Source organism: Meleagris gallopavo, chromosome 9 (assembly GCF_905368555.1).
Source record: "Meleagris gallopavo chromosome 9, MGAL_WU_HG_1.1, whole genome shotgun sequence".
Classification (NCBI taxonomy): Eukaryota; Metazoa; Chordata; class Aves; order Galliformes; family Phasianidae; genus Meleagris; species Meleagris gallopavo.
In genome coordinates, this window is record NC_139412.1 from 8,057,837 (window position 1) to 8,537,425 (window position 479,589).

At 37.3% G+C, this 479,589-nt stretch overlaps 3 protein-coding genes and 2 long non-coding RNA genes across 10 annotated transcripts; 3 read left to right on the top strand and 2 right to left on the bottom strand.

Moving 5' to 3' along the window:
* Positions 1 to 14,999: 14,999 nt before the first annotated feature.
* Positions 15,000 to 142,003, top strand: LOC116216933 (uncharacterized). Its single transcript, XM_085230955.1, has 5 exons — positions 15,000 to 15,047; positions 55,840 to 56,151; positions 118,791 to 118,951; positions 125,121 to 125,229; positions 135,351 to 142,003. Exons 1-4 carry the CDS (start codon positions 15,000 to 15,002, stop codon positions 125,191 to 125,193), a joined length of 594 nt encoding a protein of 197 aa, XP_085087081.1. The 3' UTR covers positions 125,194 to 125,229; positions 135,351 to 142,003.
* DACH2 (dachshund family transcription factor 2) lies at positions 128,929 to 395,461 on the bottom strand. Of its 5 annotated transcripts, XM_085230818.1 has the most exons (13): positions 394,849 to 395,461; positions 377,757 to 377,759; positions 262,672 to 262,787; positions 219,797 to 219,928; positions 193,687 to 193,842; positions 191,553 to 191,725; positions 180,266 to 180,401; positions 178,432 to 178,512; positions 145,609 to 145,754; positions 144,933 to 145,080; positions 142,003 to 142,146; positions 138,906 to 138,976; positions 128,929 to 129,815 (listed from the first exon to the last, which is right to left on the bottom strand). In XM_085230818.1, exons 1-13 carry the CDS (start codon positions 395,331 to 395,333, stop codon positions 129,759 to 129,761), a joined length of 1,848 nt encoding a protein of 615 aa, XP_085086944.1. In that variant the 5' UTR covers positions 395,334 to 395,461; the 3' UTR covers positions 128,929 to 129,758. The 5 variants fall into 5 exon arrangements, with proteins under 5 accessions (XP_085086944.1, XP_085086943.1, XP_085086942.1 ...); XM_085230817.1 differs by lacking the exon at positions 377,757 to 377,759 and having other exon boundaries at positions 138,911 to 138,976; positions 142,027 to 142,146; positions 394,849 to 395,460; XM_085230816.1 differs by lacking the exon at positions 377,757 to 377,759 and having other exon boundaries at positions 138,911 to 138,976; positions 394,849 to 395,458.
* Positions 395,462 to 398,860: 3,399 nt separating this feature from the next.
* LOC104912173 (uncharacterized) lies at positions 398,861 to 412,561 on the bottom strand. Its single transcript, XR_794444.4, has 4 exons — positions 412,439 to 412,561; positions 409,090 to 409,306; positions 406,846 to 407,051; positions 398,861 to 399,455 (listed from the first exon to the last, which is right to left on the bottom strand). It is a non-coding gene; the product is annotated as an uncharacterized LOC104912173 (long non-coding RNA).
* Positions 412,560 to 471,892, top strand: CHM (CHM Rab escort protein). Of its 2 annotated transcripts, none has more exons than XM_019618176.3 (15): positions 412,560 to 412,637; positions 422,093 to 422,159; positions 430,466 to 430,538; positions 431,698 to 431,822; positions 435,951 to 436,326; positions 437,267 to 437,383; positions 438,103 to 438,223; positions 440,483 to 440,708; positions 454,243 to 454,320; positions 457,473 to 457,577; positions 457,783 to 457,846; positions 459,173 to 459,269; positions 461,570 to 461,668; positions 464,976 to 465,142; positions 469,779 to 471,892. In XM_019618176.3, the coding sequence occupies exons 1-15, from the start codon at positions 412,622 to 412,624 to the stop codon at positions 469,980 to 469,982; spliced, it is 1,935 nt and encodes a 644-aa protein (XP_019473721.2). In that variant the 5' UTR covers positions 412,560 to 412,621; the 3' UTR covers positions 469,983 to 471,892. The 2 variants fall into 2 exon arrangements, with proteins under 2 accessions (XP_019473721.2, XP_010713543.2); XM_010715241.4 differs by lacking the exon at positions 412,560 to 412,637 and adding an exon at positions 413,080 to 413,209.
* Positions 440,717 to 448,389, top strand: LOC146543773 (uncharacterized). The gene is made up of 3 exons (XR_014885037.1): positions 440,717 to 445,872; positions 446,369 to 446,406; positions 448,347 to 448,389. It is a non-coding gene; the product is annotated as an uncharacterized LOC146543773 (long non-coding RNA).
* Positions 471,893 to 479,589: the final 7,697 nt, after the last annotated feature.

Consider the following 479,589-nt stretch of genomic DNA (forward strand, 5'->3'; position numbering starts at 1 on the left):
GTCTGTGGGCTACATATAGGGGCTTTTTCTGTCTAAGAATCCTGAACATGCAGTGTAGAGAGAGGGTAAAAATAGCTCCTCCAGTATTTCTAGATATTATTGTTCCTTGGACATTTTCCATGTAATTTAGAGCATCTTCAGTAAATAAAACTGATAATGTCTTATTATTTGACAATATAATTACCCAGCATATAGTAAACAAGGTTTTATGTAAAGATTTCATATTTTCACAAGAGAGACAGACGTGGATAATCCTGTTCCTTTTCTGAGCCAAATACTGAAATTTTATTGAAATAGAATCCAAATAACTAATTCCTGCCTCATCTGTTTTTGAAGATTCATTGTGCCAAATTGTAAAACATAGATGCCACAGTTATCCCTAAGTTTTAATTTAGGGATACTTGTGTACTTCAAAGCAAAGTAAGTACTGAAAAACTATGTGAAATAGATACTGTGGCAGTTTGGTCCAGCATAAAGTTGTGGGATAGCATGGCAACTTAGAACCATTAAAATATACACACCGTATATATGGCTATAGGCCAAATACAGGATGATGCTTTCTGACGTAGTGTTATTTAGTATCTGTATAGGCTAGCAGCACTTTATAGAACAGAATTAACTGGAGTTTAGCAGTTAGATGTTTATCCCATATGTCTATTCTGTATAGAAATTACTTGTGTCTTCTGTACCCCAAGAGTTTCTTGTTCTCTAAATTGGACATCTATGGATTCAATTTTTTCACATATAGTGTGTTCACTGCTTATTTTGACCTTTTATATTTATGGAGAGAATATTTGACTCATACGGTTTTAAATCAAGTAGCACACATCTCATCAGAACAGAGTGTTAAGGGACCCTTCTTTGCATAGCTGGAAATGCGTTAACAGATGGCTTGCAAATGGAAACTGGACAGTTCCCCCAGTTCTTTCTTCTCCTACTTTAAGATCTATGTAGGCTCCTATGAATACAGAAAACTTGCTAGAGATAACAAGTGTGTGCAGAAATTGGTATTTGATTCATCACCTTGTTCTGTGCTGAGTGTTTCTAAAGGTGTTTATTAGTATTTTATGTAGTTTGGTTCTAGGTGTGCGTGAATGTGATATCCTGTTGTTGCATCTGAAGTTGCTCAGATTTTAACAAAAACAGATAAATTTCTAAATTGTAGGACTAGAAAGCAATAAATATAGTGACCATTTCTTATTAAGTTGCATAATATATCTATTAACAGTGCAATGAAAAGTAGAACTAACAAACTTATTTAAAAATAAACAGCCAGAGTGCCAGATATTACAATGAAGCCTAAGATTTCCAGTTATCTGTGCAATGAGGTGAGCAAAAGGACCACAAATTTCCTCATCCCCTGGATATTCCCAAACTTATTCTCCAAATCAGATCTAATGGGATTCATCTCTACTTGATAAGAGGGTGAGGCATTATTGCTTATTATTGAAGGTGTCAGCAAGATGGTGGCTATTTTTACATGGATTCTGCTAGAGAAAATTATTTGAATCTGATATCACACTTTACAAAGGCATTTGAGTACTTAGCTGTCATCACTACCTACGTGGCTTTAAGATACTTGGTGTTTAAAAAAAGATAGAACCCTCTAAATATACACCAATGTTGTGAAACCTGGAGGTAACTGGATTTTCTTCAAGCTTCTCCCATTTTGTTAACTCTTTCCTCCCTGCCAAGTCATTTCACTCATCTGTCAGAAAAAGTTCAGTTTATAGATTACCTTGGCACTCCTTTCATTTATTGATGTGGCAGAGCAGTAATATATTTCATTTTTGCATTCTTAGGGTCATCAAACTTTATGAAATACCCTTAGACTGTTTTTCCTCATTTAGGAGATGTTTTTTAAAGATCCGCTTCCTCTGTTGATGTACAATAAGTTAAAGCCTACTTCAGAAATGTTGTAAGCATTTAGGCATGTGAGTGCACTATTGAGTTGAATCTTTTGAGATGAAGTCATTTATTTGTCAATGTTATAAATTGAGGAAATGGTGAAGAAAACATGATATAAGCATTACTTAATCTAGAAAGTAGAGTAATGGAAAAGATATAAGCAGTGAACAGGGAAGGGAGACCAGTTGAGTGCAAGATTGCAATCATGCTGATTATTCTCGCAGGATGTTGCTTCTTTCTATCTTGCTCTTTTTTGTGTGTGTATATTCTTGATAGCAGACACTGTGAGAAAGATTCACTTTCCTTAGCTCTATGAGCCCTTTGAGTGCAATTTAGAACAACAGGCCTAATTTTTGTACCTTTAAATCACCCTCTGGAGAAGCCTCTTTTTTTCCATTGAGGAATCTACAGTTTTGTTTCATATTATTAGTATCTAGAATTAAGCAATGTGAATATTGCATATCATGTACTTCTCTTTCTTTCCCACTGTGTTTTCAGAGAAACCTGGAAAGCATCTGTCAGACTGAGGCCATTCCAGTAACGTTTAGTTGTATAAATCATAATGCAACTTTAATTGCAGCAGCTGTGATTTCTAATGTTTACATTTAACTTTGAGAAATTTAATTATAATTAAAGTGGACAATTTTAGGTATGGCTGATGGAAGTATTGTTAGTGTATTCCCCTTTGTGAGGACATTGTTCTATTCATTTGACCAATAGTGCTGCGACAAAATTGCCAGTAGTTAATAAGCATTTATTTTCACTCTAAGCAGCTATTTTTCTTTATTACCTGCAATTTAAGTTATTAATGAGGTTAAATTTATTTTGAAGCTGACCCTATTATACATGTTCTAAAATACATTTTGTAATAAAGGGATTCGTGATATTTACTGCATAGTCAAGAACTTCAAGGTTAAAAATGCAGAGTTCAAAGCACACTCTCTATCCCCATGGAGAGTTTGTGTTGCATGTGAGGAATACCCATTTCCTCTTTGCATCAGTTATCAAAGGGACTGCTCCACCCATGTCCCAACACAGCAGGCTTAGCAGTGACACCCTTGCAGAGCAGTACTCTGCCTTTTGTTCGAGAAATGCCCTTGAAAGATTCTGACTGTGCCACTGCCATTTCTCTGTGGAGAGCAGCTAAGTCAACCAGTACAACTTTGCAGATTTGTACTGTTTACATGGTAAGCTCGTGCTTTTCCTATGAGTTATTCCAAAGGCTCAAGTAACAAACATGCATGTGATACATCAACATAGGAACCAAATTAAACTTTCCATCCTACCTTTTAGAAGCCTCAAATGGATGTTGCCAACTTTCAGATAAGGGCACAATGTTGCAAAAGGAACCAGGGTTGTTGAGAGGCTTTGAAAAAGAATTGCCAACAGACAAGTGTGTTTTCTCACTTTTCAGTGACAGATTATTTTAGAGAACTCCCTAGCCCATTTCCTATTTCCTTTGCCCTTGGTGTGCTGAGTAATATTTGCATTTTTCCCTAAAACAGCATATCTTCCTCTCTGGACAGGCATTTTTGATAAATGTTTTCCGTTGAACTTCCTTCAACATCCACACTAAATAATGCCTTTGCCAAAGATCATTTCCTGAGGGCTTTACTTTCTGCTTTCTGAGCAACATGTAGCCTCAAGATTTGCCTTGCCTGCCTACTAGCACTTTGTGTTGCTTGGATTGCAGGAAATTTTCCAGTCTCCACATATAACTATTTCAGAAATTATTATCTGACTATTCTATGGGGGATAAGTAATTTCAACTTTAACTTTATTTAACTTTGTTTATTTTAATTTTGGTACTGTCAACAGAGATTAATTGGAAAATGCTGAAACAGGATGATATCAAGAAATTCTACTTAATTTTTTATTCCATATTTCCAGTTTGGAAATATGTTCCAACAGGATATAGTTATGTCAGAAGTTATCCAGCTAGCTTTAATCCCTTAAACAATACCTGACTTGTATATATTTTGGTCATTAGCATTTATGACTAGATGAGAACATGATGGCACTTTTCCTTTGCTTCTTGCTTTTGAATTGTAAAGGTGGTATACTTTGTAAAGTATGTGCTTTTTCTTTCAGAAGCTGAGGTGATTTTTAATAGACATGATGAAATATTGTGTGTATAGCTCTGACATTTTTAACTGTTTATTTAATTGCCTTCAGGATTAATGTGAGAAAGGTAGATACAGCTTTGAATTTTACTGCTGCTTTGTGAGAAGCATATATAAAATGAGAAAAACAGCTAACAATTGGTCAGGCTCAGGATGCCAGGTACTTTGGTTTAAGTTAAGATCATCAGACACAAAAGTAGACTCTGAAAGCTTACTGGAACTTCTTGGGTTTTTTTTGTTTTTTTTTTTTGTTTGTTTGTTTGTTTTTTTCCTGAAATTGCATCCAGAAGCCTAGAGAGATAAGGTATCTTTCTTATCATTTTTGTTTTTATGCCAGATGCATAAACTGAATTTTGCAACAGAAAATTGCTGGAAGTCAGCATGGCCTGCTAGGTGGTCTGATTCAGTAAACATGCTCCCTCGGTTCTATTTTCTTTAAATGTTTTTTAAATGATTTTTATTAAAAAATAGATGCTTGGGAAATACGGAAATTTGTATTCCACCTTCCTTCAATTTTCATCTGAGAGCAGAAAAGCCTTTGTTAAAGTCTGAAAACTCTTGAGCATTAAAGCATTAAAAATGAATAATAGCGAAGTTGTTTAGTAAAGGCTTTCATTTGTTTTACAGAATAGCAGTCAGCAACATGTCACTACTTTCAGTTTGCTGAAATTATTTTTTATTTAGGCTAATTGTCCTTTGAGTTTCAGTGTTTAATAACTTTGCATTTACAACATCTAAAATTTAGGGTTTTGTATACACACTTCAGTGGAATCTAATGATTTATTAGATTCTGCTATAAAAATAAAATTGGTAAGTGAGCTACACTTACAAGGGAATTAAATTGAAATTAGAATTTGTTAGAGTGATCCTTTCAAGACAGTGTATGAAAAGTTGTCTTCTAATTTGATGCATAAACATCTATCAGTTTACATTTACTATCAAAAAATTACTTTATAAGCAACACCAAAGTAGATCTTTGCTGTGATATTCATCAAAAAGGTTTGTCTTGGAAAGGTGATTTGCTTTTCCTTTTCCTAAAAAATAAGGAAAAGTAATATTTTCACAACAAATTTTCTTCCTAAGATTTTCTTCTGATGACAACTACAGAGTGACTCCAAATGAATGCTTACCTGTGCTGATAGATATTATTCTTCAAATACTGCATGAGTATTGGATTGTCAATAGTGCATTTCATCACAAAATTAGTATCATACACCTCTATGGAGAAAAAAAAAAGTGTAGAATACATTCTTTTTTAAACATTAGTTTATGAGTACATTCTTCACTGGAACAATCACAAAGAATTACTCTTAGTGGAATCTATTTTAGCTTATATACTGATGCACGCATTGAGGCATAAAGAGCATTAGTGCTAACTTACCTAGTAGTATTCTTAAATCTCAGTAATTTACCTTGAAAGACTCCACTGTGAATATTAGAGAGCCTTGTAAGCCTGATGCTTTATTACCCTTCTTACTGAAGTGTGGAAATATAAAGTATTGATTTTTGTTTGGTTTGTGTGCACTGAAGACAAAGAAGAAATGTCATTTTTGAATACCAAGGGTATATGCCCATTGTTATTAAATTAAATTAAAGGTATGTAAGGCAATAGTTGAAACTGCTTTGAGGGGAAATAAATGCTATTGCAATAAGAATAATTCTCAAGTAATGCCACTGAATATAATTTATAACAAGTTCGCCTCTCCAGCTGAGCTTTCAAAAAATCCTTTCTCATTGGATTCAAAGGAATATACTGTCTATAATAGATATTGTGCCATCTCTTACGGGTTTGTACAGATTGACACAAAAACAGGACAGTATGTTTCCCCCTTATTTCAGGTAACAGGTAGTTCAATCTTTTTTATTATTATTTTAATGTTTCGGACTTCTTTTGGATGTTGAATTTTGAGATGGCCACCAGCTTAGATTTCACCAGTACAAACAACAGAAGTGCTCCTCTTCCCTCTTCTTCAGCGTTTATCAACTTCATGTTCATGATTATCATTTTAGGGTCCCTAAATGACTATCTAATTGTTATTTGCTACTTTTTGACACCCCTGTTGTCAGCAGCCAGCTATTTTTTCTGTTTACTTCTCATTTTTGTTTTGCCAAGAAAACATATACTTGTATATACTTTGAAAATTCTTACTGAGCTTGGGAATGCAGTGATGAAGGAAGCCACATGCTGATGATAGGTAGAAAGTAGTGTTCTAACATCAGTGTTTTAGAGTAAGGACAGCTTTATAGCAGGAATAATGTACAGGAAGAAATTATATATTTGAGTTCATTTGGAAGTACATTTGTTAAATCTACAGTATTCATTTTGTTAGATGTGGTGCTCAAACATGTTGATGTACTGTGAGATCAGTTTTTAGCAAACGAGATGTAGCATTTATTTTCTATAATGTAGAACTGAGCGTTGTTGAAGATCTGAAGATTTAGCAATGAAACACAGCCCAGAAGTTTTGTTTGTTTGTTTGTTTGTTTTTTGTTTTTAAGAAATGTTTCTTAAGACTTTTAGTTTTAGATTTATCTACCCATGGGTTCCAGAAGTGTAGCACGTTCAAGTTAATTTTGAGGTGTTTCTGTAATTCTAGGATGATAAAAATTTAACCACTATTCCTATAAACGTGCTGGAAAACTGGAAGAGGTAGAACTATGAGTGGAGATTCTAATGTATATCATTAATTGTTAATTGTATGTGAAACATTTATAGTTCCTCAAGTTTACAGTGACTTACATGTATATGTCTATGTGCTAAGAAATTTCTGCAGGAAAGCTCAGATAGACCTGGCAGATTTGGAAAGACAGGAAACTTTTCAGATATCATTTATTTCTCTGTCTGATTTTGCTGACCATATGCTCTCTGCCCAGCAAATTCAGGCCATCCAGTGAGGCTTTCAAACTAGCTTACAAGTTGTTGCACTCTTTTTATACATGATGATCAAAAACTCAGTGCAAGTCAGTTGGGTAGGAATTAGCGTCTGCCATCTGTCTTCAGTGTGATAGCTGTCACATTGTTCACATTGCTTATGTGGAGAAAAAATATCCTGCCTGTATTGGTTGATGCAGTTGTATTTCATTTCTTTCTCCTAGTGCTTGAGAAAAGAAGAACCCAAAAGCTATTAGGACTGTTAAAATCAGAGATCAAGATAGCCTGTCAATAGTGAAAAATTTATTTCTAACATTTAAATTGTCTATCTTGTTGAAACACTAAATCAAAATTTTATCAAGAAAAATTACCTAATACTGTCCTGCCATAAAATAATTCTCTGCAAAATGTTTTCTGTTATTTCCTGTGTCACTGTTCTAATACATTTATAAACTTGTCCATCATCTTGGCATTCTTAATTAAAAATTATTTCTCCAAATGATTTCTTTTTATTTAACTCTAAGTGTATTTTTATATGTTCACCAAAATTGTAAAATACATTCACTTAATGATAACATCTATTCATAGTAAGGCTGTGCAAGTGTAAAGACTGAGAGAACTTGAGTAATTAAGATAACATAGATAAATGAGGGAGAACTGACAGTAAGGCAAGGAAGGAAGCTTCAAGTAGCCTGATGAAAATGAGGAATTTTCAAGCAAAAGGCACTGAGTAAGTGTTACACAGTTCTGTTCAGGAAAGCAGCTCCCTTCTCTCTTACTGTTATTAATATCACATTCACAAAAACAGGTCTCTCTGTATCACCATTAATAAATAGGATTAAAGATAAATCTGCAGTCCATTTCCAGTCTAATCACAGTAAGTTACTATACTGTGATTTTTGTCTATAAATGAAAGACCCGTATGCTTAAAGTTAAGGGTTTAGCTGAATCCAGACTGCTTTTTTGTGTGTAAATAACCTAATTTCTGAAACTGTGTGAATATAAAACAAAATGCCTTTCCCCACAACCATTTTGTGTATCTAATACATGTCAAAGAAATACAAGCTGGTTAAATTCATACTGGGTGGAAATCAATTTAATTTTTAGTCTTTATGTAATTGTGTAGGTGTTATGGCCTATGTTGTGAAGTACCATTTCATGTGTAATAAATCTTAGAAGTTGTGGGGCACTGAGAAACAAACAGTACAACAAGCATGTTCTGGATTTGCATTAGCAGAATTTCATAGGTTACAATTTCTTTTTAGAATGAATGTACTTGAAGCACGGGGTTTTGTCATATTGCAGTGTGAATAAGCACTGATTACAAAGGTTTTATCACTCATGAATAGACAAATAATATTAGGGGATCTTACAGAATTAAAGAATATAAAGCAAAAAGTTACAACACTGAGTTCCAGTAATGTGAAAAATTAATAGCTTATACAACAGCCTGAGTGAGGGGGCTGCCATGGCAACTGCTGCAAAAGAGACATTCGCTAATAAGATTTCCTCTTAAATTAAAGATACATCTAGGAAGTTTTTGCTTCAGAACTGTACTTTCTGAATTTTGCTGCTAGCACTCAGCAGCTTCAATTGCAACACTGTAGGATGCTCTCTGCATTCAGACATTTCTCCTGTGCTACTTCAGTTTGAGGAGATGGTTTTCATATGGTAAAATTCTGATGGATGTCCTGTTTAATTTTAAGACAGACAACGGTGTAAGTAATTCAGAGGCATTTTTGATGTTTATTTCTTCACTGCCATCGCGCTGCTTTCCATTTTATCATCAGCTGGTAACATACAACTTGTCTTCTGAGTTTCTTACCTGTAATACTGACATAATTTAGCAACTTGGAGAGGATGGTACCTCTCAGCCAGAATAATCTGTAATTTAATGTAGTTCTTGACAATAATATACTACATAGTTTACTACATAGTAACTTTACATATCTTTTTATTGGACATATGTGAACACAAAGACTTCATAATTATGTTGTAAGCTTCTCTGTCTCATAAATATTCCTACGCTTCTTGTGACTCTACTAATTTAGGCACAGAGTGCAATTGTGTGCCTAAATATAAGCTGTGGGATTTGAGTCAAGGGTTATTTTTAATTTTTAACTGAAGGGGTCCCTCTGCTGGATCATTTTGTAATTTATTGAGAAGGTTGTGGGGGTGATTCTGTTTGAAATTGGAGTATTTTCATAGTGATGCAAATAAGCATTCGTGTTAGCAATCAGCTTTATGAAGACACATGCACAAAAAAGCTTATTTTATTTTTCTAATGGTGTATTTATGATAAATAAAATACGGTATTATTACTGTATTTGAAGAAAAGAACAAGAAAGATAACATCTCTCTTTTAAATTCTTATGCTTTTTTGGTGGTCCTCAAAAAGAAATTTTGTTAGAAGCAGAATTCAAAGATTAAAAATAATTCACCTGAGTGAACGAATGTCCTTGACTTTGTTTAGAGCATAATTCCTTTTTGAGTTAGATTGTCTATAACTCTTTCAAAGACATCTAGAAGATAAATGCATTAAATTTTAATATCTATCAATATTGTTTTTTAAATGAACAAGAGAAGTGTTTCTTAAATATGAAAATGGATACTCTCTTGGGATTTTAAATACTTAAGTTCAGTTTTGGGTGACTTTGATTAGAATTCATAATAAGTTTATATAAAACCACTGAAATGAAAAATTTTAATGAAAACATATAGGTAGATAAATAATGTTTCAATAATGTATGGATTTCTGTTGACAACTTTAATTGTTTGTAGTTTCCCACTACTCACTAAGAATGTGAGTGCAACTCCCTGAAAAGGAAACTGTTAGCTTTGAGGAATGACTCTGACTTAAAAAGGGGATTGTGGAATTCTGAATGAATAATGTAGCAATTTCATATTGTGTATGACAAGTATTTAAATGGAAAGATTTTTTTTTAGCTAAGCAAATCAAGACCTGACTACAGTTTCTCATGCATTTAGGGCCAATAATAAAGGTGCTGTAGTCTTAAAAAGAATCACATCCTGTTGTGGCTAAGTTCACAGAGTTCGTAAGGACAATCATATATTCTCTTTCTGTAAAGACTTCTCTTCCTCTAAACAGGTCCTCTGATCACCTTCCATTTAACATGATAGTCCATTACCTTATTAATTTGCTGCTCTCTGATGGATTATATGGAGCTGTGTGTATTCAAGACAGTCAGTGTCTGGCTGTACCTCTGTGTCTGCAGTTGTGACTTCATAGAATTTACTTGTCAAATGACTGTCACTTTCTCAGCAAATGGCCACTCCCCAACTGTCATTCTCTTCTTCGGAGATTTGATGTAAAGTGTATCAGATATATGTATATTTATATCCTCCTCCACCACTGAGAAAACTCAACAGTGAACACATTCTTCAGAGCCTGGAAGGCCATTCAGAGAAGCAGTTGTCTCAGGTCACAAAGCTAGAGGCCTCTTCATATCAGGGTTTTCAGGCTCTGCTCTATCCATTAACACCAGTTCATTCTATTCTGCTGACTCATACAACAGCTGGGTGTGTGCAATGTCACCAGTGAGGCCTATTTCTAAGCAATTAATATATTCATCCTTGTCCATGTGAGCAGACAGTTCCCACAGCTCCTATAAGTACAGTCAATTGGCTATAGGTTTGTTTATTACCAGTGCAAAAGAAAATGAGAGAGTCCTGCTTATAAACAGGATCAAGTCTCTTTATTAGATCCGTTCTGGTTGAAAGGTCTTGAAAGATTTCTGTATCTGATTTCTGTAATCCTTTGATTATCATTCTTTTGCAGATTGTCTGAAGTATGCAGAAAGTGAGAGAGCTTGTCACTGTTGATAGTCATTCTTCCCACCATCATTTTTGTTTTTTCTGGATCTGTAAGAAAGCTGATCCAAACATCAGGAAAATGTGCAATCACTTTACACAACTATGATGAACAGAATCATTTTTCTCCCCATTCTAGACAACTGAGGTCTAAAACTCAACTCATTGAAAGATTTTGTGATGAATTTTTTCTTTTATCAGATACCACATACAATATTGTAAGATTGCCCCTTATTCTTTATTCCTATCACTAATAGCTTCTCCAGTCCAGTTAGGATGTACAAAGCCAAGAACTTTAAATAAACTCTGTAAAAGTGTTCTGTATGCTTTCTGACAGCACTACAATTGTTTTATGCTGTTACATGTTTTCCCATTCTGTTTATATTAAAATAGTGACTCTAAAGCATCAAAATTCCAACCAGCTTGTTAGCTATTCATATTGCAAAGAAGAATATTGCAAAGAAAAATACATTCATTTCGGAGCACACCACAGAAGCTGTTTTAAGAAGTTTGAAAGACTCTTTCATCTAGCTATTATTGTGTAACCTAAATAACCTGCCGGAGTTCATGAACATGCAGAACTCCCCCCCCACACACACGCACTCTTTCTCCACTCTCAACCCCAGCAGGTTTCTGCTGGGTGAAAGCCATCACCTCTACGTGTATCCATTCCATTTTTCCTCTTAAACTAAAGGTCAAAAGAAGGTTCAAGTCAGTTACCAATATACTTATCAGCACGTACCAATATCTCAGCTGTTTTGATCACCAAGGTCAAGATTTTGCTATTTCCAGATGTCTTACCTTACAGCAAAAGAGGATTCTGCATCATAGCCTGGAAACCCAATGCACAATAGTATGGTGAGTAATCAGCTTGTTAATGTAGACCATATGTTTCAAGGTATCATTTTGCAATTTAGGAAAAGCTTGACTCTTAGATTACTCATTTTATTTTATACCATAAATATGTAACAGGAATCAAATCACAGTGCTTTTTACTGCTTGCTGTTCATTTGATTATGATTTCAATCAGGAGTAATGCTTTGAAGTCAGTTCTAAACCTAGACTTCAAGTATAAATCAAAATAGATACCCAAGGAAAACACTAATTACCACTTGTAGACTGTAATTTTCTTCCTGATTGGAAAGGAAATCCAAAGTACCGTAATATTTAGGAAACAAAACCTGCTTTGCTTCAGAACTCCTAGAAGGAAAGTGCCAATCTCCCTTTGTTTGAGCTCCATCTATGTATTCAGTTCCAGCTGTTTGAAGTATATGTAACTGGGTATGTAATATTGTTTGTACCTGAGTTCCCTAGAAGGGCAGGAACACAGCAGAAGGAATGAGCAATTACTTGCAGAGCAGAAGCTGAGTGCTATTCTATTAAGTCTGCTGTGATACATCTGTGGAGCTGATCAGAAAAACTAGTTGACAGTGATTAAAATGTTGTCCCAAGACATTCAGGAAGGCAGCACGTACAGGAGATTCCTCAGCCCTGCTCACTTGTGCTGGGTAGTGCTGCCCTTTTGGGGGGAAATACTGCTAAAATACCTGTAATGTTACTTTCTTCAAATGCACATTTCTTTTCTCATCAATCAGTGTTTCTAGCAAAAAGGTGAACAAAGACAAAGGCACTTAAGTAGATATGTGTATGGGAACTGCTGAGTCCCAGCCTAAACCACTGATTGAGCACCTGGGGAAAGGACCCGGTCAGCCCTGAGAGCACAGGTGAAGGCAATTCAGTTGTTTGATCAGAAGGGGTAGAGCCTGGCTCTATTCCCCTTAGACCTCATTTAAGAGCTCACTCCCAGTAGGGTATGATCTCTTTTTGGAGGTTCTACCTTTGTGAAGCTTTCTCTAGAATCTTTTGATACAGGTGAGCAATCTTCTTCCCTTCCTTTATAGCACCTGTCTATCATACTGGTTCTTCTGTCATCGCATCTATGTAGTAACACCTTTCCCGTTGTATTGATCTGTCCAATTGCCACAGTATAATAGGTACTGATAGAGATCTACCTGGTGTAACGTTTCCTCCAGCCTGTCGTAACAAGAGCTGTGAGGATGAAAAAGGATTTTTTATCATTCTTCAATAGGCTGTTTGCAGGAATAACGAGCAGAGTAGAACAGCAGCAGCCTCGTATGGAGTGCTTTCTTTCACCCCATTGCTCCCCCTATTGTAAGTGGGCTGGTGAGCTGAGGGCTGGTGACCTTGATGGCAGCTAGGCACTCACCTGGCTGTGCTCACATCTGGGGAGAAAGTAAGAAGCAGCTCATGGCTAGAGATAAAGACGGAGTGATCGCTTAGTTACCAGTTAATGTCACAGGCAAAAATTCATTTATTGCCTGTTAAGATAGAGTTGAACGGTGAGGAAGACGGTCAAAAACAGCCTGCTCTCTCTCCCTTCCACCCACTCTTCCTTATCATGCATTTCCCTGCTCCTAGTGTGGGCTCTCAATCTTCTGTCAGGAGATGCTGCCTGCTTTCCATGGGCCGTGAGGGAACCCCTGCATGGTGCCTACTCCTCCTCCTTCTCTGGCCTAGCTGTTCCCAGTGCTGTTCCTCCTGCTTCTCTCCTTACTCCCTTCCTCAAGCATGTCTTTCCTGAGCCAGCACTGCTGCTTGTGCTGCATGTGGTACTGGGCAGCCTGGCCTTGCCTCACAGAGCCATGTAGCTGTACCACTGCCAGAGCTCAGTACCTCCACCCTCTGCACTACATGGCTCTGCTGAAGTCTCCTCAGGCCTCTCCTCTAGTAGTGCTGAAGGGTGTTATTTGCAATCCCACTAGCAGCACTGAAGGGTGTTAGTTATTTGCAGTCCCACCAGCTGTGCTGAAGTGTGCCAGGCAGCTGAGGGCAGGCTGAACACTGCACCTGTGAATGCTCAGGAGCACTAGAGAGCAGCTGAAGTCACCTTGGGTACAGACAGCTCCAGCAAAATGTCTTGCTGATGAGTATCAGCCTTAGCAGATTTTTGTTCATTTTTAGTATTCTCAAGTTTATTCTCTCTTCCTTCTATCCACTGCGTTGTTTTGGTAAGATTGCTTTTTAGTATCAAGTTTTGCCTTGATGGGTATGTTACAGTAGCACCAAAATTAAGGTAGGACTGAGGAGGGGGAAACAAACAGGAAAAATGACTTTTTAGAGTATTTACAAACTAAGTATTTACACAAGGAATGGTAAAGAACTAAGAAATCTGCACTTTATGAGTTTGTCAAAGACTTGTCTAACTGAATCCAGAGAGGGCCCTACTGAAGTGTTGGTCCTTTATCTTCAAACATATGTTAGCTTGTGTGGAAGTTGTAATTTCAGAATTTGTCTAATTACATGCTTAAGTGTTATATAAGATACCAAAATGGCCTGGCATGTGTTGAAATGTCATACACAGAGTGTCATAAAAATTGGAAAGAAAAAAAAAAGAGACTTTGTCTGTACTAATGAAGGTGGATGCTTAAGGCAAATTTATACTATTCAAAACCACTACTGTTATCCTTTCTTGAGTAACCATTACTTTGAGAACAAAAGCAAACTCTAACCCAAAAAGGGTAATAGTTTTCTATGTCTAAATCAATAAGCCTAAGTATAATATTGGCATTTAGATTTAGAAAGTAAGTTTAGACTTGAGCTTGAAGTAATTTGTAATGAGCTGATGTTTATCTTCTGCTGTTGTAATTGGAAATAATGGCATTTTAGTTTTCCTTAAACACATCTGTGTTAGCCTGTTAAAATAGTTGTCATTTCCACAAGGACAAATCGATTGAGTAGAAAAATGTGGCAAAAATGTTGTTAGTACAGAATCTAAGTTGTATCTGCTGCATAGACCACAATAAGAATAAGATTACAAATGATCAAGATGATCCAAAGATCATACTTTGGAGATCAGATGATTACCAAGGTCTCTTTTCTGTCAGTGGCTGGTTTTTTTTCAATAGCTGAAGCTTCAAAAGAAGTTTTTGAAAGCATACAGCACCTTTTTTGGATTTCAATATTTTGGGTGATATTAGTTTACAATAACAGATGTAACTTGAGAAATAAACAATTACTCCTCTGTAGCAGGAATGCTAAATCACTGCTTGAAGCAGTGACTGAGCACCTGGTGGGAAGGCAGGGCCAACCCAGGGGACCACAGGTGCATGCAATGTAACTGAGTGACTGCAGGGGGTGGACCCAGCTCTGGAAGTGCTGGAGGTGCTGAGGGAGGGGTAGAGCACAGCAAAGTGAGAACTCATCCTTTGTGTTTCAGGGTGGTGAAGTCCAGGAAGCTTTATAGGATGACTTCAGGCTCAGAAGAACTGAGAAGGAGCATTGACTATTGGCAGGTAAGTCCTGATAACTTCTCAATACAGATAGATTAGCTCTGCGATTTCCATGGTGTGGGTTGTTTTGTTTTGTTTTTTTTAAGAGCTGTGTTTTGTTTTGTGGCATTTTTTAATTTTGCTAAGGCAAGAAAATTTCATGCAAAAATACAGTTAAATACAAAATATACAATGAAGTACTTTGAGCAAATGAGCAGCTGACAGACAGTTTACTGTGATTGAGAGGAAACATTTATCTGCTTGTGAGAAGAGCAGGTTTATAGTCATATGTCTCAACAGAAGGAGAGTGATAGTGGAATATCCCCTGAAGCAGGGGCATTGGAGCATTGAATGGAAAGGAAGCATGGTTTTTTCCCAGAGAAGTGCAGGCTTGTTTTCTTGGCCATTTCACAGCCTGGGTTGAAAATTATATAGATGTTTTCTCACAGCTGAATGACAATAAACTCTGCAGGGCAAACAGGTTTTAGCCAAGATTATCTTTAATATCCATGTCATACATGTTTCTGAACACCAGTAGCACCAAGGCAGCTCCATTCCAGCCAGACCTTTTCTTGAGCCTTATACTAAACTGCACAAGCACCACTGAAAACATTCACTCTGTATTATTTATTACTGTGGGAAAACTTCAGTGACATTATCTGTGGGTTTTTTTTTCCAGACATTTGACCTGGCTCTTCAGGTGTCTTTAGGTGGTTTTCCAGCAGGTGTTTGTGCAGCATAGCATATTGTGTATTCTGAGCTCCATGCTGCTGTTTTTCCCACTATTCTAGTGAAGATTTGCTGTGTTTGAGGATGTAGTTAGAGGCATGCTATATTGTTTTTGTTTTTTTTTTTTACTTCTATCTTATTAGACATTTAAATCTGATTTTTGAGAAAAGACCCAAAGCAGTCTATTGCAAATTAGATTTCTGAACGCCTACCTAGCAGTAACCTAGATCTCATGGAGAGTTGTTATGGTTGGATTTTAATTGCTGTAGTAGCCATGTTTAAAGTTGGGAAAGTTCAGCTAAAAATAGTGTGATATCAGTGATTTACAGAAAGTATTTGCTAAAGTCAGCCAGCATTTCAATTATTAATGATTTAGTAAGACCTTTCCCTGGAACTTTCTGACTGAGAATTGGCATGAGAATACAATGTTAGTGCAGATGGAAATGCTTTGATGTCATGTGGACTGGTTCAGTTAATTTACATCAGTATAGTCCAGTGTTTTCAGTCTTTCATGGTAGATCAAAAGTTTTTTTTGAGGCTCCTATCTATCCAACTACTTATTTAAAATCACCCTTTTTTTTTTTTATATATCTCAAGATCATGGTTTTGATTTGCAGACATACGATTAGGTTCTGATTCCCATATACTTTTCCAATATTTGACAAGTGTTAATATTTTTATTTTCTAAGCTCTGAAATTTGCATGAGTTTTAAAATAATTGGATTTTCTAGAACTAATAGAATATGAGCTTGACTGAACTTGGTGTTGCTCTTTAAGCAGAATGCAAAGATTGTGTCCACTTAAGTATAAAATGAGTTTTAAAACTTTGGACTTGCTTCGTTGGTTAGTATTAAAGTACAATACAGAATACCTTCATCAACACTGAACAATGGTGTTATTTCAATCTAGTTCTTTTAGGCTTGCATTTATGGTAAGAAACGTTTTACACGAGTAGCTGTAAAAAAAGCAAAATCACTGTGGGTTTCTCCTTATATTGTATTTCATAACCTAAATAATTCAGGAAGACGAAAAATAGCAATTTAAGTTCTTAAAAAACCTTAAAGAAATACATATAAAAACTCAGCGACTTCTGTTTGTGTCCATCTCGCACTGTGCCGCTAGAGGGCGATAAAACATTTTGAAGATTTTTTTTCTGCTGCAGGGATTTTCGTTAAATTCCTTATGGTTGAACTCTTGTTAAAATACACATACCACTTTCTAACACAGTGATTTTCAGTATGCCATACTCAGCACATCCAACAGTTACGAGTCATTTTTTACTTTTGTTAATAGATCTTTTTTTCTATTTATTTAATCTAAATCCACCCTCTTTTAGTTTAAAGCCATTACCCTTTTACCTGCCACTACATGCCCAAAGTCCCTCCCCAGCTGTCTTGCAGGCCCCATTAGGTATTGCAAGGCCACTATCTGATTTTTTTCCCCCTGCCCCAGTGCCTTCTCTCCTCCAGGGTAAACAAGCCCAGCCCCTCAGCCTATCCTCACAGGAGAGGTTGTGTTAAAGGCTGGATGCTGTAGGAGGTTCCTTCCAGAGAGGGGTGTGGTGCTCCTGTCACAGGCCAACCAAACCAGAATGGACAGTAGCCTTTTATGACAGGTGCTCCGCATTTCAGAGTATCATTTCCATGAAAGCAAGCCCAATTAAGATATCTCATGGTGAGCATACGAAATGCAAGGCTTTGAAAATTACATCAATAGTTACTTCTGAAAATCTAGATTGCACATAAATTTAGCTGCCTGTGTGTGACTATGCGTATTGATTTTGATTAAGTGCAGGAGGATTGATTTGGGAGTGTATCTTTAGATATCGATATTCAATCTTTTTTTCTTGGCTGTTACTACGGTGTTCCCCTGCTGCCTGTATCTGAGCTTAATATCCTGCTTCTAACCTTTATACATAAGGATGGGAGTAAAGCTCATGAAGAGTATAGCTTTTAAAAAGGTAATGTAAGAGAAAAGGAAGGAAGTGTATGAATGCCCATACAGTTTGTTTTCTATAATTAAGTATTGCAGTGCACATATTGTAGTGAAAAATACCACTGACCCAATCTGTGCAAGTTGAGTCTGCATGTAATAGACCATCCAGTACTATTGCGTTCCTGCAAACCTCATAGTATGCAAGACAACTACATTTATCCAAAAGGACTCTCAACTATTTGGTGTGCAGCGTGTATGACTTATGCAGTATATGGTATCTTTAGGTTGCTCTAAAAGTAATGCCTTCTATTTATTTCCTTGGAAACTGCAACAGATACAAAAAGCACAATAGGGCTATTTGATAGAGCAAATTCTCAGCTGCAGCACTGTTTTTTCAACATAGTCACTGCTATTAGCTATGCGTTTTTGCCAGTGATGATCAAGAGCCTACTTGCCACTCTAGTACAGATCTGTTCCTGTGTGAGCATTCATGGGACGCACCTAGTGCAACTTTGCAGTATTCCAATGTTGACATCATTGTTTTCAACCTGTTGAAGCCAATATTCTGTTCTGTACGTGGTTTTCTGGTCATAAGCCACCAATTCATGTAGATGAACTGATTGAGATGCTCTATGTTTTGGGTGTGACAGCTGTGCATGGCCATCTAGAATGTGGTTTGTCTTTCATATTGCTGTTGCTACTGCTGAAATGCACCACCAGCTCACTGCACTACTTTCACTTTTGGTCTCAAAAGTGTTCAGCTAGCATTGATGAATGTCAGTGGGGGTCATTTTTTTCACATGGAGGAATTCAGCGGCACACTTCTTCAGTTTCATACTGTTGTGGTTTAGTTGATTCTACCACAAGTGATGGGGGGGGGGGGGGGGGGGGAAATATACAGTGGATGCAATCAAGATAAGGAAAGATAACTAATTTACTACAAATGATAATAGAATGTAAGACACCCCCATATGAAAAGGAGTTATGGGTAAATAATCAAACAAACGTGGAGAGGAGTTCTGACTGTGTTGCCTGCTGTGCATCCAGAAATGAAAGAGAGCCTTTTCCCTTACAGCTGTGCTATTCTACCTCTATTACCTAGAATCAGAAATTATATGGAGAGTACTGGAGACCTCTGGGAATTGTAGTCTCCTCAGTGTGTCATCTTCTTGGGGAACCAGAATTTAATGTAAGAATAGGAAGCATAGGAAGTTCTGCAGAAATGTGCACAAGAATTTCTTTATGGTGAGGGTGACGGAGTGCTGGAACAGGCTGCCTAGGGAGGTTGTGGAGTCTCCTTCTCTGGAGATATTCAAGACCCACCTGGACACCTACTTGTGCAACCTGGTGTAGGGAACCCACTTTAGCAGGGGGGTTGGACTCTGATCTTTGGAGGCCCCTTCCAACCCCTACGATTCTGTGAAGAATGACTGATGCTGCCAGGGCCAGGAAGTGCTAATAGTTGAGACTGCTAAGGGCTGACCCAGGAAGGTACATCTCCCTAAAACTATGTTCCAGCACTTAACAGCTTGCTACATGATATTGATATGAATACTGATAAAACTGGGAGACATACACTCTTCAATGTCAGATGCCATTTCTTAACATGCCCCTCTGCTGCCATCTGTTGCACAGCAACAAAATGTCATGGAATACTGTCACGAAGATTCAGCTTCTACTGCCACACCACCAGCACCCACCTTTGATGTTGTGGGCCAACATAACAAAAAAGAAAGCACTACTTCCCAAGCAGATATTGTACATAAAAATACAATCTTCTGTAGGTCATACTAATTTAATGTAAGTTGTAACTAGAGGTAGATACATACTGGCTTATGGAAGCATATTGTAGAATTTTGTGTCATTAGTATACTGTTTGTATAGTGTTTGTATATTGTTTCCTATCTTTTTTTAATTTTCTTAACCAGCTGTTTAGATAGTTAAGGAATTGTAATACTTGGCCATAGTGTGCAAAAAATGCTTAAAAATAGTGTTATCCCACAGAAACCTGATGTAGTTTTGATTTGAGCAGCTACTATGGTGGCCTTTTTTTTTTTTTTCCTGCCACAGCCCTTCTTTAGGAAATCTGTTGTGAGATGCAGATGAATGTTTTTCTACAGCTGAACCAAAAATAGAGATTTTGAAAGACAAGGAGGGTAATTGGGTTTGTCTTACTTTGCATTGTTTTATCCATTACTTAAAATTCTTACATGTGGGTTATTAATTATTACACAGATGTTTGCACATATGTATTAGAGGTATTTAGTACAGCAAACAAAACTGAATAATTTTCAGTAGGTAACATGTTGTAGCTCTGTTTTTGTTAATGATTAGCTGGTTCCATTTGAGTTATTTTCTCCTAACTTATTTCCTATCAGTTTATAACTAGCTAGATTAAATGTAAACAAAATTCCACACGTTTCAATCCTTTGCACTTTTGATAATGTTTTGTTTTTTTTCTTGCCCATCTTCATATATCAGGTAGTTTTTAGATGAGATTTAATAACCTTTAGTTTTCAGGTGATGCTTTGCTTTGTGGCACAGCTGCCTCGAGGGGCTCCTGTGCTTGCACCCCAGGGCTGTTGTTATCTCCATTACATTTTGAACTGGGATACCAAATGAATTCCCACTAGAAATAATAGCTCTCATGTTAAAAAAAAAAAAAGTGTATATTTTTTACCTGAATCACATTGTGTTGACAGTGTCTTGGTCACACCTCCTCTATTTACTGCATTTTCAGTAACTCAAAATAAAATTCAATAACAATTTAAAGAAAGCAGGTATTGGAAACTATGTCATTAGTATTTTATTTTAGTTGAAAAAAATATAGAAGTATGACCAAATAGATTTAGCTCTAGTAATTGTGATCTATAAGGAGCTATGTGATTTTTTTCATTGTTCTTGATTCTTCTGTATTTGCGCTTAATATCATTCAAACGAGAGTGTGCCTTCTGCAAATATTGAGTTTCTTAAATTGTGTACAAAACCATGTAAACTGCTGAATGTTGTGATAAGCTGACAGTGAAGCAGTCTTGAATAAGGACGTTAATCATAGGAAGGGAATATGAAAGGGCCTCACATGCTAACATTCTAGCATGCCAGTACAGTTAGTCAGCCTTACAGTATGCAGGAGGAAGTACCTCTGGTTCTTGAGTATGAGTTTTATTCTTTTTCTGTGGTTTTTAATAACATGGTGCAAAAGTGCAGTATTCTTCTTTGGAAATTAACTTACCCTTCTTTAACCTTCAGCTGCCAGAATTTGTTGTTTGGTTTTGCTTTTTTTTGTTTGTTGACTGACCAAATTCTCTGTTCTCAATGACTTCTGAATTATTTCGCAAAGCTTTTTTGACTGCTTTATCTCCCATTTCATTTCCTTTAATATCTACACAGGCTGGAATCCATACAAAAATGACATTGTTGCTGTGACATATTACCTTATTATAGACATCAATAATTTCCAAAGCTATTCCAACTCTAGTGATTGAAATTTCTAGGATGATATCAACAGCACTTAAAAGATCTGGAAAAGTGACAGATTGTAAAGGTTGTACTTTAGCAATCTAATTCAGTGCCATCAGGATAGCAAATAACTCAGCGGTATAAGCAGGTAACTAATCTAACTGACTTTTTCCAACCCAAGTTCATGTATAGGAGACCACTAAATCCTATCCAACTACAATCTCTAGAATGAAAATGGAAAAACAAAATAACAAAGAATGAAGGATTAATAAGAAATAAGCAAACATTATTTTCATCATAGATAATTTTTTGGTCATTATTTTGCGGAGAAGACAAAACAGTGCATTAAACCTCAAGGTAAAATTACAGTCTGTTTGGAGACCTGATTGTGCTGACTGGTAGCCTTGCACCACCAGTTCTAAGAAAAACACTTAGAAATAGGGCAGTGTTGTATTTTCACTATGTTCATTTGGTTTAGCTAATTAAAAAGTAGTGCAGAAGCTGCTGTTCTATTTTGTTCACAAGTTATTGTTTTCCATGCAGTTAAAAATTTCTCTTTACTATCTCAAAATCATTGTTCTTACTTAGCAATCATTAAGGATTCAAGCAAATTACAGTCTGACGGTTTTCCCCTCTGTCCATATTAATGGTAGGACAGCAGGTTAAATTTAATAATGAGAATGCAGAATCATTCTAAACCAATCAACTTGTTAAGCAGTCAGTCATCTCTTCCTATTATTTTCACTTCATTATCTTAATCTTTGAACTATCAACAATGAAACTGGAATTGCTTCCTTATGAGTACCAAACTCACAGCTACACAGATCTATTTGTTAGCCCACTTCACTGTTCTAGCAAATATTTTTCTTAATCCATTGGATATCTGATTTTTTTACCATATGAGGTTCGAAGGTCTGTTGTTGTTTTTTGTTTTTTGTTTTTGTTTTTTTACTACTACTGGGATCTCCCTAATATAATCACTTCTTAAACTGCTTCTTACCTGTCTCTGCTGTGTCAGTCATTCTAGCTCTGGATTGTTCATACCTTATAAAGAAACATCTCTGTTCCAGTAAGGAAAATGTCTATGCCTTTGTCCTGATATATAAGCTCCTGCCCAATATCCATAGTAGTGCAAATATTTAACAGAGACGATCATGACAGCTGCCTAGGAAGTTCTGATGAATCGTTTGTTTCAATACTTACAGCTCGTCTTTTGTTGCCAACCTTTATTCAAGAAACGATAACAAAATGTCATGCCCAAAGCATTGAGATCAACAAAAGATCAGCTGGCAGAACTAAACATTTGATACGTACATGAACATAATTTCAGTCAGAATTTTACGTGTAGAAAGTGAATTCCTTTCCTATTTCCCAGCGTCCTTTTAGGTACTTCTTTACTCTCTAGTTCAATTACAAACTAAATTTGATGACCCTAAGTCATTATTCAGACACTCCTCTAAATATTTAAATTCTGCAGTAAATGTCATTTTTCCTTATTATTGGAGATATGGAGGTAATGAATTATCAGTGACTTGAAAGTATTCATAGATAATTTAAATTGCCCACTTCTGTGAATACCTGACCTGAAAATTACCCTTTGCTTGTGCCAAAGTCAGAGTAGGTGGTGTAGGAAAAATGACAGTGTTGTGTGTTCTTCAGTTCTGACATTTCATTATGCTGTCATATTATGATATATACATTTGAAGAAGCAGTTTTAAAGCAAGACTTAACTATATATGATGTTCCAAATTAACTGCCCTCTTTTCCTTCTAACCTAGAAGACGCTCTTACAGTTCAGTAATTTTAAAAGTGAAATGCTGTAATTAATTTACATGTCCATTACCCATATAGTCTGCAAATTCAATTGCCTATTGCCATCCTAACTTTATCACTTTTAAGAATGCATTTTAGCAAACTGTTGCTCTCTTGAACACATATATTGCAGAATTAAGACAGAGCAATGTATGTACATGTGTTAAACATAAGTTTAAAACGATATCATAAGCAAGATGGTTGCTTTTTAAGCAGGACATCACAGTTTTTCTGTCTATAAATACAACATATGAAAACTCCTTATTACAGAATGCTTTATTAACATCAAAAGACAGTCTTATGACATGATCTATGGTTGATTGATTTGCCTGAAAGCCACTTTAATACTGTGGAAGAAGATTATTCATCTCCAGAAAGAATGACAGTCAACAATAAATCACTTCCTCCATCTTCTTACATAGCGATGAAGTTAAGGCTATCAGATGATAAGAACCTAAATCAAACCACGATCCCTTCCTTTTAGAATAGGAAATGCATAAAATTGCTTTCCTGTTTTTGAACCCAGAGTGCTGCAAACTCAATCACTACAGATATGATGAGCTATGAAATTAAACACGGTGACCTTTTTCCATCCATAAGTATCATATTAATATATTTAAGACCACTTCAATTTTGTTATCTTCTAATATATGTTCATAAAATGAACCAAATTTAAAGATTTTTTCCAAAACATCAAGGTTGACAGTTTGGATTTTTAGAGATCTTTCATAAGGTAAAACAAACATTTTTGCTATCCCACAGTTGTAATATTTATGAAACATTTTTATTCCTTTCTGCTTACATTGCTTTTGAATTTCTGTACATGTTGTTTTTTTTTCTTTTCTATACCAGTAACTGTTGTGATATACCATAGAACTGCAAAGGCAGGGAAGCTATAACAGCAAATTATTTTCCAATAATATCAAATGTGAAGGAAAGGTCAGTGGAGTTTCACCATTGGAGTCTTTCTTGGCCTGTCCTCTGAAAGGAGCTCAAGTATAGATGAAATCCTGAGTATCAAAGAAGAGTCAGGAATTTTAAAGATCGTATATGAAAGCAGACTTATTCTGTTTTGACCATTTTCATATCTGACTGGCCATGACTGCAGAACAGAAGAAGATGAGAAGAAAACAAGAACAACAAGATCCAAGAGCAGAGAGCAAGTTTGCAAATTGAATGGTGCATTGCTAGACCAAGTGCATCCGTGGGTAGATCTGTTCATGCACTACTGAGATTCTTGGAAGTACTGTGTGGATGACAAAAGATATAAGCTATGGTGTTTTGCTACTCACTTTTCACTATTATCTCATTAATTTCTCAAAATAAGTACTGTGGTTTACTCTTACATTTGGATAGTGTTAGGTAAACTAAACTTTAGACTTTTTGGTGACATAGTAGTCCACTAACTATGCTAAGGTGTGAGAGTTAGAAATTTTTTTTCCTGCAATCAAGATTAGCTGATGTTTTTGTGCCTGATCTATTTTTACCTCTCATTAGTTAGTAATGGCTATCCTCTTATCTAATAAGGTTTTTGAAAATAACAAACAGTGTATTTGATGCATATAAGTTACTACAGTAAGGGCTATGATAGAATGCACTTGAGTAAAGTAATAACGCATTGACAAAGCAAATTTTGAATAGCATGCAGCAAGCATAATGCTATCATTGGATTCGGAGGGATGGAGCAATATATTTGTACTCACAAGTTTGGTGTCATTTGGTTTGTGTTCTGAATGCTGCAAGAGTTTTTTTTTTTTTAAAAAAAAAAACAACACAACTATTTGTAGTCTCTCAGTAAAAAAAGACATTATGCTGGTGAGAGGAGAAAAAACATTTCTACTCCTTACCTTACCTAATCCATGCTGTTCTTGTCGTATGACATATACACTCAGATGGGAGGAGATTTGAGAGAGAATGTAAGAATGTTATAAAAAAAAAAACAAAAAGCTCATTAATTCACTTTTTAAACACTTCTGATCCTTCAGTCTTTAGTACTACATACGTCTATATTTTATTTAGAGGAATTTCTGTGGTGTTTACAGTTGAATTCATCATTTGAATTTAGTGCACGAAACTTGTCCTTTGATTTCCTATAGTTGAAAAAACAAAAAGCCTTGGATGTTTTTTGCTTTTTTTTTTTTTAAATTAAGTCATTTCTCTTACTTTGGTGTTAAGATAATCCAGTGAATTAGGAGTTTCTTGGCAGTGTTATAGTTTTGTTGCTTTTAAAATCCTGATTGGTTTCAGTATTCTGAAGGCTTTATTGAGGTTTTTCTTACTTGAATATAGTAAACCCACTTAGCATTGCCTTATCAAGTGCAACTAATTAACATCAAAAGGATATTGTTATTCATTATCGTTCTATGATCAGTCGTGTATACCATATATGCTGAATTGACTCTTTTGAATCTCCTTCATTATGTGTACTTTAAGTTCCTTGTAGATTGCCATCTTCATTTGCATGTACTACCCAAGTTAATATGTGTATGCATTTAAGTGGAAAATCACCTCTTCCTGAAGAGCCACATGACCTGTCTATTGGCATTTTCTATTAAAAAAGATACACAAATATTTCACTACTAAAATGCAAAGCTCACCTGTGCTCCTTTATTTCCCCTGCTTCCTGTTAACTAGGTTCATGATCAAAAGCCAACCTGTGAATATCTGCTGGATCAAATTTAGTATTACTTCCTTACATGCATCACTGTTGCTTATTGAGAATGGGCTACCCAGACACCTTGACCTTTATCTGTTACCCATAGGTGACCTATCCCAAATACTACTTCCATTCTGTCTGGACAGAATATGCTTTGCAGTTCCTGAAATGAGTTATGAATTTCATTAGATATGGAGAAAATGCGTTGTCTCTGAAACTGCAGCTCTCTGGGTTTTCGATTTCTTTTCTATCAGTATATCAAAATGGGTCTTTTCCTCAGTATTCTAAATGTCTGCAGAGAACTTTGGTTCTCATAATTGAGAAAAAGTACGGATTGTGCAGAACTGCACTGCCGCAATTCTCAAGAATTAATGTGTAACTTTCTATTTGAAATAGCCTTTCTGCTGCTTTATAGAATCACACATACTGACACATACAACTACCAGATACATCCCTAGATGCTGGGTTAGCTTTTGGTTAGACATTATGGTCTGAATGTGTACCTTGTTCCCTGGATTTTTGACATACATATATATATATATATATATATATATGTTACAGTAGCTTGATATTTTTCTGCCTCTTTGATTTCTTTGAAGTGTGTTTGTGTTATGGATATATTTATGTTTATATAGGAGCTGTTTTGTGTGAGGGTTTGTGTTTTGTTTTATTCAAAGTATCTGAAATACAGCGAGGTCAGTGTTGCAGTTTATCAGAATGGTACTATACTATTATAAAACTGAGATTGTGTTACATGCTTTGGAGTGTTCTCACTATCTTGGGCACTGCTCACTGCTGCAAAAACTGACAAGAATGTCATTTGTATTGAGATGTAAATTTTGGGAAATACGAAAAACTGCATTTTTTGTATACTTAATTTGTTGTCAAGTCAGGCAGAAACTATACAATTTTTAAAAAGTTTTTTAAAAAAAAAAGGCTGGGAAAAAAAAGTGCAGTACATTATATTATGAAGGGCTTTCTAATTTTTGCCTAGAGATTCTGAATAAGTATTGGGGGACAGGGGAGAAGTGTTATTCTCTATTTTCAGGTTGATATAATAGAAACATGCTCAAAGTGCTTAGCTCTTGTCTTAATGCTGGTACATCAGTGTGCTGAATTAGAATTCCAGCCCCTTCTGTATGCTGTAGATCTGTTTTGTTAAAGCATCTGGTAACTTCTAAAGATAGATCAAAAATAAGTAGCCGTGAGTTAATTTTGAGGTACGTAGAATTAGTATATGGAAAAAAAAAAAAAGGTACATGTTGGCTCAGTAGTATGTTTCTCAAACTTAAGTTTTCCAAAGAGAATAAAAACAAGTCAAAAATTGTATATGGATTCTCTATCTGGGTATACTAGTGCAATCTCTTTAGTACTGCTCAGTTGCTTCTGGAGGTTTTTTTGATGTCATGCTCTAGCATTAGGTCCGATATCTTTCTTAGTTTATCCTTTTTCTCATTCTCCTCTGGTCTTGCTGTGTTTTGTTGCATTAGAATGAATGAAGTTCTTGCTGTTTGCCACCTCCTTCTCTCATTGAATTACTGTTTGGAGTGAAATGACATATCCTGACTTTGCTAATGTCTGTTAATCGTATTTAAAAAAAAAAAAAGCAGGCAGTGGGCATCTCAATCCTCTCTTCTTCCCCTTGGATTTTGAAGATCTTCACGCACTATTTCCTTTTTTGCAGCATGGTGTAGTCGTCTGGCACCGTGGTGTTAAGTCCTGCTGGTAGTTACAGCTGGTCTAGGGCATTTCTTCCCTGCTCTCTAGTTCATCCCATTTAAGCTGAACTTCTTTGCCAGGGGATGTACTACTTCAACCCAGCTCAGAATTACAGGAGGGCATAGCTGTTGTTGTGTTGTTTTGTTGTTATTGTTTTCTTGCTTTTTCAGTACTACCATGGGCATGGGCAATTAGGCTTTTGCTTTTGGAGGAATAAATCTAATTCCAATCGTATCCCAAATGCACTCCTACTAAGAACTAATAAATAAAAGAAAGCAAATAAAATTGAAAGAAAATGAATTTGGCTCGATAAATCTCACAGAATAAATCAGATACTTTCTCATTTTTGGACAAAGGAAACCACTCTTCTAGAGCCGTTTATTCTCTGACCACTCTGCAAGCATTATTTGTTTCTTTGGTGCCAACCATTATCCACAACTTAGTGTTTTGCAGTTCTAGATAATGAATCAATCTGAATTCTTTTATCCCTTTTTCTTCTGCTTATTTGTTATAACAAACAGCAGGGAGAGTAGCATGTCACTAGTATTTATGCAGCAAACTCTTTGAGTATTTCCAATTGAAAGGGCTACGTAATTGCTCTCTTCTTCTGAGTGCGCATCTCAACTCTGTAGCTTGTATAATAAAAGCCCAGATGACTTTAAATTCTGTGGATTGAACATGCTGCCAATTTCGGTTTTTGAGAAGAGGGGTAGTATCTATTCACCCACCCTCTAAAACATGTTCTCCATTCTGAATGACAGGAGCCTCTTTTGTACTGAGACTTCTGTTAGTGGTTGCTTAGATTTTACAAAAAAAAAAGGGGGAAAAGAAGTCATTTGCAGATTAAGTTATTGTTTTTGCATTGTAGGCAGTTATATCTTGCTGCCAAAGTAAGATTTATTGTGCTTTTTATCTAGTAGTGTCTCCCTTTAAAGTGTTATTACTTTATCAAGTGTTGTCCAAGCCAAAATACCTGAAAGAGTAAATGGATGAAGAAAATCAATTAATAATAAATTCAACACTTAGGTGTAGAGCTAGCATAAAGATTGGATGATGTCTGTAGGTCATCTCTGTGACATCTTTGTAGCTCTTTGGGAAATACCCAAACATAAGGAGTGGAGTATCTATGAGAAGTTTTAGTGTTCGCATCAATTCTGCAGTCACATACTTCGATGCGTTCACTCTTGAAAGAATATGTGAAGGTCAGGATGTAAACAAGAGATGTTTCCCCTAAGAGGAATTAAGGCTGGTGTGGTGTTAGAGTGGCTCACAGAATGAATGAGCACATCCCCAGCCGAACATTTAGCTACCTAGTTACACCAAACAGTTTGTACCAGTTAAGATGATAAAAATGAATGAGTTGCATGCTTACCTGACAAGATGCTGGAAGATGCACGGATGCTACAGATCTGCATTCTGTACTGATGGACTCAGGCTTTGCTGCTAAAATCACTTTGGCTCTGTTGGACAAAAATGTATAATTTCTACTTGTTTCAATTTTTTCTCTGACACTATTTATTCAACGTTTTTGGTGTGTTTGTCAAATTTTAATAATTTTAAAGGATCACAAAAATGCCTGGATGCCCATACTCAAGCACTTTTGTACTCAGTCAACTTACTGTCTGTACAGGGTGTACTGCTTCATTATATGAATTAAAAAGTGTATCACTTCTCTGGAACATCATCATAAAAACCCTACATAAAATATGGTGCCTGTTTAGTCTTTTTTGGTTTTCTGAAAGTTTTGAATAAGTCATCTTGTATTTTGCACTGACTGAAAAATGCAATTTGACGTTTTTAAAATTAAAGCCGTCATGGTATTTAAAGATGAACTTAAGCTCTACTAATTCTATTAAACTGCAGGCTGCCAATGAGTTACAAAGTCTAATTAATCATTTTGTCAGCTTTGCCTTCCGAAGCTAGTCAATATAAATTTGAATAAATAGGAAGCTGTTGACCCAGGAACCTCTAGATGTTCTGAATAAAGATGTGCCAGTTATAAAATACTCTAACTACTACCTATTCTCACTGTGCTAATGCAGCAGGGAATTATTTAGTGTTAACATATGTACATGATGGTAAAGTCTTAATTTAAATTATTTATTTGAGGCAATAAAGGGATATGTCTAATAATTTGTTATGTGTTTCATGTAGAGACAGTGGTTGTGAGGACAAACTTTTCAGTCCAAGTTTGTAGCTGACACTGCAGTGTGACATGTCACATCAGGTTGCATCAATAGAGCCACGTTATGTAAAAGTAATGAAATGTGACTGATGGAACCCAAGATACTGTAACATACCCTAACATAATGTGTCAGCATTTCTTTAATGGAGCCTTTCAGAAATGCTTTTTGGTAAAATACCTTAAAAATCAGTTACGGAAAGTGATGAGAAGATATAAAATATCTGCTTTCAGTTGCTGTGAAGATCGCATGAAATAGCCTAAATAAAAATGCTTTCCAGTAATTTCATGAGAAGTGTATCTGATCCGTAAAGTTCCATCAGTGGTGCGTATGGATCATCCCAGATTATTCTGTGACCGTATCTTAAGGATTTGTTAATTTCCTGATACTGCACAGGAATGAACATTTTCCTGTGTTGATACTTACATTGTCATACTCATGTTAATGTGAGTTTTCCAAGTAGAAAAATCTTGTTTTGTCGTAATACAGCCTGTCTATCTGGAAAATTTCATTTTTGTTTAAAAAAAAAAAAAAAATCCATGTTCCTAAAAGCAGAATGATTATTTACCTTTATAGAGGTCAATTTGCCTATATTTCTTAATATCTCACTAAGCTTTTGAACCAGAAAGCAGAATAGCATTGTGTGAAGGATGTGACATATAAAACACCATTGCCACTGACATCCTTCTTCTGAGAATGAAAGACAGTGAACTGTTTGTCTTCAGCAGATTAACAGGGAAGGTTGTTTTTGTTTGTCTGACTGGTCAAGGACAATTTACAGTTCAGTTACTCTGAAGGAAAGACTTGTTGATTTGAGAGCACTCCTATTATAGCTGCAGGTAGGGGATGATAGATTTAGCCGTCACTGTGATAAACTGCGGCCTATATGCTTGCAATACATAAAATAAATAAAACACTGATAGATCTGTTTGGTCCAGCTACTTAACACCAAGTTCTGGTGTACAGGTGTAGGCTTTAGTGAAGGTACAAAGGATTCTAAATGTTCTCATTCCAAACATACCTTGAGTTTACTGAGAATATTTATTACTTGTTAGGAGAGGGGGGGGTTAAAAAAACAAACAGCGCTTTTCCTGGTAAATATGACTTTTGGATCCTGTAGGTCAAAAGGGAATTTTATGATTCCTATAAAATACTCCTACTTCTCTTTAAGTAGTTAAACGTTTGCTTTCTGATTTTTTTTTCTTACCTGTTTATTTCAGTCAAGAGTTTTTTAAAATGTAAATCATCCCCTTCCTGTGGAAGGCTCTTGTAGAATCTTTCTTAGAGCATCCACTGTGACAGAGGCCACACATTTTCTTAAGAGTTTAATTGATCTACTAGTTCAGTTGCTTATTATCCAGTTGGTCATCATTACATTAGAGCAATTCGGGTGTCGATTCTTTTAAGATATATTCAATATAGTTATAGAAATCTCTGTTTTATTTGCTAATGGGAGTTAATATGCTGCTAAGTATTAACTAAAAGAAATTTTCTGTTGTAAAATGTTTGGTTTTTTTTTAATATATAAGTATGCATGAAATAAGTCACTGGTTAAAAAAAAAAAAGTATACTAGATCCACCATATTCTACTTTATCATATCACCCTACAAAATTACATTGTAAATTTAAATCCAAATACTTACGAAACAACTACTAAAACTGTAGAAAAAAAATCAACGGAAATGATATTCCATCTGCATCCAATTCCATGCCTTCCTGTGAAGAGTGACTGTACAAGTTGATCTTAAATTTTCCAATATGTTGTAATAAAAATAACACTAGTATTTGGATATATTCTGTAAACTCATATCTGCCAATTTTTAATTCAGTAAGATCATGAACTGAAGGGGAAATATTAATGTTCAAGATTTGGGATTTAACTTCCATTTTTCATTAAGACATTGTGCATAAAGAACAAGCTATCCAAGCAAGAACAAAGCAATTAAAGCAAGTGTCTGTTTATATGTAAAGCACAAATAATACGTGCTGCAGAGAATGCCATCTGGAGAGAAGCAGGAAGCCAGCTGCTGGTTCTGGAGGTGTGACTTGCTGGGCTGAGTGCAGCTCCGGGACCTGAGTGCACCTCTTTGTTCCATCCAGGAGGTAGCTCCAGAATAAAGGAGAAATCACTCCTTTCTTATTGCCAGCTTAGTTTAACCTGCAAAGAGTGAGGAGTAATATGTTCAGTTTCTTTATGCTTTATTTCAAAATGCATTTACATAATTATCTGGTTTTCAAAATAGTTTTTTTTTATTTTTTTTAAAGACTCAGCTTTGCAGAAATATATTTTGAAGTTAATGACAGTCATTAAAGGCACTTACATACGCTTCTGCATAAAGACTGCATAGATATGCAGTTGGTTAGTGTTATTCCCATAGAGGGATTTTTGTCCTTGAGATGCATTTGTATCTGCTTAAATACTACGAAATACTACTTATTCAGGAAGCAAGAGCCTTGAAATACAGGGAATATGCAATTCTACATTAAGTACTTTGATACACAGAAATCATTTGCAGGTTACCTTTTCTGTTCTCCAGGAAGGGAACAAGAACAGAAAATGAATGTTCTGCTTTATTCCTGTTTGAGTATTGAATGGAATATAGGTAACATTATTAAAGAAAACACCACGGAGTGTCATATGAGAGTTTCTTCAGCAGGGATGGGCTGTGTTGTCTCTCTGGTACCATTCTGTGCCTAATATTGATGTTTCCGTGGTGATCACAAAATACTCTGCTCTTTGTTATTATATTTATTATTATGTATTTGACCCAAACAGAAAAATGCCCGTCACTTCTTTCCCTGTTTTAGAGGGAAAAAGAAGATGATGATATTCCAAGTCTGTGTGCTGTTTCAAAGCAGTGTTCTGTTTTTTTTGTTTGTTTGTGAAGTAGATAAATCATTTAGATGTTGAAAATATCAAAGAGAAAGCACTAGATCTATATAGCAAATTAGTAATTAATAGTAACCTGGATAGTATACCAGCAGTAGGTAATATTATTGTTATTGATAGAACTTAGTGCAGGCAGGTTCTGGGAGGCAGAAATGTGGCACAGAGCATCAAAACCGTCTGCAGAAACCATAAACTATGGCCTATATTTAGTAGATTACTTATAGGAAGGGAAATGAAAATGGCAACTTTTTTTCCATCTGATTGTTGATTTTTCAAATCAAAATTGTATGTGGGGAACACCTAGAAAACAGTTTTAATACTGGCTTGGAATGCTTTAATACTTTCTGGCTTTTTTTTTTTTTCTTTCAAGTTTGACACGGCTCTGTTCTTTCTGTATAGTTTTTAATCTCTTTCTCATTTTCATGATCGTAGAATTTTTTTGGTTTAATTGAATTTTGGAATAAGTTTTATTTATCCATGTTCACAGTAAGCTTAGTTTGTTGTTCATGAACTTGCTCTGCACAGCAGTGTAGTAATTACTTAAAATGCCAGTTTAAAAACAAAACTACAGAACAATGAACAAAATGCATGTTTTTATTAAATAAGAGTTCTGTGTGACTACATGGGGCAACAGTCTAAAATTTTTGAGTCCGGGAAAGTAGGTGGGCAGTCTTACCTGAAGGTATGTGTCTACACAGGTCTGCAGAGCTGCTTTGTATGAATGTGAAGTGAGAGAATGTTTGTTTGCAAATTTTTAGTAAATACATTATGCTTACTTTTTCTAGTAGTGGCAAGCAGAAGAGTGGAGAACACAAAATGATATGCTTGTCCTTTTGCTTGACCCTTACTGTAAGAAAGCATGAGGAGCAATTCTAAATTTTACAGTTCCTTCTACAGTCATTGCCTTAATGACCTTTTTGTTCAATGCAGTAAGCTTTAAAATAAGCTTTGAAGACTGGAGATGGTGAATGCATTTGGGATAATTGTGAGTGGGACTTGAAAAGGACTAAGCCTCCCCATTCTTCTGGCAGTTCAGTTGCCAAGCATCTATTGGACTGTCATACTCCTAAATTAACAGTTCTGAGCTGTCTTGTGTGTTAATTCCAAAATTTTCCAGTCCTTTTTCCCTGTAAATTTTCTGTTATTTAAGTTAGAAGTCATCTGAAAATCAGGGGGTCTAAATACCATTTCAGATAGGAGAAATTGTTAAGAGCCATCCCATGAAATGTAATGCAGTAGTGAGTCAGTGTGTATTTGGTGGCAGTCTATGAGTCTTCTTGCAGTTCAGATGATGTGTAGGGACTTGCCATTTTACAATGAGACGCTTTGATTTTCCCACCAAAAGCGAAGTTTATACAAAATATATGATATCAGTATTGCCAAACCACCTCATGGGATTTTAATGGAAGAATTAGCTGGAAGCTTACATGCTATATCAATTGCATGAGGAGATTGTAAATGCATGTATATAATTTATTGCTTTTTTTCTTTGTGATTAGCAAAAGCAAACAACTCCATCTCTGCACTCAAGGAAATTAGGGAATTAATTTCATGGAAGGAACAATAACAAACAAACAGAAAGCCTCTACCCTAGTACAGGAATATTCACATTTATGAAGTTGTGCAGGTTAAGCAAAAAAGTTTCCTCCTCTTGTACTGTGATTTTTCATATTGCACTATAGGCTTTTAGGGTTATTAAATGTCTAGATTTTAAAGTGTATTTCATCATCTGAAGCAGTATACCAGGAGCCAAATCCTCATTTTTGATACGCAAGCATCACTCTCAGTGATTTCATTAAGAACTTTTCATTTATATTCAAGAAACTGATCTTTGCAGAGGTCTGATGTATAGAATGGAATAGCCATTGGAATTCCAAATGCTTGAAAATAATTTTAATGCACAGAGTCACTGAAAGACTTGTCTGTTTCCGGGAGGTGTGGGGGGAGATTAGATAACTGAGACTATATCTATGCTTCAGGAAAGGGCTCCTAAAGCTCCCACAGGCACAACACATTCTGAGCCCTCCCTGCAAATGGTACTAAATAAATGGAACGTGCAAAGCAAGTCTCTCAAGTCTATGAAACACTTTACTGCTCTCCCTGAATCAGCCACAAATCAGAGGGAACACAAGTTGAACTGTGTCCCACACAGCTGTAGGGTTCCAGTCGCCTTCACACAACAGCAGGGAAAATGGGCTGTAAGCAAATGGTTGAATGAAGTTGGTGGTCTGGAGGAAAGGAAGAGGAAGAAAACAGTTATGAGTCTGACATCTGCTTTAATTGTCTCTGTCCTTTCCAATCCCTCTTATGAATCCAGTCCCTAAATTGTATGCAGATTCTGTTTTCTCTCCTTTACTTTGTGCTTAAACTGGATTTGATATTTCAGCTCAAGCCTTTTCAGTGCTAACAGAAAACAACTCGTTTACTCTTGTTTATATGCTGCACTAAGAGATGCAGCAATTGACTGATGCACTGCTTGTGATCTCTCTTGCCTGTGGGTGACATCAGTTGATCTTTCAGTTAGTTCCCAGATTGGGATTTGTCTACTGTGAGCCATTTCTATTTAAGTATGAAATCTTAGTAAATGTCTGAATTGGCTGATTGTATTGAGGTAGGAGGACTGAACAGAGTGATCAGTTAATTTTTGCAGTTTTTCATATTTTTAAATTCCATTTTTAAATATGCTTCTGGGCACCCCTAGCTTTTTTTTGTCATTTGCAGGTGAAGTAAGCTTTCTCTCTGTTCCATCAGTGTTGCTTTCTTTGTGTGCTTTTATTTTCTGAATAGAAGAAAACATATTAATGTATTTTGAAGAAAGCATCCCATTTGTTGTCTTTTTTTCATTCTTCAGGTTTTCAAATGGGTAGTTTTAAAAATGAATAGACAAGCACTGTGTTATCAGCTCTTTTAATGTCCTTTATATACAGGTTGTTGGTTTCCTTCGTGGTGGCTGGTTGTCACAGGTGTAACAATGTTTATTTCAATTCCAGATTATCCAACAACAGAGCTCTCTAAGAGTACAAAAAGAAGCAATTGCATTTGGGTTCTTAATCTCATTGATTTGAAGCTTTTAGTTTAGAAATTAATAATAAATTGGTAAAAGGACATCAGCAGACATCTGGGTACAAAACTTGCTTCATCTGTGTTCCTGAAAAGCATGCTGTGCCACACTAGTCATTCAGATCCAGTGTCACTCCTGAGTGTAAGATTGTGCCACTGGCCATCATGGAATCAGACACAAACCACAGAAATGAAATACAAGTAAACTACTTCTAGTACTTATCTTTTTCCAGTTGCAAATATAGAAAGGAAACAAGCAGTGTATTTTCATAGGTATATGTGATTATTTTTTTTTGCAGTAGATATAAGGATGTTACATTATTGTCACCTGGCATCTGTTTCTTAAGCACTGCTCTCTGCTGTGGTGAGAGCAAATAACTCTACCTGTACATTTGCAACGTGAGGTAGAAAGGTGATTTTTTTTTCAGATTAAATCATTACTTGACATGTCTAAATACCCTGAACAGTTACTGTAACAGTTAACTAGTATAAGGTTAAATAGCCAAATAGTTATAGGTAAGTATATGCTCCCACGCTTACTTAAGTTTTCATTTTGTTCCTTAGTGCATAATGCTGGAATGAAAGTTTTCCTCTCGGCAACTCAGTTTTCGTTACTTATAGCCTAGCATTTACATGTAACTTCAACTCTGAAATTATGTTTTGTCTCCACTAGGGAGCAGCAAATGACATAGAAATATTCTCATTACTCTGTTAATTCGTTTGAAAGCAGCAGCATAGAAAGTGGAAGACTTCTTTCATTCCATAAACCAGCAGGTTTTTAACGAGTTCCCTTTCTGTTTGTTTGAAAACCCCACTATAGCCTTACCTCCTTTTCTCTCTTCAGCTACGTTGCTTTTATTTCCCCCATACGAGGTGGCTGTCTGATGGTACTTCTTGAATCTCTTTGTATTTCTGAATAAGTGGGTAAAATGAGTTTTATTTCGTGCTCAAGCTTCTGTCCGTGAGTTAATGATGAGCCTGACTACTTAAATTTGCCTCAGATGCAGACTTGGTATTCTTTCTCTTTTGATGTATTTTTAATTTTTTAATAGTATCCTTGTTACAAAAGGACTTTGAATTACAGAAAACATTTTGAATATTTTACATATCATTTTATACATTATTCTGTTCCTTATCCCCCTGCTTGTGTTTGCTCCCCCAAGAAGAAAGTAAAGTTTCATTACAAAGTGCACTAAAACCAAAGACATGGTTTGCATAGCATCGCATACAGTGACAATATAAGGAGAGTGTGTACATGAGAAAATGAGCAAACGTCTGAGATGGCAGAGAATTTTGTCAGAACTAATAGCTAAGATTTAGGAAAATATTAAACCGTTATTTGTGATTGGCAGCTGCTGAACTATGGATTATTTTCCAATATAAGTGATTGTCTTTTTTTGGAATCATTTGAGAGTGGACAGAGAAAAGCTCTAAAGAACATATTGCATAAAATAATCTTGCACTGGAGCAAGAGAGGCACAATCATGTTTCTTGCTCTGATCTCTTACTTCTGTCAACCAAGCAAGGTGGACTGTGTAAATGATAAATGTTAAAAATAGGAAATTAATTTCTGGGCTGTGAGAAAGATGGCTGTGACAGACTTTGTTCAGGATGGGGGCTGCTGGCAGGTCTGTGAGTGCGGCCTGTGTCTGAGAGGTGTGCAGGATGCAAGCGGGCCAGTGTGTTCCCAGGGCAGCATTCCCTGCTGCTGTTCACTGTTGCAGAGACGTGCAGGCAGGAGTGAGGTGCTCGAACTGAATGAACAGCACACTGCACCTTTTGCTGTCTGATGGTGGTACTTGAATCTCTTCATATTTCTGAATAATGCTGGTCATATTGATAAGCTGTGAAATATTGATATTTGGCTTCATTTTTCAGGTGATTTCTTGAGTTGAGAAAGGCATGACTTTGTAGAAATATCTGTATCATCAGTGCTCTTTTTTGCATTTACATTTGCAGTGCACGTTACTATAGCTTAAACATACCTCTAAAAACAAGGGATCTGCTTCTCCCTCCCCCCCCCCCAAGAAAAAAAAAAAAAAAAACATAAAATTATGTATTTAAATGAAGGACTGGTTCTGCTTTTTATCTAATATTAAAGGAAAAAATCTTAACTTCGCAAACTGCTTCCTTTTAATTCTTTGTGAACTGGAGAAGTACTGCATAAGGCATGTTTTGAATATCAGCACTTCGAAGGCGACGTACCTAGTCCATGAGGCAGCACTGATGGCATATTTTGTCCTGTCTCTCCGGTACATTAGGCAGCCCTAAGGCAATTGAGAGGCCTGCTGGAATCTTGTCCACCTGACCTTCCCCTTTCTGCTGCTTTCTCGCATAGAAATTCAGATCACTGAAATGTTTCCAAAACAGTTCAAAACCTTCCTTTTTTTTCCTACCTTTTTCCACCTAACTTATATTCTTAACTACTTTGACTTAACCAGACTCGGTGTGTTTATAATTGTTGAGCATATGGCAAAAGATGGAGATGCATATTTTGTCTATAAGTAACGTGCTGCCCGGCAAAGTGAAACCGATGGAATAACGAGTATGTGCCTCGCTTTACAAAGTGTGCTGAAAGGGAGCATGGCTCGGGTACTATCAGCTGAAGTCCACAGGGAAAAGTTTCGTCAGCTCGACCAACTCCAGCCCGTAGCATCACATCCCCTGATGGCCCAGATCCACTCAGCTTCAGCCCTCCTTAGCGGCACACATTGCTCTCTTCTGGAGAGGAGCTGTACTCAGCAGGTGTGAATCCGCGAGCAGTAACTTACAGATTTGGCTCTGTGTGACAAATACCCAACAATGCACATTTGCACAGCTACCTCCACCCTGACTTTTGTATGTCTCATACCAGGAAAGAAGGAATGTGCTGCAGTTGCTGCTTTGTCTGCTGTGACAGGTTGTTTATTTCTCTGAAGAAGGGGAGAGCTTAGTGAAAAATGAAAGTGCTGTGGATGGAAAATTAAGTAATGAGAAATTACTGAAGGTATTATCAGTTGTTCCTTTTTTCTTCCAACAGGAAAAATAGACACTCAGATGTATCAGTTTTCATATGCCATGCATGAAAGTGATTGGGATAATTTACGTTCACACATTTTGATAGACAGTGAATAGATGGAAAGTGAATTCAACTTTTAATCACTAGCCATCTGTATCCAAAAGCAGGAGCATTAGGAGCAAGGCAAATTACTGCATTTTGGGATGGAATTATAATTCAATAGAAAGTTAAAAATGTGGAAAATACCTAAAATCTGACCATACATTTGTGGATGCCTCAGGAATGCAGTGAATATAAACTATTGAATTCCATTCAATTATTTATGAGTTTCCAGGACAGAAGATTTCTGTCATTTTGTTGACTCTGTTATAATTAGAACAGCACTGGCTTCAGCTTGAAGTTGCACACAAACCACAAATAAATAAGATCACTCATAAGATCATGATTTTGACTGAAAGAGCCAAAGTATGCTGAGTTCCTAATATATGGAGGAAGAAAAAAAAGCTTCAGCTGCTCTGCAAAGGCAGCATGTTGAAGGTGTTGGAATTTTTCACTGGCACAATGGTACAGATTTTGGAAAATATTTAAATATTTTATTTCTTGTAAGTCTAATATAGAATCATATCAGTAATTTACTATTCTGTACAAATTTACACATTTGTCAGTGCCTCTGAGCAGCCTGAATAACTAAGCTGCTAACTCTGACAAATATTGAAAGCAGTCTGTGTTCTCAGATACATCACAAACTGCAGTGATCTATTGCTCTCCATTGGAGCTCACTCCATAAGTGAGAGCTGAATTGTGCCCCAGCACAGCTATAGAAGTATTATTCCATTATCCCTTTTTTTTTTTTAAAACGTAGTTTCTATGTTCTTTTAAATGTAGGAAACAATCTTGTAGAAAATTTTGCTTGTACATACCTCTGGCCTTGAGAATTTAAATGGATTTTTCTTCCCTCTTAATCAGTTTTCCTGTTTTTCAGGATTATTTGGTGTCAACAGACATCCATTCTGTTGATTTGCTTTCCTAAGTAGAACCTCTAGTAGAAATAAATTACTCTATAACTAATCCAACTTGCATATTTCATCAGTGTTCTTTCCGTCATTTTTTACCTTTGCATTTATTCTAACCTTGCCTGTTAAAAATAATAGTGATTTAATGAACTATCATGTGGGTTTTTCTGTGCCACCAAAAGGTAATGTCTGAATATGGGAACAGGATGACATCCTTGTTGGAGAGGTTGCTTTGTGCTTCATTTTATCTAAGGTTGTTCTACTGAAAAATATACACTACACACCAGAGAGCCAAAGCTCAGTTTCATGCTTGCACCATGTTATTCATTCTAATGTTTTATATTCTAATGAGTAATAAGCAAAGAGACTTTAAGTTAAGATTTTTTTTTAGAAGTGCTTTATTTTGCACTATTTCTCTTTAGAGGTCCCAGTGACATGCATTCTGTATGGTATAACCAGGCTGTGAGTGAGTACTTGCTTACATGAACTCAGTATTTCTGTCCACATAATGAACATCTGGTGACAAGACGCTCAGAGCAACAACAACAAAAAAAAAAGAAGAAAAAAAAAAAAGAAGAGGAGAAAGAAAAGCAAAAGGCAGTAAAATCTTTTGCATGCCTGCTACTTTTATGGCTCAAAATATTTTTCCTTCAATCAGTGCATCTAGGGAAACTTTTGATGTAACAATCAATTTTTAACAAGGAAAAAAATCTGAACTCATAAATATTGTATATATTAATTGTGAAGCTTAATGGAACATTTTGTGTTTCTGAACAACTCGTTTACATAATTAAAATCTCCTTTGATCTGTGAGTAAATGATTTAATCTTAATGCTCATTAGGCTAAATGGTTCTTCTATTCAATTGTATCAAGATGGCATGAAAAATTCTCAAATCTTTAGAAAATATTTGTTAGCTGTTAGGTAAACACAGAAACCTATCTGTGAACAGATATCTTTTATCTCTACAGAAGTATTTGAGTCTAGAACTAGCGCAGATTAAAGCTTTTTTTCCCTTTTATCTGGCAATTTTGTTTAAAGATCAGTTTACTGAAATAAGTGGAGATTTTTTTTTGCTCAATTTATATTCATTAAATACTTCACTACAAAAACAATTTAGTTATTAAAAATAAAAAATGAGATAGAAGTGTAGGATAGGTTCATCTCCAACTGAAATATGAATTTGTATATCTATAAATCGCTAAAGTGGACTGGAATCTTCTTGTAAGTCCCACTTAGAAATCCCTCTGGATAAGGCAAAGTTCAGTGACAGCTGGGAAATACTTTTGTACTAAAAAAGATGAAAATCTTGTCATATACTACCATGTAATACCAGGCAATGTTTATCTGACAAGAGATTATCACTTCTAAGTGTTCAAAATGGACAGGCTACTTTCTTTCAGTTTTTTCTCTCTTAAATGCTAAGTAAGAAGCTTTTATTCATGAGTGCTGTAAAGCTAATGTGCAACCTCAGACAAGGTTGATAAGCTTATCTAACAGACCTGTTTTCTTATGTTCTAACCCAAAGAAAGAAAACTTAAAAATTGGACAGCAGGGTAATAGTATTTGATTTTTCTCAAAAATGCTAGACCAAATAATTTATTTTGAAAATAATCTTTTTTTATTGTCCCATCTGTAATTTTTTAAAGCCACTTTTCATTCCCATGGGAAGCTTTTTTCTTTTTTAAAAAGGTAAGAATTTTAATTAGCTCAGGTGGTGCAATAAACACAAACATCTGTGTCCCTTTCCGAAGGGCTGCTCCCAGTCTTTTCTCTCTCTCAAGAGCAGAAGTACAGCACAGAAATGCTCCAGTGTCACCTTGGTGAGGACGTAAGTGCCTGGTGTCCGTGGCCACTGCCATGCTGCCACACCAGGCTCTTGCTGCAGCGCTGGGCTGTAGGGCTTGTCTAGAAATACTGAGTGAGAACAAAGCAGGCACACAGACATCCTGCCTTTCTCCCCAGAGACACTTGGAGCAATCTGCAGTTTAGGGACATCTTGTGCCAGAAGGTTATATCCATATTTAATTTCTCTTGAAAGTGTTATCTTCCATGAAGTAATACATGGAAGACATATTAATTGTGCTATTACACAGATGCAGAAGGAGGATGAAATGTATTTTTGCACACTATATTTAAACAGCAAAAAGGAATGTTTTTCATATTTCCTACAGTTAATTTGTTTTATGTTCCTCCAGTATGCTTTGAGATGCTCTATTTACTCATTTCATACATTACAAAAAAAAAAAAAAAAATTGTCAGAGGCTCATTTTTAAGTTACCTTTAAAACACTGTAGTCTGAAATCATGATTTTCTGTTTCAGAAGGACGCCTTCTATCAAGATGTTTTTACAAGGCTAACTCTTATAATTTAAGAAAAAAAGCAGGATCTGTCTTGGTAATAATAGCATTTAGTTAACCAAGCTGTTCCTGAGCAAATTCTCTCAGTGGTATTTGACTTGGATCCTTTTATGCTGGGATTTTGGAAGATTCACTGTATTTTAATTCTGAAAAATGTGACATCGTTTTAAGCACTATTACCTTGTTAGAATTTTTTGTATAAAAATATTCTTTTGACTTCAGTTCCGCCCACGTACTGACAAAATAATTCCAACTTCAGTGGGATTTTCATTTATACAATTAATGAAGATTCAAATCTAAAGGCTAAAGGTTTCTCATTGTTTTTAATCAAACCAAAATTGTCCCTCTGATATTGGTTTGAACAAAAGGAAACAGTTTTTGGCTCTGCTGAGTGTTGAGGATTTAGTCTGCAAAGTGCAAACATTCAAGAAAACACGTATCTGTCCTCAAAAAGACTGGTCTGATGTATGTGCAAGAAAGAGGAAGTGTAGGTTTGGCGTGGTTTGATCTGGCACTGCGGTGCTGATATGTGACATTTTCTGGATCATTACAGAATTTGGGCTCCTAAATGCTCCACTTAGAAAAGAGATCCAGTAGTCGGCATAGATGGTCTGCAGCAGTCAGTACTGATGGGGTCTGAGAGAATATAAGGCATATGTTGGCAGTTCCTTGCATTTAAATGTGAAACAGACAAAGGTATTTTAATGTGGAAAACAGACATGGAGGAATTTTTTTTTTTCCTCTTTCATGCTTGAATAAGCATTTCCTGTCTCATTTATGCATTTTAACTACTGATAACAATTCGAAAAAAAACAAACCTATGTAAGCGTCTTCAATCTTTGAGAGGAATATGGTGCATATGTCTCATTTCAGCAATTTAAATATAAAAATGGCTACAAACAAGATGGTATGTTTATTCCAAATGACTATGGTTTTGCTTCTGGGTTCATGATAAGACATTATGGTAAGTCTAACCATTGGGAAACAGAACCAAAGAGCTCTTTTAGACAATCAACGTTTGAAGAAAAGTTTGAAGATTTTCCAGCAGTATTCTGACCAGTTCTTAATTTCTATGTAAATAAACTTTGTTTATTTGGAATTACTCTTTTTGGCCAGAGGATTCAGTAGCAAGATATCTGGGATGGCAGTTTGTTTTTGAACAAGACATCACAATTTAATTTTCTTTTCATCTTTTCATGAATGTATATATGAGTGCAGTCTGCCATTCCACATGTCAAGCGACAGCACATCCTCCATAAAGCAATGCTGTAAAATGCTGTAACAGTGTTACAGAATTAACAAACATCTATAATCAGCTGTTGAACCATTATTCTCATTCTCTTTGATCATGGAGAAATTATTCTTGAGCCTGTTTGTGCTGAAATTTTATGGCCAAATTTAAATATGCTTAAGACTTTAAGTACATTGCATGATAAATTTTTAATTTTACTAATACCATGTCAATGAAGTATCATGATTTTTCACTTCTAACAATTTCACTTTGAATCATATTCCTGTCCTTAATCACAATGAACATTTGTCCACAGGCTAGAATTAAAGGCACTTAGATTCTGAGAAAAGTTCCACTCAATGCATGCCACGCAGAGAGAATAATAATAATTTGGTCGTTGTCATTCTTTATCAGTTAAATTTCCAATTTACCTCAAGATTTTCTCATTTCAGAACAGGTTTCAGGTTTGTTGTTGGCAAGTAAATGACATGTTATGGTAGGGTATTTCTGAAAACAGTGAGACGAGCGAGCCCAGACTGATACTTCTCCAGGCTATTTTCCCACCTGTCAGCAGTTTGCCACTCCAAGACTTCATGACTCAGAACTTTGCCTTTTTTTGATAACCTTTGATTGATTTCTCTTCCATGAACTTGTTCAGGTTCCCCAATAGACCATATCAAGTGCTGTTTCACTGCAGTGCTGAGATTTTATTGTCTAACAGCGTGGTGGAGCTCACTGATTGCTCAGGTCTCTGCATCTGGAGGTTCCCTCAGTAGCAGGGTCCTTCCCGTGCAGAGAGCAAAATCCTGCTCTGACATCCCCCATGGCTTCACTTTGTGTAAGCTCACTCCATGAGGTGGCTGATGGAGGGCTGTATCAGATGTGAGCCTGCCCCAGGAGTGCATTGCCTCAGCATGGCATGTGCCAACACTATTCTAAAAACGCAGTGCCAGCCTCAGCTTCTCATAGAGCGTGAGAAGCTTTCATTGTATTATATATTGCTATTTGCATTAAGTTGCAAATTCTGCTTAATGAGATGAGTATTCTTATTGCTTAAATGGAATCTAACATTCATTGAAGGAAGTAACACTTGACAAATTTGTGAGCTTTGATTTTGCCACCTAAGGAACATTATAATTTAGTAATCATCATTCACGTTCTTTCTTTAGAAATTTGTGTGGGGGTTTTCTTCTATTTGTTTTAATGGTAAATGTTGAGAGGACTTTCTGAACTTGAAAGTAATTTTTCAGTTATATTAGAGATGCAAAGAGATCTAAAGAAATGTCACTCCGGATGCTTTTACTCAGTAGACCTGGGTTAGGTTGCTGATGTACTGATACCCAGTGAGTTCATGTCATATTCAGAAGAAACCTTTAAACTGGCTCCTGAAGTCATGCAAATTCTTAGACATTCCTACTCTATATGCTCATACCTTGTAAGGTCTGTCCTATCTGCTTGTCCTTCATTTCTCTTCAGTCATTTTAGAAAGTTTTGTTTTTTTGTTTTTTTTTTGTTGTTTGTTTGTTTGTTTAGTTTTTTTTTCCCAAGAAAGAAACCAAAGCATTGAGATAGTATTGAAAATCTCAACTCTCACTTCAGAATTAAGAATTGTAATAGTGTTCTGAAGTCATTTGTTGGCTCCTAGGATCTCTCAGCTACTGGTCAGACTGTTAGCACACTGCCTTGTTTCATCCTGTTTCCATCACATAGCTCAGTAATTAGGATTTCATGGTTCACAGTAAGCCCCAGCTTTTATTTGCACTGTCTGAGGCTGATGTTTCTTCCTTTATTTAAACTTAGGTGAAAAGGATGTGTGGTTTTATGGGTAGGATACTGAAATCAGATTTCCTAATACTGTGGGCATCAAGTGTTGAGCCCTAATTCAAATTTAGGAGATCTCAGCTCCCAGCTTCCTGAGAACCACACATCACCACATGATACAATTTTTGTTATGTTTTTAAGATCCTTTTCAGGAACAAAAAAGTTGAAGAGAAGTCAAGATTGTGTTTAAAAGTTGTTTGAAGTGCAGAATACTATTTTAGAATCATTGGAAATTTCTCTATGCACTTGTATTGCAAAGCTGGTCAAACATATCCCTGCAGGTTCTCTTTTGTTGTTTAGTGGGCTGAATTTTACTTCAGAGGCAGTAGAGCACTCATTGTTTTATTATTATAGGAAGAAATCAATTGTCCTTGCATTTCTTTTTCCTACTGGTTAGGCAAAATTTCACATTCCGAAATTCCTTAATGTTCGTATATTGCAATTGTAAAGTCTCTTATCTTTTTCAAAATACCAAGGACACGAAGAAAAGTTGGAATATAACTTTATTTTCTGTAATTGAACATTATATTTTTCTGAAGCATAGCATGCTATTAAATGAACTCCCAGTAGTTTGGGGATATTATGATAAGATATGACCTATTTTAGATAAATTACTGACACATCAACAACGGAGGCACTGCATTTCAGATTACTTTTGAATATACAACTATTTTTAATCCATAAAGGTGGGTATTATGATGGATAAATAGCTTTAGTTGACACTGTATCATCAAAGGATGCTCCCATTAACTCTCCAAATAATTCATTCTTTTTCAAATGACACCTCAGTCTACACACATGTATACATGCCTATCATTCAACTTGGCCAGCAAGGTTCATTTCTCACGCATGGTTGAAAAGAGTGGAATTAGATTACAAAATAGTATTATCTAGAAAATGTTTTACTAATATGAGAACCTTGTAAGAGTAGCTGTCTGCTACAATTGTGACAATTCACAAAATAGGTAATGGGTGTTATTTTCCCATAAATAAATGGGACAATACTGAGAAGGTTCAGGAACACCCTCAAAGAAAAACAGGTATTTTACAGGATTTGTAGCAAAATTAAATGTTTGTAGCTAGTAGTGGATACTGTTTTAAAACATGTGAAGGATCAAGGGCCTAGCGCTCAAGTATTCTTTAATTTTTTTTATGATGCCAGTGCATTTTCTTTCTTTTAATTTAGTCATGGCAACACAGTTTCTTTTATGAGCAAGTTTGCTTTTGGTCCTTGGCATGGAACAGGAAGCCTGGAAGCATACCCAGAATATCCAACAAAATGTTCACGCAAACCATTCTGTTAGGCTGGGAGAAAGCCAGTGCTGTGCTTGTAATGACAAAGCAAGCCTTCCCTTTGATATTGGAATACCTCCTTCCGTAGCCCAATCAATGTGCTCCACACAGGCACTTTGTGTAACACAGCTGTCAGCGGTGGCAGACAGATGAATCACCTTGACACTTCCACTTTACTACAGCACCTAAATCAAATGCATCTGTAAGGGTAGGCTATAAACTATGCTTCACCTGCTTGGGGGAGATGGGGAGTGAGTGATGCAGATGACACTGACATTTCCTTCATAAGAAAAAGTAACCTAGGAGCATGATGTTTAAACCGACATGTGGGAGAGACTTCAGTGAAGTTTTGCTCTTGACTGCTGAATAGCTGTTCTCATCCAAGAACTCTATCAGACAGATTTTTGTGCATTTCCCCTCTTTTGACTTATCTTAATGGTTAAATAAGACTTCATTATAATGGCTAATCTGTAAATTAATTCAGTTCAGTAGCTATCATTTTACTTAAATCAGAAGCAGGAGCAAAAGAGAAGAACATCAATATTGTAATGGGAGTAGAGCACAAAAATTTCATAAATAAATGACCCATCTGTACATCACAAATCCCCAGACTATAAGACTATATCCTGTTGTACAGCTTTACAATTTAAATAATTGACTAAAAGAGCATTCCTGAAATAAAACGATCTTGCTTAGAGGATTCCAGAAGCAGAGATTGAATAAAATTTCACTTAAAGCCACTCTGTTTAAAAAGCAGATTTCTATTCAGCCAGGCTTCACAATGCATTGAATCCTCGCCTAGGTGATAGACTACAATTTTCTGTGCAGATTAATGTAGTGCAGAATATATTTACTTTTATCTGGGAAGGATTTTAATGTTAGGATCTGTATGAGAGAATGTTTATAGAAAACACATTTAACTTTCTTAAGAAACTGCTTTAAAGTTTAGAAAGTTGTCAATAATATTTTGTCAGTTGGTATTCTACTAATCCAGTTTAGAAAATCATTTTACAGGAAACCAGGATATGTTTGTATTTTTAATGCTTATTAGCCAGTGTACAGTCCCTTATTTTTGTATTTGTCAGCTGGTTGAAAGATACTCATTACTCCTTTTCTAGATGCATGTGCCTTTACATTATGAAAAGTGGAACACCTTTCAAAAATCAAAACTCTGATGCTGTTCACTTGTGATGAAGGTAGCCATAGATGTTTTGGAGAAAATTTGATTTTTTTAAATAAATTGATATATTTTCATTTCAGTAACCTTTGCATCAGGAGACAGTTATTTCTAATATTTTAACCCATGAACAGCAGAAGTAGATATGAAAACCAAAAACCATGCTAGCATTCCCTGATCGTTTCCCAAAAAATAGACCTAGGAAAATTCCTCAATCTGTTTCAGAAAAGTTCAAAAGCCTGGAGGGGGAACAACGGTGATGGCTCGTGAGAGCGAACAATGTAGGATGTGATAGAAAACATGTTAGTGAAAACTAAAAAAGATTGGAACCACAGTGAATTCTTTAGGATTTGTGTTTTGATACTCTGTTGCTATTATCAGTGGCATTTAGTGACAAGAAATAATAAAATGGACAATTAGTACAGCCTGCAAAATATTGGATGGGTTACTTTGTGTGCTTGTGTGCTGTAGGGTTTGTCACCTCCTGGTAAGGATTTGTGGGAAAGAAGAAAATATTGGATATCGTAGTCATTTAGTTGCTCTGAAGAGAGCATATTTCCTTTGAAATCCAGTGGAGGTATAGTTTAAAGAGCTTGTGTGGATGGAAATGTTTTGCCATGATCGCCAAAAGCTGCTCTCAAGATGCACTTACTTGAGAGCTGGGTCTTGGCATGTTCCTCACCACGGTGTCTGTGGGCAGTGTTTGTGCTCACCTGGAAAACAAAACAAGAATATTGCTGGGAATAAGCATGCAGCCAGTGGGGGACTGCAGGTGGCAGGGGGCTGGCAGGCCTTATTTTATCTCTGCATTATTAAGTCTTTTCAGCAATGCTGTTGACCTAGCAGTAGGCATAATGTCTTCTTACTGTAGAGTCCCTGCTAAGTTTTTTGAGGTCGCAAGAGGAAGAAAAAATCAGCTTCACAGGTGCATGTTATTAGACACACAAAGCACTTGTTAACAGAAAGTATGAGATAGCTAACATTTATCAAAATTATCCCTGACATTTCCTTTTGCTCAGCTGAAAACAATATCAAAGCTCCCAGAGCAACATATAATGTGCAAAGCAAAAAAAAAAAAAAGTGTGGGTTTTTATAAAGAACACCCAAAGGAATGGGTGAATGGCAGTGTTTCTGGTAAACACCAGTATTGTTCAGTGAGCCGTATTTTATATCTGTTTATTTTAATATGGTAGATTTAAAAATTTTCTATGGATATTTCATATATAGAGACTCTTGTATCTCTAGAAACACGAAAGCCAACAGTTTCAGCTCTGGACAATCCTGAAAATTACTGTTTGGCGTTGTGTGGTTGGAAGGGGAAATAGGAGCTTGGCCACAATTCTCCCATCTGTGGCATCAGCCCTATGGCAGGAGGCAGTTTCCAGGTATGAGCAATTGGTCAATTGCTGGTCTGTATGCTGAGACTGCTAATAAAGGCAGTTGTAGTGATCAGTTTTTGTCTGTCAATTATTTACTGAAAACTCAGTTTGAAAGAGTCTGTTTTCTTCCTCTGAGATTACAGTTGTGATACTAATAACTTATCTGTGTGTGCTTTGTGTGCTAATTATATGCTGTCACTATAAAATTTAACTTGGGTAGCTCATTCTGAAAATGATATTCATCAATAAATAAAATACAGGACCTAAAAGACAAGAAGTGTTGATTGTGGAGCAGAAAGGAAGATGAGTTTTTAAAAAGAAGTCATTTAGTAACTCTGTGATATATTAAGGCTAATAAATCTGCTTAATTGTCACATTTGCTTTAAATTAATAATTTATATCAACATTTGGTGTGGGCAGATACGATGAATATTTTTATGTTGCAATAATCCTGGTAAGTGGCACTTGAAACGTTTTAAGAAAAAATTGATTACAAGTGTTTTCTTCTATTACACATTTCTGGAAGTAACTGGGTAAACACAGGTGAGAGAATTACACAGAAACCAGTAGGCAGCACAGAGTTTAAAAGCAGTACAACTCTTCCAATACATGTTTTCTGCAGTAGTAAGGAAGTTGAGTTAATAATATGACAGGTTGTGTCTGTTGCTATGGCAAGGCAGTTCCAACATCTGAATGTATCACCTGCACAGTCCACTCACTTGGAGAACCTCTCCACCTGCGGGTTCTGTGCTTCCTGGTGCCCCAGGTCCCCAGTGCTGGAGGAAAGCTGTTCCACTGCCACTCTTACAGGCTGGCTGCAGTCGCAGAGGTCCCTGAATGCCTGAGTCTCATTGCATTCCCTTCCCATCTTGTGCTTTCATCGTAAACACAGCGCAGATACTTTTTTTTTTTTTTATGTTTACATATCATTTAACATAAAGTAAATGCAACGCTTTAAAAATAGAAATTTGTTTATCACAGGTTTCCTTGAAACCTGCTTGGGATTTGTGCATTGCTGTGCCTCCTTCATGCTGGTCTACTGAAACTTGTGGCTCTTTGCTGAAGGGCCTGACTCTTCTCCTGCTGCCCCCCTCCTCCTCCACCCCTCTTTACATCGGAATGGTGTGCATCTGTTAGTGGACAGATTGCACAAGATGAACATAAGGCACTCTTTTCCAGGGTCAGCTAAATTGCCAAGCTAGGTCCACTTAGGCTATTGAAATGTATGTTCAAAATTCCAGAAATTCTACTAATGACAGATATCTCTGTCATATATTGCTGCATAATAATTACACTTATGCAGGCCTCTGTGAGGTCAGAATAAAAACATTGTTTCGATGTCAGCTATATATTTGTGTGCATTAGAAATTTGTGGAATAATATCAAAGTGTTTTTTTTTCTTGTGATCTCAAAAGTAGAATTTTCCAAATATTCATACTCAAATTTGCTTCGCCTTAGAATAGCAACTGTGAAGTTTGCAGGGAGCACTTTTGTTTGGTGAATATGTTTCTAGGCTTTATTATCTCATATTCTGGCTTTATTTAAAAAGATAGTTAATAATTAGGAAGAGATGCACCCAGAAAAATGGGGCATCTCTTGGCCCGTACGGCTGTTCTTTGTATGCGCACGTTTTTTAGGGTTTTTTTAACTATGGAATTAGAGTATAGTAAACAGGCACTGATATTTGCCTTGATACTGTGTGGTTTGGAGACGGACAAGGAACTGTCACAACACATGGCTCTCAAATGAGTTGATTGTAGACATATTGTCTGTCAGTCAAAGCGACAATATTGCAATCAGGGCAGGCCCTGCCTCCCCGTATGCACCTCAGATGGCAGTGGGACGACCCCAGCAGTGCGTTCTGCTTCATTACACTGCAGTACAAAGGAGTTGTTTGGAACTGGTGCCCTCCTCTATGAGAAGTGGTGGCTGGTTTGCAATTACGATTATTGAAATAACATCATATTTCAGTCGGTCATTCTTCAAAAGTTTTCATATTATTGAAAGCTAAATGATTGCAGGCATACTAATTGTCAGAACAATATATCTAATGAGAGGGATGTTCAGAATGTTCAAGGTGGTACGATAAATATGTAAGAGAATATTAGTGTCTGACTACCCCAGAAAAGAAGTGATATTTTGGTACAGAGATGATGGAAGGTACAGTGTTGTATTCAAACCATTGCTACCTGATGAGCTGCTGAGATTAAAGCAGTAGTGTCACACTGGTACAGCTGCTGCCAGTGATGTCATTCATTTGCACAAAGCTTACATTTCTTGGCTTTTGCATACACATGGTAGAGACCCAATGAATAGCCAAGCAGTTCCTAAAATGGCACCAAGAGGACAGGAGAGGGATATTGGGAGAACTTGGAGCTCGGACTTAGCCAAGTTAACCAGCCAGGTCTGTGCAAAGTGGGAGTTCATGTCCTGGGCAGGGCTGGTGCTGCTGCTGCTGCTGATTCCATCTTCTGTCAGTTGTAATTTACAGGACAGTCATTTGAGAAGAAGTGCCATATGGAATGGTGCTCTATTTGTAATTCTGAAAGGGAACGATTCAGTCTCATGTAAATACTGAGTCTGTCAAGGATTTCTAAGTGTTGCACAGAATTAAAAAAATACCAATTCTTACTTTCCTTCTCTGAGGGCCTTTGCAGAAGTGAGCTCTGGAAATATTGTAGAGGACATAAAAGAGCAAGGAGCCACCGATGGGCTGTGCTGGCAGCACTGCCAGCTGTGTTCTCCTAACACAGCCTCATTCTGATGGCCAGAGCCACATGAGCCCTGCGAGCTGAAGAACTGTTCCCATCTCTTAAATCTCTAGAGGATGCTTATGCTTTAATAGTATTGGGATTCTACATCTCTATCTTTGTTATTAAGGACTAAAACTATAATACCTGTGTAGTAAAATCTATTTTGCTCTGTTTCCTACAACTGGGCAATGCTGCAGCAGTGACACATATGGCCTCCATCAAATGCAGAAAGAAAAAGAAAATGCTGGATAGTAGTTGCAAGGGGATTTTTAACTGGTCAAATAAGATATTTTTTTCCTGATATTTTTGATAACTCAAAAGCATTGAAGGACTTCTTGGTTTTTACACTAAAGAATGAAACTGCCCCCAGTCCTCACTCTGTGTAGAAAGGCACAGTAGAAGGCTCTGAGTTGCTCCTTAACTTCCACTGTGGGCCATCGACATCCCAGTTGTTCCAGCCTTGTGGAGAACTACAGTCAGTTCCTGTCCAGAGCCTTTTTTTTTTTTTTTTTTTTTTTTTTTTTTTTGTCTTTGCCAGTATTAACCCCCAGTAATTCCTTGCCAACACAGCCAGAGGAGGTCAGACATAGATCAGGCACACAAAAGCCACAATGCTTCACTGCAGCATTTTGCTGCGCTTTTCGGTGTTGCCAAATTGCTGCAGCTCCCTCCCTCTCTAACATACTTCTGAAGGCTGCTAACCAATTCTGCTTCTTTTTCTTCTATTTATTTATTTATTTTAAGAATTTGATAACCCCTGATTCATTGTTTTGTTTCTCATGGAGCTTGAAATTATCATCAGTAACCCCACCATGGTGCAGGCATCATGTGGCTCATGTGGGCGGCATGGCAGCACGAGTCCCATGGACTGCATTGGGCAATGGATTAGTAATGCTTAGGGTAGAAATTGAGAGAGGAAAAAAGCTTGTCCTGATATCAAATATATAACTAAATTGGAGCATTTGTGCTTTTCTATCCCAAATTGCTAGTTGGCTTAAGAGTTTATGGCTTACTTGAACTCAGTTTTGCCATTGCATCTTAATCTATTCATTCTCTCTCATTGAGAGTCTAAGTGCAGGGGTGCTTTATATCTCCACATGGGAATTAGTGTAATCCTGCTTCAATTTTGAAGTTGACAAGAATTTAAGTAGTTTTTAAGGCATTTTTTTTTTTTTTTTTTTTTTTTTTTTTTTTTTTTTTTTGGTGCCACTATTTTTTCATCTCTCCCCCATTGGGTTTTATGTGATGGCTTTAGACATAACAGCTTAAGTCAGAGTTCCCTTTCTTCAGGGATTTGAAAATGTGCACAGATCCTGATCAACATAAATTAGCATGGCTATGCCGTCTGTTATCAGTTATTTCAACTATATGAAACAATCTGTCTCTGTTTTAATATAAAATAAGATGGTGTACACGTTTACAGTACATATCACTACCAGACATAAGCAGGAATACCTGTTGAAGGGCCCTGTGAGTAAAGACAGCCTGTTAAGGATCTTTTTATGCATGAGAGAGGAACGTCCATGTAGTTACTGTGTTTGTGGGAATGTGTGTTACTGGTGTGGAATACAAAATATTATTTCTGTGTTGTAACATAGCTTTTTTTTTCCTGGAAGAAAAAGGTTGAAGTGGTGATATTGTGTCATTTCGACAATAATTGAGGGGGTTCACAATCAGGTTCACACTGGAATCAGCAAGAATTAAAAGGTAGCAGCTGAGAAGCGTGTGGCTACATTTGTATTCTCTATTCTTTTTCTTTATAGAAGTCTTGGGAAAGGAGGTTGCTGCCACCATTATTAATCTTTATCTTGTGTTGGCACATAGCTATCAGAATGCCACTGACATTTGATGGGGTCTGGAACAAATTCTTTTGTTGTAATAGGATTTTTATGTCTCTGACTAGTCAAGGAAAGAAAGAAGGAATTTTGTGAGCACAGAGTAAATATAAAACAGAACTTTTATTTTTCTCCAAACTTTATTTTGCTTTATATCTAAAGGGTGTCAGAAGCTCAGAGCACAGCTCTCCATCAGTATTCTTCACTCGTTGTTTGAAATCTTTGCGTCTCTCCATGATTCATGGTGGTTGCTCCACAAGGCAGTGTGTCACAGTCACACCGACTGCTTTACAGCTCATGTGCTAAGGAGCGAGCTGTAGAAGAAGGTGTGCCTGCTTAGTCGCCCAACACGTAAAAGAAACTAATCCTGATACTACTGAATGCTTATGCATTCTCCTTAGGCATGTGTTTAGGCATGGTTGATGTAAGTAATCTCACCACATGTAGTTAAACGTGAAGTGAAGCACTGGAAAAAGCTTGATGATAACTGAACACAAGGCTGGGAGAATGATGGACAAGCTACCGAGGTGGAGTGGAGAACAGCCCCAGTCTTTTGTGGGGAGGGAATAGTGGCTATGGTGGGTTTTAGAGGTACTGTAAGTAGAATGATGTCCTTTCCAGTACTGATATTGCATGTTGTTACAGTAATTTGCATCATAGTTTGAATTTCTAAACAAAAAGGAGTACATGCAGATTTGTGTGCCTGCACTTTCTGACCATATGTAAGAAATATTGGGTGTTTGATTTCTAAATTTCTCCTTTAAGCAAAATGTTGAGACGTGACAGTTCCTGAGTTCTGATGGTAAATTGGTGCACAGAATAATGTTTTTGGTTTTGTTTTTTGTACTCCATTTATTTTTATACCAGGCCCCACTGAAGGCACCTGGAATATTACACTTAAAGACAGCCACAAAAATTTGACTACGTTTAACAAATCATTGCTATGTAGTAACAAGTTAAATTGGGTCGGTGGACATAATTTTTCTAGCATTTAGGGAATCTGTTGATAGAGCAAAACACAAAAGAATAATCTGCAAGGTCTGTAATTTTTGTACATTATAGTAGCTGAGGTATGTGAATAAATTATCTTCTGAGACATCAAAGAGGTATTTGTGAGTGGGCAGTGGCTTGGGAAAGGGAAAAGTGATTAGTGGACTGCTGCAGGAGACCGGGATTAGCACCAATTTTGTTCATTTTATAAACCAATGATCTGGAAAAAAGAAAAAGCCGTGCCGTCAAGGGGCAGCGCACGCCTTGGTTTCTGCGGTGCAGGGGAGTGGCAGGCCATGAAGAACTGGAGGTCATACAGCCAACCCGGAGATGGTCATGCAGGAGGTATACAGGCAGACAGGGAACTATTGCTCTAGTTAGGAACTTGCACACCACGTAGAAAGGCACGATGGAAAAGCAAGGAAAAAAGGACATGCAAAACAAGCTGACAGGGCTGTTTCATCACTAGGGAAATACTTCTAATAGTTTTAGGAATTTTTAAAGCATGATTTCTTTTGTTCTAGTTTCCCATTGCTCAGTGAGGAAGTCGAGTTATTCAAAATTCTATGGGCTTGAAACCAGATATGATAAAATAGATTGAAATATGAAATACTTTCAGTATTAGTATTTTCTAAAATGCAGTATTGGAAACTTGGCAGGACAGTGCCTGGGAAGGTGAATAAGGAATCTAGAATGACTTCAGGCCCCGCAGCTCTTGAAGCATAACACTGCTGGAGCTCAGCGGCAGAGCAAGCGCCGTCATTGCATCCCCCTTCTGCCAGACGTCCCTGGGAGCAGCTGGGCTTTGGGATTGCTGATGAGCTGAGCAGCGCCTGTTTCCTTGGAATGGCCCCAGCAACAGTGAGGCTGTTCCCTGCCCAAGTCTATCTGAGTTTGACAAGTTCCTGGGCTTGTTTCTGGTCCGTGCCATGCAATCAAGGTAAACAAAGCAGGGCATTGCATAGTGCAGGGAAGGGAAAGGTGAGAATCCATGGTGGCTTGCAGGGGAAAAGGAAAGCAGCCCATACTGCTCACTTCCAAAGTACCCAGGCTGGTGAAGTGTTACTCCCATAAGGTTCACAAAACGTTTACCAAATGGAGATTGGTTTACAGAGCACTTTCCTAAGAAATGTTTTCTGTTTAAATTAGGGACTAGTAATAGTAACTTCCAGAGGTTACACTGTTGAACAGTATATAGTATGTAGTACAGATAATGCATGAGTAGTTAAATGTAACACTTCACATTTACAGTCATGTATGTATTTTTTGGACATCGTTGGCAAATTACTAGCAAGGGAAAAGGAATTGTAGTCATCATATTCAGGCCACCGGGTTGTAATGTCAGCTGTCGTCCAGTGCAGCAGCCTGGTACGGGAGAGAAGGAACGGTTCTAAAGGCCATGAATAAAATACTGAAAAGTGGATTATTGCACGGGAATATCTGGAAAACAAGTGTTTCTAAGAACATACGAGGAATAAAAGCAGTTAGCGTAAGGATAGCAGCGCATGCTGCTATGAAGCAAAGGAATTGGGGTTCGCGGCCGTCCTCCCGTGTGACCGACAGCACGGAAGGAGTCGGGGCGCGGCCGGACGGGCTGCGCCGTGCTGGGGCCGTGGCGGTGCCGTGCCGCCCGGTGGCGCCCTGCGCTCGGCCCCGCGCAGCCCGGCGGTGCTTCGGGAGCGGCTGCGGGAGCGCAGTGCGGAGCGGCCGCGCAGCCCCGGACGGCATCGCCGCTGCGGCTCTTGGAGGCGCGGGGCGCCGGTGGTTTGCGCTCTGCCCCGAGGTGTGCAGAGTGAAGGACGCCCCGTTTTCCAGCGGTCGGACTCGGAGCGAGGTGTAAGCCGAGAGGCTGGCGGTCCGCGTCCCGTGTGAGCCGATAGGGCGTGCGGAGCGCTTTGGGGCGGTTGGTACCGGGATCCTGTGCCGAGTACTTACCTGCATGTGCCCAGCACCGCATCTTCCATCTGTGCTTCGTTTCCTCTCCCCGGTTGCTTTATTAAGTAAATGATAACATGTATTCGGAAAAGTAATTCGATTTATTATTAATTTAGAAATTACAGCGTTCAGTTTACTGAAGGGCTTAGGGAGGTTCCAGCACCCAAACTGTGTTTACTTTCTCTTGACCGTGGCAATTGCCAAAGGAGGAAAAAAATGGCTCCGTGGTACTTGGCTCAATTAGCTTAAGGGGCCGTTGTTGGAGGAGCAATGAACCTTAAACTTATGACATTTCTTAGCTGAAATAACATCATCTGCAAGTTGCTGTTATAATACTTTGCTTCAATCTATGCAAGAGTTTATTATAACTGAAATTTAATTTTAAAAATAAGCCCTGAGCCAAGTTCCCTAGCAAGAGACTATTACACTACTTCAGAACAGAAAATAAAGCTAACACTGGCTGAAACGAGGACAATTTATGTTGAAATCTTCTCTTAACAATTAAGGAATCTCAGTAATTAGTGCTGTGTTCTCCCATTTTTATAAATTTCCTCCCCATACTTTTGGTTCAGAAGGAAGTATTTGTGGTGAGTAGTTGGTGTGCAAGGACAATCCATTGTTACTGAGAAAACAGCACTGAGCCACTTTCTTTCATTTACTCTGCTTTTGATTTTTTTGTTTGTTTGTTTTTTGTTTTCCTATTTTATTTAACATTGTCATAATTTGTTCAAAACAGTTATTGGAACTCATTCTACTTTGTTGTTATTTACTAGCTTGTGGCATCACATATTGATGCCTGGAATAATTGCAGCCTGATCTTTGTCAAAAGAAGACTCAAACAGAACCACTAATCTCATGCTTTAGAATATTGGAAAATTGATCATAAAAATTACTGCATATTCAGTTCTGTTAATTCTTTTTAAAATCAGTACAAGAAGCAATGCCTTTATAATTAACATAGTTGTGATTTTTTTAGGAAATGAGAAAATGATTAGCTCAGCTGTACTTTATGTGGCTTGTGTCTGCTACTGAATAAAGAACCCACAGAACTAAGCAGGAATACATCAAGTTGCCACAGTCTTGTTCCAGTGCCAACGCTCAAAGCCTCCACAATTTACTTCTCTTAATGAGCATTAGTTGATACCAACTGGTAGTGGAGAGCACATCCCCTTGTGGGTTAGAATAGCATGACAATTCATTCCATTCTTGTCCCAGTTAATGGTGTGTTTTGGGTTTGGTGATATCTGGCTTCTGAGACCAATAATTTTCCTTGAGGAGGAGTATTCTGTGTGAGACTGCGTGTTCTCCTTGTGTTATACCAATCTGAAGTTATATGTTATTACCAAAGAAAACCAGAAAAAAATATATTTCCCAAAGAGGTGTATAAAGGTTTGTAATTGTTTTCATCTTTTTTTTTTTTATGGTGGTTCTTCACCTTTTCAGTTCTATAAACTATGATGGCCTTCTTTCAGCAAAGGTTGAAGGGATCTGATTCATTTTTAAAGTGTTTTACTTCTTGTTTCTTATCAGAGCAGGAAATCAAATGTGGTTGCTTTAGGAATATTTTTCCTAGTGGCATTCATTGCCTTTGGTCCTGAGTGCCTGGGTGAGTTAGACAGTGGAGTCCTAATCCCACACCTAGGAAGCAGAATCCTGCTGGGGATCACCATCCTCCTCCTTCCTATAGGTTTGGCTGCTCCAGTGCCATCGGTGCTGGGCCAGCACACTGCTCCCTTGTTGAGAGCAGATACTTCCAGGCCAATTTCAGTCCCCACTGGAATACCAAGCAGTTGTGCTGGCTTGGGGAAGGACAGAATCTGTAGCCAGTTTGAGAAAGTGACCTTGGCTTTCCTTTTCACATACTGCTCTTTTTCTTTCCCTGTGTATTTCCTTTCTAAGATTAAATAAAATAAAATAAATGCTGTCTACCCGTATGTACAAATTCTACTAAAAGCAGCCTGGCATTGAAAAATAATTATCTAAGTATATTCTTTGAAGGAGAAATATTTTGGAGCAACTAGATACCTGAATAAATGCCTTTATAGTCACTATCCATGTATATGAGATATGAATAGATGAGATTCGAAAGTGACAAGCTTTCACTGTGATTCATTTGAATTACATTTGTTTGCCTGTTTTATTTGAGTAACTCGAGGTGTTATATGTGTGGGTAACATGACAAATGTAATTTGAGCCACTTTTCCAATCGTTATTATAGGCATTCATATCTATTAATCTCTCTAATTTGGATTTTGCTCAGTTTTAATATGTATAATGTGTTTTGTTTTAGTTTGTTATAACGTATAACTCACAGATAATGACTTGACTTGTGCAGTAATAGCAGTATAGTGTATTTTGACAGATAAAACCTGTGAGCTAAAACCATACAGCACCGATGTACATGTGTTCTCTGGCAGGGTACATGTGTTATCTTTCCCTGGTATCTTATGGAATGTCTGGCAAAGTACAATAGTCAGTGTTTTGAGAAAAATCCTACTAATCTGTGTGCTCCTGCTTTCATAGCCAGCTTGAGATAGCGTGTTTGCTAGATATTCAGAACCCAGCCAGAAATGAGGTAAAACAGCATTTCAGGATGTGGAGCTTGAGTTTGGTTTAAAATCACTTAGCAGCTGTTTTCTCTGTTGTCTTTGTTACTTCCTTTTTCCCTGTTCTAAATCATAATTTGTGTACCGTGAGGCCAGCGTGCTGGTTTAGACATCTTTATTAGGTAGGAAATGCTATTGATTTTTGTTTTCCTTTAAAGCATCCAGCTCTCTGCTCTCAGCCCTCTCACTGACACTGAGATCTATATGCCCCACAGTGCTGTAACGTAAGAGCTCTGGCAAAACAAGCATTTTGCAGCTCTTGCAGGAGCTACGAAAAGTTAAACTGTTTGTTACAGAGAGAGGCAGTGCCGTTCTGCATGCTGTAGTCATATGAGGCCATGGGATCTTCTGATTTTGATGAAGACTTATGGAGAATCTAAAAATAGCTCATCCCCAGTACAGAAAAATATGTGAAAATATGCAGTCTATCTCTTAAATCCACAGCATTAAGTTAAATTAATAGAAGAACTTGTACAGTACGTGATTGAATCCGTGAGGGATATAGTGTGATATTGTATATTTGCCTAAAAGCTCCCTCTGACAGCAAAAACAATGTACCACAGTATGTTTCTTTCTTATCTAATGGAAAGAATAACACACAGAGGCTCAATTCTTGTAATGAAAACCCCCACATTAATTTTATTTTTTGATGTGTCATTGTAATTCAAGAGATGTTTTTAATCTCAGGATTGCTAGGGCACAATAAACCATTTAAAAAGTATTTGGCAAAGATCCCTGTGCTTAGCAACAGCTCCTTTCATTTAAAACTGTTTTTTGAACCAAGCTATTCAAAGCTTTGTTCCACTTATTAAAATAAAGTATCTTACTTCAAACAAGTGTTTCAGAGAATATAATCAAGAGGATTGCATTCAAATACAATGCACAGAAAACATAAAAGGTAGCAGCATGAAAAACTCAAATACTTTGTGTCTGTTTCCTTGTTTTTCATTAAGAAAAAATATATAAAAATGTACTTATGCTGTTTTTTTTTTTGTTTTTTTTTCTTTTTTTAAATAGGGCATCTAACACTCCATTTCTTACTATGTTCTGACATTCATTACTAGATTTAAAGTAAAATTAGTTGTGAACTGTTTCAGTGAATAAGATGCTGCATTAAAGTGGTGTCTATCCCAGTCATGGAAATGTTATAAAACAGCAACAGAAAAGCTAACTATAGAATAAGGGCTATTCATTTTGCTGCTAGCTTTATACTCCTGTGTGAACTACAGTGCTAATACATCGCACAGCATAACCGTAGGCTCCGCTTTCTAATAAGAAACACTTCTTCAGCCTCAGCTTCGCTAAGTAAGTTTGCAATTTATTTCAGATGTTTGTGAATATAATTTTCACTTTGTCTTAGTTCTGCCTCAATATTTGTTTGCTGTTTGTATCAAAAGTATTGTCAAAGTAATGGTGGCTTCAGTAGCAATGCAAGCGCAATTTCCCTTCAAAAGTGAATGGACAGCGTTCATTCTTCAATGGCTCTGTTTCACCTGCATATCTCACAAAATAAGGAAAGATGTGTTATGAGAGCACCCATCTCTGTAAAGAGGATCCAGGGCCTCATTTTGTAGGATGCCTGATGCCTTTTGGGTCTTGAGGGTCTTTGAAGTCAGGGGAGATTGAGATGAATGTTGGCATGGGTTGTGCATAAAATACAATTCTGTTCTGCAGGAGATTTTTGCTATTTAAAAATTCTGGTTAATTTAGGAGTGAGAACCCTAGGCTTGAACGTTTCATATCAGGGCAAGGCCCTGAGGTTGTAGCTCTGGCTCCAGCTCAGATGGCTTCAGGTAACAAACAGTGCCAGCACGTCTGCTCCCACTGCCATGGGGGTTCCCACAAAATCTTGACTACCATAGATGTGACTGATAAGATGTTTGTGACCCACTGGGATTTGGGGATAAGTGCCTAGAAAAGAATTTTGAATAATTGTAAGTCTGTATAGATAATGCTCTACAAGTTTGTCAGGATGGCCATGTCTGTTATACTGGTGCAATTTTTAATCTCGCATTGTGTGGGCAGAAAAATGGTTATTTCCAAGATGTTAAAAAGTGATCTATTCTGATAAGTTTTTATATCTTGCACAGATATAGCTTTTTTTTTTTCCTCTTAATTTTACAAACCAACTTGGAAGCCTTGACATTTATTGGGCCCCCATATTTTTCATTTATATTCTCTCTAGTCTTCACCATCTGTTATGACAGTAAATAAGTTTCAAATAAGCCATATCTTCCTCAGCATGAGTTGCTTTTTCTGAAAAAAAAAAAAAGAAAAGAAAAGAAAAGAAAATTAAAGTTGCAGTTGGATGTGATATTTGAAGTCACAGCTTGTCTTCAAATATTTAGTAGCATATTCCTGTGCCAAGGGATATCAATCTGCCATTTGCTTTGCTTACAGTATAATAAAGATTATCCATCCCCTTCTTTCATAGCTATGTCAAGGTTTTTAATTACTCTAGTTCAGGAAGTAGCTCTTTCCACAGGCTATTCCATTTTGCATTGGCTTCATATGGTTCTTCCTTATATTTTTGCATATTAAATTGCTAAAGGATATAGATTTTGATTTTGGTGGATGACCTGTGATCTTCTCTAGCAAGTAAATTCCTTTTCTATAACAACAGCCTTTTTTGTTGTTTATTGTTAACTTCTTTACCAGTTTGTGTATATTTCATATGTTGGTATCCAACCTTAAGAATTTCTACAGATTTTTTTTTCTCTCATGCTGTACGCACACATCAGTGTACATCTAAAAAGCGATGGATTATTTGGGTTTTGTCTTAATTTTTCTCTCCTTATTGTATGCCGTGGAAGTACACTCCAGCAGAAAAGGGATGTGACTTGGATGTCAACTTTGTAGAGGCATGCCACTTTGCTTTTCAGAGCTTTTCAAAATAAATGATTAGTCTGATTTCTTGATTGTGAATATTCTGTCATGTGGAGGCATTTTCTTCATCCTTTGAGGATAACGATGTAAAATCACAGATGGTTTTTATGTCCTAACTAGTAAACTGCAACAAATGTTTCCTTAAAACTTTCCTGAAGGAACTCTTCCAACACGGAAATGTCCCAGATTGAAAGTATTTCTAGAAGAGTAAATGATAAAAGATTTCTAGAGGACTATATTTTTTACATCCTTTTCCACTGTTCAGTAACTGTTGATCTGTAGCCCTTGGGCTTCCTAAAAATGTTTGAGAGTAGCCTATGAGAAGTAGTTATGAATAGTTACTCCTTCTGTAGTATTCCGTGGTTCAAGCACTCCTCAGACCAAAGTATTTTTTGCACCCTCGATTAATACTTCTGAAGGCTGCATATATATGTTTACCAGGTGAATTTTTCAATCTCCTTTTGGTGTCAGTGTTTGGATCTGTGCTTCCAAATGGTACTTTCAAAATGGCACCAAAAAGGATCCTGTGATTGAGCATCAGCTTTGCAACAAAAAGGAGTCGAGGTTATCTGCAGTGCAATTTATAGGGAAAGACTCAGGCAACTTCTGAAAAAGCCAGGATATTCATTATACAACGGTACCCTTAAGTAAAGAAGAAAAAAATAAAAAAGGAGGTTTTATTGCATTGAAATAAACACTGCGTTATAGTCAAATCTGATGCACTACTAAGAGTAACCCTTTTGTTTGTAAGCTCTCATTGTCATTTTGATATTCATAAGCTTCCTACTATAAAAATAAAGCTTTTATTCTTATTTTATATATGTAGTTGTTTCTCCTTTTCTACCTGTAAGTAGAGTAATTGCACTTTTTTATCATTTTCCAGAATTAGATTAATTTTATAGCATGTTCTGAAATTTCATTCTCTTTCAGCATTAATCTTTGTTTTCTTTTTATTACAGAATTATACTTACAAAATAACATCATTTCATAACAATGAACATAAACATATAATGCAGTATAGCAGGTTTATAGATTAAATACTTTATTTGAAAGAAAATTCTACTGGCTTATGCTGTTACTTAACAAAAGTGGCAAGGTCAGAAAATCTGAGGGTTAATAACAAAGTAATTTATATCATAAGATGTGGGCACAAATATTCAGGGATCAGTGACTAAACTTGTGAGAAAATATAAAAAGAAGATATCTTGTCTACAGTTTATCTTTCCTGGAAAAGAGGTGTTGCATAAAGCATTGATTTTTAATTTAGAGTTAGTATACAATGTAAAGCACATTGTATCAAAGCCAAATGATCCTCCACTGAATTCAGTTTCTTCCAGCTTACCTTGCTGAGTGCTAGGTATTTCAGAAGGGAATTAACCATCTTCCCACGCTGCCCTTGCAGACTAAGCACACTCCTAGTTAGTGTAGAAAGATGACAAATACGAACCCAGGTGGTTAGTGCAAGGCAGAAACTGTTTCAGAAATATATATATATATTTTATATATGTGTATGTATATATATATATATATATTTTTTTTTTTTTTCCAAAGAAAAAGAATTAGGAGATTTTTAAAATGTACAGAGTTGAATTTCTGATCATAGTGTGAAAAAAAATAGGCAATAATTAAGAGATACAGAGGGCATTTAGAGTAGGGAAGGGTTGTGACCCCTGGGGATGAAATGAAGGATGAGTAAATCTGTATGATCTTCTTATAAAATCTGCTGCTCACTTAATATGGATTTGCTTACCAGAAAACACTATGCTGGGCCAGGATCTGTCCCTGGCTTTCATTTACAGCATTATTAAAAATTATATTAACAATATTTTGAAATCAGATCAGTATCAAAAGGAGACTCTAGAAGTGGGAAAAATATTTTGGAGGAAGAGGACAGTTAGATGTCCTTCTATTGCTTTTCAATGTAGAAATTCACTTAAATTTATGCTAAAGAACTTCCAGAATCATATTGTCCTCAGTCATAAAGTGAAAGTCACAACACTGTTTTCAAGACCATGAAAAGTCTCTGCACAGTGCTGTCTTCCCCGGTGGACAGGTTTGCCCCAAGGCTCCTCCACCATTGTCTGTCATCCACCACTACTGAGCAGTGTCCCCACTGTTCAGCAAATGCATTTCCTTTTTCCTAAGATAGCATTTAATTTTTGAAGACCTTTTCTTGTTTAGAAATTATTCATGTCTCTTAAGTCAGAGCTTTCAAATAATTGTTATCAGTTTCTTTTTTATGTCATATACAATAAATATACAGTAAAGACACACTATATAAAATGAATTTCCTTCACTTTGTTTTTGACAAAGTAACAGTGGTTGACTGTCATTTCCTTATTACCAGTATTTACAAATAATGTCTTTAATTGTGTAGCAGAGTGAATCTGACTACAATTCCCAGCTCCAATTTCTGTTTGCTGATAGTTCTCAGACAATACATGTTGATTATCAGCTTTTCAGTACTTTGTCCTTTTTCAGTCCTCTAAGTCCAATAACTGTCCTGAGATTTCTCTGAGCATTTAACTAGCTGGCAGATTATCAGGTCTCAGTTCTTTGATAATCTCTAGTTCATTGAGTAGTTTCTGAACTGTTATTTCTCTCCTCTTTTCTGAGGTTTTACCTCTTATTGATATTTCTGTTAGTCACCTGCATGACTGGTATTTGTGTGAAGGTGGACGCAATGTTGTAAAACTTAGCTTTCACATTGTCCTGTGTTGATAATGCCATAGGATACTGTTTAGTGTGCTTACAGCACAAATTCTTCTTTTTTCTTTTTTTAATAACTTCAATGTTTCTTGCTACTAGCATCGCATTTTGAACATGCCCTTCCAAGTTTAATCCCATGTGTCAATATTCCTTTCCCCATCTTACCTCATTTCTACTTTGTGTCCCTCTCTGTTCTATGTGACATCAATTAAGATTTAGAAAATTCATCATATGATCACATGCTTAAAATCCACAGTTTTAATTTCGCCATTTTTCTTTCTTCCTCTTTTGAGGGTCCGAACTTCCTCATCTCATACAGCCAGCCTTATATCCTCCCATTCTCAGCAAGTCTCTTTCTGCAAACAAAACAAGCCTTTCTTGTAGCTATCTCATTCAGTTGCAAAAACTGTCATTGCTGCTTTCTTAGATTTTACAGGCCAATTTGTGCTTTATTTTTTCTTTTACAACACATCTAAGTACTTTAGATCTGTAGATCTGTTTTGGCAAGCTCCTATTATTGGTGATTGTACCTATATCTCAGGAAAAAACCCTCATCCACCTCATTTTCTTGGTCGAGTATTCTGTAGTAGATAGTCATCGTGACAAATGCTATGTTCTTTATCGTTGTATGTAATCTTGCTCTTTGCATTACTGATCTTGAAGCAAATATATAAAGTGTTGTCTCCTAACATAGAAAAATGATGCAAGAGAAGAGGCCAGTTCAGGCAAAACTCTGGAGTGCTATCCTTCAAAGTCAAGCTCTTGGAGGCTTAATTCAGCTGCAGGAGCAGAGAGGGCGACCTTATAATATTTGCCCTTTGAAATGCTATCTTTCAGAGGTGACCTTTACGCTAACTTGGGAGTCTGACAACCAGGGTCCTCAGCACAAGATCCTTTTCACTGTCATCCTCTCACAGATGGTGTCTTCTCTTCCTTTGTTCAAAACAGAATCTCCTTCCCAATTTGCCTGCTTTGCTTCATAACTCTTTTCTAACTCATGCTATCAGTCAAGTCAAATAGAGTTAGTGGACTGTTCCCTTTCTCTTCCGGAGACTTCTCTGAGTTTATGATTCTGCTGTGTTCTTCACAGACCTGATTCCTCCAAGGTTAAATGTTCTTCTCTGAAGTAACAAAACTATTGAAGAACCTTGCAGTATGACGGGAAGATCTGTAGCCTGGCAGCATTCCATACTCATTTTAGAGTTTAAGCAAACATTGACCGTGAAGTTAATCAGGAAGAAGCTGAAACACTCTCTTGACCTGGCAGGAATAAAATACGAATGTGATAGCATACAAAATTATGGAAAACTGTATTAAATTGTATGAATGGTTTCCAAGAATGTAGAGTCCCCACAATTACCAAATCAGCCATGCCATCTTTAGCCATGACCATTGTCTAGGTTTGCTCATGCTCGACCAGGTGGTAACTAATGCAGGTGTTTCTAATAGCAGCATTTAAGAAGTCATACATCCATTTACATAGCTTCTGGAGTTTTGAACCAAAGTTTCACATTTTAGTATATGAGCTACAAAAATTAGAAGGCATATTATTGTGAATGAAGTTGAAAAGTCTGTGAGATTTTAATAATAGATGAGATCTGTATTGTTAATTTCATGAGTTATTTTTAGTGTCTTTAAAAATACTGAAAACAGTTTCCTCTGTTTCTTCATGGTCATATGCATGTTGCTTTCCAAGCTGTTCCTAAGAGCTACTTTATTAAAGGCTTCTCTTACTGAAAGACTCCACTTGAGTCCTTGGACATTTCTGCAGCACTTGAGCTAGGCATCCTGAGATGTGATGACCCGATCATGATACCTGCCCCTGCCAACATCAGGTGGGCACCAAGATGGGGCAGTATGGGTGTGATACCTGTCCCTACCACTCCTCAGGGCCCTCCCAGCATTCTGCTTGCCTTGGTTTGTGTGCTCTGTGCAAAAGCTGTGTCCTGGGATGTGTCCTTAGTTCATGGAAGCTTGTACATCTTTATCAACAAGACAATCATAAAAAGAGGGTCTGAAATGCTCTGTGGGATTCAGTGTTGATTTCTGCATTTTTCCACTGCACGATCAGAGCCTGTCAGCACTTTGCTCCTGGTTAGTCGGGCAGCTAGCAGAATGCCACTGCTATCTCAGTACCTTCATACTTTTTTGTACTGCATTGTGTTCTTGCCTTGTCAGTGTATTTTTTCTGTACAATTGTTTCTTTACTTGAATTCAATGTGTTTGTCTAAATGACAGCAGATCTGGTATTTTGGTGTACTTCCATATTACTCCATCAATCACTGGAAGAAGACGTTGACACAATGTTACTTTTGTTTTAAGTAAAACCAAGCTGGTTTTATTATTTTGTTGTGTACTGTTTTCCACTTTTCCCTTTGGACTCAGAAAATTGAGATTTCATAGGCCTAATCTTCTCAGCTAATATGAACTATGGCTAAGTAGCATTTGCTGGAAAACAAGAAGTTTATTTTGTGTTCAGCTCATTCTTCTGCTTGGCATAGATATCACAGATACAGTGCATGAATTGAAACTGTCATGTTTTCACTGTATGACTCAGGTTCTATTTAGATTATTGCTGGTTAACTGTATTTGAAAAATTATGATGATTTTTTAACTAGGAGATATATTTTTGACTCTGCACCTCTAGTTAAAATGGAACAAGAAATATGCTGGAGTAGCACAAAATGATATAAAGGGGAGATAATAGGAGAGAAAAGCAGGAAACGTGCAAAAGATCAGAACAGAGAGAACTGCTGGTTTGCCTGGGACTAGGTCTCTGGCCATTGGACATAAATAGTTGGATGGATTAAAGGCAATATAAAAGCAAATGGATAAGATGAAGTCAGAATATTCTTCAGAAACTATATTACACTATCTGTACATGCTACAGAAAGGCAGCAAGGTTTATAAATGAAAGGTAGAAGCTGAAAGGTTGTAATTAGTAGTAGGAGCAGTATTTAATGAAAAGGAGTTACAGTGTGTGTGCTTTTACTGCAGACTGACATCTTCACTGGAACTGTAGATCCTTGTAGAGTTGCTAGCTAAAATAGTTCTGTGACAGCAATGTTACTTCTTCACTCATTCCTTCAGGTCAGTTGTAAACTTAATGTATTTAGTGTGCCATAACAGAAAACCATGATGTACTTCTCTGTTCATTTTTTGCCATAATGAACATTGACCAAATTCTTCATAACACTTGCAGCTCATTAGCTAGCGTTCATATTAAAAATAATAGTAAAAAAAATTAAAATCTCATACATTATTGTTTTTTCCTAAAAATGTTGAAAGAATATTTTTTTAAAAATTAAAAAGTTAGAATAACTATCATAATCCATACAGCTGTTAGGACTACCAAAAAATGAGTAAAATTTGGTAGGTTTTTGTAAGGTTGTATTGTCTAGCGATAGCTAGCACAGAATCATAGAATGGCTTAGGTTGGAAGGGATCTTAAAGTCATCCAGTTCCAACTGCCTGCATTATGGTCACAAGGCCTGGCATTACTCTTAGACAAACAAATCTGGTGAATACAGTCGTTCAGCTCTGGGAAGCTTAGATGCCTCCAGTCCTTCACAAGCACTGGGGCTGGAGTGGAAGCCACAGACTGTGGAAACACACTGTGGGTACAGTTCTGGGTAGATTTTTGTCCCCCTGATCCGTTTGGTGTTCCACATGCATAGCCAACTTATTTAGTCGTTGCAAAGAACGTGGGGGGACTACAATTCTTGAACAAATATTATTCTTCATGAGTAATTTTCTTGCCTGTCGTTTTTTGGATAAGAAGCAATTTTTAAAATGTGTTGTCAGAAATCCATCCCTTATGCAATAAAAAACTCAAAAGCTGTGCCTGATGACATACAAGATGTCCAGATCTGCATTGGCTCCTTCTCTGCAATCTGTTTACAAAAGTTAAAAAATGCAGCAGAATGAGTTGGTTTGTAAAGGTGCTTTTTTGAATGCTAAATCATATCTGCAGAACTGAAACACTAAAATTTGTGTTTTCAGAAGACACAAGTCTCCTGAAACAAGTCTTAATTTAAATGGAAACAGAAGACTTAATTAAAGCATGTGAAGAATTTATATATGTAGTCCATTTTCCTCTCTCAATTGAAAAATTCCTATGAATTGAGGAAATAAGATATTTCTTTCTGGCTTATATGATAGTTTGCATTATTTGCAAAATCCTCTAGAAACTGCATGTATAATATATATTATCCTTTCTGGAAATATTTGTATTTAACTATCACATATCCAACAAAAACCCCTATCAAAAGAATTTTGAATTTATAGAAATACTGGCTACTGATACATTTTGAATTTTAAGAATGCTTACTCCCACATACTTAAAAGTATTATTTGAATCCCGAATGAATTATTTGTGTTTTAGAGATGTTGTGCATCTTATTTGCCATTGATTTGAAAAGGCTTAGCATATCTGAAAACTAACTTGATTATTTTACACTTCTCTTTAAGGCTGCAGGGAGTTGGAAATTCCTAAGTAATTGTTAGGAAATACTGCAAAAGTAATAACTTCTTTTGTCTTAACTTCACAGCAGTTCCAGTTAATGAAGTGCACAGAGCCTTGTATGTCCACCCTCCCAACCCTGATTATCTATTTTAGTTTAGTTAGCATGGCTATATATTCCTGGAGCGACGTGACAGGTGAGCTCACTTCATTTCTCTGGGTCAGTTTCAGTTGTTTCCTTTTGAGGAGGAGTCCTTCTGTTTCCTCTGGCATCTCCATGGCTGGCCCCGCAGGCCTGCAGGACGGCTTCCCCAGGAGACACAAAGCCTCGCAGGGTTAACTCCTCCGCACGTCCCAAGGAAACAGCTGCTGATGTGCTAGGCTTGTTGCCTGTCATGCTGATTAATGCTGCCTTGGTGTTTCCTTAAATGTCCCTCACTGTTTACTGTTTCTGGAGTTCAGTTAGCAGCAGAACGCATTTACTGCTTCTGTGCTTTGCCAGCAAACAGAGCCTGCTCTGTGCCTGCCACGCAGGAGCTGTACTGACCCAAATCGGAATATAAAAATTTTGACTGAAGAATTGAAGTGTTAAAGAATTACAAGACTTTTTGTTTTGTTTTTGTTTAAGCTTTTCGACAATGGACTGAAGTTTAGCAGTTTCTTAGACTTTCTGCTCTGTTTCGATTTCTTTTCCAAAGTGAGCCCCAGCAGAGCTCTGGAGAAGAACTGGCCTGCTCCACTCAGTTCCTTGAGTCCTCATCCCCAGGCACAGGCTGGTGCTGGCCAAGGTCCGGAGGATAGCAGCACAGGCAAAGTGTGCTCTGAACTTCTTTCTTGTTATTAGTTACATTTGTGTCCTCTGAACCATACAGGGAAATTGCACTTGTTTTGTATCTAGGTAGTAATGTAATTACTGGTCTGTTGGTACTTTTTTCTTTTGTTTTGTTTTAAATGTTGCGTGACATAGTGCTGTTACTGTTTTTATGGAGTAATGATGATGAAAGAGGAAATTGCATTCCAGTGGCAGGTCATCTCTAGGTTAGAGGAGAAAAAAACAGGCATTCTCTGTCTCAGTTGTCTACTATGGAAGCAATGGCACTGTAAGGTCCGGGTCAGGCATTTTGTATGGAGTGGTAATATAAAAATATCTGATGCAAGACACGCCCCAAAAAATAAATAGAAGGGTAAAATGCAAGACTATTTACACAAAGGTAAAAGTATATGTTGAGGTAAATGAGTTAAAACCAGACCGTGTGGTACAAACAAGTATAACCTTCTTGCCATGCTTGATCCTCAAAGCTGATGGTATTTCATCTGCCAATAATCATGTGTGACTATCATGAGTACTTTCATACCCAGGAAAGTCTAACAATAAATGATGTACAAGTCAGTTATTCATATTTATTCCATGCAGAATTGCCATATATTTTCACTGTGGCCTTCCACGTGTGTATAAAAATTCTAACACAGGTGCCAGCACAATATTGGCATACAGAGAAAAATCAAAAAATCATGTTGGTTTTTTTTGTTGTCGTTTTTTTGTTTGTTTGTTTGTTTGTTTTTGTAGATAAATTTTTCTCATGTTTCAGAGGAAAAAAAAAATCCTAGAGAATAATATCTGTATGACATTTTCATTTCTGCATATCTGGCATTCTATAATTTAAGGCTGTCTTCCCTTGGCACACTTTAAGTGCATGCTTAGTCATGGCAAAAGTGTACCTGTGCTATCCGATCGATTGAGAAAAATAGCAAGGATTTTAGCAAGGATGTTCTTGCTAGTTTGTGATTGTCCCTGCTGTTACTTGTCACTACAAAAATACAAAAATTATATTACTCTTATTTTTAAGTTCTAAGTATGTGGGCTGAATTAAAGAGTATTTTTTGTAATTCTCAACCAGAAAGAAAGGGAGTTACACTTCACTGGGCACTAAAATGATCTTCAGAGAGCATTATTAGCTTGAAAGCCTGAAGATCATGAATAAAATTGAAGAGAAATAAGAACCTCATTTAGGTGGCTTTAGGTTTGATTTTGTCCATACCAGAGGAAACTTATACTTTAAAGGTGAAATGAAGCATGCTGCTCTAAAAAAGGTGCAAATGCTTGAATTCTATAAAACGTTTAAGACTTGGTTGGTCTTGAGCAATTATGTTCTTAAATCACTCATGATTTTACAAAAAGTGAGCTAAGGAGATCATCCACAGATCTTGCATAGCAAAGCTTGACTTCAAGCATATAAAATAGCTCCCAGCTCTTCGTGACAGTGTTTGGGGGTTGCAAGGAGCAAGGTTACTTGCCACCAAGCAGTAGGGTGATGTGCTCTGGTCTTGCTTGCTCAAACACCTTATTGCAGGTTTAAGTCAGATTCATCACATGTTCTTGGGGCTACAGGAACCAAATCACTACAAACGTGTAGATGTAAACTTGAAAAAAAGAGCTCCTATGTGAAACGCACCGTGTTTGGTGTTAGAGATGAGTTCAAGGAACCTGTTTGTCAGCTTGCCCTGACTTTCATTTCCACCTGGAGCTACTGAAGCTGCTCCCTCGATTCAATAGAATTATGCTTTTAGAACTGTCACTTATTTGTTGGAGCATTAGTACGTATCTGATTGGAAAAATCAACTATCAACTAATTCTGTTTGATGAATGAATAAGAAAAGACTTCTGAATTTTCACAAGTATCTGGAACATCTTTATTCCTGAAAATTAGAATATTCATAGTTTTGAGGAAGATAGCAGCTTCGCTTTTATTTTATACGTTACCTTCTCCAGAAGTAATATTACTTTTAAAAAATCTAATTTAGCTGCTCTAATATTTAGTTCTTCTTAGCTCTAAATGTTTCATTTCTTAAACTAAAATTTCATTTCTTATAAGAAGAAATTTAAACAAGATAAAATTGATATTTACAAAAATAACCTTCCTGATTGATTAGATTAAAATCAGAATTTCTCAATTTGCCTGTGGAAACGTATTAATGTAATGGATTCTTTTCAGAGGCAGAAGACAGACAGATTGATGTGTCAACAGAGAAAAGAGTTATAACCATCAATGTGTCTTTCATTGTTTGACAGTGATTTACTACTCTCCAACAAGTCTGTTAGCTTAACTTTCAGACTGAATTATTCGCAGGTAGACCATTACACTAGAAGTGGTGTTTTCTGCTCTGATACCCAAGCAGTGAAGCGGCCTCCCAAGACTTCCCAGCAGAGCTGGCACACGCTGGCAACTGTGATTGAGCAGCCCCACATGGTCTGAGAGCTTAAAAAGTCACCAACACTATGATCACATGCAAGAGCTGCACTAAAAACCAAAGAATGGAATCCATAGAGCAAACATCAGAGTATAACGATGCTTACATTCATTTCTGGTCTAACAATGAAATGATACAAATGCTATTTTTGAACTTAAAGGCACACTTTTTTTTTTAACCTTTTTTTTTTTTTTTTAAGTTTTAATCAGAGTATGCAAGGTTGCAGTTCTTTTTCCTCTATTATTATTTTGGTAAATACAATTTATCTGTATTAATATTAAAATAGTCCATGTATTTTTCCTACTTGAAAAGGTTTATGTGCCTGTGCTTTGCTTTTTTTAAACTAGACTAGAGCTAGAGTTGATCAACCACTGTGTTTTTACATCACTTGGAAAACCATCATGTCCTTGGGCCTTTTTTCAGTTAGATGGTAATTTTCCTGGTAGTTTTCTGTTATCTGTGTTGGCATTAGCAAAGGGCATCCGTATGTCCCTGAGTTTCCTGGATTGAACTCACGCCAATAATTATATTTTGTTTCCGAAGTAAACTTATCGGTTCAATACATACACAGTTAATAGTGATTTAACTCTTATTTGCTTTGACTTCTGTTGTCTGCTCTTGAAAACTCTTACTATTTTTAAATACATTAATTTGGTACTTGACAGAGGTACATGGAGCCAGCATTGACGTGGCAGTGCCTTGCACATGCAGCTTCCCAGGGGTGCTGTAGTGGCATGGCTCATTTCTGTAGCGTGTTGTGTTACGTGTCATTAGACATTAATCAGCTCTTGTTCATTATATAGTCAGCAGCAGTTTTAAGACAGATTCACACAAAGTTAGAATTGCCTTTGCATTTTCAGAGAGGGTAGGCATGTTGAATACTTGCCACACATACACAAAAACTCCTTAAAAAGAGAAAACTGATATATTCTAATGATGCATATTTTAAATGAAAGATTTTTGCTTGGTGGGGAAAACTGTTTAAATATCCTCAAGATGTGTAGTTGCAGAAAAGGATGTTAATTGCAGATGCTTTATCATTATCTAAAGCTGATCTGATGTCAACTTGCAAGTGTTGTGAATAATGCAGGAAGTCTTAGATACCAAATCATTCCATATTCCAGTTCTTAATTTCCTTGCAAAATGTGGCTGCATTTGTCCATTAGAAAAAATGACACAGTGATGTTTTGTGATGTTGTACTGGGAGTCACTCATTCTCTTTCTGGAAAAGTACAAAGAGAGGGAAGTCATTGGGCTTCACAAAGTGGCACAAGGTCTGTCCACAAGCACAAACCAAGGACACAGAAATGTCTATGATCATTCAGAACTGTGTGAAATGTATGTCAAGCTGTGTTTCATGGTCAACGTATTTGACTGGTCATTCATTTAATAGAAAATGTGTTACATTTTCTACCCTTTATATTCTCTTCTTATGAGCATGGCTTAGCACAAGGAACAATATCAGCTTTACAGCAATACATACGGAAGTCATACAGGCTAGAGGATATTTGTTGTCAAATGATCTAGCATCAATTACTAAGGCAAATAGAACATGGATTGAACAAGAAATTGCAGTTTTTCTCATATATAAATTATTCTATTGTAATTCAGCGTTCCCATCTATTAGAGCAAAATTGAAAGTTTATAATAGAGCATATGTGACTTATGAGGAGTGTGTTTCTCCTTTAAGATGCCTGAGTGTTAGGAAAAAAAAAAAACATATTATGTGTTAGTTGTTACAGTAACTTCCATTTTTTTAATTATTCATTAAAACATATAATATGAAAACTATTAGGTAATGGCATTTTTTTCCAAGTTAATGAGATAATTTTGGGAAATAAATGTGGTTTCTGAGGATTCTCAAGCAACAGCTAATGTCCTTAGAGCAATGTTTCAGCATAACTCAAGCATCAGGAATTCCCTTCAGCCTGTGATGGGCATGGCACTAAATTGTGCTCTGCCATTACATCTGCTCCTCAGGCTCTGAGTTCATCACCAGCCTCCAAGCACTGGTCAGTGTTGGACATAGGAATTATGTGTCTAAGAACTGTCAGAATCTGGGTTTAACTACCTGCATAATTTGTGTTCTGGCTGTAGGTTTCCTCAGTCATAGTACTGGAATACTTGGCCTAGAGAAAACAAAAACAAGTAAACTAAAAAGTCTGGTTAGTTATTTCTTCTTTCCTATTAACCTACTTTTTCTGGTGTGATTTTATCTGATGTTGTTTGTTTTATGTTGTGGGATTTTTGTTGTTGCTTTAAAAACAACAACAAAAACAAACAAACAAACAAAACCTATTCCAGAGTTAAGAGTTAAATAATAATAGTACTATATAAAAAAAAGTAGTTAAAAATGGAAGTCCAATTTTTCTACATGCTTGACATGAACTACTGAGTCCTGAACTAAAATATTTCCAACACAACAACTTGTCATGTTCTCTATATCTTTGCTTACAAGATCTTTTGGGGATTTTTTTTTATTTTTTATTTTTTTTTTCTAAAATATCCTGATACTAGCAAAAGTTACTGACCAGATTACTTGGAAGAAACGTATTCTGTGTACATTTCCCCACAAAATGGAATATGTTTTGTTTGTTTGGAGATGTGTACCTGTGTACCAAACTCTCCTTGGATAGGTCATTTTCTGCAGATGAATAATGTGAAGTGCATCTGTCTGGGTGGTTTTAGTGCTGGTGAGTGAACCAAGGGTTCCTCCACAGCTAGGTGGGATGGATGCCAGTCCCTGTGCTTTTTTAGAGCAGGGACCATACTGGGGTATGTTTCAGAAGTGCTAGGGAACCAAATACACCAGTCTGAGTTATAGTTGTCACAGCTATGGAGTTACGTAGAAGTGCTGCTACATTCCCCACAAAGCTTTCCCATAATGTGTTAACACAGCATTTCTAAAAGTAATAAACATTTGATAGATATTTATTATTAAAATCTTTTGGCACAAACCTCTTGATTTTCTTTTTATTTTATATTAGTGTCCTGCCAAATCTTTTTCGTTTCCTCTCTTTACTTTCTGTAGACTTTAGAACTATTGCCTGGGGGCTTTCCAAGGGAAACAGACTTTTTTTTATTTAATATAAAATACCAGCAAATAGAGTAAATTTTGGCATCAAATTAAAATACAATAAATCAATTTTTTTCCTACTAAATTAATTATCATCAAAGGTTTCATTAACAGCAGATTTCTTATCAGCAAAGTCAACAACAAAATTGGAAATTGGACAACTTTCTCCCATTATCATAGAAGAAAACATTTCACAGCCCTTTTTTTCACACTTTGTCCATTTTAGAAGACTGACTACAGCATGAGGGGTGAAATTCAAGTCTTCAAATCTCTTCCTTCCTTCTTTGTTTTAACTAGAGTTGGAAAATGTGATATCAAAATACAATCTGAATACTAATCTGATTTTGTTTAAAAAGCAGTTTCTGTGCCTCATTAATAGAGAAACCCTGAGTTTAGTACAGTGTGTCAGGTCTGAATTTGTAGCAGAGCTGTATGTTGCTAGCACTGGTAACTATTACTAAAAAACTTGACTAAATTGATGAAAGAGAGCAACAATCATGGTTTATTTTCCTGATTTTAATGGAGAAGATCTTTTAACATTTTTTGTGAGATGTGGAAATCAGTAACTCTTGAAGATAGCAGAGTGTAGGTAGTATAGAAGGCTGCAACATTGACAGAATAAGATTTTTCCCCTGTCCTGATATCTTTCACAACATGAACTTGGTGCAGATTTGGAGTGCTATCTCCAGTGATGTGTATTTTTTTTTTTTTTGTCTTGTTTTGGGAGGAAGGGGATTCAGGAGTGGTAGTAAGGAGAGATGTTTGCTTTGCAGAGGGGGTCAGCACAAGTGTGAGTTCCTTGCTAAGCTTCAGATAGCAGCTTTGGAAGGGGGTAGTTGTGGGATTTTGCTGACTCACAGGGTTTCGGTTCCTTTTTGGAGATACCATGATAATATTTGTTCTACAGCTCAGGGTGCTCAGGCAGTGGGTTGGGGTGGAACTGCACCTTATTCATTGCACAGGGACTGCTCTGCGAGGTTTGTGGGCTATAATTATGCCTAGTAATTTAAGAATCCATTACCTTCTGCAGATGGAGATACAGTTTAATCAAATACAGTGGTAAATCAGCCTTTATTAGGCACATTCTGTAGGCTATTATGTAGGTGTTAATGTTTAAAATGCTTCTGTATTAAAATTCTTCCCAGGTGAGTGGGCATGGGTTTAACTTGTAAAATTGCAATGACCACCAAATTTTGTTGCTTTTTCTTTCCTTTAGGAAATTATATTGTGAACAAAGACTCTTGGTACTTGTAATCCAAGGTTATGTTTTCCATGTACTGTGGTCACACTGTAAACCAGATGGCTACTCTTGGAAGTCAGTAGCTGCAGACTAATTTGGTTAACAACTAACAAAAAACATGTAGAAGCTGAAAATCTGCAGCAGCTTCTATTTCTATGAAGATAGCAGTTTCCAGATTTGCCCCTAATTACTTCAAGTAATGGGATGCAACCTCTTAGATCCCTTTGTAGATGTGGTCGTGCTAGTCTGTGCTCCCTTTCTGTTATCTATAAGTGCTGAGCCATGGTTTGGAAACCTCTGTATTAACATTATATTTCTATTTTGGATTTAAAACAGAAATGATTCATGGGATTTTCCTTCATTGCTATTAACTGTATAGCAAACAGCAGTTCACCTTTAGCCAGATTGCACTTGCAAGGTAGCTCAATGTCCACAGCAGCACGTTTTGGTCTGTGCAAAAGAGGCAGATCTGCAATGGAGCCGTAGCTCTACAATATAGCAGTAAAGGTACAATTGTGCAATTTGTATTTATGGACTACTGCTTCAAACATATCAATAGCTTGCCTGCAATTATCACCACCAGCGTTGTTTTTCAAGGCCTTCTAATCCAAAAGTAAGAGTTTCAACCCCATCAAAGAGTTTCAACCCCCACTGAGAGGCAGTGTGGGGATCTCAGACATTGGGCTGGGCTCTGTCATGCCAACTGCTCTTGTGTTAGCAGTATGTTCCTAGACTATAAGCCAACTGCCCATTAATGAAATCAGCTTTTTGTTTTAAATTTAAACTACCCAGTCTTGGGGAACCACAGAGATACAACCAAGTCTACTTCTATGCTGTGTTTTGATCGCTAAAGGTTAGTACTTAGGGTTGTTTTTTTTAAGACTATTTTTTTAATTACTTGAATAAGCAATATTTATTTGTTAATGTTATATCTGGGGCATGTGTTTATATGTTAAATAATATTTATTTGGTGAAAGTCACGCTGTGCCAGTGAAAGGCACAAAATATAAAAAAAATGGCAACAGTACTAGTTCTGTGAAATTTAACAGTGATATCAAGTAGGTATTTTGTTTCAGAAGAACTTGAATATTCACTCTGTTACTGCTGTATATTAAATGTTTGGGAACAATAAAGCACCTGGTGCTGGCTTCTGGGAAAATTAGAAGCAGCACTGCTGTTGCTGCTGCCCCTGAGAAAGGGACGCATGCAGTTCTGAGTGAAGTTGGGACTTCTCTGCTCTAGTTGAGGTGGTCACTATCTGAGTAGCAGCTGAGGCTGTGCAGGGCCCAGTGGAGTTTTGTCTTGGCACGGGGCTCTTGGGCCAATGACGATGAGTCAAGGATGGGCGTGACAGTAAAAACACCTTCATTTGTAAGTTCTACCAGAGCCATAGATCCTTACAAATTATTTAAGCTTTGAAGACAGGATTATGCCTGTTTACATGAGTAATATCAGCCTGCATTTACTGCAGACTTCTGTGTTTAGTAACACGAAATAATATTTAATGTGCCCTGTCAGCTTTTGGGACAATGGACAGGACTGAGATATTTCTAGCTCACTGGATGCAAAAGACATGCAGTTACAAATGGCAGCCCACAGTTACCGTAATTAATATGATAACACCCAGAGGGGGGGAAAAAAAAATGTGGAATGAAGAATAACAGCAGGTTTGAGAGCTGCATTTAATTTTCATATGATATATTTTAAATTAAATTACGAGTGCAGTATGAGCAGGATTTCTTCTCAGAATAACTTCTGAGGCTAGTCATTAATGCTGTTAGATTTATCTATTACACACTGACTGCCACGTAGATGTATGATGATTGTGAGTTTGACTTTGAATATTGAGGAAATAAAAGAAATAGAAATAATACTAGCTGCCTTTTTGTTTCAAAGAATTAAAAAGAACAGAAAAAGCAAGTGTGCAATGGTGCTGGTACTTGCTTGCTTTCTGGGCCAGAAGCAGTATCTCATTTTCATTTATATATCCCTCACTGGGATAATGTTTTCAAGCTTCCTCATATAAAATGTTTTGCAATGTTTTCTCAGTTAAAAAGTACCACTACCGAGATTGTTGTGTAAAAATTAGAGCTTTTACCATCTATAATCTGATACCCTGCTAGAGTTTGCCCAGCAAATGGAGAAGCAGTGCATTTGATGTTGCAACTTGAAAGGCTGATGGTGATGTGGTCCAGGTGTTCTGAGTTAGTGATACATGCAATAAGGTACAGAGCCTATACAGTTAGCCCATAAATACTTCACTCCTGACTTTCCTTAAATAAAGGGAAAGGACTGCTTTAGTTAAATCTTTGTTTCCTTTTTTAATACTAGTATTATCACCGATAGTCCAAATACAAATGGCAAGTATTTCTTACATGTTTACATGTTATCATTTGCAAGTGAATCAGTGATTTTGTGTAATAAATAGCTTTGTCGTGAAACAAATATTGGAATTAGGCTTGATAGTATCTTTGTTTTGTATAGTTATAAAAATTACCAACTTTTGAATTGTTTAAACGGCTTTCTCAGTAGCAGTAAATGGTCTGTGTGAATGTCCTGAGTTGTCCTGAATGAATGAAATGTTTACTGATCTGCAAGATACATGCACCAGCTGACAATGGGATTTTGATGAAAGAGTGTCAAGGAAGAAGGCCGTGGATATCATAAAATATACACAGTGGAATGGAATTTAGTTCTTTTTGACAAGAAAATGAAGGGTTTAATCCTAAGTCTCCTAACAGAGAAAAGTAGTAATAATAACAGTTGTAACAACAATAATAATAATGCAAAAACACTCAAGTCACAGTCATCACATCTGTAAAGCAAACTACTTTTATCAGCTTCAAGCCTCTAAATTAAAAACACATTTGATGGACAGTGCTGATTTTTTTTTTTAGAAGTGTAATAACAGAAGAGCACTCAATTAAAGTATTATTGAAATTTAGATGGCCCATCAAGTGGCTTACAGATCATATCTGGTGCATGGGATATTGTATGCAGTCTTCTGTATAGGCCTGTGTTCAGGTGCCCACAAGTTCCTACCATTTCACATGGAACAGTCTTGTCATCGATTGATTCCATGTATGTCTTGCAGAGGTATGCCAAAATTTGCATCCAGATCATAAAGCAGAGAAGTGTGTATTCCCTGAAAATGGTAGAGCACTTGAAAGAAATGGTAAGTCTCTTTCTTTTAATCAGGGAGTTCAATCCCAGACTCTAAGGTAGTGAACAAATCCTTTGTAGATACTTACAGTAATTTACAGGCATAGAAAAAATTATTACTTTGTTATTGTTGGATTTCTTATGAAATAGTAATAAGAAAGATATATTTCATTTACTTTGTTTCTTGTGGAATTTAACAGGTAGTATCAACAAAAAGAAGAGTTTTCGCGATTACCTGCAAGCATTTGCAGCAGGTCACAGCTACAGTTAGTGTTAGGCTTTTCATTTTAAAAATTCTATGCATTTAGAAAATTTCTTTAAATACATACATAAAGTGAAATAAAAGAAGCAAATGGAGATAAACTTTCACAGAGGAGGGATAGGCAGCCCATTCCCCATACTCACAGCCCCCTAATAATGTCCATAGCAAAGCCTGTTTAATCGGAATGGATCATGTTGATCTACTGAGATTTGTTCTCTTTCCCACCTTCATAACTCTTTCCAGTTCTATCTATCCTCATTTCACTGAGCAAGTAGTATGAATAGAAGTAATCTGTATCCGCTGCAAGATCACCATGAAGAAGAAATTAAAGTAGTGATTTATAAATGAACAAGAATGTGAAGTATAACATTGCAGTATTAAGTGCTGATATGATGCCACTGGAAAATTTGAAATAATAGTGAGGGAAAAAAAAAAGAAAAAAATGCCAGTCCACAATTCATTCTCACACCAGATCTTAGAACTTCTCCTAGTGTTGTCACCTTAGGTGAAGCCATAGCCACCTCTTTTCTTCATTTGAAAAAGCTCCCTCTCACCCGGTGTAGGTCCCCTTTATAGGGCCGCTGCAAAGAGAGAAAAAAAACAACAGTGATTCTGCAGTACCTTGTAAGCCAACTCTGGCAGTGCGACTAAAAGACAGTAAGTACTGTAAATGACAGAATTCCCTCTAGTAATCTGCATCCAATCCTGTCTTTGTGGGGTGATTCCTAGCTACTTTGACTTGTTTTATTTGTAGGAATTCAGTGGATTTGTCGTCTTTTTTTCCTATTTGAATTATTATTTATTGCACTTCTATTAGTCTCTACTGCCCCTAAAAGATTGCATCAAAGGTCTAAAGATTTTACACATAAGACTTAAATATCTTCCAACTTCCACACTGGCATAGGATCATGGCATAGGCTTGTATTAGGATCTTCTGTCCTATGTGCTCCAGTGTTATGTTGTCAGTACTGTGGAGGTGTTGGTTCTTTATAGCTTTCAACCATCCTAATATATTTGCAGGATTTAGCACTAAACAAATTCAACTTTTTTTTTTTTTTTTTCCTTCCTCTCAAACCTCTAATTATTTCTTCCTTGAGGTGAAGCTCATATAGAGCAAGCAGCATTAAGGTGTTTCTGAAAGCTCTGATTTTGTCATCATCCTTAGGAATGTTATGAGTGTGTATTTTTATAACAACAATGAAAAAAGGCTGAATATGTGTCACTTCTACTTTCATACTTCATGAAAAATCTTTTTATATGGTACTGCTATAGTCCCAAAGAAAGCCATTACCTACTCTCTCTAAAACTACTCTATTAGCAGTCTTTTCTCTATGGCATAATGTTTGTTGGAGGGGAGATAAGAGAGAGAAAAGGCTTTTTTAAAAAGACTGTTTATTGTGAAGGAAAAACAAAGCAGTAAAACAGAACACATAAAAAATGAAAATTGCTATATCATTTAATGAATATTTTGTAAAAATAATTTTCTCTTCTCATTCTACAAATTCATGATAGGAGCACTGCTGGTTGCTTGTACATGATTTATCATGTCAGGTTATATTGCAGCAAGCAGACTATATACCCTTTGACCTTGAAGACTCCTACAATACTGCTATAAATTTTGGTTTCTTAAAAGCAAGGAGTGAAAATGCCCTTTCATTTAGACAGTTACCGAGCTTAAATACCTAGAAAAATGAGATTTAGCTCTCTTTATTCTGCTTTGTGTTAGTAGATGATATTTTGTCATTCTGAATTTATGTGGAAAAATACTTGGAATTTTTTGTGTCTCTGCCTTGATGTGTGTGTCCACAGATAAATGTTTTTTTCAACACAAATATGTGAACCATGTTAACAGAGTTTTTCCATGCCAGTGTTTGCTGGGCTGTGAAACTATGAAGCTGTCAGTGCAGTTTCTTTCAGAACCTGATTTTGACTGTTCCAGCTATGTTTCAAGCAAAGAATTCCTATGTGATGAAAACCTAGAAAGGTACCTTATGAAACAAGGAATCCTCGATTCTCACAGATGTGTCCAACATACACATTACATTTGCAGACCAGCACATCTGGCACCAGTTTCCCTCATCCTTTACTCTAACAGGAGCTGGGATCAGCATGCTGCAGCAGCTGCAGTGGGGAGCAGCCCACATGGGCTCCCTGGCCAGCAAAAACCCCTGCCTGCTTGAATGAAACTGCTGTCCTGCACTCTCAAGCCCTCCTTCTGCAGGGGATGGTGCTTTCCCTCTGTCAAGCTGCTGATATTCTTATTTTTGAAACCTCTATTGCCCATCAAAGCCTATCAGCGGATCTCAAAAATCTCAGTGCTGGGAGAAGGGGACAGGTTGTCTCCAAAATAAGAAAAGCTAATAACAACCTTTATGAAAGTCCTTTCTGTTAGTAAATTTGTGGGGTAGTTGAAACGTGCCAAGTAGGCAGCTCATACTTTTTCAATATAGAGAAGTGTATTTTTGTCTCTAAAACGTTCAAAGCCATAGTTGGCAAAGTTAAAAATAAAATAAAATAAACCTGTTGAGCAAGCATCTGTTTTACAAATGCTGTGTTAAATCAAGAGTTTAGCATCATCCCTCTTTTTTTTAATCCGATTCTTAAATTCTTCCATAAGTTAAGATTCTTACACACTTTCATTCAGTTAAGTTTGGTCTACTCTCAGCCTGCTTAGTCATAGGGAGCTTAGGTTAATGCACACCTCATTGACTGATGAGCCAAAATTTCCTGGCTACTTTATTTTCTGTGTGATGAAGATATTCAAGGACCTCTCTGATTAAGAACAAAAATAATTAAATTATACACAACTCTTAAGAGATCCAAATTGTGCCCTGGAGCAACCAGTGAAACTCCAGCTAGAGGAGCACCGACTGACCCATGGGGATCCAGTGCTGAGATACCAGTGGGCACGCTTGTGTAATGAGAGTTCTTACATCATTAGTGTAAATCAATGCCCCTTTTTTGGCAAAAACATAAAGACTTTTTCTACAGCTATAAAGGCAATGATAACTAGTTCTGCAGTTCAGCTGGTTTTCTCAGTACTACATTGGAGGCACCTTCTGTAAATGTGGATTTTGTATTTACTAGGGCCTTGTATTTTATTAATAATATCTTAAAAATCCATGTCTCTGTAGTGTCAGTATCAAAGGGGTTATAAAATTAAAAAAAAAAAATTATTTGGAATTATACTTTCTGGTTATGGGAATTATGAAGAAATTTACTCTAAAATTAAAAACAGCAAAATTCAAACCTCATGATAATAATTTTGAAGTTATAATCAGTGAAGGTGCAAAAAAACTTTTAAAAATAATATGTATATTAGACGTATTGTATGTGTAAAGCTCTCTTATTTAAAAAAAAAAAAAAAAAAAAAAAAAAAAAGAAACCCCAAAGCAGGAATTATTGAAATAAACAAAAATCTGAAATGTTTAAAATCACCTCAGGTGAGAGACCTGAGACATCTGTAGTTCTAAGACAACCGCAGATGTGACTTTTTTTAAATGTATTTAAGCATTCACTTAGTGCACCATAAGACTGGTAAGCAGTTTCAATTTCAGGAATAGCAATGGGAATCCAGTGAAATACATCACTGATTAAGATACAGACTCTGCCTATTATTCCTTCTCCAGTTCATTGAATTTTAAATTATATCCTCTATGCTGCTGTACCCTGAAATAGGGAGCAGAAAGTACCTTTCCCTTGTTCCCCTGTGGCCAGGGAGCGGTGTCCCAAAGCTAGCAGATGTGATTTTCAAACCTCACAGGGAAATTGAATTCAGGCTCTTCTTTAACAAGTGTTCTGCTGCATATGCAAGAGGACAGTTTTGCTAACAGCAGCAGCATCTTCACAACTGTTATAAAGTAATTCCCATCTACTGCAATGAAGGGCAAGAAGTAGAAGAAGGTTTGTGGGTTGCAGACTAGGAGCCATTCTTTCCTGTAGCCCTCACAAGGCACTGCCAACACTCCAGGCAAGCACTTTGCCTCTGAGCTGGCAGAACCACACAGTTCTGTTAGTCCTGAGGAGTCCACATTGGTAGAGAAGGCTCACACATCACCTGCACTTCATCCACAGACATCACTATCAGGTTGGGTTTTTTTGTAAGTAATAGGATAAAATGTATGTAACATTGTAATAGCTACAGAGCATTATAAATAGGTTCATTTAACAGAGACTTGTTTTCCATAGCCTGCAGTAAAACAAAAAGTAAGACTTATCTGTCAGTGCTGTAAATGGCAACTAAAAAGACCTTTACAAATGTAATGGAGTTAGGGAGCTCTCCTGGTTTCTAATTTACTTCAGTAATTCATTAGCATACACTTTAACCTTAATCGCTGGTCCCCGCAGGGTTCATAAGCTGTGCCAAAACAGGCAAAATAAATTTTCTACAAATAACTTCCCTGTTTTTTCCTGATTCAGGAGCACCAGAAGGTAGCACAGCTTTGGTGATTTGATCTCGATACATAAGATTTCAGCACTCATTTCAGCCAGCATTCTTCTGTATTGAATTTTCTTTTTTAGGCTGCTAAATATTGGGCGTGACTTACAGGAGGATGTGATTCATTTTGATGGAACAGATTCTAGGTATCTGTATTGGTGCTTATTAATTACTTTAGCAGAAGTGTTTTGTTCCTTCGGTTCCTCTTGAGGATTAAATACCACATAACATATGTTAGATTTTGGCAATCTTATGTTTACAGAAGTTTAAAAAATATTTTGAGCAGTTGTGCATGAAATTATTTAATATCCCTCATGAGAAGAAATGCTAACAATGTTAAGCCCAAATACAACTGCTTTCTATGAATACTCTTTCCATTTCTCATGAGAAGGAGCTGAATGGAATATGAAATTTCCACACTTAGAGCTCAGGAAAATTGAGCCCACAGTGATACCTGAGGTCACATACTAAGAGAGATAAGTTTAATACTGAGAGCAGCTAAAAATAATGCCTGTCAGCCTGGTTACGATCCCTAGTTGGGAAAACAAGTGAGTTTGTTTCAGAAGGCTAAGTGAAATATTTGGGAGTCAGTCTGTAGGGCAGGTACACTGAGAATGAAGCAAGGTATTTTCTTAAATGCTGTTCCACAATACCTGCTCTCTGTAATGCCATGTTGTTGTGGAGATGGCTTTCCATAATCTAATGCACAAGTGGACCCAAGGCGGCCAGTGCGAACAAGGACTGGTGCAGCTCCCCGCCCTGGCAGCGGGGGGCGCTGTTAGTGGGTGGTGCTCTCCTGCACCTTGCCCTGTCCAACAGCGGCCTACTGCAGCCTTCCCCTTAAAGGCTCAAAGCTGCATTTCTGTCTCCACTCTACTCCCACTGGTGTTCATAGACATCGGCTGTTCCTATCACCTCCAGCACTGATGTTTTCCCCTCCCATCATTCCTGAATAATTCAGAAAGTTGAAATGAACAGGCAATTAATTTGCATCCTCTCTGCTCCCAGCAGTTCACACACGCTTCATTGCTGGGGCCTCGGTGCCATGCTTTCAGCTGCAGCACCCTGGGTCAGTCTGCAGTTTGCCCCTGCTCACCAGTTTCCACCTCCCAAAACCAGCAAGTACCAGCCATTTTTTGAGCCTACCTTTTCCTGCATTCCTCTTATTTCCTGAAATCATTTCATTAGGAAGATAGTAATCATTTCTGAATGTTATTTTCTGTTTTATGTACAACTGAAGAAGGACATTGCTTCTAATTGCCAGCCAGGATTCATGGAGGCCCAGTGGTGAATGTTTTAGGAGTGGCATCTTTGCACTTGCTGTGACATTCATTGCCTTTTTCTTCATCTGCATCATAAATTGCTCTATACAGAGATGATTCAAAGCACAAGGAGAGTAAACATCCATATATTTTACCCATAGAGCTATGCAAGACCACTTGTTGGGGATTCAGATGGGAGGTCTGGACAAAGAGCTTCATCATGGAAGGAGGAGGATCTTAGCTGTTCTTGGTGGGAGAGATGAATGTTAGAGCTGAATGTTGTCCATATGGCTTAAAATCTTAATGACTCCATAGTTGTCTGCGTCTGATGCAATTCAAACTGTGTCATTATGAAATCAGGCACCGTGTTTCACTGAAACCTAACCAAATATCTCAATTCTAAACCCACTGACACATATCCATGCTTCTCATCTGGGAAGAGGATTTTTAGAAAGCGTTTAACACAGAGAAGTTGCTGAACGGTGTTTCTGGAAATCACCAGTGATAACCATAATACATTTATCTCCTATTCTAAGCTGCTGTTGTTGCCTATGTGATCTTAATAAAAAGGATCACAAGAGAAGGACTTCATGAAGGACAGAAATGGGCTTTTTAAAATAAATCCTTCTCTGTAAAGAAGTAGCTTTGCTCAGTAGATGTGATACAAGACAAGACTGTATTGATCTGTCAGGTAGGTTCCTCCCTTCCTATATTCTGATGGTACATCTAATTCACATTGCATCTCTTTGTAGTATTTTTGTTGCAGGAGCTGCAATGTCAGATCTTTGAAAATGTCTGAGTATGAAAGCTTTAATTGAAATATTTTTTAGGTTATATTCTGTCATGCTTCTTCATAGCTATGGTGCTGCTGGTTGTACTGTTGTCTTACAAGAAAATTTCATTTCTGCTCCTAGGTGAATCGGTTTAAGATCTCAAAAACCTATCTGAATACTCTAAGAGGATTCTTTAAAATAATTCAAGGTGGAAAACTGGCAGTATTTGAGTGGACTTCTTTATAGCTTCTGACATTGAACACCTAGGAATCAAAGATCTGCTGTAAATTTTCTGTGGTCATTTTCCAAAATTGCTTCAGACCATTTTATCTGTTGCTTATCAATGTGACATAATGCAAAAGAGTTGTAAGGATTTCTTTTTTTATTTTGAATTGCTGGAAAAGTGGCTTTTGTATTTGTCTTCTGTAAAATCTAAAATCTAATTTTCTAGTGCCATTTATTAATATTTTTTTGTCTGTTTAGTCTCTTGTTTTTTACATGGGTGCTTCATTTCAACTGCGCACACTTTCAACCAAATCTTTGGAAAAAAAAGGAAAATGACAGAACCAAAACCAAAGCATTGTTTAACTTTACATTGAGAGCATGTTAGCAGGGATTGAATGCAAGATGATGATCGTACTTATGTAGCAGAAATGCTAAGTCACAGCCTGAAACAGTGATTGAGCACTTGGTGGGAAGGTGGGTCCAACCCAGGGGCTCAGTGCATGCCATGCACTTCCCAGACCTCGCTTGAGGGTTGGCAGTGAAGATGAGGGGATCTCACTGGAGATCCCTGTGTACCTGAGGCTTTCTGAAGCTAAGCAGCTTTTTTTCCTTTGTTTCTGCATCTATTGCTGTTGCATTTGATCTTGTCCTCATTTGCTGCAGCCAAAGACTTTGCCATCCTGCAATTGTCACTGCACTTTCCATTACGCTACCGCACTATAACGCACTATATTGCGAAATGTAATAGAATGAGTGATAAGGTAAACTTCAGATTTTTGTCTTACTGCTACGTAATTAGTAAAAATGTTACTGAAATCAAAGACATGAGCTTGATACTCAAAAAGAAAATAGGTAACCAGATGCAATCATTTCAAATTATAGTAGTAGCATATGCAGAAGTTGCAGAACAAGACAGAAGATACTTTACTACAAGCTATTATATGAGTGAAAGATAGTGACAGGGCTGCAACAGCTTTTGTGAGGCAGCTCAGTGCAGTGAGAATGTCCCCTTTGGTGCAGGCAGCTCCAGTGTCACACTGCACTTTGCGGTTTTCCCAGATGAACCTGCGGTCAGCAGGGAGTGTCCCTTACTTCTCTGTCCCTCTGGTGGTGTGGCTTATAAGACTCATACTAGTTTGCTGGAAAGGGAAAAAAACAGTTCTTCTCCTAACTTTTCACTGAGGCTGTTCTAGCTTTTTTGAATAAATATTGTCCTTTCTCTCTCTATAAATGTAAAAAGAGTTTCTTTGTTTTGACTTCAATTTTGCTTTTTCTTTCTTTCTTCTTTTCTTTTCTAATGATATAGTTAAGAGTATCGGATTTCCTGCATAAAAGTTTGGATGAGGTTATTTTCCAGTTTAGGAGGTTTTGGCTTTTGTTCTTTGGCCTTCAGGAGGAAAATAATTTGTAGACAAACATTTGCACCTGGTGCTAAAACAATAGGCATTAATACATTTCTAAAGAGGATGGAATGGAACCCTCATACACTAGGTTTCCAGGAAAGCAGTCGGCCATGACTTATTCTATGCCAACTAATAATTGTTTTGTTTTGATGTTTTTACCTAGATCATTGCTGAACGATTCCCATTTCTTTTCTTATTTTGCAGTGAGTTTAATTAGAAAAATAATGCTTAAATAGTGTTGCAAATTTTAATATGCTAATAAAAGCAATAACTAAAGACACTCTGTAATGAATAAAATCACTTTCTCCTAAATTATGGTTAGTTTTGTTTTGGGGAAAAAAATAAAGGTTAAACAAAGTCCTTTGTTTATTCTGCTACAAAGACCAAAGTCAGTATGGATGTAACTGAGATACAAATATAGTTGTATCTATAGTTCTATAGATATACATATATATCACATATATATAGATATAGTTGTATCTAGTGATTGGTATCACTATGCCATTCTCAGAAAAATCAGAGTTACCATACATGTAAACATTGCATGCATGTTACCACAGTCTGGTCATGGTGGTTGCTACAGTTATAGTTTCACTCTTATGCATTAAAGTAAAATTCAAAGTGAATGTAGTCAGAACATATAAATTATTGTAAGTTTTCTAGGTATGATGTCTACTACTTACACACCAAAATTTTGAGTGTAAATGTCATTTGTTTTCTGCATGTATTTTTCCATCATATCTAATGAACTCCAGTTGAAGTCTTACTCAAAAGTTGAATGATGCTAAAACTCTACCTAGATATTATTTAGAATATTTGCTTATGTTCCTGTTTCTTCTTTTCCTTGAGATATAAAATAATTATTCTCAAAACATAATCAGAGAAGAGTGAAAGAAAATCTACAAAAAGGTATTAAAACACCATGAGAGACATCTGATGAGTGGGTGGGTTTTCTTTAGCATCCATCTGTAAAACATTTTTAAAAAATGACATCCCACAAATATTTGTAAGGGGAAAGGATTGCATCTGAGATGTTCAGAGAATATAGCTAAAGGAATTGTGACAATTTAAACCAAATAGGATGTGCTTCTAAGAACTACGAATTCAAAACTCAAAAAATCTGTAAAAAAGTATTATCACCTTGAGCAAAATAAATGAATTAAAAAAAGAAAAGGAAGAGGTGAAGTTAATTCCGTGATCCAATAAAGTATTTGAACTCTCATTTCACTGAAGTTGATGAAACTACTATATTGGGATGGGAGAAAGTAAAAAGATGCTTGGAGACGAAGCAGATCCTAATGTTCTAAATGAAATGCTTTCTTGTATATGAATAGACTTAAACTTCATGTGATCAAGCTCCATGTAACTCCACAAGATATCCTTTTTCATTGTATTTTGTCACAATTAAGTTATGAAATTACTCACCGAGTTAGTGATAATCATTTCAAAAAATATATCACTATGACGTTTCCTGCATTTTCTTCAAAGATGAAATTATAGCAAAATGAGATTTTGCTGACCATATGTTGATACAGTTAAACATGTGATCTGTGAAGAGATTATTTGCTGACTCTTAGAGCCTCTTTGCAGACATATAATAAGTACGTTAGAAGTCTTCTTTCTAAGTACCAGTCGTGTTCCAACAGGAAAAAAAAAAAAAAAAGCTGTTTAAGGGTCCTCAGGGAATAGTCAAATGTTTCTGAAAGCTGACAATGTTTTCCCAAATTATTACCAATAGTAGACTTTCTGCTATTCCTTGGAAGTGAAGCATAACTACTCTTGTTCTGTTTGCCAGAAATGTATAGTCTTACATGATAATGCATTTAGGATCTGCTGCTGAAGTTAGTTTTTAAGAGGGTCTGAATTGTTTTCTTCCTACTTTCCAAGAAGCAGCCAGAAATGCTTTAGTAGAACTCAGTCCAGGTTTCAGTCACTTCTTGGAATCAACATGCTAAAATCTGCACCCTGTGAAACAAGACTAGATACTTTAAGGAAGAGGACTAAGGGATTTTTAATGAGGGATCAAGAAGCCTCAGTGGAGAAGAACAGATGTATGAACATCAGGGAGGGACAAATCAGGGAGAAGTACGGTGTGAGAGACCCCAGACAGAAGTGTAAAGAAAAGAGGGAGGAGAATGGAATGTGCATTCCAGGACTTGTAGCTTGTAGTTGGGAACAAGGAATAAGAAAAGGCAAACTGGAATAAAAACTTGAAAGAGACATGCCAGTGGGAGAGACCAGAGCTTCTGAAGGGTGGAAGTCAGGGTTGAAATGTGTTATGATTAAATTGAGGGCAGAACAGGATAGTCGAAGAGGGGAAACAAATTTCAGGACGAGGAGATTGATCCAGCAAGTGTGAGTAAGGGTTAATTTTGTTGGGTAGCGGGTAAACCAAATAAATTCATGAAGACTTGGTTGTGGGTTGAATTGATGCTGATGGTGCACGCACTTAGTAGTGTTGAGTTACAGAGGGAAATATTTGAATATGTGTGTCAGCATGAGGTGAATTGACTTTGACTGTGGAGGACAAAGTGACTGAGAATTGATTTTTATTCTGGGCGGAAATTGATCGAGAGAGAGAATATAAGTTTGATTTGTGTGCAAGGGAAGTTTCACTGATAATAAAGAACTGATGAGAGAAAAAACCAGACTTCGAATTTGGTCCTGGCATGATTTTGAACATGATATTTGTAGTAGTTGACAAGTGTACTGAATGATGGCAGTGATAACCTCCAGTCAGAAAATAAGTAATTCATATTTGAATCAAACAGTACTAGTTTTTAGAAAGCAGCATTTACAAAAAATCCAGCATAGAGAGAGATTCCAGTGTAGGCTCTGTAATCTCAATTCGTTTGTACACTTCCTGATTTCTTAACATGCAGTAGAGTACTCAGCCATGACTGTGATTTTCAAGACAAGTGCACTGAGTCCCTACTGTTCATACCATGTTTTCTAGCTAATATTTGCAGAGCTTGCCCACATTAACTATTTCTTTTTTTTTTTTTTTTTTTTTGAACAAATCTGTTCTGTGCATAGTAAGACTGCTTGTATTTTTAGAAGCACTTTTACACACAAGTCTCATTGGAGGATATAACTTATAAGTCTAATAAATCCCGCTTTTATTTTTTTATTCTTTCTTTTTTCTTGCTGTTTCAAGGAACTAAAATCTCCCTATAATCAGTGTGTTTTCATGATTCCTGCCACTGTACCTTTAGTCTTACTTCTCTTTTTTTCTGCAGGCTTGTTGCTGGTTCTGGAGACTTTATGCTGGGGATTACCTTTATCTTTCCTAAGGTGAATTCTCTTACTCTGTTCTAACATAGCTCATGGGAACCACTTCTTCCAGTTTCACATATGAAGGTACAGATTTGTTGAGTCCAAATTTTCAGGGTTTAATTTATATTTACACCATTTGAATTGATATGCTAACTTATTTAATATTTCTGTTGACATTCTCAGCAAAATGGAGTTTTGTCAAGATGGAAAAACTCAAACAGAAAAAAAATAACAATTTAGGCAAGTTTACTTCACTGCCAACCATTTTGTTGGTTTATATTTGACAACCTTCAGTGGCACTCAGCACAGACCCTTCTTTCCTGCCAGTAGAAATTATTTTAATGTTTGAAACTTGTTATGTCCATCTTGCCTGAAGGCAAGGAGAAGGAAGAACTATGGGCCGAGTCAACCTAACCTTGGGCCGGAAGATTAGAGAAAGATTACGTAGAAAACACTGACACTTTTTCAGCTACATGACTGGTGACTGGGGCAAGCCAGCAGGTGTTGAACAGGAGTAAATCATTTTTGGCCAGCCTTGTTATTTTATGTGCTAAAAAAGCCACTCTGAATTAGTGCCGTAAACTACAGAATATTAATAGTCTTTCCTTTTTTATTATTTATTTTAATTTTTTTTCCTTGCATGAATATCAGTACTTTCTTAAACACCACTGTAAACAAATGTTTAGTAATTTTTATTACTATTATTTGTTAAAGTTGGCTTTATGCTGGGCTTTTTATTATATTTTTATTGTCTATTTTTTTTATCTAAGTCATTATTTTGTTTTGAGATCCTTAATCAATCTCAAAACTTTGATAAGTAATATCAAATTAATATTACCCATAGATATTCATCAAACTAAATATCTACTAATGACATCTTTGAAAGTCTAGCTAGTAAAGTAACCTTTCATTTATTTGTGGAAAAATCTACACATAAATTTCTTTTTGGATATATGAATAGCTCAATCAAACTCTTTACTTGCTTAGCAACTGAGTGTGTGCACAAGGATGGGGAGGGTCACCATCCTGTCCTTGCTACTGAGTAGTGATGTAGGAAGATTCAGTACTCAGGAATTATGGAAAGTTAGAATTCTGCAAGAGTTTATGAAACAAATAAGAATTCATCTTAGGAACAAAAATTACTTATCCCAAATCATTTTTCAGAAAGCAATATGTCATTTCAAAGCCAAAATCTAGCTGGAACCACAGGTGTTTTAAAAAGAAAAGAAAAAAAAAAAGGCAAATAGACAAAGTATTTTTTAAAAATCAATGATGAGTCATCAAGATAAATTGCACTGCGTCTTTGCTGGTGGCTCATAAATACTGTCATTGTCAGAAACGTTGCCATACCTCTTCTCTGTTCCTTTCAATAGTCCTGCTACTATTGTTTCTGGCTGTCAGGATTAGTTTGTTTTTAGGGAACTAGTTTGCAGTAAAATATGTTTTAAAGGATAATGACAGAAGTTGTAGTGAACTTCAAAATGTGTATGTATGTGTGTAATGTTTCTGACTCAAGCAAATCATTATTTTAGTCAGCACTTTACTAGTTTGTCATAACATTACATATCTTCTACTGGTTGAGATCAAGAGATAATAAAGATCTGAAATATTGCATGGCAGTTACAAGTTCAGCAGACTTAAGAGGAGCGTGTAAATAAGTCAGTTTTAAATAGAGGTAAAAATTGAACAAGTTATATTATTGAGAAAGGAAGTTGTTGTTTTCATATAGCTTTTTGTTCATTAGGTAATACATGGGATGTAATAAGATATACATAGTATGTAATAAATCACAAAAAAAAATCACTGTAAGATTTTTTTCTCAGAGTTTAGAGGTCTATGTGTTGCACAGTATCTCATAAACAATAGGTATTTAATTTTTTGTGTGAGAAATAACTATTTATTGCCATTTTACCTTTAAACTAAATTAGGAGCCGCAGTCAAAAATATCTCTCCAGGATTTATATAGTTGTGTCTGTATCCGTGCTAAAGTATTTTAACCTCTGCATGTATCCATTTAAAAGGAGTTTTATTTGTTGCTTGACGATTCTTAATAACACAATAGACCACTCTTGTATCCCCCTTCCATCCATTAGTCAATATATCCACAACAAACAGCAATAACCCAGCAGCAAAAAGCATACTTAAGTTCTTTAAAATCTCCCACCTGAATTGCTGCAGCAAGGAAAAACAAATGGGCCTTAATCTGTGTGGCTATGTTTTTAAAATTTCTGAGCACCTGCAGGTTCATCTAAAGATGTTGGAAGTCAACACTTAGCAATTTAGCCCACCATATTAAAAATACTAACTGTGTGAACTGATAAAGACTGGAGTTTGTGTCAAGGCCAGGGTTTTGCCAGGGATTCATCCTTGCTTTGGGGTGTTTTTCACGCTGTTTTTTATGGCTCCTCATCCCATGCATTGCTCACTTGCGTAGCTGGCCCTAGTAGCATCCAGCTGGCTTATGCTATCAAGGGTACATTGGCTCTGGAGTCAGGGGCAGCCATGTGAGCAGCTGTGAACTGCTTTGGGATCTTCCCCAGAAGCAAGAGAGATCAGTGGTTATGGTTTTGCAGATGTAGTTTTGTAGTAAGTGTACTTAGGCCAAATTCAATTCTTGTTTTCTTTTCCTGAGACTGATTCATATTTTAAAGGCTGTCATCCTGAGGAGTGAAAATTGAACTTGGAAAAAAAGCTGGGCTGGTATTTTTCCAAGATGAGTGACTCTCTAGTCTTTTATTTCCCCATGGATGGTAGCTGTGATTTTGCGTTTTTTGTGTCTGGTTCATATAGGACTCTAGTCTCTACTGAAAAATAATTCAGTGAAAAACATGACTAGCAGAACTCAGTTCTTACTCCATTGTCACAGTGCTGTCATTTTTACTGCAGCCTCCAGTGCATGTTTCTCTCCTTCATCAGTCCTCCCTGGTCCAGAGTGTTTCCAGTCCTACCCATTTCCCTTAAGCAGAAGAGCAAGGATTGCTGGGGCAGTGCTTGTTTCTGAGCTCTTACATGCTCCAGTTGCCTGTCTTGTTCTGGTTGAAAACCTTCCTGTTCTGGAGGAAAGTGGCTTCCTTTCCATCTCCATTTCATGACAGCTCTAGAGGAATTATTCTCTCTGAAACAGTTCATATTTTGTTAAAATTGTCCAGTGGCTTCAACTTTATCAGGGTCTGGAGAAGGCGAAAGGACAGTCAAATGGAAATCACCATGGGGTGCTTGTGAAACCAGGCTAACAGGTTAGAACATTTATGAGTACTGATGTAGAGTGAGAAAGATTGAACTTCAGATGAGAAGATGTAAAGATCATGTGATGTCTTAGCAGAGCAGCCTCAGACTGTAGAGGGGAGTACAGGGGTGCCTCACATTTTGTAAGAGTTATATTCACTTTTAAAAGATGTACTCTGTTGAAATCAAGTACTGATGCTAGAATACAGTGCTTACAGAAGAAATACAGAATTGTGGTCAAATACTGAAAGATTTTGTAGAACTTAACCTTTTTATTGCTGCTTGATATTGTATAAGAAGTTTGTTTCAGTGTCATAGAACCAGGCTTTTCCTGGAAGTAACAGTCTTTAATGAGATCCTTTATCAATTGCTGACAATTCTGCAGAAAAAGAAGCGTATTAAATAAGGAGAATATGTACTAAGTTGGGTGGAGTTTGTGTTTTGAACAGTTTTAAATTGAGCAGTTTGAACATTTGAGCTATCTTCCTACTGTTAGATGACTCCTTAATAATACTTTCTAAAAGGTTTGCAATGCTACTTTGATGCTGGGTCTAGAAACATGGCTGTCTACCTCCTTCCCTGCCTCACTCTGTTTCTCTCTCTGTAAACATATCCCTAGTTTCCCAGCAGGTTCAAACACAGATGGCTGCCTTATTGCGACAGAAGCAAAAATGCTACATTAATGTTTAAAGAGATTAAAAATCCTCTTGGCAGCAGTGGCATATGTTACCAGTTAATTGTAGCACTGGAAGCTTCCCTGCTGTTTTAAAACATGGACTCATTTTACTTGCTTTCTGCAGAGCAGTATGAAATGTCAAATTTGTTGGTATAAGTTTTGAATCCAGTCTGACAAAAATGAGTCATAAAGACAATGTTGTTGTCCTATCTAACATAGTTTTTGAATCCAAATAATGTTCTACTTCCATGCCAGCTCTGGCAGAAAGCTGGCTTCTTGCTCTAACCCAACGATTGTGTGCATACTTTACGCTTTCAGCAGAGGGTGCTTGCATTTGGAAGACAATTTTTAGCTTTTCACCTGCATTATTTCAGATTATTGTCATGTTGACCAAAGCAGGTTGCTTGTTTAAATTACTCTTCAGATGCAAGACTGGCTTTTTTTGGCACAATCTCCAGCTGGAAACAGAATAGTCAAGCCCACCCTGTGATAGCCTGCTAGCAATGAGCATTTTTGTTGTATGAGGACAGTTTTTTAACTGCTGTGGTCAGGTGATTAGCACACTGCTGAGTAACATCATTCTTTCCAGATCCCTGCTCACAGATTCACAATTCTCGGTTCTGTGTTGCTGTCCATGTGCAGCTATTATGTGATTTGACTTTTTTGTCTGGGGAAAGAAATAGGGAGGAAAAAAATGAAAAGCGGAAAACTTCTGTAATTCCTTACTTTAAATTTTGTTGCTATTTTTTTAGTTTCTCCAGTTCTCCTTAAATCAGGTAGCAGCTGTCACATCAGATATACATTAGGATAAAACAAAGGATTCGTTCTTTAAACAGCCTTTAAACATCAAACACTATTAGGGGGACATTTGGGCATCAGAAGGTCCAATGATAAAATCTCCTGTTACTGCAGAGAATGGTGTCACACCACCACCTGGGTGTGCGTTTTCAGTAGGGCTGCAGAAGCTTTCTCAAGCTTAAGTTTTCTGGAAAGTAATCGTGGAATAAATATGTCTCATGCTGCAAAGGTGAACAAAACTTAGCATCGCATATTGCCTGTGATCCTTTTTACTATTTGTTCTTTGCCATATGTGCACATTAGGTTTTACAGACAAGTAGATGTGATCTCTGCCCCTGAGGGGCTTACAGTCTAGATTAAATATCACATGGAGATGAGACGTTCGCGTTGGTATTCTCAGCAGGGTAGGCCAAGGGTACCGTAAGCATGAACTATCCTTGCTTTTCTAAAAACAGACCTTTCAGTTCAAGGCTGAAACACATCAATAGGAAAGAGAGCACAAATGCTCCCAATTTCTTCCGAGGGCTTCAGACTATGCACTTCTTATCTGATATCTGTTTTTAGCATTGATACCCGCACTTTGGAAAATCTGTGCAAGCCCAGCTGGTTTTCACTGCTATTATTAAAGTATGCACTGGCTGTTTGGGCAGTCTGAGAATTTTTAGAATGCAGCCTTAGTCCTGTTAGTACCGCTATTAATTGTCATTAAAAAAAAATCTAAAAAATAACAGTTATACAAAAAGTAAATGTTGTTGTAATTTGGAAAAAAAAAAAAATCAATTTTGGACAAGGTCCTGAAAATTATCTTAGTTTATTAAGTTTTGCAGGAAGTTTAATCAAATCAGTAATTATCAAGCAAATGCTTTTACTAGACTCTGATTTACTGGATTCCGAGTTGTGTTTCTTTTTTAAGAGAAAGGTTCCAATTAGCCTCAACAGCATTACATAAACATATTAGAAACAGAATTCTGGTGAAAGTTTTCAAGGCTGAAAAACATTATCATTGAGACTTACAAATCACTGAGGAATACAAATGCCACTCATTTGCAAAAGAACTTCTTTTGAAGCTTTCCTATTTTAGGTCTAAATCTTTTCTGTGCTGATACTTGTGCCCTCAGGAAACTCCAGGTTCAGGCTGTGGAGCTTTTTACCTCCCTAGAATCAGGATTGGCACCGCAGAAAACAGACAGCCAATCAATATTTAATAGTAGATTAAATGTACTACATAGCAGTATAACAAAAGCTATATTAACATCATTTATTTATTGTTAAGGGTGGTACTACTATTCTTTTTCTACAGGTAGATTGAGGAGTCTGATTATCTTCTGATGGTTAGGTGACTTGAGATTTATCAGAATTTGTGCTAACCTACATTAAAAGCCATTTTTGTTCTGCTGCTTACTGATATGCTTCGTTAAAATGCTGAACGCACAAAAAAACTTTACAGAGACAATTGGAAAACATTTTGTAATTTTCTGTGGTGCAGTGATAGACATCATTCACACTGTTTAAATTACTATTACTGGTGTCCTATTATTTGTTTACAGTTTTATTGGAGCAACAAGATGAATGCAGATTTAGCAGCAGTACCAATTCCTTGGGATTCACAGTTATCCAGATTAAATCAATTTCTTCTTTTTTTCCCCCCTATAAGGAAAGTTTGCACTTGCAAAAAGAGAGTGTTTTTATCCTTCTTTCTCCTGTTTGTGAAATTGTGAAAGTTGCACAAAAATGTAAAACTGTCTTGGTTTCCTTTTGACGCTATAATGAATCTGTTAAAGACATAAACAAGAATATTGAAATAGTTACTTTGCATTATTCATATAGTTGAAAAAAGATTCACTCTGAGTAGACAATTACTGTGTATTAACATCTTGCCTTAGGGCAGCTGAAATGGTTTTTAATGAGGTGTTACCAATCTTGAATATCTTTCATTTGCCACTTGACCCAACAATTTAATTTTATTGGGTCATCTTGACTTGAGATACTTAGATTTATTGTAGAGAATTCATTAATTATTTGCTGTATTTAAACAGAATTTTATTGACATAAAAGGTATTTGTTAAATTAATTCATATTATTCTAAATAATGATAACTGAATAGTACTCAGAATTTCCTGAGTGTTCAGATACAGAGCCTAAGAATCATTCTGCTAAATTAATATTCAGGTCATGAAAACAACTAATGAGGCTTCAGACCTATAAAAGTCCACTCAAACAAACATCTGCCAGTGTTTTAGAGGATATTCTGGCCATGGCATCAGCTATGACCTGAAGGGCAGAGCAATATGAACTTAAGTGAAACAGTATTTCAGATAATTTGAGATGTAGGTAACATAGCAATAAAAAAAATAAAAATAAAAAAAGAAGAAGAAAAATTATTTTTTCTCCAGCATTGAAGACACAAATAACTGCTGCTCAATCACATAGCAGCAGGCTGAGTAGGAAAAGGATTTCCAAAGTGTTTTTTTTTTTAAATGATATGGCAAAAGATACTCATTCTATATCCTAACATATGAGTGAGTATAGTGCACCTGGTTGTACTTGGCAGATAAAATGATGTTTCTGAAAGCCTTTGGCATAAGGAAGTCTGTTGATGTCTACGGTATGAATTTTCTACGCTAATTGCTCGTATGAGCACTTGCTATGTAGTAAGAGTATTTGTATTTAGATACTTCTGGGCAACAGTTCTGTAGGATAACTGGTGCTCTGTGAATTCACACCTTTATTTCACATAAATCTCACAGAAGCAAATCCCAAGAGCTCATGCAGTATTGTAAATTTGGAACAGCATACAAAATGGCTTTCATCAGGATTGTGTCAGAACATCTTTCACACAGTTGGCTGTCACATTTGTAGTTGGCTCTTGTGTCTTCTCTTACCTCTGCCCTTAGCTCCATAGCACAGAGTAAAACTACTTTGGACACTGGAATATATGGCAACACCAACACAGCACTTTTCTCAGGCCATTCTTGTTTTAGACACAGTTCAGGCTTCTTTACGTTCTCCCTTGCTGCCACACTGATATTCCCATAGTGTTGCATGTGCTCTGGTGGGCCAGCGTGGGTGTTAGTAGCAAGGCCATCAGAGGCTGTAAATGACTGACGGCTCAGGAGCCCAACAGAAGGAGCTCCGTCCTTCAAAAGAGGAAAATATTTGGCCTAGAATCAGTGGCCTGGAAAGGGAGAAGAGACATAACGCAATTTATATATAAATTATAGCAATCAAAAATAAGAGCTTGACCACTGCTTTGTTTCTGGCTGGAACATATGGTGCACAAACGTAATTCATCTTGGTGAGTGGGAGGAGATAGAAGGTTTGAGGAATTCTTTTTGGCCTATATACCAGTGCAATGCCAGTTACTCTGCTGGAGTCTCTTTCTTGCCTGTATATGTAATCTATGTTGAATTAATTTGTAGTTGGCTGAATTTCAAACACATCAGGTTTGTTTTCACGTATGTTGATGGGATTTTTTTTGGATCAGTTTGTTATGTTAATTAGACCTCCATTTATGCTACATTGTAATGAGCTTTAGCAACTCTGTGTGTGCAAGCCTGGTGGGAAATTGGCTGGATTTGAACATTTCCAACTTTTGTTGTTGCCTAGTTTTGATACATTATAGATTTTCCTCTTTCCCAAGTTATGGATATTCTAAATAGAGTAATTATTCTTTTCTACTTATTCAAAGGAGACTTCTGTTGTTGTTGTTGAAGAATATAAAACCCTATGTATTAACTTGCATTTGAAAAGAATGGTTGAGGTGATGGGGTGTTTTTGTTTTTGTTAGCTGTTTGTTTTATTTTTAGCTGAGAGACTTACTAGTTTCCAGATCTTTAAGAGTAAATAGGAGGGGTTTTTTATGGCTTCCAGTCAAGTCTCTACTTGGATGGGAATTACTAGACATCTGAAGTACACTGTTAGGTATTTGAGTAAGAAAAGAGTAGTGGAAGAAAAGCTTAATTTTTCCCTCTTTTTAGCAGAGCAGGGACATTTGTTTTTGAATTTTACATGAACTTCCACATCAACTACTTTATCAAGCCATCAGATTTTTAAAAGCATTAGTCACTAAAATATTGTGTTGGAAGCCAAAGGATGCTCAATGCACTTGAAAATCAATATATCTATTTGCATGTCTAAATATACAGTAGGACTCTCTTTTCAGATGGCTATTTTTTAAAAAAGCTTCTTTTTCAGTGCCCATATGAAAGAATGGTAGGTGAATACTGATACCCCCACCTATATTGTAAACAGGCTCATAAAATAAAAACAATTGAGAAGCGTGAGAAAAACGCTATTTAATGGATATTTAAGTCTTTCCTATCACAAGTGCCAAGGCATAAGTGACCTCAGCAGAGCAGATAGGCTTTCTCTCTGTGAGTAGAACTGTAGGTGTTGATGCTAACTTGGGCTCTCAGCATGTCTGCACACATTCTGTTGGCAGACTTTGCCTGCCATGCCTGTGTCCCAGGCAGAGCCACATGAGCACAGTCAGTACATGCTGAATCTGAGTGGAAACACTGGGCCCAAGCTAGTGTACCATGGCTTTTAAAAGACTGTATTAAGTCAGTTTGGTATTGTATTAGCAATACTCGATGTTTTTTAATTGTCTAGCTAAGCAGGGGCAGTGGAAGCCTGATTCTGCCAGTGAAATGCCTTCTGCTTACCGTCTATGTTAATGGAACCTCAGCTGAGCTTGGCACTTGAAAGCTTTTTTCCTCAGGAGCCTGAGGCAGTAGCTGTAATTGCCAGCTCATAAGTAGCTTCTTCAAAACAAAACCTTATTTATTCTTTTTTCCACACAACACAAGCTTTAATGGTTTGGAAATGAAGAGCAATTGCCCATTTTTTTCTGTTTAGGACTACCTTAGTTTTTCCATATAACAGTAAAAGTTTAAGTTTATAAATATTTATTTCAAGCAACTAGTTTCCATTTCATCTTGAAAACCAGAATCTTTCTCTCTTTAAATATTTCTGCATAGCAAAAACTGAGTGCACTGCAGAGGTACCTTTACTAACAAAGGCCTAACCTGGGGTGTCCATGAAGTGAAAAAGAACAGTTTTTCTTCTTTCTTCCTTTTGCTTGCAGTTTACTTATATATATTCTGGCAGAATAGTTTTACAGATGTATGTTATATATGTTATATGTAATTAATAATAAAAAATATCCTCACCACAAGAAAAAAACCAGACATACATCGTCCACATTGCAGTTTTGTCCTTGAAAGTCACATATGCCTACTATTGGCTTTTTGTGATCTTCACTTTTTGCCGACCGAAATAACTTTAAATATTTAGCATTTTCTTGTTATGTTATGTGGAAGAAAAAAACTAGAACATGTGGTTTATGCTGATCTCTTTTCTCAAAAGAGGCTTGTAATAAATATTCATCTTAACCTAAGGCATTGTCTTTATTTGACCTTGAGCATTTCAGCTGTAAATACTTCCAGAGAACATCCTTAAAATAAGAATGGACTCCCATTTTCATCAAATCTACGTATTAGTCGGGAATATATTACTATGTGTCTAATTATCCGTAGGATAATTATAAACTTCATTTTCCAAATCAGTTCTATTCTCAGTGAACTTTACTGCTCAGTGTGATGTCCACTTGTGTCCACTTCTTATAAATGCGAAGGCACAAAGGAGCAGAATTAAAGTGTGGAAAACTAAATCTAGTGCTCTTGTTTTCAACCTAAATATTATTTTAACTTGTGGTGTTATTATATATTGGCTCACATAGGGGAACTGCAGAATTCTGCCTGCTGAGCATCATTAAGCACTTTGGTGCTCGGTGGGAGTTTGTTCATTAGGAGGAGTGTGTTATGAATTTTACTCTGTGTGCATCTATGTCTGTGAGATAGAAGGAGGGAGAGCAAGGCAATGAGAAGAAAATACAAGATAAATCATTTACACATACAAAATAGCTAAATATCAGTACTCCTATTTAATAGAAGCAGAAAGGTATGGCACAGAAGCAAGTGAGAGTCAACATGAGGGCTAGGAAGGAAAAGTCTCATGAAACCTGTTGCTACTCCTGTTTGGAAACTTGCCTAATTTCCTCAGATTTAATCTGTTTAGGAAAGAACCTCCTGTCTGGCATATCTTGCCTTTTGATTAATCATTTCATTTTAGATATTTGGCTAATCTTTTAATCTTCAGGTAGATAAAGGTAATATTGTATAATAGTTTATTTAGTAAGTTGTTCATATTTACAAATGATTTATATTACCAAGAAAAGGAAGAATCTGGTTGGGTGTTTTGTTTGTTTAACATCTAAATCATTGATATTCCAGTGCAGTAAATTTTTGATAACTCCAGTAATAAAAAGTCTGCTTATTCTTAATTTCTTGAAAAAGTACTGAAAATCAAAATGTTAGATTTGATTTTGAGAATAATATAGCACAATTGTAGAAATGTAAAAATAGTAAAATTTTAACTGAAGTGTGACTTTTTTGGATTTTATGATCTTAAATCAAGATGTTTATACTTGAGAATAACCTGTGGAAGATTATTCTCTTATTCCATTTTACATGTCAAAGGCTGTGGGGCCGGAGGATGGGATACTAATGTTTCAGCAAAAGGGTGTATTTTTGATAATCTTCAAAATGTATTTGCTGTCACTTTGAAGTATTGCAAAAAGAAATTACTGGCTCGATTTTATATTCATTCTAGCTTTAATCTGTTGTTTTCTAATTCTGTTAGCTTCTATTATTCACATCCGTATGGATGTGAAGAATATCAGGCTCTCTGTTTTTCAGCACAGAGGCAGCATACCAGTGCAGAATACCCACTCAGCGTAAGTGACATCCATAAGATTTTCAAACACTTATTTTAACTATGCATGCATAAGTTAGTATTTTCCCTAGTATTAAAAACAAACAAAATTAAAAAAAAATATTGAAGAAGGAGAGAAATGTGGAAAATACATATTATCTGTTCCTTTAAATTATCTTTCTAAATATTTTTTTCTCTATGAAAGTAGCTAGAGCTTAAGCAACTCCTGCTGTCTTGTTGTTCGACATCCACTACTGCCCATCTGCCTATTGATTGGTAGGAAACTCCAAATGGGAATTTCATCTCATTAATCATGTCACATCACAGGGATTAGGACAAAAAAAAATCCTTTATGCTTCACAGCAGCCATCTAATGCCCAGTAAGACAAGTGAACGAATATGATATGGATAGAATATCTTCCCACTAATTAAAGGTCATCTGCTAAAAACTGTGAGTCAGACTTGCTTAGAATGTGCTGTAATCTATGTCTACACATACTCAAGCTTTTCAAAATGCAAGGAACAGTGAATTCATATTTATAATTCTAATATTAGTGTGGCCTAAGAATAAAATACATCCGTTAGAATGTGCTGCAGTGACAGTAGTTGCAGTAGTGGTTCTCCCTGAATAGCTACTTGTAAAACCCCATTTCACTGATTCTTTCTTATTCTCCCTCACATCGTCAATAATAATATCCATCCACATGGCACTTCCCCTCTGATATGGTCTGTAATCCTCTTACACCACCACCAAATTGTTACTATTCTACTCATAGCCCACATAATCTGCATTATAAGATACTAAGATTTTTCTAAGCCTGTTTGGTACTGTAACAAGCAGGAAAAAGCAATTAAAATTTCCAAGATGTGATTGAGCAGGTGAGGTGAGGTTTCCTTACAGTTAGGGCACTATGGCAGATGAGAGGGACACACACAGCCTTGGAAGAAAGCCAACTTATTAATGGAATTTGACCATGCAAAACTTGTTGAAATCCCTCTAGAACATCAAATGCCACATTATAATATCTTTACTGAGGTCTCTACCATTCCCAGGACTTCTTTAATTCCCTTTTTAGGGTAAGATTTTTCAGTAACACTTCCCAAAGCAAGGTATGTGGGATGCATTTTGCTTTGAATTTGTTTTGCTTTTTCTTTGCAATGAAAACTCTCATCAGTTAAAAGCAAGTAGGTGGTTTTGGTTTTTTTTTGTTGGAAAGAAACCTTCAGGGAAATAAGGTTTATTTTGTCAGAACTAAACAATTAGTTTTGGTTGTTTTGTTTTGTTTTTTGTTTGTTTCTTTTTTTTTTTCTTTTTTTTTTCTTCTTTTAAGCTAATACACCATTTTAAAGTTATAGAGATTTTGCCCCTGAAATCACTGTTTATGACATCGTATTTAAATCTTAGAGGTCATTTTAGTTATGCTAATGGCTTGATTTGAAGGTTAGGTGATAATACAGATACAGTTTTAATTAAGAGACATGCAAATGTCTCTTCGTGGTTATAGTTGAGTTGGCAGATTGTTTCTTAACTCTTGATATTTTTCAGCCTACTGTTGATATACTAGACTATGTGTTGCCTATTGTAGTGGATGGTTTTGTGTTACTAGTCTATTGCGTGTACTCATAGCTGTAGATGTTTTTAATTAAAAAAAAAACCAACCCTACCTTCTCAATATTCTCAGTAGATCTCATTACTGATATCATTCTTGTAAGAAAATGTCAATACAGATACTATATAGATATCCCATTTGTGAAATTACTTGAATAGTCAGGTATACATTTTCACTTGTCGTGTTCCAAGACTTACTAAGATGAGAGTAACAACTTCTCTACTTTATTGCTTTCTATTTGTTATTTTCTTTTCCGCCCACATATGTACGTGAGGATGTATGTTGTAAGGTATGGAAGATATTCCTCTGTATAAATCTACAATACGTTACCTAATGAACAGTGTCAACTAGATTGCTGCATGTGTAACTCAGTTGAAACAAAATATACACTTAAATGGTAAGAGTACCACTAAGATTGTGCCGCTGAACTTGCAAATGCTAGCAACTGACAAAATTGACTGTACAGTAGTTAAGCTATTATCACATATTATATATTTAAGCAGGCTGTTGAGTGGTGAGGATTTAAACACTTGGACAAAGGGAATCTCCTTATAACTGATCACATCCTTCCCCAACATAGAATTGTAGAATCTTTTGAGTTGGAAGGGATCTTTAAAGATTATCTAGTCCAACTCCCCTGCCATGAAGCGAGACATCCACACTTAGATCAGATTGCTCAGAGCTTGGTCCAGTCTGACTAAGCCCCAAGTCCTTTTCAGCAGGGCTGTGCTCCATCCTTATACCCCCCCATCTTGTACTAAGATGTTCAAGAAACATGTAGGAGGGACATGATTTAGTGGGCATGGCGGTGTTGGGTTGATGATTGGATTTGGATGATCTTAGAGGTCTTTTCCAACCTTAACAATTATGTGATTCTTTGATAGCAGGGTTTGCCATTACCCAGGTGCAAGCAAGGTTCTCATGGGCCTACTGCTCGAGCCTGCCTAGGTCTTTCTGGATGGCATCTTGTCCCTTGGGCATGTTAGCTGCACCACACAGCGTGGTGTCATCTGCAAATTTACTGAGGGTGCACTTGATCCCACTGTCGATATCATTGATGGAGGTGTTAAAAAGCACTGGTTCCAGAACTGACCCTTGAACAGCACCACTTGTCACTGATCTCCATCCAGACATCAACCCTTTGACCACCACTCTCTGGCTATGATCTTGCAACTTGTTCCTAATCCATCAAACAGCTCCCCCATCAAATCCTTCTTTCCAGTATCTTTCCAATTTGGACTGTGTCAGACACGTTAAACACGTATGAATGTTTAACTCCACAAGAGGCCTCTCAAAGAGCTACTGAAATAAGTAGTAGTAAAATTACACTTTCTGTTCCTAGAGGAAAATGAGACCAACATTGCAATCAGGGCAACCAATAGCAAGTCAGTAGTGGCCATTCCTCTAATATGGGAAACACTTCATTTCCTCCTTGCTCTCTACCATCCTTTTTTTTTTTCAATCTTTTGTAGTCTCATTTACGTCTCTACAGTATGCTTCAGTCTCATGGCTTTACTTACAAGGCGTCAGATGGCAGTCTCTAAGCCACTCCTTTTCAAGCTGCTACTTACCAGTTCTGCTTTATTTTCAGCTAAATGGCTCCAAATTCTTACCTATCATCAGTCCTCTTTTATCACAGTCTAACATGGTCCACCCTCTCCTTTTTCTCTCACTGGAGCCCAATTTGCCCTCCAGTTTCTGCATTCTCTTTCCATTCTTATGCTGGTTTTCTTCTTGAATTTAGTCCCACTTCTAAAGAAGTGAGGACATTCAAGCCCAGATTTACCAGATGACTTAACCAAGTGATTTCTTACCCTTCCTATTCTGCTTTTCATGACTCTGCGTTTGTAGGAGATCAGATGCCCTCTCCATTCAGAAACCACAGCAGTTAACTGTAGGGTGACTGATGCCAGAATAGATCCCAGCTCCCTTTGCTTTTCTTCTACTGCATCTTCTACCTTGAAGAAGCTAAGAGGCACTAAGAGGTGTTATTCATACATTTTCAGGGAATATTAGTAAAGCTATTTGCAAAACACTATGTTTTGCTAGACTTTATATGTAACTGATTTTTTTTTTCCAGAAAAGTTAAATTTGAGGTAGACAAATGGCATGCAAAGTTTCAACTTTAATAGTTGAGGTTTTGCAACCTTGTAGGGAGATGTATCTACCAGTAATAGATAACATTGTTCATTGTCCATATATGTCTTATAGGGCTACTTAAACAAGAGATAGAATAATTGAGTCTAATATATACTGGGGATGAATAAGAATATTCAAGGGAAAGAAAACACATTATTTATTTTTTGAGCTTTCAAGGGAATGTCTATATGTAGGTATATGGTATAATGTTCATTTTCCAAACTAGCTCAGGACAAGCAGATATTTCAACACAGCATTGCAGAAAATTTGTCAGGATATTGATGAGCACATCATCAAGGCATTTTGGCAGGCTAGGCAGTGTAGTTGGAGAACAAGGAAATATAACTCCATAACACAGATTGTCCTCTGGAGCTCATGTGCATGATCTGCACTCCTATTCTTTGCAGCTGAGCCAATGTGTTCCTAAAGCAGGAGGTCTTTGCAATGTATAGGGGGGATGCAGATACATATCCTTGTAGTCTTTGCATTTTGATCTTGTAAAGCTGTCAATATCAGTTACTTCCTCATGTAGTGACAGTCAATCACCTCCCATCTGACAAATATTGAGTAATCTACTCAACCTTTTGCCATTCAGAAAGAAGCTGACAAATCCTTCTTCTTGGCTATCTTACTTATAATAACTTTTCTCAACAAAGAACTGCACTTTTTCTATAGAGAGCAGAAATCTTCATCCCAAACTTCCTAAGACACTCAGAAAGAAGTTAGCAGACATGGAAGAGCCTTTGCAGTTGCTCATGGCAAATTTCCTATTTTCTTTTCAATTATTTTACTGCAAGATAAACAACTTACAGTGAGAGAACAACCAGGTTTGGTGCTTAAAATTATAATTTCATACAGCATCCACCAAAAGAGATTTGAATGAATTGTGAGGCATTCCCGTTATTTTTGTAACACATCAATACATTTGAAATGTAGAGAAATACAGTTCCAGAATCAGCTATTAAAACACACCCTGACTCTGCCCTGCAGGATAAGGAAAATGCTTTCTGTGTCTCGCTTGCACTCTCATTTACTCCTTGCCAAAATGATGGTATGTTAAGAGTTTTAAACTATTTAGTTTCTGTAAGTTAGAGCTTGTATTTCCTGTTCATAGCCCTTATAGCCTCTTTCTGGTTAAAGACTTGCTATATGTGTAAGGTGTGCTATGACATCATTGTGCTGCAAATCATACAATGAACAGGCAACTTGGAGAGGGACGGTGGCACTGCCCAGCAGAGGCATGTCATTGTACAAGGATCTTGTAGGGATCTGAGGCAAGGTAGCCACTGGTTCTACATATGGGTAGCCTTGATATACAGCCAGCAGCAGGACATGGCCCAGGCCCATTGCCAGTAGCTGGGTTGTCCCTTGGCTCTCTCTGTGATAGCTGCAATCTGCTGCTCACTCCCTGTTCCACACGTGGGTGTGAAGAGCTGCTTAAGGACAGCTTCTTGGAAGCAGGAATGTATGGCACAGGATCCTAAGGAAGAATCATAGAATTGATCAGGTTGGAAAAGACCTTCAAGATCATCAAGTCCATCTACGCTAACTCTAACAACCCTCCATTAAATCATGTGCCTGAGCTCCACATCCAAAGGGATTTTAAACACGTTCAGGGATGGTGACTCAACCACCTCCCTGGGAAGCCTATTCCAGTGCTTTTAACGACCCTTTCTGTAAAAAAGTTTTTCCTGATATCCAACCTAAACCTCCCCTGGCCACAACTTGAGGCCATTTCCCCTCGTCCTGTCATCAGTGAGAAGAAACCAACCTCACTCTCACTGCAGTCACCTTCCAGGTTTTGGAAGAGAGCAATACTCTCAGCCTCCTCTTCCCCAGACTAAACAACCCCAGTTCCATCAGTTGCTCCTCGTGGGGCGTATTCTCCAGGCCCTTCTCCAGCCTTGTTGCCAATCTTTGGACCTGCTCCAGCACCTCCATGTCCTTTCTGTTCTGAGGTGCTCAAACTCAATACAGGCCACACCAGTGCCAAGTACAGGGGCAGGATTACTTCCCTAGCCCTGTTCACCACATCTCACCACCACACCATTCTTGATACAAGCCAGGATGCCATTCGCCTTTTTGGCCTCCTGTACACACAGCTGGCTCATATTCGGCCAACTGTCCATCAGTATACCAAGGTCCCTTTCCATCAGGCAGCTTTCCAACCAGTCCTCCCCAAGCCTGTAGGGCTGCCTAGGGTTGTTGTGACCAAAATGCAGGACCCAATACTTGGCCCTATTGAAACTTACACAGTTTACCTTGGCCCATTGATCCAGTGTATCCAGGTCTCTCTGTAGTGCCTTTCTACTCTCCCAGCCACTCCCTCCCAACTTGGTGTCATCTGGAAATTTTCTGAGGGTGCAGTTAATCCCCTCATCAAGATCATTGCTAAAGATGTTGAATAGGAGTAATAGAGGAGTAAGAAGGGTAATGAAGGCTTCTGGTGCCTGAAGCATGAGATATCTAGATGAATGGAATGTGGGTAGTTGAGCCATTTCTCATTTTTGTACCTGCATTTTCCCAAGTCTGGTTAGAATAGTTTTTCTTCAAATTCCTTCCCAGGTTTGTTAGCATTTTGAACAAGAACAGTCCCCGTTTCATACAAGTTATTGGAGAATCTGAAAAAGAGATGTTACAGAGATGGGGAACAATCCCTCCAGAGTTCAGAGCATATATTGATTTCTAGTGTTTTACGGTAAGCAAAAGTTTAACAACCATAATTTTATGAAAATGACTATTGAAGAAGACATCTGGTGAGAATTCATTTATGCCTTTTTACATTTTTAACAACCTGGCTATTTTTATTCTTCTCATCCTCTCAAAGGGAGTACAATGTAATGAAGCATGGAGCTGGAACTAGGCCACACCTCAGCTGGAAAATGTCAAATTCTATTATGCCACCCTCAAAAGCATAAATCATAGCTGCATTTATTTAAAGGTAGAAAAATGGGAGGCAACAATGTAAAACATTTATCTAAATTCATGCAGTGTATTTATAACACAGAATGGTAGTGTGGGCTATTATGTATATAATGTAAAAATATACCTAAATATTTAAAGGCTAAAGTCTGTAGTATGTAGTCTCTCATCTTTGCCAAGGAATCTCTTTGAATGTTGTTCACTTCTTTGCATTTAGTTGTTCCTGTTATCAGTTAACAAACTTGCTTGCTTAATCTTGGAAATTGCTAGTTACTTTGTTGCATGAAACCCTTATTTTATATATATGAAATATTTTTAAGGGTCTTAAGTCTGAAAAGTGTATTAGACTACTATAACATCAAAAATTCCACGTTTCAATTCTTTGTATTGAGCATCGTTTCCTGTGTTTCATTGGTTAAATTACATGTGGGAAGGAAAGTGCGTCTCAGTATCAGCAGCAGTACCATAGTTCATAACTATTCAAACAAGTAAAGAGCATTTACTAAGCATTTAGGAGGAAGATGGAAGACTAACAGATTCGTTTGCTCACTGTCTTCATGTTTCTTCAATATTCCTTTTATTCCAAGAGGGCTGAATTATCTACTTGTATTCACAATATGTTTCTGACTTTCTTGATATATTGTATATACCTCGCAATTAAACACCTGTTTTTTTGTTGTTGTTTGTTTTAGTGTAATATGACATTTATAGGGACTGTAGATATCCTATAAGGGCATAGGATTAACACACCTCTATCAGAGGTGTTTTGTCTGTAGCTCAGCCTGTAGCAGATGAAGATCTTGGACTGTTTTTAAAGCACAGGCTTGTACACTGTAAGGCTACTAGCCTCACAGAGCTCCTTTGTCTAGACATGTTCCAAAACATATATTAGGCTGATTATAGTGAGTAGATCATAGTACATTTACTGTATAGCAAATAGGCTACATTCGTTATTATGTAAGTGACTAAAAGGTGGCACAGACCCAAATTCAACCTCACTGCTACCAACTGAAAGCTCTTACTATACAAAAACTAGTTATTGTCCAAAACATATTATTTATTACCTAATAAATATGTTCATAATGTGAAGTGCAGCTTACACTTAGGCAATTTTTGAGACCTTGCTTAAAGCTATTCGGAGCCAAATAATCCAGCTGAAAACCACCTCTAAGAGCCACTAGTAGAATTGCGCATTTGCTAAGGTGTGTTTTGTTCTGTGCAGCTTCTTCTGTCCTGTATGCAGCTGTCTTGTCTCTATTCTCAGGTACAGGAACAGCACTGAGGTATGCTAGCTTGTGTTATTCACCCAGAGAGATCTTAGCATTTCGAGAAGATTAAGCTCTGTCTGGAGGGCTTTATTTCTTTATTTCTAACTCAGACTGGAGGTAGTAGAAACAGGATCTTAATTCAGGAGTGAATTTGCTGCTCTAAGTTACATTTCTGTTAACTAATACTTATATACATAAATGACACACGCTTTTCATTTTCTTCACTTGAAAAGGCCAGGTAGTCTTTTACAGTATGTTAGAGAAAGCTTTTAAACCAAATACTATTAATGTTATTGAACTTCATTGTATGTAATATATTTCCAGCTTATATCCAAACAATGCTTTTGTGCAGTAGATGTTTTAGTGCTAGACATTTAACATCTTTTATCCCATTCTGCTTTCTTACTGATTTGATCTCCTTGGCTTTCAGCACTCTGAAAGTCTAAAGTGGAGGCAGAAGTGATCAAATGAGGAGTCCGTAGCTAATGGTAGAGTTCAGAAGCTGTTCTTAAGTTATTCTTAAAAGTTTTTAAGTTATTCATAGAAGTTTAAGAAGCTATTCTTAGTCTGTAAGATAGCATATGATAGCTGTGGAGTTCAAGCTGAAGGCAAATAGTTTAAGAATATTGTGGCTTGTCACGCAAAGTTTCAGCAGCAATAATGTATTGCCAACTTTTAGCAGTCGGTGATGGGTTAACGATCTCAGCCTCTTGCTCAGCTCCAGACAGACATGCTACTGCTGGTTTTCAGCTATCTACTCACACTTAGTTTAGAAGTCTGCAGAAACGGGGTTTTCAGTGTTGGAGTAGACATTTGGCAATGTGTGAAGTGTCAGATGAGTGCTGGTGAATTTGAGAACGGGGGCGAGCATTTCTTTCGCGGAAGGAGAAAATATTCACAGCAGAAAGCAGTCAACCTGAAACTGGAGGCACCTGACATAAAGTAGCTTTAAACTAGTCTGCTCCAATTATATTAAAAGCCAAATCCAAACTTGTCCTGCACGGCTGACACTCCACCAGCTTGATCAGCAAATACTGAAATCGAGCATCAAGGACCTAGCTGCATGCTTAATCAATATAAACCAAAGACAGTGTTTAAACGGTGGTCTAAACTTAGCATACCGTGAAAGAATGTGTCTGAAAAGCCCTATCTGAAAGTGCAGAGAGAGGGGCCACCTGATTGCACTCTGGAATGGAGGGGTGCAGAAGTAGAAGGCATGCAGGGCCCCGGGATGCAGCCTCTGGGCAGAGCCCGCTGCTGTGCCTTAGCTGCAGAGGAGGGCACAGGTGTGAGTGCTCAGTTTCCCTGCTTTTTGTAAATGCCTTTGGGACTTCAGCCTTTCCCTATATATCTTCATCTAAATGATAAAAGACTTGGTAAATGTAAAACGCTACTCACTGGACTATTGTTAAGGAGTTTTCCTATTAGATTTATCACCACTTCTGTTAATTCCATTTAGTCTATTAATTTATCCTCTTTTAATTTATCAAGGCCTTCTGGGTTGTCTTTTGTTGTTTGGTTTTTGTTGGTTTTTTTTTGTTTGTTTGTTTGTTTTGTTTGTTTTTGTTTTGTTTTGTTTTGATTTTTTTTTTGTTTTTTTCCCCTCATCTACAAATTGCTCGGTGTTGACAGTGACAGAAACCTCACAGGAAGCATTGACACAGTTTGAAAAATAATTCTGAAGCCCTTGTGTTGCTAAGGAAGTTTCATCAGTAGAACCAACAATTTAAGATTGTTTTCTCAGCAGTGGATGAGATAAAGGAGAACTATTTCCAGATACAGTCATTTTGAAAACTGAAGGAAAGATCTTATCGGTTTGGTGGTTACCTTGAATAGAATACACCAAGAAAGATTAATAGGAAACAGGGATACCTGTTTTGGTTTAAAGCAGGAAAGAACCTGCAAAAATATTTTAAATAGCTACTTTTGTCTGCTCTATTTTGCATTTAATATAAAATTTAGGCATCATTTTAAATACTTATTTTATATGTTGCTCTGAAAGTAGCGCCTCCAATTTATTTCCATGGAAATTAAACAAATACGAAGAGCACAGTAATGCTGTTTAACAGAGGAAATTCTCAGCTACAAGATGCTATTTGTAGTCAGCACCGTTAGCTGTGCATTTTTGTTGGTAATGAGCAGGGGCCTGCATGCCACGCTCATAAGATTGACATGGCCATCCAGAATGTGGCTTGTCTCTTATGTCACTGTCACAGTGGATGAGTAAACTTCTTAGAAAAAGAAAATAAGCCAAATGTATTAAATTACAAAAAGAGATCCTGTATGGGGTCTGAAATGCCAGAAATATTTTAATGTGTTTGGGTATCTTCCAAATTTTTCCCATGGGATAAAGCAATTTCTTTGGAAAACTTTATTTTCAGAATGTCAACCTAAGTTGCAGATGTGTAAGAGGTATAAAGGAGTTTTCTTTGCACCAGATACAAAATATGACTGTTTTGAGATCCAGCATCCATAAAAACATGACAAATGTGCTTAACAGACTAATACACACAATTAATTTGAACCCAAAAGCCTAGATCTAAATACAAACAGTAAACAACCTTTGACTCTTCCCTATCAGGGGAAGCTCTCATTATGTTTTTTAAATATCAAGTATTCTGTTCTACTTCCATAGAAATAGGACTGGGACCTTGGAGCTATAGAGGCAGGTGATATTTTACTGTAACTGCAGTGAACTTGAACCATCCAAAGGGAATACATGACACATGTCTCTGTAGCTCAATTTAATGTGCCTGGTTAGACAAGCAAAAATGCTCATGTGCAATGCATTTGCAGTATGTAGATATTGGTGTTACACTATACTGCACAGTACATGCTTGGAAGCAGGAGTGTATGAAATCTTTGCAATAGATCATGAGAATGTGTTGGATACTTAGAAAAAAAAATGCACTTTTTAAGATCAGTTTAATAGTTATAACTAAGCAAATGTATATTTGGGTGCTGATCATTACTAAAAAATTATATCTAATGATCAATGAAGAACGTACAATTCATTATTAAAATTATAATCTTTTAAAATTTTAACTACGAATCTTCCATGTATATAATACTGTGATTCATAATCCTGTTTTAACAGTAATTAATTAAATGATGCTATTCATCATTTAAAGATCTTAAAAGTACATTTGACTGAGTTGCAAATCAAATCTCCGCAGATTAAAAATGGTCCACTCGTATCATGTGGTGCTGGTTTGAAGATTTCTGGTGATGGGAGGAGGGATTTATTTTTTCCTTTGTCAGTAAAAATAGATCACATATATTTTTGCACTCTGAACAAAATCTACATTTCTAATTATCAGACAGTGACTATGATTCACTGAACATATTTCTGAACTTTGAGCTTCAACAGCATGAGAATAATGGCCAGCTCTTCAGCTGGGGTAAATTAGTGTAACTTCCCTGGTCTTTCTTAAACTGACCTTATTCAAGATTTCTCTTATGCTTTTAGGCATTTCTGTTTTCTGATGCTTTGATTTTCCTTTTCTCACCTCTCTGGAGTAGTTTCAGATGATCAGTACATGAAGGTCTGTGTTATTTATGAACTCATTTGTTACTTTTTTTTTTTTTCTGGGACAATAGAATATGGGATCTAAGCATCAGTTTGCTTTTATATACTTCAGTTAATATGATCAAACCATTTCAAATGTACTCTGTACAAACAAATTCCTATAAATCACAAAGCAGGACTTCATTTGCATCCTCCTTTAGCTTTTTTCTACTCTCATCATGTAGGTATGCATGTTCAATCACATGGTATCTGTTACCATGTTTAAACAGGCAGATATTTCTTCGTACAAATGGATTTGGGATATAAATTCTTAAATCCAAACTAGTCTATAAAACTGTGTATTAAGGTTACAATAATGACCGAGATAGTAGGTGGCTGGTTTCTTTCAAAACAACATCAGTTTGTTGTGCATTGAGGCTACACAGTCCTTAGCCAACAAATGTGGGCTGCTCCTTCCCATCTAAAGGCATGCAGCCAGAGGATTTGAAGGGTCTGATAAGTCCACCATCCATTTAGAAATCTATCCAGTTTACCATGTTCTCACAAGAATTTCATTTTTCCTGTGCAATAGGAAGTTTAACTTGAAGTGAAGCTTAAGTAATATTGATAAAAGATAGTAGCATTGTTCCCTTTTCTGATCTGTGCAGTTTTGTTTTATGGGTGCGCACCTTGGGGTGTAGATACTGAAACACGTTCCCAATCATCTTTTATTTCTGATCTCAGTTTCATGTACAATCTTTTAATTTGCAAATTTGGGGTGGGGTGAGTATTGGGAGTTGGGTGGGGTTTTTTTTTTTGTCAGATATTGTTATATTAAGAAAAAGAAATGTAATGTGTAGATATCTTTAATAAGGTAAATCATTCTAGTTTGTCAGTTTTCTGCACAGGTTGCTCAAATAGATTTATTGGATATACATAGAACGCCTTTTCTATATTGCTTATGCATTCTCATCTGGCAGAGTACTGCATCATTTGGAACAAACCCTGTATCGTGGGTAGGCCTTCTTTACTGAAGGGATACAGATTTCTGGCAAGGAATACTTTGTGGGGGAATCTATGTGTATCTTCTGTGTGTATTTTGAGACACAACGCCTAAGAATACAGCACAGAATATGATAATACAGAATATAGAAAAAAGTGGTTGATTACCATTTGTATTTTTAGTCTGCTCATCTCGGGAGAATGCCAAAACCAAACTTCAGCAGTCATATCCATCTGTATTATTCTTCTTGTCAGTATAAAACAGTGAGACAGTTTCACAAACTAGATTAAGAATCATAGTTTATATTGCAGCATAAAATTACTAAAATTGTATATAAATCTGTATTGCAGATCATACGTTAATGCAAAAGCTCCAATTTATTTTTTTTCACTTTGTCTGTTTAAGCTACTGGGCAAGTTGTTGCATGAATAAATATATTTTCTTCCTCTGAAACTGTGTAATATTAAATGCTGTGTTGTTGGCATAAAATATAAGTTGATCAGACAGACAAAGATTATTATTCTGACAACAGCGTACACAGGGGTATCGTTGTACATTGAATTTCAGTGTGTAATATGGTATAAATCTTCATGAGAGCCTCAACTTTTATTGGCTGCACAGAAGGTGCTTTTCCTTATTAAATACGGGAGATAGTCCCAGGGGATTTTGTAAAAAATATCTTCATCCATTTTTTTCTTCTAGTCTCTGGGCCCTGACAGATACAGCTGGGTAAGCATTTCTCCCTTGACTGCTTGGCCACAGATACAGCCATGCTTTGGCACTCGAGCCCTCATAATGCTTTGCCTCAGCAGAACCCATCAGATCCCACAAAATCTCCACCTTTCCCATTCCATAAATGGATGTGTGTGCTCTCTACATCCTGCAGGACAAAAAATAGCTTACTTCTACAAAGCATCACCAATGAAATACTAACATAATGAAGGTGTGGGTTCTGCTTCTCTGTTGTTCCTTGATAGCATCAACAGTCTGCATCCTCTCATTACGATTGCTGAGGATTTCCAGGGCACAGGGACACTAACAAGCACCTTCACTTCCATGCCCTGCACAACATGAAGGGACAAGGACACAAAGTAAGATGCTTTCTTGAATTTAAACTACATGAATTATTTTCCTGGTCAATGCAGGTATACTGTCTCTTTTTTGGAAGTAAGTAATTAGGAGATTTTCAAATCCAGTGCAAAAGCTTCTGTAACACCTTGTTCCTCTTAATACTGAATGAATGTATTCACTGAAATTGGAACAGTAGAGCCATCCTAGGTAAAAACATTAATTACTCAGCTGTGGAGTGATGGTTATCTCACACACTGGGTAAGGTCACTGAAGATGAAGGTAGAGCTCAGACCTGTGTTCCTTCTTCAGATCTGCTGAATTCAGGGCTCACTACTAGAATACCAAACACCCAGCAATTTTTTTTTCCCCAAAATTATTGTTCTTCATTATAAAAAGTTATCAGTTGTGATATTTCAAACTCTTTTAGAGCCTCCATTAAGGGAATTGCCAGTAAAATGTGGATGTACTTTTTTTTTTTTTTTTTTTTTAAACAATTAATGACATCAAAGTCTGACCAATTGCCTAAAATTATCTTTTCTATCCAGGTACTTTGTGTTATAGCTTTATAGCATGATACACTTAAAAATTTAGGCCATACTAGTATTTTTATATCAGTACCAGCTATAAAATCTGTATGCATCACCTTTATAGCATAAATTAGGAGTGAAATTTGTGTTAAAGGACACATTATTACTGTTGTTTCTCTGCTACTGACTTGTGTATTACTGCGTTGAGAGAGAGCAGCAGTTCTAAGAAGGATGAAAAAACACTTTTTTAATCAAAGGAACATGAAATTTCATACATTGTTTTCAAAATTACTTATCATATGTAAAGTTATATTGCATATAGCTTAAAAAAAAAAGTGCATTTTTACGTGCTCTCCAAATAAGGTTACAGTGCTTATAAATGTCTTAGCATTAATCTGGGTGAGAAATTCTGGTGGCAGTGCATGGAACAATGACAAGAAATGTTTCAAACACACATACACACATGCTCACAGTCGATTTAAAAAATGCATGAAGCATAACTTGAAGGCTAACTCACATTTACAGTTCAGAAAGTATTTTTTCACTTGCGTATGAATGGATACTGATGTGGGAAAGCCATTCTGATGAGGAAATGGTAAGTGATTCTGTTAACTTAAAGTGAATATACTTTATTCACTGCTAATTTTAACCTGTAGAAGTGTTAATTTCTGTCAGCCGTTAATTCTCACTTGTACCATAGGTAATATATAATTTTTGTAATGGTTTTCACAGCCTAATTTCCCCATTTTCTTCTGCTGGAATTGTGTATATATTTTCAAAATAGCAAAGTTAGGAATAGCTTCAAGATGTAGTACAGTTTGTTTTCCTGTATCTGCCTCTTACTATAATAACTTTTTAACAAATGTTTGCGTTTTAATAGAGTTGGGTTTGCTTGTTTTTAGCTGAATATTTGTTTATTGTCTAATTGGTCTCTGGCTGTCAAACTGGCTGCATACCAACATCCAGGCAGCAGGGACTCTGAGCAGAGAAAATGCACGGATTTCCAGTAGAAGTGCTGCAAGCACTAAGTAGATATTAGCATACAGCAAGGTAAAGATGAACTCTGAATGTTCCTTTACATTTTCCCATATGTGCTTGGTGCAAATTGATCATGATCTTTATCCTTCTGCTTCTAAACACATCCTTTTTCTTCTTCTCTCCATACATTTTCTTCCCTTCTTCAGCTGGCCATCCTCTTCAGCCTTTAGGCAAGTCAGTTTAAACCATTCCTTTGTTCTTCGCCAGCACCTCTACCTATCAGATTCCTCGACACCCAACATTATTTATCTGTATCTCCTTACTTGTATCTCCTTACTTTCTTACATTTATTTGCAGTTCATTCATACCTACTTTCTGCTTGCAAAGATTTTATAATTCAAAACTGTGGACCAGAAATGTAACTACTGCCCATGAGCAGTGACAGACCTGTGGGAAGGATAAACTTATAAGTTACCTGTTTCTGGCAGTTGCAGCTGCTGTAGCCTAGTACACTGTCCTTTTTCAAAACAGCTTTGTACTAACCATACTGCCTTCTCTGGATATTCTGTCTCTGCTTGGATTTCTGAATTTCATCCATGTTGGCCTCGCTACATGTGTTTGTTGTACACTCTGTTCCCACAGGACAGTGGGCCAGCATGCACTGTGAGAATTAAGGGGAACATTTCTTGTGCAAACACTGATCCAGCTAGAGCACTTCAAAAGCATGATCCAACAGGAGAAATGGTCACTGAGGCTGCTCTCCTGCAGGGTGTCTGCAGCTCAGAATAATAGCTCTTGAGTTATTAGCTGGTTTTGTTTGGCATTCATCTTCTGGAGTTACTGCCAATGTTATGTAGGCAGAAGAAAATGTGATGAATATGTGTCATTTCCCCTTCTTTCCCCCAGAATTGTATAAAATGGAAGGGCATAATTAGAATGTAAGTATAATGGATCAGGATTTATTTAGTGTTTTTCCCAGACTGAACAAATAATTTTTGTGTTTGATTTACAGATCTTTCAGTTGAAGAATTTACAGTGGAAACAAAATAAATACAATTTCTCAGTTATGAGAATTGATCAATTAGGAGAGAAACAGATGAGAAACAAGCTGTGGCCACAAGCAGGAGGAGTCAGCCTTCTCGTGCACTGTGCACACGCCAGCTGGCAGGACAGGTAAGTCCATGGGGTCTTGTGTGTCTCTACCATTCCTCTGATTTGCCCTTTGCCACTGTGATGTTTGTGTCTTCTGGCTTGTTCTTGTATCTAATCTACAAAACTTGAGTATGAGATTTTTTTGAAGAAAAAGATGGGCAGGGTTCCTGCTCATAACAATAATGGCTCTTAGTTAAATTTCAGACAGTAAAGCAATTCACACTAAAACATTATTTCTAGTTTATAATTCAATATTCCTGTTTTTGTCTGGTGGAAAAAGTACCTAAGATTTAAACTTGGTGTGTCTTGTGTTGGCTTTGATTGAGCATCTTTATGAAACATTCAGATTTGATAGAGGCTTGAGTATTTGATAGTATGTTCAGACTGGGAAGCTCTCCTGCCTCCCTTCCCCCATACATTGAATCATGTGCCATTATTTTATCTTCTTGATTATAGAGTATATTAAATCCAGAATCAAGACTGTATGCAACTCTTTTCACAGTTCTGTGTGATAAACTATATGATTTTGCTATTTTGAAGACTGTTCACCAAGTATGTTACCGCACTTTTTTCCTCTAAGCATATTTTCCAAGAACAATTAAGAAATAGCCATAAAGTTTCCCAGCTACTGTTCATGAAAATGTAGTGGCAGATAGCTGCAATGCAATAATACATGCAAGTAGAGATGGCAGAAGATGAGAATGGTCATACCAGGTGAAACTGAAGGGTGCTGAGCCTATGTTCTTCCCAGGCATATGCAGAGGGAAAAGGTGGGTCAACTGCGCATCAAGGCAACATATGTCCAGAAATCCACGAGGACATCCATGAAGACACTTAAGCCAAAGGCACTATCTGTGTGCTTAATCACCCCAGACACTTTTGTTTTGTGGGATTTTTTTTTCTTTTCCTGAAATGATGAGATCACTGATCAGATGTAACACCTTAGCAACAGCTCTCCACCAGAGGTCCCACAGTAGAAAGGATGCTCCTTTCTGTTGCTTTCCCTGATACTCGATAGTTTGAGAGGCTTGACTTCTTGTATCAAATGCCAAGTGATCATTTTCTTGTCATTTGCCTTGTGGCACTAATGATTACATGGAGCTCTTTCTCATGAATTCTGAATCTTTTTTTTTTTTCCCCAAGATTTCAGTGTCTTGGTTTATGTAGATGTTCCTCATACAGATTATTGAATGATACTTGAAAAATTTAGAATTTTCTAATGCTAAGTGATACTTGATTTGCTACTATTAATTGGTTCTTGTAGACTGGTGTAATGCTTCATTACCAAGTAAGACAAAGCTACAAATATTTAATGACAATTTCAATCATCTATTTCTATTGTATTCTCTGGCAATATAATCTCCAAATTAATTATTCCCATGCTTTTGACTTCATTTTCATTTCACACATGGTCACAAATGATGCGTAAGTTGTTGAGCATGGAGTTAAGACACAAGACCTCATCAACATAAATTAGTCTGTAAATTTGTGAAATCTGTAATGAGTAATTTTTTCCAGTGATTGCAGAAATGTATAAGCAAAGTTATAAATGTGTGGAAGTGTTCCTTGAAAGGTATGCAGAGGTACCATAGAATTTCTGCAAAGAGAAACCTTGCTTTTGTCTGAGCATCTCTGTCTATGGAGCAAGCAATCTTACTCCAAGCAGGATACCGACCATTTGGTGCCCCATACTTAGGAACAGACTGTGATGTTTTATCTTATTTTTGAGATTTTACGTTCCTTTTAGAAAGAGAAAAATAGTCCTTCCCAATAAAATTGTATACTTCAGTATTACACATTACATAGAACATTCATTCCATCCTCTAGCCCAGATGCTGAGGAGCAGTGGTCTGGTGGTGTCTGTAACTCAGTGCTGCTGTGATTCTATGCAGTGAGCTTCTGCTGTCCTTCTCCTACCCCATTGTCTCCCAAAAGGGAAGATTATTTATTCTTTTCAGGGGGAAAAGAGGGAAATGCATGAGGAAACTTGATGGCCAGCACAACAGGGAGAATATTCCAGAAAAGCCAGCCTCAGTGAGGGGGAATGGGTGCTAAGGCATGCCAGATAGAAGGCTGGGAAATACAAAGGAACATAACAGCTATCACTCTCAGTAGCAGACCAAGTGTGAGCCAGAAACAGATCAAGTCAACAGGAGTTTCATAGAATCATGTTATGGCTCCAAGCAGGGGAAGGTGATCTCCTTCCACCCTGAAGGTAAGTAATGCTTTCAGGAGGCAGAGAACTGAGGGAGAGGGCTCTCTGCTCTTCCATCCTGATTCCAAAGCCATGCAACAGAGAATTTGCTCATAGCTATGCTAAGCTTTGGGTGGAGGATGGGCACTGTTATAGGGAACAACTGCATGCACTATTTCAGCAAAGGCTTTTAAATGCCTGGTTTTGATGACCTCCCTAGATTTAAGCAAGAAGAAAAGCAGACTTGAAAGCAAAGGATCCTTTGCTTGCAAGAGCCCAAGAGCAGCTTATCACTGAGTTAGAGTTTATAAGAAATAAGCAGTAAATTGTGTCAAAGTTGGACCTAGCATCCTTCTAGGTCTTTAAGTTTCAAGAGTGAGAAGAATACTTTATAAAAAGAAACAAGATAACCTCAAACAATGGTGTCACCAAAGAGCAACTACCAACATATTTGTGTATCCAGGAAAACGACTCCTGGAATATTTCCAAAATCACTTCTGGCTCTGTGTAAATTAGGAAGATGAATGCATATGCCCATGAATTGTTTAACTGTAGAAATGTCTTCTTTTCCCATATAACAGATGCACAAAAGGGAATGGGAATGTTTTATAACTTAGGGGTTTAAATAATAAATTAACGGCTTCTATTGTCAGTTTGAGAAGTTTTGATGTTTTGTGTAATGTGTAATACTGAAGTATACAATTTTGGGGGGAAGAATTATTTTTCTCTTTTTAAAGCGAATATAAAACCTCAGAAATAAGATAAAACAGCACAGTCTGTTTCTAAATACTTTGCATCTTAATATGCTTGAAGTTCAGGCAGTAAGTAATTTCTGAGTTTTTCCCTTGAGCTGCGTAGTTCTTTTCATATGTAATTATTCTCTGAGTGCATTAGATAATGCTATGGTTCCCACAGCTGTATACACATCTATAAATCATTAATGAGGCAGTTAACTGAAACAAAACTATAAAAGATTTGCATTACCCGGCAGAACCCAGCCTTAATTGACTTCCAGTTATTTACAATTAATTTTTCCATTTGGAATAATGATTGCAAGTAACTTTGGGTTGTTTTTTTTATTACTCAGGAATTAGATGCTGACTATTCATCAAAAGTTTTTACAACAGGACTCTGTCAATGGACAGTAATGAGCTTGAGGTAATCTTATTTTTACATATTCATACACCCCCACACATTGGCAGAGGAGACAGGAGTGGGAGCAAGGGGTTTGTAGTAAAATGGGGACACGAGTACGTGCTTCTTTATGTATTTTTTTTAATCACATACCTAAGTTTTTAAACAATTAATTTCCTTTCCTGATTTCAGCATGTAGCTGAAAGGCAGCACAATGAATAGAGCTGGCTCCAGCTCAGGATAGAATAAACTTCATGCATGAGGAGTGAGTAAATATTTCTATCTTTCTATCCTAGAAGACTATAAAATAAAAGCTAAGAAATAAATAATGTAAAAGCTATTAAGTAAATATTAATTCATTATGCTATTTAAAAGATGACTTTTGTAGAAATACACTGCACAAAGTAAATCCTTGTTAGCTTGTCATTATTTGCAAGGCACAGGCATTGAGGCCGTGAGTCAGATTCTGGACATGCACAAGAAAAAGATCTGCTCTCTCGGCCATGTAAGCATAACTCTCATTGACATTAATAGGCTCTGAATGTGTTCATCAGGAAGAGATGTCATGTTCAAATTCCTAATAAAACTTAAGCCAAAAAGAGCCAGAGCCCATTTGCAGCAGCTGATGTTATCTTACATTATCTTTCAATCTTTAATTTTCAAAATGCCTGAGCAGTTAGATCTCATCAGTAGTAACTGCTGGTCATTTCTCTGTTTCTACATGTTAGCTGTAAAATCTCACATAGTGAGGTGCATTCTATTGAAACCGCTGTCCTTGGGAACTAGTCCTTCTGTGACGCATAAGCAAATGGGACCTTTTTTCCCCTTTGCTCACTGGATACCAGATGCATAAATACATGGTCAGGCTTGTTTCTTTCTTCCCCTGCTGCCCTCTCCAAGATACTGCTCTTATGCTAAGGAAGGAGAATAGACTTCTTTTCTTTCTTGTTTCAAAATAAGTAATTTCACTGTCCTTCAATTTGTATTTGAGTTTCTTTCTATTTATGAAAATTGGCTAGGCAGGCTGCTCAGAGCGAGGAACTGAAACTAAAATCAGCACGGTGAGCACAGAAAGGAGTGGCTGTAATGAGTATGAGATGCTTTGAATTCTCTAAGTTTTGTAGACCAGAAGACAGACACTGGTAAATGGGGGAGGGTTTAATTCTGAGCAAAGGTGAACTAGCGGCTGCTTTCCTTGCCTTATCAATAGGTGCCAGCAAAAGGCCACTATAATTGATCTAGAAAATGTGGGCCCCATGACAATCAAACACACATAACCTTGAAAATCTTGCAATCTAGTGCTGAAGTAATTTTTTCCCAGGTTATGTTCCGCTGGATTATGTTACGATATGTAATGTAAAGTAACGTGACAAGACTAGACATGGGTCATTCAGTCTGTCAGTAATTCAGAGCCTGGCAAATTGGTCCTCCCTCTTCACCAGTCCATGAACTTCACAAATACTTTACTTATTCATGCTGCACCAGCAAGCTCATTATTTTAGCTGGAAATACCATTTTGATGTGTAAAATCTGAGAGGCTTTTCTTTTTGAAATCAGGCCAGTACAGGATGAGCAAACTGTATTATTATTTTATTATTCAGCTACCACATTCTGTCAACACACCATTGGCAATTACATTGCAAATAATTGCACAGTTGACAAATTGTGCAGCATAATTTACACTATCATTGTCTGAATGTGATCATGATGCTCCTTTTTGGGCTGGATTTCCTGGGGTGGAGAAAGGCCTACTTTGCTTCTTGTAAACTTGGATCTCCTATAACCTTTTATGCGTGTACATGCTATTGCTGTCATCACTGATTTTTTCTTTTACTGGCTGCAACTATTTTGATAATGAAAAAACTGAGAAGTCCACCAAATTCCGGGAAGTCTTAAACTGATCCATGCCTTCTTTCTTATATGGATTCTGAGCAGTGCGTTACTGCCTATCTTCAAAACAGGGTACAAGAGAAACCAAGGCTTAGGAGTTTCTTGAATGTTTTCTTAGAAGAAGCCAAAAATAATGTATCTGAAAATGCAGCTTTCAGTTGGTGAAAAATTCTGTTTATTTGAAAAACTATTAACTACCACAAATATGTAATAATTTACTTACCAGCGCTGCTATAAATCAAGAGTCTTAGTCCTGCAGTGCTTCTCATCACAATAGCAGACGTCACATTTTTCTGTGACTCCTTGCAGTGTTACGAGCGTGGCCTGGTTCTGATTTGGTTTCAGAGCCGGAGTCTGTGAATCAGCTCTGTGAATTAAATACGACTGCTTTTCTCTTTTTCCTTTTTTTTTTTTTTTTCCAAGTTAGTGTGAGCTGAACATATTAAATATTAGAAGAAATAAAGAATTACAATCAAGGTGCGAGGAATTCATTTTTTCCTTGGGATGTAATTTCAGTATTAAACTACCAGGAAAAAGCTATGAAAGAAATCACTGGTTTTTCCACTGCTTTGCACGTTGTAGAGTCATTTCAACATGTGTAATATGGGTGTCAAATCCTAATAAATCAGCTGTCAAATGCTATCAAATACTTGCACAGGTGTAAATGATCACATAAAATGGAAAGCACTGATCTGACACAAAAAATCTCTGATTACCATTTCTGTCTTCATCAGTTTTATGGAACTATTAAAAGAACCCCAGTCCAGTAGGGAGCTTATTCCTCATTATCCAGGTTACCAGCTTTTTTTGGTCTCATTTCCTACTTTTAGCAAGTTTTTCTTTCTTGTTTATTCCCATTTAACATCAAGAGAGAAAATGCAACAACTTAAATGGTACTGCTTTGGACTAAACTACTAACAAAAACATTATGTTTCATGATTGTAAGAATGATAGAGCTTTTTTTTTTTCCAGCCAAAACATCTCTGTAAGTGCCCCCGCATCATCAACTGATGGCAGCACAGCTCTGGGAATAAACAGACTTTAGCTAATGGCAGGAATCGACAGGGGAAACATGAAACAGGTATTTCTTCTTCATAGACAGTGAAACATGATTGAAGTTAAATACCACATCCTACTAGCACTGGAGCCAGTTAAATTTTATTCCTCGTGTCTATTTATTCATCTCTTCTAAAAAAAAAGTTCATCTAGTTTCATTTAGTACCCATGTTTTTCCCCTTTGTGTTTGGCTACTTCTATGTTGATGGAAATGAAAACTCTGCAGGCACTCCATAGACTGCAGCTCCAGGGCTGTGCCTATGTGGTGATTCTGTGACAAGGCTGCTTAATGTTTGCATTAGGTTGCGTATTTGGAATGCACTCTTAATATTCCTGCTGTTAGAGATCCTATATTGTAATATTCATTATAAAAGAACTGTAACGCAATCATTATTAGAAAGAAAACCGGCATTCATCCAGTGATTCAAAATCACTGAGCGTCTGTAGGTTGTCTTATTTCAGTCGTCTATGAAAAATAAGTGTGTATATCTCGTTGGCTGACTGGAGCCCATAATATTACATCAGTAATGGGCCAGTTTTGGGTGGCTCTGTATGAACTTCCCACCTCTCTGGCTGTTCCATCACCACCATCTCTCTGATTCCCCACCAATCATTCCCAAATACTGGGCACCTACTCTTCTATTAGGGAGAGCAAAGCATATGTATGGCCTTACTTAACTGAGCTTGTTAGTTTTTAATATAAACATTTTTAGAGAATGACCTTAAACACTGAGGCTGTCCCAGATCTGCTGGTGCACAGCTGTCTTTGTCTTAGGGGTAAGGTCTGCAATTAGCCATGCAGATAGACAGACAACATACCAGGAGCTATGAGTCCCTAATAAGCATGAAGATGAGCAACTGTATTTTAAAGACAGCAGAAACATTTCCTTATCCCATAACGAAACTGTTGCAGCAGCCAAAGCAAAGAGCTGGAAAAAGGCATCCACAACCTTGTGAATGCACATTTCAGTGCCACCTTTGTGCAACTGATGCATGCATTTTCAAAAATGTAGCATCAAATGTCTTTCTAAAAAGCTTAAGTACTATAAAAGATTTAGTATGTTCAAGATGGTTTTGATGGTTCTTTGTTCATGTTCAGAATTTTGGATTATGTCAACAGTCACATATATATATATAAGATATAGTAAAATCTTACTGTATTTCTAAATGAACTCAGAATAATCATTCTTCTTATTTTAAAAAATGAGCTCCAGTAAGACTTTTTTCCCTCTCCTTTTATTACCACACTGCAATTTTCATGCAAAGGATGATCTATTAAGGACCCAATGTTAGCTGGCCATCAGAAGCAGAAATGGATGATGGTTTAATGGAAAGGGAGTGAGCTGCAGTATTTGTGGGGTGCTGACACTGAATCGGTTCACTTCAATTGATTTCTTTGAGGAGCAATTATCAAAGCGCAGTAATTCATAATTTTTCTATAAATTCAGAAATTAAAAAATACTTCCTGTTTTTTTCTCCTCTTTCATCCCAACTTCAAATAGTCCAAGACTCCCTTACTTGCAGACAGAACTAAAGTTATAATTTTTATTAACAGTAATGTTACGAGGGCCTAAACACCCGCAGTATGGACAACAAATAACTACAGCACATGGATCGGCTTAACAAAACTGCAGACCCCTCCCCATCTCGCTGCCAGGCAGCAGGTGGTCAGCTGCTGGGCAGGGGCAGGAGGGCTCTGTGCCAGCACTGCTCCCAGAGCTCATGGCCACACAGGGCAATGGGGCTGTGCTGGGGCTGAGCTCTGCACACACACACACACACGCACACACACAAAGTGGTGGTGAAGCTCAGCTGAGGCCACAAAGGAAATCTGTAACAATCTGGGTTAGCCCACGTTTTGTCATGTTACCAGAAATATTCTGTAAATAAATATATTAGTCGGCCACTTACTTGCAGATAGCGATTACTTAAACCAGCTTTCAGCTTTTAATGCACTGCCATTCATTGGTAACAGGGAGCGTTCTCGCTGTGTATTACTATAGATCCAGGTTTTAAATTGAGATTGGTCACTATTGATTCTGTTGGTTTAATGATGATAGCAGGCTGCATTACACAAGATTCATAAAATTTCTGATACACATGGGCCATTATGGTGCCTGCATTGAGCTGGGATCACCTTGTGCCCCACTGCTACAGTGCCACGGGGCAGGGAGCTGTGCCCAGACCTCATGGTCCTATGCAGAGTGGGGTACTACCACGAGGTGATAGGAAGCCAAAGAGAAAAAAAAAGAAATCTGCACTTTTCCAGGAACTAATCAGTCACAACTGGCCACAATTGTTGCTTGTTTGGGTCCTTAATACTTTCCTAAGTGTTAGCTACAGGTGTGCTTGTTAGTTTCGGCTTGCAGCAGAAAGCTCACTGTCTCAGTTCGTCAGCATTTATCAGGAGCTACCTAATAGGACTTAACAAAAGATTCACTCTCTGAAGTTTATCAGTTCCTTAAATCTCATTTACCAGTACTTTGACATTTAAAACTATTCTGGGAAGGGCAAATTAGAAATCAATGATGTGCTCATCAACCCTGCATCAATGCAGCTCTAAGAAATGTATATCAGTCACTGAGGGAAAAAATGCTATACGTGTCTTTCTAGAGACCAAAGAAAAATGCAAAAATGTGAACAGTTCAAAGGCTGAAATATTTAGTTACAATAAGTCTTTCTGAAATGCAAGATCTTGTCAAAGATCTGTCTTCAAAATCTGCAATTCCAGCACTCATTCAGTCGATCAATCAGAAATGATGCAGTATCCAAGGAATGTTTTGTTTTTTAAAAAAGGTTTAGAAATATGATCTATCGGAACATGCTGATGGAATAGAAACTGAAATTAATAAATAATCATAGAATTCAGTTTCAGGTGCTGCAGCATTTTACTCACACGAGCTTTCATTCAGTGCTGCAGCACTCACCATTTGCAGAGCTCTTCATATTATTCATTTTTGGTCATTTAATCACTGGCAGTGTGATTAATGCAGTTATTAGAAAGCTTGCAATACAACTACATGGAATAAACCATGTTTGTGCATTATAAGACATTGTGAACTATTCTGATAATTATTTTGATCACCTGTAAAATGGAGCTGGGCATGTTTTTTGAACTGAGACCTGGTTAAACTAAAAGGTTTCTCTGAGGAATCAAGAATCAAATTATTTTCTTCTGCTGTATTCTATAGCATGGCTTGAAACTACATGTTCAAAGTTAGGAAAAGTCTGTTAAATGGGACTCTCTGAGAAGAAAACTTAGTGATGAAAAACTGAAATTTTAACACTGTAGGTGTATTTGTAATAATACACATATAGTACATTTCCCAGAGATCTACCTAGTTTTCTTTGTTTTGCTTTGTTTTATGTGACAGTGATTGAGTTCAGGGTGTAAGGCCATAAATATAAGCATGCATATATAAACTTGGGTTTGTGAGTAAGTATTGCTCCTCTGACCCATGAATGAGAGTAGTGAATGAACAGGTGACTACTTACTGAATTCCTCTTGTCTCAGTCACCTATTTCATGAAAGGAATGTTTCTGTTACCTGCAAAGTTTGGAATTTGTAACGTAAAATAATTAGGAAAATGTTTCATACCAACCCACCCTCTTTATTAAGTAATTTCTTCAAGTATTTTAATAGTGCAAATTATTGTTTTGCATTAGTACAATAACGATGGGAATTCACAGTCCAAAAATAAAAAATCTTAAAAGATTTCCAAAGTCAAACAAAAAAATTTTAATACTGTATTTTAGCAAGAACATTTTTAACAAAGAATGTGTACTTTAACTTAATATGGTACAACAGAGAAACCATACTTAAAAGTTTCCATTATCTAACACTCTACTGCATATTCATTTTTTCATCTTAAAAGACCAAAAGCCAAGCTGAACTGAGCATAAAAAAAAGCATCAATTATAATCCTCATATTACGTCAGCTATTAGGGTTTAGCTCACACTTCTGAATTGGTCATCTAATGAAAGGACAATTTTTACATCATTCTTTTAAAAAATGTACACACATTTCTTTTTAAAACGTAATATATATCGAGTATCTGCTTCAGTAAACAAAGCTTAATTTATAAACACAATCGAAACAGCTCCATGTTGAACAGTTTCTGTGATAAACTGGACTTGTATGATGTACAGCCAGTGAGGACCTTTGTGGCTTAAAATCATTGTGCCATTGCTATAATAGCTACCTCCTTAGGAAAATCAAAACAGAACAAAACAAAAAGAGTTCGTTGGGGGGTGGGAAGGGGAAATAATTCCTGTATGTGCTTAAAAATACTAAAACTCCTTTCTATCTCCGGGGACCTAAAAATGATCTGTTGCAACAGGCTTGGTTTGGTATGGTAAGCTTGTAAAAAGTCTCAATATTTCTTAATGACAATACGGCAGTTTTCGATGCAGCAACAGTAAATTGCTTGAAATTGTCCTTCAAGTTTCATGCTACAAATCCTGTTCCTCACACAGTACTGAAGGCATCAAAGGTTGGAAGGGACATTTTTCATGAACTATATAGTCTTCAAATAGTGATCATTATACATTTTTCAACAATAGGTGTTTCCTTCAGTACATGATGGTAGGTTTGATGTATGTTCTGTTTTCTGTAGGAAAAAAAAAAGGAAAAAAGTCAATTACAGAGTTGGGCATTTCAGAATTATTTGAAATGAAGGTGGATTTCCTTGATAGATTGTGGACTTTTTTTTTTTCTCAAAACAAACGATCAGATCTACAAGTGATATAAACTGAGTACAGACTGAATATGTTTTTACATAACGAGGCACCCAATGACAAAGCCTTGAGAGCCCCCCGTCAGCCCGGATTGTGTTATGCAGAGCAGTGACCCACTGCCCACCTCCTGTCCTGAGCCACTCGTTTCCTGGGCTGATCCCAGCTGGCATTTGCTACGAGAGGCTGCAAATATTTTGATCTGCATTTTTGTCTTTTGTGACGTTTGTTTTTTAGCTGAACACTGTCTTTTCTCAGAAGGCTGTTGGTGTTGTTTTGTGTACCTCCTAACACATCGGCTTTACAACATACCATTATTATATGAACACAACCTAGGGGACAGTGTGTTAGAATACAACTGCACTGCATTAAAAATATAATAGAAGTAAACTGATATCTGTTTTTTGGAAAACTGTTATTTCACTCAGAAACCTCCACTTCTCTTTTTAAATTATTTTTCTTTATTTAGGGAAACAAGTAGAAAGCTACTTCCATCCTTTGTAAGACTATTCCTGATTATACTGCCTATCAACTGTGATTTTTCACATTAAGCAATGCTAAGTCCAGAGGAAAAATAAATATGCCCACAGAAACTACAGCTAAGACTACATCTAACAAGAATCTATATTCTTGTTCATTATACAATGAATCATGAATTCACCCAGCTAAACCCGCAAGTACTGATCTTGAAGATGATAGCAAAATGATAATATTGAGAAGCATTTTGTATAATGTTGACATCTATCCCATTACTGTTTTACATATGCCAATACTGAGCACTCATAAGGAAAGAACAAGTATTGACCTGCTAACTGACACTGATCCTTGGAGCAATCTCAAACTTTGCCACATTTCAATTTCAAAATGCATTTCAGCTATAATATGAGTGATTTATCATTTAGCAGTAGCTGTCAAAGTAACCTCCTAGATAAAACAAAAACATCTGGAACCATAAACAGAGGAGAGCAGTAGCTGAATTTTAATCCAAATCCGACATGTTCACTTCATTAGGAACAGGAAACAGCTAATTAGTAATTGAATGTTTCATGGTTTTAAGGAGGCTCAGACTCTCCAAACATAGATGATTTAATATGTGTTTTGGATGTAAACAAGAATAAAGATCGGAAGAGCCAGGGACATAACATCTCTGGAGGAATGTTTGGGAGCATGGGAACCTCCAAAGAAATGACTAAAATTAGCTTCAGGCCTTTGGCTGATTAAAATTATTGTCTTAAGATTTACTGTGGCAAATATTAAAGCTTGGGGAGAGGGGTAAGCAGAAATGCACAGACTGAACGTTGTTGTGCTTTTTTGTTTTCTGCTCTTCCTTCTGGTTATTAGGAAGTTCCTTCCCACAGCAGGCTATAGGTGATGTAACTTACATTAACGCTGTGCTCCAAATAAAGATAGCCACTGGCAAAACCTGCAGGTCAACGTGACTGCCCCCAAAAAGTCAGAAATACTCCTTACTGCCAAGCCAAAGGCTGACATTCTGCTGGAGTGTGTTTTTAGTGAGTCAGTAATTTAACAGCTCTGGTGCTTTGCACAGCAGCAGTCGAAGCACTGAGCTCTGAGCAGCCAACACCCACAGTGCTGCTCTCTTTGGGGTTTGAGCTCAGGAGCCAGATCTACAAAAAAGTCCCTCTGCCTAAGCACCCATACTGGGTGGGACTTCTTATAGATGTGCTTAGCATGTTCATGCCATACCAGTGGAAGTCAGCAGGCATTAGGGATGTAGCTTGCTAAGTGGCCACAAGGCATCTGCTGCAGCTGTATTTGATGTTGATACTTGTACAGTGATGGTGACTGCGCATGTGTGCACATTTATGCTGTCCCATTTGCTGACAAGGTCTGTGCAAAGATAAGTGTAGGCACATTCCAAGTAAGAGCTGATTTATCAAAAGTGGGAGCAGTAAGGAAGGCTATGATGAAATCAGCCTCTGTTCTTCCCTACAAATATTATTTAAATAATGTATTTATTTAATTTCATAATAAAAAAAGAACACTTTTTACAACCATGAACACAAGTCCTCTCTCATAGAAGAGAGCAAATTCACAACTGTTACAAAATTCTTCATTTAGCCACTTGAAAAACTACACAAACTGAAAGGATTTAAGATAGATACAATACTTTGATTCTTTGCCCAATCTTTTGCAAATACTTTGCGCAGTTAATCCCTGCCAAAGAAGATGTATTTGGAGATCAAATGTAACACTGATTCAGCTGGCTCTTCTTGAAAACAGAGAGGGAGGGGAAGGTGTGAAGCAGCTGATACCATGCTCAGCTGGGTGGCTGGGTCAGCAAAACCATGTGTTGGCTTTGGTCATTATACACATGAATAGATAGAGCTCATCAGGCCATTAACAAGCTCTAGGAAACCACAAGGCTGTGACTTTCTTCATGCTGCCCAGCCTGGCACCATTCCTGCTGCCCATAGCCGTGGGAGCCCTGCCTGCCTCCACCCTGGCTGGCATCACAGGCTGCTTACTGACAGAGCCAAAGTCATAGCAGGAGACTACAGAAAGAGAAGCAGTGAATTATTTGGACTATTGTCATTAACCTGGCTTGTGATGTAAACCTGAAGCTTAAAAGTTAGCTAAAACTAAAAGTCTTGTTTTCTAATATAACATAGTCATGTTTTAAAAGTATTTTATCTTTCAAATTATTGATCAAACTAAGCTAAGAAGTGGTTGTTAAGATAACTGTTGGCCCATGGGCTATTTAAAGTTTGGAACAAGTCTAATTTTTTCCCCTTTATTTCTTAAGGAGAGTTCAGTGGAGGTATCTGTAGCACTTTTGTAAGAGAGAAAGCAAATGCCAAACCTCAAGCCAAGAAATACTACTGATTAGTAAACAGAAAACACATGGTTAGATATTTCCCTTTTTTTTAAAGCTCTCCATTATATGCCAGAAGTCAAAATGTGTTTTTGTTGCTGCACAATAAACTGAACTGCATGGTGTTAACAACGTCACGCAGCAACCACCTATGAGAAATTACAGTGTCAGGAGCATCTGTGCTACCACTTCTACATGAATGACAACGTGATGCTGTCAAATTCATCTTTTTAAAGAATATTCACCATCTCCTCAGTGTAGCTGACTGCAAGCTACATACCATTTTATAGCATTTTACGGTACTATACAGCAAAGATTTGAATAAATCTGTGTGCAATAAATGTATTCTTTTATTAGGTTTATCCCTTAATCAAATATTCATTTATGTGGGCTTCATTCTATTAAAAAATGAAATTATACAAAGGTGAGCAAAAGTGTAGATTTACAGTAGTTTAAAGCCTAATCTCATTCTCTAGGGGTAATATTGACAATATAAAAACTGTATAAATGATATTCCCTAACACTAAAATATGCTTATGAGCCCCCTGTGCATGTTATACTGCTTTACAACCTACAGTGAAATGCATGACTGGCTTAATAAGCAAGACATTTAGAAAGGATTTTTTCCCCTTCCCAATGTATAACAGGAGTAAAGATCTCACAGTCTCAATGTAGGCCAGAGCCTGTGTTAATAATTGTAATTCTCCCCAGGATGAGGCTGTCTTCCCTGAGTTGTTGGTCCGGGGTCTACATGCATCTCTTGCACTTTCCTTTAGCAACAACACCATCATTTGTCTTTCTCTTTGAAGGTTTAATATCTGTATAACAGGACAAATCCAAAGCAATAATTATCATCTCCTTATTTATTCACATTTTTCTTGTTTCTTCATTTTCTCAGCTTATTTTTCCCCTTGCTCTCAGGACAATTTGCATGCATATTTGAGTTTCTGGAATGTTTTGTATGGCTTTGTGTTATCTTTAAATCAGTAATTCACCTGTATTTCTATAAAAAGTATTTCAAAACAAAACTTCCATGTGTACTCTCACATCTCGCATTGAGAACTGTGCCCTGATAATCCTGGTGTGAAACTCCAGGCCAGGAAGGGGTGCATGATGCAGCCAGCCTGCTGTGATCTAACAGCTAGAATTTGGGATTGTTCAGATAATTTTAGCACACTTAGTTGGAGGAGAACATCACTGGATTAAGGAAATATGCAATCTGCTCCATCATGAGAGAACAAGGATACATGTGTTATATTGCTAACTATAAATTATTCACGTTACTTCTAAAACAAAGATGAGCCCTACACATTGCAGGGCACATGGACAGCAGAATCCCACTTTTACCAGTTTGGATCAAGAAGGAGCGGGGAAAGCTGCTAAAGGTTGGGTAGGGCTGAGCCAGGGCCGTGTGCCTGCAGATGCCAGGGAGCAGCAAGAGGATGTTTGGTTGACCAGCAGCTCCGGCTCTGCATGGTGGCTTGGAGAGTGGGACCCATGGCCTTGGTGGCACAAGGAGAGGGTTGGACATGAGCTGAGCAAAATGGAGCCAGCATTTCAGTTAAAGCAGAGCTGGGTTGAGCTCTGAGTGCAGCAAAGACATAGAAAATACAATGCCAAGACAATAAATCTAACAGACAAAGCTGGGGCTGGTTAGTTTGATTCAGTTATTTTCTGTGCTGTGACACTCACAGAGGTGTGGTTTTTCCCCAACTTACTTCATGCTTAGGAGTATTGACTTGACTCTGTCAAATACTTCCACATTCACATTAATAGATCTAAAAACTCATACCGAAAATAGGACTTCTATTCTAATGAGTAGCAATAGCCAAGGACAAGAATATGTTCACTGAATACTAACTGTGCAGATGCTGGATTGCCACTGTCAGCATGGGTAGGAAGGGAGTTAACACAGCGGTTCCTGCTGAGGAAATATCCAAGCCTGCTGACACTGAGTTATTGAATAAACGTTTGAGCCCTTTGTAAGGGAAAGGTAAGGACCTTCACAGACTAGTCTCCAGGGGAAACCTTTCCTCACCTTCTGTTTTCAGTAAATCACAACACTTCAGCCTCCTCCATCTCATGAGTGCATACCGAGACAGAGATTCAGAAAAAATATTGTGTAGCAGAAGTACAGATAGCATGGAGAGTAAGATTACTTTGCAGCCCTGCATTTGCATCACCAACAGCGAGCAATGCAGCCTGCACTGGGCTCTCATCACAAGCAGCAGAGTTGCCTTTTGGTTAGCAGTTCGAGGGACTGCTCTCCCTTGTGCCTGCAGTGCTTGCATGGCTATGGGAGCCTTCTCATGGGGTGCTCATTATTCCAGGGTAGAACAGGAGAGGTTTTCTAGAAAACACAAAATGACACAGGTCAAAGCAGCTAGAAGGGGATCACTCATTCAGCCAGGACATGCATTTGAGACAGAGCACTGGGCAGGAAGAAGAAAAGATCTAAGCCTTGCAGAAGCCAGGGAAGGATTTGCTCACAAGCAAAATACCAGGTCTCTATTAATCACAGTTTCTAATCAAATGGTTCTGGTCTGCCCTCATGTAAAAATTTCATTTTTTCTAGAGAAAGCAAGACCAGAATAACAGCACTGTCATTTCCAAGATGTGGACACTGTCTCCTGCAATAGAATAGCAGCAGCAGGGCTGCAGAATCACCGCATTTGAAGGTATATTCTGATACAATAACCAAAGTCAAACCTTCTCAAAATCACTACCCCTCCTTCTTTTTTTTTTTCCTCTTGCAACTTCTTTTTTTTTTTTTTTTTTAATTTTAGCCTGGATTTAAAAATAGGTTGGTTATAACCGAATATTAAAAAATATATAGCTTGTTTTCTAAATAATAGAAATAAATTATATTCTAGATTTCGACAGTCCTCCATCTTTGGCAAACAAATAAAAAAGTTATTCATGGCTACTGGCAGTTTCTGTGCTACCTCTCTGCTAGGTTATTTCGCAGACAAAAGCAGCTGCAGCCCTCTGACTCTCCCGTCACAGAGCCATGCTTTCACCTCAGGAAAGTCCGTCCACCTACACTCCTGCCTCATTCTTGAAATTTAGAGTCTTTTAGTTTTTGTAAATTGTTATCAGCAAGTATTATGCTAACGTCTATTTTTTAGAATTTTAAGATAACATTGCTTTGCTGATTGTTCCAATATCCCCTAACAATGAAATATAGTAATACAAAAGTTAACTAAGGTATAAACATGCAAAAGGAGAAGTCTCCCTGCGATCATAAAATGATGTTATTTTCTGTTCAGCAGTTCATGTTACTGCTGTTCATGCTAATTAATTAAAGGAGCTGTTGCTGTAATGTGCAAACAGGGAATCTGAGAAACTGAGAGGGCTTTTAGGTCTCGGAGTGAAGTTAAGTCAATCTGGGCGCGGGCAATCAAATGTAATGAAATCACTTGTCAGTGCTAAGCTTGCAAAAACTGTGAAGTTTGACTAGGGAGTAAAAGGATTATAATTAGATTTCCAATAGGATAATAACTAAATGGCAGAAAGCAGTAAAGAGAAAATATTACTTTGTTAGCTAATGGTGCTGCTGTTCGGTTTTAGTTTTTATCAGCACACTTGTAGTTGTACTAATTTAATTTGCTTTTATCAGCAAAAATGCACTACTCGAATGGTACTTGAATGTCATTTGCAAAAAACATTGATCTGAAGGTGCACTTAATGACACCCAGTATGTTTATTTTATGTGAAACGGAGATTGCTTGATAAAATGGTTGATGCAGTATCTTCCTGGCCCAAGAGTGAGTTATGGAAGCAAGAGCAGAAGGTATCAGCACATGCACTGCCTGCTCCTGCACCACTCAGCTATGCAGGGGCTGTCAGACTACAGCAACTATTTCTTTTCTATTTGTCTGCTAACAGGCCCCTCACAGATTGACCTGTGCTGGACCAAAAGCTCAGGGGTATGGAGGACAGAGCTAAAGACTGTAAAGTTTGAAAAACTTTTAGCCTTGTCAGCACAAAATTTCAGTTCAATTAATACACAGAGCATAGGGAAAACGAGTCTACTAAACGGAAGAGATTTATAATGCATATCAGAATCTCAGAAAATGAACAGCTTGTGTTAATAAAATCATTTTAAGAAATGAGCATAAAATATGATATGACTTAATCACTGTGCAGTATTTTTGCAATTTTCCTTTAAACCATCTTAAGGAGATACTGGCAGTGAAACTAATTGAATTTCAAAGGAAAGGCACTGTGTGAATGATAGATTTCTGTCCAGCAGAGTTATTGACAACAAAAAAGAAAGGTCTGCATTGACACTAAAGCTTTTTTCTGTGCACTAGAGAGAGATTCTGGATGCTTGGAAACAGCTTTGTATTAGGGACATGTGTTTTGACCCTTCCTCCTCCCAGAGCCCAAAAAACAAAGGCTGTAAATGAAGGGGCAGTGGAGGCAGTGTACTCAAACTGTTAAGATTGCAGTGCAAGAGTTGCTGTCAAGTTTCAGAAACTGTAAATCAAAGGAAAATAGAATAAAAAGATATTACAGTATCAGCATAAATAAAAATGAAGGAGATGGTGCTAAGGAACAGAAACACTTTGAAACCTAGACTAGCTCTACAGAGAGATCTTCAAAAAGCTTTTTTATCAGCTGAGAGTGCTTAGTGAAAGAACTGGATAAAGTCATCACATATTTACATATCAACAGGATTACCAAACTGAAATTGTCAGAGAATCCCGTGTATGCTGCCATTCACGGCTGTGGTGAAGACAAGAAATGACATATTCTGCTTTCACAGCAGGGTACCAAATGCAGAGATATTGAACATCATCAGTGAGTGTCCAGGTCTCCCTTGGTTCAGGCTTTTGACATGAAAAAAAGCTTTGTAACCCAAAGCCTTTTAAAACTGAGATTTAAGGGAAAACAATAACAACAAACAAACAAAACAAAACAAAAAACTAAAAAATCTCTCTGAAATTAAAATCCTAAGAATCACAGGGCATTCTTCTTTATCAGTAATACACAAGAAGTGAGAATAAGTTCTGAGTCCTTTTGTAAGTAAATGGCTATTGCAAGTGGCTATGCATCACTCTCCTCACAGTTACTTATACTCTTTAATAGAAGACAGATTTGAACCAACTGTAACTCTTTTCTTTCTTTAAAAACGAAAATTAACTTCCTTTTTTTTCACTAGATTCTGTCCAGGTACACCTTGGACTCACAGAATCTTTTTGGAAGAGCACTGAGCGCTTATCTCAGCAGATACTGTAAATAGCACTAGGAAACAGTAGGAATCATTTGCATTTCAAATTAAAATACATGTCCCGAGCGCTTATCCAATATTTTGACTATTTCTGGCAGTAACAATTTTCAAACTGCAATACTTAGAGCACAACTCCAATCATATGTGTACATATACATGAATATAAATATATGTTGTATTATATATGTATATATGTAATTCTCCTTTTTTGTTATGTGTAGCATATGAACCTAAAATCACAAAAGGCGACAGCAGTAAAAATATTTGAAATCTTTCCTGTATAGATGACAGATGGACAACAGATGCGTACCAGAGGTATGCAAAGTCAAGCCTTTAACAGTTGACAAATGCTAAAGGTTATGTTTCTATCTCTATCTGCACTGGTTCTAGCAGTACCTAAGATAGAATTCTCTATCAGATATTCTTGTAATACCCTCTGGTATGTGCACATCTATTTAAATGCATACTAAACATTTCTTTTAAGCCTTCTGGAACTTTTGTCTTGCTAAATTTGCCATCTTGTGATTTCCATCATCTACTGTTTATGTACTTTTTGAAAACATGTATGATCTTGAAAGGAAAGCAAGGATCAGAAGTGGAATATTTTAAAAAGATAAATCATTTGTAAAATCATTTTTGGACTAAGCCTGTATATCTAAGTATGGTAAGTATCTAAGTATGAGTGTTTCCCACATCTCTGTTTAAACAAATATAATTGTTGATCTTGTAAAGTAGCAATCTTGCTATACTTCTTTTCTACATTGAACAGGAAGACAAAATGAAGTTCTGTAATTTACATTTATCGCAGGAAAACAAGAGGTCAAAAAGTATTACGCATTTCATTTTTTAATATGGCTTGTGATAAATGTGTACGTAATAGAAGGAGGTACATACTGCACCTTGCATTGCTGCACTGTCATGTTGGGTTCCGTTGTGTTCTATTTCCATATCTGGGATTCCAGCATCTGAAAGATGTGACACTGAAGATTAATGCTTTCCCCTTTATCCTTCTCTCATGCATCTTTAGAATAATATTTATAGGAAACTAAGATGATCAGCAAGTTGCACGACCTCGCATAAAACATTTGGTCTTCACAGATTTTCAGTAGTAAATCGTTTTCAGAATGTGCAAACATTACTGGTCTCACTGTGGATTATTTTTAATGTGCTTCACATCTGTCTGATGATCAGATAATAATCAACACATGATAATAATGTATCTGTAAAATTCTTTCGGAGAATAAAGGCATCTGACATGAAAAATAAAATGGAAATTAAACTGTGGTATTATTAAACCAAATTTACTGTCTCAGGCAAATACCTGCGAAGTTAGAGAGTTAAAAGATACAACCAGTACCAGTCAACATGTTTGTATCCATGTGCATGTGTTTGTATGAGTGTATTATTACCAACAGGGACAGTACCATATCAGCTCAGGTTATTTAAGTGTACTCCGTCACCCAAGGAACACTATGTATGTAATATATTATGGGAAAGACTTCCAGGTTCCTGAGAAGAGTTTTCCAAAACAGATTGTGCTGTTTTTTTCCAAGCTGAGAAGGAGTCTCATAATGATATGTGCTCTTGAACTATTTAATGTCACACTGATAGTACCTCTGTCTGCAGTCCTTCGGGGTGTGGCTGAGGGCTCCAACACCCCAGGGCGTTAAGAAAACAGATGCCATTATCCACCTTGTGCCAACAAGGATTAGCATGAAGGGTATGTGATCTGAATCCAGGGTACCTCAAATCCTGGAGAAACATCTGCTTTCATCGTAATACAGCACTTCGAATTTACAGTAGAAAAGGAAAAAAAAAAAAGCAAAAATAACCCAAGAACACCTGGAGGGAGATGTGTGTAGTTTTTAAGTATTTCTGTGTAAAAGCCCATTCCTGATATTCTCAAATAGAGAATAACTGTATTGCTGCTTTCTCAGATCACTCGAGCTGGGCAGTACCTGTTGCAAAGATGACATTTTGCTGGTCACACACAGCCTGACTGAGCTCTGTGTCAAAGCAGGGCAATTGATTCAAGTACGTGTATGAGTAATGCAGTACATGAGAAATACATGTGTGTATGTACCTTAGATATACATGTGTATATGAAATATAGGATTACATACATGGACATCACATAAATATATATGAGCAAATAAATTATCAATTTACATAATTTTTTTCTTTAGAAAGTGCAGTGACTGTTATTACACAGGGTTTTTCTTGTTCTTGTTTGAAGTTCAAGGCACTGGACTAGAAACCTAAAAAAAGATTCTCTTTTCAAACCTTTTAGAGTATACTTTGTATGTACGTAAAATGACAAAGTCATCTGTAATAACAGCATCTGTTAAATGAGACAGAGCGTCAGAGTTAAATTAAAAATATTCAGAATAGCCCTTCACATTTTGTTGTCATAAAATTGTACCTGCAATTAAATTGTGGATTAAGATGCTAATGAGCTACCTGATTTGCATGTGCAATCAGATTAGCATGTAAATATCAGCTTTTCGCAGGCACCAACATATATATGGCTACCTGAGTGTGCCTGCAAATCAAAATGTTAGCAGCCAGGCCGACAATAGCAGATGTAAAGATCTGTTAATCACGTTGCTGGGGTGTTGGTCCCCTTCAATTTGTGGCTTCCAGAACTGCTGAGTACTTGTAAATGTAGTGCGATAGGCAGGTGCTTACCAGCAACAACAGCATCTGGGTGAGTGACCTTACTGAGTGTGAGGATTTCAGTTTTCATCTGACATTCATCACAGGGTGCTGGCTGTGCCTGGGGGATCTGACCTGGGCATTTCCACCCAATAGGGGTGGTACAAAAGGTCCCTGCTGGCTGTACCCACTCAGCCTCTGCTGGGAGCCTGTCCCTTAACACGGCACAATGGCAAGCTGTATATCCATGCCTGAATCACCACTGCTCACTGTCAAGAGTGTCAGAACAGCCAGCCAGTTCCTGGGTACAGTGATATGCTGGACTATAAAACCCAGCAGATGAGAATGCCTCTGAAAGATGTTGCTCTCATAGTTAAAGAGTTTATATCTCTTAGGTGCTCCAGCTAAATCACAACTCACGGCCCATTGCAGAGAGCTGCAGTGGCAGTTCAAACAGACAGGCTTGCCCTACCTTTAAAAAACAGCTTGGGTACCCTTGCAACTGAGATCAAAGGCCAAGTTAAACTGATTACTTTCACTCAGCAGTTTTTGCAGTCTGCTTCTGTTATTATAGCTCAGTTGCTAGCAGTAGCCAAACGAGGCAAAGTTAATGTGAAGAATACATGACATACAAACACAGCAGAGACTGAATATAACTCTGATTCATGAGCCTCTGCAGAGACATCAGGATAGGCAAGATGCAAAGACCAACTTTAGCTGCAGAACGTGAAATTAATTAAAACTCAGCTAGGCTTAGTCTTAAAGATTCAAGCCAACATTCTAAAGTTTGCTCAAAACCACTTTAAGCAGGAGAGGTGAATACTCGCACTACTCAGAACATAATCAGCCTCTATGAAATTAACTGATCTGAATTTGTTTCACAATAATATCTGGGAAGTATTCAAAAACCTTGTCAGCTCATAAGGCTGATACATATTTAACAAACTTAATAGATCCTGAGGCTGAGCAAACTTCAGCCAAACAGCTTTTAAAATGAAGCTGAGCAGTTCTCAAAATGAATCTGCTGGGAGAGAAGAGATCAGAGAACCTTAGAAGAACCAAATTTCACATTGTCTTAGCTGGCACTGTAACAGATTTCTCTGGCAATGTATTCAGCACTTCTTGTCATGCCTGTGTAAACTGCTCTATGTTTCTTTTGTCGCAGACATATTTTTTTAATTCATGACCCAGAGTACACGGTCTGAAATAGATTTTTACTTATTTCAGGAAAGGGTCTTGCATTTTATTCTGGAATTTGCTTTATGCACTGTTTTAGTTTTTTAACTTAATTAAACATCATTTTATGTTAACTGTGAAAGGCCAACTAAGACATTACCATTTAACATCCTGAGACCGTCACCTGATGTGGCCTGTTTAAGCGCCTGTTCCACTTGTTCTCTTCTCTTTGATTCAAATTCCAAAGCTTCCTGCAATTTTCTCTTCGCCTTTTTTTCTTTCTTCAAGCGTTTCTGAATTGTTGCTGGAATGGAAACATATGATAAGAATGGCTGTCATAGCACAATTAATATATAACGGAGAGAGTAAACTTGTTCCTTAATTTTTGATGTTCAAGAGCCAAGTTCTAGATCAAGAAAAAAAAAATCAGACACGAATCTGATATAAACGAGCAAAAACCAATCCATACCCTGTTCTGAAACAACAGCTAATGTGAAAGAACTTTAAATCTTGTTACAGATCTTTAATCTTATTCTCAGTCTGGAACAACACCACCGATGCAAGTCTCCTGACTAGAACCTGGGTTACAGAGCCAGCTCAGACACTGAGAGGCTACTGAAAAGCTGAGTTAAATGGGTACCAACTGAAATGAAGATGAAATGCATAGAGAAATGGTAGTTAAGGATGAATGTGAGTATATCTGTGGGCAAAAGCACTTTCACTTTTCGTCACTAGTTCAAGAAAAAAAAGAGGGAAAGAGAAAGAAAAGGAACAAAAGCATTGGGCAGATGGTGAGAATCTCTGAGAGAAAATAAGGACAAACTTCCCGAGTAGAAAGGAGGTTGAAAATTAGCTTAAAATACAGGCATGTAAATCAAGAACTTTTTAATATTCTCTCCATTACCAATATCTCCTTCTAACAAAAACACTCTTAAGATCTGTAACTGGCTGATTGGACTAAAAATGGGTAACAGTAAAGTATTACAGTGCTTCTCCACAGCTCCGTGTTAGTAGAGCTCGATGTTCTTTACAGTCATCTCCCTTCTAAAGATGGAAAGCAGGAAAGTGCCTTGACAAAGATCATCCAGGGGTCACTGGTACAGCCCTGCAAGATTTGGCAGAAAATGGAAGTATTCCTGACTTCTGTTCCCAATCTCAGTTTTAAACCCAACTATAAATAAAATTAAACCTGTAACTAGAAAACTATACAGCATTAATTGTAGCCAGATGATTCACATCTTCATTGGGAACTGCTGACACTGCCTAAGGTTGTATTCCCTCATCTATATAAATTCAGGCAATAAAATGTACCTTTTCCTTTTAAAACTCTGAATCTTAATTCCGTGTTTAACCTTATCTTTCACCAGCATCAGGTTACCATTTTTTTTGTTTGATGTACTACTGAACCATCTAGTGATGATACTAGAAAAGGTAGGTTGAACTACCAGACAAAAAAAAATTTGAGCTTAAACATAAATGCCCCGTTTCAAAATGACATTTATTAGTCTATATTCTAGCAAATGCTCTTTACAGGTATTGTTAAAATGAAAGGTGAATTTACATTTGCAGTATTTTGTAATTCATTTTATTTGTTTGCTTCACCTGTGTGAAGATATCTGTGAATTTTAAATCACAATATTGTGAGAAAAACTGCTAAAAAACATGGAGATGTAACTTTCTGTGCTGACTTGTTTATCTAACTCTTATCAATTTTTACAGACCTGAATTTGTGATTGCACTATTCAGGGGAATAAAAGGATACCACTGCATGAGCGATCTCCGAGAGATTTAATAAATTATGAATGCCAAAATGTGATCTGGAAACAAAACTTTGGAAAATTGAGTAACCCATGTGGAAAAGTCTATCTGTGACTTTCTATAATAATGTGGATGTTGTGATGACCTGAAAAACAAACAGTTCTGAGGATACTGATTATTGGAGAAATTCTTGAAGTCATAAGTCAACCAAATTTGTGAAGGACTTAAGGTTTTTGTTGAGTTAAATATGACTGTGGAGGTACGTAGTGTTTTGCCTGCCTACACCAAGATTAAGGTTTGTTTTACAGAAATACAGCTGTCTCATCTACACTTACACTGGAGTGATGCAATGATTTTGAACACCCTCCGCGATTTAACAACTTCTGTAGTATTCACTCACTCCTCACAACTTGACTTAAAGCGTCCTTTGTCAGTTCTTAGCGAGCCTTGGTGCTGCAAACAGGTTCCTCACCTAATTTCAATTCAAAACGCACAGGAAGAGAGTAGAAGGCACTTACATCTGTAGCCTTATCTAGCTTTATCTTTCCGATTTCATGGATGTAATCCAGAAGTGGCTTTCGGCGTATGAAGAACTGCTTCTCTCCTTTTGATGCAGATTTGAATTTTAAAAAGAAGACTGCCTGCTTTACAATATCATAGCGAAAAATTTAGATTTACCCATTTAATTGCCTGTTATTATCAAAAGCTTCTAAAGACTCACGGTTCTGTCTTAGAAGGCCTCATGTTAGGAGAGCTTTCGTATCTCACTCTTCTGATGGAAAGAAAAAAACCCAACTATCTAGGGTTATTTGTTTCAGATCTTGAATTACAAGAAGTTGCCTAAGTGCAACTATTTGGTTGCACTGAAGTTGTCTAGAGGACAAACTAGCTGATTTAAATACTCCAATTACAGACATATTATCTTTCTCAAAATAAGACTGATCCTCAATGCTTGGAGGATAATAGCAGGAAACAAAAGAAATTAAAGCTGTCAAATGAAGAAATCGGGCTGGGAATACACAGACGGTGTGGTAATAATGCACGTGAAAGCCATGAAACTGAATCAGCTTTCCCTACAGAACCAGCCAAAATGCTCTGCGGCCAGTGGCCCTCCAGGAAATAATCCTTCAGTCACTGTTCTGTCTGCTTACAGAAAAGTGTGCTTCATTCTGTTTTTATTAAATTTAAATCTTTCATTACCAGTGCTAGTCCACTGCTACATTACACTGAAGTATGAATGTCAGTTAACTCAGAGTCCTCTGTAGATCCAGCTGGAAATGCCAAAGGGTTACACATTTAATAGGTATCTAAACTCCATTTTCATTCACTCACCTCTGCTTTGCAGCTCAGCTGTAAGTTGCCTCTCCAAGCTCTCTCTGAGTTCTCTCTCTCTACAAAGCTCCATCTTTAACTCTTTCTTTTCCTGCTGTATCTGCTTTTCCTGGACTCTGGCATTGTCCACAGCCACTTTCAGCAGGCCCTAAAATACATGCAAATGTGACACCTCTAAATACCATTTTGTTTCAGCAGTGATAAAATTCATCCATTTATTTATTTTACTCCCTTTAGAAATAAACCACCAACAACAAAAACTCAGGAGCCTATAGACATGGAATGCACCCGGGCATTTAAAGTGCCTAAATGTTAAATATAAGCAATTTTGTGGTATAGCTTTTGCACCTTCATCCTACTGGTATGGTTTATTACAAATGGAATGCCGTATCATTGCTGACCTTGGTCAACTGCAGGGAGAAGCAAAGGAGAAATAATGAGACTGGTGAATTTTAATATGACTATTATTGCCAACTATTAAGTCAAATAGACAATGCATAAAATGTTTCCACAATCGATAATGCCAGAGAATGAAAACCTAGGCATTACATTAAATAATAATAAAAAAAAAATTAGAATTGCAGATACAAAATAGTTTCTAACTTTCTAAAAGAGTAGCAGAAGAAATAAATTTTATCTGTTATGACATAGTCTGGCCCTATAGAGAATAACTTACCTGAATGTTGGTTAATAGTGTTTCAACTGATGAAAGACCATCAGCAAAAAGAAATGGCGCTGGAAATCCAGGAGGCAAGGCCTGTCCAGCCAGTTGGACTTTATCTAAGGTCGGTTTCATTATTGGAATGGCAATCTGGACCTCTTCTGTAAAGACAGGTTAAAAGCAAGATCAGAAACTATTGGAAATATAGAGGTCAAAGTGATTTTTAGAAACTGTTTCCCTGGAAGTCAAAATACAAGCATATTAGTAAAGCTGATATTGTTTTGGTCTTTGAGCAGCCATGGCTATTACTAAGGCAAGTTTGCAAAACAATAGAGAGCAATAATAAATATACTTAAGGCTATAGCATCGCTCTAATAGAGTATAGACCATTATATCTCAAATTCTACAAAATTATACTACTGAATTATAACAGCATTATGCAGTTCATTAAACCTGAATGACTTTTCTTCATTCTATCATGTTTGCTATTCTGCGATGAGCATTTTTAGTCACTATAACCTTGAAAAAATTCTAATCAAGAAATGTACCACATCTCTTTACCCTTTTTAGCATTATCCTTCCCATACTCAGCAGTAAATAATCCCCACTGAGTCATCCCCTCCTGCTCATCCAGCACTGGCTCTGCCTGTCAGAGAGGCGTCTGTGCAGGCTCCCCTGGCAGGTGCCATGCTGTGGTTAGCCCCACCATGGGCAGTGGCCAAAAGCACCATGCTGAGTTCTGTCTGCTGGGAACACAGAGCTGGTGGTGGGGGCACAGGAGCAGCTGGGGAGGAGAGGGCTGAGCCATGCTCTCGTGATGCACTGCCTACAGCTGGATGGATGCGTTCCTGGCACACTGCATTACTGGGACCTGGTAACTTTCCCTTCACTCCGTTTCAGTTTGGTCAAGTTGCTAAAGATCAAGCTGTGCATGATAGAAAAGCTGTGCATGTAGAAATGTGTACTCAGAAAGAAGCAATGGCATTAGCAATTATTTTCCCAAAATCCTTTAAATTTTGTCACAAATCCTTACTGGCAAAAATCTGAACTCACTTTTTTAATATGACAACTTAATACTGTTTTAGGACAATAATATATGTATCTCCTTCTCTCAGATCCCCCCCCTTTGTGTACTACTTCTCCAATATTCATTTTAAGCATCAAGTTTATTGCTGAAAATGATGACACTAAAATCTGCTAGCAGTCTTCAAAGCCAAACTCTGTTCACTTCTTTTACACTATGATGTTAAAATTTTACACTTTTACACTATGATGGTGTAACATTACAGGGAATTGCAGTCCATATATAATATTTTCCTTTAATCTCTCTGATACTTGCAGAAATCATGAAGAATATCTCCTCACAATTGCTTTTTAGTAAAGCTGGAAACTAATCTACTGTCCATAAGTTCATGATGCATGTGTTGTTTTCTAAGGGCAGCCGCACAGCCAGTCCAGATAGTTTCATTTGTCAAGTGTCTCGGTCATATTAATTCCAGGATTTACAATTAGACCACACCACATCAAAAGGCCTCCCTCCCTTCTCTCACCTCTCTTATTTCAAAAACAACTCCGAAAGAATTTGACAACAACAAATTAAGCCCTGGTGTCTCTGCAGCAGTAGAATTATCTGCTTTAACAACCTCCAGGAGCACCCAGTGAGCTGCAAGTGCTTTTTGCCGTGAGTCAAAAACACACCCACTGACAACAAAGCTGGGAGCATTACCAGATTCTAAGTATTCTCTGAAATCTCTGCTGAGGGAGTATTCTGTTTTCACCCTATGAGTTCATTAAATGGAACAACTTCATAATGATTCTGCAGCACTAATAACAACAACAGCCACTAACCTCTTCACATCTTCACAGCTACCGTTTTAAAGCTGTGCTCATGTAAATTAAACAATCTTTTAAAAAACAACACAAAACAAAAAAACAACAAACCCCACAAAACAGTCCAGCAACATACACAGACCACCGAGGCTGTGCTGACTGAGATACGCCACCTGTCACATATCAGTATTTTTTATCAGTGGTAGTAGTTTTTAACACGACCTGGTTAGTTGTTGCATAGGATGCTACACGGAAATAATACCTAAGTCATGGAGTCACAACAGACCAAACAGAAGTGGCATTTGGAAAGGAAAGTAACGCATGAAGTATGCATAATGGAAGCCCATCGCTGCTTTAAAATCTCTAGAAATCTCTACTATTTGAAGATGAAAGTAATAACATTAAATTGGCTGAAAGGAAAATTACTATTGACTGTGAAGACAGGTTGCATGGTCTATGGTTTGTAATGTTACTGTACAGCAGATTGAAGTTTCAAAATAGTATTACTCTTCTTTAAAGAGATAGACACAGCTAAATTAGGTGCTGCTTGCTGCAGTGAGGATCAAATGCAAAAAGAATCATATTTCATCAGACCTAGTCAACACCAGGAAAATAAATAGAAATATAAGAGGTATGCAGGCAATGATTCATTTTGATAATCTGGCCCAAGAGAGACACATAGAGACAGCACACAGATCTAAGCTTCCACCAAAAGACAAATAGGACACAGAGGGTGGGAATTGGGATGACAGTGTAGCAGAGGTCACATCGATTTTCAGCAGCAGTTTTCACACAGATGAGATAACCCTGGACTCTATTTGGCCCATTGTTCATATCCTACCTGTCCCACAAGCAATAAATTTCCAAGTCCCAGAAAAAGGGCAGTAAAGAAGAAGGATTCTACTTACGACTTCTTATGATTAAGTTTTTGTGCTAACCAAACATGCTTTGCAGACCAAGGTCACATTGCATGTTAAAGTCTGTAATAGCTGAAAACTAGAAGAAGCATATTATGTTTTAGCGTATATGGGTGGAAACTGTCAAACCATTCATCATTTTTTTTTCTGATTGAAATCACACTCTGCAAAGATGAATGATAAATGCATTAGAAATCTATTTCAATCTTGTAATAGGTCTTCACATCTGAATGGTGTCTACATCTTGCCCACATTTTGAGTAAGTGCACAGTTAGGCAGAAATTTATTACCTAGGCTTAAGAAATTCTAATTGGGAAAGCAATTAAAAATGGCACGTGTTGGAAGCATTTTTGAGGACTGCATCAAGTACATCTCTTCAGCAGAGAAAAAGATGTTGATTTTAGTGTTTTGATTTTAAAGAACACTAAAGATATAAATGCTAAAAGCAGCACTCACATACAGTACAACAGAATAAACAAGAAAAAAAGCTAGGGCAAATACTGTCTTACCAAGGACACAAACAACCTTCCTATTTATTGAAGCAAAGTGGGAACTACTTTTATTGAGCTTGTTTGTTAAACCTGCCATGCTTTATAATAGCATTCAGGAATCCATTTAGAGTGCAGTCTTTTTATTTTAATTTCTTGCTGGCATCCAGGTGAATAGACGAAAGCAAGAATTATATTGCAGAGCAAAGAAATACACAGTAAATACTAACAGTGAATGGAATTATTATCCCAGGAAAGTGCACGGAAAAGTGCTAGAAAGTTTCCTGTTGTTAATGCAATATACCAAAGTATTTCATCTTCCATCTTCTGCCTAAGTTGCAGAAATCAGGATTGGAAAATTAAGCATCATCCTATGGACTAAATGCAGCACTGGGAACATGAGTAACACAAATTGCTCCCTGTGTGACACTGCACAGCCCTAACCAACAGGCAATTTTATTTACCAGCTGGTTTATGTTCTTTCAAAAGACATGCTTTTAAATCCATCATTCATATACCTGATACACTTGACATGTCACATCCCTCTCAAAACAAGCTAGAAATATTAAAGTTGAAATTTACATATTACTAAACACTAGTTAGATCATCATGTTATTTTTTCACACTCATTTCAAAACATATTTGTCTGGAGGCCTTACACATAAGCCTCACCAAAATTAGTTTACAGAACATAAGATATAATGCATAAAATAAATATATGATAAGGAAAAAAGCAGAACGAAATTCATAAGAAATTTATAGTTATTAATCTGTTCGTTACTCATCACGACATTTGATCTCAGAAAACCTTCAGCCAGCATTAATAATATGGTTTTGGACATAGATGGCACTGGGATCATTCTAGATCTCTGCCTGTGGCACACAATTTAGAAAGCTAAGGACTAAAAGGGTTCATAGTAATTACAATTCTTGAAGCTTCATATTTGAGTGATGGGGATTATATTAAATGATCCACAGTTAGAAAAGAACAGCCTAGGTGCTCCAGTGGACTGTTTTAACCTTTAATAAAATAAAAAGGTATCCCCAGCCAGCTGAGTTGTATGTGCACTCATCTTTCAAAGAAAGACACTGCATTTCTATTTGAAATGGCATTATTTGCCCAAAGTTGTTACAGAATTATCCAATTGATAACCCTTGAATTCCAGCTGTGTATCTACTTCACAAAGACAGTAATAGCAGAATCAGGGCTCAGATAGCAATTTTTGATGGCAAGAAGCAGTTCTTCAAAAGAAGTGAGATTTTTTTATTTTAAACTCTGGCAGCTTTTACACTGCTTACCAAGAAACTAGAATAATTATTTTCTTTTGCAGAAAGGCAAGTATTTAAAACTATTTAAAGCCTGATAATCTGTGAGTCTGTGGGACAGGACTGACAGTCTTCAGTGCCTTAATCCCTATGAATTCCTCCATAGTGCTCTGTGTGCCTTTCTCTCCCTCACTGCCTGCTCCTCTGCTGGGGGCCAAGCCCTCCTCTGAGAAGAGAGCCCTTCTAACTTGGCACCCATCAGACTTCGACATTTACTGCTTTAACCTTGTGATTCAGGTGCCAAATTTGAAGTCGTTGCTGTTTTTCTTAATTACAGCCCTTGAATGAACAGGGTCAATGAATGCAACTGGGAGATTCTGACTGCTGCACTGCGCTAGCTTTAAATCAAACTACTTCATTTTCCAGTGCTTGATACAACTCGATAGCATACAAGCAATTGTCATTACAGAGTTTTGCTGTAAAGAAACTTCCCTTTAAAAATAGTATCTAATCACTACACATGCATTTCCAGACTGCCTTAAAAGCTTTCAGAAACTCACAAAACAGTAACACCAAATGCCCTCTGCTTCACAGTACCTGCTTTCCAGCTGGTTCACACCCATGCAATCTGAAATCAATTGATTCTGTCCTGAAGCGTTTAGTGAAGCCTTTCCATCGTTTTCAACATAGGAAAAATGTAGACCATGTCTGTTACATTTAGAGCGATGTGCTGGCTTGGGAAAAACTGAATAGTAAACCATAGTGAAAAACCAGAAAGCCAACAGTGTGAGCAGTGCATATACTTCTATTGCCACAGAGCTCCTTGCAGGAATTACGAGGGTGTGCTTTCCTGAAGGAGGTCACAAAGAAGGCATTTGGGCTTTGAATAGGAGAAGGAAGCAAAAAGCAAAGAAATGAAAATTTCAGTAGAAAAGGCTGAAATTAGAGTTTACAAATTGTCTTTTTCTGTGCACTCTTTAACAAGGGATGAATAATTATACAGCTTTGACATTTTCATCAATGTACTCTCATTATTAAGACAGAAAATTACACCTATTTATAACTTCAACATATTTACAATGCCCTCTGATGCTCACGTGGCACTGACAGTAAAAGCACCTGAAAATACTTCATTAATTCAAATCTTAACAAAAAAAAAACCCATGAGTTAGATGAGATTTTTGTTTTGTAAAACATTAAAACTGAGATGAAGATTGCAGTGATTCACTGCACAGACATCAGAACATTTCACTGCGAAGAGCTTTAGTCTAAATTTAATATATACAGACTAGGAAAAATACAACTGATGCCACTTGAAGAAATTCTGTTCATCATGAAAAAAGCGTAAGTACAATTAATGCTACCAATAAAAATACTCAGAGCCTTCCAAAGTACTACATTTTATACGTACAATAATTATTTACAATTAATTGCTTGTGTGTGTTAGTATTATACCTGCTTTATCCTCTAAGCTGCTCCTCAGGCGGGTTTTGGTCATCTGAATTCCAGCATTTGAAGTTGCTCTAGGCTTTAACTTCTAAATCTAGGTAGGAGCTAATTACTATCAATCTGCATTTTCCATATGGCAACTTAAAGCAACTAGTTACTTTCAGCTAGTAACAGCAACTTGTCATTCCTTGCAAGGACAAGGAGCAGTTTTTCTCCTGACAGCAGAGAAAAGTGAAAATGTGAATTATTCAATAAAAGGCCAGTAATAAAATTACAACACGGAAGAAAGGAAGAAAATGAAACAACAAACAAAATCCTGCTCGCGGCTATTACCAAGAGACCATATTTTTTTCTCAGCTAACTCTCCTATTAACATTCACAAAGGCTTTTTCATGGTGAGTTTTAAGTCTCATTGCAGTCTGACTACTCTTCTACCGGGATTTTAAACTGTCAGATGACGATGGGTAGGAAGAACTTGCCAAGAAGAAAAAAAATTCTTCCATTTTCTTGGCGGATTCAGCTTTTCCCTATTAATGTTGAGATTATTTCTTCAACTATTTTGTTGCAAATATTTATGACTCCATATGGAACAACAGATGTTGAAGGAAAGGGATAGCAGAAAAGACTTCATTTTCAGCAATTACCCTGCTACTTGTTGTCATACTGTAGGTGTTCTTAGTGCATCTATTTTACACACCACCCTGTCCTTTCACACACTGCAAAAATGTCAGTTTGGATAATTAATGTAATAAATTTCCACAATATTTCCATCTAAAATCATTTCCACAATATTCACTTATGCAAATAAAATAAATAGGGCAACAGGAAGAAGAAATCAAGAAGGAGGAGGGGAGACAAGGATTGCTCCCGGTCCTTCTGGACAATCTGAGCAGGAATCAATTTCTCACAAAATGCCTCAGGTCCTTAGTACAGACTCTTCCCTTTTTTCATTTGAAACAGTTTTCAGTGACAGCCAGCAAGAAATCACGCAAGAAAAACAAGGCTATCCAACACAAAGTGCAAGAAACAATGAAATTAGTGCATAATGACGGTGCGGAAGTACAGTGTGAATGCGGTGGAGGTAGTTCCTAACAGGTGGATGGCATTCGGGCTGAAGAAACACCTGTGAGCTGACCTCCAAGCCCAGCATCACAGGCAGCCAGAGCAGCTGTGCCACAGCCTCGAGCAGCGCTGAGTGACTGCTGGCTGAGCACGGCCACAGGCAGTGGCACTTTGCCTTTGGGTCAGCCCATGTGGAGCGGCCTTGGTGTGCGGCCGGCTGTCTGTGAGGGCTGCATGCAGAGCTGCTGAGCCTGCCCAGTGCCCATGGAAGGGCAGCCTGTGCCTCCGCAGCCAGGCACTCTTTCATGACCCACGCATAATAAAAATATACAGTGTGCTTTTAAATAAGTTTTGTCATTTACTCCCTCTGCTGCAGTATTTGGTAGTATAATAAATAACCTGAAACAGATCTCATTAGCAAGATCGCGTTTTCTCATATTCACAAAACCCACACAACCACATAAATGCTTCCAGAGAGCTATGATCATTGAGACCAAATCCATCCCAGGATGGCAGATGTGCTTGTGTTCTCATTTTGCACCTGAAAAGCCCTACCTGCCTACTTCATCTGCACATGTGCCACCAGGAAAGGCTTTTCACTTTGTCTGCCTGGTCTGGGAGCTAATCAGATACCAGCTGTGCAGGTGGGAGGTTAGGCGAAGGATACACCTGAAATGGTACTGCTCCATTCCAGAGGTCCGTGATCCTGAGTTTGTGCAAAGCCAGCCTGGAACAGAGACACATGCTGCCTTCTGGCCTCAAAGCACTAAACTGAGTTCTATTTGGCCACCAGCAAATCTAACGGCCCACAGAACACAGCCATGTGCAGTGATGCTACTGGACATAAAAACCCCTGATCACCAAGCAGAGCTGAGTGGTGGCCAGGGAGCAGCTATGGGGCTCTGGGTGCTGTCAGAAAACGGCCAGAAGAGCCCTAAACCTCATAGATATGAGTACAAATACTACTGTGATGTCTGCTGTAGAACTGCAGACAGGTAATACTGAATAGAGATTATAAAGTTATGCGTTATATGATTTATGTTAACACAGCAATTATGACACAAAAGATACATCATCTCTTTTAATTTGTTTAAAAATAGTACCGAAATAATATCAATATTGTAACCATTATGTTCAATTTCTTTTAGTACATGTATAGCTAGCAGTTAAATCCCTCAAATATTAGAAGCAGGCAGAGTACTCCATTTCCTATTCCTGGATAATTATTCCTGCTTTATTAAGGTTTATTTTACAACTGTATAAAATAGGTTATAAAGGACAATTCTGCTATTATGTCCTCCCCTGCTTAGGCTTAATAAATATTATATTCCAAACCATGTATTAAAGCCAAGCAGTGGGGAAAATAAGAGTGGTAGTAATCTCTTCTACAGATGTAAAATACCTTTAATAAAATAAGGGTGTATAACAGTCAGGAACAAATTACTGAGGTCTGCTTTAATAAAATAGTACCCTTAAAGAAGTATTACTCTTAAGGCACTGACATTCCCACTGGTGATGCAGTGTATCCTTTCAAAGCAGTATAGCTTGTTAAAATGGCAAGATATCTTTTTGCAATAGAGTGTTTGTGTCCAAGCCGATACAAGGTTTGTATAGAATGCATCCAGGGAGCCATAAAACTGGTGGGAAACATATTTCTCCGTGGTATTTTAGTACTTCGAAAAATTCAATCACTGGGAAAAAATGTTTTGCTGTAAACATCTGAAGAGCCTTATAAAAGCAATGGCTTCCCACAGCACCTGCTTAAATAATTTTAAGAGGGAGTATGTCTTTGCTCATCTTCTAAAACTTGTAGAAAGCTTCTCCCATTAATTTCCCTGGTGCTGTAAGGCCAGGGCACTTTTAATCAGAAATAATTATGAGTACGGTTAGGGGATGTTAGCCAGAATTATTTTTGCACTGTAGAGATAAGACAACTTTCAACACCGATTGCTTGGAGAAACATGATTCCCGTAATAGGAATACAGATGGAAAAATGATCACCTTGAGGTTTCCTTTTGAATGAATTAGGAATTCTTCAGATGTCATTGTGATGGTTACACAATGATTTTATGAACCCTAATTATGAAGAAACACAAGAAATCCATCCTAAATTTACTTTTTAACTGGTTTAATCATCTGGGTGAGTAGCAGTTCTGTGCCGTGGCTGTTATGGTGCAGTCCCTGCCATGTCCTTTTTCAGCCTTCCAACACAACTCCCATCTCACACGGCCCCTGGGCATGCTGCCTGCCAGCCCAGCTCCTGCTGCACCAACCTGCACAGCATGAGGCTTCCACCCGCCTCCCAGCGCAGGGCTCAGTGGCACCCCTGAGCGCTGCTGTCCGGATGATGCTGTAGCTCTTGCAGGTATTAAACATTACAGAACTGAACCCTACTGCAACTGAGCCTTTCTTGAGCTAGGAAGTGGTCAGAATTTGGCTTATTCGAGTTCTCCTCCCCTCCTCGACAGAGAGGGCAAGTAATAGGCCCTCTGATAGAAATGTTGTCCTGGCGTATCGATATTACATCTTAGTGACAGAATGATTAGGCTCCCATATATCAGCGTTACAGCAGCTCAGTGCGGGGAGCTGCCGGTCCATGGCAACGCAGCACAGCTCCCTGCCACCAAATAATTACATGATGCTCTGGGGAAAGACAAGTTTTCCTAACACACAGCCAATCTATCAAGAGGGAAAACTCTTCCTGACCCAAATGGCAGCTGCGATCACAGTATGAATGTGAGCTAACCACCATAATGTCCTCGTCCACTACTTTGCAACCAGTAACTGTTAAGTGTACTGCTGGCATTTGCCCTGCTGGCTCTTCTAAAAAATCAAATACTGAGGAAAGGAAAAAAAGTGGAAAACTTTCTGCAGAAAGGAGCAGCTGCCTGACATTCATCTGCTTTACTCTTTCTTCACATCAGCTTGAGTGCTGTGCCTGGCTCTTTGGGAGCTGCCGTGAGCAACTCCGGTACATATCTGAGACCAAATATCTCTTGCAAAAAGTATTCAATAAAGTATTTAAGTTGCAAGTTGCCACTGTCTCCTATGCTTTCCCTTAGCAGACTACCCATACAGCCCAGAACCTGGCCAGTGCTCTTCCTCTTCTCTCTGCCTGACTTCAGCCACTTCTGCCATGCAGCTCAACCAGCAAAGGGCAGGACCTCATGCTCTGCTGTGGAACGTGGCACATGGCAAAGTATGGCAATAATACCCCACTGCTTAGGCTGATTTCTTTAATAAAATCCTCACGTCCACTGATGCCAAAACACAAAAGCTTGAGCACCAAATAAATGAAGATCTATTCTTTTTTCTTACAGCCATGTGCATGTACAATCCTGTTCTGTATTGATTCAGGATTACAAATCTCTCCAGGAAAACTTTCCAAAACTTCGCCAATGTTTCAGCAGCCAGTCACTATAAATCCTAGGCAACATTAAGATAAAAAATGCCATTAGAATCATCGTAACTAAATAAAACCTTCTCAGGAGATTTTTGAATACATCTCTTGGATTTGCATGCTTCTCAACTAAAAACAAAACACAGTCTAAAACAACACACATACTGGAACAATCTATGCAGAAACCCAATATTCCACACCTCCCACTCACTCACAAACAGGCTTCAGAGCAGCCGTGCACTTGACTGGACTGCTGACAAATCCAACCTTGTGGACACACCTCTGTCTGCAGTTTTGGGGCTGGGCAGCTGGGGCCTGGGGGCAGTGAGGTGCGGCAGAGCGCTCTGCTGCCGGCCCCGAGGAGGAACAAGGGGAGAGAAAACAGCACTGCTGGAGGCAACCTCCAGCTGCAAATTCATACATTGAAAAAGCAGCTGTGACAAAAACAAAAACTATAGTTTGCCCATATGCAGTTAAAAAAAATAACTATAGAGCATCACGTGGAAGCTTGCATATTTTCTTTCAAATGACAGAAATAAAGGCTCTGTGCTCCATTAATGCATCTGCCCTGTACCAGGTCAGCTGGAAGCAGGAACTTATTCATGTTTTAAGTTGTATCCAAAACTCTAAAAGCATAAACTCCTCCATTGAGTGTGATTAGGTTTTGAGTATTGCTACTGTGACTTCAGGGTTTGAGTTTGAGGCATTTTCCTACTCCAGCAGGCTTGCTCTCTTTGCAGGGCAAGCTGTATTTCACTTTGGTTCACTCTAACTTCTTGCTTTGAAACTGCATTATGTGAGAAAGTAGCTGAGAAACCCATTCATGATAGTGCACAAAATGAAGCTTAATGAATCCCAAATAGAATGTACTTCATGACCTACAATCAATGTACACTGCCTGCTACATTATCTGCCTGTAAAATTGAGGCATTTGCTCAAAAATTTCTCTCTCAACAGGGTCCTTTCTTTTTTTGTAGCACTTAACTGACTTTTGTCTGCTCGTCTCCCTCCAGTGTTGCTCAAATGGCAATCTTTTATTCCTTGTGCAAACCCAGTTGGAAAATGCCTGATGGGCTACAGCTGTGTACAGCTATGGAAGGTCTGATACACGTAAAGCAGTGCTTCTCTGTGCTGAATAAACAGTGAAACAATGTTTTAATTGATTATTAAAAAGGCGAGGTTCTAGGCTGAAAGTAGTATTTAAATCAGTTTTAATCAGATAGTTCTTGAAAATTCCAAAAGGCACTGATGCTGTACTATTGCACTGTGTCATCTGAGCACTACAGCTTTAATAAAGGTTACTGCAACCCATGGTGATAGAAGCTATTTCTGAGTGACTTTTGCAAACACAGAACTACACAGCTGATGAAAAACAATTAAGGAATCAAAATATTAATGAAGCATGAACTCTCCCTGGAAACGTATTTTCACATTCACAGAAATGAAATAAAATACGTGTTCTTCAAGAGCCAAACTATGCTCAGGTACTCTGGAATGTCTGCAGTTGAGTCATTCTCAAACAATAAAATAGGTTCTTCCTTTCAAACTGCATTTATTCTCTAATAGTAAACACTTAAAATCAATCTGCACTGCTTCTGACAAAAGGACTTTAAGTTAGATACGCAGTCTAGAACCACAAAAACAATCTCCGTATGATTTGTTTAAACCTACAACTATTAGACTCTGCTACTATATTTTTTTTCTATCTTAAAATCAGAAAAAGCAATTAAAAAAAAAAATCAGTAATTGGTAATTGCAAGAGTTGTGGATCCCAAAGAGGTGTCCTGACTCTCCATAGGATACCAGCTGGGGAACTCATACTTTTTTGAGGGGTTATTTCAGAATTTGTGAATGGTTACTCTAAAATCAAGTCCATAGACAGAATTCTTCTCACTAGCACTATGTGCACTCCACTAGCTGTATTTCTCTGTGGGACCGGAGTGCCAGTCTGGGAATCCATGTAAAAAATGTGTTAGGAGGTAAAGGAAAAAAAAAACCGACATTCTTCCATCAAACCAAAAATGCCAACCTTGTTCTGAAATTTAGGTAATAAAGCCCAGTAACTTCTGTTAATTATCAGGGATTATCAATCAAATGAGATATAAGCAGATAAAAATGGCAAACTGCTATAATTACAAATGACATTTTGTGCATGACTGTGACTCAAGAATTGTTACAGAATGCTCTGGGGAAAAAAAATAAATAATAATTTCTATCCACAGTCCAGAATAATATGGTCCATTCCAACAATGTACTGTGGGGCAGAAATGTCATTTGTTACATCTCATATTGTTTCTGTTCTATCCACCAAATCTATATTTAGTTTTATTTTTTAAAAAGGATGAATTCACTTTAGAGAACTGACAGCTTATATGAATATTTTAGTTTTGCTTTCAAGTACCAGAAAAAAAAAGCATGGAATAAAACTCAAGCTCCAAGTTCCTCAGAATGCCTACTGAGAATAAATTCTATGTTTATTTGTATTTCATTTTGCTTGAACAACTGCTTTTCCCTTGGGTATTTATTAAAAGCATAAAAAGAATGAGCCAAATGTGCTTCTCAATAACATCCATTCAGCATTGTTGAAGCTTGTAAAATTGCACTAGCCTAGCCAAGGGGAAAATTTTACTCACTATTTAGTAAATATATATAATTTTTTCTGGTTGAGAAGATGCACAGCTTCATCTTTAAATTCTGTTTGCCTCTGCTCATCAAAGAAGAAAAAGCAGCCATTTTGTTATACATTCATAACCTCAGATAGGAAGAGACATGATGTATATTCCCTCATTTGGTTATTCATTACTTAGGGTCCAGTCCTACACATGCATTTCCCATCAGGCTTACTGAAGACACATGCAAAGTGTCCATTGATTCCATTACATAAAGAACTAGTTGTAAGTTTTTTCATGTCGTATTTTCTCACAGATTGCCATAAATAATCTTCTTTGACCTACATTCCAAAATATGCAGATGGAGAAAGCTAGATTGGCTTAAGGGGGATTCAACCATTGGGAATGCCTACTCTCAACGCAAGGTTGGAGAAGCATTTTACACTGCAAGTGGTGCATTACAAGAGATGTCCAGTTTTGAATCAACTAAACCAGTAAACCCACCAGAGAACCACAATGAAACAGAAGCTACCAGAGACTGTCAGTGAATAAACCTCAGATGGTTCACAATCAGCAGCCAGTGTCCCTACACCAAGCTTCCACAGGGCCAGGCTGAGCCACCCCAGCTTCACCTGCCAGTATGTGTCTTAAAACAGTCCTGATATCATGCAAAATGAAAAATCAAATTCCCATTATACAAAATGACTTTTTCCAGTGCAGCTGATCATCACTGTGTTTGCAGTACAGTTTCATTAAGTCTTTTACAACAGAGCTTGCAGGAAAAGCTGTTCAGCTGAACAACACTAACACTGCAGCATGCAGCTATCACTCCTAAATGGTGTACGTGGCCAAGAGCTGGAGCTGGTATTTCTTGCCCACTGGTCCCCAAGAAATTACAGTTTATAGCTTGTTAGTGGAAAAATGATGTCTTTGAGATCTAAGCCAATGTTTTCAGAAATGTCATGGACTGTCTTTATTCCTGGCATAACAAACCCCCAAAATATAATAGCAAGTAATGTGGCTATTGCCCTTGGCAGCACCATTAAACTGGGCAGTGAACTACTTCAAATGGCTGCCAGCGTTAAACATTAGTTCTGCCTTAAGTGGGTTGATTTTAACAGTCAAACATGCACGGCAGTCCATCTGAACATTAAAAGCACCTTTCAAACTTAATTTTACAGAAATGTTAATGACCAGAACAAACTATTGAAGGCAAAAAAAGAAAAGTAATTATTTCACAAGATGAAAGCAAACAGTAAATTAACACTTCTGTTTTAAAAGGGGGCTCTATAATCTATCTGCTTTAAGGAAATACCATTAACTGAAGGCACTATGGATATTTCAATTAATGTATTTATGGTTAGGGGTTTCTCTTCTCTTCTAGCCTTTAAAAACGAGGTTTGAGGCAAAAAGAAAGCTGTAAATCTTTAACTGAAATACAAGTTCCAGAAATGCTTTATCAAAGTCACAGCAACTGAATTGGTTCCTGATACCTATGTTATGTGTCATGTGCACATATGTAGATTCACTGAGAGAAAAGAGGTAAATATAAAAAAAGGAACAAAGTCTTCAAAAGCTATGACCTATACATCCATACAGGCCTCTAAAAGGACTAAGGAAAGCAGGAAAAATGGAAGTGATTCATAAGCATTTCTAATACACTACCGGTGTCTATTAAAATTAAAACCATTAAAAGCATTAAAAATAAAGGTTAAAAATAAATAAATCAGGGACAGCTAATCTTATCCTACTACTATATTAAAAAATACTTAAGAAGGAATTGGACAAAGTTTAAAAATGTTAAGCTGCTCATTATAAAACTGAAAACATACCAAGTTTGTTACATGAGCTTTTAATTCAGTGTAATTTTGGAAACTGTTTAAAAACAGCCATTGTATTGCAAGGAAGATTTTCTTATCTAATGAGCTGCAATACTGATGCAGACTGGAGATATTTCAAAAGAACTATTCATATTTATACTCATTTTTAAAATGTTTACACCATAATATAGGTGATATTTTTTGAGGACGTGCATTTTTTACACAATAAAAAATGTACTTACATAAGCGTGGGTTTTAGCACAATTTATATAGGAACATGTTTTTTCATTCCAAAATCAGTCATTTGCAGACTTCAAATGACGAAATAGTAATTATTCTTGTGATTCATGCATGTCCACTTTGAAAATATGGCCAAATGTAAGGTCTCTTCAGCAAAACTGCACTGATGATTAAAGTGGCTTTAATCTTGTCTTTAATTAGTAGTCTTTTCTAAAGGATACTTTAGTAGATGAAGATATAATCCGTGTTACATCCATACCACATTACGTGCAAGAGTTCATGCAAATTTCTACAGATGCTACATTATATCCACACATATAAGACATTCATGACCTGAACACACCACAGGTAAAGAAAAACTGCAATCAGAATCAGAAGGTTGGGAAACATGGACAAAACATTTGACAGCCAAGTTAAGTAGTTCCCTCACCCCTGTAGCACAGCTCAACAGCCTCTTCTGTGAAAATCTTTTCAACATCTAATTTTAAACTGTATCATAAAAACAGAATGGCTTGAGTTGGACGGGGATGGGCAGGGTTGCCAACCACTAGATCAGGCTGCCCACGATCCCATCCAACCTGGTCCCAAATGCCTCCAAGATGGGGCATCCACAACCTGCCTGGGCTGCAGTGCCAGTACCTCACTATTTAAGCAAAAAATTTCTTCCCAACATATAACCTAAATCTTCCCTCCTTTAGTTTAAAGCCATTCCCTTCTTGTCCTATTATATAAATAGAGTCTCTTAACTAACACCTGTGGTTGATACAGGATTATTATTCTGGGGAGATATTTGCTTTAGGTATTTTGATTTGGAAATAGATACTATTCTTAAACTTATGGCAGTTTATGTTGCTCCATGTAGAAATAGGAAGTGAGGTTGGATAACAAAATATATTATGTTATCCAATCAAAAGAAGAACTTGAGTAAAGTGTGGAGAAATGCACTTTAGAGTGCATCATATCGATAGGTGACAGAGCAGAGCCTGGTCTGCAGGTTCTGAAGGCTGGATGCGGTGGCTGTACGCAACCTTAAAGGTGTGACCAGCGATTTCCCAAAGCAGAAAGGCAAGCCTAATCGAGGCCACCCCAATCACCTGGGAGATGAGCAGATTCACAGAATGACTTAGGCTGGAAGGGACATCTGGAGGTCCTCCTGTCCAAATCCAAGCAGGAGCCACCTAGAGCCAAGTTGCCCAGGTCTCTGAAAAATCTGGCTGTGAAGGTACGATGGGCTTCAAGCTTAGAACATGTCAGACTTCTGAAAGAAATAAGTATGGCTAGCAGTTAAGTAGCATGAAAGCAGAAGTCATCTACTCTGGAAATTAACTCTGCCTTTAATGGCCTCCATCCATCTGGGGGCATTAAGTGCACAATTCAAAGATGAGCAGTAGCTGAAGACAACTTCTTCAGTTACCATCACATGGTAAAAACCCTTTAACCTTTGTATTGGATGTACTCAGAAGCTGCCAGTTACAGAGCCCAGCCCAAGCTACTGTCTTCCATCTCAGCCACTGAAGACCTGCTTTATTTGGTTGGTACTGAGTGTGACAATACCACCACACTCCAGCTTTCAGACATGAACTCAGTTCTTCAAATGCGTTATGGTAGTACTGTTGCTCAAAAACATCTGCATCAAACATTAGGGTACGTATTTGGGAACCAGCAGTCTAAAATCCCAAGTTTAAGCTGCATGCAGCAAGGTATATACTTATTTTAAAATAAATGTGAAATTCATTCTTCCACAAAAGAAGCAGTGTCATGAGAAAACTCAGGCTTTAAGTTTTGTAAACGCTGCGTTTTCAATATTAGAGTGTCAGTCTTCATTCACTCTCTGACAAGGCTGTCAATCAAACAGCAATCTAGTTTTGTAAGACTTTAACCAAAGATCAAAGCAATGATACTGCTGAGTTCACATTACCTTCCTAGAGATAACTACTTGAACACTTTCATAGCGCCGCATCGATATTAACTTTGCACCATTCCTTCCAAGCAAATTAAACAGCTCGAAGTTTGACAGCCCTTCTGGCTTCTGCTCTCAGCCCTGATCTAAACAGAATCCCAGTCCCCATCCCCTCCACCCCTTTGGAGCTGCCACCTGGATATTGAAGTGGAGGATTGCAGGAGCTGTATTCAGTTAAACTTCCATCAATTAAAAAGAAAATGAAACGTGCTTTCTGTCTCCTTTGGGGAACACACTGAATGTCTTTTACTCAATAACAATAGTTAGGCAATAAAAAGATGAGTGAGCAAAATGTGGTATATCATCGTTTTGCTTTTGACTTTCGCCAATGGCAAATGAAAGGCATCCAAAATCAATTTCAAGAAGCTAATAAATTCAGTATGTGAAAGCAGTGAAAATATAACTTTTGCAGCCTCATCATCAGGCTGATTTGTAAGCAAAGCTGGGTCCAGTTCCTGCACACTAAGTCACCCACATTTTCCATATTTTCAGCTTCATGCAGGTAATATACCATTTCTATAGAGTTTATATTTTGAGGCTAAACATATATATATATCTATCTATATCTTCTTTCCACAAACATATATCCTGGTAATATCGTAATAAAAATCTGAATGTACTATGCCCAGGAAATCGTGTCGATCACTATCAGTTACTTCCTCCACTAACAGTGGAAGAAAGGTGAAGGCTAATGCTGCACCAAGGGCATGCTCAAAGCAGAACAACTGCTTTCCACAGCTCCACATTGCCTTCAGAACACAACTCTTTATGGCAGCTTGGGGAGGGGGCTGCTGCAGTTTTTATTTGCTTGTTAACTGACTGAGAAGCTTGCCAGACCATATCCATCTAGAGGCAAGTTTCCAAAGGGAAATGAATTGATGGTAATTGCAATATAATTTAAAGTACTCCTTCAGCAATGCTGAATACCTAAGACGTACAGCTTCTCTCACTGGGCAATAATACAGGGGCTTCCACTTACTCCAAGCAATTACTTCAAATTTCAGTGAGAAGAAAATTTGATCCACAGTTTCTACCACGACATAAGAGACCTTGAGGCAGGGTCGAGTTCATCCCAGAGGACTCGGTGCCCACTGCTCTCAGAGCTAATAGGCCTTACCAGGGGGCTTTGTACCAGATGTGATTTTCCACTGCAATTACAAATAAACTACCTGAGAAAGGGAGGCAGCACGGGTGTACGCTGCTTGGTTTGTAAGGCTAGGACTAACTCCTGTGAGAGCAGTGATGAGAGCATCACCTTTGGTTACAGTGTCAACAAACAGCAAGTCAAGGAATGCAAACAAACAGCTGTACCGCAGCCTGGGATCTACAGTTTACACTGGAAAAAGCACCAACATTTCTGAGAACAGCAGTTCCTATCTCTGACATAGCCATGCTACACGATACCTTTGGATATTTTGCTCTGACCCAACAGCAGGCAGCAGCATCACAGAAGGTCCACTACACCACTACACTCACCTAGCTTATTTGGAAGTTATTAGCAACGTTACTCTTTTTTTTCATGGGATGTGTTACTGAACTGGGAAAAAAAAAAAAAAAAAGAGAGAGAGATGTGTCTGACCTTGGAGATTTCTCTATTGAGATATATTTTCTTTGTGTGACAAAGCACAGAAAGAGAATGGGAAGAAGGAAAGAAGAAGGCAGGCATGGAGGAAGGAAAGCCAGCTGGGTGCTCGATGGAGCCTGAATTATGACAGTAAGAAGGGCTGGAGAAAGTAACTGGGAAATGGTGGTATCTAGACTGGGCATGTCTAAATCTTGGAAGACAGCAGGTGGAGAAAACTGTGGAACAGAATTATATTTAAAGGGGAAAAATTAGAACTAGGTGAGAACAGTAAAGAGATTGCACTTCGAGTGCAAAGTACTGCTTTTGTCACTTAGTTCATACTGTGAACGTGTCCAGGTTGTGCGTTTCAAAGGCAGAAGCCATGGAGAAGGCTGTTCTTTCATATGTTATTTCTTCACAACAGCACTGACCTACTGGCAGCAGAGGCTTTTTGCATTCTAGTCTGTTATTATGGAGTGTGGAACAAGTCTTTCCTCACGCTATAGAAAACACCATGATTACTTTTCATGTTAGAAATAACACATCTTGCTTCCTCTGTTTTTACTCTACAATTTTAGTGGCCAGATGAAAACAAGTGCCAAAAATCCTCAAATTTGAATTACACTATAAAACCCTCTCTTTCTGTTGTGTATCATCCTTATTTTACCTGTTCAAGAGCACGAAGAAAACCTTTTTTAGTCTCGAAGATCCTCCACCTAAGACAGTCTGTGCCATACTTCACATTTTCAGCTTTCTAAAACACCTCCAGCAAAGTCAGAAAATCTGAGAGATTATGTAACCAATACTTCTGGAGCACAAACACATCTTCCAAATCTCCTTTGCTGATAAAGCAGGTTAGAAATTGTGTATATCTATCTGTGAGTCACCTTTAAAATAATGTGCTTTAGTGTCAACTGCACTTTCTGAACTCTGCTTCCATGTTCCTCTCCCCTTGCATTTCCAAGCCATTGACTGCACTGATTTTCATGTAGTAACCTGTGATCAGACATTGCCTAGAGGTCCAGATTTCACCAGAATGCAAATGTAAGCCTTTCATGCTATGGCACATTATTCCTTTCCAGACTTTTTGCCAAACTTTGCTCAGCGTACATTGATTCTACATATTTTTAAGCATGAATTCCCTACACAGTCAGTCCTTCATTCCTATAAGATTTTAAATTCAATTTCAAAATGCAAGGGTTAAATCCCACACTTCTTTGCATTTCCTTTTATCTTCAGAAATTCTGCATTTTTTTTTTTCTTCTCCTAAAATCATCTCCTGTACTGAGAGTAACTGCTCCAAATACTTATGGAGATGGCACTTGTATCAGAACACTTAAAAAATGGAATGTACTCAAATAGAAGAATGATGCCTAACTGTATCCATAACTAACTGTTCCTTTAGTTAAAAAAGTTTGATATTATCTCTGTTACTTTTCTCTTCAAAGGAGAAGAGTAATTATGAAAGTTCTGCAAATTTGCACTAATGAAGCAGAAAAATCTACTATGACTTTTATTAATCACCATGTAAGCAAATAAAAAAAAGTGAGCCTACCTTGTCTCCTCTTTTTATGATTCTGACAGCAATTGATTTAGAATTACTTACAGGTTATTCTCAACTCTTTGTTACAACTTGAGCTGGGAATAGTAATTTTGCATAGATCTGAACTTTCGTCAATGAATTTATATTCCACAAACGCTGAAAATGAGAAGCCACTTAAATATGCCACAAATGTATGCACTGAAACATCAAGTAAAGAATAGGGAGAAGAAAAAAGTACGTATGAGACAGCAGGACAGAGAGAAAAAAACTGAAGAGAATCCATGCCATACATTACAACCACCACTTACACTAATGTAAGACTTAAGATGCTCACTCAGTCCCTGATGCATAAGCTCAGAAGTGCTATGCTTCCAAAACACAGCTGTGCTAACTGCAAAGGAGAAACACACTATGGTACTAATCCTCAAGTGGCAGCAGGAAGGGTCAGCATTACGTCCCTTTTTTTTGCAATCTCCCCTGTGCCACAGAGAACAAAATGCTGGCCCAGAGCAAGCAGTATTCGAGGTGGCCTTAAGCTACTAACAGCCCTCCAGCAGTCTCTCTTTTTTATCCATGGCTGCCTGAATCAAGTCTCTGCAGACACACTTCTCATTCTCCAATACGTCTTCAGTATCACAGCTGCCAAGATTAAAAGTGTTGAGAGCAATAGGTGATTTTGTGTCACTGGGGAAATCCCTGCCTCTTTACAGTGCCTTCTGTCCCGTGCAGCGTGACACTGTCATCACAGGAGTACATACAGCCATAAATATCTAAACTGTAGCACAAAACATGCTTCATGGACTAAAACTAATTATTCACCAGACCTAGAAAATAAGATGCACTCATTGGAGTTTGAAACCCATAACTTGAGTGAGACAATGTAACATCTCACAACAGGATCTTCAGAGGAACGAGAAAAACGCCAGGATTTGAGCATGACCGACAGGATCCAGGGATTAGGGCACCTATCAACCAAAAGCTGGTGAGGTCTCTTTCTCACTGTGAATCCACATCGATACTCTTTCTGGTTTTTGATCTTTATCAATTAGCACTTGAAGGGAAATCCCAAGTCATTTTTTGATTACATCTTTCTTCTCTCTCCCATATCCAGCATCTTGTAATTCTCACGCAATCTCTCTAAATACAGGGGTAAAAAGGATGCCGTTAAAAACTGCCTTACTACAGTCTGTGTTAGCACCATTATATGAAATAATTGCACTTCGGGAGATTCTAGACAGTCAATTAACCCCCAATTCACAACTCGAGTGGCAGAGCCGACACTCAATGAATAGAGGGTAGGGGTTCAATTCTCAATTAGGAAGAACTTTTTTACTTAATAGTTTAATCTTGTGGTCAATTAAATCTCCTAGCGTTGTATTAATTATTATATGAATTCCAGGCAACTTCTCATTTAAAGGTTACTTATGGTGTACTGCAACTGGACCGAAGTCCTAGACTTAAATTTTTCAAAGCTGAATGCCTGCTCCATCTTAAAGGGAAATCTATAATCTTTTATAAAAAAAAGACAAAGTGCTTTCCCAGTGTGAGATAGTTTAAGCATCTCCTGTATTTCTATGTCACAGATATGAGTGCAGTTACATCTTAGATCATTAGATCTAAATTTACTGCTGGACCACATATTCACATCACTAGTTACATTTAAAAGTTTTTCTAAACAGACCTTTATGGATTAATCTCATCTCCAATTGCTGAGCTCTTTTTCCTGCATTGTTTGGCACAGCAGCTTGGAATAGCAGCTCAGTTTTCCATCTGTTAGACATACAGAGCCTATCAGTTTGTGAAGCACTTTCTTGGTATTCTTTTTGGTAGAATAAAGTCCTGGATTTCCTGGGGGAAGCAGGAGACATATGCTGATGCTCTATGGTTTCTGAGTTGCTGCAGAGATGAATTCTCTTTGGCCAGCTTTCTGTTGAGTAGGTGCTGGAATCATATAAAACACACACTTGCAAAAGAAAAAGAAAATGGTGAGTTCCCCGGCCAAATCAGTGATCTTTTTTCAACTAATTATTTTTCTTGCTCAAAATGAAGACAGTTTGTCTTTGAAAAGACTGTCTACCATTAAAAAAGAAAACTATTGAAAAGTTTTTGAAACAACTATAACAGATGTCATAGCAGTTGAAAGTACAATTAGAAAGCACAACGCCGCAGAAATAAAACTTCAAACAAAAGCAGAAAGAGTTCTTTGTGCACATCAATAATTCAGAATGATTTAAGAACTGTTTTATAGATGCAAGTGGAGCTCTTGCTGTCGATATATAAATTGAATATGGTCTTTATAGGCAAACAAAAAGGGGATACAATCCTTTTAAATTATTTTTAGGATAATTGTTTCTGCAACAAACATCATTATTTATCAGTTTTGAAAAGAAGCCAACTGCTAACATTTGAAATGCACAAATCTTGGCACACTACACAGAAAATGGTAATCTCACCCCTTTTCAAAACCACTCTTGTATTTATTTTTCACATTTGTCAAGTTCTTATCTCAAAGCCCATGCAGTGTTACCTATTTCTATCAGAAATCATTATATTTTATTTCTAATCACCTTCCCATAGCCAATTTGGTAACTCAGGAAAGGAGATATTTATTGCCACCAGATGCTGTTACTTCCCTGCTTACTTAATGTATTACTATAAATCGAATCAACAGCCTGCAAGGCAAGGTTGTATATTTATTATTTTGCATTCCAGATTTCTTCTGTTAGAAACTTTCTCTTCAGATAAACAGCATCATTTTAGTTCTAAATCTACACCACAGCTAACTATCAGCCAGGATGCATACACGTTACATGATGCAGGGCCATATAAGAGCAGAGACAATCTGTGTGCTAGAAGCAGGTCAGCCACTCCAGCAATCAGGCTCCCAGTGAGTCTACAGAACGGAGCTGCTGCTTCTGTAAAACCAAAACTCCAGACAGATTTGTATTATGTTTAACATATGCTATAAAGGCAGTGATGTTATACAAAATGCTAATCCTAAACGAGGGTGCAGAAAAATTATCTTGTATACTAAAGATAATTCTTATAATTCTCATTGCAAATAAGACTGTAATCTACAAGCGTCAAATTCCTTTCAAGTTTTCATCAGCAGCAGTGCATACACAGAAATCACTAATGAATTAGTTCCTGAAGCAATAAAGCTCTCATTGAACAGGTTTTGAAAATTGAAGTCTTTTTTTTTTTTTTTCTTTTGATTATCAAGGAACTTCATACAAAGAAGCAAAGGTATTAAGGCATTATAAAACTAACACTACTGTTACTATTACTGGTTTTGTTGCATTAATTTTGCAGTAATATTGTGCTTTCCTTAAAAAATATAGCTTACAAAAAATCAGTGAAAATACACACTTTTTCATAGAGTAATTCCACAGTTCTCATTCCCATCTAAATCCCTTCTGCCTGTAATGCCTTAGGCTATATGACAATAATGTCAAAAGTCAAACAGTAATGCTGATGACTCCTCCTTTAACATGTGAATTTTGACACACTTTTGCCTGGAGGGCACCCTCATTACAATCGCTTTCTAGATTTTAAAACTAGCTTTCTGCAGACACAATCATAGTAAACACACTCATATCTCCACATTGACAGCATCTAAAATGCCTCCAAAGGTTACAGGTGTATAGCTTACATGCTGTTTTCTGTGCAATTCATACTTTCTGATTTCCGTGAATAGACATGTGCACACATACATATTCCATTTTCTGCTCCAGCTGAATCCCCCCACCAGGGATGCTCCCTCCTGCAACACACCTCACATCAAAAAGGCATCTCTGACCACACCAGAAGAAGCACTCCACTCAACTGTCATTAAAAATATTGCAGCAGTGTAACCCTTCATTGACAACACACATAAATAAGCCATGGGATATGTCAGCAAATTCACACAAGTCAAATCCAGCAATCTGAATATTGCACAGCAGTCCAGGTGATGGCTCAAATAGGATGATCAAAACTATACAATGTTTTATAGATCAGAACATCCTGAAACACATCTGGAAGCAGAATTTTATTTATTAAATTACATGTTATATTCTGTCATATTCTGTCAACTACAAGAAAATCCTACTTTGGAAACTACTCTCACAGTGTCTACAAAAATAAAAAATAAATACACTGGTACTTTGAGAGCAATGTGCAATGGCCAGAGATGAACAAAGGGTGCATCCAAGGATTCTGGTGCTGGGATAACCACTGCCTTTTTTGGCTCTGTGCTCCTTTTCCTTGAATTTCAGATTTATGGTGAATTAAAGAAATAAGGGAGTCTGGGTAGTAACAATCAAACTTTTTGGAAAAATTGTGTATTTTAACAGTTCTCATCAACATTAAGTACTAGAAATATCTCACAAATTAGTGTGGCTTAGAAGCCCAACTCCTAATCTCAAAAGTGACTCGGTTAGCGATGGGCTGATTTTGAAGGGTATTCAGGAAAAGTGCTATTACAGAAATAGGAGTTATGTCTCGAATACCTTTAGAAGTCTAGTCTGCCATTCAAAAGCTAGAATGGCTGGCCTAATGCTGAGAACAGGTGTGTCAATGAAACATTGATGAGATACCTAAAAACATCAACAGCCAATCTCACAGCTGCATCTAGTCTTGAATTTTATTCTCAAGATGCCTCCTTGAAACTTAACCTGGATCTTATGCTGATTGCTTACTACTGTGGTCTTCCACTCTCTGAGATATTAATTTCCAAAGTACAGCTGATAATATTAAAAAGCTACTAATTGAACTATCCATCCCAGCAATGAATATGGCTATATATAAACATATAAATAAATATCTAATAAAGGAAACAGTATGGTAATGGTGCTCCCCGCCCCAACAATCAAACATGAAATCTGATTTCCTTGAAATTACAGCCTGAGCTGGCTGTGGTCCAGACCTCCTCATGTTCTGCAGCCCCAGTGGCTTCTAAGTTCAATGTATGGGTCACATCAGCTCTGCAAACAAGATATCAAGTAACTTCAATGCAACACATGGAATATAGTGAAGAACACACTTATTCCAGATTCATGACTCAAGAGGACAATCTCCTTTTTCCAATTCCAATCTATGGTTTGTTTGCAAAGTACTTATTACTTTTTACACCAAGAGTAATTGTTCTAATGTGGCATGTACACAAATACTTTGTAGATGCACACAGATATATGGTTTTATTCTCAGCTTTCTGACCATCAGAAACCTCTGGGAAGCAAGTCCACTTAATTGCCACTATTGTGTGACTGTTAGAAGGCAGGCACAGTGCAAATAAGATACTCAAAAGAACGAATTAGAAAACAACAACAAAAAAAACCAAACCAAAGTAACAACAACAAGAACAAAAATACACAATACAAAGATCTGAATATGTAAGAGTGCTACAGAAAACACCACTTGCATGTGCAAGGTACACTCCAGGGCTTCCCAGAACACATGTTTTCCTAGGGCTGCTGGCCAGGAACACAGGCATGCAGGGCATCCCCCTGCATGCACCCGCAGCTGGCTCAAGCTGTCCTCCAGAAAACAGGTTATCAAGCAAAGCCCATGGATGCTATAAGGACAGGATTTGCTCTTTGACAGCAGGAGCACACAGTCCTGTCATAATCAAGAGCATTTCTGAATTGCGGAAACAAAGGCTCTGGAGCCAGTGCCACAGCTGTGACTGTGTCACTCTGTATTTCACTGATAGGTAATGGCCTCCTATAGCTAACATGAGAAAGCACACTATCAGTAAGTCTTAGAAAATAAACTTATGGTTTATAAAGTGCAGTTTTTACAAATATCCTGGAGGTCTTCTTCAGACACAAATATTGCAAATATTTCACAATAAACAATAAGCTTTCTTATTAATATACATTTCTGTCAGCTCACTTGCTTAGGCTTAAATCAAATACATGAAACATGAAAAAAACTTTTTTTTTTTAATAACGGAAACTTACATTAGAAGCAGCAATTGCTGGCTTCTAAGCAGTTTCCTAGTTAACAAGAGTGTTTGATCACAGCCTTTGTTGTCTGTGCTAGAAATGACATGTTTTTCAGAAACATGTACTGCTTGTACAAGCCAAAATTTCAAGCAATGACAATCTAAGACTTACTGATGAATTCAACCTGAGAAGAACCTATATGCACACATGGTTACATGTTTGGGCACACAAATGCACCACCAGTCACAGTTTCTCAGGAGCAGCGTGGCACCATGGCTGGCTCAGAGCACAGGCAGGCGGAGGCTGAGCCTGCATCAGTGCCTTTCCACAGATCTCAAGGATTGCTATAACGTAAGAAAGCCTTTCGCCAATCTTTCTGGATGCGTGTTTTTCAAGTCTTACTGCTCTTAATGAGGATTGAAAGCATATTTATTAAATAACTCACAGACATTAAGAATGTCACCCACTGCAGTTTTGAGGTTAATGACTTTGTATCAGAGATATTACGATCCAGAGAATTCAAAGGGTCAGTTCTAATACAACTGTTAACTCTGAGGGAGATTACTGGGCCTAATGCAAAAGCCACCAGGTGACATTCAGCAATTTACCCCCCTGATGCCTTTCATATCTGCTACAGCTCAATAAGAAGACCTATAGAAAACTCACTTCACAGTTCCGGACGAAGCGGTAAACTGTGAAGAGATAACTTTGACTTTGGAGAGAAGCTTCCTATAAAAATGCCACATTATTCCATTCTTTTTTGCCCACTTTATTCCATGAAGCTATATAACTTACAAAAATTTGGTCCAAAGCTTTCTGAGTAAAGAGAATTTCTGTCTTTCAGCACTTTCATCTAGACTCACTGTTTGTAGTCTTTAGACAGTAATACATTAAAGCCATAGAAATCTAATAAATAAAACATATCAATAAATTATATATCAGTGTAAGAAACTGTCCTGGTCCATATGCCAAGATAATTATGAAGCACTTATTTTACCCTTCAGAAAAAAACGGTGCGGTTTAAAATGATTTTGAAAATCAAGACAATTTGTTCACTTATGAGACTCAATATAATTTTAATGTAAAAGATGCAAACTTAGAATATTTCACTATTTTCTCTTACATAACTACTCGCCCTTGTATTTATAAATATTTTAGGAATGGTTAAATGCAGTTATAACAACATGATTCTATACACTAAAAAAGTTAGAACTCTCCTATTATTTTCTATTCTCATATACTGTGAATCAAAGTATTAATAAAAGTTTGCCTTAGTTTCATGGCTTGGGGTTTTTTGTTCAGTTGGTTTTTGTTTTCTGACTGACTGATGAAAGATCCCATCTACTCATAGGCCACCATTTTGTCAGTTGTCAGCTCACTTGCAGGTTAAATTTAACAACAAGAACTTGCAGAAAAAGCCTTCACTCAGAACAGAGCGCTGAGTTTGTTACCCTTCAGAATTCTAAGAGTATAGAAAATATAAAAATATCTCTCACTCTTCTAGTGAGTATTTGTGCAATACATGTCACTTGAGATTTTTGGAGTAAGAAACCCTTGCAACCTTTAAACTCATGTGCTATTGCATCCACTGCTCATCAAACAACTCCTGGGTCTCTCATGTCACACTTAGACAGCAAAAGGAACACGAATTCACTTCTAATTTGGGAACTTTTCCATGTATCTCAAGAGAAGATTTGTGAGCACATTCCTAAGGAAAAGTGCTTATTTGTCATTATATGTTTAACATGTAAGTACTGAAATGTCAAAGAAACAGCATGGTGAACATTTGAAGTGTTGGCACCTCTCGTACACTTTCTATACACGATTCATGTTACAGCTTCGTAATCTTAGTTCCTTTCCTTATTCCTCTCCATCTGGATGCTTTCACATTAATTGTCAGAAAACTCCTCTCTCTGGAGGACACCCCCCACTTGGGCCTGTTGCTGTTTCAGGTGTTGCGCACCTGGTCTTTCTCCTCTCCTCTCCTCTCCTCACATCATGAATAACCTAGTCCTTTGGCAATTATTAATTTAAACAGCATGAAAACCCTTTTCCACTAACAAAACACAATAAATAGATATAGTTATTCTTTCATTACTGTAATCTATGGCCGTCTGAAAATATTTCACTCAGCTGACAGAAATGACGCAAAATTCCCATTTCCTTGAAGTAATAAGTGGGAAGGTGTTCTTCAATAAAATGAAAAAGAATAGCTGCCAGATGCAGCTTCGGAGACTATCATCTACCAGAAATCTGAGACAGTCATGGGATGAAGACTTGTGCTCCAAGAATGCAGACAACCAGGCTAAAGGAGGTATTATGGACACTGTGCGGCACTGAGAGATTCAGAGCAAATCAGTTTCTCAGCAAATACAGCCCTCATTTCTGCTGAAAGAACACTTGAACAACGGGTAAGTGAGAAGAAACCAGTCACCTGCAGATTTTCCCTATGAATTTTTACTCTGGTTCACTTAGGGGGAGTACAACTCCAGCTCCCCAAACAGCCACGTTGAAGCATACCGTGGTTCTCTGGGGCCTGCTCGCCTCCTGCTGAAATCAGAGCACAAGGGCAGGGCTGGCATGTTCCCACATCTCATCAGGCTCAGGCACACCACTGCCCTGGGAGGCACAGCATTTGCACTGCCTATGGGTATAAAGCACCCCTGCCTAGGATAATAACAACTGCTAATGGCTGGGGGAGATATGGCCCAAAATACCAGACTGTAGCCAAACTCTGCTCTCATTGAAGATGTCACAAACACTTCCACTGATTTCGCTGTGGCAAGAGCTGGGGTTGTGTCTTTTATTATTCCATCCTATATGAAGAGTTAGAAATATTTTTTGTCATATAGTCACATGGAATAATTGTACCTGCAATTAAGTCCTACTGGCAGGGATGGCCAAATTCTTTTCTGGCTCATTTAACCTTCCTAATGCCAGATTTCATATGGAGGTTTCTACAAAGCCTATATAATACTGTGTCAAACACAATCCTTCCCCATACAATAGAGATTTTTTTTAGGATAAACACCGAAGCAGGCAAATTTAAAATTGAATTACTGCATATTAGGTAAATTGTTACTGCTTAAAAACAGAAATAGCAAGTAAGCAAAATCGGGAAGAAATTGTGTTTACATTTCTGTAACATTCGGGGCTATGTACTGTTGACAGGGAATTCTCTGCTTCCTTTCATTAGCAATTTCAAAATACAGTACAGATTATCCATTATATGGTTTTCACTCATATCCTGACATGGATGCACAGGCAGAATGCTTGTGCAGATCTATAAATATATTTGATTTAGTTGTCTTCTAATATTAAGCCTGACTATACTACCTAAGGAGATGCTGAAAGGATGTGGAGTAACTGAGTTTTAATGGCATTGCTTCTTCAACAAGCTTAAAGACACGGTCTGTAACCAACCTCTAACCCTGCTGAGACGAGACAGCTTTTAATTCTGTAAATTCTGTCCCACCAACACATACAAGCAGCTCAACATAATTGGAACAATTTTATATTAACTGTGTTGTCAAAAAGAACTTAAGCTGTATTTTCTTCAGCCCCAATTACCTTGAAATTAGTTGGATGAGAACAAACTGACATATTTTTATCTGTGCTGAAAGTGCTGAGAGCACTTTCAATGGCATAAGGAAAAGAAAATTGTGTATCCTGAAGAATGTCACAGTAGTGCTTACAATAATCACAATAAGTTTTATTGTTTTTTATGCTAAGCTTTCATATGAGTAATAGTAGTGCTAAATTTTAGTTAGTTAATTTTCATTTGTTGCTATCTTAATTGTTACAAACAGCTCAGATATGCAGTTCTAACAAGGTGTGTTACAAAAACATGCTTAATATATGCCTTCAATAATTTCTTTGTTGTTTGAAAACTTTTAACTTACAGCAAAGCTGGCATTTTATGGCCTGCAGAGCTATAAATCATTTTTAAAATCATGATGATATTACTCAAAGCAGATGTGAAAACATATGTTTGCCACGGTTGTATAAACTGCTTACTTGTCATGCTTAATAAATGTTGATACTTTTATTTTAACTACATTCCTTCTTAATAACTTTGCAAATGTTTTCCATGGTAAATATACTTCGCCTTAGTGAAAGCAATGTCAAGTTTTGAAAAATAAAGCTTGTATACAAATTACATATATATTTTTTGCTGAGCATACATCACAGTCTTCAGTAACTCTCCACATCTGAACATGAAAATTGTTCAACACATTTGAGGTGCACTCAAGCTCAAAACAATTATGCAAAGAGAATACTATTACTACTAGGAACAAAATACATACTGGAGTGGTAAAAAATCTTTGAGGAGTAATAACACTTATATGGGGTGACAGGCTGGGAATTTCAGAAGGAAAATACAGACTGTATCTCCTACTGGTGCAGTCCCCCATTGCAGCATGCTCGTTATTTCTATAAAACGGAGATTCCTAAAGGAGATACAGTACAGGTCCACCACACTGCCTAACGTGAAATTCCAAGATTGTATGAAATCACCTTCAAAAATGTTGGATGTACACCGTTAATGCTTTTCAAATTTTGACATTTATCCCATGATAAATCAGAATGTTTCAGTTCTGGAGCCATGGAATTATACATGAAAACTGCATCTTCACGTGCCAAAAAAACAACTACTTTCTAGTTCTCAGAGACAAACTTGACCTGTGCAGACTAAGCATAAAATTGAACACTTGATTTTGTCTTTTTAATGATAACTCTAATTTCTTATGATTTTGAAGCACTTAAAATATTTTAGCTGACATAGGACAATCTGAGTTTCAAGTCAAAGTAACATGTATAAAAACATATTTAAGGGAGCACGTTCAACTGAGGAAAACACTGCACAAAACTGCAGACCAGAAATGGACAAGCCCATACAACGTTAATCTTAAGGTGACTTATGGTACACAAAACGTTACTGGCAGATCTTTGTTGTGATTGCAAAATGCTCTGTGATCTCAGGAACCTAGGAACTGGTGTCGTGGCTGGGTTTAGGTAATTTTCGCACTTTTGGATTTCTGAGTTATCTTTTTGGACTTTTAAACTGTGATTCCCTTCATCTCTTCTGAGTGATAGATCTGCTACTACTAATAACTACATAATTTGCATCTTTGAACCCCATAGGATATTGAACTGTTGTACTGAAAAGTAATTTAAAATGTGGGAAGAAACCACACACAGTTTAAAAAATTAAAATAAACTATACTTTCAGTTTTATAGTAAATATTTCTCTACGTAATTGTTACAGTTTTTTTTTTATTGGTGTTTTTTGTTTTAATTTCAGTTACAAAGTTAAAAGTACAAAGTTGATAGCTCTTTAGCCTCTTGTGCTGTCTGCAAATGCCAAATGAAGTCAAAAGTAAGGTTTTAAGCAAAATGTTCCAGCCAGAATATTATCTCAAAAATGGCACATATGGGCTTTTATGGGGCTCATGAGGAAAGTGATCAAATGCCTAGGGAAACCAAAGAACAGAAAGAACGAACTCCCTTTCCAGAAGGGAGTTGAGTAAGAAAACATGAAGTTTTAGACACTTCCTCCTCATGACTGGAGCAGCCTCACATGTCTACAGAGTAGAACCCATCTTACAATAAGGTGGCCGCCATTTTCATGAGTCTACTCAAATCACTGAATAGAACTCTGGAATCATGAGGCACATGGAGCCTCCAAATTATTATTTTATTTTTTTTTCACTTGAGTAGCTCATAAAATTGCCAATAACTAGCATTTTAGTTTACTCTGAAAATAAAATAAATATATAGGGAGTGCAATCATTTACACAGGCCTAAGATTTATGAGTTTCTCTTAGTTTAATAAATTACCTAAAAATCAGCTCAAACAAAATATAAATCAGTGAGTTTTCATTTATGATACCACATTCACATTTACAGTAGACTTACAACTACATTTAGCCTACAATGTCTCCTCTGTGGGACACCTCCTTCTTTTCTCCTTCCTTCTTAAAACCTTACTATCTCCCTATCCCTCCATTCTGCAGCATCTTTTATAGAGTTCACTTCACACTTACCTTCAGCTATCTTTTGGTTCTTCATCTACACATCAGTCCTTTTTTGCAGGTAATCATTTTGTATGGCATTCTGTATGTACGGCCAGAATAAACTTTGTCTAGCAATATGACTAATTTTTTTTCTAATTTTATTTACAAGGAAACAAAATGCCACATTCCTCCTCCATGTGCAGCTGCAGATTCCACGTCTCTGCAGCTGTGCCCCGGAGCTTACCTGAATACACCGACATATTAACTTTCTCCAGCTCCCACCAATCAGTGCAAGATCAGAGGAGGCACTTCCCTGCCTACAGGACACTATAGGCCAAACATCACCTCTTCCCTTACTTGCCTCTTATGAGATCAGGTAGCATTATTAAACATGAAAAATGGCTTATTTCCCTCACTTATGAACCAGTATTAAGAGTAGGGTGCACACACATCTACTGGAGGAAAAGAAACAATATCATGTCACTAATCAAATAGTTGCTAAGAACTGCACAAATAATTGAGAAAAAGAATGGCAAAATATTACTCCAAATGATATAAATAGAGGGAAGCAAAGACCTGATTGTTTACTCTTCTAAGAAGAAGGTGATCTAAACCCAGTGGATACATTATTCATTGCAATTAGGCACTTGGTTTTCTTAGATTTATAGTATTATGCAGAATACTAAAAAAGAGAATAAAACATAAGTGTAATTAAATGCCTGAGATAGAAAGAAGTGTAGTTATACCTTTCTCCTTTTGCATTTTTTTTAGGCTTGTCCCGGTTTCTTGATCAATGAGCTCTCCTTCCCTGCTGTTGGTCAACATAGCTAAAAAAATGAGAGTGCACAGCTATATAAGAACTGTCATTTAAAAACTGTCAAAAGAGGAAAGCAGTAAATTACACTTTTTTTTCTTATTATTTTGATATTTTAACATTTATTCATACAAGTTTTAAAGCAGCTGACCACATTTGTTGTACATAAAGCTCCCAATTCAGCAATTATAAATGGAATATGTAGCTGAAGCAAACTTGCTCAACTTGATTAAAAAAAGACACCAAGACAGAACTAAAATTACTAAGAACAACTGATTTTTTAGAAGAGTTCAAATAAAAAATTTAGAAAAGTACTTCACAGAAATCATTTTGGGAAAAAATGCATTTAGTAAAGCAGAAGATGTAAGTGTTAGTAATTATCCGTAAAGCAACAAGTAGAATAAAAAAACTCAGATGCACAGATAGTAGCCCAAATCAATAGATGAAAATGAAAGAAAACATACTTCATGGTGTGAAAAAAAATTCTTAACATCTACCAGATCAGTGAGACATACTAAGCTCATGATTTCAAGATGCCTATTTTCTTTGTTTCCTTCTATGCAACTAACCAATTACAGAATTCAGTATTTCTTTAATAAGACTTGTGAAAAACTTGAAAAATTTGAAAAAGTAAAAAAAATAAAAATAAAAATTATACTTATTAAATATATAAAAATTTGTATGCTTCATTTTTATTTATTTTAAAGAAACCTTTCACTACTACTTCTGGAGCTCAGAAGATAGCACTGTGTGCTATTACTGTTAATAAAACAAGTTACAATAGCTTTCAAGAGCTACAATAAGGGAAAAAAATCCCTTTTTCATTGTTACTAAGGGAAGCCTTATTTTATATACATGGAAGCTGAAGGGCATCTACTTTCTTGTTCTTCCTTTATGTATGCTGTGTTTTGTCCAAGCAGCCCAGTTTCAATTGATTAGTTTGTCTATTGTCAACAGAGGTATGTAGTGCAATGGTGCTGCAGCATGGACCATGGCAAAAACTCCAAAATCCCAGCAAGCTGCTGAGTAGTAATTTGAAGGGAGTGAAGCTCACAGTGACTGCCAAGAACTGCACTGCTTTTGTAGTTTAAATCTAGCTCAGCAGTGTCTGCATAGGTTGGAGTTTCTGTAAAGACAACAGTGTTGACACACATGCACGTAAGATGTTAACTGACTTGCCCTAGATGCCTCCTGGAAGCACCAAGAATAGAATACACATTTCCTCCAGTCCAAATTTGCATTTTAAACACAAGATCAATAATGTACAGACTGAAAATTGTTCTTGAGATAACAGCAAAAAAAAAAAACCACATCAAAAAGCTCTCAGCTTCACGACAGTGAGTGAATGTCTGGCGAAGAGGAGGTTTTTATAGTGTAAAAATCATCGTATGTGTGTTTTCATAGGATATTTAACATATCTTGCTATTTTTCAACTCCAGGTGGTTTCAGAGTCAATTTCTCAAGCCAGCATGCAAGGTAAGTGAGTCACACCATAGAAGGGATGGTATCTCCTGTGCATGGGTAGATACAGGCACAGAATGAGAGGCTGGGCCCTGCGTAGTATTGAATCTAATACAGCAAACTATAGTGAGGAACTTTCTGGTCATTTTCGGTGGGATTTTTTGTACATTTCTTTCTGTTTTGGGGAAACAAAACAGAAAGGGGCTTTCCTGAGCTTCCCAGTAAATAAGGTATTTGCTACAAAAAACTGCTAAAATTTGTGAGGTCAGCAACTGTCATGGGGTGTGAGGCTGCAGAGCACTAACCAATTCTGTCTGGTGTGTTGTCCAGCTGGGAAGGTGAGCTGGACACGCTGCTGCTCTGATGAGAGGAAGCATGGCTCCCAGGCCGCTGACTGTCTTCTAGGGATGGAGCTGGAGAAGGGCTGTCTTGAATCCTTTCCTTGAAACAGAAATAAAACAAGGTCTGTGCAATCTGATTAATGAACTTCACTGAAGTTCAATTTAAAAAAAAAATGAAAGTGGCTAAAATAAAAATAACAAATAGTCTTCTAAGATAAACAATGAACAGAATTCAGATCAAAAGAGTAGTATGGCCTTCAATACTCAAAAAGAATATCATCTTCTACATGCGATGCATCTAGACACAGTTTTTCATCCTTAGGGTCATGACACAGCACTTACCACCTTTTTTTCTTTCATAAATCTAACATTTTCACACATAGGAATATAGAGAATATTTTTTCGCATGGTTTATACAAACTAATTTTACTCTACAGATATTGAAATTGGCATCTATGAGTCACATGTCACATAAATAAATCAAATTTTGACAAACTGGCACTAAACACAGTCAAATTTGTAAATTCACAAGAAAAATAACTTCTTGTCCTTAAATATACCACGAGTGTCTTCTGAAGGCAGCACACAGTCCAATTTCAGATGAGAAGTGCCACAGACCAACAAAAACAAGACTGCTTGCAAATTTTTATGTGCACATTTTTACACAAAACTTTGAGATTGAAGTGTAACTTAAATACACCTGGTGCCCTAGGGAGGAGAAAAAATTGAGAAGATACTGTAAAATTTAGAAAAATGAAGTTCCATAGTCCTGTCTGTCTAAACTTGAAGACTCTGGAGAACTTGTGGAACTTCCACTGTGCAAATTTTTGCTAACAGGTCAGATGAGTAATTATTCATCCTGTCTTGAAAACGCTTGATTATATGACCACTTGAGACCATTCCAATCCAATGAGTCCACATGCATTATCCTCAGTTTATTCAAAATGCCAGTCCCCTTTTCATCATTGCAAAGATCATTGAAAAATGAAACTCTTCTCAAAGGGGCAGATCATGGAGTGAGATACTCTAGATATCCTTATTTGAAATTTTATATTTTAAATCCTTTGTTACAAGTAGAAAGACCTTAAAGACACAGTTTCAGTGGAGGAACACTAACAAGGATAAGCCCAGAAACTGCATCTTTGCAGATACCCTCATCTGTGGCAATCAGCTGTTCCCAGTGGAAACACAGAACTGAAATATTAGTGATTTTTTTTTTAATTCAATTTTTTAAAGGGGATTCTCTTGCCCCATTCCTTTAAAAACCACAGTTACACTTACACTGTGATCTGATGAAGTTTTCTCAAAGGAGCTTGGCAGTTTTTCTGCCTTTCTAATGTATTTCAGATTTTTCAGTAAGAGTATGCAATCTGGTTACTCGGTGGCAATTTTCCATGTGCTTCTGAAAATATGTTCAATAGCATCAATAGCAAATTTTAATGCAATTTTTGCTAGATACTATGCTGAATCAATACTATAGCTTTAGGAAGACAACACTAGATTCTCATAATTTCTCCATTACCAATAGCTAGCATAATAGCTTCTGTTCATAACCTATTGAGGCAATTCATTAATAACACTGGCAGTAGGATTGACATTTTAAGAATACTATTATCCATTGAAAGTATCTCTCTAAAGCACACTCATCTTCATATTTACAGACACATCTGAGAACAATGTGAAGAGATTGTGAGAGTGGATACTTCTATTAGCAAGGGGTGGTATTTGTCTATTCCAATCACACCAGCCAAAAACATAGTAATGAATGTGTTTTTAATAGGATAGTTATTGTACATTAAATAGCAACTGAGCTTCAAAATCACGTAACAGATGTGTATCTATTACATAGCTGTTAATCCTCAATGGAACTGTTCTCACTAATTATCTGTTATTTAATGAACATACAATAACAAATAAATCTTGGAGGGAGACTATTAATTGTAGTACTTTTGAATGTTAATTAAAATATTTATTAAGTTTTTACAAATTAACCTACTATACTTTGAGTTACAAGATCTTAAAATTTTTAAAACTGAATGCTTTTAATCTAACAAATTCTCAAATTCTGGTAGAAAAAAAGGAAAAGCCACTCATCTCAAAGTAGTCAATGTTTTATCCTTGGTTCAAAAGACTGATCTTAGAGGTTGCTGAGATCAGCAAAATAGAAGACATATGATTTACTGATCAGTAAATGACATTTAAAGGGTTACATCAAGAAGAATTCTTCTAGGTATATGATGAATAACATACAAACAACTGACATCATCTGTCTCGGCCTGTACAAAGCATGTGAGTGCCCTGCACAAAATTTTGTCTCTAATTTGGAGAGATGTTGATTTAACAGATGGAGCACTCTGTCAGAAAGGACTTGGCTGGATGTTCACACTCAAAGAGCTGTGAATCAATGGCTTAGTGCTGAGGTAGAGACACCTACAGATGAGTGGTGCTTCTCAGAGGTTGGTATTGGGACTATCTGTGTCTTTGCTGGTGACACTGACAGCAGGGCTGAGTGAGCCCTCAGCAAGTTTGCGAACAACACCAAGCAGAGTGGAGCGGTTGGCATATTGGATGGAAGGGATGTCATTCAGAGGGAGCATGACAGGCTTCAGAGAAGGGATGAGCAAACCTCAGTAAGTCCAACAAGACCAAGAGTCTGAGTTGGAGCAATCTCAATCATGAATACAGGCCAGCAATAAGTGTATTTAGAACAGCCCTACAGAGAAGGACTTGGGAGCACTGGTGGAAGAAAAACTCAACATGAGCCAGCAATGTGTGCTTGCAACCTGGATAAAAAGCTGTATCCTGGGCCACATCAAATCAAGTGTGACCAGCACGGCAAGGGAGGTGATTCTGCTCCTCTGCTCTGCCCTCAAAAAGTTCTGAATGGAGACAAGCTGTGGATGCCCATTCCTGGAGGTCTTCAAGGCCAGGTTGGAAGGGGCTTTGGGCATCCCAGTCTAGTGGATGGCAACCCTGCCCATGACACAGGGGCTGGAAGAAGGTAAGCTTTAAGGTCCCTTCCAACCCAAGACATTCAGTGAATCCGTGCAATCCTGAGCTTATAAATACTTACGTATTTTACATTTACATAAATAACAGCCTTGAGTAAATAACTGGTTACAGCTAACAGGCTACAACTCTGACTGTAATTCTATTTGCCTGGATTTCAGCTTTAACAATCCTCTTTGGCATTACTTTCTTTTTATGACCAAGAGTACTCAATTTATAACTAAGATATAATTTTGAAATGATTAATCTTACAGAAGAGTGCAGAGTTTAAGTAAATTTTCTTGTCTACTGCAACTATGAAAATGAATAGCCAAGGAGAAGACAAGCCAACTGTTCAGCAAAAAAAAACAAACCCAAACCACCTACGAACAAATTAACGACAAATTAACACAGTTATCACACAAACAGCATATAAGTCACCTTTAATGAAAGTTATTTGAGTAATTCAAAAGCTGATGATTTAGGAAAGCAAAGCATTCTAGCCTCTTCTGATAAATGTACATTCCATTGTCTCTTACTATATAATAATAATTTCTGCTTGAAGTAATTTGCCTTCAAACTTGGGGTCTTATTTAGAAATGTTCAGGCAGAAATAAACGTGTCAAATAATAATGTCATTCTTAATCACACAGTGAATCACTTTCTAAGAGAGTAAGTTGATTATGCCATCTAATATCTATCTGGTTACAAAAATTTACATGTACTGGGAAGATGCACTTTCCCCTACATATAACAAAGGAGCTGAAATTTTCTCTATATTTTATGTACTAGAAATGAGGATATAGTGTCATCATGTCCGATTCCCTATGGATTGAGAAACTGTCTATTTCTAAATGTTTGTGTGGAAATACAATGCTGAATTTCTCCTACTACAATGAATAACACTATGATCAGATATATTCTTTTTTTCCTCCAAGTAAACACATCCATTTTTCAGTCCTGTAATCAGTATGCATCTATTTAGCTACTTAACAGCAATGTGCTCTGGTTCATTAGGTAGCTACTGTTGTGTCTCAGCCTAGTTAAAATTTCACAGCAAGTTAATCTATTTTATTACAAATGAGAACACAAGTGATAATGTCCTCACCATTTTCCAAACACAGGGTTAACAGTATTTGTAACAAATCAATGAAGGCATTTAAATAGGAAAATTGCAAATCTAAAACTTTAACATTTTTTACAGATTGATGACTTCATTTTATTCGTCATTTATGTATTTTACAACCTTGTTACTTTCCATAGATTCTACTTTTTTTCTTCTTGAAATAGCTCAGTTCCCACTGGCACACTGCAGTGCAGCCTAGTTCTGCAGTTGGCATGCATGAAACTGAGAGAGAAATATTTCTGAATAGCCAAATTTTCTCCACTGAATTTCTTCATATTTTATAAATCTTCAGGATTCATACTCCATGTTATAATGTAATGAATTATATATGTATAATCTACAGATTGTGAGAATTTTATGAAAAATGAAAACATTTCTCAAGATCTCACCTATTTATCTAACTGCAGTACCCACTTTATCTTTTCTCTTTCCTTTACAGAGCTGTATCATAAATTCTCAAAAAAGACTTTTTCAGTATTTAATCCTTTTGAAGGGTAATATATTTCCGTCTTACTAAAAAATTGTGTCTTGCTTTGGCTTAGAAACTGTAGCTACAAAGCCTGACATTGTCAATTTTAGTTGTGATTTAGGTTAACAGCACTGAAATCATCAACTCTTGCAATTTCCAGATACATCCCTGATTTCACCTCAGTACTCTTTTTCTAACCCCTGCAAGATGGTATTCCACACAAATAATGTGAAACACCACATAGAAGTTTTATCCTTACTAGTTTTATTAGAAATATATATGAACAGCTTACCTATTTTTAACATAATCATCTTGACCTTAATTCCATACCTCTGATTTTTTTTATAGTATTTATCTTCGTTTTGTGTCAAGAGTTTAGAGAAATGATGCTGGATTTTCTTTTATTTTTCTTTATTCTTAGTGTTAATGTAGCTGTAATTACTCTTCCAAATGTTAATCTATTAATGAGTTCCTAGAGGATTTAATGGCATTTCACTGCTGACAAGCAGGATTTGGAAGTTTGTCTGAGATGTAGACATTTTATTCAGACATTTATCTTGATATTTCATATTTAATTGAGATGCTTTTTCTGTTCAGGGCTCTGCAGTAGCAGGAGAACTGTAATTCAGACCTCAATGATGAAACTGAGAGGAAGGCAATATGGGGATTCTATTGAATTTAGGTTTAGATTTGAGTTTTCAACTATTGCAAGAAAAATTCAGAGTTGATCATCAGGTTCATAGGCTCTGGCATAATAAATTTTCCAACATTAATTTGCTCCCTAGATCCCCACTGGAATGTGCAGTGTCACACCTCAATCTTACAGAGCTTGTCAAATCATCATTCAGATTACCAAAATGGACCACAAGCTGGCTATACCTTACTTAAAAAAAAAAAAAAAAAAAAAAATCAAGAATCAGAGAGGCTCATTTCTCATTTACTATCCTTAATTAATGCACTGTTATAAAAAACAATACACGCTTAGCAGTTAGGCTTTTTAAAGAAAAGGTATAATCTTGACACAGTAAGCAAGAACTATATTAAATCTGAGATGATGCTGGACAGATTAAATGTGGTAGACCACAAAAAAGATGTTGGTAGAGCTACCATTTTTGGGCAAGAGAACAGTGGTCAGGTTTATATTTTGAGCTATCTTAGGTTCAGAATGGGCATATGTAAACAGTAAGGACAACTTGTTGGTCTTCCGAGCTAGTTATATCATCTCACACTGCTGTAAGAACTGGAGATGAACAAAGGAAACAGCTGGTCTAAAAACTAAGATAAGATATGTATGTCTGAAAGCCAGCTGGATCCTATTCATCTTTTGCACTGTATTGGAAAATCGTTCATTTAAAATATATACTTTGCCATTTGAAATGCATTATTTTTTTCCCACTGTGTATATATAGTTGCTTCAGTCATAGTCAACTGGCATTTGTTTTCACACCAAATTTAAGAAATAATAAAAACTCTTCTGTTTACTGATTTTTAATACCAGATGTTCACTTGCTAATTCCATTACCTTGTAACTACTTCCTATAATTCATTAATTGCCAGCTGCTCAGCCAAACAGAGAACCACAGCTAATCAGATGGTATTGGTAAACAGCCAAGTAAGAGCTTCCTTCTTCAACATTTCTTAAATTAGCAATCACTGGGAAAGCTATGGCAATCTTCACTGGTGTATTAAGATTTTACCTTTACATTTTACTTTGAATCTGAAAGTACAATATTGACTAAAATTGGACATACTCCTGTTGTGGAAACTTCCTACTTCAATCCCTCCTATGAACTGTTTCATCCGGTGCTGCTACTGAATGAAAGAAAGGCACTCTGGAGACTAATGATGGTAATGCTGTATCTCATCTATGTTATAGCTATATTAGTTATTAACTACAAATGCAAATGCTTAGGCCAATACTAAAAAGAACTGAGCCAGAACTAAAAGCTAGTATGTGCTTGGCATGACAATATTCCTTTGCTGGCTTTGCAAAAAAGAGATGTACTTGATTCTTACATTTTCCCCCCCTTGCCAGTTTAAAAATAGTGTTCACTGCTTATTCTTTAAACTGGCAACTAGCTGTCTTTGTGTTAACAAGCAAGGCATTCTTGGCATCACAGGGATAGAGACATGCCTCCCTTCATAGAAGGAAAGAGGTAAAGGCTGTTTGACGTAATTTGTAGGAACCCAAGCATCTCCCAGCATAATAGCTTCTCTGTCAGTGAATAAAAAGATACAATCCTGCAAACTTACTTCTTTTCTACATATACAGTTATAAAAATTAGTCTTACAGGAAGTAAGCAAACCACCCTGTCTCACACATCACTCCCCTAATGTATTCTAGAAACCATTTCAGCAATAAACTGCCAACAATGAACACTTGATATGAAATGGGACAGAGTAAATCTAATACAGAAAAGTACCATAAATTTTACAAAAGTTTTGGTTTATAAACCTTGTAATGTTCTACAAACAATTCAGAATGAATTGAATGCAGAGATATGAAATTAACAATGTTATAAATTCTGTAACTGGAAATGTTTTTACACTGAAAAGAATTGTTTCCGAGTACTCTGAGATGGCCACATTTTTCTGGCTGTCAGGTAAATATTATGAATGCGAGTTGTACGGCACATAGAAAATAGCACCTCTCAGCAATAATTACACAACCCATCTGTATTGTCTTTAGGGAATTTAAAATGATGTCATATACATCCTTTACAAATGCTTTAAGCATCCCAGAAAATCAGAAGAAGAGAACACAAAGCAATTTTTGAATGTGTTTTTCTACAGCATGTAGAGATCACATGTTAAAATAATGCTTTGTTCTGCTTATCGGTAGACCAAAAAAATCCAGATGTAAATTGTGTAATGAAATGCAAAATATTGCATTCACCAAAAATGTCCATTTTAACATTTTTTCCTTGGGTTCTCCAAATGCATTCAACAGACGTGCCACTTACTCCTAACTGGGACCTGCCTAATGGCAAAGAAAATAAGAGAAACGCAGCAATTCAGCAAGCATAAGGGAAAGAAGACAAAAGAAAAATGAACAGCAGGAAACTAATTTGCAGAAATACTCCTACTTGGGAGAAGCACGTCTTTTAGGTAGAGCCTGCAGGAAGTGAGAGAGAAGGACAAGATAGAGAAGGATGAGTGAGGCAAGAGCAAGAGGAACAAATAAAACACAAAAGATGTGGGGCAAAAGGAAAAAGCAGAGTAAAAGGGTAAAAGAGTTTCTTGAATCTCCTCTGTGATAAAATTTTGCCTCATTATTCCAATCTCAGTCATATTCTGTTACCTAACAAATAAGGGAAAAGCTTAAGGCCCCTAATTTGAATTCTGTTCCCACAACTTGAAGCCCACCCTGAACACAAGCTGTCCTACTGTTTTATTTCAGAGGATACTGTGGGAAATGGTCTTAGAGTGAACATATAAAAACCCACACAAACACAGCTCCAGAAATTTGACTCTTGCTAGCCCTCTTGTACTTTCCCAATTCCAAGAAAATGAAAGAGTTTTGCATTTGCTTTTTTCCAGACTGCATTCATATCTTCAGGCATACTTCTGGAAGTGAGGATCACGCCAGCAGGTCTCCAGAAAGAGGATACCTCATTGGATATGATCCATGCCAGGTCCTTGTTTTCCTACCAGCACATGTATGTCATCCCAGCTCTGCTGCATGCAACTAGCTACCTCCTAATTGCTTACCCACAGAAAGAGCTCATTGGGATCCCCATCACAGCCCACCCAGGAACCGCTCCAGAGATTTAGATTTGACCCTTGCCAACCTTCATTACAAGTTCACAACACCATGTGATACCACTCTGAGAATGAAATTTGTATTTCTCCTTTTCTGGAGTATGCCTCAAATCCCACACAAGCAAGAACAGGCCAGCATGTCTCCAAGAAGTGACTTATTATTTCAGGACAAGCCAAACCCATCCTACATTTTCATTTCAGTCCACTGAGGACTAACAGGCTCTTTTCCAGGATTTCTTTCCCCTTGCCAGTCTGCTGTCAATCATTCTTTTAGACACCTCAAATCTACCTGAGTCTGGGGATTCCATTTAGCTCTTGATGAATGCAAGTCTATCTAGCATCTCCTCTTCCAAACCCCAACTTTCTGTTTGACATTATCAAAGTTTTTATGTTTCTTGGTTAAATAAACTCCCTCTGACGTAAAAAAGTATAAATAAAGAGAATAGGCTTGATGACACTACCATAACACTCATGCCTTGACGACATTCTCAGCCTGAGGTCTCATTCCACCATGGGCAGACAGTTGTGTGACCTTATTACGAGGTTCCAAAGTGATGCCAATAAATGGAAGGTCTACTCTCATTGTTGTAACAGCTCTATGTATTTGCTATCCATGTATGTGCTGTCAGTCTCAATTCCTTTGGACCCATTTTAAATGCTGTTAAGACATAGGTCTGTCTTCAGATTTTTATTCAATTTGTGTTCTCAGAATAAACTGTGACATTTCCTTTAATATAAACTCTATGCTGTGAATGCATATTAATAGTCATATTCATTTATTGTATAATTGAGTTTATATAATTTAAATACAATACAGATACTACATTCATTATAGGTCTACTGTAAATTCTTCAAATTATGTAGTTATAGCTCTCTGAAGTTGAGCTATTTTATAAACTTCAGTGAAAATTTCTCTATTTTGTATAAAGGGCTAATCCAAACTTCACTTCTGAGGATGTAAAAATACAGTCATTGAGTAGATTCCTCTTAGGTGGAGGAGAAACATTATAGGATGACAGTAAACTACCACATTTATTCTTTACTTTTTTTTTTTCAGCCTACTCCATGAATCAAGCTTCTTTCTGCTAAGTTCCAGCTCAGACTGGTCCTTAACACCAGGCTGGCTGGCAAAGCATTTTATGGCTAGTGCAGAAACTCTTGGATTGCAGAGTTCATCCATCTCAAGAACAGCTCTAGAGAAAATGATCAAACAGGAGCGAAGACACAAGAGGAAGAAGAAAGAGGGTGGTAAAGTCATTGCGGCTGTCTTTTTTTTTCCTCCCTTCATACTACATCCTCATTCATGCAGATTCTTCAGAACTACTTCAGCCAAGTTTCAAATGGAGCAAGCACTTTCAGATGAGCAGTAAATCTCTGAAAGCCTGGATTTATAAGAGGATACCGTCAGAACCATACTTACAGCACTGCTAGCGGGTGCTGCCATAATCACATCAGATCACATTATAGATGGCTAAGAAGGTTTTGTGAGCCTGACCGTTGTGCCTGCCTAATTTACAGCATTCCTGTCAGGAGGAAATCAAGTTTCATAGTTATGACATTTCTTTCTGGAGCACTAAATGTTAACTTTGCTGATCACGCATATTTTGGTAGAACAGCTTATTTCTAAATGGCAAACGTGATATAAAAAGCATAATGACTTCATTCAAAACTTTTATAGAGAGAGCAGCTGATTCTCACACCTATAGAAAACAGACTAAGTGGTATTTTAGTCATCAGAGGGTAGAAATAGATACACACTCAATATATTCATTTTTCCCATTTTAGGTAATGTCATGGTGCCATAATTGCAGTCTATCTAAAACTAGTTATTTTTTGTACTTCTAATATGAACTTAAATAATGTTGTCATATAATAAAAGTATTATTATTGATAGATAACAACAGAAGCAACTGTTTTACAAATTTCATTTCATATAAGGACTTCATCTTAACTGATAGTCATTTAGAGCTAGATGACTGTACGTAGTGGAAAGAAAGGACAAAGGCAGCCTCACACTGTCTGTAATAAAATTCACATACAATCCCAGCACTTGGAACAAATGAGAGAAAGGTGCAGCATCACTTGACAGGTGAGAGTTACACCACAATGAATGCACGCACTACCTCTATCACACTGGCTACTGGTGTATTTTCCTCTACATCGTGTAGAAGAAATAATTCCCACTAGAGTGCTGGTGAGACCTGCTGTTGCTGTGGACATATTGCATATCCCCTGGTGCAGATGTTGGGGAAAAATTGCTGTAAATGAGTAACTAGCATCAGCTAGGGCCTGCTAAAGAGTCCCCCTAAAATCTAACCATTTGCAGAACCTGTAGTGTATGTTATGAAGTACCAGCATGCATTGCTTACAAACAAAATTCTAATCTTCATTTTGACATACTTTTAAACTGACATACATTTAAATCACAGACAAAGCTTATGCAGTCTACTTGCTGCTACCAATATTTTACAGTTGTAGTTAAGTTACAGTTACTTCAAGAGGTCTCCTGAACAGTTAAAGGTTACTAACTGAAACAAACAGAATCTCAATTAACTTCCAACAATTTCTAACAATTTAATGACTCGCATTAACTAAAACGTAGTTGAACATCAGAGATGTTTCCCATCTAGTCAACAACTGTGGAGATACCCTGATAAGGAGAAGTTTTTATAGTTCTAATGCAGATTAGCTCTATTCTAACAATTGTATTAGGATCTGTAATTACATTACATATTTGTAGATAAAGCAGCACATCCTATTTAACTTCTTGCTTGTACTTTCCTCAAACAGAAGCACAACCAGGTGTACTGTATGTAATATAAGCTCACTGCCTTTAGATTTTCTTAAAAGGTCACTGTAAATGTTTTTGTTAGCCACAAAAATCTAGTTTCATAGATGACTCTTACCTTTATAACAGAGGCTCCTGCCCTGGAAAGAGGACTGTGCATTTGGGCTGCTGCAGCCATGTTAGCTATTGTATTGAGGTGGTTCATCTGATTCATTGCCATTGCAACCGAAGCGGGAGGTAGGCTGACAGGTAGCAGAGGGTGGGGCATCATCATAAATGGCAGGTCTATCCCTAAAAGAGAGCATGTGCAAGTTATGTGTATCAATCCCCCATTTTATATCCCTTAATTTTTTAAGTCTATATTTTACTGGAATATTGGCTAGCTGGACTCAATTCTACTGTGTGTTAATAAGTTTTGAGGTTATGCAGGGAATAATTCTGTATTCTAGAAAAGACTGTACAGTTTGTACTGGGCCAAGAAGCGCACAGATGTAAAAGCAATGCAATATTTGCAAAATTAATATACACTAGCACACAAGTTAGAGATATTTTTTTTATTGACATCTACAAAGGGAAAAAACATAAATATGCACATATCTGCATGTTTTCCCAATGCAAGTGGGAAATCATTAATCATTAACGATTCTAAGAAGTCTTCTAACTTAATTTACCTATGCAGCAATCTGAGACTAGACTTCTGTATTAGGACTACTCCCTGACTAAAGAAAGCTGTAGAATGGACTACAGGACCACTGTACTACCATATAGGACTGTGAATACGACTATGGGATGAGAGCAAATCATGACGAACTACAGAGTCTTAAAATTCACTATATTTTATTTATAAGATGATCCATGCCAATATTAATGATGACACGTAATAAGCCATGCGCACATACATCTCCCTTCACTTTAACCATACTGACAATCCCTTTCACTGCTTACATTCATAAGCCTTGGTTCCCTTGCATATCTCTTTTAACAGCCCAATAATCTCTCCTCATACTCCATAGAGCTCCAAAACTCCCAGACACCATCTGGTCACATTGAGTTGTATGTCTACTTAAAGTCCAATTGACATGCAAACTAAATGCAAACTACAAACAGAATTTAACAGCATATCACCAGTTTTAAGACACAATCCGTCAAACATTTCGGAGGACTAGGAAGAAAATATAGCTTGCAAATCATTGGACATAATGTCTGACATTCAATAAACTCTTTAACAACCTACAGACATTTCCCTACTACAATATCTATTGGAAAATAACCTGAAAGTTTTCTTAACATTAAAGAACATTGTCCCTCGTGCAAACATGTATGGATACTCAATCATGCAAGAATATAAACGAAAGCAAAAACCACAGTGTATGTTAGTCCCATAACTTGGTGATTCTTAACTACTGACACTTAACCAAATACCTGAAATGCTCAGGCTCTGACCTTACCATGAACAAAGCAACATTTATTTTAGGAGCCATTTAGATTTAGTCTTGATTTCTTCAAGTTTGTGGTGCTACTTGGGTAGCAAGAAAGTATCTGCTCCAAAAATTTCCGAAAGAGTCAGAAATGTCACTCATCCATTAAAACAAACAACAAAAGTCAACTTTCAAAACTGAGGATGAAGAAATGAAACAGATAATAAGGGTTCACAGATAGTGAAATTTTAATTCTTCATCCATCGTCATTTTTTACAATTGATTTTACTCTGCACTGTCTTTTTAAATATTATATTCTGTTGTTTTCTGAACTGCTTTCTTGGAATAATTTCACAGTCCCTCCCCTTTGGGTCTAACAGAAGAGGTGATCTTTGGCTTCTCTCCTTCCCCCTTCCTAAAGGAAGGGAAGGAGAGAGGATTAAAGTGAATTGTAAATTCCAAAACCAAACCTCAACTGTGTCATTCTATTCCAGTTCCTTTGAATAGCCAGATTTAAGTGATGACTTCGCATAAACCTGGTAGTTACAAGGAAAGACAAAGAAGAAGAACTTGCTTCTACACGCTTTTCACTAGTCTTTCCTCTCATATATTTACTTGGTGGCCAACATTTTCAGTTGGAAGAGAACTCACTAACATTTTAAGCAACTATACTTGTTTTTAGGCCACGGCAATGTTGACTGGAACTAACAGCCCCTACCCAACAACAGGTGGCCATTTAAAGATAGCAGCTGTATCTCAGTTGGATAAAAACTGCCTCCAAGCAGTGACTCTATATAACTTATTCTTTTCTCCCCACGAGGGTCCAGTACATACTGTTGGTAAGCAGGTGGTTCTGCTGAAGAGGACTGAGTGGGTGTGCACTTCCAAGGCTCGACTGTCCTGACAGGGTGGGATGACCAATGCTGTGCTGTGATCCTGTTGTAATGGGAGACTGAAGCTTGTCTTTATCCCAAGAAGATTCACTCCCACCTGCAAAACAGGGTATAAAGGGACCACAAATGGAATATACTCTCTTAAAAAAAGCAGTCTGCTTTGTTAGTGACAAACTAATACTCTTTACCACGCCTATGTGCTTAGCACAAACACAGCACTTGAAAAAAAAACTAAAGATTGAGAAATATGCATTAGGCAAAAAATATGATCAAGAAACTTCAGCATCTTCTACTTTCACACCAGCAGCGTCTGAAAGAGAAAAAGCTAAATGTTTAAGGAAAAAATTATCAAAGTAAGCATCAGACCCTGGATCACAATCTCCTGTCAGAGAGAATCAGGCCCACTAGGGACTAATAGGTGTCTGTCAGTGTTAATACTAACAGAGAGCAGCTCCACTATTCACTCCTTCAGTGGTTACAGCCCTCCCAACTTTTAGCTCAATGACCTGAACAGGTTACAGCAATTTATCCCCCTACCATGTTATCTGTGAGCTTTAGTAGCTTTTCCTCCTCCGCTGGGCTCGATCCTGGTGATGTTCAAAGTGAAGCTCTTGACTTTGCTAGGTTAGCCAAGTCAGACATTAGGTAGGGCTTGGAAACTCAGTATTCAAGATATCGAGTTCAGATACTTATAACGCACAGCAATTATGATCAGAACAACAACAACAAAAATATAGCAAACTGAGCACTCATCTATTTGGCCAGGAATATCTGTTTGGTCTTCTGAAGATGCTGTGTTTTGCAGCAATTTTACAGACAGTGGTTTTCTTTAGTATTACATTTATACACGTGAATAACAACAAGCTCCTTTTAAAGAGCAGTTAAGTAGACCATGAGAGTGAATTCTGAAACACACACCTGGTCCACAAGGCAAACCACCTTAAAAGTCAGGCTGAACAGTTTTAGAGTAAAAAGCTATTCCAGATACACTCCTTTCTTAGGTATATCCCATGTTTTCAATTAGATTGATTGTTATGAAAATATATAATTACAGTATTGATTTTATTTTGATTTTATGAACAAGAATTTTGATTAGAATAAGCAACAGATTACTGTGATTAAAGGAAACTGTGGTAGAAAGCAAAAGGCACTTAAATTGAAAATGAAAGTAACAGAAAATTTCTATATTTTTATGACAACACTCAGATAATAAACATGATTAATACTGCTAAATGCAAAAGTTTAAAAGATCAATGATTGAGAAAAAAGGTAATCACTCTATCATTTTAGCACTATGTCCATGTATGAATTACCCTCCTATAAAAAGATTTGTAATTTGCAAAATGATGAGTCATAACTGACAAAGAAAGACACTGTGAATAATGGCACGTGATATAATATAACATGGCACAGTGTGGTAATTAGAAGAACCACTGCAGTTAAGGCTCTTTCAGCATTCTCATTATTTAATATCGAGTACAGATGCACTTTTAAATAACATTTAACTAATATTTAGTGTAGAAGTTGTTCACTACAACCATGGTCAAACAGAGGTACTACTTAGTGAAGTATTTATCAACTCAAACCTGTAATTTGAAAAAGGTTGTCGTTTTTTGTGTGTGTGTGTTTGATTTTAGGAAATAAATTTTATTTTTCTCTATATGCTTTCTCAGAATTAAATACACTTCTTTCTCAAAAAGAAACAAACAAACAAAACCAAAAACCACCAGAAACAACAGACATGAAAAGTTCCATGGCATGAATCTTCTGCTTATAAACTGATCCTGTAAATGTAACTTCCCATATCAAAGCAATGGCCATGAGAACTGCATATAAGACAGTTTACCAGAGACTTTTGAATGAAGAGTCAAGATTGTACTCTTCACCTAAAAGCTTCCAATCACAATGTTTTCTTCCAATACTTCCAATCACAAGCATAGATGCTCTACATTCTTGGCTCATTTATTTACTCATTCCTGGGAACAACGAAGTCCCGTGCATCTACCCACACTTCCGTGGACCTGACACTGCAGTGCCAGAGCCCGACTGGATTTCTGGGTTAAGCTGAATGTACTGTAGGAAAGAACAATTATTCCTATACGGGGAAAAGTGACTTGCTTAAGGAAGTACAGGAAATCTGCCAGGAAACAGAAGACCAAATTTAAGTTCTGTCATACAGTCCAAATCATCATATCGTATCTCCTTACAAATGTGGACAACAATGTCATGTTTTTTTTCCTGGAAACTCCACTTTTAAGCCTGCTCTTGTATTCAGTGCCAGCACCAGAAGAATAAATTGCAGTAGACTTATATCTACAGATCATTCCTGTGTTCTTATGTTCTCCATCACTCTTCCTTATAGAAAGAAAGAACAGTATTGCTGAGAGTATGATATATAATAAAAGTGTAATATAATAATCTTAAGTGTATCCTATAGTCTTCCATACACCACATAGGTAACTGCTTCATCTCTTAATTTGCCTTGCATATACTATGCAGTAGCAAATCCCTTAAACTGAAAGAAGTATAATTACTTCTTAAACACTGGCACATTTTATAAGGGCAGTAAGATTAATTATCTCCAACTTACAAGTGGGAAAGCTGAGCTTTCCCAGTTCTGTGGAGCAGCTTCTTCCAGGTTCCTGGTAGACAAACGGTGAAACTGAAAAAGAAGTCAGGTCTCATGGGTCCTACTCTTGCTCCCTTCACTTTCAACTCATTCTACCTACAGTGACTTTGCAAAGCTAAAGATAACAGCTTCAAAAGAAAACTTGCAACCTTCCCTGCAGTACCTACTCCCATATAGTAAGAAAAAATTACATAGAAATTAATTGGAATAGGAAAAGTATATGAAGAAGAAAGCAAACATACAACACAACTACGAAAAACAGAAACTGAAAGCAGCAATTTCATTTATTTTACATCTTGTGTATAAGGGGAAAAAGATTCTATTTATTTTAAATGAGAAAAGTTACTAATATTTTTAAATTTCTAATTTAATATTCTGATTTGTGTCATAAGAGCATTAACAGAGCCCTCAGAAGTCTGCTCATTTGTCAAAATGCCAATACATCATTTCTACACTTTACAAAAAGCTTTATGTTTAACACTATTACCCACTACCCATATGACCTTCTCTCCAACAGATAAAACTAAAGGACAAAAAGGTAATTTTTCCTTATCTTGTTTGCATTCTAGTCGATCTTGTCCCAGAGAAGATTGTATTCAGCATTAAAAAAGGGCAAGAGAGACAAGAACCTCCATCTTCCAGGGCTCCTGACACTTATCAGAAGCAAGCACAGAGCCTGCAGTTTCTTTAAACACAGACACACCAAACTGTAAAGGAGGCAAAGGTCCAGCCATCCCAAAACATTATAGAATGCACTGACTTGCAAGCAGAAGAAGCTAAAGAAGATCTCATCTGCTTCAACCAACCCAGTTCAGGTCATGCAGAAAATCTGGTGCACAGTTCTTATTATGCTTTTCAGATGTACAGATAAATGCACAATAAGGAAGGTGAAAAAAGGTCTAGTAGTCTGCACTGCACACAGTCATCTACACAGTCATTTACAAAGAAATGTAGTGCACGTTTTGGAGGACACAGATAATGACAGAAACTACATGAATTTGGTTAAGAGAAGGAGTTACTAATTGAAGTCTTCACTAGTCTTAAATAAACTCTCTCAAATAACTTATCAGTGCATGAATTACAATTATGTTCAACAAAGCAAACGCAAAACTAATGCAACAAATCCCAGTCCATTCACTCAAAAATTACAACATGGTATGAGGCAAGCATTCCCTTAACACCATTTTAAAGCCCAGTGGACAAATTCTGAACATCTCTGCTCCTGAATCCCTATGAACATGGAATTCAGATGAGTTTATTTACATGGGGATTCAAATCACAAGTAACACAAATACAGGAAACCAGCCCAAGCCATACATACATATTTGTACTGCTGGTCTTGTACTCGCAGATCTACCATGCAGTTATGGTTATGTGCAATCACATACAGGTTTGTGAACAAAGAGCCTCTGTTCCAGTTTCATTTTGTTTAGCTGAAAGAAACGCAGGTGATAAGCTCAGCTTGGTTTCCTGAAAATGCTGCTTCCTGCCCGTCTTTGACTTCAGCAGTTCTATAATGTAACTATTCAAGCTTCGTGTTTTCTAGCAACCCACCTCTCTACTTCAGAATAAAAAACACTTCTTTTTTTGGTGAAGATCTATTTGGGAAGATTAAATTAGCGTCTTAGTTTTAGGTACTGAAAGATCTCCAGAAAGCAATCGAAGTTCAACTTGGTGACAGTTTCCTTTCATTTGGTTTCAAATTCATTTTATCAGCCTTAAAACTGCACGTTCTACCTAAATGAAATCCACTGTCAGAGGTACCTTTGAATTGAACAATCACACTTCAATCTATGTCTGTCATTTTATTTTTTGTTGTGATATATTTCTGAAAAATTGAACCCAAATTGTTAAAAACAATATCATTTTCACTGTCCAATTCTATTCTAAATCTATTTTTAAGCACATTTTTCATGCTACTGGGCATAGTAAGCATAAGATCAGCCATGAAGAGCAAATATTCAGAGCATTGTTATTTCAGCACTGATAGTATCAAAGTATTTAACACCAATGGTATTATAAATGTCCAGCATTCATACGTCCTCTGAATTCTTCTGGCTTATCTAGAGACCCAATACCCTTAAGCCATTGTGGGCCTGTTTGCCAGTATTTGTACCTCCAGTGTTTTCAGCTGTCCCACACAATTTGACTTTACCCACACTCTAATCTTGCCTTGATACAGGAAAAGACACTCATTACAAAGAACATTCTCCACTGAAAGTGCTTCAGTCTGCAACTTTTTGTCAACTTTTTCCATGTTATGAGCATTTGAGTGTCTAAGAGGAAGATTACGTATCAGACTAGTTTTTCAACTCTGTACGATAGAATGACAGCTCTCTAAGGCAACAAGAGCTTCAGTGTCTGTAACAGTATATAATAATCTCCATGATGGAAAGTACAGCTGATAGTTCCCTTAGTTTCAACACAGACATACAGTTATTATTTGCCAACAGGAGAAGACCAGATGCCAGTATGAGAAGTGTCATTTTTAGAATCTATCCAGCTACGAATCCAGTTTCCCAACAGTAAGAAATTTATGGTATCAAAATAGAATGTATTCCTTGCCTGAAAATAACCTTTTGCATAAACATGACCAAAACTAGAAATCCACATGTCAGTTGTTGGCTACATTCACTGACCAATAAATGATTTGGTACTATGAATCAAGAGATGTTCCATAGAGCTTCATCTATCTAAAATGTCTGCCAATTTGACTTATTAAATAGAAGGAAACTCAGGCTTCACCTCTTGCAGATTTTATATATGTATATTTTTATGTATATATTAAATATACATTTTTATATCTATTTTAAGCACTAAGACACACATTGGCCTGATAAAATTAATTTGAACCAGAAGTAGACTGAAATTTTACCTTTTTGGAGGAATAAGAACTTTCAGAATTCAGATCATTGAACACAGAGTGAGGATAGGAAGGGTCCATCTACATTATATTCCTGGTACTGTCATTTTACCATCAGGAAAATATAATACTGTTTTGGATGCAGGTTATGACTCATTTAGCCCTACAGTCTGTCCCTCACAGTGGCAACAGATGATATGTCTCATGAAGACTAAATAAGACTGGCCACGACCTAAGACCCCTTACCCACAAATAAATTTTCTCATTTTCAAATGGGAATGAGATTTATTTGTTTAGATCAAGATCAAATGTTGGCTAAACCAGCTCCTAAACGCATTCCATCCATCTGAAAATCTGAAAGATCTGCAGTGCATTTTAAGCCTAACTATACTGATTTGTCTCGCTGTGTGTACTGGCTGTATCAGCTTCTGGATTGTGCCCGAGGAGAAAGCCACAAAAGTGTGTAGGGTAAGATATTAAAACTCAAGAAATCCAGTGATGGCTTTACTGGGCTACTTCCAAAAACTTATCAAGTGGTTCAGCAGATGTAATTACTGCTTAGCCCTGCCAAAGCTTTGAAATGTGCCCATTAATTCAGCAATTCCCAATCTGTCCATCAGTCAGTCATACTTAAAAAATATGTCTGTCACAACATAGGTGAAGTAATGTGTTGATAATTATACAATAAGAAGTCATATGAAATTTGAATATAGCTTCTGAACTTTTTGAATCGTCTAAATGACATCAAAATCTAAGTTTATTTCAAAGCAAACAGGATAGTAAAGATAACTTAAAATGTCAGAATACTTAATCGCAATTGATCTAAAAAGAATAATCCAGTTAACCCCAGAAAGATGCTTTCTCAGAAGATAAATGCAGGGGTATATTTATCTATTGCTGATGGCTACTAACATTAGTCAGTGAGTGTAAAGGAACTACTCACAAGGAACTTTTTTCAATAAAACAGTCTTTTTTTTTGTATAGAATAGCTAGCAATCAGTCTTTTCCTCAAAGAACAAATACTAAAAACTGGAAACAGTGGTGCAAAACAAATAAAGAGATGAAGAAAAATGAAAATCCTATATGATGTAATGGAGTACATTGATATAAACAGAAGAACAAGGCTCAAGCTGGCAGCAACTTCATTTAAATATGAAATATTAAATACATCTCAATGGGTCTGCTGATTCAAGTTATACCACCAAAGTACCCCCATCAAAGTAAGATTCGAAAGCTGAAGGATCATAGAAGGCTGGATACAAACCACCACAATCAATTCCAGAAGCAATTCTCCAAGTTAGCTACCTGTATCATTCGCTTCAGTTCTTTTCTTGATTTGGTCATGCATAAATCTAAATCAAAACAATTAACTTCTTGCCCATGAAGGGATGTGAAAAAAAATCCAATAATTAATAAATTATGTCTCTGTTTCTTTGTTGCCTGATATTTAATTGCATGATAATACAATGCAGGGAAAACAACCAACAAAGGAAACAAACAGAGCAAATAGTAAGCTTGTGATCTTTACAGCAGTAGTTAGGCACTTATGGTTTCCTAAACGGAAATTACTCATGGTATTTCAGAAGGGAGGAACAATATAAATAAAGGAATAACAGCCACCAGGATGACTTCATATGAACACGGTAAAAGCTGTAGCCCATTTCATCCTACTATTTGTCTCTAGCAAGGGCCAAGAGCAATACTTACTGAACAAAAAAACAAAATATTTTCAACAACTTGTGGATTATGAACTTAGATTTCTCTTCCATTCGATTAAACTGTTGTCCATTTTCCACATCAACAATATCCTGCAGCAGCAAGGAGTTCTACCACTTGACCAGACATGCTATGGAAACCCACCTCATGCTACTGGTGTGAGGGAAGAACCTCACAGCTGCTGCCTTCCTCTGATGTCTTCTAGTTCTTTTAGTGTAAGAAATAACAAATATTTCAGCTTCTCCGATGCACTGTACTGTACTGTTCTTGGAATTAGAGAACTTAAAGTTAAAATCTAAACTTTTTGGAACTGAATCAATGTCAAAAGCATATGCAGGCTCTTCCCTAAGATGTATTAAGTGACATCTATTCTGTCACTCAAGGACTTTTAGCATGAGCATCACAAGCTTGAGCTGGCGGTCAGATAATATACATTCATATTTTTTTTTTTATTGCGAAGTTGGGTAAGGGAGACCCCTGACAGTTTACTGAAAATACTTTTTCCAAAAGAAGGCTGCATGCATCATTATTTCAACAGAAATGATGGCAGCAAACTCAAGAGAGGACAAGCTTTTACTATGATATATCCCGAATGTATCTTGAAATGTAACAGGATTAAGGTTCATTATTGCACAGCTGATCCTTGCACATTTTGAATGATAACTGCTTATGTTTTCAGTGGTACGGCCTCATATATATTTCCAAAGAAAGATTACAATAGTGTATTAGGACACACTCACTCTTCTGGTTTAGAGTCCAAAAAAAAAAAAAAAAAAAAAAAAAAGACTACTGCTCCTTACTGAAGGACCAAAGTCAGTCTTCAGAAACACATTCATTTCACATAGATAGAAATAAGGTCAAAATTTGATCTGTCATGTTATTATTACTGTTGATGATGCATAAGCCAGAAATAAAACAGCTTAACTTTTAGATCTTGAACGGAGTTTGTAAGGCCAGCTGCCAAAATGAATAAAACATCCAGTTGTTGTAAATCAACAACTGCAGCCAGCAAGCAAGGAACTAGGACCCATATTCCAGATGACAACTGCTGACACCTTCAGTCTCACAAACTACACATTTGGGTGGCTTTATTTTTTGATTACTTAATATTTTCCCATATTTGACTTACTGAAATAACCACTGAGTTAAATGCAGTGTGTATCTGTAACGTGACTGTAAGCACCCAGTGAGTTTGGTTTGATTTCAAGTGGCTTTGAGAATGCCTTGACCTCCACAGCAGACAGGCAGCACTACAGCACAAAATTAAATCAACTGAAGTTTCAACGATTTATGAACAGCTCAAGTTGCAGATCGAAATGTTCTGTGTTAATTTTTAGTGACAAAAATGAACTATGTATTTATAGTCTTTTCAAGAATTCCTAACACTAGAGGAACTCCGTGTAACATAAAGTATGGCTTGAAAAAATTAAATGCAGCCTGTGGCACTTCATATTTTGACATTTGGACAATCTTCCTAACCCCTGCCAACTCAAAGCAACTTGACAGAACTCACTGACATTGGATATTTTACTAGAGAATGAGAGGCAGCAAAATGCATGCCCAGCATCATGAAGCCAAATGACTACAGAAGCTTTCCAATGCCGTAAGTCTGTTTTCACAAAGAATTGGGAAGTGCTGACACATGCTTTTGCATGGCCTCAACAGTTGCATCAATATGGGGAATACTGGAAAGGTATACACTAATGCTGATGATGCATGATTTCCTTACTATCTGGCATTTGATTCCTTGCAGAAACTAATTACAGACTTCCAAAAAATTCAGAGTGCTGCCAAAACTTGGAGAGCCTGTGAGTAAACCTAATTCACATGAAAGGTCAGTAGTGAAATCTATGGTGTTTCATTTAATTAACAACAAGCAAAAAAAGCCTTAAACTTCATTACTTCATTAAAAGCCAACTTTCTTTAAAACTCACTTTCATTTTTGCTCATATTAATAACCGAATATATACCTTTCACATCACATGGATATCTTCCATGTTTAGTCAGTGTTTGATTTCCAGAATGTATTTCTCCCTCATCAAGCCTAGCCATCAGGTGCTCTCAGCCAATCTCTAGTGCAGTACTCCTCAAAGAGAGGTGACAGCTTTGCATTGGTTTCTCTAAGGAGCAGGATCAAAGCCCTAGAACTGACCAACAGTGCCAAATAAATTGTTCAAGAAAAAGCATCCTAAATTCATTACTGAATAAGAGATAGTCTAGGCCTTCAAATGGGTATTTATCTAAGGTACAAAGCTACTAACAATCATCAGAGCAAACGTTATTCAAATGTTGATATTAATTCTAGATAAAAGGAAAATATTTCTCAAGAAGAAACAGTGAGAGGTTTTAGCAACAATATGTAATAACAGAATGCCAAGCTGAACTTAAATAAGCTCGAGGTTTTGGACAAGATTCATTTCTGCTTATGATAGAAGTATGCACCACCTTGATTATCGTTTAAAAAAATATTGACAGCTTGCCTTCTCATACCAATGCCTAGTAACAAATTCCAAATGTTTTGTCACATTTCTTGTGAGCAATGCCATCTGCCAGAGGTGGCATTTCATGGCTGTTTACCCTGACTCCCTCCAAGAATTCATCTGCCACTATCTAATGCTGCCTGAATAAAGGGGATTAAGACTCTGATGCAACAGAGACTATTGATAATTTGGTATAATTGGGAAGAAATGAAGATAAATGAGGTTGAGGATGGAGAGGCAATTAGTTGAGCTGCCTGTACAGCTGTGTTCTCGGCCTAGCTCCCCTGGCCTTTTCTTTGGTGAGGTATGTGCAAATTAAACATAATGACAAATACACTCTTCCCGGAGGTCCTTAGTTTGGGAAGCTTGAAGATATGATTTTCAGTTCTGAGATTCCAGGCAGCTTTCAGTTAAGAAGTCATACTCACTGTCGAGATTTTTAAAGAAGAAGGCAGTTTCTAACAGCACACCTCCAGCATAGCTCCTGCTTCAAAGCGCTGCTCTTCGTCTGGGAGCAGCACAGTGTGACAGCAACATCCACCAAGAGGGTGAATGCTTCTGACTTCAGTGTCACAGCGAGCTGTGATCACTACAGCTTGAAACATCTTTGAGTCTGAAATTTGGCATCTTGTTTGGTACGTACACTCTATCCATTTAATTGGTCAAACAATATCTCCAGAGCACGATTCCCCTGAAATTTGGATTGCTTAGAGCCCAGCTCCAAATTCCTCTAGTGAAAATTTGACAACACACAGATTACAGATAATCAGAAAGTGATAGATTTTTAGCCATTAATTCAATACGAAAATAAATAAATAAATAAATCCAGGTATGAGCCTTACTTCCACACTATATTATTCAGGTAAGACCGAGAAATCAAGCCCAGGTACATTGAAAAGTGTGAACATGGCCAAATTACCAACCTCCAATTCAGAAGGCACAAATCTGGGTAGTCTAGTTTCTGCAGTTAGCAGTTCTTTCAAATATACTGATATCCATTCACATATAGCCTCCTAAAACTATGCACTTTTTATAGTTAAACATAAGCAAACAGAGTTTAATATAAACAAACAAGAATTGTCACAAAAGAATCTAACATAATTCTTCACAAAAACCAAACAAAATCATGTAAGGTTGCAAGATCTTTTTTAGAAAGAAAACCAATATTTACAGAAGCAGTTCTGGCTTTCTGACATGTTTTCCCAACTACAAACCACAAATGAATTTTCTGCTTTCATACATGGGTGCTTCTAACTGAACGAGATCTTAGATGAAAGACTCTTCACATAATTTTCACTTTTTCCTACATCCATGTAGCTTCAACTCTTAAAAAAAAATAGATTCTAGAGAGAGTTGAAAACTGGCCTTCACACAAAGGCACAGCCGAGATCCTACGCACTGAAGAAACTTCACTGAATTTTGGAAGAAAAATGTGAAATATTTTAAAAGTACAAAAATTTAATTGATTTATTTTGAAACAGGAATTTTATTTTGAATAGCACATTTGTACTGTACAGTTCTTTGGCATATTCTCAAAGCTGAAAGCAGTTGAATTCATCCCTTATAAAACTCACAGAATTTTTGCAAAGTACAATGTCTCCTCTGAGACATTTTCTGCACCTGCAAAACCTTTCTCTGTCTCAGCACTGAACTCCTTCCTACTACCTAAAGGTTGATCAAAATTCCAGTTTATCCTTATCTAAAGTACTTTTTCATTTTGGATTAGGTTTCTACAAAAGACTAAAAATAGCTTACTTCTTATGAGGCAAACATGTCAGCAGAAAAGAAGAACATAAGTATTTTTTAATTAAGTTAAATCTACATTTAGTCTTACAGAAGCTGAAAATTTGGCTGAGGTAACTGTTTCTTTTTATAACCAAAGTTTTTAAACATATACTGCAGATTAGCGATTCTTTTTATTTCTCTTCAATATTCCAATTCCATAATTACACTTTTAGTCCTCTAGTGAAACCGTCCTCTCATTAACATTGCAAATGATCAAAATTATTTGCTGCTCATCTTCTGGCCTGACACTTAATCAAAGTATTCTAAGTTACTCTTTAATCTTGCGACTGACCGTGTGCAGTGCACACGTGATGTCAGTAACACTGAGCACAGCCTTGGCTTTCCACTGGCAGCAAATGCCCATGTCCTGGGCAGAGGGATGGCAGCAGTTCTGCTGCCTTCTCCCACCTGCAGCACAGCTGTGCACACTTACCGACACTGTTGGCAGCCTCCATCTCCTGGGATCACACAGGGTTGAGTGCTCTCAAACAAAGCAGAAATATGTGTCTCTGTGGGTGCTCCTGACGTGTGTCAGCACTGCTGCAGTCAGTAATGCCCTATCCAACGCTTTATTTTGCACTTGAGACAATTGATAAAAGACTTGCCTGATTTCTTTGCATCCCGGTGTGACCCTCATCCTTCACCCACAGCAATGGCAGATTTACCATCCACAGGAGGGAAAAGACCAGGGAGAATTTCAGGAAGGGCAGATACTACAACACAGCGGGGAAACAAATCTGGAAAGCGATACACTTAAGTATAAGCAAAGAGAGAACAAGCATCAAAACTCTCCTGACTTCAGTGGGTTATGGGACACCGAGAGCACGGCAATTTCAGTAACGCTACCAGCACTTTCAAGGAAGCAGTTTCTGAGGAAGCTAGGAAACAAAGGAAAGGCAGGGGGTAAAACAGAAATAAACAGATAAAAAGATGCCATGAATAGGACAAACTGCTGAAAAGGAAATAATCTATTTTCTGTATTCATCATACTGTTTTCCCACTTCAGTGTTAAAACACTCATGTAAGTCTTCCCTCATCAGAAATGGGTGCTAATTCTCTTTAAATCAAAATCCTGTCCCAATGACATGTGAAAGGCACATTGCTACTGCAAGAAATTTACTGAAGCCCTTTCTGAGAAATTACTTGGTGGTTTTATCGAATGCCTTCGCTGTTTTTTGGATGCCTGTTGTTATAGCTGTATTATGAGGCTAACCACAAATTCTGCTCCACACTTCTCAGTTTTAAACCTCAGACACATCCAATTTACATATTAAAAACAAAGGAAAAAACTCAGCTCTTTGGACTGCTAAAGCTGTTTATTTATTTGTATCCTACTTTTAAGTGATCACCAATTTTTCCATTTCACACTGCAGCAGTATTATATAACATTTCTAAAGTTAAAACAACAGCATTATGATAAAGATAGCTGTGATTTCTCAAAAGTAAAACTGTAAGGCCATCCTCTTTATCTAGTCCGTGTTCCCACCACATACCCTTGTATGCTGCTACCAACACACTTAACGTATCAGATTTAGTCACTGAATTCAGAACACACTCAACTGCAAACTTACCAAGGAGAGGAAATATTTGCATATGCAAAAATAATATAGTGACTGCCAGTAGCCCTTAAAAAATCATTAATCTTGATGCCCAGAAGTTCCTTTTTTGCTGATTCAAACCAAGGGAAACGATTTTCTTGAAAAGCAAAGGAATTGACTTCAATGAACATTCCAGGACAAATGTGCAAAAAGTGGATTAGGGAAGAATGCAATTTCAAATGGAATGTTCAACTGGTAATTATTTAAGTAATGCCAATAGTATTTAAAACAGTTTTATATCAACCGCACCATTAAGACAGAGGGGAAATAAATGCCTGAAATCTACACTCAAAATAGATAAACAAACAGCAAGGAAAAAAAAAAAAAAGGTTTAACAAATGATGATAAAAAGGAATGAGCTTACGGAAAATAAATGGCACTTGTAGATGATTAAATTTTGAAGGTGAGATATTGTATAACTGCATCAGCCATTTATTTCAGTGCCACAACTGCACATTATTATTTTTTTTTTAATCCAAACTGAAGATTCAGTACTATCCGATGACTGAGATTTTCCATTTATGTAGTAGAGGGGCAGGGTTTAGGCTATAATTATTCAAGGCAGTTTCAAAGAATGAAGAGTTGTTACTGAGTTGGACAGAAAACGAGTACCAGACACTAGCAATAGAACAGTGTATATTTTTCTGCTACAGTCAGAATCCTAGAGTTTAAATTCAGTGAGGCTCCTAAATACCTGATGCCTACACATTTCTTTCAAATGTCCTTCTGCGTAGTTAATATTTTTCTATTAAAGTTCAATCTCTAACACAGAAATGTTATTTAACACACAGCATCTATCCAAATATATTTGGTATTTATAAAAATGAAATAAAATCTTAGTCATGCTAGCTATTCCAGGATTTTCTAAAGGATTTTTCTCCTTGAATCCAGAATTTTACAAATACATGGAATAAACTCAGATTTAACTTCCAAAAAATACATTGTCAAATTTATTAATTAAAATAAAAAAAATTGCAGCAAATGAGGAGGAATATTTCTCAAGGATAAAATGCAAAAATCCCCCATTTTCATCAAATAGATCAGAAAACAGAGTCCATAGGAACAGTCTATCCTGCAGACATGTCTTCCAAATACCTTTCAAATTTCCATCTGAAATACGAGAAAATAAATCCCAGTATAATTCATTTTATCTGCCTTACAGGGATGGGGTAAAATGCTGGCAGTCACCCACTACATTGGTAACTGAATATACAACTCACATACAGATATGCTGGAAGTTTCACAACTCTCAAAGAATACCTTGCTTCCATCCTTACAGTAGTCCAAGCATCTCCTTAAAAAGAAGGAATCTCGTCTAATTTTTATATTGTAAAGATGCAGAACAGACACAACAAAACAAGTCCTTCAGTTTCCAAGGTTTTAAATATCAATGCATGCTTGATCTTAAAGGCAAGCTGAACATTTATGTCTTGTCTTGGTGATGAAGTTCATGAATATATAATGAGAGCAGAACAACTCTGCCACTGATTAAATGTCAAAAAAGGTTTTATTGTCAAATATACGGTAAATACAGAAGATATACAACAAAGACTATTAATTGTAGATAGCTCTGTACAGTTAAAAAAAATGCATAAGCTAAATAGGAAATGTTGATTTTCAGTATCAACTATCCATATTAATTTACCTGCAGAAAGCACCTTCAGTTGACCGTTATAGGTCATATACACCTATAAAATAGCCAAGTTCTGCTGGATGAAATGCTACACTTTTAACAACAGATGTTAGCATGGTAGAGTCCATACCATAAACATGCACAGCATTACTCATCTGTCTATCCAACATCTTCATTAAAATTTATGTAAACTTTTGTGCACACTTCGAAGAGATGAATGCACAGTAACAGCCATCCTCACAAACTCAGAGCATGATCTGACTGCCTACACTGATTTTCCAGACAAAAATAAAACAAAATCTGGAGGTTATCGCAGACAACAGGTGAGCATAGGTCAGCAGTAACTGGCTTCTGGGAAACATAAGGAAAGTAATGTCTTCTTCACACACATATACAAGCTGGCTATATATATAACTGGGAGAAATTCTCTGGCCTTACACAGTTCTCCTGCTGCCCTGAGCCCTGGCAGGCCCTGACCAAAGCTCTGCATCAGCTCTGGGATCTCACAGGATGTGAATCACCTGGAGAGAGGCCAAGGGACCATGTCAGAACTGACCAAGGAGCTATAAAATCATCAGGATGGGGCACATTCAAAAGAGCAGGTTTTTGTAATGTCAGGAGGGGATGACAGCAGAATCACTAATAGTCTTTAACAGACAGAAGGCACGTGCAGTTATAAATAAGGGAATAAACTGTTCTGAGTAACTGCCAGTGCACAGAACAAGACTGCAACAAGGAAGACACAGTATTTGGAAAAATGGACGTGGCAGGCAAGCCTCAACTTAAGCTGGACAGCCACCTGTCAGACATGATGCTGAAAGAGCTCCTGCTCCATTAGGAACGTGGATAAGGAGCAAGCCTCGATCTCCTATGGCACTGAAAGCTGTGCCCTGCAGCACAGAGATGAGCTCAGGGGCAGTGTCACACCACAATGGCCCATCCTGAACTCACCAGCCAGGGCTGAACCAGATCTGCATGCTGCTGTCATACAGCACACAGAGTGCCCACCTACAATAGAGAACCAAGCCTACACGTTTTCTTCCTCAGCTGTGAGAGCAGCTTAGTAAAACCCCAGCTATTCCAACCTAAAATCATTAGGTGCGTGCTTACTGCTCTTCTGAAGATGAAACATGCCTGGAAAACCAAACACACTAGCCATCCAAAAACATATACCAGTTACTGACCAGATAACATAATACTGGTTATGTTTCCAAGATAATAAACATTTTAACACAGCATCTGTAACACGTAGTAAAAATCCACAGCATTTTTCTTTAAAAAAATCATGGATTAATTAATTATTTCAAGTACATGATGCCAAGCAATTTTTTTTTCCATGACTAAACGGACCATGGCTTAGTATTTTTTAGTGATTTAATTTAAATTACACTCTCATGAAATTAAGAATTTGAGACAAAGTGAGGAAATTAAACATTTCCAACACACTCTGGTGATAAAAGTACATCTACCCTTGGCTAGTGACCACACTGCTGATCTGCCATAATTGTAAGTGGAAAAATGTGATAAATTGCTGTTGCCTATATACAATTAGTGGATAGTATGGGTACCTTAGGTTTTGGGGTTTTTTTTGCTTTGGGTTTTTTTTTTTTTTTTTTTGTGTTGTTGTTTTTTGTTTTTTTTTTTAAAGGAGCTAAAAGACAGACTACCCACCTGTATCTATTTTTAGTTTGGTAATGACTGTTCTTGCTAAAATTCTACCAGAATGTCACTGACAGCTTTGGATTTCAGCTTTTTTTAAAAAGCAGAATATGGAGCACAAAGCATAACCTATCATGCAAAATTGTCAGATGCTTATTTTTAAAATCACAGATATGAATGCATAATCTTGATTTTATTCTGGAATAAGATCTTAATAAAGGAAAGCAAAACTTGAATACAACTATTCAAGTTAGCCAACATATTCTATAAAAAGAATGGTGGTGTGGTTTTGAGCTATGCATGTCCTGCTTACCCATATAGTCCCTGCTCCAGAACTAAGGAATGTCTCTCACTTGGTGGGTGCAAGTAAAGGCAGAATTACTTGAGACCATTGTGACTTCTGTCTCATCAAATTCACAAATCAGCTAGACACTTAAACAGCACCAACTGTTGCAAATAAAACTGCTATCAAATCTCAGCTGTAGAAATGTCAGTTTAGGGCACTCTGCAAAAACCTAGTGCTGAATCCTTAACAAAAAAGAACCCTTTTTTTTTTTTTTTTTGATTTAACATTACTGTTTTGAGAGAAAGAATATTCCAAATGATTGCATTACAAACATTTATACACTCAAACATAAATTAAATGTATGTTAGAGGATTAAAAAAAAAATCTGATTGAAATTTTAATTCATGAGAGTCCTATTGTTGGCTGCTGTCCCACTATCAATGCCATCCTTTGGGGGACTCTCGGCATGTGGCCTGCATCAAAGCTAATATCCCCGTTTTCATTCTGACTTAAACATGCCTTAACAAGAAAAAGAATTTTCCAGACTTTAAAAGGTAACTAAAATACGGAAGTACTTTTTATTGCTAAAACATGATTGGTGAGAGATTGAATTTGACTCACTATATTAAAGGTAACCATCATCAAGAGTTGCTTTTCCTAAAACACCAGAATTCCTTCCACACCAGATTCTTTGCATCCTTAGGTACTAAAACTGGAAATACAACTTCACAGATGAAGCATGTTAGCAAGTGTTTAAAAAAAGTATGTTACATTGTGCACAATGATAGGCAGACAAGATTTTACTTAAATAAAGTACATAAAGGATGTCCCACCCCCAACAAAATTTAAAAAATTATATATGCCTGACAGATGGCATTTATTTACTATAAATAATAATTTACTATTATTGTTTGGTAGCACTATGGAAAATCTAAGGAGAGACAGGCATGCTTTTTAGCAGTTTTGGCAGCCAAAATTACCTGAGTTCAGCTTATCACTAGTTGATGATTCCTGCTCCCAGGGCCAGTTATATAGAAACAATGCTTTGATCCAACAATGATTTACCATAAAATGCAAATGGCATTTCAGAGAGGTAATCTGGATCCACACTCTTCTTTTTCCTTCCCTCTTCCACTAAGCACCAAAACCAGAAAGCCAGACATAGCCCAGACATGCCTCCTCACCCTAAGTCTGCAGCAGCTCTGCATCCAAAGACCAGGACAGAACTCTTAACAGCCTGTCCTACAGCAGCTGCAGGGACCTCCTAAAACATTTAAACTAAACGGCCTTGTTTTTCTTTTTAAAGTTCAGTGCATCTTATCTGTATTGTTCACAACAAATTGATATGGAACATCCCAAGCTTGGTACATTTCTGTCAAGCACTGCTCCCCACAGAGCCACAAAGATCTTTCTTGCAGAGGAATGCAAGATCTCATCATAACAAGGGACACTTGAACAACCTGCTTTCTTCCTGCAGTTCGATTTTAACCACAAATACCTTCTCCTAGTAACAAATGTGAGAATTATAACCAGGGAGAAATGTACTCTTGACTCCAGAGTGGCCAAAATGATTTATGACATCAAGACATGGTGAAGACAATTGATGTTCTGGAGGGACTGCGTGAGCTCAGCCTGCACTCACATGTTCTATGCTCACTCCTAATTACTTCATTTGTGACTGTAAAAGTGTTTTAATAGACAAAATTAATTATTTTGAATAATCCTTCTGAAATATGATACATGTTTTAATTCTAGGCATCCTGTCATTAATTAAAGTTCTCTACCTTTTGGTGCATTAATTCAAAGATCGTATCAGTGACAAAGCAACAATTACAAGACAGTTTACTAAAGTTAAAAATAAAGTGAAAAGGTTAATGTACTTCTGTGGATAAACTCAAAATAATGCTAAAATGTTTTGAGTTTTTACTAGAAATTATTTTTGAACACTTTAAAAATAATTTCTTTGTTCCAGGAACACACTTCCTGTCAATAAAATGAAAAATGATATAGATTTAGGAGGATAGTGGTCTCAGCATAGCATCTCTCATATTATTATTCCAGTATCATCTGTTACAAAGTAAGACCAATTCCCACATCTAATTACAAACAGGATTTCAGAGTCATTAAACAAAATACATTTCCATTAGTGCTGCTGTAAGAAGATAGGGGAAAAAATGAAGATTAGTTCATGCTGCACCTCTGTTTTTCAAGCTTTGAAGATTTAGACCTCTGCACTCTGAGACTATAAATTTGTAAAGGATCTGAAAGGTGACAGACATGTGAAAGCTCTCAATTCTGAGCAGTTTGGCCATACCATTTGCATTTTGTCATTAGTTTATCTTTCCCTGCACTTACTTCTGATAGTAGATATGGCAAGAATCTAGAGAGGTTGCTTATGATTACGCTGTGTACAGTCAGAGGTATTTGGGAGGGATTTGGAAGTTTTTTTGGGTAGATACAAATCTTGATTTTCTGTATTATTTTTTTCTTCCAGAAAAACTTAAAAATCATTGTAAGTCATTCTGTCTTTATGGAAAAAAAAAAAAAAAGTACTTTATGCTCTGAAAAAGTGGAACAGCAGTTCTCAGACTTCAAATAAGATAGCAGCCAAAATATAAAATATACTGAGGAAATAGACTGTGTGATACGTTGAACTGTTGAATATAAACTTACAAGTATATATGTTCTCCGTTCATAATCATATACCAACATCCAATTGTAAGGTATCTGTGGAAAAATATACCCCTGTGAATTGCCCACTCAAAAAAGCATTCACACAAGCTGAGTTTCGACACTTGACAGGAACTTTTCTAAGAAGTATATATGTAGATTCGCTTGGTCTTTAAGATGAATTACATTAGTTGATTTAGTTAAATGTTTATATAAACACCAATATGTTCTATCATGTGAAAAAATTACTTAAAAAATATCCAAAAAATAAATTACTCTCAAGTAAAATGATGCACTAGCTCCAGATAAAAGTGCAGATAATTCCATTTTAAGAAGTTATCCAAAGTTATATTTGTTATTTTTAAAACCACAGACAAAACTGCTTCATATTTCTGAGAGCTGGGTGTCAGTCACTTCAAAGGTAAGAGCAGAAACTACCCACTGATAGTCACTCTGTGCTACACACATACAGGTTTGCCAAGTACAAGCACAATCTTTTTTGTGCTTTACATGCAAAAACTGGAGGATGACTGAGGACTCGTGTAAGCGGTCACCATCAGGAAGAAATAGAAGTGACCTGGGCAGAATACAAACAAGGTCTGACTGAACCAACCCAACAGCTTTTCACTTCCCCGCTAACGCCTGAGGAGCTGTATCTAGAGACGGAAACAGCACTCCTAGCTTTTCCCTCAGAGTTACTGGACCCTGGCTCTGAAGGTTCCACTCAGATTTCCTGCACAGAATGAGTTACCCTGTATCAGTCAGCAACCACAGACATTTCCTGACAAGCAGCAAATTGGTAAAGCTTTTCAAAGCTTGGTGGTGCTATGTCTGAGGTCCTTCACCCCACATGCCAATAACTTCCCAGATACCACTTGCAGTGCTTTTAGGAAACTTCCAAGAAATGACACCTCCAAACCAGCGTGTGGAAGAGCACCCTGGAAGCCACTTAGCTTCGCTGAATCCTATTTCAAGTGTTATGGACACAGGATAAACACTTTTAGACAAAGCTTGTCCTCACTGCCTGTCACCTACGGAGCCACAACCAGCAGGTACGCAACTGAAGAAACAGCATTGATGTCTCAATTTCTGAGATGCAGTGGTTTAATACTCTGGTAGGTCTGGAGTCAAGCTTTTGCATGAAGTGGCATAGCAAAAATAGATTAAACTTCTGCTCCTTTCAAGGCTGTATATATTCCTCCTGACAAAAGGAGAATTAAAGAGGGCAAGATGGGTGCCTGATTAGCTTTTCAACTGATTCTAAAAATATCAGTGATCATTTTGACTGGTTATTTTTCAAAAATGGCACAAATGCTTTGTGTTGTTTAAATAAAATTGTGATATTTGAAACAATAACTCCCTGTTCACATAACACAGAAGACACTTGCTTTAACAACAGGAAAACGACTTCATGAAGTCTGCATGGCGGTCTAGGATTAAAAAATCTGTTCTCTGCTCTCGTCATTTTTACTCTTAGAATAAAATAACAGCCTCGGCATCCTGCTTTTTAGAATAAAAGACCTACCTCTTTTGACTTTTCAAGCACTTGAACATTTTAAAAGAGAAAAACTAAAAAAAAAAAATGCTGACCGTGTAATAGCTGGGTATTCATGGTGGGTGGAGAACATGAAAGGTTACAATATGGATCTGTGCCTACGCGTTTCTTTTCAACTTGAGCAGCATCCTCCTGCTTCTGCTAACTCGGCAATCATACAGCTGACAGATTTCTGGGTTTTCTAAATAATGCATGGGATTTTCTTTTAACATGTCAGTGCAAAAGTATCAATTCTGCCCCTGTGTCGTTTGTGATGCTGATTTTCCTTGACAGCATTCCATTAAACCAATGAGTTTTTTCCCTCCTGATGGTTCCTTAAATATTCCTCTGAGTGATGTATTTGTGGTTTTTTAAACAGATTGTGAAGGATGTTTGCATTTATGAGAAAACTGCATGGCAGGTACTGAAAGGAAAAAAAGGATAAAAAGATAACACTTTTTTTTTTTTTCCCCCTACAAAGAGTTTTTCCTCTGATCCTCATATGCCAAAAGCCAGGGTGTTTTTCCTTTCTTTTCTGCCTAACTTAGCTCCTTGTCTGAAAATTAAGCAACAAGACTCTACATACAGAATAACATTTTGACTTCCTAAGGAAATACCACTGAAACACTTAGTACTGTTTGATATCTCTCTTGGGAAAGCAAAACACATTTATTAAATCATGCATGTTAACTCCAAAAGCCAACAGAAGGAAATAACTGCTCTATTCTCTGCACTGAGGTTCTGTACAAACAGGTACTGTCACAGATTGCCATGCACTGATCTTTCTTTGCTTATGCAGCTGTGTAACACAGCATTCTTAAAGGTAATTCCACCAATACTTTACTTCGCAATCTATCTTCCACACTCCTTCCCTACCACATACTCTCATAATTTACCTGGAACCATGCTACAAAAATTAAAAAAAAATTACAAAGCAATGATTTCAAATAAATTTCCAATTTCCCCAGATAACCATATGCTCATTTCCAGAAGTTGCTTCACCTAATCTTAGTATTGCACGATGACAAAACAGATGATCTTTATAAACGCTTCTGTGCAACTGGAGAGGTCTGTTCACCTTATTTCTACAGAGCAACAAACCTGGCAACGTGGCCGGGCTTGAATCAATCTGCAGATACATCCAGCAGACCTGGTTTCAGCTGCCAGGCTCAAACTCTTGCTCCTACTCATTTTCCTGAGAGGAATACGGAAGGCCCAACAACTGGCACACATATCAATGACTTATTGCGGCAATCCTTGGGACTCAAGGCAATCCTCAGGCATGCCCACAGTGCCACCAGCAGCATGGCTCATCTCTTGGGACTTCAGTGAACTACGGGGTTCTCTCAATTCAACCTTCTTTCACAGATCCTATGAGAAGACGAAGATGGACACAAAGCCCCAAAGAATGAAGAGTACAAACCAGTGGGACAGCAGAGAACATACAGTGCTGGATTACACGAGATTTTTCAACTGCCTGAAGAGCTTGTTTCAACACTGCATATGATGAGTAGGAAGGTGCAAAAAATCTCTCTTCTGCAGAGAGAAGGAGGATATTAATGTTCAAATGTCTAACAACATTCTTCACAACCCTGTGAACTAATGGATTAGTTCAAATAAAACCAAATGTACAATTTATTATTTTTGAGGTACATCTTTCCCACTGCTTCAGCTTTGTCTCTTGCAGCAAGTTCTTGAGTTTTTTTAATCAGTTATTTGCAGTACCAGCCTCCACCATGACTAATATGCAATAGCAGGAAGGTGGTAGGATCTGATGGCAAAAAACTAGAAGCAAGAAAGCAGCACATTATTTACTGCACATTTGCATAGGCACTCTTCTAAAATTCAATTCCATGCCTGTAATCTACTCGAGGACAGTGCAACAGCTGAAGGATTACAGATAGACATCCTGAGTTAGAGTTCAGATTGTCAACTGATGGCATGAATTCTGACTTCATATACGGAAAATCTTTGAAGTTTGTATCATCATATACGCATACGCAGACAATGAAACTGCCTAAGTGACACTCTGGGCATTATTAAAGAAACTCATCTAAAATGATTTCATTCTGGCATCAAATGATACAGATGGGGACTGAAATGGATATGACAAAAGTTCTCATCACTTTTTTATTATACTAATGACCTGCATGTAATGGCTCACTTTTGAAAAAGTCAGACAGCAAAGTTTCAAGGCATATGACATTTTTTATCCAAAACACCAACAAAACACCACTCCACTCATCAGGATATGGAAATAAGAGGCAGGCACACATTCTAAAGTGAAATATGTGGTTTAAATCTTATACTCTCCAAAGGAAGTCAACATGCAACTCCGAGGTAATAAAACAAAAATCTTTATAGTTGTTTTTCTAAAGTAAACTTGCAACTCTTCAAGTCTGTGTTACAGTAAAAAGAAAAAAAATCAAAGCAAACAAAAGGTTCTCTGCTCTGTACAACTATATTTCTGATTTGACAGCTACAATTATAATCATTCAGACATCTATTTCCCACAAACTCTCAACAGCCATAACCTTTAGTGATTAATTATAAAGTTCCAGGAGCAAGAGTACACAGACTAATTTCCTAAAACAATAAAAGACAGAATTTCTCATTTGGAGCTAAATGAAACACGAACAGGTTGTTATTCATGCTGAAATCTAGATGCAGAGTCATGTTGCAGCCATTACAAAAGCTATTAAACACAACCTCAAATCAAAGAAACTGTAGGTCTCTCTCCTAAAATAAAATGTTTTACCCACTTACCAGTCTTCTGACTCCTTTGCTCCGTTTCTTTTTCCCTCTTCTTAGCAAAAAAAAATATCAAAATTCAATTTTCTCCTTTTGCATCCCCATTTTGCTTTTAGTAGTTAATTAAATTGTAACAGTCTAGAGCAAAACCAACATTTGGGAAAGCTTCATGCACACAGAATTACAGCAGTGTTCTTTTCACATGAATCAATGTTTGAAAGTGTGCATCAACTCGTAAACAAAATGGTGACTCTTTTTAGGCTCTATCGCTTTCCTATAAGACTTTTCTATAGTGAATATTTAATAACTCCTCAGTTGAAATGAGACAGCTTTAATTAAGGTGCATATTAATTATGTTGGATTTTTTTTTGACATATTCTGCTGAACTTGCTTAATGTAATTTTTTTTTAAAATAATAAAAAAAAAAGACCCTCCAAAGAAAGGGAGAAACACTGCATTGCAAACAATCTGACTTCTAGCTAGCATTGTAGGTACTAAAAAAAGGGAAAATTATGATTATTAGTGTATTAGTAGTTCTTTTAGTTAAGGATTTATCTCTCCACTGCAAGTGACGTTGGTACTCAATCCACAAAACATGTTCTTGGTAATTTTACTGCATATGGCAACGAACAAGGTAAAGAATTGGAAAAAGATCTTTATGTAACTGATACCACTTCTTTATCCTTGGGCCCCACTGCACCTTCAGTTAGAGTCAGTGGGAATTTTTCCAAATACTTAAATTAGTATTGAGTCAGTTCTGTAACTCATTGAATTGCTAAACTGCAGAGAACTTCAATTTAATATGCATGCTCTTGAATGTATTTTAGAAAAGCTGGTATGATATTCCCCATAAAATTTGTCAATGAGGTACCTAAAATAATATCGTTACTGTACTGCAGATTCTCCACAAAGGAACACAAATTTTGCCAAAACATAAAACACACCAAACCATGAACATTCAAATTAGCACGCTTTGCTACAGCAGCTTTTAAAAGCCTTAATACTAGTCCCACATCTTTTCTGTTTGAAGCTTCCCTGCTTTTCTGTAAGAATTCTATCTTCAATCATATTAGCATTCAGTGAAATTGAGTAATTCACTTTGAACTATATACAGACTACAAAGAACACCAACTAAATATGCTTTTTCAGTGCTGGTTTTTGTTTTTTTTTAAATTCAATATGCACTAATTGATTAGGGTCTGAGAGGTGAATAAGAAATATGTATTCTACATAATAGAAAGCTGGGGAAGGGTTTAACGCATGAACTGGAAGCCAGATTTCTTCAATACAGATGAGTACACAAAATTAGCAAAAGGCAATATCACTTTTGGAAAGACTGCTTTGTGCATAATTTGTCATGAATTCAAAGTTATTCCTTTAGAAAATGAGTCTAAGACCTCCCAGCTGCTGCTTTATTGGTCTAATAAATTACCATTTCGATGGCACAATGCATATACACTATACACCATCCAAGCAAGCAAACTGTTAGAGTGGCTTTGCCTTTAGAGACACACGTGTGATGTTAGATATATATGAATGCCAGTGGAGATCTGAAAGCAATGAGGGACCAGAAAATGCTTCTGTTGTTGAACTGATAATGAAAATAGAGGATGTACAAGCTTCCGAAGTGTAGAGAGTGTATTTTAGGATTGTTTTGTGCTAAAAATACTGAGTCAAGTGAATCTGCCCTTATTATAATAGATATACAGCAGCTTCCTGATACAAAATGGGTCTATACCTTATTCTAAGCATTCTACACTGTTCGAGCAAGATCAGTTCATCTGAGAAGAAAGTAAGAATAAATAAATAAGATATTCTCTTCAAAGAATTAATTTCTGCCTTTGAACCTTACTCTTGTGGAGCTGGGATTCAGAGAACATAGTTCAAGTCTATACTAATGGTTAATAATAGTATAGATGAATGTGTGTTTAGCATCAGTGCCTTATTCTCAATTTATTCCAACCAGGTAGGCCATAACAAAAGTTTATTATGACTCCTTCATAACAGTGGTTTGCAAACATCCACACACGGGAAGAACGAAATGAAAAAAGCCAAACAGCTGGTAATTTCGCATTCCCTACTTCACCTTTCTCCAGTGAACTGCAGTGACTCACAATGAGCTCCAACAACTTGATGTTTTGGACACCTTCCATAATTTATAGAAATGCTCTATATTAGTGCCAGAGAGAAATACTTTGTTACTACAGACACATTTAGAGAAGAATTTTAAATGCATGTACCCTTACATAGCAATCCTTCACTAATACTTCTGCTGAAGATGGCTGTTAGGAGGAAAACTGGAGGAATATGTGCAATAATTTTTATTTAATACTGACAGAGGAAAGCTTACAAAATAAAAGAATACAAGAATTTGAGATAGATTTTGATTTTGTTTCCAATGGGTAAAAAGGTTTTCCCTCAGAGCTCGTGTGCACAGCATTACTTACCTGCGTTAGAATTAAGTTCTTCATTTTCTGATTCTGTTCCATTTTGACTTCCACTTCCATGCAGGCTATTCATTGCCATAAGTTTCATCTTCTGTAACTTCATAGCCTCTGCCATGGCTGCTGCTGTCAAACCTGGAAAGAACAGAAATAAATAAAATGCAGCATCACATGGTACAACACAGGATTGAAAAATATGAAGATCAAGATAATTCCTTTCAGTGAGAATAAGCAAGTCACATAAGTTCAGTACAGATTCTTATCCCAGTTAAGACGTAGTGTCATTCTGAACATTATCTTCAAGTCCTTTGCGTTATTCTAGTACTGCATTCTAAAAATGTATTTTCTAGTGTTTGTGTTTCTTGTTCCTTCTGCACATGTATAATGTAAAAAACTATTTATTTCACGTTATTCCTTTTCATTATAATTTTAAATATCATTTCCTGTCACTTTGATCACTTGGGCACTTTGATCTCTTTCTGTTTGACTTGGCTGCTACAAAATTTCCAAGTACACTAGTAAAATGTGGTGTTTCTTAATTTCAACAGCCGGAAGCCAATTAAAGTGGAAAAAATAAATGCTGTGCTATTATGATATTTATAAAAACATTGTTTTTCTGAAGTCCTTTGATTTGAATACTACTACCACTGAAAAATACTACATTGGAAATGCAAGAAACATACAATATAATTACAAACTCAACCTCAATTTAATGAGATATTAAAACCATTACAAATACAGAATAAACAGGAGATTCTCAAGTGATTGAAACTGAATTAATTTAAAATAGTAATAGTGATGGAGTAGGGTCAGGTTACCAGCTACCACAGTCATTACATGTTTTTCTAAAAAGAAAAAAAAAAAAAAAAAAAAAAGAAAAAAAGAAAAAAGAAAAAAAGAAAAAAGAAAAAAAGAAAGAAAAAAGATTTTCCTGTATGATTTTTCAGGACTGTAAACTTTTCAAGTTTTGAAATTTTGGATTTTTCAGTATGAGATAAAATGTTCTGGACAGTATGAAATTAATTTTACTCTGGCTAAGATGTAATTGAAAATCTCTCCTATCACATGGGAAATAGAGGGGGATAAGGACACGTAACCGAAAAAGATCCTTCCAGGTATCATGATTGATTCATTCAGTTATGGATAAAACCAGCTATAGTGTCTTCCTCTCAGCAAATTATGAGTTGCTTTTGTCATCTCCTACAAAGCACACTGAATGCTTCATATCAGCTATCTTGTAATTTAGTTCCACAAAAACACTCTCATTCACCAAAAACAACTTTTTTTTGGTTGGTAGCACACGATAATTCAGAACAGAATTAAATAATCCGCTCTGTATAAGAAGTACTGCTTACTGAGACATTAGACACTGATTAAAGTGAACTAATAATTTTCATATCCAATACTGCCACACATCCATAAATGAAAATATTTTCTTTTAAAAGCTACTATGAATTTGACATTTAGATTAGCTGTGCTACTCCTCTAACAGGCTTCACAAAGGTTCTCATTATTTTAATATGAGTTAAGTAAGCAAGCAATCAAGAGACTCCAAATGCAAGGGGGAGGTGTATGTATTACCATCACACAGCTACAGCAATCCTGCTAACTTCAGTGAAGATATCCCTGATTAAGAGCAGTAAGTTGGAGATGATAGGTTATGAGTAAGAAATAATAAAAGTCAACCAGGTCTGTTCTGCTACTCCCATCCCACCTAAAAGCCCTTCAGCATTCACAAAAATAATCTACATTTGCATAGTCCCATAATCCAAAAGCACTGATGCCAAGTCTAATGAGCATCACCTACACTAACTGAGCATTTGTTTTATTGTTCTGTCACTGCTACATGAAAAACCATACTGATCTTATTTTTAATATATACTAACTACAAATACACAAAAGCAGAGACCAGAAAACAACATCAACTATTTTGTTTCTCAGGTCATTTCAGCCCTTACTTCTTAACAGTATTTATTTTTTATTTTAAAATAAAATTTTTCAAACACCCTTTGAAGTTCTTTTGCAAATGGTATAGGGTTTTTATCAGGTTAAAATCAAACCCTGATGTTTAAACTTCTGCTTTTAAAATTCTCTGGCAGACATCAATCCCATTTAATCCATCAAAGAAATAATACATCTTAAATGATGAAACTGTTCATGCACTTTCAGAAGATGAAAGTCTATAAACTTCTCCACCTTGTCTTAGTGAAAGGAAACGGGATGGTTCTACAAGTGACTTCCTATTGTCTTTAGGAAGTTTGAGTTCATGATCACAAATCTTCTGAGGAATTTACTGCTTCCAAGGTTTCCAGGAACCTCCATGATTTGTGCTCCTACTTGCACTTTTGCTCCACATCCCAACCAATCCCAAGCATTCAGGTACAGCCATCCCCAAATCATGATCAAAACAGTACTCACTCACAGCCTGTTCTTTTTGCTTGGTAACCCTCTTGGAACAACCCGCATTTCCTTTAAAGGTTACCAAAATGAAGTCTGAACACACTTTTTTTTTAATGCAGTGTTTTATCACTTGTATGTACCCAAACACATATGGATGAACACACAGTCCAGTAAGTATTTTCACCCAGGTCAGTATTTATGCAGGTCCTTGAAACTCAAGGTTACAAAACTTTGCTTAATTTAAATATACAAAAGAATAAATAAACTATTCAGAAGCACATAAACAGGCAACAGAAAGTGAATTTAGGTATTCAATGAAATTTTCAGTGAAAAAGTAAGATGAGAAGTTAGCCAGGGCCTGTATAAAAAGTACTTCTGAGCAGTTGCATCGGAAGCATAATGAAGACAGAAAAGGGGACTGAGGAACAAACAGAAAGGCATAAAAAGTCCCAAAATCACCACAATGCCACCTGCAGAAATTAAAAGTAATTATTGTCAGGCATTTCTGTGCTCCCTAACCAGACACAGCTGCCATGAGGACAAAAGCCAAAAAAACAATGATGTACCAGAAATCCATGCTGTGCCATCTGCCACACCAAAGTCACTCTACTTCAGCATTAAAAGTTTAAAGAGTGCTGCACAGTTCTAATGTATACAGCATGACAGCCTGAGGATGCTGAGTGGTCAGGAACAGTTACAGCAGATATGCCAGTACTACTTCTAAGCTCAGCAAAAGCAGCCTTTATACTGCTCTTCAGCCTCTACTATTCTCTGCTCTAACTGTGCTACAGTAAAAGCTCCAGAACTGTACTGTATGAGATACTTCAAAAACACTGTATAATCCTGCAACAACTCTGAAAGCTAATACAACTGAGGCTGAAGTAAATGGTTTCATTAGTAATGGCATGGTGAAATGACTGAAGGGATGGAAGCAAACATGCAGCAAATCAAACACTGGCATAATCTCCAATTAAGACTACTGCCAAGGCTAATGTTACTGAAACTTCTATTTAACTATTAAGAAAACTTTCTGCAACTGTCTTAGCTCCAGCTCACTATGGCAAGGAGGGCTATTCTTCAACTGGCTTATCTAAAGATCTACAAAGAGCTGAAGAATCATTCCCATTCTCTTGGATTAATAATTAGCAGCAGCAGAACCACACTTAGAGTGCCTCACATTGAAAAATGGACTTGGAAACTGCTGCAATGTGGACATCCCTCTACTTTCAACAAATAAAAAGGATCACAGAGAAAGCCTGTGGAGCTGGATCACACACTTCAGTTTTCCGTTTTTGCTCCCCTTTTACACTTGAAATTTCTCCTCCTTTAGACATCTTTGGCCAGTTGTGATCAATCACAAAGCATCCAGGAAATAAACGGTGTGCCACTTACTGCCAAATATGTGCTAACAACGCTAACAACAAAGAAAGGCCTGAGTCTCAGGACAGCTGCAGCACTTTGCTTCCCAAACCCTGCCCTGGCGAGGGACAGCAGCTCCTGCGGGCCCTGTGGCACAACCACCAAGCGGGCACCTCGGAGCTGTGCTCAGGGACAGTTCTCTAGATATGAATCTTGATTACAAGTGCATAACAGATTGTGATGGTGTGTGCTCAGGCACACCTGCATTGTGCATATGGCAAAACAGCCAACTGCCATTAGTAATTTTCATTCTGAAATTTCAGTTTTGTCAGGACACTGTGTACTCTCCTTTTGACAAGTCTGCATAACTCTGCAGTACAACATACAGATTTAGCCCTGAAATAACCCTTCAAGGACATGCAAGCCAACATAGTTTATACTCAGGTTGCAATGAAGTCAGATTCTACAGCTGTATTCTGAGCCTCAATTAACGAATGCTTTTGCATCACAATTCTCAACCCTAACTAGGAGTATACAGCACCACAGGCCGCAGCGCTGCAGAGACCTGCCTTTAATGGGGTGCTGTCACAGTAACTGGCCTAAGCGTACTACAGGGGCCAGACTCACAGGGCACGTGTTTTGCTCCTCCAGCCCAGGCTCCTGGAGCACTGGAGAGGCATGCACACAAAGCTGTTTGCAACTCCAGGCTGCAACATGTTAAAACCAGTGGTTAGTTGCTTACTCGAGTGCCCTCTACACAGATACTAAGACTACTGAAGCTCACTCCTCCATGAAATCTCAGGAATGATTTCAACAAAAACGCAGTTACACTGCATGGCTTGAAGATCACAACTGCAAGGCCCCTTGCAGAGCCCCCCAGTCCCCTCACGGGGCAGCGCTGACCTCACTCGGCTCCCAGCACCAGGTGATGAAGGGCATCGCCTGGGGCCCTGAGCACAGCACAACTCACTGAGCAGCAGATGCCTTCCTGGAGAACCAAGAAACTGAAACTCCGTCACACTCCTGCACCGATGGACCTCGGTATCTTTCTTTTAAGTGAGGCCTTCATGTTTAACTGATGTCCTGCTATTGGAAATTGGATCTGGATGGTAAACCCAACGATTCTAAGCATTTTGATACAATCCTGGGTATCTGCTAATCTTATGCTCTAGCCGTAAGGTTTTAGGTCTATTTTTCAGCTCCCTAATTAGTTAGACTGTGCTCCTCCTTCATATTAGTTTGAAAGCTTTTCTGTCAAAACTGTGAACAAGTAAATTAACTAAAGGAGAACTATGAGTAATCAAATCTTGAGGTTTGCAATTAATTAAATGTAACGGTGAGTCAGTGAACTGAAGAATGGTCTTATATTAAAACAAAACATTTAATTAAATTAACAGCCAACACATTGCAATTAATAATATTCAAAAGAAAAATGAAACTCAGTTCAGCCTTGCCGTATTACTTCAGTCTAACAGCCAGACATTGTGCATCAGCTTGTTTGTTATTTGCATTCAAAGCTGCTATGGGTCAAATATGATGTGCTAAAACAGGAATAATGAAACATCTGGTAGTATGAAATGTTAATGTGAGATACCATATTGCAAACAGTGAAAACAATTTTGAAACATCCAATAAATTAGGCCTTTGAAGACTGAAAAAGATAAGCTTTCTTTCCCATTTTCTTCAACAGGAAAATTACCAAATGCATATAATGTACTTAAAATTTTCAGAATGCTTCTATTGATTCACTAATTTGAACACTCACATTAGAAAATAAATGCTTCTCTACTGTTGAAATGAATCATTCTTGTTTAGCAGGAGGTAAAACCCAGCTACGAACACGGATATCTGGTAAACCAGTCTTGAATAAGATGTCTAAACTAAAGACTTACAGCATTAGGGCAGTCTGGAGACAGGTGTGAGCTTCAATTTGAAGAATACACAAATGTTAAACCCAAATTTACACTTATGTGTAGTAACATTGATAATGCCTACACAAACATAATCACTTACGCTCAAGCTGCTATGCAGCAATACCTCTATATACTGCATATCTTACTCTAAAGGTAGCCTGTATCTCACAATAAACTGAACTGCAGCTCGCCCCATTGGAGGGAAACAGAAATATCAGATCTATGAAGAACATGGAGTGGGCTACATTATTTTTTTCTTTCTCCATTCTTACAGTGTCTTATGAGAATTGATTAATTTCGTGACATTTTCTGCTCTTTTTTACAATCTATGCCATGAGAATGATTTGTCAAGACTGTTATGCGTAATACTTTTAGTGTTCTGCACTACTGTGACCTTTACCTTCTTCTGTATTTTTGATTGACTGACCACCCCACTTTTGATCTGCAAGTTTCAGAAGATGGAAGAATACATGGAGTAGATACATCAGCCATTGAATTACTGTTGAAAAGTTTGCCATCACTTTATACACAATTTCTAATTCTTCTGTGCATATTTAATGCAATTTTAGTGAGATAGCTTTTACAGAATAAAATGAAAATTCTCATGTTACATAGTACAATGAAAAACTGTGTTTTCATATAGAAAAAGAGTGAAAAAATCATGCACTAGGACTCAGATTTGAGTAAGGACCAAACAAATTACACTAATACTCAGAATGATCCAAATTCTCAAACTATCAGCTTATGCTTTTCTTAATGCTGTCACAGACTAAAATCACAATTATTTAAATTGAGGACTTGAAAAATTAAAAAGTAAACTAGAAATGTGTTAAAATACAAAAATCAATTCTATTTGAAATAAAATAAAAAAAAAATGTTAACTCCAAAGTCCTACATATTGAGAGGCTGCAGGAAAGGATATGAAGGGGATATTATCTGCCTCAATAAGGAAAATATATCTTAGACACCAGCCTCACAACCTGTACAGCACCACTAATTTCAGTCATTTTTTCGGTATGAAGATAAATAAAGATGGTGGCACACACCTGCATCCAGCCTGTGCAGAACAGTCACCTTTTGACATATCCTGGATGAGCAGTGTTGGATTAGCCTGCGTCAAATTCAAAGCACTACAGCTTGGCCAACAGTCAGGGATGCTCCTGCACAGACAGGGCCCTGGGTGCACAAACAGCTCCATGGCCACTTTCATCAGCACTCATTGCACGTGTCTTGTATTGCAGGACTCAGTTACCCTCAGCTAAGTTTTAGAAAATGTATGGGTTCAGGAGAAAATAAAATTGACATAAATTCCATTGTAGCAGCCCTCACATTCATGAAAAGTTACAGATTCTGCAAATCCACTATCATCATGGAAGTCTGTCATGGTGCATGTAATGCCATCCGAAATTAGAATTAGCTGTTATTAGTTTTTTCCTCACCTTTATTCCTTTCCAACTAAATCAATTTCTGTGGATTTAAAGCATTTCTCCTAATCAATAATGATGGGGAAACAGCTGAAGTTTTTGGAGGTCCTTTCAGTTAAACACCATAATGTCTGAAAGCTTATCTGAAATTGGCATGAATCTCTAGAGTTTGTAAAATTAATTGAGCTGGAAGGCCTTCTGAGAATAAGGATATCTTTGTGAGCAATTTCAAGCTACTTCCTACTTGTGACTAGAAAATACCATACAAACATTTTTTTTTTTCAATCAGATGGCATAGCTCAGCTGTGTCCCAGCTGTCCCAAAGCATGATTAAAAACCTGGTTATTTCAAGGATTTTAAGTGAATACTGAATTCCATACAGTATTTCAGATGAAACCTCAATCTACTGTCAAGATCCCTTCTTCTCAGCACTGCTGTTAGAAGCAGGGTAGTTGAGTTGTTTCCTGCTCCCTGCAGCCAGACAAGTCAGATCAGAGGGCTCTGAGGATCACACTGCGCAAGTCCCTGATGCAGCCTTCCAGAAGCCAAAGCCTTACAGAGGAGAAACATTATTCCATCCTCTCCTCAGATATTTGCAAAGAGCCAAAGCCAAGCAATGATAGAAATTCTGCTTGCAAACATACAATTTAAAGTACCAGAATAATAAACTGTTCTCCACTGTGGTTGGCACTGGCAAGATACAGAAGGAAGGCTAGGGCTGGCCATAGGGACACCCAAATGAGCCTCATCAGGAAGTGAAGACAAAGTGCTCAATCAAGGATACAATTCTACCTTCTTCATAAACACTGCAATCCCCAGTTCTGCAGCAATCTGTCTGCAATCAACTTACAGTCAGTGGGATTGTTTGCAAAGATTAGATTCTTGTTACCAAAATTAATGGATGTAGACCTTCAGTTGGGCTGACAACTTGTGTCACTTCACACAGCAACATTCACTGCAGGTTCCTCCACTGAGTTAACTTGCTAGATTATCTGCTATATATTATCCCTTCATATTCACGATTTTTTTTCCAAGACCTGAGAAATCTGTGTCCATTTCATAAAACACACAAAAACATTATGCTTATTAAGCATAGTAAAGTAACTAATGTAAATAGGCAGCCCATGCTCTCCAAAGATATGAGTTTGAAAGCAGCATCACTTAAGAACAAAAACTCCATCCCATTCATGCTTCACACAGTCCTCAGGAAGGCACCCTTTGTCACAAATTCCCCTCTATCAGCAATGATTATTCTACATGGTGAGTCTGCATCAGAGGTGTGTTACAGCATAAACATTTTGGCTATCTCTGCCTAAGAAGAAAATGAGATATTTTAGATTAGTTAACTTGAATTTCAGCAGTGTTTATACAGTTCTCCAACCAGTCATACTGGGATAAGGATAACCCTTCACAGCACGTTTCAGCACACCTCTGTGTGCAAGAATAAAGGCAGCCAGGTAGTAAACGCTGCTCAAGCTTCCTGGGATTGCAGCAGAGCTGCTGCTGGGGCACCTGCTACACACAGGTGATGGATGTATGAGTTTCTAGCACTGCAAAGGAAAAACAGGAGGCCCTAGGCTGGAGCTTGCCAGATGTAACTTCTAGCTAGGTTTGCACCATAGGTAAAGAAACACAAACAGCAATATTTTCCTCTGGGGCATAAATTAATGACTATTGATCACACAACCAGAGAGTGTATGGAACGTGATTACAGAAGAGTGTATACCTTAACTTACTTTTCCTAACATCTGCTTGTTCTGGTCTTCCTGTTTTAAGTTCCTTCAGTTTTGCTAAAGCTTTCTCAGGCACATTTACTTACAGAAATAACAGAGGAGACAAATAATTTAGTCCCAATGGGCTAATATCTTCTTTGTTTATGAAGTTATGCCAGAATAGCTACTTCCATTTTATGCTATGAAAGGTAAAGAACATTTTTCAAAGCTGAGAAACTGACTGGAAGCTTATTTTCTTGTTCCACCTTGTGAATAAAAATAACACATAGAAGATGAACTACACAATTTTCAAAACCTTAAAGGATACGTCTCTGCTCATTGGTCAAGCTGAATTAACTTGCAGCCTTTGAGCCAAATGGAAGCTCAAGAAGGAGAGAAATAATCTAGTCACTGAACTGAAACACTTAGCTATCTAAAATTATGCAAATATTCTCTTTGCCCTTGCAAATCTTTCCAGATAAACTCTAGTGGTCTTTACTCTTAAGTCTGCATCAGTACAGCAATTTCACTTCTTATAAAACTAGGGCAAGAAGCATTTTCACCTTAAGTTTTGCTCAACAATTGCAGTAGTCAAAGTACACTCAGATCTTAAAATGGAGTCTCTGATTTTATAATTCAAATACATTTATTTTATAAACTAAAATATATTCAGTATAAATGATGTCCAAGATGTATTGAAAATTACTTTTTGCAATTGAAAAAAAATACTGCAGAAACCTATTAATTTTGCTTTTCTGTAAACTGACGTGCCATCCCTTCCAATTGCTACCTCTACAATTATCATACTTTGCAGCACTCAGCTTTTTGTCAATATTAATACAGTACACCTTGCAGCTCTCTTTTTAGAGCTAAGAGTTAACTAACTTTTTTTTTCCACACGTTGAGACATTATCATATATTCTTTTAAACAAATCTAGGTAATATTCCTGTGTTTCTAGTAAGAATTTAACTCTGGTTTTAGAAATTTAATATGTGATCTGTCAACACAGTAGTTAATTAAAAAGAGACATTTTATTTCTTCTATAGACATTGTTTTCAAATATACATTTTCAGTATTATACTACTATATCCATTAATTGAGATTTTCAGAACTGTGAACCTGTGTTGATGAGGACAGGTTTAATAGTACGGTTATGGCAGATGAGCTAATAAATGGCCATTATTCAAGTCATCTCAGTATGGTAAATATATAATTTCATCACTCTATGTAGATTTAGGAATCGATGTGTATTTAAAACTGACTCCTTTTACCTACACTGAGAACTGAGACAGTTGGTTTCTAAGATCCTTATCTGTAGGAACAGATGACCAAAAAAAAATCTTAATAGTTCTTTTCAGGAAATAAAGGATGTGATATTCACTACGCTCTCTCTCCCTACTTCTTTCAAAAAGCCACTAAATACTTGAGAAGAAAATTAACCTTTTTGCTGATTAATCAGTAGGCAGCTTTGACTGGTGAAGAGAAAACTGGATTGCAAATGAACAGCTACCTGTTATCAAATTACAAGGCATTTTCATCAAAGGACCAAAAAATGCAGTGCACTGACCAGTTAACATGCTTCCACTGACCTGGGGGGGTTTTCCAGTTAACAGTTTCTGAAGAATGCTTCCTTTTGATTCTTGTCTCTGACACAAAAATGATTGTCCCATTTAACCACTGTTCTATCACATACATCAGAGAATCCTATTTACTCACACACTACTGGAACATTACAACACAATAGTGTGATTGTCTCTGAGAGAAAATTTTAAAGATTGACTTTTTTTCTTTTTTCTAAAAAAGGGAGTAAGATCAAAAGCTAACTTTAATAGATGTTTGACTAAGGTCATACTCCTAGGAAATGGAACACTGAAGATGAAAGAGAACAAATAGATTTGGCTTTTGATCTCAGCCAAATGCATTTGGCATTGTTTAGCTTTTATAAAATACTTCAACTTTAGGCTATATCATGACTAAAATGAATTGGTTGAAGTCCTGAGGTTTTAATAGATCAGTAATGCTTTAACATGTACCAGCATTTGGAAGAACTTCTCCTTTCTTAAATCCTTGGCTAAACTTCATTCTTCCTGGAACCAACTCAGACCAAACTTGGTTACTGTTGTTTTACTAGATACGTATAAACAAGATTATATTTTCCTCCTAGACAAATTTCAGAGTTTTTATCCAATAGTGACACTAAATAAGGGCCACTGGTGATTCTAGTAAAGGGAAAATAGCAGACTCTTAAGAAAAGATATTGGAATTATTTAAATAAAAGAAATCCTGTGTTCCCAGACAATGAACCGATATGAGACCATTTTACCAAATTATTCCACAGGTTATAATTTTCCTAGAAATACTGTGGACATCAAAATTAGGAAATAAAATATTAGCAAGGGAGGAATGGATTACAAACTATTAGTTTCACATTCTTCAGTAATAATGTTGTTTCCTGGCTTAAGACAACTTGATTAATTAAGGAAAAAGATGGGATAACATTAATTAAAGCAACATGCTTAAATTACTTCTATTGTTAGTCATTACTAGCCATTAGAAGCACTGCAAAAACCTATAAACCACTTAGTAGGCTACACTGTCAGAATTTACAAAGAAGTTTCATCAGCTCAGCCCTTTGACAAACTGTGATAAGAAGAAATACATCAGCTCTGAGCTTCACATAGCATTTTTAAAGTTTTGATAAGAATTAATGATTTATGCTATAAAACATATTACAACAAAAGATGTTGTATCTGTATCATAGAAACATTTGGCCTCAAGAACTATACAGAAACAACTTCCTGATCTCATTTACGTATTACTATGTTGTATTACTATATGATAATAATGATATAGAGCTGAGAAACACGAAAAATAAACAGTCGTCATTAAAAGCAAGGTATCTGACCACAAACTCAAAAAGTTATCCAGGTAAGGAAGAGGTGATTCCCTATTCCCCTTCTACTCTCATCATGGTACCCCTTCAAGAGATACTGAAAAAGACACAGGAAGCAACAGCCATTTGCTTTCCAACATCAAGCCAAAAATTCAACCACATGGAGTAATAACTCATTCCTTCTTCATGCTGTTTATCTCTTAAAAAGGGAAAATATCTTTTTTTTAAAAGGACATCGTTCATATACTTCTTATGTGATTTACTTTGAGATATTTCTGCCACTGAGGCAATACATACGATTTGCCGAACCCACCTGGACACTGTATAGCTCTGCAGACCAGAAAACTCAATGCACCTGGAACTAACTCTTCCAGGCACAGAACACCTGCACCCAGCAATATTTTAACTGTGTCATTCTCAAATATTACAAGCATGCACCTCCCTTCAAGTACTAAACGTACTTGCAAGATCCTGCCATCCATCACAAATGAAGCTTTTCTTATTTCTTAGTGCTTGTTTCTGTTTACTGCCACGGAAAGACTTGCACCTTCAGCCAAACTGGAATCTCATCATTCATGTTCTACCCAACTTCAAATGCAATCCAGTATTGATCTATACTATTGTAAACCCGATGCATAAAAATCCCTGCCTTACAGCAGGACTAGTAATTGAAAAAAAAAAAAAAAGGAAAGAAAGAAAGAAAGAAAAAAAAGCCCAACAAAAGCCTCCAAACCAGTTAGGTTGGAAAAGACCCTTAATATTATCAAGTCCAACCAACAGCTAATGCTGCAAGCCCCGAAGTGCTACATCCACACATACAGAGCCACAGAATCATTTAGGTTGGAAAAGACCCTTAAGTAACTTGATCAAAGATAGAAAAAAAAACTGGAACTAAGCCAACTATCTAAATATTATTAAATATTTCAGATGTATGGTAAACAAAGCTATCTCTCTTGAGTCTTACAACTCTTCTGCTGCTGGGTTTGAGTTTCAGAACACCCTGCTTCTTGAACAACAAATAAGCAAATAAACCCTTCGTAATCTTCTGTGTCTAGTTCTGTGCAAGAGAATTAATTTATTTTAAGAAGCTGAACAAAAAATGAACTTCTATCAAATAAAGTACACAAGAATATAAAACAAAAAATAAGTAAAACAGAAGCAGATTAATTTCATCCTTAAAAACAATATAAAAGGCCCAGCCTTACCTGGTGGAACGTATCGTAAGACTGATTTATATTATGAATATTGAACTACTGAGATATATGCATATATATCAAATTTTCTAAGAGGCATCATGGGATCACACCATCTGCTACGAAGACATCAATAACTGTACCTTTTAAAAAATAACAACCAGAGCCTGAAAATGATCACAATAAGGTTTTCTTTTGTTTTCGTTCTCAATGTCAGAATTTTCCAAAGAAAAACAGCAGCACATGAGAGTAGAAGAGAACTGCCAGCAGTGCCTGTGCCACGCAGGCAGCATAGCGCTCCCAGGGCTCCCCTGCACACAAATCTCACTGTGGGAGCACAGGCTCTGCACAAACAGGTGAGGGCTGAGATTTACTGCGCTGCTGCTTCATTTAAGCATGCGGTAGATGCTAGTCTTCTTACAGGTACCCAAAACAAAATGTTAACTCTCCGTGATGAAAATAGAAGTTCTCTCTCCAAAATAATGTATAAACTAGAAGATCACATGCTGCTGCATCTTGCTTATTTATTGCTGGAAGAAACCCACATCGCTGAAAAGATGCATTCTCACTGCCATTATATGCATGTCCAGATGTAGACAAACATTGCAGGACATTCCATATCCAGCAGCACTCATAACTGTGGTGATGAAATACAACAGTATCCAATGAATTTCACTGCTGTACACCGGCCCAGGTCAGACAAGAGCATGTACAAACTTTCTGCCTCTTCTTCAGATACCAAGTCTGATTGGTAGCCTCTAAACTGAGGACAATCAGGCAGCTGCAGTGAAAAGAATCGCTCTGTTAGCTAATACCCATTAAATTCTTTAAGCCAGAGTCAGGGAAGAAAGACACAGCATATGTGCCAAGTTCCTAAGTAATTTTTGCTGCCACAAGCAAACCATTAGAAAACTCTAAAAATATTAACTGTAACCACTTTAGCAATAGTCTGTGATTATTCACTATTTATGTTATTTAAGGTACTCCCTTGTGGATTCAGAGTGAACAAGTTCCCCAACTAAATGCCAGCCCCTAATTAGGGAAAAGAAGGACCCTGGGAAATTTTAACTCTGGGTAAACAAGTGTTCCTAAGCACACGGTAACAAAACTGGATTTTCTTCTGTTACACCTGTGATAGGTTCCCAGATTTAGTTAAGGCTGCAGTACTTTAATTTTGCCTGGTAGATAAATGGTTTTGCTCTTGGGCAGAAATATCTCAAGCTGTGTGTAGAAAAAAATCTCTCTCTAGGCAATGAGTTATTTTTCTCTTTGAGGAAGAGCTCATAATATGATGAGCATAACAACAAAAATAATGAGATGAAATGGAATTGTAAACCACTGCAGAAATAACAATCTATTATGAATAATTCTCAACAGAAATCTTGGAAACTGGACAATTTACTGCCTGCTCTCATTTTGTTTAGTCAAAACATAAAAATGAGAGGGAGATCTGTACAACTGGATTTCAACAGGCTTTAGTCACAACTTCCAGTTGCATTCACTCACAGCTGAGTGATTGTTGTCTTCTGTTCTTGTCTTTCCTATTTGGCCAAACTGAACAGAAGGCAAAGATGACTACTGTCCCCTGACACATTAGTATTCATGATGGTGAAAAGTAAATGAGAACTATTTCATCTTCAGAGCGCTATCCTAAGACATTAACATCTAATAGCAATATTAAAGTCACATTACAGGCCCTTAATCCATGGCAGTAATAATGCTGTCTAGTGTAATAAAAATATACATTAAAATAAATATTTTGGCTACCTAACTTAGGAGTCTGAGAACTATTTTTACCAATTTGAAGAGATTTCAGGGGAGTCAGAACTAAACTTTGAGCAAGCAACACTACTGTAATTTTAACAACTCAGTTCCTTTTTTCTTGCTTGCCCATACTCTCTCACAGAGAAATGAATGCTATTTTATCAAGATCTCTCATGTTAATGTCTTGAAAAGAATAAACAAACAAAACAGCAGCAATAGATTTTGAAATAACTAAGAAAATAATTGTAATGAACCAGAGCTCAGGAATTCTGCATTCCTCCTGCACATTATCTGCAGCACACTCAGTCCTCTGCTTACTTCTGAGATATTTCTCACTGGATTTTTATCAGAAATCCACCAGAGGGACCACCTCTAAGCGAGTGCTTTTCAAGCAGTTTGCTAAGTTTTGCTTTTTTTTTTTTTTTTTTTTAAACCACAAAAGTAATCTTAGAAGAAGGTGTCCTTCATGTAAAAGATTTCTGTCCAAAACAGATGGGCATTGATTATTGTTACCAAATAGCCCAGCACGATTAGAGGCGATCTGGATACACAGACACATAATTTACTGGTGAATAAATTTAATAGTTAGTAAATAATCTGCCTGGCTGTAAAAGCTGACCTTTTTATTGGCTAAGGACTTTGTAAATACATTATACTAACTTCTTACTGTGGTACATTTACAGGATTCAGTGTTAGCTTCAAACTTTTTGGCGCCCTAACAGTGCAAGATTAACACATTCATTTGCAATGGTGCAGGCATAGCATAAGCAATGAGATATTCATTAAGCCATTTATAAGAAACAAAATAAGCATATTTGTGCTACTAGCTTTACAGAAAATGCAATTAGCATTTTCAGACTGCAAGGTGTTTTCACTTTGTTATGGGCTGACTAATGACATTCCATCACCAATAATGTCTTACTGCTTATTCTTCTTTTTTTCAGAAATTGCCAGATTGAAATAATTGAAAGGCTTCTAAACAATAGTCCAATATTCCCATAACAGCACATGAAACACTAGAGAAATGGAATTCCCCTAATGTTATTTTATAAGCTATATTTACCTCTTTTTTTTTTTTCCAGCTGCTCTCCTACTATGTATTGCTTAGATACCACAACACATGACAAGCTAGATAGTATCAATTACAAGTGATGGCAGATGAGGTGAGCCACTCCAAAGAATGTCTTCCATTTGAAATTTCTGCTCTTTATCTTTCTTGGAGAGATTGTTCTGGTTGGCCTGGACTTCCGCATTTGATAAATGGGTCAGCAGCTAGAATCTGTATGAGTAAATGAGTAAGATGCACATCTCATCCCTCAAACTATAATGAAAATTTTTTCAAGATTGGATTCATGCATTGAGATGACCTAAGAATATGCTTCTGTTTTTTTACATATTACAATTTAGCTCTCAACTGACAGCATGAAGACCAATCAGCACCAATCATTTCTGAATGCTGGGACTGAAACTGATATGTGGGTGGTGCTACTATAAGATGATGTTAAATATTGTATTAATTTTAAAAAATAGACAAAGAATTTAGTGAGGAAGACTTTTCTCACTGTGTATATTTTAATTAATTTTTTGAGACACCACAACTGGTAACACTGGAAAAACTTCAGACTAAATTGCCAAAAATTGCCACACTCTTTCCCTCTCTCTTCTCCCATTCCATCCTCTTTATATAATATTTAATTAGCAGATAATGAAATTACAAAACTAAACTACAAGCTATCACAGGCATGAAGCCAAACCAATGCACAATGATCTGCATACACAAATACTAGTTACCCTACAGTTATCCCAAAGGATGCAGAGCTCTCCTTCCAACCTTGGGAAAAGCACCAAAGTCAGCCTTAAACTTTCTTGTTAAAGCTGCTATGTAAGCTCCCCCACAGATAGTTTCTATTTTCACAACATAACATTTCAGAAATTCTTGGCCAGCTTTTCATAGAAGTTTACTATCTCTAGAAACTGCTAGCTGATGATTTAGTGACAAGTACTAAAAACTGTTCAGGAAACCGACTCACTGCCTTTGCTCAACCCATGTCGAGTTTGCTCAAGCTTCTGTTTCCTCAGCAAGGCCATTAACTGATATAAATGATATTTAGCAGCTGGAGATTCATTCCTTCATTCTCTCTTTCATGATGGAAAAGGATTGAATTTTCTTTCAATTATTAAAAGCCTAGAATAATGATACCCTAAAGTAGGTGAAAAAGTACAACAAAAATATATATCAGCTGTTACAGTCTGGACAATGAAATACAAAAATATGAAGAAGAATATCCACAATCAGCACATAATTTATTGATTGCCCTTTCTCAAATGGAGGTCCATCAGCGAGTTTAAAAGTAAAATTACGTACTAAAATAACAGCAGAGAGAGATAAAAATTATGAGGGTCAGGCAAGGGGAAGAAGATGTATTTTCAGCAAAGATTTTTAAATGAGATGGAGAGGCAATGAGGCAGAGACAAAGGAAAGCCCTTCCGTGCCAGAAAGAACTGCAGAAAAGAAGGCTCTTTTTGCACTAGCCGTAAAGTGTTGAGTGGCAGCGTGGGAAACAGGTCTAAAAAAGCAAAGTACACAATCTTGAAATAAACTGCTGCAATCCCGTTTTTTAGAATGTATATTAATGACATTAGCATAATGGAATTTGTCTGAAAGGCCAGACAAACTGAGAAGAAGAAAATAACTGACTTGCTAAAACTGTGCTAACAAGTTATATGACCGTAAACATGAGTTTAAACTGTATATAAATCATGAACTGCATCACCTATTACTCCTGCGGACACAGTGCTTACAATGCTTTGAAATCCTCCCTCCCTCCCACCACTAGTCCCAACGCCTGCCCTGCTGCCTGCAGCTCTATTCCACACCACTTGTGACAAAAATTACTGATCTAATTTCTGCATGTCAAGGATTCTCACCTTTCAGGTCACTAGGTACATCTGCTACCTGCTCACTCAATTCAGGGTGGGGCAAAAAAGGCAACAAAAAAGGCAGCAAGCATTTGAACATGGAGATAAAGTTCAATGAATATGCAGCAATATGCATGAAGTGGAAAAAAATGGTCAACTTACAACAGCACAAATAAATAATCACTGGGACATTTTACTTCAAGTGGGACGACCACTTGAATCTTTGAGCTGGGACTGGGTATGTTGCTAAGATATTGTTCTGGTTTAGCCAGAAATTGCAGGCTTAGCACAGGAGCAGCTTGGTGAAAGTTTGTAGCATACAGTACACAAAGAGCACGCAGAGATGATCAGTATGATCTTCCAACATCTCACTATTTATTGTGTGTGCAATGCAGGAGCAGCCCAGGACCATAGGCTGCCACCTACACTGCAGGTTTACCCTAACAAGCATTAAATTCCTTGTGGAATAGTGGGGATCACTGAAAATAGTGAACTCTTAGGAATATGGCCTAACTTCTTTTATGTGCGCCATGAGTTTAAACAGACTGTGCTCAGTCATTATGTACACAGATGGCTAATTAGCTTTTTTAAAATTTTGGTGAAATTCAAACTTAAGAAAATTCTGATGGTTTATAGGTTTTAGTTGAGTATGCCACCTCTAAATGTGTCTGTACTTTGGAAACGTTCATTTCTAACAGGCAAGAATTGGTTAAAACCTGTGCTCCTGATGGCTGTGTTCTTACAGATTTATCCATGATGATTAAAAAGTTTAACCATGCCTTGTATGGAAATTAAGTTGTGTCCTTGAAGTTATTTTACAGTACATTGAGTCTGACCGCAGGGTGTTGGTGTTGGTGCTCTGCACCCAGGCATGCTCTGTCCTTCCATTTCACGACCCAGGATGCAATGTGGGCACACATCCTCACATCCTGACCTGCTGGGACAGGCAGTGGCAGGAGCTGGGCAGGAGCTGGGCAGGGCTGGGGCCTGGATAACCCGAAGGTACACCCCAGGGACAGGCCTGCAGACACCTTCCTGCTCCCTGCCTGTGGAAGTTGGCTCCCTGCTCCCTCCCACTGAGCGATTGCTGCTTCTCAGACTCCTGCCAAAGTATGCCAGGACTGTGCAGCACAGGATTCCTGTACTTAAAACACATCAGAACTATACTAATACTGTCACCTCTCATGTTCTAATGATGACTCTTCTTCCTGGACTAACTTGCCCGATTCAGCAGTTAGTGAAAAGGAGAGCATGTATTACCAGAGGATTATCAACCACAGCAGCTCTTTCAAGGTCCGTTTAACTTAATCCTTCAACCTGCAAATAACAGAAATGCTGAAGTGGACACGCAAGGCTTTTTGCCACCTTGGCACATCAGGCAGCATGCAGCCAAAGCCTCCTCATCTAGCACTGCAGGACGTGCGGCAGCTCCCTGAGCCTTCCCACCATACTCAGCCTTCAGAATCAAATCCTGCACAGTTTAGATGAAGTGCTACACACTGAAGAAATACATAAAATCTGCCAAAATACTATACACTCACAAAATAATGTATTAATTATATTAATATACAACCTTTCTTATTGGTAACACTGAAGATATGTATCAAGAATAGCCAATGAGAATACCAAACTGCATTTTTTAAAATGTCAAAATGAAATGTCAAATGAAATTAAACAAAAAATACAAATCAATCAATTGCAAAATCCTATTTATACCTGTCTCTATGTGAACATCTCAGCCTGGGCTGCGTTGCAGAGCGGCTCCGTAATGTGTGTGACTTGTCCTGATCATAGTTCAGATCCAGCTGCTGTGCTAGCACTGCTGTAAGACTCCCAACTCTGCTATGGCCCAAGTAAGCATGGAAGAATGACTGCAGTGAAAGCACAGAGGACTTCATTAGCAGGAATGAGCAGCTGATGAGGTGTGCTAATTCATTTCTAGAACTATCTAGTTAGAGCATCCATGAAGACTGGACTTCAGTCCTTGACCTACAGAATTTTAAGCATCACTTCACTCATAGGACAGATTTTGCATATAAGCAAAATTCAGACTATGGATACTTCTATGCCAGCAGAAAAGAAAATCCTTTGAAGTCACATTAGATGAAAATCTGTTGAACAACAGAAAAAGAATCCTCCCGAAGTCAGAACTGTAAATTATGTACATACATAAATGAAGTGAGAATGAGTAGCATAGTTTAAGTGTAGTTATAGTCTGGCACCAACACTTTGTCCTGAGAGTTCTTATTATTGCTATCACAAATAAAATATGATCGTTTCATGCATTCAGTCTACTCTTCTTTCTTATATTTTATTCAGTTAACAGCTCTTAATTTATCTTATTTGACAGAAAATGCCTGAAAGAGAAACCTTAAGACAATAAATTTCCATTACGTTATGAAGAAATTTCAGTGCACTATGAAATATCACAGAACAGCATGTGTTGGAAAGGATCTCAGAAGCTTACATACTTCAAGCCCTCAGTTAAAAACTGCTCACCTACAGCCAGCAGGTAAAACTTCCAACTGAAAAACTTAAAGTACTTTAAATAAAGAAGAAGTATGTTTATGTAGAAAAAAAAAAAAAAAAAAAGCACTGGCTTTACAGCACTGGAATTAAAAACAGCAGTATGCAGGGTACCCTATCACGTGCATGCTGAAAGCATAATTCTGTTCTCAACATCCATCTGCCTCTGCCCTAGGCCAAGGAATCTCCAGTTTCACACAGGACATGCAGAAAGGAATACAGGGCTGTAACTGAACTGTCTCTACAGTCACTGTCTTCATTCTGGTGACCAACTCTGGCATTTATAATGGTGTCTGCACACCTTTAAAGTTAATTCTTTCTCTGTTTAGAATTGTTAAAAATCTCCACCTCATATAATCGCATCTGTATTTGCTTGCAGTTTCAAATGGAGCACCTCCTAGTAGGCATTTTATTCTGAGATACCCATCAAAGCCCTGGAAGGAACTTACTCAAATACATCAATATTCTAAATATATGTTTTTAGGTGATATCAGAACATCAAAACCATTCACCTCTCATTAATAACCAACATGTTAAAATAATGCCATACCCTTCTTATTTCAAGTATCAGTATTTATATGACAAAGCAGATCATTTAATTTCATGCACATAAGTTGAATTATGATTACAGTGTACCAATTTATTCTTACTGTGGCATTCCTAAATCAGTGACAGTGGAAGAAAGCTAATAACACATCACTCAGGCAGATGCAGAAGTCTAACACATAGTCAGAAACTAAACTAAGAACCTGGCAATACTTAAATACAGCTCAAGTTCCCTAGTGGCAGACTGTCATAACTGCTCAAAAGCAAATCAAAATAGTTATCAGAATACATTATCTTGGGAGCAATTGAGAAAATGCATAATAAAAGATATTTTATACGTAATTATATAGACGGATGTTTGATACTTTTGTGCATGTGTACATGCATGAATATATCACATCTGATCCTTGGTTTTAACCCCCAAAAACAGAAAATAAAGGAAAATACATTTCAATATAGATGAAGTAAAAAAAAACAAACCATACTAATTTATGAACCAGAGTGATATTTCAGGTCAAGAGCTCCAAAGTTTGTATTTAATTTGCGTAACAGAGAAAACAATACAACCAAATCTACACTGGCTCACTCCTAAGTTGAAATAACAAGCAGACCTGTTTGTAACCTATCCCCTGCAGTTTCCCCAGAGCATTTATTAGATAGAACTTTCTGCAGCAAATAACAGAGTTTATGAAAGGCACACCTGGCTACTGAACTAGGGGCAGCAATGCAATGTGTTTACTTCTATCAAAACTGTACCTCCACTCTGTTAGCAATATACATGGTTGTTTCAGTTTCAAGATTTCATGTTACATCTTTAATTGTGGGCATTTAGCAGACTGCCTCTTATTATTAAGACACTGCTGACTTTTATTGTCAACGTGGCAACAGGACAAGGCTAATAATCACTAGCACCAGAAGCAGCTTGTGGTTTTATATTACATTGAGGTAAATTACACCGGAATTAGAGTGGATTACTTTTATCAAATGGGGAATAAGCTGTTAATTAACTCCCCGCTGTAGCAATCTTTTTCTGAGCTTGCAACTGTTATTAGCTCTAGATTAAACTGTTGAATTAATTTCCCACTTACTTACTATTTCAAGAGTTTTTAATTTACCTGGCAGCAGTTTTAATGGGAAATTGTATTAGTGAGCATAAATTGTTTTTGGGAAGGGTAAACAGTTTGTGATAATGTTTATTAAGTCGTTTTGTTTGAGCAAAAATATAATTGCAGTTTTAATTAGTGCATGGTTGTTGGAGTATTAGGTTTGAGATTACATTATGGCATTCTGAGAAAACAATTGCCCAGGTAATCCCAGCATTTAGAAGTGATAGCAAACAGCACAGCCGCGACGAGCTGTGTGCCATGCACACACCTCCGTGCCTGCCTGCCCATCCACACACCCACAGGCACGGCTATAAAAGGAGCAGGATGGTGTGTTGGGGATGACAGAACATCATTTCTTTTGCAGTGAGGTGCAGGCACGTGGGGCCCTGTGCTGTGGGAATGGATGAGAGGAAGATGCTGATAAAGCAGTACAGCTTTGTGTGCACGATGTGGGCACATTTTGGAACCTTCAGATTTAAAACATGAAAACTTTAGATCTTTCAACAGGGCCAAACTTGCTTTAAACACTTCATAATTTCTATCCTTGGTACTGTTGTGTCAATGACAAGCCTAACAGATGGCATTAAGTCATTAGAAGAAATTAAATTAAAAAAAAAAAAATACCAGAAATGGGAAGCAATGCACTGTAATAAATTACTAACGATTGTTTAATTTGTTACATATTGGTTGACTATATTGTGACTCATTTACTGTAGTTTGCTGTTTTCTGGCATTTATAAAATCCTGGCTGGGCTTCTGCTAAGCCTGTACAATATCACAGATAGCAATGGGCAGCACAAGCAGCAGTGGGTGCCTCTGCTGGGAACCTCCAACCCCACAAGTGCAGCAAAGGCAATGCAGCTGCATCATACACCCAGACTGGAGAGCAGAAAGTAGCTGTTAAAGTTAGAGAACTTAATCCTCTCCAAGTTTCCAGCCTCAGCATTATCACCTGGTACCCATCAGTCACATCTTACCATCTTCTGTACAACACTGTCATCAGTGCACTGTGGTACTCCTACAATCATACTACAAAATATTTAAAAAATGTGTTAAATTGTTGAACTAGCTTGACTGAAAGTGGTTAAGAAAGACTGACCCTATCCTAGACAATGGCTCTCTGCAGTGTGGTAGTAATGAGGTCCACATGCAGATAGACCCATTACCTTCTAATAGACACACCTAGAAAGTAGAATGTGACCAAGCTCATAAGTTCCAAGTGTATGAACCCTTCACAGAGCTTGCTAGCATGTAATGGAAGCAGTCGTTGCTTCTGGCCTTTATTACAGAGAGATATATATGTAAGCAAATAAGGATAGTTAAATTTAAGTTCAGCCAAAAATAACCAGAGTTGAAAAACAATTTCCAAGAGCTGCCCAATTTCTTTTTTAAACTCATACAAAGTCTATACATTTTGCAGACCTTCCAGTTTTAGAAGACTCAGGCATCAAGACATGAGCCCACAAGGTTCCTACATACCCTCCAAGCAACCTATAGTCAACTGAGGTGGGAATATGATAATTACTAAAAAGAGTAGAGACTGTGTTTCATCATTTCCTGTAAACAACCTGCTGCTACAGTCATTTATGCTTCTAAGTAGATGTTGGATTTCCTGAAAATCATAGGACTATGAAAATTGTAGAGAAATTTAAGAGAACGTGCTTAATACTTCAAAAGAACACTTTCCAACGATTGAAAGATAACCTACTTGATACTGCATGCAATTTAATTAATACTTTTGGGTTATTTTTTTTTAATACAAAATGGCTACATTGAGAAAATACATTGAACTTGAGAAAACAGGGGCACTTTCAGAACCTGCCATCTATTAACAACCAAGATACACTAGAGAAGGTAAGTAGTATTTTAAGCCTTGGTATTTCTTCTGACGGAAAGATTGCTTCCAGCTCAGGCACTGAACAACACCTAGCACCCTTGCTGTTACACAAAGCGTTTGATATCTTATAGACATGCAGAAAATTTGTTTATATCCCGTATTCAGCCTTTACAGTTTACAGTGACTATCTGTCACAGTCCTGTTTCACCTCATCTCATGCTGTAAAACCCACAGTATACAACAAGACTTCATCACTGCACTGTAAGAGATACCACAAAACCCTGAAGAGTAAGGAGGATCTACTCCTTTCCAGAATTGTGATGCTTAGCTCTATCTAAACCCATATTGCAGCACAGGCTTCCCTTGAAATATACACAGTCAGCACTGTCACACATTATCACTACAACCAGAATAAGGACAAGCTTCTTACAAAAAATCAAACGAACAAACCACAAGCAATCCATCCCATATACAAGCCATTTTAACAGATTCTTTTTTCTCCTTCACTTTCTTGGACAGGTATATTGCAGTCTATATTTATGCATGTTTCTCCTTCCCAGCTGCCACATTCTGTTGTTACATTTATAGAATTTCATCTTGTCAGTCTCAAATCACCCCTCCAATTTATCCAGATCATTTTGAATCCTGAACCTCCCTTCCCAAGTTCATAGCTGCTGTCAACCTGCAAATGCTGCAAGCATACAACAGACTAGCATCCCAGTGATTAAAGAAGATACCAAAGAAAAGATGACCCAGAGAAGAATTGAGGGGATGGCTAGGGGACAATTCCTGTTAAGCACTGATTCCCAGTCTACCATCATACTACAATCACAATTTATAGATAGGAGTGAATTCAATTCACTGAAGAGCCAAAACCAAACCAAACCCAACCTAAACCAAGCACAAATGATTGCCTAAACAAGGAGCTCTGCACAGCAGCAGCATTCTGCTCTCCCGCTCCAGCTTTGCCACTGCCTTCTTTAATTTAACATTACCCTGCATTACCAATGGAATATAAAGCACCTCTTTTTGAGGGCCTTGGAACTGGGATGCTTATAAGTGACCTGGCAAGAAAAGTCATCTGCCCATATTTCTCCAGGTAGCCCTATACACAGAACTGGTACAACTTACTGGCTGTATGGCTGAAGCTGTTGTTGATAATGGCTCTTTACTGGATGGAGAACTATGATCAAGCAATAGATATGGTGTTAGCAACTATATTACAGCTATAAACACAGCTATGAATCACACAACACTGATTAACATTGCTCTTGGTTTTTGTTTTTCTCCCTCAGCACTTTCTTCCTGTACTGCATTCGAGGTGTGGTCCAAGTTGGAAACCATTAAATGTTCTTTAAGAAGTCTACAATATGTATTTTTTTTTAATTCAAACTGAAACATAAAAATGTTCAACTGAAGCTTATTCAATTAATTTTAGTTTGCAATTTATAAAGATTTTACTATTCATGCAAAGGAAAATGAGAATTAAGATGCAATGTGCTGACATCCACTGCAGTTTTACAGCCTTTTTAATACAGAAGTAATTTTAAAAATAATAGGCTTAAAATAGTAAAGAAACCAAAAACTAATAGTTTTGCTAAATTACCTTTTTATTACATGGTTTCAATTACGATTCCCTCATCCTCCCACCCAACATGAAGATTGTTCTCTCTTTTCTCTGGAGGAAATTATGAGATGAAGTACAGAATAGACTTTAACCAAATGTTGGAACCTCAATTGAAAACACAAGTATAAGACATTCTCAGCATGATTTGTTGCAGCAAATTCTATAGAAGTTAACAGTTCTTAAAGATGTATATAACTTTATGAAGCATGTTTCTCGCATATGGTAAGAGATTATTCTACTAAACTCATCAGTTATTACATTTAATATGCACTAAGCTAAAAATTACAAACAATAAAATGCTTTCAACCTGAATATGTTTTTTGATTCCTTTGAAGTCATCAGAAAGCTGCTGTGGTTTTAGTTAAGATATTATGCTTCAGCATGAGGAAAACGTTATATTACAGGTGCAGAGAAGATCTAATCCACATGTTGCAAGGTTACATATGGATACAGAAAATGGATTAATCCTCAATTCCCTTCAGTTTTGTCTCTTATAGGTCAGAAGAAGAATGGCATAATTCCGAAATGATATGATACTGTCAGCACCTTTTATTTCATGTCTTGTGAATCAGATCCTAATTGATTATAATTTCATCATCATTTAGAAAGCCAAAGATCACAAAATAAGTAAAAATACCCATGTGGAGAGAAAGAAAAGAGGTCACACATTATAGGCAAGCCCAGTACCATAAAAACCACCCAGCCTTGTCTATACTGCTGTAACAACATTGCGTAGGCCAATCCCAACTACATTTAAGTTAGGTAATCAAATATTTGTACCAACAGTATCACAGAGCTCAGACCCGCAGCCTGCTCAAAAATGCTGTGAGAACCAGAGGTCAAATTTCAAGTTCTAGTAAGACCAAATTTAATATGTGCTTGGGTACAGAAGGTACTAATTTTCTTTCCTGAGTTAATGAGCATAGTCTTTAACACTCTAGGTTCTGTAGGAAAAGTTTGCATTTAGAAATCCCAAATGCCTTACCAGGTTTTCATTATTATTATTATTCACATCTTAAGGAGTAAATATTTTACCTTAATAGAATCAGTCCTATTTCCAAAAAGAGCGTATCATAAGCACACTGCTACACAAGAACATGGAGCTTGAGCATTCCACAAAACATTCTTGTTACCAGATTGTCTTTTTGTGGATTTTCTCTCAGAAAAGGACAGTTAAGCTAAAAAGCGTTCAGAAAAATCTAGCTTATGACCACAACATGTGCAAAGCTGAGAACCAACTCAGTGAGAGTCTTGGTATATGTAAATATTAAACATGTATTCTGTTCCGTTTTGGTTATTTGTTTGTTTTTAAACAGAGCAAATAACGTAAAGCTTTCTTTTGAAAATTCCATATTTGGCTTCCAAGAATATGTATAATTCACATTATCTTCATATTTTATTCTCTATTATGGCATTACTTAAAAACTATATTGGTCCCATGAGGCTACAGCAGATCTGTGTTAAGGCTAGCTCTAAACCTGGTACCAGATTCACCAACCTTAATCTAGTGGACATATCTACCACAGACCACAAGTTGAAAACATACATAGTTTCAATCACTTTGTCCAGGCTATGAGACGAAACAAAACGAAACATTCTGTTAGGAGCTGCACAGAATAGCGCAGCAATCTATTTAGAGTTTTAAGGAACCCTCTAGAGATCAGTCTGACATGATGATTATTAGATAAGTACAAACACACATCCATGGAAATTGGTGCACGTTTCTACTAACTTCATAATTTTATAGTCGTTTTTCTTATATGTAAAAGTAGCAAATTTTACACAGTCGTATGAAATAATAGATAAACACAGTTTAAGATCAGAGCCAACTAGTTATTAATTCACAGGAGATATAAATAGCAGTAAACACCTTGGATTTGAAGAGTCTTGAGCTTTGCGAGCTTTATCTGAGTTTCATCAGGAAAAAACAAAGTTCTTAAATCTGGAAAAAAAAAACACTATTAAAAGCACATATATGTTAGCAACACCGAACTTCACCCTTTAACAACACTAACTTCTACTTATGAAAACATCCTTATAGAGCTTGAACAGCAGCATCAATTCAGTAAGTTCCAGTAAGTTCATCCATAGATGTGTATCAAGCACTGTCTGTACTGAATACTGTTTCCAAAGGCTTAAGAGCCACCATTGTCTCTAGATGGAGGTTCCAAGCTTCGGAGCATTATGCACAGAAAGCTGGATTCTCCAAGGAAAGATCATGAAGGTGAAGCACCGTAAGAGTATTTACCTGCTCTGAATGACAGCCAGGCTCAGTGTGACTAGGTACCTTGTGACAAGTAATCACAAAGTGGAGCCCATACCCTACAAACTTCCTTCAGCACTAGCCCAGTTGTGTCTGAGTCAGGTACGCTGTAAAATTTCAATGATGCCTTTAAATTCTAATGGTTTCAAGCTGCTGTAAACTTCTGCAGCAATCAAAAATAATCTGTCATGGGACTAAGGGGTATGAACATCATGTCATAGCCACTCTGCTGTTAGATTTATTGGAGGGTAAAGCATGTCATTTATGCATCAACTCACAGGAGAAAAAAGCAATCCCTATGAAGTTAATCTAATAATAGACTGGAAAGCAATGATTACTGTTTCATGTGCAGTAGCTATTTGTAGCAGTGGTTGGCCTAATTCAGCAGGCCTTGCCTGTCAGAGCTCTGGGATTAGCAAGTGTTTAGATGAAAATCTATCGGGAAACATCAAGAAATGGTTTAATGAGGAACAAAAGTCTTCACTGTTACATTTAATATTTGCTGAAACTTCTCCATTTGCACCACTACATTTTTTAAAAGCTTACTGGAACTGACATCCCAAATAGAATGCAAATGTTGATGGACTGTAATTTTAATTAATCTACAATAGCTCACCACTATTTCAACATAAAAGTCTGCTTTCACTCTTCTCTTTCTGCAATGAGAATACCCTCATTGAATGCAAGATTCTTTAAAGATATGTCTAATCATAGAATGACTCAGGTTGAAAAGGACCCGAAGGATCAGCAAGTTCCAACCCCCCTCCACAGGCAGGGCCACCAACCTCCAATCGTGACCTTAAAGTACTACACATTCTCCATCAATAAAGTAATTCATAGATCTTGGCTAACCAACCTGGTCATTACCCACGCGCTATAAACCAACAGCTGATATCTTTTTAGAGGAGAAGAAATAAGAAGTAAAAAGAAAAGTGAAAAGTAATTCATCCAAAATTCAGAACCCAAATGTACTGCAAAATGGAACAATGGGGACTGGATGCCAGAAGACCCTATTTTGGTCTCCAGACCTTTCCCTTGCCAGCATCCATGCACCTTGTGTTGGAAGATGCCTTAAGCATTCCCTTTAAGTTCTCATGTTTAAGAGCCCTGGGAAAGGCTTGTTATCTTCCTTCACACACTAAGCAAAATACTAAGCAAAATTAAAACTAACTTAAGTAAGATATTTATATATCCTTTTGCTCACAGGTATTTTCTCTGTAGATTGGATACAATTACTCAAACTAAGAAAACAACACATTCCTAACAGGAAGACTAGCTAACTCAGGCCTCCAAACCCGGAGGATGGGATGCAACCACGTGTAGCTGCAGGATGCACACAAACAGTGTTCCTGGATTTCCGTCAGCAGTGGCAGAGAAAAGAACCCTTAATGTGCTGCAGCCCAGCCAATCCAATACCCACAATATTTAGGGTCAAACACGCAGGCAGCTTAACCCACCATTCCACCTGTCAAATTCCTGTGCTTGATCCCTGGCAGCCATCCTTTGGATCCTGAGAGGTTTCCTGAACTTTCAGAGATAAGATTTATATACCTCATCCAAACCTCTTCTAATCCTCCTCTTTTTGCAGATGGCACAGACACTGGAGGCATGAACACAGGAAACCTACCAGAAGTGCCTTTATGATTTATTGCTTCCGATTTCTATCTCTTTTGTATCACTCCTTTTTTTTATTGCCTGGAAATAAACACTGACTTGAAAGGGAAAGAAAAACGGTCACGAAACAGTTTCTAGGATGGCTCTGCCTTTCAAGTAAAAAGCACGTTGCACAGGATTTTGGTGTGGGCCATGATACAGAAATGGTTCAGCTAATTGAGGGCAACCTCAAGGTCAACACAAATTGTCGTGTAGACATAAAAGTCAAGGACAAAAAAATAAAGAGGAAAGGCAGAGTAATATGCTGCAATGAAAAATGGAGATCAAGAGAGACATATCAGAAAAGGAAGGACATTGTCATATCAATGAGCAAAAAAGCTATTCTCAGGGTATTTTCTTATGCACTACGTACACTGAAAGCCTTCAATCGATGAATACAAATTCTCAGCAGGATTAGGACTCAAACTTATCTAATATATAGGATTAATAAGCTAGTATAAAAAAAAATATTACCCATAATCAAAAACGATAATGAAGCAGCTCCAAAACAGAATGGCAAAAGTAATTTTGGTTAACTGCTATCATGTTTTACAGGTTTGAAAAGGAGATCCAAGTGAGAACTTATTAACAATCTAACCAGATGCAAGTACAAAAATAGCCTTCTGAAGCCTCATACAGACTAAGCTAATACATTTCAGGAAAAAAAACCAAGATCAATATATACATATGTCATATGAGACTACACAGAAAAATTTTGTACTAGGAAGTATCAAAAAACACTACCTAAATGGCAAAACCCTCTGAATTGCCACTGAAAGATGTCATGGCTTTCTGGGTCAGCTAAATTTGAATAATAGGGTGTTCTTAGCCCAAATAACCTATCGACTCCCATATATAACAAAATTGAGAGACTCTTTCAAGTGTCTCCTAGATTTAGCAGCTGTTGGTCTGACACTGTCAGCAATGCATCCATCTTAATCACAGTATGATCCTTTCAACTTTTCTTTTTGAGGTTCTGATTACTTCCTTCCAACTTTCAAGTCCCTTCATATCTGCTCAAGACTCTTATCAGCTCAGAGCAATGGGTGCATGTGAGTTAAAACAATGTATCTGGTTTATGCTGAACCACATCTCCTTTTTTTAGCATATGTTTATATATATATGTGCATATATGTAAGTATGTACGTATTTTTCAGCTTACACATAAAGGAAACCCGTACTCAGATGCTTGCAGGAGTCACCTTGTAGGTACTTTTGTTCTTCTGCTCTCATAGTGTCTGCTCTAGGAAATCCCTGTAACGTGCCTTACCCATCACCCTGGGCATTTTATGTTTTATTCTCATTATTCTTTTTGATTTTTTCTTTGCTTGAAGTAAAAGACTCCATATGTTTTGCTCTTTTTTTTTTATTGGAAAATGTTAATGCTGTGTACCAGAGGGTACAGTCAAATGAGGGATTGCCATTTGGACAGAAACACATAACACAAGTATTGCCTAGGGAATATCACCTGCATGTGTACTTTAATCATATCATACCTTTTTCTCTTGCCAGAATTTAAGGTAGTATTTTGATGCTGAAAACCATATTCAGTGTTCTCCAAGTTGTTCTGTTAAACTCTTTCAAATTATCTGGTACTTAATGACCCACAGTTCATAGTAGATTTGTTTCCAGTTCCTACAATGACCCACGTGAATTATATTTGCTTTTAAAGGAAAGCTCAGACAAATGCACTTTATGTGAATTTTATATTACATTTAAACTCTTTTCCTCATTTGAGTACCATTGAAAAACTAAAACACTACTTTTAACCTAACAGAGCTGGGAGTTCCTTAAAAGGAGAGCACTCATATTTCATCAGTGCACCAAGAGAAGGCTGCGCATCTGAAACAGCTCTGCTATACCAAGTAATTTACATTCACTAAGTGGATTAGCTGAAATAAGCATAATAAATGAAAGAGAATAAAATAAAAAACAATTTCACACTAAATGAAGGCTTGACTTATAGGAAGTGGCAGCTCTGATGGCCCAAGGCACAGAATTAGTTTTGCCACTCGATAATTTGACTGATTCACTCGAGTGGCCAGAAGAAGACATTTTCTGCCTGATTTCAGTGTAATCAAGTCACCTGCTCTGCGATTGCCAGGGCCAAGTCAACTGCACTCTGCTGCACTCCGCCTGCGTGCCGCGAGTAGCAAGAACAGTGTTTTCTGCCTGTGTGTGCAGAACTACTGAGCTGTTAACGATAGCAGCATTTAACAGCATCTGTACATTTTTTTCATCTGAAACCACATATGCAATATGAAAGTAATCTACCCTATTAGCTCCTTTATTTACTCCAAGTTTGGGGCTGCTGATGGGATGTTCTATTACATATACCAAACAGCTTACGGATTACTTTTGCTTTTGTTTTGTGTGTGTTCTTAAATCTTATTTTTGACATACGCAAATACAGAAGAAAAAAAAAGTAGTTCTCAGAGACCGGAAATATACATGACATTTTCTGTATTAATTAGACTTGACTGAAATTATTCATGAACAGCTACAGCAAGATTCTGCATTAAATCTATGTAACACCTTTTAAATATAATTCTCTTTCATACATATTTTTATGTTACTGCCTATAACCTAGAGTACTCTACCTTATCCATGTATATATATACATGCGGAGATGTGGGAAGGCAACTTGGATGACATGACGTTAGTTTTATTCCTGCCTACTGAACAGGGTTAAGACTGGTAAATGCAATAAAAGTGTTCATCTTCAAGCACATGACCAGTTTCACTGGTTATTATTTATAGCTAACCTTTCAAAGTAATGACTGCACGCTGTATGTTAAAAGAACAGAATCCTGTATTACTGTGGAGTATTTTCCCTTTATGCAAATATTACATTAACACTCCACCAGTCAGGAAAGATAATCCACTTAGAAATATCATTATTATTAAAGCACATTCAATCAATATGCAAATGCGAAAAACAGTAATTAAGCTTTTTTTTTAAGAACAATTGTGCATCAGTAAAAATAAAGACACAAGTTGTCTTAAATGATTTCACATTTTTACAACCTATTCTCTACTTGATATAAGTTAATGCTTCTTTTATCCACATTTTTCAGTATGAAAATCCATGACCACATAATGATAGAATCATTTCAGCTGGAAAAGACCTTTAAAGTTTACCTAGTCCAACTCCTCCACAATAAATAGGGACACCTACAGCTCAAAAAGGGTTGCTCAGAGCCTGGTCTACCCTGATTATGAATGTGTGTTAAGGACAGAGCTTCCACCACCAAGCTGGGCAACCTGTTCTACTGTCTTACCACCCTTACTGTAAAAAAAGCTTCACCCTTATGTTCAATCTAAATCTCCTCTCTTTCAATTTGTAACAATTTCTCCTTGTCTTGTCACAACAGATCCTCCTAAATAGTTTGTCCCTTCCTTTCTTACAGCCCCCCTTTAGATACTGAAAGGCCATTCTCAGGTCTAGACAGAGCCTTCTGTTCTCCAGGGCGAAGAATACCAGCTCTCCCAGTCTGGCCTTATTAGAGGAGGTGTTCCAGCCCTAGAATCATTTTTGTGGCCCTCCTCTGTATGCATTCCAACAGGTCCACATCTCTCCTGCACTGAGGACTCCTCATCTGGATGCAGTGCTCAAGGTGAGGTCTCACCAGAGCAAAGCAGAAGGGCAGGATCACCTCCCTCAACCCGCTGGCCATGCTGCTTTGGATGCAGCCCAGGATATAGTTGACTTCCTAGGCTGCAAGGGCACACTGCTGGCTCATATCCAGGTTGCCATCCACGAGTACCTCCAGATCCTATCCAGCTCCATCCTTACATTCCCCAGTTTGTACAGATAGTAGAGGTTCCCACAACCCAGGTGAAAGATCTTGCACTTGAATTTACTGAATCTCATGAGGTTCTCCTGGGCCCACTGCTGCCTGTCTAGGTCTGTCTGGATGGCATCCCGTTGCTCGGCTGTGTCTGCTGCACCACGCAGCTTGGTGCTATCTGCAAACTTGCTGAAGGTGCACTCAATCTCACTGTTGATGTCATTGTTGAAGAAGTTAAGAGCACTGGTCCCAGTACTGACCCCTGAGGGACATCACTCATCACTGATCTCCATTCAGATGTTGAGCCGTTGACCACTACTCTCTGGGTACAATCTCACAACCTCATCCATCCAACACCCAGCACTCCACCCATCAAATCCCTCTATTTCCAATCTGGAGAGAAGGATGCAATCAGGGACCATGTCAAATGCCTTACTAACATCCAGACAGATGAAATCAATTCCCTAGTCCACTGATGCAGTTAAACCATCGTAAGAAGTGACAAAGTCGGCCTGGCAGAACATGCCCTTGGTGAAGCCATGCTGGAGATAATTGCAGATACCAATTCCCTCTCTTCCACATGCCTTATCATAGCTATCAGTATCTGCCCCATGATCTCTGACACAGAGGGGAGGATAACAAGTTGGTAGTTCCCTGGGTCATCCTTTCTACCCTTCTTATAAATGGGTGCAATGCTGCCTTTTTTCCAGTCACAGGGACTTCACCTGACCATCTGACCTTTTCAAATGTCATTGACAGTGACTTGGCAACTATGCCAGTGAATTCCCTCTGGCCTCTGGGATGTATCTTGCTCGGGCCCATAGACATACAGATGTACAGGTTCTTTAACTGGTCTCAAATCTTATCTTCGCTTACAGCAGGAAGGGTTCACAGCTCCCCCAGTTCCCACCTTCCAAACCATTTGCTTGAGGGCTGTATTTACAGCTGTTGCCAGAGAAGATTGAGGCAAAAAAAGTTGTTGAATACCTCAGCCTTCCTATTATCCACTGTTACCAGCCTGGCTGTGTTGCTCACTAGGGAATGAATAACCCTCCTGAACTTTCCTTTTCCAGTTGTACCTATTGAAGCCATTCTTATCCTTCTTTGTGCCCCTTGCAAACCTAATCTGTTAATAAAATGAAAAGGTGACCTTGCCTAATTTAATAAGTCTGTGTAGAAACACTCTTTCAACATGTAAAAGAATTACAAAAAGGTTATCATAGCTCACTTTCATGGGAGAGTTACTCTAACTTTTCCAGCTCATTTCTCAGGCTCTTACTGTAATTCATTAGATTACATAAAAACAATGTAGATCATTATATTTTAATAAAGGCTTTCCTTTCCTAATAAAACGTCTGTCATGTACATTCAGGCATGTATTATATAAAATACTTTTCTTTCTGAAGTAAGCTTTTCACATTCAAGCCACAAGCGGTTGTTAGCTCCAGGAATGACTTTTCTTTGCAATGAATTTGAGGACAAATACAGTTGCTAGACAGAATCCCCCCAAAACTCTAGACCTGCTACCTTCCAAACAGGCACACCATGACAGGATAAGATCAGTTACTACCAGCATGAAGAGGTTCTCTCTCTTCAGCAAGAGGGCAGGGTACAACACTAGGCTCATTCAGACAGCTTGTTTTCCTTTACATCTGTTCATTTTAACTGCGATAGAAGTCTATATGATCAGAATATATTTCCAGTGAAATGTGATATGATTCCAGTAACTTAATGAGGATGATCAGACAATGAAATCTATTTTAGTGACGATAGTTTCAAAATTAAAACATGTGCCTCCCTAGAATGCTCAGTAAGCAGTGCTTTCCTTTCCTCATGAACCCTGTTTTGTTGCCAGCACTTGGCATCATGTTGTACTGCTTGGGAAGGACTGAAAGAAGATCTCATTCTTCTTCCTGGAGGAAACATCAACTGCATCCACTGCACCTTTGTGCAGCACAGGTCTGCTCTTGTGGAAAGCGGCTCTCATTGCTAATACCAATTATCCCAGCTTTCTGCCCTCACTGTATGCAAAACCTTCTCCCTCAGAATACCAGGGAGGTTTTTCCCTGCTTTGCATAGCTGGGCTCACATTCCTCCCTCTTGTTCACACACAGCAGGCTTTGCCTTATTTAAAACATTTGTCCTCTCAGAAAGCTATGCTCTCCTTTTTACAAACACAATGCAAAGGTTACTCCAAAAATCATCAGCAGCAAACAAAACATTCAGACCATTGGCTGTCACTGCCTTGCACCAAGGAAACACTTTGAAAAGGAAGAACTTGCAGTAGCATTTTGCAAACCACTTTCCTTAGACAAGCAAGATTTCTACCCACCTCCTTGCACTCACAAGTGTTAGCTGCTCACCTAACTCTGAACTGCTCCATGAGGCCAAAGAGAACAAAACTGTCATCTTCCATGTGAACTCCCTATCAGCAATCTTTTGGTTAACATTTTTTCCATCTTTTTTTCAAATAATATGCTGCTGCTTCTCACGAACCCTAGCTCACACAAGACAACAGAAGGATGCAGAATGTTAGGAGTGGTTTGACATGCTTCACAAATTCAGTTTCGCAAAAGAATCCTTATAGAACATGATCTCCAAAATGTCCTAATAAATAGTAAGACACTCATTAAAGCAAACAAGTAATGCAACCCACATCAGTGGAATTACTCAGGTGCTTAATTTTTAAAAACACACTTAAGTACTTTGCTTGTTTAGGAGTCCAGAGGTCTGTAAGACAAGGACTGAAGCACTGCAGCTGTTAAACACTGGAAGTACTTAATCCCTGACCAGAATTATAGCTATGGAAATACTTGGATTTAGGTATAGCACATGCTTACTTTTCAATCCAGTGAGATTAATTCCCCGTTTAATACTTTTGAACAACTTGTAACAGTGTTGCTTCACCAAGAATTTTACTAAAATACAGCCTAAGTTTTCCTATGGGAAACTGCACTACTCAAATCTAATTTAGATGTGAATGCAGCATTTTAAAAGAATATTACAAACCTGAATACAGCAGATTTTAGCACCGTAAATAGATGGTGAATCAACATTTTTCCGCAACCAGGCATGTATCATCAAACCAGTCACAATTGTATCAATTTAAATATATCCTACAATTAAATTTTTGTTTATAACCTCTGACAGACCTCAGCTTTCAAGTCATAGGAATAAAACCTGTGCACAGTTAGCTTGAGCTTACCAGGTTGTTTGAAATACTGCTGGATAAATCTAAAGCAAGGAAGACAATCAGTAAGGATCTATGCTTCTTGTCCCTGATGTTATATTCCAGAAAATTTAGTTCTGTTGCTAGTACAAAATTTGCTACAAATGCACGAATCATGTGCCACCCCAAGAAACACTCCCAAATCTGAAGAAGCTTGATTTGTTACCAGACGATTACTGGCTACATGCACTCAATGACTTGCTCATTGACCATAACCAGCTATGTCAGAAAGCCATCCTCCATTAGTATTAACATAAAAATTATTCAATAACATCATAACTTCAGCAAATGAAAATCAGACCCTTACATTAAAATGTAAGAATGTATAAAACATGCAGTTGTCTGGGATTCTTACACAAGCATTCATAAGGCATTTAAGTGCATTTGATGTGATACTGGATAAAGCTACCAAGTGAAAAACATTTCAGAATAGAATTGTTCAAATTAATCATACAATCACGTAGAAAAATAAAACCTAAGAGAAAATCTTCAGTTACAACAGTCCCGCTATTATTGTCAAATCAAACCTCCAGATAACAGAAAGAGCTAAAGATAACAAATCTTTTATATCTCCCATTACCATTTTTTGCTTTAGGACATTTCACGACAATGTAAAAAAGCTCAACTAGTTCCAAAGGCAGTTAAAGATGTGATGGAGAGAGGCAGAGAGGTATTAGGATCATTATAGACCTCAATGCCTTAGGACATCAGGCTAAGAAAAAAATTGGTAGAAAAGAATGTCACAGATTATAAGGACAGACAGATGAAAACGTGCTGATTTTGTTAGCTATGCGATACTTGCACCAATGATTTCAAATAGTTCCCTTCCACAGGCAAAACAAGACAAATTGTGAGCAGACCTGCCTTACTTGCCCAGAGAATCCAGTCTTAATTCTCTTAATGTGACCATTTTAGCCTAACTTTGTCATCTCAAAAGATAAATTCAGTAGTATCGATTAAAAAAAAAAAATAAAAATCTTCAAATGCTTACAAATGAAAGTGTATTACTGAGTTTCACACTTCTTGGACAATAATTAGTAGCTGACGCTACGTGTAAATTAAATTTACAACAAGGTTAACAATTCAGTAAATTCTCAACAGCTTTAAGTATTCATATATCACAAACCTAATGTCCTACACAGATAAATCAGACACTAAAAATGGATCTCTAAAGAAAGAAAATATTAAAACAGGGAAGGAAAGGGGAACTTAGTGACTCACGGTCACTCAGATCATCAGAACTCTAGTGAATGGCTGTATTTTAAAGAGTAATGATACGATCCCAAATTCCTCATTCACTCGAATTCATGCTCCCTTCAGCACAGAAATGTGCTGGCACAAGATGGGGTGGTACTCAATCATGCAGCATATGCGGTCTTTAATTTTAAAATCCAGTTAAATGGATGTTCTAACATCATTTTTTATCTAGGAACATTTCATGATAAAAGAGTGAGCGTGTAACTTATTTGTCAGCTTTACTGTGCAGTGGATAACTTTCCTATGTTACTCACATGAGTTTTCATTTCCCAAAGCTATACGCATTCATTATGACAGTAAAAATGAAGAGTTGCTAAAGAGATGTATGCATTTTTATTACAGTTTGAAAAAACAGATCTTTCTACAGTCCTTTGAGCTTCTGAGTGTGTGATTTGTATAAAATATTTCTCATTTTGGGGACACAGCAGATGGAGTGCAGGGCACTGTGGGATATGCCATTTATCACAATGACAGTGCGTAGGTAGCACTGATCCTCTCACCACAGGGGGAAGCTAGAGCTGCAAATGCAGAGCAGCATTAAAAGCCCGACGAGTGGAGTTTGGCAACACTTGTACCACTCATTAACTTAATCATATTAATTTATTAGCCATATATATCAAAGTAATTCACTGCTGAATTGTCACCAAGAACAATTTATAAACTGTTAATGTTCCCCATTGGCAGGGAAGTGCTGCAGTATCCTTAACCAGTATGTTTGCCTTCGATTAAAAATAATAATTTCTACCAAGCCAGGTAATGCCAACAATGACAAAGTTGTACATATGTTTCACATTATAAATGGAACTTTAAAGTGACATCTATGACAACTGAAAAAAAAAAAAAAAAAAAGGATTATGGTAGACAGTGAAATGAGCTGCAGAAATAGTATGTAAACATACAAAAATGCTCAGTGAAGTATTTTGAGAAAGTAAAATGTTCCCTTTAACTCCCTGATCGTCTGCTCTCAGAGGTTCTAGGACTGCTGCCAGCCACAGCAGCCCTACATCTAACATCTCAAGAGGTGAAATCAATCCATAAATTTACTGTTAGGAGACCCTGAATGAATGTTTATTCTTCAAGTAGCTTTCTTAATATCAGACGTTACAGTATGAACACAGACACCCTCAGAACCTGGTTGTGGCATTGCTGGTCTCCGAGCACATGGAGCGGATTTGCTGCCTTCAGTCCCACTGCACCTCTCCTAAGGGATGTCCATGCTGCTCTGCTCCTCAACCCTGGGCACATCTTCCAGTTCCACAGGCAGGACAGACCCACAGGCACTATGGCTGCACTCATATTAAAAAAAAAAAAAAAGCCAACAAGGAGGAGACCTGTGGAGCAGTGGTACAGAGGAGTTCCCACAGGCAGCAGGGCTCTGTTGTGAGGCCACGTGCTCACCTCCATAACAAACAACTGGGAATCAAAGGTGTTAGAAGCCTCTAGCCGCTTCCATTCCTCCTAAACAGATGCAACCAATACAAGTGCTCAAACACTACAGCAAATATTGCTGTCTCTCTGTTCCCTGGAAAGGCTGAGTGACTGCTAAAAAAGCACTGCTGAATGGAAGTAATGCACAAAGTTACCATTCTCCTGTATGGTGTTTTTTGCTTAATTCCCACAGTGATGTTATCTGGTTTATCTATTACAACAGAAATTTCACTGAAATATCAAATCTTGAAACTATGCAGTTCAAACATTCTTAACTATTTTTAAGTTAAAATTACACTGAAAAACTGTTCATGTCTGCACAAACGAGTCAACATTTTAATTATTGTTTCTTATAAACTCTAGACAAACAGCTATTCAGATAAACATTATCTGTTTTTATTTTATAGAAATAATAGTAGTGTTTCAACACATTGAATAGAGAAAAATCTGTAATGAAGACTTCATATAGTGCTTTCTTTAAACCTCTTTGGGTATGAGCTAGATTACAGGCAGAACAACTATGACAAGATCCAGCTTCTCTAGCAGCTTCACTCTGTATCAACAGTTTTCTGAACTACTGATTTAAGTAACATAATGGATTTCACTTTCTCTGCACACAGTAAACAGCTGCTTTGGAGCCTAAAAGTTCCATCAGTAAGTCCCAACTGTCTTGTTAAGATATACTGAAGACAAAGCCCTGTACATTAACAAAAAAAACCCAAACGCTTTATCTCCTATTAATGTCACTTCATCACACTGCATTGTGTGAAGAAAATGAAGAAAGCCTTTGATAACTGTCCCTCACTGACATATGGGATTTTTCCCTTGCCCTCACAGCAGGCAGGGGCACCACGCTGATTTCGACATTTCCTACAAGAATACAGGAAGCACAACACTTTCTCCTAAGCTAATGCAAAATGGACAGTACTCAAATATCAGCTCTTGGGCAGGGTCATTGTGCTGCTTGCTCAAGCCCTTCCCATCAGCATGCATCCCAGGCACGCTGCCCCATCGTTCTCAATCACTGCAGGGTTAGCCACCCTGCTGCTCCAGCCTCGTCCTCAAACGTTCCCATTCCCCAAAGGCAGAAGGTAGCTGGAAATGTTTGAAAACATAGATGCTTCACTTAAACTGCTTTCCCAATTTCTTGCACGTGAGAGTAGCTGTAGTCCTCTTTGCCAAGATGTAAAAAATTACACTCTGCACTGGGAAATGCAGTATGCCTAATTTAACTACCTGTTTATTATGTGAAAATGACCATGTAAACTGAACTGACACAAACCAAATGGGTGATGAAAATAACAGCACATTTCAAGGAATGGAAACGCAGATGGCTCACCCAAGTCTGCAGGAAGTTGCTAATCATCATTCCTGTAATACACACTACAGACAGATCTGAGTTCTATGGCCAGAACAGCAACTTCTTGAGACGTATCCATCTAACCAACAGCACGTATGGTCAGCACTGCTTCACTTGAATGAAACCATAGGCTAAAGGGGAGGCAAAACTAGAAAATGAAATGGATGGATGAATCACACTACATCTGCTAACATGGAGTCTGTTACCAAAATGAGTTATCTGAAGAATAAAACAGTTTTGATGGTAATTTGGTCTCATCAGAAAATGTCTTAAAAAAAAAAAAAAAAAAACATAAGAAGAGAGAGTCTGATTTTTATTTTTTTTTAAATATTGTAGGCAGATTAACATAACCATCTGCAAACCATATACAAGTGAGATCCCAAATAAGTAAATTAACACTTGGCTGATACACAACACTTTAATATCCTTGCAACTTTTACTCTATTAACCACCACTCAGAAGTCGGGTAGAAAAACCTTCATTCTTTAATAAGTGTTAAAATGTTTTTTGTTCTTAACTCAGCCAAAAGGAAAGAATCCAACTGCAGAAGTGTTGAAAGCAACCAGAGGAAAGCAGACAGTAATTAAGTGAAAACAGATATAAATAAAGCTAATGGAGGCTTCATATCCCAGGTGCTCCATCAAGTTTGCAACAGCTTAGATCCCCCACTGAGTTCACAAGTGACTCTTCTGGCACCCCTCCTTACTCAGCACTTACCCCAACTTTCTCTATGCTGCTTTTCTTTATGAACAAAACAAGACCAAAACTTCAGGGGTTCTGAGTCCTGAGTGCTGAGACTACACAGCCATTGGTGCAGAGCACCTGTGCCATGGGCTGGCTACAGGACGCTTCACCCTCAGGGATCCATCTCACCTGAGCACTCAATGACTGTGATGCTTTGGAATTGTGTGTTTTCTCTTCTCTGCAACTTAATTGCAGAACACCCTTTCAGCTGCTTGAGGTTTGTGTGTGACTTCTGCCATTTGGTCACACAAAGGTTTTCACATACAGCTCACAAGGTCAGAAATGCAGCCACCCTGGGCCTCAGCTGAAAGGCAGCACTTGGGGGCAATCTCCTTACACAATCCTCCACAAGGTAAATGAAGTGGGATATGTCCCAGTCACCGCTTCAGATTACAAAAAAAGTCAAAGTCTAGAAATAACTACGCTTTAAACATTTTTATTCAAACACTGTAATACTTAATATATGTGAGACGCTGTGTCTAGATTCTATTTTACTGTGCAACACAGTTTGCCAAATATTTTCCAATTTAAAGAAACACGGTAACGTGCATTAAAAAAAGGTGGAAAAGCACTATGCAATATTCCAGATTTCTCACAAGTATGGTGACTCTTGTGCTCTCCTGTCTATTGGTAATAATCCAAACAATTAAATACCCATGAAATTCCTGGGCTAAGTACATGACAGAGATACTAAAACTGTCAGTTGTTAGTTATGAGTAAACATACAATTCCCAAACTCTGCTGCATGTATTTACAGTGTGTGAAGTTGCACTTGTTTGACTGTGGCATCTGGCTGTACTAAAAGGCTTTTATACTTACATTAACTACTTTGGGTTTCTCTGACTATTGCTTAAGAATGTTTATTTCCATTTTCACAGAAAAGGGTTATTGGTTCTCTGTGAAACTGTCACGATGCTTGGAGTTGTAGGAGGAATCAAAGACCTCAGCTTTGTCACTCGGCTGAAAACACTGGGACCCACTGAGGCACTCAATCACACTGCAACAGGTTTTGTGAGCAGAGACCACAGTCACTGCATTAGAGACAAACGCTTAATTCTATGATTGCTGTGAGCTGTTCTCTGCATTCCGCTAAAACCTTTAAGTTTGCTGTTAGAGATACAACATGTTTACACTGGACTTTGATAGTAATCCTAAAACTGCTAAGCCTCTTGGATATTTAAATAACTACTATTAGGAATATAGTCTGTCAATATAGCTGTACCCTCTTGATTTTATTACCAAAATAAACTCGTTTGTCTTTGGCATACCATCAATTAAAAAAAAATTGAAATACTCATCAAAATAGCTTAATTAGGGACTTAAGACTTGACTAATAAAGTGGAATAAAACACCATGCATTACATTTTGAGTAGAGATTGCTTGTAATTTCACGTTTTTATGCTTCTTTTTTTATTATGATATTTAATGTAGATTATTAAAATAGAATCTACTGTGGTAACGTGAACTTATTTGTTTTTTGAGTGTTTCTTTTACAGCTCTTAAAAGCATTTTGCTATCTTCCCAGCATACATTAACAATGTTACAACACAATACACATTAGCCACGCTGTTCATATCCCATGAGAACTAAAACACACATGCATTTGAAAGGAAGAAATGCATGCTACAGGGCTCTCTGAAACAATTGCTCATTTTCTACTTTTTTTTTTTTTTCCCTTCTACTAAAATAACATTTAATGGAATTTCCTGTAAGGAAATTACAATTAATAAAGAACTAAATTACAAATCCACTAGATTTCAGTCACTGCAGCAACAAAACAGAATTTTCATGAACACTCAAAAAATCCAATAATGTAACCTCTGCTAAAGCTTGAAAAAGCCATGAAGGACAAGGCACTTGGATCAATATTAGTTTATTTTAACTGCTGTGCAGTATGAAGAGATGAGGCTGATCATCTGATGGATTTTATTACCTGTCGGAGAGATAAGGCCTGGTGATAAGAGGCCTGGAACTCCATGGGGCAGAAGACGTGCATTTTCCTGAATCGCAACTCCAAGTGAACGCTTCGGGGGTCTTCCTGGCCGTGAGCTGATGAAACAAGAAGAGAAATGAAAATGCTTTTTATTTTTCAAATATTTGCTTACTATACATGATATATGTATAAAATAGGCAAACTATCAAAAATATGTAAGATTATATTAGCAGTTCTTGCCTAGAAGGAAAAAAAACCTCAGTCAATGAAGCATACAATAACTGTATAGATTTCAAATGAACTAACAATACGCTGTCAAACAGCACCTATAGTTAACACAGTCGTGAGCTCTACGTCACATAAATGATGAGAAAACTTTCATTTTAGCTCCATTAAAATAGCAAAAACAAATCAATCCAGATTCTAGTCCTAACGTATCACTACTTTGCTAATACATGTTTCTCAGTATTCCTGTCTGCAAAATGGAGCACAAGAGATTCACGTGCATGTGGGTGAAGTCTTGAAAATGCAACTAGATGCTTTACTCATCTCACAAACGGAGGTTTTTGGGTAACGTAGATTAATGATGCAATGACTGGGGGGACACCAGAGCCATTCAGATTAGGTCCACTGGAATTTATTAGCTCAGATTCAATTGAATATAACCGCTGTTTCCAGGCGCTTCCACAGCATCTCAGCCAGCCTGGCTTCAAGGAGGCATACCCACATGCACCTCTACAATCCACGTACTAGCCAAGGTTTCCCAGCTCTTACAGGTCACTAACAGAGAGATCTCAGCAGTAACTGCCCCCCATGCACATGCACCATGCAAGCTGAAAAGCCACACTGACTCAAATTTCTACACAATGCAATCTTTATGATATTAACTGCCATGTTCTGAATCATGGCAGGTAACAGCCTATTTCTGAAGACTCAGCACTAATTTAACATTCAGCTTTTCCAAAGCTGTCTACTTCACAGATTGACTTGTGGTTTTGACCACCACACATAGGTTAAACCAAGAATGTCCAACCTGTCAAAAACTCCCATCTCCAACCACCTTATGAATTATGCTTGTGATTTTTAATCCAAAATGTTGAAGATCTGAATATTCATTTACAGTATCTATTTTTTAGCTATCACATTCATCTCTTAGGTCAGTATGCCTGCATGAAACCATGCTATACAGCTACCACAATACAGATTTACAGAGCAAAGACCATTTGAATCAACTTCCCCAAGACAAATAATAAAAATATAACCTCCTAATGTTTGCCGAAGTACTCCTGCTTCCCTTAGATCAAAACAATTTTTGCTTTGCTGAATAATAGAGCTCCTGACAAAATATAGTGAAACACTGCATGAAGTAACTAAGCTGCAACAATGAATGAGGTTTGAATAGAGAGCATTTCCAAAATGACTTCAAGTCCACAAAGACATTTCAGTTAAACCTCACTCCATCAACTTATAGTGCCAAAGCTCTCCATCAATGTAAGACAAACTCTGTGTTTAGATGAAGACAACTTCCAGCAACACTGCGCAGAGGTACCATTAACGTGTTCATTTTTCACACACTGTGCTAGTGCTATTTTGTTTTACTGTACATCAAGGTAGCACAAAATCATTTTTCCAGTTTATTATTTTCTCTCTAAATAACTATCCTGTCCTTTTTTTAGCTTCAGGTTTGCCCATTTTGTATTTCATCTTATTTAGTGTGTTTTCTATTTTACTTTGTTATGCTTTATTCTACTATGATGGCTTTAAAGTACAGCTTACTATGGAAGCCCAGACTCATGAGGCTTTAATAAGGTAAACCTAAAATAACAGCATGCAAATTTCACAGGAAGTTAGATGCACAAATGGATTACCTATTAAAGACACCTGCTGAATGGTCATCTACCATACACTATTATGTATGGTTATTAGCCTTGTATGTAGAGATGTGACATAAAAAGGAGTTGTTACAATTTCAATTTACACAAGTCTGTGCATACACATGAATCTCTAGGTGCTTAACTGGCACTTAATGCATTTGCAAAAAAATCACAAAAATAAAACACCAAAAATGAGCAACTTTCTCCAACGGTTCAACCAACAAAACCACAAAGCATTCCCTTCTCAAGCTCAGATACTACAAAATATGTGCAAAACTCTGTATGTTGATATAAGCTGTAAAAAAAATCTAAAAATAAATAAATAAATCGAATATTTCTAAAAGAATTTATGAAGAAACATTTATGATTTATTATTTTTGATGTACCATAACCAAGGTTTCTTCTTGGGAGGACACCACAGCTCAAAGAAAGCACCTATTTGAATACAAGCATTTATAGTTTTTGGCTGAAAGAAAATTCCGGCGTTTTCGTTCAAACATAAAGCAGAAATCTCAGAGACAGGATAAAAATGTTTGATGTAAATCTTACATTGAAATGAAAGATCTACACAAAGGAAACAAAAGCTCAGTGCATCCAAACATGCTGTGTGCTTCGCTTTATCACAGACCGCGCTGCTGCCAGCGCTGGGGCTGGCGCTGCCAAGCAATGAAACTCACTTGTCCGTCTGCACATTTCCACTGCCCACACAGTAACTCTTATCACCTTAGGAAGCCTGGAATTTTGATTCACACTTTCTATTTAAAACATATCCGACCCTCACAATTTAGAGAAAATTTCTAATAAATGCCTTCAGAAAGGAAGCAGGACTATAATTTCAGAAGATTAAGTCATAATTTATGATTTTGTAACTATTAACTTTGAAATGTTAGCAGCACTAGCATAAACATATGAAATTTATTTAATATTATTTCCCCATATCTTCTGACACCTAGCTCTTTTATTGCTCTTTCTTTTCCACTTTTTCCTTCATGTCATTAACGGAAGTTAAATACTTAAAAGCTCATTTCTTCCTTGCTGATAACAAAGGAAGCAGGAAGCTGAATGATCAGCTTTGAACAATTTCTAGCATTTCTTTACATTTTGTATTTGCCATTAATTTGCCCTTAAGAATGGAAAGTGACTCAATCCTCAGTAAGATGTTACTTCAATCTTTAAATTGTATCTTTAAATTATTTTAATGTTAAAGTAGATTTATGGCCACAGTCAAGACCACAGAGTCTAAAGGAGAAGTACAATACAATCTCCCGTTAATATATATTTGGTAATCATATTCTTTCTACTACCTGAGTGCAAATAAATTGGCCAGCTCTGATAAAATTCTACTATTATCCCTAAAAAACAAAAACAAAACACAACAAAAAAACTCTGACTCATCAATTACTTGCCAAGAGAGATGGCTGGAGGCTTGGGGTTTTACCTGTGCTTAGGCTCCCACTATCCTGCCCTGCCAAAAGGGCACTAAGTATGAAAGAGAACAATGACCTGTCAGGACAATATGATCTCAACACTGTTTGTTTCTGTATTCTTTTCAGAATGAAATTCATCAGAGAATAAAATACACTTTATGAGTACATCCGACTGCTGAAAATTATATAAAAAATGTTCAGAAACCACTCACAGTGCGAGTTTTTTCCTTTATTTTCCACTCCTGTTGAGATTTAACTTTATTATTTATCCTTTAAACGTTCCAAGGAATTTTAATTTGAAAGTTTCTATCAACCCCAACTTTTAAAATTCTATTTTAGAACCATTATAGACAAGCATATTTTGGAAAACCCACAAATTCATCAACACTTGTAAAATATAAATAATCTGTGGAAACATACAGCACATTACTGTTGATGTACGATAGTGCTCTACTTTTATGCTTCAAATATAAGAGATTTACTGGAATCAGAAATGAATTTGCATATTCATCAAGACAAATAAACACGTGGTGATTTAACTAGGAAACTGTTATTTGGATGACAATTTAATCAGCACAGGTTGAAAGGTCCATCACTGCAGCATCCTGTTTCTGCTAAAATATTGATTGCGTTACTGATTTCAGTAATGCTTTATTTTACAGGGCACAAATAACCATGTAATTACTCTTTAATTGAATGGTAATTGCTTGCTGGCAATTATTTGTTAAGTTTTGGAGTTTAATTACCAGGTTATTTGTGTTTTGTGAAATAAAATGTTATGTATTAGTAGTCTTAAATATTTTCAGTATGAATGGTCTGTCACAACTAGAAAAGTAAGTTACGATGGTTTTAGTTTGACAAATAACACTCTAACACTACCGCTATTATTAAAAGAATTAGATGAATCTCTGAATGCTTTCCCTTTACAAAATTAACATTAGATGTAACATTTGTAAGATAAATGGACGAATACTGTACCACAGAAGCATGATTTCCTCTGGGGTCTAGTCCAGCATTTAGCATAATTTATCCTGATGTTTTGGTTTTCATTCTCTGGGCCTCTTTAGAGGAACTGAAATAGTATCCTAACCTCTTGAGAGCAAAGAATAAACCAAGTAGAAATATATTTCAACAGTACTTCATATTTCTGCAACTGAAGTGGATTACCACCAGCACATTATCTTAGCAGCCTATAAACTTTGTAGAGTTGGCAGTTAGCTAGATAACAAGGGAAAGCATTATGTCTCACAGTGTCAATGAGATATGACACATTCTGTGATATATTTATTCCAAGTTGTGATAGGTGAGGTATCCAATACTTTGATCGTTAAAATCTGAATTTTACCGTTACACTTTCATTTTTGTCATCAACTATTTATGAATTAGCAGTACACGGCTTAGCAAGGACTGCTGATTTTGTTTTTTCAAAAGATATCCAGTTAATAAATTAATTATTGATTCCACAGGGCTTGAAATATGTGACATAAAAATATGCTAGACTTGTGATTTAGAAAACTCTCATACATACCGCATGTTTCTTCAACAGCAATGTATTTTATTAGGCTTAGAGGAGAAATACAGAAGTAGTGTATCACACGTCGTGTAAATTGCTCTGATAACAGCAGCAACTGGTGCAAGTGCTTACAAATGAAAAACCACCTTAGTTGCTTTTCTGAAATTCAAACGGGAACCAGAAATTACAACTTTACTTTCCTCAAAGATCGTGAAATACAGGCTAGTGATTGTGAAAGGTACTCTTTGAAGTCTTTATCAATAAACATAACATTCCTGATAACTTCAGTTAAAGTCATTTCCTTTTATTACCATAAGATTTTTAGTTGCAGCATGGATTAAAAATAATCTCCTTACTTTGGTGTTTATTACAACATTTCAAAGATGCCAATGGTAGTTAAACTCTACTTGACCTCTCAGTGTTTGAGAAGAGAAGCAAACTCTGACCTCGCAGCAACCTGATTCTGTCTCCTCTCAGCGCTGGCAAACTGATCACTTGTCTAACCATTGCAGGACATTGGATCGCCAGCCACATCAAAGGCAACAAGAGCCAATTCAGCAGGAGGAAAAAAGTCACCCATGCAAAATGGGCAATTAACATTAATCATACATGAAGTTGTTTGAGCTGATAACTAGAACCTGGTCCCTATGGCAACTCTCATAAAATAGTGCCCACGCTGGCACGAGAAGCCACGGCTCATCTTCCACGGGGCTAAGCGTGCTCCCTCCTCCCCACATCCAACAGAAGGAAATTGCAGAGGAAAGCTCTGACCTCCAAACAAAGTCTTTCCACTCGACTCTCCAGGCTTTTTCAGTGAGGAAAGTCCTGAAAATCAGCCTCGGTAAAAATGTCAGTGGAACTATATTCCTAAAGCTACATACATGAATCTGAACCGTTGTTCTGTCATTACCAATTGGTGTTACTGTTACAACAAAAAGGACTGCTTAACACCTCCGAATTCTTCAGAGGTAGGATTAAAGTGAATACTGCATTTTTATCAGTTTTACCATTAAAAATGTGAAGTAGCACAATACCACCATGTCCTTCCTAAAAATCACAGGTTAGAGAAAGTCCTACACAGATCTGAATAATATTGCATATAATTCCCTTGTCAAGGAGTGCATCAGTTAGCTCGGAAACATCCCTGCTGACATCTGCTGTATGCGCAGCTATGCCAGCAAGCATTTGCATCAGCAGAACCCCGTCAGTGCTGCTACACAGCACAGTTCCCCTCTCGCAGCTTCCAGGAATCCCAGATCTCAGCCCACAGAGGCCCAACGACTCCGACCTGCATCCAACTCCTAACTTCAGGCAGATAAAAGGAGCAGCCTGACGGCAGAACCGCTGCATCACAGCAAGTACTCTGGGCCTGGATAAATCTTTCTGCCAGCAGCATTTCATGCCTTTGACCTTCCCTTTGTTCAGCACCCACCAGCATAGACAGTAGTGATACAAAGGAGCTGGAAATGTGTATCACCAAGTCTCTCTGAAGGTCCACACACAGTTCCTCTCCTGAGGGACTGACGACCTCTCAGCCACACAGCAATTCACCATCTGTCTAATAAAGCTCTTCCTTCACTTTGGTACCAGTTCTGTTCCCATCCTTCAACAAACCAAAGCACCGCCCATCCAGCTGGATACCATTATTTTGCTGAATACATCAGGTCAGCAGTTACCCCAGTGCTCTATAGCAGCGTACAAAAAGCTATCAAACTCTTCAGAATATGAGGCAACAGCAAAATGCCAGAGAAGCAGCCCCAGTCTTTGGGGTGTTGGCTTGCTGGGTTCACTCAAAGACACGTAAAGCCGGAATCAGCCTCAGGAAGTCACCTGCTCTCTCTACCTCTGCCCCAAGGCAGAATCATGAGCAATCAAATCATTCCTGACAAATACTAGTGCAGCCTGCCTCTGAAAACCCTCGGTGCTGGAGACTTCATGATATCCCCAGGCAACCCACAACAGTGCCCAGGCCAGCCTTCCTGTCAGGACGGGTTTATGGGGGAGCGGGGGGTGACATCTAACCTAGTTTTCCTTGATTTAATTCATACAAGGTACTTTTTGTCATCTACTCAACAGACATGGAAAACCCCTTACATTTTTCTGGTTAACAGACACTTCAGATTTCTGAGGACTTGTCATGTTTTGCCATTGTGAGATTTTCACACATAAAGATAGATTTGTGCTCACCAGAGGATCTTCTCCACGGCAGAGAAACCCCATATTCCAACATGCTCTAAAATATGCCTATTTATTTCATAGATGCAAAGTTCTACCCAGTCCCTCCCGGGAGACCTGCCTTCCTTGGCAAGCCCAAGAAATCCACCTACCTGTAGACAGATGCAGAGCGCTCTGCTTTATCCTCCCTTTTTAGCCCACAGCAAGTTCTTGGTTTCTACATTTTCCAATACATTTTTCAAATATATTTCCAATTATTAATACCAGCGTTGACATTTTCTTGATAAAGATTCATTAAGTTTTTTCTTTGTCAAAGAGAGAAACGTGATGGAACAGACAATTTAAGAGTTGACTACTCACCTGACAGAAAGTATAACTGTGAAGCTATTTTATACTTCATTTACTTGACCTAGTTACAGTTCTTCTAACCCCAAATACTCACATAATGTGACCCTGAAATCATGAAAATACATAAAATTCTAATGTTTCCTAAGTTTCATTTTACAATCTTTTATTCAATCTTGATTTTCTAAAACCATGCTTCCTGAAGATATAAGAAGTGTCTCAACATTCTTGCTATGTTTTCCTGTAACACCTGTCAGATCACCAAATTTTAGAATTCTGTTGATTCACACTGTACACAAAATAGAAGACCTAAGTAACGCACTGCACCATTTCAATTTAAGGGTATGTCAGTAATGAAATGTCAGCTTGTGTAATATATATCCCCACTAATTTAATATAAATTAATTAAATCAGTACATGAATCAGTCAAGATGCAGTGGCATGGATAAACTACAGTTCTTTTAGCAACTTGAGATCATACCAGTGTGGCACAGTTCCTGCAGCTGGTTCTTTGTTGCTGTCACACTCTCTAGCTGGACTAAAGCTAGCAGGAGTGCGCCTGTCAGTGCTGGAATCATGCCATATTCCACACCACCAGAGCCACAAATTTAACTTACAGATGTGTTTCAGAACAATACTCACCCAAGACAACCACCTAACTCAATGTGAACGTGCCGGATACCCGAGAGATACTGCCAAGTACGTAATGAACTCTGCAAGCTTCAGCTCAGCTACTCAGATAGTACTGCTGTGTTTTGACTCCAGTGAAAGCTGTGAAACACTGGAGATCACGGGTATTATAGTATGCAATTTTCGTTCTGTAAAAGGAAGCCCACTTAAAAGAATATTTAGGATTTTTTCCACCTGCAACTTGGAAGTTCAGGAGCAATGTAAACAGATGTGAAGGCAGCACTGAGAGCAGCATAGGAGCACATACAGCTCTACTCCAACCAGGCAACAGTTCATGTTGGTAAAGACATAGATAAAGCGAAGCCCTTAATGGATAACCTCCAAAAGCCACAGGAAATGTTAGCAATCCTCTTTCAGTAACCCTCAAATCCAGTACACAGACAGAACCACATAGGTCTCTGCTACCAGCCTCTATTCACTGTGTATTTGTTCAGAGCCTGATGGCCTTCCCTCCCCAACTGACAGCTCAATTTCTAGGCTGTCAGCAAGCTCTGCCCTGGGCAGAGGACATCGCTCAGCCCAGCTATCACTCCTGGAAGACACAGATCCCAAAATCAGGACCATAGAACTGAATCATGCACTGTTGCTTGGGAACAGCAATGTGTGAAGACAGCATGGTGACAACAATAGTCTCAATCTCACCTACAAAGAAAATACCTGAATGAGAAAATTATCTGCATAAAAACACTAGAATTTACCTCAAAGGGGAAAAAAAAAGTACTGAAAAGTGAATGAGGAAAGGCAAGAGGAAATTCACTTTCCTTACTGCAGCTTTACATCGCATATACTGTAGAGTACAATCCAACCTAGTGCCACTACACTGAGCTATAAATCTGTTTTCATTTCATTTAATTTAGCACCAATTTTTTCAAGCACTCTTTTACAGTTTCCACAGACATACTTCTAACACATTTGCATGGATACTCTCATAACAAGGAATCACCATCTATTACATGTCCTCATGATTTTTCATATATGTCTGAAGTATATTATGTCTTAACAAGTTTTATTTTTGACCTGTATCTGAATTCAATGTCAATTTAGGAGAACATTGCTGTAAAGAAAGGTTTTTGAAATATTGCTGTTTTCCACTGAGCTGCTTCTCCATAAGATTCAATTCAATAAAACTTGTAAAAAATGTGTCTGTTTAAGCCTATTATCTAAAGACAAAAACCTAATAGCAAGCACTTGACATATTTACAGCACTCTGTAACAAACAACCCACAGGAGATGATAGCTAATGCTGTCACAGTGCTATATTATAGCACGGCAGCACAACGTTTTCATAGTAGTCCAGTTCAATGCAATGGGAAACTACTCTTGCTTTAACTGATTTTGATCTCTGCATTACAAAGTTTAGTGCATTCAGAATTTTGCAAGGACACTCCAAAATTTAGGGTTAGAGAACAGAAATTTATCTTTCGAAGAATAACAAATGAAAGAAGACAGAAACAGTCCTCCACAGTACCCTTTGCACCTATATCCGTGCTGAAAAGGTTTGTTCACAGCAATCAAAATGAGCCTCTGTGATGCATCCAGAAGGAATCACCTACCTGTTAACCTTCACAACATGGAAAGTACTTTTTAGTTAGGTGGTGGTAATGAATAGTACGGAATTGAACAGGCAGTATAGGTTAGCAGTGTAGAGTGTTTCACCTTTATCCTTCCAGATTTTGGGACTGTTAGTGCTGAGTTAACTTGCCAGCTATTGAGATAGATAATCTCTCTAATGCAAAATCACAGAACTATTTTCAAACAACGAAGTGCAAAGCTTTAGGACCATGAAAGTACAGAAAAGGCAGAAAAAGTTATTTCAAAATTCGTCTTAGATTTATCTTTAGTACTCTAAGATGCTGCTACAGATGGCACTGTGCACTGACACCCTGCCTGCCAGCAAGGCCCTGCACATGTGAGGCACACACTGACCAGGTGGCCCAGAGCAGAGGAAAATGCCTCTCCAAGAGCAGATATATCTAGCAAGGTCCACAGGGAAAATACCAGGCAAGCACATGTACCTGAAACATCTGCACAATAGGGCTTGCTACTTTATGAAGTCCTGTCAGCACACAGCCACCTCATCTCATGCTCCTCCATGCACCCAGAGAAGCCATTCTGGTGGTAGCCCTGTGGCAAGGAGGACCAGCATCGGGGCAACCCCCACCCCAGGGCTTCCAGCCAACCCTTCACCACATCTCTGGTTTTGTTTTCAGAGACTCCTCTCCTCAGCACTACAAAAATCCTGATCCTTCTGGAGCACAAAACCCAGATCCGGACTTGTGCTTCCAGGACTAACCCCAGCACTGCTTTGGAGGGCCATCTGGTTTTCAGCTTAATGCCTTTTCAGTCACTGGATATTTTCTCACCTCTTCCCCCACTTTGAAGAACGTGCTCCACAGAAATTCTCTCCTCACGCTGAACAAATCATGTCTTAACATTTTCGGTGGTAAATTCAAAGGTCACGTTTCATCAGGATTCATTCCATAGGAAGCTCTTTTCAAAATAAGCCTCATTTACCAAGCAGGCTTAGATAGCAGAAGAACTGGGTGTCTGTGAGAATGGATATATCTCACAGCTTGTCCACTGTGGAAGGGATCTACGTGCTATCACTCAGGTGTGCAGAAATGCCCCTGCTTGTATTGGCGATGTCCAGACCAGGGACTCACAGCCATCAATTCTGACCTGCTCTCTGCGAGCAGCACACTGTGTTCCCTCCCAGTGTCACAGCACCTCTCTCTTTCCCTTCCTGGCAACACTCCCTCTGTTCCAGCAGGAGCTTTTACCCTTTCTCCCAGGTGGTCTGACAAAAGCATATCTAAACCAAAGGGCCTTGCCACTGACAGAGAAACGCAACATTACTTTGTAAATACACTTTCTGGCAACAACTACGCTCTGTTTTAAGTGATGAGAAACACTGTAAGAAACCAACAGAAAAAGCCAAAGTGAGTCCACAGCACTAAGAAAACACATGAGTTATTCACAGGTTCAGGGATTTCCTGCAATAAAATATTTCCTAGATTAGATACAATGGTTTATCAGAGAAGTCATACCTGCTGCCGGGTTTTTAAAAACATCTCCCTTCAGACTGAACAGTTTGCCTCTGCCCAAAAGTATGCGCTGTGTTCATGTACTGGCACCCACTTCCTCGCCCTTCTGCATGAACAATCAACATTTTACTTGGCTTCCACAAGACAGAAAATACAAAATGTGTGTTGATTTGTATGGCAACAAACTGTATAAGTACACCAGGGGCAAATACAGCCTTGCTACTGACTTCAATAGAATCGCCCAGAATACATCATCTGCTCAACTCACTGCTCTTTATTGAAAATGTTTTTTTTTAAAAAAAGCTGTTGAAAAAGACTAAAAGATTTCAAGCAAAAGAGTGTTTGTAACCAGATTTCCTGGGGATAAATGAAAGACATACGTTTCCATGACTGCCAGCCTACTAAATTTTGCAAGCATAAATATTTACCTAGGACTAGGGATGGGGAAACCACCATCTAGACCCTTCCAAGTTTAAATACTGCAACACAGAGGTCATTATTTATAAATAGAAATAGGGAGCACATCTTTTCCGTGTGTATTTCTATCATGCTTTTCATCCACTCCATATGCCTTCTATTATTAACATTCTTACGCCAGAAAAGAATTTGTGTCACTTGCTCACACTGTATGCATTCATTTTCTTTAGGCTTTCTTGTGGTTATTGATTTCCTGCTTTGTTGAAGTGGCTTTGTTTCTTTCTCAGCATGGTATCCATTTTAAAACAACAGTTGTTGAACAAATAAAAAAATATTCTAAAATTAAATTAGTTCTATCTTCATTTGTTTTTATCTAAGTTAAATGCAAGCGATACATTTCCCCTAATAAAAAGGAAATACTCAATGCCTCCCAGTAAGCAGAGCAAATCAAGTAAAATTTTTCTTTTCTAATAAGACTTTTTTTTTTTTTTTTAATTGGAAACATGAAAGAAAAAGTATAGTAAAAATAAAGCCTCTTTTGTATTCATTAGTTGTAATCACTGCTGTGGCCAGTGTTTTAACATCAACAAAAGAAGATTTTCTGGTCCAGGGCCAAATTCAGTTAAGCCCTATCTTGCTACACTTGAAATCATTAAAAGAATCCTTTTTTTTCTTACAATGCAAATGGGGATCATGCTTTAACACTGTAATCATCTACCCTGCTGAGCAGAATAAGTTTATCCTCTTCCACAGGACCAGTCCCAGAGATACAGATTTCACACAGCAAAATGCAGATGAATACAACTATCATTTCATCAACTACAAAACCAAGAAAAACAGCATTTTTTTCCAGAAGGTGACAGTCCCGACATGCTAAATGTTATTTTGAGGCTGTATGTTTGACAAGTGCCAGTTCCATGGTTCCAAGGCTTGTCTTCCCTCTCTCTTCCAACATGCTTACTACCTGAAATCTGGTGAACTAAAGAAAAACAAAGTAGGAATTATGGAGACGCTGTATTAAGACAGAACTCCTGTCGAATTTTCTGCTAAAAGCATACAATGAAGTGCTGATTATTAGGAGCCCAAAAGCTCCCCTACATTTTCCTTCTCTGCGTTCTACAGCAGATCTTCCTTCGGTAATGGGAGAAATTTCCTGCTCTAGCATCTTCCTTATCACCATGCCTTTAAGAAAATGCTTGCATACTACTTCTCCATGCATGAGAATTATTTCCAAAAGCAATGGGCTTTATAAACTTCATCCAGTTATTGGAGAAAAAAATCACAATACACCTTTCACACTGAATATACTGCATGCTTAGGAAGCAGTATATTTTTCTAAAGGACTCATGGAATAATTATGTCACCAAACAGCAGAGAGGATTCTTCAGAAACGTATTTAAATTAGCTGGGACTGCATCTTGCAAACCAAACTAGTGTAAGAACCACTGCTACCAAGACAGCTGAAGATCCAGATGCACTCTTTCCACTGGGACTGCATGTATTTCAAAATTACTCAGAGCCTGTCCTCTTTTTATGGCTACCACCACACGAACAGAGAACAAAAACAACAGTAAGTAACCAATATGCAATTTCAAGCAAGACACAAATACTGCTGCCTAGAGCCCAGGAACACTGCAGACCTCATATGTGCATGCAAGAAATATTCAAACTATCAGCTATCTGTGCAGCTTTAACAAAGGTGACAATTAGAGCATGTACCAACTCTCTGCAAAGTCAGCTCACAGTAGCGCACCAAAACTTACTGAGTGTCTGTTCCCTGTGAATAACACATCACGAAGAGGAACTGTTCGTTACTGTATGCAACTTATAATTGGACATAACCCTACGTCAGGGTGCTGGGAAGGCTGAACAGAGATGGCCAAAGGGACAACTCCGTACTCCTAAGGGCAGGTAATTCCCTAAGGAATTCTTCACAGGCAGTCTTTGCTCTCAGATTTTACAGCCAGACTATTTGCTGAAGAAGAACATACCTGACTCTGTAAACTTGGCTATCTTTATCCATCTCTTGAAACAGCGTGACTCTACTTTGTTTTCTTTTTATCTTTCGGGGCAAAGATAGCTATTATCTTCTGAAATTTACTAATTAGAAAAAAAACTCTTAAAATTCTTAAATTTTGAGGAAAGAAATGTAAATCTAAAGTGAGAGAAATTGGCAGCAGGGAAACACGTGATTTAAATTATGTGAACATTAGCAGTCCAGATGACCATTGCTGTGGAATTAAGTTAAGCAGTTTATTATCAAATTTGACCATTTATTGTGTGATATTTGGTAATTCTCCTGAATTAATTATTTTCAAGCAGATACTTTATAGCACTATGGCCTTGGTTTCAAACAATGCAGCTGGTTCCTTTTCAAATGGCAGAAACTTCTTACGTAATTTTTCTACCACTTAAAAAAATACCTTTGTGTTTTCTGGAATAAAGCTAAGTTGGAAATTCTGTCAAGCATTTAGGCCAAGGTGATTACACCAATTTAAGAAAGTCAACAATTACAAAGAACTCGTGTTTAATTAGCAAAAGGGAAGCACCTGTATTTTTAAAGGAAGAGACTGTACAAATTTAAGTTGTAACAAAAGACAAAAATGAGCACATTATTTATCCATGGGGAAAATCAGCCACTGGATGCAATCAGTTCATGGAAAGAAGCAACAAATAGTTCTTTCTTCACATGGTATCTCCATGCTTTTGTACAGATGCATACCAGTAATTATGTTTACAACTCCTTTGTCTGTCCAGCAGCCAAAAAAAAAGAGCACCTCTGATGGTTAGACCTGTAACACACTCACTTTTATGCTTCAAATTTTACACTTCGTAAAACATTCAAGACCGAAAATGTGACTTTTTATCTTCTTTAAATCCCATTCTTTAAACCACCATCTGGCTGAGGCATTAAAATAGGCCAAATTACTCTTGCAGTTTTCCTAAGACCTTTCTTTTGCTGTTAATTGCACATTTATAATTATATTCTTGCAAAAAGATTTTGAAAGATTATTCTTGGTAACAGACCTAAGGTGAAAACTTGCTGCTTTAATGCGTAAATTATAACGTGTGCAGTTGTGAAGAGTGGTTTTGTGAAATGCTCAGGTAAGCGCAAGAATCTAAAAGAGCTGTCAAAGAGTTTGCACTCTTAAGGGGCTAATGTTCATTTAAAAGCAACTCATAATAAGCTGTGCCTGAAGGCTAAATGAGTAGTTTAAGTTAAACACAACCACTAACTTTGTAGAAGATGGATAAAGGAAACAATTGTTCGTCAAACAAAGTTAGAGAAATGTAAAAGGCAGCCTCACTTTGATGCCTGTTTAAAATCATTAATTTTCCTGTAAGTTAATGTAAATCAAGGATTAAACAGAAACTGTTACCATCTGACCCTTATAAACTAAACTTCTGTGTGGCTCATCTATTTGAAGTCAAATCTATCCATACATCTAAACAGGAAACTGAATGAAAACATTTATTCTTTCCCTTTCCTATATCCTGCAAACTTCTTCAAAAACTATTTCCTTTTTAAATTTAGACTGCATACTTGTTGATTGTTTTTTCCTCTGCAGAGTTTTGTAAACATAACATCAGTTTCCCTACAGAGTGCAAAAAGCGGGTGCTCCTTGGGCACTGCTCTTGACCCATCTGTACACGTTTCTGAAAGTCCTTTCCCCTGCAGAAAGGTCCAGGACCACAGGGGGGATCCAAGCTGATATTTGGCCTCTTTGAGAGCATGCAGCTATCTGAAGTAGGATCAGTTGGACTTCAGGATCACTCTGTCGGTGGCAAACTCGAGGGATACACAGTTACTATTTCAAACTGCAGATCAGGGTCATTTCCATCCTGACAGACTTTATTTCTCTGACTGTAATGACACTGAGCTTTAGAAAATACTTTGACCTCTGCAAGAGAAATGATTGTGTATCACATTACTATCATTTCTATGTATTTGCTGCAAGAATAAATTAAGCACACGGCTATGTTGCTTATAGCTGAAATTTGAGGCCTGTTGACAGTTTTAAAGGTGGTAAGTACAGAACATGTTGGTTATATGTTATGCTGGCTGGCTTATACAAAACACGTCTTTCAGTGAACTCATTTATTTGCTTGTGTAGGTGCAAAACATTCTCATACTAATGAACTGACTTCTAAGATACAACTTTGTTATCAAATCCTTCAGTGTCAGAAGATTCCCATTTTATACCCAATCAGTTCAAAAAATAGTAAATTTAAATGCTTTTTTTTTTTAATACCAGCATTAGTCAAAGCAATGTAATTAGTTTACAGGTGAGTGCTTCTTCCTAATTTTAAAAATCATTTTTACTGAAAAAAATAGTTTTCAAGAAGTTCAGACAAAGCAGCATGAAAATCTGCATCCAGCCTAGGTAGGCACAAGGAAATTACCAGGAAAAGTAACTTCTGCTTCTGATAAATGTAAAGAGAGTGATCTCAGGCTGATGACATCACACAGGTGCACTGCCATCAAGCAGAATAAAATGCTTCTATAAAGAAAGACTTGCGGAATTAATTGATGCATGGGGACAAAAGAAGATGCAATCTGTGTACACAATATTGTTTAAAAAAAGAATCATCTAATCAGAGCATCTTGCTTCAATAAACAGTTAGTTTTGTGAGCTTTAGTGGAGTCAAATGGAGTGAATGACATCACAGAGAGGAGCTACACTGAAGATTGAGCAATAAACTGATCTGGCTCTAACCAAACCTAATACCATCACAAACAATCCCCATGGAAAGCAGAGAACTTTGAACAAAACCTCATAGAAATGGCACTGACAGGAAAACTGAAGTACTACAGATACTTTCAGGGAGACATGAATGAACAAAAATAATAAAAAACACTGAAAGTATTTTTTTTTTTTTTAAAGCAATTAATGAAAACACAGCTCTCTAAAAGAGAGGCAACATCTGTAGTGTTCAAATGCTGAGGGACATCCAGGTATTGTAAGAGATTGCGAATTAGGCAGATGTGACACAAGAAGGAGAATATCCAACTTCGTGCTGGGCTGCATGCCTGGAAGCATCATTTCAGATACAGAAGAAATTGCCCGAACTCATCTACTGTTGTATGGTTATGACTTGAACTGCATGTGTATTTCTAAGCAACCTCATTACAAAAAAGATACTATGAAGCTAAAGCAAACTCAAAACAGCAATCAAAATGATTAAGAGAGAGATTCAAAATGAAAGATTTAGAATTACATTTCTAAGATGAAAAAATAATGTTCAAATTAAAAGAACAAACCTAAGCAATTTTGGAAGGTATCAGCAAAAACAGTGCAACTTTTCTATCAGATCCAGTATCACTGAAAAATTAACTTTTAAAATCAGAAATGCTCTGAAAGCAGAGAATGCCCCAAGTCCTCTGTAGGATGCTTCCAGAGCTGATTTGGGAAAGTGAAATGAAGGCATTAAGACTTTGCCCCTATTACATGAGCTTGAAAAATAGCCTTCCCAGAGATTTCAGCAAGCCTGATAATGTATTTCAGTTTTAAAATTTGCCCAGTACGGAGATTTGTGCAGGACAGTATTTTGTAACATGTACAGCAAACTCGGTTCTCCTTCTCAGACCCTTTTGAGAACAGCAACACTACACCACTTTCCAACTTCTCCCTCTGTCCTGCTCCCTACTGCTTCATAGCTTTGATTGCAAAGCCTTCCCTTAAGCAAATATTAACAACAGAATAAATTCCTTAGCTAACTAAAACGGTTATTTTCCAGGATACTTAAAAGAGCACAGTTATTCTAAAGCATTACTCCACCATGACTGACACTAAAAGAAATGTAAAACACACAATTTGATTCTTTTTCAAATATATCAGAAGCCATTTATTTTCAAATCACATAAAAAGTGTCTGGGATGAAATTCTGCTGAGGTTGTACTATTGTACTCTCAAGGGAAAATGTACAAGAACATTTTTTCAGTAATTCATTGCAAGCCCACTTTTTTTTCATAAAATCTCAAAGTTTGGTGCTTGGTAAGCATGTTCCCATTGTGTTTATTTACTCATTAATTTTTATTGCCATTGGATGGACACATTTACTAGGAAAAACAAAGATGAAAAATTATGAAGCCTTAAGAATTTTTCTTGGTTTCATTTCTTAGCACATGTTTTTTTTGTAAAGTAAGTAGAATTCATTTCATTTTCAATTTTGTATTACTGATCAACAGCATGCCCATTTTTAACTTTCTAACAGTGATAATGGTTCTTTCACATAGTGCGAAGAGTGATTTTATATTAATCAAGTTGAAATTTAAAGTTTAATACATTTTCAATTAGCCAACAGATAGATTGGGATAACACACGTCAAAATCACATCCCTTCCAATTGTAGACCAAACGCTGTTATCTCTTCATCCCTGCTAAAGCACTGCTCTCTGCAGTTTGACACAAATGTTATAACTAACCAGTACAACACAGACCCTATGAAATGCCAAGAGACTCAAAATTTCTCTTTACAGGTCTGTGCACCATGTAAGAACACCAAAATGATCCTTGTGTGAGATTCTTAACGGAATTAAAGTTAAGACCATCATAAACTATTCAAATAGACCTAATTCCAATATGTGCATATAAATAAGCCAGCAGTGTGTCCAGGTGGCCAAGAAGGCCAGTGGCATTCTGGTTTACATCAGAAATGGTGCAGCCAGCAGGAGGTAATCCTCCCTCTGTACTCAGCACTTGAGTGCTGTGTTCAGTTTTGGGCCCCTCACTACAAGAAAGACATCAATGCCCTGGAGCAGGTCCAAAGAATGGCAATGACTGTGAAGGGTCTGGAGCACAGGTCTGATGGGGAGTGGCTGAGGGAACTTGGATTATTTGGTCTGGAGAAGAGGAAGCTCAGAGGAAACCCTACTGCTCTCTACAACCACCTGAAAAGAGGTTGTGGTTGAAATGAGGGCCGGCCTCTTCTCCCATGTAATAACGTAGGATGAGAGGAGATGGCCTCAAGTTGCACCAGGGGAGGTTGGATATTAGCAAAAGCTTCTCTGAAAGAGAGGTCAGGTGTTGAAACAGGTTGCCCAGGGAAGTGGTTGAGTCACTGTCTCTGGAGGGGCTCAAGAAATGTTTAGATATTGTATTGAGGGGCACAGGTTAGTGGAAAAATATTGGTGGTTGGTGGATGGTTGGATTGGAAGATGTCGGAGGTCTTTTCCAACCTTAACAATTATGTCTGATTCTGCGTGATATATACCAAAAGCAGACAAAACTTTTAAAAATGGTTTACACTTAGGGTTTACACCACATAGCGCAAGTACTCCTCAAACTCTCAGACTCTTTCCAAGTGTGCTTCTGGTCCCCTACTAGAGGGACATTTTTGATCAACACTTCATATTTTCTAAAGGAGAGATCTTCACGTGATATCAGAAATATTTCTTTGTTGAATCTCAGAAATCTTACCGTTGCATGCAGTCACTAGACTCTATTTAAAAAAAAATTGCAGTTCTTGAGTCTCAATACAGAAAAAGCAGCATATACAGAGAATTTACTTACTTTTTGGCATGAAAAATATATCATAATTATGCAACCATAAATTTGTTCTTTCATCTGTTATCGTGGTTTACACAACAGCCCGTATTTCAGATAGTAAGCTCTAATACTGATAACAAAACATCATTCCAACTGCCACACACAAAACACAGTAACTAAATGAACACAGTTAATGCCAAAGGCTGCAGCTAAGTACTTGTGCCAAAAACCATAAAGCACAGCATGCTTCCATGTCATGCAGAATTTAGAGAAGTGACCTGTTTTAAAGTTGTATTACACGGGAAGCAAAAATTTAAAGCATGTGGCTAAAACTGGATTTATTTCCAACAAAAAGTATCTGAATAGTACATGACCAACACACAACAGAAAACTTCCCAGCTGTACCAAATGTCCTGCCTTCCTCTCATACTCTGCTTTCCACAGTACTCCCGGGCCATACCACCACTATCTGCTTAACAGTATTTCTAAAGAACATGTTTAATTCAGAGATAGATTCCAGTGCCAAGAAAAACAAAATATTGTTTAAACTGTTTAGCAGAATGTCAATTACAAACACCAAGATTTTTATCTGTTTTGAGCAGTGTTTCAAGACATGATTCTAGAAATTCATGCTGACATTTGCTATTTCCATCTTTCCCTTATAAAATGAAAGCTCTTGAAAACGAGTAACATCATTTTTTGCTCTATCATTTTAGACAGTTGATCAAGGTGGAAGGAGCCCTTATTCTGCTTAGCTTAACTGCCTCTGCTATAAAATAATTTTAAGTCAATGGCACTTTTCAGCTCTGAATATGACTTTTACACACATTTAAATTCCAGGCAAAAATCTCTTGCTCTCTCCTTTCATCCTTACCCATCGCACTGGTTTTGCCCCTTCAAGACTGATAATCTCGATCCTTCAGAACACTGAGACACGATGTTGGATAACGCTATCTGCAGTTCTGCTGACTTCTGCTGCACTTCTCGGCTCGTGCACCTTCAACTGCTCAAGTCACATGCTGGATCCAGGGCAGGATAGTGTCATTCAGCATCTGCCACATACGCTCTAGCTCTGCGAAGTGTCCCACATTTATAGCTATCCCCTACAACCCCTCGATAAGGGGTTTAGCTTTATTTGCCCTGAAAGAGCAATTCAATAATCAGGCTTGTGGTAACAACTAACTGTTAAAATGCAAATACTCAGTTTTAGCACTTCAAGGTACTTTTGGAATTTGAAACACTTAACAAGGCACTTATATCAACCTTCACTTGGTCACTTGCTCATTTAAAGCATAAAAGAACGAGCGGACAAGTTGTGCTAATTATTTTAACTCAGCCAAATAGCACAGCACTTTGATAATCATTGTTACATTTATCCAACTGACTGCCTAAAATATACACATCAATACACACAGCTTTTGTTCAACAACAACTCATTAGAGTAACACTAAATAATATATTTAAAATTAGATTTTTGTCCCTTCCTAAACTCTCATAGACACAGAAGCCAAAAAACTGAATAAGTCAGGGTGCCTTTGAAGATATTTAATTAAAATCTAATCCTACATTCTTAAAAGCTCACATAAATTAAGCTGTCATTCAGGAGATTTATGCATTCCCATTTGCATATTGCATACAATTCATCAATTACTCATGTTTGAAAGCAGAGCCTTGGTGGACGTGGGGCCGCTGGGCACACTGAAGAGCCCTGAGCATGTGCAGGCTCCTGTGGTACCGGTGTCAGTACCTGGATCCCTCTCAGCAATCTGCCAGCTGACAACAAACGCTTCAGTCAGTCCTCGAGCACGTGGATCAGAGAGCGAACACCTCTCGTGCCACAGGAGGAAGTTTCACAGAGCAGCCACATAGCATCCTTACTGTTTGCAGCTATTAGGAAGATGCCTGTAACAGCACTGTATAGCAGCAGTGCCAGCTGTGGAACACAGCGGCTGTGGCCCAGTGCCCAGCCCACCACAACCGTGCTCCTGCACACCACAGCTCCCTGCTCGTGGCAGCCCTGCAGCACAGCCCGAGTGCAGCCTCAGCCACACCATCATGAGCTTTAACCAAGGATTCCTCTGAGAAACCACGAGAACACAGCCTCTGTGCAAAACATCATCTCAGAAACCACAAGATGAAAACATCAAACCCACCACCAACAGATATCCTGCCACTAAGCCAAGTTTTTCTTTCCCTATTTCTTTCTTTCAGGCTTAATCCATTATCACTCAGCATCTAACTTAAGCAACACAAACTAGCTTCTGATTTGGAAAACTATTTCTGAAACAAATTCTTTCACTCAAGGCTTTTCAATCAATTGACTAGAAAGATGTGTTTTTAATTAACTATTTTTTTATAATGACAGGTGAAATCTGAGCAAAATCTCCACCGTGCATTTATTTTGCTCAGCCCCAGCTCTGTATTACTGCGCTATTTTGAGATCACAGTCTTTGGAAGGAGCTTCTCCATCAGTCACGTGCTGGCTGTGTAGCCAACACACAAGCAGTGACTTCCAGTCAGAGCAGCAGCAAATTCTAATGCCTTTCCTTGAGCAGTTTTATTTTACTTTTTTTTGTTAGCTTGCTGATTACAAATGTACCAAGGGAGAAAACTGACAGGAGAAGGCAGCATTTTGTAAGGTTCTCAAGGCAGCTCTGGCAACTATGCACAGACCTGCAATACTTCTGCTAGCCCAGCCTGAGACCCTTCAGAGCAAATGCTTATAATTGCACCAAGCAAAATGCATGAACCCACTCCACTTCATTAACTGTAGCCTCAACCAGGTCTTAAATTCAAATCTCAAGAAGTGAAAGTCTAATGCAATAACCACTTGTTACTCTGTCTTGTTACCAAGACACTGTCCACTTCTTACAGTCATGCTGTATGTTATTAAAGCTAGCTTATTATTTATATCCTTCCACCAAATGTTTGTAAAATTGCTTTAAACAGTTTGTTTCCATCTAGCAGTTGCTATAAGAGCAATTAAAACCAGAAGATACAATTCCAGAAAATACAAATGCAAATGCAAAACAATAATTTGTAGATCATTTAATAACTTTTGGTAAGTCATGTAAAATGAGTTAATGGAAGGAAGGATAAATACCACAGCTGATGCCAGAATCAGCTTCTTCATAACTCCTTTCCTGACCCACGAGAAGTCTGAAATCGTTCTACTCAAGAGTTACAGCACACTCAATCACAGAACACGACAAACTGCCTGTTTGTTAACATTCCTTTAGTAACAGAACGTCAGCATTCTCCTCAAGCCTTGAATTCACTTCTGCAACGCAAAGAACGTCTCATGTGCTGTACATCTTGATCTGATAAAATTCTAAGAAAGTAACCTTGACACAATTGATTGTGAAATGCTCACACTTTTCAACAGCTTTAACTCTCTATCTTTCGTAAACATGAATTTTTAGAGAAGCTGTTAGTGGGAAGGAAAAGCATTTGTTTCAACGTCATCAAACCATCACTCTCAGTAAAAACAAAACAAAACAACAAACCACGTGTGTATCTACAATTTTAGGTACAACATGCAGTTGGACTTGATGATCTTTAAAGTCTTTTCCAACCTGAGCAATTCTATGATTTTATCTATGAAAAAGAGGCCTGGAAAAAATTATACAAGTTGTTATACAAATTACACGAAATAATTTTTAAGTAATGAATTTAGATATGCACACAACCATAAAATATCCCACTTGTGTCACATCCAGGAGGCTTGGAGCTCCTTCTCCAGGTGACTCCTTCCCATCTACTTCTCAGACACATTCAGCACCCCACAGCTTGTACATTCCCCAACCCAGTCATTTCAGTACATATGTCACCACTCTCGTGATTGACTGACACTCTTTCTTTAGCAGTGTTTTATAAACAGACTATATAATAATGGCGCTCTGCTCTGGGCGGGGCATCTCCCTCTACTTGTTATGTGATGATTTGTCACAACACATGAGCAGCTCAGTTGCTCACACTGTATGCAATGACATCCTCCCCTTCCCCTCAAGACAGCTCCTTTTTACACGTGATATTCATATACAGCTCCAGGGCTTACATAATAGCTACAAAAAACCTGAAGAATTTGGAATGAAAAAATATTTATCTGACAAATTGGTATTATTTACTCATACAACTAGTAAAATCTAGTTCTATATACTACAGAAGATAAAATATATCCTAAACAGCATTTGCAAGACGATCGATATAGCGAGGATATAAATACACTAGAGGCAAAAACAGTATTAAAAGCTACATGACTATGTGCATTAATTAATACTATTGACAGTGCTGAAAGCGTCCCTACCTTCTTGACGTACAGTTTATTACAAAAAGTCTCATGAACATCTGTCCTGCAGTAGCTATTAACTATTTTAATTAAAGGTTGACATAGTTTATAAAGTTGGCCTTTATGTGTGCATACATGCTAAGTCGGCAGGTAGCTTCACTGGCCTTAACAAACATGCAGTTTAACAGGAAAGAACCTAAAAAGTTATTGCTCCCAAATGATGTTACAGGTGAAAACCAGGGAGAAATGTTGCACTCCCAAGCAGCGCTGGATTTGTCACTGCTGAGTACACTCTCATTTTTCCCATGTCATTTAATCCAGTCCTACAGAGCCCCCTGGAATTTCATTTTCACTGAAAGTATCAGCAGAAAACCTTCAAAATTTTAATGTTTTCTTTTTCCTCACCACGAATAATGACTTTATAGGAATTCATTCTTCCTTTCCCAAATCTTCTGAACATAACTTCTGTTTCTGCTTGCCACGCAGTTGCTAAAATATCAGCATTACCCTGATTAACTTAACGATAACTCTTCGTATTAAATTCTTTTAAGAACAAATGCCTCTGATATTTCTCATTCATCAAACACGTCCATGCGTCACAAGCCTTTGAGAACTGAGTTTTCTTCACATGAAGTTAGGGAGTACAAGAAGAAGGGGGAGAAAGCCATTTAAGTATTCGTTAGATTGGAAGGTGACACTAACAAACATCTGGCTTCAAATTAGAAAACAAAAACTGTTCTAAATTAATAGCTTTCCATTCTTTAACTTTTTTTTTTCTTTTTTTTTTTAACTACAGGAACATGAAACTAAAATTTTTAAAATTTAAATAATGTTAAACCACACCTACATATCCCTTCTTACAGTTCCAACAGACAGATGGTTCAAGACATAACTTGAAGATGGTCCCTCTGGTTCCTACAGTAACACATCTTGCAGCTTCTGTAATGAAAATCTTTGCTGTTTTTCACATTCAGTATTTCTCTCTCAAGAGAAAAAAAAAAAAAAAAGAAAAACCAACACAACTAATGATCAAGAATGGCTTAGGTTGAAAGGGACTTTAAAGATCATTGACCTCCAAACATCTGCCATGGACAGGGTTGTGATCTACCAGACCAGGCCGTCCAGAGCTCCATCCAGCCTGGCTTTGAGGACCTCCAGGGATGGAGCAGGGTGCCTCACAATCCTCTGAGTAAACAGTTTCCTCCTAACATCTAACCTCAATCTTCTCTCTTTTAGTTAAAAGCTGTTCCTCCCTGTCCTATCACTATCAGTGCAAAATATCGGTCTCCCTCTTGCCAATAGACTCCTTACAAGTTCTGGAAGGGCACAATTAAATCTCCCTGGCGCCTTCTCTTCTCTAGGCTGAACGTGACCAGCTTCCTCAGCCTGTATTCATAGGAGAGATGCTCCAGCCCTCAGATCACCTTCAAGGCCCTCCTCCGGACCCGCCCCAACAGCTCTGCATCCTTCCTGTGCAGGGGGCCCAAGGCCTGGATGCAGCACTGCAGCTGGGGCCTCATGAGGGCAGAGCAGAGAGGGACAATCCCCTCTTTTGGTGCAGCCCAGGATACAGTTGCAGGCTGCAAGCGCACACTGCTGGCTTGTTTTTCATCTAACAGGACCCCAAGTGCTTCTTGACAGGGCTGCTCTCTGTAGGTTCTTCTCCACCCGAACACATATTTGGGATTGCTCCAAGTGCAATGCCTTGCATCAGCATTGTTGAACATTATGTTCACGTGGGCATCCTTCAAATTAAGCCTCCAAACTAAGATGTTCAAACTTGTCACTAAATGATGCGTTTTTTGCATCAATTCTCTGTAGAAAGTAATGTGTCATTTTACCTGTATAAATCTGACAAGAAAAGTATATATGTACTTATATTTACTGTACATTCAAACAAATTACATTTTACATTTTCGTTTTCCAACTAAAGATTTCCACTGAGAATTTGATTTGGCTGTCTGCCAGTTCAAGCCATCAGAATTCCTTTCAGCTGAAAAAAATTTACTATGTTGTAATCTTTAGAACAATGTCTACTTTTTAAACGTTAAATGCATGCAAAAGACACAAGATGCAAAGTAATGAGAACGCATATTATAATGTCATACTCACAACTATCCACTCATTTTACTTATTGCTTTGGGTAAGAAAACTGAAGAAATTAATCTTTGTCATCTTCAAAGCATTACTGACTATCTGCTTTAGATAATTAAGCAAAAGTGCGTGCAACAGGAAGCAGCTGCTCAGATGGGATTTTAGAGATCAAATTCCACTTTTCCCTTAAAGAAAGGTTAAGCTTCCAGGATTGCTCACACATACATATTAAAAATGAATTCCCACCATTTTTCTGCATTGTAAGTAATAGAAATGGTAATATTACTTATTGACATTTGCCTTCTGCTGTAAGTACCACGTTTTATCTTTTCCCAAATTACTCAAGTCCGAAAAGAGCATATTAGACACTGAGGGCGAGCATGCTTGTAAAGACTGTCTGAATCAAAATGTGCCTTTTTCAATGAATCTGACTGTACAGATGCTGAGTAGTTGGAATAGCTATTTTCTCATCATGGAAGTGAACAGAACCATCCACATGTACTGAAGACATTTGGAAGCAGACTGGCAAAAGTTTCAGATAAAAAAATAAATTTGTAAGTGCTTTTCTTTCAGTTTGTGTTTACTTCGGCAGTTTCCTATATACTTGTTTACAAAATGAGTTTGTAAGAGAAACTCCTGAGCACGAGCACATGAAAATATTACAGATATGTGCAATACCTGTACTCAGGAAATGCACTGCCAAGGAGTAAACAGAGAAAGCATTGGTTTTTGCCCTCAGCCTTCACTGGTGACTGTTCTTCAGACAGCCCTCAAACAGATGGGTCAGAAGGTGGGGACTGGAGAACAGCACTCTTCCTGCTGAAGCAAAGATCAGGTTTGAGACAAATCGAGGAACGCGACATCCATACACCTATGGATCCATACAACCTGTTAGTTTCGCCTCTACATCAGTGGAGATCATGGAGCAGATGTTCCTTAGCTGTGCCAAAACACATGGAAGAAAGAGAGGTGATATGGGACAACCAGCATGGCTTCACCAAGGGCAAGTCCTGCCAGAACAACCTGGATGACGCCTACTCAATGTTCCATGATGGCATAACTGCATCAATGGACAAGGAAGAGCTATCTGGATTTCAGTAAGGCCCTTGACACAGTCCTCAATAATATCCTTCGCTCCACAATGGAAAAGTAGGGCTTTTGGTGGATGGACTATTCAATGGACAAAGAACTGGACTAGACTGTACCCAGAGAGTGGTGGCTAATGGCTCAATGTCCAGATGGAGATCAGTGATGAGTGGCATTCCTAAAGAGTCAGTACTGGGACCAGTGCTTTTAATATCTTCAACAATGACATTGACAGAGGAACCAAGCAGACCCTCAGCAAGCTGCAGATGACACCAAGTTGAGTAGTGCAGTCATCAAGACTGAGTGACATGATGCAATCCAGACAGACCTAGACAGGCTCTAGAAATAGGCCCAAGTGAACTTCACATGAGGTTCAATAAATCCAAGCACAAGGTCTTGGTTTGCACCAACTCCCCCTATCAATACAAGCTGGGGAATGTAAGGATGCCTGTAAGAAAGAAGGGGCTGACTCTTCAGTAGGGTCTGTTGTGATAGGACAAAGGGCAATGGCTTCAAACTAAAAGAGAGAAGATAAAGTGATTTTTTTTTTTTTTTTTTATAATGAAGATAGACGAGCACTGGCACAAGTTGCCCAGAGATGTGGTGGATGGATGCTCTGCCCTTGGAGACATTCAGGGTCAGGCTGGACCAGGCTCTGAGCACCCTGATTTAGCTGTAGGTGTCCCTGTTCATTGCTGGGGAGCTGGACTGAATGACCTTAGAAGGTTCCTTTCAACTCAAATGATTCTATGATTCTTTCCATCTGCAGCCTACAGGCCTCAGTTTCTTTGCTTTTCTTTTAATAGCTCCAAGTTCTCTATACTGGGAGAGTGCAGAGAACTGACTGCCTCATTAATGTAATGATATTTGCATATCCATTACCCTGACTGTAAAAAGTATCCAAACACTCTTGGTACAAGGGAGTCGTAAGGATGCAGCTGGAACCTGGCGAGGTCTGGGCCTGACACTCAGGGACAGCAGGAAAAGTGGAAGAGGTAGCGAATCTGAATAAACACAGCAATGGCACAGCACCAAGCCTCCCTCAAGTGCCTCCTCAAACTGCCTAAAATATTATCTGTATCTTCAAATAAGTATTTGTTATAAAATCCTCTCTACTCTGACTCTCACTTTCCTTAGGCCTCTTATATTACAACGATCAGTTAATAATAGCACGAACTCACATGCCTCACTTCTTCACCTCCCGCTTCAGGGCTTACTTACTGTATTTTTGATGATGACCACATGCTAGATTGCTAGTCAATTAAGATGAAAAACTAGATTTACTCTAATATAAGTTAGTTCAAAATGAAGGCACTTTACAAACAACTACAATAGGCCACTTTTCTTGCAGTTCACACATCTCGCATCTGATACAAACATATTTACTTAAGTAAACTTTCTTCCACTTAATGTTTACACAGACACACTTATGCGCCTGCAAGCTGAATGAAATTATGGCACCCAACTTTCAATACTTCTTTCACAAGCAATTAAGCATCTCTTACAATCACTGAAGTGCATCTGAAGCAGTACTTTTCTAAATAGGGCGTTGCGGTCATTCGGTCATCGTAACCCGAGTGCTTCCTGCTACCTGAACATCGCTACCTGATACTCAAGCTTCCTTCTTGTAACAGCACAGTCTTGCTATTACCTCAGAAATGTGAAAGATTCTCCATTTACCACACAATGACATTAATGAGACTGCTGCAGCACACTACAAATAGCTAACGCTGGTCCTTCAGTGTATTCATTTTAAATATACATATATGCAATATGTGATAAGTGCGTCTCTGTATTTTTTTCTGAAAACACTGAATGTCCATAGGAAGCAACAACAACCAAAGGCTAGGAATGTCTCAATCAGATCACAATCAATATTGGCTGATTTGACAACAGCTTCTGTGCCAGGCTTAGATCATCCTGTAGCATCTGAAAATGCACTAGCATTGAGTATTTGATTTCTGTTCTCTCCTTCAGATTAATTTTGTATCTCCCATTTTAGATATTAAATTTTTCAATCATCTTTCTTTGATGTTTCCTTAGTTTAACTTAAAAGCAATATAAACATATCTGATTTACAAGATTTTTATTACTCCTTTATCTTATCACCTCATTATAGCAATTTGCAAAGGTTTTTCTCCAAGTTAATACCAAAATAGATTATATTTTCACCTTTGCATTTTTTTTCTTCTTTCTCAGTACGCTTATGAGCTGCTGTACCTTGCCTTTGGTTACTGTAGGAAGGTCTTGGCAAAGAGGCAAGTTTTACAACATTATAAAAACCACCAGGTTTGGGCTCAGACTTTCCTTGGCTATTGACCAAAAAGGTTTTTATCTCCAGCTCTCGTGAAGTTCCTTTGGAGCACACTGAGCAGCACTGCTCATGAGGATTATAGCTGTTTTGGTTGGTTATGAATGAAGTGGAAGACTTGGTCTGGACCCTAAGATCCTAGGTGGTTTGCACTGCTCTAGGCTGAGAAGCAGATTGAGAGCTGCATGCATATTAAGTACACATGCATGCTCAGTATATATTTGTGATACTTTTTCCTTCAAATTCTGGTGGCTGATCAAACCTGCTATAAAGAACAAATAAGAATGGGCATCTGCTGCAAATTTGGTGGCAGAACTCCAGGACTGCTTTATAAACATTTCAATATAAGAGAAGTGACTGTACTGTTTCCAGAGAAACACAGTATGTGGGGTTCTGGGGTTAAGATCAAGTGCTCACCTTGATGTGCTGAATACACTGTACAGCCAGCCATGACTGATTCCTAACAAGGTCTGTAAATGGCTCAGTAGTATCTTCACATTCTCAATTCCAAACCAGGTTAAGAACTGAAGCTCACACACTACAATGTATACCACTAACCAAAAATATTCTGCAACATCTCTCAAAAAAACTAATGAGGACTGACAGGGATGCAATTGCTCAGAAAGACCTAGAAGTGGTAACATTATTTTGCATTCTTACATTCTTTTCCTCAAGCTCTGTTAGCAGCAGGTGTCACTCACAAGATAGTATTTGGACAGTGCTCAAATCAAGCCTGAAGCTCTTGAGAAGTACTATTCATGCACCAAGCACTTCTAAGAATGTAACGTTTCCTCTCTCCACAGGACACTGACAATATTAGCTTGTATAAATCCAATTTGCCTTTCATCTTCAATTTGTCTCTATCAAGATGCTCCATTTCTCAAGCAATTACTTAAACTACTGTAGATCTTCTTATCCAGCTGTATATCAGAAAAATGAAATCTGCCTATGTGGTAATTTTTCTCTGCTCCTCTCACTTGGTGCCTCTGTTCTTACTTTCTTTGTTCGCTCTGGGAAGGTACATGAGCATTTTCTTTCAGAGTTCAAGTCTGTAGTTTGATGTAAGCAGGATCTCCTCTTTTCCTCTTAGAAGTAGCATTAAATTTCTTGTTAGAAAGTGGCTAAGGACACAGAATAGTGTGTTGAAATACCCACCAAAATCAGGAAGAACTATGAAGTGTGAGGTATAACGATGCTACAGAGCTACAATTTCATACAAGATGAGAAAAGGCTGCTGAGCCTCACTAGCTACCATGCAAGGCCCCACTGCATTTGAAAGGATCCCAGAAATCGGAAGTCACAGGTCTCCTTGAGCCATTGGATTCCAGCAAAATATCTGGTTGTAATAAAGAATATAAAAAAAGATGATCCCAAAAAATTGATCATCAGAAGGGTTACAGTAGAATCCAAGAATCTAAATATTTTAAAGCTATTTGTGTAAGACCAAAAATAAAAAATGTAGCGTTGATATGAATTCAACAGGTTAGTATCTTCAAGAAACTTCAGGTGACAACACACACATACCATTAGATTTGGTATCATACAGTTCACACTATTCTGAGTGGCTGCAGGTCTGCAGAAATTCCACTTGTTTCCTGCTCTTCTGATGAATGGAGCTGTTTGAAACAAGCAATACAAACTCTGGACAGCTTTCTGCTACTTTTTATAAGAAATTAATAATATTCTTCTGAAAAATGAAACTGCAATTTTTAATAGGTGAAGGAAAAGGTATTTTCCACTGTGAAATAAACCAGTAGTAAAATCACAGAATGTCAAGACAAATTCTGATCCTCCTTCCTTCATGGCATGATCTACAAGAAAAATCATATAGTACTACTTCTATGAATTTGTAATTTTATCCCAGAAAGTAAAAAATAAGATAAACATTTTCTGTTTGTTTTTCACTTTCCCAGCAACACCATCCTTACTTGCCTCTAGATGGTCACATTTTGCTGACATTTACAAACATTTCATGTTGATCTTACATGGGTCACATCAATCATCTATACAGTTTCAATGACACTTTGTTAAATAAACTGTCATGAAAGATTTATAGAGAATTTGATAAAAGTAAAGAAGATGTAGTTTAGCTTTTAAAGATGCATTACCCCTTTTCTGAGGTGTAATATCAGGTCTAAAATACCATTAAGCTTTTCTGGCAGGAGATGAAGTGAGAAAATAAAATGTACTCTTTCATCAGCACTCACTTATTTGCATCTCCACAAAATACTGTGAGAACAGATCAGCTGCAGTTTCCTAGAGGAAAAGGGAACCTCAGTCCTATTTTGTGTGTTCTGTTTGCCTCTACAAATGCCTGGCAAAAACCACTGGTGATCTTAACTCATTATTTGAGCAAAAATGACCTACAGATTTTAAAAAATCTGGTCATTTTAATATTGTGCACAGACTTCCGTAGCCTAGAGACACCGAACTATTAATCCTACTTTTTCCTTTTATCTTTAAAAGAAAACTAATTTTGAAGACTTGCACAGGTTTTTTTGACTGGGTTGTTGGTTTTTTTTTTTTTTTTTGGCTATTTGGGTTTTTTAGGGGGAGAGGAGGGCGGGGGGGGGAGGGGGGGGAGATAACTTCCTTTGTGATTAGTTACCCAAGCATAAAAAGTCATGCAGAATGATGCAACTGGCTACGTAGTGATTCCAAGAAATAGTTCTGCAATGTTTCTGTTTTCTTTATCTCAGTATGAGATGACCGCAATACTCGCACTGCAATGTAACGCGGTTTGCAGACCCATCTTGGCCCACTGGAAGCTCCCCATTTCAGTACCCTGTATGATTTGACAGCAATGTGCAGAGTTGCTTAAGCCGACTGGAAACAGTCCCTACTCCACTTCCTTTGAAACTAAGAAAACATGTTCTCATCTGAGTTCCACAGAAAAGGATGTGACGATGAGCCAAGACAACAGAACATCAAAGAACCTCATCAGAATAAACTACGAACTTTGTATCAGCTACCAATCACAGTTCCAGCCGCTGTTCAAGTGGCAAAAAAAGAAGGGAAGATACTTTGTGGCTGTAGGAAAAGTTTGTATTGCCCCAGAAAACATTACCTATTGCTGAAGGATTTCAGCACTGCATTCTAACACAACTTCACTTTTTCTTGCTATTGTACGTTATTAACAGAGTTTCTGATGACCTTACTGCTTGATATTACTACACCTATCACCAAAACTAAGCTTTGTTCACAGGCTGTAGCTGCAGTTCAATTGTAGGTGCAGTCACATAACTCACTTCCACTAAACACTCTTCTTTAGATAGATCAACTGCTCTCAAGGCAAAATCACCTGCTAAATGTGGCCTACAACACGATTGCGAAGACAAAGGTAAACTTTCAGAGTTAAACACCTGATACTAATATCTGAGAGTGGCCGGCAGTGGTTTCACTGCTGGGCTGGGCCTTCACCACACATAGCTCCTAACAACCATCAAAGTTTGTGCAGATCAAACAATTCGGATCATCAGTTTCCCACCACTAATTGATCTAATTACAAAATTCATGATTTATCACATTTTTCAGTTATCTCCAAAGCCAGTTTTGTCTGCCTCCAAAGCCAGTTTTGTCTGCTACTTTGCAGCAGTTCAGCTTGTGATGAAATCCAAGTTAAGAAACAAACAGGGAAAGCTTTTCTCCATTTTACTGTTTAGTCTTCTATAACTTGAAGGATGCAACAATGCTTCAGAAAAAAAAACGTAACAAGACAAAAGCTCTTCTTCCTGAGAGCTCTAATTTTGGCAATCAAGAGAACAGCAGGAGCTACTTCTTATAAAACGCCCCTACTTAATGTCAGGTGCTTGCTTAACTCAGACATGCCAGAGCTGCGGGTCTGATTTTGGATCTTCCCCCCCAAAAGAGCTTCTGTCACCTTCCTGTCATTGCCCCATCTGAAAAGTTTCACACTAAAGGTCAAAAGCAGGGATAAATCTACAACTTAAGCTTAAATAATTCAAGATAAACAAATATTATTCAGGCAACAAAATGCCAGAAAAAGGACTAAAAATCATATTTGATTTGCTACACAGTATCTGTGACCAAAAGAAAGCAGATGTAGGCACAACGCTGTAAGGCACTCTCTAACAAGACCTAGCAAATCAATCTCTCACTATCCTGCAAGAGTAATTTCCATGAACAGAGCACAGTTACTTGGAAGGTTTTCTTCTACACCATTTTTCTCCTCCTTGAAGCACTATGAAGCTGACTTTTCCACTTACTGAACTGATCTTACTCACAGTAACAGTTTATTCAGCATCACTCTGAATTACTGTTTTTCTAATCAAACTGCAGCAACAACCACAACGGTAAGCAGCATCTCAACAACATTACCTGTACCTATTATAACTACTGTATTATCAGTGCTGTTCCTAGGTACTTTGAACTCAAAAAAAAAAAAAAAAAAAAAAAAGCTACGAGTTTAAAACAGCAATTTACTCAGTTATTCAACACATCTGTCAAATACATTACTGAGTGGTAAATGAATAAATATTGGATTTCAATTGCTATGACTAGAAATAAATGGCTAGCTGTACTCCAAGCAGCAGCACTGTGAGCCACAGGTATTGAGTGTAGGCCTATTCAAAGAGTGATTAAAGTAAGTCTTGTATTGTGAAAAAATGCAGCTTGATACTGGATAGGTTAGATTACAAGAAAAGAACTGCCTCTCTTACCAAGATGCATGCTTTTGAACAAACCAAAAGAGCAGCGCTGAGACACTTTTCCTAGTGTCTTTTCCCCACTTTTTCCCACTTTTCCCCAAAAAGTGAATTACTCCAGAGTGACACCGGATGCCCTAAGACACATTCCATTTGGAAATGATCATTCCAAACATTCACAAATATTCTTAAAGGTTATTTACATACATTCAAGATTGAATGCATTTGTAATGTTCAGCTTCTATATTGAGAACAGTAAGCAATCATTTTAAAAAAATTCTATACAGCTTAAGATTATTGAAAATCAGTTGGAAAAATACTGGCTACCAAAGAAGAACTGATGGATAAGGATATGAAAAAATGACATGAGAACCCAGTACTTGAGTCTGTCCTGCCAACTCCTGTATTTCATTATTGAAGAGCACTGAAATACATTGAAACAGAAAGAGAAATGAGTCTCTCCTGCACTAACAGTGAGCTCATACTTCTGTTCTGCTGACACTTCATTCAAATTTGCACATTTTTAAAAAATTCTCAGTCTCTGAAACAGGGAAAGCACTTTCAAATCACTCCAATTTTAATGAAGTTTAAAAACTCATAATGTAAGCAAAGGAACATCCTCAGCCTCAGCAGATGGGATTAGAACTTCTCTCTCTGTATAACAGTCATAGCAGAGATGCTTAAAACCATCCTCATGTGAAGTGACTTTATTGGAAGCATTGTTGTAAATCAGCAGTGTTAGATCAAAAAAGCAGCTGCCTTCTCCTCGTTATGGTAGCGAAGATGATTAACAGTAATGGTACTCATCTGAATGAAGTATTAGCTGCAAGTTGAAGGCAGCAGTGGAAGACGAGGCTCCTGAAACAAGCTTTCTGCTCGAATAGACCAAAACTCTCTTTTTATAACTGTAAATTAATTCAAGATTGATTAACTGTTTCACAACAAGCCTCAACTTTGCCAATCCTTCTGTGAATGCTTCTTTAAAACTTCTTAGTTTTAAAAAGCAATTGCCTCACCCATGACCTACAACTTCAGTAGACTGCAAGGACTCGATAAAACGTACCATGTGAACACTCTTCAAAGCCCTTTCTTCACACCCACAGTTCAGCTAAGATTTTGTACACACTGCAGATCTCCCCCTAACGTGCCCCACAAAGGCTTAGCATATGAAAAATAGCCTAAACATGTCTCTTTATGTTGTTACCTTCCTGCATTCAACCTGATACACACAATGCATGCGCAGAAGGTGACTGAAATCATCACTTCATCGGACAAAGAGCAGCCAGCAGGGAATTCTAACAACTGTGCATCGTGCAGCCCAAACGCACCATTTCAGTTGAGATCCAGACATTAAATACTCTGCAGGTGCAGATAGCCAGATCTGTGCTACTTCTGCTATGCCCTTATGGTCAAGATGATCTGAGTGGTCTCTTAATTTGACATTTTTCATTTTCCCAGTCTTTATCAACGTGTGTTACAGGCTGTTGAGGGAACTACATAAAAGGATTAACTAATGGCAATAACCCTCTTTTGTCAGAGAGGATTACTGTCATTCAGCACAGGGGAAACTGAAAACCAGGAGTTCCTTTTGTGGTATTTATTTAATATTCTACTCTGTAATCTGTTTGCAACACTGCTAGTGCAAAATGTCATGGGAAGATGTAAACACTCACCAGATTCCTTTTCTGTACCTACAAACAAACCAAATGAAAAACAAAAAACAGTTTGTTTCCTGTCGCTCAAACCGTTCCAAGATCCTGATGCTCTATGTTACTTAACGTTTCGGCTGACTTTGGGGACATTGTAAACTGCTCTGATGAGGCACGTTCTGGTGTCAGCCAACAGTTTATCCCTGGCACGCTTGTCAATCAAAATAAAACTAACAGACGGCTTTCTTTGTTTCAAATGAGTCTTCTCTGGTCATCAAAATTCACTTTTTATTACAAAAACTACCATTTGGAGAGAGAAAATTGAAATGTTTGTGGTTCCTACTGAACCACCTTCTACTGGAGCTGACCACTACAAAGCAATTTCGAAAATATAACAAATGTTTCACTGTCTACCTGCTACCTATTATGGGTCTCACTACAACCTGCGGCCTGCAGAGTGGTCATTTTGTATAAAAGGCTGTAACAGTATTTTAACAACAGGACGGCATGAATTTCTTCGATGTTTTCAGCAGAATATGAAAACCTAGAATGCTGTAATTCACGCAGGACTGAGCAGCAGGAGTTGAGACACCACTCTTTAGACTGCAAAAAATACATACATATTATTTATCACATCTGTTTTTTAGAAAACATTGGTTCTCCTCTTCTAAATGTCGAGGAATCAATTTTTCCTTAAATTAGATTTGGAAAACTTAGGCAAATGCATGTAACTCTACAGAAAATAAGATCTAGAATACGTATTCCCAGCTAAAAAAGGAGCACAAAAAAAAAAGGGGAAAAAAAAGAAGGGAAAAAGGGATGGAAAAAGCAGGGGAAAAAAAAAGGAAAAGAAGGGGGGAAAAGGGGGAGAAAAAAGGGAAAAAGGGGGGAAAAAGAAGGAAAAAAAAAAAAAAAAAGCGTGCACATTTTCAGTGCACATCAACTTAGTTTCTGGGAGATACATCAAGAAGTTATCCAAATATATCCTGAGAAAATGTCATGCTTTCCAGCAAGCCTGTGTGAAACAGAATGCAGCATGGTGACTTGTAATGATGTACAAACCATGTAAAGGAAGCCATTATTTTATCTGAAGTTCCCACATGAGTAAGAGTAGAAACTACTCCAAAGACCAGATTTCCTTTTCCTTTTTAATAAAAGTATGTTTAAAAAAAAAAAGCAAACAAAAAAAAAAAAAACCCAAGGTTTCAGAATCATTATCTTTCTTCTCTACAGGGAAACTGGCATAATTAGATGCTATGTGCACAATTATGAGCACGTGGGATTTTAGTTATTATAAACACACTTTCCTTCCACTGACAGCGCTTCAAATCCCATCCTACAGATTGATTTGCAGCCCTTAAAATCAGACCCTTTCTCTTGTTAACAAGCATCATCCTTTTTCAATTGCCCTTGGAATAGGATGGGAAAATGAAAATGAGTATCTCCTCTTTTTATATTTTCTGCAAACTATATTTTAAACACAGGATGTAATTAGTGTAAGAAAGTGAAACAGTCCAAGATCTCACCCTGAGCAGGGCAATGCATTATTTTAAACTAAAAAAAATTGACTAACATCAGGAGAAAAATAAGACAGGAAGTCCAAATCTTACCCTAGGTTCTGTGCACGTGCTATAATCCTTAGGTCAAATCTTAATCCTGCAGTAACTGATAGCAGTTGCATATGGGAAGGCAAAAGACCAGACAAACTACCTACAGACTATAGCTTAAGTAGCTAGCCTTTAAAAAAGAAAAAAAGTTCACTATGAACTCACTTTTATCACATCTAAATAAAAAGTAATATTTGGGTACAAACCCAGAATGCTATCCTACTATTGCAACTACTCTCTCCTTTAAACTGGAAATAGATTTATACTCATTTTTTTGCCCTTGTAGCCTGGACCCCTGAGCAAAAGCATGTCATGTTTTGTAAGGCAATGTCGTTCCTTTTCAGTTGGTTTTGCTTCCTGAAAAAACCGTACCCTGTAATGTTTACAGAAATATTTTTACAGTAATATTCTAGCTGTATGAACGCCCTGATTAACTATCTTTTGGAGCCATTTATCACGATCATACATCACGATTTTTTTTTTGTGTTGTTTAATTTATGTTCCAGCATTCCCTGGATTAGAACACACTCAAGGTAATCTGGAACCAATTTACCGGCCTGTTTCTGCTACTAGCTTTAACCACAACAACAATAATCACCTACTTCTGACTTTGTAAATCATAAAATTGTTTGAATTGGAAGGGACCCTTGAAAGTCATAGAATCACAGAATGGCCTGGGTTGAAAAGGACCATAATGATCATCTAGTTTCAACCCCCTGCTATGTGTACAGTCACCAACCAGCAGACTAGGCTGCCCAGAGCCACATCCAGCCTGACCTTGAATGCCCCCAGGGATGGGGCATCCACAACCTCCTTGGGCAACCTGTTCCAGTGTGTCACCACCCTCTGTGTGACAGATCTCCTCCTCAAGTCGCCTAATCCAACTTCTCTACACTGAACTACTGTTCCATCAGGCACTAAGAGCCTGGTCCAACCTGACCTTGAGTGTCTCCAGGGATGGGGCATCCATCACCTGTCTAGGCAACCTGTGCCAGTGCCTCACTGCCCATGCTGTAAAAATATTCTTTCTTATGCACTATCTCAATCTCCCCTCTTTCAGTCTGAAACCATTTCCCCTCATCCTATCACCACAGATCCTGCTGAAGTCTGTCCTGTCTTACAGCCCCCCTCCCTTTAGATACTGACAGGCTGTTCTCAGGTCTCCCCAGAGCCTTCCCCTCTCCAGGCTGCACAGCCCCAGCTCTCTCAGCTTGTCCTCCTAGGGCCATGTTCCATTCCGTGGATAATTTTCGTGGCCCTCCTCTGCATGCACTCCAACAGGTCCACACTTGTCCTGAACAGAGGACTCCACATCTGGACACAGTACACCAGATGAGGTCTCAATAGAGCAGAGGGGGAGGATCCCCTCCCTCAACCTGCTGGTGACACTGCTTTGAACGCAGCCCAGGATACGGTTGGCTTTCTGGGCTGTCAGGACACAGTGCTGGCTCGTGTCCATCCTGCCATTCACCAGCACCCCTAGGTCCTTTTTAGGGGGGCTGTGCTCCATCCATACATCCCCCAGCTTGTATCGATAGTGGCTACTGCCATGACTCAGGAGCAAGACCTTGCACTCAGATTTGTTGAAACTCAAGAGTTTTGCCTGGGCCTACTTCTAGAGCCTGTCTAGATCTCTCAGGATGTCACAACTAGTTGTTTATTGGTTCAGTATTACTAAATGCTTATTAAATGCTTGACCAATTGATGCTATCTGTATTTAACTTCAATTTCTTTTTTTGCCATTCCCTTCTAATTTAAAATCTTTGTGACTACATTAGCAAGCTAATATCTGAGCATATGCATCAATGACTTCATAAGGTAAGTGAACACATTTAGCCACCTCTGGTATTACCAGTTGTATTTGTTAAGAAGTTGTACGGGGAAAAAAAAAAAACAAAAAAACAGCAGAATGAATGAGCAGCTCCTGAACAACATGGTTAGGAGAGTTCCACTAATTGTCTGTAGGGATAAACTTTCTGTTTCTAGTATAATTAACTGGGAATGGACTGGGCATATTACTTTAACTGAAAGCACAGTGCATTCAGAGGTATGATAACCTTACATATATTCTGTTAAAGATCTCTAAATGCTATGGTATAATCAAGATTTCAAAGCACTATTATCTTTTCTCCCCTTGCACCTCAAAGACTGAACCCCTTCTTATTTTCCTATACCATTATATATCTCTCATTCACACCTTTTTATTTTCATTTACTACTACTTCAGATTATTTTCAGGCTCTTTTCAGTTTCAGCAGTACATTTCCAAAGAAACAAATCTAAAAAAGTTTTACACAGCTCTTTTTCACAGTCTAAAATGACATAATATAATATTGATCCAGGAACACTGCTGCTGTCATGCAGCTGACACTGTGATAAAGTAGTAAAAGTCATCAAGGGTATACCAAAAATCGTGTGGCAGCATGTCTGCAATGCAGCTGTGAAAGAACTGATGCAGCAAGAGATATAGATGGAATCAGAGCCTTTGTTGGAAAATACAAGAAAAAGTACTGATTTCAAATACATGACAATGTTAATATCTATTGTTGTATTTTTTTTTCCACCTTTCTTATTCTACTTTGCTCAGTTACCATCATATTGCATAATTCTACCTTAAAATGGAATTATGAGTTTGCCTTTCTCATTTCATTACAGCCAGTGAATGAGGCTACTCTTCTTCTCTACTAATTTACATTTTTAGGCCATGCTAAGTTTGCATTTGGTTAAAATAAGAACATTTAGCTCTTATTTAGAAGAGATGTCAAATGTTACGCTGGAAGATTTTTCACTGGTATCACATATGCTTCCCTGAAGGCAACAAAGGCAGACATGGTTGTTATCAAGCAGGGACAAATAAACCAGGCCCAGGGAGAAAACAGGCAGCTGAAGCTGTGCTCACGTGGTCTCTGTAGACAATCACAGCTCAAATATTTTCATTGCAGCCAACACCAATGGAAAGCACAGCCAAAGGTGCCATCAGCCCAGGCTGCAGGTCAGGCCACTCCAGGATCTGCATGACCACAGTAGGTGATGCTGGCCACCGACTTCCAGCAGTTTGAGGAATTCAGTCTGTGTTTCAAAAACCTCAGAGAACTACAAACAGACACACAGCTGACATTTCAAACCCCCACAGAGACAACACAAGCATCCCAAAACTAGTAAGTCCATGGTTCAGGTTGCTATGAGACCTGAATCCTGTGTCACATTATGGCCCTTCAACACTACCCAAAGGAGTGAATGTGTGAGTGCTTAAAGAGTCATTTTATAGCTCCTTCACTGAAAGGCTGACATAGCCACGCAGTCTTGAAAATATAATGCATCATTAAGCATAACATGGATGGGCAAGGACTTAAGCTGAAGTCTGGCAAGACGTGATGCAACAGATGTCGGATTAAGTTTCAGATCCAAGTATTAAAAGAATCATTTCAGAATGAAACACGAAAAAAACACTCATTTGGTAGTATAATTCATACTAATACTGTGAAGTAAAAAGAGAAGTTTAAAAAAAAGCAAGTCAGAAGAGCTTTTGTACTTGTGATGCTGCTGCTGCACCAGCTCCATCCCCTCTCACCCTCGTGGCAGCGACAGGACAGCAGTGGTGGGACAGAGCAAGCAGGAAACCCTGGGAAGTCCTTACTGCAGCTCTGCTGCAAACTGCCAGAAGACTGAGTAGACAGTTCCAAGTAGGAACAGCTGTTATTTTCCAATTAAAAATCACAAGACCAAAATATTAATTTATTAAGCAAGTGTTCAGATCAAGCAGCCACAACTGCATTCCCTGGCTGTATATATTTTTAAGAGAGGCCAATGAGACGTTGCTGGCGCAAATAACATGACAAAACAGTTTGTCTGCTGCTGATATGCAAACAACTCCATTCCATATTGTGAAATACTATCTCAGTATGTAACGAACTCAAAGATTTTCCTTTGGAGGGGAAAACAATCTTCACGCTTTTCCAAATGTTTTACGTAGTGAAGTATTAGCTGAGCTAGACTTTGAGAAAGATTATCTTTTGCTATCATAGAAGCAAGTTAATGAAGTGACAATAACAAACTGATGTATCTGTCAAAGTTTATAGATAAGGATGTCAAGCTATAGGTTATCAGCCTACAGTACTGACACTGTTCATATATCATAGCCCCCCAACACACACTCTGTCAGCATTGTTTATTTTCAGTCAGGAGTTAAATAATGACCATGTACTAAAAATGCCTTTGGGGAACTGCTTTGTCTTACATACTGTTCACCTGTTTACTTCAGAGTAAGTTTTGAGTTGCTTTTGTTTAATTTTCTGTTTGAACAGCTGGTATTTATCAACTTCAAATGGCCTTCAAGTCAATGCACTCCAAAATTTTTACTGTAATTTCTACACTTGCTAAACACAAGCTTGTAAAATGCTAATGAGTACACCTTAAGCACAGCGTGCAGCTTCAGAGGGACACAAAAGATACCTTCTGAAACTACATCAGTACCAGAGCAACACGAGAACATGAAGAATAGGTCTGCTTTGTTCTTATTTTAAAGGGTCCAGCAACAGAAGTACTCAGCAAATAACAGCGTTTATTATTTGTCTTCTTACCCTCTGAATTTTCTTTACAGTATTCAGACCCAACTATCCATAAAAATGTAGATGCTATGAAGTGGTTGTTTGTTTTTTGTTTTTTGTTTTTTTTTCCTGATGTCCATTGCTTTCTAAAAAAGGCTGACAAAGAAGAAAGTTCTTTAGTTAGAGGGAAGGGCTGCAAGGAAGACAAAGCTGCAAAAAATAAAAATACTTAAGAATATATCCATTTTTTCCCCCTCACATATGTAAAATTATTATTTAAATACTCCTATGGAAACTATTTCATAAAAAGTTGTATGACAAGACACAAGTTATATTACACACTAGAAAAACACATCAAAATGTGAATAAGGAAGAAAATGCCTAGATACAACTAGTAACAACATGAAGGGTTTCCACCTATTTATTCTTTATTCTCTCTATATAAGGCAAGGTTACTGAGAGACTACATTCTACCAGAAACCATGTTCTGGAAGTGACAGCTCTAAGTGACATACTTGACTAAGTGAGAAAAGAACGGAAAAATCATGAATTCATAATTCAAACGAGTTTCTATTACTTTTTTGGAACCATTGTCTGAGTAAGAATCTTGGGACGTAGGCTGAGAATTAACATCTTAAGTCTAAAAATCTTTCTTCTAATCACTGGACTTCTTTTCCAACTACATTTTTTTATTTTTTTATTTTTTAAATGACCTGAAATAAAAAAGGGAAACTCTATTTAATAAAGGGAGTGGAGAAGAATGAACTGTGTTGACAAAAATAAGAAGTTGCCAATGTCACTTTTTTCTTCCCTCAGCATTAAATTGAGCCTTTTAGGTACAAAAGAGAAGACCTGTGGCAAAGTTAGGCAGAACTGTAGTATGAAGCTTTTTGTACCCTCTATTTACCTGTAAAAGAGCAAATATGTTCTCTGGAAAAAAAAAAATTGATAAAAGTTAACTTGTCACTCTTTAGTACTATTAAACAAGACTACAGATCCCAACTCTCCTGAACCTACCTTGGTAATAAGTAGAGCTCTACTATCTTTTCTGACTGACAGTAGGAAAGACTAGAAGCTTTTTTTTTTTTTTGGAAAGCATTGGTTTCTCATGAAGAACACAGATGTACCCAACCATGAGGTATCTAAACACACATATTCAAAAGCTTCATAAAAAAAGCTTTTTCTTTTGTAGTTAGTGAAATTACAAGCCAACAAAACATCATTTATCTGACAATATTCTGTTTAGCTAAGACACAAATATGCAAAAAAAACCAGGCTGATTTATATTAGTGATGTTTTTAAATACAAGCATTACAAAAAAGATATGGAACAGCCAGCTAAACAGCCCAGACTTGGTGTCACAGTCTCCACTCCAACTTGAACAGTGAATAAAAAAAATATCTAGTTGCTCAAAAAGGTTTTGATTGAAACCACTGTCACTTCAGCCACCAATTAGTGTTTACTGACAATACTTCAGCCTTTTAAATTGTCTGATGACTGCAAAAATCCCTGCACTGCTTGCGAATCTCCTTTATAAGAGCAAACGGAGCACGACGCTAGCAGGCCTCCTGAGCTTCACATCAGAAACTTTTTCACAGGAGCCCAAGTCTATTGTGTATGATAAGCCAAGGGGTGCCGAAGGAGTTGGTTGCTACGGTGGCATCTCATAAATCATCAATTATTGTCTGTTATTATGGAGGTGACAGCCTCATAAAGAGATTTGCATTTTCGGCTAATTTTAAGATTTTTTCTGCAGACATCATTTGCTTTGTAAAAGAAATGTCATGACAACCATAGAACACTTAAGCTTGTTATCGGGTAGTCAGGCATTCACTTGGCCCCCGTCACTTTGGCATTTGAGCATCGCAGCCTCTTTTGCATTATTGAGTAGTTTATCTTTACAGTTCATAAATATATTTCTAAACACGGGGACAGCATAATAGCGGAATGGCAGCAAACGCAACCAGGGCTCCTGGTTGCCACGGCAACCTAAACTGATCAATTCCCTGTCACCATTCTAAAAGAGGCACCACTCTCCTGCGGCCCCAAACACTAATTACAAATGCAGGCCCTTCGCTGGCATGTTCAGCTTACAGATTAAAGCAGTTCATGCCTAATTTATCATTTAACATGTCCTCCCACATTTGTAGTGCCGTGCAGAATGAATAATAACTTCACTTGTTTACAGCATTTTCAACTTAATTTCACTAATTAGTTTTGCAGTTGGAGGAATTTTCAAGGGCTGCTAACGCAGCCCCGCACACAGGCCCAGTGCAGGAACTGTGCACAGGACACGGCCAATCCATCCATGTGTGGTTGGCAAGCAATAAGCTACACACGTAGGTTCCCTTTTTTCCTAAAAGTGTGGCTTTTTAAACAGCTGTGATTACTGAAGCAAAAATACTGTGCCTATCTCTTGCAAATGGGTCCAAGTGATGACACTTCACTGGGCTTTGATGTTGCACTTCCCATTAAGCTTCTGTTGAGTACTTGAGATAAGACCCGGTTGTGGTCCTTAAAACTGAACAGAAATACTCATGTATGTGTATGCACCCATGCTTTGTGTGTGCATGCATGAGTTTCAAGACAGCATTTACAGAATTCCAAGCACCATTAATTCCCCAGAGCTTCATGATGAGTTCCCAAGGTGTCCCAAAATAATCCTTTTCCATTCTTTGCAGTCCATAACAACAAGGCAGAAAATGAAGCCTCAAGTGAAGCCAGAACCTGTTGCACTCTAGAGAAAAAAACCTGCTTAAGAAATTCTGAAATGTAAGACTGGATGTTAGGAACATTCCCCAACCTTTTTGGTCCATATAACAGTATTCTAAGTTTGCATACTCAAAAATGTTTGAAATAGCGAAGAAGACAGGACCTGTGAAATTCCTCTCCAGCAATCTGAACGGTTTTGTGCTTGAATGCTGCTTCCTCCAGGGAGCTCAGGGAGAAGAAAGGGGTTTTTAGTGCAAATATTACTGAGGAACCATCAGAGCCACAAAGGAGATCACCTGACAGCCTCTGCCCCAGGCAGCTCCTCCCTATCATCAGTTTTACAAAAGCGTTCCTTCCCAGAACTCCTGTTAATCAATGAGAATTATACATCCAACTAAGTTAAAACCCTTCAGTGGCTCTGGGGGGACTCAACAAGAGGGAGTGCCGGAGCACTTCCACCTGCCGTGCAGCTGCGGCCTCCGTGCTCCAGGGGCCCCAATGCAGCCGGCGGCCTGCACTCCCAGGTGCCACCAGCCATCCGCGCCCACTCGATGGCCGTGCACAGCAGCACTTCTGCACTACCAGTGTGCCAAGGCAAAGCTCCAGGCCCTTATTTCAAAGAGAAACATGGTCAGCTTGAAACAAGGAAAACTCACCCGTGCACAAGCTGCTGTTGATCAGAAGTACTTCTGATGAACAATGCATGGGCTGGAATATTAGTTTACATCACGGCACAGCTTATTAGTCCTGTTTCGCATGTTCAAGTGACAGTTCCAAAGCATCATATTCTAACAAGAGAGCCAAGAGGCTGTGAGTACAAGTATGGTTAGACAACATGCTAGCGTAAGTAAAAGCAAACTCAGAGCACAAGCATTTCCATCAGTGCAAGCCAACACCAACTCCAGACTCCATACTTAAGAGCTTCCGCTTGTCTCTGTATTCTATCTTACACTAGTAGTCCACATGACTTCAGGTCCAGTTTTTGCATATTTACTTGTACACTCACACTGTTTTTCAGTCCTATCAAAATCGAACTTCAAACTATACACCAACTGCTATCTAAAAATGCAGTTCCTATATGAGAACACACAACCCCTCCCCCCCCCCCCCCCCGAATTGACTGTTCTATCTGCTAGTCTCCTTAAAATGCTAATTCAAACTCATCTTTCAAACAACAAGAAAAAAAATGAACTATTCATCTGCGCTTTTGAAGCCATCTACTATTGTCAGCCATTGACCACAGAACTGTACAGCCTGGGCAGCAAGACCGTGATTCAGGTTCTGAAGAGCCCTGGGCTCTCAAGTAATAAAAGGCAAACAGCTACTGACTGTACATGGGCTTGGTCATAACCCGTTTTGTCTTCAAGCTGCTAAGTAGTCTGATTCTTAGGAAATGTGTTTAAGGCATGGAGTACGTTGTGCACTACTAAGTGCCAGTGGGATAAGAGCAATGTGTATTAACAATAATCACTCCATTTTTATAAAACGATTATGATAATTGCTCATGATTGGCCTTTTATGATTGCATACTCATTCACAAGCTTGCTTCTCATTCCTGTTGAATGCATAAAGCTGCTGCAGTGTTGACAGAAAGGTGGGCTCATTTGACTACTTAAGGTAAAAGTTGTTCGAGTCTTGCAATACTTAACACTTCTGTCCATTTAATGGTATGTTTGCCAAGACACAATATGTTTTATTACAATCTCATCCCTACCGTTCCTGTTATTTAACAAAATACAGACTGCATCACCTGTACAAAACCTCGGCACCAAATACTGACCAGATTAACAGAGATGCTAGTCCAGTCACTTTATGTCTGTTCTGCCTGGCAAGCTGCACGTTTAATGGAAGATGGTATACTGTGAGCGATGGAATGCACCAAGGATGTACATTGACTATAGAATCTCTCCAGAGAGTTAATATAGCACCTTCACATTATTAAATGCAACATGCAGAGTATTACATTATTATGCTACACATGGCTAAGGAATTTTAGTATTCACAGGATTATGGTAATTAAGTCTTCCTTCACTTTGGGTGATGTGACACTTGCTTGACTATAATGTCACTCCACTTAAAGTCTGTGTAAACAACATTATCTTAGTCACTCTGCATTACATTTCCAACTGTGAGCAAAATTACAAGGTCAGAGTGGACAAGAATGTAGGTAATCCCAAGGAAACATCATGTAAATGACTAGCTCAAGGTTCAAGCTGGGTTTTCAAGGGTGGTAAAAGGCTTATGTACTACACCAATGTTTAGTATTGTTTCGTAGAAGCTATTACTAGCAAAAACACATTTCTATTTGTAGGGACATTTAGTCGGTCAGAACATGTCAAACTTTTTCTTTTGCCAGCAAGAACTCAGCTGTCAAAGACACACAGGGAGTAGAAGAGCTGATTCTGTAAGAAAAATAAAAACCTATATGAAGCTAGTAGATTAATTAAATCTGTAGGTGATAGATGGAAACAAAGAAATATAATTCAATGCCATTCCTTAACAGCACATAATGAAATCTCCATTAAGCCATCAGTAAGGCAGCTCGAAAAAAATATTAATCTCGTTGTTAAGACCAATTTGTTTAATTCACTTAGCTGAATTTGCTTTAGTTTTGAATATCAAACAGGAAAGCATTTACAGTCCTTTTCGTGATTTTAACTGTCAAACAGAAGTGCATCTGAATCTCTTTTACACTTACAGATATAAACTGTGCACATAGACATTTCTCAGTCTATGCAGGTCTTGGAAAGAATGGTACTGAAGGGCAAAACTATGCATCACGTGGCAAGGCCAGTTAAGCTATTAGTGAAGTTACTTACAGGAGTTTCCCTTTATACCGATGCATGTTGATTTCTCAGTCCAAGAGTTAGCACGCTTCTCAGTCTTAAACTGGACAATCAGACCAGATGAAACAGTTGCTATCTTAGCAGTAACATATAATACCTTACAAGTCCATTAGCTATAAAGGCTTCAAAATGCACCACTTAACCTCTTGTTAGTAACATAAAACTAACCAGACAGAGAAAAAGCCTTGTTAGCAGTTAGACACTGCCTAAAGTTGTCCAAACACTGAATACATAAGTAATCAAGCCCACATACTTGGAGGCCTAATAAAAATCAGGCTGAGCTGGGATTTAGCTAGCCACATCAATAAGAGGGCTGCAGTAATTTCTGGGAATTCCACCTGCAGTGAAGTGGCATCCAGGGAAATGTCACTGACACATCACATACTCTGAAACGTCATTTCAGTCATTTCTATCTTAAACAGTAGCTGTGGGAAATTTAATTAATGACAAAACTGCACTGTTTCAAGTTCTGTCAGGTAGGAATTATGTTCACAAAGGCCTGATAAAAACAGGCCTTTGCCAAAAAAGCTTAAGGAATAAAATCTGTCCGCACTGGCTTTCAACTTGATACTGTTCAGAATGTGGATTGGTATGAAGACCCATAGACATCCTCTAGGCTCATGCCTCATTTTATGCCACAGACTCCTAAGCTCAGGCAGGAATACAACACAAAGTCCATTATCTGATCAGTGGCCACTCGCCCACATTCTTCTTCCACAGGTAGAATTAGAAACATCATTTTTTAACAACAAAGGAAGAAAATGCACAGTGGTTATCTACTTACCAGACAATCATTTAAGATAAAACAACTGTTAATAACCATTCGTTCTTTAAACACAAATTGCATTGGCTGGTTCAAATGCATTACAAAACATCCGGTAACATGTTCATGTTCAGTATGAAGGGCATAAGACTTCCAATGGCTTTAAATACGGATGAAACAGAGGAGCTGACAGCCTGTTCCACGAGTTGGACTGACTGTTCTGGCAACTTGAGAGCCCTCTGCAACACTGGAAAAGTGCAAAAGATACCCTCAATGCCTGTCATCTTCATACAATTCAGTCTCTGTAGCCTACTGTTGTAATTAGTTATTGAGAGTAGATGACTCCACACCTGAAATACTTCTGTATTAATTTACCCATCATACTTGTCATTTCTGTTGCATGTTAATGGTACTTACCACATATTGCAATGCATTCTTACTACAAGATTTAATAGAAAAATAATAAATAAAAAACAAGTGCATATAACATTACTTATATAAACAGGCAAAACAGATCGTTGACTTGGTGTCTACTTTGGCAGTAGCTGAATTCAGTCTAATGACTTATGGTTCTGATTTAGCGAGGGTTGCCTGTCACGTACAACTCTGACTTCTTTCGTATGTTTTCTTTGAAAAGTAAAGGTTTTCTGTATGAGATTGGAATTTAATTGTTTCCTTTTTAGACAAATATGCTTTTGGATAGACGCTGATGGAAAGGGCAATCGCATGTCAAAAGGGCAGCAGTACAGTGAGATTATGTGCTGAGGTCTAGGGCAGGACAGGCAAACAAGGTGAGGGGGGGCCTCAGATCACTTGAGCAGATCCTTATAAATAAAATCTCAGATAACAGGCTTTGTTTATCCTGTATAAATGCATATCACCAGGTCAAATCAACTTCTGTTATGTTAACTACTTAAGTTACTATCTTATTAACAAATATGCCTGATGGCATAACAGTATTCCCATCTGATTGCATCTGGAATGCTTTTTTTTTTTTCCTTAAGAATAAGTAATTACAAACGTGATGTCCTTCATCTTGAAGGAATGAACTGTCCTAATTTGGGAATAAACAAAAAGAACCACAGCGACGGCAAGCTTATGTGGTAAAAGTCAGCAATGCTTGTATCTCATGGCAAAGAACCTAGAAAAGAAATTGTCAGTGCTAAGCACGCAAAGAATGTCCTACTTTGAAGAACACTGCACTATTAGGCATCAGACATTTCAAATTTCAGTTTCCAAAACATTTGTTAGGCTATTCAGAAGGAAAAATATTTCAATCTCCTTTTGAATTGACAGTACTTTCTCTTGCCCAAAAGAGAAGATAGAAGTTGTTACTAAATAAAACTGACACAGAAAAACACAAGAAAATTTTCAATTCTTTCACCAAACCTCATCCTCAAAATAAGATCTGCTGTCATTCCCCACTGCTCACCCTACGCAAGCAAGAGTATACCAAAGGAAGAGCAGGTAAAGATTCCTTTGGAAAAAGCAAAACAATCATTTCTCACAGAGAAGATCTGCACCAATATATTCCAGAGCCCTACAAAAATGATTCATTTTGGAATATTTGACAAATGCTGCTATGACAGGTAAACAAACAGGTCTTTAAAAAACATGTATGCAGGTCACTCTGAAAGTAATGCCTCCTACTTATTTCCATAGTAACTACAACAGAATGAAGAGCACAATAACACACACTGACACACATCCACAACAGTGGAGGTGACCCACTGTCACTACTGTTGAAACACACCACCCCCTGGCTCACACTGCTACATCCACTGCTTGGGTTCCATAAATGTTTATAGCGAGAGTCAATGACTGTCAATGGGTGCCATTTTTTCTGCACGGAGGAATTCAATGACAAACCTCTGCTCTGTGTGCACTTCCATGTCAGACTCCATTCTGTCAGACTGCCCCTCTGCTGCTATCTGTCACACAGCAACAAAATGTTGTGAGATACTGGTGGGAAGGTCTGACTGCTGCAGCCATTCCACCAACATCTGACATCATGGGCTGACATTATAAAATGGGAAGCATTACTTTCAGAGCAGCCTTCATATATATGGAAATACATCCTTCAAGCAGTACTTCCTTTGGCAGCAAGGATGGAGACATTTTAATATGCAACCCTGGTAGCACTGTCTAGCATCCTCCCTCTTCCGTAGTCCAGGAGAAGTATAACTACGACATATTAATACACTTCAAAGTGTCTGATGTATGACACATTAATGAACAAATGTGACATCTGAAAACAAGCAAGTCCTACTAAGATTATACCCCTCTACACTGTCTGCCCAACTCTCTGTAAGACAACAGAAACCTACTCTCATAGCATTTAGCATCTACATTTCCAGTGTTTAAAATATTTAAAGATTAATTCTCTGCAATGTTAACCTCCTAGCAGGGGCAGTTCTCTCATCATTAGAGTTATTCAAAATCCATTTTATGCCAAGTAAGTTGCTCTACAAACAGAACGGTTGGGACTGACAGTAGTTTCTACTTTTCAAAAAGCTTCAAACTCGCTTCCAAATCCTGTTCATCTAATGATATTCCATTTCACCCTCTACAGCCACTCATAACATCACCCAGTAGCTCACTATTTCTTGAACTGCACTATTCGATTTTTCCTTCCTGAGTTTACTCTTCCTTAAATAGTGCAGAGAATCACTACGTTTACTCCTCAATTTTCTAATTGATTTTATCACACCAGCAACATCATCAATTTTACTTTGTCTTCACGTATGCTTTTTAACACTTTTTTTTTAGTTGAATTAATGAATTTTTCAAAAGCAGTACACTTTTCACAACATTCTCACTAAAACAAGATTTGCAAGCAGGTTTTAGTGGTACCAGAAAAAAATGGATAACTCTTTCTCCATCTTCTACTCCTCAATAAGATTTAGGTTCTTCTTTCAAAGAACTTTTGTTCTAGAATTACAAAAAACAGGAAAATATTCAAATTCTGGAGTGGCCTGAGCTTAAAGTCACACTATACAAAATCAGAACTTCTCCACTATGCTGTGATTCTTAACTGCCTCTATTCTGCGTTTCTAAATTATTCAGGGACTGCATTCTGCAAATGCATCTGTGCAAGTGTGAGTCAGTTCCATTCATTTTATTCTTGTGTATGTAGTACATCCCTGGTGGTTGCCTAATGAAAGTGATGCTAAGCAGAAATCACTACTCAACACAGCTCATTTTAATAAGAAAGTCTGGTGGGTTTGAATAATACCTTTTAACTTTTTTTTATTATTTTAAATCCAACCCACTTCTGGGCAAAGTCAATTTAATAGTTTCTAGCATTAAGACTGTTAAGCTCTACTTAATGATTTTCCAATTTCTTCTCCTGAATCACATAGGAAATACATAAACATGTTACAAGTCAGAAAAAGGGCAGTAAGTCCAGAAATGTAGCTAACCAATGTAACTTGAGGATCATAAACCAACCAAACAAAAAAAAAAGAATTTGCAGTGATTGAAGCAACATTAAACCTAAATAAAAATCCACGTTCATTATTCAGGCCGTTACACAAATCCATAGAGATCTTTAAGTATCTGTGTATTGCTCTGATGGACAAGTTTCTAGCTACCGCACTGCCTGGTCTTTTAAGTAGTTTAAGGGTGGTCACAACTTGTTCCTATTACTCTTGGAAGCAGTGTGCATAGCTTTGGATCACAGACAGAAGTAACAAACATTTGAATAACCCAAATACATGCTTGTTGCGTTCATACTCCATGGAATGACATGGGGTGGATAGAATAACTATAAGCAGTTCTGTATCATTAGAGCAGTACCCAATCATTTCAGCGGTTTGCACAGACAAACCAGAGGGTGCTTACTGACTTCACTGCATGCATCAATAGGCAATTTTCTTTATCTCAAGTTCTACAAATCGTTACAATTCTTGCAAATCTCATTTCACTCTAAGATTGGCAGCTAAACTCTCCAATTTGCAATGCTTTGTCACTGGAAAAATACATGAAAACTTCCTTTATTGTAGCAGTACACATTTTTAACAGTCATTTAAATTCAGTTAAAGTAACCTTAGAAAGATATTTATTTTCTGATTTTCTGCAAGAATACAGCATCCAGCACTGAGAACTGAAAATATTTCCAATACTTTTCCACAGAATTGCTGCTGTTTGTCTTCATCACATAATGAGCTCATTTTAACCAGCTCAGATAAGTTCTGCTTCTCATTAAGAATACTTCACTGTTGTCCACAACAGAAACATACATTCGGATAGTAAGTTATTTCTCTTTCGTATTAATATGCTGCAGCTACTGATAACCAAAGTTGTTAACATACTCCTACAAGAAAGCCAAAAATGATGTGAAAGGAATCTGGAGTCTTAATGCAAATAATACTTATACCAAGCATGCAAAGGCTTCAAAAAGCCTAACGATTTTCTCAGATGTGCTGTAACAACAAAGAATCTCATGGTTCACTGTCAAACGTCTGCTAGAAGCCAATGTTCATCACAACTGAAATGACTTGTTCATCATAGATTCCATCAATAATTGTTTCAGTATGTGAACGTGATCAATGTAGCTCTCATCAAGTATAAATCAAGATATGTATTTCCTAATGGGACCTTCAACATTCTCATGGATTCTATTCAATAGCACAATTCAATCAATACAGCAGCTCAAGTGATCAGACATATTTCTCAAAATGGCAGTTACTTACAAATACAAAACAATAAAAATATCCTAATGTTCTTAGCATGCATTTCACTTGTTTGGTGGCATTTGGTACCACTGTGTAGTACTGGACTGCATTAGACCAGCACTTAAAAGTTGCACAATGAAAATGTAAATGTTTAAATTATTATATCTAAACAGCAATGGCAAAACTCTAATGGATTGAGACTACAAGATACAGTATTTATCACAGAGAAAGAGAAATACCAAGTGATCTGCTCAGAGTTGTGCATTTCCTAGAAAACTGATTTCATTTCTAAAAGTTGACAGCAAACTTAAGTACATTCAGGTGGCTTTTTTTTTTTTGTGTGTGTGTCACTGTAGCTGAGCAAAGCCTGTCAAAACTAAAGACTAAATAAACAACAGCATTTCTGTCTTCCTTTTATCAGTTTCTTGTTTTCATTAAGTACTTTAAAACATGGTTCTTGGATGATCTGTCACAGATGGGTGCAGACTGACCAGCACCTCTGCATCTCACCAAGGTTGTTCCCTTTGGTAAATCACAAAATATGTTTCTTACATATGAAAGATTTTAAATTCTCAGACTAGACCTTTAAATGATAAACAAGAGGCCATAAAATTATCTTATGCTCTTAGTTACAACCGTTTGCAACGATTTTTGGATTTTACCAAACTGTTTTTTTATGCTTTTTTTGCGTCTAAATAAAACTAAAATATTGTATGATAAATCATTTTTGAATAGCATAATTTTAAGACTGATCTAGTTATATCATCTCTTTTTAAGAGCATGTTTACATGACTCTCAATTGATTGCTCTACCTTGGTAATTCCAGATGAGTTCTATGCTAAGATAACACTGCAAAGCTTTCCACCAAGTCTGGTTCATTTGCCATTGCTTTCTCAGATGAAAAATTCTGTATTACTCAGCAGACAGGCAATACGGGTATTGTGATACGAGCGGCAAAGGAGGCAAGGCTCAGAACCCAGACTAATAAGCTGTGATCTTGTAACCTTCGCTTGAAGACCATGTATGCATGCTGCAGATGGTGTACCAGAATTAAATGTTCTGCTTATCCGCTGAGTTCCGATGCAGTCAGACATTTACACATACACTTACATGCACACACACTGTTGATGACCAACATCTCCTAACAATGACAGAATAGAGATCTTTAAAAAGATCCATCAAGCCTTCTCCAATTTGGAGGGTTTCCTCTAGATACAGATACGAGTCTACAAATCCCAAATAAACTTATTAAGGTATCAAGTAAAATCCAAGCTGCCCAGCCATGACAAAATGACAGAAGCAGTAACCTCTCACAATAGTATTATCTATGTAACCAAATCCTGCGAGTTTTTCTAAAAACTCCAAATCTCTTGGAAGTTTTTTGTTCTGTCCCCATGTGGGGGCATCCTTCAAAAGACTGAGCAGCATTATAACCCAAGGCACATTCAGAAGAGCCCCTGCAACACCCTCCGGTGACAATCAGTAAGATTGTTAGAATATTGAAGAGTAATTTCAGATTTTTCCCTGATGTTCATAAACATGTTATTTTTTTTTTTTTTCTAAACTTACCAGTCAACTAGGGAAAGTGGAACCCTAAAAGCCTTCCATCTTTGTCTGTTAAACCTTCTGCTTAAAAGAAAAAGGACAAAGAAGCAAGTGCAAGAGGTTGCTGAGTTACTTGCTCAACTGACATATAGTTCTCTTTTTATAATAATTTCTGATATAAAGGAAATAGAGTTATATATTGATATATAATTCAGGAGATTTTATATTTTTCAATTAAATGCCTTTCAACCTTTGCTCTTTAAAGGTTATAGAAATTCATGATTTTAGCCTCTCTTCAGAGATCCTATCTTTAGTCATAAGGTCAATCAAATTCCCCTTTTCAAATGTTATATCTTTAAACAATATGGTAACCAGAACAAAAACAATATCCTAAGTGAGGTCAGAAGATTTCCTAACCCTCACATATATTCCTTACATTCTTACTCTATTACTGATTAATGTACCTTTCTTCCTATTTTCCCTCTCTTATGTATCATTTGTGTTTTCAGCAATTTTACTGATTGCACTTCACAAACCCCCACAGCAGGTTTGTAATTAAAAATACACCTAAATTACTTCAGCTCTTTCTGGGGCTGCTTCTTTGCTGTAACAACTTGCAGACCTACCTGTCTTGCCTTACCCTGTAAATACAGCTAATGAAATACCACGTGGCTTTATGTTTCAAAGTTGTCTTCAATTTACTTTCAGAAGGGTACTTTCAGGTAAATTAAACCAAAAACGCTGAGTTGCACTTGCAATGATTTCTGTGTTGCATATACCACAGGATCTAGAAATATTAAATGCTGTATAACTTAAAAATTTCTCACATTGCTGTGAAGAACAACAGAAAACTAGAATGCAAGCATTTTATATAAATTGAATTTAAAAATCACCTGAAGAAAATTAGTTGAAATTAAACCTTCTGGATTTCTCACCTTCTGGATTTCCGTCAGTTTGAAGTAAACTCCTATGTCTTCAAAATTCTTAAAATAAAATAATAATAAAATACAGGCAACAATTTACAGCTTAAGGAATCCATATTCTGAAGATAAGGCCATGGAGAGACCTTGCTGCAGCCTTCCAGTACTCAAAGGGAGGAAGATTCAAACAGGAGGAAGACTGACTTTTTTCTGTGGGTAGTTAGTGATCGGACTAGGAGAAACTTTATACTAGCTTTAAACTAGAAGACTGGAGATTCAGATTTTAGGAAGACGTTCTTTACTCAGAGGGTGGTGAGGCACTGGAACAGGTTACCCAGAGAGCTGTGGGTGCCCCACCCCTGGAAGTGTTTGAGGCCAGGTTGGATGTGGCCCTAGGCAGCTTAAGCTGGTGGGGAGGAGCCAGCCCATAGCAGGGTGCTGCCAGTGGATGGGCTTCAAGGTGCCTTCCAACCAAAGCCATGCTATGATTCCGTACTCATACACAACCAAGTCCCACCGTGGTTAGTATCACAAACATTCAATGAGAATCTCAGACAGAAGAATGCAAGGTCAGTTTAGAGAAGTTACAGCACAACAAGCTGCAGCGCAAAAGTACAACATTTAACCAACTATATACAGCAGATAACGTTGAGTAATCCAGTCAGTTGAAAGATTTTTCTTTTAAAACAGCAATCTACATTCCAAAGGCTGCTCAGTTTTCTATCTTTACTAAGTTAGTTCATTGCACAACACAAGCAGCTTTAGCAGTGCTCCCTCTCTCACCACCACCTCCACAGGACAAAGGTCTATATTAAACCTAATTCCTTCCCAGAGAATGACTATTGGTTGGGCTGTTCAGTTCAAATACACTAATGCAATAATAATTTAATTACTGATATTACAAGGTTAGTGCTAGTTGTGGGTTTTGGCCACCTCAAAACAGTGACTCACCAAACTATGCCGTTAAAAAAAAAAAAAAAAAAAACATTTTTCCCCCATGTCCTCTACAAGCTAAAGAAGCTTTGCTGCCAATGGTCCCTCCTATACTACTGATGTCTAATTTTCTAATCTGGTTAGCATATTTTGCTGTCAGGGTCAAGAGAAACCATCTGGGCCATTTTGCTACATATTCTTTCTTGGCCAAATGTAGTTTTTATTGTAATTTGCCTCATTTCCTCCTCATACAACAACAGAATGCTGCTCATGTGCATACGTTAGTGACCTGACAGACCAAATGCCTCACCACATTTGACTTGTTTCCACACCACTGATTTCTTCTTCCACATCATCTTATAACTGCAATACTGGAACTGTCTGCTACAAATGTCATTCCATCAATGTCCTGTAATTGATAACTGATCACTCAGAAGTTAATTCATTTTAGCAAACTATTAGTTGATTTTTCAGCCACCATATCAGAATAACAGAGTCCTGAGTTTTATTCACTTCGCTTACAGTAATTCTTCAGTCTCTCTTCTTTCTACTGTAGCAATTCAGAAAGAGTCTCTTGGAGACTGTAATTCAGTGACTTCACTGAACGCTGTAGGTCCACTGCTTTACTCACCTATATGATCATACAGACAGTTATATACATCTGTGAAGCTACCGTAACCAAATAGTCTGAACAGTACAAACAGACCCTCAGACTACAAATAAATAGCACATATTCCACTATAACTCTAGGCTATTTCTCACCAGCAAGCCCAAGCACCCTATGAAACTCCATTACATGTTTAACTGAGTATAAGAAATGAAAGCCAAGGTACTGTATCAATGAAAGCCAGGTTTGATACTCCTCCCCCATCTTTTTCTGTACACTTTTGTCAACTCAGTGACTCCCAGTTCTTCCAAGACTGCTTCTGTCACCATTTGTCATTAGCTGCCAGATTCACTAATCACACTGCTAGGTTTATTTCTCAGATGCTCTTTTAGTTTTGCACTAAATCAGTTTATGTTCCTCATAATTAATTTAAAATGCCCTTTTTGTCAAGTAGTTGAGTAATCAAAACTTTCCAATTTCTAGAAGTAATTTAATTCCACTAAATATCACCTAATGTACACAAGCAGCTCAAATACTGACATTATTCATACCACATTACTCTGCGCTGTCAGGTATCAGTTTTGAGTTTAAAAGATTACACCCTAAATCCAATTTCTCTTGGGTTTCCTGTCTTGGTTAGTTATAGCTGTTCTTTTCATGAAAGGCCATTTGTCAGAGCAGACTTCAACCTTCTTCACTTTAATCCCACTCTTCAGGTGAATACAAGATACCACAGAAGCAGCCAAACCAGAGACTAAATAGAAAATACCACAGAAGCAGCTGTGGTATGGGACTGGCTTCCATACAGCACAGCGGCAATCTGCCTCAACTCCAGGCTTTCAAGAGAGCACCACACAACTTTCGTAGCTCACCTCCAAGAGCTACTCATTGCAAACACATGGCCCAAAAATGCAAAATGTGGCAATATGTTCAGGGAGAGAAAGGGAAGAGGGTGTAAATGTGATTCCAAGACTTGAATTCAGCAAATTTTTTTTTTTTTTTTTTTATCTTTCTACAGATTTCAATTGCTGCTGTTCCCCTTCATGCGCAACATATTAAGGATATTTGCTGCTAGTCTGCCTTGCACTGTCTACACAGTCTCTTTAGTGCTTGTTTTTACTCAAGTATTTCTGTGGTTCCTTATATTTTCCTTCCTTCAACTATTTTAAACGTTGCTCTTTATATTAGTTTATTTCTCATTCAAGGTGAAGACTACTTACAAAACATGTCCCAGCTCTCCTTTTTCTCATTAAAACCCTACCCCAAAACAGACTGAGGGCTTTAGCTCCTTCCATCAACCCCCCTGCCCTGCTGTTCAGTCCTGCAACACCACCCCTGACAACCTCAGCTGCCTCGCTGCTTCTGCATGTTTCCATGCACAATGCTTACCCAAAGCAGTCCGCGTCCACATTTAAAACCCTAAAGTCATACTATTCATTACAAGTCACTTTCTAATAATCAATTTAAATATTCTCAGATGTATTTTTTGGTCTACTGTGTCATCCTGGACTGTAACTTGTTTAGAGAAGCCAAAAGAAAACTAAAGAAGTATCAGAAAAAAAAAAAAAAAAAATTGGCTTTTTCACAAATCTCTCTATATTTTTTTAACCCTCAGTTAGAACCACAGTGTTCCACAACCTGCACCCCATACAACTGAAAAGACAACAGCCATACCAACAACAGAGTAAGATACCTGCCACCCAATTCTAGGCCATGTGAAGGCACAGTTGGGCCATATGGTATATTTCTATTAGAACCATATATTAACAATATTATCACAATATAAACAATATAGGGAGTCCATTCACATCTGATAGCACATCCAAATTAAATTAACTGCAGGTCCAATGTTTGGTTTTTTGTTTTTTGTTTTTTTTTTTTTTAATCGCTTGCTGATATCTGTACTAGTCAAATATTTTCGTTATTCTTTAATTAGAATATTTCCTGGAACAGAGCTGAAATTCAAACTGAAGGGACACTCCCTCCAAAAAAAAAGAAAAAGATACAAAAAACCAGTATCCTGTAGACAGCAGTATATAGGAATAGAGTCGTATAAGATAAACTGTTCTGCTTTGTTCTGAATTCAAAAAGGCTGGTTTTCTCCTTGGGGGGGCCCTCAGTGGTCAGGACTCACATTTCTAAATATCAAAGTACTCTACTTTGTGATCTACATAGATGTCTTAAGAAGAACGTGACAGGATTGAGCCTAATATAAGAAATTAATCTGTCGCTCTTAAGAATTCTTAGATGAATATTCACTGTAACACAAACTTGACTAGATTTTCCCTTTGATTTATAAACACAATTCAGTAAACAAAAACATCTGTGATGGGATAGATAAACATATGCAATCACTTGTCAACACAAGCAGCAGCAAGACTGGATATTGATAAATTTGTATCAACATTGAAATTGTACTGTGTATAATCTCTTTGTCTGACTTTTGTTCAACATCTTGCAACCTAACAGCAAAAAAATCAGCAAGTTTATTTACCCTTAATTTTGCAAGAAATGAGCAAATGCTGAGCATCTCAGAATCACTCTCCTCCCACAAGACAGAAGGCTCAATTAAAATCTATTTGCACAGTCACATAAACACAATACAGATGTTAGGATACTGAGTCTTTTTCAAAAATAAATAAATCAGTCAATAAATTAGATCAAATTTAATGTGTTTTTTTTCAAGCAGTGTTAAAACAGCTTCTTCCTTCTAAAACAAACCAAATACACGATCAGAAAAAAGTAACAATAAATGTTTAATTAGCTAGAGACTGAAATTCACCTTCTTCCCCATAATTGCTAGGCAAATCAAACTTCCTTCTAAAATGCAAATTCATTCCATAACATAAAAACGAACACAAAGGCAGAAAGGTTTACATGTCAAATGGCAATTTTCCTAAATGGCTCACACTTCAACTTGTTTTCTTTTTCATACCTTCGCCCGTGACAAAAGATGTAATGGCCATCATTACTCAGATGTTTTGTCAGCATACCAAGATGAATGCACTCTCTCTGCCTCTAGCTCAGTTACCTCACAAGAATTCTCTTCAGCCTTACATTAACAACACCTTTCATAGTTAACAATTTGATCTATCACACATTTGACTAATGTTACCCATCTAGAGTTCTGTGCAAGACTTCTTCATTCAGGGAAAGATACTTATTAGATTCAAATACATCCTTGCCTCTTAAGAAAATGTACTTTCTTTAATTACCAATATACATTAAACCAGAACAATGCATCGACATAGCTATCCCGTAAGCTGTCCATAAGTGCAAGGAGAACACGTCACCAATTAATTAAACCCACAGTGCAGTGGCTGCCCGCTGCACAGCTCTCCTCAGAGCACACGCATGGCAGGCGGAGCTCCTCAGGGCCAGGACCAACACGCCAGGCCGCAGGAGTCACAGCGGTGCCAAAACAACCGCACTCAGTGACAGACTGTGCAGAATCACCTCTTACAGAGACCCAAAGCAACCAAACAAAACAAAGCAACACCAAAACCTTGAGAATCGCTGGCAGACTGGCACTTTAGGGTGGAATGGCACAAGACTGAAGCAGCAGCACTGAGAGGCAAGCACAAATCTTTACGCAGTACAACTCCGAACCTACCACACCCTCCTTTTCAAAAATTCATCTTTGTTTAAAAACTGAAATTAGCAATACAAGTTAGAACATGCTTTGGACACTCATTCAACTATGGATTGACTCTTCAAGTGAAGTCCCAGTTGACTGTGGAAATCAATATGGATTTTTAATGGCACCTATAAATCTTGCCGCATTTGACATAACTTGCAAACAAATAGAAAGAATTGTCAGGAAATTATTTTTCCCAGTTACAAATAATTATTGTTTATTCATCTTTACCATTATGCAACTCCACTCCACTGGAAGCATCAACCATACCAAGAAAGTTATTTATAAAATTGCTTAGTATCTTTTATGCTTTAATTGGTGGTGGTGGTGTTTTGCTTTACAGAATATAGCTACAAACAAATAAGTTGCTCTTTCTACTCCAAAAGATTATCAAGATAATTTACATTTCTTCCCAGAAATGTTTTGGTCATGATTTTTCAAAGAGCCATGAGAAGTCAGACTATATTAATTGCCCTGACCCTGCACAAAACTGTCTGAAACAACTTGTACTACTTAGAAAAAAGCATTTTCATGTTCTGATATAAACACTTGTTTTCTGGCACACACTCCAGTAGCAATACCTTTAAAAGAAACTACTCTAAGCAATGGATTCTTAGCTTGAGTTGAGTTCTCAAAAAACACACTTGAAATTGCAGTTAGCATCTTACTTGCACAGCACTACAAACCCCTCAATACATCGTATCTGTAATTAAAGATCACACCGGAGGAGCACTGACCATCTATGTTTCCTCCACAACATGTTTATTTTCCCCTTTCTTACAAAAATTATTTCAATACGTAAATCTCACTCAGATCAGCATAAACTATTTGCAAAAATGCCAGAAGCTAGAGGTTTGTTTTTGAAAAATCCAACTCATTAGAACTGCAAAAGATGTTTGACTTTTTTCTGTATATATGAGACATCAGTCATTCCATGCGAATGAAAACAAATACACACATCGTATGTTGTTCTATACAGAGACATGAGCAAAGCAAGCAAATTAAACCTATTCCAGACAATCACTTAATAAGCTAAATTCTTTCCATGTCAATGATAAGACAAAGCCTTCTCATATGAATTAGCATTATTAGACTAGAGATAAAACAAGTTAAATGAGACCTAACAAATTCTTCAGTGTCTTTGCTTCTACTATTATCAATGATCTACTCACTGAAGAGTTTGTATTCAAGTTTTAAAAGCACAGGAATTATCCAAGACTAATTTTTGCAGGCAGACTCCACTTTTACTGACAGTCTTTATAGAGTAGTGTGGTAGGACATAAATCCGTTCTGGTTCACCATCTGAAAGCAATCAATGGTATGGGACAGAAAATACACATTTTGGTGGAGAATGAAACCTTTCACATTTCTATTTTGAACCATGATGTAGAGTTCTACAGCAGAGATGTGAGGCATTTCCCATAGGGAATCAATTAAGTAATTACATAATAACTATAGCTGTAGCATAAGGAAAACTCAGACTATATATTTTCGTTATAAGGGGAAAAGCTGAAGAGGAAGGAGGAAAAAAAAAAAACACACTCACTGCCACACTGATGTATGTGACAAACTGGATTAATTTACACATGTCAACATTCATTTCAAACCGCACCTCAAAGCAAGAAGTCCATTTTCAAAAGGAGACAGCTGTCTATAGCCACATCCTGCAGAAATCTGCCTGTCATAAACCCTATGGCACAACCAACAACTGTAGAAGCCGCTTTGGAGTATAAAACTGGATACGTTTTGTCACGAGGGGAAAAAGCAAGAGTTAGGAACAGGAATATCCTTTTCTTGTTCTCAGTTTGAACCAATGCCATGTCATGACGTAGCATCCACATGAACAGTGTGAAAGGGTGCTGTGCTTTCAGGGCTTTTCTTTCAAACTTTTTAACAAAGACTGCAGAAACATGGAAGCATTCAGTGGTCTGAATAGATCAGCACTGACTGCTCCAAGCCGGGCACAAAGCAGGTATGATGAAGTCCTATCACAAAACAAAGATGACCAGGGCTGCCCAGGGGCCTCTGAGGCAGCAGGACAGATGGATGAGTGGTTTCTCCCATACTCCTGAGTAAATTACTGTAGAGCATCAAAGAAATCTCTACTTAAAACAGCAGCAAATTCAGTGGGTCCTGCAGTTTTCACTGGATCTGCGGGACTTGGCTGGACTTGTACCCATGTAGATCAGAGCTCATCAGAGCTCGGAGCTCACGGCCTGATCTTGAATTCCCTGCCTTGGCCTATGAGCCATTCGTCTGTCTACAGTTCATTTGTAACTAAACTTAGCACAGGAAAAGAACACTTCAAAGAAACTATACAAAGCACTGCAAAACATTTTAAGATGTTTAGGGCATTTAGGGAAGAATAACTCTAATCTGCTAAACAGAAATATCATTTTGACCTAGAGTGCTTTATTCAGCTGTCATCAATTTTCTCAAATGTGATACTTCTACAAATACAAGAAATGATAGTCATCACTTCTGACCATTTCACATCTACATATAGTTCAACAGGTCTGTAATTAACAGTCTTGTGAAAGAAGTCAGTCCATTAGAATAAACAGCAGAAAGATGAGCCGTTTGAAGCAAAAATACCTATCCAAAGCACGGTGTGATTTATACAGCTTAGTGCATACTTGCTGCAATCTAAAAAAATACTACAACCATGAAATCTATGATGAGAATGCTTCATATGAAAACCACCACAGGATTAAGTTCAAGAAAGGAATTTCTCATGAAAACTTTGCACTCCAATCTGAACTTTTACTGTAAGCATTCACTTTCAGTTCAATTATATTTCAGGGAGTATTTAGCCAGATACTTTGGAAAATTTGACTTGTTCTTGTCTACTTTAGGAATTAGAGGAGACCGGAGATCATAGCTGTCTGGAACAAGATTATGTTTGTAAAGTACAAAAATATTAAAGATGGGAATATTTTTAAAACAAACAAACATAGAAATCTCAAAGCAAATACAGATATCTTTCATCTTATTAAGAAAACATGTGACTGTTTCCTTTTTCATTCTGTAAGAAAGAGTCTTATTCAATTGTATAAAAAAACCCTCCCAAATTCAGATGGGCTTTTCTCTTCCACGATTACAAAATTGTTTTGAAATTTACATTGTGCAACAGAAAATGTTTGGTGAATAAATGATGCCTTGACAAAATAAAATGCACAGATTCCTGCTAAGCGAGGTCTTGAAAGAACTCCAAGATTAAAGGAACATAAAAAATGAATTACCCTTTTTCACCTCTCAAGAGAGTAATCCTACAGGTCAGCTTTGAGGTACAGCTGAAACAAATGGTAAACTGTTTGGTAAACAGAAGGATTTTTCAGCAGCCCTTTTTAAAGGAATCATGGGAAAGTTTAGATCTAATCACAGCATAAAGATGAGTTCAAACTGAGGTTGAATCTTTTTTATACATCCTGCCTATAAAGCACATAACATGGAAAAACCAGGGGCTCCAAGGGACACAATTCATATTAAATGTCCTATTATCTTTGTTCGTGCTTTTACAAACTGATTATTTGTTTCTTAAAAAAAAAAAAAAAAATAGCTTTAACATATCCCATAAAATTTTGTATCAAATTAGTCCCACCAAGTAGCACACTAACATTTCACTCCTCTGCCACTTCATCAAAAAATAAGAACACAATGCTGAACGTACCAAAAACCTTATGAAGCTTTTGTAGTTTCCCAGCTCCATCCCACAATGGATGAGGCTGTCCCACAATCCTACCCAGGCTGCCTCCATCCAGCAGCTGCAGCCAGGACAGGGAAGGAAAGCTGCTGCTATCAGTACTGTTGTACCCACCACTGGCAAAATCCCTTTAATTCCTTCTCTTCCTCATTTTGAGCACTCAATGCACAATTCAGACTCGAATACAGTATTTAAGCACTTCTTAGTTATTCCTGAATCAGGATACAAGAACTGAAAATATCCAAACCTTAAAAAAACCTGCTAAAACTTGGCCTCAGCCTCCCTCCCCCAGCAGAAAGGAGACTTTATTTTGTTTTCTTAAATATTAACAGGAGAGATGCAATCCTTCAAGGAGCCTGTAAGGAGGACTGCATCACCCCCAGCACCAAAAGAAAACATTCCACCTAAGCTTAAAACAAAAATGCTGAACTCTCAGCTGCGAGTAACAGCATTTGTATTTATCTGGAAAGGGATGGCAAGTCTTTAATTATTAAACCAATTGCATTTAGCAGATGGTCAAAGAAAAGTACTTTTAAAAAGTTGCCCAGAGGGTTATAAAAACGAACAAGCTAAAACAGCTGCCAGCTGGTGCGTGAAATCAATAATGAGAAAACGAGTTCTACTGTATCTTTGTGTTCATTGTCTGGCTGAAGACAGCGAGGACAAGAGAAGGAGAACTTCACAAACAGTGAATGGCCTACGTAACTAATTAGAAAAAGACAAACATCTGAAGTTAGGCTGGAACGGGAGATGGCGCGGGGCTGCACTGAGCCCGAGGTGCACGCCTGGCTGTCTGCACACCCAGCATCACTTGTGTCACGAGCCTAGGGAAATTCAAAATGCACGTTAGCAGCAAAAGCTCTTCAAGGAAAAAAAAAAAAAGAACATCCCAGATTTTCCTCAGTTGGTTTTCATCTCAAAAAGTAAAGAAATGGGCACAAAACCGATGAGTACACTAAAAAGTCAGGTGAAAGCTTTTCCCTTTTCTATGAAAGCCTAAGTAAGTGCTATGTATCGAAGGGCATAAACTGATGTTAAATCTCAGCCTCCCAAAGCCAGTCACACTGTTAGCACCAATTCTTACTCTCCTAATCCCGCTCTAGGTGCTGAGCTGAAATTAGAATACTTTAAACCTTAGGCTTTTCATCAACTTCAAAATAATACTAAGCTTCTAGAACAAGACATCAGAACTTCAGACAAAAATCATGATTTTTCAGATGAGCTAAAAAAAAAGAACGCACAAAGCAACTCTTTTCTCATTGCATGGAAACCTGAACACCTTATGTAAAAACAATAAGCACAACGAGCAGATCACTCACTAACAGATAAATTATTAGCTGAATACCTCATTTTGTGGCCAGGGGCTGTCCCTAAGCCAGCTGAAACCATCCCTTTGGTTCAGCAAGCAAGCAGGCTTATTTTTAAGGGTCACCCTAGAGAATGATGAGTTATTTGATGAAGGAAGGAGGCCGAAGAGGGAAGCAATCACATGCAGAAGGAAACAAAACAAGAACCAAGAAAAGCACATTAACTAAAATGTCAGCTGCAGTTTCCAAATGCAAACAAAATACGAAAAATTTTTTAAAAGACCCTTTGACTGTAAGGCTTAAAGTCTACTGAACCACAGAACCTTACCAACCTGCCATACATTTTCCTCCAGTGAAGGCTCATTGATAAAAAGAAAGAATAAGAATGGTGGAATAAATTATTAATTGCTGATCAAGACAGCTAAATAACTCAACACAAAAGCATTCCAAATGTTATTTTTAGCATATAAATAGTACACTCTGTTTTAACTTACATCAGCTGTTTTCTTTATCAGATTTTTATCTTAAGATGGAAACAGTACACACCACTCTAACCCCCCTTCAGCTGTTATACTTTGTAGAACTTTATCTTAGCAAGTAAATAGGTCTCTGTGCTTGAACTCACATCAGCTGTTTTTCTAGTTACCACTGACACGACATCTTGAAAAGTTCCTTTGCACACAAGGCCCCCGTGCCTGTATTAATGCATGGAAGTGATATTTCCTGTGGACATCCGGATGCAGACAAGGTAATTAGCATTATACTATTTGGTTTATGCAATGGAATGCTCTTCGCAATAAAAAAAATTGGCTTTATTCCCATTCACAGGATAGACAAACATTCGCAAACTGGCTACACCATGTGCAGGTTGGTAGTGGTCTTGCACACAGTCAGTAATTGCAACATACAGTTACATCCACTCTCACACGTAGTTGTTGGTTTTGTGGTTGTTGTTTTTTAAATCACCTAGATTTGTAAACAAGGTTTATTTTCAGAAGCTCAATTTACCTTCTGTTATCATGTAAGTTCTGTATAAACAAAGTACAACCATCATTTTTCTATCCCGCTGCTCAGCGAGGCTTACTTTCAATCACACAATATATAAAATGCAGATTGCTAGAGCTGAGCATTACTTTGCCTGTTCATTTATTTAAGAATCCTGAAATAAGCTCCTGAAACATTGCTTACAGCAGAACTGTAAACTAAAAGGCACTGGAATAATAAAGATAAGGCTGTCCCATTTAGAAAGGGAAATTTCTACATTCTTGGGTAAACAGAGTACTCTCATAAATCGAGCAATGCCTTTTAGTGCTGCCAGTGTGACTTGAGTCTAGATGGCCCATTGTGTTCACTAAGAAACTTAATTAAAATATTTACTGTAGATTGTTTTAGCAAGAATGATGGATAAATTTAACTCTTTTTTAAAAAAATATTTTGTTAAAAAGTATGTTTTGCACAAGGTTCCTTCTAATATCTGAATAAACATATTGCTTGTAAAGCAACTGAATCACAGTTTCCAGACTGTATTTAAATGCATACAGAGATCATAAAATCTGTTCTTAGGTGTACTCTACAACTACAGAATTTATAGGAATCACTTAATCAAAATGTGCAGTATGCAACTCCTCATCATAGTCTAATGCTGCTTGGTTGATTTTCTTTGCCACTGGTAGGTGTAGGTACTTTCACCTGTCCTCAATAAAAACCTGCACAAAAACAAATGAGATGATATTCTGATATATCTTCTTTGCATTTTTACCTAAAACATTACCATGTGACACCCTTTCTTGACTGGAGATCTGATCGAATGAAACGACATCTCCATCAGAAACCCCACCACCCACATGTGGAACTTCCATTCCCCATCAAACTCAGCATCAGACAGGACTGGGGTTTCAGGAATAAGATGGATTTAAGAAGGGAATGGAGAAAAGTACTGATTCAAATAACAAAAAGCAAAACTATGGGATTGTTTCACATCAGCTCCAGTTGTAAGTATGGATTTCGGTTCTTTTGTTTGTTTTTTAAACTGTCATTGGTTTGACAAACAATGAAAAAAAAAAAAAAATCAACTGCAATACTGATTCCAGCCCAGAGTGAAGACAAGAACCCAACCAAAGTCCTTCAGCCACAGCTATCACACTTCTGGGCACACTCCTGAGAGAGCACACGCTGCAGAGACAGAACAGAACAGTTCAGTCTTAGCCCTGGAGTGGTTCACACAAAGATGGGAGCGCAGATAAAACATCGCTGCTGCTGACATTTAGGCACGTTTTGCTGGGCATTGCAACCTTCAGATTTATTGCTTAGTAGCACATGATAGAACACTGAATATACAAGACCAGCCTTTGAAAGGTGATACAATTTGATACATAATGGCTTTTCCTAAGTGATAACAAACAGCACATTTCTGTAATGTACTGTTTTTAATTATTTAACTCATGCACAAACTACTCATTTTGCTCTAAACTGTGTACAGAAATGCGTGCACGTAACTACAGACCTGGTCATCTTATTCCCTTCTATTGGTTTCTGGCAGGTTTTTTTTATTAATTTATTAATTTATTTTTATTTTTTTCATTATTTATTTATTTTACACAAAAGCAGCTCCTTTTATGTTTGTGTAAAATTTGTTCTCTGTTACAAAAAGGCACATTCAATTTTTTTTTCCACATCAGTTACCTTTAGCATAGTTAAATGTAATTAAAAAGCATTGTATTTCTGAAACAAAAATATTGCTTTAATTTGAAAAATTCATTTTTAAGTCTTATTAGAAAAAAAAACTCTCCTAACTTGGAAATCTCCAACAGTTGGTTATGGCATAATGTCCCTCAGGGGACAGAGGTAAAGGGACAGTGCAAGGATTTTTATTTTTATTTCTTTATTCCTTGTAAGAAAGATTGACAGAAAGCTAAGAAGTGGTAATCTTTATCATTAACTTAAAATTCTTTGAAAAAATTGCAAATATTTACCTTAACATTATAATTAACAAAATTTAGAAATCAATCCAAAACACTGAAGTACACCACCAAAACATCTAAACATCTTGAGGTCCGACCCTTCCAAAAGAGCTTGGTAAGTAACAGTCCCCGGGGCTGTATGCAACAATCAAGCATCTGACAGATGCTATAAGTTTTACGATGGTCTCAAAGAAATACTTTAAAAATCTTTCCTCAGAAAGCGCTGAGGTTTTGTGGCACGCCAAGTCCCACCATCTTGCCTTTCATAACTTCTACAGATGTTTTAAATGAGTTTAGAAGGGCTCAGAGAGTTAGGAGGTGGAAAACATGGGGAAATTTTAGAAAAACACCTGCAGTTGGATCAACTCTTTTCTTAACACAGTATTTATGCAATGCCATTCAGCCTTGGCTAAGCCTCGGCTACCTTTAGTTACAACAGGAGCAGGTGGTTTTTCTTCCAAAAATCCAAGCCTACCTGTGGCAATTTTTGCCTTCTAACTCCAGTGCAGCACAGATAAGTGAAAGTTCCATCATCTTCAGACAACCATTTTGAGTTCTTTTGAAACTATCAGGAATTCAGTCAATCCTACATCACAACTCCTGCTGCTCTCAGAACTTAACACAACTTCTGAGTCACAGAAGAGATGAATGGTTTGATAACATACAGGAAGGGGGAAGTGTAAGAGTTTTCAATCCATTCCTGAGCACAAGAACATTGGCCTTAACTCACTGGGAACAGAAAAATGACAGCTTGTTTTGGAAGAGCACGATGTATAGAAGACAGTGTAGGAGGGCCAGACAGCGTAGGAGTTGCCACATAGACATGGAGTGCATCTCAGTTAAATACGCTCTCCGGTAGGCACTGGGACTAGCACACAGCCTCTGAGTAACACTCACCTTCATTTAACTTGATTTCAAGCCCCCAGCAGAACAGTTCCCTCGCCTGCCTGCAGAGCTGTCCTTGCAGAAGGCAGATGTCACATCCTAGAGGACTGTTAGATGCTGCTGATGCTACTATGTGGAATCTGAGCTGCCTGCCAACCTGCAAAAGGCAGCAGGGGAAAAAATTTCTCTGTGGTTCAATTACAGACAAACACTGCTGGATGTTTTTCAAATACTACGTTCCTCTCAATCAGCAAATCAGTGGATTTCCTAAAGGCACCGTGTCTGTGAGAAGTTCTGAAGAACAAAACTTGTGCTATTTTAGCTCCAGTACCGAATCTCAGGAAGGTGGAAGCTTAAAATACAAAGGCTGAGAAAAATTACATGAGAACAGTGGTGAAAGTCACCCCTATACCAGTGTTTCTCAACTTGACGCCACACAGAAATTAGTAATAAGTAGACAATGTTTACATTTTTATTATGCAGTGATTCATACTGCAATTCAAAATCTTTCTAAAACTTGAGATTCTTGCTGCGTCTCAGAAGAGGCAACATGCCTGCATCACATACATCATCTTTTAAACGAACGTTCATACATTACTATCTTGTGATGTGGAAATTCAAGTATACGGTTTGCTTTCTGCGACTTTGCTGTCAGAACAAGCACAGCATAGATCTACTGAATGCTGGCTTGCTAGGCCTTTCATGCAAAACTCCAGTAAAGCCAGTGACCTTTGAATACAGATCCATGTTCCGTGATAAATTCATAATGAATTAGAATACTTTGAAAATTAACTTTGAAGTTCATCTGAATGTTTCTATACTTCACAGCATCGATATACTGTTTTTGGTGCAGCACAGCACAATCTCCAGCTCCTTTTCCTGTACAGCTATTTTAGGAGTTTCCAAACTCTGGGATATTTTCTTCATGTTTTACACATACGTTCAATTCAGTTGTTCATAGCTTAGCAATTTCTAATTTCTTAATTTCAGGCATTTGTTTTTGATCAGAATCCAACATGCAAATGAAATAGAGCTGCTTCCATTAATGAGCTGAAGATTCCTTTATAAGAGTGACACCATTAGGGAGAACGACAGAAAGACCAAACTAATTCCTCTAACAAAGAGTTAAATCACCTCTTCTGTTCTCTCACCTTCTTGGAGAAAAAAAAAAAAACAAATAGTAATCAAGCTCTATACTAGTGTAACATTTTATTTTCTCTTAAAACGTACTTAGATTAAACGCAAATTATTTCTACACAATTTCTTAGTCTAAATTATCACAATGTATGGAATGACACTACAAAATATTTATTTCTTAGTATACAAAGTTGTAGAAGCCTCCTGCACACCTCTAGGTGGTTTGATTTTTTTCTCCATTGCATCTTGCTACAAGCATACAAAAAAAAAAAAAAAGAATCCAAAGCCCTTGTAGAGAATGAAATCTGGAAGTCACTGGAAAATAAATCTCAAGTAATAGGCCTTGTGAAAACCAAACTGTATTCACTTTTAAATGAAGTTTCCAAGCGTCACCTCTCCACCAACACGTTGCTTGGTTCACCTGCACTTTCTAAGGATATGTCCAACAGAAGCAAAGCTACAAGGTCCAAATGCAGACTTCTACTCATCAGGGGCAAGTCTATGACATTAGGCACAAAACCATTATTTATATAGCATCTTTCATACAATCAGCAATAGAAGCAAAAATCTCAATGAAATACTGTCAAACATTTTAAAAAAGCAGTATCCCACTCTAGGTTAACAGGTAGGAAATTAGTAAGCCAGGAGGTCACGGCTACTGAAATTACACTGCTTCCAACACTGAAGTGAATCATTTAAACATAGATTAAAAGATCTATCCCTATCTTGAACTTTCTCCAGAACTGGACATTAATTAACTTATTTCAACCCTGCCTGCCCAAAATATAGCAGTCTCCTATGGAGATAGGAATTAGTGAGAACTAAATAAAGTGGATTAAGAGTTTATGGTTGGAACCCAGAATGTGATAAATAATGCCACATCTCATCTTCTGATTCACTGTAACCCCTACTACTAAATAACTTGGAGTAAAACAAGACCTTTCAACCTGCTACTACAAAACTCTTTAAGAGTATACACTTGAAAGCAATAAGCATGATACTAACCCTAGCTACTCCTACAAAAGAGAGCTGCTTTCTCTGTACTTTCAGATCCATTAAACTAAGGGGAGGCAGCCAAGAACACTTTTGAACTCCTGGGTCTCACATGTATCATTGAGCTACAAACATTTTCCATGCACTCCATCGCAGCAACAATAGTTTGTAAAAAAGGAGCTGCATATCCAACCACGTTCCTACTGGGATCTCCCAATTCCACTGTTACTGATGGGCTATCATCACATGAAAGTCCCATAATATGAACTAAAAAACATTATAGGTTGCCGTTGTCCTTGAAACCTGCCTCCTCTTCTCCTTTGTAAGCTAGCGCTCACACAGCCACACACAGCCCTCTCTATCCATCCAGACCCGCATTCAGAGCTCACCGATACTCATATGCAGCAAGGTCAGAATTTTTTTTTTTAAACATTCTTTGATTAATGCTGAGAGCTGCAGCATGTTTAGACAGGGTCATGACCCCAGGCATCCATTTAATCAAATTTCTCTGCTGCTTGTCCCAGTGGAGCCATCACAACAAGAAACTCTCTCAATGAAAATAAAAAACGAAAAGAAAAAGAAAAGGAAAAAAATGCACACTTCACATCTCACATTGTTTACACGCTGTTAAGTAATTATTTCACTCTTCGACCCCCACTGGCCGTCAACAGACAAGTCACCTCCTTGGAGATTCTGAAAAGCTTATTCAGCTACATATAATTCATTTTGTTTCTTTCCTTCATTGTGCAGCTAACTGCTTAGCTTAAAGACTTCTTTGTGAATAGTTAAGTACATGGTGTCCATTCTAATGGCTTCCCTAATTATAAGTGTATTTATCATACACAGAGTGTTCTCACCATTCTTTCCCAAAGTTGTCTTACTTCAACTCTGCCATGCTAGCAGATTCTCACAGCACATTTACCCAAAGAAATGGGCAATACTCACATGCACATGTTGCCTTGCCATGAAATTCCATCATTACCTGAGTAATTCAGCAAGTTGCTCAATATTTGTTCTGGAGTTTTCAATAACACTCTGATCTTTTATGCAGCTCTTCTCCAGGGCAAAGTGCAGAAATGAGCCAGGTAATAAAGAATTGCAGTTTGCCTTTATCTAATAGCTCCATCAGTCAGAGTAATAGAGTTGGATAAAATAGTAACCTATTCACCCAGTTCTTCTTAATTGCTATCCTAGAAAGCAAAAAGAAAAGTAGGGGCAAGAAAAAAAAGTTTATTTCTAATTGTAGTTCAGAAATTAGAGATGAACGACTTGAAAGCTAAGCAAAAGCATATAACATTCTGTCTTCTAACTCAAACAAAATCTGACTGGAGACTGCAATGCAATCACAAAATAAGAAGGCTGGGAAAAGAAGTGGAAGCAACAGTGATTTGGGGGAACAAAGAAGATGGTTTCACTTTTTTTTTTTTCCTCAAATAAATCCTCCTATCAAAAGTAAAGACATTCAGATTATTTGGTAAAGGTATTTGCGTTCCCTTTGAAAAATAATTTTTATCAGCTTTGAGTTTTACTACAATCTCTCAAAATTTCTAAAAACTAAAGCTGAAAACGGAACACAAGCTGTTAAGCTTCATATTTGGGAATGAGGGCTTTCAGTTTTATTTTCTCAGGCAAATGTGCTATTTCAGCAGCATTTATTCCACCAGCCGCACGCTCTCCCTGAAGAAGCAAAGCACATCTCCATTACCTGCATGGTCCTCACTGATGGGCATCCCTTCTGTGTGCTGTGAGGATCAGAGTTTTCACACTATAACCAAAACCTGTCTGCTAAATGAAGGACTATCTGGATCAAATGGGAAGAAAGGGGAATGAAACAAAGCAAAATAAGAAAACAAAAGAAGTGGATCCTGTAAGATTAAGATCAGATGGAACCAAGCACAAGTAATAAGGATAAAGTAAGCACCAAGTAGAAAAATAACAAGTGGGGCTTACTGGTGCTTTTTTTTTTTTTTTTTTTTTTCCTTCTCTCACCTCCCTGCCCCCACCTCAGGAAGGCAATATAGTAAAGAAGCAGCACAAAATGCATTTAATTCAAACTTCTTTTGTCAAAGGTTTTTTCCCCTCCCTCTCCCACAAACCTCATGGGAAAATTTCCATCTCATCTCAAACAGGCTCATGCGAATACAGAACCAGCTGTGCGAGGAACCCATGGGTTTCAACTGGCAGGAAATCTCTTGTTGAGAGAGTACAGAGACAGAAGAACAAGCTTACATGTAAAGCTTACAGTAAAAAAAAAAAAAAAAAAAAAAAACACAAAACATCTAACCTCATGTTTAAAAAAAACCACAACAAAACTTCCCGTTGTTAATTAATTTTAAAAAGTAGCCAGGATAGAGCCAGATGTTAGACACCTTTTTATTCCAGCTTTTAACCTTTTTGTATATGCCTAGTCTGAACACAAGGCTAGCATACAACTTTAAGTAAACCAGAGAAGCACTGATGTAGTAACATTTTTAAATGTATATATAAAGATGTATCCATTAAAGCATTTATTCCTACTATCAGTCCAAATAAGGTACCATGTAAGGCATGGATTCTCATCTGCATTTTGTGCTTGATTCAAATTTTAAAAAGATGCATACGTATATATGTATATACAAAATCAACGATATTACACATATGGTTTAACAATAACTGAAACAAAGACACTCCTTAACATACATCACAGATGCACATTTTTGAATTCATGACAAGAAAAACAGCGAGTTTAACAAAACCAAAACTGTCTTCAAAAGACTGAGATGTTTGGGCAGAAACACTCAACAGAATCTTTGTATCTGTATAAAATTTAAACATCCAGAAATATAAAACCAAATCCTCTACAACTTTCTAGACATACAGCCCTGAGCAAGTTAAGTTTCCTTCCAATATTAACTAAGAAGGTTTAAAACGCATCAAATGTATTTTCTGAAAGTAAATTCCATAATTAATATCAAAACACAGACTCAAAAAATCTGTACTGTACAGAAAGAGCAACTGGGAGAGAAAAATATATCACTGAATGCCAATATGTGCATCTGACCTTTGATTTCTTCAGAGCTTGTAGAAATACACTTATCGAAATTTAGGTCAAGTTTTCTGTTTATCTGCCCTTGATATTCTCTCTTACAAAGCATTCTGCAGACTGTAATCTTAAATCTTTCTTGCAAAGTCACTTCAAACTGCCAACTGGTTTTCTTCTGAAACAGAAGAATTGCACTACTACCTCTGTGTAAAACCAGCAAAACGGTAACTTCCTTTTAAAAAAGAAATATATTTATTTCTAAAAAAACAGTAAAGAAATGAACTACACTTCAGATGGGAACAAGAGTCTACCCACTCAACTGGTTATTGAATGACCTGTTCAGAGACGGATCTGGATGGCAGTGCAAGCTGTGACTCAACCTGCATGCAGTAGGAACGATGCTGACTGTGGGATGTGCTCAACAGCCACAGCCTTTTCATCTGCCACCTTCCTTGCATCTTCACTGTAAGTCTGCAAACTGATGCTTTAGAACATCTATTTGTACAGTCACACACACGCACCTCCCAAGCAAACAAAACCTGCTGAACTGAGATCATTTAAATGAAGTTTTTATGGCCTTAAGCACTTAACTCCAACACAAAGCAATGAAATATCAGGCTCAGGATGCATTCCACGTGGATGTCTGCTTCCATGAGCTCTGTTTTTATAAGGGGAATTTCTGTACTCCTGCTTTGGGATGGATATCTCTGCAACCTGCAGTACCCCAGCAGATAAAAGCATGTCCTTTTATGATGATTTTTGGCTCAACACATGGAGTCTTGCCAACTTCAGGTTATGTGAAAACTCAGAATACCATCTAGCCCATGACAAAGGCAGACCTTCATCTGCAGGGATGATCACAGCAGCAGTGTTTGACACCTGTACTCAATGACATTAAGGCCAAGGAAAACACTCTGATTATCTCATCTATCATATTGAGCCATCCAGTGTTTGAATAGCACCTAAAAATATGATTGTTTTATCAACTGCTCAGCTAAATGTTATGGGATTCATATACTAACATACACCTTAAAATACATGCAACTATCTCACATTAAATCCAGCTGTTTCTGAATTAGCTTAATTAAAAATGTTTTTGCTAAAAAAAAAGTCATGTATGCTTCTTACTCTAAAAAGACAATGCATGAGAAACCCGTGCAACTACAAGGGAAAATAAAGAAAGCTTAAAAATATAATAATCAAAATATCAAAAAATTCTACCCCAAACCACTCACCTCTACCTATAAGTGCTGAGGGCTTAAGGTTTATTTCAATTCCAGCTTTGTTTGATCCTTCAGTGACTTTTATTTCATTGCTTCCACTTTCTTGATTTGGTCAGCTTCTTTTCTGGGGTCTTTTTTTTTTTTAGTGAAAAAACCTTTATCCTTTCTGTACGACAGTCTGCAATTTGTATTTAGCCATGTTTTATAATCCAGGTATTAGACTCTTTTAGGAAGGACATAGCAAGGATGGCATCAAGTTTCCTCATGGCCTCAAGCTGCACCAGGGGAGATTCAGGCTGGACTTTAGGAAATACAGTTTTTCTGGAAGAGTGGTCTGTAATGGGCTGCCCAGGGAGGTGGTGGAGTCACCAACCCTGGAATTGTTCAAGGAACATTTAGACACTAAGGGACCTGGTTTAGTGAGAACATTGGCGATCAGTGGATGGTTGGACTGGGTGATTCTGTAGGTCTTTACCAACCTTGGTGATTCTATGATCACCCACAAACAAAACACTCACTGTCAGAGTAAAAGCTGATCTCCATGGGCCCTTTATATTCTTCATATGTTGTATGTTATCTCTCTTACAAGAAAATAAATTGTAGAAGAGTCTTCAAGAAGAAAAACAGAAAGGAAAAAGTATATTACATACTGTTTACAGGCTACTTGCAAACAAACAAAAAAGTAACTAACTCCTTATTCTCCAGCCAGTGCCACGTTGCATTTATGCTTAGTACTGGCAAAGCTCAAACTCTTATGACTAAGGGGCAAGCCACTTCTTCCCCAGCACACAGATGGTGATCTTTCTACAGCATATCTAAAGAGGTGACACAGCTTCCAAGACATGAAGGAAATGCTACAGGCCATATGCCATACAAGAAAGTCTGCTCTAGACATGGAACAGGAAAGGAAAAACTAAATTTGTGTTTGGAACAAAACTATCAAACAGTCTACGTGTTCATTGCCAAAGCTTTTGTTACTACGCACTGCTTCACAGTGACAGTGGTGTAATAACTTTACTTGAAGTAACGATAATAAATCCTGTTGTCATCTGCTTCTGTAAAGATAAAAATATTATCATACAGCTGCCATTTTCCATCCCTGCATAAATATTAATAATGGAAATCAAAATTTTCCACACTTCGTGTCTGCTTCCATCCTAAGTTTCAGAAGGAGCAGAGAACAGCAGGTTATTTTTCCCACGTAATAAAAAGCAGGCCTTTTATTGCAAAGCTTTAGCTGTTCCACATACTAAAGTAGGGTTACTCAAACCCTTTCAAGAAACTTCTGTTTCTGTCGTGGAAATATCTTTACTCCTCCCCTGCAAGTTCACCTAAATGTGACCAATTTGCTCAAGCATTTGAGTAAATCTGATACTGTATATGCTAATTATATTATAACTAAACTACTAGAATTGCCTAAATGATATAAAACAGCTTGTATTTTCTTTCTTGGGTTTCAAAATTAAAAACAAAATATATAAATAAATACAAGCTACAGTTGTCTTTACAGGGCACCCTGTAGTCTTGGAATGGGAAGAGATTTCAGTGCCCCACAATAGTGCACAGTTAGTACTCCACCTGCCACTTCCTTCCAAGGAGATTCCAAAGAACTCAAATCAAGGGAAAAAGCAGTACTTCAGGATTTCTCTCAGCATCACAGTACATCGTGAAGTGCACCCTAAGCTTTTACTTACCTCCTATGCAAGTGTGCACAAAAAGAAACATATCTATGCAGTGACTGAAACATGAAATAATTCAAAGGGCAGAACAACTGTACATCTGTCACCATAAAGGTTCATTACAAAACAAAAGATGACATTAGAGATAAAGTGAAGATAGTAAAAATTGAAAATCAAGGTATTGAAACAGACAATGAAAATAAGTTCAAAGTCGGTCATGGCTGGAAAGGACTTGCATACACAGCAGTAAATAACTAACACTAGACGTTCATGCACACAAGCATACCTGTCAACATCTAAAGACTACACTACCACAGGCATGTCTTCTACTTCCACATTACATGTGTAAATAACCTGGTCCTTTTTGTCCTTACTTTTGTTTTTCAGAGATGTTCTCTCTTAAGATGTCAGAAAATCATCTTTCTTTCATCTATCGATTTGTGAATATAAAATATATTTTCTGCCAACGCAAAAGAACAGAAATCAGAATCCCATTACAATCCTTCATCAAACAGCACTCAACAACTCATCTCTGACCAACTGAATCTCCTGCACAGTCCACAGCTATGCTGACCAGAGCTGAATAAAGGAAGAGCCCTGGCAAGTACAGCACCCCGAGGTGCTCCAGGGGGCAGGAAACTGAAACAAGAATTAACACAGGTCTGATTCATCAACAAACAACTCAGGTCATGAAAACAGGCAGTTTTCACAGTGCTGGAAAGAGAGAAGAAAACAAGGAAAGAAACTTGAGATAAAATTAGAAAGAATCCAAAGAAAAGCGACTAAATTTTTAGCTGAAAACATCTTGAAACAAGCACTGTATTGTCAGGACACTGCTCTTCCTAGTATTTTGGAAAAGATCAAGAGACAACGTGCATATTACCTTAAAATTGCTCAAAACGACCAGCAGAGCAGGTATGGAAAGATAAGAAGCACGAGACAGAAAGAGCGAGCCAGCAACTCAAATGAACTGCTCTAATGACCAAAGGACAAAGTGAATTTGTCCTCACTGCAACAATCAACTCGAAAATGTATGAGACATTTATTAATTTTAAGCTGACAAAGGTATGTCAGCATTACACCAGAAAAAGCTGCATTAGCACCAGAAGCAAACCTACTGCCAACAGATAAATGGGTGAGACTCAGTGCTTACGGTGGTAATTTTATTACCACTAAAGGCACAGGGAAAGCAAATGCACAGGTAAAAATTACATCAGAATTATTAACACCACCAGTGTTTTGATTTCAACCTCTTCCCCCACATCCCTCCTTCCCTGAGCCTGTCTGTGCACGGGCACTTTCTCCAACCCTATGGCAAAGCTTGAGAGGAGACATGAACCAAAAAAAACACCACAAAGTTCTTGATTTATGTAGGAGCACGAACAGTTATTGCCTGTCAGGTACTGGGGCACCAGCAGCTCAAGAGACTTAAATATCACAAAGTAAAATGAGACAAAACTTATTTCCCCTCCATTCTCAGCATGATAATGGAAGTGTAATGGTACCACAAACTCTTCCTTTCCACACCAATCTGCAATGCACAGTTCAAACCTTAATCTTTGTGTGTTTTAAGTTTCTTTTTATGAACTGAGAAGCAACAATTCATGAGTTCATGGCTAAATCATTCAGCTTTTTTTTTTTTAAATCCAGTATTATATCTGATAAGAGACATTAAATTTTCTTTAGGATTAATTCCTAGCCATAGCCCTAACATTTAATTATAATCAAGTGCAAAATTCTTCAATTTCATTAAGCATTAAAAAAAAAAAATCTATAAAAGTGAGGATAAGTCATGTCTTAAAGTCTCATTTACAGCAGTTACTCTAACTGCTGAGGCTTTTAGAAATTTCAGAAGCCACTGCATGCCTGTACTATATTGGGAAAATTTAATATAGCGTAAGATATGAAGATAAAATATGAATTCCAGCCATGTAACAAAAATGCCGTTGACAACATGTATATTATGCAATTATGACTGTCATTTTATTACTGTTATTAATTTATTAGTATAATTGCAATTTTTTTCAATGTCATAATGTGATAATAAAGGACTTGTCATTACTACGTTAACCTCGGAACATCTCTGACCTCAGGGGAGGTAGCTGTACGCTTTCAGTCCAAAATGAGCTGTCAGTTATCACAACGAGATTTTGATGACTACATTATCTTGTAATTAAATGTCTCAACAAACTTCTCCTTTTGATTGACAGGTAGTTAAGACTATCTTTGACCACAGGGCAGTTTCTTTATTTTTCAAGAATAATTTTTCAGCAGTGAAAAAGAAAGACAAGAGTTTAAAAATTAAAGTGTTTTGAACTATATATTAATCTATATTTGGTACTTATAAGACAGCAAAAATTCTGCCAAACTGCATTATCCCCTGTTCAAGCTATTGCATTTAAATGACAACTTTGATTGATTAAAGGAGCTCGTACTGTTCTTTATCATAAACATTCAGATCTTTAAAGAAAATAAATTATTTTGGCTTTACATTTTTTCCTCCCCTTTTATGTCCATTTTTTATTAGTAAAACAGAAAAAATGGTTTGATTCAATACTGGTAACTACAATTAGATCCCATTGATATTTAAGTTGCAGCAGACATTTGTAAGGGTCCATTTATGGTTCCTTTGGGTCCAGTTTTGCCCATCTAGTAGAAGGCTCAACTTAGCAGAAGCTCTGTTTAAAACAAGTTTTAAAAGAACAGGCAATAGAAATTATCATCTATTTCATCATGCATCTTAAACACGATTCTTTGTCTTGGCAGATATGTAGTAAAGCTGAGGCTGGAAGGACACCAATACATTCCCATTCTAAAAAGATACTAAGATGGGACACAAGACAGAGCAGGACCACTAGCTCTTCATCAAAGATATTTTGGAAATATGAGTATGGAACAATCTTTTGTAGACAAATCCATACGAGAATGCAGTTAATGGGCAGAAATTTTCCTGACTACAGTGGCCATCTCAAGCCTGGCCTTCCCATGGAGAACTGCAATAGGTCATGCACCAATTTGACTTCATTCTTCTCTGATCTGGCAACCTCTGCTGTAGCTCAGGAGGACAAAAGAGGCAAAGAGAGTGTTATAGGTGGCCAAAACCCATTTTTAGCTCTCTTAGAGTTGAATCTCATCTCTAACAAGTATGCCACTAAGGAGTAGGGCCACTAGGATCACCAGAGGGCTGGAGCACCTCTCCTAAGAAAAAAGGCTGAGGGAACTGGGCTTGTTTACCTTGGAGAAGAGAAGGCTGCGGGGAGACCTCATCGTGGCCTTCCAGGGAGCATATAAACAGGAGGGGCAATGGCTGTTTACAACGGTAGATAGTGATAGGACAAGGGGGAATGGTTTTAAACTAAGAATGGGAGGTTTAGGTTAGATATTAGGAGGAAGTTTTTCACTCAGAGGGCGGTGACGCACTGGAACAGGTTGTCCAAGGAGGTTGTGGATGCCTCATCCCTGCAGGCATTCAAGGCCAGGCTGGATGTGGCTCTGGGCAGCCTGGTCTGCTGGTTGGCAACCCTGCACATAGCAGGGGGGTTGAAACTGAGTGATCATTGTGGTCCTTTTCAACCCAGGCCATTCTGTGATTCTATGACTTCAGAGATCAACAGTAAAAAAAAATGAAATAGAAATTTGACAAAATAATGTAGTATGCTCTTCAAATGTATACATTCTTTGAATTTCAATAAAACATAAGGTCTGCTGAAAGGCAAGAAGTTTCATCAACAGCCAACTCTACTGTACAACACAGCAATAATAAAGTAGAACAAAATAAGGGCTTTCCAGGGCAAGTGAAAGGTCCCACAGATTCAGCACATCTAAAGCGTTTCTCAAACACAGCTCACTGCTACATACACTCTTACCTTACCTGTGCTAGAATTAATACTGAGTTACTAGGCAGAACTGCGCAACAGAAACTTTCAGTAGTAATACATAGGGGTTACTTAACTGCGAAGCCCAAAGCTTCTTTCAGGAAGAACCAAGTGAGTCAGAAGTAGAGACAGTAACAGACACTCACAAGGGCAAACAGAAGGTTGCCCTTACTGCTACTATGCTCACATTTTGCTTTCAGTATTTCCTAATTTCCCCCTACGGCCACACAGCTGTAATCCAAATCTTAGCAAAGAGTTACATTCCCCGATGTTCAGAATTTTTCTTTTTTTTTTTCATAGAATTTTTTTTCATTGCATTTTTTTCACAGATTTTACCGTAAACAGTGTTTCAGTGAAAGATTCTAATTCAAAACATAAATCTATTTGTACGTGAACCAATCTGAAAGCTAATAAAATGTTTAATATTATTTTGAAATGTATGCATTAAAAAAATGCATTAAAAAAATCAACTTATTTGTTGATAGCCAATTCTTCATTCTTTTCTCTCACGTTCCCTCATCTTAGCAGCTGTGTTATACCACAAGCGTTGTAACATGATAGTGAGGATGTTCTAGAAATGGTGCAGTGAAAAATATGAAAAAACTCCTGGAAGGTAGAAAAATGCTTTGAAAGTGTTACAGTCATTTACCTGGAACAAGCTTCTGCATTTTCATACTGTGTGTGCAATTCTATTGAACTATTCACAACAAAGTGATGATCATGGCTACATTCACTCAAGTTTTCAGGCTGAAAATCATTTGTTATCAGGACAAGTGGAGTTCCTGAAATTTGTTCCATGCTCCTAAACATACTTATCCAATACTGCAGCTGCAATTGTCCTGCTATTAAATACTGACATAGTAGTCGAGAACTCTGTGTAAAAAAACAAAAAGCTTTGACCAAAACAAACCAAAGAGAGGTTGACAAGAGGAACTTAGAAATTCATATCAGAATGAAACGACGGTCACATAACTGATGAGCAGACTGCACAATGCACCCACACAACACTTTCACTTGAATTAAAAAAATTTAAAAATGAGATAGCATACTATATACAAGAAAAGGATAATAGGCCTCACATTTATATACAATAAACATTTAGCATAAAGCTAACGATCCCACATCTGGTACAGGTCTGAACCTTCTGATTCTGGCTATATTAAAACTGCAGCTGTCTAAGTTATTCCACAGAAGTTTCAGAAATAATCTTAAACACATGATCCAGAAGGTAACATTAAATCGGAACTTTTATAAATGGACACTTCAACACGTACACAATCTACATATAAAACTGAATTTTAAGCTATTGTAAAAACATAGGATAATGTGACTAAAATTACGTTCCAACATGAAGTTTAAGAATATTTACTTTTCAAATGACATTTTAAGATAGTACTACATCACAATATTTTTTTTTTAAATTTACTTGAATTCACAGAAGAATCCAAATCCTGATGTGTTACACTGCTTGCTTATACAAAAGGCTATGAGACAAAGAAACACAACATAAGACTCTTTAGTCTGTCCCTTTGGTGATCTCAAGATGACCTTTGCAGATCATGTTCTCTGGAACAGCGCTGGAAAATTTGCAAAGCCAAATATCTCATTTAGTCTCACTATACCCTACTGTGAGCATTCTGAAGTGCTCTACAAGAGGATTACTTCGCTAAAAATACTTTGAAGGCTGGAAGGAGAAGGTTGTGCGTTGTTTATAGTCTGGCATGTTTGTGTATTCTCCCATGACTGGAAAGCCAGAAAGAACAGTTTATTGAAGAATTTGCCTTTGAATATTAAGACCAAGCACAGTCCCATGGATACTCAGATTACAGAACTCCCAATGCTTTCGGTGATTGCTACCATTTAGTTAAAATCAGTAACAACTGTGACACTGTGAACGTGTTTCAATCTGGCCAGTATGCAAAAAACTGGACTTTCAGCTGAAACAGAATGGGAGGCTTTGCTCCCGATTACAGTCTGATGCACTGAATTCAGACATGTTGGCTTGCATTTACTCTCACAAAGCCTGAAAGCACTGTTTCCGCGCAGTTCTTCAAGAGTGTATCAGTCAACATGCATGATGCCAGGAGCTGCCTCTGTGTAGAATATGTTTCCTTCATTTAGGAAAGTGCAGTAATTCATCAGTGATTTAACCTATAGACATTTGAAGGTTGGAGAGCACCTCAGAGGGGCTGTTGACCTTCAGCAACAGAAAGAACCGAAGCTCCAGCCTTAGTCAATATATATTTATCTTTCTGTTGGGACTATTACAACTGTTCAAGTAATGCTGACCTTGAAACTTCTGCACACAATGCACTAGAATAATGATCCCTGAAGGAAGAGTATAAAAATACCTAAATAGGATATCTAAATCCAAAATGCACATAAAAGAAAGCATTTCAAAATGTGAAGTCATTTACGAAGAGGTAATATTATTGAGGCTCCTATTAATTATAATTTGAATAACACTACTAAATACCATAATTACACATTTCCAAATATTTTAATGATAGGATATAATTTATGTCAAAGACCCTGTTTATTTCATTGTGAAATCTTTGCCTGTTTGTAATTAATTTAATGTCTGACTGACAGCCTTACAAATTGAAATCATCTACATCTCAAACTTCCTCTGCACAACTGCAAGAGTATGAAATCTTTACCTTAGTTCTTGTGCTTTTTTACCTTTGCTGTAGACAGAAATTTTCAAGAAATAAAGCAGTCGGTTTCACATGATGTCACAGCTAACTGTTCCTTCATATCTGACACAGATGTTTTACTCAAACTTGAAGTTCAAGAACCAGTCAGGATGAATTCTCTAAGTCAAAAAAATTACGGTACCAGAGGTACTGATAAAATGAATAGAGTCTTCACTGTGTCTCTTTCGCAGCAGCCCACTCACAGCACCAGCTGTGCACACGTTTCCCCTGGTCGTGCTGGGCACAGCTGCTCAGCAGCTAGGCAAGGCCTGCCAGCCGGGCTGCAGCAAGGCAAGGGAAGAGCCCCCTCTGGCCCTCTTTTTGAATACCTGACATTTAGGCCATACACACTAGAAGCAGCTTCTTCAACCAAGATTTACAGGTGAAACTCAAGTGCTCCTTACCCAAAGTTTTAAAGTAAATATAGTAGCTTTCTTCGTGTCTATGGAATCACCTAAGAGCTATTTCCGCCCCCCCCCACAGCAGTATCTTGCTGCAAACTTACCCTTTTTCAAATTCCTGAATATTTCCAGTTCCCACACTCAAATATCCAGGTTTTGCAATACAGCCACCTGCACACAGTAGGGTTCAGCCTCTGCAGCACGGGCAGCGAAAGAACCAGAAGCCATGGGATGGAGAATGCAGCAGTGGGAAGGGTCTGGAGCGAAGAGGAAGAAGCATGCTACCATGAAGATGAAGACTCTGCTTCGGGCAGGAAACATAGCAGCTTAGTTTCACGTGCACTCTTCAAGCAATAATACTCTAAGATTATAAGACACGGAAGAAAGATGTACCCCTAGGATTTTGAGTTGGCTTTCCTTCTTTTCAACAGGTCACCCTTGACTTTTCTTCCTAACATGAATACCAAACACTCTGGATTCAAGTCAAACTGCAGCTTGCACAATGCTTTTGGATACGTCTCCACAACTGTCCTATTTACAGGCTTTATTACATGAATTTCTTTAGAAAACAAGCAAAAAACCCCCACAAAGATAGCTCAACAGATTTCATACACACTATTCCCCATCCTTCCATCTCCTCAGATTCTCTTCACCAGCTGATGCCAGTTGGTGGCAGCAGACAGAGACATCCGTGCTCAAGGAAGATCCAAAACACCGTTATCAAGCAATTTGTTTGTTTGCTTACCAGCAGAGGGTTATTCTCATGCCCTCCCTTTGGATTTCTCCTCTCGCTTCAAAAGACTCTATAACTATCTGAAGAACAAAACAAGCTCTCCTCTATACCTGTTAACAGAGGAACTTACTCTCCAGTGCAAATGTGACTTGAATCAGTCACTAAATACATAAAGTAATTGAACTTGTCTGCCTCTTGCAAGTGCTTTTCCAACTTCACAGATGTCACAACGCTGTCTGGAAATTTCTGTCTTCTGAAAGATTTATGAAAATATATAACTGATTTTCCCTATTCTGCTGACACATTCTAAAGGAAAATTCTGAAAATCTCCCTATAATTAATGAAATGAAGTAGGAAATCAAAGCAGCCTTGTACTCTCCCACAGTTTAAATGTTGAAGTTAATATTCTATGTTACCCACAGAAAGCATGAAACCTACAGAGATGCTGCAGTCTTACTTCCCCTATTTTACCTGAGAAACAACTTATGAAAGAAAAAAGTTAAACCAGATCACAGTACTCAGCCACATACACCACCTACAGAGCAGAGATCTGAATTAGCAGCATTTAAGTCTGGGGACTCATGAATATACAAAGCTCAAAATAACTGTGAATGATACTTCTAAATGACCTGATGATGTCTTGGAATTCAAGAAGAAAGTCATGCTCAGCTGCTGCTCTAATTCAGGACATCCTTCCTGACTGGGGAAACACACTTCCAAGTTACCTCTTTCTGAGAAAGAACTGCCATTAGACTGACTCAGCAGCATGCCATGGAGATCAGCAGAGCTGCGCACGCAAGGAGACCAAACCTAACAGAGTCTGTCCAGCTTTTTTAGATTTCACATGAGCAGGACTGGTGCCAACCTGGTACTTTTGCAGGCAGTCCCAGAAACAAAAGCAGCAAGAGGACAGATACAGGTAGCCTATGAATTGAGCTTTTCCATTCAGGCAGGACAACTGTTGCCATTCAGACAGTGGAAACAATTCTTGAATATGAATATTCTCAGAGACAGAAATTATCCCTTGATGCCATCTCTGAAAGAGATCAAACTGAGTGCCCAGACTCATTCAGCACATTATCAAAAGACAGCCAACATTTCTTAAACCAAGTCACTGGTGCTTTTTTCCCCTCCTAAATTTGCAGTCTTGTTCTTACATATTTTATGTATAATTTAAATCAAAAGTTGAACAGCAAGGAAGCTCTCTTAAAAATTGTAACCACCTTGTATTTAGCCTGCAGAATCTCTCTATTCTGTCTTGTTCTTTATTTTAGCTCGGATGGCAGGGGAAGATAATAGAATGTGATGAGTGCTATTATTTAGTTACTCAAAATTCAAGGTCATCAAGACATTCAGGACCAGCAAAAAAAAAAAAAATCCCACCGATTGAAGAAGCAAAAGCACAAACAATTTGCTGTAATTGTTTTTCTGTTATCATATATGAAGTTACATGAGAATGTAATGCAAAACATTGATTAGGAAGAGCTAAATATATCAAAAGCTATCTTACCATCAGCCAGTATGGCATATTTTTATACCATTCATAGAACACCTCAAGTCTTCTTATTTTGACCATTTTGTTCTCCCCATATACTTAGAAGTACTGATACAGGAAGGTAGAATGGAAAATATAGCTCTAGATGCAAGTCACAGTCTGCCCATTTTTATTTCTTCAGGATAACAGCTAAGCCAATACATACAGTGCCAATACATGAACTACACTGTACTAAGTTTATGAAGATCAAAACAGGTGAGAGTGATGAAGATTAACTGCCATACAAGGCTGTCAAAAGACTCTATGAAATGACCTATTTATTATGTAGTAACAGCTACAAAATATAAAAATTACAGAGCATGACACAAGAAGTTCCTTCTTAAATGTCTTTAAATACTATGAATCAAGAGGCAATACTGAATTTCAAGCAGCATGAACCCGTTCAAGAAATACCACAATTACAACTGTAAGTATGGCCACTAAAGGATTTGCTATTCCTGCCAAGATACACCTCCAAACATAGATGGAGAAAACCATTTCTACCTTTGGACTCACGTACAGACTGCCCCAACGTGATTCATCATTTGAATTTAACATGCATTTTTATATAGCTGATGTTTTTCAAATGAAACTGAAGCTTTCTTTCAATAATAATTCTAATTAATATTGCTCAAACATCCATTCACAACAAGTTTCCAAAGCCAGAGACTGAATAGATTCAAGTAAGTCCTTTCTTTCATTTGAATGCATATTTATTGATTTGTAGAGGAAGTATTTCAGAACAAGGGTAGGACATTTGCCTACTTTAATGTCGAGTAAGAGCTACAAAGCAGCCAGGCACAGGAACACATCAAACACTGACATGCATTTTCTTGCTAGTTAGAGAGAAGCGTTCCCAGGAACACTGCATCCTTCTGGGAAGAGACTATATCAAAATTGTTCTACAATTACACAAAGCATTGTATGTTTACACACAGTCAAAAAAAAAAAAAAAAAAAAAACAGCAATCATTCCAGCAGTTCCACAAAGCTGGTCTAGAAAGCCAGCCCTCTTGCCCTCTCTTCCAACCACACACTGAAGCCAATTCTCCTAAAAAGTACCAACCGTGACAGATATCACTTACCTGAACACAAAACCCGCAATTTAAATCTGAAAGATTAAAAAATTAAGATTAGAGAGAATAATAGTTAGAATGCAGTTATATAACTAGCATATCACCCTTCTCATATTTCCTAAATTTGGCATATGTCCAACTACTAAGAGCTTTACTTTCCAACCTTAATATTATGTTACTGGAGATATATATTTGGGAAGATGGAATATTATCTCCGCTGAACTCCAAGCAGCTCTGTAACATGTTTTAAGCAAACTCCCAACCAACACTGTACATCTGCTACATAGCCTCTCCACCCCAACTACAACAAATAAAAGTGATGTACAGTCTGTCGAGGAGTTATTCAGCAAGCAATTCCTAGGGACCACCTTTACTGCAAAGTACTGAAAGCTATCCTGAACCCTTTATGCCAGAGGTTTACTCAAAAGCACAGTAGTCATAACAGCCCACAGCTGTTATGAAAAGAATCAACCAGTGAATCAGGAGTACGTTAGCAGTGCACACGGTGAGACACGGAAAATTATCTGGTGACCTATGCTTCCTATACTGCAGTTCCATGTTGCTAGAGTTGGCACTGTTACCATCTCATCAAAGTATTAAACATTTATTTGTATTATTATTACTATTTTACAAGTGCAGAAAAACTAAAAAAAAAAAAAAAAAAAAGTCAGATGTGACATCTATCACCCTTCCAGCACACTGCTTACATACAAATTAGGAATAATCTCCCTCCGCTGTCACTTACGCACACTTACCTGGCTGCACGCGTCAAATGCCAGGCACATCACTGAGGCTATTCACTGCTGCTTTCCCCTCAGCCCACCTCCCACTCTGCATTCTGCTCCCACAAGTCTAGAGGAAATATCTAAAGCATAATTAACATTTCTGAAAATCCCAGCCTCCCAGGGCAAACCTAAGCTTCCAAAACCTTCCAGCATCAACACTGGACAGGCAGTATCACGACAAACTGCATGCTGACCCATCTGCTGCTTCCAGAGCAAGGCAGCACCCCCCACAACATGCCCACAAGTGCCAGCCCACAGCCCAAGTGACAGCTGAGGGTGAGGTGAACTTTACAAGAAAAGCAAGCAACACAGCCTCACTGCTCAGCACTCCACACCTACTGGTACCTACAGGATACTGCGACAGGGACAGCGACTCCAGTACCAAAGAAAGTGATTTTCTGCTCAATTAATATGTCTTTAAAAAGCATTACAGCTTACATTTTGGTGAACATTTATAGAAATTCTCAAACTCCATAATCTTGTCAGACTGCTCGTGGCCTGTTTTATACTTTAAAACTGATACGCAGACAATAATACAGACTCATTTCAATTATTCTTTACCATGCAATTATTTATAGGGTTTAAATACAAATATTTTTGCAACATTAGAGGTAAGTGAAATAAAGCCTCATTTAAAAACAGTGGCTCTTTAGGTGTTAAACAGAAGTAGTAAATCCACTTTGTCAAACTGCCTCATTTATAATATTTAATCTTCCTTCTGCAATCGCGAGAGCTGAAGTACACATTCAGAGTTGCTTTCCTTTGACACAGTTCTTTTATTACCGTCTCTTTGCCTCATATAATGTCCCACAGCAGCTGTGCCATTATGACGATGCTGTCTCTTTTTTTTTTTTTTTTTTTTTTTTTTTTTAAACAGCCTCTCTAGCACAAATAATTGAAACATGCGTTTACCTTCCATCGCTTGGTTGAGACTAAGTGCAGATTTTGGGGGGAGAGGAGGCAGTTGTTTGTTTCTTTTTATTCTATTTCTGAGCAGCGACATATTGATGTTTCAGATAATAAATCATTCCAATTTGTTCATCCCTGCCAACAATGGTTTTAATCTTCATTTACGACTTGCAAAGTCCGTTTTGTTGGAAGCGTTTGATAAAATACTCAATTACCATTTTTTTTGCACTGCAGTTCAACTGCTGTGCCGATAAAAGGCTCCAGCTCAGAAGATAAACTGCAAATAATTCCTGAAGAACAAATGTCAGAGGCAGTTTACAATGAATGGGATTTTTTTTGAGCAGATTATTCTCCCACCAAAGTGACAGGGCAGCTCAATATTTATTTTGTTGAGAATGTCATTTAAATATTGTTTGACACCTGCTCCCTGCAGTCAGCTACTCAGCACATTACACTTTCAAGGGGCTCAGAAAGCGAGGTTCCAGCGCCATACATCTGCAAACATATTGCAGGAACTCACTTGAAAAAGCAGAAATGGCAGCTAATTCAAGCCATTACTCTTCTTTTTTTTTAATTGAGCATTAAAGAAGTGATCACTTCAGATTCTGTTTTCCTGCACTTCTAAGCACAGGACCCAAAGCATCCCAAGGTTGGCTCGCCTTCCTCCCACATCAAGCTATAGGGGGCAGTGCTCAGTGACTCCGGACAGTCACACTGACAGAACTTCAATGATAAAACACATGTCAAAGTTAAAAGATTTTGGACTGACAGCAGTTCTTACTTCACCAACTGATCTCAAAATAAAGGGATCATTCATACATTATTTTGGGAGAATAATCTGATTTTTAAAGGAAGGAGAAAACAATCCAGTGAGATCTCATGCCCATGAGTTTACTTGGAAGTGTGTCACAGACTGCAGCCTGAAAAACACAGGAATGCATTCAGAACATTCCCATGGACAAATCTGTCTTTTCAAATAAGCTCTTTATCTTAATGAATTAAAGGTGTAATTCTTTCATTTGTTTCAGGATCTTTATCTGTTTCCAACTATCCTAGTTTACTCGCTTCAATTATCTTTTCTCTTTACGTTTTTTTACAGCCATTAACCTGTAGGAATTCACAGAACACAAAGATGGGGTCTTCCCTCTTTGGTCACAGAGCAGCTGGAAAAACAGGCATGTGGGATTCACACACAGGTCTGCCTTTTGTGCAAACCTCCACTCAGAGGACTGAGACATTAGCACAGAGGGGTACAGCAGGTATCAGTAGGAAGGAATCTTTTCTCCTAGAGCAAAAAACCCAATTTAATTTAAAGTCTGCTACGGAAAAAAAGTCAGCTTTTTGAGTTTGTCCTCATGCTTCCAAAACCCAAAATTTTACCCAGACTAAATACAAATTAAGGCAGTTTTCAGTTTCAAGTCCTTCTGAATGCTGCTCCAAAGCCCTCCTGCACAAGGTGCCCAGCATCACTGCACCTCCAAGATCAACTCTCTATTCGTGGTTCTGCTGGTTAACAGGTTGAGTCCTGCTGAAACCAGACTGCAGCAAGAATCCAGAGGTCTGGGTCTGTATGTACTGAATTAAATGAACTGTATGCTAATTCAACACTGCTTGAACTGTATCACATCCATTTCAAGGCCACAGACTGCTACACTAGGTCAGGGATTCCATTCACTTCAGAAAGCTTTACGCTTTCACACAGCTGGAAGGAAAATGAAACTAAAAATCTGCTTTAGGTTAGCAATTCAAAATGTCAACTGCACATGAGCTTCAGTACTTACAAGCCTAACTATATTTTTAAAGTACTTCCTCAACCAGTTTATTTTTCCACCTACCTATAATAGGCAAAGTAAAAAGCATGCAGTGAAGTCTCTTGAGTTCTCATCTCACCTACAAATACTTCAGCATTCCTCTCAATAAAGATGACAAAATGATAAGCGTCAAAAACTAAACATTTTTAATAGGTAAAATAAATGCTAATTAAACTTCCTTTAAATATTATAATACATGAGCTGCATTGTAATAAATGGAACAGAAATTGCAAACAAGTTTTTTGACCACAATAAGTAAATACATCACATAGAAAAAAAGCCAATTGTGCTTGATTTTAAGCACATGTGTTCCGAAGTTTGAAAAGCAGACAATCACAGGAGCTGAGCAGAAGGAGCCCCACAACCAGGAGGTGTGCCTGCCAAGGTTGAAGGAGCTGGGCCCAAACCACTACAACGACAGGCCTTGCTCTAGAGAGAAGATGGAGACCCAAACACAGCTGTACACATGTGCACACATACATACGTGCTGTGCCTGTCTGTACACGCTTCAGAAGCCTCTTAGTGCCTTTCAGCAGCCTCTTACAAACTATCGCGATTAATGAATCGCTGCATTTCGCGATCTCTCATTTTTCCTCCCTGCTTTCGATAGCTCAATACAGACATCATTACTTCTCTGCCAGTGCAGTGATTCTGTTCGTCATGCCTGAAACAACTACAGCGCCGAGATTAAATACAATCTATATCCACATAAATCATTGAATAAATGAATCATGAAATTAATATGTAAATTGTGTGTTTAACCTCTATTTATACAGCACTGTCTGTCACCATGTAGTAAATCTAAAACTAATTGCAAATTCACAACTCTGCAAAAAGAACACCATGGTAAAAGCTTGACATATTTATTAACTAAATGTTGAACTACATTGAGTAAGTAATTAACAGTCATGCCAGAACAGGGAGAGGAAATTATATTTAAGCACAGATGTCACCTGTATGAAATGGCTAAAACTATTTTAGATTAGATTTTGATATTAATCAAAGAATACTCCTATTTAATTTTTGACAGACAAATCTGTTTCCATTTATACATGATTCCATTAAACGCTTCGTTTTTAAACCTGAATGTCACATCCGTTCTCCACATTCCTTTTAATATGTCCTCTAAAGGAAAACGTGCAGGAGAAAAGCCTCAAAAGGTAAGGTTAAATGGTAATGCAATCTTCCTACGGTGCAGACAAAAGCTCCTCAACAGACCAGGAAATAATTTCACATCAGGCTAAATTCCGTGATTAACTTCAAGATACAAAAAATTGAATACTAGTCTTAAAATATTGTACCTAATTTAACTTCGACACACTTCCAATCTTTTCTGAGAAAGAAAACAAATCTCTAATTGGAGGATCATGAAAGTTCTGTAGCTGCTGGCACCAACACACACATCTTCTGAGTTTAATTTTGTCCTAAATTTGGAATTATTATGCAAGTTCATGTATTTAAAAGAAACCAAAACAGGTGTTATATGAAAGCACATGCATAAGCTTCCAACAGACCAGGCAGCAAGGTACTAACAAGGAACAAAACAGAAGGACATTTTGCATTCAGATAGTTAAGACACACTGATTGCATGGCACAAGCTAAGTAATGTTCATCAGGCGTTCCTCTTCCTGCCAAACCCTCACTTCATTATGGAACTGACAACATTAACCTTTTTCCTTTAAAATCCTCAGTTGCTGGAACGGAGCAAATTCCACAAGAATCACTGAAAATAAAGTTCTATTTCCCCAAGAGATACCACAGGCCATATTTCATCTGCCTTTTTTTCCCCCTCGCCTTCAGGTAAATATAGGTTGTCCACACATACAACTCCCATGCAGGATCCAAGCACAGGGACAGTTTCATAACAAGAGAAATAAACCTTCGCTGAGTATTATAACAGCAAACTAAAACCAAATAAATAGTAAATAGGCAGCGTAAACCTGCAGCCAACCTACTGAGTAAGCCTGCTTTCTTGGCAGGTAGTATGAATTTGAAAAAAAAACACACCAAGGAAATTTCAGAGGATCAAAATGTAAAACATAGACCTGAGAGAAATGAGCATCTAATTCCAGGGATCCAACTCCAGGGGCAGGGAAAGCACAAGATCCTGTAACAGACAAGACTGATGAGAAAGCTCACAATTTCATGTGCTTCTGTTTCCAGGCTTCCAGTAAAAACAGAAGTCAGGTAAGCAGATAAATTCTGCTTCATACCAAATTTATAGACTTAAGCTGTCCCCTAACGGCAAATTTATTTTGTACTCAGCAATTCTCACACGGTGCCTGGTGACACTACATTCACAGACCCACTCGCCAACCAGAAAAACCAAAGGACAACGTGACCTTGAACAAACCACCCAGTCCCAATGGAAGCCCTCCACAGGGCCAACAGCAAGACCCGGGTTCCTTGACTCCTGGTTCTGGCAGCTGCGCTACGCCTTTACCTTTGTTACAGCAGACTGCTTCCTGTATTTGTCAATCTCAGATTCAGAAGCAGTTTAAATCACTTGATGATTACAGCGTTTTCATGGACACCACCACCTCCTTACTAAGGTGAGAGAACTTGGGAAGATCAGAAGAACCCCGAGGCTGGGGAGGCGGGAGCAGCACAGGAGGAAGCCTGAGCAACTGCTGTGAAGCAGAGCCTGGCCAACAGAGGTGCACAAAACAGCCCAGTTCTGCTTTCCCAAAGAGAAATTTCCAGCATTTCAACAACCGCCAGCTGTTTGTCAGTCTCTGAAGTTGCATTAACAGTTGTAAAACACTCTAAAGAGTGAAAGTATTAGAACTGCTATTCACTGTTTCTTATTTACTTACTCATCTGTTACTGCCAGTTTTAGGTTTCAGGCCACAGAGAAGAAAAATAAAAAGCCTGTCAGTCAGGTACTGTGGATCAAAGAAGGAAAAGTGTCCAGAGAACAGAGGGAACAGTATACAGACAGCTCTGGAACTTGAATGCTCACTTCAACTATCTGAACTTTGGAAAAACAAACCTATTAGGCAAAGTACATCTTTCACAAGTCTTCAAAAAGAAATTAAAAACATATTTATCTAATTTTCATGCCAAATGATTTCTGATAATTTAGAATGCAGAGTGCTACAAGAAAACATATGCCCAGCTTCCCAGTCACCCAAAATCCTAAGTCATTCTCAGTTTCTTTTGTTTGGCTTGGTTGAGGGTTTTTGTTTGTCTGCTGTTGTTTCATTGTTTTTTTTACTGAAGTTATTTTTAAAGACAAAGGCAAGGTGAATGCCATCAGGGATAGGTCTGTAATCAAGAGAAACCGCACAAAACCAGTTTTCACTGCAAAACACACAACTGGAGAGAAGAAAATCCCCAGAGGTTCCTCTTCCATGAGGTACCTGTAACAGAAGACCTCTTTTAAACCGTGTACATCAGCAAAGAATAACACGGGAAGTCAAGAACAAGAGTAAATCAGGCAACATAACAAGTTTTCAGTAGCTGCCCAAACACAGCCTTGGGCAAGCTGCTTCAGGTGACCCTGCTGAGCAGGGCTTGGGCAGGATGGCCTGCAAACATCCCACCCAGCATCAGCCACTCTGTGACTGTTTCTTTCCCCATTCCTTACATCCGTACTCTGGCTATGGACCTTTGAGGAGTCTTTTTCAGTTCATTCTGAACTGGAGGTGCTTGGGTTCCTTTAAAACCACCTCATCCGCAAGCACCAGCAGCTCACTTGTGAAATCACAGCCCCACCTATACTTGCTGGGATGCTATCCTGTGGAAGTGAAGTTGTCTTTCATTTCAGTGCAATTCAAATACTTTCCTCTTTCCTCCTCTTGCAGATAGAAGGAAGCAAGAAAAACAAAACAGTGGCAGCACTCTAACGTTCGTCAAGGTTTGCTTGTTCTTTCTCCTCTGTCGCAAAGACAGAAGTAAACCAAGAAAAGTGAAGGTCTCTTGAGACTGTCAACTTCAGGCAGAAGAAGAACTGAAGGCAGAACAACACCTAACATAGCCAAGCATCCTACTGGACACAGAAGGATTCAAACTATTACTCATAATAAAGTCAGAACACAGTTTAAAGAAACAAAGAGAAAGTAAAATGTATAAATAAATATGTAGGACAATAAATACAAACAAAAATATAGAGGGAAGAACAAGCAAGAAGAAATGCAAGAGTCTCAATAGTGAGAAAAAAATAATACAGACAATTAGAAAACCAAAAAGAAATGTTATGAACAATTGAGGAAAAGCAGAAAACAAGTTTTTATGATAAGCATAAAACAAATATGAAACATACCGACAAGATGGATAACAGTAATTAAAATGCGTTTCAACCACTTTAACAGAGTGCTCCAAACATTTCAGAGGTTTTCCATAGCCTCCATTGCAGAGTAGATCACATTTTTGACTGCAAGCTCACAGCAAGACACTGCTGTGAGCAGCATAAAAAGCCAGAATTAATTCTAGATAACAAGAAACATTTAAATACAGTAAAAGTGGAACTTCCTATAGAAACATCTATTAATTCCCTTGTTCGGGACATTGGAAAGAATTTACCTGTAACAACTTAAATTAGCTGAGTTTCAACAAGATCTATTCCAGATCTTCGTATTACCAAGTTGTCTTATCAAAATTTTCTCATGTAATGACAATACCTTCTTACACTTGCTCTCAGCAAACTGCATTAGCACGCTGCCAGTCTTTGTGCCAAGGTGATCATGAAAAATATTAAATAAGTTCAGCCACGAAACAAACCTTGAAAACACAATCAGTAACCTACCTTCAGCCTGATAACAAACTATATTTTACAACCCCAAGTAACTTAACTCACCTTATACATCCTCTGTGCATACCCCATTTCTACCAACCACTCCTCTTATTTCCCTCATTATATGCTCTACAGAACTCCAGATGGCAGACACAGCTTTTCTCTTGCCTAGAAAGCCAGTAATCTTATCAAACACAGCTATCAAGTCATTTTAGCACGACCTACCCATGAAAACCACGCTATATTGTATTTAACTACCACTTTTCTATATCTGGTTTGAATTACATTTAACAAGTTCTGTTTCAAGTTTCCTTTGCAAGTTAGCTGAATGATTACACCTACATTTGTTTTCTTTTATGAAATCTATGCTGACAAGCTAACTGAAGTTAATCAAAGCTCATAGAAACTTGACAATTACGTTTAACATGCATCTTTATTTATTTAGGAATATGAAGTACTAGCAAACCAGTACAACAAAAACTCTGCAGTTTTTTTTCATCAATTCAATAGAACCTGTCTGTAGGCAACACTTCCAGAGCTACCAAAGCTCTGTGAACAAATTCAAAAGGATGCATTACAAAGCTTCCTCATACTGAACACTAGATAAATCTAAGCTAGACAAAGAGTGCAACAATGGCATCAAGAAGAGGGAATGGGGGGGGGAAAAGTTTCCTTGCATTCAGAGCTAGCTTCTATAGGCAGTGATTACGTGTCAGAGGCAAATCCCTTATTTCTCAAGGACATGAAACCAGACAAGCAGGTGCCACAGGACACGCTGAGTAACCACTGTTTGTCAACTCCTTATTGTGATCTTAAGGCAATGACAGGACCTCCTTTTCCCAACTTCTCCCCGCAGCACAGATGGCAGCTCCCTGAGCTGTCAGCACCCTGGACCTCACTTTCCACACAGAGATTTAGAGCACTCCAGAGCTGCTGCACCTAGATTAAAAGCACAAGAGAAGGGAGAGGGGAGATGCCATAAAAATGCTTGTTGCTTTCCACGCGTAGGTAGAAGATGGGCAGAGTGCAGTTTTTCACATGGCTAATGGGTCTGATACCGTTTCCACATGAGATTTATGTTAAAAAGATAACTTTCCTCACTTTTCGCTTTCAATTCTGTTCCTTTCTCTATCTGACATTTCATTCTAGGAAGGAGAAAGAGCTGCTCATTTCTGTGGCAGGAAAGAACAATCTCAGATTTATAACATGTGAGGAACCCATCACGGTGATAGAGCAATCTTTCCAGCAGACATCTCTCCATTACCGAAGCTGATGTCTCCCTGCCCCGACGCCACTTTGGGGCTGATCCGTCAGTCCAAGAGGGAGGCTAACAGCAGCCATCTTCCACACACATTTTTCATCTCCAGCTTAGCAAACTGCAGCTCTTCTTAAACAAACTCTACCACTTTAAAAAAAACAAAAACAAAAAAAAAAAAAAAAAAAAAACAACAAATGCCTTTGAATGAAACCAACTATTTTCAGCAGTGAATCTTCTGCACTTCATTCTCAATTTCATTTCCTGAAGTTACTTTAATTCTTATGAAAAGAAATAATGGGCAGAGATGAAGGCTTCCACACACTGTGCTGACAACATACTGGTTGCAGAAATGCTGTAGTTAATAATATTAACTTGATGTCTGTAAGCACAGCTGGTTTGGAAGCATTTTTTCAGTAACACTAATTTATACTTTTGCCTTTATTTTGTGTTTCGGTTTATGATTTTGATCAGCCACTCCTGATCACAAATGAGCTCTCAATTGCTTTCTGCTAAACTGGTTAAAAGAAAAAACAGAACATGTGACCTTTATTAGTTTATTAGACTTCCCTACATGATTAGATTAAAAAAAAAAAAAAAATCAGCACTCAGCATTAAAGGTTGTCAGGTACCTTCAGGACTCCAAGGACTGTATTGCAAGGGGGGAAAAAGGGAGAAAGGGAGGAGTGAATCTCAAAGTCCCCACTGTATTTGCTCAAGTGATTTCCAAATCACATGAACTTCTTCCCTTGATCTTGCTTTTAAGCATCTTAGATCAATGTTTTCTGTACAAAATACGTATTACCACCAACATTAAATGTCAGGTCCCTTCTTTCCCTGCCCTGCCAGCACCCCCTAAATTCATTATCTATTTAGTTATCAAAGAAAAAGAAGGCAAACAGAAGGAGAAAAAGGAAAAATGGTAGAAGTGGGAGATGCACTCGAGTTGTATCATTGCACAGGTCTACACATCCCCCAGAGACATTTTACATCTACTATTAATCTCCTCTCTTTAAACTGCCTCAGGCTTTCAGAAATTTTTTTGTATTTCATTAGAAATGTAAGAACCAGAAAAAGGACCCACGTGAAAACCCTCCACAGAACAAGAGTTATGAAAGACAGTTAAAGAAGCATGGGAGCCTACTAGTAAAACTGAAACAACTTCTGAATCAAAAAGATGTAGTCAAGCTGTAACAAAGCTTTCTACCTGCAAACAGCATTACTTCAACAGAGAGACAGACACACGCAGCTCTTCAGTCACTGAAAACACTGAAAACTTACTTTCATGCCATCTTCTCAACACTTTTTACCACAAGACTGGTAAATCTGAAACCCTCAAATTGTCACTTTTCCTTCTCCTTCACAGAAGGGATCAGCGGCAGCCTATGACATTTCCAAGGCAGTTTTACACAGAGGTAACAATAACATTTCTAAATACAAAATCTAGAAGTATCTCCATTCCTAGGCACTTCAAATATATTTTCTGAGAACTGTTTTGAACACAACTTCACATCTAAGAGAAGATGAGAGCATTCATCACAGGAATTCCATTTGAGAAACGCTCAGCAATTGGAAAATTAATGCCACCATCATAAGCAAACTCCCATTGTGTGGCCAAAGCTGAATTTGTCAATCTGCCCTTTGTTGAAACTCAGTGGAAACGCTCTTCCAGCTTCAGTACAGATAAGCAAGTTAATCACCTGATTTAAAGGTAGGCTGCTCTTTATATCAACCCTGAAGTAAACTGACAGCCGTTAGGCTTTTACAGTGACAATGTTATGATCAATGTTGCAGTCTCAGGTGTTAATGCATCATTTACCTTTAGAAGCAAATGTAATAACCCAGAAAGATCAATATTATAAGTTCTTTATTCCATGTTAAATTACTGTGAATTCACTGCATTACACAATTTCACAGTAACATTAACAACAGTGTAAAAATGTTGATGCAAGGATGACCAACGTACTGTTTTATCAGCCCTTAAGTTCTTACAGAAGGTACAGCAAAACTGCAAAAAAAAAAAAAAAAAAAAGAGAAGTATTATGATAGTAATGTTACTGTTTGTGCAAAATTTGTGGAAAAGCTCAACAAAGAATAGCTGCACGTCTCCAAAGTATTGGGAGAAAAAAATACAGGAAGAAGTGGACAACTTAAATCAAGCAATACTTGCTTATTTCCCCTAAGGAAAATACGGAATCATAGGATCTTATGAGTTGGAATGGGCCCATGCAATGACCAAGGACACCTACAGCTCCACCAGGCACTCAGAGACTCATTCAATCAGGCCTTGAATGTCATCAGGGATGAGGCACCCACCACCTCTCTGAGCAACCTGTGCCAGTGTCTCACCACCCTTACCATAAGAAACTTTCTTAAAACAGTTGTAGTTTGATGCTACACTAGTATATGGTACTACTGACTGTGGGTACTGTGATACCACTTGGTGGATCATCTGTAGAAGGCTTTTATTGCTTTTTATTTCTTTTTTTAGAAGCACATAAATACAAAACTGCATCAGTTTTCATCACTGGATGTTCAGAACATCAGCAATGGCTTTCAGCTGCAGTGAGAACTGGAAGACAAAGGTTTGGGCCAAGGGTCAGTTGATCTGTCCCCGTGACTCAGGCCAGAAACCCCAGAAACTTGACTCAGAGCTCCTGTTCTAATGTCCACTACCTGTCTGTTATAACTGTCACAGCTATAAAGTCATAGTGAAGCCTCTTAAACATTTTAGTATGGCATTCTTGTCGTAGTCAATCTTAAAAACAGTCCACATGTGCTGGACTAAACAAAGCCTTTTTTTTTTTTTTTAAACAAAAAATAGGCCAAGCATGTGTTTTAATACAAGAATATGTTTTGCAGACAACAACTCAACTAACTTCTGCAAGGATAGTAGTATTTAAAACCAAAGATCACTTCAAGTGTTGTTTAATTTTATATTGTTATGCATGGTCACTCATTTATGTCCTGCGAACTGTTCATATCTAAGAGCAGATACAATCAGAGCGAAGCAGTGTAAACACAATCTCAACATAACATACCTGTTGTGGAAGTACACTGGCAGTTTGTTAAAAAAAGACTATGCTAGATGAAATGTAATAAATATTCTCATAGATGAGTACTATATCTACGCATATCTACTGTACATTTAAAGGTAGATTTGCTACTTCTATACTTCTCCAAAGACAGTCACTGTCAAATGCTGAAGAAGAAATGTTGAGCAAAAATGTTATGACTGCAGGTTTTAAAAAAAATGAATAAAATGAAAGCCCAGCTCTACTTGAAACACTGCCCAAGTCACATCTACAACCAAAGGGTGGTTGGGTTTGTGCTCTGGTGCAGAAGCCTGATCACAGCAGGCTGCACAGAGGCTGGTTCTGTACCTGCAAACACGGAGCAAAGGAGCAGGGCAGGACAGAGCACCCAGGCTGGCTCTGAGAGCACAGGCAGATCCAGCCACACTTACAGCCTCTGTCACAGCAGAAAAGCTGTCAATAGAGAAGCATCTTTAGGGTAGAGTCACATCAGGGCAGTTCTGGGGCTGATAAGGACAGATGGGAAGGATGAGAGACACGGAAAGCCAGGGAGAGAGCTGGACTCAGCACTGCCAGTCTTTCATGAAGACAGCTACAAAAAATACAGCCGAGAGCTACAGTTTTACAAAAATCCCCAGAAACAGCTTCCCAGACACTGGGTTTTGATGTGTGGCAATAAAGCCAATACTGCTAACCAACTTTGATTATTTTTCAAATAAAAAAATTCAGCATTCTTCACCTTCTAAAAATCTTTCATTTTTTTTAGTAACTCATTTTAAGATCTAAGTTTAGTTGATACATTCTTATGCTAATCTTTTAGCTCTTTTTTCCCCCTCCAAAAATACAATACAAACCTTTCACATTACATAAAGTATTAGCAATCATCCACTTTCACTTTATGTGACCGGAGGCCGAGGCATAGACACTAACAGTTAAAGATCCACTATGTATCTTTTTTGGTTCTAAGCAAGCTTCCAGTCAAACATTATCTGCATGCACAGAGTCAGAATGACTTTGTGAAAATTTCTGATCCTTCTGTATCAGTACTTCCCTAAGTGTTGCCTTTGTGAAAAATGTGTAAGAGTAATGAAACTCCTGGCTGAGGCTTTAATCTCTAGTCACTGCCGAAACGGGTGGATCAGAGTAGAATTCGGCCTTATCGTTCTGCTCATCTCCTGTGTTGACAACAGAAATCCTCCTGTTAGTTTTTCTTAGACAAACGTGAACCTAACCTGATATGATGCTATTTTTTCAGCTGTGTAACAACAGCCTCCAACCAGGCTCTTTGTAATCTGCATTATTGCATTCTGAGATACTTTTGTGCCACTATCAGCAAATTAACCCTTTTTTTTTTAAATTGATTTTGCCTATATTGTTCACAAATCTACAAATTTAAAGTGACTTCACATTCTGACATTCACATTAATGAAGATATTTGACTACTTCCTGTTTTACACACTTCAATTCCGCAGTACGGATGCTCAGACTTACGAAAACATTCTGGCATAAATTAGGAGCATTAACATGTTCTAAATGTCTATTTGGCATTTAAAAAAAATCGATCATTAGTGTTTTTTGGAAGTTTTCTGGTGGGAAACGCATACATTTCTTGCTTTTATGTCTGCATGTTCATCAGTTTAAAACAATTTTAGACCCCAGCCTCTTTGGTATTGTGTTTTAGTACTTGCTAGCACTAGGATTTTGCACCATAGCCCTCGATTTATAGCCCTCATTTAGCCATCATGCTATTCAAAACCCCGACTTTAAATATCAGCCTCACAGATATGAGTAACAAAAAGAGACAGAGTATAGCTATTGTGCCTTCAAAGAAAAGCAATAAACCATTCTGCTTGCTCTCCTTCATGTTCTTTAATTCATTTCATTTCATTTTAACTACCCGGAACAATTTCACCAGCCATTAGCCTGGAATGAAACCTTACAAAGGCTGATTGTTGTTGTAAAGATGGGTCCCGGCACCCCCTCCCCCTCCTTTTCATAAGTTTTGGGACCAATAGGCTACTTCATAGCTACAGCTTTGTTTTTTAAAAGAGAATTCCTGCGAAGCAAAGGACGGGCAAACCGCTTCGCATTCACATTCAAAAGACTCCACAGCAACATCCACGCGGAGCCGCTCCGGGACCCCGCAGGGAGGCAGGGCCGCCGAGCGGGAGCTCCTCTCTGAAAGGCGCGCTGAGCCCCGCACTCGGCCGTCCTCAGACGGAGCAGCGCAGCCCGCGCGCAGCCCGCCGAGCCGCAACTGCAGCACACCCCCACCAGACGTGCAGAACCCCGCGGAATTCACATCTGTTTTCATGTCAGCCTACCCAGCGACCGGATTACAGAAACCTTTTCCAACAAAGCGTCAACAAACCGTCTGCACAGACAGCTCCCTCCTCACTTGGTACATCGTGCGCTTTGTATTATTTTTGTTCCTGTAAGAGCCACTCTTGTCAAAAGAGCGAACACCGCTTCTCCATCGTAACGCAGCGGTGCTGAAAGCCGCGAACCCTTCAGGACTCGCCGGCAGCTCCACAACTGGCCCAGAGCCGGCTGCGGACAGGCAGCTACCTGATGGGAGGCCGGCCTCTTCCCCATGGAAGAAGACCTGAAGGAAATTCAATGGAAGAATACGAGCCAAAAAAGATTTTTCACATGGTGACAAAAAACTTGGAACATAATCTTATGTTGAGTGTGAGGGTGTCTATAAACAGAGCTGCTTTACCCCATCTGAGCTGTTATTGGTGATGCCAATAATGAGTATTTTAAAGATCTTCTCTGCAAAATTCCATCTTACTATTCACTTCTAAATTATGTAAATGAACGCCACATGAAGCTATGTAATTTTAGAGGTATGCTTCTTAAAACAGACATAAATAAAACCTGCCACAGTGCAAATTCATCTATGTGATATAAGATGACAGAAATCGAAAGAAAAACTAAATAAAGACGAATAGATGAAGGAATGTTTAAGCACTTATCTTTTACAGATGTCATAAACAGAATTAAACAACTTCTAACCCAGCTGTATCACACATTTGCATTTAGTTACAGTGCTTCTTGTCACTTTTTTCACCCACTACAAGTTTGAAGATTTTTCATTTCAAACCAAACGTGAACTTCCTTAAATATGAAGGATATCTCACTAGACTGTGATTTGCACAACAATGGCATTATTGATGCCCGACAGTCGAACAATCTACTGCATGACAAACTACATCTTCTAATCCACATAAGTTTAAATTAACCCAGCTATTCACACAGAAGCAAGTTTCACACAGAAAAATGGTCACAATGACAAGTCCCCAGCCACCCACCATCTTCTAGACTTTGTCCCTCCACATTAATGCCAGTAAGACACAGCCTGTTTGTTCTAAACGCAGACGGATTTGGAAGTGTAAGTGATATTGTATATCTTCTATACAAACCCAGCACAGCATCATGAAAAAAAACACTAATTGCAGGTCTCTACCTCTGCAGAAGTTATGTGGGAAAAAAACTCCATAGCATTTAAAAAACAGGCCCCCCGTACTGTCAGGTAGGTAAAATAGTAAGAAGAGAACTGGAGTAGGATTGCATGCAAAAAAAAAAGTTACCTTTGATTTCAACGGAAGCAAGGGATCTCAAACTCAAGTGTCAATATACCAAAACTAGTTCTTGTACAGAACCACATTTGATTAAATTCCACTTATGCAAGCAGCGCTTACTGATTACATTTCTATGGCACTGTCTCCTATTCTCCTATACAATACTATTGCTACTTGTTTTATAGGCAAGTCAGGATCTTCTGCAAATGGAAGCATGAACTGCTCCTCATTTTGGAGCACATTGAGAGCACAAAGCACCTTTCAGATACTATCACACTGAATTCAAATGTCTGTCTTGATATAATGTCATGCAATCAGTTCACACTGCAAAATGAATTAAGACTTCTGAAAATAGTGCTATATACATTTTTTAAAGTAAAAGAACACTTATTCCTACATCTGATACCTATTTAAACATCAACTCTTCACTTTCTATGCACATTAAGTCCTGCAGTCACCCTGCTCTGCACTACGTCATTAGATATCTCAATTATGTAGAATACTACTGGTTCTGGGGCAAGACCTCAGCCTATGTGACCTAAACATTCAAAAATACAAAAACTTTCTTCTTTAGATTGCTTAAGCATATGATTACATACAATTGTTAAAAAAAATAAACCTAGGAAGTTGCAATGGAATCCATGCCCTAATCAATTAAAAAAAACAAATATTTTAAAAATAATTCCTTTTGTCAACTTACAGACTCTTCAAGAAAATACTGGTACTGTCACCTTTATATTATTGGTCATTTTGATCATCTGCCTCAGACACCCCTCTGCTAATGCTACATCCTGCATGGCATCACACAGCAACAGCAAAGGACCCAACAGGCGATTCAACACAACAACATTGCTTTTGTCGAGACTATCAAATAGAGAACGGACTATACACACACACCTACACCTGAAGAGGTCAAACTACAAAGAAAAGAGTGTTTTAGCAACTTAAATAGTACTTTGTCAAGGCAGAAAAATCTAAGTTTTACTTCAGAAGTCAGATAGCAGAGTCCTTGAGAGCACTACCAGGCAAACTGAAACATGGCCAACTCAGCCTCACCACTCTTCCATCTGGTCCCCAAAGCAATCATCCCAAAGAAAAAATAAATAATCAAGCACTCATCAGATAGACAGTCCTTTTAGATCCCATTGTGTACTTCCTTCTTGCAGAGATAGCTTCTTGTTAGATTCCATTGAGCAGCTGAGAACTCTGGTGTTTTGCTCCATACTGATGGCCCTGGGAAATCCAGGCAATGAAGCTGGAAGTATCGGCTGCTAATCACAAAGCAGCCCCACAGGGATCGTGGGGGAGTTAAGCAACACACTCCCTTCTACCAACAGCCTGCATCACAGGTATTGACATAAAGTAGAAGAGTAGCTGGAAATAGGCAAAGCCAATTTACAAGATCATGTTGTCAAAAAAAATACATTTCCTATAAGAACAAGAAGTAATTCAGAAACAGACTACAACCCTAAACTAAGAACTATATTATTTAGCCGTGAGAAAAGGGGGAGTTAAAAAAAAAAATTTTTCTAAACAAGCAGATTTTCTATACAACTGCTCATTTGTCCTTTCCATCCTTGCCACTTACAGTGACACAGAACACAGGCTGGCACTCAGGGAAAGCAGCAATAAGCAGTGTGCCTTCTGCAGCATTGTATCCTAGCTCAGCCTAGTCCCACAGAAGCTGTGAAAACTTTCAACTCTGCTATTTCTACTTATCCTGCACATTAAGATTCAGGACGAAGTATTTTCAAAGAAAGTTTAAACTTCACAGATAGCATTGTAACAGTTTAAAGTTGTCAGATGTAGTCATCAGCTGTAGCAGTTTATGATAAAAGTAAACCACTCAGCAGGTGCAGATCCCCTCCAGACCAACACCAAAATTTGGGCTTTTACTGAATGTACATTACAGAAACCATTACAGAAGATATGTCTTATCTTTTCTTAGTATCAGGGAAGCCTCAAGAAATACTCCAACTTGCTTAGAGGATTATTAGGACATTTTACAAGCATGTGGTTCTCTGTCAACTCACCAGACTTCGTTGTGCTCATCCTTGCATCCCACAGTAACTGCACACAGTGAACAGAATCAAAGAACGAACCACAGCAGCTCCAGAATATACAGCTTGTGATGTCATTTTCACAATACAGAGTTTAACAGCAATTTCACATCAAACGAGAGGCTCCACTTCCAAACTTGGAACACTTTGCCTTATGTTAAGATTCCATTATGAACTCTTGACTACACCGCAAATTAACGCAAGTCCTATCTCCTTCAACGCATCTGTCAGGTAGCCATTATACTTGGCAAAGCAACAGCTTCATAGGAAGAGTTGTTACCTCTAACTGAAGTGAAAGAAGCATACAGTTATCCACTTTGTGACATTTCCCAAGGCCTGAGGCCATTCTTTACACGTCAAGGCTGGAAGACACCTGATACAAGGGCACAGGAGATAGAAGCCAGTTGTATTTTTGTATTATCATCGAATAAGAAGTTGAACAGGATACATCAGGAAACTTAAATGGGACTAAAAATATTGAACGACTGTCGTTAATGCTGCCTCTGTTGAAATACTAATGACAGCCACCTACTAGAGCTGGCATTCACTGAGAATCTAACTGGGTTATATTAAGGATGGCGAACTAGATATGAACCTCTTTATTCAATCAAGACAGACTACCCAAATAAAATAAAAGCACAACACCTCTGGTATGAACCTTCTGCAGTCCAAGTTCACTGATTAAGCTGCTGCATAACCCTCTAACCTGGATCTGCACTGGCAAAACATCTCATGTGCAAAGAAGTCTCAGAACAAACAAGAGTAAGTTCCACAACAGATTTTGTTATTTAAGCAAATATCCAGTTTTACAGGTGCAGTAACTTGAGATGTTTTTAAAACAACATGTTGGTTTTATAAAAAGATACTTACAAATCAGTAAACCAGTAGAAATAGAGCATTATCTAATACTCTTATTAAGTGCAGTTTGCTTAATTGCCATCTTTAAGTCCTGGGTAGAACTAAAATTGTCAGATGCATTTAATTGAAATACTATCCCTGAGCTAAACCCTGTGTTTTTCTAGCAAGGTATATGCCAGTCATGAATAGCCAACTGTTCCCCTTCCATGCAGAAACCCACAGGGAGAGCAGGAGCAAGAGGGAGGTAGGAGGGGGGAAAAGAGAGCTGAACTACAGAACAGGGCAGGGAGGCAGAGAAGCATTTGCTTTGAGGGTTTTTGGGGGAGTTTTGAGCTTCACTTTTTTTCTTTGTTGTTTGATTGGTAATTTGTTTTGTTCTGCATTTAATCAAATGATCCTTGTTTCTTCATTTTCTCCAGAATATCAGGATATCAGCCTTTATCTGAAAATAATGTTCTTTCTTTCTCCTAGGTCTCCTTACCTTTCCTCCATCTCCACTTGTAACGCATTTTTAATACGGTAAGCACAATCAAATCCAAAAAAAGACTAAGAACTGAAGAACACAAATTTGTAAAAAGCAGGTATTTCATAGTTTTAAAGCAAATTCATAATATTAGACTCAGTTCCATTATGTGCAAAGCAAATAATACTTTATTCCATTCTACATCATTGCCTAGCAGTCTTTTCTTGGCTCTTAGTGTCTCTCAGAGATACTTCACAGCACAGAACTCTTGTAGGCCCAGCCAGCATCACCTGTCTGTTAGTCCATACTTCTTACTCATTCCTCATGAGATAATGAATAATTGGCATTTCTCTGCTCGTGGGTTCCCCCTTGATCACAACAGATTCCATGCCTATCTGTCACCTCCTCTCCAGAATCCTTTCATTTCAGAAGAATAACACCTAACAGTCTGAACAGATTTTTGGTGTCCATGGAGCAAATGAAGCATCATGTTTGCTTAGGTAACACAGAAAAGTCTCTTCATTTCCAGCAATTACATTCAATACAAATGTTATGTTAACAAGCTTACCCATAAAATATTATTGTCAGTTAAGGAGTAAAAGTATTTCTGCATAATACTACTATTGTTGTGAAGCTCAAAAAAAAGGAAAAACACCTCCCTGACTCAGTACCTAGCTCTCCCAGGTATACTCTAAGAAATACTGCATGTATTCATTGAAAAATTACCCACAAGATTCTCGGGTAAAAGTGGCTTCCTATTTAGTGGGCTTGGTTTTATTTCTGCTTTGGGGGTTTCTGTGTTCTGGTTCGGTTTTGGATGTGGGTGAGGTTTTATTTGGATGCTTATTTATTTATGAGTAAATAGTGCCTACACACCAGTAAACATACATGGTATCTCAACATAGTTTGGGTAGAATCACAGAATCACTCAGGTTGGAAAAGACCTTAAAGGTCACTGAGTCCAACTACAAAAAAAACTAGAAACTACTTCAATTTATCCTGATATTAATATTTGCAACCACAGTCTCAAATTAAGAGCCTAAGTACAAAAACAAGAACACCAGAATTCCCACTGAATACAGGATTCAAAAAGGAAAGTGTGCTCTACAAGTGCACGAAAGTAACGGGTTTATCAGTAACATTCAGTCCAACAAAAAGCTGCATCTTGATAAAAACTTATCCTGAAACAATACTGCTTAAAAACTAGTGAAGACAATATATTTACTTGGAGTAAGAAAAAAGTCTTCAATTTCTTTGTATTTTTCCTCTCTGTAAGAAAAAAATCAGAACAGCAGCAGTACTACATAGTGTGTAAGATATGTAGTTGGAAGGCTGAACAACCCAGGAATGCATGTCTGGATAATCTGACTTTGTTACTTGTCTGAAGTTCCGCTCAACATATTCTTGTTAGCAACTCTCCACACCAAAATTAGTCTCTCTCAAGTAGCAAGTGGAGCAGACACAGCAACCTCCAAAGAGTCGATTAACAACAGCTACAAAAATTAATTATATATAAAGATGGTTTGAAAGACAATACTGTACCTACAGTGACCTCACTGTATTCACAGCACTGATAAAACCATTTTCCGTTTTTAAAAAATAGTGCTTTTTTTATTCATCAAAAGAGAACAGCCCCAAGGTCACCTGTCAATAACAGAACAAACCCTCAGTAAATCACAGTGCTTCACAAATAAATTCCTCATCAGTAATTAAAACCAGGCCTCTCTGGCCCTGTGTTATCAGCTCATCAAATTCATTGCTCATCTAGAATAACAGATCCACATCTGCAGTCATTACAGCATGCCAGATAAATCAATCCTCTCAATGATGCTTTGAGCCATCTCTGCTCCCTTTTAACCAGCCCGATATTTATTTCCCCCTGACACTTCTGACATTCTATTTACTGTAGGCAAATGGAACTCATACGGCACCTTGTAATGGCTTTACCAAACCCCATTGTGGGGCACATCTTCGAAGACTGATGGTTGCAATAAACAAGGTTTTATGGTGTAAGTGTGAGCTTCCAACTTTTTTTTTCCCCAGGAATTCGACTTCTGCAGTGAAGGTTTATTACATTTGATTGCAGGTGGAAAAGCTATATTCACTTGGAGTCCTATTAGCTAAAAGCAAGCAGAAAACTTCTGAAATAATACTATTTGTGCACTTTTATTCTTGTATTGATAGCAATACAGAATAAAGCACGTCGTTGTCAGCAATCAGAAAGAAAACTCATAGTTTATCATTCTGACTCCACTCTCCCCCTGACCAAATCAAACAACCTCCTCTGGTAAACCTCAAAAACAGAACAGCAACAAATAATGGCTGCCTACATACAAAGTACATACCAAAACTTCCCTAATACACAATGTTATTTTCACTCACATTTGACGTGCCTACATAGATATCCATAAACATAGAATGGAATGAATTACCTTTCTCTGTCATCCACACCCAAAGTCATAGGTTTCTTTCACTACAGAAACCAAAAATTCTCACTGTTGGGTTACCAGACAGCACATGCACCATGCACCTAAGGCTGCTGGTTTCAAAGTGAGAACAAATTGTCGTCTTGAGAGTATAACAAAAAGCACAGAAACTACTTTTCAATATAAATCTTGATTGTTTGCACACTATCACAGCTGCTCTATTCAAACAAACAGAGTGAAAATCTGTCTAAATGAGAAGGAAAACAATTTCTGAACTGAAAGAACCTCCCAGAACACAACGTGTTAAAGGCTCTGAGTTCAGTAATTTCAAGATCTTTAGCAGATATACGCCCTTATGTGAGGTGGCATGCTTACACATAGAAAAGCATATTTATACAGTGTATGCCTAAAAACATTTGCTATCCAGCCATTAACCTAACTGCAGTACTATAAATCCATAGTTTCTATGCTACAACAAGGAGAAGCATACTGTGTGTACAATGACTACCAAAACAGGTTTCTCTAGTAGCAGAAAACTCAGTGAAGAAAGGCAATCCAGCTCAGGAAACCAAAGCCTATCCCAGTTAGCCAGCTGCACTGCAACTGGATCTGTGTCACTTTGCACAAACCATCCTTAAAAATGAGCAGCGCTCCACACTGCGCCTGTAATTATGCATGGCTTAAAATTGACTTGCATTAAATTACTGTCACAGGGTCAGTGGAGCTCTCCTTTGGCATATATTAAGATTTTATTTCTAACATGAAAAGACTTCTAAGTCCATTTTTTCAGCAAAAATAAAGCTAAAGCCTATAGGAGGCTATGAATTCTCAGATGCTCTTTTGAACACTGATTCAAACATGACAGGATATAGTCTTTTCCTTAATGAAAAATCTATATTTATCACTCTATTGTTCTTGTGTACTGATCCTACTGCTCTCTGAGGCCAAAGTTTGAATATATTGGATTTTGAAATAATAGCCCACGGCTCTGAGACACTGAATCGTGATATATAAATGATGAGATGCTAGTTGCCTATTTCTCTCTTTCTCACCACAAAAAGAAAACACACATTCCAGACTGAAATCCTTTCCAGTCTACATTATCTGTACAGCGGTAATTATGTTGGGATAGTCACAAAGCTACAAATAATAAGATCAGATTATACCTGGAAAAACAATCTACCTGTTCTGCAAATGAATCTGTGAATTGTTGCTTAAAAATGAGTAAAAGTCTATTTCTACTGAGCCACAGATTTGGTAAGTTGAATTTGTTTGGCTTGTTTCAATTCCATTTGAGTTTACACACAATAAAGAAACAAAACATTTAAAAAAAACTAATTTGGGAGAAAGATTTAGGGACTGAATTCAGGGACTGAATTTATTATACACCTTGCACTTAGATTCTTTGGTAAAATGGAGGTTAAAAAAAAAAGAAAAAACCCACATATGGCTTGTTAGTCTTTCAGAAGTGCAGAGATAAAAGTTACTTTTAATTTATTATAAAATTTAAGCAACTGTTATCATCAATACACAGGAGAGAATGAAGAAAATGACAGGGACTTTTCATGATCACCCCACAATAATACAGACTTCTATTCTATAATTTCTACCAAGTTGCACTTTCTCCACTACTGTATTTTCAGTCCCCGAGGACTGTGTCTAAATTTTGCTTCGTGGATGGATCAAACCTCTCTTTTCATCTCAAGGCTCAGGCTTAAGTTTTCAAAAGCAGCCACAGAAATAGGCATTTTTCCTCAAACTCCATTAGATTTTCATACAAATTTGAAGATCTCTGATCTTCACTACTTTCGTCAAATACCTGAAAATTGAGATCTGAAATTTATAAATTACTTCAGCAGTTCAACATACAGTACCCTAGTGACAATTAACACCACAAGGAAATGCTGAGATGACTGAAACAAAAATCACAAAGGCAAATAAATCTCTGTAACACTTAACAGAAATCTTCTTTAAAACTGTTGAAGTTATATCATGTAGATATGCATGCTTGTATACATAAATATATATAAATAAGAAGAACCATGCATCAAGCAACAGTCCATTCTATGCTATTTTATCTAAGCTATTTTATCTGCTAAGCTACAGAAATCTAAGTTCTTTGATCATCAAAATCAAATGCAATCTCAATTTTGCAAATCTCAAAGCAGATACTTCCATTAGCTACACTCCATAGCATGGAGCAAGATCAATTCTGCATTAATACAAACAAACAACCCTACTCTCTTCTGCAGGACACAGCACCTTCTTATACGGTTTCTAACCAAAAAATCAAACTCACTCATGCTAAATTAGCTGTGAGTTTATGACCAAACATAACACATAACAACACAAGGTTGTTCAATCTATAAAGCGTACATACCGCACTGCACTGCTCTTCTGAATACTGGGTTCAGAAAAACCAGCATCTGGAACGTTTACTTCAGAAGAGGTTTAACATGTTCTCCACAGGTAAAAAACCACAAGACCAATTGCAGCCAGCTGCTGGCACAGTGCTGGGAACATCTCTGTGCTCAACTTAGGAACTGAATCTGCCATCTCCACAACCCAGAGGGCCCAAAACATGGCTGCAGCCTCACAGGCAGCTGCGCTCACACGTGCGCCTATCTTTGTGTTACACTGCTTGTCCATCTGTTTGCTCAGCTTATTCAATTAAAAAAAACCTGTAGAAGACCACTTAGTACCTGATGCTTTTGTTAAGTTTCCTCCTACACTAGCAAGCAGCTGTGCACACTGAGGGGTCACAGGAACAGGGCAGGATGGACTGGGAAGGCACAGGCTGGAAGGAGCCAGAACTTGCCCTGCCAGAAGTGGTGAGCTACCCCATCTGCTCAACCAGTACTGTGCCATGGCACCTCGGGGCACTGTGCAGCAGTGGATGCCAGCATCTACTCCAGAAGCTTATGTCATTCTGATGCACTGATGTCATTACATTTTCTAGTTTAAGTTTGATCAGTGGCTATTTCCGAGAGACTTCAGCTGCAGAAGCAGGGTGACAGAAGGCACTTACTTGGGTTGACAAGATATTTAAGACCTCCAGATACTTAAGTCTGGAAGCACCCTCCCTGTTTTCAGCATGGTCTTTCCACTAGTTTGTCGCTTCCTACCGATAATTCTGGTTTTGAGGATCCAGTCCTGAAGAATTATATTTTTCGTGCTACAACTGGATCCACACATTTTGAACCCATATAGCTATGGATAAAATACCCTGAAGTTAAACACTTAAAAGCAGCACTAGACACCCCTGAAGAGCTGAATCTCATTGACTTATAAAAAGATCAAGCACCTCAGCAGCAGAAGTAAACGATAAGGTTCTTTTTCCAGCTCTGACCTTGAAATCATATTGCCTCATTAGTCGCCATTATGATGGCAACCCTGTGCTAATAAGTATTATTTGTAATGAATACATGATAAGGAAGTCTACCAAGACACTAAAGAAAGAATGTGACTAATTCTTTTCAACTGCCTGTAATGCAGAAATAGTGTTTAGATACTTCACTACTTGTTTTCCAAACCACCCTATAGAGAGCCATGTAAAAGTTTCTTTTGAAGTGTCACCATATAAAACGCTCTTTTCCTAAAAATGGATTTTTAAAATTTGTTTTTAAGCCGGGTCATAAGCAGAATCAAAACACTGCATTACAGAATACAGACATCTTTCTAAATTATTATGCATTTGTGTACAATATTATACTCAATTTGTATTTTATTACCTTTGTGTAATTGGTAAATAATTATATATTAACCCCTTAAAAGGTGATTTTTCAGTGTTGGCAAGTAACAAAAGAGATCAAGTTGTCAGGGCTCCCAGATAGCTTTGTTCCCGTTCTTCCAAACTTTTCTTTAATCTAATACCAAAGCTATTTGCTTTTTCTCCTCATTCACTTCATATATCCCCACATACGTACTGTTAGTCTAAAAACAAGCATCACTTAATAATAAAGAAACTGACTTGCCTTGCCACATCTAAACTGCAATCTTGTCTAAAAGATAAAGTTGATAATTTACTGAATTATCAATGACTGCCTACATTTATTTAAGAATAACTCGCAAGAAGCTAAAACTAGTGTTTCTATGATCTATTCCCTGCGCAGCTCCCCAAACCCACACAGCAGGCTCTGGATCCATGTGTCACTCCCGCCCACGTCACAGCCGCCAACTTCTCGCACAAGAGGAGATGTAAGCCACTGAAGAAGCCCAATGAAGGACACCATGATCCACAACCACCACATTCCTTTTTGCCACCCTGCTGACCTGCTTCAGCTACATGCTGATAGCACCAGGGAGAATTCCATGAGGCAGCCCAGCACTCCAGCTTTCCCCAGCTGCCCAGCAGGTGCTCTGTATCTCCAGAAACAAGAAAACCAAGTCAACAGGTTTCCTACATTCCTCAAGTTTTCATTTCAATTTGGTAATTATTTCAATACACTTAACCTAGTTGGCAACTTCCAGCATTCATGAATTCCTTCAGAATGTTCATAAATACATCACAATTAATAACTAGAAGCAATCCAAAAGACAAAGAAGCTGGAAGAAGCAAAAGGCAGCTCTCAGCAGAAGCTGACCAACAACTTGATGGGCATTTGGTAATACCTCCTTGACTGAGTGCTGAGCATCTGCAAGTTTTTGATCAGAAGCACCACCTCTGCACAGACTTTTCTTGCCCTAACTCATCCATCCTGTGAAAGCTGTGCACAGCCAAGCCTTCGCAGCATCTAGCAGGACAGAGTTTTAAAGTTTGCTGTACTTGCAGACCACCTGCTTCTGTTTTTAACTACTGTTAACTTCATCTGCCTTCTAATTCCTGCAACAAGCATGAGTGCTCACTCCTTCCATGCTGTTTCACAGCTTCACACCACCGTTGGCCAAACACACAGAAGCTGCTCTTCACCCATCACTCTCACCACTTTTCTGTTGGTTTTTGTTCTGCCTGGACACCATTACTTTCTGAATAATCCCAGAATGGCTCAAGTTGAAAGGAACCTTAAATAAGTACATGAAGAGCCCTCAGGCAATCTGCGTATATTTAAACTGATTTAAAATTGATGTTCTCCATGACTATTTCATCCTATTTACTGGAAGGGAGCTGCAAGCTTTAGCAACCAATTAAATAAGAGACACATGTACCAGCATGTGCAAATACGACTTAAGTACCCTTACTATCCCCCAAACACTCCCTGCCTGCTGCCAAAATTAGATCTTCATTTCCTGTGCTATTAATAGCAACAGTGAACATCTTCTATGTGTGTACAGAACAACTACAGAGTACAACCTCCTAATCCAACACCTTCCCTTGAAGAATACCAGGCTAATGCTTTCCTGATCTATTCTTTTCTTTATATTAATCCACGTACAACATGAGAAGTACATTATATCAAACCTAAATTAAAACAAACATAGTAAGCATTAACCCATGCAAGAGAAAAGCACTGTACAAATTCTTTGAAGAGCCTTTGAAATCTACACCAAGAACTCTTCTTTGCTCACTTCCTAACACGTCAGGACCCACAGCTAAGCTTGCTTGGACCCTTTTCCAGTACTGATACATTACTTTAACATGAATAAAACGTAAACTGACATGCAGAACGTTTTCTGTTAACTAACACAAAGTGAGAGTTCTGTTTACTCTTTCTTTTTTAATACTGATTCTGATTAATTTATCAGCGGTGAATTTAACAGTACAACTTCCCCCCCATAGGCATTATTTTAAAATTGTACAGCCCTAGTCATGGATCAGATCCCAGCTGAATCATATAGAACATAACAGAACAAAAATACAGTTCCTTCTACAAAGAATTTACAACTCTAACTGCTGATGCGGGACAGGAAATAAAGAACACGAACAGAGCAGCAAAAAATGCCATGCAGCTCAGTAGTTACTGGGTCTTCAGGGGTTTTGGTTGTTTGAGGTTGCTTTTTTGTTCACTTTTTTTTTAAAGTTTATTTGGGGTTGTTTTTACTTTTTTGTTTAAATATTTCAAAACACTGATCACCATCAAGATTTTTAGTCCTCATAGCAATAGACATAAAAGAAAACACAACTCTGTGGACGCTTCTGGCAATACCTGCTACAACACAACTGACAGCATGGAGAAAGTTACAAAGCAAAAATTCATACAATCCCACAGTCAAGTCTATGCTACTCAAATAGCAAAATCAGGAAAAAATCCAACAGACAGGACAAACGGGAAAGGGAGCCTAAGATAAAAGACTTTGATGCTGCAGGGAAAGGTAATGTCAGATACAAGTTCTAAATTACCCTATGAAGTTACCGTATGAAGTGTGATGATCACAATCCAGTTCAAGAAAGATCTGCTTACCCATTCCATGGATCAGGGCTCACCAAAAACTCCAGAAGAGAGATCTCCAAGTAGTGATCTCTCCCTGGTGACAGCCAGCCCTTAAATAAGATTAGGGAGGGGTGGAACCTGGTCCCAGTCAGATAGGTGAATTGCTTCCACCTGTGCTCACAGGTCTGGCTGTGTCCCTTCACCAGGTGCTCAATCATTGGTTCAGGCTGTGACTTAGCAATTCCCATACAGATGCATTGCAGAAAGAGAAATGATTCCTGGAAAGCTATGAACATGCATGTTTGTACAGTTTTGAAATTCCACCTTCACCTTCTTAGACTTCACTAATTAATTTAATGGCTATTTCTTAATACATGTAAAGTATGACCAAAAGAGAATAAGTGAGCAGAGTATACGTACACACGTGCACGCACACACTGCTACTCCAAAGGGTAACCTATACACAACATCACCAGTTTGAAGATCACGTGCATGTTATCTTGCCTTCCAAGTTCCTACTGCTGAGAATCTTTACCTCCATTCTGCCACTACTTTTTCATATGGCTGCATCCTAAAACTTTAACACCACTGAGTCACAGAGTGCTACAGTAAATGAATTTGACATTTTTAATGTGAGTCACTAAAAAGTAGAAGTTGAGTAACTTTTGAGCTGAGAAGCTCAAAATTCTAAGTTAAGAAATGATAAAGCTATAGAAATGAATTAATATGACTACACAAATGTTCTTAATATGTCATTTGTATGGAGCTGCTGAATCATGGCCTCTAATTCATCACCTGAGGCAAGCAATGAGTCAGCCAAGGGAGCACAGGTGAAGGCAAATCACCTGTGCTGCAGGAAGGGGTGGAGCCTGGCTGCACCTCTCCTAGACCCATTGAAGAGCTGACTGCTAGTGGGGAAGGATTTCTCTGGAAGTCTGCTCCACTGGAGTCTGTCATGGGAGCCCAGGATAGGGTGTGTCCTTTTTTTCTTACTCTAGTATAATAATTACATCAGCCAAACTCCTGGATATACTATATCATCTGTATATTCATTGATTGTACAGTCATTTCATCTGTAAGCTTCCAGAACAACTTAAAGTGTACATGCTACTGCTGTGGGAAGTATAAGAATGTATTGCTTTCAGTATATCAAAGTGCAGCTTCATCCAAGTGGGTGAAGATACATTGGTCCTTTACATCAACTAATTAATGACATGAACGTGAAGTATGAAGATCATTTCATATCATACTATGATGTTAGGGTTCCAGTTACATACTTTGAGCCATAAATACTTGAATGTTTTATTATTTCTCAAACTCAGTATCTCTTTTCAATGACAGAATTAGATGTTTCTCCAAAAACTATTCAATTAACCCAACCCACAAGAATACCACAAGGGATTACATTTGGATTTTGAAACTAACTTGAAATTAGAGGACAATAGAATAACTTATTCATGATTATTTCTAAGAATTATTTTTAATTTGTATTTGATTAATATTAAAATAGCCTTTATCTTAACCACTGAAAACAGAAGCTCCATTAGTATGAAAACTGTGAGCAGTACTGAATATCACTGTGCATAAGTCCCAAGGTCATGTGAAAAATCCTTTAATTCATGTTTCTATTAAAAATTTTTTTTTCAGAGAAGTGTATGCTCATCAAGACAGCATACTGGTAATGGCAACGCATCCCACAAGGCTAAGAATAACCTCTACAAAGGGAGTAAGCATTCCAGGAGGTACGGGCAGTACATAAGCAAAGTCCTCTGAAAGGGTAGAGAATTTCTGTCGGAACTTCCCTCTCCCCATAAACAGCCATTTGAAAACTACTGCTTTAGGGAAGACTGCTCATCATCTCAGAAACACTGCCATAGAACGAAGACCAAAAAAAAGAAAAATAGAACGCTGAAAATAAAAGCCGTGTAACAGACACTCCCCTCAAAAAATTTATCACTCATGCAAACTGTACACCGACCTTCAGGTGTCCCACTTTTCTGCACCAATCCAGTTTAGGATGATGTTATTCCATGCTCTAATAAAAGAGAAGAAAAAAATTCAAACAAAAGAAGGAAAGAAGAAGCAAGTATTACACTTGCTCCCTTCTACTTGCATGTAATCCTTTTGATTGTTCAGTGCAGAACCAGTTCTTAACTCCAAGAGCTGAAATACATTTGTATATACATTTTTAAATATGCCATGAATAGGCAGTAAGCAATTTTATAAAAATGCAGGCAGGTTAAGACTGGCCAAAAGAAATCCTCATATGTAAGAGACTTCACAATTAGATAAGGTGTTACTGTAAGTCACTGTGTTATTAAAGATGAGAGACTGACAAACTTTAATAGTCCATCTCAGCACAGAGAATTAACACCTTTATGTACACGCTACAATTAATCAACAAATAAGAGGTACTTGAGGGAATGTGCTTAAATGATTTAATACTCTTGAACATAAATACAAAGAAAAATCATGAGATAGCTCCATTACTACATCTTCCATTTGCAAATTGTACAGAACTACATGGATTAATTCTTTCTTGTCCAGCTTCTTGCCAGACCAACAACTTAAATTGATCTGAGATCCAGAGCGGAGACCCACCATCTATTGTCACGTGTCCTTACTCCAAGAAAACTGGCTAGTACAGAGGCAAGAAAAATATCTGAATGAGCAGTTGGATGACAAAGACTTCGGCAACCGTGGACAAGAAGAGTGGAAAGATAACCAAATCTTTACTGCAGACCACTGTTCTTCCACTTTCTTATATGCAGTAGTCAGAAAATTCAGATTACCAAAGACAGAATTTTTTAGATTCCTTGCTGATACTAACATTTTAAAAGTAGCTCCCAGAGATGGTGCTGTATACCAGATGCCATGACATATCTCAGTAGATACCCATCTAAGATGTCCTGACCTCAGTATTAGTCTTACTATACTACAGCACTTCAGTGAAAAAGCCATCAGGGTTAGAAAATTCAGCTGGATACTTGTTCACCGCTCTCTCCATTGATTTCTCACACAGTATCAAGATAAGTACAAGGCCTCTTTTGTTATCTCTATGGTGGTAAATAACTGGATCCAGCAAATCTAAACAGAAAAACGCAGTCTAGGATTATTTGCTCCTTAAGTATCAGAGAATCTCCTACCTTAAGAGGAAAACTGTCCTTAAATTGCCATGAGAGGTTTATCTGCTAAGACTCAAAGGAGAACCTCCTGATCCAAAGAAATGACTTCCTAACAAGTTCTCCATAATTCTAACAATAATAATAAAATATTTTGTATAAAACTTCAAGGTTTTCTCATCTTTCAGTTGTGAACATTTTTGGGGTGATAATGGTGAAAATGCCGACAAAGATAAATATAAGCTGAAAATTCAGTTGTATTCCTGGGGGGTACAGAAGGAAATGCAGCCTCCCCACCCATAATGTGTTTATGTAAACATTATGCCAGGAGTTGTGCCTCTGTCAGAGAAATGAAAGCAGTGCCAGAATTGACATTCTTAACACCGAAGCATCCAAAAGCTATACAAAAAAAAACAACCATTTTAATAGCTTTTAAATCCAATTTGTGTTTTTTTGGTGGTGTTTTTTCTAAATGTTTTAAGAGATGATGGAATATTTTAAGAGAACAGTGAATAGAAGTATTTGTTAATCTCAAGACAAGTAGTAACATGACAAACACTTTCACTTAAAAAACAATCTACAAATACATGTTTTTCCTTTCCAATCATACTACTGAAACCAGACACACTTCCACTGCATTACTTTAGTATTTTCTCCTACAGTTCTCATAAAAAGTGACTGAATTCTTTAGTCTTAATAATTGAATTTTAAGAATAATGTGGAAAATTATGAGCAACAAAGAGTGAATAGAATTATGATCTTAATAAAAAACATCACTAAACCAAGCCTACAAATAGCAGAAATATCCCTTATTACTTTTTGAACAAATACACAAATTTCTCTTTTACAACTACGGTACCTTCCACAGTTTCATTGTCAGGTTCCATTTTCTGCTTCCTGCATTCTCCCCTTCTCTTGATTCAAAACCATCCCTTTAACACATCATTCCTAATTAGATGATTAGTGCTTGGAAGGGCAGGAGATAAGTCATTTGCATAATTTAATCATAAAAAGAAGTTAAAGATACAGATTTTGCTGTTCGTTTGTACAATTATCTTCACCGGCCTGGGGGGCTGAGATTAATGTGATTAAACAGTATTTCTGCAAACAGGCAATTGTGTGTCCTCTATTAAAGCAGAGCTGGAGGCAAATGAAAAATTAATTTTAGAAGACAATCAATTTTATTCTACATGACTGTAATAAATAACAGCCCATCTGCACACAAGTCATTAGGCCCTGGAAGGCTACACGTGTCACAAAGTCTAAATGACATACAAGGCCGAGTTTTCCACCAAAAACGAATGAGTAATAAATGGTCCACCAACTGCCACTTCAATTCACAAAACGCATAGGATTTCCCAGAAAAAAACAGGTTGATGTGAAGACTGCTAAGCACTGATGGTGATCTAAGCTCATGCAGCATTCAGAAGTGCAGGTATTTGGTGGTTCACCAACCACGCTTCCGGTCTCAGACTGAGGAAGTTCAGATGTTTCCATGCACATCAGCGAACAGCTGTACTTCACAACATTTGTGATTTGTGGGACTGTTACTGCTCCGAAACACAGAATTGGTAGGCCTTGAAGAAAACTGCAGGTTCTTAGATAACCATTAGAAAACATATATATTCCTTCTGAAATAAATTTCCAAGAGCAGTTATTTTATAAGGAAATTGAACTGATAACACAACAACCTACATTTTTAGTACATTTCTGGTACTACAGTGTTAGTTAAATTTAGTATGATTTAAAACTTACGTAATTTGTTAGTATATGATTTAACATCTCACTTTTGATTACTTCTGTAGCCCAGAGAATTGAGTTAAAAATTAAACAAATACTTAAACTGAAAAGGAAAAGTATCATTTAAATTAAGAACCATTCATGACATAGTTTGAGTCTCATGAGATTTATGATTTCCTTAATATCCATTATTTTCCTGCTGAAGGTAACTTATAATCATTCCTTCGCTATCTTAAAATATTTGTTTTCCTTTGATAAGCAGTCCATTTTGCCATAAAAACTTGAAATCATAATTTGCTGAGGATGCGTGGTAGAATGCCTCCAAAGACAGCAAGTCTCCTGACGTGGTCCAGCCAGCCATTTGCAAGTTGGCTTTCCACTCACTTTTTTAATATTCTCTCAGCCTTAATATTCCCAGAAGTACTAGAGCTATGAAATTCACATTAGAAAGCTTCAAGTAAATTGTTAGAAATGAAAAAGACAAGTTTCTTCCACAGCAAAGGAAATGCTTTCTCTCTGAACACAGCTACTCTACAGAAGATATATCAATCATTACCATCTTAACATTTTCCACATGAAAAAAAATAATCAAAGCTCCTATACAAGTTTGCATTAACATCCAGTAATCAGCAGGCCCATATTCTTGGCAACGGTTCACCAGGTAATGGCATCGTGTGTTTAGTGAGCCTTGCTACCTCTCACCAATGCAGTGCCTTTCATCAGAAGAATTCAAGTTCACAGAAATTCTTTACCTGAATGTTCTGGGGTTCCACCAGCACCTTGTGTGTTTGTATGAGAATATGGACTTAAAGAGAAATCAACATCCATCTAAATATAACATTCCCTACATATGCAGGGGTTATCAGTGAACACTAAAGCTTAATTAATTATCCCACTGCAAAAAGTAGAAGAATAAACATCAGCATCAAAAAAAAATACTGCCACCCTCCCAATAGATATCCAAAGGTTAAATTCAACAGATATAGGTAAGTCACAAAACACACGCAGCAACAAAATCAGCAATATATTCAATATATTATCATGCATGCAATGCACAGATAATCAGATTTCCTGTGGAAGCTCTTAACATGATCAAGTCATAGTCCACTGTATACACACTGCACACAATGCACAGCTGCTTCAACCCTTTTCGGATCCCCATGCCTGATCACACAGGTGCTATAGGACTAGACAGTTCAAGCACAGCAGCTGCAGCCCAGACCTTCCAGCCCCTGGAATCCCAAATACTGCATACACCAACTCAGGCTCTGTTCTTTCTTTTCTCTTTGTACACCAAAAACCAATTCCTAGTAGGAGTTCATGCTTTGCAATACAACCTCACTGTGAGCCAGTAGAAGGCGGGCATCACAAGTGGTCTGTGATGTCTTTTGCTGTTCCTTTCCTAGAAGGGAGCACACAGAGCACCCATCTCTATATAACACTAATTACAGTATTAACAGATAACCAAGACTCCTTTTAAAGAAGTATCCACTCATCTCAGAGAATTAAGAGATGTCTGCACTGATATTAGGGCTCCAGGAAGAGGCACCGAGGGAGACAACCAGCACAAACAAGGTTTGTGTTCTGTTATGCAGAAACTTGCTGGAGAGGTTAGGAGAGACATACAAGGTGCAGCTCCCTATGCTTAGAGATGAAATACGGAAACAAGAATAATTCAGACTCTAATACAGTACCCCATTCAAATCCAGCACTGGGCTGGTTTACTCAGTCCCTGATCTAGCTGACTTAAACGCCTGGCAGAGTTGAGCATATAACTTTCTATTAGAACCTAAGTTTGGAAGACAGAACGAGAACACAGAATTTATATTATCCTAAACTGAGAGTGAATTAATAAAATAAAGATCTGTGGCTTTTCTTGAAAGAATTTCTTACAGAGAGTTTCTACCTGCATTGGAATACACAAGTGTAAGCACTCGGCTGCTCAGCTTCCGCTCATCATTTTGAACAATGCCCAAACTTTGCATAAGTCTCTCCCTAACGACACGCCATGGCTGCAGTAGCAGACAGCAATGCATCACTCCTTCTGCTCAGGCACAGCCCAGAGCGGGAGTGCAGCATGCTGCTGTGCTCCAAGGATGTGTGCTTCAGCAGAGGGGCTGCGGGCACCATGAACTCTGACAGATCACTGAGAACTAAGATAAGTAACAAAGTGAAGCCGTCGGAGCAACCATGCAGCTGGTAAAAATGATTTCTTAACAAGTGTCCTCAACTCAATGCATTTCTATATCAAATATGTCAAGTGCCTTATAAAATTCACTAAATAAAGCCACACAAACCTACAAAAAAAAAAATCCCACAAACCTACAAATACATATTTAAATCATAAACTCAAGCATCAGAGATAATACAAAGCTATCTGAGTTGACTACCTTAAGCCTTGCTTTAGTACTGTGTGAGCCTGCTGTGGCTGGGGGCAGCAAGCCCAGGGCAAGGGTTGGGGCAGGGAGGGCTTTATGGTCCCTTCCAACCCAGTCATTCTATGATCTTCTGACTGATATTCTACTGCTTTCTAACTGCCAGCATTTTGGTCACAATTACCTTACTCTGGTTTTGTGGGAGAGAGGGAGTGTTTTTTGTTTTTTTTTTTAAATATGTATTTTAAATCTGATGAAATAGAATTTTTCCAACTTCTGTTTCTAGTATCATCTCAATCTAGAGAGAACTGCCTTCCTCAGCATCAAAGTTCAAATGCACAATGAAAGAAGAGGCAGCTCCAGAGATGCACAGCAAGCAGCCTTCATCAGCCTCACAAAACACAACTGGGAAAATGTTTCCCCAACACAGGGCCTTTCCTTATTAACTGTTATAAAAACAGTCACTCAGCTATCACAAAAGTGTGCGGTAAAAAACCATACTAGGTAAAAACAACTGATATGCATAAGAAAAAAAAAACATTATCAATAGTATTTTAAGTGTACTGATTAGAAGTACGTTTTACATCTTTTCTTTAAACTAGCTTGATCTTCTTAATTAGCAACTCTTAAGTTACTGAAACATGTAAGTAACTGAATCTCCCTACTGGCACAACATCTGTGCTAGGAGTTTCATTACTGCCGCACCAATTTTGTATTACAAATTAAAAATATCTTCTCTGGTAGCACTGGGGAGTAAGACAAGTCATCAGCACATGCATATAGAGTTTCAGGAAATAATTTGTGAGACACAAAGCCCAAGCTAAATGTGACACGGATGACACATGGGTTACAACTCACATTCTGCTCCAGAAAAGGCAAATGCAGTGGCAGTGTCTGCACTGGCCCACTGGAAGGATGAGTCAGTAGGTCAGGGTCTGTATCCATGGCTAGCAGTCCTGTACACTGCCAGCTTCAACAACTTCCATCTCGCTGCCATCCCAATCCATGCTAATCAAAAGCTGTCTTCTATATCATCGTGATTTCAATTCTGTAAAGTGGTTGCCCAGAAAAACTGCAGAGTCTCCGGCCATGGGCATATTCAACACCTGACTCAACGTGGACCTGGACAAGCTGCTCTAGCTGACCCTGCTGGAGCACAGGAATTAGACTGTCTTGCCTCAGGAGGTCCCTGCCAACCTCTGCTGTTGTACGATTCTGCCAAGTTCAATGGCTTTAAATCTCAGCATGGTTATGCTGTAAAATAACTTTGATTAGCTTATTAATAAAAGCCTTCTGCTTTAATTTCAGTGTCTGTACAGGCTTAGAAGCAGCAGAGGAAAGTGACTAAATGTTTTTGCTGACTAAAAGTAACCTGAGAGCATCCTAACCTAAACATTATTTTGACACACTGGACAGAACAAAAATAAATAAATCACATGCTGGGAATTTCATGTACTTACATGGTTATGGAAAATATTAAAAACAAAAGTAAAAACTTAGAGAAGCCATTATGGTAATTCCTACAGCCACACAAGTTATGTGGGAAATTCAGTTTGTGTCCACAGCAAATGCAATAAAAATTAAGTTTCTATGGTATTCTAAACTCTGGATTTTTGAAAAATTCCATACGTATAGAAAGGTGTTCATAGATCTGACATGGGATCAATGCAACTGATGTATTTTCCATCTCTACTTACAGGGCAGCTGAAATACGATATGATACAAGAACCGTGATGGCAGAGGCCGAACGCTAGGAACAACAGTGAAGACTATTAACAGTGAGTACAAAACAATGTGAAAAAACTGCAAAGCACTGAGATTCTGTAAACTGAAAAATCAGAACCACCTCCATCCAAAGCAGCATTGGACTTAACGGGATTCATTCTATAAGAGAAGAAAAAAAAAACATAGAGGTGGCATTCAAAGAGTAAGTGCAGCTTTCTGGCATGAAGAACACTTCTGCTTCTTCGTACAGGAAATCCTTAACAGCCTTATGAGCTGGTGAGATGCATCAGGCTGAGTCTCAAATAGAAAAAGTGAAAGAAAAGTGCACTGCAAATGTAAAGTGTGACATATTTCAGTAGTCACAAACAGACTAGACTGCATATACTTTTAGACCAAACACAACAGGTAGCATCTTAATTCTAAAAAAGGTACTTTGCACTCAAAACCCCCAAAGCAGATTTTCCTTTGATTTCCCTATTCAGTAATCAGGTATTCAATTAAAATAAGGGGAAAAAAAGACAGAAACAGTATTACAGCAAACAACTTCAAAATTCTGTGTCTACTCTACACTTTGTGTCTACCTACCCTTTCTGTCACGACAGCCTGTGAAATGAATTGGAAACATTTCAAAATAGTTAAGATTTCTACCTGATTCACTAATACCATACACCACAGAAAGTGTCGGCACTAAGAAAGACAGAAAATGAGTTGAATTGCTGGAAAAAATCTGAAGAATCATATACTAAAGATTGCCTCACTGCTTACATTCACACTGTGTATTACAAAATCACTGCTCATTCAATACCTTGGTGTCTATGGGCCAAGTACTCATACCACAACCCTAAAACTGTCAGAAGAAACCTTCAATTAATGACAGTATTAATGGAGCTTTATGTAGCATTGATAAGAGGTCATAGGCATACTAGATACCCCAAGTTTTTACACATTGCTGGAAAAAAAAAAAGTCCATTATTAAAGAATAATCCAATGAAGGCACTGTTCGTGATGGTATTATCATATTTTTCAGTATAAGCAAAAAGAGACTCCCTTCTATACAACTACTAAATACTTAGGATTCTAACATATTGCTTCAAGCTATAATGGTTATAACTGTTAATCCAATACACCTTTTATACTAACCCATAAACACACGAGTGGAAAAATAGCACAGATGTTCATCTCTAATGCAATTTCCATTCAATTTCCTAAGTGCAGTCCCTGTGTGCAAACTAGCTTAACGTTATGTTTAGCTTGCAAATTCTTTTAATAAATAATGAATGCAATAAAACTGGTAGATCAATGGCAAGCTGAGAAATCATAAAAAAAAGCCTTTTGTGCTCACGCTGTTGCCGATTTCAAACTTTAATCCAGCGGCAGATCGATACTACTTTTTCTTTTTAACCCATCACATAAATAGCAGCTAGACTAGATGTAGGTTAAATGCTGCTACCAGATATCAATTTCCAGAAGCTTGATAAGATCATCGGACACATTTCCAATTGAACATTTTATACCTTCACGTACAGACACCAACACATACTGCTAAATGTTACACGTTAAGACACTGAACAGGAACAAAGCCAGCATTATTCATTTTTGATTCTTACTTTTTGGGGAAGTGCTGTTTTTCAGCAAGTCAATAAAGGCTCCAGCATCATATATTTTAATGAGCAAAATGGGTTTAGCAGGTCAAGATGTACTGACAAGGAAATACAATCTCCCCACACTTGTTCACAACAATAAACTTCCTGTGCACACACAAACAGCACAGCTGTGCTACTAGAAAGAAAGGTAATTAAACAAATTTAAATTGTACAGAATTTGGATATTGTAGCCTTCAGAGGAAATCAATATTCAAGTATGTCAGCTAATGGATAGGGGTGCTTCTTACAGGCCAGAGAATAGGGGGAGAGCAAACCCTATGACTAAGTCCACGAAGAGGCAACAAAGATCAGAAGCACGCAGCCCCAAGGCACAGTTCTAATAGCAAGCAGTTTGAATCTAAATCACTGTGAATTACTACAAACTAACATACTTGTGCATGGTAACACATTTCAATCACAACAAAGTCTTGCCTTGGCTTACACCACAAGAACACATCACAGGAGGCAATGACTGCAATATACTCATGTTTTTTCCTTTTTGCTATTCACATAAAGAAGCACTAAAATGCTGCATTTCCACACACCTGTAGGGTTTAATTACATTGATAATTACATGAAGTTCCTGTCTACTTTCTTTTGTAAGTATTTTAAACTGAAGATTTGGGCAGTTTTATTCACAGCATCAGAAAACTCAAAATTATCACCTCTAGAACATGCAGAGAAAAGATTAAAGATCCTAATTCAGCAAGAAAAAGAGTAGGCAAAAAAATCAGTGCCTGTGAAAATGCCGAATATGCCTAATTCTTTCACTGATATTTAATAGATTAAATAAAGAGTGGGAAAAAAAAACGGATTTTAATCATGCACATCACACCTTTGATGAGAAGGGATCGGATCCTTCCACTGTTTCTAAGCTCTTTGCCCTTGCTCCAGCCACCGTGCACAGGCAGGGAAGGGAGGCTCAGAGCAGGGATCTAACAGCACCTTTAGCACCAATACTGACAAACAGCTCTCACCTAATTCCAGTCTGCTGCCAATTAAACCAGCAAGACAGTTCTTTAAAACACCTCCGAATGCTCGCTTTGGTAATTCTGCAGAAATTACAGAAGTGGAAGGATACCAGTTTCTCACGCTAAGGCCGCTGCCCCATGAGCAAACGTGATTTTCTAACTCACTGATTCTTGCAGTGCTCCTCAGTTCTAACAGAGCTCATTTCCACCTGCCCTGAAAACATTCCAAACACAGGCTGTGCATCCAACAACAGCCCCAGTGTGAGAATAATTCCCTGTCCACAGAGCTGGTCACTTGTGGAAGCTTTCTAAGTATAATGCTATTGCCACACATTGATATATTGGCCAAAGAAAGGCAAATACAACAATGGCAAAGCTTAAACTCATTTGAATAAACTGTGAATTTCTATTACATATATTGTTTCCTTTATCAAACTGAAACTACTGGAGCAAGAATACCAAGAATGCCAACATAAATCTAGATCTGTTACAGCCAGTTTCTCCAATTTATTCTCAGAAGCCCTATTGACAAAAAGTCATAGTTCTTCTGTTCTGGAGAGATTAGGAAAAGGAACAGTCTCAGTAACTTTTAACACACTAAAAGGAAAGAAATCCAGTTTAATAAAATGATGGAAGAAAATCACAAACTACTGCTCTATGTTCCAAAGGAAGCACATACGTGTTTTAATAAATATTAAAGATAAAAGGCAATGCAAACTGTGTGGAGCCTACTTGGGAAAAAATTGTCATTATTCATGGCAGAAGACTTCACACATCATGCAATCTTTTCCAGATTTTAAAACCAATTCCACAAAGACACATCCCAGTCTCTTCTGCTGTTTGTGTTCCACAGGTTCTGCTCCAAGATAACGGGTAGCAGACTATTCAGATCAGTAACTAACGGGGACTGACAACCTCTCTAGCACATTAGGCACTAAATGGTAAAAAGAGGAAAACAATTAACTAATATTCCTATTTTGCACAACAGATGTTGACTCAAAGAAATCTAAAAGAAACAGCGCTGTTTTTTTTTCTTAAAGAAATCCTTACTTCAGCCTGTAATCAATTTGGACACAACCATATTCTATTTATAGTAACACTTTTAACATGTTCCAGTCTTATATTATTTATTCGGATCATTCCTATTACAATGAAATATTAATGCTGAGAAAGTGGTTACTCTATTAAGGAGCTATCCTATGTTTAGATTTTAATATTGATCCACACTATTTGGACACAATTAATCATTCCATGTGAAACTGAGTTTGTGCGACTTTGTGTTAGAACACAATCAGAAGTTTAGTATCTTCCCCACAATAATGTCATGATTAAATTTATATTTTGACCTATTCCTAAAGGCAATTTAGTTATTCTAACAGAAGGGGGAAAAGGGGATACCGCCACTTTAAAAGCTTCAATCTCTTTGACATTGCTGGCAGTGTATGGGAACATTAATGCATCTGTCATGATAACAAGCTAAGAATAACATCTAGACATCAAACCGAGCAGAGAATCCATCTGAAGTGATTCATTCAGATCTGTCTCATTGATTTATTAAACACAGGGCAACATCTGCAGCCTCACAGAGCCGCTTGGCAAAATTAATGCAAGATCAATTCAAATGGAAAAAAGTGCAAAAGAGATAAATCAAAACACAATTTGCATGCAGCTCCACAATCAGGCTTATTGGGTGCAAATGCTCAATTTCCCTCCCAAAGCAAATGAGTTTAAATGTTGTTTTATCTTGGTAGAATTGTGTGATTTGAAGTGACAGTGAAGAGTTCTGCAGGTTGAAATGGTGAAAAGAAAAAGAGGAGAAGAAATGCATATTCAAAAGGTCTTTGCAAGCAACAAGAATATCATTAATACCTAATTGTTTAGCTTTTTTGTCTTTGCTACAAAAACACAGCATTTTTCAGTTGTGGAAGTCTCAGTAGAAAATTACATATGTATTATGCATACACACATGCAGGAAACATACAAATACTCCATTCTGGAGAAAAAGCATGTTACACTTCAAATGGAAAGCTCTACAGCTATGAAAAGAGAGGGGAATTTTAATCAAGGCTTCTCTAGAGTAGATACGCTTCTGTTGAAAATGTTTAAGCATTTTGGTACTTCCAAGCAAGCACAGACTTTCAGCGTGTCCAAAAAGAACCAGGGATTTTTTCCAGAAGCATAATCAATTCGCTCAGAAAGTGGAAAAATTCACTTCTGCATCTGTAACAAAACCCACGATGCTGGTGATAAGTCTTGAGAGAATGCTTTAAGTAAATCTCTCCTACAATGAAGAAAAGAGAGCAGAAATGAATTGTTTCTGATTTCAGTATGTCACCACTCCGAAAATCCACTAGTTTGGCTGAGTCTGAATGCACACTAAATATTTACTTAAGCAAAGAAGTTTATGTAATCAGATGTCCGCATTTAAAATCAATAGACACAGAAGCTCTGTGCAGTGCTACATGACGAGATTGCATTAATTATAATCCTGACATCGTTCTCCTAATAAAAGACAGAGTACTGCTGACTCTAGGGGAGCTTTTAATAGACAACACAACCAGACTCATTTTCTCATAAAATACCTGTATTTGCTGCTTAAATTATTTTTCAAGGGCTTTTATTGTTTGTGAATAGACAAAGTAACACAAACTATTAGCTGAACTGGACACTGAATCATTAAAAAAGTTGTACTAGAAAGCTTCCCAGAAAGCAGTATTTTATCTCACACACTGCTCTTCTTACTACACAATGAAAGCAGCAGACCAGTACTGTCCTTTTTCTGTAGGAAACAATCATTAAATAAGAAAACCCTGAAGAAAACATCATGGTTACACTCATGTTATATTGATACTTATGGACTGATGTATTGACATCATAGAAGCGTCCTCTACACAGTTGTAAATTTTGTGATGAAACCACAGTATAGTTTTCTATTTTACATAAACCTTATTCCTTGCTGCTAAAATTAAGCCTTTGCTCCTTCATTTCAGTAATCTCTGAAGATATTCCAAGCAAGTTACTGAATTTCATAACGATGCTGTATTCACCACATGCTTGAAGATGCTACTTGCAGTGAAAGGAATAGTTTCATTTTACAGACCTTGCTCCCAAATTCAGTTACACAGCTCTCCTTAATGGCAATCAAAGATGAGCACATTTTGGTTACACAGGTGAAATTAATATGCATACTTTTTTAAAAAAATACAAAGGTCAAAGATGTTTGTGTTCCAAGTACGTAAAACTCCTTCCATACATCCAACACAAAAATTTATGGCTTAAACATACACTTCCCTCGGGCAAGCTCAAGTTAGAAAAAGGAACGGAATAGATTAAGCAGAATTTCTATTATTTCAATTATGTATTAATTGTTTCCATTTCAACTAAAAGTTAATTAAAGTGCATAGTATTGTAAGAAATGTTGATTTCTAGTAGTCAGCTAACTTAGAAGACAATGGCAACCAATGTTTCTCATTGCTTTTTTGGACAGTTTTAAAGTTCACGTCCTCGTGTTCAAACTACATATAAATTTATATGAATTAAAAAAGCAGATATTACAAAAGCAATGACAGATATTCTCATTTGGAAGCAACTCCTGAGTCATGCGGAAAAACAATACATATCTAAGGGTTTCTTTCCTAAAGGATGACATTTTTGCAAGACTGGAGCTCCCAGATCCAGAATTCAAGCACTGCACACACAGATGCCCACAGCCCTATCCCATGTGTTAGTTTGGTACCAGGCACTGCAGTGATGCCCCACTCAGCTCACAGCAAATGAGAAATCAGATCCCATGTATTCTGCTATTGGCATCCAGCTTTCTCTACCAAGAAATCCGTGCTGTTGAGGAAAAAGCTCTGTAAATAAAGTGACAAGCTAGGCATTCAATTAGCGTGACAGAACACCATTAACGTCGTTAAGTTACAATACTTGAGAAAAGTTTCCTACGTGCTGATAACATTTATCATGCACTGCATCTGAAACCGTGAGCGCAGCAACACCTTGCTATCCGTACGTCAAACCAGCGGCGTTCTTTCAGCAAAGGCTGAGAGATGTTTTAATAAGCGAGGAGTATTTCAGGCAACGAAGAGGGATCAGCTGCTCCTGAGGAGGTAGAAACAGAGACAAGCCCGAAGCGGCCCTGGCCCCGCACGAGGCTGCACAGCCGCCCGCGCATCCCACACCCCCCGATTCCCCGCCCGGCCCCGCTCCGCCTTTCCCTACCGCCGCCACAGGTCGCGGCCAAAGGAAAGGTAAAGTCGCGAACCAACGCCTTTCAAGCATCCCGCACTTCAGCGTTTCTTCATCCCTAATCACGGGCTGTAAGGGAGCAGACACCTGCAAGCATCAAGGGACCGCCAAGCGGGACCCCACGTTCTTCTGACGAAAACTTCGGGAGGGTCACTGAAACGAAACGGCGTGTTTCTTCAGCTGCCAGCTTCCACGCCAGCCGAGTTTCGGAGCCGCCTCCGCACAGAGCGGCCCTGAGGAGCACCGCCCGCAGCGCCGTCCCGAGCAGCCGCCGGGTCCGCGCGGATAGCGAAGCCACAAGGGCCGTAAGAGCCACAGAGGCCATGAGAGCCACAAGAGCCACAGGGGTCACAGGACGGCGGCCGTGATGTCAGCGCGGGCACTGCAGGCACAGCGGCACGGGGGCCCCGGCATCCAGCACGAGCAGCGCCGAGGGACCGACTGCGAGCGTCTCCCAGGCTCAATAGAACTTGCAACAACAGACATCCCGGCGCGGCGGTCCGTCCTCCTTCGGCTCGCGGAGGGAAAAAAGCGGGTCCGGCCGCAACCAGCGCGAACTTCACCCGGCGGCCGCAGTCCTCAGACACGGCGACGCGCGTGCTAACGAGCGCAGAAGCGAAGTTGCTAAAGAGCTGCGCCCCGCGAGAGCGCCGAGAGCCGCGGAGCTCCGGGCACACGGAGCGCGGCCGCGGTGCACGGAGCAGCCGGCGCTCCCACGCGGCCCCGCCGGGCTGCGGTGCGCGGTGATGGTGGGGCTCTCGGAGCAACAGTTTGGGTCCGGGCCGCTCCGGACGCGGCGCGCCGCCGCCCCTCAGCTGGCACCGCGAGCCAAAACTTTCAGCGCCGAGAGGAATAACGGAGGAAACTCGGAACTGAAAGGAAGAGACGGCAAAGCGGGCGCGGAAAGCGCCGGCCGCCCATCTGCGGGAGAGAGAAGTTGGAAGGCGGCCGCGCCGCCCCTCGGGCCGCTCCGCCGCGCTCCCCCCGCCCGCCCCGCGCGGACCCCTCAGCCCTCGGGCGGAGCAGAGCCGCGGGGCGCTTACCTGGCGTTGGTGCAGTCGTTGTACAAAGTTTCGAAGTCCTTCCTGGTGATGAGCTTGCAGCGGTTGACGCCGGGCTGGATGGCTCCCAGCCCGCGCAGGATGCGGACCTGCTCCACCGTGCAGACCACGGGCGATATATCCAGCCGCTTCAGCTTGGTGTACACCGTGTGCAGCCCTCCCACCAGGTGCTTGAGGAAGAGGTCGAAGACCTGCGGCAGGCAGATCAGCTCCTGCCCCTCCACGAGGAACGAGGCCACCTTCACCCCGTGCAGGTCGACCATCTTACACTCGTTGCCGCCGCCGCCGCCTCCCGCGCCGGTCCCGCCGCCGCCCGCGGAGAGAAAACTGTTGACGAGGCTGTTGGTGAGGCGCGGGGACTCCGCGGGGCTCGAATACAGCGGGTCCGCCCGGAACAAGCCGGCCGAGCCCCCCGCGCCGCCGCCGCTGGAAGTTGCGGCGATGACGGGCGGCGCGGAGACAGCCATGGCCAGCCCGGCTCCCGCAGCCCCGCGCACTCTCGCCGCGCTGTTTGCGGTACTACTAAAAACAGCGCCGCGCGCGCGCCCGCCCTCCCACACGCAGCGCCCGCCGCCAGCCGCGCTCCCAGACCCCTCCCCAGCGCCGCCGGGGGGAAGAGTGACGGCGCCCTCCAGCCAATGAACCCCGCCCGCCTTCGGGCCGAGCGCCGCCATTGGCGGCCGGGCGGGGGGGCGGGGCGGGGCAGCGCCGGCCGCAGCACCTGGGCCGCGGGGTGTGAGGCGCGGGGCGGCGCTGCCGGCGGGAGGCGGGGCGGTGGCGGTACGAGGGGAGCTTTGGGGTCGCGTCCCGCTGCCGGGCGCTCTGCCGCTGCCCGCCGTAGCTGAGAAAGAGTCGAGAGGTCTCATGTTTAACTTACTGAAGTTCCGAGCATCCGGCGCAGCATCGTGTTTCACGTGCAGTTGTACTGGGTCGCTCCTCGCGCCTGAGGCGGCACGTGCGGCGCTCTGCCTGCGCAGCCACGGCCCGGAGCTGGGCGGGCCGCGCTGTGGCGGGAGCGGTGCGAGTAAAACGCACAGAGCTTCGTGTGTCCCTGAGGAGAACTGAGTGAGAGTGAAGTGAGTGCACGCGAACGATGGTCAGACAAAATGCACGTGGAGGCGTTGAGTCTGACGCACCCAGACACAGCCAACACAACTGGGTTGTTAATTTTCTTTTCCTTCTCTGGCTTTATTGGACTTCTTTTTCCAGCCCCATCCCTTTCTTCCTTTGTATGAACATCCTTACTTCCTCCTCATTTGCACTTTTTTTTCAGTCTTCTATTACCTTCTTTCTTACTCTGCTTAACTTCTCCCGTTCTTTATTTTTTTTTTGCTTCTCCTGCAGCACTCAGCAAAGCAAACAGAAGAGTACCAACAAACATGCAGGTCGCAAAATCATAGAATCACAGAATGGCCTGGGTTGAAAAAGACCACGATGACCATCTAGTTTCAAACCTCTGGCACAGGCAGGGTTGCCAGCCACCAGACCAGGCTGCCCAGAACCACATCCAGCCTGGATGCCATTGTAGCATTTCCGCTGCTTCCCCGGTTGCACTGCTCATATGAGCCATCTTTTTGTTAAGCTTGCCTAGCTAGCCACTTTTTCTATGCAATCTAACATTTTTGTTTTATGAGAAATCCCATTTGGAATGAGGAGAGATGACTGTAGGGTAATTAAGTTGGCGTATTTGTTAATTCAAGTCCCCCTAGAGGAACCCCACTATCTCTCAGTTACGTCTTTTACAAAGAGTGGCTACCCATTTTAGGCTGTTAATGTAGCTGACTAGGGCAGAATCATCACATAACCTGGCGTGAAGTGAATATCTTTCAATGAGAATAATCATCTTTCTAGGATGAGAGCCTTATATTGGAAGCTCTGAGGCACAGGGGCTAAAAAGTTAGCAGAAGTTTTGTGCAGTTGAGCCCTGAACTCATCTCAAGATTTTTACATGCTAGAATTGATACAATATTAAGTAACCAATTTCAAATATAAACTTTTGGGGGTTAATTTACAGGATATAATTGCTATTAGGAGATTTAATAAATTAGATTGAAGAATTTCTCATTGGCTTTGCCCTCTTACAGACTTTTTTTACTTTGAGATTAATGGGACAATCAAATTCTACTGTGAGAATTCTTTTTCCTTTTTGACTTTAATGTCTTCCATAAGCTAAACATATTTCTAAGTAAGACTGAATTTTTGCAAGGCCAGAGGAAGCCTTGCGCATCAGCACCCCGCAAGTTGGACTGGCGTGAAGCAATATAAAATCATAAAGGCTGTAGTAAAAACAGTACCCTTGAGAGGTGACTATCCATGGAGAGCAGAACTGCTCTTAAACTAAGGAAATGCTCAAGGTTTGAGAATTAATACCAGGCAGCTGCCCAGTTCAGCCATGCATACAGAAATCAACAGTATCGATGAATATTTTTATTTGCCTGTAATTTTATTACTGACAAGGCAAAGTTACCAAAGCCTTACAATCACACAGTAATATCTTGTCATTTATAAAGTATCCAGATGGTTTATTTGAACGGAGTCCAGCACTATGCAATTTGAATGTAAGTCTCCCTATAGCTTAAACAAGCATTTTAGAAAATTTATTTGAAATTGAAGTTTCAATATTGTTAATTTTAGACTGGCATGCAAAATAGATTTTTTTTAACACTGTCAGTCATTGAGATATTACTGTATTATATTTTAGTGACATGTAAAAACTGGCCATGTACCTACGGCAAAATATCAAAGAAAGATCCTATTTGCTTGGTTTTGCTTTACTGATCACTGCGTATGCCTGGTTGGTGTGAAATGTGAGAGAGATCTTTTCTGATGCTACAGAATAGAGGAAAGCCCAGATCATTTGAATTAGGGCCAGTCAACAGCTTTCCATTACCTGCTTACAGACAGCTGGCATGAACGAGGCTGCTTGGCTCACAGGGATCCTATAGCTAAAATGAGGGGTGACACAACTGACTAGAAGGGGACAATGATTAAAAAAAGGCAGCTTGAAAAATAAAACAATAAGGAATTAATAAATAATAATTTTGTTTCTACAGGACTGGAAAGATCATTAGTGAAGTTTGTGTTGTGTCTCAGTTTACTGTAGTTAAACACAAGGCAGGTTAATTAGAAGAGATTAATTCCAAGTTTGTTACATAAAGATGCATGGAGAATTTCTTTCTTTTTTTTAGTAGGAATAATTTTTTTTTTTTTTTTGTAGCCTTGGTACCAACATGTGCAGTGTGAGCGCATTATGGGAGAACCCGTTAGTTTTTGTGAAGATCTTGGAACTCTTCCCTGTACTCAGAGGTTTCTGAGGAGTAAATGTGAACACCGATTTATGAGGGTCAGAGGCAACTGTGGGCTCTAAATGAAGAAGGAAAAAATAACTGAAAGATTTATTTACAATTCTCCCTAAGCATAATGAAATGAAACACCATTTTTCTGAATTCCAGCCTGACTGGAATCACAGTGACGATGGTGTTCTCCTAGTCCTTACTAGAAAAGTTACTCAGGCTGATCCAAACACTCTTTGACTTAATGTCGTGACCGTGTGAGCAACTGATACAGCTAGTTCTGAGTACAGCCTTAAAAAGGAAGATAAAAGTTGGGTCTTTTTTTGTTGTTTGTTTTTGAAGATTAGCGTTAATGCTTTGGTTTTCAAGGGAAAGTGTAACCAGGATCATGTTAACAAATGTAGGCCACTGATGTGAGAAAATGAAGAGTTTGAAAATCGTCTATCTTCTTATTACCCAACTTTTTCTAAATGCTCCAGCACTTGGTACTTGTGTTCAATTTACTTCAAAACTTTCTTGAAATGTCAGTTGTTAGAAGTGTGGATTAAAACTTCCCATCTAAACATCAAAGATTTTAAATAAAATGGATGAATCTAAATGTCTAAGTATCAATAGAAGAATGATCCTTTCCCTTCTTTAATCAAATGTATTGTATTAATGTGTGCATAATGCAAAATCAATAAATAATGAATTACCACTGATTGTAATTGAATGTTTTCATAATTTTATTGTCAGCCATGATAAATAATCAGTACATTTATACTGCATTAAATTAATTAGTGTGTCATTTCTATTACATACATCAGCAGTGAAGTAATGCAGTGACATCTGTTTCTAATGTTTAAAAGATGTGATATTCCTTATTAAGTAAAAGGAAGAGTTATTAGAGGTATTTCCTGTGATTGGCAGTTATACTGGTAGACTGAAAGAGATTGAATAAAGGAACATGCACTTCTGGCAAATGCTGCATTTCAACCCTCTAATGGTAGACAGTAACAATGAGTGGGGTGAATTTTCTTTATTCAGGCTTTTAAAAAATCCTGCCCATCTTGTTATAGGAAGTAAGAGTGGGTTTTCTCTCCCTAAAAAGGGCAGGGAAGATTCTAACGTCCAGTAATTAACACTTTACAGAATAATCACACATTTGCATTCATTTCTGTATCTGTTTTTCTGCCTCACTCTTCTGTGTTTTGGCAGTGACGTTCTTATTTGGCCTTTTAGGTCTGCATCTTTGCTTGGAAATCGTATTAATTTGGCATTTCTTGGCACTTTGCTACTCACACTGATGTACATCACCTGCAAAGGAAAGAGAAAAACTGGACGGATGTTGCAAACACAAGAATTGAAAAATGAAAGACTGAAATATGAGAAATAGAGTAAATGGAAAGGTACATGTGGAAGATAGATATGAATCACACAGTGTCAGAGTGTGATTCAGAAAAACTATCCTCAGTTGGTTAATCATCTGCAAGCAGGGTGATGTGAAGTAAAATACACTGAGACTACAACATAAGTCTGGGATTCTTAATTAACTCTGTCTTTTCCAAAACACTTTATGGACATTCTCAATGTTTCTGTACCATAGCATCATCTTTGAAGAGAACAGTTAGAAAGCCTAATGCTAGGGCTTGTCTTGCCCTTTGTTCTTCATCCATAAAACCACTACTAATTTTTCACACTATTAATGTACATAATAATATTTAAGGGTAATTAAAACAATTCAAAATTATTTTTTTTCAGTGCAAGTCTCACAAACTGCTTTCAGCTGGAGTGTCTAATTAGAAATCACTGACTACCTTTTGATCTGACCTAGTAGGACCTTTACACGTTTGGGAGTCTAGAGCATACATCATACAGGAATTTGTCCAAGAGTTGCTGTGTATACAGTAAGCTCTAGTCTTGCTATGGTCTGCCTTTCTGGACATGACTTACGTCAGGCTAGCTCACAGTGTTTATACATTTAGTACTCTGAATGCTCTAACACAGAGTTCCAGCAGTGTGTGAGCCTGTAGACTTGCTCAACAGTAGTTGTGTAGTTGATTGTCTGCTCTTGAGACAATCCTCAATAGACACAGTTTTCGAGGCAACTGCTCCAGGTCACAGAGTCTGCACTGAACTCAGCAGTTCAAGCTATACTTGACACATGAAGGATTTGACCGTTTACTGTAGGAACTTGAGAAAATTAAAGCACAAAGATGCTTGCTCAAGCAAAGTCCTATTTACTCTTTCTATTCATTAAAATGTTACCTTTTATAACTGAAGAGATGTGCCCTTTTTGCTTAGGTATTTACTTCTTGTCTATGTGTAAATGCTGCTCTCCATGAAAGCGAGCAGTATGTTTGTTGTGGAAAAATGGGATTAGTACTTTAAAATCATTCAACTGAAATAAATAAAAGATACAGTTGTTGTTAACGACTTGCTACTTCAGTCTGGGTTTTGATTCTTGTTGAGGATAGAAGACAATAAAATGGCAAAGCCAGGAGCTTTAGTGTAATAAAGCTGTATTACATGAGATACAATCATCATTAAAATTCAATATTGTTAGTATTTTCTTCAGGAAGAAAAATTAATGCCATTAGATGTATACTGAAGTTAAAACACACTTTGTAACAAACTATGAACACAATCATATGTACTTGAGTATTTTTAGTAAGCCATTACACCTGAATGCTGGTTAATGTCCCCAGAAGAACAAGATTAACCTCTTTTCTCATTCTCTATGCTCACAGGTCAGCTAAAGAAAGCAATTTTCCTGCAGTCTTTTAAAGGATCTCAACCCTAATCTGAAGGCACCACCATCTAGTGGGATAAGAAGGTATTTGATTTTTCTTTACATTTTTTGGCATTATTAAACACGGACATTGGATTTTTCTTAAGCAACAGTACAGAGTTTTTTTGGTGTTTATTTAAACAAATAAGGCTCATGTGGATTTTTCATTAATTCTCTTCTGCTTAACAGCAAAGCATTTTCCAATAAAAACCTTAAGAACTATTTCCATGAAATTAGGTTTTCATAAACATAATTTTATCAATGAGAAAATAACTTATGGTTAGCCAGACTCAACCAAAAGTGTAATTGATTTATTGAATAAATATTTTTAGTGTTTTATTGAATCTACTTTGTGGAAATCCAATTGGCAGAATTATTAATAATGTGAAGGTAATTATCTTGAGCTCATCTTAGTAAAGATACGTAGTTGCAGTTTTCTATTCAGCCATTAAATATACAGCAGTGGTTCTAAGTATACTCTGACCATTAAGTCCCATCAAAAACAAATTTCAAAAGTGAATGCAAAGCATCCATTTTATCTTTGCTCTAAGAGTGATCATTTATTGTACTTTGCCTGTACTGATATATGGACTGCTACCTGCCTTTATTTGTTTTTTTTTTTATGCACTTAACTACTGCGAAGGATAATGACAGGGATTTTTTATGGGGGAGGGCAAAACACAGAGATGAGCAGTGTATATTCATTTGTTTGTTTTCTTCCCAGAGAGTGCATGCATCTGCAGCTGTTATCCTAAGATGCCTCCTTGTGTTCAGGTCTCATTGATCTTGTTACAGCATTTCACACATACAGAAATAATTGATTTACATCACTTGAGACTACATATCTTTTACTAGCATGAGAAGAAACATTAATAAGTTACCGTGTTTAAAAATTCCATAGATATTTCAATATTTTTGTCTAAAACATTAATGAAGTGACAAACAATTAAATTACTTCACAGCATAGATAACATATAGGTATTCAAAAATTGGGCCTACTTCTGTTTCAAGGAATTTAAATGTATTTTTTCCACTGATACTTCTTAGCTTTCCTCTCCATAATTAATAGAACTTTTGTTGATGGAAATTGGATCAGTGTGTATTCTGCTTTGTACCAAATTTTAGTTTGCTATCTTTAAAAGCACTACATTTCTTCTGGTAGCATCAATCAATGTTGCCAGTTCTTACTAAATCAAATTGAAGTTTTGAGTAGAAGTCAACGGACCTTGTCTGGACTAATTGTGTTGGTAAATGCCAGTTTTACCCTTTGGTCACTAAAACACAAGCATGAGAAGGTTAGAAACATTTCATTTAGAATGCAAATTAACAGCATTATAAATACTTCCATTTAGATTACTGAATACCATCTGTGGTTGATAAAGTCCAGAATGTTGTAGCTTCTGGTTCTTCTTCAGCAAAAATGTTTAATACCTTTGTAGAAGGCAGTCTTGGATGTATAAAGCAAACTTCTAAATTAAGGCCAGTAATCTGTAGGCCTATCAACTCCTGAGTTGCAAATAAGTATAACTATTTAAAACCCTGTATCTGGTTAAGCAGTCCAGACTCAGGTAGAACGTTATTGTTCAGAATATTTTAAGAGAAATTCCATGTGCCACTGCTCAGTATCTGTGTACCAGTTTTTCTCTAAATATGCATGAATGTATGCAATACTTCTTAATTTGACATCTTTTGAAACATCTTTCCACCTTTTAAAAAGATTACAATAGCTTCCATGAAAAGTTCAGATTGAAAAAAGCAAATGAAAAACCATAAGCACTAAAGCACAAAACAGAGAAGAATTGCACTGACATGTGAAATGTGTTAAAATTCTTCTTTGAATTAGTCATTTAGACATACAAAGATAATGATGATGATTATGATGACAATAATTATAATCAACTGAAATTTAAATTCGTCCATTTTCTTCTATGCAAATACCAATTATATTTCTTTTCTTTAAAATGAATGTGACCATTTTAAGTAGTTATTCTTGCAAATCTTCCTAATAATCTGCCTCAACATTTACAACTGCATAGCGTTCTTCTAAACTGGGGGAAAAATTTTGTCTCTTCCAGCTTAACTGACAGGTCAATAAATGGTCCACATAACCTATATAGAATTATACATATTCATATAGCACCTTCAGAATCTGAAGAAATATGCCCTTTCCTTTTATTTACTTAGTCAAACAGAGGAGGCAGTGTCACTCAGAAGGTGCTAAGTAGGTAGAAAAGCAGGGAGTGAACATCACGTTCTGCTTATTTCTGCTTTAGGGTTTGAGTCATTGCAGGTGCACAGCAGAATTAAAGAAGTGTAATGGCTGAACATCTTCCTTCCCTTAGAGAGTCTGTGATGGAAAATTGCTCTGAGAGGTGCGGTTGTATTTCTAGAAATAGTCACAAGTTCGGCAACAGTTGGAAATTCTGCTATTGTGGAAATCACCTTATCAAAGGGCTGTTATGTTATTGAATGATACATGATGTAACCGTTTTCCAGGACTGACAACCACCAAGCTTACACCTTATCTCCAAAAAGATGATGCTAAGACTAAAAGGATAAAAATAGCAACTTAATGTTATTTGTTACCTTCCATCCTAATTTTTTTACTCTGTGTACAGCCAGATTTGACCACCTATTGTTCTAGTTTTACACATCATCACTCTGTTTATAGGAATGCCTGAACTAGATAACATGCTTGTCATGGCCATGGTGTTGAAATGTGGGTTTCAAATGTATTAGGATGCTCAGTTGCATTCTCTCTGAAGAGAGATTAAAATGCAAACATCCTATAAAAATCACTAAATACTTTAATATTGCTCACCCGCAAAACATTTATAATAGAAATATTCTTTTCCTAGACACATAGAGTTTAATTAAAGTTTCAGAAGTGCAATGTGGATGTCTTATTTTCTGCACAAAAAAGCTAGCAGTAATGCGCTCTGCAGAGAGGGACCTGGGTGTCCTGGTGGATGACAGGTTGGCCATGAGCCAGCAGTGTGCCCTCGTGGCCAAAAAGGCCAATGGCATTCTGGGGTGCATTAAGAAGAGCGTGTCCAGCAGGTCCAGGGAGGTGATCCTCCCCCTCTACTCTGCCCTGGTAAGGCCTCATCTGGAGTACTGTGTCCAGTTCTGGGCTCCCCAGTACAAAAAAGACAGGGATCTCTTGGAAAGAGTCCAGCGGAGGGCCACAAAGATGGTGAAGGGCCTGGAGCATCTCCCCTATGAAGAAAGGCTAAGCGAACTGGGTCTGTTTAGCCTTGAGAAAAGAAGACTGAGAGGGGACCTGATCCAGGTTTATAAATATCTGAGGTGTGGCAGCCATAGCGGTGAGGCCAGTCTCTTTTCAGTGGTACGTGGAGACAGGACGAGGGGAAACGGACATAAGCTGCAGCATAGGAAGTTTCGCACGAATGTGCGTAAGAACTTCTTCACGGTGAGGTGACAGAGCACTGGAACAGGCTGCCCAGGGAGGTTGTGGAGTCTCCTTCTCTGGAGATATTCAAGTCTCGCCTGGACGCCTACCTGTGCGACCTGGTGTAGGGAACCTGCTTTGGCAGGGGGGTTGGTCTCGATGATCTCTAGAGGTCCCTTCCAACCCCTACAATTCTGTGATTCTGTGAAGTGTATACTGTGTTTGGATTAATGAAAAGTAGATGTTAAATCAGAAGTGCCCTTTCTGAATTCTCAAAAGCATTACTACACAGAGCCTGGCACCAGTTAACAATCTGTAAAAGAAAAATAAGTACTTTTCTCCTTTCTGTGAGACAAGCTGTACGTAATTTAAGATTTTGTTAAAATCTCAGAGAACCACTATAGCTACTCTTCGGTTCTAAAATCCTAACCAGGATATTTTAAATTAAAACAAAAAACCCTTTTGATTGTGATGTTGAGAGAGAAATGCTTAATAAGCAAGTACTTCCTGTGCGTGGCTTTAGAAAATGTATTTAACTAAAAATAAGAGGTGATCACACATATTCCCGTTTCTTACAAGCAAGACTGACAGCTGTAGAGGCTCACAGCATTCTAGTCACACTCCATTAAATAGTAAAAAAAAAAAAAACCTCCCCAAATCACCTTCCTACAATTGACAGCTATTTTCTCATGTTCTTTCAAAGGAAAATAGAGTAAGAGGGTCTGGCAGTTCCTCTTGGCCGTCTGTACCCACAGATACACGAGTAAGTTTTCACCACTGCAGCTGTAAAGCCTGAACTGAATCTCTGCTCTTACTTTAGAGCAGTAAGTGCTGCACCAGCAGACCCAACACGTCTCAACTAAGGCAAATTTAACCTCAAACACAGATTTATAAAGTTTAAAAAAAAAAAGTTTTTTTTTTTTTTTAAAGAGAAGATTACGTTTGCTTCATTACATTTATTCATGTTTCCATCATTTCATAGTTGCTACAGCTTAGTTCAGTTTTTTAACTTCCTGATATAATATGGCTCACTGTTACTCATTCTTAACTTGTAGGTGTCTCTTGGATATAGTTTGGTGTTTGAGTCCTTAGCAGTAAGTATGTCTTCACAGGAATCCAAGCCTGCAAGAACTCATTTCATCTGAGGCCTTTATAGTCTTTTGTTTATGGTTTCTCTGGTGAAGTCTAGGTAAAAATACTGCATATGAGACACATCAATTCACTTAGCTTTATGGACTACTTTAAGCCCTTTAATTATATGGTAATATTTATGGTGAGTTTCCAAAGGGAGCTTTTTCAGTTTCAGAACTTAAAGTCTTGGTTTGTCTCCTTTTTTCTTTTCAGCCATGTGTCATTTATGATTTTCAAGACTAGAGAAGGGCTACTGTTTATTAAAAAAATATTCAAAGATGTTTTACTTTTCATTCTCCTCAAATGAGGCACTAGAGCCTTGCACTCTGTGGGTTGTTGGTCCTTTTTGTTGGTGCTTTTGTTTTTGTTTTTTTGCTTGATATGCCATATTCTCCATTTCCCAGACTAACTACTCAGTATTTGTGCATGTTTTTAAGTACGTATGTATAGTGAGATAATTATTCCTATCTGTACATGTAATGATTTTTGTTAATCAATTAGCAGACATTATGAAGTAAGAGGCTGAATTTTGCATGGTAAAACTTGTATCAACTAAGGAAAGAATAGTATGTCCTAATTGGCCACAAGTCTAAAGAAGTTAATAAAAGAAATGTAATAAATAAATAGAAGGAACAAGAGATTAGTTTTTCAGATAAATACAATCTCCATATGTGCCGGAAAAGACACATTTTTTTCCTAAACTCTGAGAACATATATCTGAAGATCTCGTACTGTGCAATAAAAACTGCTTCAAGTAATATTGCAAATAAAATAAGGCAGTAACTGACTACAACTAGACATGCACATTTGCTAATCTTGATTTATTACACCACTTTGTATACTCTTTGTAGGGCTATATATGCAATCAGTTTCCTTTTGTCTGTAGCTTACTGGCTATTTCTGATATACCACAATTGACCAAAACTTCAGAAGTTAGAATATGCAAACAATGGAGTTCCTAGTACAGAAAGCACCAAACTCTGCTTTTGGTAACACTGTGTTTTATAATTGCATAATTTCAATCATTCTTCTCAATTTATATTGATGTTATTGATACCAAATTTTGTTCTGACTCATAATCAGTAGATGAGAAGAAACAGAAGACATTGGTTCTTAAAGGAATATTTTAAAAACACTGTTATCTTTTAGAACATATAAAGAAGCTGTAAAAACATACTTGTTACATATACAAAATGAATATATTCTACTAGAGTTTATAATTTATTTCCTTACTAGCATAGATAAGGTTCAACTGTGTATACTTGAATATATTTTAACTTGTTTGCTTTTTCTTATAATTTATCCAGCATTATCACAGAATCATAGAATTGTTAGTCAGAAGCTGTCTTTCAAATTGTAGAAGAATGGCTTACCTTCCACCACTTGCCAGAGATTCTGCTCAAGTTTTTTCCAGCAGCAGGCAGGCTCTATTAGTTGAATCCTCTTCTGGAGGTTTATCATGAGCTTGCTTGCTTCACTGATTTTCTCCAGCTTTCCTTCAGTATTCTTCCTAGTTTTCTCCTGTATTCTTTTTCAAGCTGACCGCTCCGTTTTCTAAAATGTGATCATGGCCCAGAACCTGTAAAGGTTGCAATGAAATGAAAAACTTTGAAGTTTTATTTTAAGTCCGTGTGACTTGGTTTCCCACATGGAGCCAGCTGTGTGCTTTTTAGTAGCAAAAGTGGTCACGTACTGAAGGAACTAAAATTTCTTAGCTTTGATTTCAGTAGTGCGTTTTCTTTTATTTCAAGCACATATATGCTGTAGTGTCTGTGCTATTTCTGCAGTTCAAAAAATCTTCCAACCAACCTGGCTGATTCTGAATTGATTAGGGGGTTGTTCCTATGAAGATATAACACTTTTCCAGTTTTGCTGGAGTCATTTCAAGTTGATGATTTCTCTATCTTATAACCTACACATATGATGAAGAATACACAGAGTTGGGCAAATGAGAAATCTTTTTAAAGTGAGGGAAACAGTATTGTAACTCGTGCCTACATAAATCATTATGATCTATGTGGCTGTGGTTAGGCAGTTTCCTTACATTTTTTGTGGTTCAACTGCCATGATGCTTAATCCTCATTAAAAATCCATAGTATTTCCAGAACACGTTTTTGGCTTTTACATCAGTGTATTTTCTACTGCTAGGCAGGAACTGACTGCTGTGCATTCCTGTTCATGCAGTGCAAGTTTTCCACACTTGACAATTATCTTGACATCGGCACAGGAGAGCATTTCCCAGGTAGCTGAATTTGCCATTTTTTGAGAGTTTTAATATGTTGAGGAACTATTTAATTTTTCATTTTTCAGAATGATGACACCATGATGATAAGTTGCATCTTCCTTTATTCATTTGAATAGGAAGAACTAGTAATCCATACATGGTATAGTCTGAAATGAAATAAAACAGTTAAAAAGTCACGTGCAAGCTTCTGCCAGAAATACCACCATGTCAAGGTAGTCTCAAGGGCCTCTCATATGTGGTAAAGGAGGTTTCACCGCAAAGGTGGAGTAAACTTCTGAAGAGGAACAAATTACCTGAAACATTGCCATAAACTCCTGATGACTTTTTCTTTAAAATGTACCAAAAAAGTTGTAGTCTTTTGCTTAAGCATATTGACATTATTTCAGCTTCAAAAATAGTTTACACTATTCTGTCTGTATTTCAGAAGTATTAGCATTACATGTTTTTATCTAGAAAGGATGTTTTACAAATATGCCTAAATGATTCAAAAAACAAACAGAAAATACCCTCCCAAAACTCTAGAAGAGAAGATAAAACAGTAATTCACACTCTGTACCAAATGATTTTAGCCACAGTTACAGAGCACTAACAGAAGCAACCACATATTGCTTATAGGGCACTAATATAATGTTTTTAGAGCAGTGTTAGTCAGGGTACAGTCCGATTCTACTACCCGTACTTCACTATTGTCTCCAGTTCCTAAAGAAAATTTCTTTCATGTGTTTCTAAGAAACAAGTGATAAAAATGGCACCATTATTAGTCATCCTAGGCTCATCAGCCATTCCAAGCATAAAAGATTAACTTTAGCAAAAACAAAACCAACAAAAACCCCTGAACTTCTGAGCTGTTGCAAAAATTATCTCCTTCATCCTGCACACTGCAAAAATCAAGTTCTCTTTTCCTGTCTCTTGGAATACTATCTTAGTAACAAAAGGGACAATTTCATCATAGTTCCAGTACCCCTTAGTTTCAGAGTGTAGGTTTCATGTTTTGTCTTTTTTGTTGTTGTTGTTTAACGTTTTGTTCACTGGTTTACCAAGATTACTGTATTAAAGAACTATTCACATATATGGGAATTAGGAATCTACGTGTGATTGAGAATTTACAGCTTAGGGTCTAATTGCACTTCCGTTGAATAAGTGATAATATTCATAGGACTTAATGGAGCTGCAGTCAGGCCCAGTGTGCCAACCAGTGTAGCATCTGTGCAACAGGGACAATCTTACTAGACTGTGTACAATTAATGAATATACTAGCGTTATGGTATAGCAGCGTACAATTACCAAATATACAGATGTTAAGGTGTAACAGAGAGCTTGGCTATGATGTCATTACACCAAAGCAGGAAACAGAAATGATAGGTGCACTCACCCTGCGCTCACAAGAGAAACTGGTAGAGCAGATCTCCAGAAGAAATCCTTCCCTACTGGTAGTCAGCTCTTAAATGGGTCTAGGAGAGATGGAGCCAGGCTCCAACCTTCCTGCAGCACAGGTGAATTGCCTTCACCTATGCTGCCATGGCTGACTCATTGCTTGCCTCAGGTGATCAATCAGAGGTTCAGGCCGTGATTCAGCAGCCCCATACAGACTGGTATGAGAACAACAAAATACATCAGAGACTGTATGATAACTGGATTAAAACACATAAAGACTGTTTATTAAAATAAGATTATTAAATAAGCATCTACACTTTGAATTTCATCAGCTGTAGGACTTAAGGAGCAGAATCTGTTTATAGAAATCAGAGATTGTTACTGTTTTTCTCAGTGTTTATTATAGACCAGACCTGCTGTAGAGGAATTGAATAGTACAAAATGAAGGAAACAGAAGTTTTGAGGTGCTTAAAAACATTCCAAATGCATTGCCATTTGCTAATATATATATATATATGTGAGTTCAGTCAAAGATGAAGAATAATTTATATAATTTCAAGAAAAAGAACTACCATGTTGATTACAAGTTGCTATTACTGCTCTTGAATTATAAATTGCACTTCCTAAGGAAGTTTAGAGTGGCAAAGAAAGAGTCCTCCTATCTGTTCTTGGTAGCCGAGCAATCATTTATCAAGTATGGGGAACCTGACATCTGTTATGTGGATCAGAATAATGCAAGATCAGAACAGTGTCTTGTTGTGGAATGTAAGGAATAAAACACAAATAATGTGTTTTATGGGCATAATTGGGAGCAAAGACAGCCAATCGGAAACTGCTAGGGGACAGAAAGATTGATTCAGATATCAGTAGTAAAGAATAAATAAGAGTTTAAAAGAATTTTGTAAACAAATACACTTTTGCAAGCATGCTTGAATGTAGAGTGTCTGTTTCCGTAGTTAATGAACAATCCAGTTTGTGCATGCTTGAGTGACCGGCAGTTGCATAACAGCAAACTCTATATGACAACCATGCATAACTTCAGCAACACACAAACATTTTCTTGCTGCCTGAACTAATGAGCCATTTAGTTGGATAAATCAGGTTATTCAGTAGATGCTTCAAGCAGCTAATAGGCCCGATCCTGCTGCTGATCTTTATTCAAACTGGTACTCAAGGAGAATTAAATTCTGTATCCACTGAGTGAATAATAAACTGAAGAATGAGATTTCACGCGTGAAGTCATTGCAGGATAAAGATACTATGTAGTTTAAAAAAAATCATCATAGTGCAAAGTATTTGCTGTTTGTTATTTTAGAGAAGAAGATATTTGATTGAATGATCTGAAAATAGATCTTGAAACAACTACAAACTTGATACTTCTAATACTGACTTCTCTTGATTTTTTGTGTTTTTTTTTCCCCTATGGCCGTGGGCTTCAGTGTTTCTATCAGGAAAAGCAGAAACACAGAGGTTACAAGTTTTTTACTAAGAGTACTACATTTCAGAAAAGCATTTTAGTAAAGTTAGATATAATCCACATAAACTTTAAAATAATCAAGGTAGTTCTATGAAAATGTGAAAAACTAAAATAAAAGCTATGAAGCAAAAATGTAGGTTCTTCTAGGAAGGTTGATGTTTTAGTTGAAAGCAAAGTCAGAGAAGTTGCTAACAAAATATATTAAAAACTGCTAAACATGGGATGTCAGACTGATCTTTGCATGTGTCTTTCTGAACTGTTACTACTAAAAATGCCTATGGATTCTTTTCAATAGATAACATCATGACTTATTTCACACAACACACACACAAAAAAAGTTTATAGAATACAAATTATTAAAAAAATAAATTTTGTCTGGTCGGTGTGCATTCCTGAATGCTTTCTGGCAGTTCTAATTGATGAGACCTAGTTTTATAAAATACAGGGAAATTTGCAATCAGCCCACAGGATGTGCAGTTTAATTATGTTGGTGTGCATTTCTATTTGTTTCTAATGTAGAGGATCTATTGGTAAAATGAATGCCCATTTTGTGGTCTGTTATGCAGAAAATGTTTAATCCACTGTTTGATTTACTCTGTTAAATCTTCTTTATTGAATGTGCTTATTCATCCATGCAGAATTGGGTATGCTGCTTTCTGTTACTATGACATTGCAATTAAATAGCTAAAGAGAAAAACATGGCAAGACGTTTTCTCAAGGTCTGTGAAATACTCATAAAAATTACTCATACTTAATGTATTTTATGTTTGCTGATATTAAAAATGTAAGGTACAGGAAAATATTTTTGTTTGTTTGTTTTGTGGACTGACAGACCCAGAGTTTGCAGTTAAAGATCCTGAATAATCAATTTTGTCAAATAAATAGAACTAAGAAAAATTTCTGGTCCAGTGGATAATGACTGTCATCATGAAATAGGATTGCACTGATTGCATCTTATGAATGAAGCTAACAGGAATTCAGAGAACCAAACAACAGCATTTTGTGCTGGAATAAATACTGAAGCACTTGAGAAACAGTAAGACATTGATAGTGAAATAGCTCAGTTCTGTTGCAGTCCTACAATTATACTAAACAATAACAGAAGATTTGCACAATCAAATTATATTTTCATGAGTATTCTCTCTCAATAAGGAAAGAATGTGAAAGGGGAATTTGCCTTATCTGAGCCAATTGATATAGTGATGTTTTGTTCCTCCGCTCCAGACGTTGAGGTCAGGATGATCCAACACTGTGAGAACTCTGGAGCTGAACATTTTTGTTAGAGGTTAAAAGGTAGGCATGGCAGCCCCGTTAGCAGGGACTACAGGAGCTGCAAAATGGAAAAGTTCTTAATATCTCTATGAGACAGTTGGAAGCATAATATAAGGAACATGAGATTTGATTTTACTACTTTTATGCCTGAATCTGTATCTACTACTTTTCTTTTTACATATTTATTTGTATTGTAATCAGGCATTGATGTTTAAATCTATGTTTTTCATTCTTGTGTTGAAATTTACTGCTGGGTCACTTTTTGCACTGGCCTGCGTTGCAGCATGTCTGGCAGTACCACGGGGTAAGGTGGGCTCTGGTTTCCATTAGTCGCTTTATACCACTTTCACTGTTCTTTTTGCTGTGCGACCAAGGAGCTTGTAAGAAGGTGTTAACAGGCTGCTAGCTGCTTTATTGCTGTTATTGATTTAAGGTGTTAAGACTTGTATACAATCATACACAATGAATAATCATAAGAGATTAGTTTAAAACGGCACAAGTAATTAAATGGAAAAAGTTAAATTTCCAGTATGCTGACACAGCGACTTTGTGCTGGGTTATTCTGCTTACAGTGCTGTACGTACATGTAGGTACTTACAGAACGACTTCTTGTTTGGAGTATGCATTCACTCAGTCCGGCGGGACAGGAGGGGCTGCTCCGAAGCGGAGCTTTCTGTGTGTCACCACCGATTTCCCTTTCATTTCTTTGCGAGGTGAAAGAACGGACAGCCAGACTGCAGTGTGACCGGCGTTCGTGGTGGGCTCACAGAAAGGTTTCTGAATGCAACAGAGAACAGGTACGGTCCAACATGTAACGTTAGCGTTAGTTGACAAAGGACAGGGAATTAATGACCAGAAACAAGCTAATACACTTTATTTTGAAATGCCTTTGACACAGTGTTAAAAGGAAAAATATTACCGCAACCGAGCAGTGAGGAGGCTGTAACATGGGGAATACATTCTTGGATATCAAATGACAAAAACCAAAGTGCTGTGTGTGAGTTACTGAGTTTCCCGCGCGCTGCTTGCCCTGCAGAGACTGCATTTGGTTTCCAGCGAGGCGGCTCTCGGTCATACCGCAGATTGTCGGAAGCTCGCAGACGGCTGCGGGGCGCTTCCACCCGTTCCGCATTGCTTCTACCATAGTTAGTACCCCCCAAAAAAACCAGCAGCGAGCCACTCCGTCCGGCCGCGTGACGTCACCGGGTCGGGCGGGAGAACTCTATCTACCGGCGGCCACCGTGTGTGGCGGCCGGAAGTCGTGCGGGCCGCGGCCTCCGCTTCCGGCAGCGCGGGTGACGTGACGGTGCCCCTCCCAAGATGGCGGACAACCTGCCCTCCGAGTTTGATGTGGTGGTGATAGGGACCGGTACGCGGCGGCATGGGGCGCGGGCCGGCCTGCGGGTGCTGGGGCTGTAGAGGGTGCGGCCGTGGCGGCTGAGGGCGAGGGAGCGGCGGCGCGGTGCCGGTGTGGGGAGTGAGATGGTGGGGCTGCCGGGGGCACCTGTGTGGGCAGCGCCGTGTTTGTCGGTGCGCTAGCGGGCTACTCGGGGATTGCTGGTTAGGCTTCAGCGTCAGGAGTTGTTTAACATACAGGACATAACTGCCCTTGCTGGGAGGGCAGCGGGCCATCTCTGCGAGGTGCCGGCCCGTTAGGCGCACCGCGGCCCTTGTTCTTAAGGTCTGGTGCTCAGCTGGTGCTTCGCAAAGTCGCTGCCACCCCGAAATGCCCTTGCTGGGCGAGCTGAAAGCTTCCTTCGGTGCACCGAAAGTAGTTCTGGAGCCGATCTCGGTGTTGTGGTGGGATATGTGGTTTGTGCTGGTAATCTCACCTGCATGCTGTAATGTGAGAATTGTGTTCTCTCTTGAAAAGCTTTTTCATAATCCCTGTGCTTGCTTACAGATAACCCCAAACTTCCTCATTTTGGGTGCTTCTCATTAAAGTGTTCAATTCAGTGTACAAGAAGACATAGGACTGTGTGTACTTTAATCGACTCTGAGCTTTCTCAGGCTGCCTGTGCTTTGTGCATCCTATACAAAATCATCCATCTTCTATGGACGATGGACATCTCAAATGTCTCACTGAAACATACTACAACGTTGTAACTACAACCAAAATTTAAAATATTTCCTAAATTACAATTAGAAATTAAGATTTCCCTACTGTGTTCTTTGTTCAGTTGTTTGAGTGGAAGCCTTAGAAATGAACCTGATGTTTTCTTACATGGTCAGGGTTGTGACTGTTCAGAGTAAAAGAGAATAACGGTAAACAATGAACGGCTAAATTACCAAACTGAAAGGGTGAAGTGTTAAGAAGTGTACAACTCCTGTGATTTATGAGGGTAATTAGTCTTTATTACCATGAAAAATACTTCTGTATGCGATAGTATAGAAAATTAAAGGAAACACAGCTTCATAAAATTAATTGTCATGAGTTTTTTACCTAATCTAGCTAAGGAAAGGAAAAGGTGAAAATAATAATGGTACATATTCTCGCTGCTAGGAAAGCAAGTGAAGATCTTCGACACATGTGAATAAGCATACATAGATAAGACTTCATCTTTTCATTATTGCTATGGAGGAGAAAAACATGCTGTCAGAATTTTCCTCTGGAGGTTCTATAATCTTTGTTAAAAATCTGATGTAATCCAGTTTGCTCTGGCAGCTCTTATGTTGAGGGGCCTCAGAGGACCATGTTGCAGGCACAGTAAACCTCAGGCTGCAGTTGTGTTCTGTCCTTCCTGTCCCTGTCATGCCTGCTGTATGATCCAAGGCTATCTGTGTAACAGTGGTTGGTGGTAGCAGGTCACAGATAGGAAGGCCTGTGCTCTCCCAGCCATCTTAGGAGCGCTTACCTGAAGCAAAGCACTTCTAGCTCAGCAGTCTGTGGCAGTGAGGATTGGTCTAGGAGTGCACACCCACCATTACCATCCCTGCTTTGGGAACAGGTTTTAATAGTAGAGCTTTCATATTGGGAGAGAAAATGCCATGAGGTGAATTCTTTCATGGAAATATTGCTGTAGATAGTGTTGGTATGGATTTGTATGAGAAGGTGCCTTTTTGAGATAGTTGCCTGCCTAAAGGCAGGCACTTCACTGTGGCCTTCCAGTATTTGAAGGAAGCATATAAACAGGAGGGGCAATGGCTGTTTACAAGGGTGGATAGTGATAGGACAAGGGGGAATGGTTTTAAGCTAAGACTGGGAGGTTTAGGTTAGATATTAGGAGGAAGTTTTTCACACAGAGGGCGGTGACGCACCGGAACAAGTTGCCCAAGGAGGCTGTGGATGCCCCATCCCTGGAGGCATTCAAGGCCAGGCTGGATGTGGCTCTGGGCAGCCTGGTCTGGGAGTTGGTGACCCTGCACATAGCAGGGGGGTTGAAACTGAGTGATCATTGTGGTCCTTTTCAACCCAGGCCATTCTGTGATTCTATGATTCTACAGAGAGTACTGTTAGGTTCTAGTTTGAAGATGTTCAGAGCTCCTGCCTTTCCTGAATTATAGACCTTGCTTTGCATTTCTTCTGTTAAAGACATATGCAAATAATGACTAATGGTGCCAATTGTCTATTTTTAAACTGTATTAAATACTGGTACTAAACCAGCAGTGTGAAAGATTATTCAAAGCAGGATTTTTATTTTCCAGGAAATGACTGCTGAAGGAATTTCTTAGAGTCTTTAACTCTTCTTCTGATGCTATAACCAGTGCTAAGTGTACAAATGGATATCCGATTGTCATAATATCTGAAATGTTGGTGTTAATGTTTTTAACTGCTTAGTAGTAATTGTACTCTTTTCTGGATGCCTGGCCTTCCCCAAGTTTTATAATTTCTGCATCTGTTAATCTTAGTAATTAGATTGAGTGGGATTTGAATTTGTTTTTATTTCTGGTTCATTGAACTATTTCCCTGGAGTAAGCTTATTGGAGATGGAATCTCATGCTAAATTTTTGTCATCTGTGATGCGTTTAATAACTAGGCTCAATTTCTTTATCAGTATTTCTATGGTAAAAGCAAATTCAGTTATTGATGAGACTACTTCTCTTTAACCCAAATAAAACACATTCCTGCACAGACAATTTTAGAACACTCTGGATACTTAGTGCAAAAACACAAGTCTTTGTGGGTTCAGTAGCAAAAGTTTAGTTACTGTCACTGAACTTATATCCACAGTTCTTAAGAAAAATAGATTACCTAGAACATAATATTTTGAGGTTTTCAGTGACAATACAACACAGAAATTAAAGTTGTTACGGCTTTGTTCTTTTGTTCTATCCCCATTTCTTATTGTAGAATTGAAGTTCATTTTAAGTTTTATTTTAGCTGCTTCTCCCATCAAGACTGTCCCTATTTCCTTTCTTTTTGATTATATTATTATGTTCAGGTTATCCACTAACCAAGTAGGAATGGCTTCATTGGATGATTTTCTGATAAAGCAGTTATTATAGTCGCAGTAGTTCTGGTATTTTGGAAAATTATATTTGCAGATTCTCCTTTGTGTTAAATCCTGTAGCACGTCGTTTTGGATGGCTGATACTGTAAGTGCATGCTTGAAGACACTTCAGGGTGGGCAATAATCATGTTTGTTATTGCTACCCTTTTAAGGGATCAACTTTTAAATTAGTGCAGACATTATAAATGTTTACAAGGGGGGAATGTTATGAGATCTTTAAATATAATAAAAAAATCTATTTGAGGGAGTGACCTGGGTTACAGAGTCAGTGGGAAGGATTTTATTTAGGCAATTAACAAATAGGAAAACTTACAGACAAAACACTCAGCACTGTTGAATTTATGGCATAAATCACTGTAAACATAAAGATTTGCAATATCTGCAAAATACAAACAGCCATAACTTAAATATTTAAATGATGTGTTTAAGGATACAGGGTCTCCCCTACTGTGAATTTCTTCAATTGTTTGAATTATATTCAGTCCTGACTTGAACTAGTTCCTGACAGGAGTCCTGTCTTCTGGTGAGTTATAAAATAAAGGACAGTACTCTTTAAAAGGTGGCTGTATTCACAAGTTTGCCAGTAATTCTAATTTTTTTTTTTTTCTAAATAGGAGTTATTCTTTATAAAAGCAGTCACAGTAAATTTTCTAGTTCTATGCAATTTTCTTTCCATTCTGGTTTTCAGTGGCTATAAATAACACATGAAATGACTTTCAAGGTAGAAAGCAGGAATCCGTTTTGAAATATTCTATAAAATAAAGAGTGATTTATGGTTTCATATGATTTTGGCTGAAAGCACTCGGGCTTTGCCAGGTCATCAAAGTCCTGTCAGGAGAATCTGTTATTTATTGTTCGATATGCTGGGAGTGGTGTAAGTACTTTATGTTTATCTTATGTAAGTATAGTGTTAGGAGAAATCACTTCCAACCACTAAAACAGTTTTTAAAATGCACAGTGAAAAACTAACCTTAATATTATAATGTGAGTGATGAAGTTAATGTTGGAGGTAGATTGTAAAAATAGATTTTTGAAAAGTAATTCCTAATGCAGTTCCTAATTGCAGGTGTAAATTTACCTTTATTTCCTTATTGCTGACTTTTTTAACTTAACTAAAATTGAGTGTTTTTTTTTTCTGGCATGCTTTCAATTCTGAGTGTTCTTGTACAGTAGAGCTGGTGCGACAGCCTTCTTGAAGGCTTGGTATCCCACTGATACCTCAAATGGGATTATTTTACCCAGATACCGTGAGATGTCCCTTGCTGCTCTTATAAGAAAACAAATTGTTTTGTGAAGCCTTTGCTGTCCTCTGCCTGTTAGTGTTTCTCAGATTTTCCAGATTATTTGCTCATCTTACAGAGGTCAACTTGCAATAGTCACATCAGTAAGATTTATTGAGATTAATCTGCCTCTTATGTATCCAAGAAGGTTATACTAGACAGCTGGCAGTGAAAACTAGTGCTATGAACTGGCGACTTGATTCTTCATTATAAGCATGTGTATTTACCTAGTGTTTATCTGCCATTTTTTTTGATTACTTTATTCTGTTGCTGCAACTGTTTCTGATACAGTCGTGGAATCTTGCAGCAGTTTTTAGTGCATCTTGCAAATAGATGAAGAACCAGAGAAATTTGTAGGATTAACCTCCGTTTGTGTCTGCTGGAGTGAGCCGTGCCAAGGTGCTTGTTAGTGTAATTAGAGCAGACTTGTTACGATTTCATTTGCTTGCATTTTTGTCTCAGTATCATTCCAACTGCATGCAAGAATTTCAAGCACGGAAGAGCAAGTATTCAGTCAGTCCTCTTCTTGAACAGATGCAAGTTTAGGAGTTGGTTCATGTCGATTTGTTCATATTTCAGTGAGGCAGTGTCACTGATTCATCAATATTACTGCCTGGATAAGTGCTGAGGTGTTCCTATTAGAACATGTTAGTGATTCAGAGATCACTGATGAATAAAATCCCTAGCTTCGTTCTTATTTTTATAATCTGTCTGCAGATGCAATGTGCCACTTTGCTGAAATTTTACAACGTGTTTCCTAACTTACCTCATATTGCATCTGTTCCATGGAGGTTAGTAAGTGGAGAAAGAAGGCTGTTATCATGAAGAAATGATGACACTAGGTTCTAATCAATTCTCCACTGTGAAGGAAAACTTTTTGTTTTTCCTGGTAAGAAAAATGAGGGACAGGCCTGTTTGTGAAAATATTTCAAGTGTAAGCATTTTATAATGTGAAGGGGCCAGGAAGCATAGAGTGCCTTTATGCATCTTAATAATAGGTGCTGCTATTTCTGTATTGACTAAGCCTGAAATATGAAGGACTTCTGTGTTGGCATATTGAATTGATACGACAAAGAATTGCATGGGCTCCTTATTACTCCACATAAGTCCCTCTTGTGCTGCCAGATGTTTATATATTAAAAAAATTATATATATATATATGTATATATATAAATATATATTATATTAATATATAAAATGTTAAGATATTGATATTTTCAAATATCACTTGATATTTTCAAAATATCTGGATCTTCTTGCTGCTTTGCTGTGATTGAATCATGTATTTACAGTTCAAACTTCTCATTTCATAATTTGCCATTGGAAAGCTAAAAAACTGCTTGGATTTGGATCCTTGTTTTAGAAAGTATCCTTTTTCATTTTAGATACAATAAAATCAAATGTGAGCTGTGTTTGGCAGTCACTAATATATCTAGTTACTTAATAGGAAAATACTGGTTACTATTAATTATACCGTTATATCTCTCAATGAGTCAATAATTTCATTGTTGTATAAACTTAATTTTTTTCTCTGTTCTTTGATGTAAAAGGAAATGTAGATTCTCTTTCAGAGCTTTCCGACTTCTGATAGAAGTTATTGGACCCAAACCTCAACTCAACTTCCCATTCAAAAACATGAAGCGTTGTGAGTTACAGGTCATAACACCAGGACCTTCATCCCTTAAGCTGCCTGTTCTCCAAGAGGGACGAAGGGCAGGAAGTGTTAAAAGCAATCCTTCATGAGGAAGAACATCTTAGAGATACTCAGCTTTATTTACTTGTTAGGCATAAGTGGAACTTCAGAATCAATATTCTAAGTAATTCATTATCAGCTTTCTCCTACAGTCAGTTAAATGTTGCAGCAAATAGTTGCATTAAAACTGAACTGAGAATGAGGAGTAGAGGTGCAGTCCTGTGGCCAGAGTCTAAAAGCATTTCAAAATTTGTGTACAATTCAGCTTAAAGTTGTTGGAAAATCGAAGTTCAGAACAGGAAACTCTTTCAGCAATTAATATGAGCAATTATTTTTCCTTTACTGAATAATCTGGACAGAACTATTTTGTGCAGCCGTGTGAGTATCCTGTAGGAGGTAGTTCAGCCTTATGTGCCATAGATAAATAAATTTCTACCATTTCTGTAAGGAGACCTTCCCAAGGGTAACTTTTTTTTTTCTTTCCTGAGTTGAGCAGGGCAATCTGTATTGCACTGGTGTGTGTACCAGTGCTGCCTCTGCTGGAAAGAGCTTTCGTGAAGTAACCGTCATACAGTCCAGATCTTATGCAGAAGTAACTTGTATTTGACAAAGCTACTTGTTTTCCATGTAGTTTTATTTCTGTTAGGTAATGGAATTCAGAATCTGGTGCCCAAGGCACAATCTTAATTTCTTTGGTTTACCTAAGTTTTGTCACTTAAGGACTAATGATGTCTTGATCCATCATGTTGTTGTAAGAGCCTCTCCAAAAGCTAAAATGCAGGGGCTGTGGCATTCTTGTATTTTCTCATTCTGCTGCTGGTGGGTACTCAGGAGGCCCCCACATCTTAGAAGCAAAGGATTGGTGAAGAAAATTGATGCCAGCTTTCAAAAGCAAGGAAGCTAATTCAGGGAACAATTTCATCCAAGGTTAATGGAAGAACAGACCTCCAACACAGTATCAATTGGATCAAGCTTAAAGCAATCAGTTATGCCCTAGTAGCTATAACTCCAGTCCTGGTCAGCCAGGCAGCGCTTGGTGATGTTTTACAACGCTTTCTCATTGGCTTTTATCAATAAGGAAGGAGAAACAAGTTTCTCAATTGCATTTCTGGAGTGATAGTCTCTGTGCCTAAATGGGGGAAAGAAAATCTTTTCAGAAGCTACAAACAAAACAGTGCTTGAGGATTCTGCTCCGGACAGTTACTAGTGAAGAGAAATGAAGCATATAACATATGTTTGTGTATAAATACCTGTGGAGGTTAGCTAAGTGTGGTGTTGCGTTGTTTTTGTATCATTTGGCTGTGCACGCGAAGGATCTTGGGACTCTCCTAAAGTGCTCGCTGCACTACGTATTTTCTCCGTATCTCTTTCTTTAGAGATAAGTCTGTATATTGTGGCTTACTTTAAAAAACAAACAAACAAAAACTTTGAAGTCTCGGTCGAGGCATTTCATGGATTTTCCCAATTATTGATATAGATTCTCTAAACCTAAGATTTAGGCTACAGGTTTAGAACAGTAGTAAATGCCATTGCTGGCTCATAGAACTCATGAAACTATGGTCTCACGTATCTAAGTCCTGCTAGATTTACTCTATCCTGCTTTTCAATTTCCGTAATTAGTAAAGACCAACTCAACCATTTAAAATGGTTTGATCCTGAAACACTTCTTCCACTTTTTTTAATCTTATCCTTTAATTCAATACATACCATAATTGTCTCATAATAGTAGGCCTGTAAATTATAAATCCCTTTTACTGAATCACCTATTTAAACAGCCAGAGATCCAATAGGCCAAGCCATCTGACTGCATGTGAACATCTAGTGAGTAGAAGTAGAACTTACAGAACAGCCTCGTTTATTAAACATCTAGGTGATGTCGTGTCATTCAAAGGGACACTGCTGATAGATAAAAATATATTTTCTTTGCTACTTTTCCAAGTATAGTGAGAATATACTTATTTTATAGAGCATAACTGTGTGACTTGACAGCAGTTCCACTTTGAAGATGTCCATCTAATAATTACTTGTGAAGTACATCTGTCACTTTTCTGTTTGCACTCAATTCTTGGTCTGCATACAGAACTTCTCTGTGTTCCTGGGCATTGTTTTGCAGCGTAACAATCACTTCCATCTCGGACCAAATCCAATTGTAATTCTGAGATCTGTGCATGCTAGATTCATTTACCAACAGACAGTGTAGAGGAGACAGCATCATGCAAAACACAGCTTGGCTTGCACAGATGTTCAGTACAATCATAGCAGGTTTATACCCTTATATCCTCCAGTGCATCCCTGGGCAGTGTGCGAGGTGATGCAACATCAACCATAAACTTGGAAATTTAAAAACATTGTTTTAATGGGTGGTGACATGGTCATCACTTTGTCAGTCTCTTTGAAGTGAACAAAATGGCACAAAAATAATCTCAGATTGTAAGTCTTTTTATCTGAGGGGATAAGTTACAGCACACCTCTTGGAAATTTGGGTATCGTTATGCTGACGTGCTCAACCTGCTTAGAGACAGCAGGGCACCAGGAGTAGATGTTGGTGATGAGCATTAACTCAGAGGTGGTAGTGTTTGCAAACGGTATGTGCTATGCTACTAATAAGAGAGAGTAAGTATAGTGTTGCATTCAATATGGTGATGTTAATAGGCAAAATATTAATGGACACAGATTAGCATTCATTATTTTAGTAGCATAAGAGTATTAAAAAGTTTAATGACAGGGTAAATTTTGTAATTGCTTGTTGCTAATCGATTTCTAATTTTATTTCAACTTTTAAGGTATCTTAGCACACTAAGATCTAAAAAATGCATGTATTCTTTCAGGTCTGCCTGAATCTATTATTGCAGCAGCATGTGCCAGAAGTGGCCAGAGGGTTCTTCATGTTGATTCGTAAGTTACTTAAATGGTTTATCTTTTTAAGAGTTAAATTAGATAGAACTCTGTCTGTGTCTTGATCACTCTGTCCTTGTATCCTGTGCTCACCTGGCCTTAAGAAATCTTAAATTTCTGTCCTATTTTGGTGTGATTTCCATCAGTAAAGCTTGCGGTTTTTACATGTGATGTTAGTAATTTGTAACATACGTGATATTATATTATGTAACTACATGATGGTAGCTCCTTTTCTCATGGGAATAGTTACAAGTTTAATGCCCTTCCTTATTATGTGCCCCATTCTATGAGGATTTTAAACTGTGCCATTATTACTTGATGACTGATGTTTTACTGCTGTCTCCTTTGTATCAAGTTTCAATGCCTATATAAGTGTTTTTGCTTTTTAGTTGGTTATCGTGATGTCTGGCTGATGAGGGATTCACAGAACACTCTTTGTTTCTGTCTTTTATCAGATACTGAATAAGTTTGAGTGCAGAACATTACTGTTCTTCTTTTACACTTTGAAATAAAAGGATTTGCAGGAGCACTTGGAGTCGTGCATTCATAGCATCCTTTCATTTTACTACTTCTCTTTACTGATTAGCCAAAGATAGCAGTTTTCTCACAAACTTTATAACTTTGCACTATGATGTGTGCTGCTTTTAAGGAAAAAAAAGGTCTCTAAAGCCTAATTTATTTGTACACCTCAGTAAAATTGAGTGTCATGACTCAAGTCTAGAGCTTTGGTTTCTGAGGCACACAAGACAAATTCTTGAGCTTCAGATAACCAAGACAAACCTTTAAAATACCTCTCTCTCCTACCTACGCCTTCAAGGCTCTGAATTTCTCATCTGACTTTTGAGACAATCTTGGTTACTACTGAGCAGCATTTGAGGCTGCTTTATTGACTGTGCTTTTCTGGTTGATAACAAATGGAGTGTATTTCATATGACTTTCATGATAGTCACCAGTACTCTGCCTGATATAGTTCATTGTGCAGGGTATGATTTACATAGATTTCTATTTTTGGCAGCCTTGTCTTAACTGCAGCTGTCTCCTACTCCCTTGCTACTTTTTCAGTCCGGTCAGTAGCATGCTTACACAGTATAATTTCCTGGGCTTGGCTGCTGCAGTTGGGAGAAGGGGTTGTAAGAAGTAAGCAAGGACTACCTAAGTGGCTCTGCTGTTGCTAAATATCATCATAGCCTAAAATGCATATTAAATTTATGAGGTTAAACAAATTTCTACACTTCATCTCAATTGTAGCAAATATTTCTACACATGACCAAATTGGATGATTTGGTAAAACTTGACTTGAAGTGGGGGAAAAAAAATTTATGTATAAATGTAAAATCATAACTCCATTCATAAGCAGTGGAAGTTGAGTTGCAGGCAGCCCATTATTTCTCCTGCTGGTAGAAGTTGAATTTTAGTAGAATGACAGGTGGAGGTTTTGAGGTGGTGATAACAGCAAAACTGCTGTGAGCGTGGATGCTCTGTTAGTTTGCACAGTGTTTTGTTTTTACATCATGCTTGAGGTCTTGCTTTCTACTAAACTTCTTGTAAATTGCAAGTGTACCCGCACCTTGGTTTAGAGTCTTTTTCACATGGACAGTGTATGTGCTTTCAGTTTTCCTTATGCTTTATACCAGGAGCTTAACTAGGACATACTTTTTCCACTTTGTTTATTCTGAACTGTACTGGTTCAAAATTAAACTTCTGCAGTGTCTTTTACCCGCAGCCCTTCCAAGAACCTACCAGATTTTCCTGTGTGTATATGTAATATGAATTCATACTTAAGTTCAAAATTTGTGTGAAATGCAATTTGAGATTGCTTAGTTGACTGTTAACTGTCTATAGTGTCTCTGGCTTCCTGTCTTGGCTGGAGTGAGGAGAGGTAATGCACTTCATCCTAGCAAAAATTATGCACAGATGAAGAACCTTTCAAAAAACTTAGAGAAGCTGGCAATTAGAACTGTGGATTATGGATTTTGTTTATTAATGTTTGGACTTAAATATGCTCAATTAGGTTCACCTCATGCTTTTATTTTTATTATGATAAAAAATGCTTCCTTTTTTTTTTTTATTATTCCTTTTTCCTGTGGAGTTATTTTGCAACTCTTGTGCAGGCTACAAGCTCCTTAGTTCAGTAAAAGGTGTTTTTAAGTGAGGTGGTTTTCACTCCAAAGTAGCTGGCATTTAATTGGTGGTGTGCTTGCTGGGTGATGGTCGAAAATCCTTGGCAAAAAAAAAAAAAAAAAAGTGTACCATGCAACCCTCCATAATTAGGAAAGCATTTCATACCGTGTGCTTTTCTTGTTCAAGCATGATAGTATTCTTGCAGAAGTAACAATAAGAATAAAAAATACGCACAAAAAAACCTGATGTCGTTTGAATTTCAAGTGAAAAGTTGGATCTCTGGCAAACTTTCTAAGACTTCATCTGAATTAGAACATCTAAATTTTACCTTGCGTATGTCTAGTTTAATAGGCTAATTGCCTGTTAAATTTTCAAGTTTTATTTTACTGAGCTTATGGAAAATTGATCAATAAAAATCTGTCTATATTCAGAATATCACTTTAATGATCTGCATTGTTCCTGTCTTGAAGGATCATCCGTTAAAATTGTTTTCAAAGCATAAGCAAATAAGTTGTTGGGTTACTGAAATACTTGTGTTAGATGTACTACTTCAATTAATTTCTGTCTTCTGTTTTCTACAGAGGTCTGAGTTAGGTTAGGTACAAGGTCTAGAAAACATATATGGATGAAGTCTTTGTTTATAATTTGTTTGCATTCATTATCATTTATTGCTTTTAATCTCCAGCCATGTTTGTGTTTATCATAATATACTGGATAGGTGATTATGGTAGATAGTTTTGAAGTGGCTTATTATAAAATACTAAGTTCTAAGTTTGATTTATAAACACTGTCCAAGCATTGCTATCAACAGTAGCTAATCTTATTCAAAATAGTCACTTCACTGCAGCGTTGCCATAAATTCCTGTAGATGGATTTTAAACTAGAGGTAGCTTCTGCCAAGTAGTAATTGAAGGAGCTCTATTTCTCTGTGCCAGCTATCTGTCTCAATAAACGTAAAATCTGTGGTTCTTTTTAGAGAGCTACATTTACTGTAGATATTAATGAGCTGTTGACATGTGAATTTTCAAGGATAGATATTAAATGATTTAGAGAAGTAATTTGCAATTTAAAATGTGGAGATCGGCACCTCGTTTAAACTCAAAGATGTTGAAGGAAGGCAGAGCAAGACTAAAAGTTGATTACTTTAAGTGACTGTACCTCCCACAGTAATTGTTCATATGCATAGGATATTCTCCTGGTGGTTCACTGTGTTTTCTAATTTTGGTCCTTTGCTTATCATCTTCTTTTATGAATAAAATTATGTACTGATTTCTTTACTGAGGATGAGATACTGGAGGTGAGGTATGTTTAGCTACATGTTTTTAATTTGATTTTCAGCATCTATAATATAGTATTTTCAGATTGTAAATGTATTCTGTAGGTCCTTCTTATCTTTGTATGTAGAGATTAATTTGAAGACTGTCAAGATAGAGGATTTTAACTTCAAGATAGAGGATTTTAACTTCAAGATAGAGGATTTTAACTTCAAGATAGAGGATTTTAACTTCAAGATAGAGGATTTTAACTTCAAGATAGAGGATTTTAACTTCAAGATAGAGGATTTTAACTTCAAGATAGAGGATTTTAACTTCAAGATAGAGGATTTTAACTTCAAGATAGAGGATTTTAACTTAACTTCGCTTTTATTCTCAGTTCTCTTTTGCATGTCTCTTTGCTTGTTGTGACCTCGTCTTTCTTATTTTTTGATCTTGATTCTCGTGTGGAGTACTTAAAAGTTCCTGGAATCCAAAATTGTTTTACCCGAGTATTGAAAAGCTCAGATACAGTATCTGTGCAGTTTCTTCAGATTCATACTATATCTGTCATGGTTTTTTTTCATAACTTTTTAAAAATATATAATGTGACACAACCTTTGTTTCCATCTAGTCTTTTTGATCTACTGTGAAGTGACAGAGCTCTGTAAGTACAGCAAACAGGGAAAAAGTTGCTTCCCAAACCAAATCACTTTGTTCCAAGAAAAACAGAAGAATATTTAACTTTCAGAAAAGAAACCTAGACAAAAACAAACAAACAAAAAAAAAACACACACACAAGAAAAACCCTTAATTCACCTATCTTTTAACCTTATCTGAAAAAGCAGTTTTTATGTTGTTTTGGATTATGAACTCAGGTATTACAGAATAAAACTTTGTGATGGTTAGCCTTACTATTTTTCTTATCTGAGGATACAGAGTAATTAAGGTAGTGCAATTGACTGCCATCGTCACCCTTTGGTTGAGCTGGAGGATCTCAGAAGAGGCTGAGTTTAACTGTTTCTCTTGGTATGAGAACCTTCCATGCTCCAGAACACATTTACTGTGACAGAATGGGAATTTCAAATCAAAGTCTGTGTACTTAATAGATAGCACATGAAACTTTATGGGTTTGAAACAGAAGTCATTTTGTTTTCAGATCCTTAAAATCGATGTGGCAGTAACTTCTTTTGCAAAAGACAGCTACTCTGATGGCAAGAGACTTCCTTCTGAAAGATCAAATGCAAGGCAGACACAGCAGCAGCTCTTGGGAGCAAGCATGAAGTGTCAGCAGCTTTTTGTCGGACATCACCATCTTTGACTGTTATACCACGGCTGTCAAGACACAGCTTTCAGAGAGGCAGTGTTCTTACATAGGGGTCATCTGTGAAATACTCGAATAAAACATGAGTGAAAACAGAAATCATGCTTTCAAAAGTTTTTAGTTTCTAAAATTGCAATCTATCTTCGGAAGGTAATGTTAAGTATTGGTTCAGATTCCAGAAACACTGATGTGTTGGAAATAATTTACAGTTTTACTGCTCTAGGTTGGGATTTACGAATTCTTACAAAGTATTTGTGGGGGAAAAAAAAAAAAAGTAATAATAATGAGGAAAAAATAACTAATATAGAAGAGAAAATTAAGCTTTTTTTTTTTTTTTTTAGAGGTGAAACTGTACTTGGGTTGCACTTATAAAACCTGACAAAAATACAGCTTGAGAATTAGCTATAAAATCTAGATATTGGATTAGAAAAATCAGAACTATAAGCAGGGTATTTTAACTCATGAACAGGAGTTTTGAGCAAATAGCATTTAGGGAGTAACTTTTGCAATGCTAAGAAAAATTCTGTTCTCTATCTACTTGACAGAAAAAATATGTTCTAACTAAAGATTACTCCTTAAGAATGTGTGTTGGCAGTGTTTCATGGCCTTATCAAGAGGATAATTCAATTATAATCATAAAAAAAGGAAAATTGGTCTCTGTGCTCTGCTAATATACCAAGAGAAGGGAGAACTTCAGTGCTCAAGATTTGGGGATGGTGTTTTAGCTTTAATTAGGCTTTGATCTTGACCATTACTCAAAGTAATTCCTTATTTTAGTCTGTCTTCACTGTAATTATAACAGAAATACTTCATTACAAAGGACTCCAAATTGTAAAATAAATCAACTTTTTTCAAATTACTTCAAGAGCTTTACAAGAACTTTGCTCATGATCAAAATAGTCACATCTTGTCTACCTTATTCTGTGACATTTTATAGCAAAATTAAACAATCCTGGTTAACCACCTAATACAGAATGGAAGAATTAAAATGCTGGGGGGAAAACATCTGAAAGTTGGTGCTTCCAGCGGAGATTAATATTTGAGGTTGTATAACATAACTTGGGAATAGTGCTCAGATGCTAGGAGAGAGACACCTGTGATTCATTTGCCATTTGAGAAAGACTGTACCATCCTCTCAAAACTGATTGAGCTTCAAAATGGAATTATGGGGTGCTGTGTTGAAAACATTGATTCACATCAGTGCTGGTTAAAATGGAAAGCAATTTCAAAGGAAAATCCACCTGATGAGCAGAGGAATGTTTTCATCAAAGATGACTGACAGCTCACAAACTTTTGTAACTTTCTACAAAAATAATGTTATTTTTTTTTTACCAAAATGTTTTCATTCTAATTATTATTGAATTTATATTGGTATAGTTTCAGGAAACCTAGTCCTAATTTTAGACAGGTGTTTTCTGCGATTCCTGTGATTGATGGCCTAGCTTGCACTGACAGCCAGATTGTATTCCATATTCAAGAAAACTTGCAGCTAAAGCAGCAGATTCCCTTAAAAATAAATCTTTGTGGCTGTGGTGTTTCGCAAGTCCCAGAAGTGGCAGATAATATATGGGGATTGATTCGGTGGAATCTTAAGAAGAAGCAAGACAATAACCTGTGCTGTTTGAGGAAAAAGAAATGGACAATTGTCATTCCATTTAACTGTCGATTGCATTTTTACAGACTAAAATCTAGCAGAATCAGGCATTTAGTAATAGACTTAATCTTTATCTCTTTATATTCTAAATAATACCAATCAAAAGTACTTTTTAAGCCTCTCCTATATCATTCATATAATGAATCAGTTTTGAATTCCCTTTTATAAGTTATTAGAGTTTCTTGTTGATGACACATAAGATGAAGTCATTCTTGGAATACCAAATGGCCGGATAAACAGTCTGAGTTTCCTTCAAGTGTGTACCGAGTGCTCTGCAGTTCATGGCCTTAAACCATGTGGTTTTTTGTTTGAGCCACTTTAATTCAGTAAATGTTATATTTTGTTGTCTTTGCAAAAGATGTCCTGTTTATGTTCTTCATTGTTGTTGCCTTGCAGAAGCTGAAAGACTTTTTTAGGTCAGTTTCTAGTCAGGAACAATTAGGCATTGTTTAGCAGACATCTGTCTTTCATATGCTAAGTAAGCAACTTAGTACAGAGCACAGCTCTGGTACTGTAAAGGGACTGACATTCTTAATTAAGTCTTTGTCAGTACAGATAAGCCTTGTCAAAAATATCCCCATCTGAAACAGTGGAAGCAACCACAAATTTAAGTTTTCTCTTTTTTCATAGTTACGCAATTCAAAAATGGAAGTGGTGATGATAATGTTTTAAGTTCATTGGATTTATCAGTCTTTGTGTTGCTCTATAAAACAAAACTACACTCCTTCCAAAATCCTTCTTTTCAGTATATGCAGCAGCATTAAGTATCCTTTTCAGAGGGCATTTTGGTACCCTTCACTCCCCTGAAGTGCCAGAGTACAGTGCCAGAGAACAGAGTTAAATCCCAAAACAGCTTTTTTTATTTTGCAAATACTATTGATTTTATCAAACACAATTGGTACAGTTGCATTTTTTTCCTATCTGAGTTGTTCAGTATTTAGTATCTGATATGCATGGTAACAAAATTCAGTTGATCTAACTGATGTTTAGAAAAGTACTTAAAGAAAAAAATCAGAAAGGCAGGGAGCAGAAACAATCTTTGATTAACAACCGTGCAAAATTGCTTTTCTTTGATTTAAATGGGTAAACTAGTATTTTCAAGGCAGAAGGTGATAAATATAAACTGAAAAGTAATCAAGAAGGTGTGAGCATTTTCTGTGAATCAGTTCCTTTGGCTCCACCTACAGCATATACAGCTTAATCATGATTTTTGCCATAGCATCTCAACAGTCCGTAGTAAGCATAATCTGTTCTGTGAAATGTAGATAAACAATAGTGACTTTTCTGTTATTTAGGATAACGGGTAACAGAGTTGTGGGTTTTACTGTCTGTACCTGAGATGATTTACTTAACCTTCGTTTGCACAGCTACCTCTTACGTGTTAGAGGCGGCACGCAGTGAAATGGTTAACATTCAGCTCAGCTTCAGTCAGAAGCAAACTAGCTATGTTTGTGTAACAAAGCTGGTGAGTCCTGCCCTTCCTAAAGCTGTGTGTGGTACAGATATGGAAAACCCTTGTTGCCTATTCTGAGAACTGAAGCTGAAACTTGCAGGCGTATTCTTTTGGCTCCACATTAAATAAAATGATTGTAGTGATGTACATACTTGAGTAAAAGGATCAGTGTTGGCTGAAGAAGCATAAAATACCTCTATTTATTTTTTACTTGCAGCAATCCATGTGCTTTCTCAGCATTATTCAAATTCCCCTCTGAATATCTGGATGTTGGACTACAATTTATTTGGTCAGAGATGAATGAAAATTGAGATTGTACATCTGATGAAGAATTTCGAAATATTACACTAATGTTTATAACTGTAAAGTCTGTCATGAAAAATATTTTGAATGTCTCAAAATTCAGTTGTTTTTTCATTGAGTCTGAAAAGGCTGTATGATTTCTGTCCATCACATTTCACCATTCTTTTGTGTTGTTTTTTTTTTTTTCTTTTTTTCCAGGCGAAATTACTATGGTGGAAACTGGGCCAGTTTTAGTTTTTCAGGATTATTGTCCTGGATTAAAGAAAATCAGGTAAAAATTTCTCAAATGGTTTTTAATCATTAATGTTAAACTCCAGTTGTTGGCATAATTTATTACAAGATATTATCACAATATTCTTTTTCTTTGTGGAATTTTACAAATAAAATAGGTTTCTATTTAACAGCTTCACTTCTTAAAGCTCATCCATCAGGCCTAGCATACTAAGACTCCGTTATGCTTGTTTAATTGATATTATCTGGTTCCAAGCAGTCTACTGATCAATCATATTTCTTGATTCGGGAATTTATGCTGAAGCAACTGTATTATTGTTTCAGTTCCTTTCTGAGCATCTTCTGCAAATGATATTCTGGTCTTTTCCCTTTTTTTTTTTTTTGTTCTTTCAGCTAATTCTTCTTAACTGTAATAGAGGTAGTTATTGAACCCTTCTATTGAAATGTCCTTTTACCAGGGCAAAAGTTGTTAGTGTATTTTTCAGTTACCAAAGTTTGTCCAAGTTTGAATAAAGTTTGTTAATTAATTATTAATGACAGTACACTAGAAATCTTTTGAAGAGGCTATTTATTTAGAAGTGTGAGCATTTGGGCTATATTAGCAAGTGAAAAATTGTATTATTTACTGAAGCATTATGAGCTTGTTCTTTAGAAAAATGTAACTTCTTCAGTTTGCTCTCGTAACTATTTATTATGAAGTGCTAACTTCTGGCATAATCAGTGGAGATGCTCAGTCTCCAAATTGAATGTTGTCAACATTCTGTTGTGTGACTTAGAGATTGCTGTGTGGACAGATTAACATAATACCTAGATCACTGTATTTTCTAATTTGGTCTCCATTCACTACTTCTGTCTCAAAATTTGGAAATTTGGAAATAATCCAACTGTGGGAAACTTATCTTACAGTTGACTGTATTCAAATTTATATTAAATCTTTAGTAAAACTTGTATTTCTCTTAATGTTATTTTCAGATCCCTAGAGATAGATTTAGCACAAATGTTATTCTGCTACAGTAACTAGCTCTAACTTGCTTAACTCCGAAAATCTGTATGGAGAAGGCATTAAAACATTAAAAACAATTCTTTTATTCTTTTTTTTAAATATACAGAAGTACAACAGATTATTTGGGAGTAGATTTATATAGATCAAGAACAACCAGCACAGTACAAAATGTAATTTCATAATTGTTCTTTGTAAGCAAAATACGGATATCAAGGATGAATGTGAAGACTGGAGAAAATTGATCCTTGAGAATGAAGAAGTTATTTCTCTTAACAAGAAGGATAAAACTATTCAACACGTAGAAGCTTTCTGTTTTGGCGAGTAAGTATAAATATATAAATATAGAAATAATTTCATATGCTCACCGGTAAACTATTATTTTGTGTTTCTGGCTTCAAGTACTTCACCACCCTACCATACTTCCAGTTAATCTAAAAAAGTAACTGTGAACTCTACAGTGTTCATGATCTGCTCATACTTTTGTTGAAATCATGTGCACTTCCTTGAAATCAGCTGGTCCTTCTTAAACTTTATCTGAATCCAGTATTATTTGTTGACCAACTTTGATCTATTAATTTACATCTCAGTAAAAGAAAATGTTGCATGTTTAATTCCTCATTTGTTATGATCTACCATGTATTGATTTTTTTCATTCTTAATTTGGTTAATAGGTTTTATTCTCCTACTAAATGTTAAACAATATGTTTGTGAAAAAGAGAGATCATGTAAGAACAGGAAATGCAAATGGACCATAGTACTGTAACTGTAAGATAGTTGACTGTGCTAAAATGCTATAGTGATATTTGTCCTTTGTCGTTTTTTAGATTCATTGTATTTAATCCATTTAGCTGTACTTACCCATGATATTTTGTCAACAATTGCATGATCAGAGGCTCCTAGAAATTCAACAGAAGTTAAAAAGCAAAAATGCCCAAAATGTTTTGTATTTGAAGTAAGGTAACTCATCCCTTACTTTACCTATGACATTTAAAAAATACTTGCTCGGTTGGAAATGCACGTTTACTTTCATGACTACTTGTTACAGAAGAACATTGTGAATGGAATGCCATCTTAAAACTGAGGATGTAGCTTATCACAATCGTATTATCTCAATTGAAAACTTAGGAAAACGAGAAAGTAACTTTGTGAAGCAGAAATGTTGACCAGTGCATAACTGTAGTAATAACAAATGGTAATTGTGTGGGGTCTCAGTTTTTTAATTTCTTTATATTCATTTCTTTTATCTCTTGGGTTTTGCTCTGAACTGAACGTTATTCTGAACTCCGAAAAGGTTCTCTGAGTGAACTATGCAAGCTTAACCTTGAATTTTCTAGTAAACATCTCAGGTTGCTGAAGGAAGCACTGCCAAATAGGTACTCATATAGAAACATTTATTTATTTATTTAAATGTCACAAACAGTTTAACAACAAACAAACAAAAAAACCAACAATAAATAAATGCAATTTCTGCAGTCTGAAGGTCATAGGCTCAAAATATTCCAAATTTGTTTATTGCACGTTAATGGTTTCTAGACCTTTTCTGCAGGTAAAATGTTATGCTTATTTTAAAGCAGGTATCAATTGAGTATTGTAATTGTAATCCTACTGCCACAACAGATATTATTCAGAATCAATATTAAATCATCTTTAAAGTTTCATAGTTTCTTAATTTTGGAAGTGAATTTCCTAAGAAGGTATTTTATTGACTGGTAGCTGGCTCAAAAGTGAGTTCCTTAACAGTAAGATTTCACAGTTTATAGAAGTAAGTATTGAATACTTGAATCTTCCATTTTGTCCTGCATCTGCTTTTAAGCATTTACATTAGTCTGAAAGCACCGTGCTATCGTATCATCAGACAAAAACCAACCAAACATACACACACACACAAAAACCAGCCCTCTACAAGAAAGAGCCATAAGTTTAATGAACCTAGCAAAGATAGCAAAGAAAGTTTTCCAGAATAACTTCAAACTTTCTGTGAGAATCAGTTACTGTGTTTCAAACAACTTAAACATTCTGCCTAGATTCTGTTGTTTTTGCTTAACTTTTATAACTCCTATGAAGTAACCATTAAACATTTATTTTGAAAGAATAAACAGCTGGGTAGCAGTATAATATACACAGTGCAAATCTGAAATGAATGGCCTTAGAACAAAGTGCATCCATCAAAGGAAAAGAATACTGTGTCTACAGCAAGCGGTATTGAAAAAAGGCAAATGGCTGAAAAATAAATAGTGAACACCTGTGCTGAATAAATTAACCAGCTGGCTGGCAATTTTTCATTTGACCTATCTGAAGGGGTTGCTGTTACAAGGCATTAATAAGACACATTCATTTTAAGATATCCCTTTGTTAGTACCATTAATTGATGAATGGTGGAAGATAATATTCTAAATTTACACAACAATTTGTCTGCAGATGTATTATTTTTTTCTGAATTAGGAGAAGAATTGTCAGTACAAAAGTTCAACCTGAGTGATTTTTATAGACAGCTCTTAAATTATTCAGGGATATTTGTTCCTATTGGAAGAATGTCATGAATTTAGATTATATACAGGTTTTCGTTATAAAATGCATAGAGATGCAAGTCATGTAGATTTATATATTTGTTTAGTGGGAATTGAGTAGAGTTAAAATATGTAAGTATACGTATATATTTCTGATATACTGCTTTTCAGTGGTATTTGAAAAGAGAATGTACTGCAAATCCAAATTTTGATCTTTTAAAAGCAATGAGAGTATCTTTAAAATGAGAATTGCCTGGGCTGTACATTAAGCTTGGGAGAAAGCAGAGTCAAGAGTTGTTTCTTTTCTTTCTGTGTTACACAAAAATTTATGATGGATTAAATAAAAAATTCACTGTTATTGTATTAGCACATCTTTGCAAACGTAATGTTCACAATTCCCGAAAATAATATAAACAAACCCAAAGAGTACCCCACAACTGAACTGATCTTCATTTGTAGTTTTAATAGAGAGTTCTCTTTAAAGAGCACTTGACAGCTTTTTTGTCCTTTACATTTTATAGTTGTTTAATGTTTGCTGTATAAAGCAAAACAGATAAAAATGCATGTGCAGAAACAGACTTGTTTAATTAGTTTTTCCTTACACTCATTCCCTTATTTCCCAGGGCAATGTTTTACCCCACTCAGGAATGAGTGCTTCCTGGTGGCTGTACACAAGCTGTGGCACCAACTCTTACCAGCCTGTAAAAGGTGCCTGAGTTCATGTGAGATGAGCAAGCAACTGATAAAGGAGAGAATTTGTCTTCCTTTCTTACTTGAACAGAAACTTTGCCTCTTCCTTCTGTCTTTAGGTCTACTGATGTGTGGGGGAGCATTTTTATGTGCTGAATAATTCCTTGCTGTTTGGTGAATATTAAGTACCCTGATAGTTAATGAAATTTCATACAATACATGTGCAGGTCACCTTTAAAATCATAGTTCATTAGTTTTCATCCAAGATTAAATTGTTTATTCAGTGCATTAATGGCTTGTAGTGTAATGATAAAAGGATAGTGTGAAATTATTGCTGAACTCTTCTCACTTACAATGATGCTGATTTGATTCATCTCAGCTGGTAGTATGAAACAAAATTCTAAGTTCGTAAGTACCACTTTCTAAGGTAGATGTCATTGAAGTTTGAGATAAAGAAAGTAGATGTGATTAAAAACACAGATCTGCTTTATATGAAGAATTCTGAAGAACTGTGTTGTGTAAAAGAAATGGACTAGGTCGAGTACTTGTGTGGTCATGTCCCTCCTTTTGACTGACTGCCTGCATCCTACCTGTGTTAGAAATTAATCAGAACTTTGTGCACGCTTGTAACACAGAATAGCAACATTGCTTCATGAAGGAGCTTTATTCTGTGTGGCTGTTAACTTCTACAGCTAAATAGAATGCAGGTTGGCTGATGAAGTTACTGGAAATTTTTAACTTCAACTTCAGTTCAAAATTCCATATTTCTTTACAGTAATGCACAGGAAGTAGTCTCTGTTTATATGAAGAACTTCTGTTTTCTTCTGCAAGCTTGCTGGGGGTGGTGGTGGTGTTTTACATTGTATTTTTTAATTACAGAAAACCCAGTCAATGTTTCATTTCTCCATTTATTTTGTTTATGTATGTATTTGTTTAGGTATGTACAGTGTACAGCCATGAGAGTTTTGATTTTCATGTTAAGCTCATTTTGCACTTTGATTTTGTTAAATAAGGACACAAAAGTGTTCTATTTTGTCTTTCTCCAGTAAATGTACTCCTCTTGAGTCAGCCTAAGAACCAGATTTCATTAGTGAGTAATACACCTGATTTGGCCAGGATAAAGAAATTCTAATGCTTTTTAAGAAGGAGGTTGAGGTTTCTGTTGCTAGCACAGGCTCAAAACTTTAAACAAGATTTAAAGACTCTTAAAGTTTTGTGGTTTTTTTTCTCTTCCCCTTGTGTTTTTAATCAGTGAGGATGCAGCTGAAGATGTTGAAGAAGCTGGTGCATTAGCACGGGTGCCTGCCTTTGGAGCCTCTGTTGCTGAGGAGGGTGCTGAAGAACCAGAAAAAGAATGCTCACCACTGGAGAGCTCCGTACCTGGGGCTGAGAACTGGGGATCAGAGAAAGCTACGAGCACGGATCCAGCAAGTGCAGCAGAAGGGAACATTACAGAAATAAACTCTGAGAATGAAAGTTCTCATAATACAGCTTCAGGTGAATCCACTCTGGAATTGGGAAAAACTGAAGCTGCACTCTCAGAAGTTTCTGCCCAGGAACCAAAGAAAATCACATATTCCCAAATTGTTAGAGAAGGCAGAAGATTTAATATTGATTTAGTTTCTAAGGTAGGAACTTAGTATCTCTTCATAAGCTGCATTTACTTTGCTTGATATGCAGAAATTAAAAAAAAATATACATTTCATTTTTAAGAAGGCTGTTACAGTACTTTGAGGCAAAAAATACATTCTCTTGACAAATAAGAAAGCATTAGTACTAATAAAACAAAGAGGAGCTATTTAATATATGTTTTTTATTGTTTGCTTATAATAAAAAAGCCGTAAATCATAGCTCAGAAATCTGTAAAAAATAAATCTCCTGAAATTTTTCGTTCAAGTAAAATTGTCTATTTAAATACAAAGATCTAAAAAAAAAAAAATAAAATAAAAAAAAAAAAGGAAGAAACAGAAAAGTCTCATCTAAATGAAGACCCTTATTTTTAAAAATGAAAGTTTTTCTGTCTGGGGGTTATCTCCTAGTTTTTAGTGAGACTTTTCTGTGAAACTTTCATATTCTCTGTCCCTCTTTCATTGTCTGTTTTAGTTTTCTGGCACCTGAACCACTGAATTGCAACTAATTAGAAAATAATTAGCTAATCTGTAACATAAAACCTGAGTAAAATTAGTTATTCCTGCTACTGTGCCTTTATACTAAAAGAAGACACCGTTATTCTGACATATTTGTCATATTCTTCAATCTCTAAAATCTGTCTTTTGGCTACTGTCCAGTATAAGTCCCTGCAAATTCAAGGTAAATGGCATTTTTTTTGTAACTTGTGTGATTTATGTGCTATTTGGTGGGCAGGTTTTCTCTTTAATTTGTTTAGTATTATTTTGCAGCTACTACATCTTGATATTCTTTTATTCAGATTTTACTTTATTGTGTGTGCTTGTAAATAGTTACAGAAAATATCTTACATATGATTACTATTGGTGTCACTGTTTGTTTTTTTCGTTTGGTGTAAGCATTTTCTCCTTACTCATTATATTATTTTTCTTCATTGTGCAGCTGCTTTACTCCCGAGGTCTGTTAATTGAACTTCTGATCAAGTCAAACGTTAGCAGATATGCAGAGTTCAAAAATGCAACACGAATTCTTGCCTTCCGAGAAGGAAAAGTAGAACAGGTATCTTAGAATTATATATTGTATGTGTTTAATCTTATCTTTTTAAAGTAAAAAAAAAAAAAAAACAAAAAAAAAAACAAAAACAAAACCAAAGAACTTATCTGTGGTTACATGAGAGTTTTGTAACAATAAACTAGTATTTTCCCTCGAAAAAAGGAAAGGGCTTTTATTTCTTTTTCAGAATAAAAAAGATTTGTAAATGATATATCCAAATATTAAAACACAAAACAAAAAACCTAAAACTAATTAAACTAAGACTCAATGAGCATGTGCATACCAGTAAGTTACTGTTGTAAATCTTTGCCTAGTCATATATTTAGACCATGATTGACTCAGCCGTTACTTCTTAAAGACTCACAGGTGTTAACTTTTCAGCTCCCTGGAATAGGCTTCAGGAGGAGTCATTGGTCTGATAATGGTAAGAGCAGACGTTTGGCATAGTTAATTAACGTGAGCTCTTTTCTTTAACTCTGCAGTCAGAGATTAAATTGATGAGCAATAAAGGGGAAAGAGAGGAAGAAAAGGTTTTAGTGTATTTTTGCGGAAAATAAGTAACTTGCTATGGTGTTTAGAAATGAAATAAATATATGAGTAAATATGTGTAATAGAAGATAACTGATCATCTAACAAATACTTTCATTTCTTATGGTGTTCCATACTTTCCCTACCTGGAGTATGAAAGTATCTGAAGTTGTTAAAAAAAAATCTGTATTTTTCAGGTACCTTGTTCTAGAGCAGATGTCTTCAACAGCAGGCAGCTTGCGATGGTGGAAAAACGAATGCTAATGAAATTTTTGACATTTTGTTTGGAGTATGAACAGCACCCTGAAGAATACCAAGGTAGTGTTTCGATCAACAGTGTACACCCTTGTCTTGTGAGTTCATTCATTCAGGCAAAATTTTGATAGCTCTCCTGTGTTTTCACTCTACTTATTTTTACAGATTCATTTTCAAAGTATACTTTGACCTTTTCACTGTAATGTTAAATTCTTCTGCATATATACTTGTTTCCCTCAACATCATTAATTACTTATATTTTTTTTTTAACAAATTGTGGATTGTAGTAAGTTTTCAGGATGTTTTAGATTTTTTTTTTACATTCTTTTTGGTTTTATTTTCATCTCAGGGATTTTTTAATATGGTGTGAGGTATCTGGTATTTCTTCTCAGCTTCTTTGGATAAGATACAAGTCTTACTTGACAGTATGTTGCCACAATATCAGAAATGAAGAAAATGGAGTTTTTAATTTTGGATATAAATGTAATTTAATACCTGACAGGGCAAGTTCAGAGTGCTTCTATTAATTTTTGGCTTGTCTGAAGAGAGAATATATTTGACCTGTGTTGTCGCAAATATATTGAGTCTGAGGTCAAAGAGGAAAGTGACTAACAGAAGGAGGGTGATGGGCACCTACTCTCTACTTTATACACTCAAGAATACCAAGAATTAGGTGGTATTGTACTCTGTACTTGGAGTCAGAAAATAAACTCAGGCAAAAAAAAAAAAAAAAAAAAAAAAGGACCGGAATAGTTAAACTGTTAACGCAAGTTTTAGGCTGAACCAAGTTAGTACTTGTGTAGGTCAATCATAGATCCATTAAGCAGTGTTTTAAAAGAAGGTAGTATTAGGAACAGTTCTAAAAATCGCTTGTGTTAGTCTGGTTGCTTAGAGCTGGATGTGATTCTTGGATTAGGTACAAACTTCAGAGAAAATTAGTTCTCCTGTACACAGGAGAAAATTGGTCAATATAGAGAATCATCTGGCAAGATTAGAGAAGAAATCTGTAATGAACTTTGCAAAATCCTGTAGGGGGAATAGTTCATTAAATTTGGGTGGTTTGTAGATTACACATAACTTCAATTTTTTTGCTGATGGAAGATGTAGAGGTGCATAGAGTAATAATACAGGTGGTATTGAGAAAATCTGTTAGGTAAAAAATAAAAATAAAAAAAAAAATCCCACATAAGTTTTAAATTAATTTGTTGATTTATGTGTCTAAACTACATGGGATTTATTTTACTTCCAAAGATAGTTAAACACATTTTGCTCCTATACTTTAAAGTAGCCTGAGAAGTAAATGGAAATATTTTGAGTCAGGTTAGTATAGTGTAGAGACTTCACAACTTTAAAGTTGCTCTTTGTGAGATGATTACTTCCATTACAAGGCACACTTTCTATAGGAAGAGTTCATTGTGGTTAAATTTGAAAAACAAACCAAAGAAACACTTGTCATTCAGTGACTTGCATGGCCATATGTCAGGCAGTAAGATGTGTTTGTAATAAAACATAGGTTGAGTCTTAAGCAGAATAAGTGGCTTGATAATCCTAGGCACAGCATTGGTGGAAGTTCTTCTGATTCCTGTGAATTTTCATGTAATTGAAATGAGCTTAAGAACAAATCTGTGAATGATATTGAAATATTTTCCTGAAAAAGTACCACATTTTATTAAGAAAACTGATATTTTTAGAGATGTATAATTAAGATAAAATGCTTCCACTATCTCCTAAAAGACTTGTATTTCATTGAATTAAAAATGTCAGCAATAGTATTAATTTTAAGGGGAAATTCCTCATTGCTGGCTTCTGCTTATCTCATCCCTGCTTTTTTTTTGCAAGTGAACTAAAAAAATTATTTGAATGACTCTTCTCTGCATATATTTACAATCTAATAACTAAATCAATCTGGATACAACTATCTGAGTGTCTTTCAGGTGATCTGAATAATTTACCATCCTCAGCACTTCAAAACCTTTGGATTTATGTACCTAGTTTCTCACATTTCTTACAACTTAGAAATATATTTAGATGAACATAGCATAATAAACAGAGGGAGCCATATTTAGATGTTGCTCTTTAAAGGTGTTTGTCGTATGCAGTGTGTTTGTGTTATTCTGAAACATTTTAATAGAGTGGTGTTTCTTCTGAGAGTTTTCTTTATGGAAGTTACATTATCCATTTTGAACAGTGTTTATTGAACTCATTTCCTTTTATAATTATCTTTGTGTATTTTAATATAATTCAGCCTGAAGAAAAATGTTTCTGTTAGAAAACACAGGTGTTGTGCTATGCCCTTTACTTGAATTTACCTTTTTTTCTCAGACTACAAGAACAGTACATTTGCCCAGTTCTTAAAAACACGAAAGTTAACACCTAGCTTGCAGCACTTCGTTCTTCATTCTATCGCAATGGTTTCGGAAAATGATTGCAACACTCTTGAAGGTCTTCAGGCAACAAGAAAGTTTCTTCAGTGCCTTGGCCGCTATGGCAACACACCATTTTTGTTTCCTCTGTATGGTCAAGGAGAGATTCCACAGTGTTTTTGCAGGTAGGCCTTAACTTTTTTTTTTTTTAATGCACATCTTCAAAACAGGAATATTTGGCAACCTTATGCTAATAGAAGTCATTCAATAGAAGACATCTCACTAACAACTTCATGTTGGTTTTGTTCACTTTGAATTTTCATTGGCTATTGGAAAGTCAAAAAAAAAAATCACAAAGTGACAAATCTCAAAAAAAAAAAAAAAAGTATTTTAGTTACAATAATAATAATTATAGGGTAGTCAAGCACTCAGCTGATGAGATAAGAAAACTAGATTTTGAAGAGTATTTCATTGAGAGAAGCAGGAATGCTATAAATTATGCCATTTTAATACGTGTAATAAAATGAAAACTGAGTTCCTGAGTTGTAATGGTGATGTTTGCTGTCAATGACTGCATTTAGTAATAAGGACTAGGAAGTGGACAAGAGTTTATTTAAGTTACAGTTGACTGTACCTTTTTAAAACTGGCAGTTGAGACTTAATAGTGATGTCTGTCCGAGATGACCGTATGTTTTGGTAGGTTGAGAAAATTTACCTTTCAGTCTAACTGAAGTTACAAGGTGATGTATGTCATACATTTGTGTTACTAACTAGTGCTAATAGTGCATCTAGAGTTTCTTTTGTCCCTTTTGTAGGTATTTAATAGTGAATGGGTTTGTTTGTTGGTTGGTTTGTTTGTTTTGAAAGGAAGAAAGTACTATTGTATATTCAGTTTATTACTAAACAAAATAGTACGCAGTTCTTTCACCCTTGTTGTATCACAGTTACACACATGGGACATCAGTGTGATATCATATCCTTATTCTCTTGGCATAATTTTGTCTGTCTGCATGATAAACGTCCTCCTACAACTTCAGCAGCGTATAAAGGCATCATAAAGCCCTGTTACTGAGACACTGACTGCAGTTTTACATCTTGAACGACAGACATATGCTCTCCCCTGCTTAAGCTTTAGAAAGTAATTAAACAAAAGCTATATTGATGTCAGAATAAAACTGTATCCACTTTGGCCCTTTCAGTTAAACTGCGGGCATGATATTTTCTTTAGCGTGTTCTTTAGCGTGCTTGGGATTGTAAATCTTGGAAAGGAGTTGTTGAGTGATGCTTTGGGTGACCATCAAGAGTAGAAGTATGGTGAATGGTTGGTTTTAATTTTCCCTGCTTTCCAACAGTTCTCAGGTGTTTTTATTTTTGCTGACAAACAGCCTTTGTATCTGCTCTACACGGGTTTTTAGTGTAGATAACCTGAAGTGATTTTGTGCTATGTGTTCAGATATCATTTGTTTAAATACCAGTGCAAAGTTTTACCTACTTAGTTGTTTCTTGTACATTCTGTGTACAAAAAATTCTGCTTTTTCTGTGTGTGCTACAATTAAGAAATTTTGGTTTATAACTTGCTGTTGATTGTTAACATTCCTTTCTTGTCTGCACAATAGATTTTCTTCTCAGTAGCACTACGTAAGCTGCAGTTAAAAGAATGGCCTTGTCAGTTGGACTTCTGTATTAGTATATAGGATGGGTGTAACTACATGTTGATAGAAATATTCTAAAATAATTATTGTACTTCATGGAGGGTGTCTAAAAAGTAATTGATTGCAACAGCAACAGGTGTTACTTGGTCTCACTTGGCCGTGTGAAATTGTCCTCTATTATGTTTCAGTATTCATCTGTTTAAATTGCCTAATGGTTCCATTAGTTCATCAGGCTATTAGGAATTGTTCTGTACTGTATTAAATGGAAATGTTATTTGGTAAATTTTTCCAATAACTTTTCATCTGTACCTTAAACTAAAGACATTTAAAAAAAAAAAAAAAAGGGGAGATTATGTAATTAAGCACTCAGAATTAGTGAGCAAGATTTTTTACGTATTTATTCAAATTTCTGATAAGAATTCTGGACATAATCATGTTATAGAATTGGTGTTTATGGGTGTTAGGGATATCTTTCTGTCTTACCAGGATGTTGCATTACCAGATACAAGTACATGACCAAAGCACAAATCTTGTCATCAGTCTCCTTAGACCTTCTTGGACTTCAAAAAAAAATCACTGAAGTTCAACTTAGAATTCTTGTTATATTTTTTTCTTGCAGATTTAAAAGCCCTTTGGCTTCATTTGCTTTAATAGTCAGCACAGGCAATTTTCTGATCTACAGAGCAATATATTTCAAGAATTAGAAAAAGTGCTGTCTAGAGGTTGTATGAGTTTTCTTATTGGAAAGCTCTTTGACAATCACAGGAAATCTTCAGCTAGATTGAACTTCATAGCATTGTTTGCTGCATTTTAGGTTTGGTTTGGTTTTGTTGAATTGCAAGTCTTATCAATATGTTAAGGAGAGTATATACATTGTTGAAGCAAGCTGCTCTCATAAACCAAGAGATAATTGTGTTTTTAAAAGATTTGTATAAAGATTTTATAAGCCATTTAGGTAAAAAAATTAGGAAGTTTGGAATGGCTTTGTTTTTAAGTGAACAGCTAAGAAGGCAGGCACAATATATATATTTTTTTAATTAATCCCAATTAATGTATCTGGTCTGCCTGGGGTATTATATCTTTTTAAAACTGAGAGGTATCAGAGGAATACTATTCAAACTGTAAAGTAGTAATGCCACAACCTATACATCATATCCTGCAGTTTTTATCACCGGGTTATCAGAGTAAGGTGTCACCTGTTCTGTGATTTCTAACCGCTGTTCTATATTCTGTTTTAATGTAAACCTCTTAAGCGTTTCTTGCAGCCAGTTACACTGTGTGTTCTCATCAAGGCTACTGTTATAAATGGCATGCATGCATATTTATGTGAATGAGTCAAAGACATTTGTAAGTCACATCCCTGCATTCCAAATGAATTCTGCATAAACAGTACAACATTTCATAACTACTGATGACATTTGAGTGAGTAAAAGTGGTGTTAGTTCTTTATTGGTTTAAACAGGTATGGTTTAGGAGAGAAAATTAAACTTTTATATCACTGTAATGTACCTCCCAATATGTCGAGGTGCAGATGTGAGATTTCTGTCTCTATAAATTGAATCTGTGGTATAAGTAAGGTCATTGGAAGCCTCCTACTATTCCAGGCTGACAAGAAGCAAAACTGCTAGCTTGAATACCAACTGTCTTTGGTTCAAACTTGTAGGTATGAAACCATTATCTTCCTTTTCTAACAAAGTAGTATGCATTATGCTTGGTGAAAATAAACTAATGAAAAAACAACCTATAATTTAAGGAAGATCATTCGATTTGTTATGGTTAGCATAAGACACCAAAATTTTGCTGAAATATATGCAAGGCAGGTGCAGGAATCGGCACGTTTTGTGGTTTGCTGTGTTAACATGTTTGTTGCAGTTCTGTAACAACTTTAATTTTCCTGAAAACATACCTCTGAAAAAAGATGACAACTGAGCATTGCTGTAAGCTCAAAGCTTCAGTAATGCAGCATTTGTATTGCATGGGGTGATTGTGTTGTTTTTATATACTTCTAGAAATGACTTCCAGAAATGCCCCAAACATTTTCTAATGAAAGAGTAAATCTTAAAAAATAGTCAACTTCTGATTTTTCCTTTGTAGCTGAGGGACAAGTAAGATACTTAGATTAAAAATAAATCAGTCTAAAGTAACTGCCAGATATGAGGCTATTTATTTTGAGTTGTGACCTCGCTTCTGTGATTTTTCCACGTGTTTGCTTTGTGAACAACCTGAACTCTGATCAAGTCTTTGAGTTTTTCTTCAGTTTATTTTCAGATTCTTTTTTTTTCTGGACACATGCAAACGTGAGCATCCAAATGGAAATTGGCCTTTCTAAGTAGTGGTGCATTTTTTTTTTTTTTTCCCCAGTTAAAATTTTAGAAACAATTAGAGACTGTTTGTACACCATCTGTTTGCATGTGAAAGATTTGGAGGGGTAATACACCATGCTCTTATTTTCTTTTTGTTAGTAGTCATCCAAGAAATGACAAATGTGGTCCTGGTAATAGGGGATCTTCTGCTGCTTTGCCATGGGAACTGATGATCCACTGACTTGTATGGGTAATCAATTAATGTCTTGCATTTCCTATGGAAAGGCTCTGAACTTCTACACTGTGTATTCATTTTGTGGGCAATATCACTTTTTTTTAAATAGTTGTTAGAGATTCTAGCCTAAATTAGTCATTTTGTGTCAGAGTCAGTGACTGATAATTTTGCGGTAGAGGAAAGATTTGATGAAGATGGTTCTCCCTTTTAATCCCTGAATTTACAAGATGGCTGAGTCCAGGCTGAGATACGATGGATTTTGCAACTGAGTTGGAAAGTTCTTGTATGTATTTCGAAAATGAATAATCAGTTTTTACCCCTACATTTGAGCCATTATCTGCTACAAATATTGAAGCTTCTAGGGTTGCCTTAGGTATTTAGTATTTTAAGTTATGTACATGTTAAGATCTTCAAGAAGCTTTTGGTAATGTAAAATTAAAGCCGGATCTTAGGAAACCTGAATATAATATGCATTTAAAATTGATATATTTAAAAATTCATAATAACATCTCTTTCATTTGAAGCTATAAATAAGTATCAAGTCTTTACATGTAAGCAGTATGCATAACTTTTCTGTATTAAAAGATTTGCTTTGTTACTAAATTTAAGCAGTGTTGTTACTTCCTTTTGACAATTGCATGACAAATTTGACTCTTAGGAAGTCTGCAATTCTGTGCTAGTAGGAAAGCATCTCAGCTGATTCTAAAAACATAGGCTGTATCTGAGAGATAAGTTCTAAATTTCAAAATAAATCATGTTCATATTTATATATCCATTATCACTTAAGATAATTCCCTTCAGACTAGAAACTTTACTTTAGAACTATTGAGCACTTGCCATTATTGCTTAGTCTTAATCAAAATGCCAGCTAGTAAGAGAAGCTGCTGTGCTGCTTTCTTCGTAATTACTACGTTCTTACTTGCAGTTCAGTGAAATAATAAAACTCCTGATGCAGTTTGGCTTTTAAAGACAAACTTAATATATTTCTTTTCAGTTTGTTCATAGGCGAATGCCAAATGGGCAAGTGTTTAGCATGACTTTGTAGGATCAGTTGTTTGTTTTTCCCCCTAAGGAGAAACTCTTTCTTGGGATAAACATCGTGGAAGTGTGATAATCCATCAAGCTGAAACCTGTTCTCTAGTGATGGATGGATAGATTGGTAAAGTAACTCAATAATCTTCATTTTTTTTCAGGTTATTCACAGATCAGTGAGCATTGTCGTTAATAAAGCTATGGAATGCTTTTGTGTCCTTGCCCACATTATTTCTCAGGATTTGACAGGAAAAGACTTTTAATTTGGAAATAACCTTTGTTGGGAAATGCATTTTAATGCATTGTATGAAACTTTTAAAATACAGTGCAGTTCTAGAATTTATCTTCTATTCTCAATGAGATATTTAGTTAAAAATTATTTACAAATATGAGAGCTTTTCTTATACTTACTGTTTCACTGACAACAAGTCGTCTTCAAAAGTTTGTACTTCCTGGAGGCCTTCAACCAATATTAGGATACATCACATGGAATGCTCTGAGAACGTTGACAAAATACATATGTTTTAGAGCCCCAAATAGATGTGGAAAAAATTTCAGTGGTGAAATTGTATTATAGGAATTGGAACATAACTCTAATGCATCATTTTGGTATTATTTTTCAGCCATCTCCTAACAAGCAAACTACTCTCTGATTATGTGGGTAAGCGCAAAATGTCTTATGTTAAAGGATTTAGACATATTGATATATTACAGCATTATGAGCAGATCTATGGAAACAACCAATGTGAGATGTAAACGGTAATGTAGTTTAGCAGAGTCCATTTTGATTAAGGTAGAAGGCAGAGAAAACTAGCCTCCAGAACATTACTAAATTTGTAAAATACTCTGAATTTCTTTGGTTAAGATAACTTGAATTTGGAAGGGTTTTTTTGGAAGCCAAGAGAACATAGATGCGTTTTGTAGATGACCTAATGCTCAATGACTGGTTTCTGCAGTTGCTCTTTTTTGAGTCTGTGCCCTACAATCTGAATCTCTCAGCTTCCTTTTTGAGGGCAGAACTGTTGTTTAATTGCAGATAAATGACCTTTTTTGAGGAATGGCTTCTTGTCTTACAAGACATACAGAGCTTACAGCCAGACAGGTCTCATACTTTCACCTTCCATAGAAGTTTGTAGTTAACTGTCACGAAAGTAGAGAAACCACTGAGCAATTTTGTGGGTTTTTTCTTGTCCTGCTTGTGGTAATGTCTTACAATTTGCACATGCCTTTGGACTTAATTAGTAGGATACTTCCTAATTACATAGTTGCATATATTGTCTGGTGGATCTTTACCTTAGTGACTTAAAAATCATCTGAGTATAACATCCAAGAGAATATTTATTAATTTGTACTTAATTTTAATTAGTGTTAATTGCAGTATCTTGAAAAAATCATTATACAGTTCTCCCATTTACTAAGCCTTAAATTTTTTTTCTTAAATTCTGGTAATTAACAGCTATATGGTGATACAAGTACATCTGTAATATGGCTAAAATGTGTTATACTTTATTTTGGAGCTTTGCATAAAACTCAGTCAAGAACATGCAACTTAAGTATAAGTTGATTTTGTAGTAACTTTACCTCGGAAGCCTGTTCTGAAATACTTCTACAAAACAGGATGCACAAGTATCAATTACATTCATTGAACGTACTATTTTGAGTAAAAATGTCATTATTTTAAGGAAGAACGTTGGAACATTGTGGTTTTTGACCTTTCAAAATCTTGAGCCACTTTATGGCTCTGTAACTACTTGTATTAGACCTAGTCCCATTCTTTTACCTGCAGTTTTGAATCTGTGCTCAGAAGATAGCAGCCTCATTCTTAGTCATATCACCATCTTTGCAGTGTGTAGTTTTCCATTACAGTTTCTGGAAGCACGTGAAATTTAGTACTGTATACTATTGTATACTGTGTTAGTAATACTTTATTAGTAACATCTGGTTTCGCTTCAGCAAGTGACCACGCTTTACATTATAGTTTCATGAGACTTTTTGCTGGATATAGTTTTGCCCCAATAAATTGTCATAATTCTTTGTAATTTACAAGTCTTTGCTAAAATCTTTATAATTTTCACTCTTCCTGAGATTTTCTTGTAATTGGTGTATTTATATATTATTGTATTAGGTTAATTTGGTAGACTTTTCTGTAAACATACCATTCCTTCTAAATATGGTATTTAAGAAAGGCTGAAATCAGAACTATTTAAAGGCATAAATAGGAATACGTATTTCTCTATGTAACATTCTTAAACCTCTACAGTCAAGAAGAGCTTGTTCTTAGTTTTGCATGAGAAGAGTTTGGTGAAAATGAAGAGTACAGAGGTCCTCACTATACAGAGGTCCCTCACTATTATTTCAGTGTTCCAACTGGGAGCTCTGCCATATAGCAGTTCTTACTATAGCACTGCCAGATCAGAGATCCAGAATTTCTTTCTTGCAATTCTAGGACAGAAGCCAAGATCTGGTAAAAGAAGCTACCATGCTGTATAAGTACAGGCATAAGAATTCTGGTTTCTGCAAAAAACTTTCTGATGCTTTTGTTAATTGGATTTGTTAACTAGATGACTATAAATTCATTAGGACATTTTTCAAACTTTACAGGAATGCTGAACAGAGTCCCCAGGAAAAAGAGGAGTTGATGCTGTCTTCATTTGCTTGCTCCAGAATTTGTTGTCATTTATTACCATTAACTAAAAATGCCAGAACAGTTCTAGGTGGCAGTTTTAAGTATTTCTTTGGTGCTGGTTTTTACTTTTTTTTTTTTTTTCCTTCTCCAAAGTGATTGCTGCACATAATGAAATTTGTCTTTCATATGGGATCTCTGTTTTGAAAAAATTACTTCTTCTAACAGTAGCCGCTATAGTTAATTCATTTGTCTGTATTCTACTTTTTGTGTTTTTAAAACATAAAGCAATATTGAAGGAAATGCTTAAGTCCTAGAAACAATTTAACATAAGAATGGGGATACTGATTGGTTTATGTGGGGGGAAAAAAATAAATCAAAAGAGAACTGCATTAATTCAGGCCTTGGCATGTTTTTCTTTGATCTTCCTCCAAAACTTTCTGTACTGGTCATACAATATTCATCTTTAAGAAAATAGTTGTTCCAGAGAGCTGTACAGTTGTCAAGAAAAATATTTCCTCATTAATCCCTCCACATAGTTCAGAAAATGGAAGACAAAATATATGCCAGAAGTAAAAACTTTTTCATATGAGTGAAACTATATTTCGTGATACAGTTTTCCACCTCTTTTATGTAGTTTCAAATTAAGGGTGGCCTGCAAGTTCAGGGTGTTTATGATATCTCGGTGTTGGAAATAAAGTTGTCAGATGGAGGGATGTTCTATTTTTGTTCAATTAATATCTCACAGCATTACATCAAAGTGGTAAATTCCTCATGTTGCAACAGATGCAGCAACCCTGCAGCCTATTTTTCTCTCATGTTACATTAGTGTTTAATTAAAGAAAACAACTAGTTGGAGGCAGTTACTTTCTGTGAAATGTAATGAAGATTTATTTTGTAAGTGACCTTCACTGTATTAGCTGAAGCAGTAATCAGAAAAATTAATAGAATAATCCAATTACATACAAACTCATAAATCATCACGAATGTGTTGTCAAAAATCAGCTTTTAATATGTACAATTGCTTCACAGCTGTATTAACAATTACACCTACTGATTCTTACCTTGATGGGAACTGAAATGGCATTTAAAGGCTGCGTATGAGGGAGGCCTACCAGGCCAAAATTTTTCAAAACTGTTAATTTAGTTGTGATAAGATTTGATGTCCCTGGGGCAAAGTTGAAGTGGAGTGCAGTGTTCTTGTTATCCTTCAGCAAAACTTAAAGTATTGTTGTAGGCAGTAGTTAATTAGAGTAATATCAGTTTAAATGCCTGTCATTCAGGGTTAATGGTATCAAAGAGTTCCCTTGTGCTTGAAGTGGAGTCACATCTTCTTGAATAGCCTATTGTATGAAAGTAACGTTAGCACAGTGATTTCACTTTTGCCATAGATTATTGGGTTGCCACTCAGTTAATATTTCAGCTTTTATATTTAAATAATTTCGGCAAGTTCTTCCTAAATATGTAGTTTTCCAGGCAGGGCTGTTTTAATAGTTTTTTTGTCTCTTCATGGTTGTTTAATACAATACAATCCAAATTCATTCCTATTGTCATTTAAAAAGAAACACTTTCTGCTGGCCTACTGTGAAAACAGGTCATGCCCTCCTCAGCTGGATAGCAGACTATTCTTGAAAGTAAGTAATTCACGTTTTTGTGCAGCCTAGCAACAAAGTTCTTTCAAAGCATGCTAGTAAAATAAAGTGTATTTATTTTTATTAAAAAAAAACAACACCAAAATAGCCACCACTCTTTACTTTAGTTGAAATGAAAGGAGAAATATAGTTTCTACAGTTTTTAACTAGATAATCTTAGTTCTTGTTAGGAAACACTACAAACTTTTAGTTATACCGTATGAAATAAATTTATCAAAGTTGTTTTTTTTGTTTTTTTTTTTTTAATCCTGATACATGTTGTGTCAGCTTAGAAGTCACTCTTTGTGGCATTATGGATAATGAGCCAGTGTCTCAAGGCCCTGTAATAATTCTTCAGCAGATGTTATTTTGTGTTGTATTCAACAACGTCCAGACAACCATGAGCAGGATTCAACGTCATGAATTTTGCTTGGACAGAAGTGGTGTTTCTAGGGTATTGGATCTTCTGATTTGGCAAGAAGCAAGTAAGAAACATTGTTTGCATTTCCATAAGCCATTTGTTGGAGTACAATTTGTAAGAGATGTGGACTGTTGACACATTTGCTGTGCTGCATTATTCATACTATTTAAAAGATCTTGTGGTATTAACTGTCCTTGAACTATTTAATGTGGCTTTCCAGTGCCAGTGTGTTTTCTGTTTTTGGAAGTCAAGTTTACAACGTCAAGCTTTTCTTCCAAGTTTATCATCCATGAAAGTTACATATGTGACATTACTGGCTTGGATTTGTTCTTATGCGAGTGTCAGGGTGAAAAGGCAATGGATGTTCTTCAGTACTGCAGAATATCTTTAGTATGTAATAAAATATTTCTTTCAAGATGTCATAATATCAGTGTGAGGTCCACAATGTCCTCTGCATCCCTATTTTTTTGCAGTGCTTCATTGCATGGTCATTGAATTGACAAAGAAATGTGAATGAGTTACAACTTTTACCTTTAATTTCTATGGAGACTACTGTCTCCTGACAAACTGTTTTCTGTGAGCTGCTCTTACAAACAAACAATGCATACAGCGGTATGATAGGGAAGACAGAAAACAGTTTTGCAGAAATAGACCTTCTTGTACTTGTCAGTTGGTATCTTTCATTAAATAAAGTAAGGCACATTTTTAACAGAGGAAAATAAATGTCAATTTCACTTGGGAATATATTTGCATTAAAACTTGTTTTTAGTTTCACACCTGTGGAGTAATTGAACTTCATCAGCAAATTAGAACATGACAAGCATTGGTTGAACGATTAGTGTTATTTCTGCATACTTACTGTAATGTTTCAGTACTACTTGTAAGTTAGAACTCAGCAGTAGTTGGAACTCAGCAGTTGGTCTGAAAATTGGTTACCAGACTGAGAATTAAGAAAATTCTTTTCCTAAGACTGGATGAATTAGATTTCTTTTTAATTATCTTTTACTCCACATAAAATAAAAAAAAAACAACCCTCTTCCTGCTTTTAAATAATATATGATTTATTGGAATTCACTGAAGACTTGTAACTTCAAGAAAGCCACAAATTGTAAGCCATGAAATTCCCACGCTTACCTGGAAGTCGAGGAGAACTACATTCCAGCAAGCTACCTTGCCTTTCTTAGATTAATTGTGCACTGCGGCTGGGCTGGTGCTTAGCTAATGCCGTACAATTATTAGAAATGTGTTAACACTAATCTTTTTAATTACAGTGTAAACTCTATTAAAGAAAAAATAGGATTGCACATTTCTTTATTTTAAACGCAACACCTATACTGACTCTGTTAATGAGATAATGTATGTCATTTCTAGTTTTTATGCCCTCCTACTTTCAGCTCTGTCCATTCATCTGTGAGCTGAAAACTAAATAACTGGGTCACACTGGAATTTAGTGAAATAAAAGGGATGTTAACAGGAAAACTTAGAATATCCTTCTCAGGTATGGTAAAATGTGACGAGTTTGTAGCATGTTCAGTATTGTAGCAGACTTCTATGTTTTCTTGCAAGATTTTATTCTTAGTAACAGGTATCACAAAAAAAGTATGGGTTTATTTAACTTGTAGGAAGAAGGAAGGATTGTCAAATGTCACTTGATAACATTTGACAGTTATCTCAGCAGTTCTCTCTGAGAAGAGGATATACAGTTTATGTCAATATGAAGATTGTATTCTTTCTTTTCTGCATTCATGAGATCAGTGATAACTGATTGAAGTAAATAATCCATAGGAGAAAATAGAATAACAAAGATTCCTAACGTACATCAGACTGAACAGGATGGACTTCGAGTTTTAAGGGAACTTCTTCACTTATTTCCACACTGGCTGGAAATTTTAAAAAGAGAGTTTGTTATTCTTTCAGCATAATAGGAAAAATATTTCATCAGTGATTGTACTGCTTTATCTTTTGCTACACTGAGAACTTCATCTTGTCTGTTTTGTATTATTCTTACTTTAAAAATATCCTTAAAATATTGCACTGTTAACAAAAAAAAATAAGGACTGAATTGTTGTCCATGCTTGCTTGGTAGCATTTTCAAGAATGTTATCTTACATTAAGATTTTTTTAAGGACCTAGGGTTAAAGCTTTTTAGAATTGGTGACATTGCAGCCATTTGAATGTTAATGTGGTCCAGTTAAAACTTTGGGCATCCCTTAACAGAAATTAAGCTTTTATTTTTCTATTTTTGGTAGTTGTTGTTAGTTATCTTGTGTCTCGTTGCATCATCTGAAAACTAATCCCCAGAGGTTTAGCCTGGAAGATCTAGGAAGTTAGGATGGGGAGATAAACCTGAGATCATGTTTATCACCAGACCTACTGAACTTCTACTGTGCTGCTTTATGGGGGAAACAGTTTTGAATCTTGTGCATAGGACAGATTCATGTGGTGAAGAGCTTTGGTGAGGGGTAGTGAGACATCCTGGCTAGTGATGAAATCTTGGACTGGGCTCACTTCACGTAAAGGCCCAGATTTCATTCCGGTGCTGTCATACTAATTCTTCGGATATGGAACAAAGAAGATGGTTCATTGACCTTTTAAAATAAGTGGTGAACCTGTGTATGATTTGATTTAGCAGATTAGTCTCTGGACCTAGTTACAAGTAGTCTGCAGTGAAACGCAGACTAGAATAGAAGACACTGGTCTTAGAGCAGCATGTTTCTGAGCAGCATGTTTCTGGAACTACGCAAGGTGTAGTTCCAGGTTACCTCTTAGAATGAGCCTTGTTATAAATGCTGTGGTAAACACGTACCTGTTGAGGACTGAGTTTGAGTTGTTGACCCCTACTGCAGCAATGTCATTCCACTGGATACATCCCACTGCATCAAAGCCAAGTACAGAACCCTGACCAGATAATTAATTACAGAATCTCTTACAAAACACTATATCCTGTAAAAGTTGGTATAAACACATTCAAAAGTAACTTCCTAACACTTTAAATCAAATAAATTATGGTATTTAACTGTCAGTCTCCTTACAGTATAAAAACAGATGCGTTGTAGTTCTGGCTTAATGCTTAGATAGTGTAATTTACTTTCTCTTGTGTGATTGGGATCTGTTCCTTAGTAGAAAACTGTTCGACAGCTTAATTACTGTAGCATTTTAAAAACTGACTTGTGAATCTGATTCCTTTTTCTGTTTAGAGCATTTTTTTTTCTTGTTATTCTGTACATAGCAGCTAAATATTAACATACACAGAACTTGGAGGAATGACTGTAAGAGGACACTCTAAGATTTTAAGTACCCTTTTCTGTTATCCTCAAAATTTAAGCTTCTCATACCCAGTGAAGTACCTGTGCTGCCTAGTGTCATGTATCAGCTGAAAAGTAATCCCCAGAGATTCATAGGATTAAAGGAATAATTTTTGAATCACACTTAAAATTCAGGTAGGAGTTTGGTTTGGTTACTGTGTGTTCTTCTCATTCTATACCATCTGCAGTGTAATGTGGTCAGTAGTTATTCTGTTTGTCTGCAGTAAATAGGTATTTTTCCTATTTTTTGAGGATTGAGGATGATAACAGAATGAGTTCTTAAGATAGTGTAACAATTTAGGAGACTATGATAAATGCAATTAAAAAAAGGTGAACAAATGTTTTGCAAAACTACATGGCAGATATGCTTTATTTTGATTAAGTTTTGGTCATCTGATTCAGAAATTGACTTGTCATTAAGAATGTTGTACTGTAACAATGTGCACAATACTTAGCCTTGCTCACATTGCTTACAGTTAGTTGTGATAGGAGTAACCTTTATTTTGCATGTTTCTAGGATGTGTGCTGTATTTGGTGGTATCTATTGTCTTCGCCATTCCGTGCAGTGCCTTGTAGTGGACAAAGAATCAGGACGGTAAGGATAATATAAGTAACCTTCTGTTTATATACAAAATACAGATGAAAAATGTGTTAGGTCAATTTAAAAAAAAAAAAAAAAATCTTCAAAGATCCTCCTTGATATTAATAACACATCAACCTTGATTAAAAGTAATTTGTGTATAGGTCCTCCAGAACAAGGAAAGTGGGTCTAGAATATAGAAACTAAATTAATTTCCCTGTGATATTACTACAGCTCCTGATCACCCAAGCTTGGAAGACAAATCATTTCAGCTGCCGGGGGCTGGTGATGAGTGATGTTAGTTTTCCTTGTGGCCTTACCTACTCTAATTGATTTTCATCAGATGACAACAAAGCCCTCTGTTATTGCGTTTTTAAAAATGGAGCTCACCTAAAGACTCATCAGATTAATCTCTGCTGATAATGCATGTCACTCAAAGAGAAAAGACTTTAATGAGTTTTTAGGTAGATTGTTGTCATAAACTATGCTGCCCTCTTATTCTAGGATAAATTCTTTTACAATATCAGGCCTGTAGGCAGGCTTAAAGTTGAGCAAAGAAAAATCAACCCGTAGTTTTTTCCATAGTGGCATTTTTTTAACACCTCTGTAGATTATCACGGTGTGTGTTATGTACATTCTATCAGTGACTAGACTACCTGCAGACTTTGACTCTCTTAAGATTCTTTTTGTTCATTTTTCAGCTGTAATTGAAAACTTGAAAACGTTCTGTTGAAAAAGCAAGCTAGAAACTATGTAGGAATATCAGTAGTTTGTCTCGATTACAAATAAGTTAAACAAAATACACATAGACAAATTGTGCAGTGTTCATGATTAGTTTATAAACATTTTTCATAGACTTCCAAATTTTATTAAGGTTTTAGTTTTTTAGGTTTTTTTTTTTTCAATGTACACGTAAGGACAATTTATATTTATAGACAAAGCCTTGATTTTCATCTCAAACTTCTTATTGTTTGTTCAGTATTTTAATCTAACCTGAAGTATCGAGAAAGTTCATTCCAACTCTTCTCCAGACACAGCTAACATTCTGTCTGGCTCAGAAAATGAACAAGCAGTTCAGTATCTAGATGCTTTTCCACTGTTTTTTACTATCTCTAATTGTATATGCAGAGAGCAATCAATGATAGTCCCAACCTCCCCAGTTATTTTTAGTGTGTTATTCTATCCCTTTTTAAAAGTAAGGTTCAGAGGAGACAGCAAGAAAGTATGCAAACTTTTAGACGTACTTGTTTTAAACTTTCTTTAATTCACTTGTGAATTTCTATTTTTTATTTATCTTGTCAGATTATGTCCAGTGTTCTAACATATCTGCAAAACTTTCTACGCGCTTGATGGAAAGCTAATGTGTTGTTAGAAACTAAAAAAAAAATACCCACCATGTTACTTAGTTTGAGGTTAAAGCAAATTGAATGTAATCATGATGATTATTTTCTTTTTTGCTATTTTCTCCATTTTTATTGTAGGTCACTTATTTGGCTTTGTCTGATGAACTTCAGAGTATTTTAGGTTACAGGTGTTGTATTGATCAAATAAATGTCTATTATTAGTATTACTTTTAAAATATGTTTCCAATTATTTAATTATGTCTCGAAAATGGAAGAGATATGAGAAATGGAAATTTATACATCTGTAATAAAAAGATATAGCAAACACACAGTAATTTACATATCTGTCTTGAAATACTGCATACCGGCTTTGTCAGTGCTGGTAAGTCCATTTCAAGGATGTCGCCCTTAGTCCATTAGTTTGGATAATGAGCCCTATAAAGTACATTTATAACTCGTGGCACTGCAAGGAGATGGATTCTAATTTTCATCCTTTTATCTAGACACATTGAAAGAAGGTCAATGGAGGGTTCTGTATGATTCATTGTCCCAACACATATCAGATGACAGAGACCTGATAATGTCAGTGCATAAGTGTCTTCCATATTTGGAAGCAGTACTTGAAAGAAATTTTCTCAGCATCATCCTTTGAAGTAAAGTGGAGACTGATATGAAAAGCACTGTCTCTTTTCTGTTCAAAATCTTATCAAACACACAGCCTGATAGCTATTCCTGAACAAAGGAGAGGAAACAACACTTAGCAGGAAAATAAAAAGCATGTAGCTGCTTTTGCTGGCTTTGAGTGATATAACATGACATTTAATCAACCTTTCTCCTTCGATTACATGTAGGGGGGTGGCAGGGGAAATTGTTTCATAAACAATAAGAAAGGTTATAATTAGGTAAAACTGTAACAGCTTGATTTCCTTGTTTATTTGCAGTATTCAAATGAGTGCTTATGAAAGAAATCAGGTTAACATTAAGAAAAAACTTCTTAAAGTTGCAAGTGAAATGCAAACATGTTGAACAGAATGTAACTGTGAAAAGTACTGCATGCTTAAAGTTAAACAATGCTTACGCCATTTGATTTTTAATTACCACTTTGCAAGTTTTCTGTTACATTTGAGTGTAGGTATATATGTAATGTTCAGATTCCTATGAAACAGATATCAGAAGTTAGCATTATGAAAGTCTGCTTACTTGTTATTAACTTCTTACTTTTTAATGTAAGTATTTCCTCTACCCTTCTTCAGTTTTCATTTCTGACTAGAAGAAGCAATGTGAAATACTAACCCTGCTATAGCTAGTGACAACTGACTGCTGTTACTTATCTAGGTTTGATTCTCATCTTCTCTAGTTGTATAGATGGTCTTGATCACAGAAGTTACAATAATGCTTATTCTTAAGGCACAACATGCATGTCATGATATTTACTGATATGGGAACAATGTGCAATGGGGGAAAATAACACCATGATGGTAACACCCACAAAATCATTCAGAGTATGACTTTTCCATGTAACATGAAGTATGAAATATATGCTAATTTCATGCACAGTCAAATGGCAGTGTTGTTGATTTAAGTCTGTTTTCCTTATAAAGTTACAAATTTATTAATATTCTAATATGTACATAAAAATTGTATATACCACGTAGAACATATAAGTATAGGATTTCTTTATCAATTGTTTTAGGAGTTCACATCATAAAAATATAATACAGATAATTCATTTGACAGATACATATGATGTTCTGTATATCATTTTAAAAAATACGTTTGTTACTCTGTCTGTATTTATTAATTTGGTTTGAATTTTTTTAACAGATGCAAAGCAGTTGTTGATCATTTTGGACAAAGAATAAGTGCCAGCTATTTTATTGTGGAAGATAGTTACCTTTCAGAGAGCGTATGCGTAAATGTGTGTTACAGGTATGTAGTAAAACAGTAAATACAGTGTAGCTCTTCAAACAATAATGTATGAATTACTCTGCAAATTAAACTTAAAAGAATATTGTTTTCTAATTAATCTTTGTAGCACAGCCTTGTTCTATGCATAGTTCTTCTCTTCCTTGTATATACTTGCAAATTGTTTCATTTCCTGAAATGACATATTTTTCTTTTTATTTAATTACAGGCAGCTCTCCAGAGCAGTACTCATTACAGATCAGTCTGTGCTAAAGACAGATTCAGAGCAGCAGGTACATATCAATTTTGTTTCACTTACCTCTTTATGAACCTTATGTATGTATTAATGTTTAAAGTGCTTAACCATTATGAATTAGTTTATGCTCTTGTTTCTTTTTGAATCGAGGTTTTTGGTCAGCTCTCTCTGCTGATGTTTGTACTGGTAAAACTGCTAGTAATACTTCTATATTCTAGTTCTGTGCCTTATGTTTCCCTGATTGTTGGTTCATGCAATATTAATTAACAGTTTCTCGTGTAAGATTTAATTTTTTTTTATAACATTCATGTCTATAGGTTGAGATTCTTTTCATATTTGGTCAGATCTCTTCTATTTTCTGCTTTGTCAGACTTCTGAGGTCAGCAATCTGTGTTGTTTTTTCTGATGCCTCCTGTATTCTTGCGTATTAAATATTATCTACAGGCTAAGAATATAGGTGATAGAGAAGTGTATTCTTCCTGACCATTGCTACTAGCAGTCTTGCATTAAAGTACTCCTCTTGTTCCCATATAATAGCTGTCTTGCGAACAGAATTCCTAAACTGTCATCGTTTTGGAAAGGACTGTGCTGTGAAGTTTTCTTTCCATTTTGCTATTGAAGTTGTTCCAAACAAAGATGACCTTATTGACTTCTGTAAAAATGTGTGTATGCATGATCTCTGCAGGGTTGATCCCATAGATTATTGTTAATAAGTCAGAAAATAAAATTGTATAATAACTTGCAGTTATTTTTCACCTTTACTTATTTCTCTTGGTTTCTTCATATTCTGTATTACTTAGCTTGAACAGAAGTTTTTTCATAGTAGAAGCACTTTATCACAGGCTATACATACTGAAATTGTAACTGCTCCTCTAGAGCTTTTTATATATATTGCATAAATGCATATTAATGGGATTGGTAAACTTTAGCAGATGATGAAGAAGATACAGCTTTTCTGTGACAATGCAAATATTTATTCTGAATTTCTTGATAAATGTTTGTGAAGCTCAGATAATCTGACTATTTTTGTAGAAGTCTAAAGGTGTTAGAACTCTGTATTTTTTAATAGATTTATCTTTCAGTAACTTTCCATAATTCACTGTGTGTACCTATGCCTGGATAGCATAAGCGTGGTTTTTTTTGTGTTCTAAATTCTGCTACAGGGCAGATCTAATAATTACTAGCCATTTCTTAATATTGTGATTTACTTGCAATACAGTGGATACCAAACAACTTTTAATTAAAACAGTTGATGAAAGTTAGTAGAGTTGCAGTCTGTAATATTTAGTGTAAGTTAATATAGCCTAGAGAAATAGCTATTGAATTCAGCTTCATATTCTGAATTTTCTCTTTCTGCTGGTAGGTTTCTATTTTGACAGTGCCTCCAGTGGATTTAGGACAACCAGCAGTTTGTGTCATTGAGCTGTGTTCCTCAACTATGACATGCATGAAGGACACATGTAAGTATATGTGTATGGTATATGTAATCTTAACTGTGTTTCTTCTTTTGACTGTCAACTCTGGAACAAAATTTTAAGAAATTTTAACTAAATTTTAAATTTTAATTTTACAGTTTTAACAAAATTTTAACTCCTTTATTACCTAGTGGTAATTTATTATTTGAGAAAAGTTACTGTTGTCAGCAGATAAGAGAACCAGTCCACTGTCTTTTTTTTATGGTAATTCAGTGCTTAGGAAGCATCATACGAGACTCTTGTTGCACTCATTTTGTCTTCATTTGAAATTATGCACAGTAATGATATCTTTAAAATGCTACTGTGGTTCTCATGACAGTGTGAGATATGTTTTTGTTTCTAATTAAGATCAAAATTAAGCACTGCCTTTACAATCATGTGGCAAACTTGAAAGTTGCAGTTTTATTAATAATGAGATACAGTTCTGTTTGCTTTACAGTAATTATAAATTAGTACCAACTTATTTCTGTTTGCAGTGTAAAATTTCACATTGTATGTTTTGTTTATTCTGCAAGTTTATTAAGGCTATTAAAGATTCAACAGAATGGCAGATATGTTAGTGGAGAGCTCTAGGAGATTGTTACTCCTCCACTGTAACAGAGATTCTACAGTCTCTTAAGTCAAAATGTGAGGATTTTTTTTAACATAGACATGGTTGGTTTTCTATAATTTTTCTGTCAAGAATTTCTCTTAGCACTGTAATTAAAATGCCAAAACCCACCCGAAGTATTTTCTTGTTTCTGAAAAAAGGCATGTAAGCACAGAGCTGTGGGTTTCAGTTATATAGATGTTAATATAATTCTTCCTTGAACTCCTTCACAAAATATGATACATTATTTAGTGAAGCTTATTTTTATGTGTTGAAATGAGTTGTATTTTAGAAATAGCTCAGTTCTAGTTATGGGAAATATTTATATGTTGTTGGTTTTTTTTTTTTGTTTTTTTGTTTTTTTTTTAAACAAACTTTCACATAATTATCTGTAAATAGCTTTTAACCTGACTGATTCTTTTTTTGAGCAATTATTTAAGATAAGTTTACAAATACATCTGCTCTTTCATCACACTGCATAAATGACAGACACATAATCTGCATTGCCAGTTGAGTGGAACCAAACTCCTTCACTTGCCCTAAAAATTGAGACTGTAATGATGAAATCATGAACTGAACTCATCGTTCTTCTTGCTGGAAGAATTACTTGAAGACAAATGTTGGCAACCACTGTAACTAATGCAGTTATACCTGAGTAAATCACATATAATCAAAATATGTACTGATGACTGTAACTCACAGCCATAACCTTAAAGGTAATAAAAAGAAATTTTGCAGGAAGTAAATCATGAACTTTAGTGATTTAGAGCTGGGTGTTTTGTTTTGTTGGAAGAACAGAAAGAATAGGTTGTGTTACAGTGTTTATAGTTGTAAACATCTAGTTAATGATACAAGAAGATACATTGTCACTGCCTGTGCTCCACAGTAATTTAAGTTACTGTGAGTAGCCTAAGCAGGCAGAGTAAAATTCCTAATTCCTACTCAGTCCCAATTTACCCATTACTGAAGGGTGTTGATTAAAGTACTGATATTTGTGGGTTAAGTATGTTGCTCGATTGTCAAGGACTATGGAATGTGCTCAAGGATGTTCTTCAAGTTTCTAGATATCATTAATTGAAAATGTGAATTTGTTCTTTCGTAGTCTTGCTTTTCCTGATATTAGTAGTCACATAATCAGGGAACAATATCCTCCTAGTCTGTAGTACTGATGTTAAATTGTACTTTGATCTCTAATTCATGTGGATGAGAGAGTGTAACTGTAAGATTCCTGGATGAAAGGCAGTTATTGGGACACTGATACCTGCTGTACTCAAGAACTCAGAAAAATGAGTTTGAATGAATATGACTCATGTGTTGTATGTTGAAGGATGGTATGAGGAATTCATGTTTTGTGAGGTTTTTGTTTGTTTTTAAGTAATTTGGTAACATTACTTTGGAATGGAAATTAGTATTTAAGTATGTGTATATGAGCTCATATCTAGTACTTGTTTCAAAATGTTTCATCCTGCAACTTCAGTTCCTTCTCAGCTTTGTGCAGAGCTTCTGTGATAAACCTCTTAAGAAAATGTGTGTGATATATATACAGTGTATTTTACATATAATCTTGGCTAAAGGGAAATGATTTATATGAAGAGCAGTGACTTCTAACAGCCTGCTGTGCCTCTGTAAAAATTGTAATTGGTGTCTATATATCTGCATACTGGCAATTGTAATTAATTTGTGTTATCTTTCACAGATTTAGTCCATTTAACCTGTCCATCAACAAAAACTGCGAGGGAAGATTTAGAGCCTGTTGTAAGGAAGTTATTCAGTCTAAACGCTGAAACAGAAAAAGGTAAAAAATAACTATGTATTATATGAAAAATAGGACATAGCTATTATTGTACATCTGAATCCATCATCAGTGAGCATATGTGGTGAGCTGCTACTTAGATGACAGCATTTGAAAGCAAAGGAATCTGTTGAGAGCGAGATTATGATTAGGCAGATGTCATGTTTCTTGTATTTCATGATATAATGTTCCAAGTGTTCCTCAGCTGCAGTGTACCTTTAATGTACAAGGATCATAGATTTAAGTGTCTACGACTCTTCTAATGTTTAGCACTTTTTTCTCCCCGGAAATATTTGCTCCTCAGCACGTCTTTCAAAGGCGCAGTAAAGAAGTGAACTATTTGTGCACCTTTTATTTTCTTCCAAACTCCTGTTTTTAGTGATTTCTATCACTTCTCTGTGATAAATAAATAAATGAATAAATAAATAATAATATATCACAAAACCCGAGAAGTTATCTGCTTTTTTCCTGCAGCTGCCAGATGAGCTTGGTGCTACATCCTTCTTTACTTCTCATCTGCCTTTAACTATCCTAATGCTGTTACTTATTCTTTCCATCTTCAAGTATTTCGTAGTTCACTATTTATGAAATTCTCTGGACTCTGCTGTAAGCAGTGGAAGTGTGAAGTTCTTACGCACTGCGTTGTTACTGAGAAGACAGACTTCCAGTCATTTCCAGTAGTTTAGTCCTACATTTGAGAAATTTTGCCAGCTACTTTGATGATCTTTGATCGTGAGATGGACAATTTTGCAGTCCCAGAGTAGCTATTGACAAAGCAGTCATCTCTGTGATACTTTGAGCTAGTTTCACAGAAATACTTGAAATTTAGTCTCATGATCTTGAATTTAATTGTACTTTTGATAAGTGCTCATATAACAGGTGATGTGTGTGTAGAAGCTGCTGCCATATTCTAACCCTGACAGTCTTTTTAAAATAATCTGCTCATTCTTAAATGTAGCAAATTGTAGTTCTGCTATAAGAAACAAATACTTCCCTGTCCATAGAAGGTTTGATTGTATATATGCAAATTAGTAAGGTTTGGATATATTTTAAAAAACAATCTGTTCGCTTATAATAGTTGCTCTAAAGCTTCACTCCTGATCGTTTCATGAGTTTAGTTAGAATTTTCTCATATTGAAAAAGAAACAACCAACACATTATTTTATGTACATACTCCTTGTTTTTCCTCTCAGATTTCTGTAACCACAAAAATGTTTTGTGAAGAGTTGATTTCTGTTTCTCATAATCTTGCTTTTCTGTGATTTTACTCATTTTTTTCTTTTTTTACTGAAAAAGCAAGTAGCTTATTGTTACTGCACAACAGTAGGAAACAATGTTAAATAAAACCCATTTTCCTACTTTTTTTGTTTACAGGAAAGGCAAGCTTTATTTTGATGTCCCAAAAATGTAAATTTTTCAATAGATTTGTAGTACAAGAGCCTATATAAGAGAAATATGTTATTTACAGCTAGACTTCGCAAGTAAAAAACGTGCAAGCTCTTTTCGTGTTTGCATTTGTTAATTTAAAGCCTGCTGATTTCAAACCATAAACCTTTAAAATATATCTTAAATTTTCAACACAGTGCCCTGTATTTTGAAGAATCAATTGGTGAAGAAAAGATTAGCTTGCAGTTTAGCATCTTTTAGTCATTGGGGGAGGGGAGATAACATTAATCTTAATGTTTAAAGTGATCCAGTTTTGAGATGATAGATTGTTTAGAACCTGACTGAAATTCTTCTGTAGAAACTGTGATCATGGGGTCCTCAGGTGCACTGAGGCACTGAAAAGCTAGTTTTCACTGACACACAGGCCTTTTTATCATCAGGATGAGGTAGTGGTCGTATTTTAATTAAAATGTCAGAACAAATACTGTTGGAGTTATTGAAAATGAATCACCAGATAAAGTGAGCACTGGGCCATGGCAGGTCAAAGAGGCAAAGTCACCTGGAGAAGAGGACTCCATTCATTTTCCTGCCTAAATGAGGAAGAAGTTACTTTTATGAGCAATGTGAACTTTTAAATATATTAAAGAGCATCTTGCTATGTATTAAGACTCAGACTTTCACAGGCTGATGAATTTAATTTATATTTCAAATTATGCAAGATGTTTAGCCCTTTTTTTTTTTTAAATAAGTATTTGACAGTTATAAAAGGATACTAAAGGAGTAGTGTAGCTTTATCTTTTTTTCTGATTCAACTGTTTTAAAATACTGTTTTGAATGTTGTCATCTAGTAGTTTTTTCCTTGGAAAGAAGTAAATTTCACTAGGTCTTTTACAGGTTTCATTTATTTTAGAGGATCTAAAACGGCAAAAATGGGACAGCAAATAAGGCAAACAAATAGTATCTATTAAGCCTAGAAACTATGTTGTGTTTGTTGTGTTCTGCAATTTCTATTAAATCTATTAAAAAGTGACCTTCATCTTCCAAGAGGTTTTTTTTGTTTGTCTATTTTTTGTGTTGTTGCCAGTGCACAGAGGAATTACATGAATGTAATTGCAAGAAGGTATAAGCCATGACTAATCAAGTCAGAATTTATGGTCATTTTGTATTCATTATGTACAAGTATTGTAACAGAGTACAAGTCCACAACAAGTATAGATAAATATAAATTAATGAATGATTTTCACTTAGCAATATTTCCAAAGTATAGAGACTTTACGTGTTGCATTACCTCAAATAGAATGCTTCTGGTTTTAGGTAATTCTTTATCTGCAGTTAATATGAGGAGTATTCTTTGCTGATTTTTATTTAAATGTCATTTGTTTAAACTGAGCATTGGTGAGTCTCCTCAGATTGGCTTGAAGAATTCCAACCTTTAAGTGCACAAAAGTCCATAATGGAAAGAGTTCCCATACAAAGATAAACTAATAAATGAGGGGGGGAAAGTATGAGTGAAAAATGTCTTTGAATATTCAGTGCAGCTTTGAGTTGGAGTGCTCATTCAGCCCGTCATTTGCTCATGGAATTTGTCCAGAATAAACTAGATATCATGAAGTGTAAAATGGTTACATTTAGACTAAGCTTCTTGGTACTACTCATTCAGGTGATAATGCATTCTTCTGTGGCATATTGAGTACAGAATAAGTAGGATTTACATACCTGTGGGAAACAGAAGTATAATGAAAGAGTATCTCTGAAAACAATGGAAAGTAAGATTAAACAATTTCAAAATACATGTTTATACTTGCCGTATATTATGGTAATTTTGTGTTAATTAATTGACTTTTTATGTGCTAGATTATGTATTTCTTTTATTATACATAAATACTGACCATAAGAAGCACTATTTTTCTTTTCTTTTTTACAGAAACTGAAGGTGAAGAACTGGAAAAACCTAGAGTCCTCTGGGCAGTATATTTTAACATGAGAGATTCTTCAGGAATTGACAAAAATTCATACAGTGGTTTGCCCTCAAATGTGTATGTCTGTTCTGGTCCAGACTCAGCTTTAGGAAATGACTGTGCTGTCAAACAGGTTGGTAGGACCACTGTTTTTTTGAATGCAGAATTTCTATTTGAAGTACAGTGCAGTCTGTTTTTCTTCTGAGTTATTCTGCTTTTGCTAAGTAAGCAATTATAATATGTCTATAAAGCTTCACAACTGGACAAACAAACAAAGTGAATGTCAATGGAATTGAGAACGGAAGAAACTTCAGAAAAGGGCAGTTAGTGTATTGACATTAGGAGTAGCAGATGGTTAATCCAAAAAGGTAAAAAGTATTTAGAAAGTAGCAGTACCTGAAGATGATGTTCTTGGTAAGATTGTTACTTGCTTTAAAAATGTTATTTCAGTGGTACAGCCCTCTAAAGTGTGTAGTCTTTGGTGTGTCAGGTTAAAGGAGAAAATGTAGAGAAACAGTGTAAGTGAAAAGTCAGAAAATCCTGTTTACAGGTCCACTTGGAAAAGATGTCAAAGTAGTTTAGTAGCTGTAGGATTTAGCCACAAACCCAAAACCTTCTGGGGCAAGAAAACAGCATAATTACTAGTCTGTTATGTTAAGCTATCTGTCTCAGCTTACTTGCCTTTACTTTAGTACCACTGTATAAAAAAATGTATAGTGCAGTTGTGTCTCTGAAAGCATTGAGGGGAATCTCACTCTACTTAACCTTGAGATACTATTTGGCACGAAGTCACAGGCAGTTCTAACTTTTATTTCTTAGTATTTGGGTGTCTGGGTAACTATTTTCACCTATCTGGAATCCTGAATTGATAACCACTTGCAATTTGCCTGATAGTAGACATAGCTGACCAGTACTCAAGTAGAGACAAAATACTAGTTTTTTTGAATGTGAAAGGTTAGAAGTGACAGCTCCATACGGGGGGGGGGGGGGAAAGTAGGTGGAGAAATTGTGAAGTAGCTGCCTTCTGTGTTGGCTGTAGGTGGAGTAGACAGACAGGAACACGAGATCATCAGGGGTGCATACTTAAAAATTTGCTACTATTCAACTACTGTTGAACAGCAGAAGACAAAATCTTGAAACTATGACTCATTCAACAGGAGAAGACTGCAGGATTGCTTCTCCTTTGCTCTTCCATTCAAAGAGCAGTTTTGACAAGGAAAGTATAAATTCTTAGGCAAATCTGCCACAGCAGTTACTATGATGTCAGGGTGCTTTCAGACCTGATCTGTGAGAACATTTTTACATCTTTGTAGTATTAACTGGCACTACTCGTTTTTAAAGCTGTTTTTTTAATGTCTGTTCAGAGAATATACATGCTATCTTCTAACTAGTTGCAGGATTTTTTTATGATTAAGTCATAAACCTCTTAAAATAAGAATTTAAAATGTAAAGGCTGACATAGTCTGAACTGTAGGGTCAGAACACTGTAATTAAGGGCTAATAGTACCCTTCATTTTGCTTTACAAGGCAATAATTTGCCTCCTCATAGGATAAAGGATTGTAAAGACAAAAAATAATGCAGGACAATTATTATGGTAGCAGTTTTAAATTGTAAATGAATCCTTTTTTAAATGAGATTTTTTTTCAAGATAACTTGAATCCTACCAGTTAAAAGTGGTTTAAAATCTTGTCTTTTATATTTGTTAAGCAGCCTATTTACAATTCAGGTATCCACCTTTTCTAGTGTTCAGCTTTGTTCTATTTTAAGTGCTCCATTTCTGACTAATGAGTAGATCTAGCTGTTTGTAAGCAGCATAATTGTTGTAGTTTGCCTTTATCTCAGTGATGGTCAACAGATTTCACATAGAAGTTAACTGAATACATATCAGAGGAGAAAAAGTCAAAAAGAGTGCGAGTCTCTGGCTTTCAGAAAGACTAGAAGTTAAGGGGTTTTTAACATATTTTAGATTTTGAAACAGACAGTAACTGATTTGAGTGAAAATTATCTTAGCATAAACATGTTTGCAATTAAAAGTTATGATGGGGGGAAAGAAAAGCAAGGAGTGTTTGTTAGCACCAAAGGAATGTAAGGCAGTTAGTACTCTTCCCATCTACTGTGCAGGTACCTTTGAGACAAGTGGAGGAGAGAGATAGACATGAAATCAGCTGTGCCCTCTGCTTCCAAATCACTTTCATTTTCCTAGCAGCTAGTGGAAATCTCTAAACATGCATTACTTAGAAATTCATGGATTAGATTATATTTTTAAAAAGAGTGTGTGTTAGTTTCAGTGATAAATCATAGGCAGTTATCCAAGCTATCTAACTGATTCTCTTCGCTATTTTTTTTGTTGTTATTGTCATTAGTTATTACTAATTTCTATCTGTTAGGTTCTTTGAATGTATTGATGGTACATTTATTGTGCTTCCTCACCTTACAAATAATGATTATCCATTTGCAGCTTAATACACAGATTACTTAATTCTTGTTTTATTTTAAATTAGTGATAAATATTTAGTGTAATGTTAGTTTAATAATATTGATTAGTCTGCGTGCCATCAAGGGGAGTAGTTAGGATGAAGTAAAGCAGTAATAAAACATACTTTTATTCAACTTTAAGCAATTTGACAGTTGTAAATTGGAATATCTGTGCAAATGCTTCATATGCTTACATCTTACTGCGTAATCAAATGTGCACTTAAACCTCTGGTATACTTAACTATGAAGGAGCTATTTACAAACTTAATTACTTACAGTAAATATCAATATGCTATTATAAAGAATATGTAAAGTTATTAGTTATTCTGCATGACTTCAGCTGGGTAAGGTTAACTTAAAAAATTGTCAGACCTGAAAGCACTCTGTACCATTAAATTGTTCAATTATAATCAATGTCATCATGTCCTACATGGCATACTGAGAATTTCTTTCCTCATAATTATTTGACCATTTTTGTTCTCCAACTAATTGGAGGCTAAAAATTGTTCAGCAATGCAACTGGAAATGTTTATATGCTCTAGTTTTTTTATATGCTTACTGTAAAATATGGCATTTTTCATTGATACTCTATTATGTATATTAATTTAAATATGTTTTTGATGATTCAAGGACAATTGCAGCCTTGAAATATTTCTCTTACATTCAAAAATGTACCTTTGTAAGACTTTTATTAGACATTTGCTCTCCTTTGTTTTCCAGACTTATTAGGCAGAGTTTTTATATTGCTAAACAATATTTTTGAAGTAGAATATTTTTGTACGTTTATTCACATGCTAATATAAATTGTTTTTTTAAGTTATGAATGGGTATGGAAAAGTGAAATTTAGGAAGCAGAATGAAAAATGAAATTGTACTGGGAGTAGACAGGGTCATTTAGGCATTTAGTAAAGAATCCCTACATTCAGTTGCTGGTGATACAGATCCTCTGGTGAACAGTCAGGTTTATCACAGAAAGCTCAATGCTGTATTAATCTGAAAACAATTCTCCCTTGTCTAGGAGTCCAGATTGTGTAATCAGCCTTAGTAGTTGGCAGTAACTGACCCTACTGACAGCCTTTTTGGTGCAGCATCTGCTAATAGTATCAATACAAAAATTACCTGTATTGTTGCCCCTGTGGATGCTCTCATGGGTTATTTTTAGGGCATAGTTTACTAAACAGGCAAAATTGAGAGACAGTGTTCCTTTGCCTTTGAAGAAAGGCAAAACAACCGGTATCTGTATCAATTGTCTCATTTGCTGTGGAATCCAAGGGGGTTGGAAAAGAAAACCTTGATGGTTGTTGTGGTGGTTTAACTTCAGTAGGGAGCTCAGCAGCACCATGCCACTTACTCTCCTTCCTCAGAAGGACAGGGAGAGAAAATACTATGAAAAGAAGGCTCATGGATTGAGATAAGGACAGGAAGATCACTCACCAGTTACTATTATAGGCAAAACAGACTCTGTGTAAAGGCAACTCATGTAATTTATTGCCTGTTTTCAACAGATTAGAGCAGTGAGAACTAAAATTGCCTTCCCCCCCATCTACCCTCTTCTACCTCATCCCCCTGAGCAGTGCAGAGGAATGGGGTCTGCAGTCAGCCCATAACGCTTTGCCTCTGTATTCCTTCATGGTCACTCCCTGCCTGTACTGCAGGGGTTCCCTCCCATAGGATGCTGTCCTTGCCAAATGGATACCGTGTGGGCTCCCCACGCAGCTGCAGCTCTTCAGACACTGCTCCAATGTGGCTCCATACATGGTGTCCATCCTTCAGAAATTGCTCTAGCACAGGTCCTCACAAGTGGCACCTTCTGCCCCACCACGGGCTTCTCTCCATAGGCAACAGCCTGGGGTCTCTTCCCTAAAGAACCTAAAGGGGCTCTCTGTGAGCTGCAGCTTCCTTCAGAAGTGACCGCATTCACTTCTGCACCGTGGGCTTCTACATGAGATCTTTTCCATATGGGCTGCAAGAGGACAGCCTGCTCTGACATGGGCCTCTCCTGGGGTGCAGGGGAATTTCTGCTCTGGTACTAACAATTTCCTGGCTTTGCCGGATCCTTCTCTCTGGAAAGAGGCAAGGTCTTTCCCATCACTTTGAGTTGAACTGGAGCTAGAGATATTTTTGTAGTGGAAAAGGCTTTTTTAGACAACTGCAGAATATGTTTACAAAACTGCCAAAATATTAAGTCAGTATTGATCTGAAAGAACAGATAATTTAAATTTCTGTGCAATGCTTACATAAGATATTACATTCCAAGGTATAGTTGTTTTATTGTGTTTGTTTTCTTTAATAGGCTGAGACTATTTTCCAGGAAATGTTTCCTACAGAGGAATTTTGTCCAGCACCACCAAATCCAGAAGATATTATTTATGATGAAGATGAGATTGCATCAGAAGAGACAGGATTCAATAATTCACCAGAGACAAAACCTGAATCCTCGCTTCAGGAAAGCAGTAGCAGAGGTAGTACTGGTGTTAAAGAGCTTAATGAGGAATGAATTAGCTCCATTCTCTTAGCAGAAGAGGCACTTGGCAAAAGTTAAAGGGAGGAAGGGGAAAAAAAAAAAAAGGTAAAAAAAAAAAAAAAAACAACAACCCATGGTAATACTATTTGTGATTGCCTTACTTTCCTTAGCTTGAATAATCTTTGTTATTCAGATAGCTTCATTAATAGCTATTGCTCAGTAAAGTCATAAGTCTAACTGGTCTAGGGATGTTAATAGCTGAAATAAAATAAAAATCATGAAACAAAGTATTTGAGTTTAAGATGTTAAAATATAATTCATTATTTGTTGGGATAATTTGGTTTTGGTTTACATCTTGGAAAGAATCCTCTATCTTTTAGACAGTGAAGTCAAAACTAACTGAAAGATCATGAAAGGTTGCTTACTAGTAAGAGGATCACCTTCTGTTATAAAGCGTCAGAGTTCTGCTAAAAGTCATTGTGCCTGTGCTAGTTCAGTGTCAGCTTCATTATCTGTAATTCAGATTGCTTTTTAGGAAAGAATCTTAAAGGTGATAATATTGACAGTTCTGGAATGGCTTTAGAATACATGAGATGTCATGTTTAATTGCATAGTGGAAAAAAAAAATAGTGGTTTTGAAACTGAAGCCATGAATTATAAATAAGTACAGTTCAGTGGATGTTCCACACAGGGAACAGTTTTTACATTCAGAATGTTTTCCCTTTAGAAGATTGCACAATTACACATTTTTACCAGACATTTTGTTTTCTGTAGCACAATTCAAACTTAATGCTAGACTTCCCAACAAAATTCAAACTCATCTACTGAGCATAACTATTGCTATCTTCCCCAGATTTATGGTAGTGTTTGGACCTCTCATAAGCCAGTAATCATTTTTTTGCAAGTATGATGCCTGAGCATTTTAGCAATGAACTGAGGTTTTCCTGCAGAGAAGGTAAACCTGCTGAGGAGAAGGTTCAACTGCTAATTCTAAAAGTTTGTATTGATCCCAGTTAATGGGATTAAAACTAGTGTGATAGCTGTACATGCTGTGTTTTGTAATGATAATCATAAAACATTTATACAATAAAATTTATTAAACTATTTATAACAGTAGTTTATATAAAGAGTTACAGAATGAGAAAGCTGTTGTAAATGACCAGGATAGACTTGCACTTCTTCTGAACAGTGCTTGAAATTAGACGTTCAGATTATGAAAAACAATTTAGCATTTATTTTAAGATTTACCTTAAAACATGCACCAGATTAACAGTGTGTCCAAATACAGAGATCAGTGAATTCTAATGAGCCAGAGTTTAAGCTTGCACTTGAACTTAGATATAGTTCTGGCAGTGCTAAAAGAGTATGTAAATAAGAATGCCATTGAGTGATGAATATTCAGCACTGTCTGAACTTGACACGACCAAATTTTTGTAGAGTTTTAAAGTGCATGTGCCTGCCTTTACAGTGGCTTCGTGCCATAAAGGTTAATTTATTTATTTTTTTACAGCATGACTGATACAGTTAACTTTGTCTTGCATCATAATACATTGTCCAATTTGCATTTCAAAAACTAGTTTTTTAGTGCTTACCTTCTTCGCATATTGGATAGACACTGTTGTGCATATAATCCCAAAGACCCCAGGAAATGTCATTAAAATTTTACCAGTGTTAAACAACAGTTATCTTTGGATGCTTGTCGTTGAGCAGTTATATATATTATATTATTAAGCAGACTTATTCTTCGTTAACTATAATTACTTTGTGTGTATTGGAAAGCATGACTATCTAGTAATTGTATTTAACATCTAAAAATCTATGAAAGAAGTGGAGGACCTAGTACATATTTGTCTTTTGGTAGTGGGGATCATAGTTGAATTTTTCATTTTCTATGTTTACAAGGAAATTGTCTGATGAAAATTAAAGGTTTGCTTGCAAGTGCATTTTTGTGTGGTTTCTTTCAACCAAACAAGAAAAGCAGTTCATTTGCTAGCAGAAACTTTCTGATAATTCTGTTCTTTACTTTCAGCATGTTGCCAACTGTAATATGATTGAAGTTTAATGTGTGTTGACAGTATGTTTGCATAAAATGTTTTACGTAAAATAACAAATTTTTTAAAAAGTAACATCTTAGTGCCTAATATCCATGTGAAGCAAAGTTTGGTAATCCTGCAAATGTGATTTTAGGTGAGACGGAATAATCTGCAAGTTATAGGTTATGACTTTACACTACATTGATTGCTTAAAAATGTTTTCATCCTTTATTCTTGTGGTAAATGGAAACATAAAGTGCTTTTCCTATGCTACTTGAGTACCCAATTGCAAGCTTACTTGCAGTACCAGTAGATAACACTTTTTATTTTACAGTACTGCATTTTGTTCTTGCTTTAAATGATTTAAGCATACAAAGTGAGGGTTAAGCTTATTTGAAGTAGTTTTTAAGGCTTGTCATACAGGATGTATTCAAAAGATAACATGACTTTTTAAAAACTGGCAATTTATCTGTAGGATTATTAATAAATCAAGTTAAAGAAAGATAAGGTTAATTGAATTTTTAAACAAGTAGCTGTATTATCCTTCAAGCACCTTGGAGCTCATACAATATTCACACTTTTTTTTTTTTTTTGAGGAGTGCTTTGATATGTTTGAATTCCTTTTTTAATGAGTACTTTCTTTTTCACTTGGTTGATTGAGTTAACCCTTAATATTCAAACAGTCAATTTTATGCCGTTTTCCCTTCTGCTGTTGTATTGCCTTATCTCTGTGATGGCAATTAATTACCCTTCCTTTGGAAGTATTTTCAGTTATGAAGCTGCTACGTCTGCTTTTTTCTGGTGATGATGATGCTTAGGGCCATTTGACAGGTAATCATTAGAACTTGGATCCTTGCAGGCTATGGGGTCTTTTATCCTATCATTGCTGGGGGATTTATGTAGGTAACTCCTATTAATGTTAATGGGACTTGCATGTGTAAATCCTCCTTGCATCAATGGGAAAATTGACCCCTGGAAAAAGAAAATCTTCACGTTAGACTTGCTGATTCAGAAGGTCCAAGCACTCTCAGCTCCTGTATTGGAAATGCGAAGGGTGGGTATGTGCTAGCTAGCCAAATGTTTTTACATCAGCAATGTGAATTGCAGTAACTTAATTTCAAGTACAGTTTGCTTGATCTATTCATTAATGACGAGTAGGAAGTATTAAAATAATGTTTTCATGCAATAAGAGACTGGGTTGCTTACAGTCTGTGTTCTCAGCTGTTGAAAGGATGAAGATGGCTGTCTCAACACTTTTTCACCTGGCATTGGGAAAACATCAACTACCTACTTTCCACATGCGGTGAAAAGAAAGAGTATCAAACAGATGGAAATAGCTAAGAAAGGGCTGTTGTGGTGGGAGGGGGATGATAATATGAGGGCATTGTAACCTCCATGCTTTGAGGTCAACTGTCTTGCACTTTTACTTTACTGTTCTGCTCTGTGAGATTACATAATTTCTAATTGCTGATGGACTTGGAGGGAGGTGGTAAAAACAGTATGTGCTGTAGGGAACTGAGGCAACAACAATTAGAAAAAACCTTATAAATGGAGCATTAGCTAACACATGCACTGAAGAGTTTACAGTACAACTGAGAGTATTATTTGTTTATCTGTGGATATATTTGTCTATCCTTTATCATGCATTTTATTGCTCAGTCAGTTACTGTTGTAGGTCTTCTGTATAATCCTCTGCAGTACATTTTAGGTTTTCACATTAAGAGTTTACTATCAGCAGCAAACTTCCACACTCCCTTTCTTAAAATCATTTCTGAGCATATTGAACTGCTTGGATTTGAGACGATTCCTTTTTTTTTTTTTCTTGCTGTTATGATTAGGTTTGGTGTTTTTTCAGGAGTTTCTGAGGGATTGTGCTTGAAGTTTCAGGGAAGGCTAACATCACTGTTAACATCACAGGCTGTTCTGTAACCATCAAATTAGACTCCTCAAAATCTTTTGTAGATTTTTGAAGCATAACTTTTCTTTGTGAAAGACTTGTTAACACTTTACCAGTATTACGATTGTTCATACCCTGTTCTTTTGTTGCAAAGATTTCTGTCAATATGCATGTTATGGAAATAGTGGTAACCATAAAGTTTTTTCCTTTGAAAAAACAAAAAACAAACAAACAACTCCCTTGAGAAAAAGAAAAGTTCCATCTCCTTAAATAGGCAGAAATCTGATATCGAAGCAATTATTCCATTGCTATGAATATAAATAGCAGCAGCAATAGACATGTTTCTCCTGACTTTTCTGTTCACTCCTTAATTGTCAGTAAGATCTGTAGGTTCTGGTGATCTGTCTGCTGATGATGTTCCTTTTTTTTTTTTTCCCCCCCTTAGGATTCTGCGCCTTCTTGTTTAATTTCACTTCTGCTGTTCTGGCAGCCGAAGTTCCTAAAATGCAAACATACTGCATTTATGAATGTAATTCCTGCATGATCAATGTGCTGGCTAAATTTCTTATTTCAAGTTCAATATTAAAGTCACATTGTAAAACCTGATTGATGTTTTTGTGTATATGCTGAGTTCTTAACAGATTTTTCAGAAATAGTACATATAGCTCTGTGTGTGTATATAAACATATATAAATAGCTACTGTGACAAAGTGAATAACTCATAAAAGTTTATCATTTAAACCTTTGCAGAAGTCAACCACTATACAATGTCCAAAAATTAGAATTAGTTGCTATTACCGAAGCTGTCAAAAGTATGTGGAAGGGTGGTAATGTTGATGGAGTTGCTTGCGTTCCTTTGTAAGTAGTAAAGCCAAATATCTTAGTAAGATTTGAAAGTAGTTGTAAGAATAGAAGTTTGAGACACCAAATCTTAAATGTTCATTTTCTGCAACACACTTTGGTAGTAAGATGACTTCAGTAATCAGATAGAAAGCTAACCTTAGTTGTGTATGATTTAAAGTATAATTTTTTTTAATGGGACAAAAATTGATGTAGGTGGACGCTTTCAGCTGTGGAGGTAACTGGTGGGAAATGTTCAGCCACATGGAATTACTGATGTCAGCTTCATCACAAGCCCCAGAACTACTTTGGTTGTAAATTGAGCTTATTAGCAATTCGAATATTATGTTTATTTACAGGCTGCCAGTTTCTGTTCGTAGCAGTGACTGGTTCTTCAAAATCTGGATGGGAAACGTGGCAGAAATGTTGTAAATCTCAATGACATTTGAGATTTAGCAAGTTGACAGTGAAGTATCAGAAAAATGCAGTTGTTCACTGTATGAAGTTCTGATCAGAGGACACTTTAATAGAAAATCCTCCTCTTGTCACAATTTTAACAAACAGTATATTTTAGACTACTTGCATACATTGACACAAATATGGAAGGTATCAACCTGAATGTATATCAGGGCCAGATATATTTGACTAAACAATGACTGAGTAGACAATGGGTGACTCCCAGTGTAAAAAATGCTGGTCAGATGGCAGTTTTATGTAGGTTAGGTGTAATCTTGGTAAAGAGCTTCTTTGCGAGTGTTGTTTTTTTGGGGTGTTTGTTTGTTTTTTTAATTAATCTGGCTAGTGTACTGAATTCAGTAGTACATTACCTGGTTTTAATATTTTCCTATTAGCTGTCAGATTTTTTCACTCTAAAGTTTTAAGCATCAAATAGATTCTAAAATACTTTCTTAGTGACAATCTAATCACAGGAGGCATGGTGCAAGGAAATTGTACTTTTTAATATGGATAATGCTAATTTTTAGGAAAACTCAGAACATCCACATTTTTAGGGACAGCTTTTCAGGATCTCATACTTCATTCTGAAGTGCTATTCTTTAGCTTTTAATATATATTTGGGTCTCTGGAGAAGGCTTTAGTGCTGTTGCTCCATTCCCTGCAGTTAACACTTCAGTAAGTGGGACATGCCAAAGGCTGTGGATGCTCCATCTGTCTTCTCAAACAGAGGAGCGTCTTCTCTGAGGTGTTACTGCATGATAGCAATCACCATTTGTGGCTAACAAATGTGGCTTCAGCTTTTTCAGCTGCTCCAGCTTCAGAAAGCTATTTCTGTAGTTCAATACTGATAGCTTTATCTTATTCCATTTCATTTGCCCAAAGCATAGAGTTGGACCAAGAAATGATTCTCCATTGAAAGCAGTTGTTTTCTCAATTCTGAAACTGTTGGGTTAGCAAGTCTTCAGTAGCACAGTGATGAAACATCTGGATAATAACATCCTTGAGATTAGATGCTTCAAGGCCTAGTTCACAAGAGGTAAAACCAGTCTGGTATTTTGTCAGGAAGTTGTGATTCTGTAATCAAGTTGAATGGCCAAGCTGAGGAACAAATGTTTCATTGCTGGCCAGCGCCATCCTAGAAACTCAAGATCTGGAAATGGGTAGCTTGAAAGATTCATCTCAAATAAATTTAAATACTCCCGTGCTATGTTTTAATATGAGTTGGTAGAAACTTTATAATAGCCAGTGTGGACTATTGAATGTACTCTAATTCAAACCCAAGCATATTTCTGGAGCTCACCCAAGGCAAATCCATTTAATCATGATGGGAGACCAGCTGTCAGACCAATCTAACAGAACATTTTTCTGGGAAATTTTCAGTAACATGAAAGCCACTGCTAGTTGTGGTTGAGTCCTTTGTTGTGAATTCAGCCTTTTTTCCTATTCAAAAATTTGTGCAAGCCCTAGCTAAGTGCCTTCAGTGAAGAATTTTAAACTTTTAGATTATTCAGAGGTAATCCATTATGTAATTCTTACCATAACTTAAAAAAATTAGTCACATGATATTTTTCATGTTCTGTAGTAGGATTCTGATATAATACACAAAACTGAATTTTAAAAATGGCTTATTCATTTTTTCTCACATATTTTTAAGACAAAAGTAAATACTTTTATGAAGAACAAAAAATGCAAACCACAATCGTAACAAAGCAGCCTTTGTAAAATAAGTTGCTCTTGTGATAATTGTACTTTTATGCTTGCATTTTCCTTCCATGCAAGTTATAAGCCAGGAGACCTTACATTATTTTCCCAACTCCCAGTCCAAAATGAAATTAGAAGACTTGTAAAAGCTAATAGCTCTCTCAGTTACACTTGCAGAATATACTCAGCTTTTCCCAGAAACCGCTTGAAATGCACACTGCATAGAATATACATTTTAAACGTTGATTCACATCAGATCTCTTCAGATTGTTTATTCTGGCATCATCTCTGAAGTGATGTCAGGTAAATGTATATGCACAAGTTTAACAAAGAAAGGACAAAGCAGAACTCAAATGAAGTGCAGGTGAAAGAAGTGGATAATGTATCAACTTGGGATGTGATGTGAGAAAAATGGGCTCATTTCTTGGCTCTGGCACTGGTTTCTTGAATAAACTTGGTTGAGTAATTTCCTTTTTAATGTCATAATAAAAAGATGTGACAGATTTTTTTTAAGCCTTTTGAGAGGTCAGTAAAATATAAAATTAATATGCGAGTTTGAGAAGGAAAAGGAACTGTGTCAGTGGTAACTGTAAAAATGGGGAGCAGTTATACTAAGTAGAGATGCAAATGATTTTCTTAGAGAAAAACATAATGTGATGGCAAAGCAGATCATTTTTTTTTTTTTAAGCTATCAGTGTAACATTACTTGTGTTTCACAAATAAGCTTTCACCAAGCACATCGACACAAGCTTTATTTCCTGCTTTATTTGGAGTTCTAACAATGAATCACAATTTTATTCAAATTGTATCTGTGATGCTGCTTATAAATCAGATAATTATGCAGCACTTTTCTCATCGCTTATATGGATGTGGTTACAAAGTGCAAAATAACTGCTGAATTTTGTACTTCATGTCATCTCTTCTGTAAGGAGAATGAATTCTATGGCTTTCTTTTTCCACAGCCTATTTCTGAGCATTTATAATATCTTATTTGTGTAAATGATCTCTTATTTTATTATTTTAAATAAAAACAGTGGGGTACTACTAACAAAAATCAATATGCGCTGTAATGTCCCAGTTGAATTAAACTTTTCACTGTGTGCTCTGTAGTCTTTAGCCTTAGAGTCAAACAGATGATCAAGGAGTGTGTTTAATGGTACCAAGCCAATAAATAATACTTGAATAACAAATGGGAAGCAAAAGAAGTTAAAGAAAATATATTTAAGTGCTGCCAGTTCCCTACCTCTATTTTGTACACAGCTTTTTTGCACACGCCATGTTGTGCCTCATGGGCTCGTGGAGGCTGTGGAGTTCCCTGCGCAGCTGATGGTGGATGCTCACCAGAGGTGAAACAATTCTCCTCCTTCCTAGGTGATTACACTTCACCATGTTGCTTCCTTCCTGGGAGAACATAGCATAAACAAGTAAACAAAACTTGTGATGCAGTGCAACACAGGGTGGTACAAGAGAAGAACTGTTTTTTGTGTGGCTCCTCTGAATCTTGTAAAAACTTTGCTGCTGACAAATAGTGACTTCTCTGACCTAGGGTAGTTGCTGCTGAGTGGAACGTGCTGTTAGGACACCTCAGCGATCAGCTTGTGCTTGCACTTTTAGCTCCTCAGGAGATGAAGTGTTGAACCAGCATTTATGAGCTTTTCTGGACAGGGAAAACTGAATGCAAGGCTGGACATTTTGTGAAGTTATGTAGGAATTTGAGGTGAGTTTTCAGTTTGATCTAGGCTTTCCTGTTGCTGTCATCGTTAGTGTTCTTCAAAAGATGACTGAAAGCTAAATAAGGTGAAAGTTCTTCTCTAAACTTCATTAATTTTGCCCAAAGCTGGGCTGTTGCTCCAAGAAAACTCATACTGCGTGGTTCTCTGAAGGAGCTTTCTGGTTGCTGTTACAGAAGCTACAGTAGCTTCATGCTAAAGAGCATAAATTTGTTGAAATCAATAGATATTTTTCTTATAAAACCATGTTGAAAGGTTTCTAAACGCTTACTGGAATTTTTGGATTGCTGCGGATGAATTCATTATTTTTCACTGAACTGAATTACAGCATCGTATCTCTTGCTAGCATATTAATAAAATGTATGAACCTAGTTCTTTTGTGAAGAGACTCTTAAAAAAAAAATAAGCAGGAAGGATTTTTCAAAGATGTGTATTTTTCTCAGAGTAATGTTGCATACAGACTGGAGATTGCTTCTTCTCTTGAATTGCATAATGAAAAATCCATCAGTTTAATGGTTGACAAACTTTGACATTCAAATAAAAATGTTGCTGGTATTTTCATAAAGACCTGTAGGCAGAACTAGATTCAGTGACTTTAATTTATGCAATAGTAAATGTCTGCCAAAACATCATACAAATGACTGTATAATGAGGCAGTAATAACTATGAGGAACAAAAGGAAAGCAAACAGGCTGAATTTCTCAGTTTTTGCTGATTATACAATTTTGCAAAGCCTTTCAATGTAAACTATGTTCCTACAGCATATTTTTCAACAGCACTTTCTGTTTTGAAAGAAACAGTCCAAAATCATCAGAACACATTTATCTGTAACTAATGCACACTACTGCATTAAAATGTTTTATTTTTCTACTTGTTCAAGTCTTCTGACCAGACTGTATTTTCTTCTTGACAACTTCACACCCTACTGTGTACTCAGCAAAAACTAGCTTAATAAAAAAGTCTTATGCATAGTGATTCTGTTA

What these genes read in the sequence shown, in the direction of transcription:
- DACH2 (XM_085230814.1), bottom strand. Translation starts at nt 395,333, where the DNA reads ATGGCTGTCTCCGCGCCGCCCGTCATCGCCGCAACTTCCAGCGGCGGC. An exon ending in CAACACACCAGACAGAATTG is followed by an intron (nt 178,513 to 180,265) that starts GTTAGTGCTCTG and finishes TCATTTTTTTAG; the next exon opens with CTATGTTGACCAACAGCAGG. An exon ending in TGACAGTGCAGCAATGCAAG is followed by an intron (nt 133,594 to 138,910) that starts GTGCAGTATGTA and finishes CCTGTTATACAG; the next exon opens with ATATTAAACCTTCAAAGAGA.
- CHM (XM_010715241.4), top strand. Translation starts at nt 413,161, where the DNA reads ATGGCGGACAACCTGCCCTCCGAGTTTGATGTGGTGGTGATAGGGACC. An exon ending in AGGGTTCTTCATGTTGATTC is followed by an intron (nt 422,160 to 430,465) that starts GTAAGTTACTTA and finishes CTTTTTTTCCAG; the next exon opens with GCGAAATTACTATGGTGGAA. An exon ending in ATATTGATTTAGTTTCTAAG is followed by an intron (nt 436,327 to 437,266) that starts GTAGGAACTTAG and finishes TTCATTGTGCAG; the next exon opens with CTGCTTTACTCCCGAGGTCT.
- LOC116216933 (XM_085230955.1), top strand. Translation starts at nt 15,000, where the DNA reads ATGACTTCAGGCTCAGAAGAACTGAGAAGGAGCATTGACTATTGGCAG. An exon ending in GGTCGGACTCGGAGCGAGGT is followed by an intron (nt 56,152 to 118,790) that starts GTAAGCCGAGAG and finishes TTTGATTTACAG; the next exon opens with ATCTTTCAGTTGAAGAATTT. An exon ending in CACGCCAGCTGGCAGGACAG is followed by an intron (nt 118,952 to 125,120) that starts GTAAGTCCATGG and finishes TTTTTTTTCCAG; the next exon opens with CCAAAACATCTCTGTAAGTG.